The sequence below is a fragment of the Melospiza melodia genome, chromosome 14 (genome assembly GCF_035770615.1).
Source record: "Melospiza melodia melodia isolate bMelMel2 chromosome 14, bMelMel2.pri, whole genome shotgun sequence".
Lineage (NCBI taxonomy): Eukaryota > Metazoa > Chordata > Aves > Passeriformes > Passerellidae > Melospiza > Melospiza melodia.
The window spans coordinates 13,342,461-13,780,541 of record NC_086207.1 but is presented as its reverse complement, the minus strand read 5'-3'; the positions used below and the strand labels follow the sequence as shown (position 1 = coordinate 13,780,541).

At 42.5% G+C, this 438,081-nt stretch overlaps 5 protein-coding genes and 1 long non-coding RNA gene across 10 annotated transcripts; 4 read left to right on the top strand and 2 right to left on the bottom strand.

The window, feature by feature from the left end:
- The first annotated feature begins 24,210 nt into the window (after window positions 1-24,210).
- On the top strand, window positions 24,211-198,629 carry ADAMTS2 (ADAM metallopeptidase with thrombospondin type 1 motif 2). Its single transcript, XM_063168778.1, has 22 exons — window positions 24,211-24,298; window positions 25,229-25,590; window positions 86,335-86,494; window positions 137,995-138,197; window positions 149,097-149,180; window positions 159,762-159,918; window positions 160,741-160,846; window positions 162,469-162,612; window positions 165,594-165,726; window positions 167,177-167,290; window positions 174,267-174,412; window positions 175,790-175,965; window positions 179,785-179,918; window positions 180,727-180,850; window positions 181,274-181,354; window positions 182,829-182,992; window positions 184,131-184,290; window positions 185,370-185,502; window positions 187,848-188,055; window positions 188,402-188,531; window positions 189,538-189,627; window positions 193,895-198,629. Exons 1-22 carry the CDS (start codon window positions 24,211-24,213, stop codon window positions 194,353-194,355), a joined length of 3,558 nt encoding a protein of 1,185 aa, XP_063024848.1. The 3' UTR covers window positions 194,356-198,629.
- LOC134424747 (uncharacterized) lies at window positions 186,486-204,273 on the bottom strand. Its single transcript, XR_010029483.1, has 4 exons — window positions 204,029-204,273; window positions 201,252-201,437; window positions 200,767-200,865; window positions 186,486-186,646 (listed from the first exon to the last, which is right to left on the bottom strand). It is a non-coding gene; the product is annotated as an uncharacterized LOC134424747 (long non-coding RNA).
- LOC134424746 (uncharacterized) lies at window positions 203,709-208,440 on the top strand. The gene is made up of 2 exons (XM_063168779.1): window positions 203,709-203,825; window positions 205,493-208,440. The coding sequence occupies exon 2, from the start codon at window positions 205,495-205,497 to the stop codon at window positions 206,482-206,484; it is 990 nt and encodes a 329-aa protein (XP_063024849.1). The 5' UTR covers window positions 203,709-203,825; window positions 205,493-205,494; the 3' UTR covers window positions 206,485-208,440.
- A 10,747-nt stretch (window positions 208,441-219,187) lies between these two features.
- Window positions 219,188-251,008, bottom strand: CNOT6 (CCR4-NOT transcription complex subunit 6). 2 transcript variants are annotated; one of them, XM_063168775.1, is made up of 12 exons: window positions 250,859-251,008; window positions 237,276-237,389; window positions 234,575-234,761; window positions 231,107-231,192; window positions 230,037-230,141; window positions 229,880-229,948; window positions 228,320-228,477; window positions 227,656-227,810; window positions 226,557-226,711; window positions 225,368-225,598; window positions 223,913-224,115; window positions 219,188-223,255 (listed from the first exon to the last, which is right to left on the bottom strand). In XM_063168775.1, the coding sequence occupies exons 2-12, from the start codon at window positions 237,385-237,387 to the stop codon at window positions 223,043-223,045; spliced, it is 1,674 nt and encodes a 557-aa protein (XP_063024845.1). In that variant the 5' UTR covers window positions 237,388-237,389; window positions 250,859-251,008; the 3' UTR covers window positions 219,188-223,042. The 2 variants fall into 2 exon arrangements, with proteins under 2 accessions (XP_063024845.1, XP_063024847.1); XM_063168777.1 differs by having other exon boundaries at window positions 230,052-230,141.
- A 45,547-nt stretch (window positions 251,009-296,555) lies between these two features.
- On the top strand, window positions 296,556-313,481 carry GFPT2 (glutamine-fructose-6-phosphate transaminase 2). Its single transcript, XM_063168774.1, has 19 exons — window positions 296,556-296,633; window positions 301,094-301,201; window positions 301,818-301,916; window positions 302,605-302,730; window positions 303,301-303,359; window positions 303,870-304,004; window positions 305,388-305,449; window positions 306,666-306,745; window positions 307,050-307,167; window positions 307,874-308,037; window positions 308,553-308,648; window positions 308,747-308,844; window positions 309,187-309,307; window positions 309,477-309,634; window positions 309,778-309,892; window positions 310,481-310,608; window positions 311,247-311,414; window positions 311,848-312,009; window positions 312,610-313,481. Exons 1-19 carry the CDS (start codon window positions 296,627-296,629, stop codon window positions 312,652-312,654), a joined length of 2,049 nt encoding a protein of 682 aa, XP_063024844.1. The 5' UTR covers window positions 296,556-296,626; the 3' UTR covers window positions 312,655-313,481.
- Window positions 313,482-314,949: 1,468 nt separating this feature from the next.
- On the top strand, window positions 314,950-340,870 carry MAPK9 (mitogen-activated protein kinase 9). 4 transcript variants are annotated; one of them, XM_063168770.1, is made up of 12 exons: window positions 314,950-315,036; window positions 318,701-318,875; window positions 322,730-322,859; window positions 323,996-324,054; window positions 324,952-325,090; window positions 325,307-325,472; window positions 326,719-326,790; window positions 330,561-330,743; window positions 331,255-331,379; window positions 331,903-331,966; window positions 333,242-333,313; window positions 334,056-340,870. In XM_063168770.1, exons 2-12 carry the CDS (start codon window positions 318,754-318,756, stop codon window positions 334,196-334,198), a joined length of 1,275 nt encoding a protein of 424 aa, XP_063024840.1. In that variant the 5' UTR covers window positions 314,950-315,036; window positions 318,701-318,753; the 3' UTR covers window positions 334,199-340,870. The 4 variants fall into 4 exon arrangements, with proteins under 4 accessions (XP_063024840.1, XP_063024843.1, XP_063024841.1 ...); XM_063168773.1 differs by having other exon boundaries at window positions 334,051-340,870; XM_063168771.1 differs by lacking the exon at window positions 326,719-326,790 and adding an exon at window positions 326,420-326,491.
- The last annotated feature ends 97,211 nt before the right edge of the window (window positions 340,871-438,081 follow it).

Below are 438,081 nucleotides of genomic sequence, written 5' to 3'. Positions count from 1 at the left end.
TAAGATGATCAGTCACAGTAACCCTACAGAAATATAAGAAAGACTTTTAAAAGGCATAATGAACAGAATGTTAAATTTAATTTATACTTGTCAAATAGCAACTCTCACTTAATAAAAACCCTCCTCTGGCTGATATTCACTAAAACCAGATTAAAATCTGATGTAAAACAAGTAGAAACTAAAATAAAAATACTGATTATTGCAGTGGGTTGGGACAAAACACAGGTCTTTGCAGCAGATCAAAGCTGCTATAGGGTCGTGTCTTGCTCTGGCCAGGAAGAGGTGAGCAATTTTAATTTTCATTTGGCTTAACAAAACACATTGGGCAGATCATTTAAATCAGATGAATTAATCTGATCCCAGCAGTCCTTGTTATCCCTTATGAAATCAGTAAAAGAAGGGAAAGAATAATGGACTGAAATGAAACATTTTCATTACATTTGCCAGTGTTATTCATGCTTTCTCCAGGAGGGAACTCCCACAGAAATCAGGAAGCTCTTCTGCTGATCCTATCACTTGTTGGAGGTTGGAGATAAAAGTCACTGGCCATGGTCAGCAAGATTCCCAGAAATTTCACTGAGAAATCAATAGGATTTAAGAAGAAGAAAAAGAATAAAACTAATTCCATAAGAATTCTGTCACCATTCACTGAACTAAGCAAGTAATAGCAGTCTTTCAGTTGAACTTCATTTAATTTTGGATGTAGCCTTAATAAAACATAGTGCTTCATGGGACCATCACAAAGCACTTAACTAGATCTGTCTTTGGGAGGATCTTTATATTGCTTAAATACGCTGCTGACAGAAATACTGACTGAATTATAGCTGGCTTGAGTGAAAACTTTTCTGCCTCTTATCTCTTTCCTTATGGAATCATTTTACAACCATAAGTGAAAAACTAATCTCTTTAAGATTTTTGCAACTTCTTGTAAATTTTAGTGAGGAATTATCTAATTCCATTGAGAATTTGAAAGGCCCATTACAAATGTGAAATTCTCTGGCAAAATCAATAGTTCTCCAAATGCATTCTACATAGTCCAATGATATTTCATTGAAACAGTGTTGTTTTATTCTACTGGTTACTGAAATCTTTGGTTACTCAATTAATGGAGCAAAACTTTTCAACACTCATGTTCTCTCTCTCTGGTAGCTGCAACCCATGACAGAAACCACTGAGTTCCAAGGCAGGAACAATGGCATGAAATTCCATTGAATTCCATGAAATTCTCTCATGTTGGCTCTCCAACCATAGGCTCCAGGTAGTTTTGAAAACCGTTATGATCATTAAAGCTCTTTCTTCCATAGGAGCCAGGTCCTACCCCTGGCAAATCTAATTTAAGTTCTTTACATGTTCCTCTGAAATATTTCACTGGCTGTTTCTGGATACTAGGTTCTGAACCAGCTACTTAAATCCTTATATTTTTCTTATAGAAAAATTATTTCTTTTTATGTAACTTTCCATTATTACGGCTGGAGATGTCAGCAGGGAAGTAGAATTTTGCAACAGTACTTCAGATTTCACAGATGTTGATTTGCCCAGAACTGAAGCAATGAAAAGTGTCTGCAGAACCAGGTGTCCTAGCTGAAAAGGAATATAATAGAACATAAAATATAGAAGACTCAGCTGTGTTATACTGCATCTTGGAACAGGAGTCAGTAAAAACCTATTCTAAGAGACATTTAGAAAATGTGACCAAAAATTATTTCATATATTTAATTTTCATCCAGGGGCAAAATACAGTTATACCTGAGTGTCACTGCCTCTGCCGTGGTACTTTCTGTAAAAATAGTCATGGATCAACTTGATCCCTGGTATAATTATATGGCATTAAACTGTCAAATATGCTTAGCACATATACACAAAGACAGGAGGTCATTTGTGGCAGCAGAGCTTTGGAACATGGAGTCTTCTGCAAGTGGTTGTTGTTTTATAAGTGATAGTTGTCACTTCAATAGCTCCTCTGTTGTCAAGACTTTTGGTTGAAGCATGTGAAGCAATTCCTCGCTGGGCTCCGTGCTGTTATTGACTGGGGGATGGAGTGAACGTGCTGTTGCTGGGAAACTGAGAGGGAGAGGCAGAAGTAAAACATGGCAGGTGGAAGCAGCATGTGGAAATGGTGGTGCTCCCTTTCAGTCTGAACAAGGTGTCCTTGGTTTTTTATTAACGTGCGCCTGTTGTGGCTGTCTTAGCTTAGGTTGAGGAAGGAGGTGCTTGGCTGTCGTTGGGAAGTTATGGTGTGGTCAAAGCACAATGAGGTGTGATTTCAAGTAAAATGTTACATTACTGGCAGAATGTTGGGGGAGAAAATGTTATACATGCTTCAAGAGCAAGAGAACTACCTAAATAATGATTTCATGTTTTCTCTGCTTATTTTGGGTGAAGATGTACCCATTTAGTGGACTGTGGGGTGGCAGAAGAACCAAAAACCCCCAAACAAGCAAAAAAAGGACATAACAACTTGAATGAAGTATCTCAGTTTTTAATCAGAGGACTGTCAAGAAAATGCCATGATTATCATTCCAGACAAAGGTCTACAGATGCTACTAATGCATACATTAAAAAATAAAGGAAAGGTAAAGAAGGACAGAAAGCATATTGGAAACTATTTATGTTTTCAAGAGCAGGGCATAGTGTTGGTGCATCATGTTCATGCTGATGGAGCAAACATTTTTAAAAAAGGAGATGGTAGGAGATAAAAATGACAAGAATTTTTACTTAGAATAAAATGTGTACATGATGGCTGGCATCTTGGTGTGAACTAAATCATGTTGTCCAGAATGAAAAAAATTAGATAAATTTGCCTAAAAGACTAAAAGATCCTGAGTGAGGCTGTAGGATTTATGTTCTCTACAAGCTGGACACCAAGGGAAACCTTTAACCCATATTCCTCAATGACAGAACCCAACAAAATGAAAAATAACATTTTTGGATTAGAGCCAGCTGAGTTTTCCTCTCATGCTCCCAACTAATGTAGGATCTACAGGGAGTATGTTAAACCTAGAAGTCAATAAATTTCTTACTTGATTTGGAATAAAACCGGCAGGGAACCGTAGGAAGTATGAACTTTAATTTTAGATATCCATTCCAAAGATAAAAAGCTTTTTGTCTTCCAAAGGACAAACTGACCTAGGATGTTAGAGAAATCTGTTTTTTTTTTAGTACTCACATAATGGGAAATGAAAAGTTCCTTTTTTCAGTGGTGGAGATTACAGAAAAAGAGCTAAGGACCTTCACATGGGAAGGAATATGTTAGAGCAATTTAAATATAGCACGACTTCCTTCATGTGCTGTCAAGGAGCAGGCTGTTGTTTTTTGTCTTCTGAGGATGAAGAGGTAGTAGGGGGTAATCTGGCTGCTGTAGCTCATGGCTACGGTCAGATGATTGGAGACAGTATTTATGCCAACATATAAAAATATAGTAATATATAAGGGCTGTACATTGAACCACACAATTAATACTGGAAATCAAAGATATGACACTGAAGCTGCTGTAAAATAGTTTACCAAATTAATATGTGCATCAAATAACAAAGAGTATACTTCTAGGTACAGTTTTAGGTAATATTGGAGGTACAACTTTATTTTATATAATAAAGAAAGGATCATAGCCTGAATAGATTTGGAATTAAAACAAAATGAAAGTAAGGAGAGTGCTGCCAAGAAGTTAAACATGGAAAAGGAGAATTGTGCCTTGGAATCCTGCTGTGTTTTACATTGGAGAGCTTTATTAGAAGGAAATATTTAATTAATGAAGTCTGGGGCAGAGAAATAGTAAAATATGCCAAAGATGACTATAATAGGTAATAACACCCAGAGAGTAAGGGCAAAACCCTGCCCCATGGAAACCAATGAACTTTTGCCATTGGTTGAGTAGGATTAAGATCTTCCACAAGAAGTCACCAGTGGGAAATCACTATGAGAAATGTCTAGATTAAATCCACTGAGGACATTTACATTTGGGTACCAGAACTTATTTAAAAAACTAAGTTGTTAAACCTGACCTACTGAATATAAATTAAGAAAGGAATTGCCAGCCATCCAAAGTTGCTCAGTCCTCATTCTGCCAACCTTACTCTGAAGTAAAATCAATAGGACTCTTCAAAGGGCAAGGTACTGCTCACTATAATGCAGTGACTTGCTAAAATACATTAGAAACCATTTCTGGTTTAATTTAATTCTGGATGTTTAATTTCTGGAAATGTTGATGACAAATAACTTAGTGAATAAAGTGTTATTTTACATACGTTTATTTGAAGTCATTCTAGTTTCCAAGCTTTGCTTGTGATGTAGACTTTCTATGATCCCTTGGCACATCACAACTCTAACTACATCTCAGCCAGTGTAGGTACTCTCATTCCAACCTTCCATACACTAAGAATAACTGCAAAACAAGTTCATGTCCAAAATTCATGAAACCTGTTGGGGTCATATGTATTTGGAGTGATGCCCAGCATATGCATTGCAAACTTTCAGCATGTTGGAAATGTTAATACATTTTAAATATATTCCATCAGATTCAGCCAAGACATGCCTATGAGCACAGACTGATGCAAAAGGAAGGATGTGCCAATTAAAGCTAGTAGCAAGTCACTTCAGTGTGGGCAGAGTGCTGCTTTCTTCCAGGTGAAAATCCAGCTGAATGACATATCCACAAGTCATCTGCTTGCTACAGAGCATGGCAGGAGGAAATCTGGGTTGTGTTATGTTTTATTGGCAAAATGTCTGCAGAAAGTGAATCAAAGCAGCATAGGCAAGAATTAATGGAAAACCTCTGAGTTTCCTTTCCTTTGGTTTCTGGAACAGGCCAGCCTTGAGCCGTGTCAAGGGAAGCACATCAGAAATTTCCATGACATGAGAAAATGTAATGCTCTGGTACAATGTTTTGTGCCATCCAGCACCAGAAGAAGAAAAATTTAAAGAAATTCTTCCACTCGGAGCTCAGTGCCTGGTTAACTCTCTGTCCCCTGCCTCCCCATGCCCTGTGGTGCTGCACACAAATGGGGCTGACAGATAAAGGATGCATGGGAGCAGAGAATGGGAGAGAGGCAGGGCTGCTGGAGCCTGGAGTTGCCCTTAGTAAGGGAGAACCTTGGTGTAAGGCTCGCACTCAGGTTAGCTGGCAGGTCTTGAAGGCTAAATTTTAAATTTAAATAGATAGGTATTAGAATTGCAGATATTGGCACTCTATTTTGGGAATTGAAACAATTAGTATGTAACTTTACCTGACTGCTTTAGTGATGGCTGTTGTCCTTTTCACATGGAGACAGGAAACAGTTGTGAGAACATTATAATATTCACCTATAGGGAATTGGAAGAATTGTCCCCAGAACCTAAAAACCCAAATAAATTAGAGAAATTCCTAATCTTTTAGAGAGTATTTGTAAGCAGAGGAATTTTTTACCATGGTGCATAGTCTCTCAACCTTACATTATTCTTTTAGCAGAGAATTCCACCTGGAAGCTGTTGTAGGTAGGAGGTGAAAGAGGAAATAACACTGTCTACATTTTGCAAATGGAAAATTAAAGAATAGTGCTCAGTGGCTAGATTTGCAAAGTTAGTCATTTAAAATCCCCTGGAGTCGGATGTCCAGATGCCCATAAAAACCTTGCCCTGAGCGACGTGCCTAAGGTCACAGGGGAAGTCTGTGGCAGAACAGGAATTTAAATCAGCTCTCCTTACTCTCATAAACAACATCATATTTCTTTTAAATTAAGCCATACTTTTCCAGCTACATATTGCTGAGCTTTCCTGGTTTTATGAAGACCCCAATTCAACAGTAAAATCCATGTGTCCCTAAGCTTCCTTTATGGCAAAAGCAAGACACTAAAGTTAACCTACTCATACCATCCAAATTCAGATATTTAATTCAGCTGCCTGCAATAGGACCTCTGAGTCTGCACATAATCAGGGAAGCATACTGTGAACAAGGTTAGGTAGTGAGGATGCTCTGAATTGTGCTCTCCAGACTCCATTGATTGTATCTGGTGTCCGTTCTACTGTAGTTCAATGTTAGTTGCCTAAAATGAAGGGCCATTGGAAATAGGGAAGTTTTTACCTCTAAAGGAAAGTGAGGCAGAAGGGAAAAGAGACAAATTCCTTAAGTAGGTTTTTACTCAGTGTCTTTTGGAATGTCTGCCTTATCTGCCACACTCACTATTCCAACAGAGGAGGAAAGAGTACAAAATTTTTAAGAACTGGATTTCACTTTGTGAAGTCAGTTTAAAAATCAATTAAATGTAATGGCCTTGTTTAGTCTTTTATACTGTTCTTAATAGTGATTAGAGAATGATTCATTTTGAAGTAAATGTAATTAACATAATTAATGAATGGAAATGATGGGGAAAACCTCACAATACTACAAAGGTATTTATTCTAATATATAAATATATAAGCTGGATAATTTTAGGAATTGAGCTCTTTTACCCACCTTTATGTACAGTATAGTATTCTACACCATGGACTGTACTCTAATTAGGGTAGGTGATTCCGTTAAGTGATCAGTCAGATAATTCATTTATATAGCTGTTATCCAAACTGTGAAAAAACAAAAAAAAAAAACACCCCATAAACAAATAGAGCTTTTTAAAGCTATTCCTTAAATGCTCTATTTTTGAATGAGGACTCTGTCAAGGGAATGATATAATTTCCTCTATTTTGTCATTTAAATGGACACTTTACACACAGTCTCTAGTTTTTAATAGACTGATTCTACGCTTATTGTTGTCAATGCAGTGACATCTTTGACAATTCACTCAGCCCAAATTACAGACAGTTTGAAGAAAAGGGAGAGGCCCTGAATGCTCATTGCAGGGCAGGAGGAGGGCAGGGCACAGACTTGTCCCTCACAATTACATGTTTCCAAAAAATTTCTAAAAGAAATTACTCCCAGCAAATTCCTACAGTGAAGTTTAGTTTTTAGGAACCTAAAGTTTTACTCCTGAAGAGACAGCAGAGGAAATTACAATCTACTAGAAAACTGATTCAGTAACTCGTATTTCTGTGGGATTAGCAAGGCACAGAAAATTAGCAAAAACCCCCAAATGATCATTATTTGAATAAAAGAGATAAAGGTAAATTTTTGGGGAGATATTTTTTCAAGGCAGTAGCATGGATTGCCACTGAAAAGCCACCTCTCTTTAGAGACAATTAATGTCCCTGTTTTAAACTGTCTGACTTTCCTCAAGGGTAGGAAACGTCGCTGCCCAGGCGGGCTGTGCTCACAGCTGGTTAGATGAAGTACCAGTTAGTCCCATGTTCTGAAACCCAGTGCTCCCTGGAGGTAGCTATCACTATTATAATCACCCTGGGATCTGCCTTGGGAAATAATAAGGCATGAGGAGAATAGTTAATTCTATGGAAAATGTCATGGAAGACCTGAACATCAGGTCCCAAATGAAAATTCACAAAAGTAAAAGGAGTGTATCCAGTGTGAACAAAATCTCCCAAACTTTTAATCCCTGTGCTTCCATTTCAGAGTTAAATAATATTAGAATTTTTAATATCAGTTCCAAACTTACAGGCTGTTCCATTTTGTAGTGTTAAATATCCCCAAAATATATGTTTTAATATCTACAGTGGAAAAAAACCCCTCAAAACCAATAAACCAGTTATGTTTGAATTATGGCTTCAAGGAACTGTCTTGTACTTAGCACTCCTCATAGAGGAATCAGTGGGAGGATGCAGAGGCACAACTATGTTATGGGCATGTGCCAATGCCTGGAAGATGCTTTCCCTTGGTCATGAAGAGCCTTTGGATCCCTCATGCCCAGGTGAAACCACTCAGCCAGCAGTTACTTCAGATAAAATCATGGCAACAGACTCTCTGTTATTCCAAAGCAGCGTTGTGTGCCCTGCATCTGCAGCCGCATTGTTTTAGGCACTTCTTCCTGATGTTTCCTCTCTGCCCTGGGTAAATTTCCAAAAGTTTAAGACCCAGTATTGCTTGGAGTTTCCCTGGGGCTTTGCTCTGCAGCTGCCCTGCTTTCTATTGGTACAATCATGCTCTAAACTGACAGGTGTTGCAAGCATAAGCGAGCAAGGAGAAATAATAAAAGGGGATCTAAAGAGCTCAAAAATATGTGCAGGAAGCAAAATGAGATTCAAGCTGGAGAACTGCAAGCTGATATATCTGGAGGAATTGATAAATTCAGTTCTAGCCAGCTCAATAGCAGAAATGTGAAAGGAATTTAGAGACAACCAACAAAAATGATTAAGAGGCAGGACAGTGTAACTCCTGCAGGTCAAGTAGCACAAACTGGGCAGTCCCAAAGCCCTCACTCAGCACATGGAAGGTGATCATGGCCTTCCAGAATCCAGTCCTATTCTCAACCCAATAAATGGCAGAGTTATTGTTCAGATGAAAGGTAATGAGGACATTCCAAAGGAAAAGAAGGTTCAGGGGTAGGAACTGACCAAACTCAAGTGCAGGAAGCCTTGGGAGACACAGTGTTTCCCATGAACCAAATCTGCATCAGCATCAGGACAGGCTTGAAAGAAAACTGGACCATTTTATTTCTGATTTCTTATTCCATAAGTTTTTGGGCTGTTTGTTACCTAGATGTGACCTTGTTTCTAGTGGTTGGAGAACATAAAGGTTAATAAGTGCTCAAGGAAAAATGTGAAGGAAGTGTGGGGTTTTGAAACAGAGGCTAGGAGGTTTTCTTGCACATTTTAAATGGCATATGTTTGTTTGGCTTTGATTCTAAGGTATTACTTGTCTGCGAAACGGTCAAAAGTGTTTACAGTTGTACTTGATCTCAGATTAAAAATTACATTAATTAATTTCAATTTCTCATATTATAGTTAGACTACATTTTAAAATTGTTTAATTAGTCTGAGCACAACAGACAATTCTAAAATATTGTATATTTAATAACTCCCTATACTTTAAAATTATATATGAACAGTAAAAAAGTTCAGCTGCCATAGTCACTGTGTAATTTAAAACAAAACCTTGGTGAATTGAAAAATAATGTTTTCCAGGACACCTGAGACTCACAAGGTATTGTACTGTGAAAATTCATTTATAGCTGGTATTTTCAGTGTATATTTTTGCATCAAGTGCATTTACTTCAGAAAAATTTTTTTCACTACTACTATATACTATATTCTTGCCATTTGTTTTTGTCCCTTATCATTAAAAACCTCAGCAATTCAATATACTTTTCAACAATTCCTTTCTTAAGCACAATAATACAATAGAAACAATAGCTGTCCTGTGTGTTGTGAACTGTTTGAATAAGTCCATATTCCACTCTACATAGGCAATGTTTTAGACACAGGCAGCTCAATATAAATTGTGCACTCCTGGAGGATGATTTTAGGTGACTAGGAAGCTGAACATCTGTTCTGTAGGTGAACAGAATGGCAGCTAATCTCATATTGTCAGCGTGTTTATTCCCAGCCTTTTTTTTGTTTGATGCTTGGCTGTGCCTCAGCGTGGATGATGCAAATGGCATCTTTTGAGAAGTAAGAGCACACAAGTATTTGAAACACGGGCAGGGCTGATTTAAAATCTTTTGCCACAAGTTGATCATGCCAGCTGTTGGGAAGTGCTCACCAGCAACCATATGTTGTGAACGAGATAAGCAATTACTGTGCACCATCCAGGCTCTATGCTGAACAGGGAAAGCTTGTGCTTTTAAGGTAGAACTCCCCAGGAAAAGTACTAGCTCTGTCTGTAACCACCTATTAGAGGCCATTGTTGCTAATAAATACCAGCAGTAATACTTAGTGAGAGATCACTGAGCCAAATAATAAAGTCACTGCATACCCTTGGGTTACAATTCCATGTCTCTGCAGGAATAATTTACCCCAGCAAGAACTGCATGGGTCTGTGTTTGTGTTATTGTTATTTCCACCTCACAATTGTTGTTTTCATTGTGACTGAGCCCTCCACCATTTGTTAACAATTTAGGCTTTGTCAGACGTGTGGCAGAGAATGGGAGTTGTTTTGGAAAAAAACAGTTGGAACAAGTTTGACTGGTCTATAGAGTTAATCAAGATGACAATAAAAACAGGAGTGCAGCCCCAGCCTGTTCCTACAATAGTGAGTGATAGGCCAGAGGGTCTTTGTGGGAGTTCTCCCCATGTTTTTCCAGGAATGTGGTGGGAGCTGTGTGCCCCCAGCTCTTGTTCCCTACCCTGCAGCAACACTGGCTTGTTGAACAGCTTTTTCCTGCTGTTTGTGGCCCTGAGGAGATGCTTGCAGGTGAGAAAATATGGGGAAATTAATCTTCTGTTTGCTTTTACTAAGGATTTGGGATTATAATGTGGGATGTTCTGTATTAGAGGATATCTAGCAACCTTCCCAGTATCATAATTTTTACAATAGCTTTCAACTATGCAGAGACTCTATGAGAATTTTTGTCTGTCATTATTGCAGTAGGGCCAATATAGAGACTGAAGAATCAGTACTCAGCTGAATGCCACTGCTAACAATTGCTGATGGCTGCCTTTTTTTAATTCTTCACCCATGTTTGTGGCCCTCTTGAGCTACAGGAGAACTTTCTCCAGTTAATATGTAAAAGCAAATGCTCTGCTGAGTTGACTTTAATCTGTCTCATGCATCCTGAAGAGGATTATTGCATTCATACAGTGCCTTCAAAGAGCTGACTGACCATAGGAAATAGTTTCAGATACTAAATTACTCTCAGAAAATGTATAGAAGGCCTTCTTATTCATGTGTTTCTGAAAGAGATATACAAAATTATCTTACATGGAATAATAGAAGTTGATGTGGCCTTGCAGTCCATGAAGAAGACTATGAAACCCCCTTTTTTATTTTCTCAAGTGGGGAATTCCCTCTGCTCCAATAACTATTCTTTGCATTTGGTATAAGTTTGGGACTTGTTTAATAAACAACTCAGTGCTGTTGAATTTTGTATTTTGCATTCATAGCATTTCTGCCTAATTTGAAGGTAATCACCTCAGATATTCAAATGGATTAGGGAGGAAATGGCTTTTCATACAATCAAATCCATTGAATGGGTATTTTTACTGGAAGGGTTGTTTTGGGGGCTGTAGTCAGACAGCAAAGCCTGGGTTTGTTATTTTGATGAGAAGGAATTGGGTTAAGAAGCAGCTTGTCATTGCCTTGGAGAGGCTGAGACCATTGCAGGGCTGGACTCAGGAAATGTGGCTTTTCTCCTGAGACCCTGAAACGGGAGCTGAGTGAATCTGAAAATCAATCTCCCCATGTAGGTGCTCTGCACTCCTAGAAACCAGTGCCAAAAAAGTCCCCAGAAAGGGACACCTTCTAATGGCAACACACTGAACTCCAGCTGTGAGCAAATAATGTCCTTTTGACCTGTGCCATCCTGTGCTGCTCCATCTCACTACATTTTATTTTGAGGCTTCACATGCACAGATGCAGAACAGTTCAGAATAAGAAGTTAAAAGGCTTGTATTGGGGATAGCTCAAGAATTTTTATATAGTTACAGAAGAAATTCCTCTCCCACCCTCCTGAAATGTGATCATTACAATAACATATATTCCAAAAGAAAGCATCTGTATCAACACCTCCTGACATAAATGAATGGAAATACTGACTTTGCCTATTATTATTATAAAGGTTGTTAGTTCTGCTAATAAAATGTTTCTTAAGCTCCACAGCTAGATGGGTTTCCTGTGGAATTGTCTAAACCCTTCCAATGCTAACTCTTTGCAATGTTCAGAAAAGTATTTGCAGCACTGCTGTACCAGAATAAGGCCACCTTTTGTAGGAAATACAGCTCCAGTTACAGTTGTATTGAAAAGAGGCCAAAGGGGCCAGAGCAGAGCACTTATAGACACATTTCCTCGTCATACATGGAATGCTGAATTATTGCTGCCATGCAGTGCTTGGGTTTAAAACTGAATTTGCAAGGGGAAGCTGACTGCAGCAGGACCAAAGGGCACAGAGGCAGAGTCCTGCAGACTTTTACTACTCCAAACCTTTCTGTCCCACACATACAGTGCACTTTAACTGCTTGTGGGTTACTGTCTCTTTTCCAAAGCCCACAGGCTGCCTCGCCCTTCATCTTCCTGAATTCTTTACCATTTTCTGGCAGCCATCTGCTGTGTCTCAGTCGGAAATGTCTGCTCCTCTGTCTTAATTTAAAAAATAAAAAAAAACAAACCCACAGCATTTTCTTCCAGTTCTTTTGGAGAGCAGTGCACACCCTGGGCTGCTGCTCACAGCGAGCTGTGTCTTTGTCTCCATAGCTGTAACTTTGCACAGAGAGAAAACGGGCAGATGTAAGATCAGCTTGCAGAGTAAAAAGTGGATGAGCCTCCAAACAATCTTGTATTCAAACCAAAATTGATTACTGAACTTTCAGCTCAATTTTAATTTCCCTTGATGCCTTATTTTTAAAATAAATATGCAGGGCTTTTTTTTCCATTGGTATTATCCGGCCTCCTATTGCAGCTGTTGCCAGGATGTTCCAGGCAGCCACACGGGGTGGATGTGAGAGGTCTCAATATCTGCAGATTGGTTACAATAACAATCTCTCTTGTCCCTCAGTTCAAACAATTTAAAATGTCATGTCAGGAATGGAGAGATATTAATCACTGCACAGCTAGAGAGAGTTTCTAGGAAGAAGACTGAAACTGTGGATTCAGAAGCCTGTTGAATGAGATGAGAACCTTTGCCTTGGAAACTCAATTCAGCAGATGTGAAATCCTGCAGGTTCTGAGTGCAGGTCCATGGAGCTCAGCTTCTCCTCCATTTCAAAGAGAAACACCATGTTATGTGCAGGAGCATTGGCGCATGAAGGGTAATATTTAGATATTTTGAGATAATTGAAATGTAAAACTAACCAAAATAGTTTATTTTCATTGTGACATAAGTAGCATTTTGTTTAAGCAGCATTTAATGATTATAATCAGGGACCAATGATTTTCTTTCATAATTAGCCCTATTAGAGTGAAGACATGCACATGCTTGACCTTGAAGCAATAATCAATATATTTTTTTCTTTTGTGTACATTTTCCCTTTTTCATTTCTTTAATCATTTAACATACTCTTTGATCAATATCTGATGTGATGTAATATCGAAGAAAGGATTGAATACAGATGTTTAACATAAATTGCATGTTCTTTCACTGTTCTGATGTATCAAATTACCAAACCTTGTAAGAGTGAACAAATGTTTATCCAAGTGTAATGCAGATTCATTACGGTGATGTTAGATTATGTTCTGAGGTAATGATTACATGGTCTATTGAAACATGTTTATTCTTGATTTTTTTAGCTGACCTATTGTATGATTTTAGGCAAGTTTTACCCATACTCCCTGCAGGTCATTTTCTTACCGTGTTTATCCTGTCTTGTTTATGTAAATAGTAAGATATTTACAAAAGAGTGAGTCATTGACTGCATTTAATAGGATTTACCACAATATGTTCTGGTCTTGTTTGAATCTGCTTCGCATTAAATAATTACTTATAATCAAGGCTCTTAATCCACTGCAGTCACCAATGGCACATTTTCTTTAGGGAATCTGTACATTAATCCTCTCTTATACTGATATTGTTGTAATGATGTTAAAGTTGTAAGAGTTGAACTGCAAAATTCAAATCTAGTAATTTAATAGCCTTAGAGAGCTTTGAGAATTATTCGGTTTAGTAAAAAATCAGAGTAATGGAAGTCTTAGATTGTGTGGTAACACTGATCACCAGTAGCTCAGGTTGTCCTTCACTTCTCCCTTCAGTTTGAGGGCAGAAGTTTTAAGAACTTGCCCACCTTTTTGTTTCCATGGGACTGGAATTCTGTTTTGGAGATTATTTTCCTTTTGCTCTCCTGCTTGCATTGTTTAATTAACTATAGGAGAGTATCAGCTTCATGAGATGCTTCAAGTTTTTATGTTATCATAGGAATGGCTGAGCTGAAATTGCAATTAAGACTGAAGCCAGATGGAACACCATCAGTAAGATGGGGATAATGTTGGAATAGAGGAGTTTCTAAAGAAATGAATAAAACAATTCTTTGTCTTATAAACTTGGATAACCTTGGAAAGAACAGCATCTTAGAAATACTTAGACTGTTAATAAAAACATTGGCTTTTCTTTCTTCTCCCGTGGAACATGAGAGGTACTAGTTAAAATACAAGGCCAGCTGGAGGAAGAGCACAGCAGATTTCTTGAGGACACTAAAAAAAAAACTGCTTTTGCCTTGTCCCTCAAAACCAGAATTGCTCATATTTTGCTACATACATATTCAGTAGCAAATAATATTTGAATAATCACTTAGAGTGTAGGGGTGAAGAAGTCATGGAAGTGGTATTTGAAACTCTCTAGGAAGAGATTCCTTTTCCTTGTGGACAAGGATTTTTCTAAATTTGTTTACCAATTGTGTTCCAGCTGCATTTCCCCTTTTGCTCTTGGTATAACTTATTTCATAATCAGCATAATTTACAGTCAGAACTATGTCTTGAGAGATCCTACATACATTTTAGCACTCTATAAGTATATGAGAAACTCCCTGATTATCATAATGATAAAATATTAAACTACTGACATGATAAGTATGATGTTTCTATAGAATATTTCAACTATATTTCTAAGAGATTATACAATTCAGAAGAAAATTTGACTCCTGTTAAAATATTTAACTGGAGTTACTTTTAGAACCAAACTAGTTGATGTCTGTTCCTTAGTTTGTGCATCTGTATTTGTGTGTACACAGCTACAGGGAAGGCAGGTTTTACAAAGAGAAGGTACAGAGATGAAAAACTGATTAGTTTTAAGAATCTCCCCCAGAATCCCTCATATTGATACATGCACATTGTACAGAACGTGTACTTCTTGCAAAACCTGCCAGGCACAGAATGAAATCCCTTTTATGAGGACAGCTGGAGAGTTATGCAACTTCAGGAGGATTATGCAGATGTGTATATGCTGTGAAGTTGCCTGATGGATTACGAGCCTGTGTAGGTTTGATTTAAAAAGAAAAACTACTTAATTCTCTTCTGTTGTGAATGGAATGTTTCCAGAGAGGGCCAGAAGCCTGGAGTCTTCAGAACTGAGAGAGTCTGATGAATGCAGAGGTCTATACTGGTGTCTTCAGTCTGACCAGTGATGAGTATTGACGAAGTTTAGGCAGGACCTGTGTTACTTTGTACTCCCTATAATGGAAATTATGTTCTCAGTCTCTACAGAACATGCCCAAAGCTCAGTGTAGACAGACTAGTTGTAAATTAGCCCTATTGAAACCATTTTGTAATATGCCATCTAATGAAGATGGGCTTTTTACAGTTTTATTGAACTGTAAAACATTGAGTAGACATGTTCCATCAAGAATCGTGTCAGTTGTAATTAGGAGGCAGATGTAATTTTACCTACTGTTTCACTGGAAAGGTTTGATCTTGTTCGTACTTGGGCATTGCCCTGGCAGAACTGAGTGCCATAATCTTCAACATTTGCAAACAGGAATGCTGGAAGCAAATATGCAAAGGGAAAGGCACAGCTAATTCTGGTGTCTGAGGGTTCTGTCCACTCAACCACAACACGCCTTCGAGCTGGAGAAAGCTGCAGGGGGTTCTGCAGGTCATCATGCTGCTTCCATAAATGCTTTGGAGAAATGAAAGGCCTTGCACTCCTGAACACAGATCAGAAACTAGAGTTGTTTCTGCTTTTAAAGAACTCATCTATGACATAGACAAGATACACTGACCCCTTTTGAAGTCCAGCAATCCATGTACAGCAGTGCCTAAAGAAGACAGAATCCAGAAGTTATTTCAGATGGAGATAGTTGTTAGGGAATGCAAAGCTCATGCACTTTGATCATTGATGCAGTATCCCTTATGTAGTATCTCATCACTATTGTGAGCATAAAAACAGGTCAATAAAAAACTCCACTGCAGTTGGTTACTTCATGTTTTTCACTTCCTTCTGTGTTTAGGGATTCTTTGCTGTTTGAATATGAAATGCACCTTGAATAATTGCCCAAAACTACAAGTTAGAGACAGGAATGCTGTAAGCACAGCAGGCTGAAATGATTCAAAACCACGTTGTCAGTAGGTGATCTTGATTGTATTAACATCCATTTCACATGAGGGTCACAGCTCTTAGTTCAGTGAATTTACTCTTGATTTATATGTCTATAAAGGACAGGAACAATCATAAGATACTCCCTGTGATACTCTGAAATCAATACAAAGGACCAAAGAACAAGGAAGGCTGCTAACAAGCTTTCAGGTCATGGCCTGAGCGCTGCAGTCTACTTGTCAACCATTGGCTGAAAGTGGAGCAAAAGGCAGTTATAAATTTGCTAAACATAAGATATCCATTTGAAAGTGATTTTATTACATTTATGAAATGAGAAGGTCATTAGAAACATCAAGATTTTCCCATTGTTGCCTTGGGGCACTGAAATGCCTAATGTGTGATTTGCACTTATTGCACCAAGCCAGCTTTCTGCAGCTTTGAATTTTCAGGTGAAAATTATTTCTTATTATGCTTTCTGAATATGTTTCCTTTAATTTCCATTTCTGTGAGCTTGCTCTATTATTTCCACTAAACTGGACTTTCTGAGGCAGCAATTCTTTTTGTGTAACATAGAGCAGGCTTACCCAAGTTAAAGCTCTTCATATTAGGCTAGACCCTGACATGTCACTTGAAGAATAAGCTGAAGAACAGCCAGAAACATTTGGTTGTTTTACTGCATGTGTTTCAATAATAGCCCTGGGCTTACTAGAGATTTTTCTGTGCTGCTTTCCTTTGATGTTAGTGTGACACAATTTATAGTTCACTCTTAGGAGTGCCAGCTCACACTCAAGTAAGTTCTGTTTGGGGATTAAATAGAAGACAGGGATGGAATTCAATTCCTGCATGATAAAGGTGAATAGAAATTATTCTATTCTTAGTCCTTTTCTCAAATTTTTCTTAGTGACAAATGATGCAAGTGGCTTGCTTTTAAATGTTCCTAAATAATTCCTGCCCTCATTTCCTCATGTGAATGAGTGAAGGATTAGGTAGAGCTTCCATGTGCAGTGCCACATCATTTGGCAGGCTTGGAGACTGGAGCTAGAGGAAGTGCAAAATTCACAATCTTAACATAACTCTTTTTTTTTTTTAAGGTAGAAAATGCACATTCCCAAAAGCTTCCCATTTCCTAACAGTCTGAGAACTGTTTTCCTTTATCCTTCAGGCACTGTGATTGTGACCTTCCCCCTGAGTTGGCAGTTCTCACTGAGTCAAATTCCATGAACCTTCTGAGCTTGTTTGACTTGAGGCTGCAGATATTCCACATTGGATAGGATCCCAGTAATCTGCTGTGCTTTTCCTTCTGTGTTACTTATATATTGAAACAGCAGCTACAGAAAGTCTATCATTTCTGTGACTGATGAAAAACCTCTTAAAATATAGGGTCCTGGGTGGTAGCAAGCTTTCCTTACCCTAATTTGTAAGGCCTTCTCTGATGAAGCGTGGTGGAGCATAGGAATTCAGTATTTCTGCCACTGCTTAAAGCTTAAAGTCATCTCTGAAGATGCAATTATTTACGGTTTTCTCCCTTTCAGCTTTATGGCTCCCAGCAAGCATGATTAAGGGGGAAAAAAATAAAAAAGGGTAAGTTGCAAACGCGCGGCATCTCTCGAGGAGATGGAGTAGGCGGTGAGAAGGGAATTAGCCTAAGACTTCTGTTGTTAAAGGATAAAATTATTCAGATAAACTGTTTGTAAATGTAAAGAATAAATACTATTTGAAAAGTGTGCCTACGAGTAATAGATAAAGACTGCAGAGATGATTTTTTAAAATATTATCCAAACTGTCAGGATTTTTGGGATGGAAATCCTTATTTTTGTACTTGTTTCACTAAACTGCTATATTGAATTTTGTACTGAGGGAGGTCACTTTCTTCACTGTCTTACTAACTCAATAGACCACAGTCTCAGCTGGGCCTTCTAGGCACTACTTCAATATAAATACACAAATAATGATTCTGAAACTGGAAAATGTCCCGGTCTATTTTAAATGGGTATTTGTTTTTAGTGAAGATATAAATTACTAAGATGTCCTATTATCAGAGTTGCAGCTGTGAAGCAGGCAGCTGGAAAGTAAAATTTGTTTTATTTGAAGAGAGAATTGAGTCTGAAGATCTTGTTAAGTCTTAATTTTTAAATTTTCTCTGTTTTAGGAATAATCTTGTGTTCTGGTTGTACTCGGATTTTAAAATAAATATTTCAGAGGCATTTGCTACTAGTTATTAGGAATACTTTTGCTTTGTTTCTTAATATATGCTCTTTATGTGTATCTTTACTCACTGAAACAATGCTTAGACTGAACAAGTGACCGATTAATAGAAGCAGTGGGTGAATCAGTGAAAATGAGTGGTGTGGTTTTTCTGGAGAGTGAAGAAATCTGCATGGCTGAAATGTTTCTGAAATGATTTCTTTCTAGCAGAAAAATTTGTAAGTATGGTTGGTTGAAACTGCTCCATCGAAATTGTTTCTCCACAATAAGTTAGAACATTGACTAGAAGCATGTTTTTCTTGTAGAAATGTTTCTCCTGGAAGGTGTTGATCCTTCTCTTTTTAAGAAGTCATGATGCACAAAGCCAATATATTTAGGCCAAACTTGCTAAATGTTTTTCAGGGAAAATTATATATGGCTTTGCATATATATGTGCAAAAATAATTTTATATATATATCTATATCTATATATCTCTATATATCTATATCTATATATATCTATATCTATCTATATATATATATATATATATAGATATATATATATTTGCACTGGGAAAAAAAACCCCAAACCTTTGTTTGGGGTCTAAACTTCCTTTATAGGTAAAGCTGACAGAGGAAGTTACAGATCTGAGGGCCATCAAACTTTATTATATTTCCAAGATCTTCCACAAATTTGAACTTAGTGAATTGTCCCAGTTTGTGGCATAATAAGATATTAAGTAAGGCCTGTCTTGGTGTAAGGTTGGAAACATATTGATAGTCAGGATAGGAATGCTTTATTGTCACTCCCTGTGTACTTGATGTTTTTGAGATTTCTGACCTAGGAGAGTTATTTTGGCATCAGATTGACATGAACAATACAAAGAAGGGTAGAACAATATTGAAAAAGTGTTTGGTTCATTCAGTACCTCTATTCTCTCCCCTCAAAATAGGTGTCTCTTATAGTGGAAAGGAACTGGTTAGTAGCAAATGAGAATTCTTCAAGAGGGAAATCAAATGTCCCAGTACTAATTAGTTGAAATTAGGATCATTCAAATATTTATACAGAGAAGGCAAGTATTCCGGGAACATGCTGGGATAAATCACATGGCTGGAATATTAATAGTGAGGCAATAAATCTGAACAGAAAGAATCAAGGTGAAAACATAGGGGAGAGATTTTAATATTTATCAAAAGACAACTAGCTGGTAAATACAGATGATTAGTGGAAGAAGTGGTAACAATGAAATTTTGCATTTTCTCTGTCAGCGTAATACATAAAGGGGAATTAAGATGGAACATCTACATGGGCCACAAAATCAGGACAAAGTGACTGAACCAAATACTTAAGATGCTGAAGGAAACTCGGATCCGTCCCTGCAGTTCTGTTACTTCCTTCCCTGGATCTGAGTGCAAACTTGTGTGTGTGGACAGTTCAGGAGCAAGGCTGTGGCTCTGGCCCAGCACAGAAGGAATTTGAGCCTGTGTTATCATTGAACACAGACCTAGGGAGGTACCCACAGCTGGTCCCTGTGTGAGCAGCACCTCACAGGTTCATCTCTTGGCCTGAGAGGGTTGCAGCCAGCAGAACCTTTGTACTGCTGCACCCAGCAGTGGCACATGGAACAGGGCTGGGAGGAATTGCTGCTCTGCTCTGTCTTGGAAGAACGGACACTTGAATCTTCAACAGCTGAAGTGAGAGCTAAGTCCCACTGTCCAACAATGACAGCTTCAGAATGCAAAACTGCCCAGGCTTTTCTAAGTAAAGCCCCTGAAATTCTGGGGTATGTCCCTTGCTGCTCCTGGCTCAGCAGAATCACCAAGGCTCCTGAGGAACCTGGGCACGCTGAGCAAGTCTGGGAAGGGCTTAGGAGCTGGGTCTGAGAAAGCTCAGGATGGACAGGCAGAGGGGATGCCCTGCTTTTATACCTTCATCATTAGCTTACTGTTAAAGGAGGATTTTAGTTAAAGGTGTTAATATCTTCTGTAATATTACCTGATTTCTTACTCCAAGAATCCAAGGGACTGGCCTGGGTATTACTGCTTTAATTTGGTTAATTTTCACTTCACTTATCTTAGAATATTTCTTTGTCACTTTCTTAAAAAAGAAGTGGAAGTGAAATTATTAGCAAGAGCTGAATAATTCGATAATTTATTAATAGTTCCATTGGTCTATTTTTTGTGTGATAGACTGTTTTGTTACCCTAATAAAATAAAGGGAGGGGAAGGTAGGACTGTTCCAATCTTAATTACTGCTCTTTAGCTTGCACTGCTTCCAAATCAGCATTAAACACATCCTTTTTTCCCTAGGTAGTACATCATAGTGCCACATAATGGCAAAAGGGTTCAAACAATATGAAGCCTGGAAATGTCAAGTGTGAAGGACATAAACTGGCACGCTGTTTTAATTTTTCTTCCTTTTTATTAAGTTTTATAACATTGCATAGCCACCAAGTGTGCATGGCAGTCAAGGGTGAGAGCAAAGACAATCATCTGCTTGAGAAACACAGGAAAAATGCAGTCCTTGTGCAGACTGGTACCATCTTCCCCATCAGGAGGTTGGGAATGAAAATTCCCCTTTTGGGGAATATCTCACCTGGGGGCTTGGACTGCTTTGAGCCATAAGCAGACTCAAAGTTACCTGCTTAGGTGTTGGTGTGCCCTTTGCAGAAGTCACAGTGCTGCAGTCCAGCATCTCCCCTCACAGCCCCACTAAAAAGAGGAAAAGAGCGATTTTCCCTTGAAACCAGCAAGAGATCTTAAAAATTCCAGATACAGAATATTTCTCATTGCAATGTGCAGTTATATGTGTTTAAAACACCTTCAGAGCAGCACTGGTGATTAAGCTTAGGATCTATTCATTTTCCTAAGCAAAATTAAATGTTGTGAGAACATCTCCAAGGGGAGGTCTGGCTGCAGTTTTTGAAGATGCACCCTGGCTGGAACAGGAACAGATAGCACAAACTTGGTGTGGATTAGAAAATCTGTAAATCCAATAATACTCCTCAGTCTGTGCTGAGCCCCATATCAGTTCAGTTACAGGGCTGTTCATACCTCTGCTGGCTAGTTTGAAACTAATTCAGGTATTTCAGCTGCTAGAACACCTTTCCTTCAGTGTGGGCATTCATTCAGGACAGAGAGCATAATTTTCTCCTTTCTGTATGCCTGTATCCAGTGAAGGCAAACATCTGTGTGACTGTAGTCACGGCTGGCAGAGCTCAGCCGCGCTCTCAGATTGAACCATCCAAGCACAGTTGCAGTATCTAGTCCTTCTCCCTTCATTCCAGTGAAATAAATATGGTCTGACTTTATTCCCACCAATTAATTTAGAGAGTTGTGGACTACAATTAATGCAGCAGTCCATACATGCCATGCTGACTTTTTTCTAGTTGATTGTAAAATGTATAGAAGCCATGGACACAGCCATGGCAATGCCCCACTAAGGAAACCCATACCACAGCCTCATCTGTCTGTGAGAAGAAGCCCAGTTTAGGAAATGGAGAATTAGTTTTGAGGAGGATATCTCCCTGAATTTCTCTGCTACAGTGGTGTAATGGCAGGGATGTAAGGACTCTTCTTGAATTTCACTCCTCTGGGCTCTGTGGTGGTTGGCATGCTGTGGACACCTCCTCAGGGTCAAACATGCATCCATTTTTCCTGTGGAAGGATAACAGGCCCATTGCTGTGCCATGTGGCACATCCTCAGTTGGTCTAAATCTCTCTGAGAATCTACTGCAGAAAGTCTTGGCTCTGCTGGAGTCAATGGCAAAACTCTCCCTGGCTTCCGTGGGGATCAGGATTTATTCCAGCGAGTGCACTGGAAGCTTTTACCAACTGCAGATCTGGCTCTCTTGTTTGGCACTGGTTGTCAGTTTTAGTTTTTTTTTTTTTTTAATTTTAAAGGAGGTTGTAAAACAGTCCCCCAAAGCCCTGGAGCCCCTGGAGCTTTTGTCTCCATGTGATAAGGTAACAACATGGGCACACAGAACTTGGTTTCTCTATGGAAATAAACTGCATGAAGGCAGTTACTGATTCTTTTTGTTTACATCATTGCTCTGCAGTACAGCTGTTATCCATATTAAAGCATATTTTCTAACCTCCAGTATTTTTAAGAGTAAAAATCCATCTTAATTAGTAGAACTAATGGCTGGGTTGTTTTGTGTTTGTATAATCTACTCTGTCACTTTTTTTGTTTTAAATGAATTATATACAAATAAGAACTTTGATTTCAAATGTAGAGGGCCAACCCCTCTCCCTTTCAAGTTTATGTGCAGAAGTTATTTCAATTTGAGCAGGATGGGATGGATGAAACATAAAAAAGCCACATCATCAACTTAAAATACAAGTCCAATAAAAATGAAGTTGGAACTTTACCAGCTGTGTACTGATGAAAGCATATGAGATTTTAAGTAAGAGAAGCTGCTCAATATGGACCCAAACCCAAACCAACCAAACAAAAAAACCCCCACCCAACAACAGCAACAAAAAAAAAGCAACATATGAACAAACCAAAAGGAAGAACTGGGAGAAGCCTGGTGTAGACAGCAATTCCAAATAGGGGTCATTTGAAAAGATAAGAAAAGGAATGTTTGAATGCAATTCTACCTCATAATTCAGAATGATCTTTTGCTTTTTATCCTTAACCTAAAGAATGGGAAAGCCAAACCAGAACATCAAACCAAGCAAGCAGAAATCATATACTGCCACAACTGATTGGGGTTGGGGTCCATAAGCCCTCTTCATGAGCAGGGAGCAGGACTAGCTGGCTGTTATTTTTCTTCTATACCCTTCATTTGTATCCATAATACAGGGGTGGAAGGTAATAGCTGGACCCTTAGTCATAGAGGAGCAAGAATATTCAAGGATACCCAGGAAAATTCCTTGGCAGAAGACCAGCTTCCTGCAGGAAGTCATTGCCTGCAGCTTTCCAGAGAGGTCTAACACATGCAGATACAGTGAGAATCAGCCTGGGGTAGGTAGGGCTGTGGGCTGGCACGGCCAGCAGGAGCACAAGAAGGGCTAATAGGATTCTGCAAGGTTAAAGAGCGAAGAGGTGAAAACAGCAGATGATCCCAGCAATGTAAAAGCTGAGTAAATATACACATTATTTGAAAGGAATAAGCAGTATGGCATTTTTCCTGGCCATATGGAAACAAATATAACTTGTTTTTTACCATAAAGGCCACTCTTGATTTTTTAATTATTTAAAAATCCTTCTTCTATATTGTATTTATAGTATTCCTAAAGACTTTCAAGGTCTATCTCTCAAGTTGCAGATATTAAATATAAGATTGCAGGAAGCGATTTCAGTCTTATTAGCAAATAGCCCTGGCAATTTTTCCTGTGAAATGGCTGCTTAGAGTAATTTATTGGATCAGATGAAGATCTCTGACCGTGATTTGCCTCTGCTGGTGGCACTTTTTCCATTTGGGTCCCTGCTGTCAACTGTAAACCAGGAGTGCAACGCAACTCAGGCCGAGGTGCCTTAAGTTTGTCAGCCTCGCCTGTCTCTGGTCGTTTCCATATGGATGCACAGCCGGGACGGCGCAGCCCGCGGGACTCTGCCCCGGTTCCCGGGGGCTCCCGAGCCCGGCGCGGGGCGTTTCTTTTTCTTCCCCCGCGTTCTGCCGACTCCCGTGGCCGCCGGCGGGCCCGTCCCGGAGCGGGGCGCGGCGCGGGGCGGGCGCTGCCGGCCGGGGCTGCCCGGAGCTCGGCGGGGGCGGCGCGGGGGCTGCCCCGGCGGGGCGGGCGGTCCCGTCCCCGCTCCCCGCGGCCGGGCTGTGCCGTGCGGCAGCGCCTCTGTCAATCAGCCTGACTTCACTCCGCACGCCCTGTGCTTCCAGTACTATACCCCCGCCGCCTCCTGGTGTCTCTGCTTCGCTGCGAGCCGGGAGCGCGGCCGCCACTGCCGCTGCGGCTGCGGCTGGGCGAATGCGCGGGCGGCGGGGCGCGGGGCAGCGCTGAGCGGAGCGGAGCGGAGCGGGGCTGCCGCCTGGCCCGCCCCGGCTGCGGGCAGCCCGGGCGCCGGCCCCCGCGTCGGGCCGGGACCGCCGCGATGGACCCTCCCGCGGGCATCGCCTGCCTCCTGCTCTGCTGCGCGCTCGCCCTGCCCGCCGGCGCCCTGCGGCGCCCCGGGGACAGAGGTAAGGTCTCCGCCGGGACGCCTTCGGGGCTGCTCGCCCTGCCCCGCCGGTGCCCGCAGCCCGCCCGTCCCAAGTAGCGGCTCGCCGCCCCGCGGCTTTCGGCTCCCCTTGAACTTCTTCTGCGGCTACTTTTGCCGGGTTTCGAGTTGTTTCCTGCGAGCGGCAGGCGGGGACGGGGACCGGGCAGCCGCGCCGCAGGCGGGGAAGGGAGCCGGGAGCGCCCGGCAGTGACAGCGCTGCCCGCAGCCCCGCGCCGCCCGCTGCTGCCCCGCCGAGCGGGCGAGCCCCGGCGGGCAGGGAGCGGTGCCTGGGGCTCCCCGTGCGGGCTGAAACACATGGCAGCTCCTCTGCCTCCTCTTCCTCTTGCCCGGGCATCTCCTCCGTCCGAAACTCCCGGGCTCCCCGCTGAGACCGCTCCCGGTCCCTGCCCGCGGCGTCCCCATCACCGCTCGACTCAAACCCGCCGCACCGGGGGTAGTTTGGGGGACGTGCCTTTGCCTTGCAGGCTTACCACCTGCAAACCCAGCCCCTGCCCCTGCGAGCAGTCCCGAAGTGAATCAACGCCCTTTCTTCACCGCTGGCCACCCGGGAAACCCCCAAAGGCGACCCGGTCACTAAATGGGCGTGCAGGGGTGCGGGGTCCGGGCTGGGCGGGCAAAGGGGAGAGGGACCTCGCTGCAAGGGCAGAGTGCGGGGTCCTGGCGGGGTGGGGAGGCTCACTCTGCCGTCTGGTATTTTGGGGAAGAAAAGGCAAGTTTGAGTGAACTCTGCACACTTCATGCAGGTGAGCCAAGTGCCTGCAAAGAGTGCAGTGTCCATCTGCCTTATGTAAGTGTCTGCTGTGCTAATGAATATGGAATAAAAATCCCGCGGCATGAGGATATGTTTAGTTCTAGTATCTCTGCCCTCTCTTGCTTTCTCCCTGTAAAGATTCAATCCTGAGGAATATAGAGGAGTACAGCCTTGTCATCCCCACAAGCACCGATTCAGAGGGCAGGTTCCTATCCCACTTGGTGTCTGGACCACCAAAAGCACGCTTCAGGAGAGCTGTGGAGGACTTGCAACATGAAGCTGCAAATGAGCAGATATTTTACAATGTCACTGTTTTTGGAAGAGAGTTTCACTTCAGGTTGCGGCCAAACTCCAGGCTCGTGGCCCCTGGAGCAACAGTTGAGTGGCAGGAGGACTCTGAGGAGACTCATATTGAACCTCTCTATGGGAATTGCCTCTATGTTGGGGATATCACTGATCTGCCAAACGCTTCTGTTGCTATCAGCAATTGCGATGGACTGGTAAGTTACTTTTGTTATTATATCAAAGATAATTAATTTCCTACAGTCTTTAAATATAAAATGTGTGGACTGTCAGAAACTCACACCTCATATGGTAACTGTGAATGCAAATTAACTAATGTTCCCTTGTGTGGGAATAGCTGTGCTGCACCAAGCGCTGCTTTACAGACAGTGGCACTAGAAGTTTGAGCACATGCTCTGAGGTAGCTACTCTGGAACAGAGCAGCTGAAACCAGCATTTATGCTGATTTGTGGTAAAGTTACTTGAGGGCTCTGATGCTCTAAAGCAAAAGGTTAAGTGGCAAGTTCTCAGCATCCGCTTCCACTTCTCACTTACAGCCTGCAAGGGTAAGTGTTAGAAAGCTGGATTACCTTGGAAACACATTTGATAGGTAAAATATGGTTTTGTCCTGGAAAATTTAAATTTATTCAGAGTCTGTTTGCTTGGATATTTCACTTGGTGAGTTTCATTGCCTAATCAAGTGATTGATGAAAAGTTGCAGAAGACTTTGAGTTTTACGAGCAAAACAGCCCCCTGTGATACATTTGTCAAAGCTGTGTGCTTTAAAACTGGCTGCAGCTTTCTGTTCTGGAGTGCATGTTCTGCACTCAGATTATCACTGTTTGTCCCTGACATCCTAAACTGTCACAAATTGCACAGCAATTTGTTTAGTGAGAAAGGGGCTATATTTTCTTTTATAATGACCAGTTTATCCAGCCTGTATTTCCTTGCTCTAGCCTTTAGAGTTTGTAATTTTGAGATTGCTTAATTGTAATGCATTCTGCCTCTGCATAAAAAGCCAGTAGGAGTCAGTTGTATTTCTATTTATTTAGTCATAGGAAGTTGTTCATTTGCTGTGCCAAGAAGATGACATGTATGGAGATAGTATGTTGGCTATCTGAGAATGGAAGGGAATCAAATACTTTTCCCCTTAGTCTTTCCTTTCCTGTGGTTTCTCCTAGCCATGTGCATTCCTGTTTTGAGAAGCAGGTTTTAATGCTGCAGTTGTTTGATGTGGACAGCTGGCCGAGGGTAAGCAAAGCACCAGGACTGAGCAAGAAGAGCCATTCAGAGAGCAGAGTGTGAGCCTGCAGTTCTGCCTCGGGGGGGAAGCAAAAGTTCTGTGCTCTCCTTGTGTCTAGCAGAGATCATTTTGTGTAAGGCAAATTTACTTGCTCAAGATTTACTTTTAAAACTGGGGCAGAGCAAAAGCTCTTCTTCCTTGTTCATCTGTGCTGAAAGGTGGAGGAAGATCTTGTTGATGGCTACTCCTCACCTTGTGTTCTTTTCCTCAGCACAGGTGTTGACTGTAAGGGCAGGGGGGGAGCTTGTTCTTGCTTTCTTCCAGTGTTTGCCTGAATGTGGGCTCCTTATATTTAGACAAAAGAGTTATGATAAAACAGAACAGGAATTAAAGCCAAACTTTGGACGAGACTCTAAAGATCCAAGGTCTCATGTTGCATGTTAAAATGACAAAGAATGAGAATGGTTTATAAAATGAAGATATAAATGAAAGTCTTTATAAATTACTGCTTTTTTTCACATTTGTTACGTCTCAAATACAAAGGTGTGAAGCCAGGCCTCAATGCAATAATAAATGCACTCATAAAAGACTGGAATCCAGAAAACTACCAAAGGAATTGTAGTTTTCAACCTGTATGCCCAACCCATGTGCCTGCCTTTTCCAGTGTTCTTGTTTCCATTAGAAAAAACTGTAGAGTTGGTCTGGGCTGGGAGGTGCCACATTCTAATCTGAATGATTTTCACATGGAATTACAACTTCTGTAGTTATGCTAATACATTTGGAAATGGATTACTCCTTCCTCCTGGGTGTATGTACATGGTAGATGTAGCAGTGCAGAGATGTATTTTTTTTGCCCAGGTCACTGAAGCCTTCCTGCAGGAAGCATTGCCTCAATACCTTTAGGCTGTAAAGATTACCTGAGATTGTGCAGTAAATCTGTTTTGGAACAACAAATTGAACTCCAGTCCCTTGGGTACCATGTTCCATCTCTACCCTTTCCCTCCATCTCAGTTTCTTTCTTTCTTGTGGGGTGAGTGTATAAAGCAGATTATCAATAGAATTACACAAACTCAAAGGAATTATACCAATGTTTCTCCAAAAGCCACTGCTGTGTGGACAGAAATAATAAGCAAGTAATCACAGAAGGTAATACTACTTGTGATTGTCTCTCCCTTTATTTCTTATTTTTTGCAAGGAGTACTGAAGAGTCCTTGGAGCAATGAGTTGCCAGCAAGACATACTTAGGGACCACTGGGCTGTATGCTTTTCTTGGGTTTATTGACGTTTGGATGTGAATAAAGTCATGGACAAAGCTATTGTCAACTGTTTTTCTATGTCTGGTTTTTACTTCACACCTAGTTTTCTTCAGTTGGCCTGAGTATTTTCACTACATTTTCTAGGTTATTCTGGAGATAAGGATGGTGGATCTCCCTTACAACTGAGCTGGCAACTAACAAGTGTTAGAATTTTACATTCTAAACTTGATTAATTCAATTCCTAGTATTTATTATTGAAGTGCTTGCTTTTGAAGGTGGTTTGACATCTTCTTGTGGTCTTCTGACTTTTGCATCAGCCATCAGGGCTGAAACAATACTGAACTTGAAGTGTCCTACTTTGATTTTTTCATTGCAAATTTTTGTTGACTGAATCTGGTTTAAGTCAGCAGATGCATCTGCCACCTTGCCAACTTCTGATGTTTTCTCCTTTGAACAACCCTTTTGGTTTGCACTGTACTACCAACTATGTCTTATTTTCCAGTTATTGTTTTAGAAGAATCTGGCTGGTGGAATTGGTATTGCCAAATGAGAAGTTGTTGGAAGGAATTTACGTGAAAATGGTAGATTTGTGAAGGGGCTTTTGAACTGTACTGTATGATGAAGATCTGCTGCCCTGACCAAAGAGATTCTCATTAGTTTGGGTACTCACAGTTTTCTGTATCAGAATTCAACAGAAAATTTATTGATCTAGAAATCAAATCAGAGGCAGATGAAGAGAACTTCTGAAGTATGCAATCTAGGTGTGTTGTCAGAGCTGGAGCGGGTCATTAAAAGTTGTGGATGAAAATGAAAGTTAAAGCTAATCAATAGATTTTTAACAGCTTTCTGAATTATGAATGTGATTTTTACCATATTAAAAAAAAAAGTACTGTGAAAGCTTTCCCACTTAAGATAAAAACACTTGGGATAACTTGTTATCATCTTGGTTGGCCTGACAGCATCCAAACTATTTCTCCACTCAGTGGGCACAGCAAGCATGGTCAGCTCTCCATGGCCTGCAGGCTGTGGTGGAAGACATTGTGCTTTGAGTATGTTCTTGGTCCTTGGCCAGATTCTTACTTGTGGATGCAGAGGATGAGGGAGCTGGCTGTCCTTTCCAAGGGTTGTGAAGGAGAGTGGTGGAAGGCTGTAAAAAGTGCTATAAAACAAGAAAAAGCTAGGATTATGATAATCCTTCCAGATTATTGTGTAACTATGGGAACTGTCTTTCTTCACCTTAGCAGATGAACGTGCCATTGTAGAAGAACTCTTTACACATCTAGATTTTTGATAAATATTTCTGCAGTGCTTGAGGCAGATGTGCCAAAAATGTCTTCTATTTGGTTGTGGAAATTCAGAGACACAAAGTCCCTCCCGGTCTCCTCATGAGATTTGTAGTTTGTGAGCTAGAATATGTACTTAGACAGGAAAAACACAATATCCACAGCACATCTGAAGTGGATAATGAACACATGATTAACTTAGGCTGCAGTGCAGAGTCAGATGTACTGACAGGACTGAGAAGACTGAGGATCACTACTCCATGATGAACAATCAATGTGATCTGACTGCATCCATGGAAGCAAAGGAAGGAACATCAGTCTCAGTAACACATCATGGTGTCCTAGTTTGGCTCCATCAGTATAATCCTCTTCCTTTTTTAAAGCTAAAAGATCAGCTGTCCAAAAATTTCACAGTATTGTCACTAAATTGAAAAGTTATTAGAAGAAGATAAATAGAAACTGAGCTTTTCAAGCCATCTCTGCTTGTTCGTTTTCTAAACGAGCTGTAAGCGTTACATGGCTGGGGGTACCAAGAGTGACACCTTACAAGTACAGATGACTTGTTTCTTCTCGTGATGAACCAGGCAGGGTTTGCTCTACAACGTTTCAGTCTTTCCTGTGCTCTTGCTAACCCTCCCAAACTGTTTTTGAGCAGCCTGCTGGCTGGCTGGCTGCTTGCCCAGGCTCTGTTTCTTCTAGAAATGCTTGGGACACCAGCAGTGCTTTCTCGACTCATGCCCGATGCTGCGGTATCTGTAGCCCTGGGCTCACCTGGGTGGGTTTTGGTGATGCATTTCCCTTTCCTAACCAGTCATGGATCCTCAGGAGCTGGCTGGTGTCAATGCAAGTGCATATCTGCCAGTTGTCCCAAGATGTTGTTAGGTATTATTTATGTTATGAGTATTTTCTTTCCTGTTTTAAATCCGAGAACTAAACTTTTTTCCTCTGTTTTTATTTTACAGGGTTGTATTCATATAATCTAATTTCTAAAGTGGAAATGTAGAATCTCATGTTCAGATCCAGTCAATGATGTTTCCTGAGAGCAATTACAGCTACCCATGTGAAATGCTCACCTTTCTCCCCTTCCTCCTGCCACTTTCCCTGCATTCCTAAAGGGATTTAGTCACTTTGTGAAGTCTAGCATTGTTCAGTATAGTTCTTCTTCACTCTGAGCATGAGTTTGATCCCTTTGAAGTAAGTGAATTTTAAGGTTATATTGTTATGTACTGTCCTGACAGAGGTGTTTTCTTGGAACTGTCCACAGAGTTGAAGGTGAATCTAACTCACCTTAGGTGGAACACGTAATTTACCTGGATAAGAGGGTGAAGGAACTACTCACAATGAATATACCAGGAGAAGGCAGACATGCTTATGTAACTGTGTTATTTTTCCTTTTAGACATCCATCTCCTGCTTTCATATGGATTTATAATTTAGTCGTGTTTCTTTTTGATCTGGTTTTTGGATTACACTGGTTTGTGATGTAGTAAAAAAGCAGAGCTCAAGGTAGCACAATATTATCTTCAAAGTCTGGTCAGGTCTAGTGCCTGACAGTTAAAACAGATGCATGCTACAAATAATTCCAGTAATTCCTTTTCTGTATGCTAAATTCTTAGCATTTACAATATGATGGGGTTGGATCCATTTTAAGGAGATATTTGGGCTCATATGATCTTTTCATTTGGGAGCATTTTCTCATTAAATTAAACCAAAATCAAACCAAAGTCACCATCTGTGTGGGTTTTTTATTTTTTTTTCTTTCTCCATTTTTTAATGTAATGGCAAAATTCACTGTGGGTTTTTTTGATAAGTAGAACTGTAATACAGTAGCAGAAGAAGTGCAAATAGGTTCTATGACACAGTATAGAACAAAATGTAAAAGCCATTCTCATTAAGGAAACAGCAGTCCTTCCTCTGCACATGATCAGTGGGATCACCATTAACCCTTTTTCAAGGGAATTTTGAATTCAGCTGGATTCAGCTGGGCTTTTCCCATGGCTAAGCCAAGCCTGTATGTGAATTCTTGCACAATCAGGGCCCGACTGCACATCCCCCTCTGCACACATCATTTAAAAGACCTGTGTTGCCTGGCAAAGCAATGGAGCTCTTTTGATGGCTAGCACTCCAGCATGTCCATGTTTTCACAGGACAGACTTTGCTTTGTAACCCATTCTCTGGTTTCTGCTGTTCATTTCCCTGGCCAACATGAGCCTAGTTGGACAGTCCCTTCTGCTGTGTAAATTGCATAGGCTTTCCCTTTTAAAAGTTACAGTGTGAAAGATGAAGAGTGTAAACACTATGATTCAGCCTCTGACTGGAGTAAATTATCCTCTGCTGTCCTTAAAAGAGACTCTGTCATCAGTAAATACTGTGGTTTTTTGTTTTTTTTCTTTGCATCTTCTGTGCATGGATTATCTCACCTACATTTTATCTGAGAGCAGAGCAAGTAATTTCCTACATCATACAGGTGGACACCATCTGGACAGAGTATCCTCAGGCAATCAAAACTGGTATCTTTGTGGTATGTTGTAGGCTTTTGGATAAAATATAAGTATCTATGTCCTATTTGACCTTGTGTTGCATTGTCCTCATTGTAGTAGAGTCTCAGCTGTACTATGCCCTTTGACCACACAAAAAGTAATTTTCCAGCCAGAATATTAAACTCTATATATCCAAGGAAAGGGGCCTATAGTGTCTCCTACTTCCCATCTTGAAAGACCCAAATATAGGAACTAATTTTGATAAGGTCATAATTAATTTCTGGAGTAAGCAGAACATCTATTTTGAGAAGTCTGTCCCTTTTAGCTTCCAGAGGTGTGGCCCTCAAAAAGTGTTATTAGCTCCGTTACCTCCCAGCTTGCTGCTTCTTCACAATGTGGGTAGGCTGTTCCCTGAGAATTCAAGGCTCCTGCAAATGGCAAGGCATTGCCACATTTCAGGTTAGCTCCATGTTTACTTTTTGCTACAGAAGGTAAAAAAAAATTTATTTTGGATCAACCAGAATTCCAGCTGTTGTATGGAACAGGACCTTTTCTCCAGAGATCACACTGGTGTTGTATTCGACCTACTTTGGAGTACTTTTTATTTATGGTGACTGTTGCTTTGTAAGCAGGTCATGCCATTACTTAATGGCACACCAGGACATTTCTCATACTGGGTCTGATTAGAACAGAGCCAGGGAGCAGGTCTTGAGTGTCTTGCAGGGGGTTGCACAACCTTGCTCTGATGTGCACACCCTCCTTTTCGGATCACCTTGTCCCTTTATTGCTTTCTTTCTACCAAAGTTTCAGTAAGTTCTCTAACACATCACATCTGGTTCCTTTGGCCCCTTTATCTGAGTGTGTTTTAAATTCATCTTTGTTTGCAGAGTCTTGACACAGCGGGTTCCCAGCTTTAATAGTCTGCAAATGAAAGGCCCACATTTCACACGCTATTTTCAGCTCTGTTCTATTAAACTGTAACATTGAAAAGAAGAGTGTCCTCTTCAAGTGCAGAAGAGCACGTTGCTTCCTCATATCTAAATCACAGCTTCTGTTATAGATCTTCTCAGTTATTCCCAGGTCTCAAAACGTCTGGTACTTTCTTCAGATCTGGAGTTCTTGGAGTTGTAAGTGTGAACCTCAGCATTAATGTTTCTGCTTTTTCTTCTCAGTAACTATTTTTTTGTTTAAAGAAAGAGTTTTAAAGTGTTTCCCTCAAGGAAAAGACAGAGATGCCAGTTCTCTTTCTTGAAGTCCCAAAAATCCCCTGGCCAGTGAAAATCATCCCAAGTATGTTGTTTTGAAGGTGTCACTTTACAGTACAGATGAGTTTCTCTTTACACCTTGTGTGTTTTGTCCTGTGTGTGCCTCTGTGAGACTTTGTGCATTGCTGTGGGTTCTGTGGGCTGGCTGCCCCCAGGTGGGGGAGGTTCATTTACTGACCATGGTAACTTCAGCATCATTTTATCCTCTCTAATGCCACAGAGAGAACCTGCCCTCACCACTGATTTATACACTTGCTTTCCCCTCTCCTTCATGCCCCTTCTGTTTGTTTTCCAGAACTTTCCCTTGCTGAAATGGAAGTCCCATTTGTACAACTTGCTGTTACTTTTTGTACTTGGCATCCCAAGTGTGTTGAAGTTTTTCAGTGTTAACCATCAAGTTTATATATATTTTTTATTCCTTTTAAATTGGCTTATGCAAAATTTAGTATTTTTCCCCCTTATTGCTGCATTTGTGACCCTTCTCTTCAAAATAAAGACACTATTAATTCCTCACTTGTGCAGCTTTCTGTGGAGAATTCAGAGGTTGGAATTGCCTAATGTCCCTGGTACTTTCAGACTCTTCCACCTGCAAAGTACAATGTTGCCACTTCTCTTTTGATGTGGTGAGCTATACATACAGCAACTTTAACTTCTTTGCTACTGTAATTCCCTTTAGCTTTTCCTATAGTTGCCACCTCTGTGTTTGAATTTCATTATATGGTCAGACTGCTTTTTCCCAGCATTTAACCTCTAGCCTCGTGCACCTCAGGGGACAAATTACAATCTATTTTCCACTGAAATTAAGTGTGAAGCCTACTAATCCTGTAATGAGAAAATCAGTGGACATCACTGGTATCTGTGGGTAAGGAGAGCTCCTTCTACCTGTAACTACATACAGCTAATTTATGCATTTATGTTATTTCTATTCACTAAGTGTGTGGACTATAGGTTGCTGTTATTGCCCTGCAATGAAGGTGAATGATTTTTACAGTTTTTTGAGGTAAGAAAGCTGGAAAGAAATACCTGGCATATGGTGAACATCTCATCTTTTTTTTGAAAAACACGAAATCAGACTATCTACCTGAGGTTTAAGGTAGCACAGAGCCACACCTTGATGTGAGTCTTAAAGCCTTTATTGGTGTGTTTTCTGATTTACTGCCACTGTAAGAATAATGAAGTGGATGTGTGGAGAAGAACCTGCATGGCTAATGAGCAGGCTGGCTAATGAGCAGGCTGGCTAATGAGCAGGCTGGCCAGCAGCTCTTTTCCTTTACCCCATCACTTACAATCCTGACAAGAAGCAGTCCATGAAATGGCAGGGGACATTGAATTTTGTGGATGATGCAGCAAATTTCTTCAGGAGCCCTGAGTGCAGCTCTCTCAGCCTGCTGCTGTGCCTGCTTCCCAGAGTTGTGGGCAGTCCCTCTTTCACCCCTCCTTGTCCCTCTGTGCCCTGGGGGCTGCAGCAGCAGCTTCCAGCATGTCCAGTGCAGCTCTGGACACTCATCAGCCCCCTCAGGCAAACCCATCCACCACCTTCACACCACACTCCAGGATGGGCACTGCAGACTCAGGGCTACTCTTGCACAGTTTGGTCCGTGGGAGGGATTTCTCTTTCAAGTTTTGTTTCTGAACATGAGCTTTTTTGGCATGATTTAATGAGTATTGTAGAGTATAGAAGGGAGAAAGTCAAAATAATACATCGAGTCCAACAGGAAAGAAAGGCTTACTTTCTTGGGAGTAAAAGTGTTTCAAGAGCTAAGCATAGTAATGCACCATTTACATTTCAATTCAAATACAGTAAAATGATTGAATTTAGAAAGGAAGAGGGGAAAGCACTTGCTGAATTTTTAGATTAGATGCTAGGAAAAACATCTTCACCAAAAGGGCTGTCAAACCTTGGAACAGGCAGCTCAGGGAGGTACAGATGTGGCACCTGGGGCCATGGTTTAGTGTGGACTTAACATTCCTGTGTTAATGGCTGGACTTAAAGATCTTCTAAGCCTCTTCCAACCTAAATGATTCCATGGTTCTGTGATTCTCATTTCTCTGCTCTTTCCCTCATATGCAAAGGGCAGAACTAACATCCAGTACCTGCCCTAAGCAGCTGCATCTTGCATTTCTCCCCTGGTGAAGTGTGGGACTCCCAACGCTGGTGCCAGGCTGGTGCCCATGGCCATCACATCACCTGCAGGACAGAGCCCACACTTTGGAAAAAGCCCACAGAAAACACAGAGATTAACCAAGGGTAGGTGGCAGCACAGGCTGTGGTTACTGTTTTTATAGTGGGTTTATTTGTTTTAAATCATGGCTTTTGGGTAATTCATGTTCATCCAACTCATATGCAGAAGAATATACTTCTTCATTTTTCAGAGTGTTAAAATTTCAAGGCTTTCCCCTTCCTACAAGGAGAGGAGCTGTGGAAGGAATGTGAGAGATGTTGTTCAGAAAGCCTTCTGCAAACCAGGATGTACTTAAGAAAGTCTTTGAGAAATAAATCACTACTTGACCACGAAGACAGCTGAGGTGGGCTCACTGAGAGTCTTTCACGTGCCAACACTCTCATGTGACAGGAGTTATATTGGAGGATGACAGGCTTTGAAGCTTACAAGGCTGAAAATGTCTAAAAGTTTTTATATACCTAGAGTAATAGCTGGATAAAATGGTGTCTTTCAGACTTCAAAACACTCTCTGTAAAGCACCATGAACATACATAGGGTCACAATCTTTTACCTGTTGTAATCAGCAAAAAGCCTCACCCCAAATCCCAAAAGCAGAAATTTTATGCCACTTTTGTTCAATACCACTAGATACCTCAGGGTTAAACAAAGTTTAGAGATGAATTTGGATTGATTTCAGATTTATAACCAAGCTTGAAATCAGGGTTTTTGAATAGTTTTAGGTTTCATTGTAGAAATTGCAAATCCACCATTCATCACTAAACCAAAATATTTAATTCCCAAATAAGTGCTAAGAGGTGTCTGTCAATATTAAATTTGTTTGCAAAACTACAGCAGGTAAGGCTGACATAAGCAGCAAGTGTAAAAATGGGATTAATCAAAGGATGATTTATTCTTCTTTCACAGTAATGTGAAACTCAGTCTGGATAAGCAATAGACAAGCAAGGAAAGACAAGACCATTTACAAGATGTTTTGAATTAATTTAATCTCCTCAGTAGAAGAGTGTAATGAATTTCTGTGAAAATAAAGTGCTTAGTTCACTGCAGTCAAATTAAGCCCAACAGTAATCATACACATCTTATAAAATAGAATAAAAGTGCTGAATCTATGAAAATACAGTGTAAGCTTGCATTTATCTAAACAGAAAATCACACAGGAAAAACCCAAATTTCTGTCAATGTTTGTGTCATGATCCAGCATAATTTTGCATAAGGTCCCATGGCAAGTAACTGTTTTTTGGGATGGTTCCAAAGCTGCTGAAGTGAATGTGTTTAGTTTCACCGGCTCCGTTTGGCTTTGTTGGACAGGTTGGTTAGCAGAGTATTTGGGACAAAAAGCAGGCCATGGAGTATTCCACATCATAACCTTGTCTTTCACCTTGTTCTCTGTCCCCTGGTGCAGTGGTGTGGGGAGAGAGGTGAGTGTGAGCAGCTCTAGTGCAGCTTTTCCCATGGCTGTTTATATCCCGTGTGCTGGAGGGAACAGGACAGAACTGTGTGCCTCTAACCCTGAAATAGCTCTGCTGAACCTTCTTCCCCTTCTGCCTCACACCACATCCCCACCACAGAAGAGGTGATGCATTAAGTAAGGGGGAGGGATCAGGAGAAACCCTCCAGTCCATGCCAGGAGGATGAGGCAATTCCAGCTGCCTTGAATTTGCAGGCTCATTCTGACAGCTTTTCTGTCTCCATATTCCTGTGAAGATGAGTCCAGAAAGGAGAAAGATTTTCCTGCTGACACTGCCTCTGCTTCTGCACTGCTGGGGTGGTGGGAAGAGCTTTCTCTGCCTAAGATGTTAGTTTTGACCTCAATAAAACTAGCATCACTTGCAAAAAACCCCACCCAAACGCCAAATACAACCCCCAACAAAAAATACCCATCTCAAGTCACAAGAGAGAACAACATGAGAAAAACACTAATTGCACATCTGTTCAACAGACTTTTGTGATAACTCAGCAACAGCTAATTGAAACTCCTAGGTCATAAATATGCTTTCAGCCAAACTGGAGTTTACTTTCCCTGATGCTATCATCTCCTTTCAACTTCCCATTGCACTCTGAGGTTCTGGTGGTCAGGATTCCAACAATCTGTCACTAGATGGGAAAATTAGAAGTTGGGTCCATTGAATTATAATGAGCCAAACTTCTGTTAATCTGCATCATCATATCTCCACGGATTTCTGGGAGCTCTGTCACTTTGCATTAGCTGAGGACCTGGCCTTATGTAATTAGATGTTTTCACACTCATGTGGAGATATGCCCTCCTCTGACAGTCTGGGTTACAGGCTCCCATGGTTTGAAAAGAGATACACTCCTTCTTGGGAGACAGCAGGATACACAAGATCTGGGAATGTGCATATGTTTTCATGAGATTCCACTAAGTAATGTATTTAGGGTTTGTTTTTTGGAAATGGCAAAGTGCACTGGAAAGGGAGACTGGGAATCCCAGGACCTTTGAAGGGTCCTTAGTCTCGAATGGGCAGATGAGTTAAAGACACAGCTCCAGGCACCTCTTCTTGTCACACAAAGCTCACTGAGGACCTTGTGGCTCCCTGCCTCTGGATTGCCATTCTGATATAATTTTTGTGACATTTTCATGTTATTATGCAAGCCTGTAGAAATCATGACAGGACTAGGAAAACTGTTGAATAAATGCAATGCTAGTGATGTGAAATTCATCTGTGATGGATATACTTAGGTCTTTGAAGGATTTAGCTGCTTCTGGCAATTTTGGGTTCCTTTTGGGTGATTTGAAGAGGTGTTTGCTTTGATTTGTGGGTTTAAGAACTATTTGTGTTTAGGTAACACTTTTATAGTGCACTTCCAGAATGAACTCCATGCAGTCTTTAACACAAGGTTATAATTTTTGGAGTATTGAATCACTGCTTGCAAGTTCCACACTAGATTCTAGCTATACCACTGTGGGAATGCATTGGTTTTTTTCCTTTTTCATTTTATATTTGTTTATATTAAGACCACTTTTCACTGACGTCAGAGACCTATCAGGTCAAATCTAATCCTCTGTATCTCACGGTGTGCTGGCTAGATTAGCCCTAATACTTGTGTTTTCTGCTCTGTGTGGAGGCAGCTTTCACCTTGTAATGTTGTCCTCCTGGAGCTGGTTCTAGGGGATGGTTGAGCCTGTAGCTTCTCACTCCTCACCTTCACAGAGCCAAGGACCTTGTCAGCATCCCTCCTTTGCTGAGGAACGTGGAGCAAATGGCCATCTTTGAATGGCTGCCAAGAGCTGGTGAATTTGCTCCACCACAGTGAATGGGTTTGAGTTCCAAAGCTGCACAGATTGTTTGGAAGTCTACCTCCCTCCCCTCTGGCTGCTGCTGGGCTGCTGGGCAGTTCTGCTCTCCTTTTCATGAGCTGGAAAGGCTTCCTTCACTGGGGAAAAATGCACTGTGGTTCCTGTGGAGAAGTGTAGTGCTCAGAGCCGTGAGATGACTGCCTCTGTGTGGGATTTGGGGGAGAGGAAGGGATGTGTCAGAGAGAAGGCCAGAAGAAAGAGCAGTTGGAGACATCTGATCAGTATCAGCAGGGCAAGGTGCTGAGCACTGGCACTGGAGTGCTGAGGTGGTGAGAATAGCTTGTGAGTGGCCCATGCAGCAGGAAGGAGCAGAAAACACTGTATTTCCTGCCAATTCACAACAGAATCCTGGCTCAGTGAATATTCTCCTTTAGTGAGTAGCTCTAGAAGAGACAATGAAGCAAGAAGAGATGTTCCCATTTATCCTCAGTGCAAGTTTGCAGGGCAGGGCTGGAATCTGACTCCGTGGAGAACCAATGGACGTTCCTGCACCTTCCAACCCAGTGCAGGTGTCAGTACAAGGTGAGTCAGGGCTGCCCAGAGGCACTGGGTGATGGGAGCAGGGAGCTGGAGACTCGTGCCCACATCACCAACGTGTCCTGGTGTGCTGTAGGACAGTCCCCTCCAGAGCTGCTGTGATTGATTCCATGGGAAGGGTCACAGCTCCAGCCCAGAAGGGGCTGAAGCACCTCTCATCCTCACCCTGAATTTTCTTCTTTCTCTGTTAACATTCTGCCAGAGTTGTTTTCAAGGAAATTTGTCCCACAGCCTACTGTGCTGCCAGGTTGGAGTCGTGTGAAATGCAAAAAACACATTAAAACCAACAGCACAAGTTTGGGTTTTTTGTTTGGGCTTTTGAGAATTTAAAAAAAGGATCCAGTGGCTCTGCTGCTGAGTCAGCATTGGTTGGATGTGATTTCTGAATGTGATTTCTGTGGTCAAACTTCACACAGAACTTTGATGTTTAATGTGCCAGTCAATTAAAGCAGGCTGTTATGCTAGAAATGATGTGGTGGCTTTGTGTGGCTTGCTTGGTATTGCCAAAACGGGTCAAAAGTATCAGGAGAAGGTTTAATCTCCCTGTTTACATAGTGTCATTTTGCTTGCTTTGTGGTTCATTGCTTTCTGCAGTGACTGGGGTATAGTCTAAGAGCAGGAAGGCTCCTCTCTCCTCTGTGTGACAAAAATAGCTGGTGCTCTCTCCTGCTGGTTTGATTAAAGTGGTTATGGAGGATCAGCTGTGCTGCACTAGAACTGAGGTCTCTGCTGAACAGAGCTCCCCTCAGCTGGGCCCTGGCTGTCCTGGTGCCACCTGCTCAGGTGAGGATGTCTCTGCCCAAACAGCCTCAGTGGCTGAAGGACATTGCTGAGGTTTCCTGCAGATCAGCCCAACAGACCCAGTGCTGGCACAACTGTGGTGGTGCTAGAGAAAGAACAAGAGTTTGGGGCAGGAGCTTTTAAACAGTTCTGTTGCCAGGTCTGTCCTCCCAGGGTGAACCCTCCTGTCCTTGCCATCACAGGAGCCCCAGGAAAAGCTTCAGGAAGGCCTCACCCTCTGCCATGGGAAGGTTTTTCACAGTGAAGCTCTGCACAATTTTAGATGCCTTCTGACACTTTAATCACACTGGCAAAAAAAGAGCTGTCCAGCTGGTTTTGTAAGGTGTTCAATAATGAGATTTACTTTAAAGTGGGTAAAAACCTTAGGAAGGTTTTAAGATTGTACTTTAAAGTGTAAGCTTGGTATATCTGTCCTTTTCCTAGGGGTGTTTTATTTGATTCTGGTATTAAACCAGGAGTTGGTCCAAAGCCCATTAACGTAAATGAAAAGAGTTTTATTGACTTTGATGGGATTTGGATCATGCTGCACTAATTAAATAGTAAAGTATCCATTAGTAGTGAAGAAAACAGAAGAGAGGAGAGCCAAATACTGTTGTGATGAGCCCTGTGAAGTTGAGTGAACTGCAGCCAAAGTCTCAGCATCTTTACAGATGAGCTTTTCCATATTTCTCTGCCTCAGTCCTTCTGACACAAATACATGGTGTATTTTTAAGAGAAATTAATTTATAAAGATCCTTACATTTATCCTGCCTATTTTCAAGTTTTCATAGACACATTTAGTCAATAAATATTACCTTATTCAAGGTAATAATAAGAAAAAATAATAAGTGAAGAGTGACAGAAGAAAAAGTTATACTTTAAACAACATTGAAATTGGGTACTAATAATTTGCACTTACTTTGTCTGAGTATTCTTGTAAGCTTCTTAAGGAACACAGATTTACTAGATTCCAAAGAAAAGAGAAACAGCTTTTCACTGTTATTGATGTTGTAAGTAGAAGGTAAAGTAAAAGTTAATATCTTATGTGTCTGGAAGATCTGCATAAAAAATAGGTTTTATTTTAAAAATAAAATTAAAAAAGGCTGTTCTTGAACTGGCCAAAACCCAACCATGTACAGACAGCTTAAAAATACAGTAATAAATGAATTTATAGGGGCTGCTGGATGGATGTTAAAAGGATCTGGCATTTAAAACTCAGAAATGCTGTTCCTCATTCCTCTTGCTGTGACCCACTGAGCCTGGGTGGCAGCAGTGGCCCTTGAATTCAGTAGCCTACAGCCTGCTGAGACAGGAGGTCTGCACTCATAAAAAGCATTTCCAGGAATTTCCCTGTGACAGTGGGATGGCTGGAAAACACCCCTCGTTTGAAACAAGCTGGATGTGTTGGGATTCAGCTGTAACCATGTAAGCCGAGGTTTTGAGGACATGAGGAGCCCATCTGTGTTTGGCTGTCAGTTCTCCTTAGGTGTCTTTGACAGCACAACCCTAAATGAGATGTTTTCTAAAAACAATTTGCTGGCATTGTTTGCCTCCTGCTGCATTTATTGAAGGACAGTGCTCTTAAGCCTGTTCAAAAGGTTTTTTCAATTTCAGATGCTTGTCATCAGATTTCCTAGCACCCTCTCTCTTAAACTTAGCAAAAAAGAGGTTTTCCCACCTTCATTGCTCAGGTATTTATGAAGAAAATATGTCTGTAATTTGGTTTAGATTTTTACTAAAGTTATCAGGCAAAAATGTTGATCATGCCATGCTGATACCATGACCCCATCTTCTGTGTTTATAAGTGTATCTTGGCCTTCTCCTTGCAAAAATCATGAGGTCTTGTCAGCTGCAGCTGCAGTCTGGAGTGTAATTTAGGTTGAATTGTAGATTAGTCCATTTTTCAATTCTGTGATGGCAGAAATGCCCAAACAAATAAATGTTCTAGTAGACTGAAATTTTCTAGAATACTCAAAATAGGAAAAGATGAAAGAGTCAGTCTGAGGCCCAGCAGCTCAAATGCTCTTCTGTGCTTCCAAAAATAAAGTGTCAGAAGTAGAACCCTGTGTCCCCTTTTTATAAATCTTCTCTTTCAAATCCAGTGGATAACTCATAGAAAGTTTTCAGAAGGAAAAACAAAAGGCTTCATGCTTTATGTAAGAAAGATTAAGTGGAGAGGGTTTTTATTCCCCTTGAGTACATGGGTGTGTAGGAATTGTGTTTTAGAATCGGGCTTTTTGTGAGGCCTGCAGAGTAAAACTGTTATTTGGGGAATTCAGAATTGTTCTTGTGCTTGTTGGGAGGGCAGGGAATGAAGCAGAAGAGATTGGCATTGAAAGATGCCACTGCACAGCATTACCCCAGAAGGGCAGGTGTCACCTTGCCACGGTGACAGGGTTATAAAACAGGGCTCAGGAAACAACTGAGAACTGCCAGACTGCCCAAGGGTGCAATCCTGCTCTCTTCTGATCAGTTCTACTCCCATATTTGTTCTGTTGTGGGTACACAGGCAAGTAATGTTATGTAAGAGTTAAAGGTTTAACCTTTCAAAGAATATAACCATTCATTAAAGTGATTTCATTAATTATAGAAAGAAAATTAGATGGAGACTCCAGCACATGGGAATATAGAGATGGATTTGCTTCAAAAGAAACTCTTTCAATATGAAATTACTTTTTTGCTCTGAGACAAGGAAAATAATCCAAAGTATAATGGAAATGCTTCCATTACATTTAGCTTTATTGTTTCTAAACAAAAATATTTCTGTCTGAGAGCAAATGACAAACTGATTTTTCCCCATCCTAAACCTAATTTGGCAACCAACTAATTTGTTGGTCCAAGGTTGATTTTTTAAAAAATTCCTAATGCAAAATGTTGCCTTATGTTCCAGGCAATACTGCATGTGTTTCCATAGCAACCTCTTCTCATGTCTTGAACTTGTCAGCATCAACATACGACATTTTAAACTATAAAGCATTTGCATGTACTGCTGCCTCTTTGGACATGAGTGAGATTTGCCAAAAACTGGAAGGTTCTTGCAGACAGCTGAAGTTAGGGAAAGGTGATGGACTCAGATATTCTTTGTACCTCCCGCTTGCTTACAAAGAATAAGGAAGTTCTTTGAGTTCTCACTGAGCTCAGGCAATGGGACACAGATTCCTGCTCCCAGCTCCAAGGTCAACAACTCACTCAAAGCCTGGCTTTTCCCCCAGGACTCTTTGTCAGGGGGTTCTGTGTCTGATTCTCTGCACTGTGTGTTTTTGGGCTGTCTGACTTTTGTCAGGTGCACCTGCTTCTCTGTTCTGTGTTCAGCAGAGTTGTTCTTGACCCTGGACACACACAGGCTTTGGACAGTGATGTACACCAGATCTCCCTCTGTTGCTCTGATGCTTTTCATTTTAAACCCAGGGAATGGTAAGTGCAGGTTAAGTGCAGCCTAATCCAAGTGAGAGTGTATTTGCAAAACATTTATGAAATAAAAGAACTGGAGTACAGAAAAGCCCTAGTCAACTTGGAGGAAATAGAAGAGGTGGTGTTCCAGTAAGCAGTAAAGAGAAATTGGTTTGACTAGCCAGACATAACTGTAAAACATTCTCTAGGAGGGGGCACTAATATAATTGGATGATATGTGCTTTTAATGTCTTCCTTTTTCTGACTGTAGCATGGATTGGCTGCTGACTTGATCTTCTAAAATATATATTTGCAGATATGGATGAGCTGCCAAAAATGTGACTAATACAAAAATGCCCATTGATCTCTTTTTAAAGCCTGCATTAACACTGCTTTTTGGAGGATAATAACCACTTCTCAGTCCTTGTGGTATTTATACAAACACCTTCCTACAGGATAGCTCCACTTTCCCAAACAGAGAGGAACATTAGCATCAGGTTGGTGAGGCCAGGTTTTGGTATGTGTGTGAGGGTACTAGAGTGGTGACTTCTGTGAGCAGCTGCTAAAATCCCCCCCATGTCCCCCAGTGCCACTGGCTCCAAAAGGGACTCGCTGCTGGCCAGGGCTGGGCCCATCAGTGATGGTGGCAGTGCCTCATAACATGTTGAATAAGAAAGGAAAGGGACTTGCAGCTGTGTCAGAGGAGTGAGAATATGTGAGAGAACAGCTCTGCAGACCCCAGGGTCAGTGCAGCAGAAAGGGAGGAGGTGCTGCAGGTGCTGGAGCAGAGATTCCCCATGGTGGGGCTGGAGGTCCCCATGCAGGAACACGGGGGAGCAGAGATTCCCCTGCAGCCCAAGGAGGAGCCCACATGGAGCTGGGCAAGAGTGTGAGGAGTCCTCCCCCTGAGGAGGGAAAGCACAGACAATGTGTGATGAACTGACCACAGCCCCATTCCCCATCCCACGGCACCATTGTGGGGAAGGAGGCAGAGAATTCAGGAGTGAAACTGAGCTTGGGAAGAACAGAGGGATGAGGTGCAAGGTGGTTTTAAGATTTGGTTTTATTTCTCGTTACTATACTGTGATTTGATTGGTAATAAATTAAATTAATTTTCCCCAAGTTGAGTTTTGCCTGTGGCAGTAATTGGTGAATGACCTCTCCCTGCCCTTATCTCAGCCTAGACTATTTTGTTATATTTTGTATCCTCTGTCCATCTGAGGAGGGGAGTGGTGGACTGGCTTTGGTGGGCATCTGGCATGCAGCCAGTGGTCCCCCACCACAGTACCACTGCCCTGTTTTGACTGTCAGAGTGGATTTGGATTTATCCTTCACACCATTGTGTAGGAGAGAGCTGATTTATGCAGCAGGACTTGTCATGGCCTTAAACCCTCACTGCAGTGGTGCATCTGCACATAAGACTAAAAACAGGTCAATGGCTTGTTTTGTCTTGATTTATGACTTTATGGCTTGGAGCAGGAGACTCTTTTTATTGATGACTCTGTGCATTCAAAAGATGTGGGTGTAGATTCTTTCCTCTGTCTTCACTAAAATAGATATCATGGTGATGTTTAACTCTTAGGGACCTGCTGAAGGTGTCCCTGTGCCCCTCACTGGCCCTCACAGTTCTAGGGGAGCTGTGGCCCTCTAGTAATCCTCAAAGGGGATGCTTCTTCCAGGTATGGAATAAACCTTTCCCTGTGAGACCTGGCAAGAGAAGTGACAGTGGCATGAACTCAGTGATTTTTCTAGGACTGGGCACGAACTCTGCAGATACTGTTTATGCTGAAGTAATAAGGGCAACAAAAACCAGTTATAAAACCATCTAGGCACATATCTGTCAGTATGGGGCATGAGGAGCCCATGTTTATATTCTGGGGTGATTATCAGGAGAGATGAGGAGTAGAGATGCTTGAATTTCTTGTGGACTTTCTCCATAACTGATCTGGTACAGTATGTTCTTGGGCCAGTGCTTTGATCTAGCTGGGTTATAGCCAGAGGGAAAACAATTTCATACTTTTAGTTTGCTAATCAGGAAATGAGATAATTAATATTAAAAAAATCTCTTTTTGGAAAAAAAATTTGAAGCCTTCTGGTCACTTTGCAGGCATTAATTTTCAGATAAAGAATTTCTGTTTTGCTTCTGAATCAGACAAATCTTTAAGACAAATAACCTAAAACTTGGTGTTTTCTGTGCTCCTTAAATCCAGTTTCAGAGAAGAAAGTGACCTTTCCTTCCTTTCAAAATACAGCTGCTCCTCTTGAAATTCTAGCTGTGTAAATACATTTGTTACTCTCTTCTGTTAGTTTTCTGCATCTTTTGTTCACTGAAGTGTAAAACAATAAATGCCATCTTCAAATCCTCTTTGGAAGACTGGCAAAGTTCTGTTATTGCTGAGGGAATTACTAAGTTTCAGTATTGCCATTTTATGCCCCTGATTTGTAAGGAATGCTACTGTTCTCCAGAGCTGTTCTTACATGAACAGTTCTAAAGTGTTTGTCCCTTCCTTGATTCTCCCTCTGATTTTGTTTTCTTCTGCATGTTGAGGCCCAAACTGAATACAGCATCACCCACTGCTTCTGAGAGAGGGAAATAAATTTGGGACTTCAATGTCCCAACATTTGTGTCTGCTGCCCCTCTCCCTTGCTGGAGCTGTCGCCCTCTGAGCTGCTGATGAGCTGCAGCTCCCTGGGCTCCTTCTGCCTTCTGGCAGCTCCTCCAAGGGCGCTGGATCAGGCTCCCCACACAAGGAGAGGGTAAAGCTGGGGGTGGTTGAGAGACCTTTGCTGGATCATAAAGAGAAAGTGGACCCAATGTGGCACATGCAGCCTCCTGCCTCCGTGGCTGTTTGATCTCCCTTCTTTAATCTCCCCCAGACCACAGACATGACCCGTGTGTGGAAGAGGTGGTAAAGCATCCCTCTCTTTCCCATTTGTAGGAAATCAGCGCAAGTGGCAATGCTGAAGGCTTGAGAGAGGTCAGCTTGGCTGAGTCCAACAAAAAGTGACTGTAGCATTATGTTACCTTCATAATGAAGTGGTTGCACCAATTTTGAAATTGACAATTATTCATTTATTCAGGCCAGTACAATTAAAAGCCAACAGATGAAAGTTAATTTAAGAATAATTTTCTTTTTTTTAGGCATCAGGTTTTTTCTTTTTGTATAATCTTTATTTTTATCTTCTGCATAGACCTTACCAAGTACATATTGCTCTTTCCTTTAGGAAAAAAACCAAAAACCTCTTCTTTTCAGTTTCTGGTTTAAGATTTATGGAAAATATTGGAAAAGGGAGGTTTCTTGGAGTAGTCTGTGTATATAATTATATTTCAGTGTGCTTGAAACATACTGTATATTGGTCCAAGTACCACCTTTTGCAAAAGACAATTGACTCTTTTTGTGGAACTCACAGAAAATGAACATAAAACATGATGAAATTAAATTTGGGCTGAATAGTTTAGACTATTGTATATTCAAAATCCCTTAAATACTTATAAAATGTAATAAATTGGCAAATGATGGTAGTGCACCTCTAGAACATATGGGAAAATGGGTAAAATAAGTAAATCTGTGTTACTCCTAGTACTTACAGAGAGCATAATGTCATTAAGAAAGGAAAATGCAAAATATGTGATAGCAGATGCCAGACAAACCACAGTGCTTCAGCTCTCACAAGAAGCCCCCTTTTCAAGTTGTACTTGGCCCTGGCCAAAGCATTCTTTTTGGACTGAGTTTTTTATTCCTGGGTTTAGGCCAAAGGTAAATTCTCCTCTGTGTGGAAACTTTGAATAAAACCAATTCAATCATTTTTCTGATTCTCCCTCTCATCAGGGCTCCTGCCCCTTTCCCATTGCTGTGCCAATGCTGCAGCAGCTGTGAGGGCTCTGCCTTAGCTTCTTCTGGAGTGTTTTTGCACATGCTCACAAAAATATTGCTATGGTTCTTTGCCTTTTATTTCTAATATCACCAAGAATGTTTATGATGCTGCTGATTGATCTCTTGGACAGCACAAACCACAAAATCACACAAAGTTGCACTGCAGCTAGCCCAAGAAAGTAGCTGAGACCCAAATCAGCCCTCTCAGAAAAGCAGGAGTTTGAAACTTCCACTGATTCTCAAAGTTGTGGTGGATTTTGAGTTTTTGTAGATTTATACAGGGAACTAAAAAGAAGCTTGGTACCTAGTGACACTTCCACATTCACCTGAGCTCTGGTCTTAATTCTCTTGACCTCTTGGGGTTTAAGTATCTAACTCACTGGGGCTGGGGCTTTGCAGAACCCACCTGTCTCTTTGGTGGGTGAATGTCTCTGGATATGTAACCCCACACAGCTGAGCTTCTGAACTGTTGGCTTTTGTTGGTTCTCCTTCATAGGCTCCTGAGGAAGGGAGGTCCCGTGCTGGGCTTCACTGTTCTCTTCTGGATTTGGCCCCAACTCCTTCAAAAATGGTTTGTCTGGGGTTTGTTTTTAATGCTTTAAAAACATATATATATTTAAATTATCTATATCTGTCCTCTGCAATAGCAGTGGTGAGCATCACTGTACTTAGCAAAAAAAAGGAAAAGTGGGAGCCTGGACTTAGAAGTTGCTAGAGCTCTTGGATGAGGCAATGTGAACAGGTCAGGCAAGAGAAAGAGGAGCTAAAGCACATTTCTACTGTTATTTGAAGGTAATTTTCAGTTTCATTTGGTCTGGCTGGTGGAAAGCTATTCGCTCATGAACTTGCTTGATTTTAGAGATTTCAGAGCTCTTTTCATTTGAGTGAAAATCATTTCATACCTTGGTATTGTCATTCTGTTATATGGACTTTCCCCTGCTCACTTCTGGCTTCATGCACCTGGATTTTTCTAATCAGGCAAGAATGGTGGGTGCAGAATGGGTCAGCTTGGGATACTTGATAGGTTTAAGTGTGTATGGAGCTGAATCTAAATAGCCAATTACTTGCTGTGGCTTATTTAATTTCACTCAGGTTTTTTTTTCTGATGGTTTATAAAGTATTCATACCACGTTTTCCCTAATTGACTTAAGTTAGCTCTTCCTTTTCCAAAAGGAAATATGCCAAACTAAAAGGGTTCAAATGAAGACTGTGGTCACATTGCCTTTTTTTTTGGTCATCTTGACTACAATATTTAGTAGTGGAAAAAACTGCTGATAAAATTATATGGTAAAGTGCTGTCAGACATTTAAGGAAGACAAAAGCCAAATGGAACTGTCAGAAGACAAATCTGGCCACTACAGCAGTTATATCTCATGCAAGTCTCAGCTATAATCTGGGTTTCCATTCATTGAATAGCTGATAAAGTATAATCTCTTCTTAATGTAATAATGTGGGCATTTGTATTTTTTTGAGGATGAAGAATTGTGTTCTGAAAAAACAAATGCTTTGTTTCAATTTGACTGGATATTTTTAAGCTTTTAATTAAGAAAGAATGAGAGCCTTTTAATCTAAAGAAATGAACGTTGAGTTTCCAAGTTTCTACTTGAATGCAGAAAGAGAGAGAAATTTACGGTTGCTTTTACTTTGTTTAGTGTAAGTTTTTTTTTTTTTTTTTTTTTTTTTTTTTTTTTTTTTTTTTAAGTACTTGTGTGTCAAAGGCTGTAATTGGCTCTGGAGAAGGCCTTTTACTTGTGTTTCCCAGTCATGGATGTCTGCACTTATCTCATTCTTGGCATCCTCCCATTTTGAAGTAAGACGTGGCAGTAAAGTATTCTGAGGCAGTGCCAAAGAGCAGATTGTTGTAGGGGAAAAAAATTGTTTCTTATATGTTATGCTGAACTCTTAAGCCTTTAAGGAATTGAACTTACCCATTTTTCCTCTAACATTACAGGAGAGGTTAGTTGCCACCCAAATAGCAAGGTGCTCATGGGTGATTTTGTGCACAGCTCATATATTCGGGTGAGGAATAATGTTATTCTGTGTCCTTTACCTGCCCCGCTCCTGGAGCTGGGCTGGGCTGGGAGCTGGGGGAAGCAGGAGGTGTCTGGCATCACCCACGTGTGGTCTGCTCTGCTCAGGGTCCCAGGCAGCTGCTGGGGTGAGGAAGGTGGTCATGATGTAAGAAACCTTGTGCAAGTCAGATTTTTTTTGTTTTGATGAATCTGGTATTTCTGAGGTTTTTGCAAGTGATTTTTATGAGGTGGAAGTGAAAATGAAGGAGGGTTAATGAGGGAGGAAAAACTGCTGATTTTAAACACGTGGTAAGTGTAGATCAGCCTTTCTTATAGCAGGGTTTTGCAGAAAATAAATCCTCTGCTAGTTTCCTGTGGCATGGATTAAGGCTTTAATTAATGACTGGATATAACTCTATTCCAATATAGTTCCTGTACCTGAGAATATGGAGTGTGGTTACAGAAAGGGAGGAACTTCTCACATTAAACCTCCTGTGTGTTGATTCATAAATCCATGTGTATTAATCTGTGGGGATCTACTTAGGAAATGGAAGGGATCACACCATATTTTGGTGAAGTGTTAAATTTGGGTTGGAACAGGAGAAAGTTCTGGAAAGTCTGTAGCTGGGAAGAGGAGATGGCTTTGCTGCAGTCACATGGACCATCAGCAGGGCTGGGTGAAATGGTGTGAGAGGGCAAAGCGAGACTGTCTACAAAGAATTAAAACAGGAGATGAAGGAGAACAGTATTTTTAATTATGTTTCATCTGAGGCACATGTTCATTGTCTCAAGACAGATTTTGAGATTTTGTCCATATTTGAACTGGAACAAGAGAACAGTTTTTCTCCAGTTTTGCATCTGGCTTGCATTCAAAGCAGATTTGGATGGGTGCCCCACCTGAATTGTTAAGGACTTGGAAGAAATCTTTTAGTCTTGGCCTATTTCTGGTTAAAATACATTTTTCTGCAATGGAGCAAAAGTATTTTTTTAAATAAATGAAACAGACAGGAGGTGGATATAATCTCAAGAGGTAAGGTTAAGATTTCAAATATCTTTTAAACTGATCTATTTTTGATAGGCAGGTTACTAAGACTTGACTGTTGGACAGATTTATTTAAACTCCCAGTAGTTTGTGCTATTGAGAAAACTGCACCATCAATGCAGGGAAATGTGAATTTGGGCACATTTGGGCACACAGCATTTTCCTTATTTACTTGAAAAATCTCACAGTGCACCCACTACACAGAACAGTTCTCCTGCTGATTATGTGCTTCCTGTTCTGTTAATTAGGATGTCACTGCTCTTCCATATCTCATTTCTTACAGTAATTTCTTAATGAGTCAGCTGAAGTTTTTTGGGCATGGGAAATTTGTTGAACTGGCTAACGTTTTCCTCTGATATCTGTTTTGATATCAATTATGCTTCAGCTTCCAATTAAGCAGGTCAGGGTGCATTAGCAATTCTCCAGTTCATGGCAAAATACTGCATAGAGAGATGGCATAAGACTAAATTCAAGATTATCCAAAGTAATTGGGACAGAAAATTATTTAGTTTGCCTTGCTGGAATTAGTCTGACTTATTGTTGAAATGCTGCCTGCCTTAGTTCAGTTCTTTCTGTAGTTCCAGGCAGAAGAAAGCCATTTGCAGCAGACTGTAATCTTTAATAAGGTTCTATTATGCAACTAAGTAAACCAGGGTGAGGAAAGACTGGAGCTGAACTCTCTGAGAAAGTATGGACTGAAAATGCAAGGGATGAACTTGCAATTAAAAGGCAGAAATTACACATGACGTGTTGGACAATAGGCTTTGATATTAAAGAATGGAATGAATCAGTGAGGATATAATTTGGGAGAAGAAAAATAGACAAGTCCTTATCACTGAGTTATTCATGTCCATGTTTTGTACTTTCTTTTCTAAATATTTCTAATAGCATCATAGGCAACTTTCCTCCTTGTCATATTGACTTGTAGGACAAGTGAAATGGATATCTGCTAAGCTTTATTAGAATATGTTAATTTGGCCAGGCTGTGTAGGATGTGCTAGGAATGTAGCAATTTGCACACTAAGGAAAACGAGGATTTTTTCAAATTAAGTGATAAAATTTGGCAGCATTTCTTAATGCAAAATATATGTTGAGTTGTATCTAGAATGAAAACATGACTTTTAATTTGAAAATATTGCTTTGCGCTTATCAGAGATTCTTCATACATCTGGTCATGATCAGAAATGATCAGGGAAAGTCTGAAAAACAGTATATACCTTGCACTATAAAGTTCCAGAATTTCCACTGTTTTTTTTTTACTTATTTTTTGTGATGACTAGAATTCTGCAGGCTCAATCAAGTGCATTACTGTAACTCTTAATAATAGTATGTATCTTTGACTCAAAGATTCTTCCAAAGCGAGAGAGCTCTTCCCCCTCCTCTCATATAAGAAATGAAATTTGAATCTATGTATATGAAGGGTTGCTCTATGCAAAGTTCCTGTTCTTCTCTCACTCAGCTCTTCAGACCTTGATCACTCATGTTGAGTGAGGCATTCCACAGTTGCCTCCAGGCTATGGACTGGATCCAAGAACAAGACAGTGAATTTTTTAGCTGCTTATAAAGAAGTTTCATATGCATTGATATATTTTTTGTGCATTTTTGAAACCTGCCTTTTTGAAACTTACCTTTTAAAACCTTATTATGCCCTAGGAAATCACTGGATGCTGTTCTACCAGATGTGTATGCACCAATTTTTCCTCTTTATGATTCTGCCTTCCTGCACATCTGACAAAAAAATCTCTGGACCACAGCTGTCATTTAGCACTTTGAAATTGAACCATCTTTCATTACAGTTGGTATTTCTGACCTTCAAGACTGAAATTCTGAACGTGCCCCCTTGTTGGCGTTGGGTTTTATACTGTGCTCTAGGCAGTAATTTGCTGAACCACTCCTGTGCCTTCCAAAAGCCATTTTGTAATTAAAAAAGTCTTCAACAGAGATAGCTGCAAGGAAAGTAGTATATACAGCAGACTCCTAAGGCTTCTGTATCAGGGAAAGGTTTTGGAAAAACTTTGATGCCCTAAAGGCTTAAACAACAGCAATAAAAAGTGAGATAAAATTTGATGAAAAACTGATATAACTTATGAGAGCCAAGGCATTATCCTCCATAAAGGGAACATTTCCTATAGATAGCACAAATTGATGCTGTGTGTAAAGTCCTGGTTACATTACACACGTGTCACAGCACTGCTTAATTTTCTTAAATGACGATGGCATAGACTCTTCTCCATGTTCCTACTGAGCAGACAGATTCATGCATGGCATTCTGATAACTGGTTTTCCTTGGTGTATCCTTTCTGTGTGAGACAGGGTGGTGTTATTTTACTCAGGGATAAAGTACCCAAGGTGTTCTTAACCCCTTCTTTAATTGAATTAGAAATGCTGCTTCAGATGTGATATCAGGGCTGCACTTTCCTTGGGTTGATGATACAGGCAGCTGCAGTCAGTACTATGGCTCTGTAATTTAAATGGAATGAAAGGAAGTTGAATGTTTAAAATTAGGTCATTTTTAAGTGTTTAGTGAGGGATTTGAAGAGCCAAACTTACACACAGAGCTCAGTGTTCCAGTTTTAGTTTAACTAGTGGTGATGGTGTTTGTTTTGTTTTGTTTTGTTTTCCTCACAAGATGCAATAGGATTTTAAACCACTGCTGCTTTGGTGAAGAGAGAAAAAGGGATGCTCAGGACACCAGCATGAATGCAGAAAAGAGAGCAGGAATATGTACAATAGTAAAAGTTGTTCTTTTCTTTAAGGATGAACCATTCTGAACTTAAAAAGCTTCTTTCCTTTTCTTAAGGCAAACCTTCACTCAGATGGCAACATTAAATTTCTTGTGCCAATCTAAATCTTCTATGTAGTTTCTTTTCCCTGGACTTTTTATGGCCCCCTAACTAAGAGGAGAAATTAAAAAGCATCTACTTGTTTACTCTGGTCCTGTCAGCTGAAATAAATGTCCCAATTTATCCCAAGCCCTGCTTACACTAGGGAAGTTCAGTTAGATGATGGTAAATGAACTTGGGTCATCGTTCATTAGTCTCTGTAGCTGGACAGTGTTCTGCATTCTGCTCTACCTTTTTTCCCCTCATAATTTTATATTTAAATGCTCTTACTTGTTCAGGATGGGTGTTTTTACTCTGTTCCCTGAGGCCTCTTATGAAAATGAGATGACGCCTCTTAGCTTATTCTGTTAAGCAAAACTGTCTGAATAAAATACAGATCCATGTCTTATGACAATAGCTGACTGCCATGGTGGGGAACACAGGTCCCTCAGGACCCACATGCTCCTTTACCTTCACCTTTGATCTTGATGAAATGATGAAAACTTCATCCCTTGCTCTGCTGTAGTTTGAAAAAAGATTTCAGAAAGGCTTTAAGAGATATTAAAAAGACCACCATGAGGCACTGCCAAATCCCTGTGTCCCTCTCCTTGCCAGGGGCCACGTGGAGCATCTGTGCCAGTAAGAGACGGAGCTGGAGAGTCCCAGCTCGGATGCCTGCAGCAGAGCATCACTGGAGATTGGTGCTGCAATTTCTTCTCCTCTCTCCTCCTGGTGTATTTTGCTGTTTGGCTCCCAGAGGCAAGGTCTACCTCTTCTGTGATGATGATGCTTCCCATTATGTTAAGGCTAATTTATGGCCAGGGCAGGGCGTTGTGGAGGCAGGCTTAGGCAGTGGGCTTGCTGTCCCTGGTAATGCATTTGTGCCCAGAGCTGTTTTGATATATTCTCTTGCTTCCATTGTGATTACGAATGCCCCATTTCTTTTTTCACTGCTCCAAGCCTACAATTTAAGAGAAATTCTGCCTGAAACTTAAGAGAAGATGATGAAAGAGGGAGGGATTCTTTTCTGTCCACTTATCCATTTTATTCTAGGCTTTATGTGAGGTTTTTCTTCTTTCTTTCTTTCCTGTTGTACTGAGATTTGCAGGCAGTTTTTCATCCTGATCCTCCTCCTTTGATCCTCCTTCAAAAAAAAAAAAAAAGAGAATAACTCCTCTTCCCCTCAAAGACATGCTTTTTAAATGCTTACTTGTAATCCAGTTGTAAGAACCTAATCTATTAGTAAGGTTCATGAACTGAGATTTCACAACCTATTTTATTTATCTATTTTATTATACCTGCCAAGATTTTAATCTTGAGATATTTTCCTTTGCTCCTGAATTTTGAAATAACTGCTGTTACGGCCAAATGACATATCCCAATGCTGACATTCACTCTGTCCAGATTACTTGCCATGCACAGAATGTACTCTGGTGTTTGGTGTCATTCTCCAGCGTGACATTGCTCTGTGCAATGGAAGTTGCCTTGTGACCTGCTACAGCTTCTGGAACTGGATTGACCAAAGCTGAAGATGAGCCTGGCTTTTATAGAAGAGCATCTGAAGGATAACATTTACCACTTTCTTTAATTTGTAACTTCTCAGTGTAGCTCAGCTTACTGTGATGGAACTTCAGTGGAAACTACTCATGTTGGGAAAGGCTTGTGAACAGGTTGGAAGTGGTGTCTGGACTAATGGTAGGCTGCAGATATGGATAAATCTGCCTTGGATTTGGGTTTTGATTTGTTTTTAGAACTTAAGTTACAGTTTGTTTTGTATGCCTACATATTTCCACTGCAATAGAATACATATTTTATTGATCTACTTTGAAGAAGGTAAATCTGGATAATGTTAAAATAGTAAGAACATTGGTCAGATTATGTTCGAATTTCCAAGAATTATTTCCTTCCCCTTTAAGCCCCATAGGGAATTGATGCAAAGTGCTCTATGAAAAGAGCCTCAATTATTTGAGGACCTCAAAGAACTTAATGTAAACTAAGGATTTTTAAGAGCATGGAGTGGAAGAAACCTCCTGAACTGCCGTGTGCCTTCTGCCGCTGGTGCGGGTGCCGCGCACGTGCGAGGTTGTCCCTTTCCCATCTCCATTTCACAAACCAGCAATCTGTGGCAATTACACAGATGGGTCAGTGGCAGGGCTAGGACAAAGCCAGGGTTTTGTCTTGCAGTTACACTACGCTGCCCTCTAAACAGAATATTCACCAAGAGCAGAAGTCTCCATAGCAGTTCTGCCAGTTTCTACGATCACTGTGTGTTATGACCGTGAAGATTACAAATAGTGTGGGACAATGCCAATAATTTTTTTTACTGTAGATTTCTGAAGTAAATGGAATAATTCAAGGAAATTAATTTTGTGATACATATATTAACCAATTTTTATTCTGAAAATGGTCTTCAGTGTTTTATGATGGAGATATTGGAAGGTACAACTCATTGCTGTGCACTGATGGGAGGTGACACTAACTCTGTTGTGATCAGTGAAATTGATACATGAACACAAGGAATCTAAGGGCCCATTTTACAATCTGGTGTCTGTTTAGGAAGCTGGTTGAGTTAGAGGATAGAGTTCTGTCTCATAGACGTGTAGCCACAAGTCATTATGAGGTTCCTGCTAATTCAGAAACTGCAGAAACCGAATCGTGCTGTTCCCAGTGCTGTGTTGATTTTGCAGCCACTGTGCATTGCTGGAGTCTAAGAGAAAGAGAAGTTTCCCTACCTGTAGCTCATTGTTAGGAAAATAGCAAAGAATAGATATCCAAAGGCAATGGAATAGTTGACACACGTCATGGAAAGTTGCCGATAATGAAAGTGAACATGCAGAAGAAGTGATTGCCTGGTGGTCTTTCCATTCAAGAGTGTACTTCTTAGGAGGCTGGGGATAATTAGTAAGTTTAAGTGCAAAAGAGGGAGGATATGAGAATCTTTTGTTCATTACTAGAGCTTTTGGAAAACAGCTGAAAATGGTAATAAATTTCTGCAAAGCATTTAGTAAGTAACTTTACTGATCAACTTCTTTTTTGCAGCTGACTTACCAGCAAATGCTCTTTTAACAGCAATCCAGACTATTGTTAGAGTTCCTGAAGGATTCTCACCCTAATTTGTGGCTTCGAGTAGATTGCTAACCTCTCAGCACAACACTTGAGTAGCATGGATCAGGCCACAGGAATTTCCTTAGTCTCCAAAGGTATGAATGTTGACATTGGATCTGATTTTAGGAAGTGTGAAGCATTCCAAAATCCCAAAGATGTTAATACAAAAAATATGGAACAAAATTCTCTTTCTGTAGAGGAGTCTGGAGCTGATTGGCAATGGGACTGGGAAGCAGAGGGCAGGATTTTCAGTTCAGATCTTAAAATACCTTTGAATAAGATGGAAGTGGTACTGAGGAATGAAAATGTTTGGTGTAGTCAGCAGGTAGAAAGACATGAGGAGAATTAAAAACTCTGCAGGATGTCAGCCCTTTTCTATGTGGAAGGGTTATGCAATTAATTTTACAAAGTGGTAATGAAACTGTTGTGGTTTCACTCATCAGTACTAGAGATGATGTGGGGAAAAGGAGTCAAAATTTTTGGCCCTTAAAAACACAGGAAAAAATGTCTTCTCAATATGAAGATGTTTATTGATATAAAAGTGTTTGTGAAGTGCATGTGTCAGAATCATGATGTGTAGTGTAAGTGCTAATGCATATATATAAATACTATAGTGAGCGAGTGGCATTATAAATTCTAGGGCACTTGACAATAAATTATCCCAGTGACCTAAATAATTTTCTGTCAAAATGTTTTTCCCCTTTTACATTTTCAAATTGTCTGTAGTAAATCTTCCATGTGTTTCACTGAGATTTATTCTTAAATCCTCACACTATTTACCCCTTAAGGCTGAAACTTGAATTGAGATAAGCAGCTGTAGAAAAATGCATGTTTCCCTTCCAGACAAGCAAACTACTTCTAACACTTACCTTACTTTACAGGGAAAGGTGTGGGAGACATGAGGCTTTGCCATTTGGGCTCCATTAAACATATACACTTAATGCTATAAACAGGATGTTTAATGTAGTTCTCACTGCTTGCAATTGTTGTGACTTGGCAGGTGTATTTGATGGAGTCTTTGGAGCTGCAGCCTTGTCAGCAAGTGTGTGTGAAAAATAACTGGTTGGAATTCCAATAAAAATGGGAATTGTGAAATCAGCTCATTGTGGTATGCTGAAATTATTGGCCTATAATTAAATATTCTATTAAAATACGCAGGGGTCACAGACAGGGACAAATTTCATCTGCATAAAATATTCCATTACTCAAACGAAGAATTAAGGAATAAAAACTATTCTTAAACAGTCATTATTTGGTTGCAAAACAAAGGGGAATATTAAGATTTATCTGCTTTCTGACAAGCGTGAAATTCACTAATCCCTTTGAAGAACTCAAAACCCTGCCATATCACTGCCTTGTGAACACAGTTTATAGATATCATTACTGCTAGCAGTTATTTTGCAGAGAATTTGGGCAGAACCTGCTCTAGGAGAAGTCCTACATGTCAAAGTACAAATGATTATGTGGCTTTATGACTTCTTCTGTAACCTTTGATCCAGACAGCTCATGGGCTGAACACCAAGGCTTCTGCTCTCATTTTCTGGGTTTAAATCCTCCTGGGGATGTGTTGCAGTAAAGCCAATTTAAAGCAATCTGGCTCAATCCTGCTGTTCCACCCCCAAATACAGAATAATGTAAAAAAATAAAAAAAAAGATATCTTTTTAGTTTTTCACATTCTTTTTTTGTCTCTTGATGCGAAGCATACCTTTTTGGCTGCACTAAGTTGTTGTTTACAAGTGATGGCTTTTTTGTTTATTTCTTTTTAAATGTCCACTGTATGAATATGAACATGTAAGTTTAAAGACAGGAACTGAAACTTGATCTATGGGGCTTTGGAGAAAACCAGGAGAGTGAATTTACAGTTACGTAAAATTAAAAAGGCAACAGATTTCAAAAACTTCAATAATTGATTTTAGCTCTGGGAGTCTATTCTGTACCATATCCTGGTCCCACTGAGAGCTGGAGGAGCAAGCACTGTGGTTAATTCTCAATTCCTCAAAGGGCTGCTGTAATTTGAATAATCAGTAGGGGCTGTAGAATTCCTTCAGTGTGATCTGCAGTGTCTGCTCCCACCACGGTTCTGGGCTCGACCCTGCTCGATTCTTCCAGTGAGCAGTCAAATGTCCCAAAACTCTGCTTTTTTAAGAGCCCATCAATGGACAGTGGCACTTTTCTGCCTGACAGCAAATATTTAGGAAGTGTCAGAATTTTCTCCTGAGTTTGTTTGCTGTGGATGGACAAAAGATTCCACAATAATATGTGCTTTAAATATTTAGTGGGGTAGAGAATACCATCTGCTTTTGAGCAAGTATTTTGGTTCCCATTGTGAGCTCAAGGTGAGAATGACAGGGTTCAAGGTCAGTCTGACAGGATTTTAGTTGCTTTCAGGATCTGGAGTTTGGGGATTTGTGATTCTGATCTGGCCTGTTTTAAGCCTAAAATTTCCTTGTAAAATTTTGAGAAATAGTAGCATGTTAACCTGACTTAAGAGTGGAATGGCTTCATGCTTGGATATATCTCAGAAAAGACCACTAAGTTAGGCTCTGTGTCTAGGATTGTGTGGTTTTGTGAATGCACTGAAAGTGTCTTTTTCTCTCTGCAGTCCATCATCCATTGGGATCTGTAATACATTTTGAAGAGGGTCACAATAGCACTAAACCCAACAAGCTTATAAGTAGGAAGATAATTTCTGCCTCATCTGATGCCCTGCTTCTCTGGAAATTGTTAGATGTATGCATTGGAAAATATATTGATAATAATGGTAAAACAAAAATTAATAACCACCTCAGCTTTCCCCAAATACTAAAATAAGTATTCTGTGCTTTCCACAGTCTTTGCTCATTGGAATTGATTTTCTGCTGGAGCGTGCCTGCTGTGCAGCACTGGAATGAATTCCTGTAGTTTTACAAATTGGCTAGATTAGAAGGTGCAGCTTTACATGTCAGGAGTGGATGTCAGGTTCTCCAGATAAATGGGGTACTGCTTGTCTCAGGATTTTGGCTGGTTCTTAAGGCATGAGTGTATGGGGTTTTGGGGCTTTTTTCTTTCTTTTACTTTCAGACTTTCATGGAAATGTCTAGCAACTGTCAGGCATCACAAGTGATAGCTGGACACTCAGAGGCCTGGAATGCTTTGGCTGCAACTTGTGCAGCTACTAAGAGCTGTCAAGTGATGAAGTGTTGAGACTCAAACCGAAGCAGGAACTCGTAGGAGTGTCAGTGCTGACTTTTTCTGGAAGATGGATGGGAGAACACCTCCTCTTGTGCCATCAGAAGGTCTTCATGAAACAGCATTCCTGTCCTTATCCTCTCCTACCCTGTAACCCCATGAAAATGACATTCTCCTTCAGAAGGACCAGACAAGATTTAAAGTGGGAAAATTGTAGACTTCCCTTTCCAAATACCAATTTCTCCTTGCCATCCCATGGAAACACTTCCATGTCAACTCTGGGCTCTGGGAATGGATGGAGAGAGATGGTTGTAGCCTGTGGTTCCCTCATGGATTTCTGGTGTCTGAGCTGCCTGGTCATTGAGAGGGGGGAAAAAAGCACCTTTGTTTTTAGAGGAACATCTAGAATGTAAAAGCTTGATGTGAGAATAGGAGCTTGGCAGAGTTGTCTTCTGCCGATTCATTGCAGCTACAAATGAGAGACAACTAAAATAACCAATGTGGGAGCAACTTAATGTGTTTCTATTAAAAAATAGAAAGGGGGAAAATGAAAAATAAATAATTTGCTGTTTCACAGCTGGAATATTTCCTCAGAGAGCTACCTGGAAACTTCTGAGGAGATTTCCCAGTAGTGTTTGGGGACATGTTCAGACACGGTTGGAAACCAGAGGCTTGAATGTGGGGCTGAGGGAATCTTGGAAGTATCAACAGGCTCAGAGCTGACCAAGGCCACAAACAAATTAAAGGGGATGGGTAGGATGAGGTCCCAGAGCCGGACACACAATGCAGCTAGAGAGCCTCCACTGATCATGCCTAGGACAATTGTAGAACAGTTTTATAATGTTTAATGTTTGACGCGCTGTATCTTCAAACTCCCCATTTTTCTCATTAGCTGTAAATAACTTTTGTACATGCCAAGATTGTCTGATAAATGCCTGCTTGTTTCAGCCAAACATGTATTTAGCTGACTTCTAAGCCATTTTGTTCAAATGAGGGCACATTCATGGAATGAATCATAGAATGGTTTGGGTTGGAAGGGACCTTAGAGATCATCTAGTTCCAACCCCCTGCCATGGCAAGGACAATTGCCATTTATATTTATACTTACAAACATTGCCATTTATATTCTCAGATTGAGAAGATGATTGTGAAATCTGACTCCAGTTTAACTCAGTCTATGATTAAGTTTTCAGGACAGAGAGTGTTCTTCATACTATGTGTAAAATGATCTGTATGTTTTCAGAGTTGTGTAAAAGCTGCTAATAATAATTCAGAGAAGCTTTTGAAAAGAAGTTCTGAATCAAGTGTAAACAAACTGTGAGTGAATACCAATTTCCTGGAGCGGCTTTTACCATTTTTAGGTTCCCATCTTATGTAAAGGCTTAAAATATGCAATGATTTAATATAAACAGACATAAATACATGGAAGTTGGATACAAACTGCAACATGAATTTGGAGTATGTGAGTATTATTTTGTAACTTAGTGTGTTGTGCAGAATGAAAAAGATGTTTCAGTTGTACTCTGAACTGTGGAAAGCAGCAGAGTGAAGCTCTGAGCTGCTAAATCCAACCTGGACTCCTTCTGAACTCAATTTAGGTTTGTGTCCCTTGAGTCAAAGGTGTGATTGCAGCTTGTGTAGACCACATGCAGTTGCTGAGACAGCAAGAGCTTGAAGGAGAAGCCAAAACCCCTCCAAAACCACCTGTAACTGCAGCCTCCCTCATCTCAAAAAGACTGATGAGCCTGAGCTCAACTTCATGGTGAAATGAATACCAAGGAACCTGTTTTAAACTTGCATGAGCTACAGGCACGGCGTTAGGAAACAGACAGATAATCTGTAGAGAGTAGAGGGAAGTTCATGGACTAAATCCAATTGCTCAGAAAATGAGATTTGGTGAAAAATCCCCAGATTTGTTGTTTAATTTCTCATCATATTTGGGTTTATATCTGCCACCTCCCCTGAGCTTTTAAGATTGTGTTAAAGTTCAAACATTTCCCTGCAACCACAACAGTTTGAGCTAATGCAGAGAGAGAATCACAGGGAGTTATGCTCCTGCCAGAGCAGGCTTTAAAAGAAACCCCTGCTGCTATCATAACAACAGTGATAAAATTGTGAAATGAGTTCTTTCCTCTGAGCATGAATTGCTTGAACTTTACAGTGGTAGAAAACAGACTTCACTGGCATAGCAGAAGCTATGGTTGTGTAAGGATAAACCGCTAATTTTGCTGTCTGTCACTTTTCACCAACAATAGTGTTCTGTCACCTTGAATTATAACTTGCAAATCTTATATTCAGATTGGAGCTTAACTTTGAATTGAGACTAAACCTTTAGATGGGACCTCTGTGATAAGTTTGCAGGAGGTATGATGTGTAATACCAAAACAATATAAAACAAAGCAATGGAATATGGTACTATTAGAGAACTGAAAACGTAGAGAAGAGCAGCCAGTGAATTGCAGTGGTAATATGTAGCATTTCCACAAACCTCTTCCTCATCTGAGTCTCTGGAGGACTGGAGTGTTTTTATGGCAGTGTGGGAACCAAATGAAGCTGTTCTTGGGCCTGAGAGTGGAATGGGCACTGCCATGGGCCTGTCTCCAAGGGCAGTTCAAAGAGTGTTGCAAAGGACACAACAATTCCAGGTGGAGGAGATGGAAAGTGATACTGAAATATCAAGATCTATAAAATCATGAGTGAGCAGGAGAAGGTCCCATGTCTCTTCCTATGTAACAACTAAGAGACATCAAGTAAAACTCAAAGAAAGCAGTTTCAGACAAGCTCAAGGAAGTGAGCTCAGCACAATAAAGCCATGGTACTCTTTGCTGTGGATGGTAAAGTGCTGCAAGAGTTCAAAAATCATCGGAGATTCACAGAAGGAAAATTGATTAAGGGCTGGAAGTATCCATTCACCAGCACTGCTGCAGGAAATCCCAGACAAGCACTTTGCTGGAGGTAGGAGGTATATTCTGGAGAGCATCACTGGCTTGCAAGTTTGCAGGAGGGATGATGTTTAATACCACTTAATCTTACATAATTTCTTAGGAAGGAATTACAGGACACCTTTGGAAACAGGATATTGGACTTTTATTTGGGAGTCTCAAAGTACAGAGAATATTGGTTCTTATTGCAACTGGGGATCCTTGGAGCTTCACAGGCAATCAGTAGGCTCAAAAACACTGCTATCATATCTTTATCATCCTCTATTTAAACAGAGAATCTCTGTGTCTATTTTGGCCCAGTGAGGAGAGACATTTGCTGTTATGCATCATATTTTATGAAAAAACTCTCACATTTCTCCACAATTCCATCAGCACATCTCATTATTGCAGTTAGGAGTGGCTTGGAGCTTTGCTGTTAATGCAGTTCTCATAGCTTTCCTATATTATATTGTCCAAATATCTCATCAGTCTCCATGTATTAAATTCTCAGTTTCTTATTATGATACTTCTCCCATCTCCTCTTAGTTGGCACCAAAGCTTTTCAGACACTGGAGAAAATGTTTTCTTTTTCTAACTCCCCATTTGCCTTAGCAGTATGGGATTTGTGTTCGTTGTGATATTTTTAAGATATTTTCTTGGCATAATGAATGATTTGCAAGAAGTTGAGAAGATTCAAAAAAGCCCAAGATGGGAAATTAAATTTGATTTGATTTCTTGGCAATGTGAAAATTCATTTCCCCAGACTTTCTACTTAACAGGGCAAAATTTCAGCCTGTTCCCAAGCTATCAACATTCTTGGGTCTTTCAGTGGCTGCAAATCCATTTCTCATGATCCATGTTATTGGGACAGGGTGACCATGTAGGCTGCTCCATCCCTTGCTTTTATTGCTGCTCTGACTAATGGGTGTTCAGAGACCCCTTGCTAATGGGATGTTTTGCTTATTCATAAAATTTCATCAATGCCAATTTCTGAAGGAATGTCTTGGTCTACGTGCAGCGTTGAACCCAGAGGCAGGAATTTGGCAGGCCTCATAATAAGTCTGAGTGTTGAGAATTGTTGTCTTCCTCACCAATATGTCTAAATAATGGTTCATAATTAACTCTGGCAATCTCTTGTCCAAGCAAAATTCATCATTTTGTAATTCTCTGGGGCTTTTGCCAGCTTTCCCACGAGGAGTGTTTGGACTGTGTGTGAAGAGGTTGCAAGGCCGGCTGAAACAGGCAGCAGATGATTCTTCCAATTAGTGTGGAGCGAGTGTGATGCCCGCCCTTGCTGGGAGTGTGCCTTTCCCACCCTGGCAGTGGGGCAGCCATCAGTCCCTCTTTGTAGTGGAAGCACTTGGCCTCAGGGGGAAACAAAGCCATCAGCTCTTCAGAGCTTACTGGTTTATTGTGGCATGCACGAGGCTTGAAAATCCAGCGGAGGTGGATTTGAATATTCCCCTTGAGGAAAACAGATGCAATTCCCAACATGATAAGAATTAGCTTTCCATCTTTCTTACCATCTTGTGGTCACCCTGTAGACTACTTGACATCTGCAGAGGACTTTTATTCTAACCCTTATGTTGGGAATGAAGTGGGTAAGCTCACTCACCATTCTTTAGGAGAAATACAGGCATTGTATTTCAGGACATTGGCCTCAGACAGAGAAGATAGTGTGTGTTTCTTTGGAGGGTTCACAACAGCCATGCATGTCCATCTGGTCTGCATTTCTACCAGGCTTGCTCCTGAAAAACAAAGTTACCACATGTCTTTAGAAGGATGGACTGAAAAAAGATCTTAGAGTTTCTATCTTCATTCCCAGAAATCAACATTACAGGAAAATGTTGGACTCAAGTGCTGGCTCAGGATGGAAAATCCCATGTGCACTTGGGCCATGTGCAAAGGATTTGTGAGTCACATGGAATTTACACGTCACTTGCTGAACTCAAATCTTGGAAAGGACTAATCTCCTATTAATTTATGTAAACAGGAAGCTATGTTTGGCCATTTGGATGTTCTTGAGCAGCACACTTTACCCACTTAATAATTTAGATTTTCCTAGAGAATAGCAATGTCTTGTCAGCCTGCCAGTCCTGCTTTGTATTTCATACCTGTACACTGACTCTGCCTGCATGCCTTATTCCCCTGCCTAGGTTTGCATTATTTTATCTTTCAATTGGAAAACTATGCACATCTGTAAAAACAGAGTGTAATATATGGCAGTGGTCTGCTACTGTATTCATTTGAATTAATGTCCCTTAAAGTGCAAAGGCTGCAGAAGTCATGAGTTGCAGGATGGCAGAACTCTTAAAGACAACAAATCCTATTTTTGTAAAGGCTGATTTATAACTTGTTCCAGGTTCATTTAATTTTGGTGGTGCAATGAGAGGAAAAGTGGTGGCAAAAAACTTAGATTATCAGTCTGAATTCACAGACTGTACAATCTTGTTTTTGTTGTCTTTCTACCAATGGGAATTTTCTGTGTTCACATTCTTGATCCTTCTCTTCTTCCTTGAGGAAACACAGCTGTGGAGCAGGAGCTGTGATTGTATTGCACTTCTGAGGAGGGCAGGGGGAATTGGGTTGCACTGGATGTAAATGTGATTGTGTTGTTTCTGTCTGTCAGGAATAAGTGTTTTATCATATCAGTTACCATCTGTTTTCCCATTAATCAGGTTTTTCTGCCTTGAAAATGGCCAAAGCCAAAGGTCCCAGCCACAAGTACACGAAGATTAATAGCAGGTGTAAAGTCATCCCACTCTGAAGCTGTGAGTGGTTGCTTATTTTCCCTAAAATATGATTACTTATTTATTGGGTGTAATACACTTAACATATTTTTAACAATGCTTGAGCATGGTTTATTTGAAGAACACAAAAATTTGGTCAAAATTCTCTGAAATTGTGAAGTTACTGTGACTTAGCTAGAGCATCTCAAGCCTCTGCCAGAATGGTCTTTTCTGGCAGTGAAGTGAGTGTAGTTGCTGAATGTTCGTCTGGGTAGGATTAAGTTATGACAAACAGATTCCTCTTTCAGATGAGCATAATCCCCAGCACTTAGTGAGCTTTAATTCATGTGCATCAACTTTGTGGAACTGGTTGATTCATTTACTTCTGCTTTTTCTGCTCATCTTTCTGGCTTTGGAGCGTGATGCCTCTTTATCTAGTAGGGAGCCTGCAAAGCTAAGATTTCTTTCCAAACTGCTTCAACCACGTTAAACATGTCTCAAATGCAGATCTCATCATCCACATTTTCCCCTTTCATGTGTTTTGAGATCTGCTTTCCTGATTGGTGCCCACAATCCTGTTTTTAAATCAGTTGCAGCAACATCTACATAGTGGAGTGGAATGTCTTCTTTCTAAGTAATCTGGTTTACAAAAAACGCTGGCACAGATGTCACTGATGACTGAGAATGGGGTCACCTCAGCCCCTCACCTCTCTCCTCCTTGATCACAGCCTCAAGAGGCTCCTCTTGGTTCAAAGCCTTCCCCACCTGCTCCTTCAGGTAGTGAAAAACTCATTTCCAGAGAGGAGATCAGAACTTTGTCTCTGATCTGTGAAGCTCCCCATGGAAACTCATGTTCTAATAATGATGTAAGTTGACTTCTGCTTAGAGATGGTCCTTCCCTTTACCTCTACACAAACAAAAATAAACCACAGAGTGTGTTAATGCTCAGAGTAGGTGTGTGTTAGAGAGGACAGTGCCAGCGGAGAGTATTGACCTGAAATTGTGAATTACAGGGCTGATGCACATCATGAGCAGAAGAATGTGATACACATATGGGACCCAGTATGTAGTTTCCATTTACATGGTAATTTTCTTCTTTTTAGATCTATGTTTTTCTCTCCTCCTTTTGCTTTCTATCACTAACTTTTAAAATTCTTGGAAGAAGGGACAAACCATTTTCTTTGGAGCCAACAGCAACACCATGGGGTTTTTCTTTTGGTTTTGGCAGTCTGCTAGCACTTTGGATTTCGATTTCCTTTACCTACTAGATATGTTTAAATATGTGGATATTAAAATAGCACAAAATGTATTTTGTCTGTTTCTGTTCATCTTTGAAACAATGTGCAGCTGTTGAACTGCACATGAGTGTTCCCTTGCTGTGGGTCATTCTTGATGGATGTTATTGCTGTGCCAGGCAGTGATCTCTGAGAATAGTGAGGTGGGCTTGGCTCTCTCTCCTTTAAAGACATAAAATTTATAAGAAACAATTCCAGGTATGTATATGGTGAGAAAGAAACTTTGAATTATGTTCTTGGCATGATCAATTTCCATCACCTTTATTTCCTGTGATATAAATTTCTTGTTTCTAAAAATTCACTGGTGGCAGCTGCTTAACAAACTGCTTGTGACATTTCAGTTGAAACCCCGTTCTCCTCCTTTTCTTTTGGACCTTTATGCCATTTACTGCAGGTTCTGCTTTCTCTCCCATTCTGCCTTTGCTTCTTTTCTTTCTTTCTTGCTTCCCTCTGGTGTTTTAAGTTGTGGGTCATCCCGTTCCATCTTCCTTCCTGCTCACAGCAAATAGAGGATTTATCTTAAGTGTTTTTTATCTGCAGGTCATCTGGCATTCCAAGGAAAATGTTTTCTGGGGTTTTAGGCTGGTACAGAGTGGAAATGAGAGGTCACTGTCCAGCATTTTGAGTTATCAGGTTACTAGCATGTTAGTCATGTTTCTTGGATGCAAAGAGGAGGCTGTGGCTGCATAGGGTCAGGGTGGTGATGTAGCAGAGGGAACACAGCTGTAGATCCATTAGGGTTAGTTGGAAATTTTTAGTCCATTTTCCCTCTGAAAAGAACATTTTCCCTCACCCTCTCAAGCCCTAAATTTGCTCAGAAACACCTATGTAAGATTTAGATTTTCCTTCAAAAATAAGAAGCAGCAACTTCATTGGGATTTCTGGAGAATTCAGACACTGCAAATTAGAACAGAGGAGTTGAGAACAGAGCTAGTTTGTTTAATACTGACATATTTCTCAGAAAGGGAATGGGACACCCTTAATAGTCTTTCAAAGGGCCACCCTGCCTCTACTATTCTCTGTTCCTCCATCCCCTTTGCATATCAGCACCAAGACCCTCCTCAGTGAGCACAGGCTTCTCCCTGGTCACAGTAACAGAAGTTGCTCTGAGGTGCATCACTCTGTCCTGGCTGCTCTTGTTTATTGTCCTCTAATGCAGAATTGTGATCCTTTCCCTGCTTTTGAATACTTCCATATTTACTTGAGCTGCCAACAGACCATTGACAATTTGGCTAAGATTGTGGGAAAGAATGTAAATATTAGATTTGCATTGTGACTCTCCTTCCCTCAGTGCTGCCTGGCATTTGGGATCCCTGTGTGCCCAGAGCAGGATGTGCTCAGGCTCCCAGCAGAGCAGGGCCTCTGATGCATGGTCCTGTCCTCTGGTGTGCTGCTGCATTTGCTCTCAGGGCTGGGACTACAGCAGGGCTCTGTAATGTGCTGATCTGCAAATCCCTGACATATGCTGGTTACAATGATACACCAGCTTTCCGGGAAACAGCCCTCCCCATATACATGAGAGATAACACACCAGATGACTGTTATGAGAGAGATCTGAGACATTTTATTTAACGTAATAGCAAACCAAATGGAGAAACCTTGCAGCAATGGCTGCCAGATTATCCTCTGTGGACCACAGCCTGGCTATTTGGCTGATGATAAAACTGCATATTTTTGTATTTACTAATATGGGAGAAGTGAACTCTCCATGGTGAGTAATGCAGACAGCAGCAGCTCCAGTTCTTCATTCATCACCGCACTGTGCTCCCCAACAAAGGTCAATGAGTGTGCTGAGTTTGTGTGTCGCAGGATTTGAGGTCATGAGTCACTAAAGGGTCTGGGATTGCATCCCGGCAGTGTGGGCCAAGAGCTGCTGTTTCAGGAGCCTGTACCCCTCTCCTGCTCTTGGACAGACCCAAGTGATAATTCAGTGCAGGGGGAAAGTCAGGATATGTAAAGTTTACTCTCAGTCTGTGACTCACCTTACCTAAGCATGTTCCTTCACATGGCAAGGGACCAGGTCTGTGACTGGGGCTTCATCCTGAGTTTTATGACATCCAACCACCACAGGACAGAGCCAACATCTTCTAAGTCTGCCTGTGATTGTCTAGGAAGTAGGTCAGTGGGTCATGCCCAGATATCTTTAGTTTCTTTTAAAGGATAGCACTTGTAATCCAGGTGTTGAAGTGTCTTAAAATGCAGGTAAGAGAACACATTCTGCATTTGTGTAAACCAGGAATTTCAGATGCAGAACAGTTGGTTGTAATGACCAATCTGTGTGTGCTTTCCTTCAGGGTTCAGTTAAGTTTATTTTAATGAATATGGTATTGAGCTTTTCACAGTAGGGTTTAGTGAACAGATTGGAAAGTCTGAAAAAGATATTAGAACTGGGTGAATAATTCATAAAGAGTAATTTATTTTATGAATGTCACCTCTTTCTGTTTTGAATTGCCTGGGAATAAAGTATGGCTTACTTGAATTCAGTTGTTAATTAAAATTATACACCAAATAAGTTCTGTCAGTAATCCTTACTTTGTAACTCATTTACAAGAGGTTTGTTGTGAGGTGTTGATGTTTAGAAGCTCATGTGTTACAGTGAATGCAGAAATTCCAGGATTTATTTTAATTTTTTAAAATTAGATTATCATAACTTGCTAAGTTTTGCTTTGTTGAAAGGATTGATTCAAATTCCAGAGTATTCTGATTCATAAGTTTATGGAAATATTGTATTGCCAGAATTTCATGTTTCAGCCAGCTGTTCTGCCAAAAAATTATTTCATTATAAGAGATGAAGCAGTTACATTATTAAAAATAGGCTGTCACATTTTTTTGTCTTCTACATACTTTGAAACTGAACTTCTGATTTTTGGAGTAACCAATACAAAGGCTATCTCCATCATGGCAATGTGATCAGATTCTAGTGTTGACTTTTCAGGGCTAAGCTTGAAGAATAAAGAAGAACTCTGACTTTTTGTGGGTTATTCTGCTTCTAATAATGGGTCAGAACAAATCCATGTCAGGCTCAGAGAGTGTAAAATTGTCTGTAAGTAGATTGGTTTGTGTGTTTTTTTTTTTTTTTTAATTCTTATTCTTATTTTTTCTTTTAGTTGATTTAAAAACATGGACTCAGTTGCACAGTAGCAAGAATTAATTCCTTCAACTATCTTCCCCATAATTTTTACAAATCTTGTCAGCTAATGAAAACTGTATATCTTTACACTTTTTCTAAACTGGGAGCTAATGTAACACTGATGTGCAGAAATTGCTCCAAACTTCTTTGTCCCATCATGCCAAGCTTTATGAATGCACCAGATTCCAAAATACAAAATTAAAGTCATTAGACATGTACACTGCTGCTTATTTGACAAGCTGCTGTGTGTTCCCTGTGCCAGGTTTGCTGGCTGCAGTGGCTCAGGCTGCACTTCACCACTCTGTGCTGGGCTGGGAAGTGAAGCCGCCCTTGTCAAACATTCTGTTTTGCTGCCTCTCTTTCTAGTCCATCTCAATGATCAAATTGTCATTATAAATGCAATTTAAAATCCTTTAAGAACTTGAAGAAATGTGTGTAATTTTTCCCAAGTTGCCGGAGGAGTCCTGAAAGTGCGACTTCAGGAAAGCACAGGCTGGCAGCCCACACTCCTGGAGTCAGCTGCTCCCCTGCCAGGTAGACACTTCTTGAAATAGAATTGCCCACAGGGATCGTTTGTCGCATTTGAATTGATAACTCTGGCAATCTGTTGTAACCTGTGCTGCTTTTTCATCATTTCTTGCATGGTTTTATGCCCTCAGCCTGACATGTGCCTCCCATATGGAGTCAGCCCCTGGGGCTGTGTGCTTTGGATGCTGTGTTTGAGGGTTGGACTCGATGATCTTAAAGGTATTTTCCAACCTAGATGGTTCTGTGATTTCATGTGCAAACAGCAGCACTGCTCTTGGCTTGGGCTCTCCCAAGCTGTCCAGCTGCTGTGTATTGGCAGATCCTAATTCTTTCTGATTACCTGGTGTTTACCCCACTCCTGGTTTGTTTTTTGTATCTAATCCTTGTGTGCAGGGCTGTAGTTTGATCATCAGCAATTTGTGGGTTATATATTTACACAATGCCTCTTTACTCCTGCGTGACTTCAGCTGAAATAAATGATAATACTGCATGTTCAATATTTGTTCTCTGTTTTCCACAGAGTCGGAACAATATAATAGGATCTATTTAGATTTGTACATTTGCTTTGCAGAATTCTTCCTCCTTTTTCTCTGACTCTGTAGGTGTCTACTATTGCTCTTAGCTGTAGATTGTACTGTGTAGGTTTTCACAGAGTAAACATATACTGAAATCTGTACAGAAGATTCTTAGTTAATAATAGATGAGATGAACATAACCTGTTTAGATTTGACATTACACATTCCTAAAAGCAGTGTGTAAGGGAGGCACAATGTGCTGTTTGAAATGCATACAAAGACAACCCCTCCAAATATTCATATATTTTTTCAGTGTGCAGTTCTTTATACTTGGGTCAAGGGAAAGAGGAAAACCAAATCCCAATAAACCTATGTGTATTATTAGTGAGCATTAACTCAATAGGACATAGTGCTTCACTAAAAAGATGCAGAATAGAGCAGTAGAGAACAAATGGAAAAAAACCCAGCCCATTAGCTGACCCATTGTCTTCTATAGAGCGGGAGAATGAGACCAGGTCCCCATAGGTATGCCCTGCATGGAGGGATGTGCTTTTTTAAGCGCAGTGCTACAGCCATGGATTCTGATATTAAGAGTGGCAACTATTCTAAGGTAGGCATTTCCAGTGAGAATTTAGAGTATGGTTAGTCCTTTCCTTGCTGAGAAGAGTGGAGGCTAAGCCTGACTGCTCAGTGAGACAGCACTTATGGGAGGGAAAGGTGACAGATGGAGAAGCTTGTTTCAAGGTTTCTCTATCCATGTGTTTTCCATATGAATCCAATGCTTTTGAGAAATGCTGTAGTCACATTAGATAATGCAATCACATGGGCTGTGCTGTACTTACATTCTAATGTAATGATTTTTTTTTCCCTGTGAAATTCTCAGGGGCCTCCCAGTATCAGGCCCTGGCCATTGTTTTGGACATACATGCCAGGTACCTGGCTGGTCTTTGCCTATGTGCTTCACTGAAGAAAGATCAGGTTTAGGTTTGAAAGCTACTTTTTAATGCATACAAATATTTGATTATATTTCAGATCTCTTTAAAGTAGTATTAGTAAGTAGTTATGAATACCTGCATGTTAATTTTAGCCCTCTATAAAATTTGTACAAGTACTGATCTGTGAAGAAATCTATAAATGCCCAAGTTTGCCTTGCAGAGAGCAAAAACAAATTTGAAAGTAAGTGGGTCTTTCAGCAATTTCTCTCCTATGAATCACTTGTAAAATAGGAAACCCCTCTGTTTGCCCACACTTTCATGTGTGCCAAATGTCTTGGTTGCTGCAGAGTCTTGTGCAACTCTTGGAGAGGAACAGAGTTCCAGAGCCCAGTTTCTGCTACCTGAATTTTATTGTTTTTGAGGTTTTGCTTTTATAGCCCCAGGAGCTGAGCACAGAGAGCTCTGGCCATAGTGAATGACATTGCTTTTTGAAAGGAGATGTTAAGGGCAATTTTTGAGGTGTGATTTAGTTTATCCCATGAGATAGAAGCAATAAAAAAAATGGTGTAGAAGTTGTACTAATGTTTGGTTTTTAATTGATTCCTTTCCAAGGAGTTAAAAAGGAAGGAAATTTGAATAGCTGCTGAAAGGAGAGCTCTGTTATCTACTTCTGTAACTCGAACTTTCCAAGGTTTGGCCAGTATTTATACATCTCTCTGCTGAGCTGTATTTTTGGCACCAAAATATTGGTTGTGGTTTGCATAATCGTGTGTTACACTGGCTGCCTGCAAGAAAGCTGAAGTTATTCTTATTTTAAAAATGCAATTAATTTTAAAGCATTATGCTAATTTAAAAAAATCTCTACAAGATGTGGAAAAAAGCAAACTTTTGTTCATTCTTGAGGGATACATAAAGAGACTTGGAGAGAGTCAAATAAAAAAGTAGTTTTCAATTCCTCTGAGACTGAAATAAAATGACTTTTTTCCTCTTCTTCAAATAAACTATAAAAAATCAGCATAAACTCTCTAAGAGAAACCTTTAAATCTTGTAGAAAAATGTTGGCCTTTACTACTCTGCTCTCATTTCTACCTTCTCTTTGCCCAGGGTAGGAAGTAGATCCCAAAGACTGTTTCTGTCAGAGCTATTATGAGTGTCACTACCTTTAGTGACCAATTACAAATACACCACACTTGTGGATGAATGTAGGCATTGGTGAGTGGATGAAAGAGTTGGTTCATGCCAAAATAATTTGGTTCCCATGAACACAGTGACGTGTTTATAACTGAGGATGTGTCGATACATATAAAGTTTTGTCTGTATTAGTATTGGCTGATAAAGCAAAGATATCCCAAATGTAATGCTTTGAGGATCACCAGTCCAATGTAAATCCAGGAGGAGTCTGAGCTCTGGGAACACACAGGTGTTTTATTGATCCCTTTCTTCTACACAGGCTTTTTTTCCCAAAGCAAGGCCTCAGAGCTCATTACTTCCTTATACTTCCTCTCTTCCTCCTCTAGGATTATCTCCATGGGTTGAAAAATGACATCTCCTTCTCCATGGTAATTTATCATGTTTCTATTGAGTATTAGCCCAAGTGGACACCAAAAATGTATATCTGAAAATTCCTTACTGAATTGAAGTGGCCTGAAATATTTCCCTGTGTCGCTCTAAAATTGGATGGTGAGTTTGTGGAAGAGGAGGAAAGGCTCCTTCAAACACACCTCTGGTTGCTGATGAGATCAGTTGGAAGTGTGAACTCATCGTCATCTTTCTTTTGAGGCCATTGTGCCCAGAAGAAATCTGTGCCACTAACCTGGAGTTGGCACTTGGTGCACAGGAGAGCCCGCCTGAGGAAGGTGTTGGTCCTGTCTGCAGCACGAAGTGGCCTGGCCTCAGCAGGCTGTTTAAAGACTGTTTAAACACCAGGCACAGCTTCCAGGGATGGCTCCCTGTGTCTGCCAACACTGCAGAGCTCTTGGCAAGCCAGGGGTTAATTGTCACTGCTTGGCTCTGCTCAGAAGCTGTGTGATCCCAGCCTGCTGTCACGAGGCTATGTGGCCTCTGGCTTTCCAAGATGGGACAGGTTCCTTCCACAAACTGTAATTCTGACTGATGGGAGGCTGCTTAAGAAGTTGAAATATGGTTTAAAATGACAGTACTTATCCTCAGGCTCTTCTGGGAGAGTCAGCATATCTTGTTCTTTTGTTCTTCTAGTTCTTCCTACCTCCCCTTGCACTTTAATGCTTTCTCAAGGTTTGTTTTTCGTGAGGACCTGGGAGGAAGGTGCCTGTTGGTGTTCGATCCTTTTGCTGCCAGCTGGGAGATGCCATGACTGTGCCCACCAATGCCAGTTTGGGTCCAGGGGGTCTGGAGAGTGCCTGGTCCTGCCCACTGCCAGCCAATGGCCACAGCATCCCTGTCCTTGGCCTGCAGAGGTACAGCTCACCCAGCAGCTGTGAGCAGAGCAGAACAAAGAGACTGCATTGGTTCAGTTATTAAAGCAGATCTGAGTGTTGTGCCATCTGTTCTGCAGAGACACAAAACCCAGTGAGCTCTTTGGAAAAGGCAGAGAATATTCTCAGGATCTGTGGAAAAGATGGATGTGAAAATTGAGGATTGGTAGGAGCCTGGATAGCACCAAAACAGACCAAATACAACAAAACAAACACAAAAAAGAAAACTTCAAGTGCAGGAAAACACAACATTTATTGGATTTTTCATCCTGTATGTTCCCCACTGCCTTTCATACATGAGGTAAATTTTTCCCAGTGATTCTACTCAGGAGAGCAGACGCAGAGGATATTTCACAGCTCAGAAATGCTGTGACAGTGCAGGAGCCCACAGCACCTCACCCTCCAGGCCAGCAAGGGGGACTGGTCTCTCCTGGCTGATGAGAAGCCCCAGGTAGCTCAGGGTGACACTGCTACCCCAGCCCAGCCCTGGGCCTCCCCTGCCTGCTGCCAGAAGTCACAGCTGTGATCCAAAGCACAGCTGTGTGTCCTTTTTCAAAAGCCAGGAAGGAGAATTGCAGACTGTGTGAAAAATGATAAAATCTGGAAAACTTTTTAAAACAACCTTAATAGTTTTGTGAAATTCCTGCTTCCCCAGAGTTCAGATGAATCCCATGACAGTCTGATTGTGTGAAGCTCCTTGTTGCAGTGCCATGGCCAGTCGGGACTGGTGGTGAACAGTTGGCAGAGAGGGTCACTGGTTGACCAACTACTTGCAGTAGAACAGGAACAGCAGGTAATGAGATCCCACACCTCTCCTGCATTTAAACTGAGAGCCATGATCTGGTTAGAAGTGACTCTGATGCTGAGAGCTGCCTGAAGTGAGAGATTTTGCTGGTGGGAGTGAAAAGGGCACCTTGTGGATCATGCTCTGGACTTGGTCTTCAGGACATTTGATTTCCCATCTCTGCCGCAGAGTTCCTACATGTCCTTGGGCAAGTCATCCAGCTTGCCCTCCTCTCATTTCCCCAGTGAGGAACGGGGGATTGCTTTCCTCCGGCACGGTGCTGAGAGGCTCTGTGGAGTTGGCAGTTACCATAGAGATGAGGAACCTAAATAGAATTTGAAACCTGTTGAAGGAGAGCTGGAAACCTGACAGTGTTACCAAAAGAGCAGCTTGGCTTTGGCTGTGTTGTGTGGGGCAGATACAACAGGTTGTAAAACTGTCACAGTGGGTGTAAGTCCTGTGAAACCTGGGTCATCTGGAACACTGACTTGTAAAAACAAAAAGCTACTAGCACAAACTCAGCCCATAAATATGAAGCAATATCGCTAGTTAAACAAATAAACTAAAAGAGATGTTCTCTTTAGGATCCTATGGGCATTTTCATTTAATAAAGTCTTTTGGTCTGGCAGGAGTCCAAACTCTAGAAGTCCAGACCTGCTTCTGTTCTTTCTGGGGCACCCGGGAGCTTCTGAAGCTCCTCACTGTTTGTATTAAAGGTCTTTAATTTGCTATAAAATGTCAGCTGGAGAATAAAAACCTGTAGAGTTACTCTGTGATTTGTTTTAGGCAAAGGGAGATGGGGGAAAGAATATTTAATCTAATTGATACTCTATTGTGAAATGAAGATATGACTTTCAGGTAGTCCTTATTACACCATTAATTGTGTTTATCTGTCCTTCTTATTCATGTTAAAACAAATATTTAATGTTTTCAGTCTCCCTGCTGAAATGAGGATGGGTTTGAGATCCTGGTCATTCCCATTCAACAACTTTGAAACATTTCAGTTAGGTTGTGCTTGCAGGCATCCTGCATCCAGTGTTTTCAGTGCAGCTATAGGACTGACTTGTGTAACAACAAAACAATGCCATCTGTCTTGTCTTTTTTTATCCTGTATTTAAACACACTTTTTTTCTGTTTTGGTGCTGATTGAGTTTGTAGAGTGAAGTGAAGGGAAATATTTATTGAACTTGTTGCAATAGTTGTCCATCCCTCACGTGAGTTGAAAGTAGCTAATTTAGGACTTGTGTGTAGATTGGTTAAATGTTTCTAACAAAACATTTTAGTTTTTTGTCAGTGTTATCTTCCATTTGACAGGTTCCTGTGCATTCATTCCTTGATCTTCCTGAGTTCTGTCTCTTGGGCTTCTGCTATCTCTAATCTAAATTGTGTAGTTAGCAGCAAATTCCAAGGGGAAGTGCAAGGACTATGTTGACCTCTTTGTAATTTTTCAAACATTTGGAAATTCATTGTGAAGCTCAGTGGCTCACTGGTCACATGGCCACAACTCCCCACCAGTGTGCCAATTCACCTGTCTGGTCTGGGATGAGCATGGGCTGGTTGGAATCTCTGTTTGCTGGGTGAGGGATGTTTCCTGTCAGGCCCTGGATAACCCCACATCACTGCTGGGTACCCCAGTAGCACCCTTGGTGCCCTTGGCTGCTTTGCCCTGGGCTGGATATTTGGTCCTCCTCTAGACAGGACCTGAAGACATAATTGCAATAATTGACTTTAGAGCCAGTGGGGGGATAGATACAGATTATCTTATAATTTTTTTTGAAAACTGATAATGATTTTTGCATTTATAGAGGTAGATAACTGGCACCCTTACTAGAATATTTCCTCTGACCCTTATTCCAAGCTGGTAGTTCTTGTGACTGTACTTGGACAACTGACTTTGAGAAGTTTTTAAGCACTGTTGTTGTCTCAAGAACTACAAATGTTTGTTTTTTTTTTTTCTCTCTCCCTAGTAATCTAAATTAATAATGTCTGTTTCATTATAAAACAATCCCATGAGATTTTAAAGGCAACTGTAAGTAAGAAAGCCACATCATTTTATAGTAGATGTGTAAATTATGGAAACCACCCCACCTCTTGAAGAGCTTCCTTAATATCTTCTATAGTAATAGTATTGTCCAAATAAACACACACCAGTTGTAAACCTACCAGAATGTGTGGTGGTGCTAACCCAGCTCTACTGGTGTGAATACATTAGCCCACTGACATATGGTGTGTAATTTGATTTCTAGTAGTTCTGAAAGATTTACAGGCTGACTTATGCTTCTTGCTTTGCCTTTAGTTTCCATACTCTCTTATGTTCCTTTACAGGCTCCATTTGGCTCAATGTTATGTTGTGTCCAACTTCCAGCTACCTGAGTCCTGTTGGACATTAATTTATATATTTTTTTTTGGAAAACAGACAATTTTCTTTATTTTCTTTTAACTTTTGCCTAAGAGTATAGGTGCTTTTCCAAAATAAAACATTACTGCCAGTCTACCTTCAACTGCAGCAGCAGGTGATTGTCTTCAGTGTCTGAGCCTAACTCATGTTTGATTTTTCTTTTCCAAGAATGTAGATCACCAGGTACTGCTGAGCTCCCTGAGCCTGTTTTGGACTCAGCTGATGTTCTTTATTTTTTTCTCTGCAGAAGTCTGCTAAAATGTCTTTGTTATTGTGCAATGCCTAAACCTTGGTCCTTGAACTGTAGGTACTAGTGCAGTGTGAAAAATAAGGTGTTTAAGTAATTTTAAGGACAAGTTTTGAGGTGGTTTTTGCATAAGACTACCTATAATATAGCAGGCTAAAATTTCTTGTCAGAGTTTATTTTTTTGTTTGTTTCCTGGTATGTCCAAGCTTTTCTCATCAGCAATTCTTATTCTTTCTATGCTTTCAGATCTTGGAGAGTTATCATATGCCTCCCTTCGTCTTTGTCACACAGACAAATAGTGCACATTAATTCTTTGATTTAATCCTTCTTAATAAGCCTGTTCCTCCAGGGATTAATTATTTTAGTTTTTGTACTGTATCTTGCACTTTGTTGACATCTTGTACTGGGAGCCTACAGCTGAGTGCAGTATAAAATTGAAAGCTCATCTCTCATTAGGTTTTCATGCTCTCATTTGAAAAACTGCTTTCCAGGTCCATTTCTCCAACACAGGGCAAGAGAAAGAAGGTTAAAATAAGCCTGGCTATAGGATGTGGAAAGAAAAACAAGCCCCATTTGCAGCAAGCTTTTGTTACTTTTGTTTTCCTGCACCCTTATGGGCATCCTGTTAGAGTAAAGCTGGCTTTTAGCAGAGAAGGACCCTGTCTGATTTCCAAGCCACAAATCAGACCTGTGGCTGGCTTTGGGTTATGAGATTTTGCATGGAGCAGTATGAAGTGTGTGTGAGATAAGATGTTCTCTCCCAGCTGGGAGTTTTTACCTGCTGAGGGTCTTTCCTTGTGGTAGCAAATGTCAGAGGCTGCAGCCCAGGGGCACTGAGTTCTCCAAGGAGGTTCCCAGGGTGGGGATTTTGGGGTGAGCTCCCCAAACTTGCCCACAGTGTGTCTGTGTGGGCACCAGGAGGAGCAGGAGAATGGGAATGGCCAGGCCAGGGCTGGCTCCTGCTGCCCTGCAGTTCACAGGCTCCTCTGGATGTGCAGTGCTGCTGCAGAACATCCTCCTAAGCAAAGAGTCAGGACTTCCACAGGATAATTTGGAATTACTTTAAATGCTGGGTTTCAACTCAGATTAATTTAATATAGTAAACTTTAAATTTTTTTTTAATACAGTAATCCTTTTCCTGCAGTTTTCTGTGGTCTGGATCTTTTTATCTTGTTTACCATAGCAAAGCCCTGGACTCTGTTTCCTACCCATTAGTGGATGTGTTCCAGCCCTGCTGCAGACAGTTTTTGGGAGGCTGCAGTGATGCTTTGATAAAAAGTCTATGACCTGTCTTATATAGAATATGAGACTAAACTGCTTTAGTATTTACAAATCCATTTATAAATTCTGACCTTGAGACTTATGAATGTGACACCCATTGACTTAAGTGGGTGGTGATTTGTGCCTTAAGCAAATATATTTTTGAAAATAAATTTGTGTAGTAACTGTCCCATTTTGTGAGGGTTTGAGCTGAGGAGCTTTCCAGCTGGACTTGTTTTGTTTTCTTGCAGAATGTCAATTAAGTTTTATTGCTGAGGGTAGGACTCAACTATGTGTTTTGTCAGTGTCCTCAGAAATGCCTTATTTCAAATGGTTCTGTGTGTCAAAATTGGGAAAGTTAATCTTTTTGAATCTTGCTGTTAGCAAATTCATGGACTTGATATTCATGCTTTTCCTCTCTGAAAGATTAAAGTTGAGAAACTCTGTTTCAGGGCACTGCAATTACTATTCCCTGCTTGCAACAACAGCAATCAAGTTTACAATCCCCTGAGTCTGCAAGATCTGCCACATTTATCATTTTCATTCTTAACAGCTATTTAATAACTCACCTCTTTCCCACTCGGAATTACACATACCTGTGGGCACCAAGCCTAGAGAATTTCCAAAATATTCTTGCTTATGCATTATTTTAGCTAAAGGAGCTGCTTGTCTCTGAAAAGCTACACAATTGAAGCGCTTTTGGGGATGAGGCTGGTGGGGGTATCTGAAAGGTGGGAGCCAACCTGGCAGAGGTGCCAGGCTATTCCCTGTGCGGCTGCAGGGGGATCTGCTCTGAATTTGCCTGCTCCAGAGCCCTTTCTACTTTTGCCCTTTCTACTGTGCTCTGCAAAAGGAGTATCTGTGGCAAATACTGGAAGTTCTGGGTCTGTGTATTACCCCAACTTGTTGAAAGTGAGATTTATCTCTTGGGTTCTCTGATGATTCACAGGTGAGTGCCTGCTAGGACAGGGCAGGTCGTGGGGGACAGAGGCAGGAGATTTATTGCAGGGAAATTCTTGGGGCTGTGCCTGGTCTGCTGCTGCTGCTGGCCCTGGGCAGGCGCTGAGTGACAGAGGTGAGAATTTGGTAATTTTCTTGTAAAGGCAGAGAAGTTGAAAGCAGTGTTTTTAGCATTGCTCACTGGTGAAAGCCAGGCCCTTTGGCCAGGACCTTTGTCTGGAAATCTGCTGGCATTGCTTTGTGAAATCACTTTGTGTCTGTTTTCTCGATGCTTCACTGAGAATGAGACGCAGTCTGTCTCACTATTGTGTCCCTTAAAAACCACAGAAAACCCTTTTGAGTTCCTAAAATGAATTATACCATAAAGCTGCAAGATTTGGGTCCAAATTCCCATCTGCTATAAACTAATGCAGCTCTCTTAACTCCAGGTTATATTGGCTCAGATTTGTCCCCCTGCTGTTATCAATCACACCTGCAATTGTGTAGTGACTAAGCTGGGCTCTGGGAACAAAATTTTATTTTTGGTAGCAGTGGAAGTCTGTAGATGCATGAATGGATGGATACCCATCCTCCCTTGAGCAACAAGGACTGTAGAAAGCAGCCTGTCATGAAAGAGCTCTCAGTAGCAGTAATTCCTGTATGGTGCTATTCATTAGTGGATCTCAAAGTGCACTGAAAATGTGACCTTAACCCACATGCAGGGAATAAATGGGGACCCTAAGGGGCACACAGCTTCCATAGGGTGACCCAGAAGGCTCTGCCTCTCTGTCAGTCTGGCTGTGTAATTCTTATGTGTACCAATAATTATTTACCCCCCTTTTTTTTTTTTTGAAAATATGTGAAAATAATATGACTTAACTGCAAACCAATTAAAAAAAAAAGCTGAAAAATACTAAAAGTAACAGAAGTATATATGATCAGTTAGAAACTTTCTTTCCCACCCAGTCTGGGCCTGAATAGATCAGTGTAGATTGAGGGCAGCAGGAGCATGCAGCACAGTAAGTGCCAGTGTGTTCCAAATATTTGCCACAATTCCTTCAGAACTTCCTTTCACTGTAAAGGAGGATGAATTTGCAGCACTGAACAATTCTTCTGCAATGCTTCACTATGTGAATTTTGGAATATTCTCAAAGAATCAAATGCAAATATGACATAGGAAGGTTTTGGGTTTTTTTTTTTTTTTTTTTTTGCATTATCTACATGAATTAAGCTGAATGGAAGTAAAATTCCAAACTCATCTATTTCTGAATCAATGCACTGTGTGATTGGGAATGAACACATTGCACAAGAGAAAATACAGAGAGATCCCAGAGAGGGGTTTGGAAGGTCTGTGTCATGTCCATAGCTCTGCCTCAGACTTCCTGGGTGCACTTGCTCCAGTCACTGGAGCTCCTGGTGCACCAGGTCCATTCCACTGTAACTGAGCAAAGAGTATTTCTGTACTTGGCTTTCCTGTTGGGAGGACACATCTGTTGTTGTCTGAAAAAATCATGTTCCTGTGGCTCCAAGACCTAGAGAAGGATTGTGGAAGGGATTTGCTTGCAAATTCTCTGCTCTGCTAATGCCACTTTGTTCAAATGTAGAGAAAAGTGGTTTTAGGTAAAAGCACATTGATATAAACATGGCATAAGACTTTGTCCAATATCTTGCCCTGGAAATATAAATATTTTCCCTTTCAAGTTATCTACAGAGTATTTTTGGCAACTCTACGTTTAAATGCGAGTCTTTCTCAGATTCTCTGTGAATTGATTGTTGGGAGAATCCCATATTGCCAGTTTCCATCTGGAGTGTTCATTGGCATTGCAGGGAGTGCAAGCTCATAACCCAGGCACTGAGGGTAAATATCTGAGAGTTTGTGAGTCACTTTTGTCTCAAGAAAATAGCCTGTATTTCAAGACTGTATTTGGGATTTGTTCATGTGCAGGTATGTAATTTGGCTACTTACCTCTTTCAGAATCAAATACTCAAAAAAATTCGATCTTTATTTACAGAAATGCTCTTTCTAAGAGTTTCTGAAATACTGTTTTTCTGGGTTACTGATTTAATTAATTAACCAGTTACGTGGATTTAAAAAAAATACTAATTTCAGCTTTGTTTGCATTTATCTTCCTATCTGTATCATGTGCTTGGAGACTGGGACGTAAATCTGCCTTTTTATGGCAATGAGAAGCTTTGTAAATCTGTACTAATGAGGAAGAAAATGAACATTAATTAAAACTCCTGGTTTCAGGATGGGCTGAGGATCTGGAGTCCTGAAGCAGCCGCTGGATGGGTTACTTCATTACAGCCCAGAACCAGGAGCTGTGATCTGAATGCAATGAGGAGACAATTAAGTCGCTCACCAAGTGCAGAGCCAGAGAGACATTTAATTATCCACAGGAGCTAAGGCTCCAAAACCTGGAGTTTTCTGTAGATCTAAATATGCCAGGCAGTTTTTCTGTCAAATTAGTCTTCTGAAGAATGTCTTTAAGAAATGCAGTTGGGGCTGGGGGTGTTGAGGAGGTGGGAGAAGAAACCTGCTGTTCTGCTGAGCTCTGTGGTGTGGTGGCAAAGCTCTGGCAGGTCCCCTGGGCTGGGGAGGGGATCTCCATCGTGTGGGATGGGATCAGTGTCACTGACCTGGGCAGAAAGCCCATGAGGCTGTGGCCATTGCCAGTACATGTAGATCCTGTGATCCTTGAAATCCTTGGGAGGAGGTCTCCAGGGATGCACAGGAGCCCTGTTACCCTCAAAAGAGATGAGGAGTGGAACTCTAGACCCCAACTCCATGTGATCCACAAATGGACTCTTTGTGGCTTATCAGTGTAATTTGTGTCATAATTAGACAGGACATTCATTCTCAGTCTTCCATGTGATTTTTTTTTTTCTGTGTGGCTTTCACTTCTAAATAACTGCCTTGCCAACCTTAGCAGAGGTTTTGATTCTCTGAACTGCCATTTCCTTTTGATTAAGTGTTTTCTGCTCTAGTCTTTAATGCATATTAATGAGTGCCAAGCAGTGCTTGACTTGAGTAATTTGCAGCTGGGATCTAAAAGCCCTTGCAAGGAAGGCCTGGGGATGTCCCACTTTGGGAAATAGTGGGATATTGTAGGCTCTTTGCTACAATTTGGTGCATTTCAAAGGCAAACACTTTTTCTATTAATTTATATTTTCATTAGTCACAGGACACAATCCCACCTGCCATCATCAATATTCCTATATTCAGCTTAGTTTCAAGTTAAAAGTCCCAGAAGAGGAGAGGAAGAGGTAAGATCTTAGCAATTTTTCCAGAATTGGATTTCCTTTCCATGGACATGCACAATTCCATGCCTGGTTATGGATTGCACAGTGTGTATGTGGCTGCAGGGTGGTAGAGCAGGGTGATCACTGCTAATCCATAATGCCTGGAAGTACAATATTCCTGGGATGGGTGGTGAGCAGTATAGGATAGAAAAAAACTACAATAACAGGTACTTTTAAGCTCTTAGTTTGTGGAAGCACCTACTGTGATTCTCTTCAGAACTTTTGGGGAAACGGGCAATTGGAAGGCTTAAATCTGTTTTCACATCTTGTGGAGTAAATGTGCAGAAGATGATTGTGCAAGGATTTTCTGAAGCCCTTCCAGGTGAAGGGAAGGCACAGGTGTGTCAAACAATACAGCATTTCTATCTTAGGCATTCTCCAGGAAATTGCAGCAACCTGAAGGCTTTCTGTTGTCATCACAAACTTGGTGGTTGTCTGACAGTGGTCCTGGCATGATGGGCTGGCACAGGGCCGATGGAAGCTGTGGAAAAGAGCAGGACTGGTGGAGGGTGAAGGTGAAGGATGTGGGCAAGCCTCTGCTGACTTGTTTGCTGCCCTATTGCTTGCTTGGCTGTGCACAGCACTGGTGTTGAGTTGATGACTAAAAGCAATCTCCCTTTCGTGGTGGCTTTTTGAGGGTGTTCTGAGTAGTATCAGAAAAAATGCATTAGGCAATTAATCTTGAGCTTTCCATGTTCAAAGCATTTGACCAAAAAAAAACCCAAATCAGGCCGTGCAATTATCCTGCAAGACTGTTGTTATGCTGGTTCAGAGGTGGAGAAATGGAAGTAAAGAGGTTAAATGTCTTGCTCAAAGCAGTAAGGAAATGTGTGGTGGAGACTTTCAGGAGCCCCACATATTTCTTAATGAATCATTTATAGTTGTGGTTATATTATTAGGCAGATGACTTGAACTGTGGATTGCTGTAGGAACTCTGCCCTTCCATCTACATGAATTTTCTTCTTAAAGTTTGAAACAGATATTCTTATCTTTCTTACTTTATTTTATTTCATGACAATATGTTGGCTAAATGAAAGACTGTGTAGGACATGCAGCATATCTAAAAATATAAAAATTTTACACTTCAAACATACATTTTTTCCTAATAATTCCGATCAAAAATAATTGTTGAGTTTTTCTGCACTAAAAGAGAAATTTCAGTGTAGACCAAGATTGAAATGAAAAAAAGAACATTCAGCAATGCAGCCAGGAGTTGGTCTTTATTGGTACTTGGGGGCCCTTCCAATTCAGGAGATTCTATGATTCTGTGTTTGAAGGTGGGGATGTGCAGAGTGGTGTCATGTCCATCCAAGAAGCAGAGTGAGGAATGAGAGCACCTGATGTTGTCCTGCTCTTTGACAGCTTCCAGTGCCACATGAATTTCTCTGCGCAAAAAAGGGCCAATACCAGGCACAATGACCTGCAGGAAATGTCAGTGTTTAAGCACTGTTTTATGTCTTGGGATCCAGCATTCAAATACCTCTTTCTGTTCAGTCTTACAGCCTGTCCCAGGGTGTCACCTTAATCTTCTCAGAGAGGAGAATTCACTGTGACCAACAGTTTTCATTTCCAAAAGGCCATCATACCCTGGAAGCTAAAGTTCACCTATAAGAGCTGCTCCTCTGTCCAGTCAGTTCAACTACTGATTGCAGACGTTGTTGCTTTGTAAATTTTCTTAGAAGATCTAAATTCCTCCAAACTCCCATCAGTACTCCCTGCTGCACACAGTGTACAGCATCATTTCCTTCTGTATCCTGAATTATGGTCTGCATCCCAAGCTATGGTCTGGCATTAGCTGCTTAGTTAATATTAGGCTTAATGTATCCAAAAATACATAAGATCATGTGCACAACCATGGTGCTTTTTTCACTTGCAAAAACCAAAATGACATATTTTTCACATGACAGTCAAGCTCTCAGTGTATTTCTCTTGGGTGTAGTATGGCATCTGCATTGTATCCTGTGCTGTTGAACTTGCAAATGCTTTTTCCTTCTTGATGTTTAGTTGTGTGTTTATCATAAAAGGATTTCCAAATTTCTGGACATAATATTTAATATCCATAAGAACTCTGTGTGTTATGTAGCTAGAATAACATTAAAAGGAGAGCAACATCAAGTCTGAATTTTTCATGTATTCCCCTTTTCAGTAAAAGATCAGTTGCTCTCTCTTCGGGTTCAGCACTAATTTTCTTGGTTGTCTTGACTTCCTTGAGCTGCTGAGCTTGTCTCACCTTTTCTGTGTCTGATGTAGAATCTAAATTAGTTAAGAAGAAACAGGATTTTCAAATTCAGTTGTCTCTATACAGGCAGGATGGCATCAGCTTAAATTGCTTTGATAAAATTTTGCTTCTTTAATCCTTCCTCTCCAATCTGTTTTTGTATACATTATATATACGAATTCAGGGACTGGAAATCTTGCCTAATGTAAGTTAAGACATGACAAATGAACCTGACATTTTTCCAAGGAGGGAACCAGTGAACATACTGTATTTATAGCAGTAGGAATGTAGTTTGTTGCTTGTAGAAGAAAAATATGTGCTGTATGAGAACTTTGGTGCTGGAATATGATAAGTGTGTTTAGATGTGCTTGTTTCAAGTGAGGATACTGGGTTCAAAGGAGCCAAACTGGTTCTCCTGGAAGCTTGAGGTAAGGCTTCACTGAAAGGGGATTCAGGCTCCCAGAAGCTCAGACAGCAATATAGAGAGTGTCACAGTACAAATTATAGACTGCAGTGTCTCCAGGATTGTCTCTGGGCAGAGTGGGAAAGAATGTGATGAAGGAGCTTCTGGAGGCTGGATCTGGACCAATTTCATTCGTGTTAATAGTAAGACTGTCTGCAAGCTGCGAGTTCAGTAGCTGAAGTTCTCAAACACAGATGTGCAAACATGCAGAAAAAATTGATTCAAGCCAACCATCTCTGCAAGCAGCCTTTGGCTGCTGCGACCTCCTGCAGTTGGGCAGGACTGCAAGAGGAGAAAAACCCAGGTGATCCAGGTGCTCAAGTTGTTTCACCTGCATAAAGATGACAAAAAGTCCTTTCCTTTTTTAAAGTTTTCAGTCTTTATAAGGGTTTCCCCTGAACACAATGAGAATTGTTTGGATGATGCTCCTTTGGTGTGCTTTGTAGAAGTGCAAATTTCTATTTTCATACCAGGGTATCTGGTCCAGTCTGAATAAGTTGGGTTATTTTTTAACAATGCACTACTGACACTCAAACTAGTTGTAGCTAATTCTTGAAAGGTTATTTTGTTGGCTTTGTGTCACAGGGGAAATAATCACAAAGCTTAGCTGCCTGAAAGTAAGATGCAGTATTTTCTATCTTGCTTCTGGACAGAAAGGCTGACTCTACAACTTTTGACTGTTGAAGTGCACATCAGCTTATGGCACTGATCTGCTCCTTTATATAGCAGAAATAGTAAACACTGGAGTGGTCTGGGCCTGATGGATAGCTAAGGTCATAGTAACTTCCATTTTAGATGTTTTTTAATGGAGAGGGTGATTTCCCAGATAGATTCTTAGCCCTGTACTTGGCTCATGTGGCTCAAGGAGAAATCCTTTTGGTTCAGAATTGTACCTTTTGTCCTTTCTTGTCAAGCTGGGAAAACAATGCTTTGTTTTGCTCTAATAAAGAATTCACCTGGTTTCCTCTCTGCATCCTAATTGCTCTCTAGAGAGCACTAAAGTGTGCTTAAGCATATTGTAACTGTTTGCTGGCAGTGCCTGCTGTATGCGCAGTAATGCAAAGTGCTCCATCTCTGCCCTGTGCTGCAGGCTGGCATGATCCGCACGGACGAGGACGAGTTCTTCATCGAGCCTCTGGAGAGGGGAGCCCAGGAGGAGGAGGAGGAGGGAGGCAGAACACACGTGGTCTATCGCAGAGCAGCTGCCAGGAAGCAGCTTCCTGGTGAGGACGTGGATACCGTGTACAGAGGTAAGGCGCGCTCTGGGATGAGGTGCAGCTGAAGGCACGGAGCCAATGTCACCTGCTACCTGTGGCTTTTTTTGTCTTTCAAAGTGGAAATGTTCTCTCCTGTCACTCTTGCGCTGAGGTTGGGGCAGGACCAGGCGAGAGGCGGAATCATAGAAAAGGCAAAGAAGGTTTTATTCAAAAGAACCCCGCGATTTTTATAGAGTGGCACGATAGATTCTATTCTATTGGCTAACTAACAGAAACATCTTTCTCACGCACTGTCCTTGAGAGGAACAGAAAAATAAAGTAGAAAAACACCACCTGCAAATTAAGAGTCAACAAGTTATCACATCTTTCTAGCTCCCTAAAACTTCTCACAAGCTGCTGTGAGAAACGCTTGCCGTTTCTCTCTCTCTGTCCCACGGCATCCACACTCTCCCTCCAAGAAGGGAAAAGTAGGGAATGTGTTGAGCACTTCCTATGGGCTAAGCAAACATTGCAGCAGCCAAAACCATCTCTGGGATGGTGGCACTGTCTTTGCCTTGAGGAGATTCCTTGGCTCCAGTGATGGATGGCCAACATGAAGTTGTGTGTTCCCCCCAAGCCCTGGGCCAGAGCAGAGGAAGGGGATGGTGGGTGACATCAGTGCAGAGGTGGCTGTGGCTGCTGGGACAGGTGGCAGTGCTGGCTTTGCAAAGGTTGCATTGGACGGCTGCAAGCAGGACACTGAGGCTGGCATGGTACATGGGCTTTATTGACAGTGTCTTCACTGGGCTGCACTAGTCCCAAAAGGAAAATAAGGGTATCTCCAGTATGAACACAAACTTTCTGGATTTATTTGTGTGTTGCCAAGTGTGGAATATAATGTACTAAGTATGTGATAGACAGTGATGGACTAACAAGAATTAAATATAAACATCCATTCTGTGTAGTGCTTTCTGTTTCTCTGATAACTGCCTGGTTATTGCACCTTTTTTTCTGAATAAATAAGGGATGCAAATATGCTAAGAGGATGTTTTGACAGCTGATGTTAACACTGAAATTAACTGGGTCATTTGAGTGGAAACAACAAAATAGCTACATTTTTGTTCCAAATGTGTGTACCAAACTGCAGGGTTGTTTGTCACTCATACCCTAGTATTATCTTATTTCAGTATAGTGGGGTTTCAAGTATAGGAATGAAGAAACAGAAGGCCATAGGGATGAGGCACTGAAATTCGGGCCCCAGGAACAATATAAATTTCTCACTGTTCAGATTGGAACAAGGATTAAAAAGAAAGCAAGCAATATCATTCAACCAATTTTTTTTCCTCCACTTTGGAAATGACCTATGAATTCTGTGACTGACACAGAGCTTTGGTTAGTTGTTCTCTGTTGCCTTTGTACTCACTGTGGAGCAGATCTGGGTACTGCAGGAGTCTGAATACCACAATCCCCAGAAGGGCTGGATGGCAGGTATGGTGCAAGTTGCTCTATTAGTGAATGTTTATAAAATTATTGCATGTTGGAAAATACCAGCCGCTCGCTGTGTTTCCTCTTAAACAAAAGAGACTTGATGTTGTTCACACCTTATGGCAGTATTTTTGGTTTTGGATGGTAAATATTCCTCAGGAGTAGGAGTGTGGTACACAGAAAAGCACAAACTGTAGATCAGCTCAGTTACTGGCACCTGGTACCTGCTGGAGGAGGCTCTGGGATGCAGCAAAGCCACACGCCGTGTCTGATGCCACCAGACTCGGTGTCTGTCACCTCCCCTGTGCCGGGGCTGCAGTTTGCAAACTGTGGTAAAAAGGCACGAAGCAATCACAGCCACCAGCCAGCACTGTGGGATTGAAAAGCAAAAGGGAGTCTGGGCTGAGAAGTAGCAGTGACCTTGTCTGGTACAGCAGGTGTGGGGACAGGTAGGAATGGTTGTGATATTTCAAATTTTTAAACTGAGGAAAGAATGCTAAGGGCAATAATCTTCCCTTCTACACCATCACCTTTTGATTTGGAAACTTAGTTTTTGTTTTGGAAAAAAACCCCCACTGTTACCAAAAATCAGTAAAAATAAAAACTGTAGGGTAAAGGGGATTTTTTTCCATGAAATTGTCTTTGCCTTCAATAAAAAAATAGTGAACAACCACTTGAAAATGGTTTGTTCTCTACTTTTTTTTTTTTTTATTAAATCTGGCTTCCCACCTCTGATTGCTCTAGGCAAAAGGCATGGACAGGATGTACTTTCACAAATTGTAATTTTATTTTCCACTTGGTCTTTTTCCAGAATGTCTTGAGTTTTGGTTAACAAACACCAAAATATTTAGTGATTGGGCATTGATAAGCACACTCAGCTGTGTGTTTCCAGTGTTCCTAACTGATTGATGGGCTGAGTTAGGAAATACTTAGTAGGGCACTTTCAGCATGCTGTATCTATTAAAAAAAAAGGTTAACCAAGAGCACTCCCCTTCTTTCCAATATCCCTGGAGACAAGTGCATTGTTGCCAAATCCCATAAATTTACATGTGATGAATTGTAACACTTGGACTATTTTTAAAGGTCCAGCCTCCAGGAATCTTATGAATATGTGATGATTTTTTTTCCCTAGGTAAGCTTCTACTTCTTTTAACTGTTGATAAAAATGTGTAGTTTCTGGCTATGTAAATATTTTAAGGTAATGCGTGACAAACAAATTTTAAGTATTCCATAATTTTTAAAACAGCATCTTTTAAAATCCCATGATATGTTAATTTAATCCCATGATTTGGGAGGGGATTGTGAGTCATGATTTTTGAATGTTTTGGTTTGGATAGATAGATACAAATTCCTTATAAATATTCCTATCTTTGGCACTCTTTTCACAAGAAATAGGACAAGCTGTTCTCTCCTCAGCGAAACAGGAGGTGAAGGAATTGAAAACTCCATGAACTTGGAGCTGAGAGGATCAGCCACCATTTCAAGGTCTTGGGTGTGCAGCGGGCAGTGGCCACTCTGGGCCTCACAAGGCACAAGGGTTTGGGATTTTCTACTAAAAGCAGCTGTTTTGGAGGGTGGTTTGTTGAAGTAAATGCCCCCAGGCAATGTGCATCTCCCACAGCTGCCCTGGCAGAGAGCTCCAGCACGGGGCTGCAGGGCAATGACACAAAGGTCCCTGAGGCTGGGGGACAGCTGAACGCCCCAAAAGGCAGCCAGGAGTAAAGGAAGATCCATTGACTTCTTGGGAGTGAGGATTCAAAAAACCTAAAAACAAAAAATTTAAAATTGCATTTTCCACACAATGTAAATAAATCCTAAATTATGTGAACAGATGTGATGAGATGGACCTGACAGCAGGGGTTTTTCTAGCATTTTCCATGCACTGTTATCTATCTTCTATATTATAGTTAGAGAAAACCGAGATTCCATCTGTCTGAAAATTGTAAACAAGCAAACCCCACAACCTCCTAAGCCCTGCAGAGATCAAGGTGTGCATCTTGAGTTGTGAAGGCTCTGCTGACGTGCTGGGTTTTGAGAAGTGGAATGTGCTGGGAGAGGTCTGCCCTGCCCTGGTTCCAGACTGTGCCAGATTCGCTTCTGCATTTACGTAAAACGTTATCAGAAGATTGGGAAATGTAACTACTTGTTTTGGCAACCTGAATCATTTGTTTTGACTGGTGTGGGATTATCTGGGGTTTGGGAGAATCACAGAGTATGGGGTGTAATATTTCTGCCTGGTCTTCTTTCAAACAGTGCTATTTGTTAATGTACTGGAAAAATGTAAGCATCATATTTTAGGCAAGTAATAATCTTCAGCAGAGTAGTACTGTGAAAGTCTGTGTGAGCTCACTACAAATTAGGCTAATTGTTTCAGAAAGAGAAATATTTTCCTGTAGTGGCTGAAATATTGCAGGTGTGGTGAGAATAAATCCTATTTTCTCTGGCAACTGCTTTTAGTGCTTGCATACATAGAATAATTTATCTTCCTTTAGATAAAAATAAGCATCATGTTGAACATATTTTAATATTTCCAGTTGAATTCCTTCTTACAAACATGAGAAATGTTCCTTGATAGCAATAAAACTACCTACATAATAGAACTGGAATTAAAAAGATAAGCTAGAGTGGGTTGTTTTTTCTTGAAACTGCTGGGTTTTTGCTTAAATGTTCCTTGAATGTTAACTGAAAAAGTGCTAAGTATTTAATTAATGGCTATGGTGAGGCCTGGAAAGCTAGCTTGATTTTTGCCTCTAAAGGCAATCTGATTATTAGGTTTGTAAGATTTAATATCACATTTCTCCACCTAAATTACTGTGTCTGTTATGTTGATCAGCTGAAAGGAAATGATTATACTAAAACGTCCTTAAGGTTTGCCTTTTCTCTAAAAAATGTCGTTTAAGTACTGTGCTCTGAGTTTTATTGTATTGTATGATTGATGAGAAACAGAAACTCAGCTTTAGTGACAGTTTTATTTACTCTGCAGATGAAAGATGACCTTAGCCAGGAACAGTTTATTACTGATGAAGACAGTAAGGTAACTCCCCAAATGTGCTTAAACCAGAAAGGTTTTGTTTCTGTAAGTGCCAATTAAATCCCTTGGAATGGCCAAGCAGAGTCTGACACAAGTCCCATCACAAACAGCTCTGGGCTGACAGGGTGGGCAAACCCACAGCTCTGCTGGAGATTTGTGACCCCTTCCCATGGCAAAACCTGGGGTTGCTGGAGGTCAGAGCTGCAGAGGAGTTGTGCCTTGGTGCCGAATGATGTGATCATTTATTGTGACCCTCTGATATTCCTCCTGGGGCAAACCCCACGATTTTTTTATTACCTTTTTGGTAAATTTTTCAATTATTTAGTTTTATTTTTACATTGAGGTAAAATCACCCCCCTGGCTGTAAGCACATGCCAGTCAGATAATATACAGAAATAATTTACTGCTTCTAGTCAATAGTGGTAGCCAGTTTCTTTCTGACAGACTCAAACTTCATCAGAGCAGAGCTGGTCCTCAGTCCTCTCACTGGCATCTCCTGGCCTTCCTCTCTTTGACATTTAGGAGCCCTAAATGTTAGGGGCCAGTCAGCAGGGGAGAAATCCATGTAAAATTAAGCCGAAACAACTCCACTCGGGAAGCTTTTTGAAAAGATGAAAGTCAAAAATATGATAAAGTTGTAACAAAGTTGCCAGAGCTTTGCAGGTTTTGGAGATGATATTTCAGAGGAAGACTCCTCCATCATAGTCCATCAAACTGTCAATGCCATTGATTTACTAATGTATTTAAATTACTCTTTAGAAACCAACGTGCATCTGGTGTATATTTTTCTGGATTGCCTGAAATGGCTCAGACTGGCTGCTGGCTGGCCTGCTGCCATTCTAATTTACACAAACTTTCCTGGTTACCTTTGCAGGGGAACAGTTTCTTCAGGAAACTGAAGTTTCTCCAAATCCAATCAATATTTCCTCTCAGCTTGCACTCTTGCTGATTAATTACTGCTCCCTTATTTTGCAGTCAGTAAGACTCTGATGACAATATTTTTTGTCTCCTTCCTACATCATCTGTGCATGATAAATACATCTGTCTTTCTCTCCTGTCTTGGGTTTTCTCTGAATTCCACATTGCAGATTCATGGGGATTTCTGGGAAGAGGAAGATTGAGATTTCAGTGGCAAAACAGCTTTTGATTCAGAAGCAAGGTTAAGCACTCATGGGAAAAACAAATCCCCAGGGAAAATGATCTTAGGCCATGGGATGTCACCCTTCCCAGCCATCTGCATTACAGCTGATTAGGCAGTTCTTTGCTAGGAAAATGAGATCTTTGCTAGGAAAATGAGAATTTTGGGGAAAAATCTAAAGGTTTATACTTTTACAGTTGTGCAGTAAATCATGTGGGATGAGCAGGTGAAGGCTAATGAACAATGCTCTTAAATGTACTGGATGGGAAATGCCAGGAATAGCCTATTTTTCTCCAGAGTTGATGGAGTTTTCTGCTGTGGACTTCCTCAGTGGGTGGCCTTAGCTGGGCCACAGAATGGTGTCACATAAAAAGTCAAACCTCCCAGTGCTTCTGTGGTTGTCAGTTTCATTCTGCCTGGAAATAAAATTATTATGAAATGAATTGAATTGATTTTTTCTCAATATCAGTAATTTTGATCAGTTTTTCGATGGGGATGTGCTCATGTAGCTCCTGATGCGTGGTGTGCAATATGCATATCAGGACCAGGCAAAGCTGTGTGGGCTACCTTTGCAGTGTGCTTTTTTTGAATTTTGGAGTGCTTTGGGAAGTATATTCCATCTTCAAAGGATTTTTTCTTTTAATTAAACATCTCCTTTTTCCAGGTGCTCTAAATCACTTCCAGAATTATTGAATGTTCATGAAATAGTTTCTCATTATTATTTCTTCATGATATCAAATCTGTAGTTGTTGCAGCACCATTTTGTTTCACCAGGAACACAAATCCTCTGGTACAGAGGTAAAAATTGTTGGGGTGGCCTGGAGCTGGAGCAGAGCTGCCACCTGGCCCAGCTCCACTCCAGGTTCCTGGCACTGAGCTGTCATCTCCCTCTCCCACACACCCCACCAAGCTGTAATAAACTGTTGCTAAACTATTATTTTCTTCCTGGAATACAGGAACATAACAATAGCATGTGAAGAAGCTCAGTTTCTGTATTTGTCCCTGCCTTTCTCATTAGGCAGCTTGGGATCTGTGTAGACTTTGAGGAAACACTTCAGTGCAGGCTCAGCTTTGAGCAGGTACTTAAATCAAATTGATTTCAGTGGGATTCAGGTACATACCTTTAGGCTAAATGGATTTTTTATTCTGAATGGGTTTCTGTTGTGGTTATGAGGCAAGTTATAGGAGCAAGTTACTTCCATTCAGATATGCATTGATTAAGGGTGAATGACTTAATTATTTGTACTTGTTTAAATATCACTGATTTGCCTGTATTGGCAGCTAATATAAAAATAAAATTAATTTAATTCTTAACTGATGAGTTCATTTTAGCTCCTCTGCTAAATTCAAGCTCTGTAAGGCTCTCCAAAATGATTGCTGTGAACAGCTTATAGCTGGAGTTGAATATTACCAAATGTTGCTAAATATAAAAAAATGATACTAAAGCTGATATTGGCCTATAAAACAAGTTTCCAGTTCTCATACGAATACTCCTGTAAAATTTTTGTGATCAGCTCTGATGAAAATATTGAGAAAGCACTCATTTTATTTTTCACATCCTTGTATCAGCTAATCCTTCTATCCTTCTTTCACATCCTAAATTCAGCTTTGGGGGAGTGTGAAACAGAGGTTGATTAATCACTTGTTGGTGTTTAGATTTAGTCAACACTTGCTTATAAAGACAAAACACTTTCAGCAGGTTTCAGTAAAGTTCATTTTTGTGAACTTCCTTCTAATATCCATTGATCTCACAATCCTTAATGGATTTAGCCTTTCAGTCTCCCGGGAGGAAAGAGAGATCAAAATATTTGCCTTGTGGACGAGGGTGACATAAACCTTGTTTTCACTGCAAGCTGACCCCGTGTCTTGCTGGCAGGAGCCCTGTGGAAGGGCAGAGTTCACTGGAGCAGCAGTTGGGAAGTCAGACTCTGCCTGCAGGAGCCCAGCCAGAGCTCTCATGTGTGAGGGTGTGCAGCCGCCCACAGGCGTGTGGGGAGGTTTGCCTTATGAAAATGCATGTGCACGCCCACAAGGTTTTTGCAATTTCACATTTACTGGTGTGTTTTTCTGTGAAGTGTCATCCTGTTGTGGTTTGTTTATTTACAAGCTGTGTTCGTGTTGTCCAACCTGCTGAGAAAAACAGAGGATGGCGAGGATCCAGCGGGTCCTGCCAGGCTCAAAGAGGGAGAAACTTGTTCACAGAAAGACCTTAATATTCTGTCCTGACAAACTGAAAGTGTTCTGCAACCCGTATCTCTGTTTAGGAAATGGATTCTGACGGTGAGAATTCGAAAATATGGGTAGCATGTAGTGTTTGCTGTTTTGTACCATGGGATTCAAACTCTGTGTTTGATAACAATACACAAAATAGCATCTGGTAGGCACCACTAAAATAAGCTCTATGTAGAAAATGCCGATAAGTGTTTTCAGTTTAAAATGCTTTCTGACAAAAAGTGTGACATAAATTTCATCTGCTGTCCATGATTATGATGATGATGATGCAGTGGTTTGATGAGGCTGAAAGACATCATCAAGTGAAAGTGATGGGCAAGCCCAGAGCTTCAAGAGAGATGCATATCCTTCAAATATCTACATTTCTATCATTTCTCACAACAGGAGAGCCACATGTGAGGCCTTGAGAAGTGGTCCAAGGATTAAAAATGTATTCCAGCTGGTTCTGACTATTCTCAGCTCTGTGAGATGTGCTCCTCAAGGGCTGGCCAGAGCAGCAGTGCTGTGTGTTGCTGTTATCTTGGTGCTTGCAGAAGGGGCACTGGAAGGGTCTCTGCATTTATGGTGGTGTGAGCCCAGCTGGAGAATGAGAAAGAAATGGCTTGGTCTTACTCTGCACTGATTTTCATGGCTGCCACCAAACACTTCCATTCACCCCTGTGTTGCTCATGAACTCAATGCTGGTTTAAAGGAGAACCTTTCAGTGCCCAGAGCTGGTCCTTCAGCCTGACATCATTGGGCACCTCCAAAGCAAAAGCCACTGCCTGAGCTAAAGGGCTGTTTGTTTAGCTGACTCTGTATATGCTGAGTTCTGCATTATATAATGTATTTAAACACTGCATTATGCACTGTTCCCTCTAAAAGCTGCTCTCCCCCCTGCCCTAGAGCCAGAGCCAGGACTCCTGCTTGTCCTGCCTCCCCCTTGCAGCCACAGGTCCTGTTGGGTCAGAGAGACCCAGCAGTGCTGGGGGAGCTGGGCAGGGCAGGCCCTGCTGCTGGGGGACTGCAGGACACAGAGCACTCCTGCCCTTTGTGGCCAGGCTGAGGGGAGGATGCAGACCCTGCCCCTGGTGTGTGCCAGTGCAGGGATGAGCAGGGAAGCTCATGCTTCTTGGATGTTTATGCTTTAGCCAAGCATGTGTTACACCCTGCAGGAGGTGGGCACTGCACCTGTGGTAACCCTGTGGTTGGTATGAAGGAGGTGCCCGGTCTGCCCAGCCTTGGTTTAGAGCTAAAGCCTGTGTTGGGTAATAGCTTTCCATAACCATTTTGTGACTCTTCCTTATTTTTTTTGGTGCTTTTTGTGTTTTGAGTTCTCTAAGCAGTACTTGGGGCTGCTTGGACTTTTTAGGTAAAAATAACTTTCATTTGAAGAACAAGCAACAGCAGTGTTAACTTTTCTTTCAGCTAGTGCAAGGTTCTTTTCCCCTGTGCTTTCCTGAAATTCTAAAAGGCAAGAATGTCTTAGCCCAGGAGGAAAACAGCAAAGTTTTTGATTACAGCTGCTTTGGATCTGCAGTTTGGTAACAGTAGTGAATGAATTTCTTCTTGAAAATTTGTGCTTTTCCATTGAGCAGAAACACTGTTTCAAAACAGTGCGTAAGTGGGATAAAGCAGTAACAGAAACTGTTACTGCAAACTATGAGTGCAAACTCTGCTTTTTTCTAAATGATTGTGTTACAAATGATTCATAATTATTTTCCTAAATACTTTATCCCAAACTGTGTAGATCATAAAGTCCCACATACATGTTTGCTGGTAATAGTTTGAATTTAAATGTCTTTGCTCATTTGAATATAAACCTTGGGAGTAGTTTTACTTAACATTTGCATATTAGATTACAAATGGTCTGTCAGCAATACTGGCTTGGACCATGATGAATTTTCAAGCCAAACAATGGCTATTTGTTAATATAGAGATGTTCTCTTGATCCCTGCAACACTGCCTGCACACACCTGCATCCTGATACTCCATTACTGAAACTTTACTATTGCAGTGAGAGCAAAGGCATGATCTGGTGATGGATTTAAAGCAGTGTAACACCCTGCTAATGACAGTCCCCTCTCTCACTGGCCACAGCCTCTTGCCAGCTGTTGCTACCTGAGCCTCGTTGCTGGAAGGGATGCAGCCACCAGCTGGAAGCTGTTGGGGGCTCCAACAGAGCCAAGGCAAGCAATTTAATCACTGCATTGCTTTCCTCAATACCCATGGAGACCCTGTGCTCCACTGGCTGCATTTCTGCAAAGAGACCCTCAGAGAGTGGCACCTGGTTCTGGTGTCCACTCGTCCCATTCCCGTGCAAAAGGTGAAGTCTCCTGCAGACCAACAGGTTCTTAATGCTCTGTGTGATATTGTTGCTCAGCTCATGGAACTGCAATGCTTGTTAATGGGTTAAATACTGTGTATTTCATTTGTCAGCAGGTTCTTTGATTAAAAGCCTGAGATGCATCTTTGCTGTTCCTTTTATCTCTGAGTTTTTGAGAAGTCTCTTCCTTGTTCCAGCTCTGTGTGTGTGCTTGGACCATCTGGCACGGCTCGGCTGGCCGTCAACGTGTGCTGCTTTCAAGGGGAAAAATTATTAATCACAATCTGGATGCTGAGGGGGTTAGGGGAGGGGTTTCATTTCCACTTCAGAGCTGGCAGTTCCACAGGTAGGCAGCTCTTCAGGGGAGGTTTCTCAGCAGCCTTTTGCAGCGTTGCCCGGTGGGTGTGTGAGGAAGGGTGCCCAGAAATCCCTCAGAGCCGGGGAGGAGCTGGGAGCCACAGCCCTGGTGGCTCAGCCCCACAGTCCCTCACTGCTGCCCTGCTGCAGGAGACTCACGGTGCTCAGCATCCCCTTCTGTAGCACTGCTGGGCTCCAGACAGTTGTCCTTGGATCCAAATTCGTTTCCCTAGGCTCTGCTCCATTTTGCAGAGTTTGGTCAATACAGACTGTTAATTTTAAGAGACATGGGTTGTTTTTTTTTTTTTTCCTGGTAACACTAATATTTTAGCATTGCTTCAACAATCATAGCTTTGTAAACATTGCAGTGATTATTTACAGAACATTTGAGGAAGGCTTCTTTTACCCAGAGAGAGAGTTGCACATAAGACATGCTCAGTCTAAGAGTAACCTGAAAAGACAAGCCTAATGGTGGTTTCCATGAACTGCCACCTGTAGGAATTTTTTAAACTTGTAATCTCATCAGGTGTCTGTGCACTTTGTGACCATGTCTATTTGCTTGTCAAGGAGATCTATTTTCCTGTGGTACCTGTGGAGGCATACTGCAGTTGTTGAAGGTGTTTGCAGATAGTGAATGGTGAGAGACACTAAAAAATGTTTTGTGCCTGAAGCAGCTGCGTTCAAAATGCCCATCCCTGCACCTCCTTCAAAAACCACCTTGCATGCTTGACAGGAAATTTTACCTTGCTGCTGCAGGGCTTTTTTATAACTTTTAAAGAAATAGAAACCATTTTTTCTTTTTTCTGTCTCTCTCTCCCTTTTTTTTTTTTTTTTTTCTTTTGTGAAGTATTTTAGGAATAAATGACTGCTCTGGTTTTCAGTGATGCAGGTTTTTGAATGGTCTTTGGATGTGAGAAGTCATGACATTTTGGAAACGCTGTTCATCCACAGACCAGCAAACCCAGGTCACTTTGTGGGAAAGCATCTGCTGTGAGTGGCAGCAACAGTATCTAAACAGTGACATGAGAAGCTGCCCTTGCCTGACTATTAAAATATATGAAATTAGCAAGCCCTGACAATTACCTCTTGTGAGCTGTGTTTTGTTGCTGCTGAGTGGGCAGCAATTCTGTTTGTCTAATTGAGCTTTGCTAGATCATAGTGTTCAGAGTTCATTCATCATACTGGGTTTCTTTCTTTCTAGGGTTTTCCATTTTTAGAGAGACCCTGTTATATATAGTAATGAACACATTGCAGTCGTGCATGCCTTTTTCCCTGTGGAGCAGGGCAGAAGTTTGGATCTCATTTTACAGAGCTCTCGTTTACATTTTATTCACAATGAAACTGGGGATGCCAAACCCTAGATATTTGGGGCTTGTATCTATTTGTTATGTGGCTTTTAAAGCAGATTCTTTCTTCAATACATAAAAAAATATATTTCTTGAGGTTGAGGAATCAGACCTTTCAGGGGCCTGAGCTTAAAATATTATGTTGTCCAAAGCCATAGATTAAATCTCTGCTTGAGTCCTTGTTCACAGACTTGCTGGCTGTCCTTTTTGCCAGTTCAATGTAGCCTTTTCCCAGTCCCTCTTAAGAAATTGTTGACTAAAGAGCAGACTGAAATTTATACATGTTAACTTCATATTCTACTCACAAGCTGAAGTATTTTTTGCTGTGTTTTTCTTTAAGCAGAGCCCCTGGAGGCTTGTTAAACTATGAAATGGTTACAAAAAAGCAGCCCAAAGTCTCCAGGTAAGGGTATTAAATGTCCTAGGAAGCCCAAAAAAGCTGCTCCAACTTCAATGGAGTAAAATATATGAAAAGGGGAAAATCCGATTTTGAGTCACTGTAAGATGACTTGAATAAAATAACTAAATTTCTAGGTATTTTTCTAGGATATCCCAATTAAATGTGTGCAGAGAAATGGATGGTATTGACATTTCCATGGCAACCCATTGTAGCATTTCAGATATTAACCTGCAGGTCATATATTACTGAAGCAGAATATTTTTGGAAGACTGGCAAAATCTACCATGCCTGCAAAATGTGCAGGCAACAGCATAGCAACAAAATGCAGACAAGAAAACACAGGCTTTGGAATAAAATCTGTGCTTGAAAGTTATGTGGAAGTTTTGTTTAAGACTCCACTGGTGGTGAGTAACATCACATTCCAGCCCCAAGGGATCAATTGCTGCCATTTTTTGGCTGTGGGTCTGGTTTGTATTTGTGGCTTGGTGTGGAATAGAGGTGGGATGATTGCCAAAACATTGTAGCAACTCCTATTATCCTTTAATTCCAGGTGCTAACAGACTTTGGGGAGCCTGAGGTGGCCCTTGGTGCTTCTGTTCCACTGGTCATTGGTGACGGTGGTGGGATATGGGTGGGAAGGGCACATGGCCAGGATTAGTTAAGCCCTAGACCTCTGAGGAGGTGTTTACTGCTCCATAATGATGGATTGCCCACTGTTCCACATGGGATCCTCTTACCAGAAGTCCTGAGAAGAATTAGATGTTCTTTTGTGCTGCTGAAACCCTGGAGAAAAGCGCTGGCAAAGGGCAGAGCGTTCCTTGCAAGGAAACTGGTGTGTCTCTGGTGTCTGGAGATTTGCAGCAGATCAGATTGATGGCACTGGTAGGATTTACAGACCTTGTGGGTCTCAGGTCAGACAGCTGGAAAGCCTGATTGTCTCTGAAGTGACGGCAGAGGCATTTCCAAGAACCTTTGGAGGAAAGAATCCCCTTTGCTAGGAAGCCACATTGCTTCCTTAAGATTATTTCAGGTTTTTAAAGTTTTTTAAAGGAAAATTTGGACTGTTTGCAATGTGAGATGGAACTCTACTCCCACCAATAAATTACAGTGTGTCCTTCAAAATCCCCGTAGGCAAGGCGTGCTATGTGATAGCTAATTCTCACAGACCCTATGAGAATGTATTTCTGGGAACTGCCTTTGTAATAATAAATTACTGGTTGGCAAGTGGATAGGGTTCAGCCAAGCCATGCACTTGATCCTGTTCACACTGATTTTAATGGAAAAGTTCCCAGTGAGTTTATTGGGGGCAGACCCAGTACAAGGCTGTGGGAAACTGCCTGTCTGAATTTGCCTGAACTGCAAAGTGTCTTTGCTGCTGTTTAGATTAATTTTGTACCTTCTGGTTTCATGATTTACTTTGAGATTTTGTAACTTGAAGCTATGTTGAGAACTGAGCATCTAAAACATGACCTGTATATTGCTAATGATTGAGTGTATATATGGACATGATGGAATGGATCCAGGCATTCCTAATGAAGTTACACTGCACAGGTGCTTGCTCTCTAACATTCCTTTTATCCCTGTTGAGAGACAGCAACATCTTTCATTGTTCATGAAAAATTATCAGAGCCCCTTTGAAAATATATTTATTTTCCCCTGGTTTCCCACTGTGCAGCTTGCAGAGGTTGTGTGCTTTGTGCTGCTTCCCAGTTGCAGCAGATGTGCCTTCACCATTTAGGACACAGACAAAGACCTGTGACTATGTCATACACATTCATCTCATTTGTTCAGAATTCAGGCAGGATTTTCCTGCCTTTAACATCTCAGCCATCAGGAGATGGGCTTTTTCCTCCCCACTTATGCTTTGTCAAAACCCTCCCTTATATCAAGCAACGCATCATTAGTTTCAGCCAGTTCAGCCAATTTGTCATTAATGAACCAGATAAGAAGCTTCCAGATCAAAAGTGACCAGGTTATTTGTCATGGGATTTCAGTGCTGCTCCTGTTTGTTTTAATGAGCACTTTCTTCTCTCACCTGGTCAGGTGCTCCTTCCTCCAGCCTTTGTTAGATGCATTCAGAGGTGGGGTCTAATTTTGTTAAACTCTGTCAGTGACAATTGCACTTCCATTCCTCCTTGTGGTTTCCAATTAAATAATTTTCTGAATTTTCTTTGTACAGCTCTCTCTTTAGATATGCACTTCACTGTGCTCATTCTCATGATTCCATTCATACTTTGTTTTTAATCCAATTTCCAGGAAATTCGTCATGCCTTCTTTTCCTATAGTACTTTCCAAAAATAACTCCTTTTTGTGCATGTGGAAGTATCTTTTCATCCCTCTACTGCAATTTTCTGACAACTGCTCAACTGATTTCAATAATTGATTGAATTTACATTGGGCTGTGCTTCTGTATGTTTCTTCAATTAATCAAAATTATTTCAGCTCTACAGTGTAACAGCAAGAAGTCTAAAATTTTGACTCATCAACTCTGTTGTTACTGGTCTTTCCTCTTTCTTTCCTGTTCTTCCTTATCCAGGTGAGCCACTTTTTTTTTTTTCTTTATTTTTTTAACCACAATTGGTCCAATTTAGGTCTCCAGGTGATGTCTTGGTGATTCCTATGTTTCCCAGATGTCCCAGTGTCTTTCAGGCTTCTCATTTACATTTTTCCACAGAACCCATCATGCCCTCTCAGTATTTTGACCACTTTATGCCAAGATGTCATGTTGCATGAGGCCTTTTACTGTCTCACTTTTTTGTTCTCCCAATTTACAGTGAAATTGTTGGAAGAATTTGATACAGTGTTAGCATTTAGAAGAATTTCTCATTCATGGGCAAATTTGGCTTGAAACACAAAACCTTGCTCCCAAAATCCCAAAATATTCATTAAATCCAAGAAGAGCACATATTCTGATATATTAAAAAGGATGGAAACACATTTCCTGGGCACTAACACCAAAAACATCCTGCACTATTGGTCTCTCCACATTCTTCCAGAAGTCATTGTCATGTGCAAATACCCTTCTCACTTCCTTCATGATAAAGGTAAATAGTTCAAGTTTTTAAAAACAAGCTTAAAGTTGTTCAGATACCCAGGAGAAATCACTGTCTTCAGCCTTTATAGAAAGGATCTCAAGAAGATAATTTTATTGGTTTCAGGATCTGAAGGGAGAATCAATAAGGCTCCTACAGACTTTGAAGTTCCTGGTCTGACCCCTGCATTCCCATTAACTGCTCCCCTCTTGTTTCGCCCTCTCACAGTCATCTTAATGACAGTGTAAACCCTTGGACTTCATTTCATTCCACGTTTGGCTCTTGAAAAACACCCACAAAGTGCTTAACAGGATGTTTCAGAAACACTGCCAAGAGCTTGGGGTGAATTTCCTTCCCTTGGAAGTGCTGACCTCAGGCTGGAAGAGGAGGCTGCTGTGGAAATCCAGCTGGAATCTGCTCTCCCTTTGCAGAGGGGTCTAAAGACACTCCACAGCTGCAGGTGCTTCCTTTGCTCCAGGCTCTTGCCCTTTGCAAGGAGGAATCTCCTGTGCTCAGAGCGTGGCGTGTGGTGCCCTGGGGCTCTGTTGGCAGGCTGGGTGAGGAGAGCAGCACAGCTCCCCTGATCCCTGGGGAAGAGCAGCTCTGGTGCATGCCCTGTGCAGTGCTTCCCTGCCAGCACCAGGCTGGGTGGGATGGCACGGAGAGGAGTGAGGAAGCAAGGCAGGAGTGCCATTTAGTGTCTGCTTGTACAGAGAACTGTATGCTTGCAATATGTTTTACCTTCTGCCGGCAGCTCTGGTGTGAAAAGCAGCATAGCTTAATTAGGCAGTGTCAAGATACTCAAATCTTCCAATCTGCCTTCCAATCTGAAGTGTTGTTCTTTGCTGATTTAGCTGTATCTTGCAAGAAGTCTATATGCTTATGGCTAAATGATTGAGTTGCATGAAAAATTTCAGTGTCACCTGATTTTTTTGATGGATTTTTTAATAGGACTTGGACAAATCTGTCAGGCTCTGTGGATCATCATTCTGTCAGGATTTTCCAAAAAGGGATCTGTGTGTGCTTTGACCATAGTGGATCTGCAGTATCCAAGTTGTGTGGGATTTAATATGCAAGACTGGGACTCGGTGTGCTGCATGTCCTGCAGCACAGGTCCACCTACATGTTGTAATCCCAGTGCATACCAGTTACATCCTGCTTGCTGCACGTGCTCAGGAGATTTCAGAGCATGCTCTTAACATGTGAGACAATGCTGAAAAATGTCCCCAGTTTACTGGGTATGTGTGTGGCTCACTTGTTCCAGTACCTTGCAGCTGTACCAGATTTATTTGGCTTCTAGAGCTAATTACCTTATGGCCAGTGCTTTTCCTTCAGGAGTGGTTCAAAACACCACTAGCTTGGTCAGGCATCTGGACATTTAGAAAAGTGAGGCCAACAGTGTTCTCTAGGTCTACCTGGGTGAAATTTCTGGAAGATAAAGAGCAGAAGCAGGAGAAAGCCTGGATGAACAAAATAAAGTCAAAACCTTGGTCTCAAGCATGTACTGTTCCCAAGGGCTTTGTTAGCATTGTGCTTGATAAGAATCAAGTTTCAGTGGGTTTTGGATTGTGTTGTTGAACAAGATGAAGCGTTCTTTGCTAAACTTAGAATGAAGAAGACAAAAGGAAGTTGTTATTGGGTAAAGAATTTTTTTCTTACTAGAACCATCTTTCCCTGAAATATGAAAGATCCTTTCCAAATGCAAAAGTTATGCAAACATGTCTGAATATAGAAGTGAAACTGGAAAGCAGTGGGTTTCTTCTGCCAGTTTTGCAGGAGGCCACCCACAAAGGTATATCTTATTTTTTTCTCTTTCTGGTTTTGTTTTTTTCCCTTCTGGAAAAATACAGAAAAATTTTGGCCAAAATCAGAGCCTATTTTGATTTTATAGCCTTCCTTATCAAAGCAGGATTGAAATGTAGCTTGAATTTTCCAAGTAGTGTCTAATTCATGAAGGAAAAAAAAATTAAAAATAAAGTTACAGATTTGGTGCAAATGGTGTATCACCAACGCTCTAAGTTCTTGCTTAGACAAATTCATACATATTAACCTTTGTCTACATGAAATGGAGACTGTTTGCTGTAAGCCATTTGCCTTGTTATTATTTGGTGCTGACTGTATTTTTGTTCTTGCTATGAGTGTTTGATAATGGTTTCCTGTATTAAAATCAAAGCCCTGTTTTGACTTGATATTTCCAATCTGTTTCTTAACTGCAGTATTCTCAAATTTTACTTGTCTTTAAGAGGCTGTTACTTTTTATTCGGCATATCCAGTCCCTCTGGCCAAGCGGGCAGGAAATGTAGTTAATTTCTGTGTAGCCCACAAGATTCCCTGTGGAGGGACACTCTGCAGCGCTCACAGCCCACCCTGATCTCCTCACATCTGTCTCTCCCCGCGCCGCCCTGCCTTCCATTGATGGATGATTTCTCGGCGCAAGCAAAGCCCCAGAAATGCAGTTAGAATGTGAGTTGTTTATTGTTCATTTAGCTTCAGAAGCCAGATATTCCAGATCCCTGCAGTCACTTGTGCAGCAGCGTCAGTATCCTCTGTCTGCTACGGAAATGATCTCCTTGGTCCTTTGGTGCCTGAGCCCCCGTCCCACCACTCCCTCCTGTGCATTGTTCAAACTCATTTAGCAGAATTCCAGAGGAAGAAATTCAACAATTTGCACTTGGAGCCTACATTGTAGTCTAAATGATCTCACTGCTTAAAAATGTTTTCTTGGGTCTAAGTTTAATAATTTTTCACAATCTATCCTTTGTAGCTAACCCTCCCCCACTTTCTTCTTAAAAAAAATTCCTTCTCTTCCATGTGCCAGTGTTTTGTAGACATATAAGCTGTTATCAGGTTGTCTCAGCCATCTTTCAATCAAGATGTACTTTTTAGTTCCTGTAGATCATTATGTTTTTTCTTCATCTTTATGTAAATACAGAAATCGTACTAATGTAACCTCCTGTAGTTAAAATGATGCAACCTCGCTGGTGTTGTTGTGTAACCTAGTTCTGGGGGAAGACAAACTCTGCTTGGGATAAGGCACCTTTATCCCAGTACCCCCACTGGTGCTGGTACTGATGATTATCACTCAGAAGGTAAGTGATCTATGACAATAAACCAGAAGGATGCCTTAAAATGCACAAAGATTTCCACACCCTTAAAACAAGAAAAATATAGCAATGGGTAGGCAGCTTGGCAGCAGAGTCCTCAGCTGAGTAAAAGTGTGTCCTTGAGCAGAGTTCATGTTCTGCTGTGGTTTGGTGGTGTTGGATGGAGGAATGACTCTTATTCATACATTTGTATTCCCAAATAAGTCTCAGTGATTAAAACATCCTGACTGAGCGGAGTTGTTTTTTATGGATTCAAAACTGGGACAAAATAATGTTCAAGTGTGGAGGCCGCTGTTAATCCTGCAGTGCTGTTTTGACACTGGGTGTAGTTGTTTTCTGTAAAGGATGCTTTTCCAGAAGTGTTGTGGCTGTGTGGTGTTGGAATGCCATCACATCCTGACTTTGAATTAGAAAAAGGTTTCAGAGTTAATCAAATGTAATGACTACCAAAACCTTAATAATGCCAGTGTTGGATTCCTAGGACTTGTTGTATGGAGGCTTTTTAACAGTTGGAGTCATTAACTTCTTTCAATTACACTGGTGATGGTCCCGAACTCTTCAAGGACATTGAGTTTATTGAGATTGCCCTAAATATCCACCAGCACAACTGAGAGTTGACTCTAGTCCCACCCTTTTCTTTTCTATGTGCTAGATCATCACAAAAAATGGGGAGAATGTGGTTCTCTGCAAAGAGAAAAGTAGCTCATTGAATGTCTGTGCCGTGGTCTATACTAACTAAAACAGGAACTGGTGCCATAAAATTCCTACCCAATATAGCCAACCTACTTCTTTAAATGGTTTGCTCATCAGTTCATTGCAGTCTTTGATTTATTAAATTGTGATTTATTACATCATAAATGTCAATAACCTTCAAAGGATAGGTATTATCTAAAAAATGTTTTATCCAAAATAATAAATCCTTTCTTGTTCCTAGAAATGGCATAGTAAAAATCTGTGTTCAATGTTAATAATGCATTAAGCTTTAGATGTTTAAATGAGAATCTTGTGGTTATCTGTAAGTCAGGTATCTGTAACAGAGCCATGTAAGTGCCTTTGTTGCAGTGACACTGAGAACCAGACATGTCTGCATAGAGTACAGCCTCCATCCCTCTGAGAGTACTTCCCAGTAGAAATATATTTTGTTTTTATCAATAATAAGGAAGATGCATATTCAGTAGCTCTCTTAGTGCCACATCTGCATTTCCTCCTCTTTAAACATTTGCACCAAGAAGGTTTCGCCCAAGGGCAGGGCAGGCTGGCCAGGACAGGCCCAGTGGCACCGACTTGGGCAGCTGCCATCCATGTAATCCTGGAGAAATCTACCTAAATCCTCCAAATCAGAATTTCATGCTCCCTGTATGAGGCTGGGTGTGAAATTTTAATTTGCGCTTGTCAGTCTGAAGTAAGGGGAAAAGGGAAAGCAAAAAATAAAAGGCATATGATAAATTTCACACTTTCCCCCGAACAAAGCAGCGCGGTTCTTTCCTGCGAGCGCCTCAATGAATCTCCGTGTGGGCAGCTGGAAGCTGGCGGTTTATCTGGAGACATGGCAGAGTTGTAAGCAGAGTGGGTAGTGTCAGCTATCGCCGAGTTTACATGGTGCTTCCTATTATTGAACTCGGATTTAGTTTTGCTAAAAATCTGCCAAGCCTCCCTGGTTTGGGCTGAAGGTTTTTGTGTCAGGTGTCTGCCAGGGCTGAGGCCTGGGCCAGCCTGGCTTTTGGCACTGCTGCTCAGGCCATGCTTGATGAACAGGCTAAAAAAGGCTCTCCACAGAGAAGCTACTTTGGGCTTTGTTTTCTGTTTGCTCTCCAGGGTTTCCCTTCAACCCTGCTCTGATGACTGAACTTTCTCCAGGGTTTTTCTCTGATGCTCTAAGTAGATGTTTCACAGCCACTAATGAATCTGTTTTTATAGCCCTCCACAGGAAGAGAGTGTTTTTTCTGCATCTTGCTGAAGAGAGAACCAAGTAACCAGTGGTTGGAGCTGGAACTCCCCTTGTGTTCTGACTGGCCGATTTGAGGCACCTTTTTTTTGAGTGCTTTAAACAGAACACACTGAGCAACTGTAATGCCCAGCTGCAGATTGTAAAACTTGAGTATTTTGAAAATCCAAGGCCGATGTTTCAAGCCAGATGGCTACAGCACTTACTTAGTGGTACCTGCACAGGAAAATCTTTGTGATGCGTGCTATAGAGGGGAGTTTGCTTCTCCAGCACATCTCTTTTTATCCCTTCCTTAGACACTCCCCAACATGCCTCTCATTTTTTGCAGCATGTGATCAAAGATATTCCATGGAAAACTATTTGCTGTCCTCTTCTGAATCATGTCTATGGTGGTTATTTCTTGCAATAACCATGCATAGACATGATTCAGGAGAGGTCAAGGGTTCAATGGAAATAAAAGTATGTGAAGATCTAAAATTTGCATCATAATACATAAAGCTGGGGTTCAGGGTTAGGGTCACATGAGCATTATTAAAGCATTTTCAGTAAGCAACCTTTGTAGCTGAGAAAACCTTTGACACTGATGCCTTAGAAATGCTATTTAAACATGGGATTTCTATTTTTCGGTATTAGAGAGCTGAAAGGATCATCTGTAAATTTTGTTTCCCATCGCTATAATTCATTGTGTTTTCTGATGGATTGCTGGGCAGTGATTGATTCCTGAGGTACTTCCAGTGGGAGTTCATCCACAGCTCAGTGAAATCATTGGTCTTCTCTAGCACCAGACTGCTGGAGAAAGCCTAAATAATCTCTAGTTATGCTATGGATAAGTGGTATTGCAAATGTCATATTATAAATGTCTGGGCTTCTTTGACTGATTTTCCTCATTTCAAAAAATGTTGCTCTTCAAAATGTAATATCAAAGGATGTGCATTAAAATATTTAGTCACAGAGTTTTTCTTTTGCCCTCATAATTTTCTAGAAATCTGGGTGACAATCACTGCTTTCCTCTGGAAAAGGATTTGGAGCATTTTGTTGGTGTCTTTTTCTGAATCACTGTCAGGAGATGCCTTTTTATGTTTGTTGACTGTTTAGAGAATCTCAGGTGAGGAGATTCCTGAACAGCCAGCTGCATCAGAGGCTCCAGCTGGGCACGATGACTCAGCCCATGGATAGTGACCTAGTTTGAGTTGTCTGCAGGGGAAGGTGTGTGAGAGATTCAGGGTGTTGTGAGGATAACAACAGCCATGAGCTGGGTGTGTCAGGGAAATTCCACTGCATCTGTGCAGTGTTTTTATAGGACAGACCTCTGGTACAGCAGGTTCCAGGATGGAAAGGAGCTCATGAGAGGCTAAGCTTTCCTAAACTGTACACAGCTGACTTGACCTTCCTACTGGATGTACTGAGTGGATGGTTCTTAAGGGTGTGCAACAAATACACAAACATGAAAATATAAAAAAGATTTCTCACTGGGGTGGGTGCATGGGGTTTGTGCAGGATTTCAACTCAAAGGCCAATTTCCTGGAGCTACTGAGCAAAGGCTGTGGATGTAGCAAAAAGACAGAGAAGTCAAGCAGAAATTATTACTCTCCTGAGAGGAATAAGGGCAAACCACCCCATCTTATTTACTGAGTTAAAAAGTTTCAGTTTCTTAATTCCCAGAGATAATATTGAGGAATTCTTAGAGCTTATATGGGCAAGAAGGTACCTTTCCAAATGTTCCTTGTATTTACCTGTAAAGACGCCAGTGGTAGAAGGATGTTTGGCAGGATGGGAGGGCAGTAGAGCTATGCTTCATGTGGATATGGGAAAACAAAATTTAATAAATAACACTTTTTGTTCATTGCTAGAAATTCTATTTTATTTTAAAATCTTATCTGTATTCCATCATATAAATTTACCAACCTGCTCTCATGGTCGTTTTTCTAAAGTTAACCCAGATTTTTCAGTTAAAAAATATTTTCAAGTAAAGCAGCATATGTCTAAGAAATGAATAGACAGCTAAATTGCCTCTATATCCCACAGTTTAATTAGTGAAAATAGTGTATGTTTTATGCAGAGCAAAGAGATATGTTGGCTTTTGTGACTCTTAGTGGGATGCAAGATTTGACAGCTTGAATGTAGGTTACAGAGATTCAGTTCATTAGTGATACTAAGAAAGCAATTACAGTTTCTGGGAGACAGGTAAAGTCTCCAGTGACAGATTTTTAGGTTGTTGGCATTTGTTTCTCTGGATGTGTGAAAGAGTGTTTCCTGTGTGTCCGTCCATCCATCCATCCATCCATCCATCCATCCATCCATCCATCCATCCATCCATCCATCCATCCATCCATCCATCCATCCATCCATCCATCCATCCATCCATCCATCCATCCATCCTCTTCAGGGAGAGCTAAATGCACAAACTGATGACCAAGAGAAGTAGTAAATAACTGCTTTTTTTCTCTTCATTGTGGTCAGTTGTGGCTGCTAAATTCTTGCTGTGACAATTGCTATTCAAGGACTAAATCTAAATCCCAATTTTTCTGCACCTTCCCACTACAGAGTACAACTATCTTTTTTCCCTATTCTACATTACTTTGAAATGTGTTTGATGAGAAGCAAAACTTTCTTATGCCTCAATAGACAAAGACATTTCCTAGTTGATTTTTTAGGCCCTGATGAGAGGGAGGACTTTTTTGCATAGCTTCTTTTTCTCCCTCCAGCCCCTGGAATCGTGCTGGAAGCCCCTTCACAGCGCTTCTCATGAAGGGCTCTGCCCTGGATGTATTTGCAGATGTATTTGAGTTTCCTTCAGCTGTTCTTAGCACATCATCTTTCCACACAGAAGCAACATCAAAACAGAGCATCTCTTACACAGACAGTTGACTTTGGCAATCTATAGAAGGGAAATCAAATTTCATAGCCAGTTTGGGTAGCTTGAAGAGAACAAGCATCCTGATTATTTTTCCACTGAGTTTAACAGGTGACCTACATTTTAAGGTACCTGCTAAGTTACACTTTTTATACTTTTGCAAAGGCCTTGTTTTCAAAAATTGCTGATCCATGCTTGCTTGAGAAGTCAGGCTTCCTGAAGACATTTTAGGCACCAAAAAGCACTTGGAGACTGAGAACATCCCAATTAGCTTGTGTTTGGATTTTGACAGATAAAACTACTTCACCAGACTGTGCAAAACACTAGCAATGCTTTCACAACATAATTGGTTTAAGACTAATTTCTAACATAATGATGAAGTCAACTGTCCTTTATTGCAAGAAAATGAATTTTCATTTCTGTTGCTAATCATACTGAAATCAATCTTGGTTCACTGGAAGGTCATTAGGCTTCCATTTAGATGTTTCCTTAACGAGTCTTAAAGTATTGCAACTTTATATTATTCTGTACTCTCTGAATTAAAAGAAGGCATAAATCAAGCTTGAATGGGCCCTAAATGCACACTAAAAATAGTCTGGGGTGCATTTGACCTTTTCACAGTGGGTGGAAATCTGCCTGCTGCCAGCTGTTTATTTAAGCCAGTGATACTGGTTTTCTAGCAAAAGCTACCAGTGCTGGTAGGAAGGGAGAGCTGGCAGGAGCTCAGCCCTGAAGTATTAAACTGTCATGTGACAGGACACAGAAAAGTAAATAGATGGAAATTTTGATCCCTGAAGAAAATGACAATGTTTTCACTTGCTTTCAGTTCAGGTGCATGTACCAAATCTAGGTTGTGTTAGAAAAGCCATTGGGTGAGCCCTTCCCCTTGCACTGAACTGAGCCAGAGCCAAATGGGAGAAAACTCCTGTCCCTCCACCCAGTATTTGTAGGAGAGCAGGGATGTGATGACTTTGGGTCTTTCAGTGCTATAATCTATTCTACATTTACAGGAAACCTTATTCTTTTGGCCTATATTTGAAGGCCTGACCCATTTCCCAGTGGAATCAATGGTATTTTCTGCTAGCTTTAGTAAGAGCCAGATTGATTTTTAAATTGTAATAAATAAATATGCTGCTTTATTAATTGAGTGTTCCATTTTAAATATAGAAATGATATTTTTTTTCCTCTGTATAGCAAACAATAACACTAAATGATGTTGACGAAATGATGAGGGTAAAATCTTATATGAAAATGAGATGAACTGCCTTTGACATTTTCCATAGTGCCTTGCAGTTCTGAAATTTTATTTACTCGTGAATAATGACATCCGAGCCTCTGACCGTATAAACTTTTAAATATAAAAGCATCATAGCAAGTTTTCTGGAATTCCATATGTGCCTGCAGATAAGGATGTAAGTGAGCACTGTGTAGTTTAAAACCATAACGTGGAAAGAAATCCATTTTAGGATTAAACTTCTCCTGTGCTGCAAGTTCTGTGCTCCACATAGCCTCACTTTAGCCTTTTTGAGGCCTTTGATAGGGCTCAGTGAGGGTAGTTCCCATCACAAATATATATTGCACATATTGTATGTTGGATATTGTATGCCTGTGCATTAGAGAAAACATCATGCAGACACACAAGATATCAACCCTGTTGTAACCAGGAGAATCTGTACAAATATCCATAGAAAAACTTTTCAACTTCAAAAAATGTGCTAATTTAATGTAATGAGCCTTAATATGATATGGTTTATCACCACTCAGGTTTATATAGCAAACTGAAATTGCTGAAATGAAGAATTAAGAATAAAACTGACTTCAGTTTGCTGGAAATGGGGCTGATCCATAGCTGTGTTTGCTGAAGTTGGGTAAATACTTTGTGTCTTAGAATTGACTTCAGAGTAAACAAAATGTTTGTTCCTTCTGGAAAACTTTGTTGGCCTAAGGTATGTTTCACCTTATTTCAACTCCAGCTCAAAATAATCTTGCGTGCCTGTTGTTGTTCTTGGAAGCTAATAGGGAGGAACATATGCTAAGCATTGGTAATGTCAGTTAAGCCCTTAATTAGTGATGAACGAACCTCAGTTTTTCCCTGTGGTTCAATTCGGATGCTGCTCAAAAGCTGAGCAGTTCTCCAGGTTTTAGCCAAGTTTTTTCAGGATCTCAAGTTGTGCAAAGCTGGTTTTGTTACTGTGGTGGAGTTCAGATTTCTCTGGCGTTTTTAGATTGGAAACAAGCTGTAGTATCTTCAGCCCTTTTCTGGCAGTGTTTTGGCACTTTGGGATGAGGATGAGGAAGGTATAAACAGGTGTTCAAAAGCCAAAAACATGTTTGGATCAGGGATGACATTCATTCAGGAAAATCCTAAGTTTAGAGTACTCTAGCAAAGCTTTGGAGACAAGTAGATAAGGGTTTGGCTGAGCCTCCAGGAAGGGGATTTGGGCTGTACAACCTGCACTGGGAGCACCTGGGCAGGTTGTACCTGCTCTGGAGAAAGCAGCAGTGATGAGATTTCCAAAGAGGAGACATTTGCTCATTACTTCTCTTCTTAGTAAGCCCAGAGCAGTCATTCAGGGCAGGGTACAGTGGAAATCCAAATGTCTCCAGGAGGGGAACAGAGTGCTGGGAGCAAAGGCCCATTTGTCATTTGTGTCTCTGCTCTGTCCCTTAATTAAACATGGTGATGGCACTTAGGGGCAGTGGAATTGCCTCATTGCCATGTCTGGAAGAGGAGCATGGAAAATGCAGCTTTGCAGAGCTGGGATGTCCAAAGAGTCACAAAACTGCAGTTATAGCCTTGGTTTTCTAAATACCCTCAAAGTATTTCAGCTTTGTTTCAGAGCTTCTCTGTGCTGTGTTTTTAGGAGAATGGTTTTAAAGTGGGACAAAAGCTGTAGGTTTGGACTGAGATGAGCAGAGCTCCCAGCGCATGACTAGGCCCCTTTCCATGTTACCTTGGCCGGCCTTTGCTGCAATGTTTTCTTGACATCCTCTTATAGGCACAGAATTAAAGGTTATTTCCATTCCTCCTCCTTATCACTTTGATCTTTTTCCAGCTCTTAACATCTCCAGCAGATTTGCTCTGGATCTGTAATTCCCATACCTACCCTCTGTCTGCGACATTCTCTGACATTTCCATTTCTGCACCACCCCTTCGTTCCTTTCTCTCCCCGTTTATTCTTCAAGATTTTTTAAAATTTTCTCCTCAGTGGAATGGCTGTATGAAACTACTGATATTTGCATGCAGTTGCTACCAAATTTATAAGTCTCACCCCGTGAATCCCAAAGCCATTAGACTGTTCAAAATATTTTTGCAATTTCTGTCTGCTTAGCCAAAAAAAAAAAAGAAAAAGGTAAAAAAAAAAAGCTGCTTAATTCTTTCTGCAATTCATCTTCCAAAGGTGGCTTTCTGCTGTGATATAATTGTTTGTTAGCTCCAGGATCTTTTCTGAAATTAGACAGAATCAGACCAAGGACTGGCAAAGATTAAGGCACAGTCATGATGGTATGACTTCTTTCTGTCTCTATCTGGGGGAAATAAAACCCAAAAACAACAAAAAAGGACATTTTGGGTGGGAGAGGAGGAAAAATAAGCGAAGGAATGAATGGAAGAGAAATAAATTTAAAAAAGGCAGATTAAAGGAAGTTTCTCTGTTATTTTTTAATTATTGTGTATCTGTTTCTCAGCTAAATCTCTTTTCCATGGATTAAGCAGAAGAATGGAATGTGTCTGAACCTGTTGTAGCATAAAACAATATCTTTGTCTAATGATCTGCAGCCATGACCAGGAGGTAGGAGTCCCCCACTATTCATTATCCCACTGCTCCATCCTGCGTGTTCTCAGGCCAATCACTAATGGCATTTATCACTCTTCCTCCCCTGCATAATATTCCTCACAGTGAGCTGGGTCTGATAAATTATATTTGAAAAAGACAGCACCCAAAGTGAATAAATTTACAGCTTTTACGCTCTGGTATACAAAATATAGCCCAATGCTGTAGCTGAGTCTTTGAAGGAGATCCAGACTGACAGCGGAATAAGAAATTATGGAAGGAGTTTCATATTCTTTTCTGTGGGGAAAAACAGACACTAAACTTCTGATGATCCTAAGTTTTCTTATGCCTGCGGTGAGCGCATACCTGAAAAGAATGAGAGTTGGAAGATTTGCTGTTATTAAAGGTGCAGAATAGCTGGTGGGCACCTCCAGAGAGCAAAGGGGTGCAGGTGGGATGCTGTGGTGGTACTGTCTGCTCTCCATCAGTCACTTCGCCTCCCAGAGCTGCATTTTCCCTCTCTGAACCATGGTGTAACAATAAAAGTCTCTTTTGTAAGTATTTTGAGAGCTGTAGATTAAAAATTTGGCTGCTGCTCCTGTTCTCAGTGCTGCTGCTGCAGATGTGGTTGTTAAATCCACCTGGAAGCTCAGGCAGAACATTTCTGACTCCTTAAAAACCCACCCTGATCCAGAACTGTTCACACAGAGCACCTCTGTGCAGGGTGGGATGGGCTGGCCCTGCTCTCAGGGCAGCATCCCAGGCCCTCAGAGCTCACCTTTGTGGTTTTGAGGGCTGCTCCTCACCAAGCCTTTTCCCTCACCCAGCATGGCAGGGACGGCTGAGCTGCAGCTCAGTTGATTTAGGAGTGAGATTCAAGACTTGCTGTCTAGACATTCTCTGCAGCGGATTTTCAGCTTCAGACTTAATGTGTTCTTTTTTCCAAAGTCATTCAAATCCTCTGACCTTTGGGGTCTGCTGAAAGAAAAGTAATCTATCATTTTGAGGTGTTGTAGTGATATTTCTTTTGTGTATTTGTAATAAGTGGCCTTAGCCTTCTCTTCTGTCTTGTTTATTCTTATCTCAATTTTTTCTCTTAAACTTATGCCATCTCCTACTATAAAGGCAGTGTTAAAGATGTTTTTGAATATTATTATAAATATAAAATCCAGTTGCTTTTGGAATGCTCTAACTGCTACATGAGTACTCAGGTTTTAGAAGAATTTATCCCCTGCTTGTATAGTAAAGTAAAGAAAAGTTTGTGGGCTCATAGGTTTGGATTCAGGTATCTGGCTTGGGAAATGGTGCAGAACATGACTTGCTGTTGGTCTTTGGGTAAATGCAGGTTTTGTTGAAATGCTCATTAAACAGAGACTGAGGTCTTGCATGGTCTCACTGCCTGGGTTTGGCAGAACGAACCTGTGGCTTTATGAAGCATGTTTTAATGGAAATGTCCCATAGCAGAGATTACCAAACTTTCTTGCAGACAGTTTTGCTTTATGGTGCTGGCTCTGTGTGTGCCTCTCCCAGGGCTCGTGACCCTCTCTGCAGAATACAATCTCTGTTACTGCATTTAACTGGGGGCCATTCCTACACTAAATATAACAAATGCTTATGTTATTACTCAGCCAATTTTTAGTTAATATATGGGTTTGGGATAGTACAGGATATATTCCTGGTTTTAAATAGTGTCTGATTAGCCATGCAGACGGCATCTTTCTGCATTATAAGTTTGATAAGTTTAACCTTTGTTTTCCTTAACACCAATTTATCTGCCTTCAGTTACTCCTAACCTTGATAGAAAAGAATCAGAATAATTTTTGATTGGTAATGGCATATTGCCAAGAATGGCTATGAATATTGAAATTACAGTTGGGAGTAATTTAAAAAGATGATACATTTAGATGATGAAATTATCCCTAATTTAGGAGTAACAAAAATGAAGTATACCCAACCTTGAGACTACAGCGAGAGAAATCCTAGCAAGCAAAGACATAAAAATAGAAAGGAAGAATTAATTTATTTTTTTTAACTTGGAATTTTAAGTAAAAAAAATAGATTTGCATCTATGTTCTCAGAGCAGGATGGTATTCCTAGTGATTAAGTTGTGTAAGTGCAGGCAGGACATCCTTCACAAGAAGATGGCTGGAGCCATCTGAAACATCCCTCAGACTGTGCAGGTAGTCACTGAACACACATAGCAAACCCCAATACAACTTCATTCTGCCTTTCCCAAGCCTGGGAAAGTTTCTTACCATTTGGTTGTGCTGGGCATAAAGCATCCATACTATCTGAGTTTCAGAACTTTGCTGAAAATTCCTTGCAATGGGTTAAAGAAGAAAGAAACTTCACTTGTTCAATTTACTGACTTGCATTCCAGGATTCTGAATGTTCCTCCAGCTTCCAGCATTAAATAGCAGTGCTGGTGTCTGGATGGGCCCAAGGGACCTGGCTGCGCTTTTATGGGCACAGACTTCTCTCCTACAATGTGCTCTGATAAATAGCCATTGTGCTGCCTGCTCTTTTCCCATTACCAGGAGTTCCACAAGAGCATCACTCTGCGGTGAGCTGGGATCAAGCTTTGAAATAATCTGCACAGAGAGATTTGAAATGGTATTTAAAAAATAGTGGGACAATGATTGTGAGCTCTCTGCTTCTTCCTAGCAAGTCAAAAGCAAAAACTGTGTTTGGGGTTTTGGGCTGACTTCTCTTTTCATTTTGAGACCAGTGAAGCTGTATGTTGGTTGAGCTAATGATCTCTCCAAGTGTAATGACAAAACACTGCTCTGGAGGTCTTGGAAAGCAAAAATATGGGATAAATACCTCCCAGTCCTCTCAGCACCATGGTTATCTCTGGCACAGATGATGTCTGCTCAGTATTGCTTATGTTCCTAGTTGCATTTTGGTTATCTTGCAAAGATTAGGATGAAATTGTGGCATTCTTAGTTAGTGAGAAAGTCTCTCAGTATTGTCTGGAGTTGAAAATGTGCTTTCACATTTTGGAGTGGAGGTTTGAACTGACACTAAACTCTGTGCTGCAAGACAGGACCTTGATAAGGGGAAGGAAGAGAATTATGAAATGCCTTATAGGAAAGACTGAGCGGCCCAATAGTATCTCTGGTGTTGCTCCTACATACTTTTCTACTCCAGAAAATGTATTTAATATATGGCAGCACAAACATAATCTGTTGCACCTTTTTTTTCCTCTGTTGTGCCATTTTCTCCTGCACATTGTATATCTCACTGGGGGTCTCAGTCTGTTTAATGTTCAGGATACTAGAAGATGACTTAAACCTCTACCTAAAGGATACCCAGCTGTTCCTGCCTGCAAACAGGAGTTATATTTTTATTAGCTAGTAAAATAAAAGGCTGGATAGCAGAATTGTGGAGATTTATCACTGATGCACCGTTTCAGTGTGCCTGCAGCGCACACTGCATGATGTTTGAAATGGCTTTGGCATGTTTTTCTGTCTCTCTTGATCAGCTGAGCACATACCCACTTCTCAGAACTATTGACAAGGTTACTTCAATTCACCCACATATTTGGATTAGTTTTTCACTGGTCTCCATGGTAAATAACAGAACTAAGGGCCTTGGCTGATGGAAGTTGGAAGAACAATGCAAGAACATCTGTTCTGCCTGCACACGTTATTTGAAAATCTCTTCTGTCTACGTATCAAAAATTTGTGACAGCTGTGAAGGTCCTAAGATTCCTTCAGTGCAATTAAAAGATGAAAACCCTAAAAAAAGTCGGGAATTGTATTTAAAGCAGTCACATCCAAGACACTTTCTAAAGGCAGCTGCTGGGGAATGAATTTAAATATTTTTTATGATATCTGATGGAACAGAAGCTGAAAAAAGTTAGGCTGGGGTTTTGAGAAATTAAATCATGCTCTTGCTTTTCAAGGGTTGTCATCCCAGCATAGGCCTGTCCCTGGAAAGATGCTTGACACACTGTGTTGGGAAGAGGAGCCAGCAAGATAGAGGAGGGCTGAAATCCACGAGGGTGTGTGGAAGTCACTGTGGGATATTGCAGTCACTTGGGCATTTTGGAGAATCACATCTGTATCCTGGGGAGTCCGAAATGCCATGGAGAACAGCTGCTGAAGCCTGTGCCTGTTGCCAGCTGGACATGGGTGAGGCAGGGCAGGCCCTGTTGGGGATGTGTGATCCCTGCAGGGAGGCACAAACACCCGTTTGCTTTGTGCTGTCTTCACTGTGGAAGAGCCTCAGGAGGGTCACTGGGCTGCATTTAGGAGGTGTCAGGTCCAATGGACACCCTCTTGTTAAAGCTGATCACCTGAACCATGCCTTGTGCATTTTCCTTGTTACTAGTGTGGAAACCAGATGAGAAAAACTCTCAGTGGAATGTGACCACATGCAGTGTGCCACTGCACCTTACCTTTTTGCAATGGTGTGTGAATGTGCTCTAGAAAAAATATACAGTAAAACCTGCATGGGTTCTTTGTTATGTTTGTGTTTGGTTTGTTTGTTTGTTTTTCCCTTGTTTTTTTTTTTTTTTTTTTTTTTTTTTTTTTTTTTTTTTAATATGGGTAATAAACTCCCTGGAAAATGTGGTTTGGATTGCCAGCAATACAGAGTGATGGAGGGAGCAGGATGAGAAGGGTAATCCTCAAGCTTGTCTGAAGGTTGAATGAGGCAGTGGGGGTTCCTGGGATGTGCTTAGAAGGGTGCTCAGTGACCTGCCTAATTTATTGCTGCCCTAAATCTGAGCAAGGACGAGGCTGAGGATGCATCCACAGAGCCCCTGGGAGGTCTGGAAAGGCAGGTTCTTCTCTTTTGGGTGCTCTGTGTTGCTCTCTCAAAGCAGAAGACTCTTCTGACCCAGCCTTGGAGGCACAAAAAGCTCTTAGGTGGGATCATCTCCTCCTGCTGCCATCTCCCTGTTCTGCTGAAAGGCCAGCTGATTATCCTGAAATTTGCTGTTATTTGATATGCAGCATTTTCTAACAAAATCCAAAGAAAGATGTGATGAAAGGTTTATATGTAAGTAATTATAATGCTGCAGTATTCAGTGCAGGCAGAAATTAATATATGAGGTGAAAATGTCAAAATAAAAGGTCAGGAAAGTGAATTACAGAGAAAGTTGAGCATTAGCTAAGAGGCAGTGTTTGTTGGCAGAGGCTCCCTCCAGTATAAAAAAGGTTAGGAAGGAGGCTTATGAAGACTGAATATTTCACACACAATTAAAATTCTGTATCGGTTATCTTGAAGAGTCATGTAGCATAGTTAAACTAGGACAATTAATATAATGAAAAATTCATGTTTATAGCTTCTGGCTTTTGCCTAGGGATACTTCATAAACCAAAAGTGACCCTTTTCCTTAGAGGTGATTCCAAGATCTTGACATGACATAGGTGGGGCGAGGGAAATATAGTCAAAGAAAACAGATTTCTTAAAATAATAGCCACGATTATAAACACAACTGAGAAACATTTAATAACAAATTTTTTCATAATAAACTGAGCTATCCCTTTATATAAGCAGGGCAGCCATGCAGCATTAAACTATGATTTACTAGGGCTGTGAGTGGTGGAATCACCGTTTCTATTTTAGCAATAAGCAATAATAATAAATTTTTTAGGAGGATGCTACAAAAAAAAAGTGTTGGAGGAAATGCACAATGATCGATTTCTCAGAATTAAACTGCACAGACATACTGAATCAATGAGCTCTTTGTTCTTAAAGCTTCACCTACTCTGGCTGCTGAAATTGGAGATTTATGTTGTCAAAAAATTGTAATAATTATAAATTGCTATGCTGGTGTCTGTTAAAGTTAATCTACTTGCTTCCAATATGAAACTGATTTTTTTTCCTAAATTGCCTTGTAGATTTAGTCATCCGAATAGCTAGTTTTCCTTCCAGCAGAGATTTGCTATTAAAGCTGTTGTCCTACTGAATGTAGATTTCAAGGATTATTCATTCATTTACTTAATGTATTGTCCCAAATTACTTATGCAAAGTAATGCAATTTAATGGTGGAATTATTGATTAATTTTGCTTTTTAAAATGTACTTTAAGAGCACAGATTAAACGAATCTTAGCAAAATCTCAGGTTAAGTACTAAAAGGATCTCTACTTTGTCAAGTTTCTGTAGGCAGTGTGCTCTAGACCTTGCATAACCTGGCAGGGATCAATGGCATCTGATGATGTGCTGACTCTTGGGGATGCTGCACTAGCAAAGTCCCCATGTGTGGTGTTGTGCCTGCAAGCCTGAAAGTGACTCTTCTCCTCAGCTGCACAGAGACCTCCTGCACACAGGACTCACTTTTGTCCATCCTTATTGATAGCTGTACCCAGGTCTTCATTAAATTTTAACACAGATGCACTGTATGCAATGCAAGACAATGATGTCTGGTCTGCTGGCTGCAGCGTCTGCATCCTGCCCCTGTGGAAGCACAGCCCACAAACCACGGCTGTCAAGGGCCACTCCTGGCTGTGGTTTCACACCAGCTGCACATGCAAGGTCCAAATCAGAAATGGATGTACCTGTGTATTTCCTGTGGTAGGAGTCATTTATCTCACACAGAGCTTCCTGCTCGCTAGAGCACTGTGAATGACTGTAACTGTCCTCTTCTTAGATCTTTTGCTCCTTATCCCCTGTTTTTTTCATCTATTTTAAGAAGGCAAAGTTTGCTGATGTGGGTAACTCTCCTCCTCCCATTTCTCCATCATTTGCTTCATCTCCTTTCCCAGCATCCTAACCCTGCACCTCATATCAGTGTGCTCAGCCAATTGACCAGCAGCAGCAGGTGTAAGAGCAGGTAGTTTCTTGACTTCTTAAAATATTGGTTTTGATTAAAAGGTTGTTGGGAGTTGTTTTTACTATTATTTTTATTTTTTTCAAAATATTCAGTTTCTACTGTAAAATCCCAGCTTTGTTTTTATGTGCCTGACATAACCTGGTCTAGGTTGCAGTGGAGGAATTTTTGGTGGCATGGTGTAGCTGTGGGTGACTTTGAAAGATGACTTTGCAGGGATGACATTGTGGAGTTCCATATGCATTGCTGTGAAATGCTGCCAGATTTCACTGCACTGTTGGAAATAGAGCATTTCTTTGAGCACTGACCTATGTGAAGTAAAGCTTAGGTCACAAAATCAAGGTGATTTCTTTCCTCCTCCACTCATCAGCAATAACAACCTTGTACCCAGAATTTAAGCAACCTTGTTACGTCAGTCCGGATGCAACCCAGGTCATTTTTCCCTATCTTGATCCTGGAGTAAAATAAGACCCCAATTAATTATGAAGGGAAATGGGTCAGCTACAAAATACATCTAGAAACAAATGCATGATACCTTAAAATATCTTTTTAAATCAGGCATGGGATAAGTGTAAATCCTAAATCTGCTTAAACTGATTTTTTTTCTCGACAGGATTAGTAAACCTGTGCCTTACATTACCTTACTCACCTTCTCTGGATGTCACACACTGTCACAGGCTCCTGGGGCCCAGGGTGCTGCTCCTGCTGTGCTACAGCCCCACTGATGTGACTGTCAGCTGGAGGTTTGGAGAGTGTGGTTCGTTCTCTGTCCTTTGGCTGTTCCCAGGGTTATGAAATCTCCATTTCCAGAAGAGAAGGTGTTTGCTTGGAGTGCCAAGGCTGGCTGTGCTGAGCCCTGCCTGCCCTCTGCTCTGTTGCAGAGCTGTTTGCAGTTGGTGGCCTCAGGATGCTCCTGCAGATCTAACATTGATTTAAGAGGAGGGACAAGGTTTGGGAGAGCAGTGGGCTCACTGAGGGTTGGGGTTTTTAAAGCTTTTAATGGAATCTGTAACATCTGCATCTAGAACTGCAGCATAAAAAATTAATTATCAAATGATAATGTGTTAGATATGAATCTCTTGGTTAAGAAAGCTGAAGATGATTCCATGTAAATTCTTCTCCTATTTGAATTATAAGAAAAATCCTTCTTCTCTTTCAGCAACTTAGATTATCCTAATGGTAAGACCTGATCTGAACCTGTACATGGATTTTACTCTGTGTTCATCACCATGAGGTTTGAAAAGTTTATTCTTCAGTAGCTGTAGGGAAGTGCTCAGCATCTCAGGATCTGTGTTTGGGAGAGGCACGGTGACCCCTCTAATAACTGGTTTCTAGTTAGTTATTTTTGGTGCATTATCTTTCTGCAGATACAAAACTATTCTTGTCTTTTTCATTTTGCTTATCATTATTGCTGTTTAATGATAGATGATTCAAGGGAATACACAAAATGAGGAAATCTTGGAAACCTCCCTTAGGGTGTTGTGGAGAGAGTATGTGGGAACACACAGTTTAATTAAGACTACCTGGCAGACATTCAGGCAAGGGAAGTCATGTTTAAGTAATTTGCTGGAGTTGTTTGAGGATATAACTGCCACAAGAGATAAGGGGAAGTCAGTGCTTGTGGTGTATTTAAATGTTGAAGTTTCTGCATCCAGAATGAGTGTCCATGGTGTGGCCTGGCAGGAGAGGCTCATGACTGGTAGGACACTGAATCCAGGACCAGGTCCATTGGGAAGTGGTGTAGGAACAACCAGTGCTCCTGCTGATCTTCTGTGCTAAATGCCACCTGTGTTGCTGTGTGCACTGGAGAGGATGTTGTGTTGGAAGTGCTCCATCATGGAGCGGGACAGCCGAGGATGTGGGGAGTGCCCATGGATGTCTGTGGGAGAGGAGGGTGCCCGTGGAAGCCACCTTCAGTGGAATCTGGGGACAAGGGGACCAAGGGACCATGGCACTCTGCCTGCTCCACTCCTGGTGTCTGCTGCCCATCCCTGACAGGAGCTGGGTGTTTGTGCCTCCTCCTGGCCCCACCTGTGGCTGCCAGAGTGCCCTGGGGAAGGGACCTGGCAATCCCACCCCACCTGGGATGTGTGTCCTGGGAGAACAGAGCCTTCCTAAGCCTCTGCCTACAGCCAGATGGGGAAGGATGGATGGGTGTGGGAATTACCTCTGCTCCAGGGGGAGATCCTGGCTGTGCATTGATGGTCTGCTCTGACCTGCAGGGGTACTGGAGCCCCCCTGGCATCCTGAGATGAGGCCAATGGTCATTCCCAGTTACCAACTTCAATGTGTGCAATGCAACCAGGCAGAAAAATCCCCCGTCCTCTGCAAAACAAGGAATGATGCAAACAAACAGTGCAGGCACACTGTGATATATATAAACTTTTGTCCAGGTGTTTGTGTTATATATATATTGTTTAATCACACATAGCAGGGAATTGTGTAAGAACTGTGCAGGAAGATCAACCTTGATTTAATGGGAACAATTTTTTTATTGCTTTTAAACAAATTGACAGGTAAGCGCTGGCTCCTTGGACATGACAGCTCTCATGCTAAGTCTGAATGACAGAAGATTTGAGAGGTTTCAGCATTAAATCATCCAGAGAGGCTTTTCACAGCCTTGGACCCAGTTGATGTGATGCTAAGAAGTCCCCACCTTCCCAAATCTCAGAAAGGCTGCAAAGTCAAGCGCAAGAACTCAGCTTAGAGTTTAAACTTTTAAATCCCAGCCTGCCAGGCAGTCAGAACAGGCCTCTTGTGCAACTGAGTTCCATTTAGCATATGGTTTTATTAGATGAGACTTTTCTCAGCCATGTCAGGCATGAAAGATTGAGTATAAATAATGTGTTTAAAAGCTGCATAGAACTGCTGGCTGTAAAACAATGTGTTGCTCCGAAATTGCCAATTAGGTCTCCTGTTTGTTTTATTGTGGTAGAAAGACATGCTCTGACAGTTCATACTTTTTTTCCTTTTGTTCAGATTAGGAAATAGAAAATCCTGGTCTTTTCTCACATTTCCAATTGACATTCTGAAGAGGCATATTCAGTACAGAGATGTGCATGAGTTACTGAGTTTTATTGGGTTTTAGTTATGGCTAATAAAACCCATTTTCTGCACAGTTATTTAATTTGCATCTATAATTGCCGCAGTTGTACATAAATTAGACATGCAATTGGAAGCCTAATTCAGCTTGTCTGTTCCTTCTGCTACATCCATAATTATGGAGCTGGGGTAGCTTCACGTTAAGAGATTTACAGAAGTTTTGGAAAGCATTTGGCCCCAGGGAGAAAAGGGCCTGTTGCTATCAGCTGCTTTACATGAGAATTATACAGGATGCCCAACCTGGGCTGGAAATCCCAGCTGTGGTGAGGGGCACTCTCTGCCCTGCAGGATTTCCAGTGGGAGCAGGTCTGGCAGGGGCAGAGTTCAGAGCCTGGTGAAAGTGCTGGCCCTGCTTTACCTGCCCTGGTCCAAGTTCAGCCCCTGGATGTGCCTTCACAGTCTCTTTCCCTTCCCTCACAAGGTGCCAAGGGGAAGCACTGGAAGCTCCTGGGTGTCTATTCTTGTCTTGGCCTCTTGCTCTCCCATGCATCCATAAATCTGGGGAAACTTCAAAAGCTGAGAGCTGGTATTGCTTACATGGGCATTATTCCAAGGTGTGTCAGGAAGGCAGGGGCTGGAGGAAGGCTGTGCTGGTGCCAGCTGAGCTTGGTGGTCCCACATACATCAAATGGCTCAGCTTGGCTCTGCCAGCCTTGCTTCTTGCAGTTCTTCACCAGTGTTTCCATCAGTGGCCCAGCACTTGAAAGCACATTAAAATGGCATTAAAATGCCTCTTCCCAAAACCCTCAGGCTCCATGGTCATGCTCTACAAGTATCTGCCAAACAAAGCAATCTTCTCTCCAAACCTAAACAACCCTTCTTCCCTCTCCCACATGCTTTTTGGCATGAACCTTTCCTTGCTCAGATAGTTATCTACAGAACCTGTTGGGGTTTTGCCATGACTTGCCTTTGGGGAAGGGGGTGGTTTTCTGGAGGTTATTCTGAGTTGCAAGGAGGGAGAAGGTGGAAACTTGTCCCTGTTGAAGCTAAGTGCTGACACCAGCAGGGCAGGATGTGGCTCACAGGCCCCTGGGCATGTTTTGGCCTTGCTGAGGTTGATTGCTGTAAGTGATGTCTGGATTGAGCTATATCCACGTGTGGACGGCTGGGAAAGAAAGAGACAAGAGCTGCTTTTGCAGCTGGATGAGAAAGTACTTTTATTTTACCCTCTGTTTTCCCTGACTAATGGCAACTGAGGGGTTCTGCAAGAGGAGTTGGTTTCCCTGGGTGAATTCAGGACATATAGGCAAGGCCACATGCTGCACTCTATAGGTTTTGGGTTTTTTAAAAATCTTTTCACAAGGAAGTTCAATCAGTGGCTTTAGTTTCTCTGTTGTGAGACTTCAAATGGATCTGAAATTTGTGACGTTAAGATATAATCCTGGCAGGTTAATGCTTCAGACAATTTGTTCTTTCCTGACTTTCCTTGTACTTTAGGTGATCCAAATACTGGTGTTCTCTTTTGTCTCCCACGGCATTTCTTGGCTTTCCAGATGAATTTTTAAACCATAACTTTAGTGGAATTTTCCAAGAATATTTATCTCCCCCAGACATAAAAACCTTGCTGCTGAGCTGACCTTTGGGAAGAGACAGCTAAAACCCATGCAATGGGCAGTGGTTGCTGCCCTGATTTCATACCACAGTTTGACACTCTCACTTTGTGAGGAAAAAACCCCAAAAACTTTTAAAGATTTTTCCCTTCACAAACTGCTTTGTTCCCCTTTTTACATATTGTAATTGCTTTCATTGCAGTTGGGTTTATTTGGTGTGGGTTCCTCCCCTCTCCTCTTCCTCCACAAGCTGGTTGCTCAGAATTGGTATTTAAAAACAACCACCAAAAAACCAAATCAAGCTCTCACCGGAAGGGTTGAGGATCTCCCTCATATTCCTGGTTGAATTCCCAAAGGCTCCTGTCACTGGAAGATGAACACCCCTGTGCTGGCAAGGTTGACTGTCCCAGGTAGATGCCCCATCCTGAGAAACAACTCAAGGTCAGTCTGGATGAGGTTTTGAGCAGCTAATTGATGATGTCTCTGCCCATCACAGGGGGGTTGGACTAGATGACATTTAAAATTTCTTTGCATCCAAAATTATTCCGTGATTTTGCGTCCTCCTCTCTGCGGTAGCCTGAGCTGGTTGGGCACTTTCACATTGTGAAATAAATGTTCACCAAAATGAAATGTGGGTCCTTACTCCATTATTTTTTTTTAATCCCTAAAACCCCCTGCGATTGATTTCTTTTTTTTTGAAAAGAATTTCAAAACAATCACAACTTTGTTTTTTGGCGAACCAGTTATTCAGCAAAATGTAAGAGTTGCCCAGCTGCACTGCAGTATTTGGAACCAAGGCACCTTGGACTACAACCAGAATGTAAGAAACCTTTCCGAATGCTTCAGAAATTTTAGGGAAGTTTAGCCAGAAATAGATTCGAAAGAGCGAAAAAGTAATACATTAAAATTCTCTGATCCTAAGAGAAATATGGGAAAGGTCGAATGGAAAGCTTTGCACTGAAAGGCAGCCTGGAGCTCACTAGCAGAGCCTGGAGAACCAGGCACTGAGAGCAGCTGGATGCCACCAACCCTCGGCTTTCGTCTGAGGCTCACTGGGGCAGCAGCAGCTGCTGCTATCCTTTTTCTAATAAAGTTGAAACCGGTGAGAAAGTGATGGGTATTGATTAGTGTCAGCTTCAATAAATACATGTCCAGCTCCCACGCAGCACAAGATCATTCAGAGTCCTGCAAGCCCAAAGTAATTGTTGGGGACTCATGGGGGCTTCCAGGGCACCACGGCAAAGAGGAGTCGTTATTGACTGTGGTACTTTCATGTCTTATTTCATAACTGAGTAGCACTGTTGTTGGACAAGTAAATGCTGTTTTGTATGACTTTTCAAAAACATTCTTTTTTTTTTTTTTTTTTTCCAGCACTGCTTTGTGGTCTCAGATCTGGTTGAACAGGTACAATAGGTGAACTGAAGGAGAGTGTATTTGTGGGACTTGTGTTGCTGAGGAGACAGGCAGGAAGTTGCTCTTGGGGAACAATAATCCCAAGAGACAGACCCTGACACCCAACATGTGCCTTCTTCAGCTGCCAAAAAATGTTACTTTTCCCTCCAGCCTTCCTTCCCCTTTGCTACAAATGTCACTTTATTCCTTTAAAGTAAGTTCAGTTAGTGTTAACTTTGCTGTTTATCTTTGTAGACTGTTCTTTTTGGAGTAATGGGAAAATATAAAGGATTTCTATGTTGAAACTGAAGAAATAATATTCTCTTGTTCAGCAAGAACTGAAAGTGGATGGAGTCTATTCTGACTTCAAATGAGGGAACCACGTTATTACTTCTATTAGCACAATGCAATAATAATTAGTATTATCAGATTTTGTATGATCTATTACCTAAACATTTAGGTTTCTGGAAGAATAAAGAAGATGAATATACTCAGGGACATCTTTTTACCTCTCGATTCCCAAAATGGAACATAAACTGTGGTGTTGCAGCTGATGCTTTGTGGAAGGTTTTTTGTATTTCTGTTTTTTTCCCCTGTGATTTTCCTTCAACTGACCACAGGTACCTTTACAATCAGGTAAACTTGGAGTGGCTTGGTTAGCCAGTTCTTAACTAGGTGGAAACAGGTGATAGAGTTCAACTAATCCAGTCCAGTATTCAGCTAAAACCCAAAATTCATTGCAGGAACTCAGATCTGGAGTGACTCTATTTTTGCCAGTTTTAGAGAGAATGTGTTAATTACTGGAAGCCTTTATCATGTATGTCAGCATTGTTCTCAGTAAACTTCTTAGTTACTTTAGCAACTGCTTTTTAAGGAAATTTGAAAGGATTTTTGTTTTTTGGTGTTGGCTTTAACATTTCCATTTCTTACTATGCAAGAGTAACAGGCTGGAGGCTAAATGGTCTTTAAATACTGTTCCAGTTCCAGAGGCAAAAACTACTTGGAGCTTTGGAACAGCTGTCTACTTTTATCCTTAACAGCATCCACTGTTTCTCTAACATCCATTGACTTGCCTAGTCCTCTTAGCTTCCAATTTGGTTAAAACTATTTAAAGTGAATTTGAGTTTAAAAAAATTTAATATCTCAATTTTCTATTGTTTCTGATGGTTTTCTAATATTTGATTTAATTTAAAAACATTTCTAATAGAAATGTTAGCTATCAAGAGAGTTGTCCATCCATCAACCCTCCAGCCACCTTTGTTGAAATATATAGTTCGCTTATTTTAGCATTATTACATGTAAGTATATCTATATATGTGTGTGTGTGTGTGTATATCTACATATGTTTGCTTGTGTGTATATATATACAAAAATAAGATGCTTCCCAGCCCTTCTTACTGCCCATTGTGCATTTTCTTTTCAAAGTCTCATTTCATTCTCTGTAGAAAGAGCAGAGCATTCATTACTATTAAAGCAATTTTATAGCACACTGCAAAGGGAATACAAATGCAGTTTCTGACCACTTTAAACCTTATTTGCACAAAGATGATATCTTTAATTCAGGAGATAAATTCCTTGCTACCTAATTCTTGAAAGGCTTTTATTTTGAGGTGGGTTTGATTTGTCCCTATAGGAGAGTTGTCTGCTGCCTGCCAAGGAGCACTACATCTTACCAACTACATCTCATTTAGCAGAAAAATGACCTGAGTTTGATTAGGCTACGAGCCAATTCAGAGGACAAGCCAGTCAGTGCTGAGTACAGCTTGTTTATCAATAATATGTGAATAGCCCAACAAAAATACAGAGGTCCTGAAATGATAATCATTCCTTTGGAGGAAGGGGGGTAGATGGTGGAGAGAGGAAATGGAAATTCCTTTTAGTCTTGGCACTTAGAGTTGAGTTGGGTGAAATTTTTATTAGTGATAAAAAATCCGGAATTTTTCACTGAATTTCACCTTGATAAAAAAGGAAAAATCCTGAAAATGTAAGGGGTTTCATGGCAGTGCATTCCAAACAAACCATCTCCCTTCTTTCCCTTGAGTTATTTTATAATTTTAAATTATTCTCTGCATTGAGACTTGAAGTGCTTGATTTCATATCAAATGAGTAAAACTGGATTTCAGATGAACTGAAGTGTTTTGTTTGTTCACATTGAAAAAAGTTCAGTATTTGAGTCCATTTGACCTGAAAGGAATTAAAAATATTTTGGACCTGCCAGAAAATGAAATAAATGCATGCTGACCTGTTCTAATCCCTCTAAAGCTCCCAGATATTAATGCTAAATTTATCTTGAGAAAGGAACATTAAAGCCCTGCCTGCAGGTGCTGGGGAGATGGTTTGCCTGGCATACCTTGGCATTTGTCCTTGTGTTCCCTGGAGCTCAGGGGCTTTCCCAGGACACAGCTTTCAGGGATGGGGAGTGGGATGTGGGAGGAAGCCCTGGCTTTGCTTTCCTAGGGCCAGTGGGGAACTGCAGCGGGAAAACCAACAGTGATTTATTTTCGCTTTCTTCTTTTGCATTTGTGTCCTCACAACTTCTGCCTCTAAATCTGCCTTTTCCCTGGAGGGTTTTGTTATCCTCACACCCATTCATCTGCTTTCCTTCCTCCCTACTTTCTTTTCCCCTCTCTCCAGCCCCAGCCCATGCTCATGAACAGGACTGCCCGTTTAAAGCATCTCTTCTCTGCTGTCATTGCCAGGACCCATCTCCCACCCACCCACCACAACAGAAGGGCAGCATTTCACAGTTTGCCTTTTGTAGGGCCTGACAGATTGAGAGCTCTTGTACAAATAACAAAAGAAGCCTTTGCCCTTGATTTTGAACTGCCTTGGGACCAAACCTCCTGCGCTTTCCCTAGAGCAGAGGCTGATTCTCTCTTTCAGGAGTTTGTACTGTCATTTTGAAGTTTAAGAAACTCCTGCATCCTCCAAGTGAGTTTTGTCTTTCCTGCACTCTCTAATCAATTGCAGCTGAGTTTGTTGGTGCAGAAGGTCCAGGCAGATTTAGCAACAAGGATATTTTCAAAACATAGGTAAAATTATAACTCTTTCTCTCTCAGTGTTAAATCCTAGCAGAAGTAGCTAGCAGAAGTAGCCAAGGCATTGTGTGTTGCCCTGCTTTTGCTCAGCTTATCTGGATGAGGTTTTCTTTTTGTAATACTCAATTTACCTTCTTTTATGCTGCTGTTTTATGGCAAATTTTTTTGAGATGTGCAAGAAGTCTGTTGAACTCACTGATATTGCAAAATGAGACTTGTTTTACCTTAGAATTTGGGAAGATTTTCTCCTTCCTGTGCTTTTCTTCACAAGGTGAAATGAGCAGAATGTTTACTCTGTCTAATTAAAAGATCATTATGATTATGTAGGAAACAGGAGCTGTTTGCATTGTCATTTTTGCTGTACATTGTTTACACTGATGAGTTTTATATTCTACTTGACATTGAGAACATTCAATTGTATAATTTACAATTTTGTGAGACTTTATAACTGGGAAAAGTGCTGGCCATTTAAAAGGATGGAATAATTCTACTTTGGAATGTTGCCAAAAGACAAGACTTGAGGTTATGGCTAAAAAGCATAGGAAAGATACATATTTGCCTCAGTCATTATTTTTCAGTAATATTTCCAATGATGTATGGTTTTTTTTATGTATTTCTTTGCCTTTTCTCCCTCATCTCACCTTCCTGCCCTGGCTAGAAATTTGACTTCCGTTACCTGTGTGTTTTATAATGTTATTTTCTTGAACTGTAATTAAACTTCATTTCCCTTTCTTAGGGAATACTTGGGTTATGGAAAGACAACTGCCATCCCATGTAATCTGTTGTTATTCAGGTCCTGTACCACAGCTTGGCATTCATTCTGTTAAAAATGCAAGTGGGATTGTTAGACATGCCACCTACAAAGCCATGGGGTCAGCTTGGCAGCTTACTTAATGTGCTAATTTGCTGTAATTTAATCATGCTTGGAATATGGATTGGGCATCTAAGTATCCTGGTGGCAGACTTGGAGCCACACAGCCCATAAACACTGGGTTAAAGCCTGCTTGGGAAAAGTGAGTTGTGGTCAGCTCCTGATCCTTTGCCTTTGGGGCTTCAGGTGGGGTCTTTGGGGCTCACAGAACTCTGTGGAGCTGCGGCTCTGTGCCCAGTGCCTGTGTGGAGGCGTGGCTGAATCTGCAGTTTAATTAATTATGCATTAGCTGCAAATGAGATTGAGCACGCTGAGCTCCCTCTGTGGCTCTCTGTGATCCATGCAGAGCAAATCCTGCTCTGCCAGGCACAGGGAGCACGGCAGGCCTTGGGAGGGATGGAGCCCTTGTCCCAGGCCAGATGGGGGCTCTCAGAGTGGCTGGGGTGTGGTAAATCAGGCACCTTGTTCTGCAAGTCACAGGCTCTGCAACACAGGCCAGCTTACAATGACTCGCCAAAATATTTGCCAGATAGCACTTCTCAGATGCAATCAATTAAGTCAGTGAAACTTAAAAGTTGGCTTCTAAATTAGTTTTCTAGAGTAGCTTTCTTTGCCCCTTTTTGAGCTTACTTTTAAGCACTGAGTTTGGACTTCTTGCTCCTGCATTATTTGGTGCTAAACTGTGAAGCCTGTGTTTGCATTAGTATGGCTGATAGCTGAAAATTTTCCAAAGGATAAGTTTTGCTATTGGAAAAATTTTGTATTTGGATCCCAGAGAGCTCCATTTCAACCAGGTCACACAGACTGGTTTCCTGGCTGGTTTGCCATTTCTTTCATTTCCTCTTTTTGACTATTATGTTGTAAGACGAAAGTTAAAATTTTAACGCACTATGTTTCACCATTTGGAAAAAAAAAAATTAGCCTGGGGTATTCTATTACCTTGCTCTCATTTAATCTTCTAACAGTGCAATTATCTCTTATCTTTGTGTTACTCTTTGTGACTCTGGCCCTGATGAGATCAATTTAGTATTCAACTTCTCTTTTTAGTATTGTGATATCTTTTGTCTTGTGATAAGCCAGAAAAAAAATCTCCCTGGCAACACCTAACTGTGGATATTCTTTGTGCCTCTGGCCTGTCCACTTGCTACTGTGTCCACCTGGCCATTTTCACTGCACTAATTGGTTTCTCCTTTGGAAAGACTTTTTTTTTTTTTTCTTTTAACTTTGGTGGGTTCATCTTTGTTTTTTTTATAATCCTGATTCTCTGATCTAGGTTTAGATTGCATATTGAGAAAAAATTCTTCCCTGTGGGTGGTGAGATCCTGGCACAGGGTGCCCAGTGCAGCCTGGAAGTGTCCAAGGCCAGGTTGGACATTGGGCAGGGCTTGGAGCAACCTGGGACAGTGGAAGGTGTCCCTGCCCATGGCAGGGGGATAGAATGGGATGAGCTTTAAGGTCCCTTCCAACCCAAACAATTTTGTGATTTTATGATTCAGGAAGGCACTTGAGCATGTCCCAAGTTTCAAAGTCACTGTGCTGTTGCAAAAGTGACAAGGAAAAAAAGAACATTGCTTTTGCCTGTGTGTTTGCAAGAATTTGCATTCACTCTGCAAAGGGGGGACAATAGCTCTGCCCCAAGGAATTTACAATTGCTGTCTGTATGAAATACTGCTAAATACTTGAAACTCCTGATTTCTAGTGCAGGACCAGATCATTCCAGCAGGAATTCAGCTGCTCTATCTGCTGGCCTTATGCAGCTGGAGTCTGAGACCTATATTTGCAGAGCCCAGCCCAACTTACCCCAACAGCCACGGCAAACTCCCCCTGGCCAGATGAAAGGTGCAGCAGGCTCTTGCCAAAATGTGATTTGACCAGAAACAGCATTGCCATAACTCAGAGGCAGGGAGCTTGTAATGAGATCATATGGTCAGCAAAGAACACAGCCTAAAATCTTCCTTTTAAATGCTGCTTCTTTGCACATCAGGGCAGGACAACAATTTGCGAAGTTGGAGAGGACGCCTGGTGCATACCCAGTCTTTTGTTTACTGGTGTGCTCTTACTTTTGGTTTGTGTAAAAATGTGTGAGAAGAGGAATTTGATCCCACTCCTCAAGAGAATTCTGCTGCAGTGGTTGCTCTTGGTTAAGGATTCACCAAGTAGCAGCCATTGTTAACCTGTGATTCAAGAAATCACAAGAATCCCACAAAAATTGAGGTCCAAGTTAAAACTGCGTTGAGGCAGTGTCCTCCTGGAGATGCCTTTTAAACAGGGCTGACTTGGTTATCATGTACCAAGTTCACTCCATGGATTTCCTCTTGTTTAGGCTGTTTTCAATTTGCTTTCACCTCACAGAAGCTCTCTCCCATTTTAATTCCCTCCTGCCTTTACCCAGTTTTCTTATGAGTGATCTATAGCAGAAGGGTCCAAATTCAGACTGCAGTATGGGAGAGGGATTTATAAATTATGAAACACCAATGTAGCTGAGCAGGATGGTTAGGGGGGGAGAAGAAAGACAAGTAGAGGACATTTGGAAAACAAATTAGGGAGCAGAGGAAGGTGAGCATGGCTGTAAAACCATCAGAAATAAGTTTTTAAAGAAATAAAAAATCTGAGAAACTGTTGATTAAGAAATGACCATAACACAACATGGTTGTGTGCAACTGTAATGAAAAACAAAACCCCAAATGGAGGAACTTAAAAATGGGAGAATAAATCACTAGGGAATAAAATCCAAGGTTGATGACTGTTCATTGTTGACTCCAACCTCCATGGACTGGGCTTTAATTTACCATGGAAGGCAAATGAGGGTTTTGGTAAAATGCATGAACAGGCTAATTGGAGGCTAATTAGGGAGTCAGTTGATCACAGAGCATTGACACAAGAGAAGGCCCCAGGATCCAAGTGGCAGGGAGCGCTGCAGAAGGATGGCTCATGATTGAAGGTGCAATTCCCAAAAGAGCAGTTTTCTGTCAAGCTGTCAGCAGGGTTTGGTGCTTTTCCAGAGGTGCAGATGTACTTGAGCAGTGGGAAGCAGAGAGCTAAAGCAAGTCCACCCTGCCTGCTTCTGTGAGTCTGTTCCTCCTGCATCTGCAGCACAGAGGGATGGATGGGCTCGTGCCTGGGCTGGGATTGCAGTCCCAGGCTTGGAGTGGCACTGCCACCAAGCTGTGGTGCAGCTGAGCAGGGCTGGGTGCCCCAAGCCCCTGTGCTGTCACAGATGTGCTTGCCACCCCAGCAGAGCAGGCTCCAGCTGTGCTCCACATCTGCCTGAGTCACCGGGGTGAAAAACATGAAAACAACAACACAAAACTGCTGGTTTGCAGCACGGAATGGGGAGCTGGGAGCTCCTCCAGCAATGTGTCCCAGGAATGGAGATGAGTGGCAAAGCAGCAGCTCAGCAGTGCTGATCCTCGTGTGGCTGCAGAGAAGGTGCTCAGCAGTCGGCTCAGGCGTTCGTCTGCTCCCACGCTGACAGATGAAGTGTCCACAAAAGCAAACCAGCTGCATTTCAATGGTGGCTGCCTGGGCTGAATGCTGCACACTCAGGTTTGAAATGAAATTCCAGCTCGTTGCTGTGCTGACAAGCTGCAGATGATGGCTGCGAACATGACACACAGTTCAGTCTCCCAGCTGCTCATCCTGGCCTCTGCTCTGGGCTTGCCAGAAAGTTCCCTTCTCCCTATCAGAAAGAGGAGATAAAATATTAGAAACTGCTTTATTAGCACAATATTGCTGCTGTGAGATTGGGGAACCCTAAGGCTGGTAAAGTCCAGTTGTTTCATAAGGTGCAGCTGTATTTTCCTGAGCCTTTTTGAAAGAGGTCATGAAAAAAACCAAACAAGAGCATGAGCCAGCAACTGTGGGTTTGGTGGATGTCCTAAAGGGAGTGACAGAAAACACAGGGAGAGGGAGTTTTTATGGCAGCACTGTGTTCATGCTTCAGTAACTCAGAGCATCTGTTTGAGCTTTGCCTGCCATGATGGGTGAGGCAGAATCAGGAGATGTCATGTAATTGGGTTTCCATAAAGAACGTGATATCAAACATTCATGAGCAAGGCGAAAATTCCCAGAAAATAAGGTGGTGTCATCCCAAAATGTTGCAGATGGGGAATTCTTCTGAAGATGTGCAAAGGCAACACTATTTGACAACTTGGGCACTTTTTATTCCTTCCCTGGAAGATGGTCTGCAGTGGTAGGAGAAAATTACTGAAGTATCTGAGGGTTTTTTGGTTTTTTTAAGTATTGTGAAGTTTGTAGCTGGCTTTAGGAAAAAAAAAATAGGGGTTTTGAGGGAATTTTGTTGAACTGTTAGAGTGCTGCTGTCATTTGATTTATTCTGAATGAGCAGCAAAAGAGAGAAATAGAAGCTTCTCTGTGAGTGATTAATTTTCACAAATGTGAATTTTTCCTAGCAAGAGCAAGAGGGTTTCAACACAGGCTGGTGTGAGGCTCTGCAAATGCCAAGTGTCTCCTCTTGGGAGATTGAAAACAAAGTTGGCACCAGTGATTAGTGGCTGATTTGGCAAAAGTTGCCAAAAATTGACATCTGAGGGAGAGGTCTTGGGATGATTTAGTAAAACAGTGCAGTTTGAGACTACTTTTGTGGTGTTACTGTGCAAAGTGCAGGGGTGATCAGTAGGAATGTAATGTGGAAAACGTGAAGGACGAATTTGGTGTCTTATTTAGTTCTTTGTGCTTTCTCTTGAGCTTTTCTAGCATATTGTTAGCAGTGCAATGATACAGCAAAGTTGCTGACGTTGACTAAGGAAAGTTAAGATGCCAAAACACCACAAATATTTCATTTACTACATATGCAACTTTGTTTCTCTTCCTCTTTGCTAAGATATGGGTATTAATTTCACTTGGATGTAACTGTCATTTAGGAGCAAATCCAACATGGGAATAACATCACATGGTCCAGCAAATCCAGCAATTGATCATCCAGGAGCCTGGGAGGCAGAGCAGCCCTGGAGGAGGGCTCAGTGGCGTTTGTGGTCAGGCGTGTGTGGAGGCATCCCTGCCTGCCCAGGGACAGCCTCTGGGAAGGAGCCCTGGGTGGGAAGTTGGGATATGAACCACAGATCTTTGCAGCTACTGTTGTGAGTGTTTTGAGCTGTGTTTCTGGTCTTGGGATGGTTCCAGCACCAGCTGGAGCCAGTGTGGCTTTCCCTCTGCTGGGAAGCACATGGGGTTGGTGCCTCAGAGGTGCCAGTGCCCAACACTGGGTGTGTTGTCCTGAGGGGAACAGCTGAGGGGTGAAGGAATTGTGTATATGTGGAATTTGTTTGCTCCCAAGAAAATGTAAAGTGGTTGGTTGGCACCTAGTGGGAGGGAGATGACTTCCAGGGAACCTCCTGATAACTTTTCTCAGGAGTTGGCAGGACTGTAGGGACTACAGTGTGACAGTGATGAAGTGAGCAGCAAAGAGGGAGGACAGGCAGTTTTTGCTGCAGGATGGTAGGATCACATTTTGCCTCTGGCTGATTTACTCACAGCAGGAATAAAGGTACTGTGTCAGGAGTTAGTTTGACACATAAGGGAGAGAAATAAAAGCACAAAAGCTCAAGATGCCTTGACAGCCAATCACCCACCCAAATAACAGCCCCCCAGCAGCAGAGCTTGCTGTTCACAAGCTCAGTGCATGGTTCAGGCTCTCCCCCTGCCCAGCACTGCTGTTCTGCAGTAGCAGCTCTGATAGCCTTGCCTTGCTGCTGATTGCTTTAGCTTTTTATGCAGAGCAGAGAGAAGACATGACCTGCAGCCCCTGCCAGCCTAGGCTTACTTTTCTATAGAGCTTTTAAGATTTATGGTCATATTTTACAGTAACTATGATTTGTCTTATAGATCATGAATATATGATTGCCCCATGATCCCATAGTGATGGCTTGGTCATTACTCCTGAGCACTAGCAAGGAAATTTTAACACTGAAGTTTTCCTGTGGAGAAATCCAGCAGGCAGGGCTGGAGCCTGATGGAGCTGCCTCCTGTGCTGCCAGGCCAGGCTCATTCACCCTCCATGGTACACCTGGGAGTGACAGCTGGGTCTGCATAAGGAATGAATTCTCATGCTGAATCATGGATTCTGACTGGAATAATTGTAAAAGTTGTGGCCCCAGGAGCAGAAGCTGCTGGGAGCCCTGAGGCTGGCAATGAGAATGTGGTGGTTGTGCTTGTTAGCTACATCAAATGCTGCTGCCTGAGGAGAAGGACACTGGGGCTCCATGGGGGTGTTGGACCACCACATGGCCCCTTCTCTCTGTGCACTGAGCAAGGGCAGCTCTGCCAGTGCAGTGCAGAGGAGATCCTGCAGCTGTGGCTCCCAGGACAAGCGTGTCCTTGAAGCTTGCAGGAAGCTGTGTCTTTCAGGGCTGTCCTTTGCCTGGAGGTCTCTTCAAGGAGAGCAGAGAGCAGCTTCTCAGCACACAAGGCACAGCCTCTCTGGCTGGTAGCCTGTGTGCTCCATGGGGACTGGGGATGCCTGGTGTGTGTTCCTCCTGGCAGCCAGAGGCTGTGCAGCTCCGTGTGTTGTTGTCACCTCAGTGGGGAGTTGAGGGCACTCTGCTCAGGCTGCACATTGCCCAGGACCTGCTGACACAGCAGCCTGAGGCAGCAAGGTTCAGGCAAGAGCACAGATGTTCTTGTAATGAGCCCAGTGATCTGGTGACTCACTCCCTTCCCAAGCAGCCACTTTTGATGTGAAAACTTCAATAAGTGGAAATGGAGAATCCACTTTTGTAACGTTTCCAAGAGCTGTTTCTCATTTCTGGTTTGAAGGTGATGGCTTGGGCTTCCTCCCTTTGCTTCCCATTATATTTCTGTGAATGAAGCATTGGGACCTTTACTCAACCCACAGCCCTCTCTGCACTTTTGCTGACCTCTCAGAGTCTTTCCTGACATTTCCTAAAATCAAGAGGTTCTCAGTGGTGATTCCAGTCTCTTATAATGCAAATGCTAACAATGATATGAATGATAATCATTGTTATTCTGTAGGATGAAATGTCAAGATTCCATATTTTCATGTTAATTTTTAGTAGATAAGTGCCACATTAAGCATGTCCATCCTGTCAGGGAACATGCTTTTCATATCACAGGAGCTGTTAGAAATCATTAGTAATGAAGGAGACAACTGTTGTGCCTGGTGGGCTGGCCTGTGACATGCAGTAATGCAAAGTGACATGGAAAATTTGGAATGAAGGATGAAAAGCTGTTAAAAAAATTGTGGACGTAGCTATAAATTTATTAATCTCGTATCTAAAATGTGGTGCTGACCTGTGATGATAAACAGGATCCATGTCACTACTGTGGGATTGCATGTGTGTAACTCAGAAAGGAGCTAAAGGGTTGAGGCTGGGGCGACTGGTTTGGTGGTACCTGAGTGGATGGCAAAAGGCTGTACTGGCAACTGCACTTACCTGGAAATAGGAATCTGTGGGCAGTAAGATCAGATTTCTAATTGTTCTAAATAGAGGCTACACTGGGTAGCATGGGATCCCTGGACATGCATTTCAGTTAGAAGTACTTTTAAGCAACAAGTATTTTACTCAAACAGTTCTGTTCTTCTCATCAAGACATTGGTATTACCTGCTGCTCTTTGGGGTCTATGCAGTATTACTTTGTAGAAAGTATTGCTTTTACTTTGTAAGATAAAAATATTTTGGTCATATTTCTCTCTCATTTAGGCAGTTTTTAACTGACATTTCATGAAACCAACGCTGTTACACAACGCTCAGAACACAACAAACGCTGCTACTTCAAATGAACCTGAGCTGAAACCTGAACCTCTCCTGGCTGGTAACTTCCTGTGTGTTTGCTCCCAGGCTCCAACCTCACTGTCCTGGACCCTCTGGGCAGCGCCCTGGGCCTCGCTGAGGGGCAGGTGCAGGGCTGGAGGCAGCGCCGCCGCCGGCACGCCACCGAGGACGACTACAACATCGAGGTGCTCCTGGGCGTGGATGACTCAGTGGTGCAGTTCCATGGGAAAGAACACGTTCAGAAGTACCTGCTGACCTTGATGAACATTGTGAGTACAGCCCCGCTCGCTGCCCTGTGGGAAGGCTCTGAAAGGCCTGGGAATGTAGGTTGGGCAAGCCATTTGAATAAGACGTAACAGATTTTGTTCGTGGCAGGAGATAAAATAACTCTAGGAGGGAAATCCAGGCCACTTTCAGAAAAATCCAATAGGGGGAAAAGCAAAAAAAAAAAAAAAAAGAAAAAAAGAGAAAGGAGCCAAGACAGAAGCTGAGTGTGGGACTGTTAAAATGTTCAAAGTCCTTCTTATGTGCTTTGGTGGGAGGGACACAAGGTCAGGGGCTCAGGTTTTTGGAAGTCATTATGTTTCAGCCGTATATTCCCTTAAGCTAAGCTTCCTGCTGAGGAACATGGTTTGGAGAGCTATCTTCAAATAAGGTTCTAACAGAAATTACAACTGGCTTTTACATTTTTAAAACTACTCTGCTGAATTCTTTGATTTCTCAACAGCCACTGTAGGTCCCAGGCCACCTCCCTGCTCCTTGTTCACACTGCAGTAAAATGTTATGCAGTGTAACTCTGAGCCTTCTTAAATTGATTTAGTATTTACTCCATGACTGACATCTTTAGGTTTCCTTAGTTAAATATTTAATCTTCATAACCATAGTCTGTGTAATAGACTATATAGTGTAGGAATGATGAAAGGAGACACTAGGGAATATTATGTTTGAAAGAATCACTTTTTATACCTAAATATCAATGCAGCAGCCCTCTAATACCCCAGACAGTAAGCCAGGACACTATTTTTTGGAAAAGAATGAAGACTTGAAAAACCATCCGTAGTACAGATAAAAATCCAAATATATTTTGTTATTTTGCCAAAGAAATAGAAGTCAGTGGTAGTCCCCCTCATTGGCACCTCATTTGGGGATGACTTTCTTCATTCTCTTTCTCGTCTGGAACAGGAGTCTTTTCTCAAAAAGACACACTTCTGAAAAAGCTTTGGCCTCAGTGAATGTGTATTCTTAGTAAAATAGTGTTGAGTAAAAAAATTGTAGGTCTGCTCTGTTTTTGACAAATGGAGTCTGACTGCTGAAGTTTACAGTCGTGTCAAGAGGATGAGCCTGTAGATGACTCCTTTCACTTTGCAAACCACAGAGGCAGAAATCCAGGCTGTAAGGTAGATTTGTCTGGGATGTAGTTTTTCCAAGATATATTTTTTTAATTATGAAGCTTGGTTTTTTTCCTTCTTTATTACGTTCTTTTAGCAATGTGCAGAATATCACTGTTTTTCATTTTAAATTAGAGGTGGAATACAATTTGAGAAAATCCCTTGTGTGATATAAATTCAGTTATGACTTTTTATAACAGCATTGTAAATAGTTAAAAACCTGCTCTGACATTAGAATTATGGAGTACTTGGTGTCTGCTCTGATGGCTGTAAATGCATATATTCTAACAGAAATGACATAGTGAATTTAATTTATTTGTGTGGTTTGTTTCCTCTGAGGCTTAAAACAAAGTCTACAGTGAAACAGATGGTTTTATGCATCTCTAAATTAACAAGTCAAACAGGCCAAACCAGGAATGTGGCAAACAGGCCAAAATAGATTAAACAGGACTCTTTACTTATCATGTCACTTAAATCTATTTTTAAGAATTAAAATATACAGTAATGGTAAAGAAGCCATAAATGTTCCAGCTCTGGAATATACTTTTTCCTAATTTTAGTAAACCAAACCAAGACACAAATTGCAAGAAATAACAGCTCTTCAGCAGCCTGTCTCTGCAAGTGGTTTAGAAAGTGCAGCCTGTGTAACCATCCCCACAGGGCACAGCAGCTCTTGGCACAGGCAGCAATTGTTCTGTTGAGAGCTCTGAGGTAGAAACATGTCTTTTGGGGACTGAGGATGTGTCCCATGCCTTGTGCCCAAATTTGAGGAGCTGCTTGAAATCCTCAAGGCCTCTTGAAAGGCACTGGAAAGTTGCTGGCAGTCATCAGTGTTGTCCTGTTCTTTCTCTCAAAAGTCAGCTGGTTTCTAGAGTTTTTTCCTCTGTATTTCAGCAGAGGGGTGGTGATGGTAACCAGCCCTGTTTCCAGCTCCAGCACAGAGAGGCAGGAGGGGTTTATTGCTGCAGATGGTGCTGGGGACCTGGATTGTGCCAAGGACAACACAATACAGAAACTCTCCTTCCTCTCCACAAGGCAACTCCAGCTCTTGCCCTCATTGCTGGATGGGTGCAAGGTGTAATTCTGTATAGAACATGGCTTTGTTCTCCTTTCCTGAGATTCACAGTGACTCCTCCATTGTCCTCTCTTCTACCTCTTTGAATTTTTGGGGGTTTTTGTTTAGAAAATGAGCCCACTATAAAAGGCCTTGGGGTGCCTGGCTGCTAGGGGTCACATGTGCGCAGTGTGTCTCTGATGAGATGTGTAGGTCCACGGTCACTGAAAAAGAGTGACAAACAATTCCAGCTGTATTTTTAAATCTAATTGGAGATCCTCTCATAACCATCAGATTGTGTGTACCCTGCTGGATTTAGGATGTAATCAATTAGCTTCCTGTAGCAACAAGGCATAGAATCAATTAGCTTTGTATGGTAACGAGGTAGTAGGCATAAAATCAAGAATGCATGGTAATGAAATAAAATAATAGTGAAGATATTTACTGGAGATAAGACAGGTAATCAAATAGTTGAATTTCTGAGATTCCAAAAATGAAATAAACCTTAGGTGAATTGTCCCTCCTGGGGCAAGACATTACTTTCCCAGAAGCAACTTGCAGCATGGCTGCTTCTCCCACTGTGCTTGATCTCTTTGTGTGTGATGGTGTGAACAGATGTCCTTAACTAACTTTTCCCAGGGATCTTGGGTGGAACCCTACCACCAACCCAATCAAAACAATATATTTTTTTTTCCAAGCCCAGTGCAATGACTGTAAATTCAGTAAAATCTGTTTTGTGCAGCTTAAGTGATGTGTTACAGTCCACACCTAAAAGCCATGAAGTGAGAAAAAACAGGGGCTGGGTGTCCTGGCTATCTTGAATAGCTGTGCTAATATTTATTCCAAAGTTTGGAAATGAAGTCACTCCCAAACAAATGGTGATGGATGCCAGAGGATTTTTAACACGTTGGGCTGCAGCCACGTATCGTCTGACAGTGCACCAGCCGTTCCACTGCAGTGAGCTCGGCCTCATGCCTCCCCTTTTTCATCCTCCAGTCATTTCCTCTGACAAAACTCTGGTTTCTCTTGACCTCCTCTCTTTTCTGGGCTCAGCACCACAGGGACATTCAGTCACCTTTGGAAAAGATGCCATTGTTTTCACTTTGGAGACCCTCGGCTGCCCCTCGCTTGCACCATTTTCATTGCGCTTCACGCTGTGCTTTTTCCTGGGAAGAATATTGGCCTGCACAGTCCTCTGCATTTCCAAGTGTGAGCCCACACATTGCACAAATTAACTTTGTATTTATAGCATGCAGGAGCATTTCCACAGAGGAGACATATTTGGGTGGAATCTTGTAGTTCTGTAGTTACTCAAGAACATAGAAGGTAATTCAATTTCAGCAAGAAAGCATCTCAACACCCCCCAGTAATTGTATCTGCCTGTACAATTGCTTGGGAAATACTAGAAAAGTGCAAGGCTAGAAGTTGTAGAATTACCTTGTTGCTTGGGAAAGAAAAGGTTTTCACTGCAGGATGCTCTGGGAGGAGAAGGGCACAGAATGGATGTCATTGAGCTGAATGGCTTGGATGGGTGCACTGATCAGAGGATAAAAATCTGGCTGGGTGGTCCAGTCCAAAGGGTGGTGGTAAATGGAACCAAATCCAGCTGGTGGCCAGTCCAAAGTGGCATCCCCAGGGCCAGCAGAGCTCAATAGCAGTGATCTGGATTAGGGAATTGAGTGAATCCTCAGTTCATGACACCAAGGTAGATGGGAGTGTAGATCTGCTGGAGGGCTGAAGGCTCTCCAGTGGGATCTGGACATGACCTCAAGTTGCTCCAGGAGATGTTTAAATTGAATATTTGGAAAAATCTCTTCATGATTGTTAAGCATTGGAACAGGCTGCCCAGGGAAGTGGTGGAGTCACCATCCCTGGAGATGTTTAGAAGATATTTGCATGTGGCACTTGGTGGTGTGGTTTAGTGGTGACCTTGGCAGTGCTGGGGTTGATGGTTGGACTTCATGATCTTAAAGAGCTTTTTTACCCTAAAGGGTAAATTGATTTTGAAATGGGTGTTGTTGGTACCCAGTCCTGGTGCTGAAATTCACTGCTTCATAACCCTCTTAAAAGTAATTTTGAGGATTAAGGAATTTTCAGGGGTAAAAATCTTTAAATTCTCTTCCATTCCTTTATTGCAAAAGAGCTGATATTAAAATATTTATATATACTTATTTAATGCATATATGGCCAAAATATTTGTGATACTAAAGCCCATCCCCTCAAAGCAGCTAAGTGCCTAATTGCTGTTATTTCAAAGGGAGATAGACTCTAAATAAGAACTATGCCTCACTCTGGGCCAGATTTATCTGAGCATTTAGTCATTTACCTGCCTTTGAAATCAGTGAGAATCAGTATTAAAAATTAGCTCATGGGATTATGTATCCCCCAGCCTTCAAGTGAAACTTCAACTCCAGAACAAATACATTAAACAACTTTTCATTTGAATAACTGAAATCAATGAGAGTTATGCAGCTGGGGGCTTTGGAAAGTCCCTGGAGTCTTTCACCTGCATCTTTCAGCACTACACATGTCTTTGAAATTGTGGCCCTGAGGCGCCGCTGAATGTGTTATCTGTCCTCTTTAATAGGATGTGCATGATACTACTATTATAGATGAGATTTCTGCTCTCGTATCTCTGGCTGATGAGGGATGAAGATTTGCAGGTACAGAACAGCAAGTCCCTAATGAGAGGAAAGGGCAGAAATGCCATCGGTTTCTAACTGACAGTTGGATAAAAACCTGAAAGCATGTCTAATTCTAGCTGCTAAAAAGAAAGTGATGATTGAATACATTGAAATAATGGTGCTCCATGTCTTCAGAATCATGCTTTTTAAACTAAAAAGCATTTCTTTTAGACAGCAAGGATAGTTCAATAATGTAGAATTCAACTGGATTTTTGAAAATTAAATTATTCATAAGCTCCAATGCTCATTATTTAAAATCAGTTTATTTGAATATGGGCACTTTAAATTTGAACTAACTCTAAGAAGTTTCACAAATAACATATGTAAGTCCAGCGCTATTCATCTGAGGGACTTCAGCTGTCTGTGGCTGAATTACAGCTTGTTTGAAAGTTTAAATTTATGTATGTGAGTTAACTCCACTGTTCATTATAAACCAGTAGCTGTGACTGGTGTGAACAGTCTGAAGAGGCCTACATGAGGTTATTTTTGTTCATTATCTTGATTGCCACCCTACAGTGGAAGCTGTAGTTGTGCTTGGGCATTCAGGGGCTCCTGCAGGAAAGACCCTCTCAGAACTCTTACAGGTTGTGCTCATTTTCACAGGGATTTCATTCCCAGTGTCAATTAGGTGAGCATTGCTCATTATTGGTACCTGGAATGTGCCTTGCTGCCCTGTCACACAGGTTTTGGTACCATCCTGAAGGTAGAGGGTAGGTACTGTTAAAAGATGGTTTTTATCTTTACTCCAAATACCAACATGAGCTTTAGCCACAAAGGTTTCAGCCAGGGACTTCTGAGTTGTGACAGTGTGGTTTGTGAGATGGAGTGTGGATGATTAGGATCAGCTTTCAAATTCTGGATGCTTTTTTTTACCAAACCAGATTTAAAGAGGTCACCATATTTATTACTTTGACACCACACCCCTATCCCTTGTAGTAAAGTGATAAATCCATCTACTTAATTATTTTATGATGTTGATTTTATTAACATGATCTTGAGACATTAATTCAGAAAAATACTGAGTCTGTTGGCGCAAAGGTAATTTACAGTGTTTAGAGAAACTTCTCACAGCAGTGGTTTATGAGCAGGAATGAGAAGTTCCAAGAGCCTGCGGGAGGAACTAAGAAAAATAAATTAGTCATGAAGTCAGAAAACAAAGTCTATGACCTTTCTAAAGCCAATGTTACAGTCGAAGATGAGATAGAGTCCCGTAACACGAAGCTACCTAGTGCCTTGCCAACACATCTGCTGGGGAATGTTTTTCATTTTGATCAGAAGCAGCTAACTGGGACTTGGTAACACCTACTGACTCTGACACCAGAGAAGGTAAATCAGGACTCAGACTCATATTTGCATAGAAAAAGTGAGATTCCTATCTCTGGTTCAAAATGTACATTGCCAAGCTCTTCTAAAAGTGCCCGGTGTATGTGGTTTTGAGCAGAATGATAGATGTTTTCCAAATGTGGGATCACAGTTTGACCTTTAAGTTTCAATGTCTTGTGTGCTTTCATTCTTCTTTTTTCCTTGTGATGCTCAATAAAGATTTCAGGAAAAAAAGAGAGTTCCTCTCTGAGGAAATGAGGAAATGCCTTGTAAGGACTAGAAAGGGTGATTTTGCTGCATGACTTTCTGTGGGACCATAGTACATCCACCAGAGGAATTGATGTAATGTTATTCCTGTGGGATTAAGATAAAGCTTTGGGAATGTCAGAAATGCTCATTTGGGATCTTCAAAAGCATAAAGAAGGTGATGAAAATCGAAGAGCACAGTGGTGTTTGAAGCGGGACCACAGAAAAATAAAGTGAGAGGGAAACGCTTTTGGGAGGGTCAGATTACAGAAGTTTGTGCTCAGGATCCACCATGACATTTCTGGTTCCTATCCTCTAATTCAAACCAGACATTTCTTACAGAAATAGACAATCACTGGATGCCCACCAGGCACCGAGGCTTTGCTGCAGATAATTATGAGCTGATGAATGAGCTGCATCTCGGGCTGGGCTCCGACAATGGTTTGCCAGGAGCTCTGCCATCCCACAGGGAAGGAGCTGATGCTCTCCAGCTTCTCCAGGATTGCTCTGGCAGAGATCCACACATGGTCCCAGCTCTGCCTGGGAGCACGTAGCCATCAGTAGTTTCTGCAGCAGTGGTTGTGTAAGGATGCTGGGTGATCAAAGAGCGGGCTAATCAGCTTGGATGGGTCAGCAAACTGTGGTGGCTGCAAAACCAGATGACTCTTGGTTTGTGCCCTCTGCAAAGGGTCAGATGTGCCCCTGATGGCCTCTGGTGCTGGGTCAGAGCTGTTTGACACTGATGGTGCCCGAGGTGGAAGCTGTGAAATGCCCAGCCGGGGTGTGTGCCCAGGAGCCCGGGGCAGCAGCGCTCACGCAGGCGTGAGGAGCAACCCATGGAGCTGCCTCAGGAAGGACCCGATGCTTTATGGTTCAGGAGTTGTGTTCTGATGAAATGATCTGCCTTTTGCAGAGCAGATACTAACAAACTCTGCAAGGCTGGGGACTCCTTCAAAGTGCATGGATGAGTTTGCTGATGATTTGCCAAAATACACAGATTATTCTCCTATGGTGCATTGGTTTAATTAGGGATCCAGGGAACCACCTGACTTTGCCTAAAAATCCTGCCAGCTCTACCAGCAGGTAACCTGCTCTGCACCAAGACTAGCAGAACTGCAGGCTGTTGATTACTATTTGTGTTATAGGAGCTTTCAAAATTCCCTTTTAGGATCAGGCAGTGCTTTGCTCAGTTATCAAAACTTTCCAGTGCTTCTTTTACAAAGCATGAGGCACCTCACTGGTGCTTGGCTTGCCTTTAACTTTTTGATGTATTCTATGCACTTACTGTGCTGACTTGAAACTTGCTCAAGGCAGGAGAATTATAAAATTAGCAGAGAGGGACAGATGAAAAAAAAGTAAATAAAGTCTTTGTTTTTCTTATGTAGCACCAATCTGTGCTAGCCTGATTTCTACACAGAAACTTTAAATAGAAATGTGTGTTTTCCTTTGAAATATCCCAGAAAAAGAAACCAAAGATATCCCAAAATAGTTAGTGAACTACAATAGCTTGATAAAAGTCTCTTTACAGTATTTCACTGTGCTTTGAATTCTTTGAAATTTACCCAGCCTTCTTCATCACCCTCTATAAATGCTGAATCACTGTAGGACATTTAATAAGATTTAATTCATTCACTGTCCTCAGTACAGGAGCTGCGATTATGGGATGGTCTCTGTGTACTTTTTTCCTCCTATGCAGCAACTTAATTTTAGACTTACTGATCTAAGAACAACAGGAGATTGACTCTGGCTTTTCTTCTGTTGGTATGAACCAGGATGTCCTGCTGAAGTACATGAAGATGCAAGGCTGGAAAAGTACTTGCAGTCTTTTCCAGAGCTGTGTGTATTTATTGCACAGACATCTGAACATGTATCTCCATTGCCTGGCTATCTGTGCTATCAAACACTAAATTTCAAAGTTGTGAGTTGCTCTCAAGCCTGGAGCTTTCTGATTGCACAGGCTGGTTGGTCATCTTCTGCCCTATGCATTGAGCTGCATTAGCTTGACTCTGCTTTCCTGTTGAAATAAGAGGTAGAAATGTGGGGAATCTGAGCTAGGGATTGTGTTGGGCCTTTCAGCGTGTGCATTTTCATGAACCTCTGAGAGCACAACATTAATTTGGATCTTGTATCTCTAACAGATTCCTGCAACAAATAGGTGTGATTTAGGCTGTGCTGAAAATAAGGAAAAGCATCTATTTCAGCATATTATTCATGTGCAGTGAGACACTCCTAGCAAACCACAGTTTAGGTCAGAGGAAGATGCTGGGTGAAGAGGGCTTGGACTCATCCTTATTAATGAAACCAAGGCCCAGAGCTTTGAACTGGCCTGCTGTCTCACAGAAAATCCAGGATCCCGAGAGAACCAAGCAGCTTTTTACAGTGCTTGTGCTTTTCTGCTCATTCACAGTTTGTTTGTTAGATGTCATCTGCATGAATAGTCAAACAGTGTTTTAATTCTGTTCCATCAATGTTTTCAAGCCAAGTTTCCCTTTGGCACACAACAGCGATACAGTTGTTCGGTTACTCAACAATTGTTAAAAGAGGCTTAGGTTAAATTCTGGATGTTAATGAGAGAGTGGTGTGCACCAATTTGGATTATGCTTTATGAACTAATTAAATACTTATTTACGTGCTGTGTTTACTGTCCTCTATACACAGCAGTTTTTTGTTTAATACTCATTTCATGTACAGGTAATTTGCAGCTTATTTCAACCTCATATCCTTGATGTGAGTACTCTCTTCTCACCACACAAAGAGGGAGGCAAATTAATATCCGTGTCTCCCTTGACAGCATTCAAGGGTCTTTTTCCTGGGTGAAAGAATTTTTGAAAAGCAAAATGTGTTTATGTCTTACCTCTTTAAAATCTGTGTTGAGCAATGGTCCTCAAAGTAAAAGAAAGAGTGTTTTTAAAATTTCAGAACATAAAGTTAGTCTTCTAAAGTCTTAGTTAAACATGCAAATAGATGATCTGATTTCTAGAGGGATTGTTCACAAAGCAGATTTGAACATAATCAGCTCCTTCTACCCTGCAAGGAAAACAGAAGCCCCTGAGGCCACTCATAACCATGGGCTTCTCATCCACCATTTTAATCCAAGGAACTGCTTGCTCATCAACCTGCATCCCAGGCATCCCCCAGAATGTTCCCCAGGTGTCCTGGAGGGTGTGAGCCTCCTCCTGGAGCTGTGCTTCAGCAGGACACTCAGGACTGTTGAAAACTTGGATATATTTAGCATAAAATAAGGCTCTTCTGTCAAAAAATACTGATGAAACAAATTAAAATTCACTTTAAAATGTCAGTGGGGATTGCTTAGCAAAAACCTACACTGATGTATTTAATTTTAATGGTTTTTGAAGAGATAAAATATGGGCCATTAAAACTGGGGCTGATTGAAGTAGCAGGACATTATTTACCATGTTTCAAATGAAAGGTTCCCCGAAAGTTATTTATTAGCTTGAAGTAATGAATCTAGTTTGCAGGAATAAATGAAATCTAGGTCCATCCAGCAAAAAAACAGTTCAGTTTGGTGCAACCTTTACCAGGGGAAGGAAGTTTTAGGGAAGGAACTTGCCTTGCAGGCATCTCATCTGCCTCTTCTAATTTGTAAAGCTAAACCCCTGCCATTTGGCCAAGTCTCATGCAGTCTTCATCACTGAATACTTAAATCAGCCTCGTTAACAGTTAATATTTGCCCAGCTTGCCTGTAGCAGTGTTTCCTAAGTAATTGTTATTCATCCACATTTCATTCTCTACTCTAAATATTTACAGTTTTCTTTTCATCGTTCCTGGGGTGATTTCCCCATGTGCGTGTTCAGCTACGTAGCTCTGGTATACAAAGAAAGAAGACAATTTTAACTTGCTGGCATTTTGTAGCTTTTGTTCTACTTGCAAAGTTTAACACTGATGAGTTTTGACACACAATAAAGGCAGCTCATGTGCCTGACCAGCTTTTTGGGGGAGGCACGTCCTCTTGGCAGAGTGTGATATGATGGGTCCCAGATGGAAGAGTTACAGGGTGCAGCTGAGCTGATCCAGTGAATGGCTCTTGGGAGAGAGGTCCTGTCTCTCTGCTCACCCATCCCCTTCCCTATCCATGGTCCTGCTCAGCAGAGTGATATTTGGGATTTTGCTTGGATTGCCATGCTCCCGGCTCCAGTGGGTGCACATGGGTCAGCTCAGCTGCATGGTGTGGGTGCACCAACATACCTCCAAGTGCAATTGGACTGGCACTTGATACCTGGTAATCTGAAGTCGCTGAGTAATATATTTATTTTAAATGATTGCCTAAATTATGGCTGTTGGGAGGTTACAGCAGAGTTTGGAAAAACCCCATTCCCTCTCTCATTACTGGAGTTTTTAATGTTTTAAATATGATCACAAAGCGGTGTCTGGCCTAATGACAGAGCATAAAAGGTACTGGCTGTATCACTGCCTTCATAGTTACCATTGTTAAAGCACTGAACTCTTTTGCAGGTTAATGAAATTTATCATGATGAGTCCCTGGGTGCTCACATTAACGTTGTCTTGGTGAGGATAATCCTGCTGAGCTACAGCAAGGTAAGGAAAGGTTAATTTAAATGGAGGATATCAATATCTATAGACTTCATTCTTTTATGAAGAGTGCAGTTACTGGGGACATGTATTTGTTCTGTATTTTATTCCATATATATTATCCTTGTTAGTCTGTGAATATAAAGAACTTTCATGTTTATATATATCTGTTTATCATTTAAACTTTACATTTCAAATAATTTCAATTTCTTCTGGGTTTTCCCTGTGTCATTTGATGTTACTGCTTAGCTCTGGCAGTCTGTCTTTTCAGATTTGTTTGGAATAGTCCATGAAACATAGAGAACATTTTAGTTCCTAAAGAAAACACAGTTGTGTTCTGGTTCAAGTGTATGTAAGTAACAGTAAACACAAGGTCAGCTCTGCAAGATGCTGAGGGCTATGGCTGCTTTCTAAGAACTCATTTATACTTGTGCTTATTATCAGGGGAACTACACATGTGCTTAAAGTAAAATGGGTGTTCTGTGGAATAGGGGCCAGAAGGCAAGAGCTCTGCGGATCAAATCTGTAATTAAAAATATCAAGTGTTCATTCTCTCAGTTTCTGTGGAAGGGGATGCTCCACAGACAAAACCTGGGTAAAAAGGAACAAAATGTTAAATGGGTTTCAAAAGTATTGATCTGTTCAGTACCTGTGTCCTGTTACTGCCAAGTCAACATCAGATTCCATGGGAACAAGAACAGGACATTTCAAGTATGTTGATAACTGCTTTGGTTAAGGACATGTGATTTTAGTGCCTCCAATGCAGCGTCAGGCCCAGCTGCTCAGGGCAGAGTGTTAACATCCAATTCACCTTCCTGCTGCTGGAATTGCTGGGATTTCCATGTTCATGTAGGAACCCTGGATTCTGGATGACTCCATGTCTGTTCTTGGAAGTTGTTGGAATGCTGTCAGCAAAGAGCCAGTGCAGATGGTGAAGCTCCACTGCATTCACCAGCTTACCCTGCTCAACACCAGTGGAGAATTTTCCTCCCTGGTTCAAATGAGGGAGCTCTCAGGTTTAGTCTGGCCTCTGCAGGAGACTGATTACCTGGGTACAGGTTAAATTTTTCTATTGGATCTTCCCCATCTGAGAACTAAACACACCAATCTATCTCTGCTTTTCCTGCAGTGATGATGATGATGTAGTTATGAACTTTGAATAAGCTTAATCAGAAGTATACCCTAAAGTAAATATAAAAAAAGGTCATATTTGCCATTTTGTGATTGAGACTTCATGGAGTGTGTAGCTAACATTGAATTACAAAATATATATCCTTGATATTGCTGTAGTGGCAAAAAACTGATTGCAAATTGACTTATGAATCTCATAAAAATCTGATGTTGCAATACTGGTGGAAGCTAGCAGAATTAGTACCCGGGCTAGTAATTTCTTTGCAGTCCTTAGTACATAGGTATTTCATAATTGTTATGTGTTTATTATTATTCATCTTTAGCCTTATAGATCTGCCTCAATGTGAGCTCTGGTTATTTCTGCCATTTTCCAGATGGCAGACAGTGGCTACAGCAGTCATCATTCCATCTTAAGGATCTTTGTTTTCTTGTGAAGAGCAAAGATTTGTCCATTTATAATTTGAAAGTTACCAGTTTCATATTCTTTAGAGAGGAGAGTTGGGGTGGAGAACAGAATCCAGCATTTTTTGGCAGTTCTTTGGCCACATCACAGAAGTAGCATTTGCAGGTCTGTGTAATCTGCTTGTGGATATTCTGCTTCTGGATTCTACATCCACAGTCTGCAGTGGACAATGCTTTAGCTTCTGAGTTGTCCTGCTGGTTTCAGTGGAATAATTCTGCTATCACAAGCTTGCCCCAAAGATAATTTTTCTTGCATTTCCATATCTGATTCTTGTTTACATGAAAGACAATCTATAGCTTTCTAAAAATAGCAAAAAGTATATTTAAAAGATATCAATCCAGAACTCCTCTACTTTATGATGTGAGAACCTGTATGCCATGGCTGTATAAAAATATATCCTTTTCTGTTCATGTTTTTAAAGTTCCTGATAAGAGGAGTCCCAGTACCAGGGAGTAGAAGGTGAGGAGAATTTTCCTTATAGGTTTGGGTTAATAAATTATTATCCCAAATGGAATTACTATCCCAAGTGGAAAAGCAGAGAGAAGAAGTATATAGTTGTTATTTTCTGAACCTGTTCTGAGGAAATAGAACAAAGCCTTGAATATTTTACTGTCCCACACACGAGCACTAACAATTTTTAGGAAAATATTTATTCAAAACACATAGCATTTAGTGGGGTACTTGTACAAGTTAAGGCAGTGCATGAATGAAGCAGCGTGGTTGGCTTCACAACATGAAAATGTTATCCCAGTCTTGTTTGAGTAAGCATTTCTTTTGAAAGCATGGAGCTAATATCTTCAGATTCATTTGCTTCACTGCAGGCAATTTATATATATTATCAAGGGTGCCATTTAAATAATCATAATAATTACATTATGGTTCTGTAATTGATGAAGTATGTACCATCAACGTCAGGCTTATGACAGCACTCTCAGCTATTGCCAATTCTCCACCCCTGAGCAGCCTTCTACTGGATTGTGGGTTTTTCAGATGATTATATTATTTTATACAATATGTCATCTGTTGATAAGAATAATATGGACAATACTTGAGTTGCATAGCAACCAACCTTTCACTGGTTCTTGCTTGAAGGTACTCCACTCTTTCAAATGTACTTATATTTTAATATTCTCAAACACAGGCAACTGTACATGCAGAAGTTTCGGTAATTTCAGGAATAGCATTAATATGTGTAAGATGAAAAAATGGAACATATTCCTTAGTGATCACATGCCGAAATTACTTCAGGGATGAATTGAAAAGATCAGACATGGTTTTACTGAATTAGCACTTTGTGTGAGTTATCACCCCAGGACTTTGAGGGGGTGGTAGGTTGAGCCCTGCCAAGAGCACCGGGCTTGGGCTCTGGCTGGGTGGTGTTTGGAGAGCAGGCAGTGTGGCTGGGCTGGGGATGGGGTAGATTTACAGGACTTTGCAGGAGCTGCCAGCCCTTCCCTGACTCCCCACTTTTCTCTCAGTACTTCCTGCAAATGATGTACCACAGACTGATGTGAAGGCTTCAGCTGTGCCTTGCTGCTGCCCACTCATTTATCAATTCCATCATTAGGATAGAAAAATATGTTCTGCAAAGGCTTCTCCATATCTGTGTTGGCTTCAGAAGCCACAATGCATTTCTCTGTATTTTCTTGACATTGACTTCCAAAGTCACTGGCTTTTTTGATGGGATGGGATACTGCAAATAAGTAAACAGGGTACATGCAGTGCATTTTTCTTCAAATGGGAAAAAGATGAGCTGGCTCATTTCTGCCTTTTTGACTTCAGTAGTAGGAAGATTGGTTCCAAATTTTGGCAACTGCGGGTATATTTGAGATTAATATAATTCAATGTTTGTGCGAATTATTCCACTTAGACCTATTTTGGTTGTAACAGCTCTATAATACAGCTAGCTCTAGAATACTCAGGGAAATAAGCAAAGCAACCACGAGCACCAAGTGCAGAGGAGGTTGCAAGAGATGAGCTGAGCATGCATTTAAAAGCCCTGACTGGTTATTCTAAAATTTGTTTGGAAACATTTAAACACTGAGCACTGCATAAAATCCTCTCATCGCCTCTTTGAGGTGAATGAATAAAGATTATTATTCCCATTTTACAGCTAAAAAAACAAAGATGTTAAGTGTTATTTTCCAAGGCCACACGGAAGGCCACTGGCAGGCTGGGGATAAGACCTCATAAATTCCTGGCTGCAGCCCCACGCTCTGTCCACTGACAATGGTGACTCTGTGTGCAGATGAGCTGCCCTTGCACAGCACAGAGGAAATCACAGGTTAGCTGGGATGGATGTAATTAATTCAGTGATTAATGAAAAAACACTTGGAAAGAATTTTGCAGGGACTGCAGGGTTTCAATAAATGCAGCCCCCTGAGGATTTGTTCAGGGTTATTTCTTGGGAAATGTGAGTGTGGCAGCGCAGGACACCCTGAGCTCTCCTCTGGCACCATGCACAGCCCAAGTGTATTCAGCCTGGAGCAGGGTGGGATGGGCTGAGGGATGCTGGCTGTGCTCCATGGCATCTGGAAATGCAACCAGGAGGGAGAGAAAAGCCACATAAGCTGTAAACCAGTGCTGGCACCATAACAAGTGGCTGGACTCTGACCATGTGTTAACTTGGCCAGAGTGAAAGAGGAACCTGACTGCCACAGCAGAGAGCCTCTCAAATAGCTGGGGGAGGGAAGAAAACCCTTTGAGGTAACAGTTCAAGAAGAAGGTGCTATGGGATGGATGCCTGCAACCTCATAGGACAGGACTGTCCAACTGAGAAGGTATTTTCAATTTTGTATGTCTGAGACATTAGCAGAGCTCCTGCTGCCTTCACTGGGGACAAGGCTTTACCTTTGATATTTTCATAAATGATGCTCTCTTTGTCTCTGCCATCTGACCTTTTCATGTCTAAGCTTGATACAAGCAGGGGAGATGTTCTTGGTTCAGCCAGGATGGAATTGCTGGTTCAGTCTGAGTCAGGTTCTTCTTGATCTCTGTTTCCCATAAGGCAGCTTTGGAAGCACAAATCAGGTTTATTCCTTAAATGTGGTGTTTGTCTTTACTATTTTGCCATTGACCCTGATGTTTGCCTGGAGGGAAAGGGATGAGCACCTCCACCTCTCCCACTAAAGGGCAAAGGCTCTGGCTGAGAGCACCTGTGCCTGGCAATGCAAGGAGGTTTTTAGCTGCACATTAGGGCCATGGAACAGCTGTGCTTGGAATGGACCTCATCTAGTCCAGCTGCCCTGCTCAGAGCAAGGTCACCTGGAGCAGGTTGTTCAGGACTTTGTCCAGCTTGGTTTTGAATATTTCCAGAGACTCAATAACCTCTCTGGACAACCCTTCCCAATGTTTGGCCACTCTTATGGTAAAACTACAGTAACACTCCTAAATGCTTGTTTTCTTGCCTATTGCCTCTTCTCCTTTCTCTGGATCCCACTGAGAGGACTGTCTCAGTCAACTTTATTCCCTGCCCAATAGGTTTTTATATCTATTGAGATCTTCCTGAGCCTCCTCCAGCCTCTCCTTGTACTAAGTCACAAATGAGTTGAGTATCTTATTTTTCCACTGACATTGGTAGATGCAGAAGACCTGAAAGAATCAGCAGGAATCAACAAGCCCTGACCTTACTGATGTGTCTGAAGATGGAGTTGTTGACCCCAGCATTTGGCCATGTCCAGTAACCAGTTCTGCACAGGCTGAGTTGCAAGACCAGGACCTATATGATGTAGCATTTTGGCAGCTGTTCATATTTTTGCGCTGTTTTCATGTTTCATATGGGGATAAAGAGAAGAGATATTGCCCCTCCTGTTTTTTATCTGGGAGAATTGTTGAATTCCCTTATTTATATATTACACTTGGAGTTTATAATTCCCCAGTGTGTTTTGTTGGGACCTTGAAGAATGTGGAGCTGGCTGATAGCATAAACAGTACTTTGTACTCCTGATCTGCTTACATTTATACAGAATTAGATACTGAAAAATGTTTACAAACTGCTGCCATAAGAAAGCTTTACAAATCCCTTGAATGCAAAATGACAGTTTGCTGAATGAGCTATTTTTGTTAGTTTGGTTACCATGGACATTCAATAATTGTGTTTATTTATATTTTGCTTGTCTTGTTCAGGATGAAAGAAGAATATAGAAGTTTTAATCCAATATCCAATGAGCAATAAAAATGCCAAGTAGAAGCAATGTAAACAGTGTGTTTTGCAGAGACTTTACACATTCAGGAAGGGAAAGTCATATGTTAAATTGTTTCCTGAACGTGTGCACTACTGTGGTCCAACTTTTCCTGCTATAGTTTGAAGCCTGTCATGTTAAGAATATTTCTGCTCCTCCTGGAGCTACTGAAGAGCTGCAAAGCCTTCTCCGTTGGTTCTCTTGGAGCACCACCTAATGGATGAATTAGGAAAGGTCCCAAGCTTCTGACCAGCCTAAATTTCTTATATTCTTATCACCAGGTACCTGCTCATCATCACTTTTGCAAAGTTGTACCCAGTGCTGCCAAATATCAGATAAATAAATTTGTTTAAGGGGAGCTGCCATTCTGTGTGTGACACCAGTGTGTCTTTCCCATGGGCTGGCAGCTTGAACATTCTTGAAAGGCTTGGGTAGAATATAGACTAATTTTGCAGCTTTCTTCTAAGATAACTTTGACATTGTTAAAGAAAAAAGAAATACTTATTTCTTCCTTGCCCCACAGTCTCCAGTCTCCACAAGTATTTTAAGGACTTTCCACAGCTTCATGAATGACTTGTTCTTCAGTGTGTTCATATGAGAGAACTGATAACTTCCCAAAGGATAAGAAGGTTCAGAGACCTCTCTGACTTTCAACCACTTCTTACTGCCCTGCTTTGCCTCTTTGTATGAATGCAACTGCAACTCAGTTGTCCTTTTCTTTTCTTTCTTTTTTTTTTTTTTTTTTTTTTGGTTGTTGTTGTTGCTTCCATCTAAGAAGGAAGGGAGTGGAGAAAAAATGAAGGCAGAATCAAAAAAGAAGGAAGGGAAATGTGCAGCATTGGTAGACGTTGAGTTTCCCAGAGAAAAGGCCTCAGCTAGTTCTGTAGGGCAGACTGTCCTCGTCACCCTCTGTGGTATCTCCTCGCCTGGGGGATGTTTTCCCAGCTGAGCCCTTTCCACTTCTTGGCCAACATCTCCATCTGTTTCCATCAGCAGTTCACAGATATTTCTGCTTTTCTTGCTGTGAGAAGGAAAGTTTCTCTTTCCATTGGCAGTTTTCCTGCTGATCAGCTGAGTAATGCTCTCCACGGGCCTGCTGTCCTGCTTGGAAAGATGTCCTTCCCAGCCAGGTCAGAGCTCCCAGCCAGCTGCAGGACCTGTGGGTTGCTGGCAGTGTGAGCCCTTTGCTGGCCAAGAGTAACACCTACATCTCTTCTCCATGTGCAGCCTGCTGGCCCCCAGTTTCCCCGGTTTGCTGTGTGACAAGAGGGATTTTACCTTTCAGCCCTTATTACAGCACTCAGCTCATCTCTGTTCCTCTTCCTTATTTGCTTTGTCCATTTAATAAAGGGTTGGGCTCTGATGAAAGCCCACATTGGTTTCCAAAAGAAAATATTATTAAGTGTTATCTGATATCTCTACAAGAGTAATTTTTGGACAACGTCCTTGTAAAACATATGACATCTGCCCTGTCTACTAACAAGCTCTGCCTGGTCCCACAATCTCCCAGACTCCTTTCTTCAGGACAGCAGCATCTATCTGTAAAGACAAGGCAGCTGGAAAAGTGGATAAAATTCTGTATAAAGGCATGCCTGGCTTAGAAGTCTCTGACCCAAAGACCACTGGAGCCTTGGAGGTTCTTTGGAGGGAAACACTAATTCCCTTTCCTGGCCATGACATTGCCTGCTCTGAGGAGAGGACCATGGTGTTTGTGGTTCTTCAGTCTCAGCCAGTGTAGTTGCACAGCACAGTGAGCTTGACTCCCTGATGGCTCCCCAGCCATGCAATATTTGCTGTTAGCACTGATGGAGCCTTTCTGATCTGAAAGTCTTTGGCAAATTGCAGAAAGTGGGTGTTCAGGTGAAAATTTGCTAGGAATCAAGTGGGTTTCTCTTTTCAGGCTGCTCCATTACAGTGGGGAAAGACAAGACAAGGGATTAGTGACCAGATGATTTGAGTGCTCAGTGGACTTGGAGTACTCAGCAGACAGACTGAGTTTTTCCTCTCACTCTTTGAAGTCCTCCTCACTTACAGCACCTAGACTTGCTGCTTACATTCATAGCACACAGACACTCAAAATAATTGACTTCTTGCTGGATATCTTGTTTCCCAGCTTAAAGAGCAGTAAGGCTCAGGTTTATGATAAAGTTGTGTCGTTGGCAAAAAGTTGGGTCAGCTAAAATATGTTTTCTAGGACTTGTGTGTTCTCAGTTTCCCCTTTTATGTGAAAGGGTTTTTTTCCTTTCTCCCTATTGTGTTGGATGCAAAAACCCCACCATGCTCCACGTTAACCACTTGGTCCAACTTCATTTGCTTGAAGACAAACTCTAAAATCAGTGTTTTGATAAGTAAGCATTGAGGTTCTCTTGGACTGAGCCTGTGGTTTTGCTCCTGGAATGGACTCAGAATCCAGCGAGGGAGTTGTTGACTCACGGCAATGCCAGGGCAGGGCTGAGCCACGGGAGCTGCTGCTCTGCTGTGCCAGACTGCTCTGGCCCCTGGCAGACTCGATGTTAATCAGAGCAGCGCTGAAACCTGCTCCCTTGGTTCATTCAGAGACAAACATTTTGCTTTTGAGATAAACACCAACAAGGGTTTGGTTTAGCAGGCAGGGAAGAGATGACAGAGGGCAGCTATAAAGCAATGGTTATTAGGAAATAATTGACATTTTATTTTCTGTGCTTTTTTGCTGATCATGCAAATTCAAGACTTCTTTGCAAATAATTGGATACCCTTAAACAAAGCATATGTTGATAGGGTGTGTGTTTTCATTGTTTTCTGATCATTGTGTCTTAAATGATGCAATTTTTCATTTGATAGAATATACACAAGGAGGTCATTATGAAATAAGGAAGTATTAGCAAACATCAGAAAATATTAGAAAACTAGAGGTCTCTCAACTTCATTTTGCAGCATTCTTTGCTTTTGAGTCTTGCAGTCAGATACTTTTATTGAGCTCCTTGAAGGAATTGATCTTTTGTGTGCAGTTTTAGAGAAATAAGAGTGAAGGTGGTATAGATAAGTTTTGTGTTTGTTTGCTTGTTTGTTTTTGTTTTACCACTGATGGATGTTATTAAAGACCTCAGCAACAGTCAAACCCTTTTAACGGACTAGGATTTTTCTTGGAGAGCTGGGATTTTGCCCTGTATTAGTAACTCAAAGTTTGTTTAAGTATGTTCTTATAAATATACAGAGATTCAAAAAAGGCACCACAACTGTCCCACCATTTTAAATACAGTTATTAGTTCAATTTCCAAGGGAATTATGGCTGGAAGCAGTATGATCCAATACAGGATTATATTACAACTTTTTCATTCCACAGTGGTATCAGAGTCCAAACTGTGCTCTATTTGGTTTATAAATTTGTTTTTCTGAACATTTGCAGAATTGTAATATCTTAGTTTTGCCAAAATCAGACCTCAGTTTGGCAGACACTTCTTTTATCAATTCCAGTTGTTCCTCCACAACCCTTTGAGGATTTTCTTTTTCATGTAGTCAATACTCCATGTACTCCATCATGCATTCAATTAGAGGACACGTCAAATACATCTGTATTTAAACATGAATTGTATTACTTCTCTCTTATTTTTGGCATAGGCTAAGTTTTGCTCTACATTAAGTATTTTGGAATGACAAATGCTTGCAGTACAGTATAGCATCTAAACTGTAGTGGGTTTTGTTATGATTACAGTGTTGTCATGGTAATATAATTTTTGCAAATGAAAAGCCAGGGTTCACATCTGTAGTTCTTACAAATCCTGGAAGTCCTGGGACAGGTCAGTTAGTCATACATTCTGGAGTATCCCACATACAATAAGCTTTGTGAAGTTTTAGCAGTGCACAGTATCAAGCAGAATTAGCTGGGAGCTCCTAAGAAAGTACTACTAAAAAAAAAAAAAAAAAGAAGAGGCAAATGTAATAGTTGTATTTTAAAATACCTTTCTCTTCCTTGCTCAAGAGAACTGTTCTTTGCGCCTCACCTAACACATCAGCTCACTGGAGCCAGCCATGCTGTGTCAGTTCACCACCCATGTAACCTGTGGTTTACATGGAGAATGGCATCCCTCAGTGGGAAGTTGTGTTCTACCTTCTGAACGATCTTCAGATGAGTAATGGGATAAAGAAAATGCAATTTAAAAGACAGTCACTGAGAAAGTCCATTTCTGGAAGTAATGGTTCAAGTGCAGCTGAAAAAGTACACTTGGTTTTACACCAACAGAGCATCCAAGAATGTGCCAAGGTCTGCCAGAACAGCCTAAACAGCTCAATTTCATGACAAAAGCAGTGTTGAACAGGACAGGGCGCTGGCTCTCTGCAGTTGTTGTGATTGGCTTTTCTTGGCCATTAGGCATTGATCTTCCCCACACTGGGTCAGTCTCTCCTGGTTGAGTCTGTTGTGGTTCCAAAAGGGACAGGGGCTCCATCAGGAACTGTATATCCAGACTGGAAGTGATGATAAAGAGATGTAAACTGATGCCAGGGTTGCATAGAAATAATAAGAGTGCCCAACCCAGTATCAGTTTTGTCATTAAAATACCCGTCTTTTTATTTCTTGTCTATTTTTAAAATTTTGTTACATCTTAGATCTCATTAAATGCAGAATTCACAATCTAACCATGAACTTTAGCTATTTTCTTGCTTTCTTGATCCAGTAAAATTTGTTTCTGAAGCGTAAGTATCTCTTAATTAAGAACAAACTTTTAATGGAAATGGGATGCTTAGTCAAGTGCCTGAAAAAGTTGGGGAAAAAAAATTGCCTATGCTTCTAATAAATAACTCTTGGTGTCATTTTTTTCCCCTGTGTGACTGCAGTCCATGAGTCTGATAGAGATTGGGAACCCCTCCCAAAGCCTGGAGAACGTGTGTCGCTGGGCCTACCTGCAGCAGAAACCCGACACGGGGCACGCCGAGTACCACGACCACGCCATCTTCCTCACCAGGCAGGATTTTGGTCCGTCAGGCATGCAAGGTGTGTGCCTGGCTTTGCTTTGCATTTGCATTTATTGCCGAGCCAGGCTAACCACGTGAAGTTTAACTGTACGTCTTTTGCTGAGCTGTGCTCAGTGTTTTCTCTCCCCAAGAGCTCCGTGCTGGGCCGTTCTCAGTTGTAACTGCTTTATTTGTTATTTGATTCTTTCTTACTGATTATCTATTGGATCATTTCTGTGTTCTCACTGAAGCAAAGAAAATGGGATGCATATGTAAACAGTCCTGGAAATGCCCAAAGATTAAATAATAGATTTTGTGTTTTAAAAGTTCCAAAGCTGTTGCTGTGTTACAGCCAAATTGCAAAAAATGTTGTTATGGAGAGTACTGGAACAGTGGGGCCAAGCTCTGTCCCCTTTTTCCATTTTTCAGACCTCTGCCTCCTGTGAGATCAGGTTTTTCACCAGAGGGGAGAAATCTCAGACCTTTCCCATTCATTTTGAGTTGGCCAGAACTGCTGTTAATACAAGGATGGGGCTTTGCTCCCTGAGGGGTGGTTTTGGGCTCCTCCTTACAGCAGCACGGCATTTTCTTTGCCACTGTTGTCTTATGCACTTAGAAAAGGTAACTGTAGGGCAGTCCAAGAGGTGACAAGAATTTTCTTGGTGAGCCGGGAAGTTTTCATTTGTTCGTCTGTTTCCTAGATGAAGGAGAACATTGTTAAATGTCTGGGGGCAGAGGTCTTGGGAGGACCACTTCAACTATACTTGAGTCACAACAAAGGAAAGAGCTCACCCTAGAACTTCCCACCACGCTGATTTTTCTGTACTTGTTCATTTTCTGAAACCCTTGGTGCTTCTCACAGGCTATGCCCCTGTCACTGGGATGTGCCATCCTGTCCGGAGCTGCACTCTCAACCATGAAGATGGTTTTTCATCTGCATTTGTGGTGGCTCATGAAACTGGACATGTGTGAGTACAACTGGACATCTGTGTTGTGCCTTAAATGGTTTTTTGTACAAACAAATGCTGTTGACATTGAACAGATGCAATTGTTGTTAAGAAACAATATTTAGAATTTAGAGCTCTGGTTTCAAGTCTCAGCTCTCACAAAGCTTTTTTTATGATCTTAAATAAGCTTTATATTTTGGGATTTTCAAATGGAGAAAAAATAACTAATACCAAAATATCTTCCAGGGCTGCTGTGGGACTAGATTGAATGATGTATTGTAGTCTCCTGGTGGAAATGAAAAGTACCCATAATAAAGAAATATGAATTCACTGAGTCAGTGGAACACAGTATTCTTGCAAGCAATCCATACTAAATAAGCACATAATCTGTATATGTTAGTGCTGATAAAGGAAACAATACTATATAGAAGCAAGGTGCCAAGCACTGCAGTTCCAACTGTTCTATATATCTCATATAAAAAATGTAATCCTTTTACCTGTTGATGTGATTTGAACCAATGCCTGAGCAGCAGTTGTCAGAGCTTTGGCTTTTCCCAGATCTTTTTAGTTTCTCTGTTCTCCCTCCAGAGAACTCCCACTGATTTCCCATTTTCTCTTTGGTAGAATAACAGGTACCAGAAGGCTTTTTCTGAACAGTTTCCATCTATTCTGTTTTTCCTGTGAAAGCCTGCAGGCCCTTTCTCTTTTTTTAAACAATGAAGTGCCAAAATTTATTGAAATCACCATAAACATATCTCTTAGTTAGACAGAGACACCTATTTGAGACTCAGATAGTATTCGATTCCAGAATTTTTGAATTAGGAATGAAAAGAACACAGCATGGACTTTAAAAGAGACTGCAGAAAGTTTGTAGTCCCTCAAGTCATATTCAGCCCCAATGTGTTGATTTGGTTTAACTATGGACAGATATTGCCCACATTAGTCCAATAGTGCTTATTAAAAATACAGTATAAGATTCTAACAAAGGAAAGGGGCAAATATATTAATAATAAATCCAAAAAGAAATTTTAAACCATCTGTAATTTGGGGTAATTTTCTAGAAAGCATCCACCACTTTCCAGGCTGTTTCACATTTAAACAATGTGGGATTGCTCCTGGGCAACATCAGCAGCTTGTCTGAACTAGCGTTCTGTGTGCTGCCTTTCTTTATTTCCATGCAAAAGAATTGTCTGCAGTTGCAAAATACTTTGAATCAAGCTAAGGTGTGATTTTTTTAGAAGTTATATAAAGCCCTGAATAGCTCCAGATTAGAGCCTGGGAACGTTTCTGTTAGAATTCCTGGAGGGTGGGCAGGCTTAGTAATTCAGAAATGGATTCACATTTAGCTGTAGTAATTCACAAATGTGTGTGTGCACAAAGCCCACAAAAGGCATTTTTAGGTATTTTTTGAAAGTGGATTAGGCTGATGACATGAAGGTACTCTCCAGGGTCAATCCTTCCATGTGGGAGTTACTCCAGACCAGCTCTAGCTCCGTCCTCACCCTTATTCCCCATGACTTTGCTCATGTGAACAAGGGCAGTGGGAGTTCAGAACCTTGCGGGCACCAAGCCCTGGAGATATGGGGAGGGAGAGCACTTGGAGCCCACCCGGGACGTCACCTCTGTGTCTCTGTTGGGGGCAGTTTAGGAATGGAGCACGACGGCCAAGGGAACCGCTGCGGGGACGAGGTCCGGCTGGGCAGCATCATGGCCCCCCTGGTGCAGGCAGCCTTCCACCGCTTCCACTGGTCCCGCTGCAGCCAGCAGGAGCTGAACCGCTACCTCCAGTGAGTAACACTGCCTACAGTGAGTAACACTGCCTCCAGTGAGTAACACTGCTTCCAGTGAGTAACACTGCCTACAGTGAGTACCGCTACCTCCAGTGAGTAACACTGCCTACAGTGATTAACACTGCCTACAGTGAGTACCGCTACCTCCAGTCAGTAACACTGCCTACAGTGAGTACCGCTACCTCCAGTGAGTAACACTGCCTACAGTAACACTGCCTACAGTGAGTACCGCTACCTCCAGTGAGTAACACTGCCTCCAGTGAGTAACACTGCCTCCAGTGAGTAACACTGCCTCCAGTGAGTACCGCTACCTCCAGTGAGTAACACTGCCTACCGTGAGTAACACTGCCTACAGTGAGTACCGCTACCTCCAGTGAGTAACACTGCCTACAGTGAGTACCGCTACCTCCAGTGAGTAACACCTCTTCCAGTGAGTAACCCTGCCTACAGTGAGTACCGCTACCTCCAGTGAGTAACACTGCCTACAGTGAGTACCGCTACCTCCAGTGAGTAACCCTGCCTACAGTGAGTACCGCTACCTCCAGTGAGTAACACTGCCTACAGTGAGTACCGCTACCTCCAGTGAGTAACACTGCCTACAGTGAGTAACCCTGCCTACAGTGAGTACCGCTACCTCCAGTGAGTAACACTGCCTACAGTGAGTACCGCTACCTCCAGTGAGTAACACTGCCTCCAGGGAGTAACACTACCTCCAGTGAGTACTGCTATCTCCAGTGAGTAACACTACCTCCAGTGAGTACTGCTACCTCCAGTGGGTATTGCTACCCCCAGTGAGTACCACTGGGCAGCCCCTGCCCTCCGTGAGGGAACACTTCTTCCTCTCACCTTCACTTTGATGGCAGCCTGTCACATTCACATTTTCTGAAAAATCCCTTCGCCCACGATTTTTCTCCTGGGAAGCTGAGAAGCTTCAGAGAAAAGAGAAACAATTCTTATCTCATTTGATTCTCCTGTGTTTTGCTCCTTTGGAATGTGTTTGGAGATTGTTTACCACAGGTGATTGTTTCATTGGTTTCTGGTGTGGGTTGTTTTCACTCATTGGCCAATCAGGGCCAAGCTGTGTTGGGACTCTCTCCAGTCACAAGTTATCATTATTATCTTTTTAGCATTCTGTAAGTATCCTTTCTGTATTCCATAGTATAGTATAGTATAGTATAGTATAGTATAGTATAGTATAGTATTCTTTAATATAACATAGTATCATAAAGTAATAAATTAGCCTTCTGAGAGCATGGAGTCAGATTCATCATTGCTTCCTTCATCGGGGCACCCTGCAAATACAATATCAGCCCATTCTACATTATTCTCATTTCATTTGTGTCTGTTTGTTTTCTGGACATTGAGGGTGTATTTGCTGTCCTCTCAGGGGTGATGGAAGGCACTGTTATGAATCTCATTGCTAACTTTCCTCCCTCCCTACTCTAATCTCTAGCTGAGCACTGCCTTGGCTACCCAGCAGTGTCGTGTCTGTCTTGCCATTTGTTGCTTATGATACCTGTCAGTGACAAGATGGTGCTGCCTAGAGAGGAAAATCTGCCCTTCAAGTGCTCAGGGCTTTTCTTGACTTTAGTAGATATCTGAAGAGCACACATGGTTCCAGAATCAGGTCTTCAGCTGTTAATTTTTCTTTCAGTACCTTAAATGCAAAAGCTGTTTAAACAGCTTCATCCATGCCCCTTGCCTTCCTTTTTGGACCTGACACTTCAGGCATTAGATCTGTGTAGAGTTCCCTGACAAATTCTGTTGTTTGTGACCTTTTTTTTGCTCCTTACAGAAAAAACCTTCCCCTTATTATGTGCAACTTTACAAAAAATATGGGAAAGCTACCACCATAACCAGCAAATTCTGAAAATGAGCAGGAAAAAATGCAGCAAAATACATGAAGTAAACATGAGTCAGTCTTTTCGTCAGTATTTTTATTATTGTAGATATCTTAGGTATGGCAATAAAGAATAAAAACATTGTGAGGAAAGTGTGATTGTTTCAATTAGCAAGATCCTCCAGAGCTTTAGCCATTAAATAAAAATCATCTGGCCTAGAGGGCTGCTTTATGTTCTTTCAAATACAACTATTTATAAAATGTCTTATAACAAAGCAGAATGATGGTTTGCTTTGAAGTAAATCTAACCTCAAAATTCTCCTTTCAGCTATTGGTAACTTCAAGGCCATCTTAATGATTGCCAGGGTAGGCTTGTGTATGGTGTCCTCATGTCTGTTGAATAACTGGGAGACATTTCAGAGATCCTGTGGACTGGGCTGGTGTTGTGAATCAACCAGCTCTTACACTGTGTTAACCATTTGAGGGGACTGCCATCAGTCCTTTGTGCTGGCATGACTTGGTCAGATGTAATTCTACAGGCTGTCCTCACTCCTTAGGAGCAGAGGAGAAACTTCCATATTGATCACACAGAAAGAAAACTTATTTTAAACTATAGATGGAGTTGGGAGCGATCAGGAGAAGCAGAGAGAGGGAACAAACCCAGCTGAAGTCTGTAAATGAGTCACTGCTTCTCAGGGAGGACACAGGGAAGCTGTAAGCTCAGTTCTGGGCTGGTTACCCTGGCCTCTGCTTTTGAAACCTCATTTGAGAGACAGCTGCAGGCAGCAAGAAATTCCGCAAATGGAAAATTAATTAAACTTTCTTTTCTTCCTGGTCTCATGTGGATTCTTCCTTTGATTCTTTTCACATAAGGGGCCTGGAGACGGATAGGAATTTACCTGCAAGCTAAATGGAAATTACAATGGAAGGGCTTCAAAAAAAGATGTGTAGAATCCATTGAAGGTAGATACGACATGCTAAAGTGAATGTGCCCATAATTGTGATATTAGCTACTCTTCAGGACCAGGATCTGAGAAATTGCAGGCTGTATTTTGTTTGGAACAAAAAGGCAACGAAACCACAAACACTGTGCAAGCCTCACAGCCCCATCTGTTCCTGTAATTGTTGCCTGTTGCAGCTCCTACGATTGTCTGCGGGATGATCCCTTCGAACACGACTGGCCCTCCCTTCCACAGCTGCCAGGGATTCACTACTCCATGAATGAGCAGTGCCGATTTGACTTCGGGCTGGGATACATGATGTGCACAGCTGTGAGTACTTAACTTTAGCTGCTGCTGTTTCTCATCCAGGAGTGCTCTAAGTGTCTCTGAAATGTCCTTAAAAGGGACAGCGTAGTGAAGCCCACAAGGAAAGATATTTTGCCTTCTTATCTGCAAGCAAGGATTAACAACTGAATGTTGTCATATATGTTATTCTAAATATCTCTTGGTCTTTTTTTTTTTTAAGCTGAGGTTACAGAAGTAGTTATTGTGCAGTTTCATAAATATCTGTAGTTGTCAAGCAAAGAAACTTGCTGTGTTATTGAGCCTCCTCTTGCTGGCAGCTGGTTATTTTGCTACAAAACTCCCACCCGGATGTGAAGGAGATGGATTTGCTGCCACATCTCGTAGTGCTAGCACAGGGCAGCATGCTTTTATGATCCAATTTTATGGAAAGTGTGATGTATTTTGATACCTTGCAAGAGAAAATAGGCATCACAGCGAGTAAAGCAACTTGTAAGGGCTCTTGTGACACGGTTGGCTCTTGTGTATGAGGAAAATAAGAGGCAAAGTCTAAGTTTAAAGCAAGGCAAGTTTATTGCTATTCTCAGTGGACTGGCCTCAGAAAATAAAGTCTTCTGCAGCAGGGCTGTGTCTCCCACCTCCAGCCCTTCAAGTAGAACTAAATATTAAATGGAAAGAGATGTTTTCAGCTGCTGGCAGCTGCTGACATGTAACATTTCTGCTTTCATTCCCATCTGCAGGAATATATGAGCCGAGCAGTGTCCCTAGATAATGGATGAGGACCTTTACAGCATGAGCTGTAGTGTAGTGTCTTTACTCAATTCCCTCTGAAGCTGCCTTGGAAGAATGTCCCAGCCAAAGAGAATCTTTTCTTACAGCCATCCTCCAGAGCATGGGAGATGGAGGCTTTCTATTTTTCTTTGTTCAGAATAGTCAAAAGCATGTCCAGACATCATGATTTAGTATGTTTTGTGGTGGGTGCTTCCCATCCTCTCCTATAGAAGCCTTTGCGTTGTAGGTAAAATGCTGATTTATTCATTGGATTGGGGACCTGATCTCAAATTTTCATCCCCCTAAGAAGGGGATTACAACAGCTGAGCTGAGCAGCTCATTTCCATTTCCCATGGGTGCACAAGGATTTTTTGCTTTCTTTGCCAAAGGAAGCAGCCCCATTTGGAGAAGCTGTAAGAAAAGGCAGTGTGTGTCTCACTGCCTGAGGAAGCTGGTTGGTCACTTGTGTAAAACTATTTTTGTATCACTTTATTCCATCTCATGCAGATGGGATCTCACCTCAGAGTCATGATTCTGTATGCTCAAATATTCAATCCACAGACATCACGGTGCTCCTCAGGGATCAGCACCAACAGCTGGAATTTTAAACCTAGGAAAGAAACCCCCCCATCTGCAGCTCCTGTTGTTGTTTCCAGTGGGAGCTCTCTCAAACATCAACCACTCTGATTTTTTTTGTGTGTTCCAGTTCCGTACATTTGATCCCTGCAAGCAGCTGTGGTGCAGCCACCCTGAGAACCCCTATTTCTGCAAAACCAAGAAAGGGCCTCCGCTGGACGGGACCATGTGTGCGCCAGGGAAGGTGAGAGCTGTGCACCCACACACCCGTGTGTGTTCATGTGTGTTTGTGTGCAGCTGGGGATGTTCCCCTCAAAATCAAGAGGAGCAGGAGGAGAACCTTACCCATCTTTGCTAAGATGGGCAAACTCCTGAGTGCAAGTGAAGTATTGAGCATTAGCTCAGCTGGTTGGAGCATGGTGCTAATAGCACATGGGTTTCATCCCTGTAGGGGCCATTCACTCAAGAGCTGGACTAGCCTATCCTTGTGGGTCCCATCCAACTCAGAATATTCTGTGATTCTGAGCAGTGTGAGGGGAGAACGTGGGGTGAGGGCTGGTGTGTTCTGCATGGCCACGCTGGGACCATTAAACCCCGTCCTCAGGCAGGTCATGGCAGGATCTGCCCCACACAAGTCTCTGTGGCAAAGCCAAAAATGAGGAAATTTCCTCTCTCCTATGACTCTTTTGAGGTCAGGGTGTTGTGCTTGGACCAGCAATGTTGCCATGGTGCTGCCTGGCCTCCCTCATACAGAGAGCAGTGGGAGCTGGAGAAACATCCAAGCCACGGCCCTGGAGCTTCCCGGAGGGAAGGGATGGATGTGGGAGCTGAGTGCCAGCTAGAGAGAACCCACACGGCAGCACAGAGGGGCTGTGAGCAGAGAAGGGCAGGTGTGTGGAGGTGGATTTGCAGGTCTGATGAGAGCCCAGGGGGGCACGAGGAGCAGTGCAGGGATGTGTGGGGTGGCAAAGGCTCAGAGAGCTCCGGCCGCGCAGCCACCGCGCTGGAGCCGCTCCCAGCCCCGGTTCTCCTCCCTGGAGATCACACTCTGCTCACTGTGGGTCTGAGCTCCAAATCCTTTGAAGTCTGATGAAAAAAATCTGGCTTCCCTGGGCTTTGGATGCAGTGACTGAGGGGGAGAGGAAGATGTCGCTACTTGGAAAGGTTTTTTTACAACCCGGTGTATGACATCATTTATGCGATAAATGAACCATATTAGCAGCTGCTGTTATGGCTTGAAAAGTCTTTTTTATGGAAAAGTGATGTTAAATTAATTCCCCAGCAAGTCACGCTCTATTCAAACCACTCCCTTCTGGTTTTCTCTTCTTTAAATTATTCCTGTTACAAAAACTTTGTTTCTGATTAAATTTAAAAAAAAAGAGAGACTAGATTACAATCCAAAATTTTAGACAATTTATTTGGATGCACTTTTCTCTATTTTGATTTTTATATTAAAAATATTTATGACCCCCAACTGAAAAAAAAAGTTATATTCCATTTTGTTGCATCACCCTCTGCCCCTGCACCTTTCATTCATATTAGTACTTGAACAGAAATGAGGAGAAAAAAGGAATTTGTAACCCTACAGTTAAGGATCTGTCAGTGCTTCCATTATAAACAGTTTGTCAGGATATTATGCAACTCAGCTGTAAAAATTTTCTTTGGACTGGAACTTGGGATCCAAGGCTTCAGCAAGCTGTGCAGACAGTCAGGCTTTTGAGCTCTGCAGAGATGCAAGAGAGTATGTGCACATTCTGAAGTAGATGATAGGACTCTGTTTTATTCTCAAGGGAGCTGTCCCAGTTTTTTGATAAATAAACTTGCTGCCACCTTCCAGAAGAACCTGAGAAAATGATGTAAAATGAAAACCATTTTATTAGATAAAGCTCAGCAGTCTAAACTAAATGGTGTGGGTTTTTTTAAATAGTATGAGTTCTGGAGGTTATATAGCTGAGTTTATGTGTCTGAGCTCAGCATTTGACCAGTGTATTTATTAGATGTTGGTGTTTTTAATACAGGTGCATCAGTTCAATGCTTTTACATCTGTTCCTTTCCTTTTCATCTCTGCCCTTGATTTTGCCTTCCCCTGTTCACTCTCTTCACCAACTGGGACAATACCAGAGGCTCCTGCCTGAATGCATGGGGCTGTAAAATGCATTTATTGCCCAAAGCTGGGACTCAGTTGCTGTGTTCCTTTCAGGTACATCTCCCAGGATACCTCATCAGCACTTGAGAAAAATGGAAAATAATTTCAAACATAATCTCCTATTTTCTTTGGAATCATGCCAGAAAAGAAAAGTACAGAAACATAAGCAATTAAAGATGTTGATTGAGAAAGATTCATTTGTTTCCCACTTTAGAGACTTGCAGTTTTCATGATTTCATACCACTAATTCCCAGGGCCTATTTTAAGCTCAAAACCAATCACAACGCTGCTGATGTGTCACAGAAACATCCTGGCTTTGCTGCAGCTGAGGGGATGGGATGCCAGGAATGAAAGTGGTGCTGGGGAGGCGGTGCGTGGATGTTCTCACCTAGGGCTGGTGTTCACATAACTGAAAACTGATCCCAAATCCAGCAAGATGCCGTGGAGGAGAATCCAGTCCAGCTGCCTCCTTCCCAAATGATGGTCAAGGGGCAAGAACAGCCACGTGGGAAGTGTGAAATCTGGAGCATATTTTGGCAGGCATGATGGGAAGGGACACCCGTCTGCACACCCAGGCTGTGTCCTGCATGTTCCAGACATTACCCTTTGAAAGGGAAGATGAGTCTTTCCAATTCTGTTTATACATGTGTATGTATGTGTACAGATAATTTTATATATATATATATATATATATATATATATATATATATATATACACACATATATACATATATACTTATGTAAATACATATATATTTATGTAAATGTTTGTAAGTTCTTCTGTGCCTGTGGTCATATGAACTAAGTTGCCAAAAGAGTGAGGTTCTGCCATTTTGAAAACTTCTTAATAAGTCTTCTTGTGCAAGTGGAGATGCTGAGCAACTATTACGTTAATTGGCAGCAAACTAATAATTTGCTGGGTTTAAAGATAAAAAAATAACATATTCTCCTGGACCTTCCCAGTCAGAAAACTACTATTTTGACAGAATCCTAAAGGAAATAGAATAATTTATACTGCTCCCAGCGTGATTATTTAAAACCAGATAGAGTTTTCAACAGCAAGAGGGAAGTTTCTATCAGTTTTGTGAGACTTTGATGATGCAGCCACTTGCAATGGTCACATTACCTTCCACAGAATAACTCTGGTGTGTAAAGTTAAACACATGGAGGTTCAGAGTCCTACTGTGGAGTCACAGACACTCCATAAATTGCTGTAGTAAACCATGCAGACAAGACATAACTGTGCAAAGCTTAACTCTGCCCAGCATTCTGTGGATTGAAAGAAAACATATGCTGTCAGCTGATAATTTATTTACTTGTATACAATTCTGTCAGCTCTACCATTAGCCTCAGGCTTCTGAATCCAGGCAAACTTCAGAAATCTATCATCAGTTTTTGTTATTCCATTTTTTAAAAATATTACTCTTCTGGGGAGACATTTATGTCAGCTGAAGTAGCTAACTGCTCTCCACAGGGTAGAAATGAAACCCAGAGTCAGTCATGCAGGGAGATCACATGTTTGAGTCAATCTGCTTGCTGCAGTGACTAACATCAAGGTTTGTACCACCTGAGCCTCCTTTTTTTTTCTTTTCTTGGGGAGAGGTTAAGAGCCTGGTTGCTGCCCCTGCCAACCAAGCTGATGTTGCTCTGGGGTTTGGCTTCTGTGCCAAGGATCCAGCACAAGCCTAGCAGGTCTTCTCATTGCTTGCACTGTGCTAATGAGATTATCTAAGTGAAACTTGGAATGATCTTTTATTCTGTCAGGAAAGGAAGGGAATGATTAAATATTGAAATAAATAGATACTTTTGAGAAGAAAGACGGACCAAGAAAAAAGGGTTCTGAAAACACAAATGTGTACTCAAAGAAATGCAGTTAATTTCCCACTGAGAAAGCTGACCTCAGCTTCTCTTGGAGACAGGAGACAGATGGGTGAATGTGTGCTGTGTTAGTCACCACAGAAATGGAGAACACTTGCTTCTCCACTGAAGAAACTTTTACTGCCTCAGAGCAGTCCTCAGTGTTGGAACTTTCAGTTCATCCCTTGCAACCAATTATTTCAAACAGATGGAGCAGAGCGGGCCAGCCTGCGTGTGATGGGGAATGCAAACAAATCAGTAACCCCCTCCTGATGGGAGCCCAGGACAGTGAGGAGAACTGAGCACCCCAGCCTTGGTGCAGTATGAGGGGTTACTTGGTAGATATTGGAGCATCAAGTGAGGAGAAGTGCCCATTGCTGCCCAATATAAAATAGTTACAGATACTCACAGAAGATCTTCAAGTCTTTTCTTGGAAAATTGACTTGCAGATGTGTTAAGCCCACAGGAACACACTGGCTCTTCTTTTGGCATCCATGGCAGTTGTTTCAAAGAACTGCTGAAAACAGCAGTGGAATGTTTTACTGCAAGAAATTTAAGCTCCCTCTCCTGGAAATTGCACTTGTTTTGGACTGCCCTGTTTGCCAGAAAAATAGGCGAGACTGCAAGAAGTCATCTTCAACTAAGAAAACGATTTGCATTTACCCATTTTTTTCTCATTTAAAAAAGAAAATTGCTTTAATATGCTTCATTCTTTAAGTGAAACCCCCTGTTTCAGAAGGGAATAGTGCTTGAAATTGGCTCTTTTCCACCTCATTATGTAGTTAATGTAGTAGCAATAGGAAGGGTTGGATTTAACTTCCTTTATTACACTGGAGATTGCTCTGTCTCTGGTTTTACCTTCTCATGCATTTTCTTGCACGGATCTGCACAGAGTAAGATTCATTAGTGAATCATTTTGTTTTCTGTAGGCTCCTTTCTTTTAATCCACAAATAAAAGGCAGAGCTGGGGATGACTCATTTTACACAAATGCTTCTCTCCTAATAGCTCTGCCTCAGCTTCCCAACAATCAGCATCTGACCAGCTCCTGCACTAGGAATCAGTGCTGCTCTTCTCTTTACACAGCAAAGTCAATAACATTATTCCATGTTTGCCTTCCAGTTCAGGGACCAGTCTCAGTGTCAGAGGGGGGTTTATTAGAGGTTGTTGCAAACCTACATCCTGCTGGAAGCACAGTGTTATCACACGTCTCTCCCTCTCCTCCATGAGTCCAAGCACGGGATTCTGGATCATCACACAATGAACATAGGCTAAATGGCTCCTGAAAGGGATTTGGTCACTGCTGTGGAACTTACACCTGGGAGATGCAGCAGCCTGATAAAAGGATGTGTGAGCAAGCACAGATCAGGAGCTGTCACTTCACATCTGCTTGCAAGCCCAGCTGAAATGTCTATTGACAAGCTGAGACACTGCCAGCTCCCCCCACATCACTGAATGGTCCCCTGGCAGGGCCCCACAACTCAAACTGTTTGTTCAAACAAACCTCTCTAAAGCCATAAGTAAACAGTCCCTGAAGGGTACAGCCCTGAGCTTAAAAACCAAAAAAAGCAAAGGACATATTAGCATTTTGCATTTCTTTCATGCTTTGCTGAATTATCTCTTGTTCTGTCAAACATCTAAGAAAAATCTGCCCATTACAGCTCTGGAGCAGGATTGGTGTAATTGGCTTTGTGGTACCTCATTTATTTCAATAGGTTTTGACTTTGAATATCTGAAGTCATGGGAAAGAAAAAAATAGTTGAAACCTAATTTCTACTCTCTCTTATACTCCTTGTCCTACCAAATCAGCCCCAAAATAAATTGCATGAATATGAGCCAGTCACTGAGCAGATTAGGATTAGTGAACCAGTAAGCTCTGCCTTGTCACCATTCTAATGATTCCCACTTGAAATTCAGCATTATTAGTGATTATCCTTCATTTTTAGATTTGCCTTCCAGATCACTAATCACTCTCTGCTCAAGAACACTCTCCTGTTATATATCTTCTGATTTTGTTTTTGCTGGCAGCATGCATTTAGCCATATGCTTGTCTTGTGCAGCCTGCCAAATTCCTGCGTTCCAGGGCTTGTTAAGCTGTGTAAAATGTTGTTGTTGACTTGAATGTTAAGGAAAGTAAGTGACTGATTTCACTTGTTGTTGCAGCCATCTGTGCTCCTGAGCCAGAGCTCTCATCCCAGCAGTAACCGCTAACGCAGGCAAACTGTGACAGTCTCCTGCAAAGTCGTTTGTTTGCTGGAATATATTTTCCAGCACCCACACTTCATCAGTAGACTTTTATGAAAGCAGAAATAGTACTGAAAGGGGCCAGAATCTTGTGATCCTTTAGAAGAATTCTTTGTGACTTCAGCTGAGAAAAAAATTCCATTATTAGGGACTGGAGAAATTGGTGGAAAGGCATTGACAGGTTTCTTTAACAGGAGATGATAGTCGAGATGATCAGTACTGGAGTTATGAAGGCTTTTAAAGAAATAAAATAAATCCCTTAATAGTTTGGGGAATTTAGCAAATTTTGTGTTTCAACTGCTGTGCAATGACTGTATTAAAAACCAGGTAAAAGAAAGGAGAAAGTGTGGTAGGGCGTGATGAACTGTGCAGCTGCAGGACTGCTCAGGGCTGTCCCTAAGGAATGCCTCCTGGTTTTTTAGTCAGGTTTACCATGAGATCTCCAGGGATACACTGCAAAAGCTTTTAACTAATAGCATTAATAGTCTACAATGTGAGCTTGCTTTAATTCCTTGACACTTTGCTCATTGCATTTATAATAGGAATACGTGTGTGGATTTGGGAGTGGCTGGGCAGGATGGTGCTGTGGCCAGAGCTCCTGACTGTGCTGCTTGAAGAGGCTGCAGGCAGTGGTGGAGGCAGGATGTTACTGTTAGATTTGGGATTCTGCCATTTCCCTTAAATGATATCCCTTCTGCAGACAGGTGATGAGGAAATGTAACACTGACAACAGTTTAACAAACTTGGTAGACTTGAAACCTGCCTGCACAGATGTGCGTACTGACATGTAAGGTTGTAAAATCAGAGTGAGTTTGGGATCATGGGCACAATCTGACAGCAAGTCCCTCTACTTTCTACTGGAGAGGTGAAAAAAATCCAGAACTTGTGCTGAAAATTAAAACGTGTGGTACAACAGCTTCTCATCTGATGTAAGTTGATCATCTGATCATTCTGACATCTGATTCTCTCTTTCAGCACTGCTTTAAAGGTCACTGCATCTGGCTCACACCAGACATCCTGAAGCAGGATGGGCACTGGGGGGCTTGGAGCAAGTTTGGCTCTTGCTCCCGCACGTGTGGCACCGGGGTGAAGTACAGGACCCGGCAGTGTGACAACCCACAGTAAGTGACACCCCATGCTGGGGGGCTCCACTGGTGTGCACAGGGATCCTCAGTGCATGGCCAGGGCAGCAGTGCAGGAAAGGATGCTGAGTGGTGCTTGTTAAACCGGACCCATAGCATACATTGTCAGAAATTCTGCTTTTGGCCCTTAGCAAGTCATGAATCATCTTTATTTCTCAGTTTATCCATCCATTAAACTGGTTATGCAGTTACAAGGACTAATACAGTACTATGTAAAGCCTAAGTAAAAGTTTATGGTCCTATATATCTCATTTTAAAATGTGAGTATGAAATAATAGCAGTGATTGACTGGATTTTTTAAAAACCTTTTAAAAAGTTTTCTTTAATCCACCTTTTAGAATATTTCAACAAGAAGATCTTAAAATATTTTAAAACTGGTTTGATTCCAAGTTGGAACAAAGCTCCTGAGATCAGAACTTTCCTCAAAGTTAATTTTAGGAATTTTGAGTTGTCTGGCTTTAATAACTTACATATGGGTCATCTAGATAATGTAGAATGATTCAATTTCAGTAACAGTGGAAGTAAAGTATAGTTAATAAAGATTGTTATATACATATGATAGGAAATGTGTAATTATTGCTATCTTAGTGTGGTATCACAAAATGTCAAGATCTTAACAGCAAGGACTAAAACAATTGTTGGGATTAAATGATTTTAACAGAGAGAGTATTTTTAACATTGAATTTCTTGGTTTGTTGATAAAACAATTGAACTTGATTTGTTTTTTTTTTTTTTTTAATTGAGTTTTATGAAGCAGCATTTTCCAATGGAAATTGTTCTGTTAAGAAAACATTTGCCAGTTCTCTTTTCAGCCTTTATTACTTTGGCAACAGAGAAGCGACCTTTATAATTGTGGGCACAGCTTTAGTTGTAAAACCTATTTGCATGTAGGAAAAGCCTAACGTGCTATTTAAAATGTTTTCTGTGTTTCCTGGAAGAGGATGAAAACCCAGCTACAGGTCCTGGGCTCTGCATTGCCAGATGTGCCAGGGATCTGGTGCACATCTGCCTGGGGGCACACGCTGGGCTGGGCTGCTCTGCCTTTGCTGCTGCATTAGGGGTGCATGTGAACGAGTTCTGCTGTGCTTTCCTTTCCTGGCTGCATCAAGAAAATGGCTTTTCTTGCCTTTATCAAGTAGTTTAAACCTCTTCTTGCAGAAGTTGCTTTTTAACAGCTAAATAGTGACAGCGGGTTTTGAAAGGAAACACGTATTTTACGTATCAGAAATACAGGCCTAGCTTCATCAACTGCCTGCTGACATGATTGGTAAACAAATGGCTCCTCAAAAGATTTAACAGACGCTTGATTAATGAAATAAAAGCAAAACTAACCGTGGGTTTCTCTGCCTGTCTCAGTCCTGCCAACGGAGGCCGCACGTGTGTGGGGCCGAGTTATGAATTCCAGCTGTGCAACACCCAGGAGTGTCCCAAGGACTTTGAGGACTTCAGAGAGGAGCAGTGCCGGCAGTGGGACCCCTACTTTGAGTACCAGAACACCAAACACCACTGGCTGCCCTATGAACATGTTGATGGTGAGCAGCCCCTCTCCTGTGAAAACTAAAATCAGTTGCAAATATGAATAAAAATTATACAGGGAGGGGTAAAACTTCTTCCCAGGAAATCATGCCTCCTAAATCTGTTAGGAGGTGTTTGGAGGGATCAGTATCAGTGTATGAGTGACTCAATTTGTACAATGCACTTAGATTTTCAAAAAACTTTGGACACTGTTCCTCAGTGCCAGCTGTTAAATGGATTTACCATGAGATAAAAAGGAATGGTTTTGTATGGGAGCATGGCCCACTCTGAGAGCTGCAGAAGGACCTTGTGACACTAAGGGACACAAGAAGGCAAAGGAAGTTTGGTGTTAATGAATGCCAGTAATTGATGTGTGGGTAAAAACTGGTGTGTGTGTGTGTGTGTGGATGGTGGGCTCTGCAAATAAAGGCTGGGAATAACTTTAGGAAAAGATCAGTTCAGTGACTGTGAAGGGAGAGATGGAGAGCACTGACCTGCCCCTGTGTACCTGCACGTTGTGCCTGCACTTTAAACACTCAGCCAATGCAGCTCAGGTTGTGCCCATCATCTCACTGCTGCCCAGGCTGCTAAAACACCCACAGCTGAACTCCAGCCAGAATAAAGCAAACATAAATAATGACTTCTGGATGAGGAGAGGTTAGATAAACCAGGACTTTTCACCCTGGAAAAGCAAGGATGTAGATTAAAAAGATAGAGTTACAGAGTTGGGAGTGGCCCAAAGAGACTGAACGTGGAATGATTATTGAGTTTCTCATAACACGAGCCTGGGAACATCAAATAAAATTATCAGATGGAAGATTTAAAACAAATAAGAGGAAAGGCTTAATACAAAGCATCTAATTATCTTGAAATTCACTGCTACAGAAGACTGCTGATGCCAGAAAGTTTCAGAATTTTTTTTGAAAAATTCTTGACAGTTCTACATTCCATTAAGAGCCATTAAACACCAAGTTCCAGTCATGATTTTGGAAGTCCCCAAGCTGCAGTGTAGGAGGAACTGGGAGAATATTCTGAGAAAATTTCAAGTTTGTTCCTGTGTCTTCCTCCAAATGCTGCTGGCACTGTTGGAGGCAGCTGTTGGGTTGGATGGGTGCTGGCCCTCAGACCAGCAAGGTTGACAGAGATCATCTCCTAGAACAGAAATGTTCCTGTTCCTGTTAATGCCTCAGCTTAGCTGTCAGTGCAAGTGCAGCTGGTTGCTTTGGGCCGTGTCTGCTCTTGCCAGAAAACACTCTGAGATGTTTTACCAAACAAAGAGGCAGAGGGCAATGAGTCTCAGCTTGTTGAATGAGCAGTGTGAGCTGATCACTGTTTTTGAGCCCCAACACCTTACTTGAATGGCAAATTCTTGAGGGCAGGGTTGGCCTGGCAAGGGGCAGGCTCTGAGCAGCCACCCCATCCTCAGCCCAGCTGCCCTTGCTGGGAGGGGAAGGGTCACTTTGGGTGAATCATTTTGCATTCCAGTGAGAGGATACTCTGCCAGAAATTAATAGCAAATTCCTTACAATTAATTTGCCTGACTTTCTTCCCAAGTAGTTCTCAGAGTTCTCTCATTCTTTTCATGCCATCTTGGTCAGTCTGGGATTTTCTAAGGCACAGACACAGCCTTACAGCTTAATTTCATGAAATAGCTTTGCTGGCACAAAAGGGTGGAGGGATGAAGGCTGTGGTCTGCAGGACCTTTGCTTATGCTTTAGCCTTTGGAGCAGTCTGCTGCAAAGACCAGTGAAACAAATCAGATTTTTTTTCAATTAATTTCAATGGCTTCTGGGTCAGAAACCAGCTCATTGATGTCTGAACACTGATCCCTGGGCACTGCTGGTTTCCAATATAACTATGGTATAACTGCAGACACTTTGAGAGTTACATTTACCTGTGCAGGGTTATTAGAGGGAACAGCTTTTGTGTGAAAATAAGGCCAGAGACAAGCTTATGCTGCAACTCTAATCTATTCAAAACTCCCTTTTGTAAGGATAAGGCATATCAGTGACACACTTGTGAGGATAATGCAGTTGTGGCTCAGAAGTGACATAAATCCATACACTTCACAGGCAGCTCAGCTGGACGTGTCTGACACATTGTGCAGGGCATAAGAACAGAGAGGAGAGCCTCATGCTGTGGGCAGAGAAAAACCACTGAGCTGGGGTACACCCCAGTGTGTCCTTGAGCATCCCATGCCCCGTTGTCTCCTGTTCCAGGCCCTCTGAGCCCCCAGGTCCTCACCCTGCTGTGCTCACAGGCTGCTGCATCTCCCTGTGCATCTGCCAGGGCAGCAGGGAGGGACTCTGGCCGTGAGCTCCCAGCCTGAGTTAAATGAGAAGGACTCAGAGAGCAGGGACTGGACAGACACACCATCATATCCACGCTCCTGCACCTCGGCTGTGCCCAGCACCAGTGAATAGCACAGGAAGAAAATAATTCTTTGCAATAGCAGGGTCTAATTTAACAGCACTTACACATTTACTGCTCCATGGAGCAGTGGGAGCAGAACCATCTCTAAAATGAAGCCCTTGTGCAGAGCTGTTGGCATCCAGTGAGACCTGCTGATATTTTCATTTAATGACAGGCAGTGAATGTGTGCTGTGTGTGGGGTGGCTGCATACCCAGGGGTGCTGTGTGCACATCCATCCTGTGCACAGCTTAATGTTTCTAATATATACATTAGGTCTGTTTTTACTATGATCCTAATAGTCTCCTATGAAGAATTTGCACAAAAAAGTACCTGTTTTAATAGACTAGACCCTGGATTGTCAGCATGGCTTCTCTGCGTGGTTTGGGAGCAGTAGCAAAGGTCTCTGATGTACCAATACCCAGTGGCCTTGAGGACATCAACAGCAATAACAAGGACTTTATAAAAAGAGGCCAGAGGCCATGGAACTGCACAGGGGAAGAATGCAAAGGGCCTGTGAAGATTTATTTCAGTTGAACTGCTACAATGGAAAGGTTGTTATTGTTTTAAATGGTGGGAAAAGCACTCCAACTTTTAATCATGTTAAAATAGCAGAATCTCTATTTGTTTCATCTAGCAGAAAGGCCATCTGCTCTTCAGTGCCAAGGAAAGCATAGTGAATCCTATTATGGGGCTGAGGACAGCAAGAGACATGGATAAAATGAAATGCACTACTGGAATACAACTTTATTCAGCCACTGACTAGTCATTTTCAGCTTAATTTTTTGTTCTTAGCTCTTTGGAACAGATTAGAGAAAATAGCACTTGTCTGGCTGTTTGTGCATGTGTTAGGAGTAAAAAAATGGTTTTTGCTGAATCTTTTTGACATCTCATCTTGTTTAATGGTTTAAATTATCATAAATACAAGTATAACTATGAGGGAAAATTAACTTTGTGGTTAGGATGAAATGCTATGGCCCAGCTGTCTCTGAAGAAATTTTGGATGCCAGGTTCACTCAGTGTCAAACAGTTGCTTTTAATGGGAAAATTAATTTGGCTTTTCTTCATTTAAGCGCAGTGCAGGAGAAACCAGCACCTCTCACAGGTAGTCATGCAACTGAGGAGAGCTCTGCCAGATTGCATCATCTGCAAAGGATTAAATAGATCCCCCCTCAAAGTCAATGATGTGTTATTTTTAAGCCTGTCTCCTAATGGTGACACATGGATGCTTTACGATTCAGCATTTTCCAAGAGATCACAGGGTTTTTCAAAGGGGATGAGCATCAATGATTTATGGGCACCACGTTGGGCTCTGTGAGGTGTGCAAGGAAAAAGGGAGAGCCAACACTACTGAAAGAGCTGCTCACAACATCAGCAACTAAACGGGGGGCTGAACGTGCACAGTTTGGGTTGTTCTGTTTTTCAGCCAAGGAGAGGTGCCACCTGTACTGCGAATCCAAGGAGACAGGGGATGTGGTTTACATGAAGAGGATGGTGCACGACGGGACCCGCTGCTCCTACAAGGATGCTTACAGCATCTGTGTGAGGGGAGACTGCCTGGTGAGGACCTGGGGGCTCCTGCACGGCTCAGCAGTGTGAAAACAACTCAAACTCTACCTTGAGTGCTTCTCTCCGAGCATGACTAAGTATAACAACACTTTGGGCAATAAGGAGATTTCATTAGGATTATTGTCACAATATTATGTGTGATATTCACAGTTGCCATGCATGTGACTCAATTCCAAAAGCACCTGCCTACACAAGAAACATTTCATGCAGTATTTTAAGATGAGCTATTACAATTAGCTTTCAAGGAAAGCTCTCCCTGCTGGGGTTTAGTGGGGGTGGAATGTACAATGAAACAGGAACACACAGCAGCTTTCAAGGAAAGTGGTGTTAGGAAATGGCTGATGTGCTTTCTCTTGGTATTTGATCATGCTATTTTTAAAAAATCAATGACAGTTCCTCTAAGTTGGGATCTGCTGCAGGTCATCTTTCAAAGGAATGAGTATCTGACTAGCGAAACACTGGTGGAGGTGCTTATCCCCGTATAGATGCCTAGATTCTCCTGGAATTTAAGTATCTGTCTTAAGATAAGCTGAGGCTTAAGGGCTTTTCTTTAACCATGCTGTTTTCCTTCAGTGAGAGAACCACTGTGAAGCATAATATGAAAATATAATCAGCCAGTTGACAGCTACTACAGGAACTGGAAGTATTAAAATCTGTTTAGGTGTTGATCTTCCAGGAGAACACTGCGAGGTGTGCTGCTTTACTGAAGCAGAATCAGGGGGTTAATATGAAAAGTGAAGGCTTATCTGAATTGAATGGCGGATAAATAAGAATGACTGTTTCTCTCTTTTGTGCACAGAAAGTTGGGTGTGACAGGGTCATAGGTTCCACAAAGCAGGAAGATAAGTGTGGTGTCTGTGGAGGAGATAATTCCCACTGCAAAGTGGTGAAAAGAACATTTTCAAGAATACCAAAAAAGCAAGGTCAGTACATGCAGCGTGGTTTGTCCTGGGGAATTCAGGGTATTTTTCTTGGTATCTTATGTTTCATGGAAAGTACCAGGACAATTAAAAATCATTTGCAGCGTCATTAATTCCAATAAACAATCTGGAATTACTTCCACATATGTTTATAATTTGGAAATAAGACTTCTGTCCAGTGAGCAGTTAAAGCTGCTGATACCAAGGCCTGTGCATGCATGGGAGAGGGTTTCCCTGCTCCTTGTTGGGCACAGAAATGGGAATAATGCTGGATTCGCTTCATCTTGTTTAATACATCTTGCTTTCAGAAAATAAGATTTATTTAAAAACCTAAGACAAACCCACCCTGGGCATATTAATTAATAATTAATTTATTATTTTGTAGCATATTAATCCATAACTGTCTTTTCAAATACCCCCATATAGGGTATGTTAAGATGTTTGAAATTCCTGCTGGAGCAAGACATTTACTTATACAGGAAACAGATGCCACCACTCATCATCTTGGTAAGTAAAAAGCAGGAAGATTTTCAGTCAGAATATTTTTTTCTGGTGTTTATTTTTGTCTCTGGAGGCTGACAATGTGTTTGTACATTTGTTTACCCATTACCCACCCACACCATGTACTTTCTCTAAGTATGTTAAATTAGGAAACTTGTTTGGCAATTTGATTTCCCTGTGCTGTATCCCAGGGTGTCCCAGCCAGATCTCTGTGTTGGTATGTTCATGTGATGTGTGAAAGCTGCTGGAAGAGGCACTGGGTTGCTTTATGGGGTACAGTGTATTATCTTTGGGGGTTGGAAGTAGATGATCTTCAAAGTCCCTTTCAACCCAAACCATTCCATGGTCTTTGTGTGCATCTTTCATGCTTCCCACCCTCAGTAATTTCCCAGCTGTATCCAGATCTGTTCCAGATTCTGCCCCACTGCTAACAGTACTGACACGAGGCTGCCAAATCAATCCAGCAGTTTAGGAGATAATGGAAATCCACTCCTCCCAGGCCCTGTAATCAATGGGAAGCAGTGACTGGTAGCTGCTATTAATTGGAAGTAGATTCAGAGTGAATGATCTGCTAACCATAGTGTGAAGCATGCCAGCTTCTCCGCAGTGAATGCTTCCCTGGCTGCCCTGTGGATCAGGGAGCAGCCCTTGTTCAAAGTTCTGCCAAGGTGGGGTGAGTGCTGAGGACATGGACAGCTGGCTCGCTGCCTTGGCCACTGCTGAAGGAGCAAGATGCTCAGGTAGCTGCCAGGCAGAGAATGGAGTTAAAATCTGGTGTTACATAACAAACAGTCCCTGCTTCTTCTAACGAGGACGGCAAATGTTCCATCTCAGGTGAAAACCTGTCCTCATCCAAAGGTGGCTGAAGTCTCTCCGGGTGAAGGATGGAGCACTGGTGGGAGCTGAAGAGAGGAACCAGGCTTTGTGTGCAGTGGCAGGTGTCTGCAGAGCAGCAGGAGCTTAACAGGGCTGTGCTGGTGTCAGGACTGGATCTGAGCAGGAGAATTGATGCTGTTTCTAGTGTCCCTCTCTCACTGTGGGGACCTGCTGGGGGTTAGCTCAGTAGCCTTCCTCTGATGGAGCAGTAACAACCCTCTGAGCTGCCTTATAACATATGAAAGTGTTGAATAGCTCTGGGACCCCCACTGGCTCTCAAATTGGCTCGGATTTGGCCAGTGGATTCAGAAGTTGTTATATGGGAGCAGGCAGCTCGACCCCTGTGGTGCAGCTGCATTGGCCTCATTTCTCTGGCAAGGAAGGCTTTGAAAAAGGAAAAAAAAGGACAATTGATGTTCCTGGAGCTGAGCAGAAAAGCATTGACAGTTCAGTGAAACACCTGATAAAGTCTTTCCAAACCTGAGAGGGAAGAGAGGGAAAATGCACACTGGCCTTTTCAGCTTCGTCCCCTGGGACCCGAGCAGAACAAAACTGGAGATGAGAAACAAACCTCTTATATGCACTTTTCTTGTGTTGCTCCCAGCCATTAAAAATCGTGAAACAGGGAAATTCATTCTAAGTGAGGACAACTATGTGCCAGACTCCAAGGTCTTCATTGACATGGGTGTGGAGTGGGAATATCGCAATGACGACGACAGAGAGACGGTGCAGACCATGGGGCCGCTGCGGCACGGGATCATCATCCTGGTAAGCCAAATGGAAGCCACCTTCCACACAGCCAGAGAGGGCTAGCCTGTCCTTCACATTCCTCTTGTGAGCTACCAGAAGACATCTGCTTCAATTATAAGACAATAGGAGATGTATTTTAATTCCTTTCTCCCAGCTCATTGCTGTTATAATTCAGGGTTATGTGTTGAGCAACCAGCTGTCGTGATTATTTCCTGTGGCTGGCATAGCAATCAGCCACTGAATAAAGGGCTGCAGCTTACTTATCCTATCTGACATGTGAGCACCAATCAAAAAAAGGTCAGAGTGGTTCATATCAGCTAGATCTAATAGTTCCCTCTCCCATCCATGTTTTGAAAATGTATCCTGCAAAGGCAGATGCAGGATTCCTGTGATCCTGGCTCCCTTTTTCAGGGCAAAACAGTTCCACAGTTCCCAAAACCATCCAAATATATTCCTTTTTTTATTGCAAACTAGCAAAGAGTAGACTTCAATTCAGGCCTAAGTTGATTTAAAATCCCTCTGAAAACAACTGTAATGTGTTGATCTACATCAGCTGAACTTCAAAGGAAGAATAAATACTATGTTTCCAAAGGACAAATATTTTGCACTTTGCTCAAATTGAGATCTGTTTTCTTGCATTTGTCTTAGTGCAGTGTGATAACAAAACCTCTTTCTAAATAGTTTATATTTCTGTCAAGATTAAGTAAAAAGCTTTGCAGAATTCCAGGACTATCATAAGAATATTTGTGTTTTATCAGAAATATGAGCAATTTTCTTTGCCAGTTTCACTTATTTGTGCAGTTGAATTTGCTTTGTCTTTTAGTGGAACTATCCGTTATCATTTCAGTACAAAATTTCCTTCCTTTGTGATGGGATATGGAAAAAATTTAGTATCATGATGTCAGTCCAATGTTGGCAAGGAAAATAAGTCTAAATCAACCACAGTCTTTCTTAATATGCAGTTTAGAAACTCTGTGTCATAAGGATGGAGATACTTTTTCATCAGAGAAAAAATGTGTTGAGTGCAGCTAAAAGGTTGAAATCCCTCTGGGGATGTTTTTGTATGTGAGCCAGGATCACTATTTCACATCATCTCACAGAGCTTCTGATATCAGTCTTTCATATCTTTTTTCATTACATCTCCTTTGCTTATTAGGTGATTCCTCATGGTGGTGCCAAGATATCTTTGACTTACAAGTACATGATCCATGAAGATTCCTTGAATGTTGATAACAATAATGTTTTGGAAGAGGACTCACTGTCATATGAATGGGCTTTGAAGAAATGGTCCCAGTGTTCAAAACCTTGTGGAGGAGGTAAAAACAAAATCTCAGATCATGCAAAATTCGTTTATTGCCATGAGACATTAAGGAGATCAGAATATGGGAGGAGTTTTATTTAAGTAATAGATAAATAAATAGTGAATGGGGTTAAAATCTGATTTAAACAGTTTAGGGGCAGATCTGGGCTGATTAATTTCTGATGTATGAAAATGAAAATGAAAAATTGGACAAATGTATAAGATTTGGATGAGGGTCTCTAAGCTGTGAAGGTGCCGAACCTCAGGGTGCCATGGGGCAGCCTTTTGTAAATCCCCATCCAATGATGTGGCTTTTGCAATGTCAGATTCCTTTTTGGGGTCAGATGTGAAGGCTGATGCTGTTCCCCAGGTTGATGATCAGGTTGCAGCATTGGATTGTCACTGGAGAGGTTTCCAGAATGTTTTTGAGATGCTAGATCTGACTGTTATTTTCATTAAATATTATTTAAGTGTTGTTTTCATTTTCATGGTGAGGTCACACCTTGAGTGCTGTGTCCAGTTCTGGCTCCTCAATTTAGGAGAAAAGGAGACTCAGAGGTGACCTTATCACTCTCTATAACTCACTGAAAGGTGGCTGTGCTCAGGTGGGGTTGGTCTCTTTCTCTGGGCAGCACTGACAGACCCAGAGGACACCGTCTCAAGCTGTGTCAAAGGAAATATAGGTTGGATATCAGGAAAAGGTTTTTAATTGAAAGAGTGATAAAGTTCTGGAATGTTCTGCCCGGGGAGGTGGTGGAGTCACCATGCCTGGATGTGTTTAAAAAAAGACTGGATGTGGCACTGGGTGCCAGGGTTTAGTTGAGGTGTTAGGCTGGGTTGAACTTGATGATCTTAAAGGTCTCTTCCATCCCGGTGGTTCTGTGATTAAAGGAGTGGAAAGTATAGGGGATGAGCAATTTTGTGTGTTAAATTTGCACTGCAAGTCTTCATTCAGAGCAGCTTACCCCTCCTTTGGTAGCATGTTCCTCTGCAGTTCCTACTGCAGCCCTTGACAGGATCTGTGCAGCTCCCCTGCAGCTGGAGCCCCCTGTGGGGTGTGCCAGCCCTCGGAGTAAGAGCAGTGTCTCTCCCCAGGCTACCAGTTCACCAAGTACGGCTGCCGCAGGAAGACCGACCACAAGATGGTTCACCGCAGCTACTGCGAGCTCATCCAGAAGCCCAAGCCCATCCGCAGGGTGTGCAACCTCCAGGAGTGCTCCCAGCCCATGTAAGCATCCCCTGGAGGTGCAGGGCCACCTAACCCAGCCAGCACTGGCACCTCAAGGCGGCTTTAGCTTCACCTTCGTGGCCATTGCAGGGGCCCAGCACTGTGAGGATCTCATGCTCTGTTCTGCTCATGGAATATTCTTTCTGTGATTGCTCGTTCCTGTGACTTATGAAATAAGTTGGGTTAGAAAATAAGTGCTGTCCTGATCCATACTTTTGTGTTCAGGCCATCGTGAGGTGATACAAAATAGACATAAATTCAATTTATACCAGCGGATTTTACACAGCGTGAATTAAACATGTCAAAGCAAATGTACAGAGTGCTGCAGAAGACAACCAGTGTCAATGTCCAGTCTCTCAAATCCAAATCTTCATAAAGTTCACAGCATATTTTTGGACATTTAAACACAGGGAAAAGACTTGACCTGTTAGATTTCTCTGGCTGCCCTCGTACAGCACGAAATGCCTGTTGTACCTTCATTTATAGCTCTACATAGTCAAGTGTTATAAATATTTTAATTCAAATTTTACAGGTGATTTTTTGACTGGCAGCAGGTTATTCCTGCCACATGTAGGACTATTCTTTGTGCTACTACTGCAACAAGAAAGGAATATGTTGATCCCAGCTTTTATCTCTGGGGACCAAGTGTAGGTTCCAGGAATCACAGCAAATAAATAGAACATACCACAATATTTCCTAACTTCCTTTCAAAAGAAAAATATTTGAAAGAGAGAAAAGGCAAGAAACTGTGCCCCATAAACTCTGCATGGGTCAGGGTTGAACATTTATTTATTGGAAAACTGAAGTAATGACCTAACCATATCTCAGACTCTCTGGAAAGGACTGTATCCTCCTTTCTGCTGCAAATATAATTGGGCCCAGGTACCACAAAGGCTCAATAGGATCCTAAATTGTACTTGGATCCCTGAAGTTTCAGTTAGCTCTGTTTCCATAGAATGTCATCCAAGCGTTTTGCTCTTGTACATAGGAGAGGCAATTATTAAGGTGTTTTACAAAGCTCTGGGACACTCTCTACACTAATATGCTGCTTCTTCACTTCTGGGAAAAACTCTTCTTTGTCTCAGAAGTCACCTCAGGATTCCTGGCTTCACAGCTCTTGCATTTCTTCACAGCTGTGTAATTTCTGTAGGTTACAAAGAGAAAGTTGGGAGAAATTGTTACTTTCTGATTAACTGGAATGTGTAGTGCAGTGCCTTGTACTATTTTTTGACCGTTTCCAAACTCAGGATTTTATGAGTACTTCAGGACAATTTCTTCAAGCTCAGGGTGTTTCTCCAGACTATGTCTATTTTTTGGTGAAGTTTATCCCAAGAATATTGTTTACGTGGAACAATATTTCCATCTTGCACATGTCTGCACTCTGTAAATATTTATAGACTGCTGTATGTCTTCACTTAATTTTAACCAAACTTTCAGTAGTCTAGGTAAACTTCCTTTGTGCTGTCTGTCCCTGCTGTTCTTCTCTAAGTCCTTTACAATTTGTAGCTGTAATTAATGAGTCAGTTTGGGTGATCAGTGAGAGTTTCAACTACACCGCATTACAAACTGTAGATTTCATTTTTCAGTGGCCAAAGTGATTTAGAAATTATGAACTTGACCTTTCTGGTTTTCAGTGGGGTGTTGCCTTCTCCCAAACCAAACATTTATGATGATGAGGACCCTGATCTGCCCAAGCTCAGCACTCACAGCACTGGGTTTGCCAGCAGCAGATTGAGTCTAACATGGCCAGGGATATGGTCCATGGAGTGCCCAGATGTGGGCCAGGCAGGAATTTGTCACCCAGATGTTTTGGCTTCATTCAACCAGCTGGTTTGTGCTGCGTTATGAGACCAGCACATCTCATGCACCCAGACCTGGGAAGCTCAGCAGCACTCTTGGGTGGCTGCTTTTGACATAAAAGTGATCCTATTTTTATGTGAATTTTTGGAAAGGGCAGCAAATACAGCAAAGTAATAGTAATGCTTACTTTGGAGATAATGAGAAAGAGTAATATCGAAGATTTGGGTCTTATTAATGACATTTCAGGGCCAGTCAAATAACCCTCACCATAACTGCTTCTGGGGTTTTTTTTCATATCTTCTAATTTTCTGCATATTAGAACTAGTATTAACATCATGTTAACTGCTTATGTTTTTTCATATTGTCTCATTTTCTCCATATTAGAACTAGTATTAACATCATGTTAACTGCTTATGTTTTTTTCATATTGTCTCATTTTCTCCATATTAGAACTAGTATTAACATAATGTTAAACCTGTGCTTAAGAATTACAAATCAACAGATTGACTTTTACTCTGCTCGCTCTCTTTTCTTTACCATCCCAGCTGGGTTACAGGGGAGTGGGAGCCTTGCAGCAAATCCTGTGGCAAGACAGGGTACCAGGTGCGGTCTGTGCGCTGCATCCAGCCCCTGCACGACAACACCAACCGCTCCGTGCACACCAAGTACTGCAACAACGACCGCCCCGAGGGCAGGAGGCCCTGCAACAGGGAGCTGTGCCCGGCACAGTGGAGAATTGGACCCTGGTCACAGGTCAGTCTCTTCCCCGAGGTCTCAAACAAACTAATCTCTGTCTGGTGGAATGGGCATGACGAGTAATGCCATCCCTGTATGTGTGAATAGATGGCTCTGTGGATAGATGGCTGGCATGTGCAGTTGTTTGTCGATTGCTCAGACCACAGCTCGTTCTTGGAGTGTTTCACCATTACTGGTGGACCACAAGAAGCAGTGAGTGGCTCTCCCTCGCGCTTCACTTCTGCAGTGGTTCAAATAATGTACTGTGTCAGCTCGAATCAAGGACAGTTTAAAATGGAGAAGCTAATTTCTGATGTGTTGTTTGCAGAGGGTGGCTGGGGTGTAACTGTGCCTGTCCTTTCAGTGCTCTGTCAGCTGTGGCAATGGCACCCAGGACCGCCCGGTCCTGTGCCGCACCAGGGACAATGTCATCGGCCTGTGCAAGGACAGCAAACCAGAGAGCGTCAGGATCTGCAGACTACCTCCCTGTCCCAGTAAGGGCTTCTCCTCTATAGCTTCTGTTACTTGTTGAAAAAATAATTATTTAATTATTTGCAATGCCTTCATTTAATTGATACTTGTGTGCTATGCCTGTTGGGGCAGGGGCACTACTCCATAGTTCCTGTTTTGAGTAGAATTCCAAATGTGGAGCTGCTGTGTGGCTGATGGGCTTCTTGGGCACTCTTCTCCTGCTGGGGACCTCTGCTTGGCCCATGACAGCCTGAGACCTTGGGGCAGACCTCAGCACAGTGCTGATGGCCAGATGTGGCCAGCAGCCAACAGCTGCCCTGGGAGAGGAGCAGTGCCTGAGTCCAGCCCTGCACCCCTGAGACCTGTGGGGCTTGGCAAGGGGCTGCTGGGCTGTGGCTAACCAAGGATGCCTCTTTGCTTTCCCCACCTCCACCAACAGTTCCATTCTTTTTCATTCTGTCAAACACAAGTTATCTGCAGGGGTTATCTAACTCAGTTTTTAGAAGCTGTAATTAATTTGTTCCTCCTTAATCCAGGACAATAAGGCCTTTATCCTTGTTAGCTTTTCAGCTGTTTGCAAATTATATTTGTGAGATCATTTCACATATTCCTGTTATTAAGTCATTCATATTCTTTTTTTCCTGATGTATTTCTCAGGGTAGCTTTTGATTTCTAATTAATTAGAAGCAAGCTGTCAATTATACTCTCCAATACAAAGATTTTAATGAGGCACTGTAACTAAACTAGACTGCATGTCTCTGGGGATGTGTGACCCTGCCATGAGAAGTGCTGCTGAAGAACTGGCCCTTGGGCTGTCTTCAGTGTTGATTGTGAAGCGTTGGGCATGAGCTGTAGCAACCTCCCCAAACAGCTCCTTTTGCCCAAAATCAGCTTGGTTGTAATCCTTCTCTGGGCTCCTTCACAACTGGAGCCCACTCACTGTCTGAGATTGTCCCCTTCTGACAGGACAACAGTTTAATGCTGCCTAACATATGTTGTGTTGCATCTTTTTTTTTTCCTCTATTCAAGGAAACGTTTCTGATCCTTCAAAGAAAACCTACATGATACAATGGCTGTCAAGACCCGATCCAGACTACCCCATCCAGAAAATATCTTCAAGTAAAAGACCCATTTATAACTCTGCCTTTGCCCTTAAATGCATGCCACATCGAATGTGGACTTTGCCTTTTGCTCTCTTCTTCTCTCTATGCGGAAAGTTCCCTTGACTTTGCCAAGTTTAAATCTTGGGCTGAATCTGTTTTTTCACACCAGGCACTCGGTGCTCGGTGTCTTTCTTCTCTGGAGCTTGCGTAGCACTGGTGGTGGAGGTCTTGAAGTGTTGGATGTGTGAAGTTGGATCTCCACAGTATGTTGCAGTCCTCTGAAAGGGAGCTGGGATCGGTTTGCTTGTTGCTTGGTGGTGGTGAAAAAAGGCTCTTACTGGTTCCTGATGTTCAGTTTGATAGCAAAACTGAGAACTTATTGTGAATGTGATCACATCACAATAATGACACCTTGTAGTGCTAAAGTTCTCCTTTATCTAAAAACCCGAAATCTCGTAACTCTCTGGTTTCAGTTCGCTGACAGGGTAGTCTGATGAGTGGAAGAATTTTTTCATTCCATTTTCCTTTGTGGTGCTGTTGCTTTCCTCACCCTTGCTGCTCATTTTTTTATTCCTGACCCTCACCTTTATGTTTGTGACCCGTGGAGGGCTCACTGGGAAGCAGAAGCTGAGTTTCTGTCGGTTCTTCCCCTGCTGCTCTGATGCCATTGCTCTGGCCACACTCCTGGTGGTCGTTTGGAGGGTTTTTCCTCGAGAAAAGCTGCCCTCATTTTTTCCATCGCACAATTTTTGCCAGTTTTGCTCATTTTCACTTTAGAAGCAAACCCAAAGCAGAGCAGGCATGGTCCATGGTGAAGGTGGCGTGGTGGTGTTTTCCTTGACGTGGCGGAGGCAATATGATGTTTTCATTGACTACGATGTCTCCAGCTGCTCAGCATGGAGCTGTTTATACTCATTACATCTCTGGTCTTTTTTCACCATGTGCATGTCTGACTTGACTGGTATGGTTGTGTGCGTGTGTGTGCGCATGTGTGCTCTTAGATGTGTCAACTGGCAAACATAACAGTGTGAACTACTACAGAATTACCTCAATTTTTATTGCTTTTTTTGCTTAGGAGATGAATTTTAGAAAAATGCCTTAATGTTGAAATGTAAATGGCATTAATTTACCAGATCCAGCTTTAAATATGAACAGTACACTGGTACCTTGAGTTAATGTTCATATGGAGTGTTTTTACTTGAACGATAACTATTGGAAGGTGGTAAATTAAATTGGAGGTTGATTTGCACAGTGCATATCCATATCTTCATGGAGACAGGATTGTGGCCTGACTTACTGAGATTTAGCTGGCATTCGTGCTTCACCTTCCGTGTTTGTGTTGAAGATTTGGAATTCACAAGTCATAAACTTCTTTGTGACAGTCAGTACCAATAGTAGAAATGTAAAACTGCAGTCTTGGAGCAAATTACTACCTTATTGCTTTGATAATATTTTTTGGAAAAGTGGCATTTTTGAATCTTTGGGTCGTCAACAGTGTAGCACTTCAAACTTGTCATTATCATGTGATCACATATTAAAATTTTGCTGTTAATATTTCCTGAAACATGTTAACAATTTACATGACAAGGTGAAAAAGCAAAGACACGTATCTGGCACTGAATACTGTTATGTAAAATAATCGGTGTTTAACTGTATAAATATATTCATGACTGTTACCTTTAAATAGACAATGTTTAGTGATGTTTCAAGAGATGGGTGGCTATAGAGAATGGTGCAATAAGGTATCTGGGCATTGTGCACTATGTCTATATGCACTTTGGTTTATCAGGGATATTTTATTAGTGTTTTGTATGTATTTAACATAATATTAAAGATGTGCCAATTCAGTTTGCTTTTCAATATTTTTTTATGAGACTAATGTGTACCAAAGTGACTGTGAAACTGATTTATTTTTTTCTTACTGATGTTTTGAATATATACTTCCAGTCTGTCATGCATACTGCAAGTAAAAATAAATAAAAGTTCAGCAAATCTGGATATTTTGGTTTGGATAGAGGATCAAAATTTTATTCTGGCATTGAGAAGTAGCAGAGTTTATTTATACAACTTATCAGATGTCACTAAACTTATTACATAATGCAGTTTTATTTCCATGTATTGTTAGGCTTGACATTGCATGTTTTTGTTAGGAAAAAAGGCATTTTTCTAAAGGTGCTGTTACTGATTCTTACAAAGCCAAGAACAGACCTGCCTCGTTAAAATTGCATTTAAATATTGTATCTCTTGGCTTTTATTATGGAAGCCATTTGGAGGAATATGCATAAGGGTCATGCATCACAAGGCAAAATTTTCAAAGGAGACTCTTATGGGGTATGTAAAAATATAGATAAATTGTATAGGCACATTCAGGCCTTTGTATGGAGCTATGCATGCAGGTATGAACAGTTCCAGCTCTTAAAGGCTGGTTTGAAAATCTCTCCAAAACCAAGATACTACTCTTATGTTCCTAAGGAAGGAGTCATTCCTAATCTCCAGCAGTATTTCAGTTTAGTATTTGAAAAACATGAAAAATACCTGGCCCATTCTAAAGCAGGAGCTAGAATTTTGCTTTTCTGCAACAAAAGCAACAATCAGAGCATAGATACAATGTACAGGAGGTGTTTTCACCTGCCTCAGCCAGCACTAGCATTCTAGAGCAGCAGCACCAGCTATTAGTTTATTTTAGACTGATATGTTTGCCAATGAAACACCCACGATGCCCTGTTTTGTTAACTGAGGATGAGTGGAGAGGTGGCACCTACGCTTTCCAAATCCCCTTTTGTGGCTGAACCTGCTCTGCTTCTCTCCTTTGCTGTGAGGGTGCTGACACGAGGCAGTGCTGTAGCAGGAGGGTGAGATGTGACTCCAGATCAGGCTGAGAGCACTGTCTCCCATCGGGTGCACTCTAAATAAAAGCAACTAATTGGAGTTACTCAGCCTTTGCTGTAAGAGTAGGTGGAAATGTAGTAAGAGCAGGGGGAGAGAGACAAGTGATTTCATCTCTGTCTCAGCGCTCTGGTCACAGAGAAGATGTTTTATTAGTGATGATGCCAGGTGTTGGTCAGTCTGCTTTTCTCCCCAGCCCTCTCCTCTCCTACAAACCCTCTGACTCTTCTCTCAGCATGGGCTGCATGTTGGGATTTTTCCTTCCCTGCAGTGCCTGGCTCCATTACTTTGTCCTGGAGGCAGAGGATGGAGCTGAGGGGTGTCTGTGTGGGGCAGAGGACAGGCAGCTTTCTCTCCAAGGAGCCCGCTAGACCCCACCACCCATTCCCCACCAATGCATACAGTCCTCTGCCTCCCCTGAGCAGAAACCACAAGGGTTTGGGGAATCTCTGAGTAGGCTTCGGCTTATGTTTCCCAGGCAGGAACACTTTGACCACTTCACCTTTAATGCCTCAGCCTACAATTTGCCACCTGCATTTCAGCAAGATCTGCCATAACACCATATAGGGCAAATTATTGTAACTGCTATTGACAGCTTAAAGTTTACAGATTATCATTCTTTCTCTTTTATTACAGTCATTGACACAAAAATCAGGACTTTTAGTCTCACAGTCTTTAATGGGCTTGGCTCCATTGGACTGGAGTTTGTTGTTTCAAAGATATCAGCTCCCTTCTAGGAAGGAGTAGAAAAGCCTCATGGCACCACTTTTCTCTCAAACAGGAGACATGCTGAGAAAACACTATTTTCAGAGTAGAGGTACCTGGCAACAATATCACCCCGATTAGTGGAGATGGATTAATTCTGAGAATTATCAAAATAGGACTCGACTTTCCTGAGACAGTCTGGATAAATATATGTTACCCCTGACTGTGGTTAGTCACTGTTTGGTTGCAGAAAAGCATTAAAAGGAGCAAATAGGGAAAAAATAGATTTCTTAATATAAAACTTCATGACTTTGTGGGAGTTCAGTGTAGATTTAGAAACAGCACAGCACAATCAGTGGGTTTTAAGTATAAACCAAGACAGTAGCACAATTCGTTGTGGCTTCACGGCCTTAAGGGTAGAGCTTCCAGGATGTGAAGGCATAAATTCAAGTGTGATGGTCTAGAGCTTGACTGGGGCTGGTACATACAGTTCAGGTCAGCTTTTGCAACTCTTGGAGTTGACTTTTAAGTTGAATATAAGCCTGCTTCTGCTTGTAGAAGGCTCATTTGCCAGTTTCCCAACCCACTTTAAATATCAAACCCTCCGCCCACTGCCAAAGCTTCAGCTGTGTTTCTTTTTCTGATTAATGTGGAGATGCTCTTTATTTATCTGTTCCCTTTTTCTCTTTCAGAAGATCATTGTCAAGGAGACAAGTCAATGTTTTGTCGCATGGAAGTTCTCTCCCGTTACTGCTCCATTCCTGGGTACCATAAGCTGTGTTGCAAGTCCTGCAACGTGTACAGCAACCTAACAGAGGATGGCAATGCAACCAATGCCAATGTAAATAAGAATAATGTCATTGAGGAGGAGCTCCTGACCACCCTCAGCCCTCCTGTGGGAGTGCCCACCACACAGTCTGCCACCAGCCCTCCTCTGCTTCCCAAAACACGGGCACCCCCTTCCAATGCCACTGAGGAGCACCCAGAAATCAATGCAGTGGATGTTCCCTACAAAGTTGATGGGTTGGATAACGAAGTACCACAGCACAACATCATTACACGGAGGAGGCCTTATGAAAGGACAAGGAATCAAAGAATTCAGGAGCTGATCGCTGAGAAAATGAAAAGAGAGACTCTTAGGAAAATAAACTAAAATGGAAATATGGCACAAGCAACATTTTTCTCTTATAGAGATGTTACCAACATCATAGTATTGGCCATCGTAGAGACTAAGAATGGGGAAAAATTGAAGTGGTGCTATGGCAGAGATACCAAATTCTCAAGCCTACTATAAATGGAAATGACAGATTGTTTCATAAGTGCTAATCTGAACACTTTGATGGCTAGGTTAGGTGTACAGGGTACAGCGGAGTGTTAGTGCAATATCCCTACCGTGTCCCACTGAATCCAAACAAACCATGTTACTTAGGTCAGGTTAGCCGGTTTCTCAGTTACAGGCTCCTTAAAGTTTCTATGCCTGTGTAAAACTGCTTGGAAATAGAAATGGGAGTCACACAGTATGGCAGAAAGCAGTCCCAAGATAACAAATCCCTTTAACTCTGACAAGCAGGGAGTCAGCACTCCTGTGATGCTTCTGTGCCTTGCACAAACCCTGGCACTAGCACAGCCAGCTTCGGGAAGGCTCCTGGCACATGCCAGGCTTGGTTTGGCTGACCCTGGCAGAGCTGCCTCTGTGGCCACAGCTCAGCATGTGCTCACGCAGCTTCCTGAGCCAGGGCTGTGTAAGAAAATATAGAGAAAGCTCTGTAGCCATATATTTATGTGTAAATTAAAAACTGAAAAACAGTAGCTTACATACTTCCATAAACAATTTCAAAGGATTCTCCTAAACTTTTGGACACACGCAAGACATTTAGTAGGGTAGATCTGGCCAAGTTGGACTGAAAACATCCTAGTCTTTCTGTTTACAATTATCCATACTTTTTATAATCTTTAGGTTCCTGTAATGCAACAGCCTCAGTGATCCTTATTGGTTGGTGCTTTTTTTATTGGTCTGATTTTTTTTTCTACCCACATTCTGTTTAACTTAAAGATGACTGGATTCTTGTTGTCTTTTCTTTGGTGCTTTGTTAAGACAAACTTTTTTTTACCCCCACATAGGATGCAGTTATTTTTGAGAAATTAATTTTTTATTATCTTCCTTTCCTTAGGACAGCTTTATTGGTGCAGAAGTGAACAACTGTTTGCTGTGCCCTTACATGAACACACACACACATATTGTGTATTCACAGCACCAGGTCTGCTAGAAAACTTTAAGATGTGTAACCTGACAACCCTTTGAGTACTTTTTTCCCCCTCAGGGTCATCATGGCTTTCATAGGTCATTTTGCATTCCTGGTTGGAGAACAGAAGATGATCTCAGCTTGGCTCTAACTCTGCCGAGACAGGGAGCATGGACTGGTTCCTGCTGTGAGTGGCATCTGAGCAGATTTTTTCCTGGCTTGGATTCTTCCATTTGTTTCTTCTTTGCTGGTAAATCTCCTGCAGAGTCCAGGGCTTCCCTGAAATCCTCTCTTTACCACTAGGTAGGTTTGGTGGCTCCAAGTTCATATTTTCCAGTCTGAGAGGAAGATCTCACCCTCCAGCTTGAGCTGGTCCTGGTTTGAAGCAGCACCAGCGATAAACCCATATATAGAGTCACAAAATTATTGGGGATGTGCTGCATTCCCAGCAATGTGTGAGCTCTTCTCTGGCCCAGCTGCTGGCAAAGAGCTTCACAGGTATTGCAAGGTGAAGCATGTGTGACTCTCTGTGATCTGCCTTTGACTGAATGAACTGCCCAATCTCCTCTTCCAAATGAGCCATTCCTGCTGGAAAGGAGGCTAGAGCCTGCAGGAGCCTCAGGCTTTACAGCACCTACATGTGGGACTGTGTTTGCCCTGAAGTGTGGCCAGAAGTTTTTGAAGCACAAGCCTGGTCTAAGAAAAATTCTCCATGGAGTTACTAGCCCAGGCAGAGAAGAAATGTTTTCAGCTGGGGTCGTGTCATCCAATGCCCCTTCTTACACAGGACCACAGTGATACACTTGGAGCAGCTCAGTGCAGGGATGGGAGCTACAATGAAGACCAGGATAGCTGGGAAGCCCAACAGGCCTGCTAAGAGTCCAGAGCGTTGGAGAACATCTCCTGGGCCAAGCAGACGTGGCTGCAGATGTGGAAGCAGCAAGAATCACAAGCAAAAATCTGTTCTGGTTTGGAGGAGTGAAACTCAGGCTGTGCAGTTTGGCAGCACAGCGGGAACAGTTCCACCCCAGACTTTCACTGCTGGGACATGGAGTTCTCCTGCAGACAAAGGGTGCTTGTCCTTGGTGTCCTGTCCCCCTGTGCCAGCCCTGCTGGCTGTCACACAGCCACGGTGTGCAGGCAGGCCCAGGCAGCCTCGTGCCAAGGGATTTGTGGTTGCCTACAGATGGGACAAGTTTGAACAACAGTGTAGGGTCAGGTCACATCTGTGCACAGCAGCAATGTAGTAATGAGCACTGAAGGGAAAAAACCTCACCATTCTATTTATAAGCAAGGGAGATGTGTCTAAATCAACATCATTCCAGCTGCTGTGCCATGGGAGACACTTCTGCAGCTCCCAGCCTGTAGTCATAGTGTTTCTTGCCTTCCACGTTTCCTTTACACTGATGTGGTTAGTATAAAACTCATCTTTTCCCCTTCAAGCTAATATCCTTTTAGCTCTGTGGACAATAAAAATAAACCACAACCCCCAGCTTTTTTCATAGACTAGGAAGCTCATCCAAGCATATGAAACTTAGGAAAAACTTTTACAAACCCAAAGATAGAAAGGGTTGGAGTTGGATTTATATAGATGGGAGGTAAAAGTTTGGTGCCTGGAGGGTACCAGTCTTACCCTCTGGGGTTTTTAAAGACCCATTGCTCCAATCCTGAGGTAACTCATCTAATAGATTCTGTTCTGCCCTAGCTTCTGGAATAGGCAGAGTGAAGAAAAACCACAGGAGGCAGTGCCCACTCAAAAAAGCTCAAAAAAGCATTTTTCCAGATAAAGTGGAAAGTTCTGCTGCCTCAGGGAGCAGGAACAGCCTCCTGGAAGGCTGGTCTGGGGCTATGTTAGGTCCTGTGTCATTAGGAACCCAATGCAATGCCTGGTGGCATCTGCATTTTGGAAGGGCTTGTGTCCCTTCTCGGTCTCACCTTTTGAGATATTTAATTTGATTTGTTTCTCAATGGTTTAAATTCTACTGAATATTTCTCTAGCTGTTTTTTTTGGGAGAACACTAAACTACCTGAGGCAGCAGCTTCAGTTTACATTGCTCAAGACATCGAGAGGCTGATGCACCATCTCTTTGAGGAGCAGGAGCCACCAGCTGCCTTCTCTTCACACTCTTCCTGTATGAGAAGGGGGGAAGTTAAGTCTCTTCAGACCAGAAAAGATGCCTTCTTTTCAAGCTGCCATGGGTTCTTCAGAAGGTGTTTTTTTCAGCATTCCCCAAGAACATGTACATCACTTCTACTAGAAAACACAGCACCGAGCTGTATTGATAAAGAAAAAGCAGCCCAGGACAAAAGATTTCTTTATCAATTTTGCTCTCCTGAGCTGATCTCATTTCTGTGTCATGCAGTGGAAAATTTGGTCATTTTTTTGTTTGGTTGAACTTTGACAACTGTTCCACCTTCTCTACAATGCTGTAATTGGGCAAGAGCATCATCACAGTGGATCTTCTGTAACGAGTTTGCTGTTGCCCAGGTGCTGCATTTTCAGACACAACAAGCAGAAAGCAATATTTTAATGTAACCTAATCCCCAGAAACTAAAGCAGGTTTACAAAAAAATATATTCCTGCAGAGACCATCTCAGTGATCTGAGAGATAAAGTAATGTGCTCCCACAAAGCAATGTATTTATGATCTCACCATGCAGGTACAGTTTTCTCAATTGTCATTTTTCTGGCTGTCTAAACTTAAAATCCAAGTGACAGCTTCTCATGAAAAAAATCCCAAACAAATTCTGGTTTCTTTGGCTTCAGTCATCTGCCATTTTTCTCACCATCGTTTCTTTAAAAATTTCTGTTATCTATTATGAACGCATCACTTTTTATATCCATATATCCATTCAATATTTAGAGTCTCACAACACCTCCATAGAATGCTTTCAGATACTTTGAGAATTCTAGAAATGGTGCTTTACCAGTACTCAAAGGGGGTTTTATTTTATTACATAATGCATTTAATATCTTATTTACTCACCTACAATGCACAGTATTAGCTATGTTCATCTGAATATCTATATGCAACTTCCATTCACTTACATATGCCTTAACAGAAATTGCAATAAATAGCCATTTCTTGTATATTAAAAATGTATATACAAATTAGAATCTTTAATTTTATAATTTATTAAATTTAAATGTCTGTGTTCTTTTGCAAAAAAAAAAAAAAAGTGTTTGGCTTTTCCCTGTGCTTTTTTCATTGAGTCAATGTTATGCAGAGATGCTGGAGGAGGAAGAACCAGCATCTTCAGGTTCAAAACCAATTCAATTTCTACAATTTAATGAAGTGGGATTGGGATACACTTGCTGCCAAAGTCCTACATCCTTGTTAAAACATCCATTATCCAAGGCTAAATATCATGAAGTCACTGGACCAAAACCTCAGTTGACAACTGCACAGAAATTAATCAAACTCACTTAAACCTGCTTGAGGCCCAAATCCATCCTGGGCCATGTGTCATCTCTTTAAAAGGCTCAGTTATTTGGGCTTTTATTCAGGACTGATGAGTGAATTCTGCTTTGCATGTCCTATTGATGAAGTAATTGCTCCTTTCCATGAAGTCCTTTTGCACACATTCTCCTGCTTTATCCTGCACACATGTAGCTGGGTTCCCTTTAAAGCATAATTGAATCTTTCTCATCTGATTGAAGTTTGTTGCTTGAGGATTTGAAAGATCCCTGCTTACTGTGATTATTCAGTGAGCACCATGCTATGCATTCAAGTCCAGCATTCTTTAATCAGGTAAGGAGCCACCTCAACACTTTCCATCTGGAAAAGTCATTTACACATTTAAATGCCCTAATAAAACAGTGGACAAGCCCAAACCTGGGGCTCCTTTAATGTGATAATTCAAGCAGCATTTACAGCTGTGACAAGGGTTGTATTTAATTGCCTTTTGCTTTCATAGATTTTGAGATTTTTAGAGTGTCCATGGCAAAGGGTGTCACATCCACACCCCAGACATGAGGGACACCCAAGGTGGGGTTAGTCATGTCCAACACCTCTCCCTCCCCCTGGTCTTGCTCTCTCTCTCTCAAATGCCAAAAGATGACACCCACAGGAGGCCTTCCCTTCCTCTCCTTGCCTGCATCACATTTTTATCCCTTTTCACCATCATCTGGCTCTGAGGATTATTTTGTTTTTTTTTTTTTTTTTTAAGGCAGCTCAAGGAGCTGCAATTCCAGGCCAAGAAAGCAATTTTCAGGTTATTCTTAATTACACCAGGCAGAAGGCAGCAGCTCCTCCAAAGTGCTGTGCGAATTCCACTCCCCTTTCCCACAGCGAGGGGGGCGCAGGATGATTTCCAGGGTGTTCACACAGCGTGCTCTGGCTTAACGCTGGGCTTTGCTCACAGGGGTCAAAAAAGGCTCCTGAGCCTTCCTGGGAGAGAAATGCCTGGAAACTCCGCTAGGGATGTGTATGTGTGTGTGTCCATGTGAATATGTGTTTGCATACGTGTGTTTGTGTGCGTGTGATTGTGTGTGTGTGTCCATGTGAATATGTGTTTGTGTGCGTGTGATTGTGTGTGTGTGTCCATGTGAATATGTGTTTGTGTGTGCGTTTATTGCTCACCTTTTCTCTCCCCCTTCCCTCTCCCCACCACGTTTCCCAGTCCCTCCTCCTTTAGCCACTTCCCAAAGCTGAGCAGGGCCCGAAGAGATGGAGCCGCAGAACCACATCAAGCACTTCTAAATCTCATTAGAGGAAGGAGCAGAGCAGGATGACACGTGTGGGAGAAGCCTGATCCGGGTTAACCTCTGGGTTTTCCGCTCCATCAGCAGAGCGCTGTGCCCAGCATCCCCCGGACGGAGCCGATCGGCGCAGCCCCAGCGCTCCCGGCACGGCTCGCCTCGGTGCGGCCGCCGCTAGATGGTGGCACGGCACAAGAACTGCGGGCACGGAGCGGCCGCTGGACCGCGACCCCGCCGGGAAAATCCCCGGGTCTGGGGGGATGCGCTCGGGAAGGGCCGGGGGAGTCAAATCCCCTCGGCTCAGCGCCCATCGCGGGTGGGTGGAGCGGAGATGCTGCAGGGCCGCATCGTGCCCTGCCTGGAGGAGGGAACCTGCAGGACAGAAACACAGACAGCGCCTGCAGTGGAGAAATAGAGCCACGAGCAATCCAACCGGCCAAAACACCGAAAATAACTCAAGAATAAGCTGTTTTCTGGGGTTATTTCTTAAGGCATCTAAACATATTCCAGCCCCTCCAGAAGAAAATTTAGAGGCCAGTAACATAACTTCCATTGATGATTGTAATTTAATTTTAAAAAATCTTTTATTAAAGAAACACAGCAGCTATTGAAAGACATACCTGTTTTAAGTGACCCGGGCTGCTGGCAGGACAGGGGGTTTCATGTGACCCTGGCAGGAGAAGGTTTTCAAGTGATGGCAGTGCTGCCCTCACTGAGACCTGCAACAATTCACAGTGCTCACTCTCCAACCTCTTTGTGTGGTACATCCAAGAGGAACCAACCCACACCAGCGTTCAGGCACTTTGGGACATGTATAATCTAAGTGATGATGAAAAATTCATCTATGCAAAGGTACGATTTAAACATAGGCACATCAGTAATAACAGAAATGGCATTCTTAGAGCAAGCATTCAAAGTTGCACCTTGTTTCTTTTAAATTAAGATTTTTTTGAGGATGCAGGTGATGAAAGAAGAAACCAAATAGCTGTGGTTGAGGTAAACAAAAAAAGAGATATATTATATTTGTCCCTCCCATGTAGCATGTTCTATTCACTGCATCATACCTTTAAGAAGGAGGTAACTCCAGCAGGGAGGAGAGACTCACCAGGGCAGAGGAACCATCTTGAAGACTCTTTTTAAAGAGGATGTATCCATGCACATCTGCAAGTTTGGAGTTTGTTTCCAGCTCAGTGATCCTCCTCACAAAATGTTTTTCCCAAGCTCCATACTGCAGCTGTTTAGCATAGCTGATGTCTGAGGGTTTTTTTCCTTTAGATGGTAATCACGTTTCCTGCAAGCAAGAAGGAAAAATTGAAGGTCTGAGTTACTGCAGCATGATCCCTGAAGATCATTGCTGTTAGTGAATTTAATGCCTGAAAGGTTGTGGGTCATTTCAGCTAAATTCAGCTGTTTGGCACCAGAAGTCCAGAGAAATAGCTTAAGCTTACGTACCTGTTATGTTGAAATAATAAGCAATGGCTATTTCCAGAAAAAAAAAATCTGCTTGGAACCATATCCCAAAGGGATGCACAAGTCTGCTGAGCTGCTTATTTCTTTCTAATGGAGATGAAAAAAAAACCTGAATGATGAGTGTGGGCTTGGGTGACTAAATCAGCTGTTAAAGCCAATTCCAGCCTGAATGCTGGTAACACAGAATATTTGCATTAAAACTAAAGTAGTGATTTTTAATTCAAAATTTCTGCTTTTTTCTTCATCCCTCCAGCAGGTCAGGACAGGCGTAGTGGGGAGCAGCAAGGCCCAGAAATGCAGTCACACACAGGGCACACAGGGGTGTTGTGTGGGATGGCTATTCCCAGGAAAGAGCAGCAGCTGTTGGGGCTTCCTCTGAGGACAGTGTTGGGAAATAAATACAGAAGGAAGGTTCTGCTGCAACATGACAATTCATCTCCCCACGCAATGTGATGCTGCAAGAGAGGCCATGAGGGGGACACTGGGGTTGCTCCAGAATTGCAATCAGTTTGCAGCATGTTAATGAGCCAGGAAACAAAGGCAAATCCCTGCTGCCCAGGGACCCACAAGGTTGGATGCTGCCAGTCCTCCTGGCAAAGCAATTTGCTGCAATGCACTTGTGTGGTCTCAGAGAAACACAAATGGGGATGATCCTGGGAGCACTGGGAGAGGGGGTTGGTGGAGCACAGCCCTGGGAGGTGCCTGGAAGGGCCGGCTGCTGCTGTGCCTCCACAGCAACGTGGATATGCAGCTGAATCCAGGGATGCACAGCTCAGCCTGGGGGTGTACAGCTCAATCCAGGGATGCAGAGCTCAGCCTGGGGGTGCACAGCTCAGCCCAGGCAGGTACAGCCTGGCCCAGGATGTAGGGCCTAATCCAGGGATGTAGAGCTCAGCCCAGGGATGTGTGGCTCAGTCCAGGGAGGTACAGCTTGGCCTAGGGATGCTCCGCTCAGAGCAGAATGGAAGCAGGGACAGAAGAGAGCAGAGAGCAGTGCTAAAGAAGCTGCAAACACCCACGGCCTCTTGGGAAAACCAGCACAAATTTGTTCACAAAATAAGGCAGAGAAGGAGGAAAAACAGCCCAAAACCTTAAGGATTCCCCTTCCAGCACTAAAGCATGAAGGAGCTACAGCTCCTCTTTTCCCACCCCAGCCTGGAGCACGGGCAGCCTTTCCCCTCCTGCAGCACGGCCGCGGCCCCGCAGTCCCTTATGCACGGGGAATGGTCACCAGGCAATGAACCGCAGGGATTTGGGGTTTGGGATGGCCATTCCCAGTGGGCGATGAGCCACAGGGATTTGGGATGTGGCATGTGGGAAGGCCATTCCCGGCCAGGAGATGAGCTGCAGGGATTTGGGATGTGGGATGGCCATTCCCGGCCAGGAGATGAGCCGCAGGATTTGGGGTTTGGGATGGCCATTCCCGGCCAGGAGATGAGCCACAGGGATTTGGGGTTTGGGATGGCCATTCCCGGCCAGGAGATGAGCCGCAGGATTTGGGGTTTGGGATGGCCATTCCCGGCCAGGAGATGAGCTGCAGGGATTTGGGATGTGGGACGGCCATTCCCGGCCAGGAGATGAGCTGCAGGGATTTGGGATGTGGGATGGCCATTCCCGGCCAGGAGATGAGCCGCAGGATTTGGGGTTTGGGATGGCCATTCCCGGCTGGGAGATGAGCCACAGGGATTTGGGATGTGGGAAGGCCATTCCCAACGGGCGATGAGCTGCAGGGATTTGGGATGTGGGAAGGCCATTCCCAACGGGCGATGAGCTGCAGGGATTTGGGATGTGGGATGGCCATTCCCGGAGGGCAATAAACCGCAGGGATGTGGGATTTGGGATGTGGGATGGCCGTTCCCGGAGGGCAATAAACCGCAGGGATTTGGGATTTGGGATGAGGGATGGCCGTTCCCGGAGGGCAATAAACCGCAGGGATTTGGGATTTGGGATTTGGGATGAGGGATGGCCATTCCCGGCCGGTGCCCGCGGGCTGCCCCGGTGCCTGCCTGGGCGCCCGGCGGCTGCGGCTCTGCAGGGCAGGCAGCCAGCGGGATATATTTAGCAGCAGCAACACAACAGGCAGCGGGATCAGCTGACTGAGGCAGGGAGCTGGCGCATGGGTTGGTGTCAGACAGCACATCTCCGAGCTGGAGCGGGGAGCGGCGAGCGGGGCAGAGCCGCGCAGCCCGGGCAGACCGCAGCAGCGCAGGTAAGGGGAGCGGGCCTGGCCGGGGCGTGTGCCGGGGGTCGCCAGGGATAGCCGGGGCGCTGACAGCCAGGGATGCTCGCGGCACGGCGGGAGGGCTGCAGGCAGCGGGGGCAGCTCCGCGGGGGCCGCAGGAGGTGCCCAGGGCCAAGGCGATCGCGGCCGGGCGGGATCTGATCCATCCCTTCATCGGAAGAGTTCTTTACCTGCAAATAGGTGATTTAAATTTCCTTCCGGAGGAAGGGCGTGTTGGCAGGACCCAGTGGCTGATTAGCGCTATCGGGTTTAACACGACATGCCCGCGCCCCTCGCCAGCAGCATCCTCGCTCTCATTGCCGGGCCCAGGCTCTGACACTGCCGGGCTCAGGCCAGGGCTGGGAGGGAAGGAAGGAAAAAGCCTTTTCTTCAAGGCTTGGAGACATGAGAGAAACGGAGCAGGCAGGAAAATGATAATAAAAGGGCCCTAAGGTTTAAAGCAAGCATCTCCTGCTCTCAGGGCAGCAAACCCCAGCTTGGCTGGCTTTTCCAGCAGCACATGAGGAAAAGCAGGGAGGGCACAGCAGCCTGGGGAGGGACAGACCCGGCACGAGCTGCTCATTTGTGCTCCGTGTGTGATCTGCAGCTTTGCAGGGAGGCTCAACAAAGCCAGATTTATTTACAGCAATGACAAGCAAGGCATTAAAATAGCCAGCAAAGCACTTTTGCGTTTAATCACACAACAAAGCTATATTGTGTCTGCAGATTAGTCACATACAAATTTCATTGGGGGAAGCAGTGAAAAAAAAAAAAATCCAGGCTGTGTGGTCATTTCTGCCAGAAGGGGAGATAAGCAAAGAACAGAGGGAAGTGTTTGGAAAAAAAAATAAAAAATCAGTACAGTTAGAAAACACCGCAGCACAAAATATACAGAAAAAATTGTAATTCAATATATTTAACTGAGTAGTAGGAGCAGTTTGATGGAAATCCATCCTAAAATGAGTTGAGGATGAGTATTTGAATATAAATTAAATATGAATTAAATCCCTTTGACTCTATGTAAGCACTTAGGGGAGGACCTACCTCTTCATAACTACATTTATGAACTACATTAAAAAATAAAATAAATATGTTATATATATATATATAAAAGTGATAAAAGTGACCCTGTACATTCTCACCTACAGTTTCTAGAAGGGACCACTGTAATGTTGCTTTATGTAGGTGGTGCTCCCCACAGGGGCAGGGCAGCTCTCTCCTGCTGGGTTCAGCTCCTTGGGCTAAGGGTGCAGTCAGAGCCCTGTCACAGCGAGCAGACATGGAGATTAAATAAGGACAGCAGTTTGTGCCTTGCTGCTCCCCCAAGGGCAGTGAGACAAGCTCATGCCTCTGCCCCATGCCTCTCCAGCTGTGCTGCCCTGCATTGCTTAAGGAGGGAGGGAGCACCATTGCTGATCTCCTTAATGAACCCTCTATTTACTGCCACATTTAATGACCTGGCTTCTTTGGCACATCTATGAAGCTCTTCATGAAGCCATGGACATGCCAGCAAACTTTTAAAGCGCGGTTTTTGCTACCAGCCGTGTTTACCTCGAGAAGACATCAGGTGGCTCAGGCAGAAGCCAGGCCAGGATTTCTCTACCAGGGCAGGTTTTCACAGGCTGATCAGCTCTGCTCTGCTCTGCTCTTTGCAGCCATGGCACCCCGGATCAGGCTGAGCCTTTCCAAGCCTCTCCCAACCATTCGGGAAACCCACGAGGAAGCGATGGAGGAGCCCAGCAGCAACCCCAAGAGTGCTGGGAGTGCTGCAGCCAGCCCAGACTCACACTCCAGTGATGACTACATCCAGTCCATCTGCCACCTCGCCAGGCCCACCTTCCCAGCCCTTCTGGAAAGCAGACGTAAGGGTAAGGACAGAAAGACCCTGAAGACCCTTGAGGATGTGTCAGGCTCTCCGTCGCTGGTGGGGACGCAGCAGGAAAGGTCAAAATGTAAATTGACCAATTTCATCTCCAGTGTGGTGCCACTGGGAAAAGTCCCACCTGCAGAAAGCGACTTTTGGTCCAGAGAGGATCCCCTGGAACAAATTTACACCAATGCAGGAAATCTTTGCTCCTCCAAGGCTTCTTCCAATGGCGAAAGTGCCAGCACTGGTTACTCACAGTGCAACTCTTCTGCCCCAAATGGTGACCTTCATCCCACAAACCTGGAAGAAAAAAGCACAGGGAAAACCAGTTTTCCACGAGTATTCAGTTTTCCAAGGCTTCCCTCCCCAAGACCAGTTCAGAAAGAAGCAGTATGCTCAGAGATGAGATATCTCAGAAGGGATGAGGGAACAGTTTTAGGGAATAACCACAGTCAGAAAGAAAATGGCCCCATGTTCATTAACACTGAAGAGCAATTGGCACCCTCAGCCAGAGAGAAGGTGGCAGGAAACCCAGCCCTGCCCTGCTCTGTAGGAAGGCAGAATTTGTTCAATACAGCAGGCATAGATGAAAAAGAAGGAAGAAAAACTTCTCAGTGTTACAAAAATGTCATGGGTGATGTTCCCACTAAGCAGAGATACTTCCAGTCTTTCCAGGTCCCTAAAAAAGCCACCATCCATAACTGGATTTCAGAGCACAGATGCATCTGGAAAGAAGCAAAGATAAAAGCTTGTTTGCTCCCAGCTATTGCTGAAGTGTGAAGAAGTAGCTGCTTAGAATAATTTTATTCACAAGATGTAACCAACCCTGTGCTCTAGCAGCTCTCCCTGGAGTCCTCACACAGAAAACATGGCTTGAACATGCATGCGAGTCAGGCAGACTCTTGTGATCCATCATATCCCTCATCCGTGGGCAAAGGGACAATTCAGGGTCTCATCTGCTAAGGAAACAGCAATCAGTTCTCATTTTGGAAAGGCAACAGTTCATGAAGCATCTCCTCCCACCTACTGCCTAGAACTGCCCTGAGCATGAAGAAAAGCTGGAGAGAGCTGGAGAGAGCACAAATCCCATCTGTGCTGGAGAAGAAGTGGGAACACTGAAGTACCAGTGCCAAGCTGGCAGATGTTGCTGACACTTGAGCACAGCTATCCAGAAAGGAGCCCTTTGCCCAAGGCTCGGACAGTAGGAAATGCTCTCCCTGACACACACATTTACTGGGAGACCCATCACAGATCCCTGCCTCAGCACCAGGATCCCAGGAGAGGTCACCCATTAGAGCAGCAGCATAAAGAATTATCTCTTAAAAATCATAAGAAGTCTTTTATGAGGATTTGCTGGAGGGAAAGGCGGAAAATATTACAACTCCTTGGGTGGGGATTTTCCTGGTGCTTACCCTGTCCCTTTACTCCTGGACTCAGCCCTGTCAGGAGGAGAGCTGGGGGCCCTGGTGGGCTTTGCTGTGCTGGGGCTGTGGCTGCTGTGGAGCCAGCTGGAAGCAGGCATCGTGTGGGACTCTGCACTGCCACAGCCAGGCTGCTCACCACAGGCACCCGTGGGCTTTGCTGCTCAGGTGTGGGGCCCAGGAGCCCACACAGAGCTCTGCAGGCTCAGAAGAGCAGCCCCGGCTGAGGGGCAGCCCAGGGATGCTGGGCTGCTGCTGATAGAACCTGAATGTAAAATAGTAACTTGTGTTTCCCTTCATACCTGTGCTCCTGTATTCTCACCATGCTGATGGTGTTGACTGAGCTTTGCTTCGTGCTGCGAGACTGAAACACGGAAAAAGCAAATGTGCATGTCCCAACCACCCAGCACACAGCACATACAAACAATTCATGCTGATGGAATTGCTACCTGGGATGTCTGCAGGACAAGAAGCATTCCCACAGGGCTGGGAGGCCCTGGCATGGGGCAGGGGAACATCCCCAGGCATCCCTCACTGCCACAGAGACTTCTCCATCAGAGGAGCTGCCATTGGCACTTTATCCTGCAGTCAGAGCAACCTCACCCACCTGTGTCTGGTGTCACACTCTGGTGTCACACTGGTGTCACACTCTCTGTAGCCAGTCAGGAGATGTAGCTGAGCAAACTACAAAGCAATACCAGCCTGATTATTACTACTACTAGGAATAAATGTTTTGGCACAGTGGAGAGCAGAGGGACCAGGCTGTTTGCTCAACAGCAGCTAAGATGAAAAACAGCATTGGAAAGCTGCAATTATAAAAATGCTCACAAGTGATTTCCAAACCACCCTCAAGCAGATTAAATGAAAAAGCAATTTCTACTCAGCACCAACATGAGTGTAAATATGCTCAAGGATCAAAAGGTGAGAGTGTTTGAGCTTCTCATCCTCACATCTCTTACCTCAAATATTTTTTTCTCCTTTTGAAACTCATTATTGCTATGGAGCTGAGCTGCTTCTCAGCTCTGTTTTTGGACTAACCACACATCAAGAATGGAAGTGAAGGTGGCTCCAGCACTCATTAAAGCTGATGGAGAAAGTTGAACCCAGGAGGTCCCAGCCTGCTCTGCCTCCTCCACACCTGCCCCTCCCTTCTCAGGTAAATGCTGGGGTTTAAGCAATGCTTGTCCTCACTGCTCTGCTGTCATTTAAATTCCTCTCCATGTGAATATTTATGACTCTAATGCCTAACAAGTCTTGTGCCAACTGCATGTATCACTGCTTTTGACAGAGGAAACAAATAAAATCCTTCCATCCAGTTGTTGTTTCCATCCTGCATTCCACAGGGCATTATTTTTAGTGCTGGGCTGATCCGCAGCACACGGGCTGTGCCTTGCCTTGCGAGCACCTCCTCACTCTGCCAGGTCACCAGAGGCCTTCACACCTCACCCCTCCAGCAGCTGCTGCCCAGGGCTGGGATTTCCTCTCAGCTGCCACAATCCTGCAAGTCTCTGCCCCCCTGACACCCATCACCTTTTGTCTCCAGAGCAAAGAGGCACGGCAGCAGAGAGATGCAGCCCAGGACGCTGGGAAAAGCCTCCAACTCCTCTGATGTGGGACTGGGAGCAGATTCTGGGGGCTTGGGTGGTGGCAGGGTTGGGCTCAGAGCTGGAGCCATTCAAAAACACAGTGTTAGCTCCAGGAGCAGCCAGGTTTGGAGCAGGGAAGCTTTGGAGTGAACTGGCTCTTCCTGGGGAACGCTTTAGTGAATATTGAGATTCTGCTCAAGCAATTGGGATTTTCAAGAGGATCCAAAGCTGCTGGGATGCAGCAAAGATGGGGGCAAAGAGACAAAGAGGCAAATTAGGGTCACAGAAGTGGCAGGGAGGAGGGAAATGTGGGGCTGGGGGTGCCAGTGATGAGCAGGGCAGCTCCCAGCAGGGCCAGGAGCCCCAGGCTGAGGAATCCCAGCTGTGCAGTAGAAGCTGTGACAGGTAAGAAAAGAAAAGCTGGTTTAACACAGGACAGAGGCAGCAGACAGGGAGGGTTTTCTCTATCCAGGTTCACTTAAATCCTGTTTTGAAAAGCGCAGTCCTCACCTTCTTCACCATCAGCTCTGCAGAAACGACCATCTTGGTCCTTGTGAACTCACTGCACGATTAAATAGGCACCAGTCCCCTGGACAAGGCAGCTCTGCAGCTGTACAGCATCACCCACCTGCTGCAGGTGTACCTGGGGCTGGTTCAGGGAGGGGATGGGGACTGGGGCATCCTTGTCCCTCCCTGTCACAGCCTCTCTGCCCCCTCCTTCTCTGCTGAGGGACCCTGCACTCCTACCAAAGGAAAACCAATGGATGCTGTTGGGTAAGATAATGTGGCCTGTGGTTACACAGCACTTTTCTCTCTGTTCTCCTCATGGGTGCACTCCTGGGCCATCAGAAAATGCTCCCCTCCTTCCCTCTCTGAAGAGCAGCCCTGAGGAATCGCTGGTCAGGATAAGCCTGCACAAGTTGCTGCCTGCTCAGAAGTGCTTCCAGACAAGAAAGAAAACCTTATCTGGGAATTTAGGTCACAGAGAGAGATAAAAGCCATGCTGCTTCCATGGCCAATCTCATGGCAGGCTCTGCATTTGAAGTCACTGGCAGAAAAATCTCATTTATTGAGATCATCAGAACTGCCAAAGGGATTTGGATTAATTTGAATGGGGAATTGGTATCCAAATCCCACCAGCAGCTTTCAGTCTCAGACTTCACATCCAGTTCACAGCAAACTGTGAGCATTCATGGCAATTTTGCTTGCATGGTCATGCAGCCTCTCCCTGCTGCAAACCGTAAATGCATTTGGACACAGAAAATCATGACCAGAATTTACAAACCAGAGATGGTGAGGCAGAAAGGAAACTGTCCCACTTTTTCCTTAGATTCTTGTCTTTAAATGACAAAGATATCCATGAGCTGAAACCAAAGGTGAGGAGTAAACAGCTCTGTGATGATCAGACCTGTGCAGTGCAGGAGCTGCTCAGAAACTCCTGCAGCACAGAGAGCCTCACCCACCCAGGAGTGATGCTGTGCCCACACAGCCAGCAAGAGAGATGGTGATAAACAAACCAAAATCTGAGCAGTGCAGCGTGATTACAGACAGGGATTGTAATGTGAGAGACAAGTGGGGGCAGATCGAAGGGCTGCACACAAACAGGGAAGGGCTGGAGGGCTATGAGCAAGGCTAGCAAAATCAGTTCCCAAAAAGGTCTTTAAGTCTAAAGTTAGGATTAAAGCAGCTATTTTTGATTTCAGAAAAAAAAAATCCAATTCTTAAAGCTCCAAGGAAAACTTAAAGCTCCCACCTTTAAAGGAGATCAGACCTGAGCCCGAGGCAAAACCCAAGGATGGCTCAGCTGCAAGCAGGGGCTTTGTGGGGGGTGCTTCAGGCTTTCCCCCTGCCCTGAAGTGCCTCCATTTGGGCCTAATTGCTCATTAAGGGCACATTTTAATTAACTTTGAGCCCTCCTGAGTGGAGACTACTTCATTTATCATGGTGCAGAATGAAGTTAAACTGCATTTAGTGACTAAGCAGGAATCCTTAGCTTTGAACGAAACCTTGAGTGAACCATCAGCATTGTGATTAATGGCAAGGTGTTTTGCATTTTCCATTTGCAGCTGTAACCACGGGCAGAGGAGAGCTCTGAAGTGATGGCTGAAAGCTTTGCTGCTTGTGTTTGGAGAGACAGAAGGTTCAGGCCCTGCCTTGCTCACCAGGGCCCACGTGTGTTTTTGTGGCTGGCATCGCTCATTTGGGCCACAGTTGACAGCAGGGATGACCCCTGAAGTGCCACATCATGGGCTTGTGGCCTTTCCCCGTGCTCAGGGATTCTCAAGGATAATATAATTTGCTTGACACAAGCTAGAGCTGATGCAAAATACGTGTTGTGTAAATAGAGAGATATTGTTCCTGGTAATTGCAGCCTTCCTGGAATTAATGCTCCTGGAGGCAATGCTTCCTAGGGCTGTTGCAAAGAGGTGTAGAAAGACGGGGCATTTTTAGAATACCAGCTTGTTGCTACATAAATTTTGACCAAATGCCATTTAAATCAAAGGGAGCCTTTAAGTGCTTTGGAATGGGCTTTTAATGGGTATAATGGGGTGCTGCATTCAAAGCACAGATTTCTAATAGCAGCTGATGAGAAAAATCAAATTATTACTTTATTTATTTGTGTGTATTAGCATTGTATCCACTGTTTCTTGTCTTTGCTTTTAAATTAACCCAGCTGAAAGCCCCACCAGCCTGCTGTGAGCTCAGCAAAAGCTGTGTGTGAACCACAAGGCTTTACCTGCCTGTGCCTCACACACCTGCAGGGGCTCTGTCCCTCGGGAGCAGCAAATCCTGCTCTGCAGGGCCATGGTCGGGCAGGGGGAGAGCAGAGGGAGCCAGCAGGGACACGGCCACATCTCATCTGCCAGCACAATGTCACATTTGCAGGTCAGCCGTGCTCAGCTGAGTGTTTTGTTGTTTTCTCCTGGATGGTGAGTATGTGGGAGAGAGAGAACATGGTTCACACCAGAGGTGCTGGGCTGCTCTAAAACCCTCTGACAGGAGGCTGTGGCCAGGTGGGTGCTGGTTTCTCCTCCCAGGTAACAAGTGGCAGAACCAGAGGAAATGACCTCAAGCTGGGCCAGGAGAGATGGGATACATAGATTTTGTTTTGGGAACAATTTCTGGATGGGTTCTCAAGCCCTGGAACAGGCTGCCAAGGGCAATGGTGGAACCACTGTCCCTGAAGTGTTAAAACCATGTAGGTGTGACACCTGGGAACCCACATGGCTTAGCAGTGGGTTTGGCAGTGATGGGCTGAAGTCAGTGATCTTAGAGGGCTTTTCCAGCCTTAATTGTTTTGTGTTTTTGTTTTGTTCCAACTCACTCAATGAGCACTGGCTGAGCTCCACTAGCTCAGCTTCAGAACAGGGACACGCCACATCTCAAATGTCCAGGCTCCAAAGCAATTACACAAGAAATACCAAATTTGCTCCAGATGTTCTTCGCACTCCCCCTCAGGTCATGCTACAGAAACACCAAAAACTGCACAGAATAAATTGTGATGTTGGCTCACAAGGGCCCTTCATGGCTGCCCAGCAGTGCCAGCCTGGCCCTGTGGAGCTGGGGGCTGTGGAAATGCAGAGTGGCCACCCCTGAATGCTGAGCCCACAAACCACTCCAGCCTCATCTGTGGAGTGATCTGGGAGCTTCAGATTGAGCTGGATTTGCACAAAGAGCAAAGGAACCTGCACATGGTCCTTGCTCACAGAGCCAGCCGTGCAAAACAGTAAAAAATAAAACTGTTTCTAGGGGAAGCAAATACAAGCACAGGCCTGATCATTGTCAGTTTTGGATCCAGAAACATCCAGGTCCCCACATGGGTGGGGACATCTTCCCCTAGAGCAGTTTCTCCAAACCCCATCCAGCCTGACTTTGAATGTTTCCAGGGATGGAGCAGCCACAGCTTCTCTGGGAATCTTTGCCAGGGTCTCACAGGGAAGAACTTCCTAATACCCAAACATCCATCCATCTAGACTCCAATTTAGGACAGATGGGGTCTACGTGGCACTGGGGGTGACTGTGCCAGTGGTGGTGACTGGCAGTGTCTGCAGGTAAGAAGAGTTTGGTGGTACAAATATTGCAGGTGAGTTCCTGCTCCTGCCCAGAGGAGCTGATGGGGAGCAGCTCTCCCAGCCTGGCTCAGTCCCAGCTCTCCCCACACACATCACTGCCCCTGCTCCTTCAGGCACCACAAGCTGATATAAAGCACAGCCAGGCTCTGGTGATGCTTGAGCTGCTCAGTCAATGTTCAGCTTTCCCTCAGGTGTGCTGGGGGGTGAGGCAGCCCCAGCCCTGGAGGGATGGTGACATCCCTGCCTCAGGTGCCAGATCCTGTGCTGACCCTCCATGCAGCCTCTGCTCAGAGCTGGAGCAAGGGCACACAGACAGAAAACATCACCCTCCTTGCTGTTCAGGGTCAGCTCCTGGAATTAACTGCTGCAGGATGTCAACAAGATAAAATTCAGCAGGATCCAAGAGAGGATTAGACAGTCCTGTGATCAGGAACGTTTGTGCAATGCTAACTGGGTCAAAGAAATACAAGAGAAATGAAGTGTTGTGCTTCCCTGAAGGGCTGAGCTGGGTTTAGAACAGATTCCTCCCCACCTCCCTTTCCCAGGCTTTTTATAGCAACAACAAATAGCAGGATCTACTGCAAAGTGTCTTCTCTTCCCTGGAATAATAAAGCACTGCCTGCTCTAGGAAGTTCTTGAGACCAAAGTGACAACTGATCCTTGCTGCAGCACTCAGCAAAACCCTCCCCTTGTCATCATCAAGGCAGAAAATGAAAGTTTCCTTTCTCTGCTGCCTCTGAGCTTCAGATCAACAATTTCTCAAGAAGGGAATGAACCACACAATAAACTGGCTGCAGATGAGCTGCTTTTGTCTCCACCCTGAAACTCTTCTAAGCATAATTAACCAAATTAATTATATAACTGTACAATGGTGTTAACCAGGAAAAGATGTGGGGTGAATAGCTGGATCCAGAAGCCAACAGTGGGATTATAGGGAAGTGTTAGGGGGATAATGGGAGTGGTGGTTTCCACCACCAAAGAGAGCCAAACAGATTAGGTCTTGCAACAAGGAAAAGAGGAACAAAATCCTCAGGATTCTGGAACAGAGTTCACTTTCCAGGTTGGCAGATGCTGCACCAGTGCTCCAAGGTGGGACTTGCCATGGAGGTGGAAGGTGGAGGCTGGGGTGCCCAGTATAACCTTTTCCTAGGCTTTATTTTTCAGTAGAAAGATGCTGACAAACATCCATAAACCCTGCACATTTTTCTGACATGCAGAAATGCTCCTGGCACAATTGGCCAGCAGGCACAAGGCACTGCATGTGACAGCAAGGGCAGTGCAGCTGCTCTGAGCGCATCAGTTCACTTCATTAAACTGCACTGTCCTCAACAACAGCATTCTGAGAGAAAAATCCCTCTGAGGCTGATGCTGGCAGCAGAAAATTACCTGGTGATCTCAGACAGGCAGCAGAAATCTTTGGATTTTGTGCCCAAAGATGAAGCCTCCTTCCTACAGTTCATTGCAAAGGATAAAAGCCAGAAAGAAAAGCATTTAAACGTCACCCCTTTAGGCTTGGCAAATTCTGTGATGCCCATTGTATTTCAAATTTTCATAGTATCATAGAATGGTTTGGACTTTAAAGATCATCTCATTCCAGCCCCCTGCCATGGGCAGGGACATCTCCCACTACAGCAGTTTTCTCCAAGCCCCATCCAGGCTGACCTTGAATATTTCCAGGGATGGAGCAGCCACAGCTTCTCTGGGAATCTTTGCCAAGGCCTCACAGGGAAGAACTTCCTAATACCCAATATAACCCTGCCCTCTGTCAGTTTGAAGCCACTCATTTTTGTATTTGCTGCCCAAAATTGGCAAAGAAACAAACCCTCCCCAAACCGCCTTGCCACATTTTGTTGTATCTAATACTAATTCTAGCAATTTCATTTCAAAAGGAAATTAACAATATTGTTATCATTTCCCTTTTCCCTGTTCATCCAGAAATAGCAAAGGCTAATATGACCTGACTCACTTTGTCAGACTGAGACCTGTGGGGGCTGTGAGGCCCCAGCTATCAAACCAAACATTGTAATTAGCTTTACTATAATTCTTTCCTTTTTCATCAACAGTTTCAAGCACCACGTTTACACAGGAGTTTGTCACACATAATTGGTTTTGTTTTTTTTTTTTAGACAAGTGTTTTTTTGCACATCCTGACCCAAAGGAGCTCCCAAGGTCTCTCAGCTCCATTGTACATCAACAGACAAGACAGACTCACAGATCTTTATGGATCAGAACATTTCCAGACGTATTTAAGAAGTCCTTGCTCTCAGAACCTTGTACAGAGTGTTCCAGGCCAGCAGCACAGTACCTTTAAAATCACTGTGGAAACAAAGCACTGCACCACAGGCATTCCTTGTCCTGGGGACAGCAGGGAACCAACGCTCCTGACAGACTGAAGGGACATTGCTCATCCTGCTGTGGAGAGGAGCTCCAGCAGGACAAGGCCATGGCTCTGTACCATCCTCAGACCATCTGATCTGCACAGAAATGAATCTTTCTGCTCAATGCAGAGCAGTTTTACCCTTGCTGAAGTCCCTCAGCTCATGGGATGAGATTCTCACCTGCAGGACAAGAGGGAGCAGAACCAACCCCAGAGTCCAAGCTGGGGACTGCAGGTGTGACCTGCTCCACCACCCAGACACCCAGGATTTTCAGTCAGTTGCTGGCTTTTGGAATTATTTCTGCTTTCTGTAAGATGGGAATCATTCCTACTTAGGGAAAAAGATTACCCAAACATATAAGAAAAGAATAATTATATAGGGACAGATTTTTCAGAGCAAGCAAAGAATCACAGAGGTAAAATAGGAACATGTGTTGCAGTGCCAGGTGGTTCCTTCTCTTTTTTCATTTCACCAGTTCCTACAGGACATGAGTACATGGACAAATATAAGGGAAAGGCTGGATGACTCCTGAGGCTGATGGAACAAGTTGAAACTGCAGTTTTCACACTATCAAATTGAAAGCTTAATTAAATTGTACAGCCATGCCAGAGACTTGGCACAGGACCCAGCAAAAATGCAAACTCTGTTCAGTGGGATGTGAATCCTGTGTTGGGAGCCACAGGTCAGACACTGCCCTGGTGCCTGCAGGGCTCTGGGGAGTCAGGACAGGTCTCAGGGAAGACAGGCTGTTCCACATGCACATGGGCAACTTCATTTTCTCTGCTCCTGACTGTGTTTTCCCTGTGAAAGCCCAGTGGAGTCAATGGAAAATTTCCTGTTGGCTATTTTGGGACAAGACCCAAATTCCTACCTTTTGTTCATCTTCCTCCTCCCTCACTGATCTGTGGATAAATAATTCCACTTGGGGGAGAAAACGTTACACAGGGTAATCTCAATCCTTCCTGTAGTCTACCACCTCAATTTACACCAGAAATACTCCTAGCTTACTACCTGCAAGCATTAGCAGGCACAGCCCCCACTTACACAGGGCGCAGCCTCACAGAGAACAGCCAAGGCACTGAAAACCTTCAGCTGCCTCCTACTCCAACTTAAACACTGCAAAGGACATGAAAAAGCATAAATTCTTGAAGTAGAAACTGAAAATCAAAGAGCAGTTAAAGGAAAAGAAGCATGTTTGATTTGATCTTGTCTCCCTGGGCAGTGCCTGTGGAGTTTTGCTGGTGTTGCTGTTATTATTCACTGGAAACCTGGGCAGCCATTAACCCAGCACTGCCAAGCCCACCTTGTCCCCAGGGGCCACAGCCAAACATCCTTTAAATCCCTCCAGGAATGGCCACTTCATCACTTCTCTGGGTAGCCTGTTCCAATGCTTAACTACCCTTTCCATGAATAAATTTCTAGAGAAATCTAAAATCCAGTGTAAACTTTTCCTGACAGACCATTTCCTCTCGTGCTGCTGCAGAAGAGACCAACCCCCATGGGCTGCAGCCTCCTTCCAGAGAGCTCTGGAGTGGGATGAGGTTCCCCTCAAGCTCAGTTTTCAGAGTTAGGCAAATATTCACCATCTCCATTGGTTTCCCTTGCTCAATAACCTGTAATTCATCCTTCTGAGCCTGCAGCAGCTGCTCCATGGCTGGCAGCACACACACCCCATGACACAGGTGAGTGCACAAGCATGGCAAGGACTTGGTTCCCAGCACCCCATCACCATGAAGCACTCTCACAAACCACTGGAGCCTGGCATGTTCCCAGAGACCAGAAAATGGCAGAGAAAACTTAAAACTATATTAAAGAAAAAAAAAAAAAAGCTATATAAAGAAAAAAACTATATTAAAGAGGTCACTCATCAAGTGACCTCTGTGTTACTTAAATCTCTGTGGTCACTAAAACCCAGAAGGAGGGTATGTATGTTTTTATTTTATGTAGTGTGTGCTTTTTTTACAATAAATATCTAGCATTTTGAAATAAATCAGTGCTGTCCACTGATACACTAGGAAGATGTCACCCAAATGTTCCTTCTTATCTTTTAAAAACTGATAAACTGTGAGAACACTAGGCTTATTTTGGAATAAGAAAATATTCAACTGTACCAAAGATCCCTATAAATAGCTTAATTAGATTTACTGCCTTCTATACAGAGTAAGGGAACATATAGAGAGTAAACCATTACTGCCTTTGGGTTAGGAAAGGAGGATGGAAAGCAAGAAAAGAACCAGAACACTCACCTTTAGTGAAGTATGGCTTCTCCCAAGAGGTCACTTCATGTACCTGGCTGAGTCTTGTCCTTTCCACTTACCTTTTTCTCTTTGGGCTCAATTCCACAGCTTTTAAGGTTCCTCTGCCTCACCAGTGCCAGTAGGAAAAACAAGCCACACTGTTAACTGCTTTGATTTGGGAGCTTCTCACCCTAGAAAGCCCAAATCTAACTTTTTTCCATCAATGAAGAGACAGTGGATATGGGGTATGAAGGACCAAAAACCAGGGTCTGATCAGAAGAGATTGTGTAGTCAATTCTATTAAAATAGCTCCAGTTATTTTACTCCAAGTTAAGCAAAGATAAGATTTCTTTGCCCTGGCTGATGACAGGACACAGGCTCAGCTCAGTCCTTTGCCTTTGAGGGAGAGGTGCTGGTTTCTCCCCACATTCTCTGACAAGGACCCTGGCCTCTCTGTTAGTGTTGGCACTTTCCCTACCAACAGCTCTCCCCATACTTACATGTCAGGTTTGCACATTCGGTTTAGGAGCTTGTAAACTCCAGTCTGGAACCATGTAACAACTGTGCTCATCTGAAAGCATAACCTTAAATAGATTGACTAATGCAACAAGGGAAGCTCCTACTGAATAATTTTGTCACCAAGGACCAAGTAGGTCCCTTTCATTCCCGTCATGACAGCTGATTTACAAAACCAGTATTAATTGGCATGGAAGTTACCAAACCAGCTGCTGCCACTAGAAAAGGTTCATCCCTGGGCCTGAATTCCCATAAATATTCTTCAGAATAACTCTACAAGGCACACTTTGTGCATGCACTGAAGCAGGTTCAGGCTGTGTGCAGCTCAAGTCTGTGTTTCCCACACCATCTAGTGGCAATCCCGCAAATGTGTTGGGAATTAACATCTCACCCAAGACACAAAACCAAAGAGAAATCATAGCTAGGTCTGCAAGGGACCCATTACACTGCTGGGGACTTACAGCTGCTTCAACAGAGCACATTTTAAACCTACAAACAAGCTGAACATTGTGGGGCCTGTGGTATTTATTGGAACACTGAACTACATCATTTATTTCAGCACCAAACACAGAACAGGGGCTCTGAGGAGGGCAGTGGGGCCAGGAGAGGTATTGGGTGCTTCAGTGCTCCACACACACAAATGTGCTCAGGTGTCTGATGTGTCCTGCTGGCAGTGATGGGAACATCACACCAAATGTGGTGAGGCTGCACCAGACACTGAGACAGCAGCACCCGCAGAGAAACAACAGGGTAGGAAAATAAACCAAGGACAAGAGTTTGCTGCAACTCATTCCTGAAAAATAAGCTGAAGAAGTCTTCACTTTATTTCCCTCCCACAGTAAATTGAGTATTTGAATCCCTTCCTGCTGTCAGACCCCAAGTGTTTGTGCTTCTGGAGCAGTGAAGGAAGGAAGGAGCGGGGTCTACAGGACTGAGACAAAACCTCCACTGCACAGCTGATCCTACAGACTGACCTGGAGGGTCAGAGGGTGGCCAGCTATGAACACAAGGAGCTGAGCCCTGAGTAGGTTTGGACAGGGCTCATGACAAGCTCTGGAGGCAGTTCTGATCATGCCTTCACTTTGCAATCCAAACCCCAAGTGACCAGAGCAGATTTCTGGTGTGCACATCAGGAAGCACAGCAAGGTCTGTGGGATTAACAAGTTCCTTATGCTTCCATTATACCCTTCACACACTTCACTCACTTTGGCTGTAACTCTTGAGGAAGACCTTTACAAATCAAGTTAAAATATGAATTAGACTTCAAGAAGGTTTGAAACAGATACTGGATTTATTGGTCAGCTATGAGTAGGAAAATACATTGGTAAAGAAAAAGAAGACCCTGTATATAAATATAATACTAACTAGTTAAAATTTGACCAAGAAGAAAGTTCCACTGAAGAGAACAGTAAAAGCCCTTGTTTACCATCAGACCATATTCAGTTTCCCATTTATCTTATTGAAGAGCTGCCTATAGACAAATGCAACATTCTTTGAGCTTAGTGCAGATAATGTGCTGGTTTTTGTTACATGAATGGTAAACAAGAGTTAGTCCAGTGCATTACACATTATACAGAAGTACTGTGAATAAAGACTAAGATATTCTATTTTAGACACTACTTAAACATACCAAGACACTTAAGTGTTACAAATTTATGCAACCAAAAGAAAAGAATAGCAGTTAACATACTAAAAAATACTGTGTCCGGCTGGATGAGAAAGGCTTTGCTACTGAAGCGGTTAACTGAACTTTTCAAAGTTTTACAGTGTAATTAGTTTTCTTTTTCCCCCTCCCCCACAATGGTGTTGCAATTATTTAGTCTTTCATGCAGGTTTTGCATGGTTGAAAAAGCAAAGCATAAGCTATTTTGTAAGCCTGCTATAAAAAAATAACACAACCTTGAAAGATTTGCTGAAGTTACATCAAAGATGCATACAATGTTCTAAAAATTGGTTCAGTCCAATGCTAGCCAAATTTATCTTTAATTTAAAGCTGCTAAAAGGACAAAATAATTACAACACACACCAATTTATATGCTCTTTCCCCCCTACTTGTGTTATGTAACTCGTGGTATTAGTCTTGTACTCTAAACAATTGTTTTAGTTAAGGGTGTAGTTCAGTTTACACTTTGACACCCAGAACTCTTGGTAAATGTAAATAAAACTAGACAAGATATGGCAGAGTGTATTTTAAGTGGAAAAAAGCCTGGTCTTACCTAAATAAATCCTTTCAACCCCAAGGATATTCTGTGACTTTTGCTGTATGTGCTTTTACAACAAGAACACTGAAGGTACATTATGGCAACACCCAAAACCACCTCGAATAAAAATATTGCAAATAACCATTTCATGTTAAAAACTATGAAGCAAACATCTTGATTTTGTGAAGACACGGTTTATTGCCTTATTCTATGTTATAGCTGGAAACTGAGACTTTTGAGTTAGATTTGTTTGACACAAGAATGTATTTGCTTTGAGAGATTGTTTGACAAAGTTTATATCAGCTCTGTTTTGGTGCCATCTGGTCTTTCCCTATTTTCAAAACATTTCTCCTTCCTTCCTTCAGCCCCCGAGTCACAGCTGCTGTCCAGTTAAAACCCAGTGAAGTCAAAGGAGTGTCTTCAATGGATTCAGAGGGTTTTCAATCAGGACCTGATAGACTACTATAAAAGCTGGAGGAAATGGTTATTCAAATGGACCCTTAGACCATAAGGTGACTAAGCAGGAACAGTTGTGTCTCCAAAAGCACAAGGGGCCATATTTTCACATGCTGTCATAAATTCAAATAGTTTTTTAAGACTAAGCAATAGAGGAGAACACATACTGGATAAAGCTCAAACCTTTAGAATCTAACAAGTGCACTCAAGCTCCAGCATCTATTAAAGTAAATTATCCCCCTCTAAAAAAATACAAAATGAGTAAGTGCTTCCCTTCCCCTTCTGTAAAGCTTTCTGGACTCCTTACACAATCCAGATATCAGAAAACAAAAATAGTTTGCTTAGTCTGACAAGCTAAATTGGCTCATCATTACTGGAAATTGTCATGATGTACATTACCAAGACATCATTAAGGAAACATGAGTAAAACACCTTTTATTCACACTTTACAAAAAAACCCCAAAAAACAAACAGAAAAAAAATAACACTACGCATTAAATCTACTACAGCAATACTACCAGCATTTCAATGTACTGATTATAAACTGGACATGTTTGGTGTTTTTACAACTAAAACCAAAACAAGATAACCCCAAGAGATCAGGTCCCAGACAAGGATTCAAGATCAAAATTTCTCGTATTGAAATTTTAAAATGTACATTTTACACATCCGAACTGTTTGCAATTTTTCTTTGAGCTTAAAACAGAACGGTTTGAGCACACTTGTGTGCTGATACTTTTCAATAAAATTTTGAATCATTATTACCAATCAATTCTCTTATATATAAAAAATTCACACTATTTAGAAAGTTTTCTCTTAATGCTCAGTGTCCTTTTGCTTCCCTGCCCGCAGCTGAAACAAAAGCTGTTTAAGACCAAGCTCTATCTCCATTATTAATTTTTTTTTTTACATTTATTATTCAAGTTGTATTAGTTTAAGGAGATGATGAATTCTCCCTTTTAGGATACAAATAGACAAGTTAAATTTGTAAGCTGTTATATACTTGGCTTCATGACACAAATGGCACTGAGGGTACACTATAACTTCGGTCTTGCTTGACACTTTAAAATAAGACTTGGTCACTTTAAAATATGATCTGAAGAATTGTCTTTGGGACCTGTATTGAAGATGCATTTATTTTACACTGCTTCATTAATAGAAAATGTAGGGCTAGGTTTTATCTTCAAGGAATTATACTTTCAGAAACTGAGGAACACACAAATGAAAGAGAATCCACATGATAGTAGTTCTTAGTGGGAAAAACAGCACTGTGCAATGACACTGAAAGAAGCAGTGCATGGGCATTAGAAGCTAGAAACTGTGTACCCATAACCTGAACATGTTCCAAAGTGTGATATTCAATGCTTCACAAAGGAAAAAAGATGCCACAGCTTATACAAAAGTATCTTCATAAAATTTTCACAAGTGTTAACATTATTTAAAAAAATAAAAGAGGATGCACAGGATCTCTCTGCATGCACAGGCAGTGCTAGTTGAGAACAAATTTAAGCAGGCACAGTGGAGATAGGACAAATATTTAAAACAGAAATGAAGAAGCTGTACACAAGTATCCTAGATTTTACTTCAAAAGTTAGAGATGAAAAAAATGTCTGACTGTGTACACATCAGCAATAACTTTCAATCCATACAGGTCTACTTATATTCACTGCTCAGCTTATCTGTTCTGTGAGAACTCTATGCCTCTTTCTTTTTTTTTATCAGAAATAGAATGTATTTCGTTATCTCTGTAAGATATTAATATTTTACAGGTTTGGATTTTGAAAGCCACGTTCTCAATTGAACATAAAAAGTAGTATAAAAGGGCTAACGAAACCCTAACAGTGCAAATCATTAGCAGAGAAAACCTGTGACAACCTCTTTTACACGCTGGCCTTTATAACACATGAAAACAGATAAAAATTTAGCCTTAGTTTACAATACAATCATTTTCCAAATCTGATTTTTCTTTTTTTTTTAAAGTACAAAATCTCATAAATCAGGTTTTCTGTTGTTCATATACAATCAATAAAGGCTAAATTCAAATTCTATATTTTACAAACAAGTCTGAAAAAGGAGGGAGTGAAGTACGGAGAATGTTCTGTGGATGTTCCTACTGGCCTCAAAAAAGTAGTGCTACAGATAACTGTGCAAAGAGAATATACTGTATAACAATTCCCTATTTCAAGGCATGAAAATGTCACGTTGGAGAAAAGAAACAGGAAGGTTAATTGTAATGTATTAAAGAAAGGTGCAAATGCACCAATCGCTGTGGAACAGTATACAAAGTATATTGGGCTCAGAATTGTGTCTGTTGATAGCACCTGGCTTTTACTATGTCTTTAGCAAATAATTAGATTTAAGATTAAGATTATTAAGAAAAAAAATCCCTGTTGGCCATACCTCACTCCTCTATATTCAGATTTTACAATTGTACAAGTTAGATTGAGGTTGCCCTCTAAAATGTATTTGACTACCTCCTGCCAGGGAGATGGATTCCATTTACAGGAGGCAGGAAAGGCAGCAAAAGCTCCAGTTGTGCAAAAAGTGAGAAGTGGTCAGAAGGGATGAGTGGATGTGGACAACCACTTATATTGTTCTCTATTAACCAATGATGATCCAAAGGTCCAAGAATGCCAAGTATGTTTAGCTGAGGTTTAGAGTAGAAGATGTAATCAATAATACCCTAAAACAAGAGGGGAAAAAAAAGATTATTGTCAGTATTTATTCTTGTCTCAAGTCATTATTCCAAACAAAAGGTGAGCTCAGTGTTACAAGTAATGAAATATCCCACTCCTTCTTTATAGCACATCACAATTTAGGAGATTTCTTCTTCCTATATCCAGTGGGATGCTCAATATAGATTAGAAAAACAAAAGAAAAGGCCACCCTTTATCACTTCTGCTATGCTTTTGTGGGTTTCAATTTCCAACCTCCTAGAGAGCTTCAAATCACATTTCACTGATTTTTAAGAGAAAAAAAAACAATCTCTGTTTTCCCAACAGAGAGCTCAGACTTTTCCAGAAGCAACATGGATTATTTCCTTGCACTTGACAGCTTAAGTGCCCCTGTCATTTAGCTTGGAGTATCAAAACACAAACTCCTTCTGTTTACAGGGAAGGTTAAGAGCACCCCAACTCTTACAAAGCTGTTGCAAGTTATTAAAAAGAATAAGATGGTTTCTAGGAGACTGAAGTGCTAGACATTCTAGTTTGCTATGTTTTAAGTAGAAACTTGGTGAACTTAGCTACACAGATTAGCTTATATAACAACTTCATAGAGCAAATCACATTAGTTACACTTGAAAATGGAAAACCTTTCCAAAATATAAGCAAGTCCTTACCTTGAAGTCAAATGTGTAATTTGTATAAGGCATTAGACCATTCTCATAGGCACTCTTCAACTTGAAACCATGTGTAATTCTTCCATTTGTTGTCCCATTTTTTCCATTACAGCTGAAGTTGGTAAGACTTTCATTGTATCTCAGTTCCTTAAAATCTTTGTGGTTTGTTTCCACTCCACCAGTGCTCAAGTACTCAACAACACCTGTGAGGAGACACATTATAAACAAGAAGGTATTAACAAACATTCAACAAATAAGTGTAGGCACTTAAAGTCAGACATGCAACTTTAGGCTTTATGTACCCAAAACCTTAACAATACACAGTACAATCAACAGCAGTTCTTTTAAAATACTGTAGGGCAATGTGTATCAAGAGCAAATATCACCTAGAACAAAGTGACACACTTTGGTTAGGAAAAAAGAGAAGATTAATAAGGCATAGAATGGGAAGATCAAAAAAAATCAGAAGTAAAATTCTATCAATGCTAGTTATTGGCTGCCTCTTCTTGTTTTTATGCTCAGGTCCTGCTGTTTAATGTTCTTCAGCTGAAGTGTTGCAAAAAAGCCAACTTCTGAAACACTGCTTCAAAAGAAGTTAACTTTAAAGAGGCTGCAAAGCCAAATTGATTAGATTTGTGTCACAGAAAACAGTGGTTGTGCCTCAATTTCAGAACATCTGTGTTAAAAGTTTTGGAAGGTAAAAGAAGCAGTAAAGTTGTTTTGAAGACAACCAGACACATGAACTGGTCATTGCAATCACAACTAGTGATACTGATCTCCCTTGGATCAAAAAGAATCCCATTTCCATTACTGCTGAGCAATAACTGCTCCTTAAAACCCTAAGAGATGATAAGGGTTGCCAAGATGGAGCCAGAAGGAAGGGGACCAGGAATGGAGATGGAGGATGGCTCCTGAGAACAGCACTTCAGCTGGGTACCTGAGCAAGCAAGGTGGCAGCCACTGAATGTGTTCTTTCCTTGCACTTTATAAAGTTGCCATCCAGTCAGGAATCAAAGTCCCATGCTAATAAAGAGCTCTGGAAAGGCCCCCTCTGAAGGGGATGTATTGAATTTTTTTTAGAAGTTCTAAAACATGACAGAAAATTATTGTATGGTAGCAAATTTAAAGGTAAATCTTTTCACACTTAAAATTAAGGAAACAGAATTATCAGCAACACACTCATGCTTCCAGTTATTTTTGGAAGTTATTTTAAAATACAGGAACAACCAGGGAACAAAATCACAGTGGAAATGCTTCTGAAAGATCAGATACAACTTACTACAGCACAAGCAGTAAGATCATCCACAAATGAAACAGTTCCCTCTCCTCCTTCCCTTCCCTTAGAGCTTATATTATCAAACAATGATATTATCAAACAAAGCATTCTCCAAACAGAAAAATTTACAATTGCTACACACTTTTAACAGTCTAAAGAATAAGAAATAGAACTCTTACCAGAGTCTGGTAGAGAATTGAGATCTGCACACAGTACAAGTGGAATGGTTCCAAGCTCTCCCGAAACACCAGGCTTGAGACTACGAGAAGCTTTATCAATAATGTTCTTTACCTCGGACAGGAACATCATAGTCTGAACCAGCTTCACATCAGAATAATCTGGGTCCCAATGCATATGTGCATTAGCTACAAGAACTAGCTGCTTTTCCATCCCAAGATGTGGCTTTCCAGCTAAAATTTAAAATCAGTTATTCATTTAAAATCAGTCAGTGACATTAAATACTATTATAAAAATTTAAACAAAATGTTTAAGGGGACAAAAAAATAAAATACTAGTACGAGTTCAAGAGGGTTAAAACCATTTGAATGAAGAGGGTCAGATAACTCCTCTTACATTTAACAAGTGTTTTAGTTGATAGAAGGCATTAGGAATGATATTTCACATTCAAGACCATTAACAGATTATCTTCCTACATGTAATGCTTTTGTATTCACTGAAAATTAACATAAGTCATGGATAATCCTAATTACAAGCAAATAATGTTTTTCTAAAAAACTACAGCAGCTTTCCTCAGGCTATGATAGCAAACAGGCTCTGTTCATATCTTATTCGGCAGCAAGTTCTGAATTCTAAGTTATCCACATTCTAAGTTACCTCTCTTGCTGGAAGTGTTTCTTAAAAGGCTTGTTTGCTACAATCTGAATTAATAAAATATCATTTGGATAAATATAACACAGGTTGAGTAGGTTCCCACTGTGATACTTATAAAGCCAATTTACATTTCCTAAATTAAGAATGACAGGGCAGAACAAAGTTTATTTAGGCATGACAGCAAAGAAAATAAGTAAAAACGATGGAGATACATGATCCAGAAACACACAACTAACACCATCTGATTCTTCCATACTTGTACACAGTTTTAAGAAAAAAAACCCAAACAACAAAATCACCCAAGTTTTTATATCTTTTTTTTCCTTAAAAATACAAGCGGGGAAAAAACCCCCCTCATTATTTAAGCAATATGACTTTTCCCCAAAATTCTTTTTGGAAATAAATTTGTCTGAACTTACAAACTGCAAAGCCAAATTCATGCGCAGAACCTAGCTTCTCTTGTTTATTATAACAACAGTAAATTTTTTTTATTTACAACATAACATCTATTTAGAAAATAAATGAAATGGGACTTACATGACATTTCTATCAATTCCTTTCGCAGTTCTAACAGAACAGCAACTCCAATGTTATCTTTTGTCATAACTCTGTTCAGCATAGCCTCTGAACCTTCTGAGTTTGCCATTGCTAGTTGATTGAACTCAACAGTATGCTTTTGGACCAAAGTAAATCTGAAAGAAAAACATCATATGTAATTGTTTTCAGCAGCCAGATACAGTTGGAAATGTTATCAGTAGTTCTTTTAATTAAAGCTCAAACACATTTATGACGTTAAAATCTCAGTCACTCACATAATTTCATTAAATCCTAAATTGAAATCAAGTGATACAGTTTTCACAGCAATTTTCATGTAGTTTATAGTATCTTGGTTACAATTAAAATATTTTGTTCAAAGTGAGACAGGTATTTTAGAAAAGTCATGCTTGTTTCTAACTCTGCATTTGTTCCTAGTTCAAATATGCAGATTTGACAGAGAGGGAGTAGATAATTTTCCAAGCCACTAGGTTGCAAACCTGGCACCTACATTTACTTATGGATACAGAGGAATGGAAGCAGGAAAGGACATAATTACCAACACATCCAAAGCTGTACAGCGCAATATGACACAACCAGTAAATGCTGCAGCTCTTAAATGATTAGGATTTTTTACAGAAATGTGCAGCGATCCCTTGTTGTTTGCCTTACCAAAGGCTAATGTATCAAAAAGTCAATGTCATCTGAGGCCTTATTTCTGCAATTTGGGGGATTACAAATTCCTTTACTCAAAACCACAAAAGGCAAAAAAATCTGCTTCATTTTTTCATTATTTCCTTCATTTTCTATTATTACACTCAACAAGTGAAGGATAATTCAGTGAACTCCCAACCAGCACTGCTCAAACAGAATGAAATGTCATTCAACTCAATATTTCAAGGTTAAATTTTTATTGCTAGTCCCACACAGAATGATCTCTGTCATATAAACCAGTCTTTCCAGGGGTAGGAATGTTTTTTATCAAAACCCTGCCTGGCTACAAAACGACAGTTAAAGCCCAACTGTGACTTGTAAGACCCACCTGAAAAATTATGTAAAAGAGCAAGAGACAACAGAAGGCTTAGCAAACCACATCACTTACTTTTCTGTTTTGAAAAATATTGCACAACCATCAACATGTTTTCTTTCCTGTTCTGACATTGTCCTAGCTCTAGATTTTGGACTGAAGAATCCATTATAGCCACGTTCTTTCAATTCTACCAGGAAAAAACTGTAGTACTGCTCCGTTTCAACCTCCTGTAAAGTTAAGGCAGCACAGCATGAACGTACTATTAGCAAAATATAGAAGACAGATATTATTTAGACTCTTCAGAAGTGTAAATCACTTTCAAATTAGATTTAAGGGGAAAAAAAATCTAAAAATTAAGTACATGAGAGAATGCAAATTCAAGAGCAATATCCTTATTTTAAGAAAATATAAATGAATTTCTGTAATCCCTGGAGTTATGATTATCTCAAGCCTCTTACTTGAAAATGTGTCAATTACAGCCCCACATACACACACAGGCACAAAGCCACCCCCACCAACGCTGCTTTGATCAGGGGCTGCTGGTTCCCATTCCAACTGTGGGGGCTGAGAGCCTTCTTTTGATGTCAAGCAACAAACAATGTTCTAAACACCACTTCTTTTTCTTTTGTTTGCAGAAGGTTTTGAAAACAGACCATTTACTAAAAATACACTTAATGTGAAGAAACCAGTACATGGGAATAGAAAAGGAAAAGAAAGAATGGTGTATTTTTTTTACCTGCAGACTTATGATGTCAGCATTGCAGCTCAGTATTTCCTGCATAATGGCTTTTTTTCTGTATTCCCAGTTCAAGGCCCAGGATGGACAATAGCCATACAGCTGCCGGGTGGCATATTTGTCACAGAGGACGTTGTAACACATGACAGAGAACAAGGCTGCAGAACAATAATTTTACTTACACACTGATAGATTAAAAAAAAAAAAAAATACAATTGTGTTCTTGACTTTTGTCTTCTGCAAATTTATCAATTCACGCTTCATTTGTTTCAACCAAAACACAGCATGTGTATCAGTGCTAAAAAAATTGTTAGTTCTTCTAGGGAGACAAATTACATGTTTGGACTTATGGCAGCTGTCTTCTAGCATTTAATTAGGAAACAAACACCCCCCCTTTATATGGTTAACACAGTGAAAAGCAGAAAAATGTGTTTTATGCTAAGTGGTGCTGTACTGTGAAAAACCCAAAACAAAGTAAGAGTATTTGAACACTTGTATCTGCCAGCTACACAAAGGTCTGCAAGTCTACAATTAGTGTCTTTAAAATCTACCTTAATTATTGCCACCACAAACTGTGACAGATCCATAGCAGGGTGAGGATCCTTTCACACAAAGAAAAAGTGCAGGCAAATTTGCCCCTCAAATATTTCCAATTCAAAAAGGCATTCAGGCATAGGACAAGACATATCTCCTCTCTGTATTAATTTAAAACAGGAGCAATAATGAGACAGGTTGGGGCAATTTGACAGGTAATCCAGCAGCATGGATTTGGGGGGTTGTTTTGTTGGGTTTTATAGGTTGGTTTGTTTTTAAAAAGCACTTAAAGAATTTGTAGTACAACAATGAGATACTTGGAAGCTCCTCTCAAATGTAGAAAAAAGAAACAATGTCACTGAAGATATAGAGAACTGAAGAATCTTGGTCTGATTGGGGTCAAAGTCTAGCATTTTGAAAACCAATAAATAGGTGACAGCAAAACAGACACTGCATTAACATCATAATTTTTGAAGCAATCACCTTAATAATGGGAGAATTATCAGTCCTGAAAGAGAAGACACTGCAATAATTGAGAAATACACTAAGATTTCTGGTGTGCAGCTAAATAGAAAAAACTGTGTTTTAAACAATTTATGCAGGGAAAAAAAAAAGGCAAAGAATTAAACATGACCTGAATCCCAACAGCAAGAAAAATGCTGAATCAAGGATGATACCCTGGCTACTTAAATGTGCATTTTTTGGAAATCATGCTCAAATGCTTCAATTTTTTTATTCTTCAACGAATGTTAAATTAGGCCTGTTATAATTCCACCATTTAACTAATTGTGGCCAACAGTTTCAATTCCTGTGAGGGGGACGTTAATTAAAAATAAATTACTTTAGAGTGAAAGATGGGTAAATCTGGAACAGGTGTTCCAACTGGGATAGAATGACTTCAGCTGGCTGGTCAGCACTGCAGAGATGACTGGTTAATTTAAGCATTAATTTCTTTTCCAGTAAAGATCAACAGCTTTTATTAAAAGCAAAATAGAAGAAATGAGAAATCTTGAAGTGTAACAGTACCTGTTGGTCTTGTACGGTCTGGTTCTTGCAACATAATCCAGGATCTTGGAGGTGGCTGTTCTGTCGAAACTATGGGAACATTTTAAAATAGAGATACAAGTGATAATCACATTTATTTAACACAGCAGAAAGAAATGTTTGAAGAATGATCACTTACTTCTTTTTGCAGTACCTGCCAAATTATCAAGCAAATAGTTCAGTAGCCGTCGTGTCCCATCTGGTTCCTGATACAGGTTCAGAATATCCTGTGTAAGTGGGTTTCCTACAAACCAATTCACAGGAATATTGAATAAAATACACAGAACTATTGCAGACTTGCATATCAGTGTTGAAAGCTGACATCTTGGAGACAAGATCTACTATGAACTACTTCAGGATTACAGATCTCAGGTCTTCAGTCCCACAAAACTCTGGATGTGTGGACAGCCCTAGTGAAGTTTAACAACATTCCCTGCTGATTCTGCTGTGGGACTGAGCATCCCAAAGGTGGTGCTTGGACTAAGAGCAGGGAAGAACTTGTGGTACAACAGGCAGAGCTGATGAGCACAAACACAGGAGCCACCTCTGCTCAGTGTGAAACATCCCCCAGCAGCTGATCTGACAGTCAGACCTCAGCAGAGACTCTGCCATCTGCCAAACATAAGCAGATTGCAGAAGTTGTCATGGACAACACACACTGCAAGTGCCCAGTTTTAAGGGGGAGATAAACAGACTTTTGAAACTTAAAAGTGTATAGAGGTACTATATCTCCCAGTGCTTCTGATTTTGGGACTCAAAATTCCCCAAGGTCAGCAATTTTATAGCTAGACTCCATAAAGTTCAGAGGAGAGAGGGGAGAAAGGAAAAGCCTTAAATTGCTGCTTGCACCAACAGCACAGAACCCTGCAGCTGTACAAAGGATGTTCCCTTTCTGGCTGGAGATGTACCACAGTTAACCACAGACTATTTCTTAGTTAAAGCAGAATTGCATTCAACCCCCATGTAAGCAACAGAAAGCTTCTGCACAGTCTGCAAAAAGAAAAGGAAACCTCTTTCTATGGGCACTGCTCTATCAAACCTGTTATTTTTTAAAATAATCCCTAAGTAACAGTTTTTACAAATGTGGAGGGAGCAGCTACATCCGGATTGCTAATCAGTAACATTTTCTGAACTAGCAGACTACAGCCATTACAGCTCAGCAGCAGTATCACTAAAGAAGCAGAGACACCAAGAAAAAAACAGCAGTACCTTTCAGACCCAAAGTCTGTAACTGGAACAGTTTTCCCAGCTCAAAAGGTAAAACTCGTAACAGGTTGTTATTTAAATGTAGTTCCCTGTAGACAGAGCAAGAATCATATGGGTCTGAAAACAGAGCAACGTTTATCTGCAGCAGTACAAAAATTGAACTAGAAGAGAATCAATATAGTAGCAAACCACAATATTGAAAAATTCAGAGACTAAACAGCAATTGTTAGGGAAATCCTGCTGTACTCAGACACATACACCAGACAAAACACATTATGTTGAAATACAGAGGAAAGGATCTGTTTGGAGAGTTTATCTTAAACAGTCAGACATTTTGTGAACATTAGCAATAATTAAACACTTTAGTATCTACAAGTGATGATGCAGTAACAGCTCAGACAAACCAGACCATGAAACAGGTCAGCTGTGATTAAGAAATTAAGGGAAATTACATCCCTGAAATCAAATTAAAAAATCCAAGATCACAGCAGTATGATTACAGTGATGGCATTACCATAGTTATTTATTACATAGTCATTTTATTACCATAGTCATTTGCAGTGGTAATTTTCTGTTGGTTTGGGTTCCTAATTTCAGTGGTAAGACAAAATATGTGCTTTGAAACTCACAAAAGCAATATACAGACAGGAGCAGAATTCATGTTCTGAATTCTGATATGCCAACAAACTGGGCAGAAAAAATAAACTTTTCACTTTCCTAAATGGATCCCCACTAATCAGTGATTGATTCTATGAAATAGAATCAATCAATATAAACTTGCTGCTCAAAAGTGTTCAGAACTTGGTATCTAAAGACTTGACAAGTATTTCTGGGCAACAAAAAGGAAACCTGGAAGCAGGAGTTAATTTAACTCTTGTTGATTTCTACAGAACAGCATTGGAGGGTTTCAGTGTCTTCCTTGTCCTAAGCAGCCCAGAACTGACCCCAGGATTTGACTGCAGTGTCAGCACAGGGGGACACTCACTGCCCTGGTCTTGCTGCCACACTATTGCTGATCCAGGCCAGGTGCCATCAGCTTTCTCAGCCCCCTGGGCACACCTGGCTCGTGTTCAGCTGCTGCTGACACCCCCACCAGGGAGCATCCCAGACCCTGCTCCCCCAGACTGGAGCACTGCTGGGCGGTGACCCAAGCGCAGGAGCCAGCACGTCCCCTGAGTGAACTCACAGCACTGAGCCCACGGCCCCAGCCTGTCCAGACCCCTCTGTGAGCCCTCCTGCCCTCCAGCAGATCAACCCTTCCACCCAGCTCTGTGTCACCTGCAAATGTACTGGGGGTGCACTCAAGCTCTTTCAAGCATATCAAGAGGATCTGTTTTACAGCTGAGCTTTCCAAGATAACATGTTACACTGTTTATTTTTCTCTCCTTTTTCTGCAAAGATCAGAAATCCTACTGCTCTGACATCTCTTTTTTCAACTACTTGCAGTAAAAGGGGAGATGAAAGGAGTCTTGGGAGAGCTCTACAGTACAGACCAAACCCAGAGCTCCAGGTGTGGGAGCTGTTATCAGCTCTCAGTGTTGAGAGCACAAATGATTTCTGTGGCTTGGGATATCAGCAATGCCCATGGTTGAATTACCATTAGTCTGAACAACTTCCCAGAATCCAGGGGAAGAGCCTGCAGCAACACCAGGCTGGAACACAAAACCTTGGCCCAGCTGGGACCTGCAATGTGCTCTCACATATAGGATGTGCTTTTGGGCTTTTCTTCACTTGCACTACAAAAAACATGTAAAAAAAAACATGGAGCAGCTGCAATTACTGAGGAGCACAGTGGGTTCATGCACAACTAGAGATTTGGGCTCAAGTGCTGTGTTGGGGTCATAAATAGAAAGCTTATGTGATCCTAGACCTTAGCTACACATTTCACATTTACAAGATTTACCCTCATCTGCTCAGAAGAAACTTAGGACTTTCAAGAGCTGAAGCTTAATAGAATCAGCCAGAATAAATCAGAAGTGGTGTTGGGAAGAATGCATAATGACTTGACATTACTGATGACTCTGCACTGCTAAGCTATCTCCATGTCACAAGTGTTACATTTACAAAAATGTTTTAAAAAGAAAAAGACTGAAAGGAGGCTAATTAAGTACAAAGATGAATTTGAGACTATTCCAGTAAATCTAGGGCTGCTACCTCACAATATCCAAGGAGTTGAATAAACAAGGGAAGAAACCTGTAACTAATAACTGCTTTTAATTGAAATAGTAATGCAAAGAACTAGAGCTTAGAACAGACTCCTCTCCAGTTGAAAGCAACTATACAACATGCTACAAAACAGAGCTGCCAATTATACTTCAAAAAGCAAGGTCCCTTTGCTCAGCCTCCAAGGTTGAGGCTTGAACTGCTCTGGAATTTGAGCTTTTAGCACCAATTTAATCAGCTAGTTTAATCCTCTCCAACAGAGCAGACTTTTCTAAAGGGGAGGAAAATGCAATGACAGATATTTCTATGTGCAAACTTGTTTTGCTTCCAATTTCATGAAAGCTGTGCTGGCAGTCCATTGCTCTACCATTCCTTTACTTCTAATAACATTCTTGTTACTTTCAGACTCTGCATTTTCTGGACTTGAGAAAGCTGTTCAGAAGTATCTTCAAAATTAAAAGCAATGAAGGCAATTACTGGCAACTGTCTAATAAACCCAAGATAAGGCTCTTCCTTTGGGTCAAGGGCAAAAGACTGTTGCCTGTAAATATTTACTCTTACATAAATAATTTATATATTTATGTAACAGTGTTTTTACAAAGTAAAACGCTGCAGCCTTAAGTGCAATCTAAATAGGCACCATTATTCACATTTCACTTCCAGGCTAACTTTGTACATCTTGGCATTGCAAAACTGAAGGGAAAAAAAACTTGAAAAGCTGTGATTACAACATTTTTTTTCTCCTCCCCAGTTTGCACAGGAATGCAGTTACATCACAGCAAAGGTGGGGAGGAGATGATACTGACATACTAGATGATCCTAGATGTTGCAATTGTTATACAATAAACAGAACAAGAACTATTGTTAAATATAATTACTGAATGTCAATAAAGAGGACAACATTGTAGTTAACACAATTATAAATGTTTAATCTGATCTTTTTACTACCTTACTATGAGTTAAAAGCAATTTTTTTTTTGGTGTTTCACTTACTCTTTAAAACAAGCACCACATAAAATACTTGTAAAAAAATCCGGAAAGAGATGCCTTATAGGAAACCTGATTTGGAAAAATATAAAATGGGTGACTGCCATCAAACCAAGCACTTCTGAGGCTCATTCTGTGCTGTCATACATCAGAACAGGAGATCACACAAAAGCCAGTACTGCTAGAGCTGCACAGCCCACAGCAAGTATTCAGGGAGGCAGATAAGAAGGGAGAAAAGGGGATTTTACTTATGCTGAAATTTGAACTGTAGCCGCAAAGATAATAAAAGAAGAATTTTAACTCCTGTTAGGATTTACACACCTGAGTGACACCATGTTTCCGAGCTCTGCTGGTAAACTGCGGATTTTATTAGAGGACAAGTCCAGATATACCAGATTGTGAAGCTTGGCAATGTCTGAAGGAATACGGGATAAGGAATTGTCACTGAGATGCAAAGCTGTCAAATGGGTCAGTGTCCACAAAGATGAACTTAAGCTTCTCACTTTCCCTGTGGAAGAAAGGTACAAGAGAAAACAGAACATGTCAAATCCACAGATTTGGCAATAATAGCACATTTCTCAAGTGTGTATGGGGCAGGGGAATTTGAGGGGGAGTTTTGATTATTATTATTATTATTATTATTATTATTATTATTATTATTATTATTATTATTATTATTATTATTATTATTATTATTATTATTATTTTATTCAATGTAAATTCCATAATCCCTAATTCTACAGATGAAACATTTGTCATTGTGTGAGAAAATACAAGATATTGCCAAGGATGCTTGAGGTAGTTTTTCTCCATCCATATTTAAGGCTTAAACATCTGTCTTTATCTAGTTCCATACAAGACAAAACATATTAACTAGCTGACCATGAATTTATCATTAACAGAAGTGTAAGAAACAGATTTTTTTCAATTATAGTTTATGTCTGAGATGAAAGACGGTGCTTTGGTTCATCCCTTATTTCTGCACATCTTTCAAACCAAAAAATCTTTACTCTATGGCATTAATCCAGCCAAGAACAGATAGAAACACTATATTTAGGGTGACTAAGATGCTTAGTTGAGAACATGGATTTCCATCTGGCATTCAACGAAAAGCTGTATCAACTATTGCCAGATATTTTAAAAAAGGTATGATTTTTTGTATAAACTGAAGTGTGGAAACATGGATTTGTGTGACAGAATCAAGATTTTTACACTGCTGCCTGCAAAGAATGTGAGATATCATCAGAAGGTCTCAAAATATTTCTTGTCTCCAAGAGTTTTTTCCTCCAAGGGGAAATCCTTTTTCATTTACATAAATCATTTCACTGTACCAAAAGCATTAGGAGTACCATCACCAGTTTTTCCAAGGCAAAAAGTTAGCTGGAACTACTTTAAAATGCCCACTGTGACTCATCAAGGTTAACAACAGTCTGGTTAATATTATACCAACACACACACTTTTTAATTCCCTTCCTTAAATTATTTTCTCCAAAATAAGAATTCATATTTAGTGCCCAGGGAAGGTTACACTGAGACATGTGCATCTGGGACTCAGTCCCTGGCAACAAAATGTTTAATAGTGGTATAATTTCCAGTGAGCTGTAACAAAAAGCATAAAAAAGCCTGGCATGAAAAAACGTGATTTAAATGACATCAGTTAAAACATTTGTGGCTTGCTGTTTTATGTGACCAAGTATTTTGCAAGGAAAGGACAGTGTGAACACTAATGAAACAAAAAACATTGCACACTTTATTTTGCAAGGCAAATGCATACAGTTCTTAAGGGACTGATGCTCCTCTAATGCTCGTTAAGAAATCTTTTGAAAGGTTTTAAACACAAATGGATAGTTCTTTGCATTTTAAAAGTGAATTAGCACCTCTCCCCCACCCCCAATGCAAACAGGTGACTGTGATCATAGAAAGCCTTGCAGCTGAAAGGATTTCCAATCAACATCCCTGATCCAGGCTCTCCACTGCAGCACCTCCCTCGGCGGGAATCAGTCTATAGTGAGATTACCAGGCATGAAAGGAAAGAGCCATCACTTAATGCACTTCCTATGCAGAGCAGCAGATGTCCAAGAGGATTCCAAGCCTAATGCTGATGTATAATGCTGATTCCTGAAGCAGCATTTAACTGGGTTTCTGCATCTGTAACCTTCAGCAAAGAATGCTATTCACATGGGGAGGCACGTGGTACTGGAAGCAAGGCACAGATTCAGTGAACTGGATGGAAAGATTCTTCACAATTTGAAGAACTGTTTGTTTACTCCTTCTTCTATAAATTCCTCTTCTTCTCAAATTTCTCTACAGCCGATTTTAAATCCCACATGGCAATTTTTGCAGCTGCTTAAAGAACCTCTGTGTCTACACAAAATTACAGCCTAAGTTTAAAATGTCACAAATTTTTTTAATTCTTAAAATATTTTCTTGAATTTCCTGTTAAAACACTTTTTGTAGCAAACTCAGGATTTACTCTATAAATCAAGAGACTGGCTGACCAGTTGAAATACATGCCTATGAATTCTGACCTTTTCAAAAAAGATTCAAGAGTCCAACAACAATATCTCAAAGCTTGCACAGATTGTGGAGGCTTTGGTGTTTGTTTTTACTCTTAAGAGCAAAGCAAAATTTACAACTGCTTTTAAACAGAAAACTTTTGCTTCATGGACTAATACCTTGTTGTTACATTACCTGCGGTAAGAACATACCACTACAGATCAACCCCAACTTCACCTTCTTCTTGTTGAGAGATTAATTCATGCTCTCACTCACTTCAAGAGTTCACATCCATATCCTCACCTTGAAAACTTTCCTACACATGGGGATTTCCCAACTTGCCCCACCTTTACCCCTCCCACAGCTCCCTGTGTTATCCCAGCCCAAGCTCTTCCCCCCACACACGTCCCCAGCTTTCCCTGTGCTCTGCTGGCTCCTTTCAAGGTAGGTAACTGCACCCCAGATTTGCCAAGCCCACACTACCTGCAGGGAGTTCTTAACTCAGGACCATGCCTCAGTTCCTTACCACTTATTTCCAACTCTGCCCAGTGTGATTTCTTTCCATTGGCTGCTTCCTCTGAGGACATAATTGTGTACATCCTCCGTGGATCAGGTGGATCGTACTTTTCCTTGGGCATTCCTGTTGAAACCAAAAGGCAAGGGATTAACTGAGATATTACATACTGACAATTCTTCAGAAGGTAATTTCCTTTTCAGTTAAATTTCATACTAGGCTTTTGTACCAAAGACTTCTCCAACCTACAGATAATGTGCCAATTTACAAATGTCACTGAATAGGAAACACTGCTATAAAACAGAAAAACAGATTCCTAATACTCCTAGAATAGCAGACAACAGCTTAGCCCCCCCCAAAATTTACCAGAATCTGCAAAGCAGTTTAGAAATTGTGTCCCACCACCTTCCATGGCTATGCTGTGTGTCCCTCAAAACCAACACATCCCACTGCAGCCTCTTGTTTCTTCAACAATGAACCTTCAAAAAGGGATGACCATGACCACTGGGATCTCACACTCCTAGAACACATTTGCTAATAACTCTGATTACCCATCAGTTCCAATTCTCAGCTTTTCACACAAATCAGCATCTAGAAAAGAATTAAGGTTTCAAAAAGATCCTCAATTCTCTAAAAGTGATAGGTTTTAATCAAACCTTCACCCTACTCTCGGCAACCTGAAAATATTGCACCCAAGGTAAATATTTCTATCACTTTCTTCCACCAGGTATTTAATACCAAAATTTAACTTCATTCTTCTCATTCTTTTTCACATCATTCCTGGTAACTTCATAAGAATAATTTTTCTAGGTTCTTTTCACCATACTCAATCATGCACCATGACAGAGAAGCAAACATTCCTCTCCAACAAAAAAGAAGCTATAAATCTATTTATATGAAATAGAGAAATTAAACAATGCTGGCTCAAATAACACTTAAAAACACATTACAAGCAATATTTTGCAATTATCCATCAAAATACATTACAGCAATATGGTAATACTACCCAAATGCACTCAATGAGCAAGCAGCTATATTGGTCCAATTTCTAAGGACATCTTCCTACCAAGTCTTTTAAGGCTTTCTCATTTTTTCATTTCCTGTGACAAACTGAAAAATGTTGTCATTATATAAAAAAAAAATCAAAGAATAACTCCTAGTAAATAAGACTATCAACCAGACTTATAATCTGTTTACTGATTTTACTGAAAAATGCTTACTCTGCATGTTAAACAAAACAAAAGAAATCCACCAAAAACTTTCTGATAATTATGCATCTTAATTAAAATAAAGCTTTTAGGTATCACATGCTTACTTTAATATAACAGTTCTTTTACTAAGTCACACTCCTCCTTCCCTTTCCCACTCCCACTACTGGTCAAAACCAGATTTCTGCAGTGAAAAGAAATTCCCCTTTAAGAAGTGAATTGTGGGTAAAAGGATCAGATTATAAATAGCAGCTGGGTGAGGCTCCTTCCAGAGTGAAGGCATTTGAGTACCCAGGGTGTGGGAATTGCCAAGTATAACACTTTTTTTCATCAAACTTCACTAATTAAATGAGAGGAGAGTGGATTACAATCTCCAGAAAGGTAAAAGCATAACTTCTTCCTGCAGTAAATATGCAAAAATATATATCAGAGTAATGTACAGAGCATCTCTTCTGAAATTTCTACACACAATTATATATAATTCACAAACACCAAGTAGGAATGCTCCAGCTTGTCAGGAAACATTTACCTTAGTCAGACATTTACTGCTTTCTCTTCCTGCTGCTCCCTGAATTAATAAATATGTTCCAATTTTTCGAGAAGCAGGTATAGCAAAGACAGAAATCTCATTCAGTACAGAAACACGAACGCTCCCCAGAGCACACTCAATCACATGCACTAATTAACAGCTTTGCTGGTACCAGCACTGGATCACTGCTCACTGCTAGGAGAGGATGACATACTTTTCCAGTGGGTTTTGTTAACGTACACTAAAACAATTAGAGATTTAAGAATTTGGGGGTTTAACACTGGATCCTGATGATCCTGCACTCCCAGTCACTCCATCTCAATGAAGTCACCCTCCCTCTCTATAATAAAGTTCCTGCTCTTGATGGTTTTCCCTCCTCACTGCTGCATTTCTCAGAGGATGAGGCCCTGCTGTTTAGGGTTACCAGGTGCCAAAAAAGCAGCAAATGCTTGAGAGCCTCCTGGCTGAAGGAGCTACTGCTGCCCAAGAGCATCACTGGCACCAGGCACATCCAGGACACTGTCATACCAGGCATTAGCACATCTTCATCTATCACCCAGAACTCAAAATGTCTCAGGAACTGACAGGAAGGCTAATTTTGGATAGTATCTCACAGTACAGCAGAAAATACAAGCACAACACCTTCAATTGCATTTCAAAACTTCACAGCATGGAGTAGTTCAAGAAAATCAGTCTCTTTTACTGTCTCCTTTCTCCACCTCCCCAAATCCAAATTTAGCACCTGCTAAGCTGCTACAGTAAAACATAAAAGCTGAGGTAAACATCAGATTAAGTGATAGAGTTTTGTCAGACTAAAGTAATTTTTAGTAAGACCCATAAAATAGTGTTGAACATCCTTAGAAACATTGATAACTGCAGCTCTTAACAATCATCATGGTAATTTTCAAAAGAGCTTATACCACCTGTAATTTTCACTTACACCAATACAGATGGTGAAACACCATTAATGTTAAGTTCTTATTGCATACAGTAAATCAGTTTGTAAAGGAGAAAATGTGCAAAGTGGAAGCTGGACTATGCTCCAGGTGACTGGGGAAACTACCAGCAAATAATGTCTTCAAAATGGAGAAATGAGCCTGCTCTGAGTGACAGGGTAGGAAAGGTGACAGCTTTTTTTCCTGTTCTACCCTTCTGCCATTTTTATGAAATTGAAAGATGATGAGAAGATTTAAACAAAATAAGTAGGTGAGCAGATACTTGGAGATTAATGTTTTGGGGTTTTTTTAAGCACCCCAATACTGCAGCAATTCTTCATTTCCTGAAATGCTTTCTACAATACCATGATAAATTACCTTGATTTCAAATCTAAACTATTGAACAACTCCTGTAGGCCAAGTACAATCTTTTATACCATTACTGTGGATGTAGAAGTCAAGTTTGCCCCTAAAACATCATCTTTAAATTAGAGAAACTTGAATTCTAAAATTGTGTAGAAAATTATGAACAAGTAGGAGCAATACAGTGCTCAGATGTAATTTCAGCTGATCCAATCAACTATTCCAAAATAACTATTTCCATAGTTACAATGAACTATCTATAAAACCCATTTACAAATCTGGGAGTACCTTTAGAAATATTTCAATTCAATCCCGATGTTGAAGCATTACAACTGTTTCTGAAAGCTCCTAACACATGTCAGTGACTTCTTTTGAATTCCCCTCCTTCCCCTTGCTTTTACTTGTCACTGACACACTAATGCAGATTTGGAGATAGCCAGGAGGGGAAAGTAAACAAAGCAGCACCACACCTGATCAAGTGCAGAATTACTGAAACTTTTTGCTACTTTAATTAAAAACAGTACAAAAATTATGCAAATCTAGATCTAATAAAGTAAGAAGTAACAAGACAATTGGACAATATTTTCCATTTGTTGATGCAGTGCAGTATTACTTGCCACATAAATTACTTCTCAACTGCTGAAAAGTAGCAGGATAGAAAGCAATCTATTAAGTTGCTCAAAGATTTCATAAGAAAACAATAGCACATATGAGAGACTTTTTTTCCCCCTTTCTCTCTCCAAACTCCAATTGGAAGCTCACCCCAGACCATTCTTTTGTAACCTTGTGCCTTTAACCCTGAAGCTCTTTTCCATGCAATCCCAAGTTTCACTTAAAATGGGTTTCAATGACCTTCCCCACAAATATAAATGTTTCTTAAATTGACTGGTCTGTTTTGAATTCAAAGTTAATTTAGGATCTTCCACACCCTCTACCACTTGCACTGTGGTTTTACAATGCATGAAGCAGAACTAAGCTGGTCCTGCTGCAGTTCCTCCTCCCCAGGACCCTGTATTTCCACTTCACTCTTGCATCAGCATTGACTTTTGTCTGATAACAAAGGAGCTGGTGAAGAGAATTAAACTGGCTAAGGGGGAAAAGAGGAAAATATATTTAAGGGAGACTGCACTTGTGTGTTATTATTCCTGTAGAGCAGGAATGCATGTGTGGATTTGCAGCTGTTGAAATCAGGACAGCACCACAATGGCATTTCTGGCCACACTGACACAAAATCTCTTCTTCTATAGCAGGAAGCAAACCCTTGCTTTCAGCTACCTTCACCCAGTTAAACAGTAACACTGAACAAAGTCTGAAATCCTAACTGAAGGCAAAGTACATTGCATTTTAGATAACTTAAGGCTGTAGCAGGTTTAGCAATGTATAGGCTGATCAGATGTGTTAACCTGTATTGAAAGGGTTAATTTTTACTGTTAAGCTTTATTAGAATTAACAGGAATTTCTGCTTTCAACTCCAAACAGTGACCTTCTTCAAAGGGAATACAAGTACCTCTAAAAGATAACTACTTTGCAAAAAAATCTTTAAGATAATTTCATAGTGCTGTATTTCAGTTTTACTACAAAATTGCAGATTTGCCCTTTCCTACTCAAAGACTCACCACCCCTTGTTTAAAAAGTGCTTTTCCAACACGAATCAAGCTTGCTGCTTTCCCTGTCCTCTCTGGTGGTGCTTTACTTAGCAAGTCATGAATTTCTATGGGAACTTAATTACATTTCAGCTTGAAGTACAGGCAAATAAGCAACAACACTGTCCCTGGCCAGGATGACAAGGTGCAACATCTGGCACGTCCTCACAGAAAAGCCACAGCAGCTTGAACTGGGTTTATGATAAAGGTCAGTCCCTGCAGAATTGACACACTTGACTTGATGAGTTGAGTCAATGACTGAATTTATCCTCAGCCTGTTCCATGCCTGGGCAACAAACTCGAGAGTGATGTCAATACTGAAATCTGATGGAAAAATATTCATGGACAAGATACCATGATGAGGAAAGGAATCAAATACTCGATGCAACCCAGCTAAACCTCAAGTGCCCTGTGAAGTACATTTAATTTAATTCAATTAAATCCTTATTTAAAATTATTTGACATCACCTCACCCATCGAAGACATAAAACAAGAGAATTGGATGGGTTTTTTTGTATCCTGATACTGTTCCTACAAAGCCTTCTAAATTTCATGTTATCTTATTTCTATAAATGTCTTATTCAAAACATACTAAATTGAAACTTTGTTTTTTCAAAAATAAATCTTAATATATGCTTGTGGTTTTGTATTTCCCAACCACTAGCAGGTACACACCATAAGATGGAAGAAAACTACCATTCTGCTAAGAAACATAACTTGCTACATAATGCACACTTTGTTGCAATATAGTATACAATATATATTTATGTTACACATAGTTACTACATGTATTTTATACAGAATGTATTTTTCTACAATGTATTGTAACATGCAATATATCTGCAAAATATATTTTGCTACAATACACAAGCAGATAAACCAAAGTTCAGGAAAACAGGTGTGAGCCATCACTCAAGAGAGAAAAAAAAAATCCAAAATAATTATATCTACCTCTGAATTGAGAAATCCATGCTATAGTACATCAGAACTAAAGTCATAAATATTCTGAGGCTGAATAAACAGAAATTTAAGGACTGGCACATCTACTGAAATAAAACCTTACATTTAACTTTGTAGGCAAGAACCAGATCCCTCTATTGAAATACATACAAAGGAAACACCAGTGTTGCAAGAAACCACATATTTATTTTTTCCCTACTAGTATGCTACTTCAAGGCAAATACCAACTCTGTTGTGTAAACACCTATTATTTGTGGACTAGTACAAACACTCTTGGCATTTTATTTGAAAAAAGCTGTTCAAGTAATATTTTTTTTTTTACAGTAAGCATTTGGTATTGAAAAAATGAGGCTAGGAAAAATCTGATTGGGAAATCAGCTAAAGGTCAACACCTGGATTTTTCAGAACACATGCTCTAAGTTAAAAATTTCCTTTTGCCTGGTGTGGGGAAGGGGATGGCACGTACCAGCTGTGGGCACAGGGAGAACTGCAGCAGCACCAGGACAACTCCTGAAACACTCCCCCCTCCCAAGAGACTCAACTGTGACAGTGGGAAGGTGTCAACATCCCTTCAACCCAATTTATAGCTCAATGTTGGAATAATCTAAATTAAAATTATAAAAAAAGCTGTTGAGTCAACATGAAGTCAATTGATTGATTCCAAGTACTTTTTCACTCCCTAAGATCACTTTTAGTGGCTGTTAGCATAGTAAGATTTAATGGCTTCATCAGGGATGTAATGCTTCTCCATCCTATTTTGAGGACTTCTAAAACTGTAATTTTACACGACTGCCAATACAAACCCACGAGTTACCCTTCCTCTTTTTCAGACTTGAGATAATGCTGTGGGATATGAACATGCATGTGAACATGTGTAATAATAAATACAAGATACTGATTAACTCAATATCCATGAATTCATGTAAGTGTATCTGGAATATTATTAATCAGATGAGTTATTTGAATTTGCATATATAAGTTGTACTAGAGAAAACTCAGAAGCTGACAAATGCTTTAATATTCTTTTAAAAATCTATAAAGCTGTTAAAGTTCAGCAAACCCCTTAATCTAGCCAAAGCTGACTAAAATGAAACATAACCCTCCTGAAACCCAAGCAAAGCATCCTGGTTCAGATAAACTGGGCCATAAATGTCAAAGGATTTACTTGCTGTCTTCAAATCTGGAAGACTCCATTAGACTAGAGAGCACTGACTAGAAAAGGCTTTAAATTTTGGTAAGTTCAAAACTCAGTCATTTCATATTTTTAAGAAAAGCATATTAAATTTTGACCTGCAGGTATTTCAAATTTAATTAAGGTTTCTTTGTCCTTCATAACAACTTGTTTATGGAGATGCAAACTGGCTGGCTCCAGCTGGCAGTGGCAGGCATAGGGAGGATGTCATTTTCCCAACTTGTACTTTTTCTACCCAAGCCCTGCCTATTACAATTTCCCACAGATAAGCAATGTGCAGCCCCATGTTTTAATGGTGTACATGTAATCCTCTAAAGCTTGCACGGTGTGAAAAACTTGTTTACCATCATTTCACTAATGCAAAGAGGCAATTGCCACTTCCATGTTCAGCTGCTACAAAAACTAGTTTAGGTTCAGAAGAGAAATCTAAAATGGCCAGAGTAAAAAAAGAACAACTGAGGACAGAGTTTCTTGATGCCTCCATCTTCTAGACAGACCTCCAAGACAGACCATGATAAAAAACCCTCAAATTCCCACCCCTTCCCCTGCACAACATATAATCACTAGAAACACGATATCCAAATGTTCTCAGTGTTGCAAACATGGTCCAGATGATTAGAATAGCTCTTAATGATCAGAAATTGTATCTAATTATGACTCTAGTAAAAGGCTGCTGTATACAAAACAAACACTAACACAAAACCAAATTGCAAAGCAAAGCCTGACCTTAACTGGTACCCCTGGAACCACGCTGGCTGGTTAATGAGTACCACACAGCATTCAGCTTTTTGCACATTCTGTTAGTGTATTCTGAAAAGCCAATATATTAAAAAGATGTCAGCTTCACTAATTACTTTAAGAATTTAAATAAATTGCATTGCATACAGAATTGTGTACTGTACAAGTCAGATGGAACCTAAAAGACCAGCTTTAAAAAGGAGGAGCTGTGTTGTAAAACATTTAGCTTCAGGTTTTATAAAGGCAGAAAGACCAGGGCTTTTAAAAGCTTCACCTACAAATGTCTCCAAAAAGCTGAGAATAGCCTTACACTCCAAAACAATAATTTAATAAAACTCCCACTCCACTGCTTGTATCCAATCATATTTGACAATTTAGTTATGATTCTTCACAACACATGGAACACTGACTCTTGTTTAGGGGACCTAGTGCAAAATTTCTCATCTTGGTCCAACTCAGTAAGCTACTCCAAACACTGGCACGTGCACCAACATGTTCCTTACCACATTTTCCTTTATGTGTCTGCAGAATGCTTACCACATTTCTGTTGTTCCATGGGGGAAAACCAGAAGTCACCACACAAAACACTATTTCTTAGTCTTACAACAGAACTAAGGAGTAAGAGAGAACTCAGTTACTTTAAATGAAGTTTGGACATGAGCTCATTTTCAGCATTCCTGCTATAGAACTGAACCAGAGCTTGACAAGAGATGTCAGTGTCTACATCCAAAAATCTCTGCCTTCCTAGAACACAATTTCAAGATACCTAAATGCTTGTTAGTATTAGTGTTGCTAAACTAACTGAAGGTCAGGATGTTACAGAAGTCATTGCACAGTTGATGCTCAACCCATCTAGCCACATCCTGACAGTAAGCAAATAATTCACAGATTGGTTTTACTTCAAATTTAACCAACAAGCCTAAAAATGTTTTTCCACAACCACGCTCTTGTGCAAAAAGCCAACTCAAGTCTTCTTTCCTGTCCCCATGTTCCACTGCACCACCTCTCTCAGTTGTGTTGATGCAGCTTGTTTGTGAGACAATACTGAAAACCAACAATGATGCTCAGCTAAGAAAGTGGGGCTTCGAGGTTGTGGGGGTTGGGGTTTTAAAATAATGAAGTATCACTGCTCAGCCACATCCCTGGCTGGTTTTGAGCATTACTCTGGCAATGCTTGTACTGACATGGATGATGAGCAACCAAAGTAGCAGCTTTCCAAATTCTGCCCCTAGAGATTCCAAATTCTGACCTACTAAATCAGAAGAAACCATGAGGTGATCTAGTCCCCTGTACAGAAAGCACCTCTGCCATGACTGGCCACTGCAAATCTCCAGAGGTGGATCTTTCATGCTCCTCATCAAAACAGGATTCCTTACTAGTTTTAATTATTCTTCACCCTTATTAGTTGTTCCTAAAAGCTCCCGTTCCTGAAAAGACTCTGCAGATGAATTGTGATTCACACTGTAATGAAATTCCTCTTAATCCACAAGACCTTTGCTTTGTCAAACAAAGCTCCTCTGCTGGGTGAGCAACTGTTAAAACTTCTCTAAAACAATATTTAAAAGCATTAATGGTCAGTGTGGCATAAAATCCCCCAGTACTTTTTACATTCAGCCATTATGAAGCCATTTCCTTGCTCTGACAGGTGATACACATCAGATGGCACACGGCCAGCCCTGGTGGTGTTTTAGTTTAGTTTCAAACCCTCTGTCTTTGGAGGTGTTGGCTAAACGTGGCCTTTGTTGCAAAAATCACATGGAAGATTTGTCTCTGGAGCAAGTTTCTTCCTGATCCCTAACTTTGCAAACTGATTTATGCAGAGAGATACTTTTGTGGAGAGGCATTTAAGTTAGATCAATGGGCAGGATCCACATCTCACCCATCAATACACTCCAAAATAGCTCAAGCAATAAAGCTGTGTATTATTTGTAACATGCAGGATATGACATTATTGTATATTCCTGGTCTCCTAACCATGGCAAGATGCTGTGCCTTCATGACAGGATCCATCACTCAAATTCCTTCAGCATGTTCTGGAAAACCCCAGTTTTCCAACTGAAACTGCTGCCTTGCTGAAGAAAGGGGGAAGCTCAAAGGATGCTTTGGAGATACTGGTATTACAAAATGGAACAAAAACTTTAGGAAGGTCTGCAGGTAGGGAGCCCCTTCACTTGCAGAATAAAGGCTGCATACCAGGAACATGAACTAAGGTGCACAAGAGAGCCATCCAAATATCCAGGCTGTGATCAAATGTCGAGCTGGCAGCCTCCATAGAAAAACTAACAACATTCCCAGTCTACAAAAATCTGAAGTCAAATCAATCTCTTCCTGCAGATCTCCACTGTAGCATAAACTGGAATCCTAACAGCAAGTATTTTAGTTCTAAAATAAAAAACTGTATATATTTACTGCTCTTAGTCCCTCCTTGATTTATACACTAGACAAAAGGCCTCCAAGGCATTAACGAAAGGATTCATGTTGCAGTCTCACAAAAGGAAAAACTGAGTTGTTGCCAATCTTTGTTTTTTAAACAAGCACCATCTTGGAAGTGCAATTAGCAGCTAAAAGTACATGTTAAGCATTTAAACAGCTTTTTCTTTGGGACCTGCCGAAGCATTTGTAAACTCTCAAAGATGTCAGCTGCAGAAATTGCTCCATGTAGAAACTGAGAGTGCAGGTCCCCAAGTTTATGCCAAGGCTCCCTTGTTGAGTGGACTTGTACAGCCCAATTTCAATGTAAGAACATAAATTATGTCACTTAACACAATGCTAATAATCTTGCAGGCTATTGTACAATAATCACACTTCCAAGTGTGAAGCACCAACACTTTAGAAGGAACAAAACAGATGAAACCCTGCAGTGACTCAGCTTGAGCAATTTATGCATAAAGCTTTCAAAATTACACCATGGAGAAGGCTAAATTTAGACTGGAATCAGTAATGGCAGTGTTTTGACATGGGAAGTAGTGTAAAACCTCAATATATGGATTGAAAACCCCAGATACTTTGTATGCAGCTGGGCATGGCTCAACCTCTGCCTCATGCAACTAGAACTAAAATCTGGTGGTTGGGTCTGTGGAGAATATTCTTGGGGTGCTTTAAGGCCACTGGCAGCTTTTTAAAGCCCAATGTACACAACTGTAATCTTGCAATACTACATACACTTCCTGAAAATAGAAATAAGTGTCAATTCTTGTACATCCCTTCAATTCTGAAGACTGAAGGCATTCTCATTCCTAAAGATTTCTGTGTAGCATCTTTGCCTAATGTGGCCCTGTTTGAGGCTGGGGTGTAATGCTCAGACTGCACGTACAAAAGTGTACAGCCAAAAGGACGTGACAAAAACAGATAATAATTTAAAATTCACCAGTCTGTTAGCAAACAGAACCAGGGCCTCTGAAACAGGGCCTGCACAAGTGGATGAAGAATTCTGGTTCACCACATGGACTCCTGGCACAGTGGTGAGCCAAACAGCATGGCACAGTGTGCTATGAGCACTAATACTTAAGTTTTTTGGCAACAGATTAACAGAACCATTTTTTAATACAGCCACACTTTCAAATATGGATTCTTTTGTTCATATGTTGGGAAAGAATTTTTAGTTTGCTCGGTCTTGGAACCATTTTGAAGACAGTGGTTTCCACCACAAACATTGCACTTGGTTAAAATAATGTCTTGCTAACATCTAGTACAGCCCTATCTTGAAAAGGTACCATGCTCATTCAATTTGTGACCCTTCAGAACATGTTTTCAAGTCTTCATGGATAAAATGTCAAATGTATTTACCTGCCCCCGCAGTATTACAGTTTCATCTATCTTTATATTTCAATTCTTCCTCTAAAACTCAAGCACAGTAAACAGCCTGAACATGAGACTGTATTCAGAGTTCAACTTCAGAATGCAAACAGAAAAGATGCTTGGTAGGATCCTTTTTAAACATGGGCTGATCCAAGCGATTCAGGTGAAAAGTGAACAAAGAGTTAATCCAAATGCGAAGGGCTCCATTTCAGTAATAGCATGAATAAACCCCCACAGAAGGCTTCATTGCTAGCAGCAAACTCCACAGAGTCCAGATGAACCAGCAGGAAGAACAGAGGGCGGATAATCCTGTAAAATTACCCCAGTGGAAATGTTGATAAATTCCCAATTACGAGACCTGCTCTAGAATGAAAAGAAATGCGAGATACAATACAATTACCAGTCAACACTTGCACATCTTTGTATTTAAGCCAGACAAATACCACAGGTATTTCTTAATCCCTTGGATTTTGAATTAGCTACCCACTGTGCTGAAATCTAGATTATGAAAATAAGCCCTAGATAGCAAATGAAAAAAACAGGCAATCTGCAACTCTAGTTACAAAGCAAATACCATCCATGAATTCCTATTTACAGCGATGCAATTTTCTATGCGTTTGTGGAAATACAGATGGCTGTATTAAAAAACAAACAAACAAAAAACAAAACAAAAAAAACCCCACAGAACAAAAAAGCCAACAAAACCTTTAGCTTACTGAATTTGTTTTGAATATAGTTCTCACATTACACAAAGCAAAGCAGTAAAGAATCTGGTTAGAGAAGACCTCTAAGATCATCAAGTCCAACCTAGGACTACAACCTATAGGTTTCGTATGAATTTTTAATGTTTGTGGAAAAAAATGCTGATAAAATACGTGTTCACCATAGATACCAAGACACAGACAGGTGCATTAGATATCTCCTTTTCTAAAGCCTTGTCTGATCCCAGGCTTATCGCTCTCCATAAAATTCTGGAGGAGGAAAGGCTGTCCTGCGAGCCCCAGCACGGACCGGGGGGTGCGGGATCTGCCCACCGCCCGCTCCCCTGCACGATGCGGTTCGGCGGGCAGCCCAGGCGCTCACTCCCCGTGCCCCAGGCGAGGCAGGGACCCCGCTCGGGCCCCGCCCGGTTACGGACCGACGGTGGGGCCGCTGCGATCGCGATTCCAACCCCGCCGCCCCCCGCCCCAATTCCCTCTGTTTATCCCTGCATGCGCCTGTCCCGCGGCCGCGCGCGCCCGCCCCCCGCGCCTCCCCATTGGCCGCCGCCGCTGTCACTCACAGCCCCTGCGGCTCCGCATTGGCCGCCGCCGCTGCCACTCAGGGCTCCCGCCCGCCCCGCCGCTCCCTCCGCCGGAACGAGCGAGCAGCGCTCCGGCCCCGGCGCCAGCGCGGCCGCGGCTCCCGCTGCCGGCGGGGCGGGGAGGGACGGACGGAGGGCGGGCGGCTGCCGCGGCTCCTTCCGGAGCAAGCGAAGCGCTCCGCTGACAGGCAGCGCTGCCGCCCCTTGGTGCGCGCCCAGCCAGGCGGATCGGCCTCCGGGGAGGCAGCGGCGCGGGGCGCCGTGCGTGGAGGGTGGACGAGCAGTTCCCCCGATTGATGTCATTTCCCTCGGCCTTTTGTTAAAAATTATTTTAAACTCAATTGCACGGTGAGGGAAAAAAACCAAAAAAAGCCAACAAAACCAACAAAACCTACCAGCACCAATAATAATAACAACAACAACAAAAACAAAAAAACAACTTCAGGCTTCCAGATGCCATTATACTAATTTCTCTTAATTGCCTCTCGATGCAAACACAGCCGGGCTCCTGCGCGGCGCCGCCCGGCCCGGCTCCCTCCCAGCCTCCTTCCCTGCCTCCCGCTCGCCGGTGGGCGCTCGCGGGGCTCGGCCCGGCCGTGCGGAGCCCCCTCCCCGCCGCCCCCGCTTCCAAAGCCGCCGTTCCCCGCCGCCTCCCCGGCCGCGGAGCCTCCTCCGGGCGTCCTCGCAGCAGCGACTGCCCAGGCCCAGCACACCCCCCCCGGACCCCCCGCACGTCCAGAGGGGCCTCGGGCCCCCCTGACACCCCCAAACGTCGCGGCGCGGGGGCTTCTCCCCGCCGAGCCCGAGGGTCCCCCCTGGCCGTGCTAGCGCCGGTCCCCCCTCAGCGCGCTCCTCCCGCAGCGCTGCCCCCCCACCCCCCCGGGCAGAGCCCCCCGCTCCGGGCCGGGCGCCGGGGCCGCCCCTACCTGTGGCTGCAGCATCCCCGTCCCCCCGCCGCCCTCGCTCCGCCGCCTGCCTGGCTCTTTGTTTCCTGCCGCGGGCCGGACGGGAGAGCGGCTCCCCCCCGCCTCCTCCTCACACTCATTGAAAGCAAACAAGCATCATGGCGGCGCTGGCGGCGGCGGCGGCTGCGGGCGGGCCGGCCCCCCTCCTCCGCCTCCTCCTCCTCCTTCCTCTCCTCCTCCTCCTCCTCCTGCTCTCCGCTCCGCTCCGCTCTCCGCCCCACCTGCCCAGGCCGCCCGCACTGCGCGCACGCTCCGCGGCCGCGGAGGGAGGCCGGGGAGGGGCGGCAGGGCCGGGGGGGATGCGGAGGGAGGAGTTGGGAGCGGGTTTGGGGGTACGGCTCGGGAAAAGTGGGCGAAAGTAACGGGGGGGCTGCGGAGGGAGGCTGGAAAGCCGTGCAAGTGGGGCATGGCAGGGAAGGGGCTCCCAGCAGGAGCCCAAGGAAGGCGAATGGGAATAGTCACTTGTTTGGAAAAGAACTTTTAAATTCTCCTGAAAAAGGCCAAGTGGGGAACTCAGCCTTGAAGTGGATGAGCTCAGAGACGATGTGGGTGATAGGCCAAACGCTTTTTAGGAAAGACAACATGTCTTCTATGTTTGTGTTTTTAATGGGAAACCAGTGCCTTGGATCTTTCCCTGCGACACACTCCGGAACAATGTTTACTGTGAAATGTCCCCCAAAATCGCCCGCAGCACCTTCTTGAAACTCACATTGTGGCTCACGTAATTTTCTCCATGAACTGATTATTGGATGCAAACCAAGATACTTAGAAAAATAAAGTACGTTCTCATTAAGTGTTATTATTACTGTCCCTGCACAACAAGACTTTATGATGAGAGATGCCAAGTGAAATGATGGTGGGGAAGTGCCATCCATGGTGTAATACTAGCAAAATGCCTAAATAATGACTTCCAAAATAAGGATTTTGTCAGTTTTTCAGAGGGTTAAAATGCTGAAGCATTGATGATGCTACAGCAAATGAGCACTTGGTACATACCACTTCATCCAAAGGAATAGTGAAAACAAAAACATTGTCCCAGATACCCAGAACTGTCCCAGAGCCCTGTTCATGGTCTGGGAAAACTGAATTGGAATTGAGGCCTGCATTTAGGTATGAGTGGACATGTAGCTGGAAATAAATGGCACTCACACTGTTGTGCAGCGAGGCATTCTCTTTTAACTCAGTGTGAAAGAGGATGGTGCCAGGTCCAGCTTCTGAGGAGCACCACCCCCATCCGTGGAGGTCAGTGCTTTGGAAAACATGACCCTGGCATGCTGCTGACCAAACCTGCTCGCAGAACGTCCTCCACGGAAGGGTTGACACTTGGCTGGAAATAATCCTGCTATACTTCAGATTTCTGTTCAGCCTTATCATATCATATATCTGAAATGCTCTTGGATGATAAACTATCTCCTCTCCACATGGTGCAGTCCTGTGCTAAGATATCCGAGCCTGCTCCATTACGGATGCGCACGGGCTCCGGCAGAATGCCGTATCTGCTTCCCCGAGCTGGCTGGCTCTGGAGAGCTGACAGTCATTCACAACTGACTCCAGTAGCTCTACTTGTCATTCTCCTGCACTGCATGTCTTTTCTTTCTGATAAGCAGCTGTCCTGCACATTCTTCAGTTAATACTTTCTGGGTCAGATATGGCCTCAGTAGACTATATCATTTTGCCCAGAGCAAATTCTCCAAAAGCAGTAGGAAAGCCTTTGAATACGTTGCAGGATTTTCCAGGAATTGCTGCTCAGCAAATAAAATTCAGTTGATCATAAGTCTCTCTAAAAATGCTTGCAGGGAACCTTCATTCCTCAGGGATGGATGCTGGGGTAATAGTACATTAAACATGGAAAGGTCTACTGACAAAGGCCTGCAACACTGCAAGTGGAGAACCAAGGCAGAAAATACTGTAATTCTCAAATAACTGAGATAAGCAAATGAGAACATTAGAGAAAATATTTTAAAAGCAATTACAAACAATCCTGTATAGATTACCAGGAGATCACTGCAATTTGGCAGATTTCAAGTTTGTGAACTTTATTATGATTTTACAGGTTATTTATAAAAAAGTCAATATTTGGAGAGCCTAAACTTACAGCCTTTTATGTCAACAATTTTTTTAACCGCCAGCTTGTGTGGTTTGAAAGAGCAGAATGAAGTAAAAACAGGTATGTGGGGTTTTTTTTTAGAAACTGTTATGTTCCACTGAATTTCCTGTGCAGCAGTGCTATTGCTCATCTGTACGTCTGATTAACTTTTGCTCCCTGAAAGTGTTATCAGACCTGTAACCAGGCAAACAGCAGAGCAGATGGCCAGTGCCAGTATCGGTGTTTCTGGTCTGGGTGCTTAATGAGATCTGAGAGTGTAACATGAGCCTCTTTCATTTTGTCTGTCTCACATGGCAGATATACTTGGTGCAAGTGCTCTGGTTGCTCAAGGTCACAGATTCATCAATCAAGAGAGAGCCCTTCCCATTAATCTTTTACCTGCCCATGACAGTTCCATACATCTCAGGAGCTGCCAAGTCACACCAAGTGCTGTTGTCCTGAGTTTGGGACAGGAGTGCTGTAAAAGACAACCAGGTTAAGCAGAAATTGGCCACCATTTAAAACACAACATTAGATGTACTGTACTCTGAGTGTAAGTTTTCATTCATTAACTCTAACCCAAAAATGCTTTTTTGTACTGTGGAATAAGCCTTCAGCTGGGCCAAATCTCCTGTACCACACAATTGCATGTCCCACACTTTGCAGGTGAATGTCCTACAACATTTCTCAGCTTACACTTGGAGATAGAGGTATTTGCTGTGAGTAGTTTAAAAAATCTCAGTACCCCCCATAATCTCCTCTCTGAATGCACACATCCAAGTGGAGCTGAGAGTGTGCCTGGGAGGCCTCAGGGAGGACACTGGGTCCATATGACCAACACTTACAGCTGGTTCAAGGTTCTGGTGCTTCTGTGCACTGACAGAGGGATGTGAAACTTGTGGTAGAGAGTTGTCTTTGTGGCAGAGCAATGGTACTTTTTTGCTTTATTTAAATTGCTAAATTTGGTAAAGATGTACTCTTGAAGTATCTATATACAGTTGCACAGTAGAGGATTGTTTGACTTCTAAGTTCTTTGTAGTAAAGGATGACCTTCATCCTGCATGGCTCATGGTCACCCCAACCTGAGGGAGAGCAGGCACAGCGGGGTTGTGGCTTGTGGGATCTCTTGTGTCTGGGGTTACAGAAGGGGTGACCAAGGAAAGGTTCAGTCCTACCCTCTCCCTCACCTTGTGTGCCCAGGAAATATGACAAAAGCAACGTAGCTGGAGGCAGGAAAGGAATCTAAGAGGAGAGCACAGTTATGGTAAAGCAGGGGAGATAATGAGAAGGAAAGAAGGAGTAAGTGGGAGATGGAGAGGGATCCCAAGTAGGAGGGCAGAGCCTCATTATGGTCTGCATTTTCACTCTGTGTGGGTATAGACACAGGGATCTGAACTGCAGCATGGCTTCCGTGGCTGAGATCAGTGGGATAGCTGCTCTGAACATGGCATATGCCTAAAATGACAGGTAGTCTGAAAAATGAGGACTTGGAGCACTCATATTGTGCTTCTGAAATCATTGCATTTTTAATGATTTCAGCCTTAAGTTTTATGGCCTGTTCTCCATCTACCGAGTGAATGTAAGAGCATCTTCTTTCACAGCTGGATAGTAAAGATAAATCTTTGATGTTTATTGAGCATTAAAACTACAGTGAAAGCTCCATACAAAAAGCATTGAGGCAATTAATATTCCTGCTTTTCTCTGCATGGAATGGAGTTCAGTGGTTTCCGGAAGACCTGTATGTAAAAAGGTAATTGAAATCTCCCCTTATGCATATCCACAACAGAGACGAATTCAGGAATTTTAATCCTGGGATGGCACAATTTGTAGGTAAGGGCTTTGCAGCCTTAGAATTACTTTAATATGCATTGTTAGACAAAAGTGGAATAAGTACTTTGAAAGAAACTGAATATGATCAAAAGCTTTCTTTCTAGAAATATCTGCATTTTAGCAGGAAGACTTCCACAGTGAGAGAAGAGTTTTGAACTCCTTTTTGCTGGTTATGGATACTACCATATAACTCTGCCATCACCTGAGATGCTTGTGTACTACGGTTAGATGACTCTTACAATTATTTAGATATTTGATAAACTGTCAGGGTTGCAGCAGTTTAAAATGTGCATTGAATCTTCTTCTCTATCTCAAGCACGCAGGTCTGTGGAGCATTGAGTCATTAATACTTCCTAATGTGTACATTTGTGCTATACTGTAGCATAGAAGTAACAGATCTAAGAATGCCATTAATTCTTACTTGTCCTAATCAAATATTAAAATCTGAAGTCTGTTAGGAAGATGGATTTTTTGAACCATGATGTTGTTTACCTCATTGTCATTTTTTAGACACAGGCTGATTCTTGCATGTTTTTGTTCCTAGAATCACCTCTCTAACTCCTGGTCACCTTTCTCCAAGAATGTATCCATCTTTTCATACTAGAACTAAGCTAATAATATGAAAGAAAATGTTAATGGCATGACCTGCCTGCATTCATTACATGGGCAGAGCTCCTGGTTGCATTCAAAGCTCTGCAAAAAGAGCACAAGGCTTTGCCTTTCATGGCAAAAGCTTTTATGTATGTGAGTGAATAGAGCAAATTGCTATGAAATACCTGAATGCCCAGTTATGGAGTCACAACGGAGAGGTTAAATGCCAAATAATGGCATTATTGATGTAAGATGGAAGGATTCTCTTTAATGGAAGGAAAGCCAGTGTTCAAACTACCCATCCAGATCTTTGGTGTTTTCTACCAGATCCTCTTCCCTTTGTACCCATTTTGGCGGCTTTTTCCTCTTCCTCTGTCAGCATCTTATTTTTCATCTTTATTCATCGTCGCTTTCTATGCTTTTCTCTAGCAACAGAAACATATTTACTTGCAAGCTGATCCCATCTGTGCTCCTGCATTGTAAAGCTTCCCCCTGCCGTGGCACTGCATGGCTGATGGAGCTTCATGCGACGGGTGGGAAGCTCCAGCTTTCCACAGTGCCAGGATTTCACACCGTGGGTCAGGCAGGCAGGCCACTGCCCACTGGGCATGGGGCTTTTTTTATTAAAAAAAAAGAGGGTGGGCAGTTTTTCTTGTGTAAGAAAATGCAATAATGCTGTAATCATTTGTCGCCTGACCGTTCTCTGAAATGGAAGAGTGCGGAACTTTTAATTTAATTGGGTCTCCCGTGCTCGCGCTTCTTCCTGCTCATGAACCAGAATATATGAGGACTATAACTCAAATATACACTAAGCTGTCCCTGCTACAGTCTCATCCCTTGCAAATTAAGTAGGATCAGGAATCAAAAGAGATAACTAAGGAGACCTATGTCCTGGAGGAAATTACCGTGAATTACAAAATGATGGTTTCTCTCTTAATAAAAAATGAACTAATGCTCCAGTGTGACACTATGGAACTCTTCAGTTTATAAAGGTACTGTCTTTCAGGAAATATATATGTTAATCCAGCTGTCATGCATAAATTCTCATTTGGGGCCTGATCTAATTCCCATTGAAGTAGAGATGGACTCAATCTACTTAAATTTCTCCGTACAGTTTCACGGCTTTCCACTATCTTCATCTGTTGTATCACATTACTGTGTGTGGGTAGAGTTGCCACATTCCACCCATGACACAACTGTTTCAGTGGCAAGTGAAGTGATATGTGCATATGGTACACACAGGCTTTACAGAAACCGTATGCTTTCAGACAGCTATCTGTGGAACTGGAGGACGCTGGAGAGGCTTCCTGAAGAAAAAATCAATTTTCTACATTATTAGGAAATGTAGCAAACTTTGTTTGTTATCCCTATGATCTTACTTTTGATATTTGAGGGACAGAATGAGTGATATATTGTTTACCTTTCGTAAATCAGCAAGTCAGACTAATTACTTTGAATAACAATAAAATGATTGCACGAAAATTTTGGAATCAATCTCTTAATATTATTATTTACTGTGCCAAATCTTAGGCTCAAATTTTGCTTATTTAACAGTGAGCAACTTAATAAAATTTCCAATTAGATTATGCATAGTCTTCTTCATGGAATGTGTTTCACATTTCCAAGACGTTGAATGTCCTCATTACCGAATGTTTTGTATAGGAGATTGTTATTATTTATCTACAGAATTTAGCTAAGGACGGTCTCTGGTTGGGAAAAGACCCTCCAGAGAATTTATAAAGTACCCTTTAATCTCGAGGATATTATAGGCCTGCTATTCTTGGGGTTTTTTTCATTGCAAAAAAAAATACAAAATTACCAAATAAATTTAGCTGGTAGTTAAGTGTGGCTATTTCTGTAATAATATTGTCTGAATTGACAAAATACTTTCCTTAGGATATCAGGTATGCAGAGAGAGGGGACAACATAGTATTGGGTCAAACACCAGCACAGCCAAAATAATTAAGTATGAAAACTTTTCAGCCTCTCTTGGAGCAACCTACACATTAGGTTGCTCCCTGCCTATGGGACCAGATCCATTGCTTTGGGACATCTGGAGTAGGATCACCCAAGGCAGTGTGGGCACATCCATGTGTGTGAGAGGATCACCACAGGATGCCCCTGCACTCAGAGGAGGCTGCAGCACCTTGGGGTTCTATTGTTTTTTGAAGGCTTTGAAGGCAGGCATTGGGGCTGAGGTGATGAAATTGGAAGAGTTCTGTTTCCAAGCACTGGGAGACCTCGCTGAGCTGAGGGAGCACAGGGTGCGAGGTGACTCAGTGTCTGCAGCCATGCTGGCTAAAAGGCTGCACCACGGAACAGCTTCTGCTCAAAAAGAGGGTGAAAATCACTGCCTGCTTCCCTGGTGATCACTGCAGGTGACAGGAAGAAAATTTGTCTGTCTACAGCTAATGACTGGTGTGGTACATTAAGGGCTTTTCCATTCCTTCTAAAATATTAGGCACTTCGAATAAATGCCCCCGGGAGGAACTAAATGGCAAGCTGAACAAGCCACTGATCTGACCTGCTGTTGTTTCCTCTGTGTCCAGAGCTGTTGGTCTGCAAGATTAAAAAGAGAACAAAAATTTGTCAGACAAAAAAACCCCAAAATGTCTGAGCCTAATGCAGCAGGCTCAGGCTAAATCACGTTTCCCAAAGTGTGGCTTTCAATATCAAGCCTACTCCTGAGGAACTGGCAAATGCTCAACGAGCACAACACAGAGACAACTGGCAGCCTGAGTCATTTTCACATGTGATTGTTGAATGTGACAGATTGAGAATAGCAAGGAGTACGAGTTCATGCTATGAGAGTGAAGTAACCCAGCATCCGCTCGCTGGCTCGAGCCTATGGAGAGATGTGGAGTGCTGTGGCAGAGAAATGCCATTGAGGCTTTGGAAAAATGGCTTTAACACACATGTTGTTTTCTTCCTTTGCTCATTTTTATTTCACCAGAGAATATTTCTTTCTTGTCTTCATGGCAGATGGAAAGTTAGAGAAAAACCCTTGACATATTTGTAAAGCCTGAATTACCTTATTTGCCTTTTTTGCTTTTTTTCTGGTTACCTTTTGCCTTTCCACTTCTATTGATGCTGTATTGGCCTTTTTATTCCATTGTTCCAGCATGTTGGCTGTACAGAAATGGTTTCAGATAAAACTGGGGTACACTTGCTTATGGAAATATTCCCTTCCAAACCGACCTGGTGAGGGTTCCTCTCAGAGCAAACTGCAGCAGGCTGGGGAACTCCAGGGGAGTTACCAATGAAATATCTGCTGCAAACCAACCTTCTGTTGCAGTTGATCAGAGTATTATATCTGAGTCATTTATTAATTAAATTTAGCCATACTTTATTTTGACACATGTTCTTGGAAAAGGCAACTTCTTCCCAATCTCTTATTCAGAGTTGTTTGATGGGTGGTCTCTGCCAGCCCAGCTGAGCACTTTGGCTGTTTGGGACATATCTGTAATGTGTTCTGCACTCAGCTGCTGTTTGGAGTTTGCTGTTCAGCTGTGCAACATTTTATGTGAGGGATTCCTTTGTTTAATCTTTGTAAAACAATGTGCTTGGTTAATTAGCTGTAGAGCTGTTTTAAGGGTTTTGCTTGGGAGACACCATGGACCAGTGACATGTTGCAAAAATAATTTGAGATGGGTAATGTTGATGCACAGGACCCTTGCAAAAAGAGAAGCCTCTGCACAGCTTGAGAAGGATAAAGAAAGATTTTGGATGTGTCCAGAAATTTTTCTTTTCTTTTTTCCCTGTAAGATCTTATGTGTTACCATAGGTTCAGGACATATGTGGCTCTTTTTACAATTAGAACCAAAACCTTTTACTCTCTTAATTCTTTCTTCATCAAGACTTTGGGAAGATGATGATTCCTGGGAGCCTATGGCTACAGTGAGTGGTGAGTATCTGGACTGACTCCACTGGTCTCTGTTCTTTCTACAAATAATTATAGGTAATACATTAACACAGAGAGCTGCCTAATGCACGGGGCACTCTCTGTTTGCTCACCACAGCAACAGAAAAGGATTAAATGCATTCTTTGTGTTCGTGAGCTCTGGGCCGTTATTCTTGCCAGCCCGAGGTGATTTATTGCTTCAGATTTGAGTTGCCAGTCCCTGGTGGGGACGTGTGGAAGTGAAGTGACCTGTACAGGAATTGGTCTATTTAAACCCATATTTATTTGGTGAATCGTTGGCCTTAATGGCTGTTTGTGACAGCAGCTGCCTGTCAGGGGTGTGCCAGGGGTGCTGAGGGGCCCCAGAGAGCAGCCAGGACGTGGATGTCTGGAGCTGTCTGTGCTGTTTTCTCCATCTTGGCACCTCCGTGTCTGTCCATGCATCTGACACCACAAGAAACTGCACCAGCCTGGGCGCTTTCTGACATTCTCTTCAACCTCATTTCCTAATTCTCTCCTCGATGCTGCTGTTTGTTCAGGAGAAGTCAACAAAATGCCTTCTCTCCGGGGTGACTGGTGCCCTGATCTCCCCAAGACTGGCCCTGCATGGGCTGCAGCTGCTCTCAGTGTCCGGGGCCAGGGTGGGAACTGGGGCTGTGGGGAGACCGTGGGTGCCAGGCCCTGCTGGGGACCCTGCTCTTCCAAATAATGGACAGCAGGTGGTAGCACATGTTCATTTCATCACTTTTGGGTTTTTTTAAAGAATTAGGCTTTGCAAAGCTTCATCTGATTTTCTAGGAAGGGAAGGGGTGGGAAGGCTGCTTCCGAAGAGGATGAGCACCTGGCTTGCCTCCAAGTTTTTCAGTTTTTCCACGAAATCCCAAGCCCCTGACATTTCCACAGACACTTTCCTTCTGTTCCTTTGCAGTGTAACCAAGAGAGCCTGTCTTGGCTCGGCTGCAATCCTTGCTGGATCGTTTCCCTGTGGAAGTGCACAGGTAACGCTGAGCCAGCAGAGCACCGGGCTGGGAGCAGCAGCGAGCTCAGGCAGACTCTGTGGACCTGAACTAAAGTGAATTAAAGTGGTTGCATCAGCCACCAGGGCTGCTGAAAGGAGCACTCCTCCAGCCCAAAATCCCCCTGAGAGGTGTGAAGGTGGCCAGGGCAGCCTGTCAGACAGGCAGGGCTGAGTCCACCCTCCAGCTGGCAGGCAAAATACACAGATCCCTCTCCCCTGCAAGCTGAGGGGCAACGGGAGCAATGGAAGCATCTTTGGACAAATATTCCTGCAGGGTTTGTGATAAGATAATACTTTTTGTTGGCCTGGTGAGAGCATCTGCACAGGCAAAGGCACAGACGTGGTTCTGAAATATCCAGCCCAGTTAATCCATGTGTCAATAACACATTCATCCTGAGATTTATTTAATACAGACACTTTGTTTACTGCTGGCTTTGGAAATATTTCAGCTCCAATAAAAGTGAAAACTTGTTTGTTTTTTAATAACTGGGCTTATGTAATTAACTGACATGTTATGACAGTCTACTATGGCCTAAAAAGCAGAGCTTCAATCACATGTCTTAAATGAAATTAAGACAATCTAACCTCAGGTTTCTTGTTTGACTGGGTTTATAATTGCGTTCAGACTGCCCTTACAAACACCCACATGTGGACAGCAACACCTGCAGTTTGGCCACTGGGATAACCACTGGGTTGTTTCCTTGTCAGCCCAGGGGAGGAGTGCCAGGAGGCTGAACCCTCTCATGTGGCCCATGTTTGCAGGTGTAGCTGCTGTTGTAAAAATATTATGTGCCTAAACTCTTATCTGTATATATTCATTTTTAGCAGGGAGAGCAGAAATGCCCTAGGAAATGCTCTAGGAATTGGATACTGTCACAGGAATATGTGATTCAACTTGGCTCCACTTCTTTTGAACTGCTTAAGTTTTCTCAGGATTGAACTATGAGCCTATTGTAATTAAATTATGTTGAGCTTTTATGTCTTGATTTAGACAAACCAGAACTTTTCTTCTGCAGCAGCATGCTGGTATTCTGTTCCAAACTTAAATTTAGAAAAAGTAACCATTTTCCCAGGAACTGGCCAGAATTTGACATCTTGCAGAACTTCTGAGCAGTTTAAATTGGTTCTCAATGCACTCTAGTCACTGTGCCTTCTGTTTTTCAGTGCCAACCTGTCTCAGGCAGGAGCTTATTACCTTATGTGGCAATATAACCTTTTGTTTCATTAAACTTTTACCAGTAAAACCTCATTCATTTTCATCTGGATAATCTAGAAGATGAATTAGCACTGCAGTCCTCCTGCTTTGCAGAGCTGCAGTTGAGCCAAACCCCAGCTTTTCCAGAAAAGTGAATATTAATTTTGTGTCCCAGTAGCTGGTAAATCACATGGTGACTGTTAATAGCAAAAATGGCTCCTCAATGACATTGCATTTTTGTAAAGTTACTTTTTGTAAAGCTTACATTAAAAAAAAAAATACTCTAGTAAACCATCCTATGAAAGACACATCTGAAGTAGAGAATAAGGGAGTTTGCTAACAGTGACTTATTTGTTCTCAAGTAAATGTAGAAGTAGTAACTGATAGAAATTTCTGGTGAAACAGCCAAATTCTGACGTGGAATTGCAACATGCTGCTTCAGAAGGGTGGTGCTTGCAGAAATATCAGAGTGTGTAAGCAAAATTCCCTTCAGGATGGGATGATAGGACAGCTCAGGGAACAAGTCCTGAAGTAGACTGGGTGTCCTGCCAGTAACCTTCACTGTGGTGACGTGGGAGGAACCACCCATGGTAGGAGTGCAGATGGCTCACACTGTTAGAGATGTCCCCAGCAGGCTGGGCAGCTCTTTATTATTTAATTTCAGCACAGCAGGGAACATGCTATTAATTGGAGGAGGGATGTGGATGTGCAGGATCCTGCCCAGCTCTGTAAACAGAACCTAAAACCTCAACCTCCCTTCCATCTTCTCATAGCTGGGGTGATGGTATCAGGGGTCCAGGACAAAATCCTTCCTTTGTGTGACATCCTTGGGCCTCCCAGCAAAAGAACCCAAATTGTGAATAAACACCAGCATGGAGGTGGAACTGGGACAATCTGGTTTTGCTTAGTGATGCGAATGATTTAAACTTTGTTTCTCAGTTCTGGCTTAAAAAAAAATAAATGAAATTTCTCAGAGACAGGTCACAGGCATTCATTCAGGAACAGAAGCACTTTTAGACTGAAAGGCCAAGTGATACAGGTTTTTCTCTGACTTCAACCCTCTTGGTGGTGGTTCACATGGTGTAATGCTTAAAAGTGTCCCTTGACTGCCATTTGGTGCTGCTTTCTAGCCCAAGTGACAACATGTGCATGTCTAGAGAATAAAGTGGTGTTCCATTTAATTTTGGCCCAGAACAGAGTTCTTCTGTTGTTACTGGTGGGTGAGCAGGTTGAAGGCTGTGTCCTTCCCTGGACATCAGCTCTGTGGGATGCCAGAGGTTCAATTCTCTGGCTCCTGGCCAGGACAGGCAGGAACTCCCTCAGTGTCCTGCTCTTAGATATAGATGGGGCTGAGGAGAGCATTAGTAATCACAGCAACTCCACCCTGCTTGGTGGAGACACAGCACCCTAATGGGAGATTTCCATGGAAAATCCTGGTAAAGCTGATAAGAATCCCCAGCTGACCTTTGATGTCTGCAGCTTTCAGATGCAAAATGTTTAAATTAAGGAAATAGTGAATCTGAGGTGTTCCCAAGTGGGTCTGAACAAGGGCAAGCTGAAAATGTATTTAGAGCTTTCCCTATAGATGTGTGGGTTTAGTAGGGTCCAGACAGAGGGAAAAGGTTTTCCTTTCTCTGAGAGGATTCTGTGGCCAATTTCCCCACAGAGCCCAGATCTTGTGAGTGTTGTTTGATAGAAAAGAAGAGCTTCTCAGCTGGAGCTTTGCCTGAAGAGACTCAGAACATACCTGTGTTTTTCTCAGCTTACACAGTTCTCATTTAAGTATTTCTGGCGCTGAGGTGATGCTTGCAGAGGTCAGGATTGTTCAGGGTGTTTTATTATGTGCATTTTTCAAGTGTACATGCTGTAGGCTTGTACAGCCCTAAGGAACACGCTGGCCCTGTCACAAACTGTGTTTCTCCAGCACAGCAGTGAATGAAGAAAATCACACTGAACGAAGAAAATAACACAGTGCAGCAGGTGAAGTCACCTTCTGGCTCCTCTTCACCACAGAAGAGCTGGAAGAGGAGGAGCAGCCCAGGCTGCAGAGGGCAGAGGGGAGTGGAGGTGACCAGGTGCAGGAATGCAGAGGGGACATCAGCTCCAGAGCCAGCAGTGACAAAGCCAATGCAGAAGTACCCTCTGTTTCTTGGATGGGAGAGTTCTGAATTCTGCCAGTTATCACTGAAAAGCAGACTGCAGCCTCAGTGCTTTCCCCAAGGGTGGGATGTGTAGGTTCAGATCAAAGGGCCTGGTTGGTTCTTGCTGTGTATGGGCTCATCATGGCCCTACAGAGCAGCTCAATGCTTCTACAATAAATGTGGATAATTTTGTTGTTCTTACTGAGACTGGTGGTGTGTGTAAATTTGGTGTTGGAGTGCCTTGAATGGTTATAAAGTCTCTAGAAGAGAAAAAAGCGATTTAATGGAAACATTCAAACACTTCTAAAGAAGAAAATTTTCCTTCGTGCTGGACTGACTGAATTCAAATGAGGCTTCTCAGACCACCTCTTCAGCTCAGGTGAAAAAGCCAACCCACATAATTCAGGGTGAAAAAACACTTTTAAAGAGAGCTACCTCTGTTAGCATCACTTCCAGTAACTTTGTTGGTGACACAGAGTTCCTTGGTGCGTCACAGGGTGTGTTGGGTGTGTTACACCATGTTGTTATATGGTGTAAAATCCTTCTCATTTGGCAAGAGAGCTGTTGGGCAGTGTTTTGAAGGGCCTGTAGCTTGTCCATAAAAGACCTTTGTTTTTGAACTGCTGCACTGCCATGTATAGAAAAAGTAATGTTCCACATAACCAAGTTGTAAAAAATCCCAGATATTTCTGGGTTTAGCCCCAACTGGTTACCACTGTGGGCAGATGTAAAAGACTTGCTTTATGTTTGTTAGTTGTTTGTCATATTTTTAAATGTACTAAAAGATTTTAAAATGTTGCATAAATATGTCCTAATCATCAGATTTTTAATACAAGTTCTGCCTGCTCTGTAGTGTCTGATCTACACTGTTGCTCACAGAAGTGACTGAATTGATGCAGATGTTTTCCTTCCTATATCCCAAGTAACAGCTGAACACACAAATTCCAGATTTCTCAGCCAGAACTGATCATTGCCTCATACATAGCTTAGTAATATGTAAAAAGTAGTTTCAAAATGTTACAGGGATCTGAGCAATTGTCATTTTTGCCTGCTTTACAACCCAAACCACAGAATTCTCAGGAGTTTTCTGTATCCACTCAGGTGCTCTGGTCAAGCCATCAGCTGTAACAGAAAGATATTTGAACTCCAGTAGGTGTAACTGGCCCCAGAAAGCAGGAGCAGGGTTGGGTGCTTCCTGGATGGCAGAGGTCTGGTTTGAAGAAAGACCAGCACTGAATTCCAGCTCAAAGTCATCTCTGTTCTGCCTTGGCTCGTTTAGATCTGTTTCTTCCCTCTAATCAATAGCTGGCCTTACAGCACTGGGCTGTGTTACAGATGATCCATGTGCACTTATCAATATTAGAAAGGGGGCTGTGATGTGCTGCTTCTCTTTGGAACCTTCCCAGAGGGACTAACCACAGCTCCAAGGGACAACTACTCACTTCCAAGCAGTTCAAGCCCTGCATTGTCCTTTTCCAGAAGTGATATGGCTCTTTCTCCTTAATGTGGCAGCTCCTTCCTCTGCCTCTCTCCTGGCTTTAGTGTCTTGATCCCCTGCCCTACTTCACTCCAAAGACCAGGACTCCTCACCCTCAGATCTCCCTCTGATTTTTATTTTTGCTGCTGTGTTACCTGACTCACATAACAAAAAGTCAAAAGGAGGAGAGTTAGTGCTAATTTGGGAAAAAAACACACTCCATGAATGTTACACGTTTTAAAAACATTAGTATGTTTTGTGCTCTCCATCCTCGTGGCTCTCATCATGTATAAATTTGCAGCTCTCCAGAAGAACACACTCCTCAGCACAGCAGGACCCTGATTTGATCCTAATTGTGACTGCTGGGCCTGAATAGGCTGTTAGTCAGCAAACTGCCTGCCCCCTGCACACAGCAGGTGTTGGGGAGCCTGAGATGTGTGACAGATTTTGTGCCAGCTGTGCCCTCCCTGCCCATGCCCTGCCAGCCCCTGACTGACCTGCCAATGGAGGGCAGGGGCACACAGACACCAAGCCCACGCGGGTACAAAACTTTGAGAGCAGAGAAGACCAAGTTTTGATGAGCTAAAGACCAAGTTTTGATGAGCTAAACTCAGAATTAAGCCAAGGAAAGCTCTTTTAACTTAGTGACCACCTAAAATTTTTCACGTGTAAACACAGCCCATGATACAACCTTTTCATCTATAAAAATTGCAAAAGGATACACAAACATTTACAATTGTGTATCCCAGATCACTTAACAGCCTGTATAACCTTAAACATTTGTGAGCCTCTGATTGAATTCCACAAGGAAATATTCCATTGCAGGTTGGAAGCCCTCTGAAACCCTGCTGCTCTCTCTCCCAGGAGAGGAGACAAGTTATCTCAGAGACTTGCACAATTCTTGTTTTGCATCACTGCTGAGGGCCCCGATGAGCTCAGCTGGCCGTGCCCCTGGCCAGAGCTAAAGCTCTGCAAACCTGTGGTTTCCCCAGTGGAAATTGCAGCCAGATAAGTAATCTTCATTTCATATCAGCTGGAGTTCCTGCAGTGTGCAGTTTTATTCTGATAATATTAGCCAGTCATTTCAGATTTTGAGGGCTGCTTTCCTAATGGTGCAAAGGTGTAAGAGAGTGGAATTCCCTCTCACTCACCCATGTGTACAATCCTGCAGAAAATAACCTGACATATGAAGCTATTTATTAAAATATTTTTAAATGGATAATCATGCCTGTTTGTATTCCTCTGCATTAAACAAGTCACTCATTTATAGGATGATCCCTTTTGTGTCCCACAGTACCACAGAACTCAGCAGTGCTGGTGCTTATAGAAGTTGTGCTGAATGGTGAACAAACAGAAAACTCAACCTCTCCTCCTCCAGAGGCACCAGCAAGAGCATCTGCTCCCTATCAGGCTGGTTGGATTTAAAGAAGTGACAAAGTATGGGATTTTTCTCTAGCCTTTGAGCAACCTTTCTTTTCTTAATGTTTATGTTTGTATCTGCAGGTGGTATCTGATCCATAAGACATGTTAATTGAAAGCCTACTTTAATCATTAAAAAAATGTGGGAAATAGCTGGAGGGTGAAATATCAGCCTGGGATTATGAGACTAAAGCTGCATTTTACAAAGGAAAACCTTGTGCCTGGCAATTGTCCTTGTAACGCTGGAAGAGCTGGAGGCGCTGAATTAATTCCCAATACAGCTGAGTTCTAATTATCCAAACAGATCAGGAGGCCCAGCAGCAGCACATCCCCCCCAGTGCTCCAGAGCCCCTCCAAGGCAGTGCTGGTGTTCCCTGAGATGCTGGGGGTGCCCCTCAGCCAGCATCATCCTCACCTCAGAGACGTACTGAGGGATGCTGGGGTTTGTTGGTTTAAAATAAAGATGGGACATCCCCTTATTTAGGTAATGCAAATAGGACATAACTCACTCTGGGGTAATGGAAAGTGGGGTTTGAAAGGAAACCAGAAAAATGAGGTTCGTGCAGGGGAGCTTGCACTCTCTAGACAATTTTCCTTGTCCATTCCCAGAAGAACAAATCAATAGCTCATGATCACATTGAGCTGAAGGTTATCACACTCATTTATTTTAAATTGACAGAATAGGGTGTGGTGTTTTGGGCCATGGGTGGAACGTGGATTTTTGGGTGTTTTCCTGATTTATGATTGGAAATACTTAAAAAGCAATTTCTGTTTTGCAGAAGAATAGCTATGTCATCTTCCTGTGAATAACACAGGGTGTTCACATCTCCATGGTAATTGGATGTGATAAAATAAACAGATGTTCTGAGGTTCTATGAGAAAAGTCCTGTAAAGGTCTGAGTTTCAGTGCTCCTAATGCACATATATCCCTTTGCCTTCACATTTCTCATAAATAACAAGGTCATGCTACAAATCATGGGAGAAGAAAACACAAATCTGTAGAGAATTATGGCTGGAAAAATTTTCATTAACTTTGTTTAAAAAATATTGGATAAGATTTTAAGAATAGGGCACTTGACTCAACATGCCTCCCCTTTTGCTCCCTCTGCCCTAATCCTGTCTTCAGCTTTCATTTCATATCCTAATTCCTTTCCTCCTTCAGAAATGAATGGAGGGGTCTGCTAAATGCCTCAGGCTCAATCTCCTGCTCTTCAGAGGCTGCAGAAGCCCCTCAAGGGAAACACCCTGATGAGCCCCTCAAAGGGAATATCCTGATGAGCCCCTCAAGGGGGACACCCTGATGAACACCCTCCTGCTCAGCATGAACCTGCTGCCTTTCACCATCCTGTTTCCATGGCACACACACACAGACACACACACAGGCACACAGACACACACACAGGCACACAGACACACACAGACACAGACACACAGAGACACACACACACAGACACAGACACACATACACACACAGACACACACAGACACAGACACACACACACACACAGACACAGACACACAGACACAGACACAGACACAGACACACACAGGCACACACAGACACACACACACAGACACAATTTCAGGAAGCCCTCAGAGCCCACAGCAGTCAGATGAATTTGAGCCTTTATTTGAGCAAGTGTCGGGAGTTGTTGACCTCGCTGGTGCAGGTACAGAGCCCTTTCTCCAGAGGCAGCTCCTGGGGGGCCAGGGCAGCTTGGGGGGAGTTTTGGGTGTGGGCAGGAGCTGCTGAGGGCTTGGGCTGTGTTTGCCATGCACGAGTGGTGATGGGGAGGAGGGCAGTGCTGCTGTCTAAGTCAATATATTCTTGTTGGTATTTCACTGATGCCTGAAAGCCCAGTGTGAGAGTGGAGCTGCTCCACGCTGCCTTTGGCCTCACACACGTGCTGCCTTCCCTGAAGGCTCCATGCCCCAAAAGGATGAAGCAAAGGGTGGGAGGGGAGCGTGGGGCGCTGGGGAGAGCTCCCCACCCTGCCTGGCTGGTGCTGGCTGTGCTGGAGCAGCACCAAACCCTCCTGACTCCCAGCCCAGCATCTCACCCACAGCTTTTCTTATCAGTTTTTTTGCATTCTTAAAGGCATTTGATGGACTGCAGTTGCTGGAGCACCACAGATCTGCTGAGAGGCTCTCTGAAGTGCTGGAAGATTAAAGTGTGAATAGAATATTTTTGGGGAGCTAGCCATATTCCACTGATAAGCCTGGGGGAAGAATGGTTCAGAACAACCCAGCCAAAGTCACTGCTGGCACATGGGGTGTCCAGTAGTTTTGGGAGCTGTCAGATTTTCTCCCACTTCATATAAATTGTAGAGAAGACAGAGTTTTGTCCTTGAAGAATAATACAAAGAGGTACTGAAAGTATATTCACCACTCTTTCTATCTTTAAGGCACCCTTTAATTTCAAGTGCATTGTTCCAAGTTGTTTTTGCTGGAATAATTATAAGGTGTTGCATTTTATCATCCTCTTGGATGACAGCCATACCTGGAAAAAAAGCACTGAATAAAAGCCACGTTAGCAGTTAGCCCTGGGCTGGTTCCCACTGTGAGCCAAGCCCTCTCTCTGGAGCTCAGCTGTTTGCAGTTGGCAGTCCATTTATTTAAAAGCTGTTAAGATACTAAATATTTTTTTCCCCAGGAATTCAATGAAATTGTGTGCAATTAATTTCTGCATTTCCAGCAAGCAGTTAAATTTTTTTTGTTCCCCATTAGCTGACAAAGCTCTTGAGGTGGAAAGCTGCTTTCCTGCCACAATGAGTGAATATTAATATTTTGCTCTGAAAAAGTTCATTTGGGGGGTCACAAAACATTTTGCAAAGGTGGATGGCTGTATGGATTGGCATATACACACACACACACACACACACATATATATATATATGTATGTATGTATGTATATATATATATGTATGTATGTATTTATGTATGTATATATATGTATGTATGTATTTATATATATGTATGTATGTATGTGTATATATATGTATGTATGTATTTATATATATATGTATGTATGTATTTATATTTATATATATGCCATCTGTCATGGGCTTTTCTGTTGTCTCTAGCTGCAGCTGCACCTGGTTCCGGCTGGGGTGAAAGCTGACCCTCACCAAGGAAATGTGGCAACTTCCAGACCTCCAAATTATTTAGGGGTGCTTTAAAACATTTGAAAACATCCATTCAGTCTCTTTCCCTGCCTACTTCCATAGTAGACAAAAAGACTGGGAAATTTTGATTATGTTTTTTACTAAAAAAGACCAAAAACAAGCAAGCAAACACCTCCCCTGAAGTCAAGCTGACTGGAAGATTTATGAGGCTGAGCTGGGGGGAGCTAATTTTCTTGGAAAGTTTCAATTTCATTTCTAAGAAATAAGGAAATAAGCATTGAAGCTTCCATTTCTTTTTTATTATTATTAAATATAATGCTGTTTTCTAGCCAACCCTAAGTCTAAAAAGCCCAAACAATAACTAACACGATCCAGTCTTGGGTGCCAAGGTAAATCCTTTCTGGCTTGGGTAAGAGACCAGTGAGCTCTGGGCAGGCACAGGGACATGGAAAAAGGTCAGGGCAGGATTTCTGCAGAGATTTTCTCCTCTCCAGGAAATCTTGATGGGAAGCCCATCAGCCCTGGATGTCTTCCCTTTATCCAAGCAATAACTCAGGCTCTCTGTCACCAGCCAAGTCCCTTTGACAAGTCCTGTGGCCCCATCTCAATGCCAAGGGACTGGTTCCCCTGTGGCTGTTAACAGCTAAGCCTCTGCACAGCAGCTTGGCAATGTCATCCTCTCCTGCATTTTCCTCTTCTCCTTCTCTTCTCCTTCTCTTCTCCTTCTCTTCTCCTTCTCTTCTCCTTCTCTTCTCCTTCTCTTCTCCTTCTCTTCTCTTCTCTTCTCTTCTCTTCTCTTCTCTTCTCTTCTCTTCTCTTCTCTTCTCTTCTCTTCTCTTCTCTTCTCTTCTCTTCTCTTCTCTTCTCTTCTCTTCTCTTCTCTTCTCTCCTCTCCTCTCCTCTCCTCTCCTCTCCTCTCCTCTCCTCTCCTCTCCTCTCCTCTCCTCTCCTCTCCTCTCCTCTCCTCTCCTCTCCTCTCCTCTCCTCTCCTCTCCTCTCCTCTCCTCTCCTCTCCTCTCCTCTCCTCTCCTCTCCTCTCCCAAGGCTCTGAGCTGCTCCCTGTGCTGCAGTGCAGGGGAAAGCTGAGCACACCCATTGCAGGAGCAGGTTGCTGTGGCTCCTTCCCCAGGAGCAGGATTTGCCAGGGAAGCAGGCAGGGAACAAGCTCAGCCCAGAGCCAGGAGGCACCAGCCTCATTCTCTGCAGGACGTTTCGAGGGAAAGTCGCGTGGTTCTGCCCCATGGCAAATGACAAATCGTGATGCAAAATTGTTTCCAGTTGCTTTCCAGCTAGAGGAATTCATCCAGCCCCAAACCACCCACGCAGGAGCAGAAAAGTTGCACAATGGAGTGTTCAATGGCTGATTTTTAAGGTGAGAAGATAAGGGGGTATATTGCATTTAATTAGGAGAGCAACAGAGCTGGTTCTGAGATTTAGACTTATGAGGAGCAGCAAGTTTAGAAATAAAACAGACCTCTTTCAAAATCAGCCTAGGGTTAGGGATGGTCCCAAGGAAAAAGCTGTGGATGCAGCCATGTTAGGGCAGTTTTGCACTCCCCTTAGGATGCCTTTCTCAGCTGCAGTGTGCCTGGAACTCAGGGATTTCTGCTTTAAAAACCCTAACCCTAGGCATAACCCTAACCTCTCACAGACATCTTTTTATGAAAAATCCTTTCCTTAGGATTTTTTCCTCTTGAGAAGCTGAGAGGCCTCAGGAACAAAATGTAAACAATGGTTATCTGCTGCTGTGGAATGCAACAGGTGCATCTGTAATTGGCCCATGTTAGATGTTTCTAATTAATGGCCAATCACAGCCCAGCTGGTCAGAGTCTGAGACAGCTGCCTTTGTTATCGTTCTTTCCTTTTTCTATTCTTAGTGTAGCTAGCCTTCTGAGGAGAACCTTTTCTTCTATTCTTTTAGTATAGTTTTAATGTAATATATATCATAAAATAATAAATCAAGCCTTCTGAAACATGGAGTCAGATCTCCGTCTCTTCCTTCAACACAAGACACCTGTGAACACTGTCACACCAACCCTAACCCTAACCCAAAAAGATCCAAAATATTATATTGACTAGCCCGTGCACTAGTCAGGTCTGGGGGAACGAGTCTGGGAATCTGTAATGTCTGTTTGTCGTGCTGCCAGCCTCTGCTGTGTGTAGGAGTGTGGGGTTATGTCTGAGGGATTTTGTGTGTGTGTGTGTGAGTGTGTGTCTCTGTGTGCGTGTGTGTGTGTGTGTGTGTGGGTGTGTGAGAGCCACTGCCGGAAATTCAGCATCTGGAATCCATTGTGCCACAGTCATCCCGAGCTGAGCTGGAAGCCAGAAGAATTTCAGACTGCATGGGTGCATTCTTTTTTTTCCTCCGTGCTTGTGGGATTTTTAAAGCGCAGAGAAAAACTCAAAAGAAATCTGAATCCCAGCATCTCTAATCCTCACAAGTTGACTTCACATTCTTTGGTTTTGAGGGTCAAATTGTGACCCTTGCACAGGAGCCAGAGGAATCTCCTTCCTCCTGCCCTTCAAACAGCACCCACTGCTCCCAGGCACAGCATGCCCACAAGAGGGCTGGCCACAGCTCCACAATGCCTGGCAAGGATGTGCAGCTTCATTTCACCTGTTTACACCACTCACAGGGAGGTAAACAGACCACAGAGGAGGTGGCAAATGACCCTGCTAGAGCCCCATGTCTACCCCTGTGCTGGGCATCATCTCTGTGCTGTGCGGCTCCTTGTTCCCTCAGGGGAATGCACACCAGGCAGAAGGATGGAGAGCAGAGGGAGCAAGGTGCTAGAAGGGATGGGTTGCCTTGTGCTGATCCTCATGGAGGGCCAGGGACCCTCAGTTTATCTCAGAGACCAGCCCAGCCCTCCTGTGCCCCCAGAATGCCAACAGCACATGAGGATTTTTACACCTTGGCATTGCTGAGCTCCGTCTTGATTTATTTCAGAGAGAAGTTTCTCTCTGAGGTTTTCAGAGGCTGGAACTTGACACCTCCATGCTGCAGGAGGAAGGAGCCAGAGCCTGGATTTGTGCAGTGCCCAGAGGCCAGAGAGTACCACAGGGCTGGGAGAGGAGCTGGAGCATTGCCCACCACTGTTCAGTCTGTGATACCTGCAGGGCTAAAGGACAGCACATCCTGCAGGGGTGTGCAGTGGCATAAATCTGGGAATAAATAATTCACAAAGCCCTCTCCTGGGGAATGCCACAGTTTGTGGTGCAGGTTGTTGGATTCTTTGCCTGTTGGAGGCTGTTCCAGACCCCACTGCTCAGATGGTCTGGTTGTCACTTAAACTCATCTGTTCTCCTGCAAAAAATGGCTCTTAAATAGCTCTTCTCTCTCACAGGCATTATCTTTCCAGGTATTTATAGAAAGCAATCAATGTCCATTCTCACTTGTGTGGACTGGGGATGTCACTTCTCAAAATCTGTCTTTGAGGAACTCCCTAAGTGACGTGGGCAGTCAATAGTTCCTTTTTCTGCTGCTGATTTGGTGTTTCCCTTTTCCATGAAAAATCAATCTTTTCTCTTTAACTGGGGGAATTATTTTATCAACAGTTCTTTATTAATGCCCCTTTCTCCCAGTTTCTTTGATTTTCCTGGTAAGAACTAACCAAAGCCTTTACTGAAATCTTGGTGAGATCTACCACATTCCTATTCTTTAGGAAATGTGATATCAAGGAAAGATGCTGATAGTGTAACTGGTGTTACCTCTGATAACTTGCAATAGAGGTTTATCCTGTTTTTCTACATCTGAATGTGAAATGAGACTTCAGGCACATTCAGGTGCTATAATGGTTATTCCATGTACTGAATGATAAAAGGTAGAAATTTGAAGCAGATAGATGTGGGCATCTTTCAGAAGATAGATAAAGCATCAGGAAATTAAGTTTGAAGCAAAATGAAAATGCTTTTGTTGCTGAATTTAAGAAAATCCTCCATTCTGTTGTGTTGTAAGCAAAAAGAAAATCTGTTTCTTCTTTTGGGTTTTCTTTTGATGTGTGGCACATGTCAAGACATGTGAGTCTTGACAGGGTGCATGAAACTGTAGATCAGATAAAGGAGACCCTCCCCTAAAATCCATTATTTCTGCCTTTCTGATACTTTCTGGTCAGGTTTCCTTCCCCTCTCCAGTGAGCTGCCAAGCTGAGGGGTTTGGTGCCAGCTGCTGGAGAGCAGGGAGGACTGCTGCAATGGAAAACATGAATGCTCTCTCTTCTGAGCTGCAAAATAAGCAGCAGGAGCCTCTGCCCATGTCTGAGGATCCTCTGGGGGTGGAAGGGATGTGATCTGCCCATCGCTGCTCACAGCTGCCAAAGAGATGGGAGAGATTCAGACTCAAAACCCCAGGAACTGTGTCGGGTTCAATGTGGGGCTCAGAGAGCTCAGCCCATTTTCCAGCCTGCTGTCAGTGCCATGGGGATGTCTTCTGTGTCTCTTGCACTCTGCTCTCTGTGCTGGCCACTGTGGACATCCTCTACAGCAAATCACTGCTGTGGAGCCTGACAGCCCCACACAGCCCAAACAGCCCCTTCTCTGCAGCTGCAAACCAAGGCTGGCTCCTCTGTCCTCTTGTGAACGTTTTAAGTGTCATAAGAAACCAAACAGTATCCTTTTACAATGCTGTACTTTATTGCCTTAAAACCCCACAGCTGTAGGAATAAAAGTCACCCCTCCACCCTCAATACCCCAAACTGACTTAGTGGTTCAAATATTCCTGAGCTATCAGCTCCCTTGATCCTGGCACAGAATTTATGCCAAACTCCAGCCAGGCAAGTGATCACTGAGGGAGGCTTGAACTGAGAAAACAAATAAACCCTGGTGCATTCTGAGGCAGTACAGATTTTCACTGTGTATGAGCCTTGACAACATACATTATGTCTGCATTCAGCAACAAATCTGTTATCTCCTGGCCTCAGAAATATGCCACAGATGCAAGTTACAGAAAAACAGCTGCTACAGAAAGGGGATGTGTAAGTAGTTACCATCAAAAAAATCCACAAACCTAAACAAATGTGAACTACTATAATGTCTCACTGCTTACCACAACAGAGAAAGCAAGTCTGGTTTAGAGGGGAAATGATGCAAAACACTGCTCTCCAAATCAGAAACATCCCAGCAAGACCTCCCATAGCAACAAAGGATTAAAAATAACTGAGGAAAAACAGGACAGGGCAGCCAGCATTACCTGGGCTGCATATTCAATTCAGAACCCCTCACTGCCAAGCTGAAAAGCTTCACTGTTGTGCTGAAAATATTTATTGATTAAATGGCCTCCACCCAGGCACTGTCAGGGGTGGCACTGCAGCTGTGGGGCTGCAGCATCACTGCTGTGCTCAGCATGGGCTGGTCACATCACAACTGAGGCCTCCCAGGCTGAGTCTGCAGTGCACAACCCCAATTGCTAAAACCCCCCAATTCTAATCAACCACGTAGCTATGGTTTAGGAGAAGGAGCTAGATCTGAAACAGAAAAACTGTGGATTTTGATTTGGCCCCCAGGAACATTGCCTGTGGCAGGGTCAGGCAGGGGTTATTGGGTTATGGGAGCTGCCATGTGAATATGGGGATGGAAATGAAGTGAGCCCTCAAGCACGCAGAAATTGGCCATTTCTGAATTACAGGCTCACTCTCTGAGCAGCTTCAATGGACGTGGTCAACTCTTGATCATGAATTGTTGATGGAAAACAACTGCAGGGAATGAGCTTTTTTACTCTACCTGGTAAATGATAGATCTTCAAAGAGGGATGAGAACTGAACTGTAAAGAAATTCATTAAAAATCAACATACAACAGATGGTGTATTCTGAGTATTGGGTCTTAAAATGTAGCCAGCTACTTGTACTCTTGGCTTCTATATTTTCTTTAATTACTTCAAACCTTGTCTCTCAATAGTAATTTCTGTTACCAGCTACTACAGGGACTTCCCAGCTCCATTCCTGGTGTGGCAGTAGGGTCTCAGACTATATTTGGATATTGGAATTTCAGGGTGGAAACTATTCACTAATTGTTATTTTAGCCTCTGCAGTAGCACATCAGACTCCAGCATCTTGGTTTCTTCCACTTCAGAAATCAGAGAGTGTCTCCCTCCCAGCCATGTCATGGTTTTGTGCCAAGGAGCTTTCTGCCCAAGACTTTGTGGGCACATGAAGTTTAAAAAATGTAAAGAATAAAATTCCATTTAGCGTTTTCTTCTGCCTGTCTACCACACTGTGGCTCTGTAATTGGTGAGCTCTTTGCCATATGAAAAGATGAGCTTATGAAAATTCAGAGGAAAAGTTCCCCAATTCCCTAAAGAACCAAAAATGGGAACAACATATTCTGAAAGCTCATCCTCAGCAGCCAAACTCTGATCCAACACAGATGTAGCTGAATATTGTAGATGGAGAAGATTATAATTTTATATATTGTTTCTCTTGCTTTATCATTCTCTGCATTTTTATGGGCTGGCCACATCTTGCTTCATGTACAAACATAAATTCACATCATGTATGTGAATAAACACTGTTGAGCAAAGTCTTTTTCTGATACCAGTAATGGGAATTTTTCATCCTGGGCTTAGCTGTACAGCACACAAACCTGCACATTTCTGATTCCTGGGTATTATGCTATTTCCTGATAATAAAAGTGTGCAACCCCAATTTATTGCTCTCCATTTAACATAGGAAATCAATGTTTATTTTGTATGTCTGAAAAGTACAAACTCAATTAAAGGAATGACCGATGAAATACTGACTCAGGAGCTTGTGCACACATTTAATCACACGTGGGGGAGAATCGCCCCTGGAAGACTGATTGTGCTGCCCATTGAGAATGGTGTCAGAATCCATTACCTTCAACAGGAACAAGACCTGGCCAAATCTCCAGTGCCTCTCTAGGATTGTAGTTGGCACAAAAATTCCAGCATCTGCTGCAGGATCCTGGCTTGTGCTGTGCACACGGAAATGTGTGACCAGAAAAGCCCACATCTACAAGGGCCCCCTGCTGCAAAGGGCAGCTGGCTGGATCTGGGTACCCAGCAGAGCATAGCTTGGATCCCACAAAGAATTCACCCATCCCTGTGGTGTTCATTTTACTGTCCTTGAGCAATGCACCAGCGTGGGCAAAGGCCACAGCTGGAAATGGCCAGCCCTGCCTGGTAACGCCGAAGGGGGATGGCAACTGGGCTGTGCATTTCCCATGCATAAATATGGCAAGTTACAAAACTCCCTGGTGTCAGTTATTTAAAATATTACTGACAAATTTTAACCAGGCCTCGCTCTAGCAGCTCTATGCCTGGTTTTTAACACATGGAAAACAGAAGTTTTTTGCTGGGACAGTCTGCATCTTCAGCATTATCATTGGTACAGCTGAAGTCACTGACGAAATGTTTCAGTTGTGTCATTTTCAGTGTGACTTAGGCACAGCCACTTTCAGCTGAAAAAGACATTAGGAAAGGGAAAAAAGCCACCCTGGGCGTTGTAAGCATGAGAGTGACCTGTTCACTTCCCTACTATGGAAGGATGACTTGCGTAATTTGATGGTCAAACCTATTGAAACTACACCACATATTCTGTTTTTCAATTTCATGGACAGTGATGTAACTCCAAAACAAGCAATGATTAATGAAATATCATTCGTCCCACCCAAAGCGAGAAATGTCACACTGCTCCAAGCTTTGCTATTACACTGGAAATGTCTAATAAAATGTTTCTAGGAGAGTTTCAGCAGTGCTGTTTCTGTCCCAGGCCTGGCAGCTGGTCTTCTCTGCCACAGAAAATTCCATGTGATATGGTGGGGATGCTCTAGGTACATCTGGAGAATGGCTCAAGTATTGGGTAAATGGTTCCTTGCTCAATATCCTCAGTGATTATATCTGCTAGCCTTTGTGTTTTCTTTACAAACCAGCAGAATTGGGTTATGTCATGCAAGGCCACAGCTGAAAAGGAAGTATCAGAGGAGAAAATATATTGATTTGGAAATGTCTCGTTTTGTGGAGAGGTGACTGAGTCGTGTCTCATGCATCAAAGGCTTGTCATGCCTGATGCTGTGGGAGGGGTGCATGAACCCCACACCAGGAATTCACATGGAAACCTCAGAATTTCAGATAGACTTGTTCACTGCTCAGCTTCATCATCTCTCATCCTCATTAAAGTAAAAATATCATATAAGCCAGGAAATCACTCAGTAAAACATCCTCCACACTAACCCACACTGATGGAGTGAGAGATGAAAAAGAAAAAGAGAAGGCAAAAGAAATTTTGGTTTGCCTCTGCACACCAAATGCAGAGGCAGAGTTGCTGTGTGAAATGTGTGTCTGCCTCCAGAGTCAGGCAAATCAACAGCAGATGTTTGAGATAACCTCTTGTGGCTGGAACTTGACATGTCAAAGAGCAGTTCTGCCCTACAGACCTTCCCTTCTTCCCCCCTCAGAAGGGTAACAGGAGATCTTTCTGTCATCCAGTGGAATTTCTCTTCTACCAAGATGCTAACTCTGGTAATTCAATACATATCAGCCTCTGAAACTGATATATATGAGGGGCTGCAGAGGCAGGAATCCCTCCAAGCTCTGATACTATTTTGGGGATTTATTAGGACACTTCCATGGGACAAGAAACTGCTGAAATGTTCACAGCAACCCACACTCCCTGGGGTCTGCAGCAATTCCTGTTGTGCAGGAATTGGGAGCTGGGGTGAGTGGGGTTCACATGCCCAAGATTGATCTCCCTGCTGGTGTCCCAGCTCTTCTTGCAGGTATCATAACTACAAAAGTGGTTTTTTTTTGAGCAGGCAGTTGGGCTCTAATCCCTCACAGCACAGCAAATGTGATGTGAATGAAGCTGGCAAAAAAGCTTTGCAAAAGCTCAGTCACTCAGCAAGTTACTGGGATGAATACTTTTGTCACCAAAAAGTGGCAATTAATTCTTCACCCAGGGGATCTCTGTCCTCTCCTCCTCCAGGCAAAAAAGTTTCTGTTCTGGTATTCCTGCAGAGCTCTTTGTGGGGACATGGAAGAAACAAGAGATATCTTGGATTTGATCAACCCACATATAATGAAGGCATGGGAAAAATAAAGCCCAAATAAAGGTGAAACTGAAGAGGAATTTCATCAACACTTTAATCTTTCTAGAAACAATCATTTTCATTTATCAAATTCACTCAGCTACAAGGGGCTGGTGGGCTGGCAAGCAGAAATGTTCCCTTGGTAAAATCACCACTGGAAGAAACCAAATCAAATCAATTCACCTGAAATTCAGCATTAACTTGGGCACACCAAAGATCCAAACTGAGTCTTGAGGTCCGTTCTAAACCAATCCTTACTTTATCACATTGCTGCACTGTAGACACAGGATAAAGCTTCCAACACCTTCCATCATCACATCTTTAACACCACTGTACACATATGAGACCTTCATTGACCTCCCCCAGTAATTTTAATCTTTTTTTTTTTCCTTCAGAGGTTGAGTTTCCTAGTTATTCTCCTCCCTGCATAATGAAAAGTACTGTAGTAAGGAAGAAAATGCTCCTGGTTATAATGAAAACCACATTATGGCCGAGCCCTGGGGACTGGCTGGGGGAGGTGGAGGCAAGGGGGCTCCCTGGCTCTGCTCAAAGTATGATCCAATAAGTCATTTCCAGGGTAAACACATAAATCTGCCTATGTTGAACAGAATCCAAACAATCAGAAGTATTCCCCTTGCCTTATTCAAAACATCTCTGCTGCTACTGAGGAAATAAAAGGAGTGGATAAAAACAAACACCCTTTGGTGGAAGCTGAAAAGGAAAACATCCAGTGTAAATGTTCAGATGGCCACTGAGTAACTTTGCTCAGAGGTAAAGTTCTGGCTGCTGCTGGTGTTCCCTGCCTCTCTGGTGGTGTCATGCATGCCCTGGTGTTGTTCAGAGGATGAGATGTTAGGATGGATGCCCCAGAGAAAAGAAAAAATGGGATGGGAAAGAAAAAAAAAATCAACAGTTCTTCCCCTGCAGCAAATATGGTTTAGCTAATGTGCAAGCCTGGATTTGTACAGAAAGCAGAATCTCCAACAGCAGCCTGTTTTCATCAGGCTGCCCTGCTGGGGAACTGTAGGACTGGCTGAGTTGAATGTAAAGATCAAGGAAAAAATTCTTTTTATGAGGGTCAAAACTGCTTGTAATCTGCAGTGTCAAATTAAAACCCCAAATCTGATAGACTTTGCAGTGCAAATGAAAGCTACTGAGCTGTCCTAATCCCAGCTCTCCCACCCCCAACATCCAGCTCTGTGTGTAATGTGACTGAAGGAGTCACGGTCTGCTACAATTAGTGTCAGGTATGGCTCACTCTGCTCTAAACCAGAGTCTCTGAGGAGCTTTTCAAACCCAGTGCCATTGTCTGCTATCTTGTTTAAAGCATTGTCCTCGTTGATATCTTAAACACCTTTCTCTGCAAAGGCAGTGATGTTCTCAGAGAGCTGGAGTCACAATGGAGCACCAGGTGTTACAGAGGCGTTTTCATCAGAGTGACTCCAAGTGAGCATCTAAAAATGGTGAAACTTGAAATCACCTCTCTAGCTGTCTTCTAGGATTCATTTCTGCTGCAGAATCCTAAAACTACCCAGTTTCCTACTGAGGTGATACAAACAATTCTAAGTTTTCTACTTTAGATCTTCATTAGGAGCCCTGGGAACAAAACACAATGTTCAGCTTTAGCTCTTTGCCAAATTGTGCTATTCATTTCCAGGGTAAACTGGAACTGAATAAACTGTTATTTTCCTTGGAGGCCGTGTCTTTAACCTCTGCTGTTATTTTAGCCCAGTTACACTTTGAGTTTGTTTGTTTAGACAGGTCTATAACCCAGTAAAAGGTGAGCCAGGTTCCCTGAATTATGGCTGTAGATAGCACAAAGGCAATCAAGTCATGGCCAGTACAAGTCAGGAAGATGCCACCAGTCAGTTCATCCTTTCTGTGTAACCAGCTGGATTCTGCCCTGAGGTTCTACAGGCAGTTCAGCAACACAACTACAGGTAATTTTTCAGCAAACACACACCAGAGACTGAATATCTCTGTGGATCTTTTACAATTCTTTGGTAGCTACATGCTTGTATCTTGTCTTTCTACTCATTCTATTATTCTACTCATCAGCCCGAATCTGTCAATTTTAATTTGAATTGGTTAGCTAGAAGATTATTTGTACTTTCTCTAGGTTGTATTTTCCCTGCCTCTTGCTCAGCTGACGCCACTCTTGAGCTTCTCTTTCTTGCAGGAAATTCTGAAACGTGGTTCCCAGGAGTGCGGGTCTGACGCCGCAGCGCGGACGCGTCATTCGTGCCCTGGGCCAGCTCCTTCCTGCATCAGCTCAGGGGATGTGGCACATCAGCTCAGGCCATGTGTCACTGAGACACACATGATCCCCCCCTCGACTGTTTCTACACCCAGGGCAGACAGCAGAGTGAGTAGTAAGGAAGGAATTAAAATTTTTATGTCACTCCCTTCACTGGAGAGAGCGTTTGGAGACGTTATTGGCATGGTCATGAGGAGTGGTTTCCAGACTAGATTTCACCAAAAGACTTCAAATCAGTTTAAGGAAATAAGTTTAATATTTAGATGGTTTTGCAAGAAACAGATTAATTCAGCCTTGCGTTGGAGCTGAAGAAACTCCTAGCAAGAGTAGAATAAAGCCCATTTTGTGCAGATGGATCGTCATCATCTGAATTCCTGCAGAGGGTGTCAGGGAAATGGTCACTGGTGGGGACCAAAAAAAAGAATCTGTTCTCCTACATCAAGAAGGAAAGAGACAGAGCACCCACAAAAGGAAGAGCTGGAGAGCAACTGGGCACTTGAGGAGGGCATGGGGTGGGTTTGGCTGGTAGGGGATGGAAATGTCATGCACACACATCTGGGAGAGGGCCCACAGCTATTCTGGCAGAGGGAACTCTTCCTTGTCTCAGATACACAGGTCAGAGAGATATATTGGGCACCTGCTTTATCATCTGATCATCTCCCACATCAGGCCATTCATGGGTAGATTTGATGTTTCTTTCCCAAAGGACATCTTTTCTTCCTTAACTGTGCTCTTCCCCTGTGGCACTTGAAACATGGCTACCAAGGGCTGAAAGTGCTGCTGAGGTGTTTTTAGGTGCTCAGGACTTAAATTCTCAGGTTGCCTAAACACAAGGCATTCTAAAACCAAGGAAACTGGTACTCAAGTATTTTTAATTATCTGGACTTTAGTGACTTTCCTACATTTATTAAAAAAATCAGTGATGGAGCATGAGATTTAAATAGGATCTGCTAAAGCCCATTTAACCCTTGAGCCATCTTCCCCTGGTCTGACTGGTGTTTAGAGCTAAAGGAAAATACCACAAGCTCGTTTCTAGGGTTCACCTTGGAGACACCCCTAAGCAGAAAGCAGACTCAATGGGTATTTGATGTCCCTCAAGGGGTACATTGTGCTTTCACAGCTCCTTGTGAAGGTCAGGAAATCAGCTGCAGAGCCTGTTCTGAACATTTGCAGACTGGCAACTCCAGCATCTGGGCTAGGGGGATTGTGCTTCAAAGGAAAGTGGTGAGGAGTAGGGGGTCTCTTGTAAAATTGGGCTCCTGCTCTGCATCCATTGATAGTTCTTGTCTCAGTGAAAATTGCTGCTGTATTTCTATGAGCTGACTGCTGAAACTCTGCATGCAGCTGCTACAGTGGGATGCTGGGGGACAGAATGCATGTGCTAAGCCATTTTCTTGGAAGCTTTTTAGACATCTCCATTCAGTCTGGAGAAGGAAATTGTTTCCCCTGAAGATGCCTCCCTTTGATGCCTTCTCTCCCAACAGTGCTCTTCTGATGGCTCACTTTGTGGAGGGAAGCAGAAAGGCTGGTTGCAAACAGTGAGGACACTGCTTTACCACAAAAAACCTGGCAAAATGTCTGTTGGTTTAGGTTCATTTTGAGCAGGATTAAAACCCAGATTCTTTCTTTTTCCGAATCAAAACATGGAAAGCAGAGGAACCACAACTACTGGAAATAAACATTTTCATAAAATAAGAGTCTGAACTTCACCTTATAGTGTTACTATTCTAACAATTATGCCCAAATAAAACACAATCTACTGGCAAACAATCCATCAATCTAAAAGAGAGAATGTAACTAATATTGGTTGATAATTTATTTTGTATCTGACTGTTCTACCAGAACCATTAAATCCTGGTTAGTTTAGAATGGTTAATTTGCTTTTGAAAGAAATCTCCATCTGTGTAATATGTTTTGTTAAATCTAAGCCAAATTTATAGGAAAAAAAATTATTTTTGCATACCAGAAAAGAACACATTTCCTGCTAATTTTGCAGCCATGCCTTTTAATTTTCCACCCAGTAAACAGTGCTCAGATCCATTAAAAGATGGACTGTGCCAGCCATTACTGAAACCTCCTCTAAGCAGCCAGTAAATGCGGTTTGAGAGGTGGTCCTTTAATAAAAAGGGAACAAGAACTGGATGTAGCTTTCCAGGGGATACTTCTTAGTTCTTCCTGTTGCCAAGAGGCCAAAGCTTTTAGTGCATTTTGGCACTGTTTCAGCAGCAATGCACATTACAGCTCAGTAGAAACAGGTAAAGAAGAAATGAGTACTGGAATTGCTCCTTTACTTTTGTTGGCTGCAAAAAAAGCATTCAGCCTCCTCTTGGAAGTGTTTTCTCAAGTGTAGAATAACACACCAGCAAGAATTGCAAGGTAAGAAGAGTCTTCAAAAGCAAAATTTGTAAAGGGCAAGTTCTACCTGACTAGATGATCTGACAGAATTCTTGTATGGAAAAATGAAATATTTCACTACCTTTGGTTTCAAATGTGGTCTGTGAGGTGAGAGAAGGACTCTGGTGACTGGGACAGAGACATTACAGATGCTCCATCACACACTGGCTTTCTTTGGGACCTTGGATGAGTGCTTTATCCCACAAGAAGGAATAAGAATATCTATTTATCTCCTCAGAATATGTTTTGCCCCTTTAAAACCAAATGCAAACGTTGACTTGTAGGTGCTGTGAATAATCTGTTTTACATGCAGCTCTGCTCATTAAAAGCCACAGGCACAGATCTGAGATTGCAGCTGTAAGAGACAGCCCTTGCCCCAACCCCAAAGTGCACTCACTGCCCCCAACATTATCCCTTCTTGGGAACTTATAGCAACACAGACTTGCTTTCTTAGGAATTCTCCGAGCAGCTGGTTGCTTATCTGAGGAAAAGTGACACATATGAGCATAAGCAGACACACAGGTACTGGATGCAAATTATCAGGGGGAAAAGATTCCCTGAGGCCAACAGTCAGGCTTGGCTATAGCCTGGCCCAGAGCTGATAAGGAGCAGTTAAACCCAAGAATGCACCAGTCTGAATAAGAAAGGAAGAAATAGGTTTCATCTATTTATCCTCACTTATTTTAACTGGAGGGATGATCCAGAGCGTACCCCTGCGGCCAGACCCAGGCACAGCAGGCATAACCCATGTGCAATGAGAGCTGCTCCTTTCTGAGCCCGCTTGCAGAAAGACCCGATGGGTGCAACACTCACAAATGCACTTCATGCTCCCAAAAGCTCAGATCCCATCCTAACTCCTCGAACCATCTCTGTGGAAAACAGAACAAAGGTTCCCAAAGCAGCTGTGTATTTGGGATCTCTCAGTGAAAGGCTGGCAGCTTCCACCTGTGAATTAACTCAGCAGCTGTAGATCAGGTCAGTCACTGTTGTGTGGCTGAACTCTTACTCATGGGTCACCCTTAGCTATCTTTTATTTATTTATGCAGTCATCACCAATTTTACCTGACTAATTATGCCTGTGAAGGACGAATATTTCTTTTGTTGCTTGGTTTTGTGTTTTTTGTTTTTTTTTTTTTTTTTTTTTTTTTTTTGTTTTTTTTGTTTTGTTTTGTTTTGTTTTTTTGTTTTTGTTTTTTTTTTTTTTTTTTTTTTTGTTTTTTTTTTTTTTTTGTTTTGTATATTTAAAATCCATCCACTTAAAGGATAAGAAAGAAGCTTAAGTTGGTTAAGTATTAGCAGACACCACATTCAGGGCAGTGAATAAGCTGTGGTTTATACCATTAACAGTAGATTTAGTATTTAGTATCTAGTCAGAAAAATAACCAAAATAATATTTATTTCTGTTCTTGGAAATGCATAGGAGCTGTGTCTCTAAGAGGAAAGACGTGCTTTCAGAGTTGTGCTTTTTCCCAGCCTATCTGGAAAAAATATCTTCATGTAGGCTGTGACAATTGAAGCACAAGCTATTTATGCATTGATGGGTATTTCTGACTTGAAATATTTGACAGGCTCTATGTTAAATATCTGGTTTCAGTTTCTAAATGTCTATCTCAAAGGTTCTCTTTCCCCTGTGCCTTATTAAAAAAACTCTGTAAGAAAGGAAGTGAGGAAACTTCAAAGTTAAAAACATTCCAGCAGCATGTAGGAAGCCTTCCAGTGTATTGATCCTCCCTGACCTCTAATTAATGTATTGATTTTGCTGTATTAATTCTATTGATTAATTAGTTTGTGTTTCTTTTAAAATGATTCATGCTTCTAGGACGTTTTAAGGAAGAAGTTGGCATTAAGACTGGAGCTCTCAAAGATATCAGAATCAGACTTGGCTAAAAATTTGTTTACTTCACAATATTTGCCTCTGCAGCTGATGAGGATGTGCTTAATGGGCTGTTTAATGTGTTTAAACTAACAAGCAGTTGCTTTAACTGTGTCTGTCTGGAGACAATTTTGTTAGAGAGCATTTCCAAAGGCAAAAAATAAACCCCTGGCTTATCAGGAGGAGCAGCAGTGCCTGCTGTGGTTTGTGGTGGGAAGTTCTCCTGCGGGAAGGGGCCGGCTCAGGTTGGTGCCTTTGCTGTCAGTGCCAGTGATGATGCCCAGTGTGTGAGCAGGAACCCTGTGCTCCTGGAGCTTCTGGTGTCTGCAGGAGGGCTCAGAAAGTGGGACTGCAGCTCTCAGAGTCTCTGAAGGTCCCACAGTGCCTTCCCAAAGAGGACAGGGCTTGGTGCTAAAGCTGAATCAGGTTCTTCCCACCAAATGCCATGATGGATCTGAGGCTGAGGGCTGCTTTTGCAGGGATGCTCCAGGTGCCAGCAGCACCTTCAGGGAGCTCTCCCAGCTGTTGTCCTTACTCTGCACACAGCCATGAGCAGGCTTGGGTGTCCCTGATGGCACCAGGGACAAAACAATTAGCCTTGTTTGCAGTGTTTAATGCAATTATTTGGTTTGAGAGACACCATCAGCTCAATGGACCTTCCAGCTCACACAGTTTCTGTCTCCTTGGAGCTGCTGGGCTGCCTGGACAGCAGCAGAAACTGAGCTATTGAACACCAGCAATGTGCAGCATCCCAACTCCTGCCTCCCAGGCTGGGGGGTGAAAGCCCTGGTTGTGTGCTTTGCTCTTCACTGGCTCTTTACTGTAAGAATTTTCTAAAACAATGAAAATGGTTCACCTATGTAACCTGTCTGTTTAATGTGATCAGGGTAATGCTGCTGATTTTGCAAAGTTAAGGGTAAAGCCTTGCATTGGACCTGGTGGGTTTCTCTGCTGTTCTGCCATAACCCTGCAAATCTGGGGCTGTAGAAACACAAGTAACTGCAATATTTTCTTACCCTTCATACAGCTGTGCTTAGTTGTTGACAACACGACTTGGGAGAAAGCAGATGGTTTTGCAGTCCAGAAGTCTGGAATTCATTAGTGGAAATTTTCAGACGTGGGTTATTTTTCTGGGTTTTTTTAAAATTATTTTTTGGCTGAGCTGCAAAAAGTCAAAACAAACAGAGCTGAAAATTCATCATGAGGGGTGCTAAAGAGTTTCTTTGCTCTCTTTCACCAAAGAAGTGACTGGACAGGAAAATCACTTGAAAATTACTTTTTCCTGGTTTGCTTTATTTGTGACAGCAAACCCTTTCCTGAGAAGAGGAAGCTCCTCTTCCAGTCCCAGTGCAGAGGAGCTGCTCTGGAATTCAGGTTTATTTGTAGAACACCAACTAATGCCTGCATTTTGTACTAACCTCAGAAAGGAAAAGGGGAGGAGACAGAGAAGTGATGTTAATTTATTCACTGAAGAACTCAAACTGGGCAATTTTTCTCCTCCAAGGAGCTTTTTCTCCTGTTCAGGAGCAGAAATTGCACAGCAAATATTAACCTGTGACATCCTGACTCGAGCCAGGAGGAGATTGGTTTGAGTTTGTTTTCCAGGCACTTAGTGAGAGCAGACTGCAGCATTTCAATGCTGCAACTGCCTGGAAGAAGATGGAGGTGGAATTTGTTTGGCAGGAGAGAGAAATTATTTGCCTGAGCAAAAGCACAGGAGCGCTGAGCCCTCCCGAGGCAGCACCAGCCTGGCTGCTGCTCTGGCACTGCTCTTGGCCAGGTTCTGCCTTGAGCTCTCCCTTCTCAGAGTCTCAAACCTGTTTCTTCCACTTTGTAGGTTTTTCCTCCATTCCCACCATGTAAGTTTGTTGCTCTGGACTCCCCCTCTTCAGGGGGACTATGGCATTGACTCAGCTCCTGGCAGCTTCTTTCTGGAGTGTTTTCCAAGAGATCCTGTGCTCCAAGGCTGCTCCAGCATCCACCCTTCCCTGCTATTCTACTTCCCATTATCCTTCAGACAGCAAATATTTCCTATCTTGTTACACTCCTCTGATGCTGAGCCCTGGGAGAGCCTGGGCTCCGGTCCAGGGCCAGCAGCTTTCTGACAAGCACAAGCAACAGGGTAACAAATAATGGGGCTTTGGAGAGCCTTTCCATAAGGAAAGGGAGGTGGAGAGAGCAAACAGGCAGGGGAACCTCTCCTGCTCCAATCTTTCAGCACACTCTGGGGATCTGCTGCAAAGGATGTTTCAACAGCAGCTTCTGGAAGCTGTGCTGCTGGTGAATCATGAGGTGGTTTGCACACACCTTGGTCTGGGAAAGCCTTTAAGCCTTAGGTAAACACAGGTTAACAAAAGTGCGTTGCCTGGGACTTCAGAAGTGTTAGGTAAACTTCTCTGGATCTGGGGGAATTGCTTGTTCAAAAAAAAAAAAAAAAATTAAAAATCCTGTTTCTGCTTCTCATTTTTGAGCCTCTCGGATTTCCAAGCTGGTTTAGGTGTTACCCTCCCATGCAGACAGGGAAGCAGATTTGGTGTGACACAGCAGCCTCGAAGCACAAGTGATGTCACAAGAAAGTTTTGCCCCAGCCCAGACAGGATGATGACTCTCTCTGGTTGGACTAAGGACCAGCTAAGCCCCTGGCAGCCCTCCTCTCACATCTAATCCTAGAGAAGGTGCTGCAGCTGGTTATTGAACATCTGGGCTCCTCGCACTCAGCCAGTAAACAATGTGACTAAGACACAATGAAATTGAAATTTTTTTTCTGTAAACTGTAATGTGTTACTAGACAGATGATAATCTCCCATTTCTTGGAAAAGGAAAAGGTTCCCATTTGGGATTTTCCTAGCATGACACAGTTCAGGAAGCAAACGACCTTCCACAGAATTCCCTGCAAACCTAAAGTGGCAAATTTCCGGTCCTTGGTGCCAAGGATGCTGGTTCTTGTGAAGTGACATGCTTCCTGCTGCTTTCCAACTTGGAAAATCTTCTTGTAACTCCAGTGGCAGATGCAGGACAGACTGTGAAGCTGTTTCTTCTGCCTTTTTTTATTGCTGCTTTTGGTAAATGAACTCAGAAGATATGTGATATAAAACAAAATATTTCCTTATTTGTAATTTTTTCATGAACTTATTTTTAGCACATCCAAGTTAAAACTGCCTTCATTTAAGTTGCTTAGAAGTAATTTCAATTTTTCCTGATAGGTGGATTCATAAATGTGCAGGCTAATGTTAAATGTTGGCCATTTCATTTGACACCTATCTGTGTTTGAGTTAATTTAAAATATAATCAAGCTGTATTGTAACAACACACCCAAGCTTTGAGCCAGAACTGACTGGACTGCATTCAGATCTCCCTTGGGCTGCAGCAAGGCTGTGCCTGTAGCTGTACCAGCACCAGTTTAAACATTGCTATGGTTAGAAAACTTTATCAATACTTCCCTCCAAAAAGGGACAGAACTGCTGTGGGCTGTGAGGACAGAGGGGGTCTGTGACCATTCCAGGTCCTGCTGCAGGACCCCGAGGCTGCAGAGTTGATGTCCTGCAACTCGATCATCTGAGGGGGGTGGAGGAGAGCCCAGGGCCTGCAGCTGTACAAATAAGGGATTTAGCTGCTTGGGTTTCAAATTTGCCAGCCAGTTTTGGTCAACTGAGTTGAAAACTGACTGTCTTTGCTGTCAAAATGTACAGCACAAAAAATGTTTCAGACTTGAATTGAAATGAGATATTTTGACGAAGGCAGAATATTTTTTAAGAGTAAAAATCCCTCCATTTTAAGATGTAACTCAAATACAGAAAACAGAAACATCTATTCCTCTTTGTTTATCCAGAAATTTTCTCTTACTTATTCCTCTAGCTCAAGTTACCATAAGTTAGTATTTTTTCTCTTTAAATTGCAGAAACAATAGGAAACATTTAAGAAGTACAGGCTCAGTTTCAGCACACAACTCACAGAAGCACAGTTAAAAGTGGAGAATCAAAACCATCATCTTGTCTCCCACTTGCCCAGATAAAATGGTGAGCAAACTGTAGGTTTACTAAAAGCAGAAAACTCAGTTTTGAAGCAAAACATCGTCCTCAACTTACCCCATCTGGTATGTTCAGACCAAAGTAGCCAGAGCCCAATGACAATACCACAGGAACTTCATTTGCCAAAGGCAACTTTGCAGTGCAAGAGCATAAACAGCCCCACAGGGATGCCATCCTTTCATGTATCTCATGGGATACTCTAAACACAAAGTTCTAAATCCATTTAGTAACTGGAGCTGTTAGGACTAGATACTAGATAGAGTGCATCTGAGGAAGAGAAACCCAAAGAGGATTTCTAATTTTACTGTAACACAAAAATCCTGTGCTTAATAGAAGAAAACTATATTTAAAACCTAAAAGGAAGAAAAAAAAAAAAAAAAAAAAAAAAAACAAAAAAGGAGAAAATACATGGAATTTTTACTGGCAGTAAACCATTGCAGTACATAGCTTGGTTATGAGAGCTGTTTCACTGTGTGGCTGGCAGAAGCTGCCAGGGACAGATTTGCTCTGCAGCCCGAGGGGCAGTGGCAGCAGAGGAGGTGCTGTGGGATGAGCACTCGAGGTGACACCGTGGGGCAGCGGCCATTTCACTGCACAGCTTCTCCTCCATTCCAGGCTCACTTAGGGATAACGTGCTGCCCACTTTCACAGGTTGTAGAGCACTGTTTCTGTTAATTACCAACCTCTACTCAGTGGTCTCTGTCACCCTGTTCTGCAGCAATGCTGTGTGTGTAGTAAACAAACAGATGCTCTGCAGTTTTTTTAGGTGCTTCCTAATCTCTAGTACAGAGGAACTGCACAAAAACTGAACTGGTTTTGCATGTGGTTGGGGATAGGAAAGTTATCTTGGAATCCGCTGTGTGCAATATCTATATTTCTACCAATGTTGATGTGCCCAAAGCTGATTTTGACAACAGGTAGATTATGGCAGATCTAATAACCCCAAACCCCTGGAAACCGAGATGTAGATGAGTCACTAATTGTCAGTGGAAGAAAATGACTGCTTCTATTTAAGCAGAGTTAATGCCATTTTTCTTTGAATAAGCTGCCAAAAGAACAAGATCACAAGCTGTTAGAAAAACAACTTGAAGAAGCTGTAGCTGTGATTTGTGTCAAGCTCAGAAGGAGAAATATAGAATCTGTAGGCAAGAGCAGACATCATCAGAATAGCTGGGACTCTGGGACAGAAAATAACCCACCTGTGAGAAGAGTTGTGTTCAATATTGTACCAGTTGCTAAACAACAGCATCACATATCTATCATAATTGGTTTTTATTTATTAAAGCTGGGGAATGTCTGGTTACCTGTGTTTGGACTTACGGTACTTTACTTTCATCCTCCTCTAAAATAAATAGTAGCACTGAAGCTGCATTGTTAATACACCAGTCCTAAAAAATATTACTGTTGTAGCTTAATCTGGCTCCCCTCATTTATTCATTTTAATCACAAATGAGAGAAAAGGGAGAAGAGGTGCTGTTTTAGTCCCCAGTGTGTAGTCCTTTGATGCCTATCTCAACTAGAAGGAAGTGATAGGGACGGATTATGGTTTGGGGATAGGGACAGATTAGGATTTGGGGATAGGGATAGATAAAACAAATAGATTTGAATGTGTGAGGTAAAGCCAGATGCATCTTGTTTTATGGGTTGCTTTTAGAAACTTGGATTTGTTTTCTTTCAGCCTGGAGCTGCTGATAACTGGAGCTGTTTGGAGGTGGCTCCCATTGCCAGCACCTCGCCTCCCTCCAGCTCGTTCCAGCTGCTGCTGCTGCAGCTTTTGCTGGCCACTGGTGACAGAAACAATGTTAGGGGTGAGACAGGGGAGAAAATTGGACTGTTACTCAGCTTGGCTTGGGGGAGAGTGCAGATATGTGTGCTGCAAAACAACTGGGTTTTGTTCACAAAATCAGAAGCTTCTTGCCAGAGAACTCTTCAAAGGGCAACCCAGAAGGCAGCCAGCAGCAAAACCGTTTTCTAGCTTCAGAGGTGTTGTTCTCAAGGGCCAGCATAAATCCTTGAAGCATTAAAGCTGTGAAAACAAATTGAGAGAAGAATGGAACGAAATTGTTCTTACCAAAATAGCAAGCCAGGTTCATATGCTTAGAAATAAAATTCCCCAGAGCAATGCAGGAGTTGCACCTCACCCTGCTCTGCTCCCTGGTGCTGGGTGAGCCAGAGCAGCTGGGGGAGAGCAGAATTATTGCACACAGGGGTGGCTGCTGCCAGGGGGGATCTGCAGGAGCTGGGGAAGGAGAGTGAGGCAGTGGAGGACAAAGAGGTGATGCTGTGCCCTGTGTAGGGTATGATGGAGGAGCTGCATCAGCTTTTTGTTTCTCTGACCAGTTCCTTGTTCAAACACTTTCAGCCAAGCCATGTTTTGGGGCATCACTGGAGAGAATTCTCTTCTTGCAATGCTTTTTTCCTCTTTGGATTTTGAGCTTCCTGACTTCTCACATGGGCATGCTTTCTGCAACTATTGTAAGCAGCTGGCTTTGCTCCCTCCAACCCCATGTAAGCTGAGAGAATCCCAAATTTATGAAAAATAATGAGTAGATGGACCTGGTCCCCACAAATGGGACAGGGGAGGGCAGGTATGCAGATATCTGTTTTAGTCTGTCAGCATTTCTCACTTTTGACCTGAAGGACCACACAATATGCTGAGAAAACGAATCCAGTACTGAAAGCTGGCTTGCTTGAAAAATCTACAGACTTTTCCAAGAATTTATTTTTCTCTCTGACACCATTGATTTATTTGCAGCTCTTGTTACGAGGAATTGACATCAAAACCTCAGGAAACCAATTTTGCTTTTTAAAACACAATGCTTTAGATGAATTATTACTAAATGTGCCCTCATGTTTTTTAAAGTGTTTAAGATCCAGCTAGCTGGGTTGGTTTTACATTACACATGCTCCTCATGACATTCAGCTGAAAAGCCACCACAGAATTAAAACATGGTTACTTAATCCTCAGTCATAGGTAGGATGTTGATTCACATTTATCAATGTGAATCACTGATTGTGTATCTCCTCCTACCACACATTATTTTTATAATTTCAAAGTCAACTGTTTCACAGTGACAAATGACAATTAACTCTCCCCATTCTCAAATGAAAAGATGTTAATTACTATTTCATACTTTTAAGCTGAAAGTACCAATGCCTTAGCCCTACACAGATCCTAGGTGAGCAGCCAGCTGACACCTCCACTGAGAGAACCATCAAAATTACAAACATTTTTTTCTTCTCTTTTGAACCTCTCAGCACAAGAAAGGTGTTGCTGTTTTCACTTCATTGCTGATTGCTTTCCAAACTCACTGTGGAGCTGAGATGGATGCAGAAAGTGTCCTGAAGCTCAGCCTGACCTTCTTCATATGCCAGCAAGGTCAGCACTTCCTTTTTATATTTTCTGTGGGTGAAATTCAGCTCCACTGGAGTGAGTCCTGGTTAACAGCAGTCATTGTTATCAGACTGGGAAGAAATCAGAGAGATCCAGACCAAGCTGTCAGCCCAAATATTCTTGAGAGCCTTGGTAGGGAATAACACTGTCCCACTTTGTTAAAATGAAAGTGATGGTGATGAGAATGTTCAGAATTTGTCCATGTTTTAAATATTTTTTATTTGGAGTAATACATAAAAATGGCAGAACTGCAGAAGCCTAGTTGTGGGGGATGATGATTTGTAATGTACAATTGCTGCATTTAGGCTCTCAAATTCCACATTTTAAAGCAAGAAATCTCTAAATAAATAATAGATAATGATATGTAATATATAAATACATAAGAGTAATAAAAATATATATGTAATATATATTATATTCAAAAGAAATGTTAAATATATGTATGTTAAATATATAATATATAAATATATAATATAAACAAAAATAACATATAATATAAATTAAAATAATGGATTTCATTGTTAATATAAGAACTTGTGCTGTGCATTCTAGTATGAATCTAGAGACAGGCTACTAGTTCTCAGAAAATGTTGTAGCCACTTAAACAGCAGTTCAAAAAGGCAATTTAAAAGGAGTTTTATAACCCAGTCATAATCATGGAAGTGCTGCAGTTGGAAGGGACTGCCATTTGGTCACCCCTTGTCCTTCACACCACACACAGGTCACTCAGTGGTGACCCACAGGACAGGGTCTCTGTTCCAGTGGTGTCACCAGGGAAAGGGCCATAAGCGACGCTCTGGGGGCTGTTCCATGGCATAACAGCTTCTCCTAATTTTTTCTTGATATTTATCACAGTTCTTCCCTTTTGCACTTCACATCCTTTACTTTTTTCCTGCCCCTGCTTACTAATTAGAGGGACTTGGTCCTTTCACTCTCTGGGACAAGGGAACCTACTGGAACTCCTCACCAGGAAATTTGGTCCCCATGGGTGTCAAGGACCAGAACAAGGTATTCAGAGATGTATCTGGGCCTCTTGAGTATGGAAATGCAGTTTGAAATAGCTGTCCTTAAAATGCTGATGGCTGCTTTTCAGGGCAGATCATAAATGCTGTGAGAACTAGTACCTGCATTAGGCTCAGAGGGAGCCTAAACATAAATCCCTTCTCTTTCCAGCCACATGATTTTCATTGCCCCTTGCCTTTGCCTATTGGTGCCCCAGGCAAATTCCTCATTACCTGACCCTAAAACAGTGATACAGTGATCTCCATCCTGTACCCCACTGTTTCCTACTTCCATTTTTGATCACTAGTGTAAAGACAGAAAAAAAAAAAAAGAGAAAGATGTAGCTGGGCAAAAATTCCTGATCCTTTGGGTGCCCATTCAGGTTTGTCTTCAGACCTTAGTGGGAAGTTGCACCCCTTGACCTCCTTATTGCTCATCAGTTGCCTGTGTCTTGTGACAGGAAAATTGCAACCTTCAATTTGCAAACTCTCTGTCAAAACTGCTCCCTTTTGTTTTGGGGTTTTTTAATGGTCTCATGAGAAGAGCATTTTTCCAGAGCATGGCAGAATTTCTGGATCTTTATTGTGTTGAATACAGTAGGTGACACTTAAAAATATTTTGGCTTTTAGAGTTTAAGATGTTGTGAGATGAGAACAGTTTGATCATCTCATCTGAGTGCCATCTCTCATCCTTCAAGCCAAACAAACCCACTAGTAAAAAAGAATTAGTGTACTCTCTAATGCACTTCCAAAAAGTGATGAAAAAGACAAATGGCATCAGACAGATGTGTATGAGAAGTGTTGACTGATAAGTTATCAAGGTGATGCATTAATCACTAATTAATGCAGTTCTTCCTAGCAGTTGAATCTCATTTTGTTTAGTTTTCTCCCTGGGAATGTCACATGGAAACATGAAATGTCTTGCATGAGTGGAATTTTGGGCTCTAACTCGTGATCTTTGGCAATTAGTATTGCAGTGATGTTAAAAAAAAATGTTTTCCTACTGCATCACTCATTAGTTAAAATGCCCCACAAGGAGCAAATAAGAAGTTTTCCTTCATTGTATATAATTTAATATAAATAGCAATGCTACTTTACACAGAGAGCTGTGATTAGGAATGTTCCTCTTCACTCAGGCTGGGCTGAGGAAACAAGATCAGAGGTTATTTTAGAGGAGGAGCAGTTACCTAAACAGAGAAGAAAAACTGGAATGGAGTGTCAAAATGCCTGATGTCACATGGCAGGTCAGTGACACAGCTGGGACTGCAGTGGTGACAAATCATGGGCCTGTTTGGTCTGATTCTGGGAGACTGGGGGAAGGAAAACAGTATTGGTTTTTAAGGAGCACAGAGTGCATGGCTGTCCACACATTAAGTGGAAAATACACTTAATTTATCCCTTTTAATAAAGTAATTTAAAAGAGAATTTAAACACTTTTCATTTTATGACCTGAAAATATTTTAATTCTAGTTTTTAACTTTAAAATTGAGACAAAGTTTCTTTTTCTTAAAGTGGCACAAAAAGGGTTTTTTTGTAAACTGAAATGTTAATGTTCCAATCTTTATCCTTCATTCAGCTTCTCCATCAAACAAAAAGTGACAAAGTTTGAGGGAATCACTGTTCTAGGTAAAATATGACCTGCAAAATAAATGCAAGAGGGAAAGAGTCTTTAAATTCTAGCTTAAATAAGACACTTCACACTTGAATTTCAGGAACTCTATGAGATAACTGGGATCATGTCTATAAAATATTTTGGTACTTTTTAATAAGGAAGAAGAAACTATTTAATGAAACTTTGTGTATTTTTAAAGTCATGTTTCTTTGAATAACGGCCTCAGCTGTTCTGTGTACACTGTTAAAGTGTGCTGCAAGGCACTTGCTTTAAAAGCCATCATTCACTCCTTTGGTTTGGAGGAGCTCTCTGAGATGAGATGAGTTCCTTTTTAGGTGGAAAATCAGAATCAGTGCACAAAACCTGCTCCTTGCGCTGCCCATGGTCACACAGGCAGATCTCTCTGGGGTTTCTGTCACTCTGAAAATCCCTGAGTAGGCCTGAGGTGGACATAGGATTCCTCCTTGACATGACTAGACGATGTAGCCTAGAGCTGTGCCAGAGAAGGTTGAAGTTGGACTCCAGGTAGAATTTCTTCAAGGAAAGGATTGCCAAGCATTGGAACAGGCTGCCTGGGAGGTGGTGGAGTCCCCATCCCTGGAGGTGTTGAAGAAATGATTAGACATGTCATTTAGTGCTGTGTTTGACCAGGTGTGATCGGCCAAAGGCTGGACTTGGTGATCTGGGAGGTCTTTCCCGAGCTTAATGCCTCTGGGACTGACTCCCCGTGCGCGGAGCTCGGCAGGGCCGGCCAGGGCGGGCTCTGCCCCTTCCCTGGGCTCTGCCCCTTCCCTGGGCTCTGCCCCTGCCAGCCTCTGTCCCCTTCCCTGGGCTCTGTCACCCCTGGGCTCTGTCCCCTTCCCTGGGCTCTGTCACCCCTGGGCTCTGTCCCCTCCATGGGCTCTGCCCACTCTCTGGGCTCTGTCGCCTTCCCTAGGCTCCGAACCCCCTGGGTTCTGTCTCCGCCGGATTCTGCCCCTTCCCTGGGCTCTGCCCCTTCCCTGGGTTCTGTCCCCTTCCCTGGGCTCTGTCCCCGCCACGGGCCCGTCCCCGCCGGGCTCTGTGCCCTGCCCGGGCTCTGTCCCTTCCCTGGGCTCTGTCCTCTCCCTGGGCCGTGTCCCCTCTCCGGTCTCTGTCCCCTCCCCGGGCTCTGTCCCCTCCCTGGGCCGTGTCCCCTCTCCGGTCTCTGTCCCCTCCCCGGGCTCTGCCCCCGCGGGGCCCCGGGCAGGGGCGGGCGCAGGCAGGGCCGGCCCGGCCCCGTAACCGGAGCATAAGAGCCGCAGGCGGCGGGGCCGGCCCGGCGTCAGCCGCGTTCGCCGGGAGCGGGAGGGACCGTGCGCTGCCACCATGTGCGGTGAGTGACGGGCTGAGCCCGGCCAGCAAGGGACAAGGGCGGCTTTGTGCCCGAGCCCAGCGGTGCCGCTGGGGACCGGCCCCGCCGCATCCTTCTGGGGGTGGGAAGGACGGGGAGCGCCCGGCAGGTGAAGGTGGAGCCCCTCGGCCCGGCCCTTCTCCGAGGAGACGCGATCCCCGTTCCGTTCATCCCTGCCCGAGCCCCCCGTGCCTGGTGGCGTGTCCCCGGTTTTGGGATGGTCCCTGGGTCTTGGGATGGAAATGGTCCCGTTCCTGCTGCCCGGGGGTGCCCGGTTAACCTCTGCTCCTGGTCCCGCTGCGCTGATGCACGGGATGCGCTGGGCTCTATCTTTCCTAATCCGGGACTAGGGATTGATTAATCGTGACTCACTTCCGAGCTGCAGCGATAAGGGAGAGTTTGTGGCTTTCAGACAAAGGCAGTGAAGGAGCTTCATTCCTAGCTGTTGTGAGTTTATTCACCTCGGTTTTTTCTAATAAAGATAAGATGACAAGATAATTCCTATAGCGTATACACAATTGCTTCGACACGGATCAGATGGAAATCAAAGTGTGGGTTCGGAAGCTGCTAACGCGATTTTATTTGGTTACGGGGGAAAGTTTGGTGAAACTTTGCCAATCTGTCCCTGACATCTCCTCTCAGGTCTGATGAAAGTAGAAAAATTTGCACTGGTACTTCTTAGTCGTCATCAACAAAACCTCTTTTTTGGGATACAGACTGAAAGTGAGTTGAGTTACTTCTCCCAAAATTGTACTTTCTGAGTTAGGTATCTTTTCCTTGCCTCCTCATCCTTTTTAACTGTAACCTCAGGAGGAGCAAGGAGCTCTGGGATCCTCTTTCACTTGAATGGAAACACGAGGTGATACAGTTTCAGCTGCTATTGTGTGAGCTCCTACGTGACAGATCTCTATCCATGAGACAAACTCGGTGCCTCCCAAACAAAACCCCTCAGGTGAGAGGCCTGGCCCAGTGCCTGGGGTAGCCACGGCAAGCCCTGAGACACATGATGGTAATATCAAAAACTCTGCATGTCTGAGCTGTGTGTTGATTGGGAAGTGAGGGTGTTAACAGTGTTCGAGGAGTTTGGTAGAACATCCAGCTTGGGGTGGAGCAAGTGACTCAGTATGAAATGGCAAAGAGCAGCAGTTCAAGAAGGGTAAGTGAGAGTGGAGCAAGGGTTTTTCCCATCAGCATTTAGAAACCTTTTATATTACATTTGTTTCCATGAGTGGTATTCCCCAGCCCACTAAGCTGATCTCTGTAGGAGTTCTAGAGACTGCAACCAGCAGTTTTGAAATTACTTTTTTTGTTGTTTTTATTTTTTTCATATCTTTCCAGGTTTAAGTGCTGATAATGGACCCTATTGTGTTTTCTTTGGCTTCAGGTAGCACGTGAAGATTTATAGCCCTTGGTTTATGTTTTGAAAATACACGGGTCATAAATTCTGCTATAAACATGCTTGTAAGGAAGCAAAGTCAAGATGTTATCATTCTCACATGTAAAACGCTATAGCCAAAGCATTCAAGCAAAAGTATTCAGGGTTTAAAAAAAAAGTCAAGATGCACTTAAACTGATGACCTCTTTTAAATCAAAGTTAGTTTCATCAGGATATGAAGTAGAGACCTTTTCAAAGCTAAATTTCTGGCATCAACAATGTGCTTAGGGGTATCCTTTTATTTTTCAAAAAGTAAATAATTTTGTTCAAATTTCAAGTATAGGCTGCCCCCTTGTTGATTTTGGTGAAGTCTTGCAATTGCAAGAGTTCTTGTGGAATTTTCCCACAAAAAAATACTCAATGTACTTTTCCTTCTTCTGATGCTCTGCTTGTAATCCTGAAAAGGGAAGCTCTAAAATCTTGATACACATGTAAAGGGAGAGCCTTGCTTTCAGTGTCTGCATGTGATTGAAGCTGGTTTTAATTATGTTTTAGCAACCTTTTTCTTTCTGGTTTTAGCTTCTATAGGTAAGCCATACACTATTGACCTAGTCCATCCTTCTAAGCAAACTGTGATTATGGAAAGTTATAAACTAGATTTAGCATTCAGATCAAGAGGACAATGCCCTAGTAAAACACTTCTTGGGTGCTTTTCCTGAATTTTATGTTTTTGAGTCTTCTTAAGGAAGCGAGATCTGGTAATGGCATCTAATACCTTGGGGAGGCCATCATAAAGGAACTTGTTTGCATCACAAAACTCTTATCATAAGATGATTCAGCTGAGATTCAGTCATACTGGTGTGCTTCCAGAAAGAATTAAGATACAAGGAATCTTTATCACAAGTTGTTTCTACATGAGTTGAGTAATGTGCTTTAAATCTGGCCAAAATGATGACTGAGGAGGGAAAAAATATGTGAGTGGATAAATCATTAAACAGAAACGTACTAGAGAAAGTGTTACTCTCAGTGCTTAGAGTAAGATTTATTTCCCTTAACTGGAAGAGTTTATAACATGTTCTTTGAAGTCAGACTGCAGCTATTGTTTTCATTTTAAATGGCCTCTGGTGACTTCTGCATCTTCTAATGCACGTGTGTGGAAGTGCAGCTCCAATTCCCTGGGAACAAGGATCTATTTAACAACTGCAGCACACTGGTAGCATTGTAGGGATGGTCCCAGAGGAAGGTTCTTCCTGGAGCTCCGTGTAGTGAAAGATGCCACATGGAACATACAAGGATGTTGAGGCTTAAATTCATTGTGAAATCTGGCCTAGAAAGTAGAGCTGGATCTGAACTGAGGTGTGGCAATGTTTTGGAATGATGTTGAGAAATTCGTATTGAAGAAATTGAATGCTGCTTTTGAGGTTCGTGGTTAGTGCCAGAGAACGGTAAATATCTGTCTGGAAAAATGATCAACAGGCTTTCAGTCTGAAGTGACTGCTTATAACCAGAGACATTATTTCTCAAAGCATCCATGAAGAACAGTATTAAGCAGTTCAAATTCCCAAATACCTCCTTAAATGCAACTATTGTCTTAATGTCTCCGTTAATGTCAGATGCGCTAGAAATAATTAGGCTGAGCTCCTCATAAATCTCTCTTCTGAAGCAGAAAAGTATTATCCACCCTTTAATCTTTCCTAAATAAATTCAGAGGCACATGTAATACTGCCTTTGTCTCACTGTCAAATCAACAGTATTAATGTCTTATAAACCAGCGGAGTAACCAAATTCACAGTAATATTTGTAAGGGCGATTTACTGGTGTATCATTATAACAGCTTCTTCACTATAGCCATTTACAGTTCAAAAGCCTTAATTGAAGGGGAAGAGGGTGTTAAATTTCAAACAAAGGCCTTCTCTATCTAAAACACTTGCCTGAACTGCTTATCTGTAGAGCTCTTAAAGTCTGGGGTGTTTTCTTACTGTAGTCTCCAGTCCTGACTTGATGCTTGGAGAAACTGCTGAAACCGCGAAATTAGTTGTTTTTGTTTTATTGGGGTACAGATTTGGAAGAGTTAATAAAAAGGCCTAATGTATCCATATAAATACCAGAGTCTCAGGAAAGTAGGCAGAGAAAAGTAATGGCTGTGTTTTATTTTGCAGGTGACTCTTTCATTACACCTTTTCTAAAGATAAAACAACATTCCCAACACCCTTCTAATAAAAAAATGCCTGTGTACTTAAAAAAAAAAAAGAAAAAATATAAAAAAAAATAGGGTGGGGTAACCAAGCCCCAAATTTAAAAAAAGCCACTTCTTGGTGGGTGACTGGTCTGTTCAAGAGGAGAGGGATGAGGGAGGGAGGTCAGGGCTCCCCGAGGAGCTGGCAGGGGCACGCCCGGGGCTCCTGTGCCCGCCTGGCTTTGGGACTGCGCTGAGGCAGCACAGGGGAGTGCTCGTGTTGTGGGTGACCCTGTTTTGTACCTTCTGTTTCTCTCCTTTGTTGTCCTACCCCATTGACTTCTGCCCTTTCCTCGTGTTTGCCTCTCCATTCTCTTTCTGCTGAAGTGGCTGTTGCATACAGGATTAAGCTGGAGCCTTTCAGAAATAGATGTTGTGCCTCGTACCTACCCATGGGTATTTAAGGCCATGACTTGGATTACAAAAGTCTCCTTGTGTTAGTACTGGTGAATATATTCCCTCTTTGAATGCCTGGATATGAAATAGATCACAATGTTCCCATTTTCAGCTGTGGTTTTCGTGAAAAGTAGAAGTTTTTTTTACCTCTCCTAACTGTTTAACTCTTGGTGGGTAACATGAGGAGAGTGAAACTCACCAGTGAAGTTTGTGTCATGTGTTGAAATTCGGCTTCTGAGTCCTTTATTGTGCTTGAATTCTTTCCATTTCAAAATGCATTGGAAGGAATTGTACTAAATGGGAGGTTGGGTGCCCCTAGGACTTCTCCCTGATGCTAGTTTTAAAGAGTTTTAAATTGAGTCTGAAGTGATGCAAATTTTTAAAATAACCTCTTTGCTTCTTCCCCCCCCTCCTTCCCCCTTTCTCTTTAAACAGGAATTTTTGCTTATCTAAACTACAGAGTGCCCCGCACTAGGAAGGAAATATATGAAACCCTGATAAAAGGATTACAGAGACTGGAATACAGAGGCTATGACTCTGCAGGTATGTTAACCAACTCAACAAATTAATTTTAGCAACCAATAGCTCATTCCATTTTGGATTTTTTGGGTTCTTTCAGTGTCTGGCCTCTTGGATTTTTCTTTCTTTATTCTACAGATTAACAGATCAGAGCTAATTAGCTTGATTCTTGAAGGGCTACAGCTTTCCTCAGGACTTAGAATTGGGTGTTTAGCTCTGTAATTAGATGGTTGAGGTTAGTACACGTAAGCAAAACAAACAGGGTGTGGAAAAAGATCTCTATACAGGGCCATGTAGCTTGTGCCTCAGCCTTTTTTGTATGTGAATCACAGTGAAGGATGGGGAAGATTAAACTTGTCTCAAATTTGAGTTGGCTCATTTCATCTGGCAAAATATTTCAGTTTGTTGTCAAATACAATTTGAGATGGCTCATGTATGTTTTAATCTGTGCAGTGGATATAGAGTTGATGTGGTTTCATTTGAACATGCACAGGTCTTGCAACAGACTGCAACTATATCCCTTTAAAGGGTAATTAAAAAATACTAATTTCAGTGGTGTGTGCCTATTTTCTCAGCCTTTTCCTCATTCTAGTGTATTTCGTGCTTTAAATAACACTAATGACTGTGTCCTGTGCTGTAGGAGTGGCAATTGATGGAAATAACAATGAAGATAAAGAAAGATTCATCAAACTGGTTAAGAAAAGAGGAAAAGTAAAGGCCCTGGAAGAAGAGTTGTACAGTAAGTGTTAAAAATGACCCCTTTGCTTTGGCCTCCCAGTCAAATACTATCTGCATCTCAGCAGAAAGTCAGACCATAAAATTGCAGTTATGATTTTGCATCAGCAATACATGCATTGGGAAATCCAAGCAGCTATTTTTTTGTGTGTCCCTCAAATCTGCACTTAGGAAACAAGCTGATCTTCAGATCCAGCACTGAGGAATTGTCAGTCTATGTTCCCTTCTTTTGGTTGCTCCTTTGTTCGAAACCTGGGCTCCTTTAGCTCTTTGCTCAGGTGATTTCTGTGCTGCATGGCTGAAATGCTGAAACATGCACTCTGACAGAATTTGTGACCATTTAAGCAGCTGGCTCTCATCACAATCTGCTTTATGCAGTGCTTCCATCTGTGAAAGCCTGAAGTTGTATTTTAATACGTTTACATTATAATTTGTAGTAATGGGGTCTGTTAGCCTGTCTGTGGCTAAAAATGCTCGTGGCTTGGCAAACAAGGTTTTAATCACAGTAGCTTGAATTTTCTAAAGTGTAATGTCAAAAAAGCAAATGGTTAAAAAAAACCCCAAGAAACAGAAGATAGCTTTTAGAATTTTGCCTGTAGGAATTGTCTTTGTGTTTTACTAATTGTGTGTGTGTGAGAGGGAGGGAGAGAGGCAATATTAATTATTCAGTAAACTGAATTTCTCCTGTCTAGAACAAGATGACCTGGATTCAAAAACAGATTTTGAAACACATTTTGGAATTGCTCATACTCGCTGGGCGACCCACGGAGTACCAAGTGCAATAAACAGTCACCCTCAGAGATCAGATAAAAGGAATGGTATGTAATCTCTGCAGCTCTTGAACCACACAAATCTGAAATGATTCAATCCACAGAACACAAATGTTCTTACAATTGCTATGGTATCTATTTTTGATAGTAGGGCTAAGCTGTTGCCATCCTATTTAGCTCAGACATGTTTGAAATGAAATAGCCTCTTCTCAGACTGAAGCAACACCAAAAATTAATGAGATCTGTTTTCTGAAAATTGCAAGCTAATTGAAGTAAAACATTCTTGTTTTGAAAGGTAAGACTGAAAATATGAATGAGTCAATATTGCCTGGTCCAGAAAAGAGAGATTTCATAGCATTCTTCACTTGAGATGGCTTAGTGCTCTACTAGGTGTAGTGTAGAACTCTCTCAATAACTTGGAACTGCCTTTGTATACTTTCAGAATTTGTAAGCTTCTGCTTACAGTTGTCCATGTTGTGATAAACTGTAGGTCTGAAAGCTATAGCAGGAGGTTTCAAGTGTACTTCTAAGCTTTTTTCCCCCTTGTAATTTTGTGTTCTGAATTAAATATCTTAAGTTTTTGTTGCTCATGAATATATGTATTTTTTTTTCTCTTAGAATTTGTTGTCATCCATAATGGAATCATCACAAACTATAAGGACCTGAGAAAATTTCTGGTGAGTCTGTGGCAACTCAATTCTAAAACTAGAAAGTTAATACTCCCCCAAACTACCATCAGGTCATTCATGACTTCAGTGAAACACGAATTCAAGTTTCTTGATATCATCTATAAAAAAGCTGTGTGAAAGGGTCTGCCTGATAAAGATACTAAGGAGCTGGTGAAGTGCAATATGTTCCTGTAATCCTAAATGCAAAGTATTTATGAGCAGAGTAGCAGTTTGTGCTGAGACTCTCTGAGAGGGTGTGTGGAGTGGGCTCCCTCCTGTCTCTTACTGCTTCACAGATGCCAAACAAGTAAAGTCTTACTATGGGTCTTATTCCAGCATTTCCCAAAGAGTATCTATGACATAAGTCCTTGTATTTTATCTACAGTGATTTATATGCACTGGTCCAATGTAGTGCTCTGAGCTCTGGCTGCAGTTTCTGGTGGGAGGCAGCTGAAAATCTCTTCAGTGTTTGCTGCCTGAGGATGCACACAATTCTTACTCCTCTATATGATATTTCAGGAGAGCAAAGGATATGAATTTGAATCTGAAACAGATACAGAAACAATCCCCAAATTGATCAAGTACATGTATGACAACAGAGAGAGTGAAGACACCAGTTTTTCAGCTTTGGTAGAGAGAGTTATTCAACAGTTGGTAAGTAGAACATTACTTTTTTTTCCCCTGTACAACAGTATAAGCTATTTGTGGGGTTCCTTAGCATTCTGCCTTATGCATTTAGATCCTGTGCAGGAGCTCTTAGAAGGAGCTGCAAATAACACTTTTAGGCTTCCAAATAATGCTTAATAGACCAAGAAATGAGATTAAAATTTTGGAGACTTCAAAGGCTTTTCACTGTTAAATCTTTAAATTGCAGTAGCAACAGGTTTTGTTTGTTGAGTTTTTTGTCTTGTTTTGTTTTTAGCAAGAAGTTAACACAGCTTTTTAATGAAGCAGTTTAATTTAAAAAAAGTAATAGGAGCCTCTGGGGGTTAAAATCTCTCATAAATGGCAGTGTGTTCCTAAAGGTTATTCTAATCGTGTTGAAACACTGCCGTGATTCAAGTTTGGCCAATGCCTGGGCTCTCCTATTTGGAAATAGATCTAACAAGCTGGACTGGTTTCCAAACTGTGAAGTGGGAATCTACTGTTACTCAGTATGTGAATGCTTAAAAACTTTGATAGATGCATTGCAAACTTGGAGAAAGCTGGCTTTGTTTCCTCCCCCAGTCTCCGGGCAGATGTTTTCCCTCCCCTTCCTGCAGTTTCTGAGTCTCCTCTTTAAGGCAGCTCTGTAGGATTCCTTGCAGCAGGGCTGGAATCCACACCAAGGCAGGGCCTGTGTGGGTCGAGAGGGAGCAGCCCCGGAGTGTGGGGAAGGGAGGATTCCCCTGCCCCCAGAACAGGGGCAGAGCGCTCTGAGTGCAGCCCTGGGAGAGGAGGGAATGTCACCAGCTCTGTCCTGCTGGCAGGGTGGGGCCTTGGCTTCTGCTTTGGGAGTCTTCCTCCAGGAGTCTGCCAGCTGTGTTAGCACTGTAGAGTTGTTTCTGGGTTTTTTTCTGGTGTTGTGGATTTTTTGTGGTTTTTTTTTTTTTTTGAAATGCATTAATGAGAATTTGCTGCTTGAACTCAGAACAGTAACTCCAGGTTTTTAGTTGAAACTGCATAGTAATGCCCTACAAGTAAAATTCTGATTGAAGGTCTTACTCAAAGTAAATGTCTAACAATCTTCATGTTGATTATGAGCAGCATCTCTGACATTTTCATAACCTTTGCATTCAAGTTTATTGTTTTTATTTATAAAGAGAGGCTAAGTGCTCACTTCCTGAAGTTTTAGCTGTTGCACTGTTAATGTGGATGTCAGCTTGTTCTGCTCTATGGCCAATTCCTTTAAAGGTGCAGTCTGCCCTCCAGGAAGAGACTCCTGATAGCAGCTCCTTCAGTGCCTCTTCAGAGAGGGGCCCCAGTTTAATGAGATGCAACTATTTGAGATAAGTTCTTTAGAATCTTTTTTTTCTCCTTTGTATTCATGGTTTCCAGGAAGGTGCTTTTGCATTGGTTTTCAAGAGCATCCATTACCCAGGTGAAGCTGTTGCTACCAGGTTAGTAAAAGTCTATTTTATACATAATGCATGCTTTTTATTAGGTTAAAAAAGGCCAGCCTCTGAAAGATACTAAAATATTGATGTTTAAAGTGCTTAATTAACCAAAATCAGTGAGTCAATAAAGAATCTCAGTGCATCTTGTGTTTCTAAATTTGTATTAAGAGCATGCTAACATTTTTCCTCTATCAAAAAGGGGAGAGGGAAGGGATATTGTTCAGTTTTAGCTCCCATTGAGTAAAGACAGAGAAGTATATTCATGTGGGCTGAAAGACCATCATAGTAACAGGTTATACAAATAGAGTTCTATAGCTGTCATAGCATTTATGGCATCTTTCTGTGTTAAGTTCTACTTTTATTTATGACTTGAAAAACAACTTTCAGGAAATGTAAAGATATTAAAATAGCAAGTGACATAGCAAGTGATTAAAATAGCAAGTGATGGGAATAAAGACTGTTTTATATTACAACCCAAAAGCCCATTGCTTCAGTGGTCTAAAATAAGACTACATTAAAATTTTGAAAAAGCCAGCTGTACCATCACTCTAACTAGAGAACATCTTCTCAAATGAACTATTCTATATGTGGTTCAGATTTGGGTTTTTAGGGCTGAGGGATTTAAGAGAGGCTAATCTTGTAATCTGAGTGTGACTTGTTCTTTTATTCCTGTGATATTTTTTTTAATAAGGTCTTCAGTGACATGTAACCCATATAATTAAAAAATTATCTTAATATTCCACAGTTTCAGAGGTGCAGTAGGGATGGTTGATGTTTCTGAGTTTGAAAGGCTAAAGAGTGTAACAGTACTTCAATTCTAAAGAGCACAGGAGCTTACTGTTGTCTCACTTTAGAGGCAAAGTAAGCTTTGGTTCAAATTGGTCCCTGTACTAAGATGTTTTCTGATAACTGCAAAGAAAACAGCAGGTTCATATTCACATTTATTCACATATATTCACATTTTCCTCCACCTGGATGTAGTTTACAGGTAAAGAATCACCAAGGCACATGGTAATTACTTACATAATAATATTTGGTGAATCTTACAGAAGAACCAAGTTTATAGAATTCCTGCCATGTAATGGCCTTAGGATCATGAAGGAGGCTCTTCCTGTTTAGGAAGCTAGATGGGATATTGTCTTTTCAGCTTCACTGATGTCTGGTAACTTCTTTGTATGCACATTTCTCTTTATAAACTTGAGTGTTTTCCTTTCTCTAGGAGAGGGAGTCCTTTGCTCATTGGGGTTAGGAGCAAGTACAAACTCTCAACTGAACAGATTCCAGTTTTGTATAGAACATGTAAGTTGATGAATCAAAATACATTATTTTTAAAAACTAAAATTACTGTTATTTTATGATTAGAAATTAGGTTAATTGGTTTTAAATTTTAAATTTTACCAATTTTTTAATTGGTAAAACTACCAGCTGATGCCCCAAATAGCTTTTTGGCTGGGGATATTTTTATACTTCTGAATGTGTAGTTTATGTAAAAGTCCCATGCCCCAACCTATTTCTGTAACTGTGATACCCTAAACCTGTATAGTCTGTAATCTCTACTGAACAGAACTGGGTTTTCATTTAGAATGTCTCATTTCTTTAATAGGCAACATTGAGAATGTGAAGAACATCTGCAACTCCCAAATGAAAAGACTGGACAGCTCAACCTGCCTTCATGCTGTTGGGGATAAGGCAGTGGAATTCTTCTTTGCTTCAGATGCAAGGTAGTAAAAGTACTTCAACTCTGCTGAAAATACTGGGGTTTTTTTGTTTAAAAGTGAGATAGTTCTGGAAATTTAAGCTGCCTTGCTCTTGTACAATGGCTTTCTGAAAGAAGAGCTTTTAATCCAGGTAACATCAGAAAGCCCCCAGGCTCACGTGCTTGAAAAATGTGAAGGTTTGTCAGCAGCATTTGAACTGCAAACAAGTGCAATATCTGCCATTTGCTGACCTCTCTGAGAAATACATCCAGTGTAGGAAAGTAATTTGGGTGCAAATGGACACTCATCAGCCGAGCATTTGGGCAGAATATGGGTTAATTTGGGTTGTGATGTTTTCAATTCAGATATTGGAGGAGGAAAATAGTGGTGTGGTTCCAAGCTGGGCAGGAACCTGGACATCAGGCACACATTAATCTTGGAATAGAGAGACCAAGAGTGGGACCTTAGCAGGATCCATCAAGGACACTGGGAAGCATCTTCAGACCAGCAGGAATGGAGGCAGTGGTTGCAGAGCCTCCTGCCGTGGGTTGTTGTGAGAGTGCAGGAGGAGCAGCAGATGGAGCCATTGCCTTTAGGATGGCTCTGTCTGCAGTTCTGTCCTAAAGGGAGAGAGAAGCAGTGCTGGAAGTGCTCTTGTGGCATATTTAATTGCTTTGCTATTGCCAATTCTGACGTGTCAGGTTTGTCTTGCTTGTTTTTTTCTCTGTAGTGCCATCATTGAGCACACCAACAGAGTGATTTTCTTAGAAGATGATGACATTGCAGCTGTAACTGACGGGAAGCTCTCGATTCACCGCCTGGAGCGCTCAGCTAGTGATGATCCTTCCCGGGCCATCCAGACCTTGCAGATGGAATTGCAGCAAATCATGAAGGGTGGGTAGAAACATCTGTCAATGAGTATCATCAAAAATGGATAGTTACTGTTTGTGTAGTAGATGAGGCAGCAAACTGCTAATTTGATGTGACAATTGCCTTTTATTCAGGCTGTACTGGGAGCTGACAATTTTAGTTTTGAGACCAAGAAAGAATGGGCAGCCTGGGACCCTATCTATTTTATGCTTGGAAAAGTCATAGATACTTCTATTCATTTCAGTATCTAGTGAAAATGTAACTAATGCTAACATGTAGTTGTTGGCAAAGTTTGACTATAAATTAAGAATTGAAGTGGAGCATGGATGTTTCCTAATGAAGGAATTTATTTACCTTGTCAATATGGGGAATTGGAACCAACCAAATAAAGTGACCTATCCATCCTTCCTTTCTTCTTGCCTATTCTAAGCTTTTATTTAGGCTAACACAGTCAAGTTAGTCTTAAAAGTTCTCTTTGTAACTGAAATAGACTTCAAATAACAAACCTAAGCATTGCCATGTCATGTTTTTATAAACAGGTAACTTCAGTGCTTTCATGCAAAAGGAAATTTTTGAACAACCAGAATCAGTTGTCAACACAATGAGAGGCAGGGTGAATTTTGAGAGCAGCACAGGTAATGGAGAACAGTCCTTCAAACTGCACTAAGTTTGAAATTTGTAAATGTGCTATCTAGAAAATGAAAACCACCATTGTGTATTTATTTGTTTGCAGTTCTGCTGGGGGGGCTGAAGGATCATTTGAAAGAAATCAGAAGGTGCCGAAGACTGATCATTATTGGCTGTGGGACCAGTTACCACGCTGCAGTGGCTGTATGTTCCCAGCCTTGGCTGAAATGCATTTATAACTTACTTGCTGGGCTTTCAGACAACAGCTTTCCATCTGCTTTTTCTTCTATCTCAGACTTTGTCCTTCACTGAGGGATCTCGCCCTTTTATTTAGCTTTCCTTATTGCCACATTCTTTATTAATGCTCCAATGCCATTAATCACCATGCTAGAGGTTAACTTTTTCCACCTTGGCTTTTAAAGCTTTGGTGAGTTGTAATTACCAGCTTTTCTAATAAGAATTCATTTAGATTTTCTCTGATTTGTAAAATGTCCAAATGTAAGTGGGTGGCAATGCTGACAAATACTGTGTTCTGCTTGAATACAGACTCGACAAGTCCTGGAAGAATTAACTGAATTACCAGTGATGGTGGAACTTGCCAGTGACTTCCTGGATAGGAACACACCTGTATTCAGGGATGATGTGTGCTTTTTTATAAGCCAGTCAGGTGAGCTGCATTTGCTGTTGAGTGAGTGCTCTAAGATTGCTTTCCATTGCACTTTGCATCATCTAAGTGTGGGTACAGTTATTTAGAACACACTTATGTAGACTTTGACGCTTTTCAGGAATCATTATTATCTCTTTCAACCTGAAGTGAAGGTGTGAATGTTTTCCAGGTGAAACTGCAGATACACTGATGGCCCTGAGGTACTGTAAAGAACGCCGTGCTCTGACAGTTGGCATCACAAACACAGTTGGAAGTTCAATATCCAGGGAGACTGACTGTGGTGTGCACATCAATGCAGGGCCTGAGATAGGTGTGGCAAGCACAAAGGTAATTCCTGTTTGGGGTTTGACTTTCACCCTTCAGCCCTGTGGAACACAACTCAAATTTCAATTGCAGCACTTCAAACTGAGATCATATTCACTCTCAGCAGAATTAGCTGTTAAATGTTTTTTTTTTTTTTTTTTCTGCAGGCCTATACCAGCCAATTCGTGTCTCTTGTAATGTTTGGCCTAATGATGTCTGAAGACAGAATTTCCTTGCAGAAAAGGAGACAGGAAATCATAAGTGGACTAAAATCATTGCCAGGTATATTGGTATTTTCGGTTTGAGGAGGTGTAGAGGATGTTGGCAGTGTAAAATACTACTCAGGGATATTTCTTTCTCATTTAAGTTTCACTCTCCCCCTCATCCTGAAAGGCAGACAACATGAGAAAAATGGACTGTTCACTTCTGCAGTGTTTGCCAATTTTACAAGTGCTCTTCCAAGAAACTTGGCAGGAGGATCGGAATTTTCATGGGTTGGGTTTTCTAATTACAATAAGGTAGTTTTGTATGAGAAATATTACTTGATCTCCTAAATTCATGGTTTGAAATTTTTAAAACCTCCCACTTTAATCAGAATAAAATGCAACTAATTCAAGGTGATTTTTACATGGATATTTCACAACTTCCTTTAGAAATTCAAGTGGGATGTATGAGCACTGCTTAAACCAATAGTTATTTTAAATTTATTACTGTAAATAAGGCTGGAGAAAATATCCTTAAACTGCAGTCAAAGTTGCTAAGTTAATGGTTGAATTGCATTAAGTGTATCTGCTCTAATAGATAATTAGAACATTCTTGTACAAGTGAACTAATTTTTCCAGTTAATTTTTTTTTTCTGTGCCTCAATAGAAATGATTAAAGAAGTCTTGTCCTTGGATGAGAAGATCCATGATTTGGCTCTTGAACTGTACAAACAGAGATCGTTGCTGGTTATGGGCCGGGGGTATAATTACGCCACGTGTCTGGAAGGAGCTTTGGTAGGAACATCTCAATATTCTTTGCTATTTTTTAAAATGAGATTTTGTGCCTTCTGCAACATAGTTTTTTCTAATATTTCATTACAATTTAATTCTACTGCAATAAAACTATTCATAACTAGAAGCATTTAAACACATACATAAGGTTAACCTGGATGTGATGCCACTTTCTTGTTTCTTTCACATCATAAACATAGAGTTTAATTAGTCTATTTAAAAACAAGAAACTAACAAGTTGCTGACCCATTTGAAAACAACATCAGAAACATGCAATGTGCTGATGTTGAGAAGAGATGCTCATGCATGGAAGTCACTAATTATGTTATGAACATCCTGATGAAATGGACACGTGCCCATTGCTCAGAGGAGTTTGGTGTGTTAAAGGCAGATTGCAGTAGCCAAGGTTGTGCTGGGTGTTTGGTTCCTAAAATTCCTCTGATTAATCCATGTGCATGGGTGAGCTCTGCTGCTGCCCACAGCCTGCTAGAAATCCCAGCAGCTACCCGTGTGCTTTTGCTAATACTTAATACTGGGTATGTGTATTTAAATGGCAGAGGCACAGCCTTGGTGCTTTGATTCTTGTGGCTGTTGCTTCTCAGCTGATTTAGTAATAACTTGAGGCATTTCCTTTTTTTTAGAAAATAAAAGAAATCACCTATATGCACTCAGAAGGTATCCTGGCTGGTGAGCTGAAACATGGGCCCTTGGCACTAATAGATAAACAAATGCCTGTTATCATGGTGATCATGAAGGATCCTTGCTTCACCAAGTGCCAGAATGCCCTGCAACAGGTCACTGCTCGGCAGGTACAGTGCTCAACTGATTCACTTCTCCTGTGTCATGGGAAAAGAGATTGTGCCCACTGCACTGCTGCTGCCTGTGCACCTGGAAAGGGATGTACTGCTGATTATTGTTAATGATTAAGTTATAAATAAGATGCTACATCTGCATTGCAGGTTGTTATTACAGGTTAATATCAGCAGTGAAAACTGCTTTCATATGGCTTGTTTGTTTTGGGGTCTTTCTGTTTTGAAGCAAATGGAATAATGTTAAAACTCTACAGGGTGAAAACATTCAAACCTTACAATATAGTGAAAGTCAAGAGCCATTATGCAAGGACTGGCATTGCCTTTGTTAGCTACTTGAGTGTGTTCAAATACACACAGACATACTGTAAACAATATTTCAAAGCAGTTCTAGGCTACTTCTTCACTTAACAATGTAAAAATTTATTTTCAGGGTCGTCCAATCATTCTGTGTTCTAAAGAAGACACTGAAAGCTCAAAATTTGCCTACAAAACCATTGAGCTGCCTCATACAGTTGACTGCCTTCAAGGAGTGTTGAGTGTCATTCCTCTTCAGTTACTTTCATTTCACCTGGCTGTTCTCAGAGGATATGATGTAAGTATTTTCTATATTTAACACTCCTTTTAGTGCAGTTTTGAACTTCCTCCTACTAGTGTAAAGTGAGAGACCCAGTTATATGGCATATCTAAGACTCACTAGCTATGAAAATAGTTAGTGAGTCTCATAGTGAGTGTGGTTATAGAGGTGACATTTCAGTGCCAGTTCTTCAGTTTTGTATCTTTTAATTAGTATCCTTCTAAAAAATTAGAAAGCCCTTTTGCTTAGTTTGGTTAGTTAAGAGTGCAAATGGGACTTTTCCAGGGAACCTAATCTTGAAATGTGATATTGTACTTCAACTTAAAATAGGGCAGTGCTTTGTACACCTTGGTTTGTTGATGTGTCAGTTTGACAATGATGACGGCTTTGGAAAGGTATCCTGTGAAGAACAAATATGCATTTGTTGGGAGGGCTTTGGAAGCACAGATAAATTCAGCTGCAAGTCTTTATTGCAGATCTGTAGCCTGTTGTGTGTGTTAATGTGTCTAGAATCAAGCAGAACTCATTAGGAAGTCAGAAAAAGCACACTAAATGAACTGTCAAATGTAGAATGCCAGTATTACTCTGCCATACTGAAAGCCTGTCTCTTCATTCTAGGTGGACTTCCCAAGAAATTTGGCCAAATCTGTGACTGTAGAGTAACAGCCAAGAACAGCTGATGTCTTTGTCACCAGACCTCTGAGTTATACTTGTAGAATGTGTTGTTCTGAATTGATAAGTAAATGTTTTTTCTAAAAAGAATGATAGTGCTAACTGGAAAGTGTCAGAAGGATTTATCTTGCAGCTTTAAAAGCTTTTGATGTGCCTTGTACCCAAGTGCTTTTGCTCACAGTAAATACTTCTCTAAGTCCTGAAATTACCAAAGAAGATAAAAATTGTTTACACATGGTATACTGAATGAACTTTTTTATTGTGCAATATATATATATATATATATATATACAGCTCTCTCCAGAGTAACTGTGAACATTTTTTTTAGCCTACACTACATAACTAGTTTCAAAGATATAGTATTTATAAGTACAATTTGTATAGCTTTTTTTAAGTTATTTTTTTAGTACATTGCTTCTCTGTAACATTGGTAATGCTCAGAATGTAAATACTGAGCGTGTTGATACTTCTGTACAGTTGTTAGGGATTTTCCTCCTTCAGCATCAAACTGGAAATTTGTTGTCCCCTCTTCTTTCCCAGCTTCCCTTCCCCCATTGCATCTGTGTTTCATATTTAACCAGTCATTTGCAAAGTTCTTCCCTGGCTGTAAATTCCCAGCTATGTTTTCAATTTCTGCTTCTTTTAATTGTTTTGAAAAGCCAGAATGACATTTGTTTTGTATGCCACCCCAGCTCTTATTTGCATAACATGTATAGTGCAACAGAATAAGGGAACTGGATGTCTTTCAAGTCATATTTTTGTTTGAAGAGGGTACAATGAAATGACAATGCAATTAAAAGATTATATAATTCTCCTTATTTTGTGGTTTGGTTTTTTGTGTGTGTATGTGTGTTTGGGTTTTTATTTGTTTCATTTTTGTTGTTTTGCAGTAGGGGAGAACCTATAAACCTGCAAAAAAATAAGGTAGATACACACAAGAAGTTTGATTTTTATTTCCAAATGGCCAGAAAGCATAGGATTTATTTTTTCTGCATTTTATTATCTAACTCACTAGTGAAGTTTCTGATATTCCTCTGCAGGCTTGGTTCTAAATGGAGGTGTTTGAATGTTTACTTAGGTTAAGAGCTTGAAAAGTGTTACACCAGCTTGTTATAATAGCAGCTACTTACTGGAAACCGCCCTAGTACTTTTTATTACCACATAATAAAACCAAAATCATAACAAAAAATATCGTAATAATCTGACCTAAATGCCAAGAATGCGTAACTCTGTCTCTAACGTGTTTTGGTAAGTGATGAAAAGGCCCCTTTTACTCTTGATCTAGAATTAATATTCCCTTCATATTAAAAAGTCGAACTACCAAAGCATATTAAGGTAATCTAGTCTATATGCGACATTAAATTGATTTATTAAAAAAATTACAGGTGCATTTTTCTAAATTAATCTGTGAGAACAGAAATCACAGAAATGAAAGCTCTTATCAGTCCTCGGAGAGGTGGCAATTTGAGTTTATTTTTAGGCAGCACCTGTTTTAAAAACAAGCAGTCCTCGTGTCAGGGCCGGGGGTGTGTAATGGAGAGAAGGCTTATGATTTTTGTGTGGGGTTGAAAATAGCTCGGGGAGGGAATAAATCCCTTCCCTCCTGAGCCATTGCTCTGGAAGAGCTGAGGAAAGCCAGGCTGAGGGGCTGCGCAGGGACCGGCGGGTCGGGGCCTGCTGTAGTCTGTGGTGTTGTGCTGTGCCCTGCTGTGCTTTGCCCTCATGTGCTGTGCTGTGTTGTGCTGTGCCCTCGCATGCTCTGCTGCCCCGTTGTGCCTTCATGTGCTGTGCTGTGCCCTGCTGTGCTGTCCCGGGCTGTGCTGTGCTGTCCCGTTGTGCCCTCAAGTGCTGTGCCGTGGTGCCAGGCTGCGCCCGTGTGATGTCACCGTGCCCCTGTGGTGCCCCCTGCCCAGGCCGGGCCTTTGCCTCACCGAGGGCTTCTCCCGCCTGCCGGAGCTGTGAGGAGCCGGCAGCAGGACTGGCGCCACAGCCCGTAGTGACATGGTACTGCTGAGAGGTGATATCACGACTATCGTGACATGCTGACGTCAGGCAATGACATAACAACTCAAATGACGTCACGTCATCGCGCGATGACGTCATCAATACCATGACATGCTGACGCCACAAAATAAGTCCACGCTGGGGGCGGGGGCCGAACTGCCCCGTCACTGCAGGCCTTCAGCGCCCTCCCTTATATAGCGGCCAGCAAGTCCCGCCCCCTACCCGACTGGCCGAGCTCCTCCGGCGGGGGCTGCGATTGGCCGCGGTGGCTGTCAGTCAGGGGCGGCGCCGTGCGGAGCACCGGGAGGCCATTGTGGCTGGGGCAGCGGGAGGCGGCGGCCGGGGCCGGTCCCGCCGCGTCCGACCCAGGTGAGGGGGCGGCCGCGAGGGGCGTGCTGGGGCGGCGGGGCTGCAGCCGGGGCGGGACGAGTCCTGAGCCGGACGGAGGGCTTGGCTCGTCCCGCGGCGCGGGCAGAGCCGGGGCGCCCCGCCGGCCGCTGCCCGGGCCCGGCCGCGCCGGAGGGACGCGGGGGAGCGGCGGGGCCGGGCCCTTCCTGCTCCGGCCGAGCCCCCCGCCCCGCCCGTGCCGCAGTGCCGGCCCCGCGGAGCCGCCTCTGCCCGTCCCGCTCCCCTGTCGCTCCGTGCCGGTGCCCGTGTGCGGCCGGCCCGCGCTCGGCGGCCCCGGAGCCCCGTCCCGGGAGGGCAGCGGCACCGAGCGCTGCGGCCGCGGCCAGCCCGGGCTCTCCGGAGCCGGAGCGATTGCTTAGCAGAAGTTTTAGGAAAGATGTAAGAAGACTCTTCTTGCTCGCTTCTTACGTGAGCGGCGAAATTGCTTACAGCACAAGCATGTTTAAACTTTTTCTCTCTTTACACCAGCTTGCCCTGGCAGAGTTCTGAGATCCTTTCAGTGTTTGCGTCTGTGTGTAGTAGCTGAATGAGACTGTAACAGGTAGTGGGGAAATCTTTGTTTGGTCAGTAGTAGTGTGGGTTGCTTAAAGAAAAAAATATCTGCTTTCCAAGAGTTTCCAGTTGTAAACTACCTTTAAACTGCTGTAATCCTTTGGTGTTACTCAGCTAGTGCTTTGCTACACTTTCGTTCTAAAGGTTGGCAGTAGAGGAGTGAGGTGTAACTCACTGTGACTTTGTAGCTGGACTCTTCCATTTTGATATATACTGCTGTAAAGATTTAAAAAATACCCTTGATACTATTGGATGATAGTCCTTAAAAGGGCACACCTGAATTAGAAATGGTTTTGCAGAAGTGAATAAGAGAATAGGGGGAGATTTACTGCATGGATTTCCCATATGTTTTCATAAATACGTGTGTGTGTGTATATTCACTGCTAATATTGTCAGCAGTAGAATTTTAGCTTAAGACTTAAAAAACAAGCCAAGCTTCGTGCTGTTCTTGTGTTTCGTTTTCAGTAATGACATTTCTGTAACCAAAACAACCCTGGGAATGTGTTCCCAATCTGTTTCATAAGCTTTTGACTTGAAGATATCCAGAGTACAAATCTGGTTATTAGTAAGTTGCCATTTTAATAAGTATATTTTAGGTAAGTGACTGTTTAATGCAGGATGTATTCTCTAGTGCAGTTGCTTTCAGCTTCTAAAGATTTCTCACTGGAATTGTGTATAAGCCTACTACTAGCAGGTTTGGTGTGTTGGTTATTTTTCTAGTAGGAGAAAAACAGGTAAGTACTAAGAAACTCATTTCACAGATATACTTCTTACTTGCACAACAGGAAATCTATTTTTATTTGGGGGCTCTTGAAGCCCTAGTGAAAGTCAAGACTCGAAAGCTGCTTTGCACAAAGAATTGCCAATGGGTTGAAGTACATAAAACTTGTGTGTTCTGATAACCCATTTCTCTTTTTGGGGCTTTTCTAAGGAGCTTATGCTCATCTCCAAGTGATTTTTGAAAAGTGGCTTTGTGCAGACCATGATTCTTAAAGGGAGGGTTTTTTCAGCATCAGGATTATTTTGTTTTCCCGTATTTCTTTATCTCTGTTACAGAAAAGTGTTTCATTAACTCCTGAAGAGGTGCAGCATTGTTCTTGTGTAGCTAACAAGTTGATATCCTGTAGCTTGATACCCAGTTTATGCAAAATCTACTTTTTTGGTTTTGTCTCTAAGTCCTTGCAGAAGGGAGCATCTTGACCTTCCAGCTGTACTTTTCTTAAAATATTGAAGATTCAGTGAAAACACCAGTGCTCAGGAGCTGTTCATCAGAACACCTGGTACCTGAGAGTGCCTAGCTTTGGGGTAATGAACAGGGCTGGAAAGAAGAGTGGGATGTACTGGGAAAGTCTGGAGCTGCCCTTGAGGAATCGTGTGGTCTCATGTTAGTGCTAGCTGGCTGTGCAGCTGCAGCTGACTGCCTCCAATATTATTGTGTAGGAGATACAATTTTCTTCCTTTTTCTCCCTGTGACAGGGCAGAAAGTTGGTAGCCACATTTTCCCTTTGCTGATCCTTTTTCCTCTGCTTTTTTTCTAAAGCTTCTAAGAGGAAATGTCAAATAAACTGACAGTCTAAATTGCTGCTGGAGATGACCCAGTTCAATGTCTGCCTCTTAAAATGTTGCATAGATTTTGAGGAACTAGAAGGTAAAAGGGACTCTAGACATTTCTTGAGAGTCTCTTAAGGCTATTACAGTTTGGTTTAAACTCAGTCTTTACTAGGATTTGGAGGTCTTCCATTTATTTTATTGCAGATTCCTTGAGTCTGTCAGCTGACTTAAAACATGGAAAAGATGCTGCTCCCTCCTACATGCAGAGGAGGACAGAAATCCAAATTCTAATTCTTAAAGCAACCAAAAGTTATTTGTGTGGCTTTGTGCCCTTCTAGGGTGGGTGTCTGGGTTGCCCTTGAGGCTTTTGTATTTTGCATTGGCTCACAGATACTCGGTGGGGCCAGTGAGGAGAGACAAACTGTGCTTTCAGTAACCAAAGCAGGCTGCTCGGGGGAAGGGCTGCTTGCATTTCCTGTTTTAAGGAACAACTTTGAAGAGATTTGCCTGTGCAAATCACCCTGGGCTCTAATGGCACTATCTGTCATAGTAAATGTGAAATTATGAAGGGGAAAATTTGTTGGAGAGCTCTTCAGTAATTACTGAGGTAATTTACTTGTAAGGTTTGGAAGAGGGATGGACAGCCAGGAAAACTGTTGGTCTGTGCTCTTGTTACTGTAGCACTTCAGAGCTAAAGAGGTTGAGTCCATTACTCTGCTCTCTGATGTAATTACTTATCTCTTATTCATTCTTGACAGATGAATTTAACTTACTCTCTATTGTGTCAGGAAAGTCTCTTCTAAACTGTAGCACAAAAGTCTCATTCTGTAGTACTACAAGGACAGTGGCTGATAGTGCAGGGTGTTGTGGTGTGTATAAAATGGGAAGGAGAATGTGTTGTTGTAGGTCTGGATCAGGGAAGGGTTGCCTGGCAGAGCCCTCCTTGGAATTTCCTACTGAAGAAGGCTGAAGGGAAATGTTGGAGAAATTGCAGCAGCCACAGGGATTTGGGGGTAGTTTTGTTTTAGACTTGTTTTGCTGTTTTAGTTAAGTCTTTTATTAAAACCCTGTTTCCTTCTGTCCATGGGCTCCATGGATGTTGTAACTTTTATCTTTGTTCCCAGTGTTTGAATAATATTCTTTTTGATTTTTTTTCTGTAATACAGTCCTAGCACATAGCAGTAGTTCTAAGTTATGGACTAGCCTTCAAAGAGTAGAGAGTTGTATTTGGGTGGTTTTGTTTTTAGAGTTGTTTACTTAGATGCTTGAATTTTTTGAGGGATTGGAGTAGGAACACGCATTCCCTTAAAGCTGTAAAAGCTGTAATTGCTGTCTGTCTGCAAGTATATTTCATTAGCAGTGGTAATGCACAAAACTGAAAGAATGTTTGTTTATGAATGAATGTTTAATGGTGTGCTGTTGAAAAATTCATATGTTTTAAAATATGTATAATATTTCTCATCTTGTCTGCTGGAAATTAGTGAGATATTGAACATTTGTTTTTTTTTTCTTTTTCTTCAAGATCTTGAAAACTTTGCCAGGTCCCTGAGAGAGAAAACTACATGACACTACACCATGACTGACAGTAAATGTGATAGTCAGTTTTACAGTGTTCAAGTTGCAGATTCAACATTCACTGTGCTAAAACGTTACCAGCAATTGAAGCCCATAGGATCAGGGGCACAGGGCATTGTTTGGTGAGTAACAAATACTTCATTTAAATATTAAAAGCTATAAATATGAAGCAAAGTTTGCATGTATTTCTGATAGAAGTACCAGAATATAAAACACTGATAATACATTCTCTTGTTACAGGGTTATGGACTAAATAAATTCTAAACCAATTGCTTGCTATAGTTCATGTGCAACTGTATTTTTTTTGTTCTGTTTTTAGGGAAAAATAATATTTGGGTAAGTGCATAAATTAGAGTGGTCAACAAATTTCTTCCTTTCTCATTAATCACTTTATTTCTGTTTCTAGTTCTCCCATTGCCCTTGTAGTTGTGATATTGCAGTGTGAGATATGACAATGGTGAGAGATTCTGGGTTTTACTCGTTTCTTCATCATGGCCCCCTTTCTTCCCCCTCTTTTATTCCCAATCACTCCTGTCCATTTCTAGGAGCCATCAATGCAGTGCCTTGCCATTAACTGGCAGGATGAGGCAAATCAGTGTCATTGTCACTCCATGGATTAACCAGAAAGGGATGCTGTGTGAGGGGCTGGGCTGGCCGGCTCTCCCCAGGTGTGGCACCCCAGCTTTGTGTCCAGCCTCCACTGGCCCAGGACGTGGGAGTCTTTAGGCTGATCCTGAACCTTAGTCTCTTGTATGGCACCACACCTCTGGGCCAGCTAAAGGTAAACACTTTCAAATGTTTTTTAGACTGCAGCAATCCGTTCTGCACAATGTAGTGCCAGCCCATATTTTGTTGGGTGACACTTACTTGGTAACAGCAGAAATGTTTATTGATGTGGGCTTTCATTCCATAATCAGGGGAGCAAACAGATGTACCCAGGAACTCTGTGATATTGACTTCATCACAACACATGGTGGGCTGTTTGTGCTCTGAATCCAGCCTGCAGTTTATCTTCATCTATAAAATCTGCAGAATAAGTGTGATGACTCATGTACTGTGAATAACTCCTTAACAGCACCTGCCCATGTCTTCTTGGCCTTTCCATAACCACAATAAGTTATATAAGTAGGAAAAGAGTGCATTTCTCTGAGAGCAGGCCTTAATTTTAATTTTTTAGCTACCCCTCTTGCCCTGCTGATAGGTAACAAACAATCAACATGAAAACACCATATTTCATTCTTCTTCAGTGGGTTGAGTGATGAGGGGGCAATCCTAATGATTTCTCATTAGGATTTGGGAAAGATTTAGTATAGTACTGACATTTTCCAGGTGTCTGTGTTCTCAGAGTTATGCTTGGTTGAGATGGTGTGCAGGAATTTGGGCTGCTTGGAAGTGTTTCTCCTTCATTAGAAGCAGAGCATTTTGAAGCCAAATTACTTTGGATCTCTGCTTCAGAATGAAATGCAGATCGTGTTAAGGTCATTGTGTTGGGAGGAAGAGGAGATTATTTGATTTGTTCACTTGTTTTGAAACTACTTGATTTATGAAACAGCAGAGTGAAACATTGCATGAATTTTCATCTTGCTGTGAAAGATCTCAAGTTGAACAAGGTACAATGTCTTAGTTTCTCCTAAAATTTTTATGCAAGGGAAAGATGCATTTTACTTCCTAGTTTTTTGTAGAAAACTCAGTGTAAGATGAGTGCTATCCTGCTATGTTTGGCTGAAAAAATTGTCAAGACATTAGGGTAACACACAGATGTGATGGCTTTTTAATCATCCTGTGTTTAATATAAAAAATAGGAGAAGTTTTTCTTCATTTTTCTGTCTGGATTTAATTTATTCTGTGAGGAATTTTTAATACCACCTGTGTCACTTTAGTTAGGAGAGGCCTACATCTGTGCTTTTTTTTCCTCAGTATGTTAATGAGAAACTCCATTGGTATTGCTCTATGTAGTTTTAACTTTGATATTAAAATGTAGGATAATAAGTAATTTTAAAAATATATACTTAGGAAAAATAGTAAATGAGAGCTCGAGGAAGATGAAAAAGTAACTCAGTTTTTATGTACAGGATATTTCTAGGTCACAAAGCCAGGAGAGAAACTGGATATATTATTTGTAATTTATGTACAAAGTAAACATATTTACCTTACTGCACTTCTTTGTTCCTGAGTATTAATACATCTGGAGTCTGCTAATCTATTTTGGACTGAATCAAATAACTTTTGTCTTTAACTTCCTGACATCTTTTTTTTTTTCCTTTTTTTTCCTTGATTTCCTAAATTTTCTAGTCAATCTCCAAAATAAGAGGTTCAGGTGGAGTTCTTCATATGTCTTTAAACTAAGGCTTGTCATACATCTGATTTGTCACATCACACAGGGACACTTCCCCTAAAATTGTTCCTCTGTCTGCTGCTGCCCTGTGATTTACAGCTAATTCATGCAGACCCTCTTGGTTACTGAATTGATACTAATTCACAGGTGTAATCATCAACATATGGAAGTCATTAAACATTAAAGGCATTAACATATAAAAATTAATTTACATGTAACATCTGTTGGGTGAATACTGAAATATCAGTGCTTTTGTATTTGTGTTTAGGAGGAAAATAATTTCTCCAACTGTCTGGCCAGTTGCTTTCCTCCCACTCTGTGTTTCCTTTTGCACAGGCATAAAGGGTTTAAATCAGAGACTTACTGTAACATTCAGTAGTGACTTGTGCACTTCACAGAAGTCAGCTGAAATAAATGCTAGCAAGTCTTTAGTTAAGTGGCACATGGTTCAAATTGAGAAGCATTTCCCAGGAAATCACATCTCCTGGGTGAGCCCTGCTTTGTGGTGATGTTGCTTTTTTCTAGGAGAGAAAGCAGTGAGTTTATGCTGGGAAACTTGATAGATTTTGAGTATTGTTGTACTTACAGGGAAGCTGTACTTTTTGTTAGGGTACTGTAGTGTGATGGCCCTTTTAAATCTGATGTCACATAGAGCTTGATGAGATAGGAAAGGAGCTCACAAAGAGCTTAAATGTGCTTGGAAAAAATGTGAATGAGAATTCTTTCCTACCTTATGAAAGTTAACATCAAATAGAAATAGGGTAATGTGGGAATCCATATTTAAAACTGAAACTGTTTAAAGACTGGAACTCCTGAGTAGCATGTGCTGGGAATTTGCATATATTTTTGCCAAATAGTCTCTGTTACTGATGAAGACTATTCCCACTTTAGTCTTGTTTTGTTTATACAGATACTTTAGCTTTAGATGTCTTTCAAAGTGTAACTTTGACCTCACACTGCATATGGAAGGAAGAAACACAAGTGAAAACCAGGGTAAATTTAATGGTCATGGTCTCTTTTAAACTCTTGTATTCCTCCCTTCAGTCTGTTTTCCTTATTTCTCAATTCAATGCATTTTTTTCCATTCAGAAGCAGATGATGAATGTAATTTTCTGCTAGGCACTACATTTTTTTATCATTACAAACTATCCATGTAAAGGAGAATATTGATCTCTGCAGAAGGGATCATAGAGACAAGTTGTGGCTCTCCTTTAGCTAAGAGACATTTCTGCTGCAAATACTGAATGATTGTCAGTCAGCAAAAGTGTCCAAAAATATTCCAAATATACAGATTAGGCAGCTGCAATGCTTCTTGATTTTAAACAAGCCTAAAATATTTTTAGATCTTGCAATTTTGGGTGTGAGTCTTGAGTCAGCAGTTTCAAGTGTAAAGACAAAAAGGAGAGCAGGAAGACCTCTGATGAATGTCAGTGCTTCTGTTTGACTTACTTGTATTTATTAAAGGTTGTGAAGTTTTTAAAGGATGTTTCTTTTCTGAATTAAAATTAGGTGTAGTACCAACAGGCTAGCGGATATACTTTGTCTTAAATCTTGATTTCTTTCCTTCCTCACTTCTGCCTCCCTTTGCCCCCTCCTCTCCCTCAAACAGACTTCAACTTGTTTGTCTTTGAACACTTCTAGTGCTGCATTTGATACAGTGCTTGGAATCAATGTTGCTGTGAAGAAGCTGAGTCGTCCTTTTCAGAACCAAACCCACGCCAAGAGGGCCTACAGAGAGCTCGTTCTTCTGAAGTGCGTCAATCACAAAAATGTGAGTCGGCCTTTGTGTTGTGCTCCTCACTCTGCCTTATCTCAAAAGCTCAGCATTTGCTCCCTCACTTGCTGTTAGTAACCCTAGGAATGGAAATAGTGATGGGCTGGGAGGATTTGCTGTGGGCAGTGCAGTTCTCCACAATGTATGGCTCAGTTTTTGGGTGAGCTGCTTGGGGTCTGAAGTACCGAGGGGAGGGGAGGAGGTTTCTGCTGCCATCAGTGTCAGTGTTAGAGACCAGGCCTTGCTCTGTTGCATTTGCCCTTTTTCAGCCATGTCCAGCACAGCTTGTTTGGCACTGGGGTGCTTTGTGGATTTGACCATTGTAACTTCACTGTATTTAAATCTTCTGAGCTTAGGCAAGATTTTTATTAAACACACTGTTTAACTGCTGGGGTTTTTAGAGGTGCAGCACTGTCTACGAAATTGAAATGCTATGGACAATACTTGGTGAATTTTGAAATCTTTAAACTCTCTAAAGTGAGCCATGATGTCAATACTTCATTGCTCAAATACAAGAATATCGGATTTATGTGACTGCTGTGTGCTGGTACTAACATGAACTAGAAACATTGCTGGTCAAATCTCAAACTTCCTGCAGTCAATTAGCCTTTCAGGGCTGCTTTTTAGGTAAGCTTCTGGTGAGGCCCAGATGTAGCAGAATAAAAGCAAGGTGGTTATTAAAGATGGCAGTAGAGCAATTTTAGCAGTTCTGGAAATAGTACATCATAATCTAAGTTTAATGGGATGGTGTGGGGCACCTCTGTGCACGTGGTGTTGGACAGCCTTGCTTAGAATTCCTTGCACAGCCTGTGATTTAAAATAAGAGATTATTATTTATGGGGGAAAATGGGATATATTTCAGACACTGGGGAGGGAGCTAGAGGGTGTCATGTAACTTAAAAAAAAAAAGATTTTGTCCTATCTTGGTTCCCTTGGCACACATGCTGCAGTTTGGAACTATTTCTGAATTGGCAGTTTTTCAGCATATGTGAATTAAGTGCAGCCAAGTAACGTTCATATTGTGTATATAGTAACAGTGTGCACTTTATTTTGCATTGTAACTTCTGCAATAGTGGAGTTTTGTGTGAATTAAAGCAGAAGTTTCTTCTAATGTTTTGTTTTTTGTTTTATAGATTATTAGTTTATTAAATGTATTTACACCACAGAAGTCACTAGAAGAATTTCAGGATGTGTAAGTACTAGATGTTTTTTAATTTTCTATGACAAATACTGGCCTAAGCTTTAGAGCTGGATTTCCAGTATCCTACAAACTTCATGCTTTGAAAATCAAGAGTAGCTAAAAGCTGAAGTGGGCAGTGAAAAAGGGATATTTATCATCAGTCTGCCACACTTTGCTTGCCCATTCCTCTGGTTTGTGTGCATGGTCCTTCAGCAGCTCCATGGCTCACCTCAGGATAATAACTTGGTCTGGATAACATGAGAACAGTTTTTTACTCTACCAGTCACATCAGCACAACAGTATTTTGGCCTCAATTCAGAACTGAATATATTTCTTTTTTATTCAAGCATTATCAGTTGGTCTAGAAAGGATTCATGGCTATTTGATTGGTGGGATTCCCTAGGTTCCAGTGAATGTGCTGTTGTGGTTTGTGAATTTGCTTGGGCAAATGAGGGAGTGTTTGTGTCTGAAGAGGGTAAGTAGATGATAACTGCAAATTATTTTATGATCCTTAGTTTTCAATGTTGTTATTCTAATTTTCTTTTTTAGAGTAAAATACAGTGAAAGAGAGCATTTATGTTGCATTATCTGCAATCTCTACATCAACTTCACTCAGTCTTACTTTTCATGATGCATAAAGATGGAATTATTCTCTGTATTACTATTTATAAAACTAATGGAATTTTAATATCTTGTGATGGAATATTGACCACTTAATTTTTAATAGTAAGACTTTTTGAATAGATAATTTTACTTTGTAACTGTGATTGTGCATGGGTTTTTTTCTCATTGGTTTTTTTGACACTTAGATTAGCAAAGGTGATTTTTCTTAAAAATCTCATATGTTCAATTTAAACCTATGAAAAATAAGACTTGAGTTTTTTTCATACTTTCTTTTTTGTGCTTTAGATATTTGGTTATGGAGCTGATGGATGCAAATTTATGCCAGGTTATTCATATGGAATTGGATCATGAAAGAATGTCTTACCTTCTTTACCAAATGCTATGTGGGATCAAGCATCTCCACTCAGCTGGTATCATCCACAGAGTAGGTAGTAGTAGATCATTAACAATATTCTTTGTGAACACAGTTTTTATGAAACAGGGAGGAAGGGAGGGGGTTGTATAAATAAGCACATACACCAGGGCTGGAAAATGCAGTTGTTAATAAAGTTACTTTTTGGCTTATCCTGATTGTGGAGGGGGATGTGTGGGTATTATTCTGTGTGTTAATCCTTCCTTAACTGAAGTAATTTCTTGTTAGGATTTGAAACCCAGCAACATAGTAGTAAAATCAGATTGCACACTAAAAATCCTTGATTTTGGACTGGCAAGAACAGCATGTACTAACTTCATGATGACCCCATATGTGGTAACTCGATATTACAGAGCACCAGAGGTTATCCTGGGGATGGGATACAAGGAGAATGGTAAGCTGCTGGAGTAATGTTTAAATCTCCTGTCTAAAGTATGTCTCTCTTGGAACATAACTACTGTAAAATGAGGAGGGAGGGCTGCTTTCCCCCTGTCAAGGTTGTTAAAGTATTCTAATCATGGTACTGGAAATGAAAATTATTACAGTGTAATTTTTTTGTTGAATATATGATTGTTTTCTGTATGCTTTTCTTCATTTATCATTAACTGCTCCCTCTCCTCTGCTCTAGTTATATCTTGTCATATATTCACCATTATGTTTTTGCCATGTTTTTTATTCTCAGAAAAACTGTTGAGACACTGATAGTGGCTAGTATTAAAAAAAATCCAAGCAACAAAATCAATATATGAATAATAAACCCTTTAATCAATGTAATTTTATTCTGAAACGTCTTTTAACAGTGTGTCCCCTTTTGCCTCTCTGATTATTAAAATACATTGCAGATCCCTACCATAAACCATGTCTAACATTCTCTTAAGTCTGCTTGGTGCTCAAAGAGGCTGAGTTTTACATTATTAAAACCAACACAGCTGTAATGTACTGAACATTCAGCCAACAAAATTGCTCCTAAGGAATTGTCCTTGCTTTATTGGGGGTTTTACCTGCTGATTTTTATTAGCACTGGACTTGTATGTTCTTTATCACAAGGGCTTGTGGATGGTTTTGAATATCTGTAATTTTGGGTGTGTAAAACAAGGGACTTGTGGGACCTTGCTGGGCCCTTGATAATGATAAAACCACTTTATTTAGTGCAGAAGGCAGCTTGTGGTACAGCAAGTGCTGATATGAATCAGAACTTCAGCAAAAATTGTTCTAGTTGAGACAAAAATAAATTATCTGCAGGACTGTAGGAATACAGTGTGAGCTTTCAAATAAATCATTGTGGTATTTAAAAAAAAATCTCTTTAATCTTTTGTCCTTGTTGCACCTAACATATGATAGTGGATATCTGGTCTGTTGGGTGCATTATGGCAGAAATGGTCCTCCATAAAGTCCTGTTCCCAGGAAGAGATTGTATCCTTCTTCATGGCATGGTGGTTTCACAAGTGTAAACACTGATTATGTTCTACAAAATACAAAATTCAGGAACACTCACTTGGTGTTGATATGATTGAAAATTCATGTGAGCAGTTTGGTTTTCCACGTTGTTGTGTTTTACTGTAGATGCAGATGGTTTTGTTTGTTTTCCTCACATTTGTTCATGATACTCCATAATTTGATCATTTCACTTTTGTTTTCAGTTGATATCTGGTCAGTTGGGTGCATCATGGGAGAATTGGTGAAAGGTTGTGTGATATTCCAAGGCACTGATCGTATCCTTCCCTAGTCATCCTTGAGTCCCATTCCACTTCAACAGAAACACAATTCTGTAGATCTGTATAAAAGCATAAACAGTTAATAATGTTAGCAAAACATTTAATAATGTTTTACTAGATCCACTGTACTCTTTGAAATTAGTGTCATTGACCAAGTTGTTGAGCTTTCCATTCTATTTTCTTAGTAGATTATATTTCATGTAATTTATAGTGGTTGAATCCAATGTGTTATGAGCTCCAGCTGTTGTAATTTGACAGATACTGCTAGGTTTGAAAAATAGAAAATAACTTATTTTTTACTCTTGTTCTTTGTAGATAAGTGTTTAAGCAAAAGCCTACAAAGTTATTTCTTAACTATGCATGGATTTTGCTGATTATTTGTTTGAACAGTAGACTAATTTTTTTTATTGCACAGTTTTTTGAGTTTTAATCAGATTTTTTTCTTGTTTATTAGGGCTTGCTGGGCAAAGGTGACCTAATGGCCAGCACACTGCATGAGATCTTTTTTATTATTATTTAACATAAAAAGAAAAACTTTCTGGAGGTTCTTTTTTTTCCCATTTTATGAAAATTTAATTTTGGACTGACTTCTTTTACAAGACAGTTGTTCTTCCATTTCTCCTTCTAATATTTTTAACCAAGATTTCATAGAGTCATAATCTGAGAACCATTTGGGTTGGAAGGGGCCTTAAAAACCATCTCATTCCAACTCCCCTACGCCTTCCACTATCCCAGGTTGCTTCAAACCCCATCCAGCCTGGCCTTGAACCCTTGCAGGGAATGGGGCACCCTGTCTTCACAATTGTGCTCCAAGTTTTTGAAGCCAATATAAAATTTTTGCTCATCAGCAAGGAGCAACCACCACTAAAAGATCAGGTGCCTGTTCACAGATACTTGTGTATCTTATAGAGGAGGATTTCCAATTTTATTGCTAAATTTCATGACACTAATCTTCAACAGCTGATCATACATTATTTAGTAGTAAATTGATTCAATGTTAAATAAGTATCTTTTTTTTCTACCTTTCTTCCTTTCTATATTTATTATTTTACCTTTTGAAGCCTTCAGACCAACCTAACACAATTCTTCATGGATGTTATGTGTGTTTCACCTGCATGTTGTTAGCATGAGCTATTTTGATTTATTCATGAATAAATGAAGGAAATTTTGTTCATGCTTGTTGAATATACAAGTTATCATTTGTGATTCTCTCAGGGCCACTGAAGCTCTACCAGTCTGTTTCAAGGAGTTTCCTCCCTGATAGGGAAGTGCAGAGTTTTGCTTACAGGGATTTTTGCTTCTTGTAAGAGTTTCAGTTCTCTTTAATGTGAAATACTGACAACTGGTTGTGTGGTTGGGGTCTTTCCTGGGTGGGTCAGGTTGTCACCTTCAGCTGCAGGATTGTCTTGGCAGGATGGTTTCTGGGCATGCCATGAAACATTCCTTTTGTTGATTGTGTTTGGGTTTCTTTTGTTTAGTTGCCTTTTTTAAGTTAAATTTTAAAATGCCTTGGTATTTGGGCATTTAGAGGAGGGAGCAAGATCGGCATATTGCCCAGTGCTTGCCCTTGACTCTCTTCAGGAAAATCTGCTCTTAGATTCAGTAATTTGTATTTTCCCAGATGGTGGATGGGAATTTCTGGGATACTTGCAGCAGTGTCTGGGTGGAATGAGATGCTCTGTGTTGCCAGGGTGATGGATGCAGAGACCCTGCTCCTGATTGTGCTGGGGAGCCCTGAGTTACTGCCAGCTGCTGTTGGAAATGAGAAATGGAGAAAAACCAGGGAATGCAGGTACCTAAGGTGGCATGGTGGAAAAGCCTGGCAGCAGCCCTGTGTTTGTGGGGCAGAAAGAAACTCGTGGCCTGACCAATGCAAAAAGCACGAGGGGTATTTGTGCTTTCTTGGGAAAAGTCATTCTTTGTTGTGATTGTAGGAAGGATTCTGTTTTCAACTTTCCTTCCAGAGGCCCTAAAGGCAAATAGACTTGGCATGGATTAAATGCCTGGTCCCTTCTGACCCTGAAGTCTCAGGACTGGGGAGAGTGGCTTTGTGTGAAGGCTGCCAGGTCAGTCACAGAGCTTTCTCTGCCTGCTTTATACTGAAATCCCACTTGGATTTCTGATAAGAGGCTTATTTTAAGTCCATCCTATATTGAGAATTTTTTCAACTTTGACCATCTGTAAAGCACTTTGAAACTGAGATATTGTTTTTTACTTGTTTTTACCTCTAAAGTGGGATGGGTCATTAAGTTTTCTGCCCTTCCCTGCAGTCTTCTGAGGCCTCAATAAACTGGACTCTACTTTGATTATCTGACTAACCAGGCTGCTGTTACTCAAAGGAAAAGCATCTTCTTGAATCTGGATTGGTGGAGCTCTCACACAAATCAGTTTCTCAGCTAGGAACAAAATTTCCTGATGTATGTTAATTTTCTCTTTGTCTGTGCTTTGTTTTAGCATGACAGTTAACAATATAAACAGTTCTGAATTTTGGTTTTAATATAGCTTTTCCATTGGAATGCATTCGATAAACAAATAAAATTTTCAATCTTTGTATCAGAAGTCTAAAGTCTTAGCATGGAGCAGTGACTAAACATATATTCATAATTGTATTCTTGACACACTAACTGAAATAGAAGCACCTCAGTGTTTTTTGAATACATCTTAATTCAAAGTACAGCATATTTGTTGTTTAGTTGCATAGTCTGTCCATGAGAATGGATAGGTTGAAGTGCTAGATGGTGAATTTAGCTGTGAATTTTTTTGCAAGGTCAATGGATAGGCTCTGCTGGAATTGCACATTCTTTTTATCATGAAAAACTGGCAAGTGTAGATCTGAGTTGACTTAGATGTTAGGAATATTAATGCAGTGTCTCCTGAGTGTGATAAATGAGCTTTGTTTGCCCAGCTGGGGTGGTTCAGAGCAGGCTCTGGTATCTCTGTAACAATTGTCACCATGGCTGGGGAAAATGCCTTCACTTGAGAGGGGGAGAAGGGACAGTCCTGAGGAAACAGGCCCAATTTCAGTTTGTGACTTATAAATGCTATTCTTACCAAATATTTAAATTCTGAATTATACGAACAGAGTTATCTGTGAGTATGATGGTTGGTACACTTAAACAAAAGAACCTGCTATAGAACTTTCTGGAATGTGGATTTCCTGTTCTGAACTCCTCTGGACCTTTTCTGAAGTTGAAAAAGAGAAAGAAACCAACCCCGCCCAAACACCAACCAGAAAAAGCCCCTAACCATCCAACTACAGCCCTGCAAAATGCTCCAACTCAAAGTTTCATTTCCTTAGGAGTCAGGTACCAAGCTCCTTACTTTGGTTGGGATGCATTTGTGCTTTTGGGTTTTTGTGTATTTTTATCTAGCTTCAAAAATTCTCAGTGTTCCTGATGTTACATTGCACTTCAGAAGATTCCACAGCAGCCTTTCTTTTCTGACCTTAGAGTTGTTTTGCTATGGATACAACTGCCAAATAAAGCTTCTTTTGGATTCTAGAAAAATATTATAATTAGAAAAAGATACTTAAGCATAATGCATTGTGCAGCACTTCCAGCCTGTCCTTCAGAATACACTGACACAAAAATAAGGCTCAGATTTTGTAGCTTTTTGCATGGCAGCTCAGAATACTGCTGATGCTGCAGTCAAGTTCATCTTTGTGTCCTCTGTTCAAGTTCCTGTTAACTTCTCAGATTTTTAAGTGGTATTTTTTTAGAGTGCAGTCTTCAAAATCTTCAGCTGATTTTCCTAAAGATGTGGTGCAGATATTGATCAATGGAATAAAGTTATTGAACAATTAGGAACACCATCAGCAGACTTCATGAAGAAACTGCAGCCTACAGTGAGGAATTATGTAGAAAACAGGCCAAAATATCCTGGTATTAAATTTGAAGAGCTCTTCCCAGACTGGATATTTCCATCAGAATCTGATCGGGACAAGTTAAAAAGTAAGGCGAGTTTTTCCTCTCTGTTTCCCTATGAAGTTAATTTGAAATGTCTGCAGCACACTTAATTTAAAGTCTAATAAAAATATTTATTGCAGTAAATGTCAACATTAAAAGCTGCTTACTTTCTGTTTCTTTTATTTATGATGAGTTTTCAGATCTTAGTAGTAGTTACTAAATATTCTTTCTCTGTCCCAGGATTCTGTTTAATTCTCTTAATTTTAATTCATTGAATAATGTCTTAAATTTAGTGTTCTCCAAATGTAATACTTTTTATTACTAATCATCTTATTCTAAGTGCATAAAGCTCATGTGGGTTTTATTTTATCTTTAGATAATTAATGAGAAAATTTAAAAAAAAAAACCATAACCAACAATCCACCTTACTATATTCTGTAGAACAGAAGTGAAATTTTGCAGCGCATGTCCTGTGTTTCCAGAATTTATGTCCTGTGTCAGACATTAAACTCTACAGCTCTTTTACATTTGTGTTCTTTTCACCTTTACTTTCTAGCCAGCCAAGCTAGAGATTTATTGTCAAAAATGCTTGTAGTAGATCCAGACAAGAGAATTTCTGTAGATGAAGCCTTACGTCATCCTTATATTACTGTCTGGTATGATCCAGCTGAAGCAGAAGCTGTAAGTGTGCAATTAAAATCAATTTTCTAAGATTCCAATTCAAGAACTTTAGAAATACCTTTAATTTTAGTCAAGAGCATGCTTTGAACTCATTGGCTAGCAGGAGTCACACAGGAAGCCTTCAGATGAGCATTAGGGGCAGAATCACCTGAAGGACAGCTGCTGGTGGGGAGCTGATACAATTCTGAAAGTGGCTGTTAATATTTCATTTTACTTACAGAAAGAGGTGCCTGTTTGGTGGCAATCCTGGGCTTTTTGAAAGAGGGCCTTGCTCTAAGGCCCTGTAAAGCTTTACAATTAATTTAATTTTGGTTGATGCTTTTAAACAGCCTTTCAGTGTGAGGCAGGACTTAAAAGCAGATTCTGGAGTTGTAAAATTAATGTGCCTGATGTATAGGGAATAACCTGCCAAAAGTGAAGGTAAAAAATGATTAAAAAGTTGTCATTTTTAGATTTTTTTTCATTGAGATTGGGTGTGTTAGCCTGATATAGTAGGCACTATAGAATTTTCTTTTCTTTGTAGCCTCCACCTCAAATCTATGATGCACAATTGGAAGAAAGAGAACATGCAATTGAAGAATGGAAAGGTAAGGAGTGAGCATGACAAATTACATTTATTGTAGTATCTTGTGTTATTACTGAGTGGCTGCAGCATGTGCTGGATTGTGTAACAGACTATTCCAAATAATTCCTACTGTTCCAGAGAAGCAGTACGGCCTGTGGCAACAGGAAAATCAATCAGTGATGAAAACAGGTTGTGTGTGAATACATACCTAGGTGTGTGAATGCTCATATATACATTCTGGAGTCTGTTCAACAAAATGCTGCAGTTTCCTTTTTTTCCTTGCCTTTTTGTTCTTAAGTGCTTGTAATCTATAGAGCTTTTTCCTTGATAGAGAGTTCTCTGAAAAAGAAACATGCCTCTTCTCAGTGTGCATTGTTTAAGCCATATCTCTTGACAATATTTACTAGTTCATTTGTTTTAGAAATCTAAATAGCAGGAGAGTCCTTTGGTGTAGTTTTTTCTTCTAATCTCATTGCTTATTTATTGACCAAATAGATTAAACTGTTGACTTAAACAAAAGAATAAACAGCACTGTAGCATTAAAATCAATTTCACCTTACAGTTTGAGTCAAAACCATTAAATGGTGAGGCAGTTAAAATTTTAACATCTGCCATCACAAGACCAAGGGTAATAGGCATCTTTTATGACTACTTTGAAAGCTGCTTGCTTTTGTAAAACAGCATTATAAATTTCAGATATTGATTCTGGGTGATCTATATATGTTATCCTTAGGGCATGCCTGCACAGGTAGGTAAGCTTCAAATCATCTTTGATTACTGCAAGGTGGAAAAATAAAATGGATCCACTAAATGTAATTGAATGCGTTTGTAAACATTGTTACTCAGAATTAAAGAGTCCTTAATCTAGTTGGATATTGTTATCTTAGTTACATGAAGACTGTGGGTACACACACGAGCTTCTGTGATTTAAGTTACAGCTCTGGATTTTCTGGGTGTTGTTCAGGTGGCTGTATCCTAAGTTGTCCTTGACTAGTAAATGGGGGTCTTCATACAATATTTTAACTGTTTAACCTTCTTCAAAATAGCCAGACTTTCCTCAGTTCACCCTTGGAGATGGCTCTTCAAGAATAAGTATTTGTATATAATTTTTGTTATCAAAGTAAAATGTCCAGGGAGGTTTACATAAAATCAGATTTTGAATCCAAATCCAAATGGCAAATAAATACCTCTGCAGCTTTCCATTAACCATTTCCTTGTACCTTGATAAAAATGTGAATTGTTTACAAATCCTCTGTGATCTTACAATGCTTTTCCTCTCTCTTTTTTCTCTTGTAAGAATTAATATACAAAGAAGTTATGGATTGGGAAGAAAGGAGCAAGAATGGTGTGGTAAAAGATCAGCCCTCAGGTTAGTCATTGTTTCAGTAGTTCTGTAACTGTCACACATAGCTCTGTGAAAGAAGAAATCTGCTCAGAAATCCAGGTAGGCAAAGCTTTTGTTGTTTGGGACTCATGAGACTGATCTGCCTTTGGAGATCCTTTGGTGCTCTGCTTTTTAATTGTTCTGAACTTGTAGAAAAACTTCACTGGTCTTGCATGTCCCACACCCTGAGCTGCCTTGTCCCTAAAGGGCTCAGTCATCAAATGAAATTAGCAGCAGCAGTGAGCTCACCTGGAGCTCAGGTAACTGTGCTGAGTGCTGCTCCCAGGCTCAGCATGAACCCCTTTCCTCAGGGTTAAACAGCTTTAGAGCTCCCTCAGGATACTTAACAGTGCTGTGTTTGTGCCCATGATTGAATCCTTGTGTTTGCTGCTGTTCTCACAGCTCAGTAATCAGAGTATTGTACTGTCTTTTATTAACTGTATCTGTTAGGTTTCTTGACACTCAAGTCACTATTCACACTATGCATTGTTAGTCTTTTCTTCCTTCCCTCCACAGAGAGAGAGAAAAATAAAAATCTTTTAAAAGGTCATCTTGGCTTTTGAGTGCTAGGGCCCTTACTGCTTGCTTTTCTCTTTTTTTTATTAATTCCTTGATTTTCTAAGGATTTCTGTTGGGAAAGTGCTGCTCACAGCCCAGAAACGTGGTTATTTGTGACTGTAATATTGTCTTGCCTCAGATTTTATTATGTTTGGTTTTCTTAGCACAGATGCAGCAGTGAATAGCAACACCAGTCCTTCCCAGTCATCATCTATCAATGACATTTCATCCATGTCAACAGAGCAAACATTGGCCTCAGACACAGACAGCAGCCTGGATGCCTTGACAGGACCCCTGGAAGGATGTCGATGATCAGCTGTGATTGCAGACCTGACTTTGGAAAAGAACTCTAATTTCCACTGGGCCTGAATTGCTTGTAAGTTAATGGAACTAAGTAGAAAAACTCCATGTTCTGCATGTTCTGCTAAAGTAATGCCTGTTGTTTTTTTTACTCAGTTGTTATGAAATTGCCTGCTTAATGTTGTAGAATGGAAGCAAATCAATGTCTAAAGAACAAAAAAAAATTAAATTTAGACACTATTACAGGCTTTTCTTTGTTTCAGCCTATTTCAGGTGAGCAGTTATAATAGACTTCTAGCCAATAACTCCTCTTCAGTGGCTTCAACAATCTCCAGTCCCAGCTGGCAGGCTTCTGTGACACAGTGGTTGTTTACATTTAGTACAGTATTGCTCATCAGTGGGTTTTGAATGTATAGTCCCTATGAAGTTTGTTTTACCGTGTGACTGTGGCAGTTTGCTTTATTTAACAACCAGAGTGTTGTGTGTAAGTGTGAGCTCACATGTGGAATGCTCTCAGTACTGTGTTTAAAGGGCAGTTTTTCTTCCACATTGCACTTTTTTTTCTTTTAATCAAACTCTTTTTCTATCTTCACTTTTCAGTAATTTTCTCTTCTTGTAGAAGAGATAAACGTGAAGTTTAAAGCATAAAGCCATTACTTTGTATTTCACCTGAGTGTCTTTTTCAGTCTTTTAAATGTGGACAGAAGATACAGTGGCTTAAATAAATCTTGAGGAAGGATGAGTGACTTTTCTGTGAAGCAGTGCCTGTTTAGAAGAGGAGAGTGTGCTAAAATGTTCTGTATTTTTTAGCTTGTGATACTCATCCTTTAACAAAGATAAAAAGAAGTTTTATCTGTGATGCTCTTCATTCACTGCAAGCTCTGATAAAAGGAGAGATGACTTGGAGATACTTGCAGCCTCAAAAAGCTGCATAAATGTTTTCCATTTTTTTAATGGGTCCATTCTATCTAGTGAGTAATTAAAGAAATAAAAGTACAGTAGTTCTGAGTCACTTGTAAATTAAGCATTTAGGTAACAGAGCTTAGCTCTATTCTCACCTTAGTAAAGTCTATTTGTAGTGAGAAGAAAGACATGTTTAATAAAAATTTTCTAAATGCAGTGTCAGACAAGTGGAGGAGGTTATTTGCTGTTTCCATACAGATTTATCAATAAAGTTTTCAGAATCAGATAATACAAAATTGCCTGTTACATTGCACAGTCTGTTGAATTAGAAAATACATTTGCAGTAGGGTAAGGCTTAAATTGTTTTGTAACATACTTGTGACTTTGTGCACATTCACTTTGGGGTGCACAGGTGTGAAATTTGCTAAAGGATCTCGTGTGTGCATGTGTGTGACTGAACTATAGAACTGTAAGAGTAATAGATGTGTACAAGTTGAGGTGAAACACCACTTTCATAAAAGCACTATATTCAGCTGTTGATCAGATACTCTTGCCTTGAATATATAAATAGAACCTGTAAAATACACTGGCCCAGAGAGGCACTGCATTACTGGCATACTTCTCATGTAAAACACAATTGTCCATTGTTCCAGGCCTTATGACTCGAATAGCAGCACTTTCTCCTTATGCAAATGTTCTTTTTATATTAAAATTTTGCCCCTTTTTAATAGCTTAATTTGCTGTAGTAAAAATATCAATATTTTAGTGTCCCAGAAGATTAAAAAAAATTAACAAGGTAGTTAATGTTAACTTAACTTCAGAATTGTATTCTGGCATATCTGATTTTTAAAATTCTCTTAAATTGAATTGCAAGATATATGGGGCTTGTGTTTTTTCTTATTGTTTGATTTTCAACCTATGGATAACTTTTTATCTTTGGATACTGACAGTATATGTGAAATATTTTTAGTGCATTCTTGTCACTGGAAAAACATTTTAAAATACCTATTTATCATATAGCAGAGCAGTACACTTGGCTGTTCTTTTCCTTTTTTTCGTCCATGTTATTTGTAGAAGTTAAAATAGCTGAAGACACCTATTCATAATGAACAATTAGTGATTCATCTGCTGAATTTCATTTTTCAGGACTTAAATTTTTCAGCTGAAGTTGCACTGTGCTATGTTCATTTTAACAGTTTCTACTTTAGAAGACAAAGATTTATTGCTTTTTCCCCATGTGATTTGAGTATTCACAGAGTTGAATTTTTCCTGTTGGACTTGAGCTGCTCAGCACAACAGAGGGTTGGACCAGATGACTTCCAGGTCTATTCCAACCTAAATTTTTCTGTGATTCAAATTGTCTTTAAATGTTTTTAACAATACTATTCTGTCTTCATGACTTGAACTGCTATCTGTCCTTCTCCTAGTACATAGTGTTAGCTTGAAAATATACTCTTGGAACAAGAAAAGAAACCCCAGCCTTGAGATTAAATGAGTTTATTTGTAAATCTTGTAGGAAAAGCTGTCTCATACCTAAATTTTTTTGATGTCTTCTTGCTATGGCATACATTGAAGCTCAATTACAGAATGCCTTCAGAGCATGCATGAAATATCTGTGAATATTGTGGATTTTGACTCCAGTTTAATCCAAAACCATAGCGCAAGTGCAGGTGGATTTCCAGAGGACACAAATGCAGACAATCCCCAGCAGAGCCAGGCAGGTGCACGCTGCAGGGCCCAGGCTGTCCCAGTGTGCTCACTGCAGGGGACAGTCAGAGCCAGGTTGGTGACATGGTGGCCAGTGCCACGAGAGCCTCCTCACTGATGGAAAACAAAATCCAGTGTCACTTGACAGGGGTTTAAAAATTAGGAGAGCTTGGTGTGCAATATAATCACTTTTATTCCTAATACTAAAATTATGTATGTAAAGTGATGCAATTGACCGTGGTTTTGCACTTTGGCATTTATAAATATTTATATGTATTTAAAAATTAAGAATATGTGTGTGTATACATATATATTAAGAAAACAGCTCAGTTTTGTAAACATGAATGTTACTTTCCTTTGAGAGACTTTGTATAGTATTAACACTACTGCAGCATACATAGACAATTTATGAACTATGACTAAAATAAATGTTGGTCAGCATAGATACAATCTGTAATCTTAACTGCTCACCTGAAAAAGAAAGGGATCTTTGGCTGTCAATAGATGCTTTACCAGAAACTTGTTAAACATCTGAACACTGAGTAGGTGAATGGCATTGCAGAAATGGAGTATGTTTAAAACAGTTCATTTCATCTGTGCTCATATCATTTTTTCCTCAAAAAAGCTTTTAGAAAGAGAAGCTTGGCATTTTGCAATCTGGGTAAGCAGCCTGTACTTTGAGGAAATCCTGTGATATGACAAGTCTAGGTCTTTATGGAAAAAGACAAGAAATGAATGTCAAAATTAAGGCTTTGTCTGCATGGATCATACAAACTAAACTAGTCTTAGGACTGGAAACTGCAGTTTGCAAACAGCCTTTGAAGTTTTGTCATGTTTCCAGCAAGGGCTTGCATTTTCTTGTCAAAATAATGAAAAACCCAACCTTGACTAGAAATTAACTAGTTGGTTGGAGAGTTTCAAAAGCTGTTAGGAACCAGAGGGCTCTTGAAAGAGGTTTTGTCTTTTTTTACATCCTAACAGAGCATATGTGTTTATTCCAAATCAATGAAAAGAAAAAAAATTATTCCATATGTTTAATTTTTCTTTCTTAAAGGAAGGACCTTAAATGCTAAATCACTTTGCTTAAAGTTATAATTTTATGAATGAAGTAGGATTTAGCTATTCCAAACACAGCTGACATGGAGTCTCCAAGGACAGGGTGGGTGAGCCTTGTGTTGTCACAAGGGCCACCCTCCAGCTGGGAGGTCACAGCTCCAGGTGCAGACAGACAGACAGACAGACCTTTGTGGTTCTTGGGGAGCGTGGGTTCAGCCTTGCAGCAGCACAGAGTGTTTGGGGTGAGTGCTGAACTGCATTTGTCTGCATGTTCTACGTGTGTCACATGGATTCTAGCAGGGCTTGATGCTAAACCTAGTGAGACCATATTCTGGGAAGCAGATTCTTTCTGGGATGTGTGTTGTGTCATTCCTGCTCAAAACTGGCTTTGATCCAGGGACACCTGCATCCAGATGCAGAATTTGGACTTGAGTTCTATAATGAATATAGTAATTTCTTTGCTTTTCCAGAGTGTCTTGAATGATTTTTTTTAACATGTTGAAATATGATAAAAAAAGTATTCTGGTTCATTATTTTACATATTTTATTGTCTTTTACATGAGTGGTGTTCTAAAAGCTTCTTACACAAGTTGTCGAATCAGTTGTGGTTTTTGCCCACTCTGCATGCTAAAATAATGTCTGGGGCTAAAATCATGTTTTAAGTAAACCATCTTTTCTCATGTTAGCTTTGGAGGAAATTGGAGAGACAACCATTCTTTTTTTGTTTGTGTTTTATAAAATGATTATTTTTGCAGCTAAAATTTCAGTTGTTGGATTTCAATCCCACAGTGTTGCTTTGTGGATATAAATTTCCTGGGTCCTCTATTTCAAATATGTATAAGATGTCCAGTATAAAATTAAACTAATAAAATGCACTCTTCTGCAATTTGTTATTGAAAATGTGGCAAATCATTTTGGTCCAAGAATTCAATGCAAAACAGAGAAAATACATTTAACTATTTAAGTTTATTCAGTGATGCTGCTGCTTATTTTTTTAAAAGGTGCTTGCAGTTTTGCACAGAAGAAATCAACTTTATTAATTGCTGGGTTTGAAGCACTTTAGGATTCTTCTAAATACAACCATATAGTGTGAAAAGGAATGACATAACATGCTTAATGTGTTCAAATTTTGTTTGTAGCCTTTGCTATTCTGACAGATTTGATCAGCATGTTTCTTTAAACCTGTTTTCAGAGATCAGAAATCAGAAACCTTTTGGGGGCTAAAATTTAACATGTAGTAAGAGATCATTTGAGAAATACCTTCTGAGTGGGTGACTTGATTGGCAGTGTGACTACCTGGCCATCTATTAAATAAACACACAGCAATGTGTTCCTGCAGCAAGGGCAGCTGGCTGTGAGCACTGGGATTCTTTTTTTAAACAAAAAAAAAACCTTTTCTTAACTCTTGGCTATGCATCGTGAAGTTGTGTGTGCTGTGCTGAGGCCAGGCCAGCCTCGTGGGACTCCCCTGCAGCAGATCTGTGTCCCTGCTCTGCAGTGCTCAGACACCAAAGCCCTGGGATGTGTGGGGTGTGCTTGAGCCTGTCCCGTGTTCCTTCCCCTGCTGGGCAGTGCCTCAGCTCTCCTCAGGCTCCTTGGGATAATAACAAAAGCAGGGCAGGAAGGAGTCAGGTGCAGAGAGCATTTGGTGCTGGCTGCCTGAAGCAGAGATTGTGTCTGTTGCTGATCACAGAGCTCCTTATGCCCCTGAGCATGTGCTGTTGTCTTGTCTTCTAATGGGGAAAACCTTTTTTTGAAAACCCAAGTGTGTCACGTTTTCTATGAATTCAGATGCTTAAATTGGTGCTAATTTTTTAAAAGAAGATGTAACAGATGGTTAGCACTGTATTTGTCTGTTTTTGATACCTATATTTTCTTAACTGGTAGCAAGCCAAACTTTATAAAATGACTAATGTGCATTTTCAGCTCCTTTAGATTCCCAGATTTTCCTAAAGTAAAATGTTTAAACTTCCATGGTAGCTACTGCTTCTTTGGAGCCATTGCTTTCAGGTGTTTTATACACTAATCAAATGAACACAATTAGAGCAGACAGCAATACCTAACTATCCCTTTCTTAAATCACAACGTGGTTCCCCAGGTGATGTTAGCAGTTTAAGATGCCTAATTAAGAGCAAATTAGAGATACCTGTGTGCAGTTAACTCAGTACATTGAAGCCTTACCTGGTTGTAAAGATAATTTATAAAGATTTTACAAATCTTCATCTATTTTAAAGAGGGAATAACAAGAAGAAATAATGAACTGTTTTCATACAAATTAAGTGTAAATTCCAGAAAATATATTATTTAATGTATACAGAACACAAGCTATTAAAGAGTGTAATAGGCTCATTGAGTGATTAGTTATGAAATCCAGTTTTATCCAATGACTCAAACCCCCTCCAAAATGTAGTTCTTTGAGAATTTCTTTTGAATGCCTTCAAGTTTAACTCCCCTCAGAATCAGCTGTTGCTTTGGTGTCCTCTTTTGCACCTTGTGTTTACCAAATGTCACCAAAAGTAGCATCAAGCCCTATCATTGTTACAGTGTTCTGGTTTTATGGCCTTAACATTAGTTGTAGTCTGGTATATAATTTCAGGAAAAAGATGTGCTTTGAAGTCTGACTATAGATACATGTGGCCTCTTCTGCCTATGGAATTAGGCTTTGATTGTCATATCTCATTCTCAGTGCTTGTGCAATAGGAACATATTCCTCTCAATGCAGTGGCTATTTTGTCTGATGCTGGACTTTGGTTTCAGGATGACTAGAAAGTTTTTTTGGGTTTGTTTGTTTAGATTTATTTTATGGACAGCAGTCATGCATCATTGGTTTTTTGGACTGTTACTCTTTAGGAATCTAGAATTTCATAAGGAAAACTGTCAATAACTAGTTCTGTAGTTCTAGTTAAAGCCTTGTTCTGGAGCTTTTTGGTTGTTTGTTTTTTTTCTTTCCAAAAATGTTGTTGTAAAACAGTACTAAAGCCACTGTAAAATTACAAATAAATATGTATACATAAAAGATTTGAGCAGTCTGTCTTATTTACTATATTTTTTATACTTATATTTTACTTACTTACTTGGTTCTTCCTATTTTGAAGTAGAATGTTTTATGTAACCAATGATGTGTGTTTGATGTATGAAGTTTCAGTTACCACTTTAGCTTCCATTTAATGGAATTGTAGGTGTTGACATGAAAAATGAATGAAAAAAAACTTAAAGAAATTGATTGAAGCATCTTTTTCCTGAACAACTGGAATGTTTGGACATATTAACAGCACTTGGTTTTACTACAACTGTGTTTTGAAACTTATTTGGGGGGTTTTGTTGTTGTTGTTTAAATGGCAGAAGCTTGTAAAAATAGTTTCACTGTGCTTCTTTAGAGGATGATGTGAGTATTTTTGCAAAGACAGTGATGAGGTTTCCACCTTGCAGAGCTGTCTGCTCTGACTCCAGGGAATGGGACTAAAACTGCACTGCTGCTTTGATCTGCTGGATTTAATGAAGGGTTTCTGGTATTAAAGGGAGGATTAACAGCTGCCTTCCCAGGTCCAGGGCCAGGGCTCTCAGCCAGCTTTTGGTGTTGTGAAAGCCTTACCTGGGACAGTCAGAAATTACTTTACAGCAATGTTTCTTTCTTGTGTGAGAACATGGAAGTTTTAGCTCTTCTCTACAAGGCTTTGCAACAGAGTATCTGGATAAAGCAGGGATGCCCAGAACATCCCAGAACATCCCTGGATGAGATGATGGGATGTTTTTCAGGTTGCTGTTTGAGCTACAAGGAGGATCTAATCCATTAAATACAACAGCAACAAAAAAAAAATCAAGCAGGATGATGATGTGTGAGCAGGGAAGTGCCTTGCAAAGCATTACCCAAGAACATTCCTCACTTATGCAGTACCTTATTTTACATTTCCTGCAAGTTCTTGATGCTGGCAGGACAGTTTTTAAAAAGTAAGGAGGGAGTGATGTGATTAAACACAAGACTCAAATATTGTTTGAGGAAAGTGGGACTTGAGAAGCTGATTTTTCTCATAGGAATAAGGTCTAAAACAAAAGAATGCAAATGCTGGAATTCAAATGAAAAACTCATTTGTGATTGCTTGGTGTCAAAGTGGCAATGAAACAAGCTCTTGTTCAGTGATGCACACACATGAGTGCTTGGAAGGGGAAGATGCAGAACCCTCTCCATCTTCCTTTGCTCTCTCTTCATTTCCCATCCCCATCTCCCCCAGCCTGTACCACTTTAGGCTGCTGTCCCACTTTCCAAAGCATCCCCTGAAACTCCAACTGCAGTGCTCTGTTCTGCTCCAGGCTGGTAGAAACATAAATACTGTAAAGCACAAGATTAATTTCCCTCTCAGAAAAGCTCTAGTCTTTTAAAGTTAGCCTTTTTAAACATATGTTCCCATAAATACAAGTATTGGCACCCCCAATACGTTTCCAGTCTTCAGTGTTATGTATTAAAAGCTGCAATTTTTAGCTACCCTAATTTATAATAAGTATAAATAACCATATGGCCAAAGGAGTCAGTTTGTGGGTTGATTGGTTTTTTTAGGGTTTTGTTTTTGTAGCAGAATACTCCAGTACTGTAACAGCAAATGGCAATGCAACATATTTTAGGAGACACTGGTGATTCTGCATAAATTGCAGTTCCCTTGTACTGCAGGGGAAAATAGAAGAAGACTACAGCAAATATATTTTTTTTAAAAAGAGACTAAAATCCTACAGTTACTTTACTAAGAAGAAATTGAGGAATACTTCAAGAAATTAAATGGATCTTTTTCTTTACACGAGGCAAAGTGTAATTTGACATTACCCACTTGCCATCTGTTGAAATGCAGTATGTTGAGGTATTTTCTGGTTTATGTCATTTTGCATGACATACTTGTAACTTTTAACTAATTAACAATGTTATATTTAAAACATTCACTCCTTTTAACTACACAATAGCAGAGCAGCACTCTTTGGAAAGTGAAGCCTGGAAATGTTGCTGCCTTTTGGCTTTGATAACAAGCTATGGGTAAATCTCCATTCAATTTCTAATCTTAGAAATTGGGAAAATACTAATGAACACTTTCCTCAGAGTTGTTAAAATTCATGACTTGAATTTGTAAAGAATAATGACTTACTGCTAATGCTACAGAGCAGCCTGCACATTATTCCCTGGAGAAATGCTTGATATTGGATTAAGGCAAAAAGGGAAAATACACAATAGACCAGAGGCTTTTTAAGAGCTCTGTGCAGCCCTGCAAAAAATCTTTTAGATGCTCTGGAGTTCCTCAAGCACCTTAGATGAAAATGAGTTTGGATGAGTGAATAATTGCCTGCCTAATCCTGTAATGCTGGATTCTGGTACAGGGAGGCATTGGCTGCAGCAGCATCCACAGACCCTGGTTGCACACAGTGGGAAGGGATGCTTTCCCTGAAGCCTCAGAGTGTTTAAAATCCTTTACCTTGCAGTTACAGATTTGTACCCAGCCTTTTGTGTGCCCATCAGCATCCTCAGAGCTGGGAGGTTTTGCTGGCAAGTCCCCAGGGCAAGCAAACCTGTCACTGCCATTCCCTGGGACCTGTCCTGTCTTCTTCTGATCCCACAAAACATGACTTGGAGCTGTCTTGGTTTCTTGGGAGTCTTCTGGCCAGGCAAGTTGTGTCAGATACCTTGACAGTTTTCCTCAGTTGTGGTTCCTCAGGAGGAGCCTGTGAGCTGCTGTCCCCAGCCTGCTGTCCCCAGGCCCTCCAGTGCTGTCACCAGCTTGGTGCCTCTTCTGCTCAGGAAGGGACCTTGTTTGTGTGTGTGCCTTGCTCTGCCACCGGTCCTGAGAGTTTTCTTCCTCCTCGCAGCTGTTTGGAGCTTTTCAAGTGCTTGGAAAGGGCCCATTTTGCCAGAGCTGGTATGGCATTCACATTCTCTGAAAAAATTCCTTCACCCAGGATTTTCTCCTGGGAAGCTGAGAAGCCTCAGAGAAAAGGAAAACAATTCTTATCTCATTTGCTTCTCCTCTGTTTTGCTCACGTGGAATGTGTTTAGAGATTGTTTACCCACAGGTGATTTTTTCATTGGATTGGGGTGTGAGTTGTTTTGACTCATTGGCCAATTAGGGCCAAGCTGTGTTGAGACTCTGGAAAGAGTCACGAGTTTTCATTATTTTTTTAGCATTTAGTAAGTGTCTTTTCTGTATTCTTTAGTATAGTTTAGTATAGTATTCTTTAATGTAATATAGTATTATAAAGTAATAAATTAGCCTTCTGAGAACATGGAATCTGATGCATCACTCCTGCCTTTGTCAGGACATTTCCCAGCAAATGCAATACGCTGGGATCTTATTTCAGCCTCCAGTTTTCCTTTTTTTGAGGTTTTGAGCTGCTGTACATCTGCTGCCCACTCCCATCATCATCTCTGGGAGCTATTGCTGCTTCCTACCCCAGCTCTGTTGGCTGTAGATTGTCTGACACCTGCAGGTGGCTCATTTGAGAGCTGAGCACATTAAATGGTTCAATTCCCTGGCTGGGAGGGGAAATCCCAGCGCTGTCCCAGTCCCAGGGCTGTGCAGGGGGAGCAGGGAGCCTCCATTGCAGCATCAGAGACACAGCTCCTTGCATTCCCCTTCAGGAGAGAGACCTGTAACATGTTCTGGCTGTGCTGTATGGAGCTGGTGAGGCATGAGAAAAACTGCAGGGAGGTGAAACGGCTCAGGCTGCTCCTCCCTGGAGCATCCACTGCGAGACAACGGCAGCAGTGCAGGAGGGAGGCGGCTCCCCCGGCCACGCTGCTTCAAGGACAAGGAGCTGGAGGTTAAGGAAAAATAGGCCACATCAGCGATATTTCAATTCCTCTTGGAAAAACTTTGATGTGAATAGATACAGAGTGTTTATTTTAGCTGCCTGTTCTCACAAGAGAATCAAGCACAGCACAAAAATAACTCGGTTATTACTAAAGGAAGAGCAGCCCTTGCGGTTTAAATGCATGTCTCAGAAATAATGGAGATGGTTTTAAAATAATCTGGAAACATGCTTCCTCTCCCTCCTCCCCACATCTTCAGTCTCATGATACAAGAAATGAAAATGAGCTGTTTGAAGTGCTGCTGTGTTTCTGTGAATGTTTTACAGGCCTCTCTCTAAAAACCTCTTTAGGGTTCCCTCTGCCCTCCTGACAAAGCTGGGGTGTGTTCCTGGCAGAAATTGGGTTTGGGAGGTTATTGAGGTGCTTTCCCACCTTAACCTGCACTCCCTTCAGTGGGAAGAGTCCTTAGCAGGGCAGGCATGTGAGTCTTTTGGGAATGTAAAGAAGGGCTGGGGTGTAATATGTAAAAGCCAAGTTAGGCTTTAGCTGTCTGAGGGGGAAGATGCTGTACTGGAGGAAGGTGGGGAGGAATCCACTAATTTGATTTGGCAGAAGTGAAAATGAACTGGTTTAAATTCCACCATCAACCACCCTTCCCCACCCAATGCTGCAGGTGCTGCGCATGGAGGGATAGAATGTAAGAAAATAAAGATAGTGCAGAAGGTGATCTCACACCTGAGGAGTTGCAGCTGCACTGATTACCAAAGATTAGGAACAGGCCTGCCCTTAACAGGCCACAGCTGTGTCCAATAAGGATGAGTGCTATAAAAGGGGGGTTAGGTGTGTGAGGGGAGAGTTGGAGTTTGTTGGCTGTGCTGTGGAGGAGCTTGTGCTGCAAGGAGCTGCCCATGGGAGATCACCAAAGAGGTATGGAACTTTTGCAATAAGATGACAACAGCTGCAAGCTAAACTTTTCCTCCAAACAAAGATCTTCCTGGAGTGTTCATGGCAGTACTTTACAGGAGCTCTGTGCCTATTAATAAGCTGACAGATGGCTGTAGTTTCTGATGAAGCAGATTTGGTTTCATTGATGAATCTGTTTTCTCCCTGCCCCAAAGGACAGGCACAGCTGTGTGGGCCAGCAGCTGCTCCTGCACAGAGCTGATTTCCACAGGCACATCTGCCTGCCTGGCCAGGAGGGGATCCCGTGGGGAGGTAGGGAGGGAGCTGGCCTGGTGTCTGCTAAGGCAGGGTGTCGAAGCAGGGTGACCAAGGGACCCCTATTTGAGAGCTGAGGCACTGGGAGGAGTCCAGCCTTGTGATCCCCATTGCGGTCACACACTTAAAACAACACAGTGTGGGTGAAATCAGGGAGTTCAGTGGGAAATTCAGAGAGCCTGTGTATTGCTGGAACTGATTCACATGGGGAGGGCCATTGGAGGTAGCAGGTTTGCAGCACGTGGGGCTGGGACCTGGGGACAAGCAGCCCTTAGTCCTCTGCCTTTTCTACACAGTGGCTGCCAAGCTCCAGGTTAGGAGGAGCTCAGAGTACCCCAGAGCAACATCAATGGGGTGTTACAGCTGGAATCTCATCTGTGCTTCCTCTGCCAGTTATGATCTTGGTGAGGCACAGCACCATATAATGCTGATTTCCTCCCCCACACCCCTCTGGATTTATGTTTATTCAAATGCCATGTTCTCCTTTCACCTTCCCTATGGCTTCTCCAGGAAGATTGCTTGTATTAGTTTCCTGACAATGTAAAGGTCAGCAATGAAAAGAGCTGTGGTTTTGGTTTTTTTTGCCCTGAGGCAGAGGAAGAGCTCTGTTCCAGACACTCAGCTTGCAGAGAGCTGGGATGTTTTGAAAAATTGTTTCTTATTTTGGACTGACTTGGGATGGAGCTTGTGATTCTCTGCTGTGACCTCTCCCTGGAGCGCAGAGATGCTGCCATGTGTGGTTAAAATTTAACATGCTTGAAATAGTTTTTCCAGACGAGCTGTGGGACTCAGCCTCCCTCAGCTTTGGTCCTGTGCCAGCTGCCTGTTCCCCTGGAACTGCCTCTGAGCTCTAGAACAAGAGACCAGAGTCCCCTCACTGTGCCTTTTGTGGGATGTCATTTGCTCTGCAGACAGATGAGATGTGACTGTTCCAAAAGGGACATTGATCAGCCCTGGGACTGTGCATGTCACTGTGTGGGGTCACTGTCCAGATAAGAGCTCAAACTTCCTGCACACAAAAACTGATTACAGAGTTAGACAGTCATAGGTTAGGATTGGAAAGTACTTCAAAGGTATTCCAGTTTCAACCCCTGCCATGGGCAGGGACACCTTCCTCTATCACAGGCTGGTCCAAGCTTGGTTCAGCCTGGTTTTAAACACTTCCAGGGATGGGGCAGCCTTTGCCAGGGCCCTACTACCCTCACAGGGAAGAATTTCTCCCTAATATGTAAAATCTACCCACCCTTTGCCAATTTGAAGCCATTCCCTCTTGTCCAGTCACCAGCTGCCATTGTCCAAGTCCCTCTCAGCTACACCCCTGGAGTGTTGTTGTAACCTGGGTTAATTAATCAGCCCTTTCTCACCTTCAGCCTGGGGCTGGAGCTGAGCTCAGCTGCTAGGAAGGGAGAAAGCACAAAGATCTGCACACAGCTGGCAGGGCACCTCCTTGTGCCAGGCTCAGCTCTTCCAGTTTGTTAAAGTAGCCCTGTGGTGTGTGCAGGTAGCCAAGAGCTGCTCAAAATGCACTTCCAGCTGTGCAATGGAATGGCTCAGAATGACCTGGACCCACCACTGTGCTCCCAAACCACCCTGCTCTCCATGAGCCCCTTGTGCAGCTGGGCTGGAGAACATGTCCTGGAATGGGGAAACACTGCTGCCCTCTCCTGCAGGATGCAGTCAGAGCTGGGTGTGGAATTTAATGCTCTCTTGGTTTGCTATTGATGAATTGAAAGTTTTGTTCTTGCTGGGTTTCTTTTCAGCCTGGACTTCCATGATGTTGGAATAATGAATGTCATAGCCCCATCTCTAGTTTTCCTCTTGCAGCTGAATTAAAAATAAAAAGTTTCCTGTGCTTTTTTTTTTTTCAAATCCCACTTGGATTTTGATTCTGAATGAAATATTTGTTGTGCTAAATATGGTGAATATAGGGAAACAAAGAAAATGTTCTCTGTGCACCTGCAGAAAGAGAATCGAGATGGACTGGCTGGGGCAGGCTCTGAACCAGGCACCTGCCCATGTCCTGAGTCTGACCTCTGCTAAACTCCTGGCAGCGATCTTGTATTGTTTGATAGCAGTCTTGTTACAAAAAGAAATAGAAACAAAGTAATAAAAAGCATAAGTTCAAAACTTGATTTTGAAATCTGATTACACTTTTGGTCTTAATTTGCCTTTTTATGATGCACGTTCTTATACGAAGGTGCTGCCCTGTTCCAATAGAGGAGGAACAGGTGCGTGTGGCTCAATGCCATAAGGACCTGAGCTTTTAAAGCTTTGGGGCTTGTCAGGAATACTGTATATTGCCTGTCTGCATAACAGTGCTTTTGTGCATTAATAAAGGTCTGGGGCTGCAGCCAGACAGCATCACAGACGATGAAGGTGCTGCCTTTGGGCAGCTTGGAAGCTGCTTGAAAAACAGAGCTGGAGTCTCCTTGCTGTGACCCCAGCAAAGAGCCGGGAGCGCGTTTTGGCATCTCTGGCTTGTCACGGGCTGGAGCCGAACGTGGCGCCCTCCTCATCCTCCTCATCCCGCCCGTCCTGCCCCAGGCTCAGCTGTGGCTCGGCTCCGGAGCCCTTCCCGCGGGGACAGACTGACGGCCATGGTGGGAAGGGGGAATGACCTTTTTCTCTCCCTTTTCCTCTCATCTCCCGCTAGATGTCACGGTGGGGGCTGGGCTGGCGCTGCCGGAGCCAAAACGCCCGGAGAGGGAAAATCCTCCCTTTTTTAGGCTCTGTGAGTGTTTGTAACCAGCACCTTATAAAAACAAACCATAAATTATTTACGTTCCTTAAATAGGGGGGCAAAAAGGCAGGTGTGGGGGAATATTTGAAAAGCACAGGCTGCTGGCAGGAGAGGGCACTGTGTACTCGGCTATTCCGAGGCAGAGCGCGCTTGGGATGAGGGAATTTGGGGTGGGAAGGCAGAGCAGGCACGCACTGCTCCCAGGTGGGACCAGCTCCGAGGACAAAGCTCGTGAGCTGCTCCTGCTCCTCCTTCCCACACCATGGTTTGGGTTAAAACCCGCTTTGCACCTGATTCTGAGGTTACAGGGGTGGGCTGGGATGAAAGCAAAGCCAGCATGGGGAGGTGGGAAACAAGGCTTCATCATAGGCAGCATCTGCATCTCTCTGCAACAAAAGCATCCTCACCAAATGTATGCAAATACCTTTAATTTGAGATGCTTTTCTCCCTCAGCAACTATATTTTGTGCCATAACCATAATTTACCTGTTTGCTTCAATGTAGGGTTTCCATCTGGGGGAAATGGAGTTTCACTGGAAATGTGTGCTCAGATTAACTCTCTTATCCTTTGTTTTCTTCTGTAAAATAACTCCTGTTGTGTTATAATTGGGGAAAATTGCTTGGAATGAACCCTCCCAAACTGCCTGTCTCATGGACTTGGCTTTTAATGGAGGCAGTTTTGATGCAGTTCCCTACTTTAGTTTTATTTTAGCTCTAGAGATCTGCAAGGAAGGATTTCAAGTATTGGGTTTGGTCAGCACTAAAGACAAGCTCAAGACTTTCTTGTGCTCTCAGAATGACCCTAAACCCTCCCAGGGACCGGCCTGTTTAGTTCAGCATTTGTATTTCTGATAAACACTAATGGGAGCTGCTGCTGTTCAGGCTGTCATTCAGTTTTAAGGATTTTATTTCCCTTTCAGGTTCTTCCCAAGGCGTGTTTCCATGTGAGACTTTTGTCTTTGCATAAGGACGAGGCTTTGACTTTAAACTAGGGAAAATGAGAGCTGCTGGGATGCCTCTGGAAATGATCAGTGTAACAAATGCTGGGCTTGAGGCGAGCTCTGGTGTTTAGCTGCATTTTGGATGGTGTCTGTAAACACAGCAGCTGTCTGCATGCAAACGGGGCTTTCCAGCAGTGCATAGTATGAAAAGAATCTTATTGCCAGTTAAAAAAAAAAACAAAAACAAAAAAGCAAGAAAGGCTCAAAGAGCTCAGAGGATGCCAGCTTGCTATCAGCTCCAGCAGCAGTCTAGACATCTCAGAGAGCCATCAGAGCAATGTGGTGTGCGTGAGGCATCCACAGCTCTGCGTGCCTCAGAGACAGCTGGGCAGGGGGAGCTTTGCCCCAGGGACCAGCACAGCTCCTCAGGGACCTGTCCTGCTGTCCTCCTGCTGTCCCTGTCCCACTCCTCACCCACTGCTTCCTCTCCTGCCTGGGTTGGGGTGCAGGGGTCACGTCTTGAAGCACAGAATGTGATGATGACTTTCTTTTAGTGTCATTAAGCTCACTGCTGCTTTGCTCAAACCTCAGGGGTTTTGCAAGTGCTCCTGGGGCAGGGCTGTGGTTCCTTCCCTCTGGCCAAGCCCTGTGGCCCTGGGAATGGCAGAGGGAGCTGCAGGGACACTGTCAGGGGGTTGGACACCTCCACTGTCCCCTGCCCTGGGCCTTTCCTCAAGGTGGTGAAGGAGCAAAGCCGCGGTCTGACCCCACTCCCAACACTTCCCCCAGCCACAAGCTGCTCCTCCATCTGCTCCAAAAACTGCTGTGCTGGGATACCCCAAAATGGGGCAGCTCATTCTGCCAGGGACCAGTTCGGAGTCTAGTGTCCCCTCCACCTCCTGCGCTCTTTGGAGCAGGAATAAACCATGTCCAAGTTGCAGGATTCAATTTGTAAAACATTACAAGGTTTTGGGGAGAAAACCCCAATAGCTTGCTCTTTAGCAAGAGATTTTCTTACTTGAGTGCAAAGCCAGGGATCTAAGTGGGTTCTCTGCCATCCCTCATGACTAGCTGAGCTGTGGGATGGATGCCATGGGGAAAACTTGGCTCTGCCTGCGCCGAGGAGGTTCCCAAAAAAGAAATACCAAAACATCAGAGGAAAGACAGCTTTCATGATAACTTCTGGCCCCTCCAGAAAGAGAAAATGTCAGGAATTTCCCAAGAATATCTGTAGTCTCTGACTCTCCAGCTGAACTCTAGAGCTGTCTGGGATGGAGGAGCACCAGACACTGCAGGTGTCCTGCCTCTCCTCCAACACCCAGACCTGGCATTTCTCACAGGGCTCTTCTTTTAACAGGATTCAACAAAATTTATTTGGTGCTTCAGGGTTTTTTAGTCTTCTGGTTTGTGTTGACAGGAGCATGTTGGGCTGAATACATAGCTTTGTGGTTTGCAAGCTTTGTGGTTTGCATGTTACAGGGGAAAAAGCAGCAAGAAAATGGGGAGGCTTATGGAAAACTAGCTGTTCTTTGCATTCATTTTTGGAAAATACAGCACAGAATTCACTAGTCCCAATCGAAGGTATTGAAGAAAGAGGGAAGGAGACAGATACATCACTTAATGTGTAATTTTCCTAGGCAAAGCAAGCAGGTAGCAGAAAACAGTGGAAGGAACAAATCCGTGTTCTTATTCAAACAGACAAGTAAAATGCAAATTAAAAATGTAGTGAGTGATGGCTTTAGGGGGCTTAAAATTACGGCCCCAAGCAGGGTTGGGGATGCTAAGGGTGGGTCAGGGCCTCCCTCTCACCTCACCCCCCTCCATGGAGCATTTTCATGAGGAACACGAGGGCAAAATTTTGGTGAGAATAAAGATAAACAGTGAGTGAGCCCTGTCCTGCCAGGGAGGAGGAGGAGGTTGAGGTGCAGCAGGGCCAGCCTGGGGGACAGAGAGGAACAGCAGCATATTAGAGCCTCTGATTCAATCATTTTTTTCCCTAAATGTCACTTGAAGAGAGTGGTCGTAATGTTGAGTCATTACCAGCCATTTGCATGTACAATAACAACAGGGAAAAAGATAAAAAAATCAATGCCAGGATCAATGGAGAGCTCCCTGCTCTGGGTCTTTTGCCTGGAGCTTATCATTAGCAGGCACTCACAGAGCAGAGTGCTATTAATTAGAGGAAGCACTGCCAGTCCACAGGAAATGACTGGCAGGTGGAAAATCCTTGGATTTTTTTAAACTGAGTTTTTGGAGGTGAGTTTGTTTTCCTTTTCACTGCTGGACTCCTCAGTGTCCTGAGTGAAGCATCTCCTTCCCATCTGTGTTTTGAAGAGTTTTCTCACCTGGAATTATGGGAAAGGATGACTTTCCAAAACATGTGAGCAAAAGCCAGGGACAGCTCTGCTTGAGCTTAACCCCTCTCAAATCGCTGGGCACTGAGCCTCTGATCCTCCTCTCCTGCACCCTCTCCCCCAGCACTGCTCCCAGCCTGGTGTAGCACGTAAATTACAAATATTTCTGTTGTTTTTGCAGCAGCAGCTGATGGGTTTCCATGAGGGGGCTCTGGGCAGGCAGAGCAGTCTCTGAGTGCTGCTGAAGCCTCGGAGTGACGGTGTTCACAGGGGTCTTATGTTGGGGGAAGAGACAGAGGTCTGACTCCATATTTCAGAAGGCTTGATTTATTATTTTATTATATATATTACATCAAAACAATACTAAAAGAATAGAAGAAAAGGTTTCATCTCAGAAGGCTGGCTAAGCTAAGAATAGAAAGAGAAAAGAATGATAACAAAGGCTCTGTCCCAGACTCTCTGTCTGAGCCAGCTGACTGTGATTGGCCATTAATTAGAAACATGGGCCAATCACAGATGCACCTGTTGCATTCCACAGCAGCAGATAATCAATGTTTACATTGTTCTTGAGGCCTCTCAGCTTCTCAGGAGGAAAGATCCTAAGGAAAGAATTTTTCATGAAATTTGTCTGCGACAGGGAAGAACCCACTGGATCTCAGGTTCAGGGTGAGGACCTCAGCAACATTTATTTTTTATTAGCATTTTGGGGGAGTTACAACAACTTCAAGTGTGTGAGAGTGTACACAGTCCTGCCTGGACTGGCTGGGCTGTGAGCCTGGCTCTTGGCACTCTATTTGCTTTATTGTCTGTGGTTGTGTATTTACTTTAATTAAGAAACAAATGCTGAAACCACATTCAAGATACTCTTCCTCCTCTGCATCGTGGTTTAGCTGATCCCAGGCAGCTTCTATTAGGTGGCTTTGTATTTTGGAGTTTTTTTCCTTACTTGCTATTACTACCATGAAAGCATTTCTAGGCCCCAGGGAAGACTGGGGAAAAAAAATCTCTTTAAAACTAGCAATTATTCTTAGTAAAATATTCTAAATAATTCATTGCTTACTGGCTGTAGTGCACTATTAAATGCCTTTTAGCTACTGCTTGTATAACTCTTAAAGCCCTGGTTCAAAGCCAAGCTCAGGTTAATGATACAGAGATGTCTGTGGGAAGCTCTGTGTGCCCAGAGAGCAGCTCCTGCAAGAGCTGGGCACAGAGGGGGCTGTGTGGGCAGGTGCCTGTGTCACTGCACTTGGTTTTGAGCAGATTCCCAGGATTTCTGGACCTAGGAAGTCTCCTCATTCTCACCCAGCTTCTGGAGAGGCTGGCTGGACAATGCTGTGTTGGTGTAATGCCCTTCTAACAGAAGCCCAGGGTGTTTAGGAACGTGACACCTGCCTGTAAAGCCTGGAGGAAAGGGCCACAAATGTGAAGCCAGCAGGGGCTCAGTTCCCCTGCCTCTGCAGCAGCCTGCTCTCCATCCATGCCCACTGGAGATAAAGGAGAGTCCCTGGCACACTGGGCTCAGTGCAGGGCCCATCAGTGTCATGTGAGGGTGTTTTTCCTTTTATTTATCATTTCCCCGTCCACCTCTGTCATGTATTTGCTTCTGTTTGGTTCAATCCTTACCCAGCACTTCAAGCCCTAAATCTGATCCAGATGAGTCCTTATTTGTCTGAGAAAAACCTCAACACTTGTAGAAAACCCTTTCAGAGGACTGACCTGAGCACAGCATCAGACCCAAAGCATCTCCTCCAGCTCATCTCTCTGAGCATCACTTCTGACTGCAGCTATAAAGAAAAGGCTGAAAGATACTGAAGCATGAAGATTTAAATTTACATTTCCTATATAAAGCTTTTTTTCAAATTGCCTATTAGCAGGTATTAGCATCTCTTTGCATCCTTAACATCTGGGTAGAAAGGAAAAGCTATGACATGGCTCAGCAGCCACCAGGTACCTCAGATTCCAAGGCCTTTTCCATCAGCAACTCAAGCAGTGCAGTCTGTAGGATGGGACATGTTTCCAGGAAAAATGGCTGGTGGAACCAATTAAAGGTGTTCCAGTTTCATTCCTGTTTAAATTATGAACGTTGCAGAGTTCCATCAGGCATGGAACTGTTTATTTTGTCACTTCAAGTGAAAATAGTTCAAATCATGATTTAAACCTTAGAGCTCTTTGCAGTGTGGCAGACATCTTTTTATGAAAAATCCTTTCCTTAGGATTTTTCCTCCTGAGAAGCTGAGAGGCCTCAGGAACAAAATGCAAACAATGATTATCTGCTGCTGTGGAATGCAACAGGTGCATCTGTGATTGGTCTCATGTGCTTGTTTCTAATTAATGGCCAATCACAGTCAGCTGGCTTGCAGAGTCTGAGACAGAGCCTTTGTTATCATTCCTTTCTATTCTTAGCTGGCCTTCTGATGAAACCTGTTCTTCTATTCTTTTAGAAAAGTTTTAATATAATATATATCATAAAATAATAAATCAAGCCTTCTGAAACATGGAGTCACATCCTCATCTCTTCCCTCATCCTAAGACCCCTGTGAACACGGTCACAGCAGAGCTGATCCAGGTTAGTTTCCAAGAACCAGTAAATTGTAGCTGGACCTGACAAAAGCCCATCTCAGCTGCTGGCCCCCATCCAGACCCTGCTGACCCTGGGATCTCTTCTCAGAGCAGCCACAGAGCTGGGATTTGCAGGGTTTGGCCCAAGGTGCTGCTTGGGAACCAGCAGACACAGCCTGAGCTCTGCTCCCCCAAAGGTCTCCAAGCATTTCACAAATGGTGACCTTCACTTTATCTCTTGGAGGTGAGTAAATACTAATACACTAATTTTACAGATGACTAAACAGCGTAGAGAGTTTAAATGATTTGGCCAAGGTCAGCGCAGGCAGCAGTGGGGCTGGGAGGAGATCCAGTCCTGCTAAATCCCATCACCTCCTCCCACAGCTCTGGGCAGGCCCTGCCTTTCACAGAGCTCAGTGGCATGGGGCTGAATTTAAATGGATCTCAATTTCATTTACTGCAAACTCCAGGATATAAACTGGGGGTTTCAGAGCAAATCTTTTATCTGGCCATTTTTAAAGGACTGTGTCATTTAAAATTGCACTTGGCAGAAATCAGGCTCTTGGAAATCAGAAAATAAGCTGCCTCCTGAATGACAGCTATGAGGGAACGGGCGAGTTAAGGGATTAATTTGTTTGATTAAATCTTTAAAGAGTTTACTGAGAGTGCAGACAGGCCTGCAGATTATAGCAAGGGCACAGTGGTGGGCAAAGGAGCTATTTAGATAGAGCCCACGTGCTATCTTTCATTTTTCTCAGTCTGTAATTACTTTTAAGTAAAATAAAAGCAAAACCACAACCGAAGCTGTGGAATTAGTTACCGTCCTGTTTTTGCTCCCCCGGGATAATAAAATAGTGTGAATGACTGATGGCAAAAGTGCCACCAGCACCCTGACATGGGGGCTCCAGGGAGAAATCAGTGCCACAGCCCAGATGGGCTTTTGCTAAAATCCTTTTTACTTCCCCAAAGATTAAAGCAATCACTGAAAGTGCACGTTCAGGATAGGAACAGGTTGAAGACATTGAAGTTTTTGATGATGGCAATGAGCTTTTTGCATTAGGGCTGGGAGGCTGGAATGGCCCATTTGTCTCCAGGTTGTGCTGAGCCCCTGGGAAGCCCTGCAGGAGCAGCCTCTGAGAAGGGGTGTCCGTGTGTGCTGCACATTTATTTAAGCCAACAGTAATCAATGTAGTGTTTTTCTTAATATTTTTTTCTATGATATGCAGTGCAGCAGGCACCCAGCAATGCAGGTTTGTACTTTGTTTAGTGGCTCTGGATGCAGCAGTTCCCTGCCAGCCCTGGGGCTGTGAGGCAGTGGCAGAGCAGCAGCTGAGGATGCTGGTTACTGACTGAGGCTTCTCCCCAGGACTAGGAGGCTTCTCACAAAATGCTGACCATGGGTAAGGTGCTGCTAAGCAGGGGAACCTTCCCTCCACCTGCCTTTGATGGGACACATTAGGCACAGGTGGGGCTGGATGCTCTCTCTGGCCAAGGAGTGCTCTCAGCTGCATTAATCAGTCCAGGGCCAATAAATCCTTTGCCCAATTTGCCATCAGCTGCCCAGAAACAGGGAGGAGCCTGCTACAATTTAGGACTCCACCTGGGGTGGCCCTGGGGTGGGTATAAATACGGAACAGCCCCTATGACCCAAGGTTTGCAGTGAGGTTGGAGGTACGCTGAGTTTGTGATATATGAGTGAAGAGTTTTGTCTTGATTTAAAGGGCTCTGAAGCTGCTGAGTTGGACCCTTAGCTGCCTCAAGGAAATTCCAGGTGAGAAAAATGAATTTTTTTCAACATAAGAAGCTACAGAGGAGCTACAGGTATTTACATGCTTCACCATGTACCTGGCAATCTTGTGTGGGGTGGGCAGGAGGGCTCAGGTGGGTTGCTGCCAATGTGGTGAAACATTCAGAGTGGGACCCATCCTGAGGCCAGCTGTGTGTCAGTGGCACAGCAGGGTGACAGTGGTGTCCTCAGCTGCCCTGAGCCCTGCCTGGTGTCCTGGCAGCACTGCCTGTCCCATGGCCCCAGGGAGAGCTGCTGGAGGGGTTCACTATGAGTGGTTTTGCTCTGCTAAAAGGCTGCAAGTTGTGATGGTGTTCACGGGGGTCTTAGGGAGAGGGAAGAGATGAGGATTTGACTCCATGTTTCAGAAGGCTTGATTTATTATTTTATTATATATATTACATTAAAACTACACTAAAAGAATACAAGAAAGGATTTCATCAGAAGGCTAGCTAAGAATAGAAAAAGAAAGAATGAATGACAAAGGCTTGTAGCTCGGACAGAGAATCTGAGCCAGCTGACTGTGATTGGCCATTAACCACAAACAAGCACATGAGCCAATCACAGATGCACCTGTTGCATTCCACAGCAGCAGATAATCATTGTTTGCATTTTGTTCCTGAGGCCTCTCAGCTTCTCAGGAGGAAAAATCCTAAGGAAAGGATTTTTCAGAAAATATCATGGCTACAGCAAGTGGCTGCTCTGAGGGAACTGGTGCCAGGTTTGGGGGAAGTGCTGGCATTCCCTCAAAGTCTGGGAGCCTCCCCTAAAGCCACCATGGAGGGTTTGGGCTCCTTTTGGAAACTTTGGCATGGGAAAGGGTGGAAGTGCCCAAATGGTGCTGTTGCACCAGGCTTTCAGAAACCTTGGAAGGACTTTGCTGTGGGTGGCAGCTCCCTCTCGCTGAGCTCCATCAGTCCTTGCTGCTTTGTTCCCTGGTGGCTGATTTATAAGGTGAAGCTTGGCTGGTGTCCCCCTGTGAGCCCTGTCCCCCAGATGTGCTGTGTGCCAGCCTGCTGGGCTGGACTTGCTGCTGGGGCTGATATTTCCCAGCAGTGCTGAAGCATCACTGCACTATTGACAGAGCAGCTGATGGATGAGAGCATCACTCTTGCTTTTTATTTGCAATTAATGCTGGGTTTGTGCCTTGAACTTTTGTTGTTTTCAAAGCATGCAGACCTGTTCTGAACCATTAACCTGACAGCCAGTGAGTAGTGGCCTTTTATTTTGTTGTTTTCAAGAGAATAGAAGTCCTTTTCTGGAAAATGAATGGATCAGGTTATTAAAGTCCTGCAGAAGCACTGAAAAACCAAGGTCCTGCTCTTAATCCCTACTGAATACAGCAGAACTTTGCTGGTTTGTGTCAAGGCAAGAGTCTGACCTGCTGCTGTGGGTTTGCTCTGGGATAGGATGTAGCTGGATGGTGTTTGAGAAATTCCCACTTTCTTCATGCACTGATTACCTGGGGGCACCATTTGGTCTGGTTGGCAAATGATGTGTTCACTGTAAAATGGCAGATTCTCAACACAAGCCCTGTCCTGTAAAGTTTCCTACATCTGATGATGCACAAATCTTCTGGCTTGGTCGGGGTGAAAAGGAGCTGGGTGCACAACTTGTAAAAACGTACTCAAATTTTAATTTCTAGTGTAAAATTTAAAAATTGCAAGCAAGTTCCCACTAGCCTTGTCCCAGCAATGGTGGTAAAACAAATTCAGAATATCTCTCCTGAAGAGTGGCAGAGGCTCCAATTTCACAAGGTGTTGCTCAGAACAAGATGAATCTTTGCAGCAAGTCTTTGCAAAGAGTTCCTGTGCAGCCAATGGCCCTGAGCTGTAATTTAATTGCAGTTCTGATTTTTTTTATTGTTATTATTCCAGAAGCAGTTTGGACTCCCGTGCTATTCTGCTGTTAAATGCATAAATAGGCAACGGGCTGGCAAGAACAAGCTTACAGTGCAAAAATCAATGGCCTGGGGATCTGACTGTCTCTGGGACAAGGTTTAAACTCAGATTCTTCATGAGTTCTCCCAGGCCCTTCCCTGAAGGAAGGGATGGGGCAGGGGAGCAGCAGGTAACATCCCTGCTCCCACTGAGAGCATCTCTGCCATTCCATAGCTTTGGCTTATAGGGAGAACTTGTGAAACATCTGGGTGGCACAAGCCAAAAATGCACAAGATGCAGCATGGATGTAGGAACACATACAAGCTATAATATTTTAGTTGTGTTGTAAAGGCTGAATCACTTGAAGAGAGAAAGGGAGTTACAATATTTTGTCCTTGTTTGCAGGTTTAAGTATAACCCCCCTCTGCTTTCCTTGTTACTGCAGCATAAGTATTTAGCAAAGCATTAATCTTGCTTGTCAGTAATAGCATGCAAATTAAACACCTGCTCTAGGAATCTGTAGTGCTTTGTTCCATTAGATGGTATTGACATGTCAGGTATTTGGACTTTAATTCAGAAAAATGATGCCATTTTCATTTATCTCCCCTAATGAAGAATGAAGGTGTGCACTGATACACGGCTGCCCACAGCAATGCAGCTAAAAGTGAAAAACAATACTTAATATAGCCACTAAATTACATGTGACATCTCATTTAAAGATAAACAGCCTGAAGGCATATGTCCAAGTGGCATTGATGAAATTTTTAAACTTTCCTTTGGATTTTCATTTAACCACCAGTTTGGTAGTGAAGGGGCTGTGCTGGCTGGGAGACGTAATATGCTGCTGCTTAAATGTGAGCTGGAAGGAGAAGTAGGAAAAGCTGCAAGTCCTGAGGGACATGGATGTGGATAGGCCAAGACATTTCCCCCTGCTCACCTGGGGAAACAGGAGCTGTGGCCATGAGAGGGGTGGAAGCAGCTCTTGTGCTGTGGGATGTCAAAGCTCCCTGTCCCCACCTGCACAGGGACACTGGGCACAGCACAGGGATTCTGTGTCCCTTGGCCTTGTGAGCTGCAGGCTGGACGCTGCTGAGCCCCCCCACTGTCACATCTGACCCTTTTGCACGTCTTCCTCTTTAATTTTCCATCATTTTCTGGAAGAGCTCAGATCTACGTGGAAAAATGTGATACAAGGGGGGATGGTTTTAAACTGAAGAAATTCTTCTCTGTGAGAGTGGTGAGACACTGACACAGATTGTCCAGAGAAGCTGCAAGTGCCTAATCCCTGCAAATATTCAGGGCCAGGCTGGATGGGACTTGGAGCAGCCTGGTCTAGTGGGAGGTGTCCCTGCCCATGGCAGAGGGTCAGGACTGGGTGATCTTTAAGGTCCCTCCCAGCCCAAATAATTCCATTATTCTGTTAAATGTTCCTTAGCAATTTACACATGGGAGTTAGCTCCTATTTTCCATGTTAGCAGGGAAGCTCTATGCATTTGAAACGTGTTCCTTGCTTGCTCTTTTTTACCCTATCTAAATCATCCAAATTTGTTCACTCTTTTTTCCCTGAGTTTTTCAGGCAGGTTTTGTTTTCCTCTGTTGAGATTGGCTTTGCTGTGTCACGTCCAGCTAGGCACAGTAACTGAGCTGGGGTTCTTCCTGTGCAGGACAGAAGGAAGATCCCTTTTGCAGGGTTGTGTTCTGGCAATAGAAAACGCACATTTTCATCTGTGACTTTGCTGGTGTGGGCAGTCTGGGCTGCTGAGAAGTAAACCTTGTTTGTGTGTGCAGTTTTGGGCTTTCTGGGATCTTCCACAGCAGTTCCTGAAGGCAGGCCCTGGGGCAAAGCATCTTGTGGCAGAAACAAAGACTTTCAGAGGGAAGGCTCACAGTGCCATATTCTCCTGCCAATGTTTACCCAACTCTTGAAGTGACTGCTTGAATGGTGTCTCTATAATGTTTTTTCATTGCTCTTTTTGGATGAGAACCTTTGATTTACTTTCAACTAATTTCTTTTGAAGACTGCTCCAGAGATGAGCTCTGGGCTTCATTTTTGTCCAGATCTCCTGAATTTGTACCAGAGATTTTTTTGTTTGCTGGCTTGTTTTCCCCCAGAAGGAAGCTGGCAGCAGCAGGAACAAGCTCATGCAGAGGGTGCTTTTGTGGCCAGACACTGAACACACAAATGACCAGGCTGCAGATCTTCAAAAGCATCCAGCAGCATGAAAAAGCCATGCTGGAGGCAAACAGCAGGCACTGCCAGACCATTCCCTCCAAATCTTTGATTAGTCACATTTAATGGGATTTCTTCTCATGCTTTTGAGCTGTTCAGCAGTGCTGGAGTTTGACCAGCATTCATGGTCACCTATTACTGGCTCCAGCCAACTTCCATATAGCCACTGAATGTTTATTTGTGTCTCCTTGGTGAGTGCCCGGCTCAATCTAAGACACAGCTCTCAGGATTTCCTGGTGTGGGGTCACTGGGATCCAGCTCTGGAAAGATCACATACTTCTACTTGTTCAATCTTGATTTTGATCAGGGGAAGAGTTGATGTTGTTGCATCATTCCTAAAGCTCACCCTCCCTTTTGACTGCTTTTTTTAAAGAACATAAAGCAATTTGGCACAATGGGCTGTGCTTTGTTGGGTCTTATTTTTGCATCTTGGTATGTGATAATATCCATAATAAACACAGGCTTGTGGAGAATCTACCCTTATTTTGAATAGATCCTTTGCTTTTCCTCTCCAGATGTTTAAACCCAGCCTTATTAAAAATAATAGAAATGCATTTCCCCTCACATAAAATATTAAAAGCAGCTTGATGGGTTTTATTGTTTAATAAATAGTCTGCACTCCCAAGGCTCTTTCCAGCAGAGAATATGAGTACTCCACAACCCTTTCCCGTGCCTGGCCATGTGAGTTGCCTCCAGCAAAGAGAGTTCCCAATTCACAAGGCACCTCTGCCCACGTGCAGTTGTCAGCCCAGCCCAGCAGGCTCTAATCGTGGCCGGCAGGAGCTGGCCCTGCTGTCATTCCAGCCCTGGGCAAGTCAGACATTTCCATACCCACTGAATCTCTGGGTATTTCCTGATGGGCACAGCAGCCTGCTAGAAGCTGGACCTACTCCACAAACCAGGAATTGGGTGTTTCTTAGAGCAGCCTCATGTATTTACACCACTGAAGTTTGTGTATTTCAGAGCTGTTCATTTACTTACCTCCCCCAGACAGGACATGAGGTTTGCCCACGTTTCCTCTTGTCCAGCAGGGAATTGAGGCCCAGAGAGAGGAGGAGGCTGCTCAAGAGCCTGAGGCAGAGCCAGGACCCCATGGAGCTGCCATGGCCTCATCCCTGCTCCGGCTCCTCACTCACATTTCCCTGAGCTCTGCATCCCTGTGACAAGTGACATTTAGCAAATCATGTCAAACTGAGGATTTGCTGATATGATTCTTCTGGCTTGATGGGAGTGGGTGGGGAGGAGGAAGCCTCTTGCTTAACAAGAAAGACCTAGCAAGAAAAACTCTTTTCTTCAGCAGCAAATACTTTTGCAAAAGCAAGAGAGATGTGCAGGGGAGCTGGGGCTCAACTTCCTCCACCTGTCTCTGCAGCTTCATGGCAGGTGTTGCTGTGAGTCACAGATGATGACTTTTTGGTGCAATATTTTGGTGGCCTTGCCTCCTTTACCCAAGGGCAGGTTATTTGGGAATGTTGAGGAGCAGCCCCTGCCAGCCCAGCCTGAGGATGGACCTCTGTGGTCCCACCACTCAAGGAAACTTAGATTTTATAATAATATGCTTACAAGTCACTATTACACAGTTGGTTTATGGGGCCCTTTGTATATTTTCTGATTCACATGACTCCTCTGGGTGGCAGATCCAGGGCTCTTTTTGCCCACAGACTGTGGCATCCTTTAGCTGGGTGTTTATGGGTGATGGCTGCTGAGGAAGGGGGGGTAAGTGATGATCTCAGCTCTCTGAGCTAAGGGAATGGGGTGTTTGAGACTGCTGTAATGAGAAGTGAGTGAAAATGGCAGCAGGGAATAGATTCTTAATTTAAATAATGAGCGCCCTTTGTTGCCTGACAGATGGTCATTTTCTGAGAAATGCAAAGTCTCTTTGGAGGGGTCAGATTGCTTGTATTTACATGGAATAATGAGGGAGAGGCACCGGTCCCAACACATGCTGTGTTTTTCACATTTTTCCAGGGGTATTCCCAGCTGCCTTTGAAAAGAGCTGATCTGATCCTTTGCAAACCTTGTGTGAATCTGACCACACGTTATTATTGCACAAGAAAATCAAACAGTGATGGGAGTGTCTCTGATATTCAGGCAGCTATTATAATGCCCTTTAAGCATCTTTAGTTGCCAGAAAGGAAGCTTGATACTGATGCCAGAAAACATCTTGGGCCTGAATGTGCCTTTACTTGTGCAGGGCTGGCTGCAAGCCAAGATCCAGTGATCTGCACGCTGGTGGTGTCTCTGGGATTTAACTCATGGGAAGGCAGATGGATGGCAGAGCATTTACTTGGAGTAGGGCACCTTCCTATACACTTCCTCGCTTGCTGCACCCACTTTTAATGTAAGAACTAAAGATCAGGCACCCAATACTCTGTTTTAACCATTATTTATTCCACCCGTTGTGGTGATGGGCAGTAGGGGTTATAGAACAGGGAGGGTTTTGGGTACACCAGGAATTCCTTGCTGTTTCATGATATTTTTCTGGGATGGTGGCAGCTCTGTTGGGTATCATGTCTGCTCTGGCTGCTCATTGTCCATCTGCCTCTCTGGAGTGTGCAGGTTCTTGCTGTCTCATCAAACAGGGCAGAAAGGGAAACAGCCTGTCCCAAGCCAATGGTCAGGAGACAAAGATTCTGGTTGCAATGGCTCATTCTCCCATGATGGTAAAGAACTTTATTGCTTCCTGGTAAATGTCAATATTTTGGGTACATAAGCATTTTTAAAAGAGGTACCACACAAAGTAACCTTGGAAGGAGTAGTTTGGCCATCCTTGAGCCCCCACAGAGGAACTGTTGATGGCAATTGGTGACATGGTTCTCTTACTGTTCATCAATCACCACTTAGGCTGAGGTTTTAGCCCAAGTAAGCCCTTACAGTCCCATTAAGCTTCTCCCTAAACAGCAAGGAAAACAAACACTAGTCTTGAACCCAAAATTTTCTTAATGGCACAGGCAGCACTTGGGAGTTGGGTTTCTGCCTTTTCCTGTTTGTGGGTCTCCATTCTGCCTTTTTTCTCCCAGTGCAAAGAAGGATGAAGACTTTCTGTCAGTGAATGTGCAGTGATGACTGTGTCCCAGACAAAGAAGAATTCAGCTTGCAGATATACCAGAACAACCCTCTTTTGAACTTGCAGCAGTGCAGGAATAAGTTTTGCTATCACACTTTTAAAAAACCCCCAACACCTTCCCAACCTCCTGATTCTGAAAGTCTAGAAAGGCACATGCAAGTTGGAAAACACTAAAGGCAGTGACTGGAGTTTTGTTGCTCAGCAGCTGAGAGGTGCTCCCATAAAATTCAGCAGTTTTGTACATCCTCACCATGTGTTCTTTAATCTCTGGGTAGCAATGTGCTTGGAAGAAGCCAAGGCAATCAACACCTATTTTTCACAGTGAATCAACTGCTGGTGTCAAGTTCTGGTCTGTGTTTTGTGCCAGAAAAGGCTTGTTGTCACCTAAATTTGGAGTGTGCCATGTCAGGCTGCAAAATCACTTGTTTCCTGGGCATGGCCCTAAATTATATACTCCTTGTCAAGTTCTTGGAGACTGAAACCAAAACTGTATGGACAGGGTTTTCCCCGCTTTGGTTAATTCATAGCCAAAGGTGGTTGCCTGTTGTTTTCCATGTGCTCAGACTGACAGAAATCAGATTTGGGCAGTGTGGTGTCCCTGCCAGGGTTTGCCATTCTGTTGGCTGATGCTCCCTGCCAAGAGCTCTGTGCATCTGGAAGGGAGTTCCCAAGGACCTCAAATTGCTGGATTGTTTGCAGAACCCTGGCCTGGTCTGTGTCATTTCCTGGCAGTGTATGGAGGCATTGGCTTTGCTCTGGCACGGATAAGCTGTTACAGCTTATAAAATATTTTCTTTTAAAAAATGTGTTTTATCTGGTTGACCTGCAGAGAACCAAACAATTGTGTTTCTCAGTGGCATCCACATGGACAGGACTTAACAGTCCAGCAGCTGACAGAGTGTTGTATGACAGGGAGTGAAACCTTTAACCAAAAGCAAAGCACAAGTAATTTTTAAAGCTTAGTGTTCTAAATTTAGCTTCAAAGATGCTAAAAGAAGATGGGTAGATGATACAGCTGGTCAGTGATCTCACAGGCTGTGAAAGATGTGTGTTAATCAAAAAAAAGGTGTTCATGATTGTGACAGTGTTCATGGGGGTTTTTGGATGAGGAAAGAGAGGAGGATCAGACTCCATGTTTCAGACGGCTTAATTTATTATTTTATGATATATATTATATTAAAACTATACTAAAAGAATAGAATAAAGGATTTCACCAGAAGGCTAGCTAAGAATAGGATAGGAAGGAATGATAACAAAGGCTTGTGGCTCGGACAGAGAGTCCAAGCCAGCTGACTGTGATTGGCCATTAATTAGAAACAACCACATGAGACCAATCACAGATGCACCTGTTGCATTCCACAGCAGCAGATAACCATTGTTTCCATTTTGTTCTTGAGGCCTCTCAGCTTCTCAGGAGACAAAATCCTAAGGAAAGGATTTTTCATAAAAGATGTCTACAACACATGATCTTCTGCACCCCTTCACCCCCACAGGTTTTATTTGTGCAGGGATGAAAATTGTGTGTACATGGGGTGGTGATGTCCAGGGCTGAACCACTGGTGAGCAGTGGGATGCTCCTAAAAACCTGCCCAGCTCTGTTGTGCTGTGTGTGAATGCATGGTATTCACACATATAAATGCCAAGGGCTTTCATTACACTTCCAAATAGAAAGGAAACCTTCATTTATCCATGCCTGGAGAATCAGAGAGAGAATCAGCATCAAAGAGAGCCTCCTACTGAAACCATTTGATGTTATAAAGGATAAAGAGAATCTGGCAGAGGCCTTAGAGGGGGGAAATCTGACAGGCACTCAAGTGCTACAAGCAGCCCAACCTTGTAGCCTCCAGTTTAAATGCTCCAAGAGCACAATCATAATGCACAGGGGCATTCAGAGCATAAATTGATGTTTTGTCTTTGCCTTTTTTTTTCATTGCACTAAGAATTTGCCCTGCAGCTCCTGGATTAATTAAATGCTGGCAGTCTACTAGAATAGGGGTGGAGGTGCTTTCCTGCCCTTTGGATGTGTTGTGCAGAGTGGAGTACACAGTGCCCCTAGGAAACGAGCTTGTTCCATTAGGCAAAATCAATAAGGCAGAAATCTCTGTGAAATTCTTGTATTAAATTACAGATAGACTAACCCCCTGAACCAGGTGACAGTGATCATTGCTTTTATGCCCAGGACAAATGTTTGTGGGGGCACTTTGGTCAAAAAGGCACATGCACTCCTGCAAACATCAGCTTTGGGCTGCTTCATGTGATGGCTGGCTTTTCACTCCTTGGACTATAAGAACAAAACTTTATTTTGCCTATCAGCTGTTTTCTTAGTGGTACTTAGTGTTTGTCCATGCAAACATTTACCATAGAGGATCATTTCATGACAAATTCATGCTCTCTCCCCAGGAACGTTGTCCTTAATGTCTAATTTTCCTTGGTTGCAGCAGAGAAGTTTTCTTGTTGTGCCAATTTTATCTCAGATCCAGGCTTGGTGGGGCATGAGGAGCTCAAACAGCTCTTCAGCAAGTGCCACCAGTGCCCAGGCACTGCCTGGGATGAAGCAGCAAAAACATGCCATGCATTTACTGTCCTCGAGCAGCCCTGAGTGATGCATGGCCTGCCACCAACTTTTTTGTCACTAATCTTTTCATATTGCAGTACTCATTTCTGCAAACACCTCTTGGGCTTCTCAGCTAGGGGAAAACTCAACAGGTTGTTTATTCCTGAAATGTTTGTTCAGGGCTTTGATCCAGCTGGTTTAGGGAAAGGTGTCGCTGCTCATGGCAGGGGCTTGGAACAAGGTAGTCTTGAAGGTCTCTTGCAACCCAAACCATTCTGCAATTCTGTCACAGGAAACCTTGTCTGTAAAAGCAAGAGCTTGGGCACCAGCAGGTTTTGATAGGCTCTGAGATTGCTAGGCCTTTCACTTTCTCTCACAGGTCCTGTCTCCAGCAGCTCAGGAGCTGTTAAAACAGCAGGTGCTACAAAAGCTGATCTTCTTAGGACAAGCAACACAGGGGAAAAAATGCAAGGAAATAATGATCCTTACTATTGTCATTTTTACAGGAAATCAATCTCCTGCTGCCCCAATCCTGAAAAAATTCATTTTACCTACTTGGATTTCTTACACCTGGTGGGTGGGGCAGGGACGGAGGAGTTGAGCTGCAGCACCTGGGGCACATTTTGGGCAGTAGAAGTGTGGGTAGGGACTGGGTTTCTTTGCTTGGATGGGAGAGTCCCATCTCCAGAAACTCCTAGGAACAGCTGGATAAGTTTAGTCAGAAGTGTTTCCCTGACTGACAGCCCAAGGAAAGGGTTAGGTCACTTCTCCTCGTTCTTCCCAGGGATATTTGTCACCAGTGATGAAGGTCCTGTGCTGTGCAGGGTGCTGTGTTCCAAACTGCTTGTTTTTTGGAGGTTTCCAGAATCAAAGTCCTCCTTGCATTTCCTGGAACAAATGGCTTTTGGGAAACATATTTTGTTATGAGGGTCAGAGACTAACACCCTTCCCAGCATCCATAGCAACCTGCCTTAAGAATCTCTGCTTGGAAATCTTGTAATCTTGCTTGGATGCTTTTTGAACAATTTCCAGGAATGTTCTGCTCTTTCCCATTCACAAGTACTAAATATATGCTCTGTTTGGACTGCAGACCCTAGTCTATTTTTATATTTATTTCCAGCATATTTTAATTTTCCTACCCTGGGTAGAACAATTTGGTCTGTTCTTAAACCCAAGACCTTGCTGCCCCCTCTTCTGCCAGTGCTTGATTTTGGCATCATTTACAAGGACTTTATTATTCTGGGGTACTTCTTTGTGGACAAGGACTGTGCCAGCTTCTGACTGACTGGAGACAGACTTAAAACCAGAAAAAAATACGGTCAGGAAAAAAAGGAAATCAGTTGTCCCTACACAAAGGAGTAATAAAGAGTACAGAAGTGTTTTATCCTGTTTGTAAATGGTTAACTGAGTTTTGGGGCAGAAAACACAGTAATAGAGCAATGAATTCCTACTTGTGGAGCATTTCTCATTCCTCTGGGTTGAAATTACCAAAGGTCTTCACGTGTAAGGCAGAAAACAAGTGGCTGCTTGCTTTCTTGTCCTCCTGTGTGCCCATATTTAGCAGGGCTTTATTTATGTGACTAGGTGCAAGGAATATGGGCTTATTGTTTACACTGCATGAACAAGAATGGCAAGAAAATAGATTTTTATCAGTGTTACTCTTGTCTTTGGTTGCTACCTTGGCCTCTGGAATGTTTATTTCTGCATCTGGTGAAGATTTAAAGGTAGGGAGCAGGATTTGAAAACATTCTCAGGCATGTGGGTAGTGAAGGACTATTCAATCTGAGCTGTGTCTTGATTAAGCTTATATATCTCCTTGTGACCTTGACATGGAAATTCCCCCTTTAAATAATGTTTATAAGTCTCCAGGGTCAAATCCAGGCTTCTGTGATGCAAAACATGACTAATGAAATTACTGTGTCCTGAGCTGACAACATCTTGCTGGGCTGTAAGAGGCTGAGCCTAGAGCAGTGCTGGGATGTCCCAGCTCTGCTGGGAACCCACCTCCAGCCTTTGGGAAGGGGTTTAAATTCAGAAATAATGATGTTTTTAAGTGTCTGTTGAAGCATTGCCAAGCTTCGGTCCCACAGGGACAGCCATGGTTCTGTCCCATTACTCCTCACTAACACCCACCACAGCAGCTGGCTTGGCTCTATTTAGTTATTTTTCCTCCAGACAAGGACTGTGACCTTTCAGAGTGACAGAGGGAAACTCTCACAGCCATATTGTGCTTTAGAAATGAGGGGAAAGGAACCCAAGCCCTGAGTTTGTTACTACAGAAACAAAATCCTTAATCCAGCAGGGCTGGATGGTGCAGCAGGAATGTTGAGACGGGAGTTTGCAGCACCAAGGCAGGTGAAGGGGTTAAAGACAAAGCTGGTACTTGTTCCTCCGTGGCATTATCTGTATGATTGCTTTTCATATCTTGTTTATTGTGGTTAGCAGAGCAGCTATAGTACAGAGTGCTAGATGCAACAAATCTTGTCATTGCAAACAGCACACTTTTCATCAGAGCTGGAGGAACTGCAAGGTAAGCATTCAAAGGCAATCTATAGATTTAATTATATAGAAAGCCTAACCCGTGTGTAGATCTTAAATTATAACTGTGAAGACTGCATTATGTTCAGTTTTATTTGTATTACGGGTGTTATCCTGTTTTAGCTGTTCTGAGGACACAAGGAATGGCATTGCCAACACAGAGCCTTCTCTGTTTTTGTATCAGCCCTGAACAGCCAAGGATGCTGGTAATTTAGGGGATGAGAGTTTTTCAGCCTTTCTGACAGCTGTGTCTATAAATTCACACTCCTGAGTTTTAAAATCTCCTCACATGCTAATTGTAGCAGCAAGAAATCCCATGGGGTAAAGGAAATCATCCCTGATTTTATTTACTGAAAGAGGCCTGTGACCACAAAGCAAAACACTGTGCATCAAAGTGACAGGTCCAAATTGCTCTAATCTCCACAATGCTCTTGGCACTGGGCTGGCCACAGCCTGAGGGGACAACTCTGCCTGTCCCCACCAAGGGACACTCTGCCTGTCCCCACCAAGGGACACTGCATGTCCCCTCTCAAGGAACACTCTGCCTGTCCCCCTGCCTGGGCAGGAGTGAGGAGGTGACTAATCCTGCCAGCAAAAAACACCCACCTGAGTTCTGGGTGTTTGGAATTGAAGCAGTTTCAGCAAATTTCATTTTTTCCTGACGTGTAGAACGCCCAGCCTGGTGGTGCTGCTGTGTGGGCCTGGGTTGGTTGGGCTGTGCTGTGGAATCCCAATGTAGGACTTTGCTCCCCCAACACAAACTTTGTGAAGGCTGCAGGAGTGCAAGGGGTGATGTGGGGTGGTTTTGCTGAGGTTGCTGTTCTTTGGAGATGCCAAGTGAACTTCACAATCTTATGGGGGTCGAGCTGCTCTGTTTTGGGCAAGGTTCAGTCAGTGATGGTTTCCCCAGCTGAGGCCTGAGGGGGGGCCTGCTCTCCCTAGGACTGTTAGAGATGGAGAGATGGATTTGTCATTGCCAATGGGCCACGAGGCCCAGCTGGGTGAGATCAGCTCTGTGACACACACAAGGGCATGGTCCCTGGCTGGCAGAACCTGCTGTGGCCTTCCCAGCTCAGGAGCAGGGCTGGGAGCTCCTGGCTGGTCGGGAAATGTGATGTATCACTGGAATGTTCCACCTGGACACTCTCAGTGGTGCTTTTGGAGCACTCCCATGGACCATGAGTCAGGAGGAGGTTGCCCAACATGCCCTCAGGGTGCACCTTGCTCAGACAGGTTTGTCCAGGAAGGAGCAGCAAAAAAATTCCTGCTGGAAAGAGGCAGAGCAGGCAGTGGATGTGCTCCAAATTCTCCACACCTTTCTCATCAGCAGGACTGAAAGGTGTTTGTGCCCATTTGACTGACTCATGGGTCACCCTGAACTCATGGTCTGCAGATGAAAAGTGTAAAATTGCTGCCAGTTTGTTTCATTATCTTCGGCTGTGAAGTGTGACTCAGGAGCTGCTTCACAAGGGATTTTGCCATTGGTGGCACAAGGAGGCTCAGGAATTGTGCCAGGCAGGAGTGGAGGGGTCCCCACAGCACCAAAACCAAAAGAGGTTTTGGTTCCAGTCCTTTTTTCCATTCATGGTACTGCCCTAAGTCCCCTGGCTCTGCAAACTGTTGAGTTTGTCCAGTGCTTCTGTTCATCATCCTTTGCTGGACGCAAGGATTTGCTATTTCAGAGTCAGGGCTGAAAGAGAAGTAAATGCTAAATGTAAGGGACTGTGTTAAATGATAAGAGCAGTGTAAATATGACATAAAAACCAAAAAGCACATTTTCTTCCATCTCCCTTTGCTGAAGTAAACCACATCTGACTAGAAAATGTCTAAAATCAATAACAGCTAAGCCTCAACAACAAAATGCATGTACTTAATTAGCACAAAAGCACAAATTTATTTCCATTCATAAGCAAGATGCTGAGGTTTCACTCCTGCCTCATTGTCAGCAGTATCACTCTCCTTGTGCCCCCCTTGCCAAATCCCCGAGGCCTGGAGACAGCAGCATTTTGGATTTAACCCAGTCAAGATGCTGTTTGGGGTGAATTAAAGATATAATAATTGTCTGGCAACTGTGCCAGTGGTAAAACCTTGAATTACTGCTTTCAGCTGTGTGCTGGAGTGATGGAGAGGCAGAGCATGGCTCAGTCCCTCCGTGCAGGAGCAGGGGGAGGTCACTGCTGGACCCCAGTGTGAGCAAGGACCGCCTTGGTGGGAACTCTGCAGCCCAGCTCTGCTCTGCTCTTCCCTTGCTGTGCTTTAACTCCAGGGATTGTTTTTTTCAGCCATTTTAGTGTACATGTGAGGCGCAGCACAATCCCAGAAAGAAGCTGTTTTGTTCATGCACACAGCAGGAGCAGGGATGTGTAATTTGTTTGTGTGGACTGGGGAAATCCTGTCCCATGTTGTTTTTAATGAGATGTTCTTAAAGCTGGGTTTTGTGCTGATGACAAACCTGTGATCAGAACTGGTGACAGCAGCTGTGCACACAAAGACTTGTGCTTATTAATTCAACAACACAGGCTCATGAAGAAAAATCCTTTCCCAAAACTCTCCCAGGACTTGTCTGTAACCAGCTCATAACTTCTGCAGCTTGGTTTACCTCTCCTGCTCTGGTGGGAAAAGCAAAGCATCTGCTGTGACCTTCCACCTGTGCTGGTTTTTGGCAGAGCAGGAGAATCTGTCTCCTGCAGCTCTGACACAAGTCTGGGTGGTTTCTCCTGTGCAGGATCCAGAGCACTCAGGAGCTGGGGGTTGAGCTATACCCTGTTGCTTGCACAAACCTACATTCTTCAAGTCTCAGGGGAAATCTCAGCCCTCATTCATCCACACCATAGTTGGGGTGGTTCTGAGCTACCCTAATCTCAGTTATCTTTCCGGGGGCTTCTCCAGGGCCTTAATTTGGGATTAGACCCTGGACTGGCAGTGTCCCTGCTCCCTCTCTGAGCGGGTGTTGGGGTTGGTGACAAATGGGCACAATTGTGGCACGTGCCTTGCTTTCAGCATGCAGAGCTGGTTTGTAAATGGAGTGGTTTGCTAATGCAGGAGGAAATGGATGGGTATTAATTGCTCTCTGGCAGTTTGTCATTCTTCCTGTGGGTTATTGATGAAATAGCAGTGGCCTGAGGGAAAGCAGCAGAAGAGACACAAATGTTAGGAACAACCTGAAGTCAGAGGAAAAACCCAATACTGGCTGGAAGAAGTAGGATGGATTTTAAACTGAACTCTTTCCAGTAGATTTACCAATATCCAAATATTTCATCAACTCTTGGCCTCACCATGCTGCTGCCTCATACCACTGCTGGAAGAAAAACTTCTTCTGAAGGTCAAAACATCCTTTCAGTATTCCAAAATGAGCCATTTTGACCATTCTTTCAATCACTTTACATTCCTTTTTATTATGAGAGCCACAAATTTTGGGGGAAGAAACCCCCAAAACCTAAATCCCATTCAGCCCCAGATTGAGAGCAGAGCAATATAACTTTAGTTTAAGTAGAGAGGAATGTTGTGTTGGATTCCTGAAATCCTGAAGTTTTGCAACTTCTCCTTTTTGTCTTCCAGCACATCTGCTTTCTTTTGGGGGATTGCAAATGAACTAAAATAATAATAACAATCATGCAATTATTTTCTCTGCTGTAATGAATTCCTGTGTTGCAGTGGATATGGTGGGTCCAGCAGACCATGGAGTGGACAGAGCTTAGATGAAAAATGCTGGTGCTTTAGTGTGCGCTGAATCCAACCAAATATCATTATGATCATCTTGGGCCAGCTCTGGGGAGGGAAATCTTAATTACCCAGGTTAGGTTTTCATTTATCCACTCCTCCAATTTAGCATAATGAGCCTGAAGAGGCAATGCTCCTTTGCCAGCAGTGGCACTCTGTGCTACTCCTGGTTCAGAGGGGAGCAATGAGCAGGTACAAATATTCAATGAAATTTATTCATTTCCTATAAACAGCAGAAGAAACAAATTATTTTGCCCTTTACAGATAGAGTTACAGCTTCTTTAACGATGCAGAGCTACAACATCCTTTGGTTGGGGGAAAGTCCAGGGGAGAACAGGGTAGATTTCAATTGCTTTTGCTGTGAATGTATGGGAAACCTGGACCAGAAAGGGAATATTAATGCTTTGCTCTGTCTGTTTGCACATTGCACTGCTCAGTGATGCTGCCTAGCTCTCAGCATGCTATTTCATTTATACATGCAATTCTAATAATCCTCATTCTATGCTTCAGCCTCTTCTCCATTTTCCTTTTCTCCCCCAGTCCCCACATTCCTGGCAGCTGGAGGAGGCTGGGCTGTCCAAGAGCTGGTAGACAAAACAAACCCATGTTCTCATCACCTTTAAACACAGGAATGGAGAAAAGGCTTTGCTGTTCTGCATTAAGCAGCATTTGAGTTTCACATTCCAAAAATGAGATTCTGTCATTCTCCCTGAGAGCAAGGCTGGGAAAAACTCTAAATAGACACCGAACAAACAGCCATTGAAATGCTTTTTTTTTTTCTTTTCACTGCTTCCCTACCCCCACCTCTGATGTAAACTGTTATTTGGCTGACACCTGGTGCCTGCAGGTGTCATCCTGTGTGCCATTAAGATCCTTTGCACCTGGAGGGATGGCTGCATCATGTGGCCCAGGTATTACTGTGCTCCTGGGCAGGGGGAAATTCAGATTCCCCAAAACCCAGACTAGGAGGGATGAATGGGTTGCATGGGGCTGATTTTACACCACCTCAAACTGAAAGTATTCATTGCAGCCAGGATTTTGTGCAGGTGCTGAGACATGGGGGGTTTGTAGGTGATAAGGAAATGCTGGAAAAACTGGGGGAATATTTTTTTAATTATATACTTGTGTGTGGAAATTGTTTTCCAGACTCTTGGGAAGAGTGGCTTGGTATGTGTGCTGTGATGCCATTAAACAAAGCCAGCCTCAGCTGGGGTGATGGCAGAGGCCTCTCAAACAGGGACAGACAAACACCAAAGGGACCACACCGGTGACATCCTCTCCTTTAGGGGTGTCCTGAGGCCACCCAAGCTCAGCTTTCACCCCCCAAAGCAGCTGGAATTTAGGATCTGCCCTGATGTTTCTGCAAACACTCCAGAAAAGCAGTTCAGAGGGATCTCTCCCAACCCTTGTAGAGGGACCACGAGTCCTGTGGGTGTCACTGTCACAGGTGAGAGGCACAGCAGAGCCTGAGGAAGGGACCCTGTGCACAGCCCCCGAGCTGCTGCCGTGTTCCTGACTTCAAAGGCAGCAACTGAGAGGTTTCCAGAGCCTCAGCTTTGTTGTTCATCTTCTCCAACGCTCATAAATTATCAACAAACAACCTCAGCTATCAAGTCAGTGAGCAGGACTGGGTAATTATGTTTGTGGTTCAAAATGAGGGTTGTCAATTTTAATTAGGGAAATCTGAGGGCACAGGGAATTTTTAATGTTACTACCTGAACTCTTGAGTGCTGCACAGAAAATAATTGTAAATGAAAAATTAATCAGGGCTTGGTAGGGAGTACAATGGGTGCTCCTTTTCCTCCTATTTTATAATTTTGCTTTCTTTGAATCAAATTTGGGTCTAGTGTTACAACTGCCACTAAGTTTGATTTTAATTACAGTAAGGAAAACATATGGACACATGCCAAAGGGTGATTTCAAGGGGAATCAGATTTTTAGAGGCCAACAATCACTAATATTTGAATATATTTCTCAGGTATGGGTTTCAGAACAAATCCACTGCCTGAAGGGTGCTGCTCTCTGGGGTTCTGGTACTAGCAAGACAATTGTGAGCTGGTTCTTATGGCCCTGGCCCTTCCTGCAGGTTTCCCTTTTCCTGATGCTCTGCCCTCGTACAGGGAGGGTTGGGGCTCAGCAGTGCCTGGAGGAATCTCAGGACTAAACATTGGCAAGTGTCACTCCCATCATCCCTGCTCCTCCTCAGATCTGGGGAGTTTCATCCTTTAATGTCACCAGCAGCCAGAGGGGCTGTGTCTGTGTGACTGCACTATCTGAAGAGCAGGCAAATGTCAGCTGATGGTGGGGAGTGTGTGTTAAGTTTTAATCAGCAGGCCACTATCTTCTCCTCATTTATTTTCCTTCATTTCGACAGGATTTTCTGTGTTGCACATGATGCTGTGAATATTTATGACGAGAATTGTTTTTCTCTTGCTGCTGCTGTGATTAACTAATTTGGTATTTCCCAAGGATGAGCACGGTGAAGGTTAAACTGATCAGGCCCAATCCTTCCCTGGCATTATCCTGTGAGCATCAGCAGAATGGTTAGGTGTGATTTTGGCACTGAGGGTTGTTTTTCCCAGGCCAGATGACTCTGCCTGGCTTCAGCTGTCCTTGGTACCAGCAGAGCTTTGTCCTAAACAGTCTCAAGACAGCAGAAAGAAGAGTTAGTGAGCTTAGATCAGCCCAAAGGGATTCCAGGTGCCTGTCACATGGCTGGCTAAGGTCACAAATTCAGGGAGGAAAAGAGGGGAGCTCGTGTTTCCAAAGTCCCTGGTGCTCAGGCACCTCTGGGGCACCTGCACCTCCCTTGGATGCTGAAAAGCTGGAAATGTCTGTGGGCTGGGAGAAGAACTCAGAGGATTTATTTTTGCCAGTCAAAGTGACCCAAACATCACTGCTATATTATCCCAAATCAGGCTCTGCAGGTAGCTGCCTGGCTGTTTTTCATTAATTTTGACTTCTCTTGCTGCAATTACTGATCTGCAACCAGGCTTGAGGGATATTTCTGTCAAGGAAGGCTGCATGCAGCCAGGTGAATTTGTTCTCATGCCACTGCACCCACAGCCAGTTCTTTATCTGTTTGATCCTTCAGCATTTGGAGGGAAAATATTCACAAGAGAAATACATTCCTGGGAGCCTCCACCTTTGGGGTGGCTTGGGCAAATTGCAGTGATGGTGTTTCAGGCTTTGTTGTGATTTGGGGCTGGGAAGTCAAAGTCTGGCAACAAAACAATTTGGCCCAAAGATTTTGGCACGTGATTAAGACACTGTTACTTGGTTCCTATTTATCATCCTTGCTCCATACAACTCTGTATCCAAAGATCTGACCTATTTATGGGTTTCTTGTCATGAAGAGACAAGCTGGGGGATGCTGTCCTGTAAATTGTTTGGTGCCCTCAATTATTTCTCTCCAGGAACCTTCTTTGTTCAGCTGCTTCCCAGGCGAGTGCCTGGCATTGTCTGGAGGGCAAGAGGTGCCATTGTTCATCTGCACCACGGTGCAGAGCTTGTAAAGTGTCTGGCAGCAAATGGGATAGAGGGTGGTAATTAAAATGTGCTCTCAGAACACAGAAAGAGGTTGCAGACAAGTATTTATCGTCTCCCAGGCCTTCAACAGGCTGGTAAAACATCAGAGCACATTTAACACAACAGCTTAATTAAATGCTACTACAGTCTTAATCTTGCCTGGGAAAATAATTTACTTATTTCCTCTAAACTGTGCTTTTAGAGAAAGAGAAGGACAAGGACATGCACAGTCAAAAACTTGCTTGTCAAAAATACCTAAAAATGCAGTCAGGGGACAGAGCATTTGTGTAGGCTGTAGGAGGAGGACCCTGGTTCTGCCGATGGCAGCTTCTCCAAGTGTCCCCTGCTCTCTGGGTCTCCTTCACTCTGTCCATGCAGGGACAAAGCTGGTTTGCTAAGAGCTGACACTGCCCTCAGTCCCACTGGGCAGCACTGCCTGTGCCTGGAGGCTGTGGGATGGGCTGGTCTGAAACAGGCATTAGGGGGAATAAATGGCAAAGGAGTGGGGAATAAATGGCAAAGCAGTGAGGCTGAACCTACAGTAAAACAGGGAGAGGGGACAGGGTGCAACTGTCCCAGGTTGGTGCCACCCTGTGCTCTCCCCAGAGCCAGGCCAGGTACAATCCAAACTGTGTTAAACCAACCTCTGCTCTCCTCAGCCCTCCAGACACAGGTGACAGAGGGATAACACAACTTTATAATTGGATTTTAAAAATGCTAATGAGCTCAAATTGAGCCTGGCTTTTCTCTCTATATCCAGAAATGCTTCTGTTTCTCTGAGAGCTGCTCTGCAGAGCATCACCTTTGAGCAGGGAGCTCTGCTGAACCAAGTGAAGGCTCTGATCCCAGCTCCTGCAGTCTGATGTGGGTTGTTTTTAGAGTTTCACACACGTGTGGCAGTGGGCTGTGAAGCAGAGCCTGTGGGTGTGCAAGGACAGCGTGCTGGCCACGAGGGATGCCCAGAGAGGAACACCCCAGCAAGAGCCAGCTCTCAGTGCCTGGGTGCAGGGCTCTGAGGGGTTTTGGTGCTTTTTCAAAGCTGATCCCAAAGATGACTGTAAAGAACTGCAAGCGCCTTCCTCCCTGTCTGTTTGCATTTGTGGGATCTGACCTACTTCTGATTTGTAGCACAAAAGCCTCCCTTGTTTTCTGACTTGCAGGGAGCTCCTGCAGGAGTGCTCAGTGCCTGAGTCCCATTGCAGTGCAATGAGCTTCACCTCAGAAAAACCCCCAGGGGAAGGAAGGTGGTTTCATGGGAAGCTGAGTTAAGGGCCAGGACATGTCCCCAGCCTGGCATCTCGGTCCTGCCTCTCCTTGCACCCAGCTCAGAGCCAGCCCTCCCATTGTCAGGGCTGCTGCCTTTCTGCTCCCCAAACCCAGAAGTGCAAACCCTCAGCAATAAATCCCGCAAAATCATGCTTTGTGTGGCCACAGCCTCGCCCTGTTTCTGCAGAGACAGAGATGGTGAAACCCACTTGGGGTGGGGGAGCTCCTCAGTCCCTGTGCAGCATCACTTGGCACTGCCAAGAGGAAGGGCAGGAGAGCCTGTGCCTCAGTGCAGGCAGCAGCACACACTGGTTTGCTGCTCCTGGCTTGCAGCACCACCTGCCATGGCTGTGTGTGTCCCTGTGTCCCCATGGGGACATCACCCTTTTTTTCCTGAGCACATTCATTTTTATCTATCTTTCCTGCTGGCCATCCAGCAGCACTCCCTGGGGCAGAAGCAGCCGATATGGGCCAGGGAGGAGGCACACAGGATGCACTGTGGATTTTAGAACTAAGCCTGAACAGCAAGGAAACATTAATATATGCTCTTTCCCCTCGTAAATATTTCTTCAAAAGACACTGCAGCTATCTGGGCTGCTCCTACACAACAGCAAGTCAGAAATGATGGCTTTCTTCAAGGAGAGTAGACTGGAAGTTCAGTTAAATACATCAAATTAGCTGTCAAAATAATCTTCCAGGAGTTGATGAGCCCAAAGATTAAATGGCATGTTATTTCTTCCCTCTGCTTTTTTTATCTTAGCAAAAGGGATTTGCAGTATATTTCAGAATCCATATTTTAAATGAATTGCAAATAGTTTCTGGTAGACTTGGCCTATATGAAAAGATTATTACCCAAAACAACCCCTCTGTCATGGGGAATGTAGGTTAAAGAAAAACAGGAATGTAAATAAATGTAAAGTCTTTACAGTGAATTCTGCAGGGGGCATGTTTATTTTCTCTTGAATCCCCAGGCCTGGCTTCCTATGCAATTAAAGGCTCTAGCTCTTCATTGCAAAACATACCCGCATTTTGTGTGTGTATGTGTGTGATCAGTAAATATTTGGGCTGAAACTGTGTAAATATAATCTTTCAATAATCTTTGTTTTGCTTTTCCCCCTGTTCACTGGCTGCGTCTTGGTGTGAATCTCCACAGACTAAAAATACATTATTTTATTGGAAAAGCTTAGGCATCTTTGTCATTTTGCTGTTTAGCTATTACCAGGAAAGTCCTAAAATTCTCCTTTGACAGATGTTCAGTGTCACATAGTCAAACAGGGAGATGGGATGTGCAGGAAGGGGTTGTTATTCTGAACAGGTACCTGTTATTCTCCATCTTCCTCATATTAAACTGTATGGCCCTAACAAAGCCTCCTGCCACAGGCTGAGAGTAAAAATGGTAACAAATAGATGCAAAAACGTGATAAAAGCCAGCAGTGGCACAGGGTGTGAGGAGGCACAGGGCAAAGCCAGAGATTGGTAGCAGTCAGTCCTGATTTTCAGGATAGCAGCCTGGCTCTGAGGCACTGCTCCCACATTGTTCCTGTGAGAACACTGACAGGGAGGGATGAAATGTGCCCAGCCCATGGCTTCAGCCTTAGCTGTGATGCTTATCCACGTGTTTATCTGGGGCTCTGAACTTCATCTCCCCTTCTAGGATGTTTTATAGGCAGCAGCTAGTGGTTTCCTTAATTTATTGAAAGACCTGCAGGGTTAGTAAGCAGGGAGAGGAAAAGAAATCCAAAGCTGCTGGAGGATTTCCCCATTTACTGTGCTGCTGGATGTTCATGTCCAAGTTTAAAAGTAACCTTAATTACAGGCATCTAGAAAGGACCATAATCATCTGTCATTCGTGGTGACAGGATGACATCTCCTGTTTGGATGTTTCAGCATTACCACTCACAAGCTCAAGAGCCCAGGCTGTGATGGTGACTATTCCTGACAGGCTCAGGAGATGAGCTGGAGGTTTTGGATGTGAGTGTGTGCAGGGGAGGTGGTGTGGCAGCACAGGTGTGTGTTAGGGCCTTCCACAGACAAAAAGCAAACAGGTATTTTTATTATGAGCAACTTTGAGTTTGGATAAAGGGGGAAATAAACACAGAAAGAAGCAAGCACTGATGGGGTGCCTTGTGTGCTCTCCATACAGCTTCTGTTGCAGATTCACCACCACATCCAGAGTGCCCTTAAGCCAGATGCTGTACCACTCAATGACATTAAACTCTTCCAAACAGCCAGCAAAGTCTGATAAGTTGTTAAAATTTGGAAGCTCAGTTGTGTACTTTATTCTTGCTCAATTTCCACATTTATCTGGGAGCACATGTGAAAACAAAGGCTGTCCTTTCCACGGAGCAGGGTCACAGGCTGCCCACTGACTCAGTGACCTGGCTGGAAGGGACCTCTGTGGAGCTTAACTTCATCCTTTGCTTCTGGAAATCTCATGGATTTCCTTGCTTGCAGTATGAGTTCCAGGAGAAATGTTTGTTTGTAAAAATAAACAAACACGAGTAGCTATTAAGAGTTGCTCTGTTTATTCCCTCCATCTATGGTGTTATGATTGCAGCTGTCATCAAAATCTTGCTTGTGAGTGCCTAAATTGAGTAAATTGGGCTGGAGAGCAGCAGGGGCAGGAATGTCAGACCCAAGTAATGGGTTCAGCATGCTGAGCCTCCCCAGTTCAGGACTGGAGGCACCCATGTGCAGTGAACAGATGGCCAGTATCACATCTCTGCAGAGCAGCCCTCTGAATGGCAGGGCTTTTTTTTGTCTGGGTGGGTATTTTCCCTCCTGTCAGATATCAATCTCTTGGAGAACTGGCATCTCATATATCCTTCCTGGCTTTGGCTTCTCTGTGTGTCTGCATAAAGTGGGTCTGCTCGCTCCTGCTCACTTCAGAGGAGTGGAGGAATTTGGAGACCCTGCCTGCATTGCTGCCTGCCCCACAAAATGTTCCTGTGTGTCCTTGTCACCTATTTGCTGCTGTGGCTCATCCCTGCAGATAGTTGACAAGCCTGGGCTTGGTCACGCAGCTCAAGTGTGTGAGGGATGCAGCATCTTCATCACTCTTGATTAATAATGTGTCAAGAGAGACAAGAGCCACTTACCTGTGAAATTCACTAATGATGGGTTGCATTAATAACAGCACAAATGAAGAATAAAGAACAAAACAAAACATCCCCATCCAACCCCAAATCCAAGTTAAATAATGTAAGGAGTGTCTCCTGTGATCATCTCACTGCAGATTAGATCAGTAACAACCTCTGAATAAAGCCAGGAGAGTGGCTCTGAGCCCAGAGCTCTGCAGCACTGGCACTACTCTCAGCCCTTATTGTGGTTTACTACAGAAATGTTTTCCCTGTGCATCACCAGATTCCCTGGCTGGGTAATATACAGCCATTGTTGAAATAAATATTTCGTTAATTTTTTCTTCTTGGAGGAGAGAGCAAGCAGTAATTCTTCACTGCCACCTGGAAAGAATATGCAAAGCCAGTTCTTCAAAAGGTCAGACTTACACTGAATATAGATAGAAAAGGAAATCAGTGCTCATTCTCCCTTTGGGTGGATGCTTGGCATCACAAAGTTTGGTGTGCAAAGTATTTTTTTTATACTTATAGAACAAAGTTTTCAACCTGAACTCTTGAGAAAGCTTTTAAGGATCTCTGCTGGGTCTGGACATGGCATTTCTAACTAACACGATGAATGCCTTTGTTTGCTGTGTTTATTTTCCTCCCTCAACTGAACCAGTCCCACAGTGTTTATTGTGCAGTTCATTATTTATCCCGCAGCATTCAGCTGCCCTCATCGGATCAGCTCCCTCTGTGCAAACACACAGTGGGAAAGTCCCTTCCCTAAAGAGCTTTAGCCATCGGTGCTAATTAGAAGACAAAGGTGCCTGCTGCTCTCCGGGACTTTGTTCTCCTCACCAGAACAGGCAGTTTGTTTTTGCTGCTGTCCCAGGGGACAATGGCATTGTGGGTTCTTTGCCAGGAGTCACCGCCCCAAGGCTGCAGGTTCAGCCCTGGAGGATTTACCCACCCTGTGAGCAGATGAGGATTTGCAACACACTCCTCGCCTGTAGGATGCTGACGTTCTGGCCTGTCTTTGGGTTTTTTTTTTTTAACATAAAATAAATATCCCAGCCGTGGGAGTTGTTATTCAGGTGTCTTTCTGTTAGGCAACCAGAGAAACCTGGCTTTTCCTGGCAGAAGGCGAGGCCATGGTAGCGCCCTCCACACCCTCTGCTTCATCTCAAGGACTCAAAAGGATTTGAACTGCAACAACTTCTTCCATCTTTCTTTATCATCAACATTTCCAGTCTCTGTTTGGGAAGATATGAAGGAATGGTTTCCCACATTTCTGATTATTACACAAGGGGAGTGCAACATACAATGAGAGTTAAAATGATTTATAATGTAGAATGCTCCAAAGGATACACAACACAAAGAGTGAGAGAACTGCTGGAACACAATCTTCTGGCAGGGCATGAAAGCCCAGTAATGATCTTGGAAATGTATTGATTCAGGGATTAACATGAAAGGCATCCAGATAGGATGCTTTGTTCTGGCTTGGGTGGCATCGCTGGAGACCTTGAGGAAGGTCAGCAGATCACACTGACTCTCAGTCATTCCAGCTGGAAGTTGGGCAAGAAGCAAAGACCTCATGGAGGACCAGATGCTGTATGCACACTCACTGTTCCAGGATAAATAAAAGAAGAAAATGCTTTTCATTTGTTTGAGCAGCTGTTGTTCTCTGGTGAATCTTCCTCTCCATCATTTTCAAATGCAAATTGGCTAACTGTATATATTTCGAATGACAAAGATAAGGAATAATTTAAATACATAATTCTGTTGCCATTGAAATGGCAGCAACCACAGTTTGTTACTGTAGTCAGAAGGGTTACAAGTGTAGTGACACAGAAAAGGCCAGTTGTGCTAGCCAGGCATGTCTCCTGACTGCATTACACAAGGATTTTGAGAGAGGACAGAAAAGTAACACCATGAAATAAGACCTGAAGGATCTGAAATGGTTTTCGTTTTAAAGTACAGCTGTTCTGTCATTTGCTTCCCCATCTCCCTCCCAGCTATTTCTGCAGTGGTGGCCACTAGATGTGGCCAGAAATGCAGACTTGGCAGCAGAGATTGGGTGCAAAGAATCCTCTCTATCTGAGAGGAAGATAAAACCATGTCATGCTAGAAGCAGAAAGCTGATCCATTGCAGTGTAACTCTCCCTGAGCGCTGCACAGCCTCGTGGGGTGGGATGGGTTATCCAATCCCATGGGCAGCCCTGCACAGGACACTCCTGCCCTGCACAGGACACTCCTGCCCTCACCCTGAGCTGCTCCAAGCTCAGGCTCCTGCACCTCGAGCACATCCAGCACTGCTCACCTGGGGACAGCCCTGTGGGGTCACCCCTGCAACTGGAGCAGTTCAGCCACTGATTTTTAGGCAGTTTTCACAATACACAAAGTCTGACTGCAAACTGTACAGCTCCTTAATTAATGACTTGCTGGCTTCCTTCCCAACTCACAGCTTCTCTATTTAGACTATTCCAGTCACATACACTCTCAAAGCAGCTTTGGCTTTTACAAAGGCAATCCAACAGATGAATAAATAACAATAATCTCCAGCTGAATGCATCCAGGAAACTTTTGATAGGAATTAATTTATTTTACTTTATTATTTAGCAAGCCAATATATAAAATCACCTGTCACAACAGCAAATGAGCTGATGCACTCACTTCCTTTTAGCTTGTGGTGGCTGCTATTGAAAGGTTCAAGTATATGTTTTGCAAGGCAGTTATGTAAGAAGGAGGTTTTTTAAAAAGACAAGATATTTTCAGGGTTTCCTGACTACTGAAATAGCCCTGCATCATCAAGCCTTTGAAGTATCTAAGCTTCATCTTGAAAAGCTTACACCCTCGACTGCTTTTAAGGAAGACATCACAGAAAACCCTTCCATGAAGATTACAGCTGACAGCACCTGTCCTCAGGCAGAGTCAGACATGCCACCACATGGGTGAAGGGTTCCCAGGGGATGGCTGTGCCCCCCAGGAATGGAGCACCAGCTTAGATCTCAGCTCTGGAAGCAGAGCCCATTGCACTGACTCGTCTCCCCCAACATGAGAAGGGAGCAGCACACACAGCAGGAGTGAAACCCCAAATTAAATACTACAAAAGCAAAATATTCCTTGCACATACAGTCCTTCACTTGGGGAGATAATAGAGTGTGCATTATCTCTGCTAGCTGTGCTGTCCTTGAAGGGCACTGGTGTTCCAGGCAGTTTCTGGGCTTCTCCCTCCTCCAGAGGCTGCAGCATCCTGTTCAGGTTTGTGTGACAGAAAAACTCATCACAGCATGTGGGTAATCCTGGAAAGCAGGGGGACTAAAATGAATCTCCAGTAGCTTGGCTGTCCATGCACCACACTGACCCTGCTCTGACAACACAGTGTGGACAGACTCCCTGGAGTCAGAGGAAACCAGACAGGGCAGCAGAAAGAGCAGCCAAATATATTCCCCTGGCTGTAAATAGCCACTACTACAGAAAACATTTTAGTGGATACAGCGAGTTTGTATTCCTGGAAAATAGAGTTATAATGGTAAGGGTGAAAATTGGAAGAACAGGGAACTCATTGGTTTTGGATCCCCAAGATGTCCAGTAAAGGAATGCAAACCTTCAGTAATTCCAAATGTGGTGGAGTTTTTTTCATCTTTAAATTTTTTCTATTGTATTCTGATCTGTCTGCTAGACAAAAGAAACAGCTTGAAATGTTTAGGCCCCATTCCTGAAAATCAAAATCAGTTAAAGGCCTCAGTACCTGAAAAAATGTGTGAGTCTTTGCAAAAGCCATAACTATATTTCTATACAGTCATATTCTCTGAAAATCTTGTTTTGTAGAAACAAAAAATCCTGAACATGGGTAGCTCTGAAAATTTTATGGTGGGTCCAGACAGTAAAGAATTATTAATGGAAATCTGTCTGTGGCATACCAGGAGATACTGAAAGTTGAGTGTGTCACACGCTTGAGCTGCTTTATTTGTACAGTCATTTATGCAGCAGTCACCCTGGTAGTTTTTCTACCCCTTCAACTTTGTGAAAATGTAGAACATGGCACAGTTTCTTTATAAAGCTTTGCGTGGTTATATAGAAATTAAACTCATCTTTACTTTAAAAGGCCACAATATGCATGGAATTTGTCGGTATGTTTAAGAACTGGAATGACATTCTGTTCAATTTTAGAACATTTAGCAATTAGTTCATCAAGAGAGGTGTCTAAAAAGTTGGTTATCAGAAGCTGAAGGTTTGTTAAGCCAAGGCAAATATAAAATTCTTGGAAAGAAAATAAATTGAGAAGAAATCCAGAGCTTAGTAAAAGAAATCCATAATAGTGTATATTCTTCTAATATGTTGAAGAAGGTGCTTAAATGGCTAAGAGTTGCCAATGTGTAATAAAGAAACTACTCAGATATAGACAAGACAATTTTAAGACAGGGTAGGTTAAGTGACTTTGAGTACTAGCAGTGTCCCCAGGGTCCAAGGGGATAAAAAGAAGAGAGAAGCATATTCAAAGTAAATAGAATATTGAGTGTACTAGAAAGAGCTACCACCAATTAATTTCTGGGGTTAATGGCAATGCAGAGCAATGTGATACTTGTCTGGGAGAACCTGTGGAAGAGAGGAATGCCTGGCAGGGAAGGGGAGTGGGGAAAAAATTCTCCTCCTGTGTTGCCATCAAATGCTTGTCCATCTCTCCACATCCTTCCTAGCTCCCAAAGGCACAAATGCCAAGCTGTGCCTGGCTGTCAAACTGCCTGAGTAACCAAGCAACTCCATATATATACACATATGTGTATATATATACATATATACATACATATATATATATATATATATATATTTATGTACATACTTATATATTAAATGTCTTCCTTTCCCTCCCATATATAAATATAGGTAACAGTACCCTGGCTTAGATTCTTAAACTGGTTTCCCATTTCTATGATTCCCTCCCTGAATACAAGCTGGATTTTTTTTTTTTTTTATTTGTGGTCAGTGACCAAAAAATATTTTGCTATCTTTTGTGAGCAACTTTCTGTGTATTTTAGTCCTGGCCCTTAACACCCTGAGCAGCCCACAAGCCCTGCTTTCACCCCAGGCTGTAACTGAGGTGTGTCTCCTGCTCTGCAGCACTTGCAGTGATAATTCCCAAGACAATTTAGCTGTGCTTTGAGGAATTAGTTAAACCTCCAGCTCTACCTAGAGCTGAGGAGTTTGTGGGGGTGGGGATGCTGCATGAAAAGTAGGCAGCATGAGACAAATATAGAAGCTGTCAAGGGAAGCTTATTTCAAGCCTGTCCCCCCAAACCCACCAGTCTATTATTCCAACCATAAATTTGTCCTTCGGTGTTTGTTTTTCTTGTCTCAAAGTCTGAAAGGCCTGTTTCTAACATTGTGAAGCCTCAGCTGTCATATCTGCTTTCCTCTTATTGCAAGCTATGCACTGAAGCACCGTGCCCTTTCATATCATATACATCATTAAAATGGAGCCTTTTCCCATCACAAGGAAGCTCTGGTACAGCTATTCAAGCATTTTCTCTTGCAGCCGAGCCAATCTAAGGCATTCGCACCTTCCTGACCTCTTTCTGCCCACATGTACAGCCCCCATCCCCTCACGTGTGCCTTGGGGGGGAGTGAAGGGGGGTCCCCATGAATATGATCCTTGTGGATTAAGCCCTGCTCTGGAAACACATGTCTCAGCACATCAGAGGGGGGCACTGACCCCTGCCATGGAGACGGGGACGGTGTCCTTGGAACCGCATCTTCAGACACAGCTAAAGGCTGGTGCTGCTGCTTACAGGCACTTCCCAAAGCAAAGCCTGAAAGCAGTGAAAAACCTGACCTGAAACCTTCACGCAATTCTCCAGCAGCCAGCTAGAGACCAGAACCATTTATTTATCTTTAATGGCACTCTCTTTAGGCATTTCCCCAAACAAAATTAACTCCCTTAAATCCTCAAATCAATTCATCTTCCACTCTTTGCTACAATTAAGCAGCGTGCTGTTATTTATTGAATCCTCTTTAGAAACACTGGAAAGAAGAGCCATATTTATTTTCAGGCATTTAAAATTCATTACAACCCTGTACTGGTAGATCCATCTGAAGGTTTATATCTAAGCCACAATCCAGGGTGAGTCCCCAAAGCTGCACTGGAGTCTGGCATCCTCCTTGCAAACACAAACCTCCCAAAAAACTTCAGCCCCCAGCATGCTCCAAATGCAATGGCATTTCTGGAACCAGGGTGACAGCTTGCATGAAGAAGCAATTAACCTGCCTTGGCAAAACAGGGGGGAGTGGGGAAAATCATGGCCACAGCTGCTATGTATTCCTGAAAATTCAGTGCAGCTGCCAGCTTGCAAGGCAGACCTACACCTTCAGCTAGTGAAAATTTGCAAGCTGTTTGATGTGCTGGCTGGAGAAGGAAAAGGGATGCTAAAAATGACTGCTGGAGGACTCAGTAAATGCTGTAATATCCCAGGAAGGTACTTAAATGCAAAAAAGAAGCACCTCGGTGAGCAAATGCTAGTGCTTTGGAGAAAATGCTTTAAGTTGAACTTGGAAAGGAGCAGAACAAAAGCCGAAGTGTGTCACAATGGGTGTTGGCATCCCGAGCGCCCTAATGAGCCGTTCCACCTAATGAATGAAGCCGTGTTCCACGTTTTGGGGACGGTGCCAACAAGCTGCAGCTCTGTGACACCCGTGCTGACCTCCCCAAAGGGATTTGTGCTGCTGCCAAGCTCGGGGCCAGTCCTGCCAGCCAGCTGCCAGCACAGGGCACAGCGAGTGCCCGGGCAGGGAGCAGGCACCTCGCCCCTCATTTCCACACCAAAGTGTAGCTGGCTGCTATCTGAGTGTGTAAAGTTCAGCTTTTTGCAAATCTGAGAGACTGGGAAGAGAAACAGCCTTGCCAGTGCTCATCCCCTCAGCATAAGAGAGCTGGGCTAATTAGATTTGCATCACCAGTTGCATCTGCTAAATCAAGTCTCTTTAAGCCATTTCTGTTCTTTTCCCTGGGATAAGGATGCTGGAAGAGAGGTAACTTAGCTAGGGACTAAAATCCTGTTTATTTGCACTTTTTTTTGCAAAATCTTAAAAATAGAAGTACCCGTTTGTTTTTCCTCTAGTCCTGTCAGAGTTAAAGACTTGGGTGTGTATTTGTACAGGATATATGTGTAGTGTACATCTATAAAAATCTTCACCTCCTCTTCTTCTCCCCCACACATACGGACTCACTGCAGCACTTGAAATTCTTCAGTTGCTTGCTAGAAAAATGCTCTGAAGAGTGATCAAAGGTTAATGAAAAGTTCAGCCAAGGAGCAGACCCCAGCAGAGACAGCAGTTCTTTAAAGCTTTCAAACAGCTGACAAGAAACCATCAATAAGTATTTGTGGTCAGGGATAAAGAGAAACATCTTTTTGAACATATCCAAGCATGAAACCTCCATGGTAGTTACCTTATAATATTATCTCTACATGTCAGCCATGTCATTTTTATGAAGAAGACTGATTTATACATGACAGCAGCAACTTTTTACAGCCCTCAGGGGCTGTGACTTCAATAGCTAAGATCCAAGTCGTAGTACAACTGTAGTCTACTACTCCCATACCAAATGGCAGTGGGAGGAAGATGATTGTTTTCAATCCTGTTACCAGACTTTAAAAAATATTGCCTGCAAGTACAGTCAATTTGCTTTCAGGTCTCAATGAAAATGGACTTTGTGAAGCAATGTTTTTTTTTATTATTATTTTTGGATTTTTTTCCCCTGCGTTTCTCATGTTTTAAAATAGAACTGTCTTGAAAGTAAGTTTTTGCTTGGATGCCTGGGAAATTTTTAAGGACATTTATTTATGTTTTGAAAATGTTCACGTTATAAATGAGTGTACTTGTGTTGTTTGTGTTCTTTGAGCACTGAGGTACCTCAGTGTTCCCAAGAACAAGGACAAGAAAGAATCACCACCTCACGTGGGCTTTGGTTTGTGTTGGGGCACCATGGTCAGAGGTGGGGGCTCAGGATGGGGGGAAGATCTTGGAGAACATGCTCTGGAGGAAAAGATTGATTCACATTCTCTGGGTTAATTACATGCTGGATGCTGATGGACTGGATAGAGACCTTAATATCTGTAAGGTATTTGTAATGGGAGTTTATCATTATCCTATCCTGTTATTGATTGAAATGGTACTGACAAGACATCTGAATCCTACTGATTAATTTAGATATGTTAATTGAGTGTGTGCTCTAAACAGGGTTTGATGCACTAGTGCACTTTTTCCTTGAGTTTATTTTCCTGTCATCATGGTGCTGTACATGTAAACAATCCTTCTTTAAAAATATCAAGTATTAAAGCAGATTCAAAGCATTTTTGATCGTAAGTGCTGGGATCAGAAAAACATGCGTGGTGTTTTGACATGAGCTGAAAATATATCCAAAGGTTCCTTTCCAGCATGCTGCCAAAATAAATAAATTAGCCTGGCAAATGTCTGGCTCCCACCAGAGCTCCCAGCAGAGCCCTGATCCAGCAGAGCAGCCAAAGCCACTGGTACGTGGTGAAAAATCATTTTTCTAGCAAAGATTGTACCTGTGCCTGTCACAATAAGGACCACAGGGAAGGCAGCAGCTCACTGCCCCAAAATTCAGTGATAAATTTGGATTTCTCTGTGCCTGGCTGCTACAGGAGTGGCTGAAATACCCCCCCAGTGGCCTTGGCTGTTCCACCAGAGGAAAGGGAGGGAGCAGAGTCACCCCTCAGAGAGGAGCAGAGAAAGACAGCACATCCTGAGGAGAAGCATCACATCTCAAATCACCAGCACTTCCCTCTTAAGGAGCCATCAACTGTTTCTAATTTTAGACCCAACTTTACCAGCACTGAGAACCCTGGCTCTGATTACACCAAAGTCACACAAGCACCACAAGAAGGAAGTTAACATTAACAATGCTCCTTTTAGAGCATTACAGATTCTGTAATTTACACTACTAATTCCTACAGATACTCTGGAAAAGGCCACTTGTAAGTGTTTCTCAAGCACTGCTAGTGGGAAGTTCAAATTCAAAGCATTAATATTATTGCTTAGCTATTGTACCTGAAGTACAAAGGGGTCATGTGGTCTTTAAAAGTCACTTGAAAAAGGAAATCTTCCCCTAGAGAGATCAGCTTGTTTCTCCCAGGAATTCTCTGCTCCCAGGCAGATCTGTGCTATGGATGGGACACTCATTCACGTTCACATCTTGTCTGTTCTGATAGAGGCTGAGGGAAAATCTCCCAAGAGAATGTGTGTGGCTGCTCTGGTTCTTGTGCTCCATCCCTGCACCTCCTCTGTGCTGTCCTGCAGCCCAGGCTGGTGCGCTGCTGGCAATAAAATACCAAAGATCAAGCTGGAAATCAGGTCAGCCAGCGTGGCTCAGTTCCAGCTGCTCTAATTGCTGCATGGGACAGGCAGGCACAGAGACCCCAGAAGGTTCACCTTGGCAGTAAGCCCCCCTCTCCAGGTCTAAAGAGGGGTTACATTTCGCCATTCATTGGGTAAATTATTCCAGGTGTGAACAATCCCTCACCTGGGTCACTCCCTCTCCTTCCCAGCAGCTGGGGATGGAGGGGGAACATCTTTTAGCTGATGAGGAGCCCTGAATCCCTGCCAGCTGTGCTCTGTCCCCACCCTGCCACACACCTCTCCCAGGTGCTGTACAGCTTTAGTGGTCTCACAGTTAAGGGGCTGTAGCTGCTCCAGTGTGTGTCTGAGGGAGGTTTCTCCCCTTGTTGCTGCACTCTGCACTTTCTGAAGCTCTCTTACAGCACGTGTGGCTCTTCAGTCACAGGTAAGTAGCAGTTCTTGGGTTCATTTGGTGCTGAGAGCTTTCACTGAGTGTTTCACTTCTGTGAGTTTTGAAGTGGGTGAGATCAAGGGGGTTGGTTTCTCACAGTTTGCTCTAGGCTTATATGAGGTCTCTGTGACCATCTGCCAGGGAAGCATGTCTGTCCCAGGAAAGGTAAAAGTGGGATGAAGTTCTCCCATTCCTCATGGACAGCTAAAACCCATGTGTTCACTTTTTTATGGTTCCATATAATCTTCTGTAAAGCTAAAAGCAGTTACTGTTTGTGGGTTACTTGGGCATACAATAAAGCTTAGTGGCATATGGTCAAATTGATTCATGTATTACTGGAATTTTCTTTGTCATGGTTCTGCTGGCTTCTTGCCCACAATCATTAGATTTGAACTTTGATACAGAGCCTATAAAATAACGATCACTTGGGAAGTGGGTGAAGCTGTGAAAGTCCTTAGCAGCTCTTGGGGGGCAGGTACTGAGGGATTTTCCAGAAGTGCTCAACATTTGCTGTACTGACAGCTCTGAAAATACAAAAAGTTGAGCAGATGAAGAAAGGTGTTTGATCCTGAGGTAGGGAAGTGCTTGACCTTTTGTGTCTGCTGCACTCTTCTGTCACTCTTGCTGCTGTAGGACACACGGCACATTTATGAAGGACCCATTCTATGCCAAAATAAGAAAGGGGTTTTTGTGGCTTCTTTCTTAATGTTCTGAACTTCTAAATTATTCAGGTCTTCCTTTTATTTATAACAGTTTGTCCTGGTATAGGAACAGACAACTTATATAGGACCAGGAGTTTGGGGGAAAAAAAAACATTTGGAGAAGAAGCAAATCTTCACCTGGTTTGTTGTGACTCTGAGTTTCTTGGGGAGAGTCAGGGTGGGGTGTGTGGAATTGGCAGTGAAGTGTTTCTTGGTCCATAACTAGAGTCTAAGGGGTCACCTGAATATTTGCTGTGACTCTCCTTGCCTTGTTGAGGACCTCTGGCTCACAGCAGAGCTCGTCCAAGCCCCAGAGCAAAGGGCTCAGTGTCTCACTGCACAGAAATTACTTTCTTCCCAGTCTCACCTGCATATTTCAGGTGTGTGGCAGCCAGACAGGGGCTGCCTGTGCCCTGTAACCCTGGGGTTCTTACAAACCCCACTTAACTGTCACTGTCACTTGACCAAATTAAATGAAATTACATCAGAAATAAAAAATTGAGATCTTTGCTTAGAGCCACAAAGTTCCTTGTTTTGATGCTAGGAATCAACCTCACATGAGATGTTCAGGAAATTCCCCTGCTTAGGACAGCAGAAATCTGTATTTGAACAACAAAGCAATATGTGATAAGCACTGAAATTATTGGCTGGGAAAACACAAGTAATCAGTCAGAATCAGGCACTTTGTGAGAATTCTGGACCTCAGACGTGCATATCAAAATTCCAGCTGGCTGGCAAGGACTGTGGGAGCATCCAAAAAGTTTATTTCTTGAAACCCTTGCTTTATATCAGCCTAATCTCTCTGGACAGTAAATATCTGGTATATTATCTGCTCTCATAATCAGGTTGTTTTACCTTGGTGAAACTGAGAAGACAATCCAACCTTTGTTTCTGATGGTTACTTTTCATAAAAGATCATCTATCATCTGTCTCCAGCAAAACTAATTATATTCTTCCATATTACATTTCCAGTCATTTCACAGTTGTCTTTTGTGCCATGTAAATGGAGCAGAAAGCCTGTAGCAAGTGCCAATCCTGGTAAAGTGAGTCCTGTTTCAGTATATTATGGTTGATTTGCAGTGTTTCTTGCTGTTACTCTACATTTCTGTCAAGGAGGAGGAGGTGGATGCTGTATTGCCAACTGCTGAGCTATTTCACAGGTTTAGCATTGTAGTTTCCACTGATAACAAGTGTTGTAGTTAGGGATGCAAAATGGCCTCCATCATAAAATTCTGACTGAGTGTTCTCATCTTTAACATTGGGATGAAAGTTGTTTCCAAACAGAATGAAAGCAATGAGAAAATAAATTATTTTCCCCACCACAGTCCTTCTCTTCTGAAATTTGCTTCCTCTGCCCAGTTATTTAACTTTTTATAAACATGGGGAGCTACAAAGAGGTATTCTGCAAACAGCAGGACTGATCCAGAACAGCTCTCAGCAGAGGGCAGGAGTCACTGAGCTGCTCTGAGCCAGGATGGTCCTGTGATGGCACCAGTATTGTCATATTCCAACCATGTTGTACCTCTGCTAATGAGCCCCAGCGGGTTCAGGCTGGCTCCACATCTGGGCTGGCTCCACATCTGGGCCATGGTTGTCCTGGGGTCCCTAAGGCACCCAGGACAGCAGTGTTGGAGCAGCCACAGCAGCACACACAGGGTTAGGAACGTGCAAGAGATGGGACTGAGAAGGGTGTACATGAAAAACAGATCTCTGGCACAGGTGAACTTATTTCAGTTCTGGGCTTCTGTGGTATTTTCAGGATCCCCCCTGGCAGGAAGGAAATTATGAATTTGACTCCATGTTCTTAGAAGGCTAATTTATTATTTTATGGTGTTATATTATATTAAAGAATACTATACTAAAACTATACTAAAGAATAGAGAAAGAATACAGACAGAAGGCTTAACAAGATACTAATGAAAAACCCCTGACTCTCTCCAGAGTCTGACACAGCTGGACTGTGATTGATCATTAAGTAAAAACAGTTCACATGTTGGATAAACAATCTCCAGCCACATTCCAAAGCAGCAAAACACAGGAGAAGCAAATGAGATAACACTGTTTTCCTCTTTCTCTGAGGCTTCTCAGGTTCCCAGGAGAAGAATCCTGGGCAAGGGGATTTTTCAGAAAATATCACCATGATAAGATCAGGGTTTACTAGGAATGGAACATTAACATTCACTGTTCCCTTCAGAAAGAAGAAAGGAACCAATTTTGTTGCCCAGGGCTGCTCAGTCCCACTGCAATGGTTGCCCTGCTGAGCTGCTTGTGGGTGGTAGAAGTGGTTGGATGCTTCCACTCTGCTTGGCTGATGTGCCAGTTTTCATTCTATTTCTAGGGCAGCTTCCTCCACATCAGGATCTTGTTTTCACTGCAGCAATCCAGAGATCAATTATTGTCTTCCCAAAGTCAGGGGCAGGGCAAAGGTAACTGGAGCAACAGGGAGATAATTCTTAAGCAGGGGTTTGAGGGCAATGAGAGGATGAGAGTGTGGTGTGCTGCAATAGCAGGGATCAGGGCCTGGGTCTGTTCCTGTTCTCACTGACCTGCTCTGACTCTGGGAAACTCAAACTGACTGCTTGAGTCCCCATTTGTAGGGAAAGGGAAACACTCACTCAGCTTCACCAGTGTAGCAAATATAATAGCCCTTATCTAAGGGATTTTCTTCAATACCATGATGCTTCTTATCCTCTTTCAGCTCTGGCTGCAGAGGCAGGCTTAAAGGAGGGAGGGGATCATCCTTTCTCCCCTCTTAGTGCCCTTACCAAAGAGAGGAAGCACTTTCATGAAGGGAAGGAACTGCTGGACTGCTCTGAACGTGCTTGATCCAGGAGAGGCTTGGTTAGCTGACTCAGCTTCAGCAGCACTGAAATGAAATTAGCAGGTGTTAAGCCTGTTTTGAAATGCTGCATCACTATGACCCAATCAATAACAGCCTAACTCTTTTAAGCTGCCTCTTTGGACTTCTACGATTAAAATTTTGCCAATACATCATGTTGTTCCCTTGGTTTTTCTTATGCCAAAATGAAATTCACTTTATTGCGTTAGCCTTGGTGGCTGGAGGATGCTTGTTATTGCAGGCAGTGAGAAATCCTCTTGTCCTGGTCCTGCAGAGAGCAGAGTGTGTGCAGCTCCTGATGGAGCTCCATGGGCTGCCTTACACCCAGGGCTGTGCAGAGCTGGGCCTTCCCCATGGCACTGACCCCTGCTAGAAACTTATTTTATCTGGATGGTTTTGTTTGAGACTCCAGACTCAAAGCTTGCAGTACTTTCCTGGCCTCTAAAACTGCTCTTGTTTGGGAATCAGGTGCTTTGCTTGTTTCCAGACTGCTCCTGTTTGGGAATCAGGTGCTTTGCTTGTTTCCAGACTGCTCCTGTTTGGAAATCAGGTGCTTTGCTTGTCTCTTGTGCCTTCTGACTGCCTGTGCAGGTACAGAGACCCCCAAGCTCTGCTGATTACTCTTGTGGCAAGTAGCAAACAACACTGCATTTTTATTTTGGTTTTAATGCTCAGGGTGCCAGCCTCTCATGCATTCCTCATGTAGTCTGTGTGGTGCAGAATTCTGTCCTTTTCTTTGCTGCAGATGCTGTTGGGCAAAGCAGCTTCTGAGGAAACTACTGGATGCAATGGATTGGGACACCTATCTCAGAAAATGGGAATGGTGTCACTCCTCCTCTAACCTTCACCTTCCTGGGCTCCTCTTGTCCTGCCTCAATTTGTTTACTTAGCCTAGATGTTTCCAGGGCAGGGCACGGCTCTTTTATTCCAAGCTGCATTTGGCAGAGCCCTGATCCTCTGATAATGCAGCAATAAATCTCCTGCAGAGCTTCCTGACTTGCCAATTGTGTGCTGAGTCCCATCTTCAGACATTCAGGAACCAGCAGGCTCAGGTGTCTTGGCTGTAACCAGCAAGACAAGAATGAAAACCAGGTCAGCTTTTTGGGAACTGGTGTTTTGATACTCTGTCATCCTGCAATTACAGGAAACGAGATAACCAAATGTTCAAAATCTAATGTACTGATACCTACTGATAATCTGCCTGATGCTTTTGATGGCCAAGGGAGGGCTGACTCTCCTCACATGGTCAAGTTCCTACTCGACTTCTAGGTTGACTCCAGCATCTGATGTCAACAGAGATGAAATCCATTCATCAGCAGAAGGCCTGTATATCACCAAAACTGAGTTTTGATATGGTGACTGAACTTGATCCTGTTCATTATTGCCATCTAAGCAAGCTCCTTATCCCCTCGCACCTCTGAAAGATGCTATGAATCCCTGGATGGCTGAGTTTTGAAGGGCCATATCCTTTCCCTCCTTCCTAACATAGCTTGGCAGTGCAGTGCTCACACCCACAAACATGAGGAAGTCACAGCTCTTACCTCTGCCATATCCAGTGTGAGGGCATGCTCTGTTAGACTAAAACTGATCTAATCCCATTAAAACCCCCAAGCTGTGCAAGTTCAGACAGCCTAGCTCTTTGCTCTGGGTTCCTGAGTACATCTATGAATGCAGGAAAAAAAAAGGCAGATATTCATTACTGATTTAAAGCACAGACTATGACAAAACTAAAATTGCACTGCTACTAGAAGTGTTTGTGAAGAGATATTTTTTTTTTTTTAGTAAAGAATTTGTCTGGCTTGCTGTGATTTCCTTAGTTTGTGCTATTTTCATGCAGATACAAGGATTTGTTGTATAACCAGTGTTTGCACATGTCCTGTATTTTGATACAAATTGTCTAGCACCAGAGCTATCCTAAATGGTCATCACAGTAAACAAAGCCCAGTCAGCGTGTGCTGGGTGAAAGGAGCAGATTTGCAGTAGAACAGCTGACAGGGGAAGAGACAGTGTGAGACTGCAGCCCTGAATCATGGCACTGACTTGAGGCAATGCAGATCAGCAGGAGACAGGACTGCAGCAGATGGTCTGAGTTTGATTAATCAAATGTCCTGAATTAAAGCCTGATTGTTTTTCTTTTTAAAAAAGTAGGTTAAAAAATAAAAGCAAGCTGACAATGTAAATGCAGGCGCTGTCTATCGCTGTTATTAACTTCAAATAACTGAAGGCTGAAGGAATCCTTGTTTTCCTGACAGATCTCAGCACATGGAACGTCAGAGTGTTTCAAGAGATTTAAAACATTGTGGGGCTCAAGCTTAGGTACAGCAAATTCTGCATCCTCTGGAAAGGCTGAGTGTGATGGGCTGGGAGCCTGGTGAAGGACAGGCAGGGCTGTGCTAAGATTCACAGGGTCCCACCATTCTTGGGAGCTGCTCTGGGCCACAAAACCCAGTTCAGCCCCAGACATTCACACCCTGTGCTTGAATCCAATGCACTTGAGGGGCTGAGCCTTCCAATGTGACTTCCAGAGAAGGAAACCAGACCTCAGTTCTCCACAGCTGAGATTGCACGTTTATTTTTTGCTTCTAAATAATGCACATTTCATTATAATTAATCATCCTAAGCCAAGAAAGGGGGAGAAATTACAAAAGTGGTGAAAATCATATTCAGCTCTGATTTTCTGTCTCTAAAACAGCAAAAGCCACCCAACATTCTAGGAGTGCAGAATTGAATTAAAACTATAGATTGATCATAAGTCCTCTTGGCTCCAAGCCAAGAGTGGAGCTATTAATTTGACGCAAATTAATCTATGCAAATTTGCACACTGATTTAATGAAGAGACAGACATGCAATCATTTCATTACTTCTCAGATTTTCAATTAGATTGAATTCAGTAGCTGGCCACCATCATAGTTGCAGAGTTTTGCTAAAAGGTTATTTGATGAATATTTATGAATTTGTGACTCTGCTACAGCTGGGCTTAATAGCCAGTATCATACTTTGAGTGCATGCAAATAATTCTTCAAATATCCTAATGCAGTGATTGATTTACCTTTTTTTTGTCTTGACTGCTCTATCTTTAATCCTGGTTATTACTCTGCTGTTCTGCTCGGAGACAAATGACTTGCTTAGGGGTAAGTGACTGTTTTAAATTATTACAAACACTGTCTTGTTTCATGGCCATTTCAGTGTGAGACGTGATGTTCTGAACAGCTGGAAACGTGACAAATCTCACTCAGAGTGCAAACAGATAAAAATTGAGACAACCCATAATACTGCCCTGGGCAAAAAAGGTGTCACTTCTGCAGATGTCTGAGATTAGAGGGATGGATTCCCTTCTCATGGAGTTCTGTAAGGATATTCAGCTTGCAATCACACCTAAGGAAGTGTTCAGGTGGAAGTCTGAGGCTTCCCCACTCCAGTGAAGCCAGTACCTGTTTAAGCACTGTCCCAGTTTGAACTGGTGCTTCTGAACCTTATCCAGCTTTTGCTGAAATTAAAGGAGCTAGGAAGAAAATCTGTGACTGGGAATAGGAGCAAGTCCAACACGTCCTGTTCCTGCTTTTCATTGTTTCAAGTTCTCAAGTAAGGGTCCAGATTAAAAACTGAATGCACACATGTACTGCAGGACCATTTTTGAGCTAGTGGGTGTTTGGGGAACAAACCAGGTGAGGAAGATAAAGATTTAATGTACACCTACATTACTCCCGCAGGAATTCAGAAATGTTCTTCTCTGGAGTCATTTAAGGCCACAGATGATCTCTAGCTTTAAATCTGAAGGTTCAGACACTTAGTTCCTCCAGGCAGTACTTTTATTTTTGATAGGCTTTGGTTTTTTTCCTTTCCATCTTTCAACCTGCCTGTTCACTGACATTGGCTTGGAGTTGGACCAGATCTCTTCTGGAGACCGGCAGAATCAGCAAAACCTATGCAGAATACTGGCTGCCCTGAGGTGGCTTTTACACCCCAAACTATAGACTGAATGTCAGAAACTTGGAGTAGAAAACATTTAATTTAGTGACAAGTTAAACAGGGACATGAGGAAAAAGTGATCACATCATTATGAGCACTCTGAATCTCCATTTTTCTATGTTTATCCATGTAGGCTCTTACAAAACCTCCAAAACCAGTGTGAGAGCCTGTTCCTGTAACCATAGGTGTGCTGTGTGCATGAGGGACTCAGTGTCTCTGCATCCCTTCTCAGCTCTTCTCTAAATGGGATTTGCTCCAGCTGCTCCTGAAGTCAGCCTGGAGAGCACACAGCTGGTCGTTTGGATAGGAGATGGAGAGGTTGTGATGCTCTTTAGATCCCAAAGAAAACAATTCTGCTGTCTGAGGTCAGCATCTTCCTGTTTATCACAACATCAAACTTTGCCTTGGACTTTGGCCCTTTAGTGGTGCAATGCAAGTGAAAGCACAGGTGAACGTGAAAGGAAAATGGCTGGAATTTGTGAGCTCCACAAAATGAGAGCTTGAACTGCACAAAGCAACATGGAAATAAGCCCTGTATTTTATCCATTCAGAACTGGAAAGAGCTGGCTAGCAAGAGTGAAAACACAGAGATGTCTTGGTAAACTGTGCTGGAGGTGACAATGGTAACTTCACAACTTCACCAGAACTGGCGTCACTTGCACCTTCTGCCAGACTCTGGTGTGCCAGTTAAACCAGTTCTGTTGCCCTTTGGTTGACACCCACATGTATTATAATTACTCCCACATAACTACAGCACTGTGTCGTTTTTACCTGAGCAGGAGCATTTTCTGTGTGAAGAGCCAGAAGAGCAGGATGTATCTAGAAAGACAAGAGGTGGTGATAAGGAAGTGTTGACTGAAGGAGGCTGTACCTCCTTTTAGATTTCACTCTCCACATGAGCCAGGGTGTTAAATTTATTCCTACTAAAACATACACCATGTTATATCTTCCCACTGACCTCTGTGTGCTATCCAGGCTAGGAATCAAATCTTTGTGTTGGAGGTGTTTAGCTAGGAAAATGGAAGAGCAGCAGAGGGTTGGGAGGTTATCAGGCATGTTCCCATTCTGCTGAGAAGGAGTCCTGTTCTCATTCAGTGGCAAGGAGATTGGTCACTATTCACTAATAGGTCCTGAAATTAAGAATATTTATAAATTTCTGCAATCCCTTTACTCGGGAAGGTCAAAAGGGTGCTGCTTTCATTGCAGCCCGTTTCTTGCACTACATAAACACCTGCAGGTTATGTCAGGCAGGACTCAGCTGCTCTGTGAGGAAATGCTGTATGATTTCAACACAGGCCTGGGAAGAAAAGCTCATTCAATACAGGCTTTGGGAAAGTTTGTAGCAAATGTCAGTGGCGGGGTACATGGAAAGGAGGATTATCAAACTGGTAAAGCAATACTACCACCAGGATGTGATCTAAGGCTGAACCATTGCAGGGAGGCTGGGCTGAGGCAGGGCTGCAAAATTTGACTCTGTTAAGGGGTTTCTGATTTCCACGCCAATTTATTTGCATGATGTCTGTGAGTGTCTGTTCCTCTCCTGCTTATTTCTATTCTTCCATGCTCTGGAGAATATCCTCCCTGAGCTTTCTCTTTAATGTAACAAAAGGAGGTTTCATCACCACCAGAGATGTGACCATACAACTTGGAGAGGTGTTGCTGCTTTTACAGCTCTATTATTTGACAGTGCATGATGTTTCCACACTTAACTGGAGAGCTTGTCAAATGCCTCATTGCCCCTCTGAAAATCGCCTTTCTTCTGAGCAGTGGTGACAAATGACCATCACAGGGCCCAGGGAGCAAGAGGGAAACTGTAAAACTCACTAGAAATTAATTTCCTGAAGCAACAGAATAAACCCCACGTTTGCACAGCCCCTGGCAGCATTTCTGCCTCCCTGTGGGAGCAGTTGAAGTGTTGTGTCCCCCGTGCTGCTCTTGGAGCTGGTTTTCTTGGCTTTTGTGGCTCACTGAAAGGATGTGGCTTGTCCATCTTGGCACAGCCAGGTGCCTTTTGCAAACCCTTCCTCCAGGACTGAGCAAACTGCAAACAGCACAATCCCATTTTCCCTTTAAAAAGCAGGGATGTACAAGAAACAGGACCACCTAGTTAAGGGACAGGGAAAGTTTTGTCCCCAGTCTTGTTCCTGGCCCATGCTGGTGTTTCTGGCTTGTCCTTTCCTTGGAAGAGGGCCCTGAATTGGCAGGAGACATCCTGGGAGCTGAGGAGATTGATGGGAGGGAGGAATGCAGGAGATCTGTGTCCCCTCATGGGTAAGGCACCCCTGGCTTTACCTGGGGTAATTCCCCTAATGCCAATTGTGGTCAGGCTCGTTATTATTACCACAGCTGCCTCCAGGAGGAAGGCACTGCTGCACTGCAGTAAAGGAAAATGGGGATAAGGAACATGAAAAAGGGGCTTTTCCTGCCCAGGGCACAGTGCTGAGGGGCTGGCTCTGGGGTTTATCCCATGGCTGTCCCTTCTCTCTGAGGGCCAGGAGGAGACCCCTGCCCTGTGCCAGGCTCCTGGGGAAGGGGTAGGTGTGACCGTGTTCACAGGGGTCTCAGGTTGAGGGAAGAGACAAGGATGTGACTCCATGTTTCAGAAGGTTTGATTTGTTATTTTATGATATATATTACATTTAAACTATACTAAAAGAATAGAAGAAAGGATTTCATCAGAAGGCTAGCTAAGGATAGAATAGGAAAGGATGTCTGCATCAGTTGGGTACCCTGTCCTGCCCTTGTCCCCCACTGATGCTCTGAGCAGAGCAGCAGCTGCTGGAGCAGTTGCAGAGAAGCTCTTCCCATGAGGCAAACATAAGAAGGGAAATACCTTGTTTAAACAATAAAAAATTTGCCTTGTCTCCTGTGGTGTGTAGCCCGTTGCTGCATGGAGGGGCTTCTACTGCAGGGTCTAATCTACTGCTGCTGGCACTTGTCTGGATTTTGGGGGTGTTTCTCTGCAGGTAACACTGTGCCTGCTTTGTTGTGCTTCTCTTGCACCCATGTAACCCTCTCCAAACTGCCCCTGAGTGGGGAGGTGGCTCAATTTATTGTCTCACAATATTAGGTCTCCCAGCCATACTGTAAATAACTCTCAGAGAGAAATCAATATATCCCACCCTCAGCACATTGATTTACACCACCTTTCCAATGATGCCTCTTGTAACAAATGCAAAAGGGCTTTTAAAGACTTATCTGAATGCAAATGTCTTCCATGTGCAAAGCACAGCAGTGTGGGGTGGTGAGGAATGTGTGGTCCTGAAACAACTTGCACAGGGTCACACATGCTCATGCAGGGCTGGCTCCTGTGCATGTGAGTGCTTGTTTGAGAGATGCAGCCCACAGTCTGGGAACAGGCAATAAAACAGTGGGATGCTGCCTCAGCATGTGGGCTATAATGGAACTGGGATGGTGACAATACATGATGACAATAAAAAAAAAAAAATTAAATATCTACATATAAATAAAGGCAGTGACAAGGCTTGAACCTTGGAAGCACTTTGTGTCAAGAGCAGAGCTGAGCACAAAGAAGCAGCACATGCCATGCCATGCTTTTGAGCTGCCTGTGTTTTGGTGCCAGGCAGCTGAGTGCCTCAAATTTTTGTGTGTGAGAGCCTCAGTCAGATGGTTACAATGCCAAAATATTGGCCTTTTAGCTAACAGTGAAACTCCCTGTTCTGGGTCAGGCAGGGCAAGGGGAGAGGTTGCCGATGTAGCTGATGTATCAGAGCAACGTTCTCCACACCCCAGAGCCCTTCAGTGATCTGAAAGCCACCCAGGATCGTGTCTCTGCCTCTTCTTTCAATTTGCAATGCAGAAAGTGTAATTTGTATTGCTATGGTTGTGTGAAATCCAGGCATTGCTCAGTCACAGCAAGCCTTTGTGCCGAGCTGCATTTTGGAGAGGTCCAGCAGCATCAGTACCTGGTGTCCCCTTCCCTGTGGCAAAGCACCCAGCACATTCACCAGTTGAAATCTCCTCTCAGAGGAGCTGTAGGGGCTTCACAAGGGGCTGTGCTGTGCCCTGGCAGAGCAGCATCAGACCCTGTGTGTAAGCAGCCAGAGACAAGCGCTGGCAGCACAGCCTGGAGAAAATGCTGAGTGCAGCTTTTTGCTGGCTAAAAAAGGACTTGGAGCTCTCTCCTGCTGCTCCGTTCCCGGTGTGTGGAGCGAAACGAGGCTTTGTACATCATTTGAAAGCAAACAGGGTTGTGTCAAAGATATCAGAATTTACTATTCATTATTTCTGCAGACTGGAATGACCCATGGGAGTCAGATATTTTAGCCAGCTCCTCTGGGCAGGCAGAAAATACAATAAAGTGTTCTTATCTGATGGAAGTGGGCATCACACCCTAAATGGTACAAAGATACACCCCCAGCAAAGGAGCTGACAAAAATAAAAAGAAACAAAGTCTATTGGATTTGGAGCTGAGCAGCACATGAATTTAAATAGCTACTTTCAGTTGGCTATTTGGTATATTAAGTACATAATTTTCCTGCTCCATTACTCCACTGTAAAACAATCACTAATGAAGATGGAATTAAGAGTTTGAAAAAAATGCTTTCAAATATTTTGCAGTTTGACTCAAAGTGGTTCCTTGTCTGAAAGGGTAGATCTGATAGTTCACAGAGCTGCAGGTATTGCTGATATGCACTATATAGCTGCTGTAAAGGTGTCAGCATTTCAGAGCTGTTGGGCTGTACATCTGCATTGCTGCAGCCTATGAGTTCCCATTAGGGCAGTTTCCAGTCTTTTCCAAGCTTCATCTCCAGTAAAATTGCAGGTGCTTGAGGAAGAGAGGAGACACACAGGAAGGCACAGAGGAGAATAATTTCTTATGTGTTTATACAGTATCTACCACAATAGGACTCTAATCCTAAGTAAAGTCATTAGGTACTGCTACAGTATAAACTATTTCCAAATGAGAAATAATTCTTCCAAACACTGTTTAAGGGCCCTTTAGGAGCTGTGTAGCTTGTCTGAGTCCCACTGTACAAGTTCCCTGGATCAGGGATTTGCTGTTGATATTTTCATAGAATGGGTGCCTGGCTCAGAGCAAGAGCTGGGCATCTGGCAGTGCTGTCTTTCTCTTGAAAGACTCAGCCAGAGGTGCAAAATCTAAACACAAGCCTTGACATCCTTCAGCTCTGAGGCTGTATAGGTTTGTGTGACCTTGTTGGGTCCTCAGATGTCCTTAGAAATGTGACCTGCTGGGGTCTGAGCATCTCCTTGGGTCCAGCAGGAGCGGAGGGTTAGCTCAGGATCTCATTCACAGGCAGACTCATCAATGCATTTTAATGCTCTTTGTTCAATATGTAGAATGTTTATTTCTTGAAGGAAAAAAAAAATCTGTCTCAGAAACAGGATTTGTAATAATTCTTTGTAATTTGGATAAAATTGACACCTTTCACTTGAATGACCCTGTGTGCAAAGATTATTTCACTCACTGAACATCATGCTTTCCCATCAATTCCCAGAAAAAGCACTGCTCAATCAAGGCACCTCTGCCTGCACGGCAGAGCAGTGCTGCAGCTGTGGTGCTTTGCATGGTCAGTGAGCTGTGCTTTTGGTGCACATTTGATGTTCCAGCCATAGTCCCATATCATACATAAAACAACATGGATTTTCCCAGCAAGGAGCTCTGCTCTATCTCAGATAAGCTCTCAGCCCCAGCAACACCTCAGAAAGTGCAATACTTTAAATAGAATGGTTGTGTGTGCATCAGCCCAGACTGATTGTATTCATAAGCTGCCACTGCTCTGGGCATGCACAGGACAAGCTTGGCACCAAAAATGGAACAAAAAGAGTCCAAGCACTTCAGCTGTAACTTGGATTTTGGGAAATTCACTTCACAGGACAATGCACGACCTCTGCACTGAGACCCATTTGCATGATTTGTCTCTTCTGTATTCATAAGCAGCTCTCTCATTATTGCTATTTCTCACATTTATTTTATTTCTAATTACCGTGATTTATGATTGGGTTTTAATTAACTTCTCTTGTCTGGATCCTACCTATATACTTAATTGAGCCTTGCAGTCTAGGCTTCACACTGGTGGAAGCTGTACATGGAAATACCCTTGTAGCCAGTAGCTTTAAATTAATCTAAGATTAGATTCTGGGATGGAGCAGCTACTGAAGATGATCTCAGCTTTTAACTTGCTCAAGGTCTCTTCTGAGCCCTGGTCTCCCAACACCAAGTTCATGCTCAGTGGTCCTCAGATCCATTCCATGAGTCGAGCACCCTGTGCCTGTGGGTACCCCCTGTTGTACCAAAAGCTTGGCTTTGTGGATGCTGTCTTTCACCTTCATGGCCCTCAGCAGCCCCAGTGAGAGCTCAGCTGTGTCTTTGGAGGGTGCTGGGACCCCAGAGCCAGACAGGAGGACAGCAGCCTGCTGACAGCGTTGTGGTGTTGATGCCCTGCAGGGCTGCCATGTGTTCCAGTCAGAGAGAGCCACCCTGCAGAGACACAGGGCCATGAGAGAGCTTTAATGTGACATCAGGCTTTCAGTTTAGTATGACAGTCCCTCAATTTTCTAATAAATTTGGGTCAATGTTGGTCGTTTGTGGGATAATTAAGGTTGATCCGTTCTGCAGGGCAAGCAGGAAGAAAATTCATTACAGCACGAGGAGGTCAGAGAGGGCCAGGGTGGAGAATATCTGTGTTCCAAGCACTGCTGTTTAGTGCTGCTTCCTAATTGATCAGTGAACCATGTAAATGCTGAACAGGTCAGGCTCTGCATTTTATGAAGTGTCAGAACTTTTGAGGCTTGCTTTGAAAAGTTCCCTTGCTGTGCTGCATGCTGCCAAGAGAATAGGAAAATGGGATCTTTAACAATCGTTCATTTTTAATTCATGGCAAGTTCTTCTTATGATCTTTACACTGTGCTTGGCCTGCTGAGCGTAGTGATTGCCCCTGTAAACAAAATACTCACAACACAAATACAACAACAAACATTCTCCAACCCTTCCCACCCCCTCATGCTGGGTGCTGTGCAAAGCAACCAGAGCAGTGTGTGTTTCTGATGCAAACAATCAAGCTGCTTTGTAATAATATTTATTAGTTGGTTTGGGGGCAGGCAAATTCTGGAGCTAAAATCAAAGCCCACTGAGGCCACTGTTTCACACTGCCTTGGGTGTGGGCTTCCTTTCCTTGTTTTTCTAAGAACAGAAACCTGATCCCGAGCACAGTCTCCATCTTAATTCTACCTGGGCTCCAGGATTCTGGGTAGAATGGTGCCATGAGCACCATGCCCTGAACAGAACAAAACAGGAGCATCTCACAGCAGAGCTGGGTCCTTGTATGGCACTTCTAAGCTGGAATTCCAGCACTGGGAGGAGGAGATTTGCTATAAATACAGGGCTTTGTTTGCAGAGCTTTGGCTTGCAGGATTGTGCTCAAGTCCCATTGCCTGAGCACTCTGCTAGAACAAATTGCTTTGAGAGATCTCAGTGTTTTCCATTTTACTATGATTGGAGGAATGCCAAGTTCTTTTCATTCACTTACAGCAACAAAACTTACCTGACCTCAGGGCATTACAAAGTGCAATGAGTTAGAATCATGCAGGAATGAGAACTTTCTATGAAGCAAGCTGCATATTCATTTTTACAAGTGGTGCAGGAACAGAATTCCTACTTGTTTCATTAATCACTTTTGTGACAGGCCCTTCACCGCTCCTTCCTATCAATGCTAAAGCTGGGAAACATTGTTTTTCACAATGAGAGAGGCAAGAAGTGGATCCCTAATTATGAATACTATTACAGAGCAGAAGGAAATCACTCAAGGCTGTTTTAAGTATCATGCAATGGAAATCATCACTCAGGCTCAGACAACACGCATCTGTTACTGATATTAGAATTGTTAATGTGAGCATGTCATGGTTTTCCTTTGTGATAAGACTGTGCAAATAAAACAAAAAGAAATAAATTCAGAGGATGCTTGAAATTCTGGTTCCCCCAGGCAGAATTCCTCTGGTGGGCCCTGGGCTGTTCACTGTTTGAAAGAGCAGAGTGGAGGATTTGCATCCCAGACTGGGACAGGTATGCTGTGAGGGATGGTCTTGTTATGAGGAGCAAGGAATTTCTAATCCTCAGGGAGGTTGAGGCTGTCACAGGAGAAACAGCTTTTACTGCTTTGTGAAGTGAGAGCTGAAGAGAGAATGTGCTTGCTGGCTATAAATTCAAGAGGAATAGATTGCAGGAGGGAGAAGAACTCTGCTGTTGGCCCATGTATCTGTGAGTTGGCCCAGTGCTTTCCCATTGTGTGAATGGATTATTGAAAGATGTTATTTCTCCTAGAAGACTCTGGTTTTCTTCTAGTCTTGGACCACAGCAGCTGTGGTACTTCTGTGCTTGGCACTAGAGTGGAACACTTGGAGTCAAGTTGAGATAAATTTGGTTTCAGTGTGAGGAGGATTCCAAATAAGAGAGTTGCAGGGATCTGGGAAAGGCTCACAGTATTCAGGCAAAGCACCTGAAATAGCCATAAATTGGCTTTTGATTAGTATCTGAAGGATTGGATGACATGGGAGCATGTGATAGCTGAATTGTGATGGCTCAAAATCCTCTGTAGTCCTGAGGGAATGCAAGCTGAAATAAAGAGGCTGTGTAACATCAGTGAAGTGGGGAAAAATCTACATGAGGAACATCAGCAGATTTACTAGCCAATGGTTTCTATTTAATTATTGATAGTAATCCAAGTACTTCTTCCCCTGTCTTGTACTATTTTACAGTGTTTTCCTCTGTGTATTGAATGTCTGATTTACTAAGGAACTATATGCCTTGGAGTTGTGTAAGAACAATGAATGTATTCATCAGCTTTCATATAAAGCAGCTGTAAGATCTCACTGAGGAGGGCTTCTGCAGAGTTAAGCTGGGGGATGAAGGGAAATGTAATAGAATTATACATAAGATTGGCACATCCATCTAATGTGCTACATGGGCTGTGTCATAAGGTTGGTTGTTTTGTTCTCCCTCTGTGCTAAGAACTTAGAGAAGCCTTTCAGAAATTCAGCATCAGCATCTAGGGTAAGACTTTAGCTCCCACTAAGGCCGTGTACAGAGGAGCCAGGGTCTCAAATGGAGGGCTGTGCTCAGCCCTTTCTCCTTGGCTCTGCCTTGGGGAAAGGCTGCTCATCACCCCCAGCCCAGAGGAATGGGGCACACACAGATCAGTGCCCTGCTCCCAGTGCCTGCACTGAGGGGACTGCCTACAGGCATTTGGGGGAGTTACAGGACAAAGGGAGTGTTTTGAATTCTGCAGCAATTTCTTCAGTACAGCTGGTGTGGGATGGCACAGACAAGGGCAACTTTGCATGAAAAAATTTACCTGAATTGTGAATTGCCAAATTTTTGTCCAGGATAAACAACCAGGGAACATCTGATGGTTTCTGTAAGCTAACCTTTGCTAGTGGACTCACTGAAAGTACCAGGAAAAGCTCTCATCCTTCCTCTGCACTGCACTGTATCCTTGCTTTGTATTGGTAAGATGGAGATTTCCTCATCTGGAGCCTTGATGGTCCATTGTGCTACAAAGGACCTCATGCACAGGTTTAACTGAAAGGAGGATGCGGTGAGGTGGGAGTTGGTCTCTTCTCCATGCAACAAATGATAGGAGAAGAGCAAACAGCTTCAAGTTGTACCAGAGGAGGTTTAGATTGGATAATTAGAAAAATTTCTTCACTGAAAGTGTGGTCAGGCATTGGAACAGGGTGTCCAGGGAAGTGGTAGAATCCATGTCTCTGGGAGTGCTCTAGAAATGTGCAGATGTAGAGACATGGCTTAGGGGTGTCCTTGGCAATGCTGGGTTAATGGATGGACTCGATGATCTTAGAGGTCTTTTCCAACCTTAAAGATTCTATGATATTATAAAATTGCCTGTCTAGACTGTTCCTTGCTATTCCACTGGAAGGGGTAGCTCATGATGGAGGCTGATAAAACAGGATGGAAGACCTCACCGGGCCTCCCTGGAGGAATGCATGGACTCAGAAGAACAAGTGAAAACACTTCCCACGTCCTGTCTGAGCCTGTGCTCTGAACTTGGGCTGCTCTTCATGACAGCTTGGCCAGGTTGGGATCAACCCTTGGGATCAATCCTTGCAAATGGGAAATTTGCATAAATGACACAGCAACACTCAGGAGATGCTGCTCACCAGGACGAGTCAGGAGCCATTGCAAACAACTGGATGCACACAGGATGAGGTTTTACACTGTCCTCAGCTATCATCCCTCTCCTGCTGTAAATGCATCTGAAGGGTGTGATTCCCATTTGGAGTACATTATAGAACCAGGTCAAACATGAGGAATTTGGTTTTTTACCTGCCTGCTAACCTGACAGACCACGTAGTTTGATCTTTGGGAAATGATCTGACTAGACATGGCACTCTTCAAAAGTAGAGGATTAGGAACTATTTAGACAAAGGAGAAGACAGGTGTTTTAAAACAGTCATGAAAGTTGCTTACCCTTGATTTACAGGGAAAATTAAATTAAAGACAAAACTGTTACTTATTTGACACTGAATATGGGAATTACTGGGGAAAGTGTTACTTATTTGACTGTGAATGTGGGAATTATTACTAATTGCAAGAGTAATTTCTTGAAAATGATGCTGTAATGATTCTTTCTATTACAAGTGGTAATACTGTCATTATTACATTACTCAAACTCAAATCCATGGGGGGAGCTCTGTAGGGTGAGCAGTGATTGAATGTTCAACATTAACATAACTACACTCAGTCTTAAATTTAGAATATGTGATCTATATCTAATGTTCTCTAGATTTACTAAGGTTTCTCTTCCACAAAGATGCTTCTCTTGTCTGCACTGTGGACTGGCTAATTTATTCATTTTATACTAATTAGTTGTTCAGGACATGTTTAATGATAATATTCAGAAATGAAAGAGTTTTAGCATTCATACAATGGTGGAAAATCAAGAAGTGAACAGCTCATTTCTTATCTATAATGCTGTGTGGAGAAAAATTTGTCAGTGCTATCCAGAGCTTTCCTGTTTTTGCTGCCTCTTTGAGATAGGATTGAAGCATCTCAGTGGAAACATCCTGTGGCAGTGTGAGAAATATGACAGAGGCAGGTGCAACAAATGCTACTCCAGGTCTCATTTTCATTCTGTAAGCCCTGGTGAAGCAGGCAGGGTGTGTGAAGGATCAGGAAGGACCCTTCTGATTACAGTAAAAGAGAACTATGAAGTTGGGCTTCCACACAGCCTCTCTCTACTAAGTCTGTCTCACTGACCCAAAGGCACCCCCAGAATTTCCTAAGGCAGGCAGGGCAAGCCCTTCCCCTGGGAAATGCTGTTAATTCAGTTCTCCCAGAGCTGAGGAGCCTGCTTGATCTGGAATTTTAACCAGCACCTTCTGTACTACTTGAGAGTCAGTTCTTTGCCAGGCAGATGGAGGCATGTGGCTGCTGTGTGCAGATATTCCTTGGTGTGGCAGAGACCAGGGAGCACCTCTGAAATGCAGGAGAAATAAGGAGCTTTCCTCTTCTTGCTTTATTCCTGGGTGTTTCAGGTGTTCCTGGGTGCAGCTGGGAGCTGAGCCCCTGCTGTGCCCTTGGCTTGGCTTTCAGTGCAAGGTTGTGCTGACCCCAGTGTTAAATGCTATTGTAGGAACAGCTCTGAAGGAGAGGTTTTATTCTGGCTTCTCTCCACCAAACGAAGGAGAGGGAAGTCCCCAAAACAGTTTTTGGGTAAGTTAACTGGATGGAAATGAGGTAGTCATAGGAAAAACACAGCCCAGTTCCACTAGAAGGTGAAGGGGCTGTGGGAGGTGGACTCTCTGCTTTGGAAGCACTTGCAGAGCTGCTGCTCTGTTTCTGCACAGGGTCCTGAGCTGGGGCCGCTGCCTGGGGCTGCTCAGGGCACTTGTGTCCCCACATGAGGGAGGTGCCTGCCCAGTGTGGGCACTGGGGTCTTTCCCTGCTCTCACTGCTCCTCACCTCAGTGATGATCATCTTCCTTACTGAGCTTGTCCCACTTAACTATATCTGGGGACTTGTCAGGATCCTCCTCTGGCAGAGACATTTTAGTCTTTGCTCTTCAAACATATTCTCCTTCGTAAAAACGTTCAGAAAGTGTTTTCTTTTTAAGTGTAATCTTGAACACATTAATGATATTGGCAATTACTCAAAGGAAAACATGTAATCAATGAAGGCTTGCTCATCTGTGGGATGATGAATTTCAGAAATACAGTCTGTGCTTGCCTGGAATTTATTGCTTCAGGCAAGGTGATGGCTGCAGCAGTGCCATTTCCAAAGACTGTGCTGTGCATTTATTTTCTCATTAGCATCTAGTTTCTATTGTCTATTTTGAACAAAGGTAACCTTGGAGTAAGAACACATTCCTTTCTGTCAGGAAGAACTTGTGATGCTGTTTCAAAGGTGCATGCATGATTGAGCAGCAATACATCACAAGAAGCTCTGCAAAGAAGATAATTCTCCATGGGCTGTAGTTGAAGAAAAGAAAAGAAAAATCCATTTTTTGAGATTACCATACTTTGTTGGGGGGAGGGTTAATTTATGTGTGTTGTGACAAGATCTCTCAGATGGTGAGTAGACTGTTTGTCAACTCATAACTATCATTCTCCAAAATAGCAAAGATTCATTGATTTGCATTTTAGTAGGTTTTCATAAAAATCTATATTTCTCTTTGAAGGAAGGAAGGGAGCTGTTGTCAATGAAAATTCTTTAAAAAGCAAAAATTCAGAGGGTTTTTTTTTAGTTCAGGAGAGGAATTTGATGCAGTGACTAAACTTTCACTGCAGCATCTACTGTACAGCATAAAGCCCTTGGTTTACTGCTGTCATTTAATGCCCATGATGCAGACACTACACTGAGCTGGAAGCTCACAGGAGCTGCATTTCTGAGGATGGAGAAGAAGATGAGGTGGGAATTGAGGAGGGGCAGTCCCGTGGCCAAGCACTGAGCTGTGCCCTGGAGGAAGAGGAGGTGCAGGGAGAAGTGTTTGTGACCAAGAATATCAAATGTCAGTGGGACCCTGGAAATGGAGCTCAGGTGCTCCTGGTTTGGAAGCACCTGCATGCCAGCAACATGTCAGGAACATCAGACCCAGCCCAAGAAATTAACTAGGAGTGGTCCTTTCTGTAGCTGGGCCCAGAGCTGGGATAATAATAAGCCCAGCACAGGAGGGACCCATTCACATCCCCCAGAAACCACAGGGCATAGTTAGAGCAGGAAAAGCACTGGCAGCAGAGCCAGGTATCGAGCAGGATGCTAATCCCAGTGCTCTCATTTTACAAAACACAAGCTGAGACCTTTTACAGCTCTGCTTAACCTCAGCCTGCTCTGCTCCAGCAGAAATGTGCCCCCACATCTGAGGTGAGCACAGGGGAGTGGCTTCTGCTGAAATCCCACCATGAGATGTTAAAAATCTCTTTTGAAACCTCTGGTGTCTGCAAAGTCCATCAGTGCAGGGGCAGCTGCCCTGAGTGCTGCCAGGATTTTCACTTCACGTGCCCCTGGAGCAGCTCCAGTGCCAGCAGCACTCAGGGATGGTCTGAGCTGTCCCAGGAAAGCAGAGCACAGATGATGAGCTGAGCAAGGAAAGTGGTGTGAGAGCACAAGGAGTGTTCCCTGCTGCTGTGGGAGGGCTTTACCCCAGCTGAGCTGGCTCTGTGCTGGGGACACTGTGTGCTGAGTGTGGGGCTGAGCACAAACAAGGCTCATCCCACTCCAGGAGAGAGCAGAGCAGTGCCTGGGGAATTGCAGAGATGCTGAAGGGCTGCACCAGCCAGAGCAGCTGCTTTGTGGCTTTCAGCTCCCAGTTCCAGTGGGCTGTGGTGCTGGCCCTTGCTCCTGTGTGTTTATGGTGATGGGGATGGAACTGACACCCTGGAGTTCATTGTTTTCAGGGTTTTTCTGTTTGAATCCTCAGCTTCCCCAGGACACCAGTGTCCTTGCTTGGGGAACATGGGGCTGGTCAGCTCTGTGCCAGATTGCTCCTAAAGGTGAAACATCCATCAGAGGAATGGGGGATTTAAGGATAAATCCCCCATTTGTGATCACAACATGGGAAGATGTCTCTTGGCTTGACAAGCTTCAGCTCTGCAGTCAGCTACAGCTGTGCTGGCTCAAAAAATCACATTAAATCTGTGCCTGTTCCTGTTCATGAAACTTGATGGGTTTTGAACATAACAAACTTTAATGTGTTTGAAAGTGCCTTAAGTTGGTAATGATGATGAAACACAGAGAACCATCCAAATTTCTTCTGTTTACTTCTATAGTATAAACAGCTTTATTCAGTAGTTACTACATGGGGTATTCAAGATTTTTAACTGACAACAGAAATCCACATATGGCTCAGAAAAGTGTTGGCATCCTCTTGTGTGAAGTTTGTTAAAATTGTATGATAGACATCTTGTTATTTAAAAAATCCTTTTCCTTTCAAACAAATTTATTCTGTGGTTTAAAAACTGTGTTTTAAAAGCTAACTGGACAAGGCCAAGGTTATAATTAGATTTATGCTCATGCAGAGTAGTCTCCTGGGACAATTTTGTAACTCCATGTCTGAAACTGAAGTTTGTCAGGGTGTCAAAATTTATTTTAAAAAGTTGTCATCTGCTGTAAGTGACAGTTGCAGTTGTACCAGAAATTTTTCAGTATCAAAGGCAGAGATTATCTCAGAGGGGGTGGGGGGGATCTGCCATTATTACTGCCATTATTATTATTTACCATCTACCTTGTCAAGCTGGTTTCTTCCCTTCTCCCCTGGAGGTGATGCTGATGGCCAGATCTGTGATGCTGATGGCCAAATCTGTCCTGCTTGTGGTTTCTGTAGGATAAAGAAGGTTAAACCAGCATGAGGTCACTCACTGAAGGCTGATTCAGAGCTGTTAACAAGTGCATTCAGTAATCATATTCTTTCTCCCAAATAAATCACACCTTTAAGAAAAGCAGAAAATAATTTATTTAGGACATAAGAATCTTCACAAGCAGCCTAAATTTTATTTATTTTTTTCAATGTGGATTTAAATTCTCTCTTCCTCTTACACAGAAAAGTGTGCCTTTGTTTGCATCAATTCATGGCTGAGAGGGGTCTGGGCTCTCTTAGCACAAAAGTTTCATTCAGCCTACCCTGGGCTGGTCAATGCCTTTCCCACCCATCCTAAAACTTTGTCAGCTCTCCCCTTGTGCTTTTACCTGCTGCTATCACACATAACAGAGACCTGCTGGGTCCTGGCTGAGCACAAGGGCTGTTCCAGGTCCTGGCTGAGCACAAGGAGAGCTCCAGGTCCTGGCTGAGCACAGGGCTGCTCCAGTGGGTTCTCTGTGGATAAGTTCTGCCCTCAGCCTCCTGTGACCCTGCTGATCTGTGTGCACCTGGGGGAGAGGATCAGCTTCCCTGGGCTTTGCCTCCTCTCCCTCCTGGTTACTGCAGGAAGCATCAGCTTTCACAGTGGAAATGAGGGGCTGCTGCAAACAAGTCCCTCCTGATTCCATGGTGCAAATCCTGCATGTTGAAGAGGCTGTTCCTCGTTAGACACACGCTGTCATTAGCACAGGGAGGTGTCAGCAAAAGGCAGGTGTCCCTGTGCTAACAGCTGCACATTTGGGCAGTCAGAGCTCATCTCTGTCCTGAAGAACTTGCAGCTTGAGCTTGTGCACAAGACTCACAGGGAACCTCTTGAATGGGGAATTTCCAGTAGTCAGAGCTGAGTGGTTTTGTGGCAGTGACCTGACATCCCAGACCTCTGACAGAGCACATCCATGTCTGAATGAACACTGTTTCCTGCTTTCCTAGAAACCCCAGCCCTTCCAAAATCCCATACAAATTAAATAAATAATGAAGGCTTTCAGTTTCATTTAAAGGCAGGAGGTCTTGGACAAAAGCGATCCTGTAAATTTTTGTTGTTGTTTTTTTGCTTTGTTTGTTAAAGTCTTGTTTTCCGGTGAGCTCTATTTATCACCTAATAGAAAAGGTGGAGGAAATGTTCCTTTGGGAACAAACCCATTAAATGGCTTCCCCAGGGTTCTCACATGTACTCCAGAAGCAGAATTGAACTTACAGCTCCTGAGCATTGGTAGGGCCTTAAATGCAGAATGATTTCAGTCTTGTTATGTGAACATAATCTCAGCTATATGCTGGCTGACTTAAACCTCTAAAATTAAAAGCAAAGCTCTAGCTCAAAAATGAAATAAAATGCTGGAATTCCTTCAGTACTAGTGAATTATTAACATTAACTATTTAAAGAGAAACGTTGCTGTTGTAGTGGAATAGCCTTTTTAAACAGTGTTTTCAAAGGACAAATGTTTATATCCAATAAGCAGACTGCAGGGAATCCTCTCTGAGAAAGCTGCTTGGAGTCTTTACCCATAATTTGCTAATGAATTTCATCCTAAGTGCAGCTAAAATGTAAGAGTTTGACTAGGGACTGGATTGAAAATAGTAAGTTTTCTTCTTCCTGTTTTCTCTCTAGGCACTTGTTAAGAAATGTTTGAATGCAGTGAAGTGTTAAGAGACTGAGAGCTTGTTAAAATAGCAGAGGGGCAGCTGTTGGAGGGGAGGCAAAGCAGAAAGATTCTTCAGATGCATTCCTTACTTTCGTTCCAAGAAAGATTAAAAGCACTTCAATTTGAGGAAAAATAAATGTCCTTTCAGATCTTCCTGTTACACACTTTAAAATCAAATGAGGCAGAAAATTTGTTTGGCTGCTTGTATGAGCATCAGTCTTTTATGTCTGCATTGGGACACCAGACCTGGTGTGCACATGCCCAGGTTAATTGCACTGGTAATGGTCTCATGCAGCAATTGGATCCAAAATTGGATGGATATTTAGGAATAATGGATGTGCACATAGCTAAAACCAGCTCAAATATCTAGGCTGCAGTGGGTGATACGTTCAATTTTGATAAGGACATTTTGCATTAAAAAGGCTTCTCTATCTCAATAATTAATCAACTTCTTTATTTATTGCTCAATAGCCATAAATAATCTTCTGCTCTTTCTACCTATGCTGGGTTGGATCTGATGCTTCTTGGACCCTGCCTGGAGATGAATCTTTTTGTTAATCCAACTGAAAACTAACTAAAATTAATTCTTAAAAAGTGGTCTTTGGTTTGGTTTAGGTTTGGTTTGGGTTGGGTTGGTTTGGCTTGGTTTGGCTTTGGCAGAATTGCCCCAGAGCTGGCTCAGCACAGGCTCCAATGAACTCAGAGCTGGAGGAGGGAGGGAGCAGCACCTCTGCCTCCAGAGCTGCTCTCTCAGCTGCTGGTCCCTAACTGGGAAGTAGAGTTAACAAGGAAGATTCGTTAAGTGAAATGTCTTAATTTTTGTGATATTATTACAAGTTTGTGGAGTAGATGTCCTGCCCTAGGAGCAGATCTGAGCTGGCTCTCTGGAAAGGTGGCAATGCACCTTTGCTTTTGAAAAGCTGTGCTGATGTGTGTGCAACCTCAGCTCCTTTCAGGGTTTACAGGCACAGATATTGAAACAATTCAATTAGATTGCATGTGATTAAAGGCACTTCTGCTGTTAATCAGTGTGGGTTAGGAGGATAGGTTTAAGAGTCTGAAGGGGGAGCTGAAAGTATGGAAGGAGATTTATTAATATTTGAAGTGCAGACTGTCACTCATCCAGCTGTAAGCTTTGGGATCCCAAGAAACCCCTGTTTCATTTCCCAGCAGCATACAGATGGGAAAGTCTGTTGACAGATGCATCATATTCTGTGGGAGACTTAGTGGGAATGTTTGCCCTGGACTTTTAGTATTATTCATATATAGTTCTTATTTAGATTGGATTTTAAGCAAGAAATCTGCCTCCATTCCAGTCTAGTTTGCATTTCAGGGCTCACCTGTGCACGTGTGAGCACAGGCTGAGCTGATGCCACTGAAGCCTGAGTGGGATTGGGGATGGAGCAGGACAGGGGCTGAGCTGAGCCTCCTGTGCCCCCCCAGCTGCTGTGAGCACAGAGATCCCCACGCTGAGCTGGGACAGCCCATTGCCCTCACCTGGCACACCAGGACTCACAGGAGACACCTGGCAATGACTCTGTAACCAGAGCCTCAGGTTAAGGTACCCTGAACTCTGAAACTCTGCAAAACCCCCAGAGATTGCTTGGCTGATACGGCAGATAAAGATCTCCAGGCAACTAAAGAATATCCTGGCATGTATTTGTGTTGCTGGCTTTGAAAATGACAGTGGTATGTTTTAGGGACTGAATTAAGCCATTTAAATCATCCAGCCTGACTTCTGTAACATCAGAGTTTTTCCTTACATTCTTATTGAGGAAAAAAAATCTTTTAGCTGTAAGGATCAGTCTGTCATCCCCCAGAAGGGCTGTTCACCTACAAATTGTCTTCAGTCTTAGAAGTGCATTTTGTTGGGCTGATGCCTTTCAGTTGAGTAGGCAAGTCCGTAAAACTGGCTTTGATGTTCAGCCTAGTGTGCTAAATTGAGCCTGGATACTGAAAGCATTGCCCAAGAAGGGCAAAGAGGTGACCTGGCTTAAAATTTGGCTTGTCTTCATCTTAAAAAACAAACCAACAAAACTGAAAGCCCAAACCAGATAAACAGTAAGTGTCAAGCAAAGAAAAAACACACACAAAAATTATTGCCATCTAGTTTACTCATGATCACAGCCTGTATGGTTGCTATAGTGTTGCTAACATGAGGAGATCAGGAGTACTGCTCCTACTTTTCTGGTTGAGCAATGAAATAATCCATGTTGGGGTATGAGCAGTAATTTTCTGCTCCTACTTTTCTGGTTGAGCAATGAAATAATCCATGTTGGGGTATGAGCAGTAATTTTCTGCTCCTACTTTTCTGGTTGAGCAACCAAATAATCCTCGCTGGTGTGGAGCAAGTACTTTTCAGCACACAACTGAAAACGGCTTTATCAAAATCCTCTATTAAAACAAACCCTCCCCTAGCCTCAAATATGACATCCTATTCATTGGCAAGACTGGTTATCTTGTCAGTTTGTTGAGTATTCCCAGGACTAAACTCACACTGCCAGAAAGGATAACACAAAATGCAGAGATTTAACAAAGCCAGAAGAGGGATGGAAGCTCTTCTTTCTCCTGCTAATGTATTTCCAGCACTGTTTTGCATCCTTATAACTCTGGGGAGCACATCTGAGGAGTACCCAATTAAGCATTATCACTGATTTCAGAGCCATCCTGTTACCCTGAGTAATAACTCATTTTCCACCACTGTGCACACCAATATTGCTGTCAGGGCTGGGAGCCTGACCTGGCACTGGCAGCCCAGGGGAAGGGAAGCCAAACACCAGCAATAACCATTGTGAGCACCTGGGAAAGCCAAACAGAACTGCAGGCCTGCCATAGGCTTGGCAGGCTGGGCAAAATAACTGTTCTGTTCCTCCAAGGCATTTTGGTTTATGGTTATAATTTTCTGTGGGTTTATAAGACAGTCTCATGTTTTCCTGGAGGCACCATTTTCATTTTGAGGGCAAATCATGACCAGTGTTGGTTTCATCTGTTTAATGGGATCGCTCCAGGTAGAAGTTGCTCTGTGTTAATTAAAACACTCACTTGAACTCAAACCTGAAATGCTGTTTGGGAGCAGGAGAGCAGCAGCTGCTGGGTGTGGGTGTGAGAGGGAGGCTGAGCTTGGTGGGAAGGTGCAGCTTTGGGGCAGAAAGAAGTGCAAGAACCTTCACTCTTTAAATCCCTGCTCTGTCAGTCTCCCTGTTGGGCCACCTCACAGGCAATGAAATGATGGCTGAGATGTCAATTGATGGAGCATCACAAGGGGCTCTGGCTGCTTATAATCCCTAGACACAGAGCTGGAGACCCAGTCCCCATTTCCCAAGCAGGCAGGAATGTTTTCATTACTATGTTAATTCAATCTCTCCTAGAACAGTGATACTTTAATTGCTCCTCTGTTTTCCTCAGACATAATCCAATTCCCTTTGGCCTCCTAGTTTATCCACACATTAATTGGGTTATTGCCTTGTAAAACAGAAGGGCAAATATATAGCTTAAATGTTATAACAGACAGTTAATAAGCATGATTGAGATTTTTTTAAGTGCCCTAATGCAATTATGTGCCGGGCTCCCAGGAATTCCAGTGGGATCTGGGTGCCTTCCTGCCTCACACTTCTTGGAAATTCCCATGCCAGATATGTAAGGATGACTATATTTCTTTACTCTACGTTGAGTACTTCAGAGTTTCTCCTTTTCAACCAGAATTCTTGATCCTACAGTCTTTAATCCTGTAAATCTGCTTTTGATTTAATCTAGTAAAATTCCTTTTGATTTCCTTGATAAAGGATTGTGGGGTCAAAACCCTTTGAAGTACAGGTGAAGGCTTTGAAGCACAAAAGGGGCAGACCCAGGGCTTGGGGGAGTGGTAAATGGACACCCAGGTTCTCACACTCAGGACTGCAGTCCCTGTCCCTTGTGCTTCCCCAGGCTTGTGGCTGCAGGATCAATGTCCATCCCCTGCAATCTGAGGGAACTGATGAGCAGCAGCCTTGTTCAGCACACACAGAAAGCTCTGAAGCTTCCCCATCCTTGCTGGGGGAAGGATTTTACCCTGTCACAGCCAGGTCTGTGCTGGTTATCCAAGGAGCAGCTCTCTCTGAACCCCCCCTGTCTCGTGGGCACTTTGGTCCTGTGAACTTCTATTAACTGTGTCAAGGAGCACTGGACCAGGACAGCAGCAAGGGAAATTATTAGGGAAAAAACAGAGACTGTCAAGGATGGCCTTAATTCATTTTGACTTGAGCAGGGCAGTGGAACACCAGGGCTGAGCACACTGTGAGGATCTTCCCCCCTTGGCTGTTTCAAGCACCACTTGCAGCAGCAGGATCAGAAATATCCTTCACTCCTAATCAAACACATCCTGCAGCTCCTGCAGCTGCCTGGTCTGGGAGGCAACAGCTTGCCACAGAATGGGGGATGGCTGCTGCACCCTCCTGTGGGTGACACCAGGCTTGGGACATGGTGACAAAGCCCTCAGCAAGGAGGAGCCTGCGCTCTTTCATGTCCCTGACCTGGAGTTTGAATCAAACAGCATGAAAGGCAATAGGGAATGATCAAAGGGTGAATGCTAATGATAAGAACATTACATTAATTAGTGGAATACCTGCCATGCCCTGCCCACAGCACACCTGTGGAGTGGCAGTGATCGATTTTCTTCGAGCTGGCAAGGCAGAAATAAGAATTGCCAAAGCAATACACACTGAGACCTCTCTATCCTTTTAAAATATGGAGTGAATAAAACTGACAGGGATCATTTTTCTTTGATTGAAAAACACTTTCCATCCAACCTTACGCAGTGTAGGTGTTATAATGGCCAGGGAAAACCAGACATTTCATAGAGCATTGCAGGAGTTGCTGAAAGTCAGAACTGGAAATGAGTCAATAAATTACAAGTGGTGGGAGGGAGCTGGGGGCAGGTGCTCCTCCAGCTCAAGCAGGGACTGAAGAGCCAGGGCTGAGCTGAGCTGGAACCTCTGAGGTGAATGCAAAGCAAGATGTGTTTTGGTAAAAAAATTCTTTTCTTTATTGGAGTCTTTATTGTTTAAAGTAATTAATGGATTTAGAATCAGTCTCAAGTAACTTTCACTGAGATGTGAATGGATCTTTTCAGGAAGTGCTGTGTTCCTAACCTCAATGGCCAGAGTGACAGTGAACATCCTGGTTCACTTGGGTGTGCCATGGAGCTGGGCACAATGTTTGCTTTTGCTTCTGACTCTTCCATGAGGGGGGCCAGCCCTGTGGCTGGCTGGGCTTCCAAGTGCCTGCTGATAAAAAATGACTTCTAACTGGAAAGTGTCCCCTGTAAGAATGTAGAGATGTGCTGTCCTGGGGGGGGCTGATAAAACTCTCTGGAGGGGCTGGATTCTCCACCAATTACAGAGAAATTCAGAATATTTTAAAGGTACAGTTGTCCAAAAAAGCTGAGAACTTTGTGCAGTGTTTCTGATCTGTTACACTATTTTGGCTATGACTGTCATAAGTATCACCTTAAAATCTACAAACAAATCTTGTGCTGTGCCTTTCATTTCCAGGAAACACCTTTCATTTAAATAGAAAAGGTCTGGGTAATCAAGGCAAGCAAAATGCTGTAGCAAGGAATGTGCCATCCAGCTGTGACTGTGCCAAGTACTGATGTTTCCCTTCTCCCTCCCCAAGAAATTAAAGGCTTGCCAGTCTCATTCCAGCCCTGTTGCAGTTCCCAAAGCTCTCTTTGCCCATTTCCCAGCGGGGCTGGGGGTGTTCAGCTGGGTGTTGATGGAGAGGGAAGGGTTCCCTGCCTGGGCTGCATCCACACACAGCCCTGGGCAAGGGGAGCTGTGCCAGGGCTGAGCCTCTGCTGTGCTTTCACTCCTCCTCAGCAGCAATGAGAGGTGAGCTCTCCTTTGGGGAAACCTCCCTGGGTTTCATCTGGGAAAGAATAAAATTGAAACATGGAGGTTTCCCCTGCAGTGTGGTGGGTTTGGATCAGACAGAAGAGACTGCAGCAGTGAGTGCTCTGTTAAATGCTCACTGCCACGGGGGAAGAGATGCTGTGGCTGCTAAATTTGGTGTGGATTAAAACTCCCTTGTAGTGTAGGGCAGAGTGTTTTCATTTGGAGCTTGGAGTCTGTCCAAAACAGAAATGCAGAAATACAGAACAAGCTGTGATTGTGACAACTGCTCAGTCCTGTCCTTCCATCCCTTTTCCCTGTGCAGAAAAACAACACAAGTTTTCATCTCAAGCCCTTGGTCTTGCTTTCCTTTTCAGCTGAACACTCATTTCAGTGCTCAAGTTCTATTTCTTGAAAACCATGCTCAATTTCTTGAAAACCCAGAAGCCCAAAGAATCATTTTAGGAGGTTATTCTCTTCATTGCAGCTTTAGAGTTTACATGAGGGGCCAGGATATACTTGTTGGGATTTTTAGTTACAAAAGTATCTTAAATAATATATTTTATGGTGTCATAATCTTTATTTGTTGGTGGTCTTTTCTAATATCTTTCAGGATTTATTAGCTGTGTGTATAGAAAACACCCTAAAATCTGATAATCTGTAATACTTTTACTCAGGCTGTTGAGTTGATTGCACCTTATGAGACTCAGTGACATCTTAAGTGCTTCATTGAAACTACAGCTATAAGATGATTATTGCCAGGTTATTGGCATTAAAATAACAGTAGCCACAAGGGTTTAAAACTGTTGCATACATTAGAAAGGGAATAAAATATATTGATTACACTGGAATTTATTCACAGTTCTTTAAGACTGTGCCCAGATGAACCAGGAAAATGCTGATCTTGCTGAGGGAAGCTGAGCTCCCATCAGCTCTGCACCAACAGAATCAGGCCCACAGAAAAAGCCTGAGATGGGGAACAAAATCCCACTGAAGCTGCTGCTGCTGTCTCTCTTACCTGCCTGGGGTGTGGGCTCCCAATTCAAAGCAGAGGGAAGGACACCACTGATTTCCTCCTACTGATTCCCAAATGGCCAACAATTGGGAAATTCCCAAATTTCCTGGTTTGCTCTTTGAGATATGTTGTCTTGGCCCCATTCCCTGTAGAAGAGCTGCCTGGATTGAATGGTCTTTAAGATCAACAAGAAATTGTCCAGCACAGATGGGAACCTCAGTCCTGTCTCTAACTTTGAGCAGGCAGTGTAAGGTCCCAGGGATAAATGAGAAGGCTTAAGGGAAATGTTGTGCTTAAAGACCTTCATTGCTTACATTCTGCAGCTCTGATTTTGATTAATAGCTCTCTCATGCTGGAAGCATCATGTCCAGATCAGAGGGAGCTCCACACACAGAGACCCCAAAGCTCACTCTAAGGGGCATGATCATAAAATAATTTGTGTGGACGGAAAAAGTAAGATGGTAGAAATGGGAAAGGGGGCAAAGGTGTTAAAAATGCAGATATGCATTATCTTTTAGCTCCATTTCAGTGAGGCTCAGCTGCGGTGCATGCTGTGTGTTCAGAGTGCCAGTCTGGTTGTTAACCTGGGACTTGGAAGGGAGTTGCATCTGGGGTGCTGAAAACCATGATGTGATACAGATTGTACTCTCCTTTGTGTGCCGTGGAGCATTTCCCTGGCCCAGAGGGACAATCCAAGGCTGAGAGGTCCATTTGAGTCCCAGGGATGCACAGACTGTGACTTTGCCATCTACAAGTGCTCTGTCGCTCTGAAAAACCAACCCTGTGCCTGGCATGAGATCTGAATTCTCCCTTGGTGCCAGCTGGTGCAGTGCAAGTCTCAGGACTGTTCTGACTGCAGAAATCTGTGAAGGTGGCAGCAGCAGTTGAAGTTTATCAATTTTTTCAGATGTGCAGGTAAAGGAAAGGACTCTGTGACCTTGGACCACTCTCTTTACAGCCTCAGCATAAACCTTATCAGGACCACGTGAAAAAAGCATTCTCAGCTTTGGGAGCTGAGTGGGCTCAGGGCTGTGATCCTGAGCTGCCCTGCAAGCCAAATCCAGCTCTGCCTTCCCTGGCCACAGCCAGACCAACTCCCGAGAGATTAATGAGCCAACTTCTGATCTCAGTTCTGGTCCCATATCCATCCTACATAAATCAGTCTTACCCTGCTCAGGAAAGCCAGCTGGGTTGTGGTCCCAATTAAGTCAATGGGAATTCTGCCATTTTTGGGTTTCATTTGGGTTGAGAGCTTTTGGTCTCATTTAACTGTTTCCTACTGGAAAAGGTACTATTGTCCCACAGCTGAAATAAATATTTGGCATCCTCTAAGCAAGGCAGCTCTCATGTAAAGGTGCATTGCATTTCTCATAAAAACTGCTGCAATATTTGGTTGGCCAGGATGTTTCCCTTTCATGCTGAATCAAGAGCTCTAATAAGCATGATGACAAAATATGAGGAATTCTGTGTAATTATGGCAACGGCACCACCTGCCTCTAATTAAGCTGCCAAAACATTTGGTCTAAAATGATGCAATGAATTAAAAAAAATATATATCCAATATTTTGGCAATGCAACAAGAAGCTGGCTTTCCTCACATAATTAGTTTTAACAAAGTGTTGTTAATCTGATTTTTGATTAATAGACTATTTAATCTTATAGCAGGCTGACAAGACTCTGATCTGCCTCTGGTTAAAGTTTTTTTCCACCAAAAAGGCTGATTTATAAGAGTTTTAAAAGATATACTTGTATAAGAAACATTAGATTTCCTTATTATTTTCATTGTTCTTCATGAGAGCCCCAAAGGTTACATTCTCTGAATTCACTGAACTTTTAAGCCTTTCATTAAACTGGAAGCCAGAGGAAAAGCTCTTTTTTTTTTTTTTTCCCCTTTTCCTAATTCCTTGTACAGAGAAGTCACTGGTATGACTAATTGGGGGGAGGAGGGGTGCCCAGAAACCTGACAAGCTCTGCACATTTCAGAGCTGCTGGCAGAACCTATCAGCTCTGTGGGCTGCTGTGATGCCCTGGGGTGTTTGGTGGCTAATGGTCTCTCCCCCTAGAAGTGCTGCTCGGGTTGGATTTAGTGACAATGAGGAGGGGAATGTAATGTGCAACAACAGCAGAGCAGCCCAAGCGCTTTTCCAGGACTTGTGTGGCCATTTGGGTTTCAGAGCTGTTAATGTAACCTGGCATGTTAAATCAGACATGATCAACACTGTAAAAGAGCCAAGCATACCAACAGTACAGATGGGTGGCAGATAATGAAAGCAGCCGTGGCTGAGCAGTGTAAAAACTGCTGATCAAACCACGTTAATATGTGGGTCTTGTAATTCTGAAAATCAGCATTTGAATATACCAGGGTGCAAACAGGTAACTGTGTATTCCCCGTAGGCACCATCTATAAAAACCATGATTTTAGCAGCTTGCTTGTCTCTTGCCCTAGGTGCCCTAAATGCATTATTTTTCCAGTACCTTGTGCCCCCTGTAGCAATTGGTGACTCCGTGAATTGGGTGTAAAGAGTTTCTGCCAGCTGCAGTTTCTTGTCTCACCCTGTGGAGTTTCTTTCCCATAGCAGTGTCTGGGCTGGGTTATCTGCTCCCATTCCAGCTGCAAAGTCTTGATGAGCTTTAAAGTTCAGAGGAGTTTCAAGAAAGTCCAAGAACCTGACTGCTCTGGGCTATTTGTAAAGTTGAGTGTTAATTCAAAAGATTTGTTTCGCTTTTCTCATCCTGAAGTAATGATAATGGCATTGTTCTTGTATCTGGTGTCTTGCTAGGCCACTGTTGAGATTTCAGCATTTGAGTAAAGGTTTTCTGGTGCAGTTCCCTGCTCTGACAGCAGAGATTTGGTGGCCTGAGTGATACTCCCTTTAGAGGTCAGCCTTTATGTCTGTGTGTCACTCACCCTTCAGAGCTGGGTGCAGGAGTCCATTTGTTATCTCCAGAATGCCTTTGTGCAAGGAGCAGGTTGGTTTTGTAGCAAACCTTAGCAGATTTGCTAAATAAAAACCGAGTTGATGTGTGTTACCCTGACCACCCCAGTGTGAGCCCAAAACCACCTCCAGATTCCACCTCCTGCCAGCCCTGGGGGCGTGCAGCATCCTCAGGAAATGCTTCCAAAACAGCTGCTGATAAGGGGAGACAAAGAGGGCCAAAGGTCTCTGGATGCTGATGGGGTGTGTCAGCCAAAACCCAGTGGGTGAGGGTCCCACACGATCTGCTGAAGCAGCAGGAATTGGAGGTTCCTCACTGCTCACTGGCACACCAGGCAATAATAAAAGCCAGGATCTCCACTGATTCCCAAACCTTGCCAATAGACTGCCCTGCTCCTCCAAAACAACAGCAACAACCCTTAGGTGGCCACCTCATCTCTATTACCTCTCTATTAAATCCTTATGACTTCTTTTTTCCCCCTCCACTCTCAATCTTATTTATCAAATAAATTTTCAGGCACAGATTTGGGAATACCCCGTGTTTATTTTTAAATGCACTTGGTAACATTTGTTTTCTTAAAAGCTTATCCAATAACTGAACAAATGGGCTCCTGAGCCAGTCTATAGAAGGAGGTGGCTAGGGTCAGTTTAATATTTGCCATGATTAAAGTACACACTGCTGAGTAAATACAGAGAGGAATTATGTGTTATTTGACTAGCTGCTAATTATGGTGAGCTCTTCCCGACTGTGCTTCCTTTTTAAAAGATGAAAGTCAGATCCCTCAAAATTCTCATATTTAGTTCCTTTGGAAAAAATGGTCTGGTAAATAAAACAAGTATTACTGCTCTAGTTTGTACCATGCTTCTTTTGCATGCTAATCTGGAGTTCCCCTGAGATAATTTGACAAGAAGGCCATTAATGCAAATTTAAGCGTGACCTAGAAAGGACTCACTTTTCATGTACTACGTTGACTCTCTGCTATTGTTATTTGTTCTTCTTTGTTTTAAACTGCCTGGTGTTTTGGAGTTACCTTTCCTTATTTTTATTTCCCATATTTTACCTCATGATTGTAGTAGCACAACTGAGAAGAAAGACATTGGTTTCAAATAAAATGCTTGAGTCAGATATGAAAGTGTTTCACGTAAAGAACGGAATTTATCTGGCAAACACTAGATATAGTTCGGGAAAACTGTTTTTGTAGGCAATTAACAAAAGTTGATTTTAATTTCTTTCAGTTTACTGGAGAACTTGTGTGTAAATGTGCATTATAGATACCTGAGCTTTCCTAACAAGTGTGGTCTCAAAGCCCTTCACTGTCCAACCATGCCAGCTAGCCAGCAGAATGAAGTAAAAACAAACCAAAACTATTGCCGATGTAAGGAATAAACATTCTCTTTTCTTCAATGATTTGTTTCAGTAATTTCTAGGCATAACATAATTTTTGGGAGCTCTGGTATTTATGTCAGTTAACTATTGCAAAAGAAAGCAAGGAACAGTCCCAAACACTCCAGCATATCAATGCTTCTGAGTTTGGTTATACCTTGTAAGGAATAAAAAGGTCAGAGCTACCTGCTTCTCTTTAAAGGTCACTTCAGGGGTTTTACAATGGAATGGAATGGAATGGAATGGAATGGAATGGAATGGAATGGAATGGAATGGAATGGAATGGAATAGAATAGAATAGAATAGAATAGAATAGAATAGAATAGAATAGAATAGAATAGAATAGAATAGAATAGAAAAGAAATAAAGTATGTGAGCTCTCCCAAAGCTCTGTGCCATCTTCTTTCACTAAGTCCTTGAAAAGTACACATTTGCTCAGAGTCAGGAAAAGTGGATCTAGCTGGTTTCTGGATAAAATGTGGCTTGTTATTCTGTCGTAGTAGAAACCTCTCTGTCTGAGTCGGTGGGGTTTTCCTGCTTTGGACGGGTAGTGGCAGCAGGGAAACCTTTCCTTTCCCTGTCGCTGCCCTTTGTGCAGGGAGATCACGGCTGATGCTGTCCCGGCACCGCGCACAGCCCGCTCCGGGTGAGTTCACATTTCTGCTCTCCAGGTCGATGCGTCTGCTTAACATTCGGCTGGAGAGAATGCAAAACACTTCCTGGTGTGTCGCAATGGGGCCAGCGCTCAGTGCCGGGGCTCGGGGAAGTTCAGAGCCCCGGGGTTCGGGGTGACGGAGCCGGGGCTGAGCCTGCCCTGCCCTGGAGCGACCCCGCTGTCACCGCGCCAGCCCCCGCCGCCGAGAGCGCATCCAGCGCCCAGCCCGCTTGACCCCCGCTCTGAGCAACTTGTTTTGCCATTTGTCACTGCCAAATGTTTCTTTCTTCTGCCTCAGTCACTCGCTTTGCCACTCATTTGACTCCCCGCATAATTAACTTTGCCAGCCAATTGACTCGCTGTGTAATTATCTCTGCCAGCCGCTCCGGCCCGAGCATATTAATCACGGAGTGCGATGGGCCCGGGGGCAGGCTGCGGCTCGCTGGGGCCGGCAGCAGGTGCGGGCCAGCCCCAGCCCCAGCGGCGCTGCCCGGTGCCGGCCGGGGAGCGGCGGGGCTGGGACAGCTGCGGGGACACGCTGCCACTTGCTGCTCCTCTGCCCCGACCCGAGTGTGGCTGCGCTTCCCGGCAGTGCCCCCTCCAGCCCTGCCCCTCCTCGTTTGATTGCTCTCGTTTGGGATCTCATGACACATATCCCCATCTGCTCTTATCGCGCTCGGGCTGCGCAGGCAGAGCCCTTCGCCCCCACAACAACCTGCAAGGCGTCCGCAAGTTCTTTGTTCGGCTTCAGGTGCGGGGCTCTTTCGGCAGGAGGCCTTGGAAAAATCAGCTGGCTCAGAGCGACAAGTGTGAGGAGCAGTTGCAGACAGTTTATACGTCCTCCTCGGGGAAAATAAACCTGTTAGTGTGCGCCATATGCTACAAAGAAGTGGCTCTCGGCCACGCAGCTGAAACGCTGGAGCCTTCCTTGACTCTTTGTCTGCTTGTCTATTTGTCTTCAAAGCAGGAGCCCCTTGCAGCTGACACTTCTTAAGTCCTGTTTACCAAATAGCTATAGACTTTGTAAATAATGCAGATAAAAGTTTTGGGTGTTGTTGGGAATAGACAACATCATGTCTAGATTAATGGCAGGATAATGGACTTTGGAAAACTATCTTGCCTGCCTGCCTAACTTTCAGAAAGAGTTTTTCTCCATTGGTGCAGTTTGACTTTAAAATCTCTCTAGTCCGTGCTTTGTTCTGACCCTTCTGTCCAACTTCAGTCTGGCCCCTGTATTGCTTGATTGAATTTCATGCCACTTCATTCCCTACTGGATATGCTTTAGCTCTAAAAACATGATTCAGCACCAAAAACAAAGACTTCCAATCTAATTTTCCCTGGTGGTGTTTTCTAGTTTGCCTGGATGGATGAAAATCCATTGCTAGGATTTTGGCCTCTCTGCATCATTTTTTTAGTGACTGGTTACAGTTATCCTCCTTGCTTAGAGGACCTGTAACAAATTCCTGTAAAGAGCTTTTTAAAATCCTCTCCCATTGCTCAATGTTTTGCATCTGTATGTAACCAACGATGTCATGCAGGGCTTATTTTTCTGAAGTGTCAAGAAATATAAACTCCCAAATGCATTTCCAGGTCCCTGTGGTGCAATCAGGAACGGTGTAGTTATCTCACCTGATTTTAGTTTCCAGCTGCCGGGGTTAGTGCAGCTCTCACCTGAGGTGCTTTACCCCCTCTGCCCAGCCCTGTGCAGCCTTGCTCAGAGGTTTCTCATGGACCTGGTGCCCTGTGGGGTGAGTGATGTGAATGTTTTGCTCGTGTCAAAGGGAGGAAAGTATTCCCCCTCCTCCCCGCTTTTCTTTCGGTCTCCAGCCTTTACATTCCCTGGCATGTTCCTCGCAGAGCCTGAATTATTGCTGCTGGTGGTTTTGTTTTGCAAGAGGACGAGTTCCTTGGCTGACTCATGCCCCGGCAATCATCTCTCCTGGCTCGGTGTTCCCCGAAGTTCCGCATAACAAAAGGAGAAGGAGCGATCCCATCTCAGCTCTCACCCTGCCTTTCAGTCTGGGGGAGATAAAGGAGCTCTGCTGGGAATAGATCTGAAAGTCACAATCTGGAGTTTTTCTTCTGAGGTTTAGCAAGCTTTTTTTTCTTTTTCAGAAAAAATGATGAGTTCATGTGTGAAGTATGAGTGCTGTTTATTACCATTATTTTTCCTGAAGTGTCTCTGCTCTGTCTGTCCTGACAGCTTTGCGCTGCAATGAACCCACTCAGAGCTGCACCAGGAGCCAGCTCTGGCCGGCGCAGACAGTGAGGCTGCTGAAATTCGATTTCAGCACAGGAAGTGACACGGCTGGGGCAAATTCCTCAGCTTGATATTTAGGAGCAAATGTAACACCATTGGTGGTTTGGCTGGGCTGCTCTTGTTCTGGGCTGGGCTCGCATCAGTGGGAAGCACAGTGACAGAGGGGGTGTGCCAGGGCAGCCTCACTTCACCTGCCCAGGACAACCTGGGGGACAAGAGCTCAGCTTTGCCTTTTCCCCAGGCCAGTCCCTGCCTGTGTGGATGTACAAACTCAGGGCTCTGTGCACAAGGAACTGCAGCAGAAAGCAGGAAAGAAACACAGTCCTTCTACTGAGCTCTGGCTAAAGATTAACCTTGCTGACTAACTGAATGCTGGGTATGAAAAATGTTACCAGTAATAGACTAAAAAAACAGGCTGTATTTTTCCTCTCCACTGGCTGATGGAGGGCAGTGTTGCCACCTGTTTGGACTAATATTTTTTAGATATTAAATAAACCTGCTCTCTTTCTGTGGTACAGTACTGCGAAGTTAATTCAGCTCCATTAGAAAAGTCTAGAGCGCAAAGTGAGTTAATAACAGCTTTGAGTGTGTCCTTAAAGCTGTTTCACACCCACCCAGAACACAGAGATAACAGTGTTTACTATCACTTTGTAACTCTGGATGACTAAATCAAAAAGTAATGAAATGAGGCTGCCTGCTGTGTTCCTCTTTCCTCTTTCATTTATGCATCTTTGTGTAAGAGAGCCCAGGGTCTGTGATCCCCTCCTCTGGGAAAAGCAGGAGTAGGTTCCTCTCTGGGGAACCTGGCTGCATTTGGGGACATGTGGAGGCACAGATGCTGCTCCTGGGGGTTTCAGCTTTGCTCAGGACTCTGAATTTATCCTCCCCACTGAATAATCCTGCCCCCTCCAAACCCAGTGCAATATCCCTCTCTCTACCAGTACTGACAACAGATTGCCAGAGGAAGGGAGGGAAAAGAGACAACAGCAGAGGAAGGAAACAGGGATGCTGCTGGAAATCATTGGCCTTTGAAGACCTTTTTTAAAGTCTCTATTATGGCAAAGATGAGCTTGCTATAAACTCCCGAATGGACAGGCAGAGCCTGATGTGCAAGAGAATGGGCCTGAGACAGTTTTCTATTATCTGGGAGATTTCTGTCTTAATAGAAGCTTTCAGAGCCAGCATGAGAGTTGAGCTCTAAAATTATGCCCCCACAGGAACATAGTGTGTTCTGATGGAAAAAGCAAATAAATTGTTTTTTATGATATTGGACACACAGAGTATTATTCTGCTGGTTCTCAAGTCACGCAGACTCCATCACAGACATCGAGCCTAAATGTATTCTGTGGCAAAAATCAAAATCACTTTCTCTCCTCACTGAGAAAATGGGGCAATACCTGGTGAAGGTGGCTGCTGTGTTCATCTTGCAGAGCACTTCAAAGTTTTCTTCTCCTCTCTGCTGCTCAGCCCTTTCTACCCTTATGCGCTCATTTTTCTTTTAATTTTTCTTTTGACAGTATCTACTTACTCAGCCTGTTAGTGTGAAAATCAATGTTTACATAATTTGAAACAGTTAAAACTAATTAAAGCAAACCATCACCTTCCAGGCTGGGTTGAAGTGGAGAATCTTTGCCCCAACTCACACACATCCCTTCAGTCACACAGCAGGAAAAAATGGTAAAAATTTCAGAATCAAATGAGAATTTGATTAGAGGAAGTTCTGCCACCCCACTGACACTCTGTGCTGTGATTTCAGCCATCAGAACAGAACTCTCTCCACATTCAAACCTGTGGTTTACAAAATAGATTTTGTACTTCCAGTCTTGCCACTACTTTATTTACTTTACTTCTTTACTTGCCACTTGTGGGTGATGTCTCCTTTGGGAATGCTGGCCATAGCTTCCATTACTGGCTGCACTATTTATCATAATTCCACATTATTTTATTTTCTGCCAATGGCAATCATATTATAGCAATGGATTATTTACCTCCTTTCAGCTTAAATGTGATCTATATATTTCAGCCCAGCTTAATAGCTCGTGCATTTTTTGAAGATTTTAATCAGATGTATGCTCCAATAATCCCTACAACAATATTTATTTTTCTAGCAAAACCCAGGATTCAATGAAAATCATGCTTTCGTGTTTTACAGGTTTTTAAAAGGAAAGAATCTCATGAGCAATTTTAGGTGTTATACTTTTTTTTTAATCTGCAATTAAGGGAATATAATTACTTTTCACCTTGTGTTCTGTTTGCTTTCTGCATTCCACTTCTGTGCTTGGGGTATGAATCATGTTTTATTTCATAGTTGGAAAGCAGGCATGGGTGTGCTGCTGATTCCATGTCTGGGCTGTATTTTTGGTAGAAACACTCAGCTGCTACAAATCAACAGAGGAATCACTGAAGCCAAGTTGGTTTGGATGAGCAAAGGATGTAACCTTTGATCTTCTGCAAGAAAAAGCCCTTGACCCTGCTCCTTTGAAAAATCTAATTTCAGACAAAAAAGTACATGGCTGTCAGTCAAACAGGCACTGTTGTCTGGGTGAGGGTTTGCCCTTGCAGGCTTTTTTCCTCCTCCAAGGAATGCAGTCGACAGAATTCAGATAAAAACCTGATAGCTGAGAAAGACCCTTCAGCAAAATGTTTGTCCAGCGGTGTTAGAACTTGCCCTGGATGATGAGCTGGATCCACCTCTGTCATTCCCTCACAGCCCTCAGCACTCAGGCAGCTCATTCCAGCACTCCTTGGGGCTCCCGGAGTGTCCAGGCTGGCTCTGCTCCTGCTGACCCTCAGTGTGACCCTGTGGAGCACCTGGGCCATCTCTCCCAGGTCACCTTTCCGGGCTCTGTGCTGCTCTCCAAACCTCAGCCTGTGCCACTGATGCAACAATTCCGGAGGCTCAGCCCAGCTTTCCCTCGAACCTGCTCTGTAATTAACTCTGTTTCAGGTTCTTATCAGCAGATTAACGTACTGCAGAAACATTCTGCATTTCCATAGCTTCCAAGCCACAGAGGAACTTGGCCACAGCCTTGGCATTACTCAATATGTCAGCTGGAGTCTTAGAAGTTTTCCAGACCTTTTAATCTTTACTCCTCACATAATACTGTTCCCTTCAAATGGATGTCATTCCACCCACAGACACTTTGCCTCGTGGGGATCTAAAGCAAGCTGGATTGAGCAAAGACCCATTTCACACATGGAGGAAAACACAAGAAAGATAAGGCCTCTAAATATAAACCTCCATTTAGGAGGACAATAAAGCCCATGCTCAAATCCATTCCTGTTGTAATTATTGGTGTTATGAGATCTACAGAAACTACAGCTCTATTTGTACTTGATGTTGTATGAATATCTAATGAGGAGGAAGTGGTGTGTCCTGAAAGATGGCCTGGCAATGTAAGGATAAAGGCAACAGGGAGATCCCAGCACAGACAGGAGCACAGGAAAGTTGACAAAACCTTTATCTACAGAGGGATTCACTGGCCACAACAAATTACCTGTTGAACAGTGCTGTGATCTCTGTGGGTATTGTGGCATATCCTCAGCCCTAAGTATGTATTTAAGTCTAATTGAAGAAATTAAAGTTTAGCATGTGCTTCAGTGCTTTGCAGGGCCATAATGCTGCCAGCAGCCACTTTAACACTGGACAGAGAGGATCTCAGGATTTTGTGATATCAGAGACATTCCTAGGCAGCTCCCAAACTGGGGACATCGTGTTCAGCCAGAACTGAAGCCCCTTTCTGTGCTGTGATTTTCAGCACTGATTAAACCATCTCAATATACATTCCCGAGGCCACTGATGTAATAGATTCCTTCCAGGGAAAAAACTGGTCAAGCAATGCTGCCAGGAAAAGGGAGCCTCACACTTGATGCCTGTATTTATTGTAAATATCCTGACTGAAGTCTTTTGTGTGATACTTTGAGAAGCAGCTTGTTGTTGTCACCCTCTTCAACTGCACCATTGTCCAAGTCTGAAAAGAAATTGGGATCTCATCTGTGGTGAAAAAAAATCCATCTTAGAAAAGGAGATGAAATACAGTAAAGACAAAAATAGCCTGAAAATGGGTTTTCAGTGGGAAAGAAAGTTTCCTGGAGTTCTTGTCAAAATAATCTTCATCAACAAAGGATTCTTAAATGCTATGGGATTTTCAGGGTTCTTTTCCTGTAAGAGTAGATTCAATACATGAATGCTCATTCCCAAAAGTGGTGCCCTCCCTGACAGCATGGTCACAACATGACCCCATCCCTCACTGCAAACAAATTCAGCAGCTTGGCAGCCTTCTGTGCAAGGGGCCAGCTCACCTTACCCTGAGTCAGTTCCCAGAAGCAGCAAAATGGGAGTTTTGCAGCTGAGGAGGATAAAACCCTGGAGTGTTTGTGCTGGGTACTCCACCACGCCTGCAGCAAAGGCTTGAGAGCTCTTCTGCTGGAATCAACAAGCCCCTTGTCCCAGTGCTCCAAATGTGCGAGGCTCCTTTATGCATTAAAGCAGCTGAAATGTGGACAAAAGAAGCAGCCAGTTTTTTTTTTTGCATGCTAACAGTATTAAATGTCATTATGCTGTTAAAGATCAAAGGAACAGAGCTTGGACAGAGTTGTCCCTTGCTGAAAGCAGCCAGTGACTGCAGGTTGTGGCATCTGGGCAGGCCAGCACTGACCAGAGGGACACATCTGCTGCTGAGCCTGGCTGGGAGTCCTCAGCCACAGAGTCAGCATCCACAGCTGCTTTCCAGCCACTGCTGGAGCTTGTGGGCTTTCCCACAGCCCTGACCACTCACCAGATGCTCACTGAGGTGTCAGAGCTAAAGATGAGGGATGCCAGGTGAAATGTGGGGCAAGGATAGGGCTCGGTCACCAGCAGGTGCTGCAGACTTTGCCCCTGGGGGCAGGGGGGACTGTGCCCAGGGATGATAACTGCTGTGGTGGCTGTGGACAGCCACACTGCCCTGTGGCTGCTGATGGGCCTCACCTGGGAAAAATTATCACAGCACTAACAAAAGAGCACAGCTAATTACCAAAATGGAGAGGGGAAGGTCTCAGTGAAACCACACAGCTCGCTGGGTGTGCCTTCAGTTTATGGTAAATCCCTCATTGGAGGCATCATCAATCTGCCACCACAGGTACCTTTCTAATTAAAGTGGCAACAGCCCACATACATTTTTCAATGTCCAGTGCTCTTTCTACATTTGCAGTGCTGGTTTTGATGTAGGAGGTCCTCATGTGATTTGGTTTAAGGCTGCCTTGGAGTTTGCTCCTTCTCCCTCCAGCCAGCACAGCAGCAGAGACCAGGGATGCTGTGACAGGGACCTGCTGGAGCCAAACTGCTGAAAGACTTTTGGGCAGCTCTGTCTTACTGGAATTCATTCCCCTGTTGAGTCAATAAAATCTGGATGTTGAAGTTGGCACAGAGTGCAACACTGAGCCATGTGAATGAGAACCAAGAAGGTTTCTCAGCTGAAGAAACCATGCTGGTGACTGTCAGAGGACACATTTTTCCTTTCACAAAAAAGCATGCAATGAATCAGCTGCTGATGAGGAAAATACACCTCTTTGCCACCTTTTTTCTTTTTATCTGAGAGTCACATCTGCATGGCAAATGATGCTGAGCGAGAACCCCACCCTTCCTTCAGAACCCTGCACTTCCATCTGCCAGCAGAGGAGATGTGGCTCAGCTGTCTGAGACACAGCAGTGATGAAGATGTACAACATCAGAAGACCAAGGCTTCTCTCTGGATTTTTTCCATGGTGTTTTGTAGATTCTACCACCATCCTCCCTCACCTGTGGTGTGACAGGGAGCAATGCTGTCACACAGCTGGGTGAAGCTGCACCTTTATGTGCCAGTACCAAAAAGTCCTTTTGCAGGAAGGCAGAAATAAGGAGAGATTGGGAGACCAATTCAAAAGTATTCCAGGATTTTTGTGGTTTTGTGATGTTTCTTCACTCTCCCAGGTGTCTCATTAAAAATGAATTAAAATGAGACAATTAGCTGCTACAGAGAATTTACAATGCTGCTGCATCAAAGTACTTTGGAGTAGTCACTAAATAAGAGCCAAGTAATTGGTACCTATCTCTACTGCCTGTCATAAAAACAATTGACGTGGTGAGGGTCCTGGAGAGATGTGGTCTTCATTGAAGAAAGAAAATGAATGCTTAAAAATGCTAGTTATGAACAACATATATAAATTAATATGATTAGCAATATCTTGACTGGCTTTTTCTTTCATTTCTCTTTTTTTTTCTCTGCTTCCTTCCACAGAGTCTTGTTCTGCTTGGCTGCAGAATGGGTTTCCTGGTGAACAAATAAGGAAAGGCAGAAATAATACTACTTTCACAAACCTATGGTCCAAATGCCCTTGTGCTTCTTTAAAATGGAAGCAGGTCAGCTGGAACCCCTCCTGACAGTGCCTGCAGGACAGCTGCAGCCTCTTCTGCCTGTCCTCTCTGACCTTGCTGCTTCTCTGGTTAGCTCCTGGGCAGAATTCAGGTCTTGGCTACCATCAGGACCAAAACTGGGGCCAAGATTTGCCATGTCAATGTCCTGTGAGTGCAGCAGCAGTCCCAGTGTGTGTGGGGCAGGTCCCCCTCTGGCACTGCATGTTTGATCCCTGCAGGCTGGGCTGAGGGATCCTGCCAGCCCTCTGCTGAGAGCCAGGATTTACTGCTTTTGCACATCTTCACAATGGTCTGGCTGCTTCTGCCTCCCCAGCTCTCTGCTCTGCAGGATTTCACCCCAACAAAAGGAGGGAAGAAACACAAAAAGCAATAAGGCAGGGGAGTGGCAGGAGAGAATTTCTGATTAACTCGTTTTCACGAGCTCCATTTTTATTTGAGACTGTACCAATTCCAGTTTTCATAACAATGCATTTTTCCTTTGACAAGTGCTTATTTCATTTCATATAGTTGTCTAAATAGTTATCACACTGCTAATGTTTCCAGCCAGAAATTATTCCCCAGTGTGCCAGATCCAGACCTTCCAGTAATTTGTGTATGTAAATTTAGATTATTATTATTATTATGTTCACATGTAATACTACAGGTAACAAAATGAAAGAGCAGGTACAAATTATCTGCATAAAAATCTGCATAAAATATTCACAGAGAGAAACCTAATTTTTCTTGTTTGTGGAAATGTCTGAACATGTGAGATCTATTAATCAATCTCACTAGCACCCATACAGCTCATATTTATTGTGTGAATCCTAACACCATCTTCCAGTAGTTCATAAAATATGATCACTGTGAGGAGCTGAGCAGAATTCAGAACTGTATGATTATTTGGTTACTACTCTGGGTGTAAAATGTCTTTTTTTTTCTCTCATTTGACAGCCAGCTCAGCTATAGTGATCTGGGATTTAGCAGCTGATGGCTGTTCAGCACTGCAGGATGCTTAATGCAATTAGCAAAGTTAATAAAATGCTGGACAGGTGCCTTGTACTGGGGAAAAAGGCATTGTTCTTATTTGCTCAGCATCAAACAGTTGTGTTACCTTGTTCCTTTTAAGAAAGCATTTATTCTAAAAATGGGATGAAATAAAGAACAGAACCAATGATTGACTTGTTACTGGTTGTATTTTACAGTGAGTTTTCCTGTTTTCTGCTTCCAGGAAAATACAAGCACAATACTTTCTGAAAACAAGACCTACCTATTTGCAGAGGGGCACAGAAACAAAAAGTACACTGAAAAGGGCAAAGCCTGAAGAAAATTACCCTGGAATATCTGAGGGACAAGGTGGAGCCAGATCTGAACCATCCACCTTTAATAATGGGTGGAGGACAGGAAATATAAGAGAGGTCAGAGAGGAATAAGTCCACTGTTCCTCCTGTCTTTGGCAGAGTTGATCCTTGGAAATCGCACACTTATCAGCTTAACACCTGGAAAGGCAGCAGAGAAACTCAGTCAGAGAGAGAGAGCTGGAAAGTGTCTGTGGAGCTGGGGGGAGCAGAGAGCTCCTGCTGAGAGGTCAGCCATGAAGCATAAGAAAAGCAAGGATAAGGTAAGTGAGAGAGTTTGCTTCTACCTCCACTGGAGAGCTCCTCTGTTCAAGGTGAATGTTCTTCTGCATCTGCCCTTGAGGGAAAACTAAACCAGGTAGTTCCCTGTGAAGTAATTTCTGTGTTGGTTTTAAAGGAAGATTGGGAAGTCTAAGTGAGAGCCTGTAATTATGATGGGCTGGTTTTTAAAATGAAAAAAAAATAATAATAATAACATTTAAAGAAAAGAGCTTGAAAGAGAAATTGCAGAGTCAGTCTGTCAGGTTGCTTGTCCTCTGTTTCAAGTCATGTTGTTCCAGGTTGTATTGCCTTTGTGCTTCCCTCACTCTTCTATATTTATATCCTTCTAAGAAAAGATTCTACTATAGCAGAAGGGAAAATGGAGGAAAAGATAGTCTTAGCTTCTTTGTCCTCATCTTGCTTCCTAAGCCATGCACTGCAGAGACATCTGCTCTCAGGGAACACACACAACTGTCTCTGACACCTTCGCCATGCTTTCACCTCTGGGACCAGCACTGAATAAAGAGCAAAAACCAGACATTAAAAATAGTGTCTGGAAGACCAGCATCACTTATATCTCTGTGATTGTGTTGGATTCTCTGTCTCCTGAGCAGCCATGGGCCTATTCCAGGGGGAGCAAAACCCCAGAGAGGCCCAGCTGAAGGCAAACCAAGGATGCTCCATGTCCTGCCCAGCTTGTGAAACCCTCTGTTTGTTTTGGTCTGAAAACAAGGAGCATTTTCCTGTTCCTGCTGAGGCAAAGGCAGAGCTCCTCATGCTGAGACCAGAATTAATGCTGATGTAGCTCCAGACTCTGCATGGAGCCACCCCTTTACCCTTTCCATAGGTCCAAAATGGTTCTCTGTTCACAGGTGTCACCTAGGCACCACTGGTAAATATGAAATGGCAGTGTGACTATCATTGTGGGCTCAGGCTGAGAAGTTTGTAATTGCTTGAAAGAACTGTAATCTCTTGCCTTCATTGATAAGAAGATCTTAAATTGATAGGATCTGGTGGTTAAGACCCTGGACTGGGCAGGACAGAATCTCTTTTGGGGATGGGGGAGCTGACTTCCAACCTGCACTTTGTGTTAACAAGCAGGACTGCCCATCCCCTCAGACACTGCCCAAGCTGACAGAAATACAGACGTGTCAGCTCTCTGTGGCTCCCCTCTGCAGCCCTGGGCTAAAAGAATTCCCCAATCCTGCTTATCTGAAGTGTTTACACACCTCATAATGTCCAGGTGTCAGCAGGAATGGCATGGCTGGGTTTCAGCTTTGAGTCATGGGGTGAAAGCAGTGTGGTCTGGGGCCTGTAGTGACTAGAAATCATTACCTTGTGTTGGCTGCTTGTCCTCTGCAAGATGAATTTGTGGGCTTGATCCATTTTCCTCACAGAGATGCATAAAACTCCCACACATCTGACTTGTATTAGCGTGTCCTTATTGGCAATTTCCCTGAAGACAAACCAAGCTGGGGAGAACTGGGGTGTTTGAACCATCTGCAGCTCACCTGGCCTGCTGAGAGCACAGGTACAGCAGGGGAGCTGCTGCTCCTGATCAGCTTGGCCAGGACATCCTCTGCTGCTGAGCTCCTGCTCAATAACAGGGTCCCTCCTTCCCCAGTGTGTGCAATAACCTTTCCATCCTACAACCACGGTGTTTCATCCTCCCTGGCTACGGGCAGCCAGTTAAGCCCATGCTCTCTGAGGACACACGCTTTAAGGAATAAGTAAATAGCGTTGTCCCTCATCTTCACCTGCTGTGAGCCGAAATAATCGCAGGTGTCTGTGGGCAGGAGCGGGGCCAGGCCGTGCGGGGTCCCCAGGGCAGTGCCCGGGTGCGGAGCCGGCGGGGGGAGCGCACGGCAGGGCGCGGGGGGATTCGATCAGCGCGCCTGCCAAAGCCAATTATCGGCGAGAGGACGACATAATTATATTAGGGAACATCTGTACTTCATTAAAAGCCCTCGCGGGGCGGATTCGCGCCCGGCCACGTTACACACGGGCGCTTCCAGCCGCTCCTCGGCCCCGTTCCGCGCACGGCTCCGGCAGCCGCGCCGCCCCGGGGCCGCGCCCGGCTCCGGTTCCAGCTCC

Excerpts from the sequence above, each read along its gene's own strand:
- LOC134424746 (XM_063168779.1), top strand. The coding sequence starts at position 205,495 with ATGGCACCCCGGATCAGGCTGAGCCTTTCCAAGCCTCTCCCAACCATT.
- CNOT6 (XM_063168775.1), bottom strand. The coding sequence starts at position 237,387 with ATGCCCAAGGAAAAGTACGATCCACCTGATCCACGGAGGATGTACACA. Across the intron at positions 234,762-237,275 it reads GGCAGAGTTGGAAATAAGTG|GGAAAGTGAGAAGCTTAAGT; the intron begins GTAAGGAACTGA and ends TTTCTTCCACAG. Across the intron at positions 226,712-227,655 it reads ATATTTTTCAAAACAGAAAA|ATTTACTTTGGTCCAAAAGC; the intron begins GTAAGTGATGTG and ends TTTTTCTTTCAG.
- MAPK9 (XM_063168770.1), top strand. The coding sequence starts at position 318,754 with ATGACTGACAGTAAATGTGATAGTCAGTTTTACAGTGTTCAAGTTGCA. Across the intron at positions 325,473-326,718 it reads GATGGGATACAAGGAGAATG|TTGATATCTGGTCAGTTGGG; the intron begins GTAAGCTGCTGG and ends TTTTGTTTTCAG. Across the intron at positions 330,744-331,254 it reads TGATCGGGACAAGTTAAAAA|CCAGCCAAGCTAGAGATTTA; the intron begins GTAAGGCGAGTT and ends TTTACTTTCTAG.
- ADAMTS2 (XM_063168778.1), top strand. The coding sequence starts at position 24,211 with ATGGACCCTCCCGCGGGCATCGCCTGCCTCCTGCTCTGCTGCGCGCTC. Across the intron at positions 24,299-25,228 it reads GCGGCGCCCCGGGGACAGAG|ATTCAATCCTGAGGAATATA; the intron begins GTAAGGTCTCCG and ends CTCCCTGTAAAG. Across the intron at positions 159,919-160,740 it reads TGGTCCGTCAGGCATGCAAG|GCTATGCCCCTGTCACTGGG; the intron begins GTGTGTGCCTGG and ends TGCTTCTCACAG.
- GFPT2 (XM_063168774.1), top strand. Across the intron at positions 304,005-305,387 it reads AGAGAGTTATTCAACAGTTG|GAAGGTGCTTTTGCATTGGT; the intron begins GTAAGTAGAACA and ends CATGGTTTCCAG. Across the intron at positions 308,038-308,552 it reads ATTGCAGCAAATCATGAAGG|GTAACTTCAGTGCTTTCATG; the intron begins GTGGGTAGAAAC and ends TTTTATAAACAG.